Source organism: Mixophyes fleayi, chromosome 1 (assembly GCF_038048845.1).
Source record: "Mixophyes fleayi isolate aMixFle1 chromosome 1, aMixFle1.hap1, whole genome shotgun sequence".
NCBI lineage: Eukaryota > Metazoa > Chordata > Amphibia > Anura > Limnodynastidae > Mixophyes > Mixophyes fleayi.
Genome location: NC_134402.1, coordinates 122905966 through 123482681, shown reverse-complemented (window position 1 = coordinate 123482681; position 576716 = coordinate 122905966).

The following is a 576716-nucleotide window of genomic DNA, read 5'->3' as shown; positions in this document are numbered from 1 at the left end:
CTTGGTTGTTTCAGCACAATCCTCATATAAATTGGACAACCAGTCAAATTGCTCACTGAGGAGAATCCTGTCTGGACTCTTGTATTTCTCTTCAAGTAAGACTGGCCACTACCATGCCTATGCCGATTCCAGCTGCTTATCATGATTTCTCTGATGTTTTTTGTAAAGAATCAGTGGATTCACAGCTGCCCACAGGTCATGAATTGCACCATAGGCCTTGTGCCTAGGGCCAAACTGCCCAAGGGGCGGTAATTTGCTCTTTCTCCTCCAAAATTTAAGGCTGTAGAGCATTATATTTATGAAAACTTGGCTAATAGTTTCATTAGATCTTCTAAGTCTCCTTTAGGGGCAGGCATGTTCTTTATGGCTAAAAAAGACAGAGGCTTGAAACCAGGCATAAACTACAGGGTTTAACTAAAATTACAAATATTCCCTTCTGCTCAATCTAAAACTTTTTGATCAATTAATGGGGAAACAATTTTTACCAAAATTGACCTCAGAGGGGCATGCAACCTAAAACGGATCCATAAAGGAGACAGATGGTAGTTGGCTTTCAGCAGTCGTAAAGGGCATTAGAATCCGCTACATCAGAAGAAAGGAGAGTCATACAAGGGCACTCACACCTCCAAGAACTATCCTGATATTTTTTCAAGTCACGGTATCCAAATGCCAAAGTTCCTCAAGAAACTCTCAAAATCCCAGCACCCAAATCCAGGACCCCCCGCTGTGCAGAGGGATGGCAGTACTGAGTACAAATTTCCTACTCGATAATCCAAATCACAGTCAGGACCTCAACGGAGGCTGCAGCCCCCACAACTAACATGTGAGTGCACCATGAAACACGGCAATTACTTATAATTTGAACTATACCCTATACACTTGACAACTATTAATAATCATTTCTTAAAGCAAAGAAACTTTTATGAAAATGATTGGATTCATTAAGACTTTTTATATGTTCTTATGACTCCTTTATTGTTGTTTATAATGTGAAAAGTAAAATTTATATAAACAAATCAAAGTCCTGGTTTCCTACGTATAGAGTGACATACACATGCACACATACCTTAGATTGGAACCAGATCACACTGGAGAGTAATAGACATTGCATCCAAGGGGTGGTTAAACAGAAACATTCAAAGACAGGGCATTACGAGTACCCAGTTATGCCCTTCGGGCTAGGTAATGACCCACTCATGTTCCAGGACCTTATTACTGACACCCTAAGATAATTTATCAGGAAGTTGTACTCTATTTAGATGATATTCATTCTTCTTCACTACCTCAGCATCAGCAACATGTCTGTTTAGTCATCCAGAAATTAAGAGAAAAAAAAATGTTTCCAAAAACTTGAAAAGTGTGAAGTATCACATATCTCTTTCTAGGGGTACATAATTTCTGCCAGGGGTTTAGCATGGATCCAACCAAAGTTCAGACTGGGTTAAAACCACTAATTTAAAAGCCTTACACAGAATGGTTTCTATAAGTATTACAGAAGGCTTGTCTGATCCTATTCTGTTATTGCGTCTCCTCTCACTGCCATGAAAGGAGAGGCTTTTGAAGAGTGGAAGAATTGGTTGGAAGGAGATAAATACACCATTGCTGTATACACAGATCATAGAAACCTAAAATATATTGAAACAATAAAAAACTAAATCCAAGACAGGATAGGTGGGCTCTTTTTTTCAAGATTCAATTTCCCCACCACGAACACTCCAGGTTCTAAGAATATAGAAGACTGATGCTCTTTCCAGATGCTTTCTACAGCTAAACTCAGAACCAAAGCTGCCTGTTCATACCACCAAATAAAATTGTTGCAGTCATGACATGAGACCGGTCTATGCAAATCAAGGTGCCTTAAGGGCAAGAATCTGCTAATACTCCTTCTAATCTATCCTTTGTTGCCAAGTATCTTAGGCAAGTAGTTCTTAGAGATTCTCATGACTGGAAGGTCATCCAGATGTTAATAAAACAATTCAGATCTTGTCTTGTTTAGTATGATGACCTTCTATCAAAAAAGATACAAGAAATTTCATGATGGCTTGTCAGGTTTGTGCCCAAAACAAGAGTATTTCTGGATCTGCTATTAACCTCTTCCTGTCCTGTCCTTGACCAATTAACCAGATTTTGCATTGAATTGACTACAACCTGTGCAAACGACATAGCCTGACATGACCTTTGGACTGTATCTTGGAATTATCCTGCTAATCTTGCAGTTGTTTGTTTAATCCTTTCGTGTTCTGTCCACCCCAACAGCAATATTTTGCTTTATAAACAGTTACCACTTAAGACCTGGGGGCAACCGAATACTTTGAAACAAATCGCATTCCTTGGAAAATAGGGGCTGTTATTACTCCTCAGTACTTCCACTGTACTTCTGGTGCAGACCCGGCTTGTCCACAACTCTCCACTGTGACTCCAGCTACCTCATCAGTGACTGGCTTCGAGACCGGGACCTGCATGTCTCATGCAGCTAATACCAAACCTCCTTGTGGGGGTTCCTGGTGAAAACTAAGGGTGTGTTATACTCCAAGCCTCGCTGTCTAGTTGTGCCAACTGCTAGCAGGTGAACATCCTTTTCTTCTCGTGTCTTGTGACACTTGTCTTATTCTTTCTTCTGCTCTGTTAGTCCAAATAGCTCAAACAGCATGTGGTTTGAGCATTCTCATCTATCAGATTCACAACTAAAGAAAATTCCTTCCTTGCGTTTTGACATGCGGTTTTAAAGACCACATCTTACCACAAAAACATTGCTCGATTGTAAAAATCGGGATGGTGATTTTAGAATTGGCCCTTTCAAATTATGTGCTTAGATGTGTGGTATTGAATTTAGTAACTCTCACGGTTTACAATCCTGCACATGAAGCTGCCAAAAAACGTGGTTTTGCGAAATCAAACTTAAGAAAAATTTCACCCTTGTACTATGCTACTTAAACATATCAAAGAAATGTATTAAACATAATATTTGGCTGTGGCACAAACCCTAAATTCCTGCAGATATGCGGGCAATCTGCAGCATGTGTACTAATAGACTACCCTCACTATTTACTTGTTTTCCTCTCAAAGATCTATGGTATTCTTTACCTTTGTTAGTTGGTTAAGCTTGAATTCTCTTTTATGTTATTTTAAAGCCTACTTTTGCCTTAAATACTTTTTATCTTATTGATATGGTTTAATATGTTTATGCTTTTGTTATGTCATATGTTAGAAAAATCAATATAGTCTTGTAAAAAAAAAACCTCTCTCTATTTCCGTTTCACTCTTTTCTTTTCTACCATTGCTCACAAGCTAGTGCAGGTAGAACACTTTCTTAGTCACTTATCAAAGTATACAAACAGTAATAACTAAGCAATGACAAGGGATAGAGAAAGGCAGCGCTTGAAGTGAAATGAACAATAAGTATGGACTTAATGTGGAACCAAAAAAGTTAATTTGCTAATCGCAAAATCTACATATGGAGACATGCAACACATTGTCCACCTTGTGCATAACAGTGATCACATCCACAGCACGCCTTCATTATAGTTTCTGTGTACTTTCTGGATCAGCTGGAAATGCACATGGTCAGCAGACTAAAAATGTCACTTTAGATTTCAGCCAACTACCTCTTTAGGACAACTTCCTTAGTTAATATAAACTTAGCTTTTCATGCAAATGAGGGCACATTTGGACTGCCATTATTATTATTATTATTATCCTTATTTATTTATAAGGAGCCACAGATTTCATAGCGCCAGATACAGAAGCAAATAAAAAGTAGATGAGGTAATACGTATAAGTAGCACAGATGAGTGTGAGTAATACTATGGGGACTCACACAGAGTGCAGCAAAAGACATGACAGGATGTAGAAGGAGTCAGACAGTAGACAGATATGGGACAATAGGTCAAGAGGACCCTGCCTGTGAGAGCTTCCATTCTAGAGGGAGGGGTGTTGAGAGACAGTAGGACCAACTGAGAGAAAATGGATTGGCAGGCAAGGAAGAGGAGTTGATGCTTAGAATCGTTAGTATGTGGTAGGATAGACAAGTTTAAAAAGGTGAATCTGAATGTTGGGCGAGGGAAGTCATTAATGACAAAACATAAAAAAAAAGTTTTTCTAATTGTCTTCCCCCATAAAATACATTTATTAGGATGTTCTTATTGTCTACTGTTCATTAAATACATTATTACAGTTTCTGCTGACTGCATACACATGTTCTAGATTGCATGTGCGGCCCTCATCATTATCACTCAGCACTTACACCAGAACTGTAGCTGGTGTAACTGATACGACTGAAAAACACATATACTTTAGAGATGCCCAAAGCTTGAATCGGACACTGCTGCATGCAATCGAGCTTGGCACGCCCTTACTGTACATTGACTATGGGATAAAATAGGGCTTGTATTGGTATTTACTGTATGTGCCTTAATGAATCCTGCCCAAAATCCTCACTATTTCACTTCTAAAAGAAGCTGATATATCAAATCAAGTTAGAGCAAACAGACAGTTGATATAAAAATGAAAGGATATTTGTCCAGGACACTCTCTAATAAAAAAAAAAAATGCTACCAAAAGACATACCTGTCACAAAAACACCCAATATAAAATTAATTCTGATACCCTAACAAATAAAAGAGTTATGGTAATTTAAACGGCACATAAAAAAAATGCACAAATGTGTCTGTCACAAAGCTGTAAATTACCCCATTTATTGAGAGGATTAAAAGACACTCAAAAACTAGACATTGAAATGCGCAAACTAGAAGACTTAAAAAACAGCTTTGTTTTGCCAGTGCCTGTGACTCTGGTAACCAAAACCACACAAGTACCAGCCTCCTTGCTGGTTTAAAAGTGTCAGACGCCTGTCTCTTTCAGATACAATGTATAATACCTTTGTTGTATGCTGTCAACACATGTTTAATATGTGGCCTCATCTTGCAATGTTAAATGTGATTCAGTTGCATCCAATAGATTGTAAGCTTGCGAGCAGGGCCTTCTCACCTCTTTGTCTATTTACCCAGTTTGTTTATTAGTTTACTATGTTTGTCCCCAATTGTAAAGCGCTACGGAATATGTTGGCGCTATATAAATAAATGATGATGATGATGATGATCAAATCTAAAATGGAATGTTGGAAAAACAGGTCAGCAAATTATTGCTTCATTATGTATGCCATCTTCAGCCAACTACAGTGTATGGGGTTACCAGCAGTTTGGCATGGGCCCCAAAACAGCTAGATCTGTGTAGTTTGGCCCTTCCTATCCGTATATAAATAGTAACTGTCAACACCCTTTTATAACCCATAATTCCAATGAAGGATACTTTTAGTTTTGATTTACAATATACTTTATTTTTACCACGGGTACTAAATTGATTATGTTGAATTTTTTTTATCTTTAATTTATTCTATAACTAGCTCCTGGGACAAGCAATGTACCCTTGAGTGTACAACCAAGTACATTGAATTGTGATTTTTCCATTTCCTGGTACTTTTCTCCTTAACGTATATTACCAAATTGTCACAAATGAATATGAGATGGAGGCTATCTGCTGGTTTTAGCACAACTGTACAAGGAGGCGCTGAGTCTGACGAACCCATGGTGTTCACAAGGGACAACTTGCAAGGAAATAGTGGTGAACAGCGAGTAGTCCGACAGTTCGAAGTCAATCCAGCTAGGCAATGAGATACCAAATTCGAGAGACAAAAGAATGGTCAGGGAAGTCAAAATCAATACCAGGAGGGAACATGATAACAAAATCAGGATCCAAAGAGGAGTCAATGAGCAAGGGACTGCATTCTAAATACTGTATATCAAATCAATCCATTTATAATTTTTTTTACTCTAAGTAAAATGCAGATGACTTCAAAGCGGATCCCTACTCTCGAAGGGTCAATGATCTAATTCCATGTGTAAAATGTGAGGCCAGATAAACTGTCCTGTGATAACTTTGTCACCTGAGTCAACTTAAAAGGCCCCCGGGGTGAGTCCTGCCCTGGCACTGGAGTGGCTTTTGGCACCTGAACAGACTTTACAGAACGGTTCCCAGAATGTGGTCACAAAGAGACCTCAAGATGGCTTGCTATATTTTATATAAGCAAATATAATGCAATTTCCAAAATACCACTTACAATCAATATAATTAGTGATCAACCAAGTATTCCTAAATAGTATGGTAAAGGGCAGCCCATATGTCAAATAAAAGCTGTATGTTACACATAAAATGAGAGGAAATTAGCATCAGCTCAACTAATACACTGGATCTATGCATGTTTGGTACCTATAAATTGGTAAATTTCTATTGGATTTATTAATAAAATTTGCTCTGTGTGACACAGGAAAGCTTTGCTACTTTTTAGCATTGGGAATTAAAACAGGGAAGATGTAAAATGTGTTTGTAAAATGTGTCACAGGCCTCCCCTGGAGATCACATCTCTGTCGGAGGCAGAAGGTGAAAAAGTGTTTTTAAAAAGATCAGACCGCTTACAAGAAATTGTCAGTCTTTTGGGAAATCAGTCAACATTGATAAGCTATCCTTCATCCAAGCCAATTTCTCTTGACACAGATTATACAACTCGTAACGTAAATTTATACTCTGAACCTTCTCCTTTTATTTTACCTATTTGCCCTTTAGTTTGTCATCTGTTATTAATTGTTTGTATAACCTATAAGCATCAAACTTTTCGTATATTAAATCCCACTGCTTGTTTAGAAGAGGTTGATTGTTTTACTGTGTTAACCCTTTTATTACTGTATTATTGTAGAAAGTGTTAACTATTCTTGCTATCAAAGCGCAGAGTGTGTGCAAACGGTTAATTAAGTCATAAGCTTTCTATGGGCCTTACACGTAGATGGTGACAGAACGTAAGTGTGTGAAAGGTGTGAAAGTGGTTGCCTGTGTTGGGAAAGGACCAGATAGATATGTAGCCTAAGGGATAGGTGAGAGTGAGATTGACACTGAAATTCTGTGTGTTCCCTTACTGTAAACATCCAAGTCATGAGTGTGCAAAGTGGGGTTTGTGACAGATAAAGTTGATCAGGAGCGGTTTCCTGACAAAATAGAGCTGATATATTGTTTGACTGTTTTATTATTTGATAATATATAAAATCAGAGAGCTGGCAGAGGTGCCCCCCCCGACAAGACAAGGTTCATCCTAAGTGGCCTCTCCTGACGGTCAGTGATGTCACTGACCGCCAACTACTGTTTGGAACAGCATCCCTGCTGCTAAGCAACGGGGAAACAGCTGGCATGAATGTCCGTTTACAGGAGAGCCGGTCAGGAGGAACCTGTCCCGTTGCAAGGCAATGAGATATCTTTGGCTGGAAAAAACAGACAGCCGTCCCAAAGTAGCAAAGAAAATATGGGGACGGCGTCTGACACAAATTGATCACAAAAACCATGTGCCTCCTTCCAAATGAGTCTAGTTACAAAGATGCAGTGAGCCACACAAAAGGAGAAAACAGTACATTTTTTCCGTAAAAAAGGATGTTGCATTTCATCACATTATTAAAGAGCTCAACACAGGAGAAATCTATGTTCTCCTGTCGTAACACATTTAAGGATGCTGAATGCAGATCCCATATATTAATATGGGTACTGTGAAGCTATGCAGTTTACAAAGCTGCAAAAAATTTTGTTTTTTTGCAGATTATCTTAATATCTTAACGCCATTTTAGGTTGGTGTTAGGCCTCCGATCATGCAGAGACCCCTATATTAACTTTATGCAACCAGAGCCTTTTGCATACATTGAACTGTATGCCCGGTTCTTTTGCCAGCACACGTGCAGAAGGTGAATAGGAGGTAAAAAGGAAGAGGAAGCATCGCGTAGGACCATTGTGTTTGCGTATGGAGGAATGTGAAGCCCCATCCTCTATCTATCGTAGTGGAGGGAGGCCTTCACATTGCATCGCAAACAATCTAAGTGTTAGTAAATACATGAGATGCAACATTCACGAAGCGTTATGCTGTGATACATATTCTTGCCTATCGCAATAAACATTGCATAAGAGTAAGCAGACTCCTTAGTGTGTGACAAGGATTAGTCTGTTTGTGAAGGTCCCTATATGCAATCTCACCTCTACATTCACACATTCTGCTATATTTATCATTATCAGCCCCAATCCCTGTGATAAGTAGATTTTATTGCTGTCATTTATTAAAAAAATATTGCTGAGACATCTGAGCGATACACAGCTGCCCTTCTAATACTAGTCCAGAGTGTTAAGAGTTAACTTACCACTTTGACGAGCTGACTCTGCAGATGAGGTCATGTTGAAAAAGTCATTTATTTCAAAATATTTTTAAACCTTAATGTATTAAAACAATTGCTTTATTCCTGAGATGCAGATAACAGAACAGGTATTGTGATGGAAGACGTACTTCTGCAATACATTGCAAAGGCTAAGTCACTTTTATCTCTGGGAATAACAATTTTATCTCTGGCTGTAACCCTATCACCGACTAAAGTTTACAATTTCAACAGCAATAAGGCTTTTCGTCCTTTCATAAATATTACCCATAGAGTAATGAACCACTGTATTACTCGGCACATTGTTTCTGTGCAAACATCTCTGATTTCAGACTGCAACTGGAAAATGATTAACTTGCCTTTCCAGAATGCTCTTTCAGAACAAAAAAACAGTGATTAAAAACATTGGGGCCTATTTAAGAAGTTCCTAATCCCCGAACAACCGCAATATTAAGGATCCCAGCTATAGATCTTTATGTGGACTGCTATTTAGTGTAATTTACCAAGTTCCAAAAATTAAAGATTTTCGGAACTTGTGCCCGATGGCTAGCACCATCTAAACATGGCATTAGCCATTGAAGGCTTTGGGGAGAGCATCTTCAAATCTATCACCGCCTCTATCTGCTCTCCTCCCTGTGGTTGAGCACTTTGCAATAGTGACTATAGAGGAGATAGGAGATAGGTAAACTGTGTGTTCGCCTGGACAGCTGTTTATGATTGTGTAAAAAATGCGGTTATTGTTTAATATACTCCATTGTTTTAAAACCAAGCTTGTTTACCTGCTATAGAACCCAGGAAAATATTGCCCTGTTTGCTCTGTAACCTCTGGAGTTGTAAAAGAGTGTAAACTCCTCCAGTTAGTTGTTACATTTTGTTTTTATTTTGGTTCTAATAGATGATTCAATTCATATGATAATGTTATCTGAATAAGATTTTTAAAGATATGGGATATAATATTAGAGTAATATATAAAAGAAAGATGCATATACTTATTATTAGACATCAAATAGTGTAATAGTGTTTGTTATAGTTTGGTTGTATACTTTTAGATGGAGGACCTGCTTCTTTTGTTATTTATGGAACACTATAATTTTACTCTGTTGAGTAGAGTATGTATTACATACCTGGCTGTAACATGCAATAAATAGCATGTTTCACTTGAAAGAGTCTCTAAAAGGTAACAAAACACCAGGTAAAGACATGGAAAATGAGGCCTGCCTCACTTTGCATGTCTCTAGATGTGACAACAATACTCCTATTGTCATTTCCAACAAAAAGGTGAAAACGCATGTCTGGACGTTGTCATATGTTGTCAGATATCTTGTAAAGTGGATGTACTTAGTTGTGTATATAGTTCAGGAAATTTGGGAGTCTCCCAGGCGTTCCAGGAGTGTAGACAAGTATGACCAACATTCTGTATTGGGAAATCTGGACAAATAAGGCCACAGCTCGATCCACCCAACCACTCCTTGGTCTGATAAAACCACACCCATTTCAGGCAAGTCCATACCTCTTTAGGGTAAAATTGGGACTGTTGACATACATGGCAAAGACATGATTGCCCTTTAAAGCTAATTCAATATAAATTATTTTTGGGTCATGTTAGTAGTATCTACTTTATGGGAGCGATTAGGAGTGTGAAAAGTGATTGTAACATTTTTATTGACTGTTCATGCCAAAGTGGCAACTATCCCTGAGATAAATCTGTATGCGGATGTGCCTAGAGGAGTCTGCTATGGTGATTGAGGACCAGACACAAGAAATAAAAGTATGTATAATTTTCAAAGCATGTAACATGACTGATTATAACTTATTAAATTGTAAGTATGCAGCTCTGCAGTGGAGCCCCCCATCTGTGCACATGGTCTTAAAGTTTGGAATAATTTTTTTTTACCCTATCAAGAGTAGTAAAGGAAGGGCAACCAATGCTTTTGTTGCTTTAACAACTGAGTACATATGGAAGCTTAATTAACACTTTAAGTACAGGAAAAACTCTCCATACAAATAAGGGATTAAAAGATCACCATGGGGTGAAAGGGTAAGGCATGTCTGGAATACTAAAAAAGCACAAAAAGATTTGTAGTAGGAAGTTCAGTGATCATTAAAAAGCCTCTGAGATTCTTTGAGAAAAGTCCCATATGAATCAGTTGATGATTCCAAAGCCAGCTGTCCTTCTCCCCCATCACATTCCTCCTCTATATCCTCCTCCACCTTTAGTGCAGGCATTTGAATTCTTGGATTTAGTACTTCCTCCTCTGGATCACCTGTGTTGCAGCATAAATAAACATTGTTTTTTCAGCTGTCTAACCTTTGGTTCCATCTGCCTACTGCTGACCCTTTGTTTTTATAATGAGAAGCAGTGTACAGCACCCACTTCTGCAAATGGAGAGATCATCTCACAACAGAAACAAGGAAAATAGGACTTAATGTTCAGTCATGTTTGTTTTGTAGGAAAACAGTAAATCTTTCATGCAATACATAAGAGCCAAAATAGTCCATTTTACCCAGGATACAAGAGTCTGCTCCGTTTTCCCTCACTCATTTATCTATTGAATCAACCAGGGTTGAATAATATAAATCTATATAAAAAGCACCAAAAAAATGAATTTAGTCAAGAAAAATTGGGAGCAAAGCAGTGTAATTAAAGAAATGGCTCATGTTACAAGATAATACAGTTTAAATTAAGTGTGTAAGTATATCTCTTGTCTTAAATGTTACTATCTATGGATCTCTAAGGACAATCAGGTGAACCAGGTACAAAATGCTCTCCCAAACGTCTCTCATCTACCCATAGCATCAGCCCTGAATGTGCCAGTGTAAAAACACTGTTGCCATTTAAAATACCTGTGATGATGCTATCTTTGAAAAACACACTCTCTGAACGTTAGAACAGGCATATATCCATTGTTCTTATACACCAACTGCAATACCTTTTTTGTGGATTAATATAACATTTTATATAGCTGTAATTCACTTTTTTCAAGCTGCATTATTTAGGCGCACAAAACTCAAATCACCGGCATTGTGTGGGGATTTGAAAAACCTAAATCGCCACCAGTATAGTTCAAATCACCAAAAATAAAACACCAGAAAAAAAGAGGGTTTTTAGACCTGCTTCTAATAGGCCTGATAGCTGAAGCAACATTCTGTTTGAGCTATAACATAAGAGGAAGTATCATTAACTCATGAACTATATGACAAGCATTATTTATTGATTAAGGGGACAAAATGAATTTATAATAAACTTATGGGGCAAAATTATTTGATAAGGAAATTAAGGGCGTCATATTATTTTCTAGTGAAACTAAGGTATCAATATTATTTTATAATGGATTTAAGAGGGCAATATTATTTGACTGCTAATGGGGGCAATCATTTTGATGGGGAATAACACTTATTATTTAATGATGGGGTCACCGTATGTATTGCACAGTTGCGGTACTACAAGTGCCAGCAATTAATAATGTGGCAGTTTTGAAAATCATGAGTTTTCATTCATCAGCGTTTTTCAGAACTGCAAAAAAGTAGCGGAGAATATAATATCCTGCTTTCTTTTGAGTGAAAAATGCAGTCAAACTATTGTAGGTGTCTTTATCCATCAATTGTGTTCAGTCAGCATCAGGTGAGGGAATTCTATGAAAAAATACATCAAAGAGTCATTTCTGAAGCCTTATAAATATGGGCTCTATATCACACACCCCATATTGTGCCGATATAAGCCTATTTTTGAGTGAACTTGGCCTTTTGTATGAAAAGAAGATTTATTAGCATGCCAAGATGATTCCAGTGATTGCTGGAGCAAGATATTATTATTATTATTATTATCGTTTATTTATAAGGCGCCACAAGGTTTCCGTAGCGCCGTACACAGTACAAACAATGGACCGTACAGGGAATAACATTACGAAACAATAAACAAGTAGTACCAAGACTTCGGAGGTTCCAGGCAAGGCAAATATATTGAAGTAGGAGCAGAAGATGAGGTAGCGAGACAGGAGGGAGGAGGGCCCTGCTCATACAAGCTTACATCCTATAGGGAGAGTAGACAGACGGCAGGCACAAAGGGAGTCGAAGGAGGGGAGCGAGTGCTCCCCACTACTGAGGAGGAGCGAAGTGAAGAGAGTGAGGATGGAGAGAGGGTTAGGTGGAAGGCTGGTAGGCTTTGCGGAAGAGATGAGTTTTGAGTACCCGTTTGAAAGAGCACAGGTTAGGGGACAAACGGATGGAGCGTGGGAGGTCATTCCAGTGCAGGGGGGCAACTCGGGAGAAGTCTTGAATTCTGGAATGGGATGTATTATTCAAGATAACTTGAATAATACATCCCGCACTGGGCCATATTAGAATATACTTTATGTGAGCATCATATTTTTTTTTCCAAGCTCCTGTGAAGTCTACTAACATTTCTGCTGTGCCTAACTTTTTGCTCTATTTTAATGCAAACTGTTAAAAATATGCATAAATCGATGTGCCTACTGTACAGTATTACTGTCAACATTGATGTACAGTATTCCACCTCAGCTGTCCAGGGCAGCTACCAGTGAGAATGGTGTTAACCCTTTCTTTTCCAGAATGCACAGTAAAGAGAATTATATATGTATTATAATTGTTATACCAATTGAATGCATGGGTGCTAAGTTACCTATTGTATCACAATGTGAAAAGGCGATAGGTTTGCAGGTATGTATAACCCGTAAAATGTAAATAACTATATAAACTGCCCCCAGGAAAAAATCATCAATTAGATACACCCAGTTCGAATTTGTATCTAATTGACAGTTATATATATATATATATATATATAATTGCTTTATAGTTGCAAAATAGAGACTAATGGACTATATTTGCAGATTAGACTCCTTATTACATTTAACAAAAACATCTAGAAAGGAGAACTTATTCTTTGAGGTTAATTATACAAATTGAAAAGAACCTGTCTATATATAGACCTATTGAGAGATTGGATATCTGGTAACTTTGCTTCATCTTTTTTTTCGTGTACAGTGAAAATGTTTTTTTTTCAGTTTTGACATTACCAACATAATCTCAAACTACACAGGGCATTGAAACAATATTTAACTCATTTAAACTATAATAATTTACTTATGTCTTTTGCATGTAACATTGGATTTATTTAAACACATTTTATACAGAAAAAGGAGATCTTGTGACTATAAAACAATAAACATATTTCACTGGTTACTGGGAGAACTGGTATAAAACTCTTAAATAATGAAGTTGTAGTTGAAGTATTTTGCTCCGGCAATAACATTCCTCGATGCGGACAATCTGCTGTAATATAACTGAGCAAACAAGAGGCAGACGTGCCAAAAGATCTCTTTTTAATAAACAACACAGGCAGTAGGAAATAATACTAGTCATGGCTTGTTTTCCTGGCCTGGGGCCTCATTCCAACCTGCTGCATCCAACTATAGAGAGTCTATAGGGACACCCCCCGTGCAGGAGGCCCCACAGAGGAAAGAAACCTTTACATTTTGTTTAACTGGGATACCTGCCAGTGGCGAAGTTCAAAGTGCAGTTTCCAGTAATTTGCTATTACTACTCTGTGTGTTTGATAGGCCAGGACAGAAGCATGCAACCTGAAGTAATATTTCCTGATTCCTGTCATATTTTGAGATGTGAATGAAGATTGCTATGGGACCTTGCTGTGAAGAAATACCTCCTAAATCTACTGTCTTTCCTTTCTGCTTTCACATGTTTTATTTTCCTTGCCTATTTAAATCACCACTTGATTATAATAAACTGTTATTTTTATTTTAGAATTCTTCTTGTATCTAATTCATGAATATGTATCATCCCACAATATATAGTTCACCTCTTGAAGATCACTCCTTTACTGCATACTAGAGACGAGCGACAGAAGTTTACGTGAATCACATTTTGTGGTCAAACACGCTATTTTGCAAGGCCCGAAATGCAAGCTTTGTCTTTGGTTTTTGTGGTGCTCTTTCCCAGAATGGCGATTCAGTGTTGTATATGTACATTCACATTTTGTGGGATTTATAGTATATACCTAGAGCTGGGATAATGATAGCCAATTAATTCTGCTATGTAGAGTGGCTGAGCTTGGACTAGGGACAGGACTAGCACAGCAGAGCATTTTAATACTAATACATAAAGCATCCTCAAATTTATACAATTATTCTTGATTTGGTATATCAGAATAATTTTTGCTGGTTAGGTCATTCATTTGCCCACTGCAAATTGATCACTGTGAGAATCGATCTGCTGTCCTGTTGCATTTAGTTATTAAATATCACAATCTGGTCATGTGACTGCAGCAGTCACATGACCAGCTGATGTCAGAATGACCGGTATCTAGCTGCTGGCTAGTGGAAATGGATGCAGCCTGTGCGGTCCCTGCATACTGTCACATCGCAGAGTATGTGACCTGACAACTTAAGCAGGCATTGCATAGGATGCCTGCTTGACACCCCCATGCCCCCCCCCCTTCCTCCCAGGAAACAAGAAAAAAATACTGCAGGGTAAAAAAATTGTAAAAGAAAAAAAAATCTTGCTAGTCTGCAGTGCGGGCCCAGGACCTTTGTCATACCTGACCCCCGGTAATCAGTACCCGCCCCCCATCTCGGTGCCCCTGGTTGCAAGTAAAAAAGGCAAGGTGCAAATGCAATCCCTGCTATAGATAATTTTGAAGAATGGAGTAACACAAACAGTTGCCTAAGTTCAGATTTGGGGATATTCCTGGCCTCAGAGTACAAGTATGTGTTTTCAGGTAGTTATCATCGTCAGCTATTTATATAGCGCCACTAATTGCGCAGCGCTGTGCAGAGAACTCATTCAAATCAGTCCCTGCCCCATTGGAGCTTACAGTCTAAGTTCCCTAACATAGAAAACACATAGACTGAGAGAGACTAAGGTCAATTTAGCAACAGTCAATAAACCTACTAGTATGTTTTTGGAGTGTGGAAGAAAAATCGAGCACCCAGTGGAAATCTACGCAAACACAGGGAGAACATACAAACTCCTCACAGATATAGCCAAAAATGTTGTGGGCAGAGGGCACATGTGTGAGTAAAGCTGCTGGGCACAGGGGGCATATGAGAGTAAAGCTGCTGGCCATTTCTGTAATGACCAGGGCTGCCAAGAAGAATTCAGGGCCCGGGTACAACAAATTCATGGGGCCCCCCCTCATAGTCAAATAAGCCCCAAAAATTTTTTGCGCCGCCTTACGGCGGCGCAAAAAAATTTAGGTGTATGGTCATGCATTCAGGGGCGTAGCTAGCCAAACGGCGGTGCAAAAATTTTGGGAGGTGTGGTCATGCATTTTGGGGCGTGGCAAACGTGCCATTGGGGCGTGGCTAACATAAAAACCACTAGGCTCTCAATTCGCCGCAGCGTCACATATGTTCAAGCACTCCTGACTTTCAGGACATCTACCACCACAGTGTAGTATACAAACAATGCAGTGTGTACACAAACAGTTCAGTCTTGGCCTACACCTTACATTGGGCACAACATTCACCAAAAATTGGTATTGTCCCTACTAGAATCACAACATTTCACATACTGTCCTGCTCTCTCCTACCTGTTCTTCTCACTTTCTCCACCTGTGGCTGCATGTTTCTTTAGTTGCGGCTTGTCTGGATCCTGGAATGCTGGGGGCCCTATTTGTAAAAAAATAGCTACATTTAGATAATTCCAAACAACCCTGGCGTTAAATCAATACCATCCACGATTAATAATTAGGCCTTCCTCCAGCTCCAATATTACAATAATGTGCCCCTTCATCATCGCCATGCCTTATGATCACACTGTGCCCTCCATGCTGTTTTTGCCCCCTTCATCTGGCTCCCCTTCATCAGACTATACTATGCTGCTCCCCCCCTTTTTCAATCCCACTGTGCCATGCCTCCCCCCCCTTTGTAACCCCACTGTGCCATGCTGCCCACCATTTTTTAACCCCACTGTGCCATGCTGACCCCTGTTTATTAACCCCACTGTGCCATACTGCCCCGTTTTTTAACCCATCTGTGCCCCTCTCATTTTTTCACCCCCTCTGTCATGCTGCCCCCCCCCGTTTTTAACCCCTCTGACATGCTGCTTTCCCATTTTTTAACCCCTCTGTGCTCCCCTTCAATTTTTAACCCCTCTGACATGCTGCTTTCCCATTTTTTAACCCCTCTGTGCCCCCACTCATTTTTTAACCCCTCTGACATGCTGCTTCCCCGTTTTTTAACCCCTCTGTGCTCCCCCTCATTTTTTAACCCCTCTGACATGCTGCTTCCCCGTTTTTTAACCCCTCTGTGCTCCCCCTCATTTTTTAACCCCTCTGACATGCTGCTTTCCCGTTTTTTAACCCCTCTGTGCTCCCCCTCATTTTTTAACCCCTCTGACATGCTGCTTCCCCGTTTTTTAACCCCTCTGTGCTCCCCCTCATTTTTTAACCCCTCTGACATGCTGCTTTCCCATTTTTTAACCCCTCTGTGCTCCCCCTCATTTTTTAACCCCTTTGACATGCTGCTTTCCCGTTTTTAACCCCTCTGACATGCTGCTTCCCCGTTTTTAACCCCTTTGACATGCTGCTTTCCCGTTTTTTAACCCCTCTGTGCTCCCCCTAATTTTTTAACCCCTCTGACATGCTGCTTCCCCGTTTTTAACCCCTCTGACATGCTGCTTCCCCGTTTTTAACCCCTTTGACATGCTGCTTTCCCATTTTTAACCCCTTTGACATGCTGCTTTCCCGTTTTTTAACCCCTCTGTGCTCCCCCTTATTTTTTAACCCCTCTGTCATGCTGCCCCCCCGTTTTTTAACCCCTTTGTGCCCCCCTCGTTTTCCTCCCTTCACTTACCTTTTCTCCTCTCTTGGTCTTCTCTGCTGCTCTGTGCTCCATTGCTCCAGACTGACTGAATGCTGGGCATGACATGATGACATCACACCCAGCATTCAGACAGTCTGAATAGAGCACAGAGCAGCAGAGAGGAGGGATGCCGGCTCCGCGATCAGGTGAGTATGTTTTGTTTTTTTTTTAAACTAGCCTGCTCCCCCCACCAACGACCGAGCCCCCCCCCCCCCTGCCAAAAAAAAAAAAAAAAAAAAAAAAGAAAAGGAAAAAAAACGTTTTGAAAAAAAATATTTGAAAATTAAAAAAAATCAGCAGCGCAAGGGCCCGGGCCGGGCCCCCTGACATGCCGGGCCCGGGTAATTAGCACCCGCTCCCCCCCCCTCTCGGCGGCCCTGGTAATGACAGTGCTACAGGACTCTGGGCCTGATTCATTAAGGATCTTAAATGAAGTGGTATCTTATTTCAGTCTCCTGGAGAAAACCATGTTACATTGCAAGAAGTGCAAACTATTTTTCTGTTTTGCACATAAGTTAAATACTGACTGTTTTTTCATGTAGCACACAAATATCAATTTTAAATTTCAGTGTACAAATAAGCTATCAAGTATGTGTGTGCTACATGAAAAAACAGTCAGTATTTAACTTATGTGCAAAACATAAAAATAGTTTGCACCCCTTGCAATGTAACATGGTTTTGTCCAGGAGACTGAAATAAGATAACTCTTCATTTAAGATTCTTAATGAAACAGGCCCTCTGTCCCTAGACTATGGGAGGCCTGTAGCACCAAATGATTGTATCCTCTAATGAGGATATATTAAATTATTTCTTGCTTTGCACTTTTCACCTACTAGGCACGCCCCCAATGACACACAGCCACACTGTCACTCACCGGACTGTGAGTGCTTCTTCCCGGACATTTAGGAACCGTGGCCGTCCGCCATCCTGAGGGTCTGCGCATGCGCAGCCCTTTCTAACCCTTCAGTGTATGTTCCTTTAACTTAATTGGCAGATCAGGCAACACTCCCTATATTAAGCACCTGTGGTCAATACCACGTTGCCTGATCTTGGAGTCTCATTCCCCATGAGCCTCTGAAGGTGTTCCTGTGTTTCCTCGTGTATTCAGCGCTGCTGATTCCTGTGGTTTCCAAACCACTTCTACCTACTGTGGTTTCCAAACCACTTCTACTACTGTGGTTCCCATACCACTTCTACCTTCCTGTGTATCATCGTGACTGTTAGCTGATTCCTATCCGCTGCCTCCGTGCACTACAGTCTTCAATCTACATCTACTCACCTGTGCATCATCGTGACTGTTAGCTGATTCCTATCCGCTGCCTCCGTGCACTACAGTCTTCAACCTGCAACTCGTCTGTGTTCCATCAGGACTGTTAGCTGATTCCTATCCGCTGCCTCCGTGCACTACAGTCTACAACCTGCAACTCGTCTGTGTTTCATCGTGACTGTTGGCTGATTCCTATCCGCTGCCTCTGTGCGCTTCAGTCTTCAGCTCATCTCAACTCTCCCGTGTTTCCTCGAGACTGCCACTACTATTGCTATCCGCTACTCTCCGTGATCATCAGTACCAGCTCAACTCTGCTCTCCCATGTGCCATCGTTACTGCACCTGCTGGTTGCTATTGGCTACCTCCGTGTGTCCGCAGAGTCCTGCTGCCGCTTCTCCTCATCTCTACTCGTCCTTCAACTGCTGATCCACTCTCCATGCTTTCCTGTGTTCCCGCTGGTCTCTACCCGCCTGTCAGCATTGGATTCGTGTCTCACTACTTACCTTCCAGCTAGACCATCGCTATTCTTCAGGGTCCTCCAGGAGTCCAGTTCCACACTCTACTGATTCCTGTGTATTCGTTTCCCTGCTGGTCTACCTACCTGTGCGCTGCATCTACTTGACTACCGCTTCACCCATCCAGGGACTTCGCTTCCTGCCGGCCTCCTGCCGTTCAGGTATCTCTGCACTCCTGTCTGACAGCCTGCTTCTGAACCACGGTATGCATACTTCTCATTGACTGTGCTGGTGTATTGCATATCTTGCTGGACTGTGTTGGTTCTTCTCTGGAGTTGTTATCCACTGAGTCTACTGCCATCATTGACTGTGTTATCTTGTGCCGGATTACCTCAAGAGACTTTCTATTTATTACAGTGCTGTTCAGTCATTTATATATTGTGCATATTATTGTGGATCAAGTTTAAGGTGCCCGTGTATCTCCTGTGTTGTAGTCTCTCCCCGTGCTCCTCCTCACATATATATTCAGTGGTACAACTTGCTAGAGGCAGACCACTGATCCCTTTTCCCTGTGTCACTTGTTCCAGTATCCTTTCACATAGCAGTGGTACAACTTGCTAACGCAGACCACTGACTCCCCGGATACCTCCACTTGGATTCCATTCCTTCACTCAAGACAGCGGTACAACTTCCTATCCGCAGACCGCTGACTCTCATCACCTCCTCGTTTCTGTTGGACATTCCTCCTCACTATAGCAGTGGTACAACTTGCTACCGCAGACCACTGACTACCTTCACGTGTCCTTTGTCCATTCAGTTCCTCGTGTATTATTACCTCCATATTACCAGTGCTGCTAGTCATAGACTTTCCTGAGCATCTCATCATCTGCTATTTTCTGTTCCGTGATCACCCTGCTACCAGAGTACCATAATACCACCTATATTGCTCTGGTAAGCCTATCACCTGGTGATCCCTGGGTAAAGACTCCTAGTGCCCGTGACAGTAAGATCAGGCCATGACAGACCCAGATACGGAATCTACAGCCAAGGAGATGCTGCAGCATCTGGTCAACCGTGTGGAGCAACAGGATGCTCGCCAACAGCTGTTACTTCAATGTTACCAATCGTTAACCTCCCAAGGAACATCTGGACAGACTGTTACAGCTAATATTGAAGCTCCTGTGCTTTCCTCCGTTTCCCCAGTGCCATCCCAGGTGTCTACAGCTTCCACGCTTCACCTGCCTACTCCGTCAAAGTACGATGGAGACCCCAAAACTTGTAGGGGTTTCCTTAACCAATGCTCAGTTCATTTTGAGCTCCAACCTCAAAATTTTTCTACCCATCGTTCCAGAGTGGCCTATCTTATCTCATTGTTTTCTGGTCAAGCTCTGGCTTGGGCCTCCCCTCTGTGGGAGAGAAATGATCCAATACTACAAGATAGTGCCAAATTCATTTCTACGTTCCGAAGTGTGTTCGATGAACCAGGTCGTGTGACCTCCGCTGCTTCCAGCATTCTTCGTTTACGACAAGGTCCTCATACAGTAGGCCAGTACGTCATTCAATTTAGGATCTTAGCCTCTGAACTTCAGTGTAACACTGAAGCATTAATTGCCGCCTTCTGGCAGGGGCTCTCCGATAAAATTAAAGATGCACTGACTACCCAAGAGCTTCCTTCGTCACTAGAAGATTTGATCTCTCTTTGCCATTGTGTAGACATGAGATTTCGTGAAAGAGAATCTGAGAGAACAACTTCTGTTAAAGCACCTCTTCGTTCAACCCCTCAATTTCGTCCAGCTTCACCTTCTGTGATTCCCATGGAGATAGGACGTTCCAAATTATCTTTAGAAGAGAGGAAACGAAGAGTCAAGAATAGACTCTGTATCTATTGTGCTGATTCCACACATATGCTCAGCTCTTGCCCTAAGAAATCGGGAAATGCCAGGCCCTAACTAGTTCTGGAGAGGTGAAGTTAGGGTCCCTGGAGTCCTCTCCATCTTCTAGGAAATTAAAAGTCTGCGCTTTTGATGTTACGATTTCCTTTGCTACCAAATCCTTTGAGTCACAGGCATTGATTGATTCTGGAGCAGCAGGAAATTTCATTTCTAAATCCCTAGTGAATCAATGGTCTCTACCAGTGATTACTTTAAAAACACCGATTACTGTGACTGCTATAGATGGATCACGTCTCATCAATGGTCTCATCACCCAGAGTCCGTCTCCAGTAACACTTCAGATTGGTGTGCTGCACCATGAAGAAATTTCGTTTTTAATTCTTCCAGTTACGACAAGTCCGATTGTCTTAGGCCTTCCATGGCTTCAGTGTCACTCTCCCCAGATTGACTGGCGCACTCCTCAAGTTACGTCTTGGGGAGCTGAATGTCATCATCGTTGCCTTTCTCAAGTTATTCCTCTTAGAGTACAGCAATCTTCCATCTCATCTTCCTCACCGGGACTCCCTCTTCAGTATGCTTCATTTGCCGATGTGTTTGATAAAGCTCAGTCTGAACGTCTTCCTCCTCATCGTTCTTGGGATTGTCCGATCGACCTTCTACCTGGCAAGACTCCTCCCAGGGGTCGGGTCTATCCACTTTCTTTACCTGAAACTCAAGCCACATCTGAGTACATACAGGAGAATCTCCAGCGAGGGTTTATTCGACCTTCCACCTCTCCCGCTGGAGCCGGGTTCTTCTTCGTTAAAAAGAAGGATGGATCACTACGCCCCTGCATAGATTTTCGTGGACTCAACGCCATTACTATCAAGAATCGGTATCCCATTCCGCTGATCACTGAGCTATTCGATCGCATCAGGGGAGCTCGGATCTTTACTAAGTTGGATCTTCGTGGTGCCTACAATTTAATTAGAATCCGTTCCGGTGACGAATGGAAGACAGCGTTCAACACCAGAGATGGGCATTACGAGTATCTAGTAATGCCTTTCGGTTTGTGCAATGCCCCCGCTGTTTTCCAAGGCTTCATCAATGAGATCTTTCGGGACTTATTATATGTATGTGTCGTTGTCTACCTGGACGACATATTGATCTTTTCACAGGACCTGCCTTCTCATCACCAACATGTGGCAGAGGTCCTCTCCAGACTACAGAAAAACTCATTGTTCTGTAAATTAGAAAAATGTTCATTCGAGTTGCCCCAGATTCCATTCTTGGGGTATATAGTTTCCGGAGTTGGCCTGAAGATGGATCCAGATAAGGTGAATGCTGTACTACATTGGCCCCAGCCAACTACTCTTCGTGCTATCCAGCGTTTTTTAGGTTTTGCCAATTACTATAGACGCTTCATTCAAGACTTTTCATCCATTGCCTCTCCTATTGTGGCCCTGACTCGTAAAGGGGCTAATACTAAGCAATGGTCATCTGAGGCTCTCCAAGCCTTTCAAATTCTCAAAGAGTCCTTCTCCTCTGCTCCCTTTCTTCGACAGTCTGATGTGACACTTCCCTTCTTCCTAGAAGTAGATGCCTCTAATGTGGGCTTAGGAGCCATTCCCTCCCAACGCTCGGAGCAACAAAAATTCCATCCTTGTGCCTTTTACTCTCGGGGTCTCCTGCCTGCAGAGAAAAATTATACTATCGGGGACAAGGAGTTGCTGGCTATCAAAGCTGCATTAGAGGAGTGGAGATACTTATTGGAAGGAGCTCGCCATCCGGTGACGATTTTCACGGATCATAAGAACCTGTCATATCTACAGTCTGCTCAATGCTTGAACCCTCGTCAAGCAAGATGGTCTCTTTTCTTTTCCCGTTTTGAATTAATTATAACCTTCAAACCAGCTGCTAAGAACAAAAAAGCTGACGCTCTATCTCGAGCTTTTGTGACGTCCTCTGACGTTGAAGAGGTTCCCAACCATGCTATTCTAGACCCCAAATGTATCTCGCTGGCTGCTTCGTCCACCAAAATGCTACCATTTGGGAAGACCCTCGTGCCTCCTACTCTGAGGAGGAAAATCCTTTCGTGGTTCCATGCCTCTCGTTTTTCTGGACACGCCGGTGAACACAAGACCCTTGAGATTCTCTCTCGAAGTTACTGGTGGCCTTCAATGAGGAGAGACGTCAAAGAGTTTATTGCTTCCTGTGATTTATGTTCTCAGTTCAAATCCTCCCGCAGAACCCCAGCAGGGTTGCTGCGACCACTACCCATTCCGTCCAAGCCTTGGACCCATATTAGTATGGATTTCGTTACTGATTTGCCACCTAGTAAGAATTATAATACTATTTGGGTAGTGGTAGACAGATTTTCGAAGATGGCTCATTTTGTCCCTTTGTCTGGTTTGCCTTCCTCGTCTACTCTGGCTGAACATTTCATTAAAGAAATCTTTCGTATCCATGGATGTCCGTCTGAGATTGTGTCAGATAGAGGAGTACAATTCGTTTCAGATTCTGGCGGGCCCTTTGTAAAACCTTGGGCATACGATTAGCACTCTCATCTTCTTACCATCCGCAATCTAACGGACAAACTGAGCGGGTCAATCAAGATCTCGAGACCTTTATAAGGATGTTCTCTTCAGCCAATCAAGACAACTGGGTAGAATTGCTTCCTTGGGCTGAATTTGCCCATAACAACATGTACCATGAGTCATCATCCAAAACTCCATTCTTTGTGGTCTACGGTCACCATCCGTCTTTTCCGGAATTTCCTGCCCTCCCTCCCACCCAAGTTCCTGCTGTGGAGACTGCTTGTCAGACCTTCAAAAATATCTGGTCTAAGGTCAAAACCTGTTTAAAGAAGACATCTAACAAATATAAGTCTTTCGCAGATAAGAAGAGGCGGGCTATTCCACCACTAAAAATTGGAGATCGTGTCTGGTTATCTACCAAAAATATTCGTTTGAAGGTTCCATCTATGAAATTCGCTCCTCGTTTTATTGGTCCATATAGGATCATTCAAGTAATCAATCCAGTGTGTGTTAAACTTCTTCTTCCTAAGAATCTTCGGATTTCCAATGCCTTCCATGTGTCCTTGCTCAAACCTCTCATCATCAACCGTTTCTCGACTCCTCCTTCAGCACCTCAGCCAGTTCAAGTTCGTCAGGAGGAAGATTTCGAGATTACTGAGGTATTGGATGCAAAAATTTCGCGAGGAGTTCTCCGTTTCCTCGTTCATTGGAAGGGCTTTGGTCCTGAAGAGCGTTCATAGATCAAAGCTGAAGATCTTAATGCTCCAGCTCTTCTGAAGAAGTTTTATTCCAAAAATCCGGACAAGCCCGGTTCCAGGCGTTCTGTGCCCACCTTTAAAAGGGGGGGTACTGTCACTCACCGGACTGTGAGTGCTTCTTCCCGGACATTTAGGAACCGTGGCCATCCGCCATCCTGAGGGTCTGCGCATGCGCAGCCCTTTCTAACCCTTCAGTGTATGTTCCTTTAACTTAATTGGCAGATCAGGCAACACTCCCTATATTAAGCACCTGTGGTCAATACCACGTTGCCTGATCTTGGAGTCTCATTCCCCATGAGCCTCTGAAGGTGTTCCTGTGTTTCCTCGTGTATTCAGCGCTGCTGATTCCTGTGGTTTCCAAACCACTTCTACCTACTGTGGTTTCCAAACCACTTCTACTACTGTGGTTCCCATACCACTTCTACCTTCCTGTGTATCATCGTGACTGTTAGCTGATTCCTATCCGCTGCCTCCGTGCACTACAGTCTTCAATCTACATCTACTCACCTGTGCATCATCGTGACTGTTAGCTGATTCCTATCCGCTGCCTCCGTGCACTACAGTCTTCAACCTGCAACTCGTCTGTGTTCCATCAGGACTGTTAGCTGATTCCTATCCGCTGCCTCCGTGCACTACAGTCTACAACCTGCAACTCGTCTGTGTTTCATCGTGACTGTTGGCTGATTCCTATCCGCTGCCTCTGTGCGCTTCAGTCTTCAGCTCATCTCAACTCTCCCGTGTTTCCTCGAGACTGCCACTACTATTGCTATCCGCTACTCTCCGTGATCATCAGTACCAGCTCAACTCTGCTCTCCCGTGTGCCATCGTTACTGCACCTGCTGGTTGCTATTGGCTACCTCCGTGTGTCCGCAGAGTCCTGCTGCCGCTTCTCCTCATCTCTACTCGTCCTTCAACTGCTGATCCACTCTCCATGCTTTCCTGTGTTCCCGCTGGTCTCTACCCGCCTGTCAGCATTGGATTCGTGTCTCACTACTTACCTTCCAGCTAGACCATCGCTATTCTTCAGGGTCCTCCAGGAGTCCAGTTCCACACTCTACTGATTCCTGTGTATTCGTTTCCCTGCTGGTCTACCTACCTGTGCGCTGCATCTACTTGACTACCGCTTCACCCATCCAGGGACTTCGCTTCCTGCCGGCCTCCTGCCGTTCAGGTATCTCTGCACTCCTGTCTGACAGCCTGCTTCTGAACCACGGTATGCATACTTCTCATTGACTGTGCTGGTGTATTGCATATCTTGCTGGACTGTGTTGGTTCTTCTCTGGAGTTGTTATCCGCTGAGTCTACTGCCATCATTGACTGTGTTATCTTGTGCCGGATTACCTCAAGAGACTTTCTATTTATTACAGTGCTGTTCAGTCATTTATATATTGTGCATATTATTGTGGATCAAGTTTAAGGTGCCCGTGTATCTCCTGTGTTGTAGTCTCTCCCCGTGCTCCTCCTCACATATATATTCAGTGGTACAACTTGCTAGAGGCAGACCACTGATCCCTTTTCCCTGTGTCACTTTTTCCAGTATCCTTTCACATAGCAGTGGTACAACTTGCTAACGCAGACCACTGACTCCCCGGATACCTCCACTTGGATTCCATTCCTTCACTCAAGACAGCGGTACAACTTCCTATCCGCAGACCGCTGACTCTCATCACCTCCTCGTTTCTGTTGGACATTCCTCCTCACTATAGCAGTGGTACAACTTGCTACCGCAGACCACTGACTACCTTCACGTGTCCTTTGTCCATACAGTTCCTCGTGTATTATTACCTCCATATTACCAGTGCTGCTAGTCATAGACTTTCCTGAGCATCTCATCATCTGCTATTTTCTGTTCCGTGATCACCCTGCTACCAGAGTACCATAATACCACCTATATTGCTCTGGTAAGCCTATCACCTGGTGATCCCTGGGTAAAGACTCCTAGTGCCCGTGACACACACCTCCAATGGTATGGCCACGTCCCTTATAGGCCAGTATACATTTTCTTAAACTGCCTACACTAAAGAAAGAATAAAAACTCAGCCTTAATGTCATTATATTATGGAGATTAAATATCTCTGAAATACTTTTTTAAATGGCCATTAAAGATGGTGGCTGCTGAGCACACCAATAAGTCTGGAATCCCGCTGTCAATGACCATTTGTTCAGTTCCTGGCCATAAGATTGTAGTATACATCATTCAAAACTAAAGGCTGTCTATATGGCATTGACTGAGCGGCAGGTGCAGAGTCTCCCTCGTTGACTCTGGAGCTCCCCTCCTGATCTGGGAAGATACCAACCTCCAATGGCATCACTGTGCTCCAGGAATGGGGTGCAAGATATTCTCAAACCCCATTCTCCCTCACTCTCTTTTTAGCCAGATGACTCTCCTGAATCTAGCAATGTTTAAATGTTTCATCCTAAGTTTGTAATACATAATGCAACATGATATGCAGAGAATGACAGAGGGCACAGGAGAGATTAAGAACCAGGTGGAAGGACTGAGAGAATAGATTTGTAATGGGCAGATGGTTGGCACCCAAAAGTAGTGTAAGGAAGGATTCTACAGGCCCAGTGGTATGGAAGGTCCCCCCAGTAGTGTTGGAATAAAACAAGGAACACAGGGCTAAAACTGCATAAACTGATGGGTTTATTCTCTTTGCTTGTAGTATAAGGCTTTACCACGGGAGCAATAAGTAGCGGTAGTGTAGAAAAGTAATAGCACTATACCATCAACATGCAATGTTATTCAACATGTCACAAAATAAATAACATTTTAGGAATCTTTGTTCAACAATATGCAAACATAAATTAAAACAACACATAGGTCACTGAATAAATATATCCCACTTTAAATTTAGGCACTGTGCTTCAGTGAAATGGGTTTCACTGGAAAGATACTTTAGGAGACAACTGGTTGCTACAAGTTAATTAGACCATCACACTAAATGCTGTGGCAGCAGATAAGATAGACCAATCAATCACATTGCAATTAGTGCAATTATACAGATCATACGTATCACACAAAAATCAATAGCGTTGCAACAAGGAGTAATCCAGCTGGTTCAGGTTAGATGCTTTCTAGTTCACTTTATGATATACAGAACCCAAGGGGGTAAGTCATAATCCACAGGTTTAAGCAAAGGTTCAGCTGACACATGAAGCTTATTTACTTATACAAGGTAAAATCATTAGTCAAGTTGATGCATGTGTGACTCCCGAGTTCCGTAAACAACAGCAATTCTAAAAAATAAATGATTTCCAGTGTAAAGGACAGTGTCCACTTAGCAATCCGTCTAATGGAATAAGCAGCTGTCTCCAAGAAACTGTTGTATTAAGCAAGTTGCAATTCTCTCATCAGCAACCATTTTAGACAGTTTCAGAATAGAATCAAACTTCTGATGCACTATAGATAAGATTGCTCTCTGTGTCCCAGTCAGCTTGCAGATAAATTTAAATACAGCAGATTTGGCTGGAGTAAACTCTTCCTATAATACCTTTCAATAGCAATCCCAGTCAGAGGTTTTAATAACACAGTTTGATGTCTCACTTAAACAACTTAAACATATAGCAAAGCAAAATAAACTTATCTGTCTTCATATGAGGCCTGCTAACATCACATGGGCAGTGTCAAGTTAGATCTTTTTCTATACTGCAAATGTGTTTCTTTCTGGACTGGCTGCAAACATCCCTGAGGATAATTCAGCCATAGCATTCAGTGGCTCTTTGGGGGAAGATCTTAAATTTGCTCAGCCAGCAGTCACACATTACTTCTCTTACTAGCCATTCTGTTTTTTACTCCTCCCCTTTTCCCCAAGAATCTCCTGGAACCTTCTAGTTCATTCACTGCAGTATGTCCATCACAAAATAGCAGATGCAATTTGCATTTAACTTTCCAGAGACACTCTGGGGAACCGTAGTTTTCTGAATGAGGGCATACAGTAATATACCTGTGATTTGCAGGGTATTGCAGATTGAGAATCAACAATATTAGGCTAGTATATCTCCCAAAAAATACAGAATGGACTAACTTGGCATTTAAAGAGAATGAGCTACAAACAACACTAGAGAGAGTGAGTGTAACACTTGTGTAACGTGCAGGGAAATATATAATAAATATGGAGTACTTGCCTTACTCTAGATCAGCGCTGGCCGGCCGGTGGTGCGGAGTCTAACGAACCCCCTGGTGTTCACCAAGAACCGCCCGCAAGGCGGGATGGGCTTTAATGCGGAGGAACGCAGGTCGCGGTCCACTGGTCTGCCTCTAGATGTAAGGATGCGGGAGGTAGTTTTCTCGCTGGAACTGGAAGGTAATATAGGAACCCCTCCGTAGTCAGGATAGCCGAGGTCTGGTACACTGGATATAGAGATATGCGCAGAACAACAAGCCTGGGTCTGGTACACAGGAGCGGAGATATAGACGTTTTCAGCAAGCCGGGGTCTGGTACACTGGAGCAATGAGGTAACGTGGTCAAACAAACCTGGGTCTGGTACACTGGAGTAGAATCTGGAAGGTCAGCAAGCCTGGTCTGGTACACTGGAAATCACAGGAAATCGCTAAGTCAGGAACAGGAGAAGTTGCTCTGACGCTGCTCAGGCGTTTTTTATAGAGCAGTTTTGAATTCCCCGCCTGCAAGGTCATGTGACAGCGCTGCCGAGACCCGGAAGTAGCGGAGATCGCAGCGCTAGAACGGGGACAGGTAAGTGTGTAACAGTGAGGCCTTTACAGACTGTTTTCTTATTGAACACACTCATAGAGTGCCAGCTAACCCACCTCCTCCTGGGAGTTGTCCTCAGCCCATGATAATATACTTTTTTATTTACAGAGATGGAAATACAGCATTATGCCTACCAAAGAAAGAAATAGAATTTTGCATGGATAACGTGCCAGTGTTTTTATACTGTGATTTTTCTTCAGATACTCACTGGGAGAGGGTATAGTTTACTACAGTTAACAATTTGGATATGACATGCAATATATCATGCTTTTTCCTGCACACCTGAAAGTGCTGCAGGGAGACACATCCTATCTCTACACTAGCACACAGGATGCAATGTACTAGATTAAAGCCTTGTCTACCTGTCCTGATTCTTCCAGGGACCAGAAGAAGTACTTGACTGGCAGTTTACTCATGTGACAAATCTTATATAAGTTCTGTGATGGACAACTTTACCTGCTTTAGTGAGTATATTGTTGACCAGGCGTCAAGTCAGGACTCCAGAGACAGGTGTGCTGTTCAACTTTATTAGATCACTAAACACAGCAAAGTGAAGGCAAAGAAAGGAAATGATGGGGCTATATAACATAGAAATACTATTTAAACTGACAGAGAGTAGCATAGAGTATGCTAACATAATACACTCTTTCCTCTTAGTAGTCTCCTTCATACTGAGCATGCTTGGTCTTGTGAAGGTCATAAGCCCACCCAGTGTGAGCAATGGATACAATCATACAGTAGTTCTGGAAAAGTTAACTCCTTCCTCACAGATTTCCACCCTGTCGCACTAGACATTCAACCAAAGGCCAAAAGATGGAAGGAAGTGTACGCAATTTATCCCACTAAGAATACTTGGTCTAAATTGTAGGACACTCAGAGAAAAATCAGAGCATCCTCCCATCCCCATTCCACACATTTACAGAAGGGCTGAAAACTTACCTTTCTAGATTACATTAGTTGGTTCTTTGGTAATTGTTATCGGGACCACTAGGGCACTCAAGTTTCTTATTCGTCACAGGAATGAACTCACACTGATCATATGGGGAGGGGAGATTGCCTCCTTCCCTCCCCCTAAAACCCCTGGTGTGGATGGGCTTTCACTGGACTGGTATAAAATGAATAACTCTCTGGTGTCTCCACAGTTGCTCCAAGTTTTTCAGGCCCCATTTCATTATGTTTCATAACTATATATGAGAGAGAAGCTCTGATTGTCATTATAGCTAAGACTGGAAAGGATGTAGATAATTATGACTCCTACTGATCAAAATCTCACCTTTCTGGAGGTGTGAAAATTCTTGCCAACATTTTAGCGAACAGACATTGTGTTAGGAACCCCTCCAGCCGGTACAACAAAACCCGGAGTCTGCTCTGAAGTCTGGTGTTCACTGTTGCCCCTAGTGGTGGGGACAGACTTGGCTGCAGACACACAGAGGGTCGAGAGATGCGTACCGGCTAAGGAGAACCCAGGAATAGAGCGTGATGATAGACACCAGCGTGGGGTCCAGGCCAGAATCGGTGCCGGCAGCAGACAACATAGCCAGAGAACAAACCAAGGTCAGGGGTTGCAGGCACAGGTTCAGAATCCAGGGACAGGCGGAAGATCAGGGTCACTAGCAAAGGTTCAGATTCCAAGTTCAGGCAATAGATCAGGGTCAGAAGCACAGGTTCAGAGTTCAGGAACAGGCAAGGGTCATACACGGGTAATCAGTCTTAAGTTGAAACACCAACACAGGAACAAAGTAACAGGCAGTAGAACTGTAAACAGGACGCTATAAGCGGCAGTGAGGCTCAGTCCTCACTGCCTTAAATACTGCAATGGACCAATCAGACCAAGGCCCAGCAAGGTGCTGCTTAATTAATTACTGGCATGCAGCCAGAAACAGGAAAGGAGACCTCACTGACTGCCCCCTAATCAGCCCTAAACGGCTGAGTGAAAAACTGCCCTGCGCGCATGTGCCCGGCTGTGAGACAGCTGGCCGGGCGCTGCGGCAGGGATCCCGATGCGTCCTGGTTGTCGCCCAGGCAACCGGGACGCAGGAACCGGAAGTGACGCCCCGGTCGTCATTGAGACGGCCAAGACGTCACGAGAAGCCTCTACAGAGTTGCGGCTGCTAACACATAGCCAAGCAATTCTCTTTGTTATAGAGATAGATCAAACAGACTTTATGCCCCAGGAAAGGACACATATATTAATATCATGTACTTTTTCCAAAATGTGTATCAAGCGTTATTAATGGGGGAAGCAACTGGGTAGTTTCCCTTTCATTTTTGACTCAGTAGTGTGGGGATACACATGGGAAGTTCTTAAGAGAGTTGGTTTTGTTCCATCATTTTACAGCAGGTCAGATTACTCCATACTAGAGATGGGCGGGTCCGGTTCTCCGAGAACCGAACCCACCCGAACTTTGGGTATCCGAGTACCGAGCTGAGCAGCTCGGTACTCTCCCGCCCATTCCGAATCCAAATCGAGGCCGAACGTCATTGTGACGTCGTCGGATCTCGGGACTCGGTTCTCGCGATACTTCAACTTTATAAATACACGCCTCCACAGCAATCCATCGCCATTTGACAGAGGGAGAGAGCAGGGTGTAGTCATAGGCTAATTAGAGCAGGGACAGAGAATACCATATTGTTCTTGCAATTGCTCTAACCAAAATCGCTAGTGCAGAGAGGAGGATAGAGGTTTATTATTTTTTCTTCATATTTGGCACTCCCCAGCGCTTTTGGGGTGTCCCCCATAATTGTGCATTAATATTTCTGGCTGTCAAAAGTCATATCTGTCAGCAGTATCTACTCAATAATTTTTAGCACTCCTCAGTGTTTTTGGGGTGTCCTCCCTAATTGTGCATTAATATTTCTGGCTGTCAAAAGTCATATCTGTCAGCAGTATCTACTCAATAATTTTTAGCACTCCTCAGTGTTTTTGGGGTGTCCTCCCTAATTGTGCATTAATATTTCTGGCTGTCAAAAGTCATATCTGTCAGCAGTATCTACTCAATAATTTGTAGCACACCTCAGTGTTTTTGGGGTGTCCCCCATAATTGTGCATTAATATTTCTGGCTGTCAAAAGTCATATCTGTCAGCAGTATCTACTCAATAATTTTTAGCACTCCTCAGTGTTTTTGGGGTGTCCTCCCTAATTGTGCATTAATATTTCTGGCTGTCAAAAGTCATATCTGTCAGCAGTATCTACTCAATAATTTGTAGCACACCTCAGTGTTTTTGGGGTGTCCCCCATAATTGTGCATTAATATTTCTGGCTGTCAAAAGTCATATCTGTCAGCAGTATCTACTCAATAATTTTTAGCACTCCTCAGTGTTTTTGGGGTGTCCTCCCTAATTGTGCATTAATATTTCTGGCTGTCAAAAGTCATATCTGTCAGCAGTATCTACTCAATAATTTTTAGCACTCCTCAGTGTTTTTGGGGTGTCCTCCCTAATTGTGCATTAATATTTCTGGCTGTCAAAAGTCATATCTGTCAGCAGTATCTACTCAATAATTTTTAGCACTCCTCAGTGTTTTTGGGGTGTCCTCCCTAATTGTGCATTAATATTTCTGGCTGTCAAAAGTCATATCTGTCAGCAGTATCTACTCAATAATTTTTAGCACTCCTCAGTGTTTTTGGGGTGTCCTCCCTAATTGTGCATTAATATTTCTGGCTGTCAAAAGTCATATCTGTCAGCAGTATCTACTCAATAATTTTTAGCACTCCTCAGTGTTTTTGGGGTGTCCTCCCTAATTGTGCATTAATATTTCTGGCTGTCAAAAGTCATATCTGTCAGCAGTATCTACTCAATAATTTTTAGCACTCCTCAGTGTTTTTGGGGTGTCCTCCCTAATTGTGCATTAATATTTCTGGCTGTCAAAAGTCATATCTGTCAGCAGTATCTACTCAATAATTTTTAGCACTCCTCAGTGTTTTTGGGGTGTCCTCCCTAATTGTGCATTAATATTTCTGGCTGTCAAAAGTCATATCTGTCAGCAGTATCTACTCAATAATTTTTAGCACTCCTCAGTGTTTTTGGGGTGTCCTCCCTAATTGTGCATTAATATTTCTGGCTGTCAAAAGTCATATCTGTCAGCAGTATCTACTCAATAATTTTTAGCACTCCTCAGTGTTTTTGGGGTGTCCTCCCTAATTGTGCATTAATATTTCTGGCTGTCAAAAGTCATATCTGTCAGCAGTATCTACTCAATAATTTTTAGCACTCCTCAGTGTTTTTGGGGTGTCCTCCCTAATTGTGCATTAATATTTCTGGCTGTCAAAAGTCATATCTGTCAGCAGTATCTACTCAATAATTTTTAGCACTCCTCAGTGTTTTTGGGGTGTCCTCCCTAATTGTGCATTAATATTTCTGGCTGTCAAAAGTCATATCTGTCAGCAGTATCTACTCAATAATTTTTAGCACTCCTCAGTGGTTTGCGCTCAGAATGGATTCAAAGCAGTCCACATATGATCTAAATGAGCAACCAGGTTCTGTCACCAGTCCTGATGTTAGTGTTCCCAGTACGTCATCTGGCCAAGGCGATGTCAAACAACAGAGTGTTTTCAAATTAGTGCAAAAAACAAAAAACAAAAAAAAATTTACTGTATTGAAGCGAAAAAGAAGTGTAACTGAGCAAAAGTTAAGTGACGATAAAAAAAAAATTGCAAGCATGCCATTCTACACACGCAGTGGCAAAGAGAGAATGAGGCCTTCACCTTTGGCTATTAGTGGCAGATCCCAAAAAGTTACCCAGGCTACAATTGGTGCACAACTACTGTTACGCGTCAAAGCTGAGCTGCAAGATACCAGTGAGGCATTACAGGAGAATATTTGCTCTGATTCACAAATGACAACAATCCCTGTGGAGAGTCCATCCAACAGTGGGATGTCTAATCGTGAGCATTCTGCTGATGTGTGCCTTAATAGCCCGAGTGTAGCCGGTGATACCCAAATTGAGGATGCCACTTTGGAATTAGAAGAGGATGAGGGGGAGATTTGTGTAGGCGACGAGGGCGCTAATGAGGATGTTGATGAGGATGAGGTTGTTTGTGTAAGTCCTGCACCAGTGGCAGCAGTTCTGGCACGTGACAAGAAAAAGGCCATTGTCATGCCTGGGCATAAAACAAAAAAATCCACTTCTTATGTGTGGAATTATTTCTACCCAAATCCAGACAACAATTGTATAGCCATTTGTAGTGTATGTGAAGCCACAGTCAGTCGAGGGAGGGACCTTAACCATCTTGGAACCTCGTCTATGTTACGCCATTTAACGAGAGTTCATGGCAAAGTGTTGGGAAAAGCTGAAAGTTCTTCCCAAAAGAATACAAGCACTCCCTCATCAGCTAAGACCCTCCGCTCACCGACATACCGACGGCTACAAAATACACCCACCACACCATCCTCATCAATATCCTCAGTAGCGCTCGGAGTTAGCCCGGCATCCCACTTAAGGCTGGATGACTCCGGCACTATTATTGGTTCCTCTGAAGAAAGCGTTAGTCCTGCTGCTGCTGTTGCTGCTGCTGGGGGTGAATTGTCATCCCAGAGGCAGGTGAATAAAATGAGCAGTCCTACATTTCAGCAATTAACTGTGAAACAATCATTTGCGAGGGGAAGCAAATATGACAGCAGTCACCCAGTCGCCAAGCGAATCACAGACGCCATGGCTGCAATGTTAGTGTTAGATCTGCGTCCAATCTCCACAATAAACGCAGCTGGTTTTTCACAGTTAATTGAGGTTTTGTGTCCGCGTTACAGAATTCCATCGCGACACCATTTCTCCCGTAAAGCTATTCCACAACTATACCAAAAAGTGTGTAAAAATGTAGAGATTGCGCTGAAAAATGCCATTCTGCCCACTGTTCACTTAACCACAGATATGTGGACAAGTGGAAGTGGCCAAACCAAAGACTATATGACTGTGACAGCCCACTGGGTTGGTCATTCACCTTCACCAGCAGGAACAGCAGCAGCATGTACACCACTACGTAACATTTGTCACAGGCAGGCCACTCTTTGTATCACCGGCTTCACTAACAGGCATACGGCTGACAATTTGTTACGCAAACTGAGAGATGTGATTGATGCATGGCTTATACCACTCGGACTCTCCCCAGGGTATGTCATTTCAGATAACGCCAACAATATAGTGCGAGCATTACAGCTGGGTGATTTCCAACATATTCCCTGTTTTGCTCACACCATCAACTTGGTGGTGCAGAGCTTCCTACGAAATAACCGTGAGGTGCAGGAGATGCTTTCGGTGGCCCGTAAAATTTCAGGCCATTTCAGGCATTCAGCCACAGCATGTAGGAGATTACAGCAGCTCCAAGAGCAGTTTAACTTGCCCTGCCACCAACTTAAGCAAGAGGTGGTAACTCGGTGGAATTCCACCCTGTACATGCTTCAGAGGATGGAGGAACAGCGCAAAGCCATCCAAGCATATTGCACAAGTCATGACATTGGGAAAGGAGGGGGGATGTATTTCACTCTTGCACAGTGGGGAATCCTTTCAGTGCTGTGCAAGGTGCTGAAACCATTTGAAGTTGTGACATGTGAGGTCAGTGCAGACTCTGCTAGTTTGAGCCAAGTCATTCCTTTAATTAGACTATTGGAAAAGCAGCTTGAGAAAATGAAGGAGGAGCTGAAAGCAAGCAATTCAGCAAAGTATGTTGGCCTTGTCGATCAAGTACTTAATTCGCTTCACAATGATCCTCGAGTTATTAAGATCTTGAACTCGGATCAGTACGTTTTGGCCACTGTGCTTGATCCAAGGTTTAAAACCTACATTGAGTCTTTACTTGTAAATGAGCGAGATGTGAACTTTTGCAAGGAGCTATTGCTCAGCAAGTTGGCCGCTGAACTGGGCCTCGGCTTGACGACGTGTCCTCCTTCACTTTCTCAAGCTGTTGCTCGTAAAAAATTAAATTTCCAAAAAAGAAGCAGGGAAGACACAGGGGGCAGACGAGAACAATTTAACATCTGGGCTGGTTTGAAGGATTTTTCAAAAAAAAGTGTCACTTTGCCCATAAGTCCATCCAATATGAGTATAAACATGCAAAGGATGGTGGAGGATTACTTTCAAGAGGTAGTTGATATGGAAATGTCAGACAGTCCCTTTCCTTACTGGGAAGAAAAGCAGGCCATTTGGAAACCCATGTACAAACTTGCTTTGCAATACCTAAGCTGCCCACCCTCCAGTGTGTACTCTGAACGAGTGTTCAGCACAGCAGGGAACTTAGTCAGTGATCGCCGTAGAAGGTTACTTCCCAAAAATGTGGAGAAAATGATGTTTATAAAAATGAACTACATCTTCCACGAGGAAGGCCTTCACCATCCAAGACATCCAAGCACTGACTGTTCTCTAATGGCGGATTCAAGCGGCGATGAATTGATAGTCTGTGATGATGACGTACACACTGATGAGGGTGAGGATGAAGCTGAAGATGATGCCGATAACATCTTTTTAAAACTTTCTATGTAAGTGTAGGGTGCAATCTACCCCCAAAGAGGAAAGGGACTTGTGGCATTTCCATATCACATACCATCTTGAAAGGCTGCTGTTAGGGCAATTTATCCTTAAGGGTAGGGTGTCATAGACAGAGTGACCCTAAACTGGCTTTGTCCATTTTTCATAATATTGTACAGTCTATAATGGCTGAATTTTTTAGTATTTTATACAAGTGGAGGGGGGCCTAGAGAGACAGAAACCAAACTGGCTTTCTCCATGTCAATTAATATTGTACAGTCTATAATGGCTGAATTTTTTGGTATTTTATACAAGTGGAGGGGGGCCTAGAGAGACAGAGTGACCCCAAACTGTCTTTCTCCATGTCAATTAATATTGTACAGTCTATAATGGCTGAATTTTTTAGTATTTTATACAAGTGGAGGGGGGCCTAGAGAGACAGAAACCAAACTGGCTTTCTCCATGTCAATTAATATTGTACAGTCTATAATGGCTGAATTTTTTGGTATTTTATACAAGTGGAGGGGGGCCTAGAGAGACAGAGTGACCCCAAACTGTCTTTCTCCATGTCAATTAATATTGTACAGTCTATAATGGCTGAATTTTTTAGTATTTTATACAAGTGGAGGGGGGCCTAGAGAGACAGAAACCAAACTGGCTTTCTCCATGTCAATTAATATTGTACAGTCTATAATGGCTGAATTTTTTGGTATTTTATACAAGTGGAGGGGGGCCTAGAGAGACAGAGTGACCCCAAACTGTCTTTCTCCATGTCAATTAATATTGTACAGTCTATAATGGCTGAATTTTTTAGTATTTTATACAAGTGGAGGGGGGCCTAGAGAGACAGAAACCAAACTGGCTTTCTCCATGTCAATTAATATTGTACAGTCTATAATGGCTGAATTTTTTGCTATTTTATACAAGTGGAGGGGGGCCTTGAGAGACAGAAACCAAACTGGCTTTTTCCATTTCTTTACATATTTAACTATAAGTGTAGGGTGTAATATACATTCAAAGACGATGGCTGCATTGCCAATATGCATAGATGGAGAGGAAGACAATCTGTTTTGTGTGTAGAATAGGCCTACCAACGAAGAATTAAACTGTTTTTTTGGATGATTTATTACCTCAACAATTAGATTACTTGTCTCTAAAACAGTTGGAGCACTAAATTGGGTTAATTTAGGCCCAAAAACATGGATTTTCCCAAAAAATAGCAAAACAAAACCAAACAAAACCAAAACCAAAACCAAAACACGCAATGGCGGTTTTGCAAAACCAAAACCAAAACCAAAACACGACGGTAATCCAGATCCAAAACCGAATCCAAAACCAAAACACGGGGGTCAGTGACCATCTCTACTCCATACTTCCCTGTCAGGTTACATATGGATACCAGTAGGTGAGAACCTGTTGTTTTTGATTGTTGGACAAGACAGGCATGTTCTCTCTTGTCTGTCATTTTGTTCTCCCTCTATTGATCCCTTTGTATGCAGATGATGCCCTGGTTAACCTAGATAGCATAATAAGAAATATTGGATACATTTAGTACCTTTCCGGTTCTTCGGGTTAGTTGGGAAAAGTGGGTTCAATACAGTTAATATGTATAGATTGTTTTAAGTAGTTGGGAATATTGGTACATAGAGATGTAACAAAGTTCACATCATTGAATTGACCCCTATTTTCAGTGTAAAGGAGTCTCAATTAAAGAGTTGGTCCACCCGTCTACTAAATTTGGTTGGGAAAGTTAAATAAAATTATTTACTTCAGTAAAGTATTATATTTTTTATGCCTCTATGGCAATTCTGCCTTGATCTTGTTTAGAAAAAATTGATTCTATACTTACTTCCACCTGGAATCAAGCATTTGCTGGAATTAAAAAGACAACTAAACAAACCTCCATTGTCTCTGGGATTTGCTGTCACAAATGTCTTTATGTATTTGTTCTTGCAAATCTTCATGGCTGGTAATAGTTAAGGAAAATATTGTCAATGTGGGATCATATGAAGGACTTACTAATTTGAAATTTTGATCAGATGGGAAGACCTGTAATAGATATTGTCAGATTGGTGTAGTATTAAATGCATGGCACCAAGAAATATTTAAAAATGTGAGGGTACTTTTAATAATTTTCAGTAATATAGTTTATAAATAAATATTCTCAAAAATTAAGTTTTTAATAATACTGCATCCCATAAAACACCCCAATAATTTTAACATTTCTACAACTGCTCATATCATATCTGGTGGGCTTTGATGGGAGTTAAAGTCTTCAGTGATGTATTTGTGTTATTTGATAAACTGAGGGACTCATTTGATATCTCATTAACTTTTTTTCCCAAAATCTCCAGCTTTGACATGTAGTAGAAAGTCAATTTGCCTCTCTGCCTGTGTCAGTTCAATATTTGTCCTTGGAACACTTGTCAAGGTGAAATGATCTACATAAAGCTGTGATGCACATATATGTCAGGTTGCAGCATCGGTTAAGCTGTTCAATGGTGTGACTTTTTGCTAAAGATTGAGTGATAATCGTGCAGCTAAGAATTGAGAGAGTGTTGAGGACACTTATTCTTCTACAAGTATTAGTAAATGAGACTTTCTCAATAAATGTAACTTTCTACTTTTTTATTTTACTCCTAGACATTGGCACAGAATTGGGTTGTTGCCATCTTCCATATGTCCTAGGTGCTCCCTAGGAGTTGCTCCCTATATACATATATGACATATTCCTGCTCGCTAGATTTTGGTATACATTTAGGAGTGTGATAGATTGGGATTCCGTGTTGTCAACTCTTACATGGAGAACAGAAATAAACATCCTTAAAAAAATAAGCAGGTGGGACCTAAATGATAATTTCTCTTCTTTATCTTTACATCCAGGAGTGATAATCCACTAAGCATATTAGATGAATCCTGAGGTGTTGCCTGATTCTTAATCTAACTAAAATCCAAATCCTGAATGTAGCACAAGAAGGGGTCTACTCCATTTATTGGTGTTCATCTATCCTCCATTAGTATGAGGGACTGAATCTGCCATGTCTCTCACATCCAATAAGATCTTTAACCATACAACTGATGCTCATTTGTTAATGAATTGTGAATGAATAAATTGTTTTGATAAATTTTAGATGTGACAGGTCCACTTTAAGTTAAAAAACAAACAAACCCCCAACAAAAACAATTGTCTCAATTTGTAATACAGGAACCTGTCAAAGTGTTGTGTGTCTCTTTACTTGGAGGCTTGTGACAAATGTCCTTTTAAAATAAATCGCATATTATCATTTTTAACAGAAAAGGAGTCAATATAAAGGGAATATAAACTACATTTTTTTCTGAATTTACAAATCTTAAAATATAATGACACATTGTGCAAACTAAGATAAAGAAGCATAATGTAGATAGATAATTAGAGTCAAGCAGAATCTGCTTCCTAGTACCTATGCTTCAAAGGAAACAAGTTTAATCAAGAAACTTGTCCATGCCCTTAGGAAAAAACACACTCAAATAAAAAAATATGCTCTATATTGCTTGCACAGGCTCTTACAGTTTGATAAGAGGGATGATGGATATTACGATTTTACCTAATAAAAGCTTGCTAGAGGGCAATGTCAATATTCAGATTACTTTCTGCACTTATCATAAAGTACCTTATTTGCGTAACGCTTAAATGCCAAAGCCACGTGTTTGAATTCAAATTTTGTTTTGGAATACCATAATAGTTTAATACTACAGTATGGTGAAATCAGTAAGCCTATTAATTTTATATGTAGGCTTTCTATACTCATGCATTGCTGGAGGTGGAAGTTTTGTAGGTAGCAAATATAATTCCTCATTGATGGCCATTACCATTTTCTGGAATTCTTATGAAAATGAAAGCAAAAAATCTCTTTGAAACATTTTATCTGGGAAGTAGTTGCCATAATCCCTGTACGAGTTTTACTGGAATAAGTGCACTGCATGAATCTTTTCAGTAAAATGTTTGAAAAATATGTATTTTTATATGTAACCTAACAATACCACTGTTACGATTCCTACCTGTCCCGGCTCCAGCTCTGTCTCCTCTCTCTGTGCGGCGCAGAGCGACTTTTCTTCGTATCGGCGGCGGGCAATTCAAATCTGGGCTGTCTATTTAAACCTTGTCAGAGCAACTTGTATGCTACATACCTGAGTCTCTGATCAACATTATGTTGTACCTGTGATCCTGTGACCTCTTCTCTGTGCCGCACTGCAGACTGAATTCCTGTGTACCGATTACCTACCTTGTCTGACATCTCTCATGTCTTCTGTTTGGTTTTGCTGATTCCTGTGTACTGAACCTTGGCTCCATCTGACTACTCACTGCCCGAACGTGTATCTGAATCCGGCTTGTCTTGACCCTGATACTGACTGCTGTATCTGTACTTCGCTGCCAGCACGTGTACCTGAACCTGGCTTGTCTGATATCGCTTCTTCTACCACTTATCCGGACCCTCTGTGTATCAGCTGTTCCAGTGCTGCCGTTCTTTACCGCCCATTCCACAGTGGTATATCTTGCTAAACATACTGCACCACCTTGCTACAAGTGCTACACCACCTTGTGGTGATTCTTGGTAAACAGCGGGGAATTTGTTAGACTCCGCACCTCTAGTTGACCTGTGTCAATCCAGATTAGCACTTGGGGCTAGATTTACTAAACTGCGGGTTTGAAAAAGTGGAGATGTTGCCTATGCCAACCAATCAGATTCTAGCTTGTATTTATTTAGTGCATTCTACAAAATGACAGCTAGAGTCTGATTGGTTGCTATAGGCAACATCTTCACTTTTTCAAACCCGCAGTTTAGTAAATATACCCCTTGGTGTCTAAAATACCTAGTTTCTTTACAACCCCCCACTAAACGTTTTATTATATGCACAGTATTAAAAGTATATTTTTAGCAGTACATTTTGTATTATGTCTATGTGGATAAGTTTTTAGATTGGGGTAGAGCAAATCCGGGCCATAGCTTGTGTTGTACACTCAGGGGTACAACCATCCTGAGGCAAGCTGAGTAGTTTGCCTGAAACGGCACCATGATGTGAGATGATGGTGACAGTATATACAGAAACTCTTACATACCTATTTGGAATGCAAAAGTATCTATATCTGCTGTCTGTCACTACCCTTTATGGTGTCGCTTGTGGTCAACCTCTCATTGTGCTGTGCTCCTAGCTTTGTCTGTAACAGCTAATAGTAAGTCCTATCACTGGCTGTTAGCTGTTTGGATTCCTGTCTTCCACCAAATCTACTGGGTTTCAGAACAGGACAGGATACAGCAATATCAATCTGTAGGCTGATATCACCGTGAGTGGAACCTAAAGGAAGAGACTCAAGGTTTGGTAAGAGCTTTTATTTGGCACCAGATGGAAACACATGCAAATACAGGGAGAAGTAGTGTATTTGGCACAAACATAGCTCAACATAAAGCGGCTTTTAAGTTTTTTAAATAGATTCTAAATCTGGACATATTTGTTGAGCTCATACTATAAATACCCCCAGAGCCTGCCCTGCTGTTTACTGAACCAGAGTTGAACTAGGAAGCTGATGCACAAGTAAATGTAGTCAATTCCAGCAGGATGAATATATAGCAAGGTACCGTTAAGCACTGAGCTGCATTAGTAGCTGTTGATCACTTTATTAATGCAATGTACATTCTCTCCAAATGCAGTTTAAAAAATAGACAAAATAAAAAACAATGGGCATCTGTGCAATGGGAGGTTTGTGCTACGAGGTCTGCATAATATAACTGGAAATGTGAATCTGCACATGCAGCAAATACCAATTCGTTTAATACTGGGTATATCTGCCAGTATATTACAAGTTTAACTAATGGCATATACCTACCACTGCTGGCATATTATATGGCATTCCTGCTGCCATTTGAAATGTCACCATACCCACTTACATTTATACTTGTGTTGTCATACTGCGCTTTTATTCGGATTCTCTATGCACCATTTTTTGCAGTCAGCACAAGCCGAACACAATCAAGGTTAATGGAGTGTCCTCTTTTGACTTCCCAAATGTAAGTAAAAGTACCACCCTATATCAAGTGCGTTCACGTGTCACTGGTTGCTCAATGTAACATTTCAAAATGTCATATCAGCCACACTGCAGAATGACATTTAGAAACTGCCACTGAGATGGGTGTTTATGCTTTTTTTCAGCTCCCACCCTAACTCTATATAACACTACTTTCCTCTCTGTCCCTAAAGTCTGCTGGCTAGGAGTCATCTTCGACTCTTCCTCTCCATGAAACCTCACAGTCAGTCCCAAAATATTGCTGCTTCCTCATTCTGTCATTTCTGTGATCTCCATGCAAGCCTCTGTATTGTGGTTTGTTGTTTTTTCCTCAATGAACTAATTTAAATAGTTTAGCAGACTGGGCCAAATTGTTTACCTGTCCACTATCCCCAGTAGGGCTTAGGGCATTGGAAATTGTTCTTGAGGTTTTGAAATAATATGTGGTGGTCTACTTGAATTTTAGCCACTGTGACCAAGTGGAGATGCACTCGTCATAGTAATCCTCAGTTGCTGCTGCAATAACTTCCATTATAAGTGAAGAATTAATTCTATTGAACAATTCAGTAAATTTCCAGTGGACTGATATGCCTTCCTTGGCAGCCTTGTTTACGAGCATTAACACTGTATTTTTATATTTATATGTAGAAATGTTAGTGTGATTAAGGAGACAGAAAACAGGCTCTTCTGGAACACCAATGCCTTTTATATCAGTCGTGATTTTCCACTAAGACCGTCATCCAGGCTCTTTTTTTTTTTTTTTTTATCATCAATAATTTTTATTGAACAAAACTTTGCAAGTTATTGGGGTACAGAAAAAGAAAAGGGGAAAGGGTACAAACTAGAGGAGAACTTGGGAGGGGTGCCCCTCACACAGGGGGGAAGGGGATTTGCTCAATAAGTCTTACCATATATAAATAACTAACACATGTAACAACAGGATGTAACAGACCGTGAAAAAGTTACTGCAATTAGCATAGCCGAACCAGTTACAGTGAAAATTATCAGCCTTGGATATATTAGGTCTCTTGAGAGGATTCAAGTAGAAGTGATAGTGAGGGGACTGGGGAGGAGGAGGTTGGACCCCCAGTTGCTCTGGCAGCTTCGGTTGTATATTCGTGCCACTTAAACCATTTCATAATGGGAGCTGAGGCTGAAGTGGAATACAGCATATCAATCGTCTCCATCTCAAGGCTGTACTGAACTTGCCTCCTAATCAACTCTGTCTTCATGCTCCACTTACCTTTTCCTCTCGCTTCCTTCCACCTCTATCATCTCTGTTTAATGTTTTAATCCTCTTGAATGTTAACTCTCACAAGTGTGGCCCTCGCTATCTCCTATCTCCTCATAATCTTTGCAATGTTGTAGTTGTGTCTTCTTAGGTAATTGCTTTCTCTATGTGAGTTTTATTGATTCTATTGTTTCTCTTGTCCCTTATATATCTATATTTTGTTGTGTTTATTTTTTGTTGCTTGTGCAGAGCTGTGGATTCTGTGGCACCATATTAAAAAGATGCTGATGATGATGATTTGTTTTTTTTTCTTCAGTATGCAGGTATCTTTGGCCAATCCCACCAAATGAGTATGGAAGTGCTTGCGGCTATTTTATACCTCCAGCACATGTCTGAAGTTTCGGGAAACATTTTGCTTAATTCTGGGCACCTGTAGCACTTTCTGATAACTTTAAACTATTTTCTCCTGTACAGATGCACTCGAAGAGCATGCAAGTGGAAGCTTAAAGATCTTTGCCCAGTGACTCATTCATATTAACTCACTCAGTTCCCTCTCCCAGGCTTTCATGTAGAGGGGCATGGCAATGTGAAGGTTTTCTGAGGACTCATCCCATGCACAGAATTATCCCTGCACTGAAACTGAATAGCATTAAAAGCCACCTGCGTGCTTTCACTGGATTCTTTTGTACTGAATCTGAAATTGAGTAACTTACAGTAAATTACATAATTTAAGGGTGATATATATGTGTATTAAGCTATTATTTTTACACTTTTCTGTTTACAATTTTCCTCAAAGTCACAAACTAACTGTATGTAGCACAGGTTTTCCAAAGGAAAACAAAATGCCTACTGGGACCTTTTTTTGCCCAGTTGGAAAATCACCATGTGATAGCAAAGGACCATATCCACATTTGCCCAGCTACCTAATGTTTATTTCCTTTACATACCGTATGAGATTGAAACGTCTGCCATATTGGTTGTGGAAGAATGCACAACTCCAGTCACAGAACAAACAAAAATCTATTGATTCCTAGTGACCATCCAGAAATTACTTTCTTACAGTCTAGTTTTACATGTGTATAGACATCTTGGGTTTCGGATGCACACATCCAATTACAGTTACATCATCACTGGCAATGTTATCTTTTGCTCACAGATGGATGTATGCCGTGCTTTGTAAATTATCCCGACAAGGGGTAAGATATGCAATATAAACATTTTTGCAAATATGACCAATGAAATGTTTAACTGGCATAACAAAATAATACACATTTATTAGTTATTTGCAGGAACATTTGTAATGCTATGGAATTTATTCCCGTTAAATACAACAGCTGGACAAATCATTTTCCCTTTTGTACATGTGCCTCACATGCTGAAAACATGATCGCATAACATTAAGAAGTTGAGAGATTTCCCTGATGTTCAATAAAGGTTTGAGTAAACATTGGCTGAATCATTAACAGCAGAAAGCATTGAGCTGACATCTGTGGCACTGGACCGGAATTTGAGCAATAAACTGACTGAAAAATCATGGCCTGTTTTTAAAACCTCTAATGAAAATTTGGGACAGATATATGTCAAACTATTATCACTGGAATATTACACCATTGTGTTTGCATATTGCAATAATTTAGCTAATTCTGAACAGCATTTTGAGTGTAATTTACTTGATCTTAAAATGATCTATAATAATATAATAATGATAACATTAAAATATATTTTATAAGGTTTGATATGTCAGTCTACACTACCCAGGATAAATGCCTACTCAACTCAGCAGGTTATGTTATGGTTAGTGGCTTGAGGTTCTCAGATGGGTGATGTGTGGACACTGTTTCTCACAAGGTTGTGGTCAGTACATATATGCTTTGTCTAATGTTGCTCCCAAAATACTCATCCAGTATGGAGCGGACTCAGCGGCTGTTGGTATCAGGTATAATTCTGGAGTTACGGCTAGGTGGATACTGGGTCAGAACTCTGGGGTTTATACATCCCAGAGGGTCTTCAGGTGGTGGAAAACCTTGCGGGCCAAGGAGAGCCTGGGGCTTGAAAGCAGGGACGAAGTTGATCCTCTGATGTTGCTGAGATGAGTCTGCCACCACTCAGAAAAAATGCTAAATCACTCTATATGGTTGCTGTACTAAACAGATACCTGGGATGTGAAGCAAAGAAAAAGAGATCCCCAGGATTAGTTTGGGCTCCAATTTAGGCCTGAAATCTCTGTCAAAATGTAGCCAGCTTAGATGGCCTTACCCCCTCCTAAGGTTTTGATATGTTGTAAAATTTAAATCAAATGTCCTCTCCTCTAAGGAAACAAATATATTATATCTACTGTAATAAAAAGCAGAGGTACAAATGTATGAATGTATAGAATGCATATTCCATGGGTAACTCACCTGAGGCATAATTATTTGTGGCGCTAGATGTGGGAATAGTTAATGAGTTCAGCATCGGTGTGAGTAGTGACTCAAACAGCACAACAAGTGACGCGTCTTCCAAGCATCATAAGAGAGTAGAGTTGCATGTTGAGATGAGAAGAGTTTGGATTTAATATATAAAATATTATTATTATTATTATTATTATTATTATTATTATTATTATTATTGTTATTATATACAATAGATTTTCTACAGAGTATATTAGATCAAGCATTAATTGATCTTAGTTTTATATGTTTATTTTATACTTTTTTGTTGACTTTGGTTTACTACACTGCTAACATGAATAGTTTTGTCATTTGTTCACAAGACAGAGATAAAGAACCAGGAAAATAAAACTGAGCATGGAATCATACAAAAACACAGTGTACTGCTAAACTGATCTGAGTGTAAGATGGAAGCTGAAAGCATGAGGGAGTTTAAAGTGAAGTACTGTATATGACAGATTTAGCTTGGGAGTACACTTAGCACTATTTGTATCCATTTTTTTATTTTATGTCTTTTTGCTGAATATTGTACAGTTCACTGCTAATGCGAGTAGATTTGTCCATTGTGAGCAGTAAATAAGCAGAGGTGAAAGGGGAGAAAATTTTAGTGCAATGCATCATAGTATGATGTGGCCTCCGTAGACCTGCCAATAGCTGTGGCTGGGCATATCTTTCCATTCTTATTCTGGCCCCTTTAAATTAAGCAGAATAGCTTTAGTTGAAGTACATTTTTTTTTTCTTTGTGGGGTGTTAGGCCTCTTACCGACTGGCGGTTTTTAAATGCGTTTTACAAGCGTTTTTAGTGCTAGTAAAACACATGTAAATGGGTCCATTGTTTCTAAGTGCACCAAACACCTGTAGGGCCTGATTCATTAAGGAACTTAGGCAAGAAATTTCTTACTTAAGTCTCCTGGACAAAACCATGTTACAATGCAAGGGGTGAAAATTAGTTTTCTATTTTGCACATAAGTTAAATACTGTCTGTTTTTTTTATGTAGCACACAAAAAACAAATTTCAGTGTACAAATAAGCTATCAAGTATCTGTGTGCTACAAGAAAAAATAGCCAGTATTTAACTTATGTGCAAAATAGAAAACTAATTTTCACCCCTTGCATTTTAACATGGTTTTGTCCAGGAGACTTAAGTAAGAAATTTCTTCTGAAAAAATACATTGATCTCTATTTACCTTCCATATATTGTGGTATGCGGATGGCTGTGCTTTAGATTAGCTCTCTGCCCTACCTTCCACTTAATCACTTTCTCACAAATATAAAACAGTTACAAGTTTGAAGGCAGTGGTACATTACAAGGTGGTACAGAGTAGTGTCACCACACCATTTTTTATAAGAATAGCATATTAGTTCAGCTGCTAGACCCAGTTAGTGCAACTGTCATTGCTATTGCCATCTCTGTTCCTCATTTGGCAATCTCTGCTGCATTCCCGAAAGTCTGTTGGAATAAAATTAAAGTTAAAATTAAAGACATTTCCCATGGATTACAAGAATAATTGTCTTGGTTTACAAATTTTTACTGTGGATTACAAGAATAATTCCCATTGGATTACAAAAACTATACAACCTTGGAGGGATAGGCATTCTGTTTTTTTTATGTTTCCCCCCCCCCCATAGAAGATCCAGCCCAGACCAGTCTGAGCTACTAGCTACAGATTTCCCTGTTAGTAATGAAAACAAGTTGCCTATGGAGGAATAGGGAGAAACCCATGTTCGTTGTCCTCAGTCTTTAGTGGAAACCAATCCAGGTTGCCTGGTGCTGGGGCTAGTTGAGGAGATTGGGGAATTAGCTACCTGTTTTAATTTATTTATTGTTAATGCATGGGGCTTATCATACTACACACGTTGTAAACCCATTGGAATGAATTTGCTATTGAAATGAAGGGGAAACGCTCCATGCCATTTGCATTCTGGACATATCTGCAAATGCATGTCCAAACATGAACATGCCTAGCACATATCAACCCAGAGTATACTGCATGTGAACTGCATATCAAAGGCCTTGCATTCATATGCATGTTCACATGTGGTTTTATCTTTAAACATATAGCCAATTGTACAGTCTACTCTGTATTCCCCACCACCGGAAGGAAATTAATATTTTGGAATTGCAGGACAACAAGCAAGAGATTACCCTGTCCTTTTTATCCCAACTTTGAATTGTTGCTCTTTTTAAAAAGTTGTCTGGTGAAATGTTATTTATTCTACTGTCACAAAAAGCTAAAGCCTGGACAGGTTTACTTTAAAATGCTAAGGGGCCTATTTATTAAACTAAAAACTGTGTTCAGGCCCTGAAAACAGAACTTTTCGAAGATTAAACGCAAAATTGTTATTTACTATGACAGCACAGCGCATGTGTGGAGGGATCACATGATCCCTCCATGTCACATGCCTCAGGTTCTTTCATTCAGGGATCTCTGTGCGCATGCCCGAGGTTACCGGTTGGCGCAAGCGCACAGAGATTGATAGAGGATACCATGTCGCAAGCAGAATCGCACAGGGAGCAGAAGAGAAGACTCAAGTGAAAGGTGAGTGTCACACTTCACAGGAACAGACATTTTTCGGAACGCTGTTCCTGTGTTAATTTTTTAATAAATATAAGAAATCTTTCAATTCGCATCTATGCGATGAGGATTGAAAAGTTTCATTCATATTTTATGGTGTTTTTAAATAGACCCCTAACACTTATATCAGATTAATGATTTAGGTCAGTGATATACAAATTTCAATATATATTGAAGCTGATTACATGTTATTTGCTGCTACTGTAATGTCACTCAAGGCTGCACTATTTTTTCCACAAAAAAATATATAAATATATAAAATACTTTTAATGGATGGAGTATAATTAGTATCAGTCCTTACTGCTGGCTGTGGCACCAGAAGCTATGACTCACCTCATTCGCTCTCCTCTTAAGGTAACAGGCAGGAAAAGGCAAATAAGTTTATAAGTAATCAGATCTAGGTGATGATGGAATGCTTTTAGACAACATAGATAATTGTGCATAGAATGATCTTACTTTTCCATCTTAACTGTCTTATCTGGAGTGTTTACATCCTAGTTAAACTAAGCTTTATGAGAAAATGTGGGTGTCCTGAACAACATCCCCCATAGACTTTGCACGGGAAATGAAGAATTAGTGTAGACAGTGACATACTTTACTGCAGAGTATATTGTTCTGTTAGGACGTAGAGACGAGAGATATTTTCAAAACTGCTCTGTGAAATATTTCTCTCATTATGAATTTGGCCATAATATTCTACACGTTTCACTAGTAGAATTTGGCATTAAGTTCTCATAGTGCTTGCCCAGCCACACCGCAGAGCTGAATGAATTGACCTTCATTGTTACAGCTCTATTCATAGATAAGAAATTCCACAAAATGCAAATTTACAAGTACAGTGTGGAATGTCATTGCATAGTATTATCAGAACTCACTCCTATGCTGGATGGCCTATTACTCTGCAAAATGTGATTTGCGTGATTTTGCTGCAACTTTGCTGCAACTTTTCTTATCTCTAAAGCTAGGTATACACTACAGAATTTTCCGACCAATGTGTTATGTACAATGTTTGTAGCTACAACCGAAGGTCAGATTGATTGGTCGATTCATGTGTGCACACAATACACGATTTTTACATGACCAACAGGTATAGCATCGTCACAAATCATTGTGATTCCGTACACACTGAAATGATACATAGCCTCCCTGCAGCGATATGCAAAATAAATTTAGATAAAATGGCTGAACTTTCACAAACTCTTTGTGTATAGTTTAAGATTGTTCACTCACAAGCGAGCATTAACTTTTTTTTTAGTACAATGGATACTGTTGAACTTCAGCAAGATTGTGGTCTATTGCTACTCGTTATGACAAGAGGACTGCAAGCACAGACCCGGAGGGAACAAAGGAGAAAGAATCAGTTTTGTTGGACCAAAGAGTGGTTCCAGAGGAGAGACTCATTCTCTCATGTCCTTGCTGCAGAAGATACTTGATAACAACCCTGATGACTTCAGGAATTTCCTGTGAATGAATGAACCCACATTCCAGAAACTGCTCCAACTTGTCCCCCCATCATTCAGAATGAGGACACTCATTTAAGGAGACCTATATCTGCAGAGCAGAGTGGTTGCTACCCTGAGATTTTTGGCCACAGGAAGGACACTGGCAGATCTCAAATACAGCACAGCAATTCAGGGCCCTCTTAAGAGCATCTTGGGCCCCCCGGGCACAGCAGTGCACCGGGGCCCCTATATATACAAAAAAAAAAAAAATGATTATATATATGGGCCGTCGGAAGAAGCCAAAAAAAAAAAAAACCTGAAAAAAAAAAAGAAGAAAATACTTACCGTGCTGTCAGCTGGCGATCCGGCTCCCTCCATGGTCTCCTCCTCTGTGGCGCTCCGCAATGGATGTCGGGTGGGCGTGATGACGTGACGCCCAACATGCACTGCTAGCGCGACGGAGTAGGAGACCAGGGAGGGAGTCGGATCGCCAGCTGACAGCACGGTAAGTATTTTCTTCTTTTCTTTTTCCAGGTTTTTTTTTTGGCTTCCTCCGACGGGCAACCCTGGGCTGCAGGGCCCCCGGGCTCCTGCCCTTTGTGCCCTATGGGAAAGACAGCCCTGCAGCAATTTCACCTCAAGCTCTGGGTTTGAGACATGTGATGCTATAGTTCAAGTTCTGAGTGGACAGTATATGAAGGATGGTAAAAAAAAATTCTGTTTTTTTAAAAAAAATAAAAAATTATTTTATTAAAATAGAAAGTATACAGATTATATAAAAACTGTGCAAAACAATAAAAATAATTAACGGATTCCCTGCTGTTCATAGTGCAAAATGTCCCTATTTTCCATTGGGGATGGACTCCCTGTATACTGTCGCATACTTGTGCCTATAGGTGTGGAAGTAATGTAGGGCTGCGAGATAAATGATTGTCCTCCCATGGTGGGGTGTTGCATGTGGAGTGGCTGAAATGTATATGATGGTGCCCACCTGAAATGTCCTTGCTCCTGTGTGTGGTTATATGTTGTTATAACAGTATCTGGTGCCAGATCCTCCCCGGCTGCCCTACAAATGATGTCACCCTTGGTCTGCTAGCACTTCTCATTTTGCTTGCAAGCGTTGATCCTAGCAGATCAGTGTCATCTTGTCAAGGTTTTCATGTACTCTTTTTTTTTTTTTTCCTCCTTTGACCACCTTGTGGTTGTGATGGTACATCTGTGATGTCCTGGCTGTCTAATGTCAGCTGGCTGGAATACAAAGGTGTATCATGTTGCTCTGCCACATCAGAGATTACTGCTTCAGTTAGGACAGCAGGCTGTGTATTGAAAACACAATGTAAAGTAGTGAGTATTACATTACATGCATTTACCAATTTAACATTTAAACAATCTTTGTCTTTTAGTTTCCTGCAATGGTAGAGCAATGACAAGTTATTGGTGAAGATTTTGAAAGTCTTTGGAAATTCCCAAACTGTAGCAGTGCCATTGATGGCAAACATGTAAGAATTATACCACCCTCAAACAGTAAATCCTATTATTACAACAATAAAGAATTCTTCAGCATTATTCTAATGGCCATAGTGGATGCCAACTATGAATTTTTATTTGTGGACATTGGAAAAAATGTAGAGGTGTCGGATGATGGGGTATTGGAGAAGACTCCTTTCCATAAGTTAAAAACAATGAACTGAATTTATCATTACAAAGCAACACAAAATATGGACTACTTTTGTATTTGTGGCAGATGAAGTGTTTGCGTTACACAATAATGTATTTAAACCTTACTCTCAATGCAATCTGTCAACAGACAGGATGATCTTTAATTATAGGTTGTCAAGAGATAGGTGCGTTGTGGAAAAAGCGTTTGGTATTTTGAGCAACAGGTTCAGATATTTTCATTCAGCTATAAATCTACGCCTAGACAAGGTGGACAAAGTGGCGATGGCTTGTTATGTCCTACACAACTTTCTTAGACGTAAAAGCCCCACTGTTTGCAGTATGTATACCAATATGGACAACAATGTAGAAGTAGCAGAAGTTGTTGAGTTGACACCACTAGAGTCAGACCAGACAAGAAATGGCAGTCACATGGCTAAATTAAACAGGGCGGGCTATTTACAATATTTTAATGGTGAAGGTGCTGTGCCATGGCAGAATGACATTGTGCAATGTATGGACAGTATTGTATGCTTGAAAACTGTATTGTGAGATTCATTTAAGATAATACAAATTTTAAGCATTTACAATGTTGTATGTTTCACTTACTGTTCCACTTGGCCGTATGTCATCTGTTTGCAGTACTTCAGATGGAGAACTACTGTCCGTCTCCATGTTGCAGGTAGACTGTCTAACAATTTCCTCATCATGTACATACATACACATCCTTAACCGCTGCCCCAGATTTTTTGGAGGCCTCTATCTTGTTTAATTATTTTTTGAATACAGTCCTAAGGTTCTGTATTTTTCCCCTTTGCCCACTCTACATTTGCTCCAGGGTAATGTGGAAGGCATGCTTTCACAAGTTCTTCCATAGCCACACTCCTCTTCTGCCTGTTTGAGTACTCTTTGATTTAGTTTTCCACAGGCAGGGATGGGATCTGTAGGGCTCAATGAAGTCCCTCATGAGGTCCGCATTTCGGTCAGATGCCAATATATTTTCTACGAATAAAACCCCATATTTTGTCATATTTGCATACACAACAACAATAAAAGAAAAGGTTGCCAACATGAATGTGTATCAATACTAAACACACTTATACCAGCTGATTAACATGCACACGCAAAAAAAACATACAAACGTTCCAGTTAACATTAAAACAGTTATGTACTGTCATATTTAACATACACACAAGTCAAGGTACATTACAGAAATTCTCGAGCTACAAAGTATGTACCTTGCTGTTATAGTGAAGAAAGCAGGTAAAACGTTTGTAGTATCCCTTCGTATTTTACGGAATGTTATGGGAAAATTATTCTGACATATCAGAAAACACGAGGTTATTACACACGAATGAACGTTCACCCACAATGCTACATTCTGTACCTGCCACGATTGGTCCGTACCAACTGCGAACACCCATGTCTGCATCGATAGAATTAGAGAGGAGCCAGTCTGGCGGTGGCGGCGGTACGAGAAAGATGGCGGTTGACGAACAGGTGCGGGAGAAAATTGAGAGAAGTGATGAAGGAGTGGTGGGGAATGGAGATGGAGAGGAGGAAATGCAATTAACGATCATTAAAGAGCAAAACCAATGAGCCCAATGGAAATGGAGATAATGGTAAAAGTGTCAGACCTGTACGACTATGATTGGTAGAACAGAATATATCGAAAAGTTAATCACAGAAAAGAAGTGATTATGCAAAAGCTCCTAAATCAAATAAGTGATAAACTCGGGGGAAAAAGGCCAAAATTCCAAATACAAAAACGTTGGTCAGACTTAAAAAATAAAGAAGAGAGGAGGCTTTCGAGAATCCGAAAAAACATAAAAAAGTGAGTATTACAAGTGCTTATTACAAATATTTAAAGCAGGTTAGTGAACAATGTTAGTAATTTACAGTAAAAAATACAGATAAGTATGATAAATAAATCTTTGACATATATTTACAGATAGAAGAATGCATGATGAAGTGTGCTGCGTAGCTACTGAAAAAATTAAAATGAAAGAATCTGTAGTGTCTGTAAAACAAGAAATAACAGAGGTAGAAATTGGAGAAAAGAAAGTGGAGCATAAAGAAGGTAATTATAAATCCTTGTAAAAAACGTGAAATGTCCTTGATTTGTTACAAGTATATGAGAAAGTAATGTCAGAATGCTGTAGCCAGGTTAAACGTTAAATATTTTACTGGATTAAGAATTTATGCTATTACTGTTATTCTATATCCATTTTTATGGATATTGTTGAAAAATAAGTGTTATTGATACAAACGACATGGTTTATTTTGTGCACTTGCTTGAAATATATGGGCAGCACAGTGGCCTAGTGGTTAGCACTTCTACCTCAGAGCACTGGGGTCATGAGTTCAATTCCCAACCATGGCCCTATCTGTGTGGAGTTTGTATGTTCTCCCCGTGTTTGTGTGGGTTTCCTCTGGGTGCTCCAGTTTCCTCACACTCCAAAAGTATACTGGTAGGTTAATTGGCTGCTATAAAAATTGACCCTAATCTGTCTGTCTGTCTGTGTCTGTGTCTGTGTGTGAGTGTGTGCCTATATTAGGGAATTTAGACTGTAAGCTCCAATGGGGCAGGGACTGATGTGAATGAGTTCTCTGTACAGCGCTGCGGAATTAGTGGCGCTCAGGCCCGGTGCTCCCATTAGGCAAGGTTAGGCACTTGCCTAGGGCGCCGGGCTCTGGAGGGCGCCACAGAATACTAAATGACTTTAAAACTGTGCGGCGACCGCTGACCATACCTGTCACGGCCGCCGCACAGCATTCAGATGCACGGGGAGGGTGGAAGAGGCTATTTTGTCACCACCGCTGCCTCTCTGCTCCGTCTCCTCCCCTCCACTTACTAGTGTCAGTGAGTGGAGGGGAGGAGACGGAGCAGAGAGGCGGCGGTGGTGAGACAAGGTAAGGAGAGAGGAGGGAGATGATTTTTGCGATTTTTCGCTTTTTTAAAAATGCCTAGGGCGCCGTGGACCCTAGCACCGGCCCTGGTGGCGCTATATAAATAAATGATGATGATGAAATACTTGAAATAAGCCAAAATTTATTTAACATGTTTAATACACATGTATGGTCTATGTGTTACATTATACAAGGTGACATTAGCAATACACATCTATACAATACACAGCTATGTGTTTTTGTTCTAGACAGGATTGACACAGGTGCCTAATTATGCAAGCAGTCATACGCAATACACATCTATACAATGCACATCTCTATACTTTATATATATACTTTAATACACAATGCAGGATCGGAAGGCAGTTGGAACAACGATCGGTACTTTGGAACGACTTTCATTGGTCGCTGAAGTAATCACACTAATGCTATATCGGGCAAAATGGTTGTTTATCGGGTGTTTGGCATGATACTTGGCCGAAAAACCTCTAGTGTGTACTTAGCCCCACAGTTCAGTGGAGAAGGAATTTATGATGTGCAGGGTCACATTTTTAAGTTTAGAAGACATCTACACTATCACATTTTAAGTTATCGAGTGCTTATATTTTACTATATTTCTCTTTTCTTGGCATATTGCCTGTTTTTTATGACTTTTAAAGATAAATTGAAAAACCATGCATAAATGTTGCATTTTTATTGTATATACAGTGGGCCTCATTTACAAGGTACAGTGGTTTGCATCGCAAACCACCATTACACCTAGATGGTACACCCAGCACATACCATGAAGCATGCACGGTCTCCACTCTTAGTAGATACCTCCAGAAATGAGATTTGTGGTTAGGTTTGTGGAAAGGCAGAAAAATCATCACAGGTGTATTCTGCAAAACTGGAAATGTCACAGTAAAAGGCCGACCTTCTACCAGTTTACAATCACCACTTTCCACTTACATTGTATTTCCTAAAATCCCCCTTGGCTTAGCCTCATTTATATTTTAAATTAATAATAGTAAATGGACTTTAGGAGTTTTGTGTTTGAAGATGTAAATTTTCATGCTATGTATAGTGCTCCTGGAATTGAACTTCTTAGCTGATGTGCAATTGGAAAGCACAAAATGTGACACATTAAACGGATGGGGCAATAGTTTTATGATATCGGTATAGATTTATAAAGGACTGGTCCTGCCCAAAAAATATACAGTTAATGAGTTTTTATGAGAAGGTAAGTTTCAAACTGAATCTAGGTAGTGCAATTTATTGAAATATTTGGCTTTTGCTAAAGTTCTCGATATTGTTACATTTGACAGTTTGATACATAACAAATAAAAATAACTAGGCTTTTGGGAAAATGTATGTTCATTGGTAGAGAAATGGAACACGTCTCAGTCCCCCGTCATGTCTCTTCAGGTGTAAGGAGTCATAAGTGTCAAAAAGTCAGAGGTTCAGTCTTTAGCTTGTGCAATACGAAAAAAATGCAAAGATCTGCTATGCAAGCGGTATACTTCTCACTCTGAATCAGGCCCTTTGTAACTAACAGACCTGGGGGTATATTTACTAAACTGCAGGTTTGAAAAAGTGGAGATGTTGCCTACAGCAACCAATCAGATTCTAGCTGTCATTTTGTAGAATGTACTAAACAAATTAAAGCACGACTCTGATTGGTTGCTATAGGTAACATCTCCACTTTTTCAAACCCGCAGTTTTGTAAATATACCCCCTGATCTTTGCCAGCTCAGAACTGATGCAAAAATGAAGTCTATTTGGGGAAATGGCTGTGTGCCCTTCCAAACAGCATGAAATTAATCCTATCCACCATCTCATATCAATGGCCTCACTCTATAAAATTAAAATCTCATTGTTTGACTGCTCCATAAAACTATATACTCTGCTGTGCCTACTCTGCATTTAGCAAGATACAATCTCAGTATGCCTAAAACTTCTCAATGGCCAGTTCATTCTTCTGCTGCTCAGCCAAGATCTCCATCTTGCTTCACTGTGGTGGAAATCTATCCGCACTTGCACAAACCGCTAAAGAGGATTTTGCACTGTATCCTGGCTATTTTGAGCTTTTCTGTAATGTCACAGGAGAATTACCCTTGCAATTCCTGGATGCTGCCACGTTCTTACAGGGGCAGGCTGGGCCGGGGGGCAGGGGGGCACCGGTCAGTCTGACGGCTTTTCTAGCCGGCCGCCCACCCCCGGAGATATTATATTTTACAAATATTACCGGCGGCCGCATCACAATATACGTGATATGGCCGCGTCAGCGCACATGACGTGGCCGCATCACGTGTCACGTGGTGCGGCCGTCTGTCTGCCCCCCGGGCTGAACATTGCCAACCCGCGTCTGTATACAGACAAACCTGGTTGTCTTCCCCCTCCATCTTTGATTATTGGCAATGTAGCCATCGTCTTTGGGTGTATATTACACCCTCCACTTGTAGTTGAATAGAAAAAAAGCAGCCTGCGTAGACTGTAGAATTAGAAAGTAAAAATAAATGGACCAAGGTAGTTTGGTGGCTATCTATGCCCCCCCTGCCCTTCACTTGTAGTTGAATAGAAAAAAAGCAGCCTGCATAGACTGTAGAATTAGAATGTAAAAATAAATGGACCAAGGTAGTTTGGTATCTGTCTGCATCAGACCCCCTCTCCAATAGGAGTAAAATAGAAAACTATTCAGCCATTATAGAGTCTAGAATATAAATAGAAATTGAGAAAGGCAATTTGGTATCTGTATGCATCATAATCATCAACATCATCATTAGTGCCCTCGTCGCCTACACAAATCTCCCCCTCATCCTCTTCTATTTCCAAAGTGGCATCCTCAATTTGTGTATCACCGGCTACACTCGGGCTGTTGAGGCACACATCAGCAGAACTGCTGAAAGGGTACCTCTTTATGGGTACACTAACAGAATGCTCACTATTAGACATCCCACTGTTGGATGGACTCTCCACATGGATTGGTGTCATTTGTGATTCAGAGCAAACATTATCCTCTAATGCCTTACTGTTATCTTGCAGCTCGGCTTTGACGCGTAACAGTAGTTAGGCACCACTTGTAGGCTCGGTAACATTTTTGATATACCACTAATAGACAAAGGTGAAGGCCTCATTCTCTCTTTGCCACTGCGTGTGTAGAATGGCATGTTGGGAATTTTTTTTATCGGCACTTAACTTTTCCTCAGTTACACTTCTTTTTCGCTTCAACACGGTAATTTTTTTGGGGGTGTGTGCTTTTTTGACTGATTTCAAAAGACTGTGTAGTTTGACATCGCCTTTCCCAGATGACGTACTGGGAACACTACCATCGGGACTGGTGACAGAACCTGGTTGCTGATTCTGCTCATATGTGGACTACTTTGAATCCATTATGAGCCCAAAGCACTTGTAGTGCTACAAATTGTTTTAGATACTGCTGACAAATATGACTTTTGACAGCCAGAAAAATTAATGCAAAAGAATGGGGGACACCCCAAAAGCACTTGGGAGTGCTAAATATATATTTTTTACACTGCTGCCAAATAGGACTTTAGTTTTGACAGCCAGAAAAATTAAAGCAAAATAATGGGGAACACCCTAAAAGCACTTGGAGTGCCAGAAAGTGCACAAAAAACCCTCCTCTATCCTCCTCTTACTGCTGTAACAACTGGTATTAAGATTACAATGGTATTGCATACAAACAATAATGTGTCCAATTACTGCTCTGTCCCTTCGCTGATATAGCCAGTGTGACCTAACCCTGCTTTCTCCCTCTGTCAAATGGCGATGGATTGCTGTGGAGGCTGGTATTTATGCTTTTCAAATCTCGCGAGAACCGAGCTCAGAAATACGAATACGTCACTATGAAGTTTTGCCTCGATTTAGAATCCGAATGGGCGGGAGAGTACCGAGCGTGCTCGGCTCGGTACTCGGATAGGCTAAATTCGGATGAATTCGGATCTCGGGGAACCGAGCCCGCCCATCTCTAATAATGACTCAACGTCTAATGTTAAAAATGCAAATTCTTCAGCCCAGATAATATTTTGAAGAAGACCCAGGAGATGTGTAGAGTCACCGATATATGATTTCAGCCGAACTACCAAAGGTTGTAAATAAAAATCAACGTAACTTGATAAATTAGTGGTTAATGATCCGATCCCCGAAATAATAGGGCGCCCGGGAGATGAAGTGAGGTGCTTGTGGATTTTGGGCAAATGATAATAAATTGGTGTTATAGGGTGAGTAATAATTAAAAAATTAATTTCATCTTTTGAAATGATTCCCCCAGAAAAAGCTCGATCAAGTAGATCCTTTAGCTTCAATTTATAAAGCTCACTAGGATTGTTTGTTAATTTATCATAAAAAATACAGTTATTGAGTTGTCTATAGGCCTCTTTATGATAGTCTATCAGGTCCTGGACAATCACCCCTCTCCCTTTATCTGCATTCTTTATGATAATAGAGGTATCTTGTTGTAAAGTTTTAAGAGCTTCAGATTCACAGGGTTGTAAATTATTGAACCTTTTTTGATTTTGCTTTTTCATAGATCCCTAAATTGTTCCATAGTCACTTTATAGAAGCAATCCATCTGAGCGCTCTTCATTTGAATTGGAAAAAATTCTGACTTTGACTTAAACTTGACTCAATCTTTTTTTCTTGTTGAGTAATATCAAATAATAAGGAGGGAGTATCTGTATCGTGATTAGATTGAGACCATAAGTCCTCCAAATCCAAGAGTGCCTGTGTATCTAACTCTGTGTCTAAAATAATAGGCTGGGTCAGTGTGTCTAATTCTAATCTCTTCAGTTTTTTATTTGCAAAATATTTTTTGCGACATAGTAGTCTCATATATCTATTCAGCTCAGTAAATAGTTCGAATAAGTTTGGATCAGAAGATGGGGCAAAATGTAACCCTTTTTTCAATAATTTAATTTGTGCATCTGTCAAGACTTTTTTTTAGCTAGATTGAACACCCCTTGATTTTTAGATGGACTTTTGTTTTTGTATTTTAATAAATCTCTATTTTTATGCTTATTTTTATTTTTATTCTTATTCTCACCTCCACATGCCCTCATGTTCACATACATTTTTCCATGTTTATTATATTTGTTTAAGCTTTTTACCTTTGTTTAAGATGTTTACTTCTCTTACTATTAGAAATGTCAGCTATATTGAGATTTGCATTTTCAGAAATCAACTGACCTTGTATATCCATAGTCTTTAGTGTGTTATTGGATTCCTGACCTAAAGATAGTTCTTTGGGACAAATATCGCCAGTTATGGGAATTATTCCCATCTTTTGAGATCGAGATCTGAGTCTGTCTCTCTTTCTTCCGATAGATGTCTTGATCTTTTTGTTATTGGGCCTGTGGACAGTAGATGATAACGATTTTTCTGTAACTGATCATTTTCTTTTTCTTTTTGGGACTGATATGTCCCTAAAACAGTAGCAGATTGTTGATCTTTATTGGACCGCAGACTCTGATCTATATTTTCACTTTCTGTACGTGAATCAAAGTGATTAGACCACCTATTTCTCATTTTAGGTCTTACACTGGAGTGATTTTGTGTTTTAAAGTAACTAGATCTTTCTCTAAAACGATCTGAGGTCTCTTTTCTATAAGGAGATCTTTTATATGCATAATTAGCAGAATCAGTGTTAGAATGGTTTTGTTTATAGTAGACTCCTGTGTCCACAGGTCTCCGCCCACTTCTACTACGCTCATTTGCTCTCCCATTATTAGTTCTATTGAATGTTCTGACTCTATCATGTTGGTAATCTTGCAGATCCCTTTCGTACTTAGATTCTTTAGTATTAATTAATTGACGCTCATATTCCATTACTCTATCATTAATAATCCGATCTTTTTCCACAAGTATAGTTGCGTCATCATGAACCTCTATTTTATTTTTTACCATCTCAATTTCTCTGATCAAATGCTTAACCTTTTCCTCTCTGTATTTAATTAACAGTCTCATAAGTGAGATTGAACATTCATCCAAAGTCTGATTCCATTGGGAAAGCATTTCGGAATCATCTTGGAATGGAAAAGTTTTAAAAAGTCGCAAACCTCTTGGGACCATCTTTTTGTCCACATATTTCTGCAAGTTAATGTTGTCCCACCAGTGCCTCATTTCAGCTTTTAACAAGCTTTCTAATTTATTAAAGTCTCTCGAAAGACTCTGATCTCTAAGTAAGGCACTGGGGGGACCACACTCCCTCAGAAGATAGGATTGTCTCCTTTTATTTCTATCTTCAAACCAAGATAATGGAGCCATATTAGCAACCAAGGAATGCAGAAACATATATCAATATAAACAAACAAACAAAAATACCTTGGTGCTAAAAATATGGCAGTGAACTGTTGATACCAATGTATGAGGTCTGCAGCCTCAAAAAATATATATAAAAGCACAAAAAAGATTACAATGGTATCACAATCACAATGAACTGTACTGGTGAAACACTGCGGAATTTCAACAAATATAATTTATTAGCATATGAATATAAATATAAAACATAACCAGTGGTAGCGCCACCCGCTATAACCATTCATCACTGCGGGACACCATTTGCTGTTAAACAGTAAGCCGCACTACTAAAGAATCTGGTAAGCGACTGTTTCCTTAGCTGTTGAAGCCTGTTTATCATTTCACTGACTTCGCTATAAGCATTTGGCCACTGCACTCTGTGGAATCATCAGCTTTATCCAAGGTTTCACTTGGTCATTTGGCACTTATACACACTTATCAGTCCCACTGCTGCCTATCCAAATGGATTGAGTATTATTACTCTCTGTTTCTGCCATTATATTATTGACTCTTGGCCAATATACATATGTCATTATAGGTGCACCTATATTTTTGATGTTTTATTCATCAGCTATTGTAGTCAATTTGTTTGATATTAAGTGGCGCTACCACTGGTTATGTTTTATATTTATATTCATATGTTAATAAATTATATTTGTTGAAATTCCGCAGTGTTTCACCAGTTCATTGTGATTGTGATACCATTGTAATGTTTTAGTTCAATTATTAGCCCTCTAATGTTACCTAAATTCCCTAAATGTTAAATACATATATTTTCTCTTTCAGGAGAGTGAAATTGAATATTATAAAGAAAAGAGATTCATAAGAGAAGACTGATATATTTATCTTCTCCCTGTTTATATTTTGATGTTAACATGTGTCCTCCTCTTGGACTTATTAGTATGCAATTAATACCAGGTTCACGAAATAAATCCAGAGGGTAATTCCAAGTTAGAAAATATACCTCATTCATGTGTTATGATTCATGCATTACCCAATAAACAAGTCTCTTTGTTATCATTTTCAGTCTGTAAAATATTCATAAATGACGGGATATAGAATATCTGGCATGCATTATCAAAAAGTGATTCAAAATGATAGATCTTAGTTTTACTGGTATGTTTTCCCATCTTAAAAAAATATAGGGTATTATTCTTTGTTAAGCCATACCTTTTATAAAGAATCCATGGCTATACATGATTTATTTTAATCCTTCTGCATCTAATACAGCATTTATTTAATACTTACCATGTTGATATTACCCACTATCCTCTTAGACTCTCTATCAGCCGACATTACATCTTTGAAACCACATGTTCGTATGTAAAATGGGTAACCAGTAGATGTGAATTTGTGAGATCATATTCTGCTTGTAACTAATTTTATTTACTTATTGGGTATATATATATATATATATATATATATATATATATATATATATATATATGTATATATATATATATATATAAAATGTGTGTGTGTGAAACATTTCTTACGTGTTATAAAATTAAAATGTGGATTTAAGATAAATATATTGGAGAAAAAAAAACATCCCCCAGTAATAATCTGTGTATATAATCAGTGTGTTTTAGGACAACCTTTAATGATTAATATAGCATTCTACTATGAATTATGGTAAAAATAAGAAAAACAAAGTAACTGTAGACCACTGTCAGGTGCCGTCTCCGCACTGACACTTGGTGCAGGAGACGGACGCCTGCACCTTCCAAGCAACCACATCCTGTTGCCTAGCAGCGGGACGCTATCTCTGCTCACCTGTCTGCAGCCAGCATGTCTTACCGCCAAAATCTCCCTAACCCTATCAGGAGGCACCTTAGGGTATATAAGGCAGCCTCTGACACATGTCTAGTGCCAGAGTATTTGGTCTTCAGCCTTGCTCCAGCGTTTGTTCCTGTGTTGCTGTTATTTGGATTCTGACCCCGGCTTGTTACTGACTTCTCCTTTGGTTCCTGATTCTGGCTTAGACTGATATTTGGTATTGACCCGGCTTCCTGACCAATCTCCTGCTTCTGATTTGGCTATATCCGTTCCTCTGGTTTTGACCTGGCTTGCTGACTACTCTTCCATCCTGCATCCTGGTGGGCTCTCACCGCTGCCTCAATTGTTACCTCACCAGCTGACTGATACTGAGGGCCGCGACCTGCACGTCCCTTGCAGCGAAGTCCATACCTTCTTGCGGGGGTTCCTGGTGAAAACAAGGGGCGTGTTAGACTCCGCGCCTCAGTACTCAGTAGTGCCAACTGCTGGCAGGTATCATCAATTCCACCTAGTGATTCTGACAACCACCAACTTTGGATGATTTTATAGCCTTCACAAAAAAACCTTCTACATTATAATTGGTGTATCTTAAGACAACTTTAAATGCTTCATATAACATCTTACTAAGGATTATGTAAATAGAAGAATGCCTAAGTGAATTAAAAACATAATTGGTTGAAAATAAGCACTGTCACATGATGTCTCTGAATGGGCTGTTTTGGGGAAGTGCATGCATTTAGGTGTTTTACTGCATACATAAGAGTAAATTATTTGTTTATTATTTTTCAACCTATACACAACGCTTTACAGAGAGTATTTAAGTATTCCGTCACTGTCCCAGTTCCCACCACACAGAGACGCACACACATGGGCTAATTTTGTCAGAAGCCAATCAACCTACTAGTCTGTCTTTGAGTGTTGGAGGGAATTGGCACACTTGGAGGAAACCCACACAAACACATTAGAACATACAAACTTCACTGAAATAGGTCTCTGGTTGGAATGAAATCCATGGCCCCAGCACTGTGAGGCAATATAGCTAACCACTGTGACATTGAGCTGCCAAAATTATACGTTTTATTTTTCTTTGTTAGCAATGAACCGAGTTTTTCATTTGTAAATCATCTTTTTGCTTCTTTATTATATAATACATTGCTCATTGAAATGGCTGCCCTGTCTAAGATCTATCATATTATTTAGATGAATATATAAAAACTCTAGTGTATAGGTACCTGTAAGGCGCCGTCCCCGCTGATCCCCTGTCAGTCGGGGACGGACGCCTGCCTTCCAGGCAGCAGCGCTCTGTTGCTAGGCAACAGACGTGCTGCGGCTTCTGCTTCTGGGGGTCCTGTCAGGCGCATGCGTCCTGCCTCATCCCGTTGCTTAGCAACGGGACGCTACTTGTCTCACTGTATACCCGCCTCCTGGCTCCTCCAATCACCTCCTTTCCTATTCCTATTTAAACCTGGCTCTGGCGCCATTAGGGTGCCAGAGTAACAGGTTCTATTCCTAAGTAGTCCTGGTTCTCCTGCTCCCTTCTCCCTTATTGTGCTACCACTGTTCCTGCTCCCTGTTGTGACCCGGCTTGGCGACCATACATTTATCTGTGTGACCCATATTGTTCTGTGACCTTGGCTTGTTGACTATTCCTTCGGATTCTCCCTGGTACCTTGCATTCCCGATTGGCTTGACCCTGGACCGTCTGACCCTTCTACACTACACCAGCAACTGGCTAGTAGGACCGTGACCTGCGTACCCTGTGCAGTGAAGTCCAAACCTCCTTGCAGGGGTCCCTGGTGAATACCAGGGGTTCGTTAGACTCCGCACCTGCTAGTTCAGTGGTGCTAATACCGGTTAGTGTTCTGCTCCATTGTAGTCCTCAGAAGGCCTACGGTCTGACAGTACCTGGGTTTATATTTTATTCCCCTAAAGACCTCTTTTGTAACCTAAACCCATTTCTGTAAAGCCCCATAGCCCTGACCTATACCACATACATAATGCACTCTACTAATAATTATAGATTATAATGGATTTATTTTTTGTTTTCAGCCGATTAGCGGGCCAATGAAGCAATAAATGACCATCCAGCCCAATATCACATTATAGTGTACGCTGCAACAATGAACAATTTTCATTTCAAAATACATTGTATTGTTTCATTTGATTTTTAGACTGGACTAAAAATGTCACTCAAAGATGGAACGATGTTGCTCCAATCCTGCAGTGTGTACTGTATGCACTCACGACCGGCAGTGTCCATAGATCTCTATGGAGTGTGCAGAGTCACAAACTTTTCAGCAGATGGTTATGACAGATGAAGAGCACAGATCTGATGGTAAATTGTGTAAAATGTGTTTAGTGTGTACACATAATTCGGCATGCTGATCTGGGCTTTTTTTTTTAAAAAAAAAGTTAGTAAAATTGTTAAGGATATCACAACGGGAGAAATTTTGGTGGGTACCCAGCCCTAATTCTCAATTCTTATCTAAATTTAAAACCAAAACTGTTTATAGCACTGCCCAATTACAGTGCTTGATGTCATATAGAAAAATAATAAAAATTATCTAATGATTTTAGTGGTTTAGGAATGAATTTTGTTAGTCTCTAATGAGCTTTGTAGTCAATTTATGTTATTAAAGAGACCACTATTTGTATACTCAGAGTTTTTTTTGCACTCCAAATTCTTGTCTTCTGTGTGGTCCCTAAAACACAACAAACAAGATTTTTTCTAGGGGACACTTGTAAGTCTGTAGAATGATTACTGCATTGTGTTTCCTGTAGAATATAGAACTTATTGCCACCAAAGAGATCAGCCCCCAGGTTTACCAGGGTGTGACATATATGATGTTACCTTAGAAAAGATTATAGATAGAACATGTGTCACTCGATATGATTAATCACTGTGTTCTCTAATGTCTGTGAGCCATGCGTAATCAAGCTTACAATACAAAATCTGTGTATATTTAACATCAAATGTGTTATTTTCTTTCTTTACTCACAAGCTATGAGTTAAGAATGTTCATATAAAAACATTATAGATGCATGTCAAGCTTATGGTCTTGTAGCATATGTTACTTTAAATAGTGTCAGATAATTATCCCTCTTATTCTAATAGCTTCAAATAGTAATTAATAAAATGGAAGAATCTTTGATATCATTATTTATAATGTACTGTATATACTTACTGTATATATATATAATATACACACACATTTTATATAATTAGATATCATTTTCCACAATATGTACAATTTTTGATTGAAGTTACTAAAAGCCACAGTATACTTCATCTGTAGATTTTACTTAATACACAAGTTATACATACACCATCTTTAAAGGGAAAAGACTAATTAGTCCCACCTACTCCTCTCAGAACTTTATATATGTAATAAAGGGCAACATGGCGATTAGCATTGGTGCCTCATTGCAAATGGACATTTGTTTCAATTAAAACAATAGTATAGCAATTTGTCTGGGGTTTATATATTCCCCCTGTGTTTGCCAGGGTTAGATCTTTGTAAATAAATAATAATGTTAAAATATTTATAATGATAAACTATTGATCACAATTTTATTTCAAGCAGGTGTTACCAAATGTCATGATGCTTTTTATTTCTTAGAATATTGTCTATTAATTGTTTGCAGTTAGAAATTAATGAATCGATTCGAGTGATTCAGAATTTTGCGTAAAGTTGAGAAGCTCATTGTTGGCAAATTATTTCAAAAGTAAGTCTCGATTTGCACAAAATTTAGCAAATAATCAATTTTCACTGGAATATTAGGTCAGTCACAATGATTGGAATGTAAATAAGCCAATCACCAAGCATCACCCAATGTGCAAGTAGACTGTCCACTCAGTGTACAAGAAAGGACTCACCTACCCTCTACTCTCTGTAGACGCCTCCACAAACTAGAGGTATGTCTATGTAGGCAGAGAAAAGAGATGCACTTGGCTCAGAGCTGGTTACTTCCCTATACTTATAATAAGATGCACTTTGCATCGTCCATTGACACCTCCCTGGAGAAGTACATTTCTAGGTGCACTCTGTCCAATGTAATAAATAGCTTCAAACACTCAAAATGGCACCTGTAATAAAGACTAAACTGAGCATTATTCAAGGAGAAAAGGTAAACAGTATTCAATGAGAGGGGAGGTTCTATAGTGGAAGGAAATTAGACTTAGATATAATGTTTACACTTTGTGCATCTTCTTGTCACATTACCTGTTTGCAGAGGCGTCTCCAAGAACAGAAAGTAGGAGTGTATCTTAACGTGTGCTATGAAGTCCATATAGGTGAACTACTGGAATTCAGTTATTTGAAGCAAATCATAATTTTTTACTTTAAATTTGAGCAAACTGTCAAAAATACTGTTTATGATCTGTGAGTGTCACTATTCCTAGTGATAGCTCCTGACAAAAATTCTCTTCTGGCAGCAGCATAATCAGCAGAAAGAAGATAACAACCCTACGTACAATTTATAGTATAATATGTATGTCTTATTGCTCATGAAATAAAATATGTTGTTCATATATTATGATTTACAGTGGCTATAGAAAGTATTCATCATTTTTCATATTTTATTTTCTTATATGACGGGATGAAAATGGACTTATTCAATATATCTTACCTCTCATGGACAGGAAATGTTTTGTGAAATAAAAAACAAAAAAATGTAAAGTTTTTGTTAATGAATTATGGATCCAAAAAAACCCACGCAATAATTGTTTGCAAAAGTATTCATTCTTAATATACAACTAAATTGGACCTGGAACAATCTACATCATATAATTAATTGATAAGAGTCCTTCATGTATGAATAAAAGTGCTTAAAATAATTTTAACATAAATACACCTAACTGCGAGAGGTCCCACAGTTGGCTTTTGAATTTCTAAGCAAGAGCTTCATCATGAAGATCAATGAACATTTAAACCAATCTGAACATTTAAACCAATCCGAGATGTGAATGAGTTCTCTGTACAGCGCTGCGGAATCAGTGGCGCTATATAAATAAATGGTGATGATGATGATGATGATGAGTAAAGGTTTTTTGAAAGTACCATATCAGGGGAAAGATATAATATTTAAAAAAAAAATAATATCCCCTGGAGCACTGTCAAGTTCATCATACACAAATGGATAGATTATAGGGAGGCCTATGGCAATGATAACAACGTAACAATGTTCCATGGCAAAGATAAGGGAAACTGTCCATGATACAATAGCCCAGACACTTCACAAACTGGTTTTATGAGAGGTGACTATTATCGATGGAAACTCACATAATATCATAGTAACATTGACTAAAAATGTAGAACAATAACATTACAGTGATACATGATGATATGTGAATGCATCTATGCCTCAGGGACTGGGAAACTTGTTAAATAGATAGAAAATTGGATGGAGCAGGTCCTAGACATATCTTGGAGGAAAACCTGTCTCAGTCTGCAAGACACCTGGGACTTGGGAGAAGATTTATATTCCTGCAGGACAATGGCCCAAAACACTAAAAGCCACTCTGGAGTGGCTTAAATACAAAAAAAATTAATGCCCTGGAGCGCCTCAGTCAAAGCACTGGCCTTAATCCCATTGAAAATCTGTGAAAAGAATTGAAAATTGCTGTTTATCGTCTGCCCCCATCCAACTTGACCAAAAGAAGAATGGGAAAATTGCAGTGTGCAGATGTGCGAAGTTGGTAGATTTACCCAAATAGACTCACAGAGGTAGTTGCAGCTAAGATGCTACTATCAAGTACTGAAACAAGGTTAATACTTATGTAATCAATTATTATATTTTTTCTTCAAAAAATTAAGAAAACCTTTCAGAGTTGTTTTTTTACTTCACATTAAAGAGTATTATGTGTTGTAATAATTCCCGAGTAAATTAATTGTTATTCTATAATCAAAGAAAATAAAATGTAGAAAATTTTTCAAAAGGATGAATATATGAACACTCTATAATTCGCAGTGGACAGACATATAGAGGAAGATTTACAAGAACTGTTTCCTAGGCAGATGTGAATTGTTAAGTTTCTTTGCAAAATCCCCCTCCCTCACTTGATTATTATTTACTGTTTGTTTAAAAGAAGAAAAGGTTAAGAATTATTGTATCCAAAATATGTATTTTGAGATTTTTGGTAGGCCTGGGTCTAAATAATATTTATGATTTTCCTAATTGAACCATTTGTCTATGCAGTCAGGTGACATGCCCTCCACACCAGGAATTCAAGTACCTTCTCGGTCTTCTTAGTATGAGAACGGTCCCATGAAGCCATGTTATGAAGCATTTTTAAAACACTATGAGGGGAATTCAGTTCCCCCCGAAGTACCGCCGCATTATAGATATTACCGTTATTATGGTAATATTAACCCTGCTTTCTGCTCACAGCTCAGGGAGCTGCGAGCAAAGAACCGGCATTAGAACTACCGTAATAATGGTACTTACGCGCACTATTACCGTAATAATGGTAATAGTTTTAGCGCAGCTGTACTTTGGTGGGAATTGAATTCCCCTCTATAACAAATCTACTACTGTAGTCTTTTACTGAATGGCATGTTATAATTTGGAAGTTCATAGAGCAGGCCTGGACAACCTGCAGGTGTTGTGAAACTACAAGCCCCAGCATGCTTTGCCAGCTAATAGTCAGTGATGTCCTAGGACTTACAACACTTGGAGAGCCACATGTTGTCTAGGACTGGCCAAGAGATATTAATTACCATTATTTTTTTTTCTATTTGCTGCTGTTTACATTCCACAAGTTATAACACTTTAACATATGAATTGGCTTACATACATTAATGTATGATGTACTGCAAAATAACACTTTGATAAAATAAAGTAATTTCTCTCTAATTTAAAAGCAGTTTAAGGAAGTGTTTACAGTGCAGTCAAAGGGTTTCTTCTACTCTGATTAGCATGTGTCAAAATGCACAAGGTACATTTACATGACAAAAAATAACCAAGAGACTAAACAATGTATTTAACATAGTATCCATATCCCCTTAGTGCTTCACATTAACTTTTTCTCTGTGTGTTTTACAATTAAAAGTAATTTATTAACTATGTACTACTTTCAAGAGAAATGTAACAGAAAAAGCTGTGTTGAAAGGTCTCAGAAACCTACAAGGAATTCTTGGACATTTTTCCTCATTGGAAGTCACTTTAAAACCAAGACTTATTTTACTAACCAAAAAATGGCTCTTTTGTTGCTGTGGTTCACCCAGTGTCGTCTCTCATGGTTGTCACGGCAACCAGTGTATGCTTTCAGCCCAGGAGGTTATTGGGCCTCCGGAAGGAAGTGCTGTAGTTGCTGGACTGCTATTTTTATAGAACTGTTACATAATACAACCTATGAAAGCTTCCTCTTAGGGTTTTATGGCACAAAAGGGAAATTAAGTTTGATGACTCTAAATGTTTGATGGAGGATGTAAAATAACTTTGGTATTGTGCTTTGCTTGGCTAGCAACAGTGCTTTTGTATTTGAAGAACAAAAATGTTCAGGGAGTTGTAGCAATATTTGGTTACATGCAAATAAGCAGAGAAATTGAAATGACCAAAAGTGTTGTTGGAAATTAGATCTTATTTGTAAAATTAAACAAGATTATTATGCTGTTGTTTCCTTTGTGTTAACACTTTACTGATCAATCCAGTTTCCACATTTATTTTTTGCAAAACCACACTTTTTTTTGATGATTTTATGTGCGGTTTGGAAACAGTGAGCGTCACTAAGGCCAAACAGCACATAAAAAAGCATGCATTTAAACTTCACAGTCTGAAAACGTTACCATCCTGATTTTATACAACCAAGCAAAAACCACACCAGAAAATAGGCAAGTTTTTATAGACGTTTTTCTGGTAGATGAGATAGCACAAACCGCATACTATTCGAGCTATCGTGTCTGTCAGAAAGTGTAAAAGTAAATATATGCTAAACAAAAACCTCCCCTCAGTTACATTCCCGAGTGCAGCCTACTCAGCATAGGGCCCTGTCCATTAGGAGAGTGGGGGGGGGCCAAATACTGAGTAACAAAAGGCCCCTCCTGATACCCTTGGTTGGTGGGTACCAGGGTAATAATCTAAGACCAGATTGCAAGCACTTATGGCACTACAAGTGCCAGCATGCACTCACAGCCCATCATGTTAGTGTTTGTAGAACTATAAGCACAAGCAGGCTCATGGGCAGCAGTGAATACTTGCACTTTTTGTGCCACAAGCTTGGGCTACAAGTTTTGGTCCCCTAATAAACAAAAAACTATTGGCCAGATCCTAGTATGTTAAACAATGCCCCCATAATAAATTCAGTCCTTGATGCCCACGTAATTTGGATATAATTTTGGCCACCGTTAAAAAAAAAAAGAAAAAAATCTGTGGTCATAAATATTAATAATTACATGACATCTTCATCATGTCTTGTCATAAGTAATCCAACTGAAAGAAAGTAATCCATATGGGAGTGAAAAAATACCCCTATTGAAATAATGAGCTGCTCACAAGGAACACCCCATGCAAAATTAGCTAGTCTCCAGTGAGCCCAGCTATTAAATGAATATCTTATAAAAGCTGGGCAGCCAATCAGGAGCAGTCTCTTGCATCACTCAGCCAATCAGTGAGAGCCTATCTGATAAGTGTGAAACCTGATGTTAGTGTGAATGTAATAAGAGCCGTGTTTTCCAATGTTATGTAGGTAGCAGGACAGGCAGTCAGGGGAAGCACTGATGCAGTTTGTGCTCTCTTATATGATGACACGCTGCTGCTTGGACCATTCAGGGATCAAGCACTGGTAGGCAGTCCTTCAACAGCCTTATCTTTTGGCACTAAAGCAGCTGGGATTTAAAAACCAAAGGCCTTTCCTAATGATGGAAGAATCAATTCGGCTGATTAAGTAATTCATCCAGTATTTGAGAGATTTGCCAACAGCAAATTAACTTACAAATCAATCTCGAGTCACCCAAAACTCAGCAAATTATTAATGCCCACTGCAGAATCGCGCCATTCACTCTGTCTAGAACATACAGAAGCCAATGAACGTTTAATAAATGTCACATGACTAAAGCTTTATTAAAGTAGCTTACAGTGACAGTAAGTAATGCAACATTTCCTACCTGATTTATATTGCACCCTAACTGCAACATAATGACGCCACAAAACGCAATTTTTTTCTGTACTTGTCATTAGCACCACTGACTATCTAAGTATCTTGATGTAGAGTTGGATGCAATTTACACTTAAATCATAAGTGTAAATTGCAGCCCGTAATTTACATAGGATTCCGAGTCGCATGTATCTTTAGATCTGTGCGTCTCAGATTTGGTACGATACACCACTTATTTTGCCTTATGGGCCAATGCGCATGATTCACCTAAGTGTATCAGTCACAGCGGCCCCGTCAGGCAGATAATAATGAGTGTTAAAAAAACAAAATAGCGTGCCTCCCAGCCCCGAACAACTTAACCAAACCCTAGTGCTGCCAGCCTAGGCTATTAGTAGCAAAATTGGGGGACAAAATCCGTGGCGTTTCATCAAATGTACTATTACCATACTAGGCTTAACCATCCTAGGCTGTTAGCACTACAGTAGGGAAACCCGCAGCATGGGGTCCCCATGTCATAATGCCAAACCATCCCCAAGCTGGTCTGCATGGGGCTGGATTCCCTAGGGAGATCGGGTCTGCAAAAAAAAAAAAAAATGCAGATCCCCCCACCTTAGGTTTAACCAGTCCAGTGCTGATAGCACTAGGGTTCTACCCACACTCTTAGGGCGGGGGGGGGAGATGGTAATAATAATAATAAATGAAATATTGAAAACTATCATTTCCCTGGTGCACTACAGGTTCCAGCATGCCCAGGCTACCATTAAGTGTTTAGGAATGTTGGCACTTGTAGTACTTCAAGCACCAACATATCCATGGCTGCCAGGGCAAGCTGGCACTTGGGGAACCAGAATTGCCAGTATGGCCTGACACTACGAAACATTCCTAATCACATCCCCCTCTATATTTCTCACTTAGATCCAGGGTCTTCATCTGCAATAAATCCATGGATCTAGGGCAGGCCTGTCCAACCTGCGGCCCTCCAGATGTTGTGAAACTACAAGCCCCAGCATGCTTTGCCAGTAGACAACCTGCTGATAGCTGGAAGGGCATGCTGGGACTTGTAGTTTCACAACATCGGGAGGGCCGCAGGTTGGACAGGCCTGATCTAGGGCTTGGCAAATAAAAAGCACAACCAGCTCCTAAGAACTGTCCACCGTAGAGGAGCTGTGTGCGTCAGTACAGTTATATATATATATATATATATATATATATATATATACATGCAAGGTGATTTAGTCGCTACCCCCTTTTTGACAGCTAAGGCTGCCTGCGCCTGTACACTGTGTGCGGGTCCTTTTGGCAGAGACTGGCAGGGAGAGTATACTGCCCGGCCGCTTTGTGTTTAAAATACAATCAGAGCAGCCGAACAGGACTCTCTGTCTGCCTGTCTCTGCCAAATAGATCTGCACACAGTGTGCAGCCGCAGGCTGCAAGCCCCTGCTAGGGGTGCGAGTGCACCGAGTGCCCCCCCCAGTGGCTTGAGTGCATACTGAGACGGATCCTTGGCTACTGCGCGTGCACTGTAGCCAAAAGTGCTTTTTACACTTATGAGTCGGACTTGCTTCTGACTCTACATGAGGCCCTAAGTGTACAAGTGTACAAATGCCTAGGCAGTACATTGTGATATCAACTGCTGTATTTGTTTAAACACAAAAACACCATTATTTTCTGTACTTCTCAAAAGCACCATTACCTATTTATATATATAAATAGACAGGCAATCCATTTGGATAGCAACCAGTGTTTTTGTTAAAGCGCTACAGGTGGAAAAGTGCCACATCTGAAAGTGAGCCTGTGATTGTGCATTGCCAAGAAACATATACACACACACTCTTCAATCATTCACACAGCAAGAAAAGGAAATATGTCACAGAAAAATGTGTCAGTGTGTTCACGGCAACATCATGTCGGTGGTAATGAATGTAATAATAGCAATCAGCAAACTGTTACTAAATGTCCCCCCAGTGAGGGAAAAAAATCTATTTGCAATTCTGACATTTTTTTTGTGAGGAGTGATACAGAAGTTTTCTTGGAAAAATTATGAAGAACCATTCTTCAATTTATGGGCAGAAAATAGTGGAAACAAACCTGAATTGCCTTATAGTTCTTTCACCTGATTATAATCTGCTGGAATATTGGCAGAAGAAGATGAACCAGTGGCCAGAATTCTAAAAATGTGTTATTGGAATGCATCCCTGGCCATCTAATGACTTGTCTGACCATGTGTTTAATTCTGCCAATGAAATTGTAAATGAAGTAAACAAGTAAAAACTCGATTCCCCAAGCTGTATATACATTTTTTGTCATAATTGTATAATATTTTAGCAGACCTCTTGTTGACTTGAACACTTAAAAGGCAGTCTTTACTGATGTCTTATGCCTATGTTTTCATTCTGGTTACTACTTTTTTTGCAGGACAAGGTGGCAGCATTTTCGTTGGCCAATGAGAAGTTTTGGACAAAGGGAGGACGTTCCTTGCTAAGTACGGACCAGGTGCACAAGTGTACCTAGTTTGGCAGGCCCTTGTAAAAATGAGATTTCCTTTTGAGCAAAATTATTAAAATAAGATAAACGGTGGAGAGTGCACAATTTTTCAGTAGTGCTCTTTCTTTGTGGAAGAGTGCATAGCTATTTCCACTCTTCAAAAACACTTTAAAAACTGTGAAAACTGAATTGCAATTTGCAAAATCCAGTGCAATTCAGGAAGTTTGCATCTGAATTCAAGGGAATCATTGCAGATAGAAAGAACAAAATTTCATACATCTATACCCTTGCCTGTAAATATATTGGCTGGAGCCATGAGTCAGGGGTGAAACAGTGCTTTGCTGGGCCACATGGTAAAAGTTGGCTAATGGCCTGACAATGCCACTGTAGCATCCCGGGTCCCCCATACTATTCTTAAAAGAACAGAGAGGGGGCCATTGCTGTGCATGTGTTGTCTGGCACATGTGCCACTACGAAGAGGACTCCACTTTGCTCTTTTTAGAGCAGAGGGGGGACTCGGGCAGTGCTGTGGGGGCCTCACGGAGGGAAGTGACCCGATATTTCCAGGCCCCCCTCACTTCCAAGCCCAGTAACAGCTGCAGTCCCTGCATTTTGGGCCTCTCATGTTCTGACTCTTCTAAGTCAAAGACGTTGATGCAGATGAGCACTGAAAGCCACCCACAGGTTAGCAGTAACATACTGGATATCAGTAACAATGAAGCAGTTTAAGTCTTGGGTGACTTCACATACTGCTGTGGTTGAATGCCACGGATAAGATTAAAACTTTCTTACTGATAATAGTCCAGACTCACATGTCTGATTCTTTTGGGGTTCCAAGAAGATCTTGCAACCAATGACATGAACCTGTGTTTGCCTATATGCTTTGCTTATACCAATACTTAAGGTGCATTAGTACAATGAGATCTCCTAAGCAGGTGTGACAAAGCGAAATGTAATTCTATTGCAAGGTGAGTCTGTGACAGAATATAAGTCTTCCACCTGTGAGTAAGGGATTCATTGCTCCAGAAACATTGGGTGCCCCTTCTGCTCAGAAGTGATGTTTGCTATCTGGACTTCCCTTCTTCTGCCTTAGCTGGTCTGAGAAGACCCTCTAAGAGGGAGGCATGTGGCAGGGTGAAAATCTGGCACATGTTTGGAATGGGTTAATTGGTACAGAAAATTGTGACTGGATCCTCTTGTGTCCTTCATGATGCCCAGCAAGCCCAGTATGGAAAAGATTACTAAGAGGAGGGAGCGTTGTTTTTTTGGTTCACTCTCTGCTACCCTCTGTCAGTGTAAATTCTGTGTTTATTGTAGATAGCTCTTTCACACCCATCCTTCACCCTACTAAATCTTATACCTGTTTGTGGTGTTCCTACAGATGGATATAATAAAGCTGCTGTAGAGCTGTACACTTGTCTCCAGAGCCTTGACTCCATCCATGCCCTTCACAGTGCTGTACACCAGTGTTGACAGGAGAGCAGAACTCAAATTTCAGTAACAACAGTATTGAGGTGTGTTTTTACTTTCCATATTCTGTGCTCCAGCTTCCTTGCACTATCCTCACATACTAGTCAGTTAATTGGATTTTAACTAAATTGGCACCTGTCTGTGTGTATAATTGTATGCCATGGCAGGGAAATAGGTTTGTAAACTCCATCGGTGAAGGCATTGATAAAAATGAATAAACATTCTCTGAACTGTACTTATGTTATAAAAAAGTGGGTTTCCTCCCACACTCAAAAAACATATTGTATTAATGTAGGTTAATTGTTTGCTGACTAAAATGACACAGTTGTGTGTGTGTGTGTGTGTGTGAGTGTGTGTGTTAGGGAGTTTAGACTGTAAGCTCCAATGTGGCAGGGACATGACAAATATTCTATGTACAGTGTTGCAAAATATAGTGACACAATATAGATAATTGATAATAAATATATTTTAAAAATACAATAATTATAATTCTGAGCAACACTTCACTATAGAATGCAATTTTGACAAAGGTGGATGCCTTCATTTCTATGTTCTGGAGCTTGGTGTTTGCCACTACCATAAGTCCCCAACTATCACCTATTCATTACTACTATCTATGCATATTATGGGCATAATTTAGAGTTGAACATAAGGCTATTTTTAAGCATAAAATACGCAGGTTTGCTCTGTACATGTGCCTAAATATATGTCCATATTAAGCGATCTGCATATTCCTACCTTGATCCACCTTACATTGGGAGTAGAGGTGGAACAGTGGAGTCAAACCCTCACCCCTGGGGCTCCCACATCGTCCATGTGGTTACTGCTCTGGTGGCTGTTCAGGCTCAGAGGATGCCCCTTCTCTGCTCTTCTCAGTTGATGATACCATATTTTACCGCATAATCGTTTCCACCGCATAATCGTTGCACCTTGTTCTTTCAGTCCAAAAATTGGTTTATAATCTTTCATTGCGTAATTGTCACATGCATCACTATTGGTATTGTCACTCAACCCAATGAAGAGCCGTGGCACAAAGGGAGCGGGTGGGCAGGCGAACCTGCCATGAGTAAGTCACGTGATATGGTAAGACTTGCATCTTCCCGTGCTAACTAAACTGTACAGTTTATCTGCCAGTGATACATTAACGTGCGAAGCATTTCTTTCTGATTATGGGTAAATATGAAAACTATTCTGCACGCTTCAAGCTGAAAGTGATTGTGTTCAAACCTTTCTAGACGCATGTTTAGAGGTCCTAAAACAGGCAAGTTTCCATAACTCGATGAAGAAGTGTTTTTTTTTCAACAAAATACGTAACAGTGACTTCAGTGTATCGTATGAGATGTTGCAAATGAAGGCACGGGAGGTAGAGCACAGTTTTGTAATAAATGATTTTTAAGTAATACCAGCACAATTTTTTTTTCACATAATGGTCGCACTCTACTTTTTTGTGCCAAAATCTGCAATGATTATGTGGTGAAATATGGTAATTGTTGCATCTTTTCCGTGGACACATCCATAAACTAGACTTAAATTTCTACATATCTTAAATTGTGTTTTCACCAAATACAGATGTGGAAATTCTAGACTGCAGATACATCTTTTCTCATAGAAAGCCTTTTATTCAACTCGAAATCAGGTCTGATACCTGAATTCAGTTTGGGAGAAAATATTTGAGTCTGAGCAGCTATCATAATTTTAATACCTGTTTCTACATCTGCTTTTCTTCAGCTCAGCTTTTGTGGACTAATATTTTACTATTTTTGTTTAACAATAAAAGCTACAGGACACAAGAAAGACAAGAAACATGCTCTTGTTAAGATGAGTCATGGGAAGTATTACATGCATAGGAAAAGCATCCCTGCTATTTCACAAGTTTATATTTCTAGGAAAGAAAATATGATTTGTGTACCATTCTTCAATGGTTTAGGAGATTATCTGGAAAATGTCATATTTATACCTAGTAATGTTGAACCAATTATTCAGTGATACCTCCCAATTATTCAGTGATATCTCATGCACAGCAAATAAATATATTCAACGTTTTATATTTCTTTTAAAACAATGTGGGCATGTAATTACATTGTTACTCAGAACATAGTCACTTATGTTATCCCTTAGCAGATCCCTGTAGACTGTTTTTACAATATATATGTCATGCTTGTTGGTCTAAAACTACCTAGTTCCAACTTTCTTTTTGAAAAAACGTACAAATTATCTCTGGCAATGTATTGTCAGAGTGCCAGTCAACAAACAATCTTTAAAATAATTGGTGTTCCCTATAACGACAATTAGCTAGCTACTTTCTGGTAGAGGTGATTTATCAATGAACCTTTAACCTTTTGTAATCCCTTTTAATACTGTGGTTCCTTTTAATACCTAAAGAATCGGAGCCTGGTTCATTAAGGGGCGTAAGCGGCGATTTTGTGCATATAGTCCGTATATTTACCCTGCACACGCCACAGAAAGTAGCAACATTCAATTTATTTTTGAGTGCAAAGGACACTTACTACAGCTTACAATTTCAGGGAGGGAAAGGAGCAGGGAGGGGGCATATTCCTGTAGTCATTGTACAGTAAGGGTGTGCCAAGCTCATGTGAATGCAGCAGAGTCCGATTCAAGCTTTGAGGATCTCTTAGGACATTGTTTTTCAGCGGCACCTCTTGCTCCAGCTACAGGTCTAGTCTAAGTGCCGATTAGTAGTGATGTTGAATCAGTATGCATGCTGGGACATGTGTTTACAATCAGAAACAAATGTATTTTATGTACAGTAGACATTCATATAGTATCCTAATAAATGTAGTTCATGAAAAAAAACACCCCACTTCATATTTTTTCATGTTTTATCATTAATTGAATAGTTTTTGTTTTTCTGTGCGTTCTCACGTGAGTTTATATTCCACATATGTATTGGATGTATCCTGCAGAGTCTTGTCTAGAAGAGCAGAGCAGACCTACACCCACATTCATCACCACATGTATCTTCAGATTCGCTCCTTGTTGAATCTGGATGTGTGTATACCGGATTTATGTGCGCTTTTAAAAAAACGCACATTACGTTCAGTATGTGTCCCGTAATTAACCAGGCCCTCACTGAGTAGGCTGAGAAGTAGGTGTTAAATCTCCAAGGTTTCCTGGGCACTCTTCGCAGGGCAGCTGTATGGCCTCTCCGCAGGATGGGAGGCCCAGCTGGACAGATAAATAACCATTGTTAGATTACAAGTGAGCTGTCCCATGGTTAGCTTACAAGAACGAAGTAGGTGTGAGACTGCCTTCCAGCTGGGTGAGCTTGGCTTTCAGTCATGTTGGTGAAAACATTTCTTACAGAAATTTGTTTCCTGAACAGTCCCTCTCATAAATACCACATAATGTATCAATATTGTTAAGGTCCCTGTACTCTAAATAAGTAGATTAAACATAGAAACAGAATTGGATGGCAGAAAAGAACCTACAGGTTTATTTAGATTTTAGTTTGAAGTCTTAAGACTTATGTCTACATCTGTGTTTTTTGTTTCAATATTCCTTTTGTATTTTTACTTTGTATGCATCCCCAATCTTCTGAATATCTATCTTCAGTTTAGCTACCCTGTAAAGGAGAAAGTAATATTATTGTACCTGTTCGGTGTTCATTACCTGCTAATTTATTTGTTTCAAGGAATTATCTACTTTTCATCATATTACTCTTTTTCAATAACACCCCCAGGCATGTACTTATGGATATTTCCAGTTGCCAGGAAACCTGCCCCGGGCTGTGACTGTGGTGGTTGAGGGCTTAGACCTGTATGCTCGTTGGTGGCTGGCCCCTCCCCAGGGACCAGCTACCTTGCATGTCCCGCAGATCATCCTTATCCATTACTCCCTTCCCCTCTCCACTCCTCTCTGCCCTGCCGTCTCATATCATGCGGTACACACCATCCAGTGGATATAGGAAGGAGTAACAATTTGATTTACTACATGCCAGTATGTTTATCATCTAGAGCAACCATCCAAGAAAGGGCTTTAAGTAGGTGGAACTGCAAGGAAACTTTCCGGGCTATGTTTTACTTTGATATCTAAGATCCTCTTAAGCAAAGTATTTTGGAAATCGGTGGGGTTTGGACTAACGATGATACATACATTTTGAAGTACTTAAAAGTCTGTTTTATCTTAGGAGAATTTATGTAATTTTAATTTTTATTACATTTTTAAAGATGTCCTGAATAAATTTTGCTTTGTTATTGGATTGTGTGACCCAATAATGTTCTTATTTATATATGCTTTCATTCAGTCGAAGATCTATTTCTCACTAAAAAATGAAGAGAGTCCATATATGGGAGCAAACTCTTACTAGTCCTATACTTTACAAATGAAATATATTAGTCTCTTTCTGTGCTCTGGAATATATTGATATTAGATTTGCATATGTGTTTTTTTCCTAGGTAGCAGTATAGAGAACTTAAGGAAAAATAAATAATATTGTTCAGCATCTACCTATCTATATTAATACAATTAAAAGTAGGGATGTGCACCGGCGACTTTTGAGGTCTCGTGTTTTGTGTTTTGGATCCGGATTTTCATTATTTTTGGGGTTCGGATTTGTCTCGCAAAACACTTGACGAAAGGTCTCGGTTCGGATTTAAGGTTTTGGATTCGGATTTTTTTTGGAAAAAACAGAAAAAGTTTAAAAATCAAGTTTTTGGGCTTATTTTGACTCCTATGCTATTAGTAACCTCAAAAACATTCAATAACAAGCATTTCCACTAATTAACAGTGTATTCTGAACACCTCACAATATAGTTATTAGTCCAAAACGTTGCAACGAGGTATCTTTCTGGATTGCGTAGAGGAGTGGGTCACCACAATATATATTAAAAACCCTGAACTTGTATGATTCGCACCAATAAATGTACCTGGACTGCGTAGAGGAGTGGGTCACCACAATATATATTAAAAACCCTGAACTTTTATGATTCGCACCAATAAATGCACCTGGACTGCGTAGAGGAGTGGGTCACCACAATATATATTAAAAACCCTGAACTTTTATGATTCGCACCAATAAATGTATCTGGACTGCGTAGAGGAGTGGGTCACCACAATATATATTAAAAACCCTGAACTTTTATGATTCGCACCAATAAATGTACCTGGACTGCGTAGAGGAGTGGGTCACCACAATATATATTAAAAACCCTGAACTTTTATGATTCGCACCAATAAATGTACCTGGACTGCGTAGAGGAGTGGGTCACCACAATATATATTAAAAACCCTGAACTTTTATGATTCGCACCAATAAATGTATCTGGACTGCGTAGAGGAGTGGGTCACCACAATATATATTAAAAACCCTGAACTTTTATGATTCGCACCAATAAATGTATCTGGACTGCGTAGAGGAGTGGGTCACCACAATATATATTAAAAACCCTGAACTTTTATGATTCGCACCAATAAATGTACCTGGACTGCGTAGAGGAGTGGGTCACCACAATATATATTAAAAACCCTAAACTTTTATGATTCGCACCAATAAATGTATCTGGACTGCGTAGAGGAGTGGGTCACCACAATATATATTAAAAACCCTGAACTTTTATGATTCGCACCAATAAATGTACCTGGACTGCGTAGAGGAGTGGGTCACCACAATATATATTAAAAACCCTGAACTTTTATGATTCGCACCAATAAATGTACCTGGACTGCGTAGAGGAGTGGGTCACCACAATATATATTAAAAACCCTGAACTTTTATGATTCGCACCAATAAATGTACCTGGACTGCGTAGAGGAGTGGGTCACCACAATATATATTAAAAACCCTGAACTTTTATGATTCGCACCAATAAATGTACCTGGACTGCGTAGAGGAGTGGGTCACCACAATATATATTAAAAACCCTGAACTTTTATGATTCGCACCAATAAATGTATCTGGACTGCGTAGAGGAGTGGGTCACCACAATATATATTAAAAACCCTGAACTTTTATGATTCGCACCAATAAATGTACCTGGACTGCGTAGAGGAGTGGGTCACCACAATATATATTAAAAACCCTTAACTTTTATGATTCGCACCAATAAATGTATCTGGACTGCGTAGAGGAGTGGGTCACCACAATATATATTAAAAACCCTGAACTTTTATGATTCGCACCAATAAATGTACCTGGACTGCGTAGAGGAGTGGGTCACCACAATATATATTAAAAACCCTGAACTTTTATGATTCGCACCAATAAATGTACCTGGACTGCGTAGAGGAGTGGGTCACCACAATATATATTAAAAACCCTGAACTTTTATGATTCGCACCAATAAATGTACCTGGACTGCGTAGAGGAGTGGGTCACCACAATATATATTAAAAACCCTGAACTTTTATGATTCGCACCAATAAATGTATCTGGACTGCGTAGAGGAGTGGGCACTGGGCACCACAATAAAATATATAAAAAACCTTCAACAGGTCTGCATTACACTACACATACGGCTGCTCCTCCATCCTCTCCATCATATACATGTTGGAGTTTTAGCGTGTGACAACCTCTTGTTTTTGATAATGTCAGTGCATTTTGAATATTTTTCAATTTGCCCCACACCACTGAATGTACTTTATCTATGATACGCATCTATCTATCTTGACTGCGTAGTGTGGTGGCCCCGGTACACAATTTGGTACCGAGGCCACAATATAATTAAAAAACCCTCCACGTGTCAGAATTCCACCAAAAAAGGGTATGGACTGCGTAGTGTGGTGGCCCCGGTACACAATTTGGTACCGAGGCCACAATATAATTAAAAAATTGGGCATCAACTGTCACCGTTGTTTAATATCTGATATACCTAAATATGGACTGCACAGTGGAGTGGCCCCGGTAGTAAATTTGGTGCCGGGGCCACAATACCTCCTCCAACTTCCAAGTGTAGTGTTTATAAAGACAGACAGCGTCGAAGTGTTATTAGTTGACTTTCTTAACCCTAAAATTGTCCCTGTTGCAAATATTCGTGCAATGGACAGTTACTTTTTTATTGAAAGACTCAAGCTTTCAAGTGTAGTGTTTATAAAATATAAACAACAATACAGTAGTTTTAGAGCACGTCAATACCTCTTGTTTTAAATTATGACAGGGCATTTTACTTTTGGTATAATTTCTTGAATTTTTTTAAATTTGGTTTTACTTTTTGAACATGGCAAACGACTGTTGATTGGTCATATAATGCAAAAAAAAAGGTCCAAGATGGAATTGTCCTTGGGCCCTCACACCCACCCTTATGTTGTTGAAATAGGACATGCACACTTTAACAAACCAATCATTTCAGCGACAGGGCCTACCAAACAACTTTGGCTGAAATGATTGGTTTGTTTGGGCCCCCACACCAAAAAAGCTATTCATCTCTCCCTGTACAGACTAAACAGGCTCTACTGAGGCAAGATGTCGTCCTCATCCTCAACCTCTGATTCCTCTCCCCCTACAGTGTGTACTTCCTCCTCATCACACATTATCAATTCGTCCCCGCTGGACTCCACAACCACAGGTCCCTCTGTAGTATCTGGAGGGCAGTGCTGTACTTCATTGAGGAATTGATTATTCATTTTTATAAACATCATTTTTTCAACGTTGTGAGGAAGCAACCTCCTTCGCCGCTCACTGACCAGGTTCCCCGCTGCACTAAAAACTCTTTACAAGTACACACTGGAGGGGGGACAACTCAGGTAAAATAGAGCCAGTTTGTACAGGGGCTTCCAAACTGCCTTTTTTTCCTGCCAGTAACAATATGGACTGTCTGACATGTCTACTTGGATGGTGTCAGCAAAGTAATCATCCACAATTTTTTCTATTGTGACAGCATCCAATGCAGCGAGAGTAGACATGTCTGCAATGGTTGGCAGGTCCTTCAGTCCGGACCAGATGTTATCAGCATCCCCGCCAGTGCCTCTTTTGGGAAAACTGAGCTTTTTCCTCGCAGCCATAGATGTGGAAGAAAATGAGGGTGGAGCTGTTGGCATGTCACAGTCCTCTTCAGAGGACAATCTCCTGACCAGCAGGTCTTTGCACCGCTGTAGACTTGTGTCCGCCGGAAACAGTGACACAACATACGCTTTAAACCGAGGATCGAACACGGTGGCCAGAATGTATTCCTCTGACTTTAAAAGAGTGACCACCCTCGGATCCTGGCAAAGCGTACGAAGGGCTACATCCACAAGAGCTACATGCTTGGTGTAATCGCAATGGCTTACCAGCTCCTTCCTCACTTTCTCCAGCTGCTTCTGCAACAGCCTGATCAGGGGAATGACCTGACTCAAGCTGGCAGTGTCGGAACTGACTTCTCGTGTGGCAAGTTCAAATGGCTGCAGAACCTTGCACAACACGGAAATCAGTCTCCACTGCGCTTGACTGAGGCGCATCCCCACTCCTTTGCCTATGTCGTAGGTGGCTGTATAGGCCTGAATGGCCTTTTGCTGCTCCTCCATCCTCTGCAGCATATAGAGGGTGGAGTTCCAGCGCGTCACAACCTCTTGTTTGAGGTGATGGCAGGGCAGGTTCATGCTTTTTTGATGTGCCTCTAGTCTGCGGTAGGCACTGGCTGAATGCCGAAAGTGTCCAGCAATTTTGCGCGCCACCGCAAGCATCTCCTGCACACCCCTGTCACTCTTGAGGTAATGCTGCACCACCAAATTAATGGTGTGGGCAAAACATGGGACGTGCTGGAAATTGCCCATATTTAATGCCCGCACAATGTTACTGGCATTGTCTGACACCACAAATCCCCATGAGAGTCTAAGTGGGGTAAGCCACTGGGAGATAATTTCCCTCATTTTCTCTAATATGTTGTCAGCGTTGTGCCTCTTATTAAAGCCTGTAATACACAATGTTGCCTGCCTTTGCACGAGCCGCCATTTTGTAGTTGCTGCTACTGATGCAGCTGTTGCTGTTGCTGCGGAAGGGGATGCATCTACCCAGTGGGCTGTCACAGTCATATAGTCCTTCGTTTGCCCAGAACCACTTGTCCACATGTCCGTGGTTAAGTGGACAGTGGGTACAACCGCATTTTTTAGAGCACTGAGGACACTTGATCGTACTTCTCTGTACATTTTTGGTATCGCCTGCCTAGTGAAGTGGAACCTCGATGGGATTTGGTACCGGGGACACAATACCTCCATCAACCCTCTAAATCCCACTCCACTGATGGCGGACACCGGGCGCACGTCTAACACCAACATTGCAGTTACAGCCGCAGTTATACGCTTTGCAATAGGGTGACTACTATCGTATTTTGTGGTCATGGCAAACGACTGTTGGACGGTCAATTGTTTTGTGAAAGACTTAGTGGTCTTACGACTTCCCCTCTGGGAAGATGACCGACTAAGAGCAGCAACAGCAGCAGTGGCAGTAGTAGGCGTACCGCTGCAGGATTCCTCGGATGAATCCCGTATTGAGGAGGACTCAGTCTGGCTGCTGACTTGGGCTGCAGGACTGAATCTGATGGAGATTGTGGAGGAAGTTGACGAGGAGGGTGTTGCTGGTGTGTATCCAACTGGACCACGGGATTTAGGTGTCCCTGTACCGATGAGGGTCCTAGCCCCAGTTCCTGAACTAACCACTGAACTATGAAGGTTATTCAGGTGACGTATAAGGGAGGATGTTCCTAGGTGGGCAAGATCCTTACCCCTGCTTATTTGAGCTTTACATAAGCTACATATGGCCATACATTGGTTGTCTGGATTTGGATAAAAATAACTCCAGACCGAAGAGGTGCATTTTTTGGTCTTCTGACCAGGCATGACGATGGGCTTTTTCATCCCATGGACATCAGCTGTTTCCCCCCCTGGTGCCTCATTTACAATAACCACATCACCATCCTCATCATCAAGTTCCTCCACAGCGCCAGCTACATCATCAATAGCCTCCTCCCGAGCCACCTCTTCCCGTACAGTGATGGAAAGGTCAGGCTTGACAACCACCAACATCCTTGGACTCACCTTGTGGATTTGTGATAATTTCTCTTTAGAAGGCAGAGTTGTTTGCTGTTTTGTTGCTGACAGCATAACTCTCTTCAATTTTTTGTAGGGGGGGGGAGGAGGAGGAGGGCTAAGATCCGTGGGTGAAGCTGAACCACTAGTCATGAACACGGGCCAGGGCCTAAGCCGTTCCTTGCCACTCCGTGTCGTAAATGGCATATTGGCAACTTTACGTTTCTCCTCAGATGATTTTAAGTTTCTCTTTTTGCTACTTTTTCTTAACTTGGGCTTTTTGGATTTTACATGCCCGGTACTACGAGATTGGGCATCGGGCTTGGAAGACGACGTTGATGGCATTTCATCGTCTATGTCATGACTAGTGGCAGCAGCTTCAGCATTAGGAGGAAGTGGGTCTTGATCTTTCCCTACTTTATCCTCCAAATTTTTGGTCTCCATTATATGTAGCACAAGATACTGCAGAATGTGTGAACTTGGTAATATTGCAGTACCAATGGACTTATACTGCTGGATTGGTTTTGCAAATTTGGTTATAATTATTATATATTTTTTTTTTTTTACTTTTTTTTTATTTTTTAAAAACTTGGGAATAATGGGGAAATAACTATGCCCTTAGAAGCACAGAGCACAGGACACAGCACCACTGGACTGAACAGGACACGGCACAGGACCCAGCAGCACTACGGAACTCAGCAGGACAGAGCACAGGACACAGCACCACTGGACTGATACTGCAGAATGTGTGAACTTTGTAATATTGCAGTACCAATGGACTTATACTGCTGGATTGGTTTTGCAAATTTGGTTATAATTATATATATTTTTTTTAATTTTTAATTTTAATTTTTTTTTTTTTTTTTTTTTATTTTTTAAAAACTTGGGAATAATGGGGAAATAACTATGCCCTTAGAAGCACAGAGCACAGGACACAGCACCACTGGACTGAACAGGACACGGCACAGGACCCAGCAGCACTACGGAACTCAGCAGGACAGAGCACAGGACACAGCACCACTGGACTGATACTGCAGAATGTGTGAACTTTGTAATATTGCAGTACCACTGGACTTTTACTGCTGAATGTGTGAACTTGGTAATATTGCAGTACCAATGGGCTTATACTGCAGGATTGGTTGTGCAAATTTTGTGGTAATTAAAAAAAATTAAATTAGTTTTTGGTATTTTTTTAAATAACTTTTTTTTATTTTTTTAAACACAGGGGAATATTGGGGAAATAACTATGCCCTTAGAAGCACAGAGCACAGGACACAGCACCACTGGACTGAACAGGACACAGCACAGGACCCAGCAGCACCACTGACCTCAGAAGGACAGAGCACAGCACACAGCACCACTGGACTGATACTGCAGAACACAGCACAGCACAGCACAGCACAGCACAGAACTAAACAGCACAGCACAGAACTAAACAGCACAGCACGAGATCTACCAGGACAGAGGACCACCTAACACACCCTCCCTCTACCCTGATCAATGCCCGAGTGAAGATGGCGGCGACTAGCGGGGAATTTATAGGATCCGAGTATCGCGAGATCCGACAACGGGATTATGAGTCAGAGCCTCAGTTTCAGATTTGAATTTGGCGCCAATACCCGGATCTGTCTCGGATCCGACTCGGATCGGCAAAGTTCGGGTGGGCTCGGATTTCATAAATCCGAGTGCGCTCGTCTCTAATTAAAAGTGAGCAGTTGGTGATATATTGTTAGGTAGTGAGAACTGCACGAACAGGTAGGAAAGCACAGGACAACTGTCTTGAATCTGGTGGAACAGTCCTGATTTTGAATGGCTGTCCCGCTCAGTCAGGACTGCAAGGACAGTTGGTATGTCAGGCTTCACACTGCTTTGCTTGTGAATGGGGATATGCATGCATGTAACAGTAGTGCACACAGCATTGTCTGTGTATTTGAAGGGGATGCGAAGGAGTTGCAGAGCAGCCTAGCACTGTCTAAAATACACCTTGTAACCCCCCCTTAGAAATCCTGCGTTTGTCCATGCCACTCCCTGCCTCATCAGTTGGTGCCTCAGCAAAGTCAACCGTATATATATATATATATATATATATATATATATATATATATATATATATAAAACATATGTCTTGTCAATAGTTCTTGAATAAGTTTGCTCCTGTGATCGACTTTAAGTTGAGAGGACTGCAATGTCCCACAGAGGTATAATAAAAAAATCAATTGACAGGGGCACACAATTCAAATAAAATAAAGGGCGGTTGTTTAAAGTGAACAAACCCCTTGGATGATAACAATGCAGAACTATACAGTAAAAGAATACCGGAGGGTATATTGTTTGCAGGACCTTGCAATTTTTATAGTAAACCTAAACAACTATTAAACCTAAACAACTTATTAAAGGCTACAAGCCCAAAATGTTTGAATAGCAGTCAGGCTCACTTCTTGCTTTATTCATGCAAGTTGCCTTGCCACAAACTGTTTGAGATGTAGATTTCACTATTCAATAAGTGGTAATAATACCGACATCTAATGCCTGTGGCACAGTAAAAAGTACCATTGGTTATGAATGTGCAAAAGTGTAGTGCAAATGCTGTTTTGTGACTTCACATACCTACTTTTTTGTAAACGCACCTGTTATTTATTGGTAATTGCACAGATTTGCAGGCCATGATGCACAGAAGTTAGCACAGTCAGATGGGAAGAGTTGGGTGGATTGAAAGAGCTTTTTACAGAGAACAGGAAAAGGACATGAGCACTTAATTTGCATTTGAACCAGCGATCTTAGGCAACATGCTGTGTTTTTGAACTTGCCATAACAACCAATACTTGATACTTTTCGACCTTAGACTGTCGATGAAGTTTTATAGTTTTTTAATGCAGTCACTAATGAACAACATATAGAAGAGTTTTAAACAGGAGTGTCCTCATCAGACATTGGCTGCGTTAACAACTGCAGTCACATGACTAGATCCTTATCTGTAAGAAAACAAACACTGAGAGCAGGTGTTGTCACAGTGGTAGCAGTTTGAGAACAATAAATCATTATTGATCTAAGCCCAAAGCATTGTTATTGTGCTAGTCATGTGACGTCAGGGTATGTGGCTGCCATCGTGCTGTGCAGTATTGTCATTTCTCAAGTGGGAAGATCACTGCACCACCCCACCACTGATATACAGTTCTGCTACTTAATATAGATCCTATACATTTGGTTTTCACAATACAGTAAAAGTTACAGTATCATTAACAGTCTATAGCTGATCTTCTGGCTTGCAGTATCCAGGAATATCCAGTTCCAAGCTCCCCACCCAGTGTTGGACTGGGACATGACGGGCCCACGAGGGGAATTTAATGGTAAGGGCTCCCAAAAGAGTGAGTGTCACTGCAAAGCAGCAGTAGTGCGCCGTCACACTTGCAGGCTCTGGGAATGTCCTGAAAGGAGGGAGATGATGTAATTTTGGAGCGGTCTGAGGGGAAATTCTGTGGGCGTAGCTCAAACTGGATCAAGCACTGACTAAGGAACCCTCGACAAGTTTTTTGGATCCCCGACAAATTTTTGTGGAGAAGGCAGTTGTAGAAAAGAAGTGGCTGTCGACATAGCCGGAGTGGGAGGTTCGGGGGATGCTGCCGCAGCTGAAGCGTCAGCACGGTGGCTCAGTGGGTAGCACTTCTGCCTCACAGTGCTGGGGTCATGAGTTCAATTCCCGACCATGGCCTTATCTGTGTGGAGTTTGTATGTTCTCCCCGTGTTTGCGTTGGTTTTCTCCGGGTTCTCCGGCTTCCTCCCACACTCAGAAAACATACTAGTAGGTTAATTGGCTGCTATCAAAATTGACCCTAGTCTGTGTGTGTGTGTATGTTAGCGAATTGAGACTGTAAGCTCCAATGGAGCAGGGACTGATGTGAGTGAGTTCTCTGTACAGCGCTGCGGAATCAGTGGCGCTATATAAATAAATGGTGATGATGATGCTTGGAGAGTATCTAGACAAACTGCCAAAGCTTGCAAACACTGTAGGAGTTGGATCTGGGTAGCCTCTTGATGCGCAACCCTACCCACAAGATCTTCCAACATATCTTTAGCGGTAGGTTCTCTGTCGGGATCCATTTTGGCGTTTTCCATTGAAATGTGTCCAATTATACCTGTCTTGCATGCACATTGGTCTGACTGCTGATTTCAAGCTCATTGGAGATATTCTATAACAGGGGTTCTCATCCATGTTCCCAGCAGTGAGAACCAATCCAAGGTAGATTTCAGAGCAAATATCCAAATTTCAGTAGCTTAACATGACATATATTTTAGTTTTCTATCACATTAGTACTAAGCAACTATGTGAGTTCTGAGCTATTGTGTTGTGTTGGGAGGGAGACAAGGATGGAGCAGAGTTCTCATTGTGTGATTATGTGACATACATCCCAACGTTTGTAAGTAGCGAATTTGAGACAGTTGGGAGGTATGTAGGCTATTAGTACAAGGAGCTATCCTAGGTGCAAACAATGCCTGTAGCTGTGTTGTTCTACAGGTGAACATTTCATAAGTAAGAAGGATAATTTATGAAAATCATTAAATAACTAATTGTGGAAAAATATGTGGTGACACCCATAGCAACTAATCAGATTCTAACTTTTTTATAGAAAACATTTCACAAATATTGCTTTATCTAGTCACATTGTCAGTAAGGGTCACCTTGGTAATACATGACAGGTCAGGCCAAATGTCTGATTCAAACACCAAATTGTTCCTGCACCAGTTTGACATGAACCACTCTACCACTACTCTGTGCTGCTTTAAAAGTTAAAATTATAGGTTTGACGAAATGTTCGCTTATGCCCTCTCAGTAAACATGGATAGAGCTGAAATACTAAGTCCTCCTTTTATAATTCTAATACTTTGATCATTAAAAATATATTTTAACCCCTCACAATTCACCTCCAGGTTGTCCATTTATGTCCCCAGTTTTCAAGAATGCATGCATTTGGTGCTTAGTTATGAGGATACTACCAGCGACAGATTAACAAGGAGAAAATGGAGCTGCAGCTTCAGGCACCTAACAGAAAAGTCCACCAGATTCTGCTCAAACACATGCCTTTATTTTGTATGAACTTTTGAGCTTCTTGGCAAATAATTGATGTGAGTCCCTGACTGAAAGAGGATTGTGGCTGGATCACTTATAAATACCTTACTGTAATAATATATTTAAATTATTAGCACAGTGTGCCAAATTATATATTTGCAAATGTACTGACTCTTGATACTGTGTATTAGAAATGTACTGATTTTATTATATTGTGTTGTATTTCTGTATAGGAAATGCATTTATTTCTGAGGTTGTGATTTGTAACTTCGGAGACAGTATGTCATTATTTGGTTTTGTAACTTTGCTAGAGGAAGTCTGTTTTGCTGATAGCTGGAAATGTTAAGTAAGTGTTTTCATGTGATGTGACAATCACCTGCTTTGGCCTGAAGGCCCAGGCAGGGGGTTGTTACATGTGTGCATTTCTTGTTAGATATACAGGAAACCTAACAATGTAGATAGCAACAGGTTGATGTGGAAGTTAAATTGTGTTAAATGCAAGATTAGATTATATCCTGATGTTAAATTATCTGATCAGACATTCTGGTGCCAACTAGGAAGGGGTTGGTTTAACCCCTGCTCACATGTGTGTCATGAACTGTATAAAACTGTATAAAAAGGCCCCTATTTGACTATGTAATATATTATTGTTCCATCTGTACTGGAGATCACTAGTCCCTTACACTAGTGTATGAACTTTTGTTATTATAACACTTGAGCTAATAACCTGTCACACATCACAACAGCAGACCTCTCATTTTGGCTGCTCTGAATTGAGCATGCGCACATCTGGTCTTTTCAAAACTCCCTACATTCACTTGATTGGCTAAATACCTGTCAGCCTGTCTATTTAACGCACCTGCCTCCTTACTATGGTGGCTAGATCTTCAGGTCTCCTTACATGTTAGGATGTCACCTCCTCTGGCTCCGGTTTATTGCTCTCCTGTGTATACCTGTATCACCTCCGCAGTCAAGTCGTTGTCGCTACTCTGTAGATCATTGCGCATCTCCTCTGATCCTGCTCATCAGGACTTCAGCGCTCATCAGGACTTCCAGCTCATCAGAACCGCAGCGCTTCATTACCCTGCAGTCTATTGCTTTCCTGTGTATGCCTACACAAGGGCAGCACGGTGGCTAAGTGGTTAGCACTTCTGCCTCACAGCGCTGGGGTCATGAGTTCAATTCACGACCATGACCTTATCTGTGTGGAGTTTGTATGTTCTACAAGTGTTTGCGTGGGTTTCCTCTGGGTGCTCCGGTTTCCTCCCACACTCCAAAAACATACTAGTAGGTTAATTGGCTTCTATCAAAAAAAAAATTGACCCTAGTCTCTCTCTGTCTGTCTGTGTGTGTGTATGTTAGGGAATTTAGATTGTAAGCTCCAATGGGGCAGGGACTGATGTGAATGAGTTCTCTGTACAGCCCTGCGGAATCAGTGGCGCTATAAAAATAAATGGTGATGATGATGATGATGCCTACACCAATTATCAATATATAAAATGTTTGCAGCTGTCCAAAGTTATTGTCAGGTGTCTGGGGGGTGTATGATGTGTCTGGGGGAGTGATTTGTCTGGAGCTGGGGTTATGATGTGTCTGGAGGTGGTGGATAAGCTGTGTCTGGGGGGGAAGGTATGATGTGTGGGTGGGGTATGATGTGTCTGAAGGGGCTTATGATGTGTCTGAGTGGAGTTATGATGTGTCTGAGGGGGGTTATGATGTGTCTGAGGGGGGTTATGAAGTGGCTGTGGGGGGTGGCGTGATGTGGCTGGAGGGTGGCGTGTTAAATGTTATGTTTTATTATAATGTATGTATTATGTACTGCATGATCTGTAATTTATACTGTTTTCACTTATTATTTTCCATATTTCATGTACCTATACCCAACATTTCAGGATCCATACAAGAATCCAGTAGCAGGTTGTGAAAGCTACAATAACAGGTAGGTGAGAATAACAGCATTTTAATACATAATGGGGGGAATTCAATTGCCGTCGATGTAGTGCAAGGATATCGTGCTGCGCACATTGCTGTCAATTACGGTAGAAACCTCCACTTTATCTCACACCTCTAAGGGGTGTGAAGAAAAATGAGCAGAGATTTCTGTCAAAATCTCCACCGCAAAGTATCTCACGGATGTTCCAGAGACACTTTGCGGTTAATTGAATTCCCCCATAATGTCATGTGTAAAGAGATGCAACCACAGCCCACGTTGGCTAGCCCCATCACTATGTGGCTATGACCCCTTCTCCTGCTATGGGGGGGGGGGGAAAAGTTGCTGTACCGGGACCCCAAATTTCTCTTGGCAGCCCTGCACGAAGCTGTAATTAATTTAATGGACAATGGTATGAATGAATAGAGTTAATATTTTGGAAAGTAAATAGACAAAGGTGGCCTGCACTGATACTATAAAAATTCAAATATTAGGCACACTATATATTTTGAATGTTTCATGGCATCCATTATAGACAGGGAAGCTACAGTAACAGGCAGAGGTCATGTTGGATGGACAGAGGTATGAATCAATAGAGTTAGACATTTTGGAAAGTAAATAGACGAAGGTGGCCTGCACCCATACTACAAAAATTCAAAGATTTGGCACTCAATTCTTTGCCACAGCATTCACTGTTGGCTAAAAGCAGGGCTTTCCTACCTTGTTTTCCTTATATGCTCTGTGCCGTAATGCTGCCCTTCTGAGTCAAACCAGAGGACTCATAAATATTAACGTGGGAGGGAGGGCAGAAAAATCATTGCCCTGGGGTAAGCTTAGTCCAACCCTGGGGCAATGGGGACTGCCAGAGATTTGCAGCAGAGATGTTCCCCAAGTAGGGGTATATTGACTTTGACGTCAGGGCAACCAGGACACCATACACTACCGCTGCATCCCAGTTGCCCTGCGTGACAGGCAGCCGGTGCACATGGCTGTAATTAAATTATTTCTGCCTCCTAAGTGGACATGGGGGCATGCTCTTGGCTCCACGTCTATCTCCGCGCTACCGGTTCATGCTCATAAGCTTTTACTACAATTAGTTAAGTCCCGAGGTATCCGAGTACCTGTGAAAGGCGGCTGCTATAGGTAAAGACCTCTCTTGCTGGTTCTAAAATCGTATTACAGTTACTAGGAAACTGTGTAATAGCTATCTGACCTTCCAAGGTTTGGTTTTGCAATTAGTTGTTATCTGACTCGCATTACTATTTCGGCCACCATTTTTGTTTAAATAAAAACTGTGACCTTTTGCCAAATTTTGCTTTGGTGTCCGTTTGGTTGTTTATTTATTCAATTACAGTAATAGTAAGACTGAACATCCAAAGTAGGTTTGGGTGCAATGAAAGGGCGATGTCAAAACTATGCAGATTGTTAATTTTTGAATTGAATCAGAGAAAGCAAATGCAATGATGGCAAAGTTACAAAATCCTCTAGTAAGTCAGCTCACTGCAGACTTTGACCAACATTGGTGAAAATTGGGACCGTTGTGAAGGGATAATTAGAAAACAGACTGTAAATTGCTGGAAATTAATGTTAATGCTATAAATAGTAGTACAGAAGCAAAAACAGCTCAAAAAGGACTTTTTTTTTCGGGCTGCACCCACTCTATGGAATTTTCTCCCTCGCACAATAAGACTTTCCTCTGGTCTACAAACTTTCAAGCGTTCTCTGAAAACCCACCTCTTCAGACAAGCTTATAATATTCCTCAACCACCCTCTTAACCACACTACATTACCTTATTACCACCCGTTACACAATTTCACACAAGACAATTACCCCCTGACCAACATTGTTGTGTGACAGGATCATTTAGCTTATGAGTCACTTTTACCTTTGCAGTCTGGCTGGGCCAAAATGCAAAATGTAGACTTATACTCATGTGTCAAACTCCCATTGTCCCATAGATTGCGAACAGGGCCCTCTCACCTCTTTGTCTGTTTTACCCAGTTTGTTTATTAGTTTACTATGTTTGTCCCCAATTGTAAAGCGCTACAGAATATGTTGGCGCTATAAAAATAAATGATGATGATGATGATGCTGATGATTATTTTACCTATTTTTCACAATTTTTAATTCAATCCAGATCCAAAACCAAACCAAAATCAAAGCCTTTTACGTATGTTAAACAAAACCGAAAGCCGAAACACGAAGTCAACTTAGAACCGACACCGGTTTCGAAACTGAAACACGAAGGTCAGCGTACATCTCTACTCTTTATACATAAAATCTGCACATTTTTAAACACGCATGAATTGTCTTTTACATAAAGGAAAAAAATCCACAATATATACCCTACACATTTATCAAAGTAAATATTGACTTTAAGATGGAATTAACTGCACTTATTAACAGATAAGCACAGACAAACATTTGTGTGTACTATGTACATTTGTCACAATTTTGCTAGTGCAATACATGGAAAGTTTTTTGGCACAGTTTTCAGCAAAATAGTTGAGAAATGCAATATCCTGAAAAACAACCTTGCTTTTCTAGGTTTATATCACATCTTGGTTCATTTCCAGGGAGGAATCTTGTAGGAATCATACTCCCTCAGGCTCTCTCTGTGTTTCTGTCGTCTCTGAATCTTGTGATGTGTAGCAGTTCATGACCAGTGATCTATGGAAATTTTTTTTTACCTGAATTAACTAGAGGATAGTATAATGCACACAGAATAACTGAGATTTCTGTAAAGACAAAGAGGGTGAAAACCTGCTTTGAAAAAAAAGTTTTATTCCTCACTTGCTCACAATCTGGTTCCTCATGGTAAAAACCCATTTCAAGTTTTATCTCTATAAAAACTGACACCGGAAAAGCATTTTGCTGGTAAGGTTGCAGCGATCGTTAGTACTGTCTAGACACAGTAGCCATGTTATTTCAATTATTATATCAATGAGTTAGGTTGGATAGGAAAAATAATTATAAGTGTAAATGTACACTTCAATGCACATGTGCTAAAGAGATAAAATGAAAAAAAGATGTTATTTTGCGAGATTTGTCTTTAGTTTGATGTATTTATTGACCTATTATACTGCCGTGGGCTTTTGCACAATGACCATGCATAGCCACATCATCACAATTTTTTCACTTAACACTATTCATTGCTAAAGTTTCAAGATGTAAATACGCTGAGTGTCATCAGTCTTCTTTAATCCCACATCTCAGTTTAGTACCCTGATTTTAGATGTGATATGCAGGTAGGGCCGGTGCTACTATTAGGCAATCTTAGGCAGTTGCCTAGGGCGCCAATGGTTAGGGGGAATGTATAACACTGAATGTGTGTCATAATGTGTCATTCATCCAGTGTTTTTAATGTTCCCACTGTGCCCACACACAGAATGCCGGCTGCTAACATGGAGGAAAAGCATCTGCCAGCTTCTTACCTGTGCAGCTGTCGTCTACTGCTCCTCGATGTTAATGATGCTCTAGGTAGAGTGGCACTGGGCTGTGAAGTCTGTGCCCAGCACCACACTCAAAGGCTGAAGGTGTCACTCACCGGACCGTGAGTGCCTCTACGCTGGTGCGTGGCTCTCTAGCCTTTCTGCCGGCACCTATCTTGAACCGCGGCCGTCCGCCATCCTGATGGACTGCGCATGCGCAGCACCCAAGATCTCTTGTGACTGTTGCTTTTAATCTAATTGGTTGATCAGGCAACTCTCCCTATTTAAGGCACCTGTGCTCATTACCTCATTGCCTGATCTTGAGTCTCATTCCCTGTGAGTCTCTGAAGGTGTCTCCTGTGTTCTACTAGTGTCTTCAGTTTCCTGCTGATTCCTGTTCTACTCATCGCTGGTCTCCATACCCGCTACTGTCTCCTGTGTACTACTAGTGTCTTCAGTTCCTGTGGATTCCCTGTGCTACTCATCGCTGGTTTCCATACCTGCTACAGTCTCCTGTTTCCTGCCTGTATCCTCAGCTGGACTCTGATTACCGGATCTACTCACCTGTGGTTCCTACACTCGTCTCTGCCGTTCAGCGTCTCTGCAGTCCCTGCATCTTGCTGTGGACAGACTGTTCTACTGAATAGCGGTATGCCTATCTGTTATTGACTTTCTACGTTTACTCTGCATATCCGCTACGACAAGTTTCCTCTCTCAGCATTGGTATCCATACCCGCTATAGACTGTTATTGTTATGCTGCATATCTGTTTGGAATCAACCGTACTACTCAGTCGTTATATGCATAATTGTGATTGACTATCCTTTATTGGCCTGCATATCTGTGCTGAGCAAGTCTCTACCAAGCAGCGCCACATACCGTTATAGACTTTGCTGGATACGCTGCATATCTATTGGGATCAAGTTCCTCTGTGCTCTCAGTGTCTGCATCCTATTATCCTTTGTATGCCTCCACTCATCGACACCTGTACACATCCTCACCTATTAAGCAGTGGTACAACTTGCTGTACGCAGACCACTGACTTCCCCGCTACCTACCTGCACCTGGACAAGTCTTCTCACCATAAGCAGTGGTACAACTTGCTGTACGCAGACCACTGACTTCCCCGCTACCTACCTGCACCTGGACAAGTCTTCTCACCATAAGCAGTGGTACAACTTGCTGTACGCAGACCACTGACTTCCCTACTACCTCCCGCATCTGCTCACGTCCATCCTGATCTCCGTGTTCAAATCTGCCTTTCCACTATATCAGCTAGTCGCTGACTCATTGACCAAGATTGCTGCAAGTCACTGACTTTCCTATTCTTTATTGGCATTCTCTCTCCATATGCTGTGATATATGTTCCGCTAGTCAACCCGCTACCAGAGGATCGTTGTGTTAACTTCACCACTCTGGTAAGCCCAGTCATCTGGTGAATTCCTGGGCAAGACTCCTAGTGCCCGTGACAGAAGGAAGAGGAAGATGTTGTTCCAATTCTTCCTGTCTGCTAAAGTAAGAAGCATTGGAGGGTGGGAGCACTGTTCCAGAGGAAGCACCAGCTCTGAGGGGGTTGGCGCTGCCTAGGGTGCCCACATTGCTTCTGTCGGCTCTGTGTGCAAGTTAATGTTGTTATATATGGTTCTTAGTTAAAGAATAGCTTAGCATTTTCATTATTCAGCTCTTTGGATTATTAATATTTTCATTATTATTTATATCAGAATATAATCATAATAATTATCAGAATAATTTTGCAATATTATTAGTATTTTCATTTTTCAGCTCTTTGGTTTTATTCCTAATATTATCTTCTATCTTGTTCATCATATTATTTTCTTCCCCAACAAATCATCATCAAATACTGTTGGCTTATTTTTCTTTGCTCTTGTCTCTTTTCACTTCTGCCACATTTCCATTACCCTTTTACATTTACTTGTGCTGCACCTACACTCTAGAATGCACAAGTTGGCCAATAAACATGAAGGTTTTATGTGTACCCTGAAAATACACTTCTTCATCAAGCTTATCAAATTCACACAGTATGTTCTATTAGTTTAACTAGACCAGTGACCTATAATCTTTTTGTCTGCCTGAAAGCTTTATTAGAAAAACATACTAGTAATATAAAAAATAGTAATACATGTCAACTGAAGTGATTGAAGTGTGAGTTGGTGGCTGTATTGTGGCGAGGGACACGGGGGAGTAATTAAAAAATAAAAGCTAATAAGCTAAAAATAAAAAAGTCATGTGTAAAAATCTTTGTTGGTGGCAGTGTAAATATACACAGGCCACAGAAAGAGTGGAAGGAGTGCATGGACCAGTTCTGGAGTTCCACCAGGGGGTAAATGTATCAAAGTGCGAGTTTGCCAGCATGTTTAAATCGCAGCAAATCGCGGGTTTTGAAAAAAAAAACCTGAAATGTATCAAGCTGCGATTTTGACACTGATGTTCAAAATCGCTGGTCATCTCTGGCGATTTTGTGCGATGTAAACACTCCCGAGTTTGGCTAACTCTCCTGTGTTTGGCAAACTCTCTTGTGTTGTAACAGTGAGTTGTAAACACATCACTGTTACACTGCCCCTGTCATACAGCTGTCGGAGCTCCGGCAGCTGTAAAAATTGTAAAGAATAGATCAAAGTGAAAAAAAAAAGCGTGAGGTTCCCCCGCTATTCATGCTTAACCCTAGTGCTGCCTGACTAGTGCTGGTCCCGTGAAAATCGGGGGGTCCCCCCGATTTTCACTTTACCAGAACTAGGCAAACCAGCCAGGGTTGGCGGCACTATAGCAGTGGGACACACGGCAGGGGTCCCCCTGCCATAATGACTAACCAACCCTAGACTGTTCAGCGCTGGGCTGGAATCCCTAGGGAGTGGGGTCCGCCGAAAAAAATGAGCGGGCCCCCCCCTAGAAAGAACCAGCCCAGTGCTGATAGCACTAGGGCTCTTCCTACTACCCCTGGGCTGTGGGTAGTAGGGTAATACAGCGATATAGAGTAAAAATAATAAACAGACGCCATTTTGTTTTGTGGAACTACAAGTCCCAGCCAGCCAGGTTGCCAAAAACAGTGTGGCCATGCTGCTGCTTGTATAACTACAAGCACCAGCATACCCACGGCAGCCAGGGCATGTTGGCACTTGGAGAACCACAAGTGCCAACATGCCCTGACATCCCTGGCTTGCTGGGACCTGTAGTTCCACAAAAAAAAATGTTAAATAAATAACAACACCCTAGTAAACACCACACATATTTATTAAAAATAAAAACCCCACAATAAACACACTAACCACCCTCATTTTCACCACATCTATTTAATAAAAATAAAAACACCCCTAATACTCACCAAAGATGTCTTCTTTCTTCTCCAAAGTCTGCTTGCTTGCCCCAGTCCCTTAATAATTATACCTTCCAATAGTCCGTGCTTGCCCCAGTCCCAGCAAAGTTATACCTTCCAAAAGTGATGGCTTGTCCAATCTCTTCTTTGCTTCGCCCAGAATGGCGGCTCCACAGTTTTTTCATTTTTCTACAATCAAGATGAAAGTGTCGTGGATATTACAAATATGGGGCCCTCCTGGCCGAAGCAACGAAGACTTCAATCAACAAGGGGCCCATTCTGAGCGAAGCAAAGAAGAGATTGGACAAGCCATCACTTTTGGAAGGTATAATTTTGCTGGCACTGGGGCAAGCACGGACTATTGGAAGATATAATTATTAAGGGACTGGGGCAAGCAAGCAGACTTTGGAGAAGAAAGAAGACATCTTTGGTGAGTATTTGGGGTGTTTTTATTTTTATTAAATAGATGTGGTGAAAATGAGGGTGGTTAGTGTGTTTATTGTGGGTTTTTTATTTTTAATAAATATGTGTGGTGTTTACTAGGATGTTGTTATTTATTTAACTTTTTTTTTTGTGGAACTACAGGTCCCAGCAAGCCAGGGATGTCAGGGCATGTTGGCACTTGTGGTTCTTCAAGTGCCAACATGCCCTGGCTGCCGTGGGTATGCTGGTGCTTGTAGTTATACAAGCACCAACATGCCCTGGCTGCCGTGGGTATGCTGGTGCTTGTAGTTATACAAGCAGCAGCATGGCCACACTGTTTTTGGCAACCTGGCTGGCTGGGACTTGTAGTTCCTCAAAACAAAATGGCGTCTGTTTATTATTTTTACTCTTTATCTCCGTATTACCCTACTACCCACAGCCCAGGGGTAGTAGGAAGAGCCCTAGTGCTATCAGCACTGGGCTGGTTCTTTCTAGGGGGGGAGGCCCGCTCGTTTTTTTCAGCGGACCCCACTCCCTAGGGAATCCAGCCCAGCACTGAACAGTCTAGGGTTGGTTAGTCATTATGGCAGGGGGACCCCTGCCGTGTGTCCCACTGCTATAGTGCCGCCAACCCTGGCTGGTTTGCCTAGTGCTGGTAAAGTGAAAATTGGGGGGACCCCACGCAAAAATTTTTCCTTGATTTTCACGGGACCAGCAGTAGTCAGGCAGCACTAGGGTTAAGCAGGAATAGAGGGGGGACCTCACGCTTTTTTTTTTTCTACTTTTATCTATTCTTTAACATTTTAACACTGCCAGGGCAGTGTAACAGTGATGTGTTTGTACAACACGCTGCTATCAAGCAGCGTGTTGTGTCTGGCATGCTTTGAAGCAAACTCTCCTGAGTTTGCTTACTCACAGCTTCATACATTTGAGAGCTGTATAGCTGCAGTGGAAAACAGTCGGGAGTTTGATCTCTGGCGATTTTGCACATAGCGATTTTGACAGAAGCAAAACTCTGGTGATTTTGCATGAAATCTCAGCTTCATACATCTGCGAGTTTCAACTCTCCCGAGAAAATCGCTGGAGTTGCAAAATCGCACTTTGATACATTTACCCCCAGGTCTCCATAACTAGTCTGTGACAATGACAAGTTGTCAGTAACAAGCTGGGTCATCTTAACAGCATTATAGGCCCCAGGGCAAATCAGTGCACTGGGGCCCTGCCTACACAACCACTCACAGAAATAAAAATGGAAATGATCCATAAAATGAAGCTGTTATTTATTGGTACCTCCAACAAAATCAATGTTACTACTAGCAGGGGAAGGCAACTGATATGGACTGTTAAAAACATTAGAAGAACTTTATTATAGCTTTATGGCTTCCAAAACTTATGTGTGTTGATTTTTTTCTCGCTTATGTACAATTAGTACGTGTACGTTGTTTTCGCCAAGGTCAAAATATGTATTTGCAACAGCAAGATCGCATGTGCAGATAACAGCTGATACTGAATGTTTTCTAAAAGAGGGTTTGAAGGGTCTGAATAAATCTCCCTGAATAATATACTGAAAACTTGGCAAGCCTATGGGGCCCCTATGCTCATGGGGCCCCTGTGCAACTGCCCAGCGTGCCCATGCGTTAAGAGGGCTCTGGTAGCAAGTTGTGAGTAACCAGCTACACAATGCAAGAACTAGAGGTCAGGCCTCAAACTAAACACTACCAGGACTACTCCACCCCTCATCTTCAGGATATATTTGCATCCATTAACATTGCTGGGACTACTACACCTGCCTTCTTCTTCATATTAGTAGTTATTATCAACGTTGGGATTACTCTTGCCATCTTCTTGTTCTTCAAGTGAGGGGCACATTTCTTCATACTCTACTTATATAATTATAAAGGGTCTCAATCTATCTTGTTATCATTGTGTTTGTATTGCAATTATTGTAGTGATATTCAGCCCTACATGCTGCTACCTGATTTTTTATAACTGAGAGGATGGGTAGTTTAAGCCCTCTGATCCCAGTGTTTTTCCATTTCTTGGTGTCTCCTTGTAGCACATTGGCCAGTTTAAGGTCTGTGCCTATCTGTCGAAATGTGAATAAACCCCATATTAATTCCTCGCCCCAAGTTCGGCTGGTTATATGCTAAGAGTGAGACATTTAACATGGTACTGCTACCAGGTCACATGGTGACATGTTAAACCTAGTTATCATTGTTATCGCTGACTTGATACCGTTGATATCCTTTTTATTGCTGATTCTTCTTCTGTATCAGTATTGAATACCATAAAATTGTGTTATGCTAAAAATTGATATAATTGTCTTATCATAGGCAACTTGTATTTAATAGTTACAGTTCTTTAAGCAACTTTATATTTGCTGCAAACAAAATCCTCTTTCTTTACTCATTATCCAGCAATTTACTGGCCTTCTAGTTAACAGGCAATTTAATAGGCATTGCAAATGGCTTTTCACTTTTATCTGTGAATGTGTGAGTCACCACCAGTCATTTATTGTGAGTCAGGAAAGGGTTTCCGAATTAAACCCTTGTGTACCTCTCCAAGATCTGCAACCCCAAATAGAGAACATGATTCTGCTGGAGGCACTGTATTTCAGAAGAGGTGTGAGTAACCTAGCAATAAAATGATACCAACCCCCCTCCTCCAGGTACGCTGAGTTACCCAGCAGTGCAGGGCCTACAAGTAAAAAAAAAAAAAATAAGCCCACATGAAAAAGCCATGTGTGAAAAAGTAAATACACCCTTGCTGCTTCCATATCCATAAAGGAGGGAATTTGAGGCAGGTACTGCTGATCAAATGCACTACATTATTTTACCATCAGAAAGTACTACCACCATTATATTGAAACAGAACCTTTAACAATTTGGAATTGGAAGAACTTGTACATAAACTATGCCCGGTGCCCCGGAATGTGGGTAAGGCCAATGGAGGAGGCTGGCTAGCCACAACATGACAACAAATCCAATAAGGCAAGAAGTATAGACATTTGAAGTATGTAATATATAATTTCTATTATTTTCTCAGATAAAACTATTTTATATTTGTGTATTGTCTGAAAAATCAGAAGCCAGAAACAACGATCGATTCTTTTAATAAGTAAACGCCAACCAAAAATTGTTTTCACGTGTTTAACTACCCAAATAGCTTAACTAAAACTATGGCCTTAGTTCATAATGTTCTGCAGCTGCAATTGTATCCAACAATAGTTATTTACTGCTAAAGTACAACAAAATAGAAATCGGCACATCCTTTTTCCAGCTGTCCTGACAACTAGGAACTATACAAATGTGATTTTCCCTAATAATTCTCTAGTAACATCTGCTACCAAACTTGCTGACAACCAGATGTTGAGGTTTATAATCACAGACAGTGAAACGGGCTACACATCCTGTAGTTTAAGTACTCTACTAACCAAGCATGACTTGTATGTTCATCAATTACTCATCTATTCATAGTTGTTCCTTTTTTTTGTTGTTCAGTTGGCCTTGTTTTCCACATTCCGGAGCTTAGACTGGCTGGGAACTTTTATGTGTACACCTGCTCATTACTTACTGTGGTTTCAATCTGTTTTACACTTATGTCTTATGAACGGGTCATAACGATTTGCTTAAAATTATTATTTAATCTTTTATCTGAATTATAACTTCTTGTTTGGGAAATCTCAGATAACAGATGTCTTAAAGGCTTCCGTGTTAGTGGAGTAATTTAGAATGTCTATTATCTGCGATTTTGAGGTTGATAATCAATTTAACGCCATTACTAAATCATAGGTCTTGAGAACACATCCTCATAATGTATTTGTTTCACGGCCTTGCACATTTATGCAGCCTCTGATTGGCTAATAAATATTATATTGTGGATAGCAATTGTACAGGGTTGGGTACACTTGACCGATGAGGAAAAATCCGACATCGACAAGCCCTACAAATAAAATCGAATTTCTGCAAAACCGATTGGAAAATAAACAGACTTACCTTGAAGTCAACGCTAGAGATCTCCGATTGGATCACCATGCTGACAGCAAGTTATTCCGATTGGAGAAGTGTTCGGCACTGCAGCTTGACGTCATTGCGACGTCTGTCAATAGAAATGTAAAGCGGCAATGTGGGGACCCCTGAGGTTAAGTGTTTAAACACTTAACCCGACATTGCCGCTTTAAATTTCTATTGACAGACGTCGCAATGACATTAAGCTGCAGTGCTGAACACTTGTCCAGTCGGAATAACTTGCTGTCAGCATGGTGATCCAATTGGAGATCTCCAGCATTGGATTCAAGGTAAGTCTGTTTATTTTCCAATTGTTTTTTCAGAAATTCGGATTTTTTTTGTAGGGCTTGTCGATGTCGGATTAGTGGTAATCGTGAAAACGATTACCAACGTTTGCAGTGCCATAACTATACATTTTAGAGCCTTGGGCGAGACAGGGCACCGGCGCCCCCATCTAAGTGGGAGTGACAATCATTGAGTGGGCGTGGTAAACTTACTGTGGGGCGTGGCTAGCGCTTTACAAGTTCTAGACCGCACTGAAACCCCCTCGCTCCCCATTCTTCATGTTCTGGCTTTGTAAGTATCTTTATGTAATGAGCCTCCATAGAATCAAAGTACTTTAAATGCAGCTATCACATGTTAGCTGTATAAAAAATGAATTGGTTATTGAAATAAAACTCACTGAAACAAATTGAATTGCCCAGAGTGTCTGCTTCTGTATGTGTGTGTCCAGTGTATGTACCAGTGCATGTATGCCCAGTACCTGTACCTGTATGTGCGTGCTCAGTGTGTGTAACTGTAGTTTCTAAAATATAACTTACCATAAGATGTGCAGGGACAGCACATCATAGCTTCAGTACATAGGAAGTATCTGGATCCTGGAATGTTGGGGGCCCTATTTTGAAAAAAAAAAAAAATGGTGCATGAAATTTAGAAAACTAATAATTAGCTCCAACATTAAAATAATAGTATTTAGTTTATTTAATAAATAAAACAATTTCCCTCCCTCCAAACAGCCCCAGCAATAAATTAAATAGCATTTATGTTTAATAAATATAACCATTTCCCACAACTATCCCCGTAATTAAATAATTCATATTCACATTTAATAAATAGTCCTCCTCACCAAACTCAGCCCCACAGTTAATTAATAGCCCCAAACCCCCCCAGCATTAAATTAAAGGTTCCATCACCTCACCTTAAATTAATAGACCCCACTATTAAATTAAAAAGCCCCATCAATAAATTAAATTGAACCACTAGCGCCCCACAAATAAAATAGTGCCCAATAAATAATTAGCCCCCACCTTAACATCACCATTAAATTAATAGCCTACAACCACCCATGTACTAACACACCCAACCTCCCTACCCTTATATCACACATTATATTAACACACCCCCCTTCCCTCACACATTATGGCAGCAGCCCTTCCCTCATAAAGCATAGCATCATGCAGCACACATTCCCCCTCCATAATAGCAGCATACACACCCCCTCCATAATTGTAGCATACACCCCTCCCCCCTCCATAATACCAGCATACATTCTCCGCTCCCTCCATAATAGCAGCATACATCCCCTCCCTCCCTCCCTCCATAATAGCAGCATACCATATATAGGCCAAAATCAGATTTGGCCACAGATGTATATTTGTGGTAATAGTTGAAATATCTGATAGCCTTAGTTTGCGATAAAATAGGTATAAAATAGACTATTTGCCAGTCAAATTCACAGCATGTATAAGCTCCTATATTGCATTACCTTGAAATGATATTTATTCTGTAATATATTATTCAATTTCTCAAATTTTTTATATATTTGCGTGCATACGTTATCAGAAAAATGCTTATAAATGTCTTAATATTTAGAATCTTAAAATCCAAATGATAGTGAAAGAATAAACAGTACAAATACACATTTTATAGCCAAAATGTACTCTTTGTGCATAAACTTAAATAATATAGCAAAATTATATATAGTAGAATTATAATTATTAGACCTTTGTAATCCCAATAACTCAGTTCATATCCAGAGTCAATTAGTTTAGTTTTGACAATGAGAGTTTTACATTGGTCAGCACAGACATAAAAATGTAAAAAGATAAAGTTACAAGCCCTTTTATTCAAAGGTTAAAGTGGGAGTTTAGAAAACCACTATCTACTGCCTTCGTTGTAAAACTATCAAATTCCATTCACTTACTTTTTCCATTCCGCCACTTCTAAATTTCCACTTCGACCACTGGTTGGTAACATTACTGTTTACATTATTGTCAGCATTTTTGAGTTATACAGATAAAAAGCTAATCTGAAACCGATTTAGACAACTATCCATCCTTCTAAACCTTGGCTTGACCATAAGTGACCTGAGAGTCTGATTATTTATTCTTGGAACCAGGGGAGGTTATTAGTTAATAATAGAGGGGGTGGTGAAAGTAAGTCACGTTCATTTGAAGGTTGAATTGATGATCGTGTTTTAGCCAGATAAAGATGGAGAGAGGAAATGGTACTTTAGGAAGGAGTAACACTGTGATGAAGTGTGGTGGTATGAATACAGGTGTGTAATTAGTGTGCTTTTTTAGAACACTATGGGATTATTGGAGAGCAATGTTTCTTCAATTACTTAGCAAGCAAAGCTGCACAAAAATATTAAAATAAATGAGAGCATGAAAAGTAAAAAAAAAATGGAAAGAGTAAACAAATGTACAGAAGATAAAAAGCATTATTCTTTCTTCACACTTCTCTTAAGTGGGAACTGTCTGACTCTCATTCTTATTCTTAAAGTCTGCATTATTATATTCACCCTGTATATTTGTTGAGTTGTGGTATGCTGTGATGGTTGTTGTATATTTAATTTAATTTAATTTATCTTTATCTGTGCCCAGAGGTCTGCCATGTATTTAAAATTGGAATGATAGCAAAAATGTATCATATTTAATTTTAATTTTAATTTTAAATAGCAAGTTAAGTAACTTTTAAGCATGCATCTGCCAGTCATCGCTCTTCAATGTCCCTCAACAAATCATTATCCACTTTTCAAAATCTCTCTAGAGGACATAGAAGTATGGCTGCCAGTCACACACACAGACTCATATCTCTCAGCATGACATGTTATGGTAGAGGTGAGAGAAAAACGAGTAAGATTTTACAGTGCAGACAGAACTTAGAGGGGCAATCCAAAGCCTCTCTGCTCTCTACATCATGTGCCATGTGACTGTGGTTACCATGATAGTCACATGACACTGTGCAGAATAATAAAGCATTAATCGCAGCCTGAAGAAATAAACCAAGGGACAATAGCAATTATCAAGCTTCTTATAGCCTACCACAGTGATTTATGTAAAAAAACACACTTAATTTTTTCGTGGGATTGCTACTTTAATATGTTGTATTATCTATGCTTTTGTTTATTCAAGGCTCCCAAAATATTCATATAAAATGTTTCACACCATAAATTATCTAGTAATTACTATGCATTTGGAATTTGCTTTTCATGTACATATAAGGCATTGCTTCTCATCTATTGTATTTTTCTAGGTCTACTACCAATATAATTCAGTACTTGCATTAAACATCTTTACAGTGAACTATTTTGTTACACTGAATAAAAGTAAACTTTTGCTGGCCTCAGTTTCCCCTAACACTTCAAACTCTGCTTTAATGCACAAAAAAACTTGCACGCACACCAAGCCCTTTTCTCCATGTTAATGTGACAAAGTGATGCAAAATCTACAGCTTTGCCTGTCAGAACTTGATAGTTCTGTAAACAGAGAGTGCTTGTTGCCATAACACCAAGAAAAATAATATGAGATTGCTGCTCATAAATGAAACAGAAGCCTGAAGGAAAGCGAACATTTCAGTGCGACTTCAAAATATTTCACTGAATCATTTTTCATGAATAAACGAGAACATTAAATAAGTTCTGTATATTTGTTTGCAATATTATGATTTGTTCAGGAGCAGTTCAGAAAAACTTCCATGTAGTATTATGTACAGATAGGCAAATCAATTTCTCTGATTCTAAAATGTTCAGAGAATTCCAAATTTACCCTCCCTGGAGTATTGAAACAATGACGGTCCATGAAATGTATAAAGGTCAATTAATAAGGATTAACAATTATTGCATATCTACAGACTTTTTGAAATAGGGAAACTAATAGTAAGGAAAACTCCTTATGACCATTAATATACTCAATATTAGTTGTATATTTTTAGCTGTTTTAATACATGTTGAATAATATGTCACCCATGACTACAATACAGATGTTCTAAGAGTCATCTTTTCATGCAACCTTCCTAAACATTTGTCTTGTATCTTGACAACTATAGACAGGGAGAACTTGCCACTACGCTAATGAATCCCAACCAGGAGTCTTTGAGAAATACTCATGTTGCTTCCTTTTTGACCAGGCCAAAAGCACTCACATATGACACTTCTCTTAACAAGTCCATCAAGTAACTGACAAGTATGTGTCAATCGCTATGTAAACACAATTCTATCATCAACTTAACCACAATGTAATCATTCTTTCTCTATCTATTAGATAACTCCAAGATCATATAAACAGCAAATATAAGTCATATATAGCATACTTATAATATAGTATAGTTCAATATGTAAGATAATATAGTACAGTACATATAATTTCCTTCTTTAAAAGTTTTGCCTTTAAAAACATTGCCGTTGTAAATTTCTCTGCAAAGTCGTCGAATATTGGTGACTTGTAAAATCCGCAGGTTAATACATTTACCCCCTGGTGTACCATAACATTAATCCTGGTGTCCCATAATATTAGTCCTTAACCCATATTGCAGTCCTGGTCCCAGTATTTAGGGTGGAAGAAGGAAGGAGAGAAGAGGGGGGAGTGGGAAGTGGGGAAAGGACTAATGAAGGATGAGCTTTCTCATTTCCAGGGGCTGCACCAAGAGAGAGCATGAAGCGCCATTCCCTGGCCTTATAAAGCTTGGTTCAGCACTCTCATCATCCTCTGCATCCATCATCCATCATCATACACACATATACACTAGAGATGCTCAGGCTCGGTTCCCAGAGAACTGAGCACACCCGAATTTAGCCGGCTCGGTACTTTCGCACGCCCTCGGAATTGAAAACGAGGCAAAACGTAATTGTTACATCGACGGATCATGCTAGTTTTGGATCCTATAAGTACCACCCTCCACGGTGATCCAGCTCCATTTCACAGAGGGACACAGAAGGGGTAGCACATTTCTCTAGTGCAGTTAGGCAGTGTCATAGGTAAAAAAGAAAGAGTAGGGGTAGCAGTGTTCTTCAAAGCCTCCAGTGACATTCAGGAGAGCGCCATTGCTAATTGTCATTGCTGAAATAGAAATATTAGGGCTGGCAGTCTTTGTCTAAATCTGCAGATACATTTTACTGTAGCATAGCTCACTTAGAAACAGGAGAGGTGGCAGTGTTTAGTGCTGAAACAGAAATTGTAATAATAGGGCTGTCAGTGTTCTTAAAAGTCTCCAGTGACATTCTACTGTACCATAGCTCATACAGTAACAGCAAGGGTGGCATTGTTCTTGTCACACTCCCGTCTCACTCATGATGATACTAATCCCTCTACCTCATGTGCTAAAGCCTATGTTCAAGTGCATAGTGGTTTTAAGTCAGGGAAAAAAATGTAAATAAAAAGCTTGTACCTTTTTAAAGAAAAAAACACCTCTTTAATAAAAGGGAAAGTTTACTGTAGAAAAATATAAAATTGCCAATATGCCATATTACCAAGCATACCAGCATCAGCTAGCTCCCTTCTCTCAGCTAGATCTCAGCACCTGCAATCTACACTGTCATCATATTCACCCTCATCATTGTGTAGATCATTCTCAAACAATACTACTTCATCCCTACTGGAATCCACCATCACAGAAGTCTGTGTCCTTTGATGTAATTGCCAGTAATGGCCTTCCTCATGGAATTTGTTGTTCATTTTATGAAAGAGCTGTCACGATTTTTGAGCAATTCTTTTATACCAGACCAAATGTTAAAATGTTGTGCTGACTCATCTGCATCACCACTGGGTGTCTTGGGAAAGCTAAGTTTTTTCCTAGCAGCAATTTCCAGAGAAACTGAAGGAGAAGATGTCATTGTGTCATATACCACTTGAGCTGTCAGCTTTCTGACCAGGAGCTCATTGCATCTCTTGAGATCTGGGTCAGTTGGAAAGAAAGAGAAGACAAAGCTCTTAAACATAGGATCAAGCACAGTTGCCAAAATGTAATGAACAGATTTGAAGATGTTGATAACTCTTGGATCCCGGTGAAGCGAATAAAGTACTTAATCTACAAGTCCAACATAGTTAGCGGAATTGCTTTGCTTCGTTTCCTCCTTCAATTACTCTTGCTGCTTTTCAAAAAGTCTAATTAGGGGAAACACTTGACTCAAGCTAACAGTGTCTGCACTCTCTTCACAGGTGACTACTTCGAGTGGTTTCAGCACCTTGCACAACAGGGAAAGTATTCTTCACTACGCTGGACTAAAGTACATTCCCCCTAAATTCTATTCTTCTTGCAGCTGCTGCATTCACGTACATGCTGTTGCAGAATCCCTAAAAGGACCCTAAATATTTCGGGACACAGACAGCATCTCCTGCATGTCATTGTCATTTTTAAACAGTTCTGTACCACCAAGTTGATTGTGTGAGCAAAACAGGGAATGTGATGGAATTCCCCCCGCTGTAATCCTCTAACAATATTGCTGGCGTTATCAGAAATCACATAGAGTCCAAGCAGGATAAGCCATGTTGCAATGACGTCCCTTAGTTTTTCCAACAGGTTGACAGCGGTATTACATCTGACCTGCGCCTTGTCTCGTCTCTGAAAACGACCTCTCACTCTCACCTTATAGACTTCTCCTGTGCTGCTCCCCACTTATTGAATCCCCTACCACCCTCAATCAAACTTTCCCACAGCCTTCAAATCTTTAAATGCTCTTTGAAAACCCATCTCTTTTTTAGAGGTGACATTATCCTCGATAACACTAGTCACACTAATGCACAACTATCCCAATCTCCACTCTGAGCCACACTCGCTCCTCTTGTTTCAGCTGTGCCCTCTTCCCTTCAGAATGTAAGCTCTCTAATGAGCAGGGTCCTCCATACCCTTTATTTTCATGTCTACATTCATTTTGTCTGCCTTGTCTGTCCTCGTTTTACTTATGTTTTGTTTTATGTATGTCCTTGTCTTCCCTACTGTATGGCGCTGTGGAGCACAGTACTTAGCAGACTGACAGCTTTACAAATTATGTCTTTGAAGTTTGTTGAATCTGCACCATTTTTTTAATTTAATGAGTGTACAGAAATGAGATGGCAAGTACCTAGTCACTAGCATTTTTCAAAATTAACTGTACCCACTCTATGCTCTCACATGAAAAAAAACTTAAATTTTACAATTTAAGCACCCTCTTAAGCTTTCACATGCTTTGTTGTGTTGTCTTCTTCTCCCTCAGGGACTGCAGATGGCTGAGAGGCAGTGGGCTACGTGAGTCAGACCTCGGATCCCCCAAATTTGAGTGAATGTAATCAATTCTGATATGTAAGTTGAATTTAACTCCCCACCCAATCACCTATTATGCTTTAGCTTTTCTCATTGTTGCATTGTCTTCCCTCCCTCTTCCTCTCGGTGTATGTTTGTATACAGAGCATGTCCCTTAAGGTCACTACATAATTTATCTGGTCTACCACATTTTTATTTGGAGGTTATTGATAATTAGTGTACAATTATTTTTTTTACCCATATTTTATGAATTGAACTGCTGTTCAGCCCAATACCTATGGGTTACTCATATTATTTTAATAATTTTATCCTATTTACTAACTCGTTTCTTAAAAAGATAATTACTATGTAAAAATTAGGGATGAGCGCACTCGGATTTATGAAATCCGAGCCCACCCGAACGTTGCGGATCCGAGTCGGATCCGAGACAGATCGGGGTATTGGCGCCAAATTCAAAAGTGAAACTGAGGCTCTGACTCATAATCCCGTTGTCGGATCTCGCGATACTCGGATCCTATAAATTCCCCGCTAGTCGCCGCAATCTTCACTCGGGCATTGATCAGGGTAGAGGGAGGGTGTGTTAGGTGGTCCTCTGTGCTGTTTAGTTCTGTGCTGTTTAGTTCTGTGCTGTTTAGTGCTGTGCTGTGCTGTTTAGTGCTGTGCTGTGCTGTGCTGTGCTGTGCTGTGCTGTGTTCTGCAGTATCAGTCCAGTGGTGCTGTGTGCTGTGCTCTGTCCTTCTGAGGTCAGTGGTGCTGCTGGGTCCTGTGCTGTGTCCTGTTCAGTCCAGTGGTGCTGTGTCCTGTGCTCTGTGCTTCTAAGGGCATAGTTATTTCCCCAATATTCCCCTATGTTTAAAAAAATAAAAAAAAGTTTTTTTAAAAAATACCAAAAACTACTTTAATATTTTTTAATTACCACAAAATTTTCACAACCAATCCTGCAGTATAAGCCCATTGGTACTGCAATATTACCAAGTTCACACATTCAGCAGTAAAAGTCCAGTGGTACTGCAATATTACAAAGTTTACACATTCTGCAGTATCAGTCCAGTGGTGCTGTGTCCTGTGCTCTGTCCTGCTGAGTTCCGTAGTGCTGCTGGGTCCTGTGCCGTGTCCTGTTCAGTCCAGTGGTGCTGTGTCCTGTGCTCTGTGCTTCTAAGGGCATAGTTATTTCCCCATTATTCCCAAGTTTTTAAAAAATAAAAAAAAAGTAAAAAAAAATAAAAAATTTAAAAAAAAAAAAAATATATAATAATTATAACCAAATTTGCAAAACCAATCCAGCATTATAAGTCCATTGGTACTGCAATATTACCAAGTTCACACATTCTGCAGTATCAGTCCAGTGGTGCTGTGTCCTGTGCTCTGTCCTGCTGAGTTCCGTAGTGCTGCTGGGTCCTGTGCCGTGTCCTGTTCAGTCCAGTGGTGCTGTGTCCTGTGCTCTGTGCTTCTAAGGGCATAGTTATTTCCCCATTATTCCCAAGTTTTTAAAAAATAAAAAAAAAGTAAAAAAAAATAAAAAATTTAAAAAAAAAAAAATATATATAATAATTATAACCAAATTTGCAAAACCAATCCAGCATTATAAGTCCATTGGTACTGCAATATTACCAAGTTCACACATTCTGCAGTATCAGTCCAGTGGTGCTGTGTCCTGTGCTCTGTCCTGCTGAGTTCCGTAGTGCTGCTGGGTCCTGTGCCGTGTCCTGTTCAGTCCAGTGGTGCTGTGTCCTGTGCTCTGTGCTTCTAAGGGCATAGTTATTTCCCCACTATTCCCAAGTTTTTTAAAAATAAGAAAAAAGTAAAAAAAAATAAAAAATTTAAAAAAAAAATAAAAAATAATAATTATAACCAAATTTGCAAAACCAATCCAGCAGTATAAGTCCATTGGTACTGCAATATTACCAAGTTCACACATTCTGCAGTATCTTGTGCTACATATAATGGAGACCAAAAATTTGGAGGATAAAGTAGGGAAAGATCAAGACCCACTTCCTCCTAATGCTGAAGCTGCTGCCACTAGTCATGACATAGACGATGAAATGCCATCAACGTCGTCTTCCAAGCCCGATGCCCAATCTCGTAGTACCGGGCATGTAAAATCCAAAAAGCCCAAGTTAAGAAAAAGTAGCAAAAAGAGAAACTTAAAATCATCTGAGGAGAAACGTAAAGTTGCCAATATGCCATTTACGACACAGAGTGGCAAGGAACGGCTTAGGCCCTGGCCCGTGTTCATGACTAGTGGTTCAGCTTCACCCACGGATCTTAGCCCTCCTCCTCCTCCCCCCCCCTACAAAAAATTGAAGAGAGTTATGCTGTCAGCAACAAAACAGCAAACAACTCTGTCTTCTAAAGAGAAATTATCACAAATCCCCAAGGCGAGTCCAAGGGTGTTGGTGGTTGTCAAGCCTGACCTTCCCATCACTGTACGGGAAGAGGTGGCTCGGGAGGAGGCTATTGATGATGTAGCTGGCGCTGTGGAGGAACTTGATGATGAGGATGGTGATGTGGTTATTGTAAATGAGGCACCAGGGGGGGAAACAGCTGATGTCCATGGGATGAAAAAGCCCATCGTCATGCCTGGTCAGAAGACCAAAAAATGCACCTCTTCGGTCTGGAGTTATTTTTATCCAAATCCAGACAACCAATGTATGGCAATATGTAGCTTATGTAAAGCTCAAATAAGCAGGGGTAAGGATCTTGCCCACCTAGGAACATCCTCCCTTATACGTCACCTGAATAACCTTCATAGTTCAGTGGTTAGTTCAGGAACTGGGGCTAGGACCCTCATCGGTACAGGGACACCTAAATCCCGTGGTCCAGTTGGATACACACCAGCAACACCCTCCTCGTCAACTTCCTCCACAATCTCCATCAGATTCAGTCCTGCAGCCCAAGTCAGCAGCCAGACTGAGTCCTCCTCAATACGGGATTCATCCGAGGAATCCTGCAGCGGTACGCCTACTACTGCCACTGCTGCTGTTGCTGCTGTTAGTCGGTCATCTTCCCAGAGGGGAAGTCGTAAGACCGCTAAGTCTTTCACCAAACAATTGACCGTCCAACAGTCGTTTGCCATGACCACCAAATACGATAGTAGTCACCCTATTGCAAAGCGTATAACTGCGGCTGTAACTGCAATGTTGGTGTTAGACGTGCGCCCGGTGTCCGCCATCAGTGGAGTGGGATTTAGAGGGTTGATGGAGGTATTGTGTCCCCGGTACCAAATCCCCTCGAGATTCCACTTCACTAGGCAGGCGATACCAAAAATGTACAGAGAAGTACGATCAAGTGTCCTCAGTGCTCTTAAAAATGCGGTTGTACCCACTGTCCACTTAACCACGGACATGTGGACAAGTGGTTCTGGGCAAACGAAGGACTATATGACTGTGACAGCCCACTGGGTAGATGCATCCCCTTCCGCAGCAACAGCAACAGCTGCATCAGTAGCAGCATCTACAAAATGGCTGCTCATGCAAAGGCAGGCAACATTGTGCATTACAGGCTTTAATAAGAGGCACAACGCTGACAACATATTAGAGAAAATGAGGGAAATTATCTCCCAGTGGCTTACCCCACTTAGACTCTCATGGGGATTTGTGGTGTCAGACAATGCCAGTAACATTGTGCGGGCATTAAATATGGGCAATTTCCAGCACGTCCCATGTTTTGCCCACACCATTAATTTGGTGGTGCAGCATTACCTCAAGAGTGACAGGGGTGTGCAGGAGATGCTTGCGGTGGCCCGCAAAATTGCTGGACACTTTCGGCATTCAGCCAGTGCCTACCGCAGACTAGAGGCACATCAAAAAAGCTTGAACCTGCCCTGCCATCACCTCAAACAAGAGGTTATGACGCGCTGGAACTCCACCCTCTATATGCTGCAGAGGATGGAGGAGCAGCAAAAGGCCATTCAGGCCTACACAGCCACCTACGACATAGGCAAAGGAGTGGGGATGCGCCTGAGTCAAGCGCAGTGGAGACTGATTTCCGTGTTGTGCAAGGTTCTGCAGCCATTTGAACTTGCCACACGAGAAGTCAGTTCCGACACTGCCAGCTTGAGTCAGGTCATTCCCCTGATCAGGCTGTTGCAGAAGCAGCTGGAGAAAGTGAGGGAGGAGCTGGTAAGCCATTGCGATTACAGCAAGCATGTAGCTCTTGTGGATGTAGCCCTTCGTACGCTTTGCCAGGATCCGAGGGTGGTCACTCTTTTAAAGTCAGAGGAATACATTCTGGCCACCGTGCTCGATCCTCGGTTTAAAGCGTATGTTGTGTCTCTGTTTCCGGCGGACACAAGTCTACAGCGGTGCAAAGACCTGCTGGTCAGGAGATTGTCCTCTGAAGAGGACCGTGACATGCCAACAGCTCCACCTTCATTTTCTTCCACATCTATGGCTGCGAGGAAAAAGCTCAGTTTTCCCAAAAGAGGCACTGGCGGGGATGCTGATAACATCTGGTCCGGACTGAAGGACCTGCCAACCATTGCAGACATGTCTACTCTCGCTGCATTGGATGCTGTCACAATAGAAAAAATTGTGGATGATTACTTTGCTGACACCATCCAAGTAGACATGTCAGACAGTCCATATTGTTACTGGCAGGAAAAAAAGGCAGTTTGGAAGCCCCTGTACAAACTGGCTCTATTTTACCTGAGTTGTCCCCCCTCCAGTGTGTACTCGGAAAGAGTTTTTAGTGCAGCGGGGAACCTGGTCAGTGAGCGGCGAAGGAGGTTGCTTCCTCACAACGTTGAAAAAATGATGTTTATAAAAATGAATAATCAATTCCTCAATGAAGTACAGCACTGCCCTCCAGATACTACAGAGGGACCTGTGGTTGTGGAGTCCAGCGGGGACGAATTGATAATGTGTGATGAGGAGGAAGTACACACTGTAGGGGGAGAGGAATCAGAGGTTGAGGATGAGGACGACATCTTGCCTCAGTAGAGCCTGTTTAGTCTGTACAGGGAGAGATGAATAGCTTTTTTGGTGTGGGGGCCCAAACAAACCAATCATTTCAGCCAAAGTTGTTTGGTAGGCCCTGTCGCTGAAATGATTGGTTTGTTAAAGTGTGCATGTCCTATTTCAACAACATAAGGGTGGGTGTGAGGGCCCAAGGACAATTCCATCTTGGAACTTTTTTTTTTGCATTATATGACCAAGCAACAGTCGTTTGCCATGTTCAAAAAGTAAAACCAAATGTAAAAAAATTCAAGAAATTAAACCAAAAGTAAAATGCCGTGTCATAATTTAAAACAAGAGGTATTGACGTGCTCTAAAACTACTGTATTGTTGTTTATATTTTATAAACACTACACTTGAAAGCTTGAGTCTTTCAATAGAAAAGTAACTGTCCATTGCACGAATATTTGCAACAGGGACAATTTTAGGGTTAAGAAAGTCAACTAATAATAACACTTCGACGCTGTGTGTCTTTATAAACACTACACTTGGAAGTTGGAGGAGGTATTGTGGCCCCGGCACCAAATTTACTACCGGGGCCACTCCACTGTGCAGTCCATATTTAGGTGTATCAGATATTAAACAACGGTGACAGTTGATGCCCAATTTTTTAATTATATTGTGGCCTCGGTACCAAATTGTGTACCGGGGCCACCCCACTACGCAGTCCAGATACTTGTTTGGTGGAATTCAGACCAGTTGAGGGTTTTATTATTATATTGTGTGGACCACTCTATCTATACCACACTACAACTCTATACCACTCTATTTCCTACTTTAATTCTATTTCATACTTTAATTCTATTTCCTACTTTAATTCTATTACTAATTAATTACCATAAAGAGGAACAAAATAAACCAATTTTACCAAAAGTATAATATGACTTAGACTTACAAACACTACACTTTAAAGATCGTGCCTTTAAATGAAAAAGTCAGTCTTCATTGCACGACTATGTGCAACAGGGACATTTTTTTGGGTTTACAAAGTAAAACAATAACACTTCGACCCTGTCTGTCTGGGGTCTCTCAATGACGAATTGTCTGTAGCATGTTTGGAGGAGGTATTGTGGCCCCGGTACCAAATTGTGTACCGGGGCCACCACACTACGCAGTCAAGATACTTGTTTGGTGGAATTCAGACCAGTTGAGGGTTTTATTATTATATTGTGTGGACCACTCTATCTATACCACACTACAACTCTATACCACTCTATTTCCTACTTTAATTCTATTTAATTCTATTTCCTACTTTAATTCTATTACTAATTAATTACCATAAAGAGGAACAAAATAAACCAATTTTACCAAAAGTATAATATGACTTAGACTTACAAACACTACACTTTAAAGATCGTGCCTTTAAATGAAAAAGTCAGTCTTCATTGCACGACTATGTGCAACAGGGACATTTTTTTGGGTTTACAAAGTCAAACAATAACACTTCGACCCTGTCTGTCTGGGGTCTCTCAATGACGAATTGTCTGTAGCATGTTTGGAGGAGGTATTGTGGCCCCGGTATCAAATTGGGTACCGGGGCCACCCCACTATGCAGTCCAGATACTTGTTTGGTGGAATTCCGACACGTGGAGGGTTTTTTAATTATATTGTGGCCTCGGTACCAAATTGTGTACCGGGGCCACCACACTACGCAGTCAAGATAGATAGATGCGTATTGCGTATCATAGATAAAGTACATTCAGTGGTGTGGGGCAAATTGAAAAATATTCCAAATGCACTGACATTATCAAAAACAAGAGGTTGTCACACGCTAAAACTCCAACATGTATATGATGGAGAGGATGGAGGAGCAGCCGTATGTGTAGTGTAATGCAGATCTGTTGAAGGTTTTTTATATATTTTATTGTGGTGCCCAGTGCCCACTCCTCTACGCAGTCCAGATACATTTATTGGTGCGAATCATAAAAGTTCAGGGTTTTTAATATATCTTGTGGTGACCCACTCCTCTACGCAGTCCAGGTACATTTATTGGTGCGATTCATAAAAGTTCAGGGTTTTTAATAGATATTGTGGTGACCCACTCCTCTACGCAGTCCAGGTACATTTATTGGTGCGAATCATAAAAGTTCAGGGTTTTTAAGATATCTTGTGGTGACCCACTCCTATACGCAGTCCAGGTACAATTATTGGTGCGAATCAGAAAAGTTCAGGGTTTTTAAGATATTGTGGTGACCCACTCCTCTACGCAGTCCAGGTACATTTATTGGTGCGAATCATAAAAGTTCAGGGTTTTTAAGATATTGTGGTGACCCACTCCTCTACGCAGTCCAGGTACATTTATTGGTGCGATTCATAAAAGTTCAGGGTTTTTAAGATATCTTGTGGTGACCCACTCCTATACGCAGTCCAGGTACATTTATTGGTGCGATTCATAAAAGTTCAGGGTTTTTAATAGATATTGTGGTGACCCACTCCTCTACGCAGTCCAGGTACATTTATTGGTGCGAATCATAAAAGTTCAGGGTTTTTAATATATCTTGTGGTGACCCACTCCTCTACGCAGTCCAGGTACAATTATTGGTGCGAATCATAAAAGTTCAGGGTTTTTAAGATATTGTGGTGACCCACTCCTCTACGCAGTCCAGGTACAATTATTGGTGCGAATCATAAAAGTTCAGGGTTTTTAAGATATTGTGGTGACCCACTCCTCTACGCAGTCCAGGTACAATTATTGGTGCGAATCATAAAAGTTCAGGGTTTTTAAGATATTGTGGTGACCCACTCCTCTACGCAGTCCAGGTACAATTATTGGTGCGAATCATACAAGTTCAGGGTTTTTAATATATTGTGGTGACCCACTCCTCTACGCAGTCCAGGTACAATTATTGGTGCGAATCATAAAAGTTCAGGGTTTTTAATATATTGTGGTGACCCACTCCTCTACGCAGTCCAGGTACAATTATTGGTGCGAATCATAAAAGTTCAGGGTTTTTAAGATATTGTGGTGACCCACTCCTCTACGCAGTCCAGGTACAATTATTGGTGCGAATCATAAAAGTTCAGGGTTTTTAAGATATTGTGGTGACCCACTCCTCTACGCAGTCCAGGTACAATTATTGGTGCGAATCATAAAAGTTCAGGGTTTTTAAGATATTGTGGTGACCCACTCCTCTACGCAGTCCAGGTACAATTATTGGTGCGAATCAGAAAAGTTCAGGGTTTTTAAGATATTGTGGTGACCCACTCCTCTACGCAGTCCAGGTACATTTATTGGTGCGAATCATAAAAGTTCAGGGTTTTTAAGATATTGTGGTGACCCACTCCTCTACGCAGTCCAGGTACATTTATTGGTGCGATTCATAAAAGTTCAGGGTTTTTAAGATATCTTGTGGTGACCCACTCCTATACGCAGTCCAGGTACATTTATTGGTGCGATTCATAAAAGTTCAGGGTTTTTAATAGATATTGTGGTGACCCACTCCTCTACGCAGTCCAGGTACATTTATTGGTGCGAATCATAAAAGTTCAGGGTTTTTAATATATCTTGTGGTGACCCACTCCTCTACGCAGTCCAGGTACAATTATTGGTGCGAATCATAAAAGTTCAGGGTTTTTAAGATATTGTGGTGACCCACTCCTCTACGCAGTCCAGGTACAATTATTGGTGCGAATCATAAAAGTTCAGGGTTTTTAAGATATTGTGGTGACCCACTCCTCTACGCAGTCCAGGTACAATTATTGGTGCGAATCATAAAAGTTCAGGGTTTTTAAGATATTGTGGTGACCCACTCCTCTACGCAGTCCAGGTACAATTATTGGTGCGAATCATACAAGTTCAGGGTTTTTAATATATTGTGGTGACCCACTCCTCTACGCAGTCCAGGTACAATTATTGGTGCGAATCATAAAAGTTCAGGGTTTTTAATATATTGTGGTGACCCACTCCTCTACGCAGTCCAGGTACAATTATTGGTGCGAATCATAAAAGTTCAGGGATTTTAAGATATTGTGGTGACCCACTCCTCTACGCAGTCCAGGTACAATTATTGGTGCGAATCATAAAAGTTCAGGGTTTTTAAGATATTGTGGTGACCCACTCCTCTACGCAGTCCAGGTACAATTATTGGTGCGAATCATAAAAGTTCAGGGTTTTTAAGATATTGTGGTGACCCACTCCTCTACGCAGTCCAGGTACAATTATTGGTGCGAATCAGAAAAGTTCAGGGTTTTTAAGATATTGTGGTGACCCACTCCTCTACGCAGTCCAGGTACATTTATTGGTGCGAATCATAAAAGTTCAGGGTTTTTAAGATATTGTGGTGACCCACTCCTCTACGCAGTCCAGGTACATTTATTGGTGCGATTCATAAAAGTTCAGGGTTTTTAAGATATCTTGTGGTGACCCACTCCTATACGCAGTCCAGGTACATTTATTGGTGCGATTCATAAAAGTTCAGGGTTTTTAATAGATATTGTGGTGACCCACTCCTCTACGCAGTCCAGGTACATTTATTGGTGCGAATCATAAAAGTTCAGGGTTTTTAATATATCTTGTGGTGACCCACTCCTCTACGCAGTCCAGGTACAATTATTGGTGCGAATCATAAAAGTTCAGGGTTTTTAAGATATTGTGGTGACCCACTCCTCTACGCAGTCCAGGTACAATTATTGGTGCGAATCATAAAAGTTCAGGGTTTTTAAGATATTGTGGTGACCCACTCCTCTACGCAGTCCAGGTACAATTATTGGTGCGAATCATAAAAGTTCAGGGTTTTTAAGATATTGTGGTGACCCACTCCTCTACGCAGTCCAGGTACAATTATTGGTGCGAATCATACAAGTTCAGGGTTTTTAATATATTGTGGTGACCCACTCCTCTACGCAGTCCAGGTACAATTATTGGTGCGAATCATAAAAGTTCAGGGTTTTTAATATATTGTGGTGACCCACTCCTCTACGCAGTCCAGGTACAATTATTGGTGCGAATCATAAAAGTTCAGGGTTTTTAAGATATTGTGGTGACCCACTCCTCTACGCAGTCCAGGTACAATTATTGGTGCGAATCATAAAAGTTCAGGGTTTTTAAGATATTGTGGTGACCCACTCCTCTACGCAGTCCAGGTACAATTATTGGTGCGAATCATAAAAGTTCAGGGTTTTTAAGATATTGTGGTGACCCACTCCTCTACGCAGTCCAGGTACAATTATTGGTGCGAATCAGAAAAGTTCAGGGTTTTTAAGATATTGTGGTGACCCACTCCTCTACGCAGTCCAGGTACATTTATTGGTGCGAATCATAAAAGTTCAGGGTTTTTAAGATATTGTGGTGACCCACTCCTCTACGCAGTCCAGGTACATTTATTGGTGCGATTCATAAAAGTTCAGGGTTTTTAATATATATTGTGGTGACCCACTCCTCTACGCAGTCCAGAAAGATACCTTGTTGCAACGTTTTGGACTAATAACTATATTGTGAGGTGTTCAGAATACACTGTAAATTAGTGGAAATGCTTGTTATTGAATGTTATTGAGGTTAATAATAGCCTAGGAGTGAAAATAAGCCCAAAAACTTGATTTTTAAACTTTTTATGTTTTTTTCAAAAAAAATCCGAATCCAATACCTTAAATCCGAACCGAGACCTTTCGTCAAGTGTTTTGCGAGACAAATCCGAACCTCAAAAATAACGAAAATCCGGATCCAAAACACAAAACACGAGACCTCAAAAGTCGCCGGTGCACATCCCTAGTAAAAATGAACTGTTCTTTCTCTGTAGCATAAACAATAAAAAAAATAGTATTTTTACTAAATGTAACTGAAAAAATTAAATTGTGTTGTGGCCAGTGTGTATCACTTTATGAATATTTTTTGATTAAATCTTAGGCACAGCTGTTTAAGAACGATGAACTCTTCACCTCAAACCAGTGGAGCTCTGATGGTTTTATACACCTATGGGATTATTTCTTTTTGCCCTTTCAGAGTCCAGCGGAATATAGGTCTAAAGTTACTGTAGGCTGATTATAATTCCTTAGCAACTCCAATGCTTACATGTGTTTTTATATTGTTCCCAAGTTGCCTTTTTTTTTCCTTATTGTACATCTGGAGATGCTGGTTTTTGTTCACAAACATCTTTGTGACCCATTACTGAGACGGTCAAACATGAAGTGTTTGACTTATGAGAAATAACACCTGTATTTATATTTAATGGGACAGTTGCAGTTGGCTAAAATTGAACAGTCAGTCTAAGTTTTTCCAAATCAACACAGCAAAACATAATAAATTGCAGCACAAAAAGAATACCTGTCTCTTAGGAAAATAAGAATAAAGACTAATTTGGATGGTCAATAGTCCCAGTTATGCTTTAAGATTTAGAGCCACCCACACTGCATCTGCACTGAGGGCGGTAGGTGCCTACCAACAACTGTTTTAGTTCTCTTTTTCCTTTACATTATTCAATCATCTTATTTTCCTATATTTTTACCACTGGGAAATGTGACCACAGCCTTTGGACATGACTACATCTAGAAAAAAAGGATCTTCGGTGAAATAACTTAGAAAGTAACTGAATTCAACATGTTCTAAGATTTAAACTTGACAAAAACAGGAACAATATGGTTTATTTAGAATAGTGTGTACATGTATCCAATAATAACCTGATTTCACTAATTAGTTGTATGTAAGGGAATTATAATACTAAACTAACATAACACAAGATTTATTATGGGCAATCAAGTAATGTAAGTAAGGGGTGACTCTTCAGCTTATGTGTGGTTACTTGCAATAACTCCTAAGGCATTGTATAAAAATCTCCTTTTGTTATGTAACTTATTTGTTTTTAGGCAGCTTTGACTCTCATAAATGCCTGGTTGTGAGCTCGGCACTATAGAAAGATGGGCCAAAATAGGAGATAACTTTATGGATGCTTCCAAATAGGAGTGGCAAGTGACGTGAATGTACACATTTGGTTGTTATGTTTATTTATCAGTTGAATCTCTATTTAATCCTGTTCAGTCCCTGGTGGTGCCAGAGCAACAGGTTTTCTAGTTTCTGTTATTAGATCTCCTTGTTATCCTGTCTCATTTCCTGTGTACTGTCCTGGCTTATTTGCTTGCTTGTGTCCCTGGGCTTAGCATATTACACATATATTAATCTGTGCTGCCTGCCATGAACTCAAACTTGCATAATGGCATGAACCACAACTACCAGCTCCAACTTAGTCTATACTAGGTCACCAATCATTTGCCTAGTGAGACTAGCATGAGTGCTGGGATATATAGGCAGCCCTGCACTCTCTCATAGTATATGTGCATATTGTGTAATGTTTAGCCCTGTTCACCATGCAGCTGACTGGTTTTCCCGTATGGCAGCTGTATGGATTTCCTGTGGCCTTCCTGGAACATCAGCGTGGGTAAAATAAATCACCTAAATAGTAATAAATAGTGGGTAAAAAAATGCTGTTTGTTCCTATGGATTATTTAATTTTAATACTCTGCCAGTGAAAGTGTGGGGATAACATCTACTCACCATGGAGGAAGCATCAAAGACACTTTTAGTATTCCATCTGGATCTCAGATAAGCTATCTATTTTTTCATTATATGTGAGTGCAAAATTTGGATGATTATGTGTAATAAAAGTGTTGTTTGAATATACTACACTATATTGTATTCCCATCTTATTGGCTTTTTATGAAGAGAATTGGTGACATTGCATATGGAATTAATTGGATTCATCACAGCAATCACAAGCATTGCATACAGATAAGCATTTCTGATTATTATTTCTGATACACACATATACCCGAAGTTTTCGGTGCTATATGTTCCACTAATGTGCTTAAAAGCACTACACTATCTTTGGTATCTTGTTCTCTGTTTCTTTTTATCACATATGTCTGGAGATCTCATACGCGGTTCTTTCTGAGACCTTAGATCTCATACATTGATGAGCCTTTAAGATTTGTCTATCCGGTACAGATTCAATTAATACCCTTTGCTTTAGGATGTTCATCCTTCGACTACTACACTATCAGGTGCCGTGTGCCGTGTGCCGTGTGCCGTGATATATATATCTATCAAATGCACAGCACACAAAATAATTGTGAATATGCAATAATACCAGGGGGTTCACCACACTGCAAACGGCACACTTCTATATCTCACCAGCAGCTTAGCTCCAGTCACTTTGATGGGCAATCCCAGCTAATGAGTCACGATCTTCACTCCTCTACCCATGTGGCAGGGACTGAGCTCATTGTCCTCCTGCTTTTCAGGTCCACAAAGAAAGCACAGTCCACAGGGCCTCCACGTCCACACAGGAATGATCCTGGACAAGTCTGACAGGAGACAGGAGAAGTGACTCCTAGTCAGCACTTTCCTTAAAAGAAAACCCTCTCTGCCCTCTGATTGTGTCTTTTTAAACCCCTGCCACTTAATCTGGTAATGCTTCCTTTACCTTAGACTATGGTTGGAGCTAACTTCAAGTCCACAGTTACAGATACATTTAAAACTTTGGAAAGACTTTAGAATAGGGCTTTAGTTATTGTTAAGGGTTACAATAAGGGTTAAAAATTATGTGAAAACTGATGTTAGCCTCAACAGTGACGGTTTGTATGACATAGGGGCGAGTGAGGAGATGCATTATTTTCTATTTTTGTCCAAACTTTCCCAACATTACCAGGCATGTGAGCAGGGGCGGATCTAGACTATGTTTAGGGGGGGGGCGATTTTGCATAATCACGCCCCTCCCTTGCTCTAAATGGCTGGCCTGCGTTAACCCCGCCTTCCGCCCACTATTGGCCCCGCCCCCTCCCGTTGTGGTTGCCGGCTGGGACCACTCTGATTGGCTGGCCCACATTTAGCCCCGCCCCCTGCTCGCGCTTAGCCCCGCCCCTCCCATTTTAATCGGCGGCTGGGACCTAGCTTTTTGCTGCTAAGGGGGGCGAATGCCCCGATCGCCCCCCCCTGGATCCGCCACTGCATGTGAGTTGCCATTGTCCATAGTGAGTGGCTTGCGACACAAGGGAACAAATCCAAGGCAAATTCATACTTTAGAACAGTATTTCCTAAAACCTGTCCACAGAACCCCTAACAGTGTATGTTTTCCAGATCTCCTTGCTTTAGCACAAGTGTATTCATTACTGACTGACATGTTGTAACAGGTTTACAGGTGGTATAGTTATTTCACTTGTGACTTGGAAAACCTGCACTGTAAGGGTCCTGAGGACTGGGTTTGAGAAACACTGCTTTAGAACACAGCCAAGGGCAAAAGTGGATGCTTTCAAAGGTTTTCTTTTTTATTATTGACACATATATTACTATTTAATATTTGCAAAATGTGATATTTAGATACAGATCTCGTCAAAACAGCAGTAAGTGCTGAAATTAGAATCGGGAAGAATTTTGAATTCTTGATAGGAATGGTTATTTTTCTTGTGTATCTATAAAAATATACAGACTGCTTTATTCTGTGCAAGTTAATGATGAACCTTCTCCAAATATTTGCAAACTATCCTCCATCCTGGTTACAAGGATCAACAAGTTGGAAAGCAGTCGGTTTCATAGAAGTAAAATATTAACTTGCAGCATTCTCAAAAACATTGACTCTCATTCACAAATCTAAAACATTATACAGCATTGTTCAACCGAGCTGGCTAAATTTTAATCTGTAAAAATCCAAAGCAATGTGTTATTTTGTGAACTGCCAAGATTTTAAGTGCTCAAGTGCGTCAATAACTGGCAACAAAACTACCTGTCCTGTTAAAGGGACATTGTCTTATATATACCTTGTAAATGTATTATTGTGTATTACAATGATGGACTAAGTAATGGTTCATTTTTCCCTCTCGATAGTTATTGCTTTTTTCCCTTTAAAGATATGTTTTTCTTTCTAAGAGCCTTGCACCTTATTATTGTAGATTTATATTGCACCAAATCTGTAACAGAACTATAGGAAAAATAACTTGTATACAGGGATTAGTACAATTACAAAGTATAGAAAGACAATAGGAATGTGAACCCTGCCCTCAAAATCTTACATTATAAAAGGAAAGAGGATTAGAAACAAAAGGTGAGAGAAACCTGTGAATCAGCACACCTGTGGTGAGTGTGAATGGTGAAGTGATTCATAAAAGATTAAGGGGTATATTTACTAAACTGCTGGTTTGAAAAAGTGGAGATGTTGCCTATAGCAACCAATCAGATTCTAGCTGTCATTTTGTAGAATGTACTAAATAATCGACAGCTAGAATCTGATTGGTAGCTATAGGCAACATCTCCACTTTTTCAAACCCACAGTTTAGTAAATCTACCCCTAAAAGTGCAAACAAAACATGGATGCACAGAACATTTCATTTTGCACAAATGCACCTAGTTAGTAAGAAGCACACTCACATTCCAATGTTTGGAACTGCCACCATACAATTAGCCTGTTCCTTATTTTGTAGGATTGTGAGCCACTTAACTTTACCTAAGTAGTAAGGGTTCGCTGTAGTTGTGCACATGCGTGAAGCACATTTTGACTTCAGTTCCACTAATAAAAAAAAGCAGTATAAAAATAGATTAATTTTATTTAAAAAAAAAAATAAAAAAATTGTAAATATTATTGAATTTTAAAAATATACTTTATTCTGAGAATAAAGCATTTTTGTATTATTTTAAAAAAAGATTTTTATCTGTTATCGCCCTCCTGCGATGAATTGCATTATGGCACAGTGGTTAGCATTGCTGTCTCACAGCGCTGAAGTAATAGTTTGATTCGGACCACGATCCTGTTTCCGTGGGTTTCCTCCCACATTCCAATAAAGTAGTAACAGGTTAATTGGCTGCTGACAAAAATGAACACTAGTGTGTGTGTCTCTGTGTTAGGGAATATAGATTGTAACTCTACTGAGGTAGGGACTACCCCAGCAGAGCTTACAATCTACATAATGTATATATTATCTATAAAGTGCAGCAGAATATGTTGGCACTACATAAAAAACCCTGTTAATAAATAATAAATAAATGTTACCTTCACAATACTTGCTAAATACGCTTCCCCATGAAAAATCTAGCTAAAACTAGAAAACCAAAAAGCCCTAGTATAAGTGACTTTTGCTGCCAATTGGGCTTTCTCCCTTTGATAAATAAGTCCATATATATGCTATTACTGTACGTTTGAATGTTTTTATTATATTGGTTGAAATGCATCTATACCAGCAATTTCTTCTATATTTTACCTTGTAGTGCACATTGAAGTGTAAGTTATTAACCATTGAAAGTAAAAGCCAAGGATGGATTTCCACCACTTCCAAGCGAGTGCAAAATAAGCCCTTTTTTGGTGGAAAAATACAAAGCAGGGATAACCCCTTAAATGGGCCTTTGTCATCCCTTGAATTCCATTTAAATATTAACCTGCAAAATCATCACCATTTCATCACCATTTATTTATATAGCGCCACTAATTCCGCAGCACTGTACAGAGAACTCACTCACATCAGTCCCTGCCCCATTGGGGCTTACAGTCTAAATTCCCTAATATAGACACACACTCACACACAGACACAGACAGAGAGACAGACAACGAGGGAGAGACTAGGGTCAATTTTGATAACAGCCAATTAGCCTAACACTATGTTTTTGGTGTGTGGGAGGAAACCGGAGCACCCGGAGGAAACCCACGCAAACACAGAGAGAACATACAAACTCCACACAGATAAGGCCATGGTTGGGAATCAAACTCATGTCCCCAGTGCTGTGAGGCAGAAGTGCTAACCACTAGGCCACTGTGCTGCACTGTGTTTGCATGTGGTTGCATAACTAGGTGTATTTATAAGCCTAACTAGTACTCAATAAGGTATGTCCAAACTGCTCAGAAGATGTAAAATGTTCTATTGTCACCATATTGCACTTCCCTGTAAAATGTGCAAAAATAGGTATGACTTTATTAAACAGCAGTTAAATTGCAGGCCTTGCAGAGTTCCATGTTTGTAAAGGACCCTTGTAGTACAGGTGGAAAGTACTGAAAGGTGAGTGTAGAGCTAGTAATGCTAACTATTACAAGATCGGGTTATATGCTTGCTTAAAGAGTTGGATTTTTGTTCAGTATATAAATGCTTGTAAAATCTACTAAAATCTGCTCTTTTGAGGAAGAGAATGCCAAGGAAAAGGTTCAGCATGAAAGAAGTCCTGGAAGCATGAGAAGAAGGGATCATTGAGGAAAAGAGTAGGTCATGTGAGGAGCGAGCCCTATGTTGTGTGAGGATTTAGAGATCAGATAGGTATGTAAGGAGCTGCAGCATTGCTTAGGGCTTTGTATGGTTACTCTAAATATTTAGGCTCTGATTCATTAATTAAAGTAAGGCAAAAAAAGAGTAACTTTTCTACTGGACAAACCATATTACAATGCAAGGGGTGCAAATTAATTTATTATTTTGCACATAAATTAAATACTGGCTGTTTCTTCAGGTAACACACAAATACTTGATAGCTTAAGTTTTGCACAGAACTTTAAAGTTTATCTAAGACATGCCTTCCCCCAACTATAAATCTTCCCCCACATTTAAATTTACCTCCCCCTCCAATGCAACATAGTTTTGCCGAGGTGCAAAGTTACTCCCTTTTTTTGCTTTACTTTCCTTAATGACTCAGGCCCTTAATTTGCATTCTGTGCATGATAGGCCCTGACTGGCAGACAGGAGTAGTGCTTGAGGAGGGATTGAAGAAGAGTACAATTCTAGCTGCAGTGTTTAAAATGGATTGGAGAGTAGCCAATCTGTCCAGTCAATCCAATCTCCACTAATTATGTTAATCCAGGTGCATCAGGGATCTGATTTCTAGGAAAATAAGCATTCTAAAATAAACATTTCCAGTAGCAAAAATTGATACTGTTCTGGAAAAACACATGGAAGCCTTAGGTCTAATACCTGGAAAAGGAATTTTCTTATATGAGGGCTATAATTTGAAACATAAAATAAATTGTGAAAAAGAGTTTTCAGCAGCATTGTCTTAATAAACTGCCAGGCACATTACTTGCCCAGGGCCTGGTAAAATCCCTTTGACACTGCATATCTATTTTTCCATTTATACTTTCTTTTTTATCTTCTCTTTTAATTTGTTACTTTATATTTTTTAAAGTTGTTGCATTTTCGACCCATATATCCATACCTTTATCACCTATCTAATGCACATTTCTAATGCAAATTGTTGCATAGCCATTTTAAACCTTGCAGCAATTTAGAAAATCACTCATTTATTATGAGTTTTGCCTTCAATGTAATGTTTTACTGTGCTTCTGCCACAAATGTATCTTTTGTGCAAAGATAGCAATTAAATGTGTAGAAACAATAATGCAAAAAATCCTTTTTTGTTGTGCAATTAATGAAAAGAAAGAATTTCTCTAGCCTTATAAACATAATTCACTAATAGTATTGAAAAGCTGGGCAAATGGTAGTTTGTTGCTTCGTGTTTATATAACAGACTGAATTAATCAACAATGAATGGCATTGCTGTATTTGTTAGCCACACAAATCCCTGTGATTCAGTGCCAGCTTTCTTTGAGATCCTCCTGTATTTGCTGGCAGGGATACACTACTGATAAATACTAACTTCCTAGCAGTCCCACAACAGTGAGAGGTACCAACGTTGAAAGCAGCCTATGCAACTGGCATGAATTCCCTGAGAGCCATTTTGAATTTATACAGAGATCCTGTGAATGGGAAGTAATTGATTCACGAACAGTGAAAGCTTTCTTCATTTAGCTGGGCAGATGGCTGGCCTGCATAATCCAGCTTGCTTTTGTTTTTTAATTCCCTTGCTCGCTTTAATATTCCTCCCCACCATACTTGAGTCAGGGAAATAATCATTTTATTGTTTACATATATTAGTAGGAAAATCATTTCCCAAATTCTAATGAAGAAACATCCAACCTGTAATATAGCATGTTAGACATGGTTTATTTTATTACTTTGTGTTGTGTTCTAAGAGCAGAACTTTTAGAGAACAAATGATTAATTGTATGAAATCAGTTTTTGAATGACTGAGATTACATAGTTTAAAAAGAAACTTTTTTTTTTTTTTTTTTTAAAAAAAAACCTGTGCTTAGTTTACACATTTGCAAATCATTTTGAAATTACAGGTATTACACCTGTGCAGACAACTTTTTTTAAATTGGAAATAGGTTGTACCTCATCTGAAGGGGAATAATTAGACATGTGTGGGCTCCATATCAAAATTTTGTAAGGGCCCCCATGTGCGTTAAACAGACAATATCGCATCTGTGGCTTACTGAAGCTCCCTCTGCTGATCAGTATGTGACGGCTGTTATAGTACCCAATAGGAAACAGCCTATACTGTTAACACAGGCCTCCTTTTGGTTACTATAACAACTGCCATGCCCAGATCCGCTGCTCATGGGGATGCACAATAACAGCTGCACATCCAGGGCCTTATTATCCAATAAGCTGACTAGCCTATAGCCTAGGGCGCAAGGCTTTTGGGGGCAGAGGGGTGCAAAAATGAAAATTAAATGAGTAACAAAGATTGACGTGACCCCTTTAAAAATCCAAGTGGACCTGAGCTTCAAAAACATAGAAACATAAACATTGCCGGGTGGAGGGGGGGGTGATTGTGGATGGGGGAAGGGAAACCTGGAACTTAAATTAAGGACAGGTTAGTTTCTACATTCCACATATTCGCCTGGCATAGAAAATAAAGGGGAACTATGAGCATATTAGCCTAGGGCGGCCAGAACCCTTAATTAGGTCCTGTGCACATCATTCTTCTATGGTAGATCTACCCCTGCTCATGATCACATTTCTCTGATAGTTTTTTTTGTGTTGCTTTCTTGTTTTGCATTGCACTTCGATCACACATTAACCTATTGTGAACACCCAAAACAGTGCAGCTCTTTTACTGGGCTTAAGACTGTTTGAAGCTCCCTTTGCCTGAGACATTCTATGATGTCAAGAAGTATTTTCTTATCTTTCCGGAATAGATTTTGTACCATATTGACTGAAAGACATAGGAGAAGTGCAGCAGTGGCGCATACAGGGGGGGTTTCTGAGTCTCCAGAAACCCCCCCCTGCGCTAACTTAGTGCCCACCATAGCGGCACTGACCTATACAGCAGCCGCGGCGCTGTCAAAGAAGCGTCCGCGGCGGTGCTGTATTGTATACAGCACCGCCGCGGACGCTTCTTTGACAGCACCGCGGCTGCTGTATAGGACAGCACTGCCAAAACGGAGCTGCTGCGCATGCGTGCGGAGGGGGGGGGGGTCGGGGGGACGACCCACCCCTGACAATCCTGCGTGCGCCCCTGTGCAGGGAAGAGACTGCACATCCTTAGACTTCAGTTATTCATTTAAATAAATAGATGATGATGATGATTTATTAATCTGTTCCTGTGGTCACTACCTATACTGCTTCTACCAGTATGTAGAATCAATGGAGCTTAGGGTACTTCTCACTTTATTAAAGAACACCTGCTTCACACAAGTCGAATAGGATTTTTCCATGGTGCTTTTAATCAATGTCAAATATATCTCCTGAAAAAAATGTCTTCCATTGTTTCCTTTAGTAATCTGACTGCCACCATTCTAGCAGTTTATGTTTATAGGGCTGCAGGAACTTTAACAGGGCTTCTGATCACTTGGGTTAATCTGCACCCATCCTGATCACTAAAACACTCTAAAATGAGCTATTAACATCAGGAGATGACCCAAACAGTACATAGTCTCTAGTCATAATTTTAGTTCCATAAATTCCACTGCAAGGCCTACAGAAGCAGAGGATAACTTACATACCGGGCTGGTACAACGGCGAACCATGGAACAACCTCTGACAAAAGCCCCATCAGAGACTCATCGACTGGTTACTTTGGTTACCAGGAAGGGAGACTACCACTCTTCAATCCTGAGGGGCCTGCATGCATACAAGTGGCCCATAGTACATTCCACCAATTGTGCATAAAGAGCCACCACTGACCAGGAGCTGGTCCACCTGAGCTACTCTGTTTGGCCATGGTGGTATCCAAGAAGACTGACCAACAAATATCTGCCCCTCATACTACTGTACTTTGAACACTTATGACAAAAGTTACAAGGAGAGGCGAGACACTCTGCGTATTATCCATCTCCTTGTCTATGTCTCACCTATTCACTGCTTCTAATATTACCTACTGTATAATTCTCCCTTCCATAAACTTCTCCTATTCCCAGCACTTGGAGTCAGACTCTGCAATCAATGCTCACTCAATACCTACTAACTATAAAACCATGCTTATATCCCTCCAAGCAAGTTTACACTTAAGTTAACATTACACTCTTTTTCATCTCCTTTTCATTCTTATTTGTTTTTGCCTAATTGTAATCCTACCACCCCCATTGCTTCTTATTCCCTTCTCTAATAGTACAGAACCACTTTTCCTACAATACTTATAAGGGAGTCACCATACAGCTAAAGAAAGGGTATACTGCTTTCTTCTAACAACCACAGTTAGAATGTGTATGTCACAACAGTTTTACATTATCTAGATACTAATCACTTACTATAAGTTTAAGGGTGTATTTAGGCTGTTATCTGCCAAAGAGACCCCCTAGCTCATTGAAACATTTCTAACTGATGGATTCTTATTAAGGGCTAGGTGACCTATAAAATGTGTCATAACACTACCACACTCGCAACTCCCGTATTAGATACTCACTGCTATCTCTTAATTTCCTCAGACTAGTAGTCATGAGTAAATATTATGTAACATCTTAATTAATGTAGGGAAAACCTGTCTCACCATATATCTTCTCACACATTGATAACATATTTTTTTCATAAATCCCGTACTTGTCCATTAGGGTGTGGACAGATTTTTTTTTACAAACAAACAATGACAGATACTACAATGACGGGAACAAAGAAGCAAAGCTCAGGAACCCCCCTACCGAACCATCTCATAAAACTCAATGCCCCAAACAGGAGATAGTCAAGATATTCCTTCTTCAGCTGCTGAAACTGAAAAAGACATTTAATCGATAATAATGCCAATGATAGATAGGAAACTGGAATTACGCCAGAACTCCTTTGAAACAGTTCTCCCCTATATATTAGAAAACTCTGCCAGGATTTTTGCTTTAGAGCAGAGAACTAGCGAAGTAGAAGACACTCTTCTCTTCTGTTAAAATACAGCCAATGCCCAAACTAAACATATAAAGCAACTCACAGAAAAAATGATATAATTTAGAGAAAAGGAACAGCAGGAACGACCTATGGTTTATAGATCAAGGGCCCTGCGCTATTTATCTTTTTCTCCCAAGACTTAATTTCAGCTTTACATCTAGATGGGGACATATATTTCCCACAAATAGAAAGAGCTCACCATATGGGGCAAGTAAGGGAGAGCGACGTACAGTCATAGCAAAATTTCTGGATTTCAGGGATATGGACAAAATTATGACAGCATATAAAACACAATAAAGGGAACAATTTGTAACAGACAAAAACCTAACCCTAACTTTTCAGAATTACTCCCTCACTGTTACACAAAAGAGAAAGAAATTGAAATCAATTTGTAAATATCTAGTAGATAATGACAAACGTTACGCGGTATTGTACTCGGCTAAGCTTAGGGTAACTAAAAATGGCCAGACCTAAATCTTTGAAGACCGTATTGCAGCCATACATCATTTTCAAACTATAACTAGTTTAAAGTACATCAATTAAGCAAAAGAGGGTAATAGCACATCTCAAAATATCCATCGCTGACATTGCATTTCTACAAGAAATGCACTGGAGGAATGGCGACGATTTTACTCTTAAAGCTAAATGGACAGGAGACTGCATATCAGCATCACATCAAACTAAGTCCAGAGGTGTAGTGATAGTGCTAGCTCAACATCTACAATGTACAATACTGGGCTCTCTCTTAGACCCAGATGCACACTACATACTATTAGACTTAGAAACTATTAAACCTATACAGCAATCAGCCACAACATTAAAACCACTAACCAGTGAAATGAATAACGTTGATTATCTCATTGCAATAGCACCCATTAAGGGGTGGGATATATTAGGCAGCAAGTGAACAGTCAGCTCTTGAAGTTGATGTGTTGGAAGCAGGCAAAATGGGCAAGCGTAATGATCTGAGCAGGGCCATCTTACCAACATTATGGGTCCCCGGGCAAATCTGTGCACCGGGGCCCCTACATATATAGATATAGATATATATATATATATATATATATATATAGATATAGATGTATAGAGATACAGATATAGATATAGATATAGAGAGATAGAGATAGATAGATGTACTTGCTCAGTGACCCTTGAAGGTTTTTTTTTGCAGGTTTTTTTCTTTTGCAGGATTATTTATTCTAATTAAGAGCCCTGCATATGGGGCCCCCGGGCACCTGCCCATCGTGCCCAATGGAAAAGATGGCCCTGGATCTGAGTGACTTTGACAAGGACCAAATTGTGAACGCTAGACGACTGGGTCAGAGCATCTCCAAAATGGCAGGTCTTGTGAGGAGTTCTCGGTATGCAGTGGTTGGGACCTGCCAAAAGTGATCCAAGGAAGGACAACTGTAGAACAGGGTCATGAGCGCCCTATGCTCACTGATGCGCATGGGCGGTGAAGGCTAGTCCAGCAGAAGAGCTACTATAGCACAAATTGCTGAAAAAGTTAATGCTGGCTATGATAGAAAGGTGAAAAAAGTTATGTTGCACTAGTACAAAACTTAAATAGACTGTTAGCTATCCAAATGCTTTATATTTCTATTTGCCAAAGCATTACATTAAATCATTAAGTCAGCATTATGTGCAACCACCAGCGTAAATTACAATGTCATTGCAAAGAAAGAGAGAAAAGAGACGCTGAATTAATATTGGTGCACTCAAAAGTCTCAAGATTGTTCCACAAATTGATTAAAGAGATCAAAAAGCAAATATTAAAACATAACTTTTATTATGATCAAATAGGATTAATACTCTAATTAATATTTATTTATTATTTTATAAAAACAGCAAAATGTAAATGATATGTGCAATAAAAATCTGCGTGTGATTGAAATCTCTGATTGGTATAAATTGGTATAGTTCATGAGTGGATATATGGGGGGGTATCAATAATATAGTATATATCCTTATAAATTAGTCCCCAATTATCTATAAAAAGAACTAAACTTTCTTTTACACTGGATATTAAATCCCCTTGCTGTTACTATTGTAACTATAATTGTTACAAATGATGAACATAATTTACTGTGTAACTATTTCTATTCAAGGCTAGCGTGTGCCATAAATATTCCTTCAGTAGACTAGCAGCATATGGTAGTCTGTTTAATGCTGATACAGTTGGATAGAAATTAGCTATATATAAGCATATAAGTTATGTTCCTCATAGATATATGTTGAATCGGATAGCTTTGATTATCTAAATTACCGATAATATTCTGCCCGGCTATCTCTAAATGGTATAGTGTCCACTTAATTCAAGGTGGTTAGTTATAATAAATCTATGATATCTGTCTAGAGTAGTTCTCCATTATGAAATCGGACATCAGGGAGATGGCAGAAAAATATAATCTGCCTAATAGAGTCCAACGAGATAGGGGCAATAGAGGATTGATATTCCAGATATCATAATTGATCTGCTCTGTTAATTTATAATGTCTGGAATATCAGTCCTCTATTGCCTCTATCTCGTTGGACTCTATTAGGCAGATTATACTTTTCTGGTTAAGAAACAAAAGGTAATAGGGGGAAACATGTCTAATAAGGGCACTCAGTGATGATCATGTATTTGTTAAAATATACCTTTTATTAGTTTAAATTTAAAATAATCATATGATGTTCCAAAAAATTAACCTGAGTATCGTTAGCAGCGAAATAAAAAAGAAAAAATGTGATAAGGTGAAAAAATAATAAGAGGTATTAAATAAAATGTATTACTAAAATGGCAAAAAGTTGACAAGCCTCGCTGTGTTGTTTGTATTATTATTCTATATGATCTTTAATATGATTCTATATTGAGAACCTCACACTGCCTATTTCCCATGTTATTTCATTATGAGAATGTCCAAAAATCGTTTCTTCAACACTGCCATATAAGGTATCATTGTTAACACAACTAATTAGCGTTAAGAGAGTATTATGGTGAAGCCTGTGTCTAGTTCACATTTAAAACCTGGACATTAGGATTCTCAATCCACCTCGGCTATTACTGGTAGCATTACCCTGGAATCATTTGTCCAGTGCTAACTTTTGTTGTATAGATAGCTGTATAATTTAGCTTCTTTCCTCTGAAGCCTGAGAGAATAAAAGTCCTCCTTATTATTTTATTCCCTGATTTATAGATAACTTCTATTCTGTATTATCTCCTCAGCGGAATGGGATTCATGTCCCTTAAATCTAATGGTCTCTTGTTTTACTCCAAACATATTATTATAGCAACGTGGGATTGTACTTGTTAACAGCACGGCGAGGAGAACGCCGATGCACGTTTCGCTTACTTGCTTTAACCAGGCAAGCCGAGGAATGGGACTGACATCTCTTTTATTTGATAAACACTCCTCTAAGGTTGACGTCATCATAAGCGGGCCAATCACATTCCGCTAAAGTCGGAAGTATAATGTTGATGGGGACGGAGGAATAACCAGTCCGGAAAGAGGTTCCGCCTATTCAGTTCTGTGATCTGATAGGTGTAGCTTTTCATGTGAATGTGTGTAGTAACTACAAGTATCAGTACAATCTTACGAGGACCCGTTTATTATGTTTCTTAACCTGAATTGTTTCAAATGTTAAAGGTGCACCACTCCAGTCATAAGATAACTATATAAATGATGAAATATTAGACTGGATATGTGAATACCTGGTGCGGTGGTATAGAATTCCTTTTGTAAGATTATACTTTTCTGCCATCTCCCTGATGTGAGATTTAATATTGGAGAACTACTCTAGACAGATATCATAGATTTATTATAACTAGCCGCCTTGAATTAAGTGGACACTATACCATTTAGAGAGAGCCGGGCAGAATATTATCGGTAATTTAGATACTCAAAGCTATCCGATTCAACATATATCTATGAGGAACATAACTTATATGCTTATATATAGTCCTATTTCAACAAGCTAATTTCTATCCAACTGTATCAGCATTAAACAGACTACCATATGCTGCTAGTCTACTGAAGGAATATTTATGGCACGCACTAGCCTTGAATAGAAATAGTTACACAGTAAGTTATGTTCATCATTTGTAACAATTATAGTTACAATGGTAACAGCAAGGGGATTTAATATCCAGTGTAAAAAAAAAGTTTAGTTCTTTTTATAGATAATTGGGGACTAATTTATAAGGATATATACTATATAATTGATACCCCCCCATATATCCACTCATGAACTATACCAATTTATACCAATCAGAGATTTCAATCACACGCAGATTTTTATTACACATATCACTTACATTTTGCTGTTTTTATAAAATAATAAATAATTATTAATAAGAGTATTAATCCTATTTGATCATAATAAAAATTATGTTTTAATATTTGCTTTTTGATCTCTTTAATCAATTTGTGGAACAATCTTGAGACTTTTGAGTGCACCAATATTAATTCAGCGTCTCTTTTCTCCCTTTCTTTGTAATGATATGATAGAAAGATGTTAGAACATACAGTGAATCACTGAGTGCCCATGCTGGCCTCTGTCCACTGCCGAAAGCGCCTACAATGAGCATGTAAGAGCAAGAACTGGACCATGGAGCAATGGAAGAAAGTGGTCTGAATCACATTTTATTTTAATCATGTGGATGGCCGGGTGTGTGTGCGTCATTTACCTGGGGAAGAGATGGCACCAAGATGCACTGTGGGAATAGGGCAAACCGGCAGAGGCATTGTGATGCTCTGGTCAATGTTCTGCTGGGAAAGCTCGGGTCCTGGCATGTATAACCTATCAAAGACATTGATGCAGACCAAATACACCCCTTCATGGCAATGGTATTCCCTGATAGCAGTGGCCTTTTTCAGCAGGATAATGAGCCTTGTCACACTGCAAACATTGCTCAGTAATGGTTTGAACAATTCGACAAGGTTCAAGGTGTTAATTTGGCCTCCAAATTCAACATCAAACACAAAAAAGAAATTCAAACCTCAATAAGGAGAAAAATAAAGCACTCAAGGAAACTAAAAATTGGAAAGACGGGATTATCAAAAACTCTGACAAAGGAGGTAACATTGTAATATGGCCCCTTGATGATTACAAATCAGAAGTAAATAATCAACCGATTGACCAAACCTGCAATAAAAAACTAATTTTCAACCTGACCGCAAATGTTTTGCTATTATATCAAAGGTTGATTCAAAATACTTTTGATAGAGGAATCATCAGTAAAAATGACTACAATTTTTGTGGATTGAAAGACCTAAAAGTGGTTACTTTTTATATACTCCCAAAAATACACAAGGATGAAATAAAACATCCTGGAAGACCGATTGTATCTGGAATTGACAACCTTACAGAAAAGGCAAGTGTTCATGTAGACACCTATCTACACAAATTCATAGTCATGCAGTCCTCTTATATCCGTGATATGATGAATGCATTAGGAAAATAAGAGTCTACATTTGGATACGAATGTCTGGCTTTGGACGATGTTGAATCATATATACACAAGTATAAAGCATGATGTAGCACTTAAAACAGTAAAATACTTTTTGCAGGTGAAGATGATTAGTGAGCACAATTAATTCATTTTGGAATTGCTAGAATTTGTATTAACAAAAACTTATTTTGCATTCAATGAAAGTTTTTATTTGCAAACCAGAGGAACAGCAATGGGGCCGATTTGCGCTCCCACCTCGGCCAATATATACTTGGGGTGGTGGGAGCATGAGATCATTTCACCTCTGCAAAATGCACAATACACAAAATATTTTAATAGGTGGCTCAAATTCATAGATGACATTCTGATTATCTGGAAGGAATGAAGGATGAATTTGATAAATTTATATCTTCATTAAATATTAAAACAACATCAATATAAAATTAACATCTATGATTGATCCTAAACAAATAACCTTCCGAGATCTAACAATTTATATTACTAAAAACAATAAGATAACAACAGATATACACAGGAAACCCATGCTCACTAATAGCATTCTACATGCAAAGAGCACATTACCTGCGACGATAAGAGAAGTGCCAAAGGGTGAATTCTTTTGCACGAAATGCACTTGTAGTGATTTGCCCTCATTTGAGAAATGGGCTGCTGAATTAAAGATGAAATTATCTAGAAAAGGATACAGTCATAATCTGATTGAAAAAACGTATAAAGCAACTAAAATAATAGATAAACTACTCTTTCCTATACAGACAAAAACTTGGAGAAATTAGATTTTTTGGAACTTTTATCAATCATGATAAAAGAAAAAGAAATCCTACACAAACATAAACATATTCTACAACTGGGCATGGACTTAAAGGAAATAATTGGGGACAAAATCCCAATCAGTTGAAGGCATTCGAAAAAATTTAAAAGTTTACCAAGAAATGTAAGGGGAAAGAAATAAGGGGATCCTTCTCATGTGGCACATTAAAAGCATGTAAATACATTGTAAAACTTCAATAATTTTACAACAGATATCAGAGAGAACACACCATTAAAACCTTTATGAATTGTAAAACTCCAGGAGTTATTTACTGTTTGTCATTTACAAGTAATCTTAAATAAGTTGGCATGACCAGCAGACCATTAAAACAGAGAATATTTGAGCATGTTTGTAATGCAAGAACTGATGTATTTGTAACAAGCCGCTGCGGCTTCAGGCACCACCGCGACTCGCTTCCTCTGGTGCCCTCGTGTCCCGGTCGTCATGACGGCTATTTCCCGGGCATTGCCAAGGCAACGGTCGGGACGCTCTTTGGCTGTAGTGCCACATCCCGGCACCTAGGTCAGCCGCGCGCGCGCGCAAAGGAGTCTATTAATTATTGCCCAGCTGGGCTCTGTTCTCCTGTCCTCCCAGGGCTGTTTTCCTATTGGTCCACACTAGTATTTAAGGCAGGAAGGGGCAAGCCCTCCCTTCTGGTTATAGTTCCTGCTACTAGCACACTACCCTGCTCGTTCTCTGTATAACCTCTGATCCTGATTACTGTTGCCGACCTATTGCCTGGAATTGACTACGATTAATTGCCTGTGACCTTTTGACCCTTTGCTTGGATATTGACCACGATTGTTCGCTTGCCTGGATACTGACACTGCCGGCTTGCCTGTGACCTATTCGACCCTTGCCTGGACCTTACTTCGTTTCCCTGGGGTTCCCCCAGTCAGTACGCAACTCACGACCCTCTGTTGTCTGCAGCCAAGTCTGTCCCCACCACTAGGGGCTCCAGCGAACACCAGGCTTCAGAGCAGACTCCGGGTTTTGTGGTGCTGGCTGTTGGGGTTCCTAACAGTATTATAGATGAAACAATTAACCACCATTGCTAAACACTTTCTCAGAAACATGACTGTAATCCTAAATATCTCACAGCCTTTCCGAAAAAGAAGAATCTTTATATTTATTTCCTTTGGATACAATTAGGCCAAAGGGATTAAATGAAAATAACAACTTCACAATATACATTTAGAGAATGTATGGACTTTTTAAACATCATTATCTGAGTGGAGTCGGAGATGTGTGCTGGCGTGGTTGGCTTCTAATGGAGGGGGTGAGGTATGGATACTGCTGGATATTCCTCCCCTGGGTTAAGAGAAACATCTGGTGACATTGTAAACACAATAAATTGAATATAATTGAAATGAAAAAATCCTGAGAACTTAGAATCAAAACTATCTGATTTATAAAGTGAAAACTTGCCTGGAAGATGTTGAGGCCTTGTGTGTGGTTTCTTGTGCATTGCTGTGGTCCGCTGAATTACAGCTACTCTAAAGAAGAATAGATAATAAATTTAATACTGATATGAAATAAGAACCACTTAAGTCATTAATTATTATCTAAGAGCTAAAACTCTTTATTGGCTAAATCAACCTCTTTATATTGAAGGGAATCTGGATTAATAACCTTAAATTTATTGTATGCTATTACATTGATTTGCACAATGTCTGCTTATGTGAATTGCAGTATTGAGGACATGAAATTAAGTGTGAATGCTTTAGATATATACATATATTCTTTTCACCATTTCAATATTTTTTAAATTATAGTTTATTGCATTTCTGATTGATACACTATTATATGAAATTTATGGTTACAAATGATTTTCATCATCAAATACAAATTCTCACTATTTTACACTTGAACATGATTTCAGTGGCACTTTTTGATTATTACTACACACGTGTACGAATAGATACGTTTATATATATAATTTAATATAATAATTAATTACCATATATACTCGAGTATAAGCTGAGTTTTTCAGCACATTTTTTGTTCCCCTCGGCTTATACTCGAGTCCCACTTACCTGATCTCCGGTCTCTCCCGCTTTGTCCCACTTGGTCAGCCACCATTTTATTGTAGCCCTGTGTATGTGTATTCATTGCACAGGGAATAATAAAGTTAAATGAAAAGGAGCCTGTCATCTAGACATTTCCATCTATCCCCGCTGGTCAGAGACACATGTGAGCTGCTCGTTACACACCATAATCTAGCAGACGCCCGGACCTTAAAGCCTGTCTTAGAGGAGAAAGCCGCGGACTTTTATCTGTCATCCAGCTAAGTGATTTTATCCAGTCATTTCATCATTGTACCTTTGTGTCCTAGGACTGTGTTTATCCGAGCCGGTTATTTGAATGAAGCAGTGTCCGTTACTCCATCTGCATTTCCATTGTGGATTTTTCAGGCGCAAATGTTAATTACTTATACCGGGAGTTAACTCCATTGACATACCCATGTGGCGCTGACCTATACTTATATGCTCAAGATCTCATATATATGTATTATTTTCAGCGGATGCTCCGATTTATATCTGTGCACGTTATGTGCTGATGCGATTTTTAATAGAGTATAAGTCAAGCTGCTATTTAGCAGATGCTTCTATATCATCATGTGCACATATGGTTATTATCAATCCGGATTGCTCTAGATGTGGATTATAGATTATAGTAGATATGGGTATATATTATGTACTTTATGTACCCAAGAAGAGTGAGTTTAAGCTGTGTGGCTATATGTTACTAGCTGTATATGTATTTATCTAATGCATAGAAGCCACCCCCCAATATTTTTATTTTTGAAATTTACCAGTAGATGCTGCATTTCCCACCCTAGGCTTATACTCGACTCAATAAGTTTTCCCAGTTTTTTGTGGTAAAATTAGGTGCCTCGGCTTATATTCGGGTCGGCTTATACTCGAGTATATACGGTAATATGATTGCAGAATATACAGTTTTTCACAAATCTTCACTGGTTGTTTTATTAATGTGATTAAAATTTCACTTATTATCAAGCTAAATAGTTATATAATTCCAATCATTCTCTAACAGCTCATAAAATATGATCTAATGTACTACAATTCATAATATATAAATGATGATACACGATCCCTAAAACTATATATGTATTAATAATGAAGAAACTTATAATTTATAGTATTATCGGATTTTATCTTTTTAAATGAATTGATCCTAATATGTTAATTTGAATGTATTGAATAAAATTAAAATTATAATTAAGTAATAAAGTAATTAATATGAATTTGTCTTTTCAATTTATTCTATTTTTAATTGTAAACGAGTTGATTCTACAAAATAACAGCTAGAATCTAATTGGTTGCTATAGGCAGCATCTCCACTTTTTCAAACCCGCAGTTTAGTAAATATACCCCTTAGTCTCTATATTAAATGTAACAAATTCAGATACACTGACAAATATTTTCTGTGGATAACAATCTAATAAAATACATATAGTAATATTCTTCTAATGATGGTATTTGATATAACTAACATTTTTAAATGAGTATAAATTAATATATATATAAATCATAGTCCAATAAGGATTCACACCAACTGTCTTAGAAGGAAATAATGAAATTAAATAGCTCCGATCACTATGGAGTATATATTTATTAATGAACTCTACTATTCATAGTATTAGCGGAACAATTTTATGGGATTGAATACACTCCCCAGTATTTACAAGTAATTGATAATACTAGGTATAGGACCACAGTGGATCAAAAGAGGTTAATGGTAATATTGACATTATCCAGTCCTTGATTTCCACACCCTAATCTTCTAATTGGTCATAGAGAGTTTAAAATCCTGCTTTGACATTGAATGGGTTTGCCTGGAAAAAGTAAATTTCAGCAAAATGCGCATCAGCATGTGCTGAATGTGTCCGTTAGATCAAAACTTTACTACAATAACCTGCCCAAACCCTGAAAATCAATAACTTAATTAGCAGTCAGCAATTCACCCCCTCATTTAATGAATACAGGGAACCACATAAGATAAAGTGGGGATAATCCCCGTTAAGGATTTAGGGACGTAGTGGCAACCTATATCCCTCAAAGAAAGAATCTCCGATTGGGATATCCTAGCGCTTTGAAACATTGGGACTATTGTATGAGTAGGAATCAATGGAAACTACATTAAGAATATTAAGGTTTGATCCTTATAAACTAATCATAGAGCTTAAAATCCAAAGTGAGGCATTATATGGATAGGAAATAGGGGAGAATAAAGACAGCAATTTTAATTCAGTTTGTTTCACAAAGCACTATATATTTAGCTGTTTTTAAGAAATACAAGACTATTTTAGTTGGATTCAATAAAGGTCAAGTTTTATTAACAGATAGGGGTATTTATAACATGATTAATTAAGCAATGCAATAAAACTGTAGTGCACTAAACTTATTCCAGTTCTTTTTTTCTTTCTTCTCTTTTTGGCCTTCAAATTCCCCAGATCTAAATTCGATTGAGCATCTGTAGAATATGCTGGAAAAACAAGTCCGAGCCACTGAGGCTCCACCTCACAACTTACAGACTTAAAGAAACTTCTGCTAATGTCTTGGTGCCATATATCATAGGATACCTTCAGATGTTTTGATGGCACGAGGGAGGTGTTTTAATGTTGTGGCCCTCATTCTAGTTCAAGAGAATTCTTCTTGCAGATTTCACAATTCATAATGCAGAGAGGGCTGCATGCCCAACCTAATTTTGGGAGGGGATTTTAATCAGGTAGATGACATTATTGATAAATTTCCAGTCCCAAATACACTTAAACCTCCAGAAAGGGGACAGATATTTACTCTTAAAGAGACCCGTGGTTTGGTAGACCCCAGAGGCTTTTTCACCCTACTATGTCTTGGTGAATGGCAATCTGATGAATGAGGTCAGTTACTCTAAAGTTGGCACCATTTTGATTTCAGACTATTCCCTAATATCTGTTACAATTCAGATGCCCCTAACAACATTAAGAGCTCGCTTTCGGAGACTCCCTTCTTTGTACCAGTCTGAGAAATGTCAACAATTCATTAACTATGAATGGTCATAATCATGCAGGCAAATTACTTGCTAACTTGCCTAAAACCACTAAATGTAAAATCCACATATATGCTATTAAACACAATGAACAATCCCAGAAACTTTATCTGGGAGAAAAAAAAAATCAAAGCTTCAACAACCCAAATCCAATGGAAGAATGCATTTGCCCAACATAGAATTATATAATCAGACTGCTCAGTTAAGCTATCTTGGGTACTGGATCCAAGGGGCAGATACCTATGTTAATACATCCCTAGAGCAAAATTTCCCATATGGATTGCATCTAATAATGTTCCTCCAGTGACATGACCAAGAAGTACCCACAAGAATTCTCGACGACCCCCTTCTATGTCTACAAGAAAATTATGACACATCTTAAAACATAGACGAACACTAAACCTTTACTTATCTGTAGACCTCTCTCTCCTGATGTGACAATCTATCCCTTTACTCTCTGGAAGGAAACAGGGACGAAAACAGTTTCTGAACATAAATACTAATATATATTTGGCTTTCCATCAATCAGTTATTAAAGTAATTCTATCGTTTTCAAATAAGCATTGTCTAAGCGATTGTGTTGTGTTTCCAAAGCACAAAGTAATTTATTTTAGCAGATGCAAAATTTATCAGTTCAATACATAATTATAATACAGTACAGCCAATACCAAAAATATACATACATACCGAGAATGACTGACTTGGTACCAGTTAGAGCTGTATTATATACACTCAGTGTTACAGTGAAAACAATGCAGATGGTGTGGCTTGCTTCTATTGGTCCAGGTATCAGGAAGGTCCAGTGTGCTGCAGGTCATAGGCCAGTTCAAACCAAAATATCCAGAGGTGGGGGTCATCTCTCCAGGGGTTGTGCTCTGACTTTCCCGCCAAGACTCTAGTTTCAAGTAGTCTATTAGCATTTTACAGTTGGTATCTTTCTGATCATTTATTCCCTAACATCAATAACTAGAGTATGCAATGCGCGATCTCTTCGGCGAATGAACCGGACAACTGCTGATGGATAGGGGATTAAAATGATACTAAACATGACACATTTCCTGCAACCTGAACCTTAAATAACACTAGAGTGTACATATAATCATAATATATAAACTCATAATAAACTAAATACTATCTGCTCATAAATCACTGTAGAACTGAACCAATATGAATATAAAATATTGTGGCAATGGGAGTGGTTTTCCACAGGCCTCTAATAGTGGAATTAGCTATTGTGCTAACTGTCTGCAGGTAAAAGGCTGCAGACTAAGTTATATACAGGTGTAGCACTGGGCTTAAGTTCAGTAATGTACAGGTCAGAGACATGTTGTAAAGTAAATGTAAAAAGTGATTTACTTGCATGCTTTAACGTGTTTATATCCACAGAGCTGATAGGGGTGGCTGTGCTGATTAGGCGTTACAGAACACCTGAGGAGCCATCCTTTAAAGACAAGGTGGGAGTGTCGCCTGTCAGTCATCCAAGCCTGTGGGAGGAGACATGTGTATTTAATCCTGGAGTTGTGCTCTTGTCAGAGGTGACTGACGCTGAACTAGTTGGCGAGTCAGTAGTGAGCTGGGCTATGTCTAGTTAGTGTTTAGGGTCACCAGGAGGTGCAAGTAAAGGTATTGCTTGCTGGTGTCATCCTGACAGAAGTGTTATTTATTGTGATGCCAACAATAAATATGTTTGATTTAAAACAAGAAGTTTCGTGTTGCTGATGTCTACTGGGTATTCTTGCAACAGAAGGTAACAAAAGTGCCATGAGAAAGGGGCGTTTTGTTACAATATATAAATAACTAAATGTTAAAAGTGCGAGTGTGTGCGTGCGTATTTTACCGTGCGATCGCTCTATGCCACGTGTTACGTGGCATACTGATCACAATCGCACAGCAAAACAATATTAACCAATATACTTTCGTTCATCCAATTATACGACTTCGACACAGTAAAAAGGCATGCAGTGATCACTACGTTCAGTCTAGGTTTATTACAAGCTTACCATAATGCAAGTGTAGTGGCGAGAGTATTTTCACACTATTGGGACAACATTCTAGGGCTAACTCAATCCATTGTAATTTTCTGCAAGCACTCAATTAGGAAAAATTTAAAATAGTGTTGGGATATTGAAAGGAACACTTTGCAAATTTGTCTACTGACTTTTTACTCTGCTCTTTAACAAACTCTATTAGAATACTTCCAGCAACAAACTATGTAGCAGACCTTAAATCTGCACTGCCAAACACACATATAGGGCTTAAATCTTTACTGCTTAACATACACACAGGACTCAAATCCACACTGCCAAACACACACAAATAGGGCTCAAATTCACACTGCAGTCCTTCAGGCTCTCTTTAATTACCTACTGGGCTCCTGTTAGAAAGATGAGCATTTTTTGGCTGCTGATTCCCCTGAAATTGCATGTGGCTCTCCTTGGAAGTGGCCTTGGAAGTAGAGGTAGCACCAATCCTAGAATGGCTATTTAATGCGGATACACAACAGGGAAACTTCCTGGCGGAAATGCTGGAGTCTCATATAGTGACGATACCCAAACCAGGGAAAGACCCGACCTTGTGCCAGAACGATAGACCTATAGTGCTCCTCAGTTCTGATATCAAAATATATGCTAAATTGATTGCAAATAGACTCAATCCCCTTATCCCCTTCCTTGTCCACCCAGACCAGGTGGGCTTTGTTTTGGACTGCCAGGCGCCCGACAATACCCGGAAAACAATCAATATTATCAAACATGACAATAAAGTAGGGCATGATCTACTCATTTTATCATTAGACACTGAAAGGGCCTTTGACAGGTTTCACTGGGAATATATGCGGGAGGTCTTGGTCCGGTTTGGGTTCACTTATGAGATTCTTGCATCCATTTTAGCACTCTATCAGGGTCCCTCAGCAAGGGTCTTTAGTAACGGTTTTACCTTTGACAGGATCCCAATCACCAATGATACTATACAGGGATGCCCCCTTTCCCACCTTATTAATGTCATATCCATAGAGCCTTTAGCTGAATTAGAAAACACCCTCAGCTCCCAGGTATTGAATTGGCTAAAACTAAACACAAACTTTGTCTCTTTGCAGATGACATCCTGTTGTTTGTAACCAGCCCTGAGGCCTTGTTACCTATGCTCCACGACACGTTGCATGACTACAGTGCAGCTATTATATTACAAGCTGAACACTTCCTGAACGCAAGCCTTACTTATCAATGTCCCAGACGCTCACCTGCTCTTCTTAAAGGCGGACATTCAGTATGCCTGGAGGGCCTCCTTTTTGCCATATCAATACTGATCACTCCTACTATATAGTATTTGCTGGATGCTAATTATGCAATGCTTTTGCTGCACTTAACTAATCTAATAAAGTCCTGACAGTGTCACAAGGTCTCCTGGCTGGGAAGAATAGCTGCATTTAAGATGTCTATATTGCATAAAATGATTTATCTGTTTCACTCACTACCTTTCCTTCTCCCAAAGCACTATATGGATAAACTACGTTCTAAACTCACCACATATGTGTGGAAGGGCAAACAACCTAGTCTAGCACATTCTGTCATGACCAGACCAAAGAGCGCACCTGCCGATTAGACCCTAAATCTAATCCCTTCTCCAGCTGTCTGAGGTTTGGACCCAAGCTTTTCCAGTACCACCGCTCTGCCTGCTACCCATGCAGCTCTGGTCAGTGTGATAGGCCAGGGAGGGATCCATCCACAGCAAACCTGGTCTGTAGTGAGAGGTCAGGAGTACCAGCCCAGGTACACAAGCAACGAGGTACACTAGCAGCGTCAGTTACCCAGAAGGAACGTGTTTATGAGTGCCATAGAAGGAGCTCAGTGGTGGCAGCATTGTAAGCCCCTCCTACTGCGGCAAGAGGGCGTATTTGGGATAATGAAAGGGAATGGTGGCAAAGTAAGGCCAGACGGTTCCCAGCAACAACAGACAGGGTGGCATAGATGGTCCATCCTGTCACAGTGCTCAATATTTTTATTGTGAAAAAAGGGAGAAGTATGTATTTTTTCTTCTCTGAAGTCTTTTTCCTCCAGGGCTGATGTTAGATGGAGCACACTGTACCTTGCTATGTCTGACCTGAACAATAGAGGCTACAGGCTCAGAGGAAGGTCTTGAGGCCAGATGTGGGGCCAAGTCCTGGAACTGTTTGGACTATCCAATTGAGTACGGACCACCTGTGCTTGTCAATCTCCTCTATTCTTGCTATTAGCCACTCCTGCTGGTCCTTCATCTTCTGGAGGGTTCTGTCGATTGAAGTGAGCACCTGTTTCATGCCTTGACCATCTTCTTATGTTTATGAGGCACACTGATGGAGAATGTGCAGGACAAGCAGGTAGAGATGAGGTTTGTGTTCTTTGTTGACCTCTCCCCTCTCCTCCTGCTTTTCTCCCACTGTGGGTGGTTGCTCCGCATCTAGAAACATAAAAGGAAAAAAAAAATCTTTGAAATCTTTGAAGGAAAAGCAAAGGTAATCAAGCTACTTCTCTGCAGTCAAAATGTAATTATTAAACACTTCAATAATAACACTAAAGTTGTGTACACTAACATAATATTGTTTGCTCTAATTTTTATTAACATGGTCTTAACTTCTGACAAAATTTCTGGCAACTGAATATACCAAACTTGTTTCATGTGTTGCCAGGTCCTTTGCTATTAGGAAGGGACCAGTTTGATCAAGAAACATAATGAATAACCACAATTTCATCTTTTCATTTGAATGAAAAAATAGTATCAGACAGTATGGCAACCATTAAGAATAATGTTAAAACACTACATAACAGTTAAAGAAAAAGGAAATGAGGTGAGAGTGGACATTAGTGCAGGAATATTCACAGCCCTAGGCTTCTTATATTCTATATTATAGATAACAAGAATAATTAACATAGTCAGATTGGCATTGTGCAGGGAGACCAACATTGCTATTCAGTCCGCATGCCCACTTGACTTCTTGGCTGTCTATACAGGCTGACAGGTCCAAGGAAGTGTTATGAACAGGTTTTCACATTTTAAAACAATATGACCCCTTCCCATCTTTTGAGAAGTATGCAGCTCAGCATATGGGAGTACATACTCTATTTTTACATACCACTTTTTTGAGTATATATTAAGTCCAATTTGCATCCAACTCAACATCAAACCCAATATGTGCAATCATAATATTAGTAGACATGTAGGTGAATGTATTCATTTTCAAAATTTAAAGTGGCAATGGCTTTAAATGCAAAACAGTGCCACTTTCATTGCAAACTCGCCAAATAGCAGTAACTTGAAACAATAGGAAGTTAATACATTTACCACATGGTCTCCATATATTTTCAAGTTTAGGCAAAGTGTCATATAGAAATGCTCTCAGGATTTTCATAGTGATAAATTATTACTATTTAATATAGAAATAGGACTTATAGTTTGCTTTTCTTCTGTTTAAGAACATATACCAGCTTTCTCATTAGGTCTTATAACATAGTATAGTGATGAATGATGAACTGTAGTTAAGATGTATAACCCATAACATCACTATGTTGATAGAGTCAAAATACAATATGAATTGTCATGGTTATATCAGGGGTTAAAATATCTGAAGTATTTATTGTGTGTAATTGCTAAACTAACTTTGGCCAGTACCTAAGGGGTTTATTAGATTTAACTGACATCTCTTTCGCACAGCAGACACCTTGTCACAGAAGACACCCTGTTCCGCACCTAAGTAGGCTATATGGTGCCCAAATCACAGGGTCCCAACTAATAAATTTTATTTGTAACAGCAGAGGCTGTGGGCATGGGAGGTGTTGCGATTGGCAATTAACAAAAGCATGTGACTCAGTGAAATCCATATGCTGGATAGACAAATATACCCCAGACAACTTCAAAGAAACAACTATCATCATCATGGATTTATATTGAAACTATAAATATTCTTGTAACATTCCTTGGCTATCTGTGTCTCTTGGGGTAATAAATATACTCCTCTCATCTCTCTCTTCACACAGTGCCTCCACTCGAGCCTTCTTTCACCACTGCCGGGTCATGGAAGCGATTCCCACTTGCAGGGGTCGACTCGGGAGACTCCTTGAACTTGACACCATGCTATTATCATCATCAGCAGCAGCTATTTATGTAGCGCCACTAATTCCGGAGCGCTGTACAGAGAACTTACTCACATCATGTCCCTGCCCCATTGGAGTTTATGGTCTAAGTTCCCTAACATACACACAGACTGAGAGTGAATACGGTCAATTTAATAGCAGCCAATTAACCTACTAGATATTGCATTTATTTGTAAGCCATTTTATTATATGTGTTTTATTATATTAAATGCCCAGTACTTGTTTATATTAAATCTAAAATTTAATAAGTTTGCCCTTGATAATCTAATGAATCCATATGCATATTTTATAAAGAGAAATATTGGTTGTGCATGTTAACCCTTAGAATGCTATTCAATGAATTGTTGACCCTTTCGACTAACAAAATGATTAAAAAGTGATGCTGGTGTGTGAATTTTTTTTTATTTTTTTTTTAACTTTTTATTTATAACAGCAGATGTGCAAAAAGCACACCAGTACATGTCATATCTAGTACCCAAGTACCAGGATTACAAAATGTAAGAGTTTCAGATAAGAAAAAAAAATACAAACCGCGTCAGAACAACAAAGAACATACAAATATATTTTTCACATCCAAGTACATTCCAGGAGGGAATTAAAGAACTCCACAGTAAATATTGAAATAGAAAGTTTTCCCCCATTTCAAAGGTGCATCTTGTACCATTGTACATATCCAGCGAATAGAACAAACTGCCAGAATTTTTTATTTTTGTTGGGGGTACAGGGGGAAGGAGGGAGGAGGGAAGGGGTGAGGGGGGAAGGGACAGTCCAAGTTGGGTGTGTATCTTTATCTGAGAAATCGACACATCAGTATGATAATAGAAAAGAGGGGGAGAGGTGAACAGAGGGAACACAAAGAGAATAGAAGAAATAGAGTCATAGAGATTGAAAAAAGAAGAGGAGGGGAAAGCATCTAAGGCTTATGAGAGGCCTGGCATAGAACTGTTGTTAAAGCTATACCAAGGATCCCACACTTTGTGCCAAGTTCTTTTCATAACACCCTCTCTAGAAGGTTGTGATGCCTTCTTCCATTCACTAGCTATTTGTAACTTAGCTGCATTATAAATGTGTCGGACAAGTTTATCTGATGCCTTAGTAGTGCCCTTGCTAGGTTGGCATAGAAGCACCGAGAGTGGATTCTTAGGCGCATTGATTGAGGTAACCTGTCGAACCAGTGATATTACCTCGTCCCAAAATTTGGCCACCAGAGGGCAATCCCACCAAATATGAAGGAAAGAGCCCACCGCCCCACAATCACGCCAACAAAGATCTGAAGTATGGGGAAAAATAGAATGGAGTCTCTCAGGGACCATATACCATCTGGTGTAGACCTTGTATTAGTTTTCACGGATGGCTGTATTAATAGATGACCTCGAAATTCTTTCACGAATGAGCGACCATCTCTCCTCGTCTAGGGTCACCCCAAGATCCTGTTCCCAAGCCTGCTCAAACGTTTCCTTAGGAGAAGATGAGGAGGACATGAGAGAACTATACAGGATCGATATATAGCCTCGGCGACCTGGACTATAAATACAGTGCCTCTCGAAGGGTGTTTGCAACCGCAACCTAGATGAATAAGTCTGGGCTTGTATAAAGCTTTTAATTTGCACGTAGTGAAAATAGAGGTTGCTTGGAAGTGCATGTCTCTCGCTCAGGTCTGTGAAAGAGCATGGAGCATGCTCACCCATCAGATGAAAGAATCGGTCTAACCCCGCTTTCCTCCAAGGGTAAGCAAAAGCATTGATGCACCCCTGTGGGAAACGAGGGTGTCTCCACAGCTGGGTGAGAGGCGAGGGGTATGGGGCCAGTGTATATTTTTTGTTCAATTTGTCCCATACCTCCAGTGTAAAACGGATGAAGGGCGTAACAAGGGCTGAGGCTGGTCTGACACTCCTAGGGATCCAAGGTAAAAAGTGAACTCCTATATCTGGAGACAACAATTCTTCAATATCCACCCACTTCTTGAGTCCTAATGGCGAGAGCCAAGAAATAGGATGAGTCAGTTGTGTAGCTTGGTAATATTTGTCAAACAAGGGGAGGCCCAGACCACCATTATATTTAGATTTAGCTAAACAAAGTTTACTACGTCTGGGTCTCTTGCCTTGCCACACAAACTCACCGCATATAGATTGAATAGAGCTCAAAAAAGAGTCAGGGACTTTAACCTTCATTTTAATGGCATTGATCCTTCCGAACCACGAGATGTAAAGAGAACCCCAGGTCAATAAGTCTTGTTTCATTGTGGACAGCAAAGGGGGGTAATTAGCCTGAAACAAAGTTTCGTAGAAGTTTGTTATATAGACTCCCAGATATCAGATTGCTCGGGGACGCCATTGAAATTCAATATTAAGCTCTAAGACTTTCTTTATGTGAGGTGAAAGATGTAGCGCAAGCGCTTCTGATTTGGAGTTATTCACTTTATAGCTGGAAAGAAAACCGAAATTTTGCAGTTCCGCGAATAAATTAGGAAGAGAGGTTTGAGATGATGATAATGTGAGAAGAACATCATCTGCGAACAGCGATATCTTGTATTGTCTACTCTTGACCTGGATTCCCCTCACATCTGGGTTCAGTCGAATCCGAGCAGCAAGTGGTTCGATACATAGTGCATAAATAAGAGGGGAGAGAGGGCATCCTTGTCTCGTCCCGTTCTTAATGCCAAACACGGAAGAGCTCAAACCATTTGTCGACACCAAGGAGGATAGGCTATGATATAAGGCTTGAATACCTTGAAGAAAATTGCCAAAGAATCCAAAGGACTGGAGGGTCTGAAACATAAATGGCCAGGAGAGCCTATCGAAGGCTCTCTCTGCGTCTAACGCCAGAACCACAGAAGGAAGTTTGGTTTGGTTTATATAAGAAATCAAGTCTATGGTTCTCCTAGTATTGTCCAGAGCTTGTCTGTTTGGGATAAATCCAACTTGATCTGATTCTATAAGATGTGACAGATGGTTGTTCAAGGTGAGACTCTATCTGCTTTTTAAACACGGGCAGTTTGAGCAAAGATTCGTTTAATTTCCAGGATGAGTTACTTTTAGATTTATCCAACAGATCAAACAAAGCCGTGATTATTGAGTGATCCAACCACGGGTTGGTTACTACAGCCCATGATCATATCAATTCTGGAGTAAGAATTGTGTGGATGTGAGAAAAAAGTATAGTCACGAGAGGAGGGGTTATGGGCTCTCCAAGAGTCGAACAGACCAGCCCCAGCCATGTGTTTGATCAGCGCTTTTGTTTGGGTAGTAGGTGGGGGGACATGACGCGTTCCTGACCTATCCAGTTCCTCCGACAATATAGAATTAAAGTCCCCACCTATCAGGAGAAGACCTCTCTGTATTTTACTTAGCTCAAGGAAAAATTTGTTAAAGAAGCTAGATTGCCCTGTATTAGGTGCATACAAGTACGCCACAGTAATAGTTTGATGTCTACCTGACCCACCAATATGATGAATCGGTCCTCATGGTCTAGACTAGACGCTGTAAGCTGAAAGGGCACGGAGTTCCTAATCATGACGGCAACTCCACATCTCTTGACTGGCAGGGAGGCATATTCCAAAGTGGGAAATCTACGGGAGGACAAGGAGGGATGGTCGCCCTGTTTAAAATGAGTCTACTGTAAAAATGCAAAATCAGCTTTCAAATCTTTTACAGTTCTATGTAGTAATGATCTCTTTTGTGGTGTGTTAAGCCCCTTAACATTAATGGAAGCAAAAGTCAAAGACATGATGCTCTGCGAAAGTACTAAGGGACGTACCAAGTTAATCAAGGGGAACAAGAGAGAGCAAGTAAAGCTTGGGTAGCAAAGAAAGAAGAGAAATAAGAGAAAAGAAAGAAAGGGGAAGGGGAAGTGTGGAAGGGGAGTATTGGTGAAGGGATAAGGGTAGCTAGTGGTCGACCACCTCGCCCAGCAAAGTGTGGGGGAAGAGGTGACCACTGAGGTTGAGCCCACGGAAAGGTGGAAATCCGAACCGTCTCAAGTAGGAAGGGTCGAATAAGCTCAGGAGTTGGGTTTCAAGTTACTAAAGTTAGGGAGACTATATGGACTAACCTGTCCAAACACTCCTATGACCCAATGTATATGGGGTGCGAGGCCGGGCCGAGAAACCTAGCCCACCCCACCCAGAAACATGTATTACAAACAGAAATATCAATCCTTATAAAGAGTTATGATAAAACAATAACGTAAATGTAGGAACATTTTAAGCATTTTTAAAGACTTAAAATTCAAGAACAAAATTCCAAGGGACCTTAAGTCTCCATCCGAACTCCGGCACCAGGAGGCGGCCATGTCCCACGAGCAATCCAAGTGAGTCTATGGGTACCAACTGTAAACCAAACCGTAGTGCCAACCAGGTCCCATCACTCTCAATGTGTGAGATAGCAGGGGAGCCCAAGAGACATGGCCATCCCTCAATTGCAGAAAGTTATCCTAAAGAACACTTTGGGAAACAAAATGTAAACAGAACATGAACACATTTAAACGTGCAATAGTAAGAATAACACGTGAATATATGAGCAGCACATTATATATGTCATATTTATATAACAAACTATCCAATATAAATTTTGTAGTTCAGATTTTACTAATCAGCTACACATAGTTCCTTCCATTTGGAAGTAACAAGGCCAGTGGTACCTGCCCAGGATGACAGATTTCAGTTTATGGAGCCGTCACATTTGCCAGGAAGCCATAAGAGCCCAGGCTCCGTTCCAAAAGGCTGACGGTTAGATTGGTCACCTGTTATCAAAGAAAATGAAGAGCTTCTGTCACTGACTGGAAATCTGATCCGGAACCGGACGGCCCAAGTCGAGTTTACGTAGCAAGTCCTTGCCTTCGATCAAATCCCTTATGGTGATTTGGCGACCACTTGCTTCTACAATTAAGCGAAAGGGAAAACCCCACTTATATTTATATCCGTGCTCTCGGAAAGTTCTTGTGACGTCCTTTAATTCCCTGCGCTTCAAGATTGTGGATGGAGCCAGATCCTTGAAGATTTGAATCTTGGAATCTTCAAATAGAACGTAAGGAGAATTCCTTCTTGCTATAGTTATGCTCTCTTTGGTTTTAAAGGACAGGAACTTAAGAACCACATCCCTGGGAGGTTCTGTGTCTTTAGGCTTAGGGCGCAGGGCCCTATGTGCTCTTTCAATGCATATGGTTTGTGCTGAGAGCTGAGGGACCAATTTTTGGAATAATCGAACTAAATAAGGTTCCAGCTGTTGGTGGTCCACCGATTCTGAAATATTACGAATCCGAAGATTATTCCGGCATTCTCTGTTTTCAAGATCTTCTGATTTCTCTTTATAGAACAACAGCTCCCTATTCAGATAGTCAATATCTTGCGTTGTTTCCTGCAGCACTTTAGAGTTGGATTCCACTTTATGTTCAATAGAGGAAGTACGTTTAGACAACTGTGCAATTTCGCCGCAGAGATCCACCGACAATTTTTGAAATTCAGTTCTGAAGTTCTGGAGTGAAACCATCATAGCTTGAATAGTGGCTAAAGCATCCGCAGGATCAGTCGGGTTTCCCGCTGAGGCTTGAGGAGACGGAGGGGGAGAGTTGGTATGCACAGGAGAATCCTGTCTTGTCATGTGTTGGAGGATTCCCGTCTGCGTCCCCCTTTTCCTGGTGTGTGAATTTTTAACCCCTTTGACTAATAAGGCGCATAGTGTGTACCAGCAGGTACATTGGTATAACTGAGTTCGGGGGTCTCATTGCCCTAATACAATAGGTGTGTAAGTGAGTGCAAGATTAAATGCTGAGATCCTGTGTAAACCCTTATAGTAAACATCCAAATCATGTACACTGGCAGTGCATTTGTGACATACAGTGATTTTACTATGTCCACACAAAAATGTTATAGATAAGGTGGACATTAATATGCAACAATATTTAGTGGTGCATATTGGTATGTGTATAATAATTTATTCTGAAGCTGGTATACTATGGCATAAAATGCTGGAACTAGAAGCTACATATTTAACAATTATGTAAAATAATCACAACTCGTTTGTATTTTAGTGTAATGTAATTGTAAATAGCAATAAGATTATAAAATTAACAGAAATTAATAATATAAGTAACAACAAAAGCACTATAAGCCCAAAGTCCATAAAACAAAAAAAGGCAAACAGTATAGTAGAATATGTCAAGCAAGGTATAGCATTCAGTAGCTCCTATTCACTATAATTGGATTGTGAAATACTGAACTCACTGATGAGTATGAACCAAAGCTGTGTTATTTACCTGTGTTGCACAGCTTTATTAAATGATTCATGACCATTTTACAAGATAGTAAAAGTTACTGAAATTCCCTTCCTGAACTATTTAACAAGAGTACTTGCAACAAGTTGGCAAAGAGGCAGGTCAATGTAACAATGGTCTTATTGTACAACATCGCTGTGATTAAAAAGATATATTTTTACCAATCATATTCTTTACAACTGTATTCAGAGCATTATAAAAGTTACTGTACAATACACCATACTAAAGTAATAGCATAGTTACCTTACCATCTGCTTTATTTTATACAATAACTTTTTAACTTTAATGGTAGAGAAACACCTGCAGTACAATCGCAGTGTAGATGTTTACTCACCCTTTGAAGAATAGGTTGTATTTTGTTTAAACCGGTACTACTTTAATGAACTGCCTTGGAAAATACAGATACATATAACGTTCTGATTATCCTGTGGTGTATCAGTGATGATTAAAGTCTCACAGTGTGGAATTTGCTGATATTAATAATCTTGCACAGTGGCGCACGCAGGGGGGGTTTCTGGGTCTCCAGAAACCCCCCCCCCCCTCCGATAAAAAGTGCCCTACATATCGGCACTGTAGTATACAGCAGCCGCGGTGCTGTCTAAGAAGCGTCCATGGCGGTGCTGTATTGTATACAGTACTGCCGCGGACGCTTCTTTGACAGCGCCGCGGCTGCTGTATACTACAGTGCAGCCGAAACGGAGCTGCAGGTCTTTAAGATTTTTTATTTTTTTTCGGGGGCGGAGGAAACCCCCCTGAAAAATCCTCCGTGCGCCCCTGTTGCACTAACTGCAAAATGCATAGGTGCACAATGCGTTTCTATTTGTGCAAAAATGACACTTTGTGCACGACAGTAAGCATGCCCATATTAATCCCTCATTATAGTTTTTGGAACATGCTTGAGAAAAGTCTCTGTGCAAGCTTCTGCAGGTGTGTGGGTCCACCAAGAAATGTTCATGATGGAAACACTAACAATATTGCCATAAAGGCAATCCTGCTACTTTCTACACCTCCATCATTTTCAACACTTTCCAACAATACTACTGCTTATTTCAGATTTATTTATGTCTTCACTTGATCATGAAAGTGAGAGGATCACCAAACCTCTGGAGGTCTGGGCCTCCCAAACATAATAACGTATTATCGAGCTACGCATATGTCACAATGTATTCTATGGCACTTACCTCCCCATCATAGAGTGTGGACTCAAATTGAAGCAGATATTTTACAATTATACTCCCCATATTCCCTACTCTAGATACCATTCCAGCGTAGGACTAGGTGTCTAGCTTGTTTCTCTGTTTCAATTTGGGATCAAGTGACCAGATTCTACAATTTGCGATCCGATCACCCACTCCTTGTCCCACTTTGGAACAATAAAAATTGAGCATATAATGAGGTGGCCTTGACGCTGGGATGCAGGCTTAAATGTTTTGATCAAAATATGAACTAATACCTCATGTTTTCATTTTGCTACACACACAGATATGCAGTGTTAAGGATAAGCGCTGACAACTGTCTTTTTGTTTTTGATCATAAAATGTTTCATTACTGGACTACACACAACTTGCTTTTTATTTGGGATCTGGTCTCAGCGAGGGTTTTCCCTACATTTTCAGACTTACAGAGAAGCTTAGATTTGGCCCAATTTTTTTTTATCAATATCTATAGCTTAGACACATTTATCGATCCTTAAAAGCACCTCTCCCCTCGAACCAATGGGCTGCTCTGGAAACATTATGTCGCTGGTCCCCTACTACTAGAGGCTTGATATCCACATTGTACCAATTGATTAATAATTTTGGACAGCCTGAAAAGACCCTCATGAGCCTGCCTGGGAGCGGGACACCGGGGAGACTCTGACTTCTAAAGAATGGTCAAAGATTAGAGCTAATATAGCTAAGACATCGATATCAGTTAGAATAAAAGAAAATTCTTGCAAAATTTTCTACAGGTGGCATTTGGTCCCCACTCGTCTCCACACTATCTTCCCTGCGCCTAGCGACCGATGAGGGTGCGGTTTGCAAGGTACCCTGTTGCCCGTTTGGTGGTACTGCCCTAAACTACAACCTTATTAGCAGCAAATTCATAAACTCATTAATTCCATTACTCAGATTAAAATGCCGAGTCCCCCCTATACTCCCTCCTCCCTAGACGGCTCCCGGACGCTACTCGTCCAACGCAAAAACTCATCAATCATATTTTAAATGCATCTAAATGTTTAATTGCCGCTCAGTGGATAGATACCTCTCCCCCCTCGCTCTCAGCCACTATTAATAAAGTTTGGTCAATCTATAGAATGGAAAGCATCACAGCTCTCCTCAAAGACAAACCAGTAAATTTCCAAAACTTACTAGATATACAGATAAGTGGTAATACTCTGATCAATAGGTAGACTGTTATGCTCAATATTTACATTTTGCAACCACAGTGGATAAAATATACAATACATACAATACATACCATTTACAATATAATAAACTCTCATACATCATCTTCTGTTATACATGTAAACTTTACCCAAACCATGCTCATCTACCTTTTCAAGATATACTAAACATAAAATTGTCATGCAAAAATATTAAACAGATTACTGTTTGAGAAATGTTATTTCATGGGTGTGTCTGCAGGAAAAATAAATACATTATACATTCAAATTTTTAGAATAGTCAGCAACAATATTTTGTAGCTTCAGAAGAACAGCTTTAGTTGAGAGAGGAACCCAGAAATGGATTGAACTGGATTGGAGTGGAAGAATAGAGTACATTGTCCTTTAGATATGTGTTATGGTTATCAGCTATAGCTTAACTGGCTTGCATATTGCTTTTCAGGTATGTCAAATTCTATTTTTCATTATTTATGGTACTGTCACAGGGGCTGCTGAGAGTGGTCACATAGCTTAGTAATATTGTCATTAAATGGTATATCATAACATTTTTTGACCTAGGTCTTATGCCCCAAGATCTTATGCACTTATTAATATGGGTTATTTGTTGGGGGTGCTGATGCAGGAAAATAAGATGGGATAGACAATAACGTCAATGAGAGCTGGTCAAGAGGTAGGAGATAAAGCTTAATCTGAGGAAAAATATCAGAAAAAACAATATTGATACACACAGGTGAAAGTTCAGAGTCACAAACATCCAGGCCAGGGTCAGAGCAGATGACAAGTGCCCAGGTAGTGTTCAGGGCAGAGAGCAATCCAAAGAGTGGTCAGGATCGAAACAGAGGTTAGGAGAGACAGCAGTCCAAGAATGGTCATGGTCCAGGCAGACGGCAGGGCAGGCGACAATCCAAAGAGTGGTCAGTATCCGATCTGAGTTTAGGGCAGGTAGCAATCCAATATTGGTAAAGTTCCATGCAGAGGTCAAGGAATCCAGAATACAAGAAAATAAGGCACTCCTATAAAGAACAATGCACCTATCACAGGCAGTGAGTGTTCGGGTTCTTAGTAACAGAACCATGGAGAGTTGTGTTAGTGAAACAAATTGTCTTTATTATAGCAGAGATACATGTGAAATCAATAGGTGCAGTCAATTTGTGAAAAGCAACTTGGTTCATAGAAGCAGCAGGTTCCAATAGCAAAATTAGCAGATATACATGGATGACACACAAAGCAAAAAGAGGAATGGAGGGAATGGTTATTGGCAGCCTTAGTTCATAGAGGCAGTAGGTTCTTGAAAGCAAAAATAGCAGGTATAATCAGTGTCGGACTGGGGCATGAAGGGCCCACCGGGGAAACCAATGACTGGGGCCCACCTCATAACATGTAGCGCTGCAAAAGGGGTGTTGGGAGCCTGGCGCACATAAGATGTTTACTATAATTTTAGACAAATACAGAGGCAATACTGTGTGCACTACTGTTAGATGCACACAGTTCTGCCTTCACAAGCAGTACAGTGTGAAGTGGGACATACCTCCCAACTGTCCTTGTAGTAGAATCAAATCCTGCCTAAGCAGGACAGTCACCCAAATGTGGGACTGCCCCGCCAGATTCAGGACAGTTGGCAGAGTGTCCTGCTCTCTCCTACCTGTCTTGTTACTCTCACCACCTTTGGCTGCTGGTTTCTTTAGATCAGTTGCTGCTTGTCTGGATCCTTGGAGGCCCTATTGGAAAACAAAAATGGGTACATGAAATGTAGAAAACTTCAACCATCCCCGGCAGTAAATCAACAGCACCCACATTTAATAATGAGGCCTCCCTCCGGCACCACATTAAAGTAATAGTACTCACATTTGATAAATAAACCTAATACCCTCCCTCCAAACAGCCACGCCAATAAATTAATATAATTTTACGTTCAATACATATATCTATTTCCCAAAACCATCCCCAGCATTAAATAATTTATATTCACATTTAATAAAAAGCCCTCCCCCCCAAACTCAGTCCCATATTCAATTAATAGCCCCAAACCACCCCAGCATTAAATTAAAGGTCCCGTCACCTCACCTTAAATTAATAGGACCCACTATTAAATTCAATAGCCGCAGCAATAAATTAATGTCAGAACCCACCCCCCTATTAACAGTATATACTGTATAATGTTGTTTACTAGTAGTTTTATCCTCTCCGTGTTACTAAGAGAGCCTGAGCGCAAAAGTGTGCTTACATATTTTGTGTACTTCCTAATCATCTGTTCTGCACCTAATTCTGTCTCTCTGGAAAGTACTGTGGCAAGCTTGTGCTTACTGCTTGATATAATACGAATACTGCAATCAGGATTGACTATTATAAACTGCAAATGTTCCAACTTGAATTACCTTCTGAAGTCACTGTAGTTTGTAAGTTCTTTATCCAATATGCATGTTGCTACACTATAGTAAATAACAGAGAACCTCAAAACTGATCAAAACCTCCATGAACCATCTGGAGCCAGATTTTAGATTAGGTACTAAACAGATGATTAGGAAGTAAATGAGATTGATCAGGTACTTTTGATATTCACAGATCAGGGTCATGTCATACACAGACTGTGAGAAAGTTGCCAGTTTCTCAGCAACAGAAGAGCAGTCCTGCATGATGCAGGTAATACAGTAATTATTTTAGGTGTGATATCAGCAATGTTGACATATTGACATATAGAGTTTGCATTTAGGTATTATCACACTACACACCACCCACTTTTCTTCTCTCCATTTTAGATCACTTGCAAGGTAAAGAAAACCTGTAAAAGTGACACCCCGGTTTGTGCTGGAAGGGACAATTATACTGCAGTATCGCGTGCTTCACATAGTGAGGATTTTACCTCCATATCCGCAACTTTATATATGTTTAATTGTTTAGCAATAAGCAACTTTTAATCACTTCTAATAACTTTTAAAATCACTTTTAATAAGTGGTGTGCGCTGGTGTTTTCTTTTTCTGGAAGTATTGTGTACTAACCTGTGATCCGCAAAGTAACCTTCTTCCATCGGGTCTTCTCGGCGGCGGTGGCGCCTGCTCCAGGGGTCGGGTCTTCCAATCCCACAGCGTCGCAACGTCATCGACGGCAGAGACGCTTACAGGTACAGAGAGCCAAGAGCCAAGACATGACTCTCTGCATTGCGCGGAACGAGCTTTACTTCGCTCCGCCCCTCCACTGAAGAAGGCGGAGCTACATGGCATCCGGGCCTACCGGTCAATCCCCCGCCTTCCCGCCAGGCCAGTCCGACCCTGGGTATAATGGTAAATGCAGATTCCTAGACACAAGGGGTGTACTGCAGCACAGGGTAGCAGGATTACCAAGTTTGATTCAGGCTGGAGATGCAGGGTCCCAGGCACAACAGATGAACTGGTTTAGCCACTGGACCGGGTAAGACTGGTGTCCTCTGAACACAGGAGCAAGGTCAAAAGAAAGCTGGGATCTGGGTCACAAGAGGTGGTGCACAACGTAGAACAGGCAGGATTTAATTACCAGGGACTCCATCAGAGTCAGAACACAGGAGTACACTGAGGAACCAGCAGCAGCAAAGACGAAAAAACTTTCAGAGATTGCTGGGAAAGGCAGTCTCTTAAAGGCCAGACACAAGTGAGCCTGATCCAGCACAAATGATAAGGGCTTAAACCTCTACAAGGAAATGAAAACGGTATATGTACAATAGCAGTACCTCTAGTAGCACAGAGGTACAGCAGCCTAATACAGATTGAAGGACAGAGTCCCAAGAGTGAGGAGTACAGACGTGAACTGCAATGGTGCAGACATTCAATCAGAATGCTCCCTAAGAGCTGATACCGTGCAGCAGACTCGGCTGCATTATGTTCATGTGTCTGCAATTCAAACTATCTGCACAGCCACTCATAAGCAACAATAGTAAATGAGTGACCGGTGGGGAAGAGCTACACATTGAGGTGGCACTTGCCTGAGGTGGGGGGGATTATCGCTGACAATAGTATTGCTATTGCCAGTAGTAATGATTTAATGTATTGAGCGGAACGAAAAATTGCTCTTTCGTAAACAAATGTCAGGCCCCATCCCCGCACTACTCTTGTGTGTCGACGGCTGCCTGTCTCTTCTGCCGGGCAAATCCTGTTCTAAAATGTACCTTTGTGGTGCATACAATCTTGTCCGTGTACATCAAGGGGACAAATAGAAAACTAATTTTAACATCTGGGATGGGCTTTATAAATATCTTGTCATTCCTTTTGACCTGTGCATTGCCCTAGCAGTTTTCCAGGCCTTCGTAAATGAGATATTCCAAGATCTCCTATAGCAGTCAGTGGTTGTGTACCTCGATGACATTCTAATTTTTTCACAAGATCTTTCTTCCCATCATTATCATGTTAAGAAGGTACTTTCTCGTCTTCGTCAACATCACCTGTATTGAAGTGTTTATTTCATTTTTCCGAAGTTCCTTTCTTGGAGTATCTGGTCTCTGGTTCTTTCAGAATCACTAGGTGGAATTGATGATACCTGCCAGCAGTTGGCGCTACTGAGTACTGAGGTGCGGAGTCTAACACGCCCCTGGTTTTCACTAGGAACCCCCACAAGGAGGTATGGACTTTGCTGCAAGGAACGCGCAGGTCGCGGCCCTCAGTATCAGTTAGCTGGCGAGGTAACAATTGAGGCAGCGGTGACAACCCACCAGGATGCAGGATGAAAGAGTAGTCAGCAAGTCGGGTCAAACCAGAGGAACGGATATATCCAAATCAGAAGCAGGAGAATCGTCAGGAAGCCGGGTCAATACCAAATATCACTCTAAGCCAGAGTCAGGAACCAAAAGAGAAGTCAGGAACAAGACAGGGGCAGAATCCAATAAACAGCAACACAGGAACAAACGCTGGAGCAAGGCTGAAGACCAAATACTCTGGCAAGCAAATGGCCTCAGTAAGTTCCTTAAATAGAGGGAAGAGATCCCTAATAGGTGCCTGACATTGGCGGGAAAACCAAAACCAATCGCTGACAAGTCGCAGGGCGACGGAGCATGGTATCTTGCGCATACCTACCGATGGCAAACATAAACAGTGTCATGTTACCAAGTAACGGTTGCCAAGCTCGGCGTATGCATGCAAATAGAACGGCAAGCATCTCTAGGCAGCGGGGCGCCGATTCAGCAAGGAGACAGGCGTTCGTTTAGAAGCAGAAACAGGACGGCGCTTGACAGGTTCTGACTTGCAGATAGACCCTGAGAATGTATCAGCTATCCTCAATTGGCCACGCCTCCAAGGATTCAAGGCAATTCAATAATTCATCGGTTTTGCTAATTACTATCGACAATTTATTCAGGATTTCTCTTACATCATCGCACCCATTACTAACTTAACATGCAAGACCGCTGAGTCCAGACTTTGGTCCGCAAAATTGTGAATGAGCCCATTCCGTCGGCTGAGACGCAACACCACATATGAATGGTCTCAGGATGCTTTACTGTTGACATAACAAAGGATTGATGGTAGCGCTAACCTTTCCTTCTGCAGACAAATGTTTTTTCAGATGCCCCAAACAATCTGAAAGGGGATTCATCAGAGAAAATTACTTTACCCAAGTCCTCAGCAGTCCAATCCCTGTACCTTTTGCAGAATATCAGTCTGTCCCTGATTTTTTTCCTCAAGAGAAGTGGCTTCTTTGCTGGCCGTCTTGACACAAGGCCATCCTCTAAAAGTCTTCATCTCACTGTGCATGCAGATGCACTAACAACTGCTTGCTGTCATTCCTGAGCAAGCTCTGCACTGGTGGTGCCCTAATCCCGCAGATGAATTGCCTTTAGGAGATGGTCCTGGCGCTTGCTGGACGTTTTTGGGAGCCCTGAAGCCTTCTTCCCAGCTATTGAACCTCTCTCCTTGAAGTTCTAGATGATCCAAAAAATGGTTGATTTAGGTGCAATCTTACTAGCAGCAATATCCTTGCCTTGTGAAGCTCTTTTTGTGCAATGCAATGATGACTGCACGTGTTTCCTTCTAGATAACCATAGTTACCAGAAGAAGAACATTGATTTCAAGCATCACCCTCCTTTTAAAGCTTCCAGTTTGTTATTCTAACTCAATCAGAGTGATCTCCAGCCTTGTCCTTGTCAACACTCTCTCACCTGTGTTAACAAGAGAAACACTGACCTGATGTCAGCCAGTCCTTTTGTGGCAGGGCTGAATGCAGTGGAAATGTTGTTTGAACTTCTAGCTATGAAATTCACCCTACATGAATGGTGACATCTACCTGAAGGTGCTGAGTACCCTATAACAATCTACACCAATAATAAAAACCTCATCTATCTATGCAGAGCCCAAATCCTGAACCCTCGTCTGGCCCGTTTGTTCTTATCTCGGTTTATTTTTATTTTATCATCACCTTTCGCCCTGGGGCCAAAAACACTCGGGCTGACGCCCTTTCCCAAGATTGTAGCAGTTACTCAAACCAAGACTCCTCCCATGGGCCGCTCCTTCTTGGAACCTCACCTCACCTGTCTCATTTTGTCCCGCTTAAAGGATTACCCTCTGCCCAGGAGTTAGCCTCACTCTTCATCAAAGAAATCTTTAGTCTTCACGGATTCCCACAAGAGGTTATTTCTGACTGAGGTGTCCAATTGTTGTCTTGTTTCTGGAGGATATGCTGTAAAATCTTAGGTATGAGCTTAAAATATTCCTTGGGATATTATCATCAAACCAATGGACAAACAGAGTGCGTTAATCAGGATCTGGAAACATTCCTGCATTGTTATTCTTCTGAGAACCAGTTTAAATGGAGCCAATTCTTACCTTAGCTGTTCTGATTCTTCTGTTCAAGCTGCTGATTCATTGGTTCAAGATTATTCTCGCATCTGTACTTCAACTAGGACCAAGCTTTTGGAATCCTCTTCCCACTGCAAATTAGTGTAGACCATCGCCAGCCTGTACAGCCACTCAGAAGTGTCCATAACTACTAATATATTGTTAAATTGCATGTGTGATCCTACATTTCAAATAAGTTTAAATCTGAAGACCAGTAAAGCTGGAAAGATTCCCTCTTATGTGTATTGTTGTTGTGTTCTCTTAGAATTATTTATTTATTATAATTATTATTATTCTATATTTACATAGTATCACCACATCCGTGAGATGCCATTTGGTTACCACTATGTTTTGAGAATGGGCGTAACAGGAGGGACATGGCATTCCCAAGCTTAGCAGCAAAATTTGGGGGTGTTCCCTGCAAAGCCAGTCTACACTCCTGAGGCTCCCCTGTAGCAGACGCGCTCACTCCAGTGCTGATGCTTCTGCCATTGGAGGGAGAAAACCCAAATGGACATGGGGAGAACATATAAACTCCACATAGATTGTACCCTGATTGTAGTCTGAGTCAAGCCAAGCCAAGTCCCGATGCTGTGAAGGACCAGTTAATAACTGTGCCACAATGCCTAAGTGTTGCTCTATTATTGAATGAAGTGCTGCATACATATGTTTGCTCTTTTACTAGAATAAATATGACTGTTTTATAGCTTGAACTTGGGGTGTAATCCAGTGATTACATAGAATTTTAGGACTCAAAACACCTGCACATTGTATTCATTTCAGAGCAGTTCTTGATATATGTTATTGAAAGACAGGTGGCAGAGTCAAACTAGACATAGCTGAGCCACTTTACATACATCGCTAGAACCAGTGCATACAGGCTAGAAAACTGTTAATAATTTATTTTTATTGCAGCTTTACACATTACATGTTTATGACAAATAGGCATGATCTAAGATGGATATCAAAGTAAACATACTCGGTAGAAAAAAACATACCAACTCTCAGTATGAAAAGATTAGGCATGTGATAAAAATATTAGTCAAAATATGTTAAATAGTCAACTTTTGAGACAGTATACTTTGGAGCTCGTTTAGAAAAGGACATATGCAAAATGTTTTTGCATAAGGCACATGTTTCTGAACTGCGCACAAAAAATGCATACACATATATCAGTATAATTATTTTTATGTCTCATTGAGTTGCATCCTTTGACGCTTGGAGAAACTGAACAAGAGGTGGGCAGGGGCTGGCATGCAATATAATTAGACATTAACATAAGAAAAATGCCACAAATTCCTACAAACAAGGCAATGGGGGATTACGTCTGTCACCTAATGAAACTGATTTGTCTATGCACTCTGGCTAACAAAGGACTAGAACCCTGAATACTTTCTTTATAGATTTCAAATGTTATAATATTTTGTCTGTCTAGTAAATTTAGTTATCGTATTTTTCTGTGAATATGTCCACAAAGTAGAATTAAAGGGATTCCCTTTATTGGCTAAGAAATGATAAACAGTCTTTGAAATATGTTTTAAGAGGAGCAGAGCTCAAAGCCAGAAAATATAACACTTTATTTTAAATAAATTCATAACAACACTTAAAACCTATTTGTGAATATGTAAAACAGTAAAGCAATCACATTGATACTTGTATTTTGCTTTTAGTAAATACAAGATTTTGATGTTTTCTGCATTTTACAATCTATGGGTTGTGTATAGTCATATTGTTTATCCTCTTTTTAACCTTTTTTTATTCAGTCACATCAGATAAAAGCAAAATCGTCTACAAAACCATAAATGACAAATCAGATACATAGAGTATTATAAATAAAGGGGTATTAAAATATTAACATATTTTTTTTATTATTTAATGTAGTTCAGTAAACTTGAACAGCAGAAAGTTGAAATGTTTGTAAACTGGCCCCTGTTATATCTACAGTTGTGACAAGGCCAGAGAATTTTACAGATGCACAACAATAAGCTCTAGTGGGGTTTGGGATCAAATAACAGGTGGCTGAAGGATTAAGAGCAATTCTATCCCTTTGGCATGGACTGAGGAATTTTCATTAAAATGACCTTGGGCATGGTGAGGATGGAATTTAACTACTTTACACTTAAGAAACAACACCTCACCTGAGGAAGAGACAGCTAACACAATGCAAAAAAGTTTAAAACATGTTTTTGGAGGCACATATACAGCAAGAAATAAAAAATAATAAAAAATGAAATAAAATGAAAAATAAAAGACTGAACTGAAGCTTGTAATAAAATATTATATATATATATATATATATATATATATATATATATACACCTTTTTTATTTTATTTTTAATTAGACATAAATTTGTTTGAGAACTTTGTAACTCAATCTATTAGAAATTCCTTTATAGTATTAATTGTATTTAGTGCTTAAACCTAATTTTATTTCTGTTTAGTATAATGTTTTTGTCTAAAGAAAGTTTGAAAGGACACATAATAAAAAAAATAATAATATAAAATCATATCCTCCAATTGATAACAAAGTAATTTGCACATTATAAAACTTTTCTGCTCCCTTCTGGTGGAAAACAAGCATATAATACATTTGTTGCTATCTACTTGTGAGTCTAAAAGTTTGTCTGACATTTATCAAGTGAGTTTTTAATAGATGGTATATGACTCTCACACCTTTCTCATGATGAACATTCAGTCTGGGCTTAAGTAGCAGCAATGTCGTCTTGCTGATCATTTACTGTGGAAAGACACTTTCTCCAGCTACATTCCTTCTGCTGTTGTAAATGCATGCCTCCTATGAGTGCCATTACAATAGCTGCTGACTGTTGCTCTCTAACAGGCGAACATAGATACAGCACACCAGTGTCGGACTGGGGCATGAAGGGCCCACCAGGGGACAGCAACGCTAGGGGCCCACCAGAGGGGGTGTGGCCAACCATCAAAGAGGCAGAACCAGACACTAGAGGGGGAGTGGTCAGCCCACAAAGGACAGCTAGCACAATAGTGTAGTATATAAAGAATGCAGTGTGTATAAAGAGTACAGTCTTGATCTGCACCTTAGATTGGGCAGAACAGTCACCAAAAATTGGGATTATCCCACTAGACCAGGCTTGACTAACCTGTGGCACTCCAGGTGTTGTGAAACTACAAGCCTCAGCATGCTTTACCAATATATAGCAGCCTATTGCTGGAAGGGTATGCTGGGACTTGTAGTTTCACAAAACCTGGAGTGCCACAGGTTAGCCAAGCCTGCACTAGACTCAGAACATTTGACAGACTGTCCTACCTGTTCTTGTCACCACCTGTGGCTGCTGGTTTCTTTAGCTGCGGCTTGTCTGGATCCTGGAATGTTGAGGGGTCCTATTTGGAAAAAATAATGGGTACATTTAGAAAATTCCAACCAGCCCTGGCATTAAATCAATAGGACCCACATTTAATACTTAGGACTTCCTCCAGCCCCAACATAAAAGTAATAGTATTCCCATTTAATAAACCTATTTCCCTCCCAACAGACAGCCCCTGCAATAAATTAATCACATTTACATATAATAAATATACCTATTTCCTGCAACCGTCACTGCCATTAAATAATTCATATTCACATTTAATAAATATACCTCATGCTCCTCAAACTCAGCCCCACATTCAATAGCGCCCAAACCACCCCATCTTAAATTAATAGTCCCCACTATAAAATTAAATTGCCCCATCTTCACCCTACAAAGAAAATAGCACCCATTATTTAGCCACCACCTACCACACACACATTACATTGCCACAAGCCCGTTGTGCCATCACACACACATTACTGCGCCCCTTCATCACCATGATGTGCCTCCTTATAATCACACTGCACCCTTCATGCTGCTTTTGCTCCCCCCTTCTCCTGGCTCCCCTTCACACACTGCCATACTGTCTGTGCTCCCCCTTCACTCTGCCATGCTCCCCCTTCACTCTGCCATGCTCCCCCTTCACTCTGCCATGCTCCCCCTTCTCTGTTCCATGCTCCCCCTTCTCTGTTCCATGCTCCCCCTTCTCTGTTCTATGCTCCTATTTCTGTTCCATGCTCCCCCTTCTCTGTTCCATGCTCCTATTTCTGTTCCATGCTCCCCCTTCTCTGTTCCATGCTCCCCCTTCTCTGTTCCATGTTCCCCCTTCTCTGTTCCATACTCCTATTTCTGTTCCATGCTCCCCTATCACTTACCTTTTCTATCTGCTTCTTCCTTTTCTTCTCCTCTGTCTTGCCGGCGCTCCTCACTGAACGTCGGGCGTGATGACGTCACGCTCGGCATTCAGTGCGAACGGAGCCAGCGCTGCTGTCACATGAGATTTTTTTTAATTTTTTTTTCTATTAAAGTTTCTAGCTCCCCCCACCAACGAAGAGGGGAGCGATTCAGGGTCGGGGCCTACCGGTGGATAGTCCGGTCCACCGGCGGGCCAGTCCGACCCTGCAGCACACATCATTTCTGACTGTTGGAAAACTGAGCAACAGTCAGCTACGTAGTGTAACTGGTGCCATATGGGAACAATCACTTGCAGGAGGAAATGTGTAGGTAGAGGCATTCCATGTGGTTTGGGACTGGATGTTGACTTTATTGAAACAATGTTGCAGCACTCTACACACCATCTAGACCTACAGAAAGGCTGATGAGTTTAAATATTTTTTTAATCATAAAACACCAGGAAAAATAATAACAATGTTCGAAAAAATCTTACCAATTGAGAACAATGAATTAATTTGTTTTCTGGATTTCCCCATCAGTCCATTTACACCTACAGGCTATATACAATATACTAATCATACAGCATACTATATATGTGTACAATAAATATGTTGTTCTTTGCAATGATCCACAACTAAATTACAGTAAAAAAACAAAAACAAAACTAATAAACTACCGAATTACAGATAACTACCAGAATAATAATGGAAAAAAATTTAGTTAGGGATAACAAATATCATCAATGATGTGTTTAGAATAATAACAATGTGCAGATGTGTTGGGTGGGGCACAGGATAGAGAGGCTAAAACAAATTAAAACAACATTGGAGCCTTAGATAAAACTATTAGAAATTCCAATTGTATTATCTACTGAAAATCTGGTGTATATAAAATGGTAATATACATTTAACCAAGTATTAGACAAATAGCAGCAATGCAACACCATGATGACATTTTTGAAAACTGGCGCACGGCTAAACATGTGCTGTAATGCATAGCAATCAGACTTTTGCTTCCATTTTCTAATCTGTATTAGGCAAATTATAAATTGATACATATAGGTTACAGCAATGGTTTGCAATCAACTAAAGGGCCACATTCTATTTTTTTATTTTGCTTTAGAAAATAAATATGAAAAAAATAATAAATAAATAAAAGAATATATTTTATTTTTACCTGCAGTTACCATCAGAACTGAGAATCTTCACTTAGGACACTTGTAAACCCTTAGACAGAATCATTAGTGCTATGTCTGCAAGAACAAACAGATAGCATGTACAGTAATAATGGCAAAAGTATTTAAACTTTAGTAGTAATGCCTAATAATAAGTCAGTAATAGTTGTGTTAGGTAATATTCCACCTGTAATAAATGTGCCTAGTACTATGCCCTCAATAATACCAGTGCACATAACAATAACAGTGCCCACTAACATGCAAGTAACAGTAGCATTTAGTGATGTCATCTCTGTTTGTAGTCCTCAGCAATATGTCACTTGTGGTAGTACCCTGTAATGCGCCACCGAAGCAGTAATGAAACTCAGAAATGTGCCACAACAGTAATAGTGGCACCACAGTAGTAGTTTTTCCTAGTAATGTTACACCACAGTAGTAGTACTCCAACATGTACTAGCATATTAGTACTAAGGCCTAGTAATGGGACACTACACTGGCAGTAGTGCCCAGTAATGTTCCAGCACAGTCATGTTACATCACATTTGTTAGAAGTGACCAGAAATAAGCCACAAATAGTAGTTCTGCCCAGAAATGTTCTAGTACAGTATCAGTAGGTCACAGTAATGTTACACCACAGTAGTAGTGCCCAGAAATGTTCTAGTACAGTATCAGTAGGGCACAGTAATGGGACACCACAGTGGTAGCAGTGCCCAGTAATGTTCCAGCACAGTAATGTTACACCACAATGTTAGGAGTGACTAGTTATAAGCCACAAGAAGTAGCAGTGCCCAGCAAAAAGTACACCAGTACCAGTAATAAGCTACAAATATGAACATAGATATTTATCCTACCATTTTGCTGTTGTCTGATTCTCCAGATCCAGGTGCGTGTATCATCAGGTTATTACTTTGCCCTGCTGGCCTCACACTTGCAATTGAGGATTGCACTATTGCCTTCTAGTCAACAACATATGTGGCTAATTAACTGCTAACGGTGTATAGACTGAGGTTTAGGCACTGTTATTACAGTTACTCACCTTTCTCTTCTTGAGTCCCACCTAGAAAATGCCACATTTGGAGGGCCGCATGTATAAAACAGGAGGTTATTAACAGAACCTTTTTCTTGTGTACCAATTTTCCAAATTTGGCCTCTTTCCACATTATTTCAGAATTGTTGTATATGGGAATTCATTTATCAAGATATAAGAATTGCAATGGAGGGAGCCCATTTCCACCAATACAAACTGGGGGTTTCATAGTATTTTGGACTTACATTTTTAGTAAATTTACCCCTGTGAGCTGATGCTCCATGTGATATTGCAGTTTGTTAATGAGTTATTTATCTGTAATTCACCAAACTGCAGGAATGCAATTTCCGTAAAAGAAATGTTCTGTGAGAATAAAATATCATGATTTAACGCTCAGTGACAAAAGCTGTCTGACAGTGTTGTGGCTTGGGGGCAATAGACTGTGCGGGCCTAACTATTAAATGGCCCATAGCACGCACACCAGGTGCATGCAGAGAAAATTCATACAGCTGTTTGCTCTATGCGCACAAAAATAGATATCTCTTTATCATATCTTTTGTTTATGCTAATGCTTACTAGTATTTAACCATGTCAAAGCTGCATGGTTTTTGCCCCTTCATAAGCAGGTCACATTTTATAATATTTCAAAGGTCACATGTCATTTAGTCCACACAAGTTAATTATACATAGTTATTTTAAGGACATGTATTTCTTTTAGTAGCATAACAGTTTAATATATTTTTATTTAATAGGCATTATATTGGGAAAATGATAAAATATGCAAAAGACATGCGTTTACTTGACCTGGACTACTCACCGCTAATCAGCTGATGGACAACCAAAAGAGTGGCCATACAGCATGAAAGAGGTAGGCTTTTCCAGGACCTGAATAAAGTTCTCTTAAGATAAATGGTAAAGGACAGTTACAGCTGCCAGCAGCTGACGTTCCTAAGATTTCTACAATAACTAGTTCAAGGAGGTTCAGGTCTCTACCTTGTCTTTCCCCATTCCACTACCAGTAGTTGCACGTGAAGGTCAATCACCAATGGCTGCTTTATTATTGGTAGCTGATAATCCTGCTGTGTTACAGTAGTCACTCACACCTTCCCCACCACCAGCGACAGTTCTTACTTTTCTTCCTTATATGCCAAGTGTTCCCCAAACCTCTTAGAGTGTAAGCTTCATTTGGGCAGGGCCATCTTTAGCTTCTTTTTCATATCATTGTATGTTATTTGTTTGTATCATGATCCTCTCAATGTACAGCGCTGCGTTCTATGTCAGTGCTTTATAAATAAGGATAATAAGAATATTTTGATCCACATAATTACAACCCCCCCAGATATTCAACCTAAAATGCATTTGACTAGTGCTCTTGGGCTTCAAATACAAAATAGGTGTACTTTATAAAAAGGCTTGATACCAGGTATAGTGCCTAAGACCTAAAGTGTACATTTTAGTTCTATATTTTTCTTGGTACACAACCATTGCACAGGGCTGCAACATACCCATACACTCAAATTCTTAGGTGGAGAGAAAACAATAAAAAAATGAGACATTACCAGTGGTCAAAGTGGGAGTTTAGAAGTGGTGGTGTGGAAAATATAAGTCAATGGAATGTGATAGTCATACAATGAAGGCAGTAGTAGAAGTGGCCTTATGAGATGCCACCATATACCCCCTGCCACTCCCATCAATGGGCATTACAGAAAGAATATAGAGAGTTAAATCAATGCATTTAGTCAAAGTTGTAGGAGGATTTATTAAAGCCGACAAATAAAGTCATCTGAAAGTAGAGAAACCCTTCAACTACCCTGTGTGCAAATAACTTATTCAATTATCTCACCCACCAAAATTACATCTCATCTCCCATACTGGCCTTTCTCTTAAATGTTAAATAACAATGTTAGAAGGACTTTATCAGAATATATTATATTGCTTTTCCAGAAACAGATCAGTGCTGTTTGAGTTTATTAATGGGGCAAGTAGGACAAGGATATGCATATGTAGAAGCACAGAGGTGAGACTTATCCATTTTGAAACCCCGTTAATTAAAATGAACATTTTAGGTGTAGGCAAATATGAACAAATTAAGCCCTATTCTTGTGGTGACATTTACATACAAGTAACAACCTGAAGGAAAAAAAGTAACAGTCTCTACTACAATCTTGTGATCTCCTGGGTTCTAACCACAGATTGTTTTATTTTTAGTTATAAAAGGGCCCAGGAACATAACACACAGAGCAACACTTATTGTCCTTCTCCTTAGCTCTACAAGGAGGACTGACCCTAAGCTAAATTCCACTTAAAGACTAGAAAGATTGTTCACTTGACTCTAACGTTCCCAATTGGTCTCTTAAATCCATTGTAGCAACCTGTCCAATCAGGCTCAAGTTTACATACCCAAAACTGTCCTATGAAAAGCCTGGACACATACAGTAGTTGAGCATTTATTATCGGTTCCCATCATAGTACTAAATGTAACCACCAGCATGTCAGGCAGGCAGTAACACAGCTTTAACAATAATACTACATATTCCATCATTAGTTAGTACCAGTGTACATGGCTCAGGTAAATGTTCCTTTGGCAAAACATCTCAAAGAGTGAATATATAATCTTATTCTGAAATGTTCATACTTCTCCCTCCCCTTTAACTTCAAGTCACTTCCACTAATGAACTATTAAAATACAATTAAATGTTATAAGATATACTATATCCTGTAGCATTTAGCTTTGCTGTATGGCTGCAGTGTTGTTCTTTTCTTTAGTCACATAACTACTTGGTAACTTGTAATGTCCTTAAAATCACCAGTACAGGTTACATTTTCCTGTGTACCATGTATATGTCTCACTTGCACATAATAGTTAAATTTCCATTTTATTCTAAGATGAACTGCATGCGTGCTTGTTTCCACTGTTCCATTGACTGTATGTATATTTGCATATTATCCTGTGTGTTTGCTTATACTCTTTGCTTGTACTGACTCTCATTCACTGCTGTCAATACCCAGTGCAATGGGAGGCCAGAGGGGATGAAGCAGCGATGTTTTTACTTCAGTATTCATTAAGAACAATTATGCACTGTAGGGGTAACATACCTATTATTGTGCATTATAGTTATATTACATGTCACTAATAAGATTCCTGCCATATGCCTTGTAATTTTATAACCTCTAAAAATAAAACAGAATGGGTCCCGTTACTGCCTGCAGAAGTTTTTTGTGAATAAATGAGCCAATAATGTTCTCAAATATTAAAGTACAAGTTTCAGGAGATTAGTAGAATTATTATTACTTTAAATATAGTTTTGATTGTTAGGAAACATTATTTCTTATGCACAGAACATTTAGGGCCTGAGTCATTAAGTAGAGTAAGGCAAAAAAATGGAGTACATTTTCTCCTGGACCAACCATGTTGCAATTCAAGGGGTGCAAATTAGTTTATTATTTTGCATGTAAGGAAAATACTGGCTGCTTTTTCATGTAACACACACATACTTGAACTTTATTTTTACACTGAAATGTAAAGTTGATCTAGGACATGCCCTACCCCAACTATATATCTGTCCCCACATTTTAAATTTACCTCTTCCTCTAATGTAAAATAGTTTTGCCAAGGTGTAGTTACTCCTTTATTTTGCTTTGTTCTCCTTAATAACTCAGGCCTTTACTACCTGCAAACCTATGGAAGGTGTGAAGTGGTGAATATATATTAGAGATGGGCGGGCTCGGTTCCCCGAGAACCGAACCCACCCGAACTTTGCCTATCTGAGTACCGAGCCGAGCAGGCTCGGTACTCTCCTGCCTGGTCGGAATCCAAATCGAGACCGAACATCATCGTGACATCGTTGGATCTCGGGGCTCGGTTCTCGCGATAACTGAAATCCATAAATACCTGTCTCCACAGCAATCCATCGCCATTTGACAGAGGGACAGAGCAGGGTGTAGTCACAGGCTGATTAGAGCAGGGACAGAGAATATACCTTATTCTTCATCCAATTCTGATAACAATTCTGATAATAATTGATAGAGAAGAGAGGAGGATAGAGGAGTCTTTTGTTTTCAATATTTGGCACTCCAAGTGCTTTGGGGTGTCCCCCATTCTTTTGCATTAATATTTCTGGCTGTCAAAACTCCTATTTGTCAGCAGTCTCAAAAAATAATATTTAGCACTCCCAAGTGCTTTTGGGGTGTCCCCCATTCTTTTGCATTAATATTTCTGGCTGTCAAAAGTCCTATTTGTCAGCAGTCTCCAAAAATTATATTTAGCACTCCCAAGTGCTTTTGGGGTGTCCCCCATTCTTTTGCATTAATATTTCTGGCTGTCAAAAGTCCTATTTTTCAGCAGTGTCAAAAAATAATATTTAGCATTCCAAGTGCTTTTGATGTGTCCACAATTCTTTTGCATTGATATTTCTGGCTGTCAAAAGTCCTGTTTGTCAGCAGTCTCAAAAAATAATATTTAGCACTCCCAAGTGCTTTTGGGGTGTCCCCCATTCTTTTGCATTAATATTTCTGGCTGTCAAAAGTCCTATTTGTCAGCAGTCTCCACAAATAATATTTAGCACTCCCAAGTGCTTTTGGGGTGTCCCCCATTCTTTTGCATTAATATTTCTGGCTGTCAAAAGTCCTATTTTTCAGCAGTGTAAAAAAATAATATTTAGCATTCCAAGTGCTTTTGGTGTGTCCACCATTCTTTTGCATTGATATTTCTGGCTGTCAAAAGTCCTATTTGTCAGCAGTCTCCCAAAATAATATTTAGCACTCCCAAGTGCTTTTGGTGTGTCCACCATTCTTTTACATTAATATTTCTGGCTGTCAAAAGTCCTATTTTTCAGCAGTGTAAAAAAATAATATTTAGCACTCCCAAGTGCTTTTGGGGTGTCCCCCATTCTTTTGCATTAATATTTCTGGCTGTCAAAAGTCCTATTTTTCAGCAGTGTAAAAAAACAATATTTAGCATTCCAAGTGCTTTTGGTGTGTCCACCATTCTTTTGCATTGATATTTCTGGCTGTCAAAAGTCCTCTTTGTCAGCAGTCTCAAAAAATAATATTTAGCACTCCCAAGTGCTTTTGGGGTGTCCCCCATTCTTTTGCATTAATATTGCTGGCTGTCAAAAGTCCTATTTGTCAGCAGTATCTAAAACAATTTGTAGCACTACAAGTGCTTTGGGCTCATAATGGATTCAAAGCAGTCCACATATGAGCAGAATGAGCAACCAGGTTCTGTCACCAGTCCTGATGGTAATGTTCCCAATACGTCATCTGGGAAAGGTGATGTCAAACTACACAGTCTTTTGAAATCAGTAAAAAAAACACACACAAAAAAAAATTATTGAAGAGAAAAAGAAGTGTAACTGAGAAAAAGTTAACTGCCGATAAAAAAAAAAATTGCCAACATGCCATTCTACACACGCAGTGGCAAAGAAAGAATGAGGCCTTCGCCTTTCTCTATTAGTGGCAGATCAAAAAATGTTACTGAGCCTTCTTCTTGTACGGACACTCATGACAAAGCAAAAACAAGTAATTTGGAGTCTAAAAGTGGTGCACAACTAATGTTACGCGTGAAAGCCGAGCTGCAAGAAAAGAGTAAGGCATTAGAGGATAATGTATGCTCTGAATCAGAAATGACACCAATCCCTGTGGAAAGTCCATCCACCAGTGGTATGTCTAATCGTGAGCATTCTGTTAGTGACAGTGTACCCATAAAGAAGGTTCCTTTCAGCAGTTCTGCTGATGTGTGCTTTAACAGCCCGAGTGTAGTCGGTGATACACCAATTGAGGATGCCACTTTTGAATTAGAAGAGGATGAGGGGGAGATTTGTGTAGGCGACGAGGGCACTAATGATGATGTTGATGATTATGATGCAGACAGATACCAAATTGCCTATCTCAATTTCTATTTATATTCTAGACTCTATAACGGCTGAATAGTTTTCTATTTTACTCCTAGTGGAGAGGGGATCTGATGCAGACAGATACCAAACTACCTTGGTCCATTTATTTTTACTTTCTTATTCCACAGTCTATGCAGGCTGCTTTTTTTCTATTCAACTACAAGTGGAGGGCAGGGGAGGGGGGGGCATAGATAGCCACCAAACTACCTTGGTCCATTTATTTTTACTTTCTAATTCCACAGTCTATGCAGGCTACTTTTTTTCTATTCAGCTACAAGTGAAGGGTGTAATATAGACCCAAAGACGATGGCTACATTGCCAACAATCAAAGATGGAGGAGGTAGACAACCAGGTTTGTCTGTATAATTTGCAGGCAAGTGTTCGCATTAAGGATGGCCTACCAGGGATTAAACTGTTTTTTTTCATAATTTATTAGCTTTAGAATTACCTCACTTATGCAAGAAACTAGTGGAGCACTAAATTAGGTTATTTTAGGCCAAAAAAATTATATATTTTTTTCAAAAATGGCAAAACAAAACCAAACAAAACCAAAACCAAAACCAAAACACGCAATGACGGTTTGGCAAAACCAAAACCAAAACCAAAACACAACGGTAATCCAGATCCAAAACCAAAACCAAAACCAAAACACGGGGGTCAGTGAGCATCTCTAATATATATATTCCCTTACAAAAAACAAATAAACCAAATTAGGCACTAGGTGAGATTCAATCAAGTGACATAGTGATAAAACAATCAAAAAAACAATACTTAGTTTCTCATATATGAATAGGCAGCTCCTTCTTTCTAAAACACTTGTTTGCATTCAAAAACAAAAAGGAGACAGAAGCGCCAAGTATAATGTAGTATAATGGTATACACAATCAGCAAATTCAAAATGCCAGAAATCAAGAAATGAAGGGCCTATCTGATATGATTGGTGGTAAAGAAGGTGCACTCCTCCTTAACACATTTTTATTCTTCAATATCCAAGAATAGATCCAGGGAAAAACTGCAACTCAAAAAAATACCAAAATAGTGTAATATGCTCCCAACGGGGATAATGTATAAAATCTATAAATGAACTCAGACTAGCAATTAAATCCTTTAATCAAAAAATAATAAAAAGTAATAAAAAGAGAAAACAATTGCCCGTACATTAAAAATAATCAATAAAGCTTATCTGTACTCCATCCAATCCTCGCAGATATTCCAACAAAGGACACCACCCTGGCCAATAGCTGGAAATCCCAATACTAATTAAAAGTGGAAGAGGTACAGCTCAAACGCTCCTAAGGCGTTTTGTTTAGCTGTCCATAGTAGTGGAGTACTGCTTGTAGGTGGTTGAAGTAATAGTTTTGAATCAGAGCTGGGGTCTGTAAATGTTGAATAAGGGGATGCAGTTGGAGTCCATAGATGGCGGATGTGTGAGTAGGATGGAGGTAAACAGTTTCAGGTCTGGATTATACACAAGTCTCGCCCCCTTGCGTGTGGCTTCCTCAGTGACACCTTGTTCAATAATTAGTTAAGTACCTGTTGAATTCAGAAACTTCTGGAGGATGGAGGAGTTCACCACCTAACAAATGATGGGGTTAGTACTTCCTGGCTATTACTAACCACACATGTACCATACATACCCTGGAACTCCCCATCCTGGATCCCAATGTGCATAGGCCTCACTGTGTGGTGAAAATACATAGGGCATCACTGCCCAAGGGCATACAAAGTGAGTAGCCTGAGATGTCATTCCTATGAGTAAGTTAGTCAAAGTCATAGGTTTGCCATCATTTCATCAAGGTCAAGAACGAGACAAGGGGCTCCCTGACTTAACAGCTCTCCCCTGAAAAGGCACCTCTTTCTTGAAGTCCTCTTCATTAACAGGCAACTTTGTTTGTTCCCTTTGACTCTTCTCTCATTGGGAACAAGTATGTTGCTTGTTTTGTCACTGAAAAGGGAACTTTGCATGTTGTGTTATCTGCAAATGCATCTTCAAAGGAAAGCGGTGACTAAGTTCTTTATTTTGTAGTCTTTTATTCTTTTATTTGAGGCTTTGAGCTGGACATGGCTCTTTCTGGGTAAGTATCAAATCTCACTCCTAGCTTTAATAGGAATATTTGAGAGCACTAGTAGGTATTTATGGGTATTACCAATTTTTTAACTTTCCTTGATAAGCAGAAATTCTATTCAGCTTTTCCACAGCCTCCTGAGGTTCTTCTTGGCAATGACCAAGGTCATTAATCAATCTACAGTACTTTTAAAGTCTCTTCTATGGCCATAAAGAATTTTGCCTTTGAGACCATTATGTAGTGGGTTAGCCAATAAAGGTAAAACTCCTATAACACTTTTGTCTTTTTTGACACAAAAGTATTTAACATTACATAGGCCGTTATGAACAAAGAATTTAGTGGGGAAAGCATATGCATATTGTGTGTTGTGTTATTTCTTTGTGAGCTGTATTTTTGCCTCTTACTAAATTGGTATGGTCATTGTTCTTTCGTGGAAAATTTGGTGTAATTGAAGTCAAACAGTATAATGTTGATCACATTTGTGAGAACAGTTTAAGAGAGAGAAATAGGTGGTTGTACACAAGTTGCTCAAGTAGTTTGGAGTCCAAGGGTAAGATATAAATAGGGTGATAGTTGGAGAGAGAGAGGCTGGATCAATAGATGGTTGCTTTAGAATTGGTGAAATCATGAGTTGAGCGCATGTTTAAAGGAGGATGGAAATGTGCCAGTGGAGAGAAAAAAGTTGAAGAGGAGAGCTAGAGATTGACATGTAGTTGGGGAGAGGGAGTGGAGAAGTTGAGAGGGAATATGGTGGAAGAATCATGAGCTGTGAAGGAGAAAGGGGGGAGGAAGTGCAGGTGGGCAGAGAACAAGTTGCGGGTGGCAAAGAGGCAATGTGTTTAGAAGACTGGTTTTGAAGTATGTTTGGCAATTGAAAGGGGATGAATTTATAATGGAGGAAATCAAGATTATACCGAGATTTCCTCCAGTGGTGCTCAGCAGTTCAGGAGCAATTTTGCTGGTAGCGGGTCTGTTTGGTGTGCCATGTTTGGGTTTGGATTGTCAGAGACTATATGTGGTGGATGGAAGTGCATTTCTAGGGCTAAAGTGAGTGTTTTGTTGTAGACAGAGGTAGCCTCATCAGAGAAGGACAGTGTAGTCATAGGAGTAAGTTTTTGCAATGAAACATAAGATACATGCAACTCAAAATCTGGATACAAATTGTGTGAATGCTCAGTAGGATACATTTTATGCGAATTGCATTATCATGTTGTGCAAGTAGACTTTTGTCCCACTCTGAATAACGCCCTTGGTGTTTAGAGTTGGAGTAAGGGATAAACTAGGATCTCATAAATAGGAGTGAAATCATTTTAGTGCATGAGTTCCTATGCATGAGCACTTCAGTTTGCCTAGCAGCAGAGTGTGATCTACAGTGCCAAAAGCCTTTGCAAAATCGAGAAATATCGTATCAGGCAATTGTCGATCCTTCATACCAAACTGAAATTCATTGCATATTTTCACTATATGTCAACCTCCTCCCATTGTACATTTTGCACCCCTGCAGTTGTGGCAATCTTGTGGCGCTAATATAGTACTAAAATAGATGTCACTAAAAGTTGTTTTCTCTGTAGACCGGCACTTTTGGAGCATGATAAATTAACCTTAGAAACGTCAAATTATGTCTTCCTGTTAAGGGTGTTATAACAACAGATGTCTTTGGCAAACGTTCTTATTTATGCCCTATTTTGCTTTAGAACGTCATTTCTGAAAACACCAAAGAACATTTGTTTTCTTGAATGTCTGACTTATATTATTTTCCAGTTGAAGATACTATAGCAACTTGCAACCAGTGTGTCCAACATTTTGAGCTTGCGTCAGAGAAAGAAAGACATAGTGTTTTGCTTCATGTAAAATGTTCAAGTGGAAATGACTCACCCCTATACTGAAGAATGGAAGGCTTTTTCTACACATTCAGCAGAAACATATGGGACCTTACTTCCTTGTGGAAACTGTTACTCAGCAGGCAAAGATGTGTTTCCACCATTTTAGACAAGGATCATCTGGGATACAAGTACAGTCTGGACTTTGGTCTATCGGATGTTTTGTTCCTCCATAACACAGCTGCCTGCAGCTGCTGTCAAGGAGCCTGAGAACTGACTGATCATTTTAAGGTGGCTTAAGAAAGCATTAAAAATCAGCACTGTAGACTGTGGGCGTTTTGCCAGTGTATGAGTGGTGTAGTAGATGGTGAACTTAACATGAGTTATTTTATTGATCACTGAGGCCAAATGAGACATATTATTTGCAATAATGTCCAGGCTACATAATAACTTGTGTGCAGAACAGAATAATTAATTCCTTACCCCGGTCAAAATGGTTTGCGGAATGCAATGAAAGGCCATATCCTTCCACTTCCTTCATTCAGAGAACTAACCACAAACCACATCAGCAAGCCCCTTTATCAGTGACAGTACATTACTCAGACCATATTTTCATCAGAAACTCCAGTTTCAGTATAACTGCTATATTCCATTGTTTTTCCATTGTGAAAATATTTTCCCAATGAATTACATGTTTGTACTCAGACAAAAACGAGATTATTGTAAAGAATAGTAGGTGCTTTCCACACAAGGCCATACATTAATTTCCCTGGAATTACAATGTTTTTAAAGTTAATACCAAGAGGATAGGGCAACCTGACATAAATCTCCATTTGTGTCATTATGAATGTTTGGAAATTTACTTCTGTCGTTATGTTTCTTGTCCTCCTAAAATAACAGTATTGTATAGTAAATGATAAAAAATATATGCAAAAAAAAAAGAGGACCCAAACCAATTTTATGCGTTTTTTCAATATGTATTTATAAATTATTTGATAGACAGCTGGACTGCATTGTATTTCTTTATATTATATTTAAGTGCAATTTTGCTTATTAACCTTCCCTACAATTTTACTGCACTGTGTCCAATTAAAAATAAAAATGTTATGTTTGGACTTTAATTATGAAGTTCTCTGGATGCATCGTTGTAAGTGTCTAGACAACTCTGCAAGTTAGAACTGTGTCTAAACTTTTGAGGATGCAGAAAATTCCACTGCACTCGATCTGCGTTTCACGGTGACCATATTTAATCCGGTCATACTAACACAGCCTCAACAGTTTGGTCTTGGGGCCAATGAGCTTAACACACATCAAATTTTTATCATTCTGACAAAAGTTACTGCAACCTTTTAGTCAGGGCTGCCCTGTTTAATACCGCTATAACATTGCATCCCTCTCTTCTTCGAGCTGTTACCAAGCCAGACCATAAGCATCAACCCCCCTTTCTGTCTTTCCCCCAATTTCCCCCCCTACACTCCAATACCCAGCTTTAAACACTCCACCCCCTCCACTACCTCTCATATCTCACCCAGTTATAAACAGTCAAGGGGTAAAAAACATTTTAAGCCGACAATGGCTACACCTCTTCCTCCCTCCCCCTACCACGCTCTCCCCCGCCCCCATTTTAGTGCCCTTTCCGCAGGACTGTAACTAAGATATTTAGATGGTGAGATCTACCAGGTCAATAAACCTATTGACCTAGTAGATCTAGCCAGCTTAATATCTTAGTTGCAGTACCTGGTACATACTTCAAGGATAATTGATACATCCACCGTATCCCTGATGGACCACACCAACATACTCAATACCCCACACCTATTGGGGCACATTTATCTCACTAGCCACAACCATCAAACCTAGGTGGTTTTTACCAAAAAAGGTAAGGCTTCCCACCTTTAACACCCACCCTTTTCTTTTCACTTCTTGATCGTTAAACACAAAGCCTCATCTTTGTATCATGGTCCCCCGAACTACCTTCAAAAGGGCTTGGAACTTCCTTACTACACCATAGGCAGCACCACCTACTCCACCTAAACAACAAGCACAGACTGTCCTAAAACCCCACTCATCAAAGCAAGGTATGCCTCTAAACATTCACATTTTCCACCGCTTTATCTTATTTTTATAGACTCACTCTTCAAAATGAAATCTCGTTTTTCCACTGCTCCACAAAACTTCTGCACCTACTCTATAATTAGCAAGAAAACCCCTTCCTCTTCCCAATTCTCTCCATCAGCTGAAGTAAACTTCCTCTCCTCCACAAATGCTTCCTTATTACTCCAGAAACCCGTGTTCTTTAGTCAGATTTTTGAACAATCTCCACACCTGTCCATTCAGTGTTTATACAATGTAAGCGCTGTTGCCTGACAGGTAGTCATTGTCTATCAACTACTTTTTGCAAGAATGTAAGCTCTCACGGGCAAAGTCCTATCTTCATTGTTCATGCTGTGTGTCCCTGTTGCATTGTACCTTGCATATGGTATTTTGTTTTGTGCCATTTATTGTTAGCTACGTTTATTTTTGTATTTATTTAATGCAAATTTGTGTGTAAATATTATCTGGTTTAGGAATTATTGTATTTATGTATTATTAACGAATGCATTTGGTTTGTATTGATGTACGCTGCGGAATCTGTGGCGCCTTATAAAAAATGTTGATGGTGATGATAATAGAGAGATCTGAATACGGAGTTTCAATATCTGAAAAATATGTTGTGTCCAGAATTGGTCATGTGACAACAGTCCAAAGCTCAGAGGCCAGAAGCTCCCAGCTGTTAACTGACTTATCTTTCTGTAGTATTTAATGCTTAGCAATGTGTAGCACAAATTATTATTTTCTAATACATTTAATATGTCTGTTAGTGTCAGGCTAGTAAAGATGGAACCAACTTATGTCAAATACACAGGCACTTGATTATGCTGCTTGTCAAATAGAGTGCTCCATCTGTAGGCGACAATAACATAGACCACACTGCTCAGCATCAGCGTGAGATGTGGTCATGTATGTTTATGTGTGTCCAGCATGCAAGATGCATAGCTTTCTATTGACACACTGCTAGGCCACCCTAGTTGACAGTGCTGTGTGCACGTGACTGCCCCTTCATAAGCAGAGCTGCGTGATGCATGACAAGACCCCCCACATAACATTAATAGCCGCACATTTAATACAAAATCCCACAATATAACATTAATTGCCCCAATGTGGAGGACTTACCTGGCCGGGGCCGTCGTCATCCCTCGGGCGGCGGTTCCCTCAGTTCAGCCGGGACGGTGAGCCAATCAGGGCTCACCTCCCGGCCATTTCAAAAGGAAAAATGGCGGCGGACCAATCCGGACCCGCCATGTCGTCACGTGGCGTCGCGTCGACGCTACGTGATGACGTTAGCGCGGCGCCGACTATTTAAGTCGGCGCGCGCGCCGCCATGTTGTTCAGTTCGTCGGCGGAGAGAGCAGGAAGAGGACGTGTCGCGGAGAGCTGCGGGATCAAGACAAGAAGAGAAGACAGCAGAGACCAGCAGTGGCGGCAGAGAGCCCTTGTTAGGGCTAAGAGCGTCTCTGCTGCCTGAAGACCGGCGTGATCAAGACAAGAAGCCGGCGGCAGAGCGTGGAAGCAGCGGCAGATGGGGAAGGAGTCCAGGAGAAGCTCCCCGAAGACAGCACCAGGTAAGGCCCTTGCCAGGCAACTCCTCTCCCGGGCCCACGCCCGCAGCACACTAATTAAATTCGGGCACTAGGCCCGTGGGCACAGTCGGGCACAAGGCCCGTGGCACGGTAAATTAGGGGCACAAGGCCCAGGGACCTGGGCACTAGGCCCTGATAAAGTTAGTGGGCCAGTAGGCCGTAGTATTGATAATAAAGGGGACAAGCCCCTATTAGTTAGACAGGGGGCGTGGGAGCCCCAGGTACAAGGGCACAAGGCCCTTAGGTAGTTAGTGGCCTAGAGGCCATAGGAAGGCCAGAGGGCCTGGTTAGGGGCTAGTAGCCCGTAGGCTATTAAGGGCACAAGGCCCTCAGTCAGTTAGGGAGGCCACAGGCCTCAGGCAGGGGCTAGTGCCCCTAGGTAGTAGGGCATAAGGCCCTAGTGAGTGGGCTCAGAGCCCTGAGTTAGAGAGGGGGCTGAGGCCCATAAAACAGAGCAGAAGGCTCTGTGTGTAGCCGGGCAGAGGCCCATGGTGTGAAGGGCAGACGGCCCTGGTGGTGATGAGGTAGAGGCGTGAGAGCCTCGTGAGTGTAGGCGCGGTCCTGTGTGAGGTGAGCACACGTAGTTAGGAGGTACAGTAGAGCGGAGGCTCCTGTGGTGCTGTAGCAACCTGCTGGTTGGCTAACAGCGGTGTGCTCTGGTAAGTAGCGTGCAAAGTACTGTATACTGTATTTATTCTGTCTGTGCGGCGAGTATAGTTTACATTACGGTATTTTGGGGTGTGCTACATAACTGTGTCCAGGGGCAAGACGTCAGGCCCCCATTAAAGGTAGGCTCTTGTTCCCTGTGTTTCCTGTGCTAACCCGTGTTGTGGGGACAAGTGTAGTTACCAGCATACACATAGTCAGGGGAGAACACACGTAGTTTCCCTGTCCCTTAGGTCCCCGGGGTCACACTGGTACCCAGAGGGGGTGGCTGAGTGAGTCGGTGGCAGTGCAGCACACCTTGAGGCAGTTCCAGGGGCGGCCGTGGTTCTGATCAAGGGTCCTCAAGGCCGGTTCCGTGCAGGTGGACCTGTGGTTCCGGACGTAGGGACACGTGTGAGATACCCGAGTACAGGCAGTCGGGCGGTTCAGTTCGATCGGCTGTTCCGTGCGGCAGTCGGCCCGCGGGTTAGTGTGCTGTTCTACTGAGCCTCAGCCGGGCATAAAGAACCGGTCCTTAGGGCCTGTGTGTGACTCCATAGCAAGAAGGCAGCTTCTTGGTACGACCTGGGTGAGGGGGTTAGGAACCGCCCTCCGGTTTAGTCCGTGAACACCGGCTGGTGTTCCCCGTAGTGTGTAAGTGAGCAGTTCCGTTAGTGCACCACACCTAGTTAGTCATAGTGGTTTGACTTAGTTGCGTTGCCGACCATTAGAACGTTGTTAGGGTCGGGTCGCTGTTGTAGTCAGGCCAGTTTTGTGGGTGCCATTTTAGTCTCACTGAGAGCGTAGAGGGAGGCTGTGTGTTCTTGTCATCCGCAGGAGTCGGGAAGGTGCAGGAGAACCGGATCGGAAGTGGGAGTGTCCCGGTGAGTATCACGCTCGATTCCTCCTTTCGGTTAGGCCCTCACCGGCAGGTGTGTGAGGTACTTGAGGCGGGATTAGTCCTCGGACTAGTCTTGGCCTTCAGTGCCTGTAGTAGCCCGCGTCTTGGCCAGAACAAAGTGAGGAGGCGGCAAGTGAGCTTGGACTGACCGTGTCCTTGTTCTTTGCCGTAGTCTCGGACAGCCCGTACTTGGTAGACTCGGTTTAACTGTGTTTTCCCTCTTAGGTGTTACTTGCGGGCGTCCGGAGAAAACCCAATCAGGGACCGAGGTAGGATCCAGTCATCCACGCGGATCGTGGTAAATTCGGAGGTATTAGGAGTTAGTCGCCCTGTGAGGCACATCTCCGATAGGGACCTCACACCCACATTAATAAAAACTCCCCACATTTAATAAACATAATAAATATAATATATACCCTACTGCCACCACCACCAGACCCCCACATATCAATAATAACCCACCATCCCTGGGTCCAATGTTAAGGAACAGCATAGGAAAATGTTTTAGTTGTTCAGTGGTATTTGCACCCAGTATATGTACTTGTTTTCCCTGTATGATTTTTTTGTGTTTCATTTTTTACCATTGTATTAACAATATAACATGATTTAGCTCTCTCACCTAACTGCTTGGACTGACTTTTTATCTGAGTAGCAGTACCCCTTGCAGAGTATGGTCACATTGGGTGGTATGTTTGTAAGAGGCACCTACCCCCTAATTAGTGTCTCCTTTATGACTTCACCTCACCAGTATTCATGTGTGTGTGTGTGTGTGTGTGGGGGGGGGGGTGTTTCAGCAGTATGCATGCTCTACAGTTGTGTTACCTTGTGGAGCAATGTGCCAAGGGCTGTGTACTCTATTAGTGGGGCTGTGCAATGATATTGGTGTGCTATATTAGGGCTGCTTATGTACTGGAGTCTGTGTGCTGTATTGGAGTGACTAGAGAGGAGTCTATTTGCTGTAATTGGTAATTGAGGGGCTGTGTACTGGAGTCTGTGGGCTGCATTAGAAGCGCTATGTTTTATTGCCTGTGTGCCAGATGACCAGACTATGTGTGCTGTATTGGATGGACTATTTACCACAGTGTGTGTGCTGTATTAGAGGGACTGTGCACCAGAGCTGAGTGCTGTATTCTTGATGCCAGAAACAGGTAATCTTCATGTACTAGCTACTAGAAATCTGTTTTGTACACTTGCCACCAAAATAGGCTTTACTTTTTATACTTGCCACCATGTTTGGCTATTCTTTGTATATTTGGCAGCTGCATGAGCATTCACCAGAACAGGGCCGCCATCAGGGGGGTACGGGGGGTACTGTTGTACCGGGCCCGGGCTCACCAGGGGGCCCGGTACAACAGTTTAGCACAGACTTACCTGGGGCCCGCCGCTGGACTCCGCAATTCTGTCTTCAGCCTGGCTGTCACCGTGACAGCCAGGCACCAGGATCCGATCGCAGGGGTGGAGGATTCATTCCCCCTGCGATCATGTGCTCTGCCTGTGACAGATCACATGATCGCAGGGGGAATGATTCCTCCACCCCTGCGATCGGATCCTGGTGCCTGGCTGTCACGGTGACAGCCAGGCTGAAGACAGAATAGCGGAGACCAGCGGCAGGCCCCAGGTAAGTATGTGTTGCTCATGGGGGGGACGCTCATGGGGGGGGCCCGCTCATGGGGAGGGGGCCCGGGCGGCACGGGGGCCCGTACTGGGCCTGATTTTTTCTGAAGGCGGCCCTGCACCAGAATGGCTATGTATTGTGAGATAATCTACTGAATGGCCTCTGTTTTGCATACGGATTTCCAGAATCGGCTTTGTTCTATATCCTGATAACTAAAATCGATCCTGCCTTGCTGCTGGCCCCCAGAATCAACAACATTTATTTATATAGCACCAGCAAATTCCATAGCGCTTTACAATTGGGAACAAACACTAATAAGACAATATTGGGTAATACATACAGACAGAGAGGTAAGAGAACCCTGCTCGCAAGCTTACAATCTATAGATGTGTTTTGTATTCTCATTTATATTCGGCCATCAAAATAGACTCTGTTTTGAGTAGTAGCTATCACAATACCAGCTATGAAAATAGATTCTGTTTTCTATACTGATCACCAAAATGGGCACTGCTTTAAATACATACTGCCAGGAAACAATGTTTTCAATATTAGCCACCTGTATTATGATCAATAGAAGAGTATAATAGCTGTATACAAATAGTGTCACAATAATAATTTCTTTTAAATTTGACCCAAAACACAAAGTAGGTAAATCTTTTGTTTTAGATTTGGTTTTTATATATATATAATTTTTTTCAAATTTTTTTTTTGTTTTATTGCCTATATCCTTGTGGTTTATGCAATCATTAATCATAGGCTTATGCACAAATGCAACAATTATATATAGCTCTATTTTATAGAGCAGGAGGCATCTAGTCAATTCCCTTGGCCAGAATATGCTGAAACCTCTACGAATTACAATACTTTGACACATTTGTTGTACACAGGGCTGGTGCTGGGGTATTTGGCATAGCCCTACAAACGACACATTAGTGCCCTCCTCTTTTGTAAATTAGCATTTGCTCGCAGTCACAAACTGGGCGATACTGCAGAAGACCAGCTCTTCTCATCTTCACCTTAGGGACATCCAGAACCCAGTTCCTCAGGTAAATACAACTGGTAGCCATGTAGCCAGGATCACTTATCAAAGCACCAGGCACCCACAAATCCATTACCCCAATACCTCCCAACATTTGTGAATCACAATTCGGGATAGAGTGTGCGCTGCCAAGAAGGGGGCATGGCCACGATAAAGTGAGCATGTCCACTGTGCATTGGAAGTGTGCCCAGTTCTTTGGGGGCCTGTCAAGTACTTTGAATGATCATTGGCATTTTAATTTATATCAAAAAAAGAAAAGAAATTAAAATACAGCATATCCCCCCCTCAAGTGTCAACTAAGCATCGAACATAGCTTGGACTGGTGACCATTAAAGCTGGAGGATGAACAGTGGGGGTTGGTGTGGTCACACTATATCAGAGAAACCTGCAGCGTAGGATCCCTCTATTATCTTATGACACAACCCCAGCCTGTTCAGCACAGGGGTGAATTGGGTCCACACAAAAAATGCCCCTTCTCCAGCAAAAATCAGCCCCATTCTGATTGCAAACACTACAAATTACCTCTAGCAAGACCTGCAGAAAGCACACATTAGCAATAACTCCAACCCCAGTAGTTGCAGCAGCAATGTTGTTAATTCTGTTGTTAATTCTCCATCAGGTATTTTTGCAGAGAAAAAAAGACTCTGTACTCCCAACCCTAGAATCACATTTAAGTATCTCACATTGCAAAATAAAATATTGCATCTAGCCGCCATGTACGCTTCTTGTAAATATGGTTGTAATCAAAAATAAGTGCATGACAACACAATAATGTAATTTGCTCTGACGGGCTATAATTTCTGCACTTTCGCAAAATGAGCTCCAGATAGTCATAAGCAAAAATTTATTTGACTAATTGCAAATCTAAACTGAAGTAGGTGAATTAACCAAGAGTATTAGGGGTAAAAAAAAAAAAGGCATTTATGCGGAGCTTATATTTATATTTTTTTTGAAGGATGGATGGATTCCCAGTGTAAAAGTTCTAATAGTAGACCATACTATACACACAGGTATGCTACATATGAATCCTGCCCTATTATGTTATTATTGTTTAGAACATTGATGGGCAAGTTCACTTAGGTAAATTTTCCGCATATGTGGTCCTCCACCCTTCAAAAAGCTACATTGTACAATAAATTTATTGTGTGAAATATATTGTGTTTACATGATAGAAAACATGAGGCTATATGTCATACTGCAGTTTTTATTGTTTTGCTTTTAAATCTTTTAGATATATAGAATATTATTTTACATAGGACAACTGTAATCTCCCACTAATCACACCAGTGGAGTTACTTACAAATAGGAAGGCAGCAAGCAAGAACAAACCCAGTCCACTCCACACAATACAACCTGTAGCTAAGTAAGATGAACATAGTAATCTTTAAATTAATCTTGGGAATTAAAATAATTTTAATGTTACTGTTAGCCAGGGAAAGGATATAGTCAAGTTGTTTTTGTGAATTTGAAATATTAAAAATATTGTAGGAAATGAGACCAGATAATCTAGTCCAGTTGTCAGATTATATCTAATATAACGTTCATGATCAATTTTGGCACTTAGTGGCACTTCCCAGGAGAGGACCTGATGATGGGTAGGAATCTAGCTTCTAGCTTCTTAATACTATTGATATTATTTAAAGCCCTCATTCTTTGGGTTACTCATAGCTATTCAATGTTGTAGAATATTTGATAACAAAAATATTCTGTACAATTTAGTAGGCTCACTGGCAGTCTTCATGCTCACATATTAAAAAGTGTCTTAGTTACAATATGTCATGATATGATTTATGTAAGGAGCTAGTCACCTGCCAATACAATAGATATTATATGGATTAAGCCAGTGGTTGCCAGATCTCTCTATGTCTATTCACTGACTATGGTGACACTGCATTGGTTAAGGTGATAAGGATTCACTACAGCTTGAACATCAATAACAGTCTTCTACCAACTCTAGTTATGATGAAATGTGCCAGAAATCCATATCTATCCATTAACACCTGTTCTGACTGGCTACATCCTGGCAAAAATTGAAAATTATACTAGCAAAAGGTCATTATAATTATCTGTGCCATTGATTTAGTACATGATATCCAGGATATTTTTGCTATTTGTTATCAGCAGAGAATGTCTAGTACATGTCAACCTTGTCTCTGCAGCTCTGAATTGTTTAATCAGCCTGCTCACAACATACTGCCCTGGGTTTCCCTGTGCTCTTCTGGAAGAAGATGGCCACAACCAGTGCTGAACCTTCTGTGCGCTCCTTGGCTAATTCTTCCTGCTGTAAGCCCAAAACTGTGGACAAGCCAATGTGTGTTCTGGTTGGCTGGCTAATCATTGGAGCAGCCTGAGCTGTGAACTCCTCAGGTCCTTCTTTCTTCCAATCTCCCCAAAGCACTGACAAGCTGGTGAGTGCAGCTCCCCCGTAGCATGACACCATCCCATCACAATTACCACATTCTGCTGGCCCTGGTTCTACAAATCTCTTACAGAATGCCATTGTAGTGCAAAGATTAGTTGGGTTTTTTTTTTTGGGGGGGGGGGGGGGGGGGCAAAATGGTCAAAACATAAGATTTTAAAGTTCAATTATTGCAAACACCTATACACTCTGCTTAGCCAGGATTGACTCTTCTAAGGCCCACAGTGTTAAGTCTACATAAACAAACATAGTTTTCATTTAGGATACGATGCTACATTTATTTACCTTCACCAAGTTCACCCTCGATAAGTCAACCATCTCAACAGCCATTGGATTCTCTTCTGGCTCCTCTACCCAAGTTAACAATTTGGAGGTTTTTTTTTTTTTTTAAAAAAAGTAAATCAATAAATAATATACTGTTTTACTGCACTCTTCACATTGTGCATATATTTGTTTTGGTTACATAGCTTACATACAACCTTGATCAAACTTTATAAGGGGCTGGAGATAAAAAATTAGTCATAAAAAATAATCATAATATTTTTGTAAATTTTTATTATTTTTATTAATTTTTGCTTCAAGTATCTTGAAAACAATTATAAATATTCTCATGAAAATTATTTGCTAACTTATGTCTTTTAATCTTTCTCTGCAGGCTAAAGAGGAGTTTGAGCTGCCTCTTTCTTACTTCGCAATTGTAAGACAGAATGTCTTGTGGACTAAATGCACAAAAATAAGAAAAAGAGTTAAAATGACATTTCACATAAAACAAGGTAATAAAATATTAGAATTCTCATATATATATATATATATATATATATATATATATATATATATATATATAAAAAACAGACATAGGTCCTCTGCACTCACCATGTACAGACTGGGGTGCAAGAGGGGGTTGCGTACATTGTATAGACAAGAAAACAGTGATACTCTGCACTCTCCAAACACATAATTAATGCTATATCAAGTACGGTTCTATATTAAAAACAGGGAATGTCAGTTCCACATATTGCAAGATATGTTTAAGCTGACCAACTCATGCCAAAGTCTTCCCATTCTGGTCAGTCCTAACATGATCAAATGCTATGCTATTTATCATGTTAGGACTGATCAGAATGGGAAGACTTTGGCGTGAGTTGGTCAGCTTAAACATATATTGCAATATGTGGAACTAACATTCCCTGTTTTTAATATAGAACAGTACTTGATATAGCATTAATTATGTGTTTGGAGAGTGCAGAGTATCCCTGTTTTCATATATATATATATATGTCATCTCCCCATGTACAACAAACTGGGTGCAGAATACTTTGGCGTGAGTTGGTCAGCTTAACGTATATTGCAACATGTGGAACTAACATTCCCTGTTGTTTTTCCAGGAAGTGGGTTACAGTGCTCTTAACCCAACCAGTGGGTTTCTTTGTATCTGTTTTTTTGGTATCCAGGAAGTTTTCGGCATATGTCCCTCTCGCCTTCTCCTAAATATTTTTGTTCTGCGTCTCACTCTCTATGTCTTCATTGGAAGCAGAAGTGTGAGCCCCCAGGCCTGCCTTCTTCTCGTGGAGCTGAAGCTGGATCGGCTCTCATGCCATCACCAGATTTGTCGAGTCCCTCTCCTTTTTTCCATCCCATCTCCTCTAGCATTTTTCTTCCTTTGTTATGGTCATTAATTTCAACGTGTACAGAAGCTGGAGCGTCCTCTACCTGGAATGTGCCTTTACTTCCCACCCCCTGCTGACGTCTGACTGCTCTGTTTTTGTACTTTGAAATATGTTGAATAATATAGAAAAGTAGTTAGAACAGCATTAATTGTGTAATTGGAGAGTGCAGAGTATCCATGTTTTTTGTGTATATATCTCAATCAGACTAACAATTACAGTGCACAAATTATTCCAAGTAAAGGCTTTCTTTACAGCTATGTTGGTATAGTTATTTATATTTCAATGAAAGTTTTGCTTTGTCAGATCTTCTTTTCCTCGATTAGGAATTTAGCTTTTAGTGTTAGCACCAAGAGGATAGTAATCCCTTCAAGTACTTGATCTCCATGATAAAATCTTCAATTTAAAAATCAATGGAATAAGGGAGCGCATTCGTAGGGTCAAATCATTAAAACATTTATTGAAAAGAGAATACAATGCCCCTCCTGAAGAAGTCTGTGACGAAACGCGTTGAGAATTTGGTTCAGAAGGAGTTTTAATAACATTGTGTGTATATTGCTGTCTGCTGGTAATGTGTTTGGTGCAATACGTAGTACTCCAATGAATTTACAGCTTTTCCTGATGCCTGATACATGCCACCATAAATGTTACCTGTGACACATTGTATTCTCTTTTCAATAAATGTTTTAATGATTTCATACTATAACAGTGTCCCCTTAGTCCATTGATATATATATATATATATATATATATATATATATATATACATATATATATATATATATATATATACATATATATTTATATAATAAAAAAAGAATCTCAAGATCTACTAAGATGCTTTTCTATTTGTGTTTCACTAAAAGGATGGAGTTTGGAGCTCGGAAAACATTATTATCAGATTAAATATTTTTATTAAAGGGCTTTTCCATTCCACCTTGCCTATAATAGGACTTTGATGGAGGACAGCAGTCAAATTTCATCCACAGGATATAAAAGCCCAAATAGAGCCAAACATAAGTAGCAGAGGTTCTGGTCAGATGTGAGTGCCAAGAACCTGCTATATATAGGGGGATAGATGCCTATAGGCATAAAAACTAACTTTAAACAGTGTAGTTTTACCCTATTGTTAAATTTTTTTCTACACACAAAGTGTGAAAAATGTGTTATGTGAGTATAAATCATATACTGTATATAAAAACGTTGTTCATGATGTTAAGTATGACTTATACATGTTTGCATAGCGTAAAATCCACAAAAATTGGTTTCTTCACTTGATTTTGATATCTCTAATTGGGTTCATGCAGGACTCTCGTCCCTTACCCATTTGTTTGGCCCAGGGGGCCTCTGCTCTTTTGCACAGTTGCAGGATTACATATGCTCTTTCTTCTAAAGACTTTTATAAATACCTGCGGCTGTGGTATTGGATCAGGGACGTTCACCGTCAAAACGGACCACTTCGCCCACCTCTGCCCCTTCTCTACACTAAACTGACTAAGGGTACCAATACCTATCTTCCATGTCCAACATCCCTAAACACACCTCTCCACTCAAGTGGGAAATAGACCTCAACATTTCCTTTTCCCCAGCTCAGTGGGAATTCCCATATGGCAATCTGTCTACTGTTTCTAAGTGTACTAACCATGTAGAGATGTTATATAAATTGTTGTATCGTGCTTACCTAACTCCGGCCCGACTACAGAAGATTTGCTCTAATCATTTGAAACTGTGTTGGCGCAATTGTGGAGCTGTGGGGGACCTTATCCATGCTTTTTGGTTGTGCCCCATCATTCAGCCCCTTTGGCAAGAGGTCTTTGACCTAACCTGGAGTGTTACCTCCGTATCCTTAAAGCCATCACCTCTTGTAGCCTTTCTTTATTCATACCCTGAACAACTCCCAAAACACCACCGATATGTATGGGGCCATATCATGGTAATCACTAGAGTGGCAATTGCACAACTCTAGAAACAGCCATCTCCCCTTACCCTCCATAAGGTCATTGCAAAGATACACTTTACTTTTTGCATGGAAACATTAGACATTCCATACTCCATGTCCCCATCCTCTCCAATTATCAAGTGGATGTTACGGCACAAATTTACAACTGATGGTGAAGGCTCCAAATTAATCCATCCACTAGAAATGTATACCCCTCTAACTCCTGATCCAGTTGATCTACCTCAAGCTCCTAACGAAATATTCAGTATTGTGACTATTTCTCCCCCTTATGGGGACAATGTTGATTTATATTTACACATATGCTGTGTCGTTTGATATACAATGCTATGTCTGCTCCCCACTTTGTACCCCCCTCTCCCCTCTCTTCTTTTTGTAACCCCCTACCCTATACATTTAAAACCTTAATAAAAACTATTACTGTTAAAAAAGAGCTTCAACATATTAAAGCTATTGTAATATATTTATGTATCTGCTGAAGAAATCAGAAATTATATTAGTCCTTGTTTTTTTCAATCATTCTATGTCTCTTGTTTATGATAAATCTTGTCTGGCCTGCAGAGGTCTGATATTTGATATTAAAAACAAAATGATACCTTTTAGACAGTACTTATGCTGGCCATGCACAGATCAATTTCACAGATCAGATCACTGCTCCATCTCAGTCAGATTTGGCCATACATATACATTCATGTGAGTGACCAAACCGAAGCACCATTATAGAGGTCAGACAATGTCAGCATACCAGCGTATGGGCACTATATATATATATATATATATATATATATATATATATATATATATATATATATAGTACTATGAGGAAGCTAAAACATTTATTATTTTCTTATTCTGCCAGATGTATTTGCTAACTTTTCTCCTCATATGGCTAGACCAAATGTTACCACAATGAACGGTGGATGTTACAGTAGTATTAACTTACATTACTTAGAAATGTATTTATTACATTATTATATAGGGAAATAAGCACTGAAGGGTCTATTTAACAATATTTATTCGACTATAGGGAAGCTTTTTCTGCTGCTTATCTATCGCTTTCTATTGCCCAATAAAAGGTCACATAAGCAGCTGATCGATCCGCGGCGATGCTGGCTGGCAGTAGTAGCAGGACTTTTACCACTTCACCATCCAGAGCAATGTCCCTCTGCACATGAATGACCTGGCATTGGCATAGTGGAACTGGAAGCCTGGAATAAATAGCATTATAAGTATAGCAAGATTGATACAGTTATATGTCATAAAGAGATAGTCAAATAGGCCAGGGCCAGGAGTCAGTCATTTAGCTAAGGGTCAAATTCAAGATGGTTATCAGCCAGGCAGGGGTCAATACCAGGAGTGAAATGAAAACATAAACAGGACACAGACTCAGTAACATCAGACAAGACTGGGGGATGAATAACACAAGGATGGGGAAGGACCTGTCACTCTAACCACTACTGGAGAACCTAGGTCCCTGTCACAGCGACCTCTTGGGGTTATATCAGCTGTATGTGGAACAGGACAAAGTGACAAGGGAAAGTAGCTATAATAACAGAACAAGGAAGTCACATACTAAACAATGGGACAGGGAAAACAGGATACACAAGAAACAATCAGAGACAGAAACAACTAGACAGCAAGTTCAGCTACAGATGATACAAAGCACGGTTTGTGATAATAACAAAATAATTCAACCACTTCTGGTTCGTAGCAGGCCTTATATACTTCTTGAGTTTGTTGGGAACTAAAACAGCAAGGGCCTCTTAAGGTCTGGAAGACAGAATAGAAAGGCAGTAAACATAGTGAGAAGACATAGGAAGACACAGAAGCATAGAAATTATGGTATCAAATCCCTACAGTCATCCAAAAGGATGCTGTCTGTGTCCTAACTGTGACTAGACAGTGCCAACTGCACCTAGTAATGCTCCCTACCTGTTAATTCTCATTGGATGATGTATATTTGAGCATGGAAGTGAAACCTCTGGATTATTACCAAGGAAAAAGATATAATTTTTTTAAAAAAATATCTGTTAACCACTATATTGTATATGTTGCTGTCATAGAGAGACCCACCCAAAATTACACTTGTGGTCAATATTATTGGCACCCCATTTTAAGTACATCATGTACAATGTCTCCTGCAGAAAAGGGACATAGTGAAACAGCGTTGGTCAATAGACACTCATGTTTGGCACAGAACAGCTAAGGATAAAACAATAACAAGTTTAAAAAGTAGGAAAAACTATAAAAATTTAAAGATTGCGATGTCACAATTATTGACATCCCTTGGAACATTTAAATGGATATGAAAAAGCTAGAATAGACTCAAGTGTTAGAAATTAGAAATTAGAGTCACCTTTGATAAATTATCAGTGCCCACAGGACTTGAATTAACCAATAAATGATAGTTTTAATGTTTAAAAAGGTCACTTTTAATTCCCTATTACTTTGTCAGAATGGTGAAGAGAAGTGAGCTGTCTGAACGCATCAGAAGTGCTATTAAAGGCAAACAAAATACCTCTAAAGGGGGCATGTCCATCTCCATGTTCTAAGAAGTTTGCTATTCATGGAACTGTGAAGAACCTCACTGGATGTAGGGGAAAGAGTAAAATTGATGTGAGAAGCCTTCGAAGGTTGATACAAACAGTGGAAAAAACACTATTTAAAGCATCCAAACAGCTGTAGGCTGACCTGGAGCAATCTGGAGTGATGATTTCAACACCTACCTTACGTCGCACACTAAACCAACAACAGCTTTATGAGCAAAGGCAAAGGAGGACCCCACTGCTGAAAAATGCATTAATAGGAACAACTGATCTTTGCCAAAAGTAACTAAGCAAATCACAATCCTTCTGGACAAATGTTCTGTGGACAGACAAAACCAAAATAGAGCTCTTGGCAATGCAGACCAGTGATTTGTTTATAGGCGATAAAGTTAAGCTTTTATGGAGAAGAACACCCTACCTTTAATCATGGTGCAGGAATATTATTATTATTATTACCATTTATTTATATATATAGTGTAACCAACTCCGCAGCGCTGTACAGAGAACTCACTCACATCAGTCCCTGCCTCATTGGGGCTTACAGTCTAAATTCCCTAACACACACAGACAGGCACAGACATACAGACTAGGGTCAATTTGTTAGCAGCCAATTAACCTACCAGTATGTTTTTTTGGAGTGTGAGAGGAAACCCGAGCACACGGATGAAACCCACACAGACATGGGGAGAACATACAAACTCCTGACAGATAAGCCCATGGTCAGGAATTCAACTCATGACACCAGTGCTGTAAGGCAGAAGTGCTAACCACTTAGCCACCATGCTACCGCATACAGGATCCATACTGTTGTGGGGCTGCTTTCCTGCCTCTGGTAATGGAGGACTTCTTTGTATCAAGCATTTTGTTTTCTCAAACATTCATCTATTTTTAAACTTTTGACAGCCGCTGGGCCCTGCGGCTGTATAAGCAGGGCAGTGTAACAGTGATGTGTTTGGCAATCTCGCATCTAGGAAGCAGCGTGTTGTATATGTCAAGTTTCACCTAAACACGGGAGAATTGGCTAAACACAGGCGTGTTTGAATTCCCAGCAAATTGCTAGAGATGAGCAGCAATTTTAAAGATCAGAGTAAAAAAGGCAGCTTAATACATGGACTCAAATTTGCAGGTTATCACCCGCGATTTTAAACCACAGAAAAAAATCGGAGCTTGATGCATTTACCCACTGATCTCAATCCACATTAAAGACTTTGGAGGGAGCTGAAATCTGCCATTGGGATAAAGAATCCTGCAAACATTCAAGAGCTTCAACAATTTGCAATGGAAGAGTGGGATAATCTACCAGCACAAAGCTTATAGATGACTACAAGATACATTTGGAGGCGGTCATTGTTGCCAAAGGGTGTAAAATCAAATATTAAGGAAGGAAGGAAGCCTTTAATACTGTCCAGCTCATATTTTATATTTCATTTTTGACATTACTGCATGGAATTTGTAAAGTAATGTTTTTTGGGTTCATAACTGTGGACATCCTATTAAAATGTTCTGATGATAGGAAGTTGGCACATTTCCATTTATGTCTGAAGATATGGTACAGGTCATAAAACATTCAAGGGTGCCAATAATGTTGTATTTGGAAATTAGTGGTGGAAGAAAATGGGAACTGTTCAGAACTATTTATAGTATGTCAATCATACTTTTCCATGTTCATATACAAATAATATATAAAGAGTTACTTCCACTTTTAGGAAACTCTCTTAGAACTATTTGCATTATGAGATCTATACATCTTTCTTGTGGAAAAACTATCTTCTGGAAATATTTTGTAATGATAGAACTATTAGTGGGAAGACAAATGCCTGACTCTCGGGTCACTTGCAGCGTTTTTAATGAAACATCTCTATGTGCATCCAGATGCACACAGAGATGTTTCACTATGTGCATCTCGATCGATAGTGTACCTGCAGTGGTGATAGTTTTGGCAACTGTTAGGCTTCTGACATGGCACGGAATATTGGATTAAAAACAAAATTGGTGCTTTATCAACTCCCTGGAAGAAAGTCAAAACTATAACTAGGAGCGTGTAAAAAATGACTACACACAATATCATAATATAAGTAACCTGAATATATTTCAGCTGATCTCTATAGTTATTTTTCTATAGCTTAAAATATATTCAGATCCAAGGTGTCATTCTAAGCTTATTTTAAATATTTTCAACATGCATTTCAATTGCTTTGTTTTACAGATTTATTATGTTTATGTTTTCTCTTATGTTTTTATTTTTGGAGTGCAATACGCTGCTGTTTTTGCTCACAATGTGACAGAAAGAACTATGTTTATGAAACCCAGACTACTTATTTTGAAGGGCCTGTTGAGGCATACCCAGCATATAAGCGGAAACACGCTATGTTTTGTTTTAATTGGATCCTTTACAAATTGAAAAGGTTAGGTTCCATGCTGAGCAAAACTTACTTATTTGTTCTTCAGGTTTAAATAACATTTTAATTTATAAAAAGGAATTTCTGTAGAGGTCAAGCATGACTTTTTCTCTTTTTGCAAATACACTAAAAATTGCCAAGAAACTCTTTGCTCCTGTGTCCACATCCATAATATCATAATATGGGCAAACAGTAAAGTCTCCATTCATTGCAAATGCAGAAGTGAGTGTTTGAAAATGTCAGCAATAATGAAGCCACACAATCCAACTTATAAAATACATTGTAGTATTTTGCCAAGTTCCACATATGCTGTTTACAGAGGAGCAATGGATTTCGAAATGTGTGTAACTTTGCATAGCCCAACTAAATTCATGTACAGGAGATATTACCCTCCTTCCCGGTTGCCATAGCAAATTCTAAGTGCATATATATATATATATATATATATATATATATATATATATATATATACAAGTTAACCCGTGCATGATAAATCAAGCTACTTAAGGTCTTAAAAAGGTTCTTGTCATGCATTTCGACCTAGCCCAGGCCTCCTCAGGGGAAGAGCGTTAGTTCCCAACGCAAGCGGTCTTTTTAATGTGTGTTCATGAGGTAAAATTACCTCACGAAAATGAGTTTGACCCCTCAACTCGTAAATTTAGCCTTTACTACCCCTCCCACGGGGGGAAGGGGGGATGATGGAAGTTAACTGACTTGACTATTCTATTTTTTTTGTCAAATAATGTCAGTATACCAAATTTCAGGTCAATTGGATGAGCCCTTTCTGAGAAAATAGTTTTTTCCACACACACACACTAACGCACGCCTCTACACATGTGTGTTCATGAGGTAAAATTACCTCACGAAAATGAGTTTGAGCCCTACCAAATTTCAACCCTTTTTGAATTTTTTTTCCCACACACACTAAGAATTTAGTAGGTCAGTGTATAACTCTGCCCAGCAGGTGGCGCTGCAACTTTTTTTTTTTTCACACACAGACGCCACTAAGCATTTATATATTAGATATCTATATCTATCTATCTATCTATCTATCTATCTATCTATCTATCTATCTATCTATCTATCTATCTACAGGGTGATTCAAAAGTCGCAGTACACCCTTTTATTTCAAAAACTCTACAGGAAATTGGGAAACCTGAATACTCCAGTAAGGTATGGGTGACGTGGTCTATCTTTTACGGTATGTACAAAACATGGGCGCCATCTTGAAATCGGCCAATCGGCCCAATTCCTGTAGAGTTTTTGAAATAAAAGGGTGTACTGCGACTTTTGAATCACCCTGTATATATATTACCACTTCTGACACCTTGTGACATTTACATCCCGCAGATATCAGACACCGGCAGCTTCTTACTTGGAATTAAATGGTGTTTTACTGTTCACATCACAATACACTCTTGTCATTCTGGTCAGGATGACACCAGTAGCCAAGTTGTCTACACCTCCTGGTGACTCTAATGCAAATTATCACAGTACAGCTTTCCATTAACTGGCCGACATATTCAGCTTCAGTCACAAACACATATGTACAATTCTGATTTATAAATAAAGATGTTACTTAATAAAGATGTCACTGACTGCCCCTGACAAAATTACTTTGAGTAAAAATGTGAAAAAAACCCTTTACATTTTAGAAGAAAGAAACATATTGTCTTTTTGGTGGGCTCTGCTACACTGATGCTCACACGCAAACACAACTCATGATTTTTGCACTCTTAATAAAGAGGTCACTGAGACTGCCTCTCACCTAAAGAGAAAAGATTTTAAAGGATTTTTTTTTTTTCTGGATGCTGCTCCTTATTATTATTATCGTTTATTCATAAGGCGCCACAAAAGGTCTGCAGTGCCATACATGACATATACAGAAAGCAGTGATCCATAACATATTACATGAAGAACAAAATACAAAGACCAGACATTATGAATAAATAAAAATATAGAGAAGACGTTAATGTAGCTTACATTATTTATGGGACAGTGAGTGAGAGTGAGTGATAGTGACCAGCGTGAAGAAGCGTGTTTACTTAAGTCTGAGCTTAAGAAAACAGGGCTATGGAAGCAGGCCAAGAGGTAAAGAGGGTGATGGAATAGTAGAAGGTAAACACAAGGAGGTCCCTCCTCGTGAGAGCTTACATCCTAAAGGAAAGGGGGATACATAAATAGTATTGATTGGGGAAGAAGGGAGTTAGTAGGAAGGCTGATAGACTTGAATAAAGAAATGAGTCTTAAAGGTATGCTTGAAGTTGAAGCCTTTGAGTGTAGAGGCTAACCTGATAGGGCGTGGGAGATTGATCCACAGCTGGGGAGCGGAAGTGAGAAGAGGTAATCAATGAAGTAGTGAGGTGCGGTCATTGGCAGAGCAGAGGGGGCAGCCAGGACTGTAGGTAACAATGATGTTGGAGATGTAGGTATGATTGATTGAGAGCTTTGAAGGTGAGGGTGAGGAGTTTGAATTTAATTCTGTAGGCCACATGGAGCCAACAGACAGCAGAGATAGAGAGGCGGGAGTGAAAAATAAGGTGGGTAGCAGCAATGAAGATAGATTTAAGAGGGGCAAGGTGAGAGTCAGGTATGCCAGAGAGAAGGAGATTGCTGTAATCAAGGTGAGAAATCAAGGCAAGAAAGTAAGTGAATAAGAGTTTTGGTGGCTGCCGTGGTGAGAAAGGACAGTATCTTGGATATATTCTGGAAGTGGAAGTAGCAGGATTGGAGATGGACAGAATGTGAGGTTCTAAGGAGAGGGAGAAATCAAGGATGACCCAAGGCATTGGACTTGAGGGACAGAAAGAAGGGCAGTATTATTAACAAAAAGATAGAGGGGAGAGGTGAGGGAGGCCTGGCAGGGGGGGAAAGGTGATTAGTTCAGTCTTGGAAATATTGAGTTTAAGAATGCGCTGGGCCGTCTAATATGAGTTGTCCAAGGACAGCAGGAGCAGGAGACATAAAGGAAGGGGAGAGGTCAGGGGAGGAAAGATAGATCTGGGTATCATTAGCACAGAGGTGGTGCTGGAGGCCAAAGGAGCAGATGAGGTCACCAAAGAAGGCGTTGTAGAGGGAGAAGTGCAGGGGTCCAAGAATGGAACCATGGGGAACTTCACAGGTAAAGGAAGAGGAGGGAATGTGGAGTCATATGTAGGGACTGATAAGGAGCGTATGATGAGGAAAGAGGAAAACTAGGAGAGGACAGTGTTACAGAGCCCTAAAGATTTCAGAGTTTGTTGTGGTCAACAGTATTGAAGGCAGCAGAGAGGTCAAGAAGCATAAGAAGGGAGTAGTGTCCTAGATTTAGCAATGATGAGGTTATTAGTGACCTTAGTGAGGGCAGTTTTGTTGGAGTGGAGGGAGCAAAAACTGAATTGAAGTGGCTAAAGGAGCAAGTGTTAAGATAGAAAAAAGGTGAGGCGGTTGTAGACAACCTATTCGAGAAGTTTGGAGGCAAAAGGAAGATGGGAGATAATTAGAGAGAAAGGCAGGGTATAGGGGAGATGAAAGAATGTTTAAAGGAGGAGGGGAAGGCTCCAGAGGAGAGGTATAGGTTGAGGAGGTGGGCCAGATGGGCAAGGTGGGAGCAGGCCTCAAGATATAGGGAATGGAAGAGGTGGAAGGGGATGGAGTCATATGAACAGGTGGAGGGGGATGAGAAGGAAAGAATGGTGAGGACTTCATCTGCAGATAGTGGAGTGAAGGAAGAGAAGGAGGGTGGGTTAGAAAATTGGGAGGAGAGGATGGAGATAGTGTCCACAGAGGAGGGTGGGCGAGGGCACAAAATAGGTAGGGAGAGGCATGATGTATTGACACAATTTTGGATGTGAAGTGGTAAGCAAAGTCAATACTAGAGAGACCACAGGATAGAGAAAGAGAGGGAAGAGGACAGGTTGTTGTCGTTTCTGGACTGCAAGGTTGTGTATGATTTTGAACGAGGGTTGAGACGGGGAGAGAGGGTTGGAATTGGACAAAAAACACAAATAGGAGGGTACCAGGGCTGGAGCCAGGGGGAAGGGGATCAACAGATGGGAGGGGAGTAGAGATGGGGCTGATTTGGAAGGGTACTGATGGGAGAGCCAGAAGCAGGAGAAGGGAGGAGTGATGTGAGAGAATAGATTTCTGAGGGGGAAGAAAAGGGAGTGGATAGATAAGGAAGAAAAGGAAGGTTCTTAACTGTAATTTATTTTCTGGTCTTGGATAATTTTTGACTGCCTCCACTTTATCTAGTTGGGGTTTAACTTGCCCTCACCCGACAACATACCCCAAATACTTGGCTTCTCTCATGGCTATGGCATGAGGGATTTAGTGAAACAGCTTTGGTCTATAGACTTTCATGTTTGGCATAGAACAGCTACGGGTAAAACAATAACAATTTTTAAAAGCAATAGTAGTAAAAACTATTAAAATTGAAAGATTGTCATGAAACAATTATTGGCATCTCTTTGAACAATTTAAACGAATATGAAAAAAAGCAAGCTGCCTGAGAACATCAGAAGTGATATTAACAGTACAAGTCCATCTCTAAAGACCTTGGCATTCCTATTTCAACTGTGTGCAATGTTTTAAGAAGTTTGGTATTCATGGAACTGTGAAGAACTTTCCTGGATGTAGGGGAGAGAGGAATATCAATGACAGAAGTCTTTGAAGGTTGCTACAAACTGGAAAAAACACCACAATAAACATCCAAACAGCTGAATATTGACCTGGAACAATCTGGAGTGGTGATTTCAACACCTAACTTACGCCACACACTAAACCAAGAATGGCTTTATGAGGAAAGGCAAAGGAGGACCCCACTGCTTAAAAAAGGCATTAAAAGAAACAACTGGTCTTTGCCAAAAGTACCTAGACAAACCACAATTCTTTTGGACAAATGTTCTGTGGACAGACAAAACCAAAATAGAACTCTTGGCAATGCAGACCAGTGATCTGTTTATAGGCGATAAAATTAAGCTTTTAAGGAGAAGAACTCTCCACTTACCTTTAATCATGGTGGAGGATCCATACTGTTGTAGGGCTGCTTTGCTGTCTCTGGTACTTGAGGCCTTGATTGTACTGAAGGAATGATGAAATCAGAGGATTACCAAGGCATTTTGGAGCGAAATGTGCTACCCGGTGTAAAAAAACTAGGTTTGGTCAAAGAACGTGGGTCCTGCAGCATGATGAAGATCCAAAACACATATCCAAAAGCACAAAAAGTTGAAAAGGAAAAAATAAACTGTTATAAACTGGCCAGCAATAATTCCTGGGGGTAAATGTATTAAGAAGTGGATTCTGTAAGTAGACGATATTCTTTGACTTTGTATAGGAAATTTAAAATGGCAATCACTTTCAAGGCAAGTTTTTACCTTGAAAGCGATTGCTGTTTTAAATTTCCACTGTAAAGTCCATGATTATCGGTGACTTGTAGAATCCGTTACATAAAACATTTAGCCACTGATCTCAATCCAAATGAAAATCTCTGGAGGGAGCTGAAAAGGAATTCTGCAAACATTCAAAAGCTTCAACAAATTGCAATGGAAGAGTGGGAGAAACTACCAGCAGACAGGTGCAAGAAGCTTACAAATCGCTACAAGATACATTTGGAGGCAGTCATTGTTGCCAAAGGTTATGCATCAAACTGGGATATACTGTTTAGCCACCTAAAGTCATTGCAGAACCTAATACTCCCATTGGTCTTTGGAACTAGCACAATAGGACTGTTCCACTCACTAGTCGATTCCTCAATTACTTCCAACTGAACTATTTTCTCACTCAGGTCAGTCCATCTGGCTTTGGGAATGCAGTACGGCTTCTGCTTTACAACAACTTCTGGCAGATTGACAATGTTGTGTTCAATTATGGTAGTGCACCCATGATTGTAAGAGAAGACATCCATGTTCTGCTGTATAATTTCCACAGTCTGTTGTTTCTGCATAATAGATAAAACTGGCTTTACGGGACTTCAGACTTTCAATCACAGTACTTACTACCAGAGGAAAAGTGCCCTCATCATAACAAGGTTTAAGGAGATTGACATGGTATATTTGTTCTTCCCTTCTCCTCCCCAACTGATGAATCCTGTAATTGGCAGCACAGACGGCCTCTAGAAGGACTTTGTCAGTGGGCGAAAAGTTTGCTTTCTTGGAATGAGATCAGGGCTAAAACCTTGTCCGCAGGCTTGAAAGATCGAACTACAGCATTTTTAATCATAACTTCTCTTCTGCCGTTCCTGAGCCTCTTTTACATGTTTTTGTACAATGGACCCTATCTTTCTTAGCCTCTCATACTTTTGGGACACAAATAGTACCAAATTTGGCTCCTTGTGGTCTTGCTGCTCCCACTCTTTCTTTAACATATCTAAGATACCCCTGTGCTGTACCCTGAACAATAACTCAAAAGTCTAAACCCTATTGAAGCTTGGAATACCTCACAGATGGCAAACATAAAATGGGGAATAAAAGTTTCCCAATCTTTTTTATCCTGCGCCATGGCTTTCCTGAGTATGTGCTTTACTGTGCAGTTAACACGCTCCACCAAGCCATCCATTTCTGGATGGTACACAGAGGGGCATAGAGACATCACCCCTAACAACTGGCACATGTCCTTCATCAGCTTGAACATGAACGGGATTCCCTGGTCTGACAGAATTTCCTTGGATATTCCCAAGCCTTTGAACATCAATACAAGTTCCTGAGCTATGGTGCTGGACTTTATGTTTCGTAGAGGAACTGCCTCTGGATATCGGGTCACATAGTCAAGCACCACTAGTATATATTGGAGGCCACAAGCGGATTTCTCCAGCGGCCCCACAAGGTCCATGGCTATCCGTTCAAAGGGAACTTGTGCAATTGGTATTGGCATGAGAGGTGCATGAGAGCTGCCCTGTTCATGGGTTTGGGACAGGTTCTCTGACCAATGGGACAGGACCGGCAATATCTTTTCACTGCCAGTAAAACCTGAGCAGAACTTTTTACTGTGCTTTGTCTTCCCCCGGGTGTCCCCCATAGACATGTGTATGTAATGCTTATAAAACTAGGGGTACTTAAACCTGAGGAACCATCAACTGTTCTACCTTTAACCACTATACAATAGTAACTGAATGCAGAAAATTATTTTTAACAAACAAAATATTGTATACCTTCTACAGGCTGGGTGGCTTTCTCTAGACCATTCACCTTAGTCACACTTTTAAAGGCATGTTCTAAGGTTGCATCGTTAAGTTGGTCACAAGCAAAATCCTGCAGAGGAAACAAAATTGGAATTGCGGACAGTCTGTATCCTCACTGATAGGCATGGTGGGATCATCCACGATGTCACCAGCCAATGCTACTTTGGACTGTCTATGCTTCAATGCACGTGGATATTTTTGTGGAACACCTGCTGTGATCCCCAGTAGCAATCCAGTTTGGCTGTTCCCTATGATCAAGGTCCAGATGTTCCAGGTTTTATGGCAGGTCCATTAAGACTGTGCTTCCGAATGTTGAAGCAGTTGTCGGCATGTCCAAGGACCTCTTAAACAGTAGGAATCCTTGCCACAAAATAAGTGGATGCAGTAGTTTTGGCACTATGGCAGACACCACCATAACTGTCTGGTTTTTAAGTGTGACTGACAGAAGTGTTCGCTCATACTCCTCCATTCTCCCATGTATGCACAGGACCTTCACCTTGGGCAACCGAGTAGTTTTAGTTTAGGGCAAGACCAAGCTGGAAACCAACATAAGTTCCCTTTCTAAGTGAACCAAAGCTAAAACAAGATTTTGGTTGATAGGCACATTCACTCGGAACAAACAAGGACTTCCTGATGTGGGACTCATGATATAACAGCTTAGATAAGCAGGCCCAACATGTGCAAAAGAACAGTCCATGGATTCCAGCAGTTTAGCCCTGAAGTGGCCTAGCTCACCATTTTCAAAACACTTTGGGTTAAACCCCTCTGTAACCAGCCCTCTGTCAGTAGCAGTTTTACAATTGGGCAAGGTGTAGCAAAAATAGACAAACTGGCTTCTGACGATATCCTTTGGTAGAAATGCCAGTGCTTTGGTAATTTGCTGTAAAGCGTAAAACCTCTCTACCACTATGGAAAATTCTTCATAATTCTATGGGTCTGATTGCAGCACCCATCTTTGCAGACCATGGTCCAGCCACCGGATGCAATGATCTACCGCCAAAACTTCAACAATCTGAGTTAGAAAGGGAAACTATTTGAACATCCCTCTTTCCCAGTTGTATGAAGCCTTACTAAATAGTGAAGCTATTAACATGGGACTCCATGTTTCTGCAAAATGGATGGATGAGGATGCTGGGCCAAAAAATATATATGTATTGGATACATCAAAACAGAAAAATGTGTTGCTTTTTTTTTTTACCAATAGCCTAATAGTAAAAAAATATCGCTCATCTAAAATCAACCACATAAATTTCAAACTTACTCCTCTTATGTATTTTATCATTTTTCCTTGTTACTCTATGTGCATTCATTAGTGTTCCATAAATAAACATATATCTCAAGGACAACTAAAGCGTGTTGACCGTGACAAACTTGAAAGACAGAATTTACTTGCTATTAACATAGGTAAAGCGTTGATTGATAGAGGGCAATATATCTGTCAGTCATGGATATTTTACCATTTGTATGAATAAAATTCATCCTGAGGGATGTTGTAAAAATGAATTCCCAAAGCACATGTTGTCCATACAATTACATTGTGTTCGAACACGTTCTTCTCGGAAGATCCCATAGTTACAGTACATTGTTTATCCTAACAAATATGTATTTGACTTTGATTGACATGGTAAATACCCTCTTTTTTTGGTGTCAGGCTATTACCCTATTTTTGTATGCCTACATATATTTCAGATTTCCTATAAATAGTTGATGGATTTAAAGTTCACTATTTTTTTTTACTTAAAATTTCATCCAATCTGCAACTCTTTGACTAATTTATGTATCTCCTACACAATAATCGCTGAGAAACTCCTATTAAATCATTACTGTGATGTTCGTAGTTCATATAAAACAAAGTTATGTCATAGTTGCTAATGGTTTAAAAAAAAAAAAAAAGTAAGAGTTCTTTAGTCTTCTGCCTTTTCTTTTAGTTGCGTGAGAAAGAACACAAGTCCCTATAATAGGAGGGATTAGATGGGAACAAAAACTTTATTTTATTCCTGTGAGACAAGATGAGCAGTTTCAGCAGCTCTTGGTGTGATGTAGCAATAATAAGTTTCATTGGGGCTGGTCGATTAAGCACACAAAACAAATGTAAATGCGCTTTTTTAAAAAGGCATGTAGTTTGGGCATATGCACATCTATATTCCATTACAAGTGTAACTGAAGAAACATCTCTTGTTGAATACGTATGTAGGTACTCAGGGCCGCCAAGAGGAATTTAGAGCTCCGGAAGAGCACCTTTTTGAGCCCATCCCTTCACAGGCGATGCCAAATGGGTGTGGTCACATAATGTTGGGGGCGTGGTCAACATGAGGCGTGTCTGTGCTTCTTTAGACAAGACATAGTGAAGGAGATTCAATTGGCGGCGATGTGGCACGCAGACATCGCGCAGCGCACATTGCCAGCAATTACAGCAGAAATCTCTACTCATTCATTCCGTCGCACCCCTTAGACTTTATATTGCGTCTGTTAGCTGTACATAGAATTAAAAAATTACATGGAAAATAGGCAGACTGGATAGGAAAATATCCTTTCGTGTGTCATCAACTTCCCATGATTTTATTTTTAATACAGAAAGGTGACAATAACATAAAAATGCATATTTATATGTAATTGAAAAATCCTTCAAATATATTGCTAAGTCCATATACCAAGTTACCATGTTTCTATTAACTGTGTCGGCTACTAGCCGGTCAAACTATTATTCTAGATAAGTGCTGCGTAATATGTAGGAGCTATATAAATAACTGTTAATAATAAATAAGGTCAGGGGCTGGCTGGCAAATATTAACCTGGGGGGTGAGACTCATCCACCCTAGTCTCATTAGGAACATTTTAAAGAAACAAAATGCAGATAGCCCAGAGACCCAACCCTAAATACCTCACTACGTGTCACCCTGAGGGGCATAAGTTCCCCTGCCCAGCCAGTCCCAGAATAAGGTACACTATTCCTTTTTATCTTGCTTCATGACAGTAAACTGACAGACAATTATATGTAATTGGGCTTAAACAATAAGTACATCAACATGATATTTAAAACTAGCTTACACAACTGTACAATTTTTTTTTTCTAAATGATATGTTACATTCTAATGGATTATTTGCACTTTACTCCAATGCCCTACTTATTGATTAGTAACTGGAGCTAGACGCTGCTTGCAATCAGTCTTATTATCGGAATAATCTCCTGCACTGTTATTTTCTCACACTAAATTCTTTCCTCCCAGCTGCCCTTTCCTGACCTTTCTAACTGCTATAAATTGTTCTGAAATTAACCCCTTACCCATCATCATCATCAATTATTTATATAGCGCCACTAATTCCGCAGCGCTGTACAGAGAACTCATTCACATCAGTCCCTGCCCCATTGGAGCTTACAGTCTAAATTCCCTAATGTAGACACACACTCACAGACAGACAGAGAGGGAGACAAACAGACAGAGACAGGGAGAGACAAGGGTCAATTTTTGATAGCAGCCAATTAACCTACCAGTATGTTTTTGGAGTGTGGGAGGAAACCGGAGCACCCGGAGAAAACCCACACGAACACAGGGAGTACATACAAACTCCACACAGATAAGGCCATGGTCGGGAATCGAACTCATGACCCCAGTGCTGTGAGGCAGAAGTGCTAACCACTAGGCCACCGTGTAGTATCAAATAAAGTATACCTGATGCAGATGTTCAATATATTTTCAAGCTTTAATAATGTACTGTAGTTGCAGAAGATTATGATAAATAATAATAATAATAAAAATAATAATATAGTAACCATATCATCATAAGTATATATTTACTAATAAAATAAATACATAAATAAATAAATATATAAATAGCACATACACCTGGGAGATGTTAAATTAGTTATGTAATAAATGAATAGGGTCTGATGTAGTGTTGGCGACAATTGCGCCCCAAATTTCAAGCGCAAATTGTGCTAATTAAAAAATCTTCAATTGCTGGTATATCATACTTACCAACTTGACAAAGTTGGTTTCCGGGAGGGGTGGACGTGATGGGGTCAGGGCTCCAGAATGCACGTCATTTTGGACCCATCCCCTCGTGACGTAATGACACAAACGCGTCATTTGACAGCGGGGGGCGGGGCCAAACGCCGCGATTTACCGGGAATTGCAGCATTTGGGAGCTAATTCTGCCCAAGTGGGCACTTCCTAGTGAAGTGGGCAGATCCGGGATATTGCCACACTCTCCCGGGAGTCCGGGAGACTCTCGCAAAATGCGGGAGTCTCCCGGACATTCCGGGAGAGTTGGCAAGTATGTGGTGTATGCAAGTTGAAACTATCTGCATGCAGACACATGCAGGTCTGCACCAATATTATATCCATCCAGTTTACACCAGACTTATATCCATACATAATTGCAACCAGAGAAATATAGGTTCACCGCACCAAGCCTTAAACCCCTATGTATCTATTAATTTCTTAACAATTGGTATATTACGTTTGGGGAGGTGCTCCTATACTAATATTGTAGCTATCGTTTGAGAAAGAGAAAATAAATTAGTATCTAGAGGGCACTCTTTTGTACAAATGATTTATTATATAGTGAAAATATAAAATCTTTAAACTTTATTGAGATCAAGTTTAAAATACTATAAAGCAAAATATTAAAAATGGATAGAAATGTTGTTTGACCTAATTTGGAAACAGTTAAAGGGTTGAACACTACCCTGCTGGCTTGCTGTTCTTAATAGGTATAAGTCATAATACGCTGATAATATGAATATCTTATAATGAAAGTCTTAGTATACTAATGTATAAGTATGAACCCTGCATTCCCTCCCTATTCCTGGCTTATCTTTATGGGGTTAATGCAGAGTCCCTTAGTTTAACTTGTTATATAACTCCAAGATAGTTAGGATAGGTTGATTGGCAAATAGGTAAAATTGCACATTATACTTCTCAGTCAGACAGTGTACAGACCAGTAGCAGCATTAGTAGCTGCGTGCCAGAGTATACAAAGTGCCCAAAGAGCATAATAGAAGATGACCAGAGGCTCCCTGTTAGTATTAGAGGAGTCTGTGCCCACAACACTGTAATACTACACGGACGTGTAGTATATTAAAGAACCTGCCTGCATCTATACTGTATGAGATAGTCTATACCCCCATATGTATAAGTGTATGTGCATACAAGACTGCATAAACTGTTATTGCCTGAATTGCCTGCTGTACTACAAACAACTGTGAGTAACTGCATTCAACTGTAGCTGTCATCTTTAATAAACAGAAACCTGTTCAAGAAACAAAAGCGTTGTAGCTTAACATCATACTTGCCAACTCCCGGAAACTTGTTTCCGGGAGAGGGGGCGTGACTGGAGGGCGGGAGGGGGCAGGACGAGACCAATCGTGTCATTTTGGCCCCGACTTTCCGGGAGAGTTGGCATGTATGCTTAACATCCAGAGTAACACCGTTGAATACCTTTATAAACATCAAAAGGTATGACCAACAATAATGTATTGTTTAAGATTTTAGAAGATGGCCTGTTCTATTGTGTAGTAATAGAGCATTATTCATATACTTTTTATGTGTAAAACTATATTAGAAATGCTTAAAAAAATATTGACTAATGCTTTATAAGCAATTCGATAGTGCCAAAAGGACAGGTCTGTTTTTATGCAACGACTTAGCATTTATCAGCAGTTCATCCCCTGTCTGATCTGAATTGTAAAGGTGAGTGATGTCATAATGGTGCAAATCATCACAATAGCTGCCTATAAAATCCCCTCCCAGCACTTAGCTCCTCAGTCTTAGATGTTATTTCGGATGATACTGAACAAGACGCTAAGCACCTCTACTAAATTCAGCAAAGCAAAGGTAACTATAACAATCTTTTGTCTGATAAAACTGATATATTGAATCTTTTCCTCTAAGCTTTCTGGCTATGATGATGGGAGGAAGGGTCTGGCCATAGACAGTTTATACAATGGAGAAGGTGGGGAAGTGGTGTATAAACCATAAATGGTAAATAATATTAGAAGTACAGTCCACAATAAGTGGGTATACCACTGGGATGAGCGGGTTACTACGTGACCGGATGACATGCCTGTTATAATTAATTTCCCATGACAAACCAATGTCAAAATATTGTACAAAATAAATATAGCTCATATTCCATCCCCGCTACATATCTTCTTTTATTTAAAAGTGAAATTCTTAGATCCCATCATACATGATATGATATGCAAATTATTGTTATTTACATTTCTACTGCCCTCTGGTGAAAAGATAAGCATATATTAACATTTTAGCCAGGATATTTATGTGCTAGAAATATTAGACATCAGGCATCAAGTGACTTCGAAAAGATAGTAATCTGGGCTCTCACAGCTAATGTAGACTTTTTTAAAGGACATTAAGGATATTAAGTTACCAAGAATTACCGTGACCATATACAGTCAGTATGCCAAAGTGATACTATAACGGTGACAGAAATATGAGGTGACTTCTAATATCTCTAATTTATGGTAGGGGGGCTTATTGCTTATAACACCTGAGTAACAACTGAAATGATTTTTGCCATCTACTGACCTGCAATAGCTATTTGTGTTCTGGAGATTTTAGACGACTTAAAGCCCAGTCATATACAGTTCATAGGATATAGATCCTGATGTTCATTGTTAGATTACATAACACTTCTATTTAAATTTTGAAATCTTTAAATATTTTTTATTTTATTATTTCTCCTTAGAAATGACCTCTATGAGCCAGCCAGGGTCTCTCTGCCACCCTCCCAGCTGTGTTTTCTGTGGCACCACCCAGCATTGCTCACTGCGCCATCCCACTAGCCGGAAACTCTGTGGCCCACCCAAAGCCATATACCACCAGCTGGACCCTCTGAGACGTACCCCAAGTCGGGCTGTTTGTTCTACACCACCACCTCAGCGCTCTGTGCCAGACCTTCAGCTGGGATCTTTGGGCCACCCTTCAACTGGGCTCTCAGTACATCGCCCCCAGCTCGGCCCGCTGTGCTATACCACTATACGAGCTCTCTCTGCTGCACGACAGGCCAAGATATCTGCGCCACAGCTCCAGTCAGGCCCTTGGAGCCGCACCGCATGCCGGGCTATCTGTGACACACCGCCAGCTGAGGTCTCTGGTTTAGACACCAAGCCAGGTTCAGGGTCTGTTTACCACCAACAAAGCAGAGCTCTCTATAACACAGCCAAAACTGAGCTCTGTTTGCCACCCCTGAAGTCGCATCCTCTAAAGCAGGTGCCGAGCAACACTTCTCCTTTTAGGCCGTGTGCACCAAGCAGAGCTCTCTATTACACAGCCAAAGCTGAGCTCTGTTTGCCACCCCTGAAGCCTCATCCTCCAAGGCAGGTGCCGAGCAACACTTTTCCTTTTAGGCCGTGTGCACCAAACAGAGCTCTCTATAACACAGTCAAAGCTCTGTCCACCAGCCCCCAAATATGGTTATATGCACCACCCACCAAGCCTGCTTCTGTATTCAAACCACCAAGTAGTTTTCGTTTAACATTTTTGTGAAAAATAAACAAAAATATTATAGATCACTCTTTTGTGTAACAAACCTCATCATTTTATATCCTAACACATGATAAATAACTTTACCAATATCAGTCTAAAGTTATGTTGGTGCAAGAGAAGGGGAGCTAATAGAAATATAGTTCTTGTAAGAGATAATGTGCAAAATAGGTAGCAAAGGAACAACGTAAACTAAGTTTTGGGGATATTTCTGGTTTCTATAAAAGCTTGTTTACAGAAAATTTTTTGTTAAGGTGTAGTTGGAAAATGGCAATATACTACAGATCTCTAGAGAAGTTTATAATTTAACAATCCATAAATTAACATTCCAAAAAGCAAAATAGATAAACTATGCACAAAAGATTCGTATAAAGATTCCCAATACCCACATAGAGAATGTAAATGAAACAAAAGTGGTTTATTTTAAACACAGGTCACACAGGTAAAAATGAGATGCAGTAAATAATAAGGCAACTAACACAAGTCTATATAAACAGTAAAACAGGATCCCAGGATACCGAGGTAGCTGAAGGACTGAAGTACTGGATACCTTGCACAACTGCAGGTACAGGTTAGTTGCAGATTTGGTTGGGAAGCTGAAGACCAGTCAAAACGGGATGACTGTGGGAGACCCAGGTTTTCCAAGTATGGCAAATGACAGCAGCTGCAGGGTGTCTGGTTTGGAAGGGTAAGCTGGGAAGCTGGTGACACTGGTTTTCCAAGTTAGACAGATGACTGCAGGTATATGATATCTGGGTTGTCAGATAATGGTGAGAAGCTGGAAATTTTGGTTTTCCAAGTTAGACAATGGACTGCAAATACTGGATATCTGGAAGCACTGGATGATCCACGGGAGAGTTAGGCAAAAGGAGTTTCAGGCAAGCCAGGGGTCAGAAGTTGGGGGATTCACAATAATACCAGGGAGTAAGCAGGAGCATGTTCAAACAAAGCCGGGATCTGGGTCACACAAGGAGGTGCAAAATGTAGGAACAAGCAGTTAGTCCAATACCAGGGAAGAAGTCAGGATCAGCTCACAGGTGTTTTCAAAGGGAGACCAGCAGCAGTGACAATTAATGAACTCGCTCAGATTGCTGGGAAAGGCAGTCTCTTAAAGGACAGACACAGGTGATTAGGCTCAAGAGTAATTATGAAGACTTAACCCCTTGCAGGCAGGAACAGACGAAGACAGTGCAATCTCTAGGGAGGAGAGGCTGAACTACAGCCAGTAGCAAACCGTGACAATTCACCATCTAAATGAACATGTATCAAATGTTCTCAATATAACTTATTAAAAATACAAGATATTACCATCAACACCGAGAAATGTTGCAACATGAGCAACAGCTTATAGAAGAACTCCATCCAGGTACATATTTCCCTTCATCCCAGCTAACTTATCTCTTCAGACTGGTGTATATATATATATATATACATGTGTATATATATTAGAGATGGTCACTGACCCCCGTGTTTTGGTTTTGGATTCGGTTTTGGATCTGGATTACCGTCGTGTTTTGGTTTTGGTTTTTGTTTTGCAAAACCGCCATTGCGTGTTTTGGTTTTGGTTTTGGTTTTGTTTGGTTTTGTTTTGCTATTTTTTTGGAAAATCCATGTTTTTGGGCCTAAATTAACCCAATTTAGTGCTCCAACTGTTTTAGAGACAAGTAATCTAATTGTTGAGGTAATAAATCATCCAAAAAAACAGTTTAATTCTTCGTTGGTAGGCCTATTCTACACACAAAACAGATTGTCTTCCTCTCCATCTATGCATATTGGCAATGCAGCCATCGTCTTTGAATGTATATTACACCCTACACTTATAGTTAAATATGTAAAGAAATGGAAAAAGCCAGTTTGGTTTCTGTCTCTCAAGGCCCCCCTCCACTTGTATAAAATACCAAAAAATTCAGCCATTATAGACTGTACAATATTAATTGACATGGAGAAAGACAGTTTGGTTTCTGTCTCTCTAGGCCCCCCTCCACTTGTATAAAATACTAAAAAATTCAGCCATTATAGACTGTACAATATTAATTGACATGGAGAAAGACAGTTTGGGGTCACTCTGTCTCTCTAGGCCCCCCTCCACTTGTATAAAATACCAAAAAATTCAGCCATTATAGACTGTACAATATTAATTGACATGGAAAAAACCAGTTTGGTTTCTGTCTCTCTAGGCCCCCCTCCACTTGTATAAAATACCCAAAAATTCAGCCATTATAGACTGTACAATATTATGAAAAATGGACAAAGCCAGTTTAGGGTCACTCTGTCTATGACACCCTACCCTTAAGGATAAATTGCCCTAACAGCAGCCTTTTAAGATGGTATGTGATATGGAAATGCCACAAGTCCCTTTCCTCTTTGGGGGTAGATTGCACCCTACACTTACATAGAAAGTTTTAAAAAGATGTTATCGGCATCATCTTCAGCTTAATCCTCACCCTCATCAGTGTGTACGTCATCATCACAGACTATCAATTCATCGCCGCTTGAATCCGCCATTAGAGAACAGTCAGTGCTTGGATGTCTTGGATGGTGAAGGCCTTCCTCGTGGAAGATGTAGTTCATTTTTATAAACATCATTTTCTCCACATTTTTGGGAAGTAACCTTCTACGGCGATCACTGACTAAGTTCCCTGCTGTGCTGAACACTCGTTCAGAGTACACACTGGAGGGTGGCAGCTTAGCTATTGCAAAGCAAGTTTGTACATGGGTTTCCAAATGGCCTGCTTTTCTTCCCAGTAAGGAAAGGGACTGTCTGACATTTCCATATCAACTACCTCTTGAAAGTAATCCTCCACCATCCTTTGCATGTTTATACTCATATTGGATGGAGTTATGGGCAAAGTGACACATTTTTTTGAAAAATCCTTCAAACCAGCCAAGATGTTAAATTGTTCTGGTCTGCTCCCTGTGTCTTCCCTGCTTCTTTTTTGGAAATTTAATTTTTTACGAGCAACAGCTTGAGAAAGTGAAGGAGGACACGTCGTCAAGCCGAGGCCCAGTTCAGCGGCCAACTTGCTGAGCAATAGCTCCTTGCAAAAGTTCACATCTCGCTCATTTACAAGTAAAGACTCAATGTAGGTTTTAAACCTTGGATCAAGCACAGTGGCCAAAACGTACTGATCCGAGTTCAAGATCTTAATAACTCGAGGATCATTGTGAAGCGAATTAAGTACTTGATCGACAAGGCCAACATACTTTGCTGAATTGCTTGCTTTCAGCTCCTCCTTCATTTTCTCAAGCTGCTTTTCCAATAGTCTAATTAAAGGAATGACTTGGCTCAAACTAGCAGAGTCTGCACTGACCTCACATGTCACAACTTCAAATGGTTTCAGCACCTTGCACAGCACTGAAAGGATTCCCCACTGTGCAAGAGTGAAATACATCCCCCCTCCTTTCCCAATGTCATGACTTGTGCAATATGCTTGGGTGGCTTTGCGCTGTTCCTCCATCCTCTGAAGCATGGACAGGGTGGAATTCCACCGAGTTACCACCTCTTGCTTAAGTTGGTGGCAGGGCAAGTTAAACTGCTCTTGGAGCTGCTGTAATCTCCTACATGCTGTGGCTGAATGCCTGAAATGGCCTGAAATTTTACGGGCCACCGAAAGCATCTCCTGCACCTCACGGTTATTTCGTAGGAAGCTCTGCACCACCAAGTTGATGGTGTGAGCAAAACAGGGAATATGTTGGAAATCACCCAGCTGTAATGCTCGCACTATATTGTTTCGTAGGAAGCTCTGCACCACCAAGTTGATGGTGTGAGCAAAACAGGGAATATGTTGGAAATCACCCAGCTGTAATGCTCGCACTATATTGTTGGCGTTATCTGAAATGCATCAATCACATCTCTCAGTTTGCGTAACAAATTGTCAGCCGTATGCCTGTTAGTGAAGCCGGTGATACAAAGAGTGGCCTGCCTGTGACAAATGTTACGTAGTGGTGTACATGCTGCTGCTGTTCCTGCTGGTGAAGGTGAATGACCAACCCAGTGGGCTGTCACAGTCATATAGTCTTTGGTTTGGCCACTTCCACTTGTCCACATATCTGTGGTTAAGTGAACAGTGGGCAGAATGGCATTTTTCAGCGCAATCTCTACATTTTTACACACTTTTTGGTATAGTTGTGGAATAGCTTTACGGGAGAAATGGTGTCGCGATGGAATTCTGTAACGCGGACACAAAACCTCAATTAACTATGAAAAACCAGCTGCGTTTATTGTGGAGATTGAACGCAGATCTAACACTAACATTGCAGCCATGGCGTCTGTGATTCGCTTGGCGACTGGGTGACTGCTGTCATATTTGCTTCCCCTCGCAAATGATTGTTTCACAGTTAATTGCTGAAATGTAGGACTGCTCATTTTATTAACCTGCCTCTGGGATGACGATTCACCCCCAGCAGCAGCAACAGCAGCAGCAGGACTAACGCTTTCTTCAGAGAAATCAATAATAGTGCCGGAGTCATCCAGCCTTAAGTGGGATGCCGGGCTAACTCCGAGCGCTACTGAGGATATTGATGAGGATGGTGTGGTGGGTGTATTTTGTAGCCGTCGGTATGTCGGTGAGCGGAGAGTCTTAGCTGATGAGGGAGTGCTTGTATTCTTTTGGGAAGAACTTTCAGCTTTTCCCAACACTTTGCCATGAACTCTCGTTAAATGGCGTAACATAGACGAGGTTCCAAGATGGTTAAGGTCCCTCCCTCGACTGACTGTGGCTTCACATACACTACAAATGGCTATACAATTGTTGTCTGGATTTGGGTAGAAATAATTCCACACATAAGAAGTGGATTTTTTTGTTTTATGCCCAGGCATGACAATGGCCTTTTTCTTGTCACGTGCCAGAACTGCTGCCACTGGTGCAGGACTTACACAAACAACCTCATCCTCATCAACATCCTCATTAGCGCCCTCGTCGCCTACACAAATCTCCCCCTCATCCTCTTCTAATTCCAAAGTGGCATCCTCAATTTGGGAATCAGAGCAAATATTCTCCTGTAATGCCTCACTGTTATCTTGCAGCTCGGCTTTGACGCGTAACAGTAGTTGTGCACCAATTGTAGGCTGGGTAACTTTTTGGGATCTGCCACTAATAGCCAAAGGTGAAGGCCTCATTCTCTCTTTGCCACTGCGTGTGTAGAATGGCATGCTTGCAATTTTTTTTTTATCGTCACTTAACTTTTGCTCAGTTATTAAACGCACACTTCTTTTTCGCTTCAATACAGTAAATTTTTTTGGGGTTTTTGTTTTTTGCACTAATTTGAAAACACTCTGTTGTTTCACATCGCCTTGGCCAGATGACGTACTGGGAACACTAACATCAGGACTGGTGACAGAACCTGGTTGCTCATTCAGATCATATGTGGACTGCTTTGAATCCATTCTGAGCGCAAACCACTGGGGAGTGCTAAAAATTATTTAGTAGATACTGCTGACAGTTATGACTTTTGACAGCCAGAAATATTAATGCACAATTAGGGAGGACACCCCAAAAGCACTGAGGAGTGCTAAAAATTATTTAGTAGATACTGCTGACAGATATGACTTTTGACAGCCAGAAATATTAATGCACAATTAGGGAGGACACCCCAAAAGCACTGAGGAGTGCTAAAAATTATTTAGTAGATACTGCTGACAGATATGACTTTTGACAGCCAGAAATATTAATGCACAATTAGGGAGGACACCCCAAAAGCACTGAGGAGTGCTAAAAATTATTTAGTAGATACTGCTGACAGATATGACTTTTGACAGCCAGAAATATTAATGCACAATTAGGGAGGACACCCCAAAAGCACTGAGGAGTGCTAAAAATTATTTAGTAGATACTGCTGACAGATATGACTTTTGACAGCCAGAAATATTAATGCACAATTAGGGAGGACACCCCAAAAGCACTGAGGAGTGCTAAAAATTATTTAGTAGATACTGCTGACAGATATGACTTTTGACAGCCAGAAATATTAATGCACAATTAGGGAGGACACCCCAAAAGCACTGAGGAGTGCTAAAAATTATTTAGTAGATACTGCTGACAGATATGACTTTTGACAGGCAGAAATATTAATGCACAATTAGGGAGGACACCCCAAAAGCACTGAGGTGTGCTAAAAATTATTTAGTAGATACTGCTGACAGAAATGACTTTTGACAGCCAGAAATATTAATGCACAATTAGGGAGGACACCCCAAAAGCACTGAGGAGTGCTAAAAATTATTTGGTAGATACTGCTGACAGATATGACTTTTGACAGCCAGAAATATTAATGCACAATTAGGGAGGACACCCCAAAAGCACTGAGGAGTGCTAAAAATTATTTAGTAGATACTGCTGACAGATATGACTTTTGACAGCCAGAAATATTAATGCACAATTAGGGAGGACACCCCAAAAGCACTGAGGAGTGCTAAAAATTATTTAGTAGATACTGCTGACAGATATGACTTTTGACAGCCAGAAATATTTAAGCACAATTATGGGGGACACCCCAAAAGCGCTGGGGAGTGCCAAATATGAAGAAAAAATAATAAACCTCTATCCTCCTCTCTGCACTAGCGATTTTAGTTAGAGCAATTGCAAGAACAATAGTGTATTCTCTGTCCCTGCTCTAATTAGCCTATGACTACACCCTGCTCTCTCCCTCTGTCAAATGGCGATGGATTGCTGTGGAGGCGTGTATTTATAAAGTTGAAGTATCGCGAGAACCGAGCCCCGAGATCCGACGACGTCACAATGACGTTCGGCCTCGATTTGGATTCGGAATGGGCGGGAGAGTACCGAGCTGCTCAGCTCGGTACTCGGATACCCAAAGTTCGGGTGGGTTTGGTTCTCGGAGAACCGGACCCGCCCATCTCTAATATATATATATATATATATATATATATATATATATATATACATATATATATATATACATATTATATATATAGTACCTGCCGTTGTCCGAGTTTGAGACATAGACCTGATGGGCGAGATAGGCAAGATTGCTCAAATTGTATGATGTCAGAATAGGGAAAAATAAATAATTGTCAAAAAAGTTTCTCTACCTTCCATTGTGTGAGAGGCCAGGCTATTTAGTGCTGGCCTTAGCCTCTATGGGGAGTCACAAACAAATGATCGGGCCTCTGTACCTATAGGGTCCCGGCCCAATGCTAAGTACCCATTTTAGTTGGTGACCAAGGTCAAAATGTTAATATATAGTACATACTCTTGTTGCTGATAAAATGTTGAGATACATTTATTGGCAAGCTGTTTGACCTATCTCGCCTTTCAAAACCACCTCTTTTTTTCCAGAGTCATTTCCAGCAGGGTTTCCTGTGGTTTGGTAAACAGCAGTGTCATAAATTTCACGCTCTGTATTCTTAATAGTTTAAAAAATATCTGGACAATGTGCACTATATTTTATCAGAATGGTCGCAGTGCTAATTAGCATTGAGCCCAGGCTTTCTAGGTCAGGTCCGATGCTGAGTAGCACTTGGCTGGAAGCAACTGTATTTGGTAAAACTACATGTTTTCAATGCAGTTTTACCATAAGGTTTGGCCTAAATAACCTGCAGTTTAGCCTAACCGATAGGTGAATGAGGGGTTTTCAAACCGCCACACATCACCCACTCGAGTTTTTACCCTCCAAACCACATCCTGTGCATTGAAGCTGAAAACTACTGGCAATGTATGGGGATTTGCAAAGCGCCCCAAAAAAATGTAGATTAGTACATTTACCCCTGGGTGTTTCAGGATGTCAGATGTATTGTAATCTAAAGCACTGATATGGTTCCTTGAGGAAGACTGTGTCTTGAATGAGGGATGTTTTGGAATGCACTTAAAAAAGGTCAGTGCTCCCTGTTCTAGACAAGAATGGTGTGAAAGAATAGTTCTCAAATCTGACAGAAAGATAACAAAGATCCTGGGATTTGCTCTCAATCTGCATCCACTTCTGATATGCATATAAGGTATGGGCTGTAACCTAATGGCAAGCAAAATAATTTGGTGTTAGCATAGTGCATTAAAGTATGATTATTGGATTCTATTTAACCTTCTTTATATTACCACCTTCTCTGTACTACCAATTTTGTCCTGTGTTCTAGTCTATTGGCATAAAGTGGGGCATTGTACTTGGGATAATATTCATTACATATACATTTAAATAGGGTCATTTTAAATTTTGCCCTTTGGATAATAAGTGGTGGGGTTAACAATATTGGTGGAACTTGAACCAGCCAGGAGGTGGGCTTTGAAGACACAGAGTGAGCTTGTAGCCAAAATAGGCTACACCAGGAAAAGGCTTCAACTCACAGCAAGGCTAACGCTGGGTGAGGTGGGAATTTTTAGAGAAGTGAGTTTTGTTTGTTGAATGTGTCAGGGGCTTATTTACTTGTTTTTTTTACCAAAAATTTTATTCATTTTTAGTAAGTGTAGCAACAAGGGAAAAAGAGGACTAATAAAAAAGAAGAATAATGAGGCCATGGGGAAGGGAAGGAGGGCGTATACTAAAATATTAGCAATATGCCTTAATTTGTAAATCCTGACAAATTCAGTGTTTCAAGGGAGCTTATGTTTCTAAAAGGGTCCTGTGGGGGTGGGGGTTCTAATTAAACCAGGGATCCCATATCTGACAGAACCTAATCAAATTCTGGTAAAACAGATTTTGTTGCTTAGTTTATGAATTGATGGTACAGTAGTCTGTTTCCACTAGGAGGTGATGTTTTTTTTTAATTGGTAAAAAGGCAACACAATAGACAGAAAGCAAACACATAGGAAACATTATTTCATACTGTATGAAAGTGCTACTGTTTTGTTCTAGCAATGGGAGAAACTATATTTTCATCCATCAAGTAATTGGATCAATAGTTGTAATTTTATCAATTCATTGATTTGAACTCAACCATGTATTAGGTTTCAGTCTTGAACTTCAAATTTTATACTTCACTTCCTTTTTCAATCTATCTATTGTTACGGTTCTGATGCCTTAGTCAGTATTTGCACAGGCTTACCTAGGGCGCGGAGTCTAATGGCCTTCCAGTCTTCACCAAGAACCACTGCAAGGTAGGGTGGACTTTGCTGCCAAAGAACCGCAGGTCGCGGCCCCCAGGTTAGCCTACTGACGTAAGGGAGAAGGCTCTAAGTGATGGGTAGTCAAACAGGCAATATGACAAAGTGATGCTAATACAGGCACTAACCGTGAATTCCAGGGTTTGGAGGTTTGGCGCAGTCACCGGTAGATGAACAGAGTCGGTTGAGTGCGTAGCAGGAGATGGGTCCAGAAGAGTCGAGACACAGCCGGGTCGGTACACAGGAGGTATCAGGTATACGGTGCCAGAGGAAAATCCAAAGAGTAGTTGATAACACAGCCGGGTCGATACACAGGATGGTCAGTCCAATTCGCTGTGCCAGGGATTAAGCCAAAGAGTAGTCAGGTCACAGCCAAGTTGGTACACAGGAGTAGAAGGGAAATGGAAGTACACAGAGAGCAGGGTCACAGGAGTCAGGTACACAGAAACAGGTAGCCAGGAACAGGAAACACATTGCTCTGACACAGGCAGCGTGTCAGAGCAGACAAGATATAGAGATTTGAATTCCCCACCCAGGAGTCACATGACTAGATGCAGGGAGAACCCGGAAGTGCGGGGGCGCTATCGGGAGTAGCGCTGAACAGCAGAGGATACAGCTGCCAGACAACGCTGACAGCAGAGCGGAGACAAGGTAAGTTCATAACAGTACCCCCCCCCTCAGGGGCGGCCTCCGGACAACCTAGAAGGCTTTTGAGGGAACTTGGTATGGAAACTCTTCAACAAACTTGGAGCATGAAGATCTCGTGCAGGAATCCAAGAACGCTCTTCAGGACCGTAGCCTTTCCAATCAACCAGGAACTGCAAGGAACCTCTGGAAATCCGAGAATCTAGAATCTCCTTAACCTCAAATTCCTGATCTAGCGCAGAAATAGCAGCAGGAGGTTTTTTAGAAGAGTAAAATTTGTTAATAACAAGTGGCTTGAGAAGGGAAATGTGGAACACATTGGGAATTCACAAAGTAGGAGGTAACTTTAATCTAAAGGCCACTGGATTAACGACCTCTATGATCTTGAAGGGGCCAATAAATCGGGGAGCGAATTTCCTAGAGGGAACCAGCAAGCAAAGATTCTTCGTAGACAACCATACTTTGTCACCAGGAGCAAGTAATGGGGATGGTCTTCTTCTTTTGGCAAATGCTTTTTTACTGATGGCAGAGGTGTGAAGCAAATTGCGTTTAATAAGATCCCACCTATCCGAGAAGTCCGATAGAAGGGAATCAACTGCAGGAACTCCAGAAGCGGGTAGATCCTTGAAGGGTGGAACTTTAGGATGAAATCCCTAAAGAGCAAAAAAGGGAGAAGTGGAGGTGGAATCATGCGAATTATTATTGTGAGAGAATTCTGCCCAAGGTAATAAATCGACCCAATCATCATGTTTAGCTGAAATGAAACATCTGAGAAATTTCTCCAATTCTTGATTCGTCCTTTCAGTGAGACCATTACTTTGAGGATGATATGCAGAAGAGAAATTCAACTTAATTCCACAGAGACGAGAAAATGCCCTCCAAAATCTTGCCACGAACTGAGTTCCCCGATCAGAAACGATAACATCTGGACAGCCATGTAGGCGGAAAATCTCTTTGATGAAGAGTTGAGCCAAAACAGGAGCAGAAGGGAGACCTTTTAATGGCACAAAATGAGCAGCCCGGGAAAGGCGATCAGTGACCACCCATACTACTGAGAAACCTCTGGAGGAGGGTAAATCTGTGATAAAATCCATGGAAAGATGACTCCTAGGTCGATCTGAAATTGGTAGAGGTTGCAGCAGACCGTATGGAGCTTGACGAGGGACTTTGTTCTGAGCACAAGTGGAACATGCCGTCACAAACTGTCGAACGTCTGAGTGGATAGACGGCCACCAATAACCACGGGAGATAAATTCCAAAGTTTTCTTTATACCGGCATGACCAGAAAAACGGGAGGCATGAGCCCATTTAAGGAGTTTTGATTGGAGATGTGGAGTAACCAAAGTCTTCCCGTGAGGAATAATAAGGAGAGTGGGAGTAGTAGCCAGAATACATTCTGGATCTAGGATGGGTCTAGAACCCTCTTCTTCCGTATCCCTGGAGTCGAAGGAACGAGAGAGAGCGTCAGCCTTCTTGTTCTTGGACCCTGGTCTGAAGGTAATGATCATATCGAAGCGGGAGAAAAATAGGGACCATCTGGCCTGACAAGGATTGAGGCAAGATGCAGTTTGTAAATACAGCAAGTTTTTATGATCTGTAAAAATAGTAACAGGAAATCTGGCTCCTTCCAAATGGTGTCTCCAAGCTTCCAAGGCCAATTTGATAGCGAAGAGTTCTCTATCTCCAATGCCATAGTTTTTCTCGGTAGCCGAGAATTTGCGAGAAAAGAAGCCACAGGGAGAAAATTTTCCAGTAGAATTCTTCTGAGACAAGATAGCTCCCACTCCAGTAGAGGATGAATCTACCTCAAGGAAAAAAGGAAAGGAAGGATCTGGTTGCTGAAGAATAGGAGCCGAGATAAAGGCTTCTTTAAGGTACTTGAAGGCTTCCACAGCCTCCGATGGCCAAGTCTTAGTGTTGGCGGACTTCTTGGTCAAGGAGGTGATGGGTGCAATCACGGAAGAAAACCCTTTGATAAAGTGGCGGTAATAATTAGAAAATCCAACGAAACGCTGGATGGCCTTGATGCCTACTGGTTGGGGCCAATCAGAAATTGCCTTTAACTTTTCGGGGTCCATATGTAATCCGGAGCCAGAAACCACATGACCAAGAAAAGGAAGATGCGTTTTTTCAAAGGCACACTTGTCCAAATTACAGTATAGATGATGTGAGCGAAGGAGTTGGAGAACTAAGGAGACATGATGGCGATGAGTAACCAAATCAGGAGAAAAAATCAGGATATCATCTAGATAAATCACAACAAATCGATACAGGAAGTCCTGAAAAATCTCATTAATGAAATTTTGGAAAACAGCAGGGGCGTTACAAAGTCCAAATGGCATAACTAGGTATTCGAAATGCCCATTGTGCGTATTGAACGCTGTTTTCCATTTATCCCCTTGTTTGATACGGATTAGGTTGTAGGCCCCTTTCAAATCAAGTTTAGAAAATATAGAAGCTCCTTTGACCCTATCAAAGAGTTCAGAAATCAATGGCAAGGGGTACCTGTTCTTCTTAGTCATGGCATTGAGACCACAATAGTCTATACAAGGGCGCAGTCCGCCGTCCTTTTTTTTTAAGAAAAAGAAACCGGCTCCTGCTGGTGAGGAGGATTTCCGGATAAAACCTCTGTTCAAATTCTCCTTGATATATAGGGACATAGCATCTGATTCGGGTAAAGATAATGGAAATACACGTCCTCTGGGTGGTATCTTGTCTGGCAACAATTCAATGGCGCAATCCCAAGGTCTGTGTGTGGGTAACTTGGAAGCCTCCTTTTTACAAAAGACGTCAGAAAATGAATAATGCTGAGGAGGAATACCGGAGGATGTGGGAGGACCGGCCATAGCGGGCCTATGAATCCTGGGAAGACATCTGGAATGACATCCTGGACCCCATGCAAGAACGTCAGGCTTCTGCCAATCTAGAGTGGGGGAGTAAAGTCTGAGCCAAGGTAGGCCTAAAATCACAGGGTTGATTGCCTCTGGGATGACTAAAAAGGAGATTTCCTCAGATGCGTAGAGAAAGGTTGACAGTTCTGTTCTTAATGGATCCTCCAATAATACGGCTGCCGTCAATAGCTGTGATAGCGATAGGTGGATCCAATGGTTGCATGGGTAACGACAAGCTCTCTACGATGTCAGCTCGTAGAAAATTCAATGCTGCTCCGGAGTCAATAAGTGCTGGAAAAGACAGTTGTTTATCAATATATTGCAGAAGGACTTGGATAGAAAAACTAGAATCCACAGGAGAGGGAATAGACCTACCTAACTTAGCCTCTCCAACGTCAGTTAGGTCCGGTCGTTTCCCGGACGCCTCTCACACTGGCTCAAAACATGACCGGGTTCCCCGCAATAGAGGCATAAACGATTCTTGAATCGCCTCTCTCTTTCCTCTTGGGATAAACGTGCCCTTCCCAACTGCATAGGCTCTTCCTCAGGAGTAATTGGACTCTGAAATCGAGGTGCCAAGCGGAATGTGGATCGACGGGAACTTTCTCTCTCTTGAGTGCGTTCACAGAACCGGATATCAATCTGGTTACAGAGAGAAATCAATTCGTCCAGAGTAGTGGGTAACTCTCGGGCCGCTAACTCGTCCTTAATACGATCTGACAAGCCTTGCCAGAACGTGGCCACCAAAGCTTCATTGTTCCAACGTAGCTCAGCCGCCATAGTGCGAAATTGGAGAGCGTACTGGCCCAGAGTAAGGTACCTTGGCGTAGACGGAGGAGTCCTGAAGCAGCACTGGAGACCCGTCCGGGTTCATCAAAGATACATCTGAAGGTTTCCAGAAAAGTGGCACAATTATGAAGGATCGGGTCATCATGTTCCCAAAGAGGAGAAGCCCAGGCAAGCGCTTGACCAGATAATAATGAGATTATATAAGCGACTTTAGTTTTCTCTGTAGGAAAGTTTTCGGGCTGTAATTCAAATTGAATAGCACACTGGTTCAAGAACCCTCGGCATTCCTTAGGATCCCCATTGAACTTAGGTGGGTTAGGTATGCGGAGTTGAGAGATGGCTGGAGCAATAACGGCAGGGCTGCTCTGAGAGGGAGCAGGTTGTGGAGCCGGAACAGGCGGAGGAATAGAAGCTGCCACCTGAGCTGCTTGAGCGGAGACCGTACCTTGGAGCGTGTCCAACCTGTTAGACAGAGTCTGCAGAATCTGTAATAACTGTTCTTGATTCTTTCCCTGGTCTTCAACCCGAACCGCTAAGTGATCCAGTAATTCCCTAGCGGAGGGATTTCCTGTGCTTCCATCAGTTAGATAAGTAAGGGGTCAGAGCAAACTGTTACGGTTCTGATGCCATAGTCAGTATTTGCACAGGCTTACCTAGGGAGCGGAGTCTAACGGCCTTCCGGTCTTCACCAAGAACCACCGCAAGGTAGGGTGGACCTTGCTGCCAAAGAACCGCAGGTCGCGGCCCCCAGGTTAGCCTACTGACATAAGGGAGAAGGCTCAAAGTGATGGGTAGTCAAACAGGCAATATGACAAAGTGATGCTAATACAGGCACTAACCGTGAATTCCAGGGTTTGGAGGTCTGGCGCAGTCACCGGTAGATGAACAGAGTCGGTTGAGTGCGTAGCAGGAGATGGGTCCAGAAGAGTCAAGACACAGCCGGGTCGGTACACAGGAGGTATCAGGTATACGGTGCCAGAGGGAAATCCAAAGAGTAGTTGATAACACAGCCGGGTCGATACACAGGATGGTCAGTCCAATTCGCGGTGCCAGGGATTAAGCCAAAGAGTAGTCAGGTCACAGCCAAGTTGGTACACAGGAGTAGAAGGGAAATGGAAGTACACAGGGAGCAGGGTCACAGGAGTCAGGTACACAGGAACAGGTAGCCAGGAACAGGAAACACATTGCTCTGACACAGGCAGCGTGTCAGAGCAGAGAAGATATAGAGATTTGAATTCCCCGCCCAGGAGTCACATGACTAAATGCAGGGAGAACCCGGAAGTGTGGGGGCGCCATCGGGAGAAGCGCTGAACAGCAGAGGATACAGCTGCCAGACAACGCTGACAGCGCAGCGGAGCGGAGACAAGGTAAGTTCATAACATCTATACAGTAGCTCTCAAGGCACCTTACACACACACACACACACACACACCTCATGGTTGAGCAAAGAGCTGCAAGATTCAGGGCTTGCAGGCTTGTATTCTGAATTTGCAGGCAAATTCAAAAGTGTTATATTGAATAAACAGACACATAGGGGGAGGAGAAGAGGGAGACAGAAAATGAATCATCTTTCTCTTCCTCAGGACTATCAATGATGTTATAGTCACTTAGTAGGCTGTGGATCAGCCTTCGACAGTCCTGGATGGTCATCTTCTCCCTTTTCAAGATGAGGCGATTCCTGGCAAGCCAAATAGCGTCCTTAAAGCAGTTCATTAGGCTCCAGGCCTTCTGGATTGCCCCAATGATATGGGTCCCAGGAAATAATACATAAAATGCCAAATGGTATGAAAGGCAAGTTCTGGGCACACTGTCCTTATATTCATGTTCCAAGGCATGCAACAGTGTCTGTGCAGTGGGCAGTCCCAAAAAATACGCTGTGCTGTTTCTCTTCTGGTAATGCAGAAGGGGCAGTGGACATATCGGCACAGGTTCCTAGAGTGCATGAACGTCCTGAGAGGCAGACCCCCTGGATAGCCATCCAGGGGGGCCTCTTAGAGGCCTCATTCTCCCACATGTGTTTTGTTGTTGCAGCAGGGAGCCCTGGAACAGACTACATAATATCTTTAGCTCTGATGAGCTTGTTGACAGTTTTTGGCTTCCACAAGTCTGGTTTAAGTCCCTCCAGATGGTGCTCCCTCACCAAGGTGTAGTCCAGTTGTAAGGGAAGGAGCTATCCCACTTGTCCCAACCAAGGGTCCTTCAAAGAGGCAGGAGGAAAAAGCGAGACATGGACTTCTCAGCAGAGCAAATGTTCTTTTCAATAAGAGTTCTGCAGATGCAGTTGCAGACAAAGAAGGCGCGCAGCATGGTGGGGATATCTGGGATCCCTTTCCCACCTTTAAGTGTCTCCTTGTACATGACCACCCGCTTCACTTTGTCCATGTATTAGCTGTAGAATTACCCCAGTTATCCAAGGAACGGGTGGAGCAATCAAATGAACCATAACTGATTTCATGATCCAAGGACAATTTCATCTTGCACCACTTTTCTTTTCTGCCCCTGCTGTGTGCCAATGTGTCCAAGATGTGCTAGGAACTGCCATGTGTTTGAGTCATTGCTCTGTCGCTTACCATCCAGCCAGGTCGCTGCAGTATTGGTCCAAAAGTGTATGAAAATAATAATGTGACCTGTGAGGTGGTCAAAACTGACTGTAAATTACTTGAAATTAGTGTTAGTGAGGTTAATAATAATGTAGGATTTAAAAAAGAGCAAAATTATGTGATTTTAGCATATTTTAGCATTTTTTCTATAAAAAAAATCCAGATCCAAAACCAAAACCAAAACCAAAACACACAAGGGTGGGTTTTTCCAAAACCAAAACCAAAACATGAAGCTAATCCAGATCCAAAACCAAAACACGGGGAGCAGTGAGCATCTCTATCCAAAACCAAAACCAAAACACACAATGGTGGTTTTGCCAAAACCAAAACCAAAACACGAAGCTAATCAAGATCCAAAACCAAAACCAAAACACAGGGGTCAGTGAGCATTTCTAATGAAAACAAAGAGTATGGAGCACCCTGCTCATTAGAAAGCTTACATAGTGTTATTAGGAATAAGGTAAGCTCTAAAAAAAAAGGTTTTTGGAGAGCATCTAAAGAAGGGTATCGGAAAGCATGATTGGGTCCAATGCAAGCCTATGCTCCTCCACACACATTGTTTTCTTGCTTCACAAAACCATGCATTTTGGTGTGAATCTAGGCACACGAGTACAAATAAAGGTGCGTGATATCACCAAAGAGGACTTTACTTTGTTTCTCAGTCATTTTGTGCTTTGCAGATTATGTCTATTTTTGCAAAGAAAGTCTGCAAGCCTTTTATTCACACTTTGCTGGCTTAGATTTAGAAGCACCGCCCTCCTAACATGACAGTCTCTGTAGTAAGATGAAAGAGAGCACAATAGACAAACCTAGTAAAGTATAAACGCTTCACTTATTGCAGGTATATTATTCAGCTCAGTAGTCTTATATACATTAATGCCAAATTGTGGATTCAATTGGTCTGTAACAGTTTAACTGAAGGACTGTTTTTATTGTTAAATTGCTCATTATATTTAGACCGTCAGTTGTCTTTGGGTTACTAAATTATTATTTGCTTTAACTAAGCACACTACAATTTAGCTCGAGTACATAAATAATGTTTTACTTACATAAAATTTAGTGTGGTAAATAAATAAGATTAAAACATTATCTCACAGCTCGGCATCAACTAATACATTAGTTGATGAAAAATAGTAATTTCTGAATTGCTTTAAAATAATATAAGGACCAGTCATTTTAATTGAAAAAATAATGTGATAATAACATGATCAAATTTCTGTAAAGAAGGTTTCACTGCATGAAATATATAGTCCAGTTCTGATACTCTATTATAACGTTGCTCAAAAAACTATATCACTTTTCATATTAATTCAAGTTTTTTGGAAGCATTTTAGGAACATTGTTTTTGATAATTAATGAATGTAGTATAAACAACACGTCACATTTATTATTCAGAAATATAATTTGCAGTAATATATAACAGATGACGTGCCATCAGAGTCTCCACAAGTAGGACTTGTGTTTTGAATGTGCATTACCCATAATGTTTTTAATTCACTTCTCTGGTAATGTGGATGTCTGTTGATCCCTATGGCTACCACTTAAAAATCACATAGTCCTCTCATAAAATGACATAGTCTTGGAACCTGCTACAAGGAACTCATAGCTGGAGTGGACCACAGGATACTCAGAACTGGCACCTGGTGGAGCAACCAATGGGAGACTGAACCCACAGTGAAGTGTGTGAGATGGATGCAGGAGGAGGATAGGAGGATGCCATGGACAAGATCAGAGGCTATTTGTACTGCTGACTGGAGATACTGCAGTCAGGAACAGAGCACTTGGTAATGCTGGTAGGAGATACTGCAGTCAGGAACAGAGCACTTGGTAATGCTGGTAGGATATACAGCAGTCAGGAACAAAGCATTTGATGATGCTGGTAGGATATACAGCAGTCAGGAACAGAGCATTTGATAATGCTGACTGGAGATACTGCAGTCAGGAACAGAGCACTTGGTAATGCTGGTAGAATATACTGCAGTGAGGAACAGAGCACTTGGCAATGCTGGTAGGAGATACTGCAGTCAGGAACAGAGCACTTGGTAATGCTGGTAGGAGATACTGCAGTCAGGAACAGAGCACTTAATAATGCTGGTAGGAGATACTGCAGTCAGGAACAGGATCAGAGCCAAGAGACCTTCACCTATGGGATGTGAATTGTTCTGGCAATGTTTGTATGAATGGAAAGTTCCCATGGCAGGGTCTTCTTGCTGTATAAAGGAGACCAGTTCTGGACTGTTGGAACATCAAGTTGTTGGTGAACATTGCCTTTAAATCTACTTTTACAGAAATGTATAAAAGGGACATTACATTGCAATAATACGAGATTACCACACAATACTGACAACATTGTCTATACTTTATGTAAGTTATTTATCTCATTCTACTGTCCTGACAATAAGGAAAATTGTACATTATACTTTTCAGTCAGACAGTGTACAGACCAGTCGCAGCATTAGTAGCTGCGTGCCAGAGTATACAAAGTGCCCAAAGAGCATAATAGAAGGTGACTAGAGGCTCCCTGTTAGTATTAGAGGAGTCTGTGCCCACAACACAGTAATACTACACGGACGTGTAGTATATTAAAGAACCTGCCTGCATCTATACCGTATGAGATAGTGTATACCCCCATATGTATAAGTGTATGTGCATACAAGACTGCATAAACTGTTATTGCCTGAATTGCCTGCTGTACTACAAGCAACTGTGAGTAACTGCATTCAACTGTAGCTGTCATCTTTAATAAACAGAAACCTGTTCAAGAAACAAAAACATTGTAGCTTAACATCCACAGTAACACCGTTGAATACCTTTATAAACATCAAAAGGTAAGACCAACAATAATGTATTGTTTAAGATTTTAGAAGATGGCCTGTTCTATTGTGTAGTAATAGAGCATTATTCATATACTTTTTATGTGTAAAACTATATTAAAAAGGATTGACTAATGCTTTATAAGCAATTCGATAGTGCCAAAAGGACAGGTCTGATTTTATGCAAAGACTTAGCATTTATCAACAGTTCATCCCCTGTCTGATCTGAATTGTAAAGGTGAGTGATGTCATAATGGTGCAAATCATCACAATAGCTGCCTATAAAATCGCCTCCCAGCACCTAGCTCCTCAGTCTTAGATGTTATGTCAGATGATACTGAACAAGACGCTAAGCACCTCTACTAAATTCAGCAAAGTAAAGGTAACTATAACAATCTTTTGCCTGATAACGCTGATATATTGAATCTTTTCCTCTAAGCTTTCTGGTTATGATGATGGGAGGAAGGGTCTGGCCATAGACAGTTTATACAATGGAGAAGGTGGGGAAGTGGTGTATAAACCATAAATGGTAAATAATATTAGAAGTACAGTCCACAATAAGTGGGTATACCACTGGGATGAGCGGGTTACTACGTGACCGGCTGACATGCCTGTTATAATTAATTTCCCATGACAAACCAATGTCAAAATATTGTACAAAATAAATATAGCTCATATTCCATCCCCGCTACATATCATCTTTTATTTAAAAGTGAAATTCTTAGATCCCATCATTCATGATATGATATGCAAATTATTGTTATTTACATTTCTACTGCCCTCTGGTGAAAAGATAAGCATATATTAACATTTTAGCCAGGATATTTATGTGCTAGAAATATTAGACATCAGGCATCAAGTGACTTCGAAAAGATAGTAATCTGGGCTCTCACAGCTAATGTAGACTTTTTTAAAGGATATTAAGGATATTAAGTTACCAAGAATTACCGTGACCATATACAGTCAGTATGCCAAAGTTATACTATAACGGTGACAGAAATATGAGGTGACTTCTAATATCTCTAATTTATGGTAGGGGGGCTTATTGCTTATAACACCTGAGTAACAACTGAAATGATTTTTGCCATCTACTGACCTGCACTAGCTAGTTGTGTTCTGGAGATTTTAGACGACTTAAAGCCCAGTCATATATAGTTAATAGGATATAGATCCTGATGTTCATTGTTAGATTACATAACACTTCTATTTCAATTTTGAAATCTTTAAATATTTTTTATTTTATTATTTCTCCTTAGAAATGACCTCTATGAGCCAGCCAGGGTCTCTCTGCCACCCTCCCAGCTGTGTTTTCTGCGGCACCACCCAGCAGGGCTCACTGCGCCATCCCACCAGCCGGGAACTCTGTGGCCCACCCACAGCCATACACAACCAGCTGGGCCCTCTGAGACGTACCCCAAGTCGGGCTGTTTGTGCTACACCAACACCTGAGCGCTCTGTGCCAGACCTTCAGCTGGGATCTTTGGGCCACCCCTCAACTGGGCTCTCAGTACATCACCCCCAGCTCGGCCCGCTGTGCTATACCACCATACGAGCTCTCTCTGCTGCACGACAGGCCAAGATATCTGCACCACAGCTCCAGTCAGGCCCTTGGAGCCGCACCGCATGCCGGGCTATCTGTGACACACCGCCAGCTGAGGTCTCTGGTTTAGACACCAAGCCAGGTTCAGGGTCTGTTTACCACCAACCAAGCAGAGCTCTCTATAACACAGCCAAAGCTGAGCTCTGTTTGCCACCCCTGAAGCCTCATCCTCCAAGGCAGGTGCCGAGCAACACTTTTCCTTTTAGGCCGTGTGCACCAAGCAGAGCTCTCTATAACACAGCCAAAGCTGAGCTCTGTTTGCCACCCCTGAAGCCTCATCCTTCAAGGCAGATGCCGAGCAACACTTCTCCTTTTAGGCCGTGTGCACCAAGCAGAGCTCTCTATAACACAGCCAAAGCTCTGTCCACCAGCCCCCAAATATGGTTATATGCACCACCCACCAAGCCTGCTTCTGTATTCAAACCACCAAGACAGGAACGGTTTACAACCTGCCAAGCTGGGCTTCGTGTACCTACCTCCACACACCAAAGTTGGCTTAATTTTTGACTCTTTCTTTTGTAGTTTTCGTTTAAAATTTTTGTGAAAAATAAACAAAAATATTATAGATCACTCTTTTGTGTAACAAACCTCATCATTTTATTTCCTAACACATGATAAATAACTTTACCAATATCAGTCTAAAGTTATGTTGGTGCAAGAGAAGGGGAGCTAATAGAAATATAGTTCTTGTAAGAGATAATGTGCAAAATAGGTAGCAAAGGAACAACGTAAACTAAGTTTTGGGGATATTTCTGGTTTCTATAAATGCTTGTTTACAGAAAAAAATTAACTATTTGTTAAGGTGTAGTTGGAAAGTGGCAATATACTACAGATCTCTAGAGAAGTTTATAATCTAACAATCCATAAATTAACATTCCAAAAAGCAAATAGATAAACTATGCACAAAAGATTTGTATAAAGATTCCCAATACCCACATAGAGAATGTAAATGAAACAAAAGTGGTTTATTTTAAACACAGGTCACACAGGTAAAAATGAGATGCAGTAAATAATAAGGCATCTAATACAAGTCTATAAAAACAGTAAAACAGGATCCCAGGATACCGAGGTAGCTGAAGGACTGGAGTACTGGATACCTGGCACAACTGTAGGTAAGGGTTAGTTGGAGTAAGCAGATTTGGTTGGGAAGCTGAAGACCAGTCAAAACGGGATGACTGTGGGAGACCCAGGTTTTCCAAGTATGGCAAATGACAGCAGCTGCAGGGTGTCTGGTTTGGCAGGTTAAGCTGGGAAGCTGTTGACACTGGTTTTCCAAGTTAGACAGATGACTGCAGGTATATGATATCTGGGTTGTCAGATAATGGTGAGAAGCTGGAAATTCTGGTTTTCCAAATTAGACAATGGACTGCAAATATTGGATATCTGGAAGCATTGGATGATCCACGGGAGAGTTAGGCAAAAGGAGTTTCAGGCAAGCCAGTGGTCAGAAGTTGGGAGATTTACAATAATACCAGGGAGTAAGCAGGAGCATGGTCAAACAAAGCCGGGATCTGGGTCACACAAGGAGGTGCAAAATGTAGGAACAAGCAGTTAGTCCAATACCAAGGAAGAAGTCAGGATCAGCTCACAGGTGTTTTCACAGGGAGACCAGCAGCAGTGACAATTGATGAACTCGCTCAGATTGCTGGGAAAGGCAGTCTCTTAAAGGACAGACACAGGTGATTAGGCTCAAGAGTAATTATGAAGACTTAACCCCTTGCAGGCAGGAACAGATGAAGACAGTGCAATCTCTAGGGAGGAGAGGCTAAACTACAGCCAGTAGCAAACCGTGACAATTCACCATCTAAATGACCATGTATCAAATGTTCTCAATATAACTTATTAAAAATACAAGCTATTACCATCAACACCGAGAAATGTTGCAACATGAGCAACAGCATATAGGGGAACTCTATCCAGGTACATATTTCCCTTCATCCCAGCTAACTTATCTCTTCAGACTGGTGTATATATCTAATATATAAAAGAGAAAATTTGTCCTTCTGTCCTTCTGTCCTTCTGTCTGTCTTTCTATACAAATCCACATTTTTCAAGCGAAGATCATGAAATTTTGCATACGAGTGTATTAAAACATGACGGAGGCAACTAAAAAAATTTAAAATTGAAATTCATTACGGGGTGGGGGTGGCAAGGGGGGGTAACACCTAAAAATCATCGAAAACGACCATAACTCTGGAATGTCTGGAACAATTTACACCAAACCTGGTACACATATGACTTACAGTCTGACAACAAATATTGTGGGGGCAAGACACCCCTAGCACTCCTAATGGTGGGGGTGGCGAGGGGGGTAACACCTAAAAATCATTGAAAACGACCATAACTCTGGAATGTCTGGAACAATTTACACCAAACCTGGTACACATATGACTTACAGTCTGACAACAAATATTGTGGGGGCAAGACACCCCTAGCACTCCTAAGGGTGGGGGTGGATAGGGGGGTAACACCTAAAAATCATCGAAAACGACCATAACTCTGGAATGTCTGGAACAATTTACACCAAACTTGGTACACATATGACTTTTAATCTGACAACAAATATTGTGGGGGCATATTACTTAAATCTCTACAGGTTCATTCTTAAAATCCCAGTCAAGGGTGGCCCCAAAAACAAGGTAAGGCCTATATACTGCTGTCCTTTTACCTTTCTATACAAATCCACAGTTTTCAACACTGCGGAGGATCTCGGGTAATTCAGGCCACGGTGGAAAAATAAGAGGAAGTGGCTGTGACAGCGTCACCATGAGAACAGCAGCCCCAACAAAAGCTGAGGCCCCTGCTGCTCATCACTGCACATTACACATATAACTATCTAACCTCATGGCATACAGGAAGTTGATGCCACGTCACCATGGCAACAGTGGCTCTAGCTGAGGCCTGGAGACTGCTGTCCTTCTGTCTTCCTATGTATTTTTCTTTTCTTTTACAAATGTGTAAGCAGTTGTGCACATATTATCTTCCTTAATATTTTATTGTTCTTTCCTGGTACGCATGAACTTGAAATAATAAAATGCCACGAAAGAAAAGAGCTAGATATGGTGGAAATAAAAACAATTCCACAAGGAATTAAATGTTAGTGGCAAATAAACAATCTTCTCAGACAGCGGAATCTCAAGAACAAAGATTTAGAAGACTTGAACGTGATCGCACAGCTCATGCTGTTGCCAGAGCTAAGGAATCTCCGGAAGAACGATTTGCTAGGCTGAAAGCGGATCGCACAGCTCATGCTGTTGCCAGTGCTGCAGAATCTAAGCAAGCGAGAAATACAAGGCGGGAACGTAATCGCACATCTCATGCTGTTGCCAGAGCTGAGGAATCTCCAGAAGAAAGATCTGCTAGGCTGGAAGCTGATCGCACAGCTCATGCTGTTGCCAGTGCTGCAGAATCTGAGCATGAGAGAAATGCAAGGCGAGAACGTAATCGTACATCTCATGCTGTTGCCAGAGATAAGGAATTTCCAGAAGAAAGATCTGCTAGGCTGGAAGCTGATCGCACAGCTCATGCTGTTGCCAGTGCTGCAGAATCTGAGCATGAGAGAAATGCAAGGCGAGAACGTAATCGTACAGCTCATGCTGTTGCCAGAGATGAAGAATCTGAGCAAGAAAGAAATGCAAGGCTAGAAGCTGAAAGAACAAGACAAGCTGCTATGAGACCTACCAGTTTAGAATTATAAGGTGCAGCTTTTGTTTACAATCCAGTAAGTGCAGCGGCTATTTCAGAAAGCTTTGTCATTGGAAGGATGGAACATGCCTGCCCTCATTGTGGTGCTCTGAAGTGGAGTGGCGAAAGTAAAGGAATGTTTTGCTGTAATGGAAAAGCAAGGTTGCCTGTACTTCAAACACCTCCAGAACCACTAAAGTCACTTATGGCCAATGAAACGGATGCATCAAAACATTTTCTTCAGAACATCAGACAGTACAACTCTGGTTTTCAAATTACTTCATTTGGCTCAACGAGCATTGTTGCTGAACGGGGATTTATGCCGACATTTAAAGTTCAAGGGCAAGTTTATCATAGAATTGGAGCCATGTTACCCCTTGAAAATGAAGAGCACCAGTTCCTTCAAATATATTTTATGGGAGATGAACGGGAACAGGCACAGCATCGTTGCACCACTATTCCGGGAACACGTGCAGATATTATCTTACAGTTACAGTCATTTATTGATACATATAACAATTATGTACAAAGCTTCAAAATTGCACTGGATCATATGCCGACAGGAGATTACAGGTTAGTTATTCGAGCTGACAGGACACCCGCTGGAGAGCACGAGCGACGTTTCAATGCCCCAGTTATAAATGAGGTGGCAGTTGTTATTGCAGGGAATGAATTTAACCAGAGGGACATTCTTTTGCAGAAAAAAGACAATCGCCTTCAACGTGTATGTGAAACACATAGATCATATGATGCCTTGCAATATCCGCTTTTTTTTTGGCAGGGAGAAGATGGATACCATTTTGAAATCAAGCAAGTTGATCCAACAACAGGAGCACCTTCAGCTAAAAAAGTATCTGCTATGAATTTTTATTCTTATAGGTTGATGGTGCGAGAAAATGATTTCAACCTTATTGTACGATGCCGCCGACTTTTCCTTCAATTTGTTGTAGACATGTTCGCCAAAATAGAAAGTGAACGACTTTTGTATGTCAAACTCAACCAGAAGAAGCTCCGTGCAGATAAGTACATCCATCTCCGAGATGCTATGAACAACGATGCTTACTCTACAGAAGTAGGTCAATTGGTTATTTTGCCCTCAACTTTCACTGGAAGTCCACGTCACATGCACGAATATACACAAGATGCTATGACGTATGTTAGGAATTATGGGAGACCTGACCTCTTTATAACTTTTACTTGCAATCCCAGTTGGCATGAAATTCAAGCAGAATTGATGGAAGGCCAGAAACAATTTGATCGGCATGATTTGACCGCAAGAGTGTTTCGCCAGAAGCTCATACAGTTCCTGAACTTCATTACAAAATTAAACATCTTCGGTCAAGTCCGATGTTGGATGTACACTATTGAGTGGCAGAAGAGAGGTTTGCCTCATGCACATGTTTTGGTGTGGCTCAAAAACAAGATTGTATCGAGTGACATTGATACGATTATATCAGCTGAAATTCCAGATCCTCAAGAAGATCCCGTCCTATTTGAAGTCATCGTGAAAAATATGATACATGGACCTTGCGGAACTATAAATCCTACTTCCCCATGCATGAAAGAAGGCAAGTGTACAAAGAATTACCCAAGGAATCTTATTAAGGAAACTCTGACTGGAATGGATGGCTATCCCCTATACAGAAGGAGAAGTCCTGAAGATGGTGGAAGAGTTACGAAGATCAAGGTAAAAATTGGAAATTCCTACAGAGAAGTTGAAATCGATAACAAGTGGGTTGTCCCTTACTGTCCTTTACTGTCAAAGTTATTTCAGGCCCACATTAATGTTGAATACTGCAGCTCCGTGAAGTCCATCAAATACATCTGCAAATATGTCAATAAGGGCAGCGATCAAGCAGTTTTTTCTTTTCAACAAGACGGATCTGTTATCAACGAGATAGAAAACTACCAAATGGGCAGGTACATTAGTAGCAATGAAGCAGTTTGGAGAATTTTTAGTTTTCCAATTCATGATAGGTTCCCTTCAGTTCTTCACCTCAATGTACACCTGGAAAATGGCCAGCGTGTTTATTTCACTGAAGAAAATGTACAACAGAGGATTCTGCATCCACCAAAAACAACATTGACTTCTTTCTTCGAACTGTGTCAAAATGATGACTTTGCAAGAACCCTGCTGTACTGTGAGCTGCCCAAATATTACACGTGGAATGCATCTCAAAAGGTTTTTATACGCAGAAAACAGGGGGTCAATGTAGATGGTCATCCTGGTATCAGAGCAACAGAAGCCCTTCGCCGTGTTTACACGGTACATCCCACAAATTTTGAATGCTTCTATCTCCGAAATTTGCTTTTCACCGTTTCAGGTCCTACTTCCTTTGAAGACCTTAGGACTGTTGATGGGGAAGTTTGGCACACTTTTCGTGAGGCCTGCCTAAGGAGAGGTTTGTTGCTAGATGATGCACATTGGGATATAACTATGTTGGAGGCTGCTGAGACTAAATCACCAAAAAACCTGAGGATTCTATTTGCAATCATCATCGTTAATTGTGGAGTTGCAGATCCCATGAAACTATGGAATACACACAAAGAGAGTCTTTCTGAAGACATACGTCTCCAAGCTTAAATGATGAATTCTGGTGTCAATGTTGAATTTACCCCTGCAATATTCAATCAAACTCTCATCCTTATTGAAGACAAGGTTTTAGAAATGATAGGCAAAACAATCCAGGACATCGGCCTTTCTCCTCCCAACAGAATATCTAATACAATCACTACAGAGATGAATAGAGAGACATCATACAACACTGAAGAACTGAGAAGTTACATATCCAGAATGAACCGCTTCTGACGGATGATCAAGGAGCTGTTTACACTACCATCTTGGAAGAAGTTCCAAAAAAAAGGGGAAATATATTTTTTCTGGATGCACCCGGAGGAACAGGTAAGACGTTTCTCATCAAGTTGTTACTTGCTAAAATTCGAGTACATTCCAAGATAGCTATTGCTGTGGCCTCTTCTGGAATTGCTGCAACTTTCCTCCCTGGTGAAGAACAGCACATTCAGCTTTCAAGTTACCGCTTAATCTGGCCCGAAGTGAAACTCCCGTCAGCAATATCACTAAACGAACAGAAAAAGCTCAGATTCTGCAGGAATGTCAGGTCATTGTATGGGATGAATGCACCATGTCACACAAAAATGCTTTACAGGACCTCAATCAAACACTTCAATTTTTAAGAGGCAATTATTTACTAATGGGTGGAGTCACTGTTGTATTGGCTGGAGATTTTCGACAAACATTGCCGGTCATTCCAAAAGGAACAATGGTGGATGAAATTAATGCATGCCTTAAATCATCACATCTTTGGAGGCATGTTCGCACTTTGCGACTAACCACAAATATGAGAGTTTCTCTGCATGGCAACACAATGGACGGTCAGTTTGCTGATCATTTGTTAAATATTGGGAATGGTTTAATGCCGCTTCATCCAGTAACTGGTCTCTTCAAACTCAGAGAAACACTTTGTAACACAGTTGTGTCTGTTGAAGAACTCAAGGCAAAAGTATTTCCAAATATTCAACAACATTTTACAGAGCATAAGTGGCTTTGCGAACGTGCGATTCTTGCACCAAAAAATAATTGTGTGAACAACATCAACTTAAAAATTCAAGAAGAGTTGCCTGGAGAAGCCATATTATACAAATCAATAGATACCGTTGTTGAAGAAAATGAGGCTGTGCACTATCCTACTGAATTTTTAAACTCTTTAGAACCTCCCGGAATGCCACCGCATAACCTGGTACTGAAGATTGGATCACCCATTATGCTTCTCAGAAATTTAAATCCTCCAAGACTTTGTAACGGTACAAGATTAGTAGTCAAAAAGCTCCATTCTCATGTCATTGAAGCAACTATTTTGACAGGCTGTGCAAAAGGTGACAATGCTTTCATTCCACGCATACCTCTCATTCCATCTGATATGCCATTTCAATTTAAGCGTCTACAATTTCCAGTTCGTTTAGCTTTTGCCATGTCTATCAATAAGGCCCAAGGACAATCTTTACATGTAGCTGGAGTCAACTTGGAATCACCTTGCTTTTCTCATGGACAGTTTTACGTTGTGTGCTCAAGAGTTGGATCACCAAGAAATTTGTATGTATTTGCCCCAAATGAAGAAACGAGAAATATAGTTATCAAGCTGTTTTGAAGTAATTGTTTATCGGTTCGTTCCATCATATACAGTTCAAATACAGTTTGACATTTTCACTTTTCACCTTCTACTGGTCCAATTTTAACATGATATTTACATGTATGTTTAATATTTAGATTGATTTTTGTAAATAAACATTCTTTAAATCCCGGGCAACGCCGGGTATTCTGCTAGTATATATATATATATATATATATATATATATGTATATGTGTGTATATATCTAATATATAAATGCTTAGTGGCGTCTGTCTGTCTGTGTGTGTGTGAAAAAAAAAACAAAGTTGCAGCGCCACCTGCTGGGCGGAGTTATACACTGACCTACTAAATTCTTAGTGTGTGTGGGAAAAAAAATTCAAAAAGGGCTGAAATTTGGTAGGGCTCAAACTCATTTTCGTGAGGTAATTTTACCTCATGAACACACATGTATATAGGCGTGCGTTAGTGTGTGTGTGTGTGTGTGTGTGTGTGTGTGTGTGTGGAAAAAACTATTTTCTCAGAAAGGGCTCATCCAATTGACCTGAAATTTGGTATACTGACATTATTTGACAAAAAAATTAGAATAGTCAAGTCAGTTAACTTCCATCATCCCCCCTCCCCCCGTGGGAGGGGTAGTAAAGGCTAAATTTACGAGTTGAGGGGTCAAACTCATTTTCGTGAGGTAATTTTACCTCATGAACACACATTAAAAAAAAAGGCCGCTTGCGTCGGGAAGTAACGCTCTTCCCCTGAGGAGGCCTGGGCTAGGCCCAAATGCATGACAAGAACCTTTTTAAGACCTTAAGTAGCTTGATTTGACTAGAATGCATGAGTATCATGCACGTGTTAACTTGTATATATATATATATATATATATATATATATATATAGTATCTAATATATAAAAGAGAAAATTTGTCCTTCTGTCCTTCTGTCCTTCTGTCTGTCTTTTTATACAAATCCACATTTTTCAAGCGAAGATCATGAAATTTTGCATACGAGTGTATTAAAACATGACGGAGGCAACCAAAAATGTTTTAAATTGAAATTCATTACGGGGTGGGGGGGGGGCAAGGGGGGTAACACCTAAAAATCATCGAAAACGACCATAACTCTGGAATGTCTTGAACAATTTACACCAAACCTGGTACACATATGACTTACAGTCTGACAACAAATATTGTGGGGGCAAGACACCCCTAGCACTCCTAAGGGTGGGGGTGGCGAGGGGGGTAACACCTAAAAATCATCGAAAACGACCATAACTCTGGAATGTCTGGAACAATTTACACCAAACCTGGTACACATAGGACTTACAGTCTGACAACAAATATTGTGGGGGCAACACACCCCTAGCACTCCTAAGGGTGGGGGTGGCGAGGGGGGTAACACCTAAAAATCATCGAAAACGACCATAACTCTGGAATGTCTTGAACAATTTACACCAAACCTGGTACACATATGACTTACAGTCTGACAACAAATATTGTGGGGGCAAGACACCCCTAGCACTCCTAAGGGTGGGGGTGGCGAGGGGGGTAACACCTAAAAATCATCGAAAACGACCATAACTCTGGAATGTCTGGAACAATTTACACCAAACCTGGTACACATATGACTTACAGTCTGACAACAAATATTGTGGGGGCAACACACCCCTAGCACTCCTAATGGTGGGGGTGGCGAGGGGGGTAACACCTAAAAATCATCGAAAACGACCATAACTCTGGAATGTCTGGAACAATTTACACCAAACCTGGTACACATATGACTTACAGTCTGACAACAAATATTGTGGGGGCAAGACACCCCTAGCACTCCTAAGGGTGGGGGTGGCGAGGGGGGTAACACCTAAAAATCATCGAAAACGACCATAACTCTGGAATGTCTGGAACAATTTACACCAAACTTGGTACACATATGACTTTTAATCTGACAACAAATATTGTGGGGGCATATTACTTAAATCTCTACAGGTTCATTCTTAAAATCCCAGGCAACGGTGGCCCCAAAAACAAGGTAAGGCCTATATACTGCTGTCCTTCTATCTTTCTATACAAATTTACAGTTTTCAACACTGCGGAGGATCTCGGGTAAATCGGGCCACGGCGGAAAAATAAGAGGAAGCGGCTGTGACAGCGTCACCATGGGAACAGCAGCCCCAACAAAAGCTGAGGCCCCTGCTGCTCATCACTGCACATTACACATATAACTATCTAACCTCATGGCATACAGGAAGTTGATGCCACGTCACCATGGCAACAGTGGCTCTAGCTGAGGCCTGGAAACTGCTGTCCTTCTGTCTTCCTATGTATTTTTCTTTTCTTTTACAAATGTGTTAGCAGTTGTGCACATATTATCTTCCTTAATATTTTATTGTTCTTTCCTGGTACGCATGAACTTGAAATAATAAAATGCCACGAAAGAAAAGAAAATGAAGAAACGAGAAACGAGAAACGAGAAATATAGTTTATCAAGCTGTTTTGAAGTAATTGTTTATCGGTTCGTTCCATCATATACAGTTCAAATACAGTTTTACATTTTCACTTTTCACCTTCTACTGGTCCAATTTTAACATGATATTTACATGTATGTTTAATATTTAGATTGATTTTTGTAAATAAACATTCTTTAAATCCCGGGCAACGCCGGGTATTCTGCTAGTATATATATATATATATAAATATTATACATATAGTACCTGCCGTTGTCCGAGTTTGAGACATAGACCTGATGGGCGAGATAAGCGAGATTGCTCAAATTGTATGATGTCAGAATAGGGAAAAATAAATAATTGTCAAAAAAGTTTCTCTACCTTCCATTGTGTGAGAGGCCAGGCTATTTAGTGCTGGCCTTAGCCTCTATGGGGAGTCACAAACAAATGATCGGGCCTCTGTACCTATAGGGTCCGGCCCAATGCTAAGTACCCATTTCAGTTGGTGACCAAGGTCAAAATGTTAATATATAGTACATACTCTTGTTGCTGATAAAATGTTGAGATACATTTATTGGCAAGCTGTTTGACCTATCTCGCCTCTCAAAACCACCTCTTTTTTTCCAGAGTCATTTCCAGCAGGGTTTCCTGTGGTTTGGTAAACAGCAGTGTCATAAATTTCACGCTCTGTATTCTTAATAGTTTAAAAAAATATCTGGACAATGTGCACTATATTTTATCAGAATGGTCGCAGTGCTAATTAGCATTGAGCCCAGACTTTCTAGGTCAGGTCCGATGCTGAGTAGCACTGGGCTGGAAGCAACTGTATTTTGTAAAACTACATGTTTTCAATGCAGTTTTACCATAAGGTTTGGCCTAAATAACCTGCAGTTTAGCCTAACCGATAGGTGAATGAGGGGTTTTCAAACCGCCACACATCACCCACTCGAGTTTTCACCCTCCAAACCACATCCTGTGCATTGAAGCTGAAAACTACTGGCAATGTATGGGGATTTGCAAAGCACCCCAAAAAAAATGTAGATTAGTACATTTACCCCTGGGTGTTTCAGGATGTCAGAAAAACAGTAAAAACACAAAATTTAATTCATATCCAAGTAGATGTGCTTGATCCATAACTAGGTGCAGTCGTAAGTGTATTGTAATCTAAAGCTCTGATATGGTTCCTTGAGGAAGACTGTGTCTTGGATGAGGGATGTTTTGGAATGCACTTAAAAAAGGTCAGTGCTCCCTGTTCTAGACAAGAATGGTGTGAAAGAATAGTTCTCAAATCTGACAGAAAGATAACCAAGATCCTGTGATTTGCTCTCAATCTGCATCCACTTCTGATATGCATATAAGGTATGAGCTGTAACCTAATGGCAAGCAAAATAATTTGGTGTTAGCATAGTGCATTAAAGTATGATTATTGGATTCCATTTAACCCTCTTTACATTACCACCTTCTCTGTAATACCAATTTTGTCCTGTGTTCTAGTCTATTGGCATAAAGTCGGGCATTGTACTTGGAATAATATTCATTACATATACATTTAAATAGGATCATTTTAAATTTTGCCCTTTGGATAATAAGTGGTGGGGTTAACAATATTGGTGGAACTTGAACCAGCCAGGAGGTGGGCTTTGAAGACACAGAGTGAGCTTGTAGCTAAAACAGGAAAAGGCTTCAACTCACAGCAAGGCTAACGCTGGGTGAGGTGGGAATTTTTAGAGAAGTGAGTTTTGTTTGTTGAATGTGTCAGGGGCTTATTTACTTGTTTTTTTACCAAAATTTTTATTCATTTTTAGTAAGTGTAGCAACAAGGGAAAAAGAGGACGAATAAAAAAGAAGAATAATGAGGCCATGGGGAAGGGAAGGAGGGCATATACTAAAATATTAGCAATATGCCTTAATTTGGTAAATTCTGACAAATACAGTGTTTCAAGGGAGCTTATGTTTCTAAAAGGGTCCTGTGGGGGTGGGGTTATAATTAAACCAGGGATCCCATATCTGACAGAACCTAATCAAATTCTGGTAAAACAGATTTTGTTGCTTAGTTTATGAATTGATGGTACAGTAGTCTGTTTCCACTAGGAGGTGATGTTTTTTTTTAATTGGTAAAAAGGCAACACAATGGACAGAAAGCAAACACATAGGAAACATTATTTTCACACTGTCTGAAAGTGCTACTGTTTTGTTCTAGCAATGGGAGAAACTATATTTTCATCCATCAATTAATTGGATCAATAGTTGTAATTTTAGCAATTCATTGATTTGAACTCAACCATGTATTAGGTTTCAGTCTTGAACTTCAAATTTTATACTTCACTTCCTTTTTCACGCTATCTATACAGTAGCTCTCAAGGCACCTTACACACCCACACCTCATGGTTTAGCAAAGAGCTGCAAGATTCATAATTATAAGGATTGTTGAAAGCTGTTGATGTCAGCCAGATGATGAGGCGGACTCGGTACGCCTACCCACCAAGATGGGAGCAGTAATGTGTACACTATACTAGAGAGAATATACAGCAAATACTCATAGATAGGTTAAAGTTTTTATTTGCAACATAGACCAAAAGGGTCTATTTTGTACATTTAACTTCTAAAATAATCTCCATATTCCATAATATCATAATAGGTTCATATTCATACATACACACACTGCAAAGACACCGAAGCACGTCCACTGCTTATGTAATGCTCGGTCATGTTCTAAAATATATAATTCATTATTCACAGGGTAATAAGGAATTAATACTAAACACAAACCTGAAGCTTAAAACCACTGGGTATATTTACTAAACTGTGGGTTTGAATAACTGGAGATGTTGCCTATAGCAACAAATCAGATTCTAGTTATCCTTTATTTAGTACATTCTACAAAATGACAGCTTGTATCTAATTGGTTGTTATAGGTAGAGATGGGCGGGCTCGATCTCCCGAAAACCGAGCCCACCCGAACTAAGGGGATCCGAGTACCGAGTCGAGTCGGCTCGGTACTTTCGCGCCAATTCGGAATCCAAATTGAGGCAGACGTCATTGTGACATCGTCGGAACTCGCGAGTTTTTGAATGTATAAATATCGTCCTCAACGGCAATCTAGCGCCATTTGATAGAGGGATACAGAAGGGAAAGGATAGATTGAGAAAGAGAGTAGGTGTAGTGTACAAAAAGTGTATGGTGTTATATAAACCCAAAGACATGAAATACTAATATACAAGTCCTTGCAGGCTTTTTTTTCTGAATTTGCACTACTAAGTGTAGGGTCTAATATACACCCAAATAGAAGAGCTGCCTTGGTAATTTGGTCAATGCTGAAATACTAATATACAGGTTCTTTGGAGTCTTTTTTTCTGAATTTGCACTACTAAGTGTAGGGTCTAATATACACCCAAAGACGAGTGCTCAAGTGCTAAGAGTCATTGATGAATAGGAAGACAAGCAGGCTTGTCTTCTGAATTTGCAGGCAAATTCTACTGCGTTATATAGGTTACACACAAAGAGAAGAGCTCCTTTGCTCCAATGCTAATTGTAATTGCTGAAATACAAATATATTAGTCCTTGCAGCTTTTCTTCTGAATTTGCACCAAAAATGGTAGGGTGTTATATACACCCAAAGACAAGAGCTCCATTGCTAACTGTCATTGCTGAAATACAAATAGGAGGGCTAGCAGGCTTGTCTTCTGAATTTGCAGGCAAATTCAAAAGTGTTATATTGAATAAACAGACACATAGGGGGAGGAGAAGCCAAATAGCGTCCTTAAAGCAGTTCATTAGGCTCCAGGCCTCCTGGATTGCCCCAATGATATGGTTCCCAGGAAATAATACATAAAATACCAAATGGTATGAAAGGCAAGTTCTGGGCACACTGTCCTTATGTTCATGTTCCAAGGCATGCAACAGTGTCTGTGCAGTGGGCAGTCCCAAAAAATACACTGTGCTGTTTCTCTTCTGGTAATGCAGAAGGGGCAGTGGACATATCGGCACAGGTTCCTAGAGTGCATGAACGTCCTGAGAGGCAGACCCCCTGGATAGCCATCCAGGGGGGCCTCTTAGAGGCCACATTCTCCCACATGTGTTTTGTTGTTGCAGCAGGGAGCCCTGGAACAGACTACATAATGTCTTTAGCTCTGATGAGCTTGTGGACAGTTTTTGGCTTCCACAAATCTGGTTTAAGTCCATCCAGATGGTGCTCCCTCACAAATTGTCCAACATCCAGGTAAAACCAAGGTGTAGTCCAGTTGTAAGGGATGGAGCTATCCCACTTGTCCCAACCAAGGGTCCTTCAAAGAGACAGGAGGAAAAAGCGAGACATGGACTTCTCAGCAGAGTAATTGTTCTTTTCAATAAGAGTTCTGCAGATGAAGTTGCAGACAAAGAAGGTGCGCAGCATGGTGGGAATATCTGGGATCCCTTTCCCACCTTTGAGTGCCTCCTTGTACATGACCGCCGGCTTCACTCTGTCCATGTATTAGCTGTAGAATTATCCCAGTTATCCAAGGAACGGGTGGAGCAATCAATTGAACCATAGCTGATTTCATGATCCAAGGACAATTCCATCTTGCACCACTTTTCTTTTCTGCCCCTGCTGTGTGCCAATGTGTCCAAGATGTGCTAGGAACTGCCATGTGTTTGAGTCATTGCTCTGTCGCTTACCATCCAGCCAGGTCGCTGCAGTATTGGTCCAAAAGTGTATGAAAATAATAATGTGACCTGTAAGGTGGTCAAAACTGACTGCAAATTACTTGAAATTAGTGTTAGTGAGGTTAATAATAATGTAGGATTTTAAAAAAGAGCAAAATTCTGTGATTTTAGCATATTTTAGCAATTTTTCTATAAAAAATCCAGATCCAAAACCAAAACCAAAACAAAAACACACAAGGGTGGTTTTTCCAAACCCAAAACCAAAACACGAAGCTAATCCAGATCCAAAACCAAAACACGGGGGTCAGTGAGCATCTCTATCCAAAACCAAAACAAAAACACACAATGGTGGTTTTGCCAAAACCAAAACCAAAACCAAAACACAAAGCTAATCCAGATCCAAAACCAAAACCAAAACACAGGGGTCAGTGAGCATCTCTAATAAAAACAAAGGGTATGGAGCACCCTGCTCATTGGAAAGCTTACATAGTGTTATTAGGAATAAGGTAAGCTCTAAAAAAGAGGTTTTCAGAGAGCATCTAAAGAAGGGTATCGGAAAGCATGATTGGGTCCAATGCAAGCCTCTGCTCCTCCACACACATTGTTTTCTTGCTTCACAAAACCATGCATTTTGGTGTGAATCTAGGCACACAAGTGCAAATAAAGGTGCGTGATATAACCACAGAGGACTTAACTTTGTTTCTCAGTCAATTTGTGCTTTGCAGATTATGGGGTAAATGTATCAATCTGCGGGTGCTTCAACACCCGCGTGTTCAGCCTCTTCCGCGATTAAATTTCAAGCGGCGCTGCATTGTAAAGGGAAGTTAACCCTTTACAATGCAGCGCCGCTTGAAATTTAATCGCGGAAGAGGCTGAACACGCGGATGTTGAAGAACCCGCAGATTGATACATTTACCCCTATGTCTATTTTTTCAAAGAAAGTCTGCAAGCCTTTTATTCACACTTTGCTGGCTTAGATTTAGGAGCACCGCCCTCCTAACATGACAGTCTCTGTAGTAAGATGAAAGAGAGCACAATAGACAAACCTAGTAAAGTATAAACACTTCACTTATTTCAGGTATATTATTCAGCTCAGTAGTCTTATATACATTAATGCCAAATTGTGGATTTAATTGGTCTGTAACAGTTTAACTGAAGGACTGTTTTTATTGTTAAATTGCTCACTAAATTTAGACCGTCAGTTGTCTTTGGGTTACTAAATTATTATTTGCTTTAACTAAGCACACTACAATTTAGCTTGAGTACATAAAAAATGTTTTACTTACATAAAATTTAGTGTGGTAAATAAATAAGATTAAAACATTATCTCACAGCTCTGCATCAACTAATACATTAGTTGATGAAAAATAGTAATTTCTGACTTGCTATAAAATAATATAAGGACCAGTTATTTTAATTCCAAAAATAATGTGATAATAACATGATCAAATTTCTGTAAATAATGAAGGTTTCACTGCATGAAATATATAGTCCAGTTCTAATACTCTATTATAACGTTGCTCAAAAAACTTTATCACTTTTCATATTAATTCAAGTTTTTTGGAAGCATTTTAGGAACATTGTTTTTGATAATTAATGAATGTAGTATCAACAACACATCACATTTATTATTCAGAAATATAGTTTGCAGTTATATATAACAGATGACGTGCCATCATAGTCTCCACACGTAGGACTTGTGTTTTGAATGTGCATTACCCATAATGTTTTTAATTCACTACTCTGGTAATGTGGATGTCTGCTGATCCCTATGGCTACCACTTAAAAATCACATAGTCCTCTCATAAAATCACATAGTCCTGGAACCTGCTACAAGGAACTCATAGCTGGAGTGGACCACAGGATACTCAGAACTTGCACCTGGTGGAGCAACCAATGGGAGACTGAACCCACAGTGAAGTGTGTGAGATGGATGCAGGAGGAGGATAGAAGGATGCCGTGGACAAGATCAGAGGCTCTTTGTACTGCTGACTGGAGATACTGCAGTCAGGAACAGAGCACTTGGTAATGCTGGTAGGAGATACTGCAGTCAGGAACAGAGCATTTGATAATGCTGGTAGGATATACAGCAGTCAGGAACAGAGCACTTGGTAATACTGGTAGGATATACAGCAGTCAGGAACAGAGCACTTGGTAATACTGGTAGGATATACAGCAGTCAGGAACAAAGCATTTGATAATGCTGGTAGGAGATACTGCAGTCAGGAACAGAGCACTTGATAATGCTGGTAGGATATACTGCAGTCAGGAACAGAGAACTTGGTAATGCTGGTAGGATATACTGCAGTCAGGAACAGAGCACGTGGTAATGCTGGTAGGAGATACTGCAGTAAGGAACAGGATCAGAGCCAAGAGACCTTCACCTATGGGATGAGAATTGTTCTGGCAATGTTCGTATGAATGGAAAGTTCACATGGCAGGGTCTTCTAGCTGTATAAAGGAGACCAGTTCTGGACTGTTGGAACATCAAGTTGTGGGTGAACATTCCCATTAAATCTAGTTTTACAGAAATGTGTGAAAGGGACATCACATTACAATAACACGAGATTACCACACAATACTGACAACATTGTCTATACTTTATGTGAGTTATTTATCTCATTCTCCTGTCCTGTCAATAAGAAAAATTGCACATTATACTTTTCAGTCAGACAGTGTACGGACCAGTCGCAGCATTAGTAGCTGCGTGCCAGAGTATACAAAGTGCCCAAAGAGCATAATGGAAGGTGACCAGAGGCTCCCTGTTAGTATTAGAGGAGTCTGTGCCCACAACATAGTAATACTACACGGACGTGTAGTATATTAAAGAACCTGCCTGCATCTATACTGTATGAGATAGTCTATACCCCCATATGTATAAGTGTATGTGCATACAAGACTGCATAAACTGTTATTGTCTGAATTGCCTGCTGTACTACAAGCAACTGTGAGTAACTGCATTCAACTGTTGCTGTCATCTTTAATAAACAGAAACCTGTTCAAGAAACAAAAGCGTTGTAGCTTAACATGCGGGGTAACACCGTTGAATACCTTTATAAACATCAAAAGGTATGACCAACAATAATGTATTGTTTAAGATTTTAGAAGATGGCCTGTTCTATTGTGTAGTAATAGAGCATTATTCATATACTTTTTATGTGTAAAACTATATTAAAAATGGTTAAAAAAATATTGACTAATGCTTTATACGCAATTCGATAGTGCCAAAAGGACAGGTCTGTTTTTATGCAAAGACTTAGCATTTATCAACAGTTCATCCCCTGTCTGATCTGAATTGTAAAGGTGAGTGATGTCATAATGGTGCAAATCATCACAATAGCTGCCTATAAAATCCTCTCCCAGCACTTAGCTCCTCAGTCTTAGATGTTATTTCGGATAATACTGAACATCAGTCTTAGATGTTATTTCGGATGATACTGAACAAGACGCTGAAGCACCTCTACTAAATTCAGCAAAGTAAAGGTAACTATAACAATCTTTTGTCTGATAAAACTGATATATTGAATCTTTTCCTCTAAGCTTTCTTGCTATGATGATGGGAGGAAGGGTCTGGCCATAGACAGTTTATACAATGGAGAAGGTGGGGAAGTGGTGTATAAACCATAAATGGTAAATAATATTAGAAGTACAGTCCACAATAAGTGGGTATACCACTGGGATGAGCGGGTTACTACGTGACCGGCTGACATGCCTGTTATAATTAATTTCCCATGACAAACCAATGTCAAAATATTGTACAAAATAAATATAGCTCATATTCCATCCCCGCTACATATCTTCTTTTATTTAAAAGTGAAATTCTTAGATCCCATCATACATGATATGATATGCAAATTATTGTTATTTACATTTCTACTGCCCTCTGGTGAAAAGATAAGCGTATATTAACATTTTAGCCAGGATATTTATGTGCTAGAAATATTAGACATCAGGCATCAAGTGACTTCGAAAAGATAGTAATCTGGGCTCTCACAGCTAATGTAGACTTTTTTAAAGGATATTAAGGATATTAAGTTACCAAGAATTACCATGACCATATACAGTCAGTATGCCAAAGTGATACTATAACGGTGACAGAAATATGAGGTGACTTCTAATATCTCTAATTTATGGTAGGGGGCTTATTGCTTATAACACCTGAGTAACAACTGAAATGATTTTTGCCATCTACTGACCTGCACTAGCTAGTTGTGTTCTGGAGATTTTAGACGACTTAAAGCCCAGTCATATACAGTTCATAGGATATAGATTCTGATGTTCATTGTTAGATTACATAACACTTCTATTTCAATTTTAAAATCTTTAAATATTTATTATTTTATTATTTCTCCTTAGAAATGACCTCTATGAGCCAGCCAGGGTCTCTCTGCCACCCGCCCAGCTGTGTTTTCTGTGGCACCACCCAGCAGGGCTCACTGCGCCATCCCACCAGCCGGGAACTCTGTGGCCCACCCACAGCCATACACCACCAGCTGGGCCCTCTGAGACGTACCCCAAGTCGGGCTGTTTGTGCTACACCAACACCTGAGCGCTCTGTGCCAGACCTTCAGCTGGGATCTTTGGGCCACCCCTCAACTGGGCTCTCAGTACATCGCCCCCAGCTCGGCCCGCTGTGCTATACCACCATACGAGCTCTCTCTGCTGCACGACAGGCCAAGATATCTGCGCCACAGCTCCAGTCAGGCCCTTGGAGCCGCACCGCATGCCGGGCTATCTGTGACACACCGCCAGCTGAGGTCTCTGGTTTAGACACCAAGCCAGGTTCAGGGTCTGTTTACCACCAACCAAGCAGAGCTCTCTATAACACAGCCAAAGCTGAGCTCTGTTTGCCACCCCTGAAGCCTCATCCTCCAAGGCAGGTGCCGAGCAACACTTTTCCTTTTAGGCCGTGTGCACCAAGCAGAGCTCTCTATAACACAGCCAAAGCTGAGCTCTGTTTGCCACCCCTGAAGCCTCATCCTCCAAGGCAGATGCCGAGCAACACTTCTCCTTTTAGGCCGTGTGCACCAAGCAGAGCTCTCTATAACACAGCCAAAGCTCTGTCCACCAGCCCCCAAATATGGTTATATGCACCACCCACCAAGCCTGCTTCTGTATTCAAACCACCAAGACAGGAACGGTTTACAACCTGCCAAGCTGGGCTTCGTGTACCTACCTCCACACACCAAAGTTGGCTTAATTTTTGACTCTTTCTTTTGTAGTTTTCGTTTAAAATTTTTGTGAAAAATAAACAAAAATATTATAGATCACTCTTTTGTGTAACAAACCTCATCATTTTATATCCTAACACATGATAAATAACTTTACCAATATCAGTCTAAAGTTATGTTGGTGCAAGAGAAGGGGAGCTAATAGAAATATAGTTCTTGTAAGAGATAATGTGCAAAATAGGTAGCAAAAGAACAACGTAAACTTAGTTTTGGGGATATTTCTGGTTTCTATAAATGCTTGTTTACAGAAAAAAATTAACTGTTTGTTAAGGTGTAGTTGGAAAGTGCCAATATACTACAGATCTCTAGAGAAATTTATAATCTAACAATCCATAAATTAACATTCCAAAAAGCAAATAGATAAACAATGCACAAAAGATTCGTATCAAGATTCTCAATACCCACATAGAGAATGTAAATGAAACAAAAGTGGTTTATTTTAAACACAGGTCACACAGGTAAAAATAAGATGCAGTAAATAATAAGGCATCTAATACAAGTCTATAAAAACAGTAAAACAGGATCCCAGGATACTGAGGTAGCTGAAGGACTGGAGTACTGGATACCTGGCACAACTGTAGGTACAGGTTAGTTGGAGTAAGCAGATTTGGTTGGGAAGCTGGAGACCAGTCAAAACGGGATGACTGTGGGAGACCCAGGTTTTCCAAGTATGGCAAATGACAGCAGCTGCAGGGTGTCTGGTTTGGCAGGTTAAGCTGGGAAGCTGGTGACACTGGTTTTCCAAGTTAGAGAGATGACTGCAGGTATATGATATCTAGGTTGTCAGATAATGGTGAGAAGCTGGAAATTCTGGTTTTCCAAGTTAGACAATGGACTGCAAATATTGGATATCTGGAAGCACTGGATGATCCACAGGAGAGTTAGGCAAAAGGAGTTTCAGGCAAGCCAGTGGTCAGAAGTTGGGAGATTCACAATAATACCAGGGAGTAAGCAGGAGCATGGTGAAACAAAGCCGGGATCTGGGTCACATAAGGAGGTGCAAAATGTAGGAATAAGCAGTTAGTCCAATACCAGGGAAGAAGTCAGGATCAGCTCACATGTGTTTTCACAGGGAGACCAGCAGCAGTGACAATTGATGAACTCGCTCAGATTGCTGGGAAAGGCAGTCTCTTAAAGGACAGACACAGGTGATTAGGCTCAAGAGTAATTATGAAGACTTAACCCCTTGCAGGCAGGAACAGACGAAGACAGTGCAATCTCTAGGGAGGAGAGGCTGAACTACAGCCAGTAGCAAACCGTGACAATTCACCATCTAAATGACCATGTATCAAATGTTCTCAATATAACTTATTAAAAATACAAGCTATTACCATCAACACCGAGAAATGTTGCAACATGAGCAACAGCTTATAGGGGAACTCCATCCAGGTACATATTTCCCTTCATCCCAGCTAACTTATCTCTTCAGACTGGTGTATATATCTAATATATAAAAGAGAAAATTTGTCCTTCTGTCCTTCTGTCTGTCTTTCTATACAAATCCACATTTTTCAAGCGAAGATCATGAAATTTTGCATACGAGTGTATTAAAACATGACGGAGGCAACTAAAAAAATTTAAAATGTAATGTAATAATATGTATATGTGTGTATATATATATATATATATATATATAAATATATATATATATATATATGTGTATATATCTAATATATAAATGCTTAGTGGCGTCTGTCTGTCTGTGTGTGTGTGAAAAAAAAAACAAGTTGCAGCGCCACCTGCTGGGCGGAGTTATACACTGACCTACTAAATTCTTAGTGTGTGTGGGAAAAAAACCTCAAGAAAGGGCTGAAATTTGGTAGGGCTCAAACTCATTTTCGTGAGGTAATTTTACCTCATGAACACACATGTGTAGAGGCGTGCGTTAGTGTGTGTGTGTGTGGAAAAAACTATTTTCTCAGAAAGGGCTCATCCAATTGACCTGAAATTTGGTATACTGAAATTATTTGACAAAAAAATTAGAATAGTCAAGTCAGTTAACTTCCATCATTCCCCCTTCCTCCCGTGGGAGGGGTTGTAAAGGCTAAATTTACGAGTTGAGGGGTCAAACTCATTTTCGTGAGGTAATTTTACCTCATGAACACACATTAAAAAGGCCGCTTGCGTCGGGAAGTAACGCTCTTCCCCTGAGGAGGCCTGGGCTAGGCCCAAATGCATGACAAGAACCTTTTTAAGACTTTAAGTAGCTTGATTTGACTAGAATGCATGAGTATCATGCATGGGTTAACTTGTATATATATATATATATATATATATATATATATATATATATACATATTATACATATAGTACCTGCCGTTGTCCGAGTTTGAGACATAGACCTGATGGGCGATATAAGCGAGATTGCTCAAATTGTATGATGTCAGAATAGGGAAAAATAAATAATTGTCAAAAAAGTTTCTCTACCTTCCATTGTGTGAGAGGCCAGGCTATTTAGTGCTGGCCTTAGCCTCTATGGGGAGTCACAAACAAATGATCTGGCCTCTGTACCTATAGGGTCCTGGCCCAATGCTAAGTACCCATTTCAGTTGGTGACCAAGGTCAAAATGTTAATATATAGTACATACTCTTGTTGCTGATAAAATGTTGAGATACATTTATTGGCAAGCTGTTTGACCTATCTCGCCTCTCAAAACCACCTCTTTTTTTCCAGAGTCATTTCCAGCAGGGTTTCCTGTGGTTTGGTAAACAGCAGTGTCATAAATTTCACGCTCTGTATTCTTAATAGTTTAAAAAAATATCTGGACAATGTGCACTATATTTTATCAGAATGGTCGCAGTGCTAATTAGCATTGAGCCCAGGCTTTCTAGGTCAGGTCCGATGCTGAGTAGCACTGGGCTGGAAGCAACTGTATTTGGTAAAACTACATGTTTTTCAATGCAGTTTTACCATAAGGTTTGGCCTAAATAACCTGCAGTTTAGCCTAAACAATAGGTGAATGAGGGGTTTTCAAACCGCCACACATCACCCACTCGAGTTTTCACCCTCCAAACCACATCCTGTGCATTGAAGCTGAAAACTACTGGCAATGTATGGGGATTTGCAAAGCGCCCCAAAAAAATGTAGATTAGTACATTTACCCCTGGGTGTTTCAGGATGTCAGAAAACCAGTAAAAACACAAAATTTAATTCATATCCAAGTAGATGTGCTTGATCAATAACTAGGTACAATTGTAAGTGTATTGTAATCTAAAGCACTGATATGGTTCCTTGAGGAAGACTGTGTCTTGGATGAGGGATGTTTTGGAATGCACAGTGCTCCCTGTTCTAGACAAGAATGGTGTGAAAGAATAGTTCTCAAATCAGAAAGATAACCAAGATCCTGTGATTTGCTCTCAATCAGCATCACTTCTGATATGCATATAAGGTATGAGCTGTAAACTAATGGCAAGCAAAATAATTTGGTGTTAGCAGGGCTGCCAAGAAGAATTCAGGGCCCGGGTACAACAAATTCATGGGGCCCCCCTCATAGTGAAGTAAGCCCCAAAATTTTTTTGCGCCGCCTTACGGCGGCGCAAAAAAGATTAGGCATATGGTCATATATTCAGGGGCGTGGCTAGCCAAACGGCAGTGCAAAAATTTTGGGAGGTGCGGTCATGCATTTGGGGGCATGGCAAACGTGCCATTGGGGCGTGGCTAACATAAAAACCACTAGGCTCTCAATTCGCCGGAGCGTCACATATGTTTAAGCACTCCTGACTTTCAGGACATCTACCACCACAGGGTAGTATACAAACAATGCAGTGTGTACACAAACAGTTCAGTCTTGGCCTACACCTTACATTGGACACAACATTCACCAAAAATTGGTATTGTCCCTACTAGAATCACAACATTTCACACACTGTGCTGCTCTCTCCTACCTGTTCTTCTCACTTTCTCCACCTGTGGCTGCTGCTTTCTTTAGTTGTGGCTTGTCCGGATCCAGAAATGTTGAAGGACCTATTTTGAAAAAAAAATGGCTACATTTAGAAAATTACAGCCAGCCCCAGCGTTAAATCAATAGCACCCACGATTAATAATTAGGCCTTCCTCCAGCTCCAATATTACAATAATGTGCCCCTTCATCATCGCCATGCCTTATGATCACACTGTGCCCTCCATGCTGTTTTTGCCCCCTTCATCTGGCTCCCCTTCATCAGACTATACTATGCTGCTCCCCCCCTTTTTCAATCCCACTGTGCCATGCCTCCCCCCCCCCTTTGTAACCCCACTGTGTCATGCTGCCCACCATTTTTTAACCCCACTGTGCCATGCTGACCCCTGTTTATTAACCCCACTGTGCCATACTGCCCCGTTTTTTAACCCATCTGTGCCCCTCTCATTTTTTCACCCCCTCTGTCATGCTGCTTTCCCATTTTTTAACCCCTCTGTGCTCCCCCCTCAATTTTTAACCCCTCTGACATGCTGCTTTCCCATTTTTTTAACCCATCTGTGCCCCTCTCATTTTTTAACCCCTCTGACATGCTGCTTTCCCGTTTTTTAACCCCTCTGTGCTCCCCCCTCAATTTTTAACCCCTCTGACATGCTGCTTTCCCATTTTTTAACCCCTCTGTGCCCCCACTCATTTTTTAACCCCTCTGACATGCTGCTTTCCCATTTTTTAACCCCTCTGTGCTCCCCCTCATTTTTTAACCCCTCTGACATGCTGCTTCCCCGTTTTTAACCCCTTTGACATGCTGCTTCCCCGTTTTTTAACCCCTCTGTGCCCCCCCTTATTTTTTAACCCCTCTGTCATGCTGCCCCCCCGTTTTTTAACCCCTTTGTGCCCCCTCATTTTTTAACCCCTCTGTCATGCTGCCCCCCCGTTTTTTAACCCCTTTGTGCTCCCCCTCATTTTTTAACCCCTCTGTCATGCTGCCCCCCCCCCCCCCCCGTTTTTTAACCCCTCTGTGCCCCCCTCGTTTTCCTCCCTTCACTTACCTTTTCTCCTCTCTTGGTCTTCTCTGCTGCTCTGTGCTCCAGACTGACTGAATGCTGGGCATGACATGATGACATCACACCCAGCATTCAGACAGTCTGAATAGAGCACAGAGCAGCAGAGAGGAGGGATGCCGGCTCCGCGATCAGGTGAGTATGTTTTTTTTTTTTTTTTTAAACTAGCCTGCTCCCCCCACCAACGACCGAGCCCCCCCCCCCACCCCCCCCCCCCCCCCCGCCAAAAAAAAAAAAAAAAAGGAAAGGAAAAAAAAACGTTTTCAAAAAAAAAATTTAAAAATTTAAAAAAATCAGCAGCGCAAGGGCCCGGGCCGGGCCCCCTGACATGCCGGGCCCGGGTAATTAGTACCCGCTCCCCCCCCCTCTCGGCGGCCCTGGGTGTTAGCATAGTGCATTAAGGTATGATTATTGGATTCTATTTAACCTTCTTTACATTACCACCTTCTCTGTACTACCAATTTTGTCCTGTGTTCTAGTCTATTGGCATAAAGTGGGGCATTGTACTTGGAATAATATTCATTACATATACATTTAAATAGGATCATTTTAAATTTTGCCCTTTGGATAATAAGTGGTGGGGTTAACAATATTGGTGGAACTTGAACCAGCCAGGAGGTGGGCTTTGAAGAAACAGAGTGAGCTTGTAGCCAAAATAGGCTACACCAGGAAAAGGCTTCAACTCACAGCAAGGCTAACGCTGGGTGAGGTGGGAATTTTTAGAGAAGTGAGTTTTGTTTGTTGAATGTGTCAGGGGCTTATTTACTTGTTATTTTACCAAAATTTTTATTCATTTTTAGTAAGTGTAGCAACAAGGGAAAAAGAGGACGAATAAAAAAGAAGAATAATAAGGCCATGGGGAAGGGAAGGAGGGCGTATACTAAAATATTAGCAATATGCCTTAATATGGTAAATTCTGACAAATACAGTGTTTCAAGGGAGCTTATGTTTCTAAAAGGGTCCTGTGGGGGTGGGGTTATAATTAAACCAGGGATCCCATATCTGACAGAACCTAATCAAATTCTGGTAAAACAGATTTTGTTGCTTAGTTTATGAATTGATGGTAAAGTAGCCTGTTTCCACTGGGAGGTGATGTTTTTTTTTAATTGGTAAAAAGGCAACACAATGGACAGAAAGCAAACACATAGGAAACATTATTTTCATACTGTCTGAAACTGCTACTATTTTGTTCTAGCAATGGGAGAAACTATATTTTCATCCATCAATTAATTGGATCAATAGTTGTAATTTTAGCAATTCATTGATTTGAACTCAACCATGTATTAGGTTTCAGTCTTGAACTTCAAATTTTATACTTCACTTCCTTTTTCACGCTATCTATACAGTAGCTCTCAAGGCACCTTACACACCCACACCTCATGGTTTAGCAAAGAGCTGCAAGATTCATAATTATAAGGATTGTTGAAATCTGCTGATGTCAGCCAGATGATGAGGCGGACTCGGTACGCCTACCCACCAAGATGGGAGCAGTAATGTGTACACTATACTAGAGAGAATATACAGCAAATACTCATAGATAGGTTAAAGCTTTTATTTGCAACATAGACCAAAAGGGTCTATTTTGTACATTTAAAATCTAAAATAATCTCCATATTCCATAATATCATAATAGGTTCATATTCATACATACACACACTGCAAAGACACCGAAGCACGTCCACTAATTATGTAATGCTCGGTCATGTTCTAAAATATATAACTCATTATTCACAGGGTAATAAGGAATTAATACCAAACACAAACTTGAAGCTTAAAACCACTGGGTATATTTACTAAACTGTGGGTTTGAATAACTGGAGATATTGCCTATAGCAACAAATCAGATTCTAGTATTCCTTTATTTAGTACATCCTACAAAATGACAGCTAGTATCTAATTGGTTGTTATAGGTAGAGATGGGCGGGCTCCGTCTCCCGAAAACCGAGCCCACCCGAACTAAGGGGATCCGAATACCGAGTCGAGTCGGCTCGGTACTTTCGCGCCAATTCGGAATCCAAATTGAGGCAGACGTCATTGTGACATCGTCGGAACTCGCGAGTTTTTGAATGTATAAATATCGTCCTCAACGGCAATCTAGCGCCATTTGATAGAGGGATACAGAAGGGATAGGATAGATTGAGAAAGAGAGTAGGTGTAGTGTACAAAAAGTGTATGGTGTTATATAAACCTAAAGACATGAAATACTAATATACAAGTCCTTGCAGGCTTTTTTTTCTGAATTTGCACTACTAAGTGTAGGGTCTAATATACACACAAATAGAAGAGCTGCCTTGGTAATTTGGTCAATGCTGAAATACTAATATACAAGTCCTTGCAGGCTTTTTTTCTGAATTTTCACTACGAAGTGTAGCTTCTAATATACACCCAAAGACGAGTGCTCCAGTGCTAAGAGTCATTGATGAATAGGAAGACAAGCAGGCTTGTCTTCTGAATTTGCAGGAAAATTCTACTGCGTTATATAGGTTACACACAAAGAGAAGAGCTCCTTTGCTCCATTGCTAATTGTAATTGCTGAAATACAAATATATTAGTCCTTGCAGGCTTTTCTTCTGAATTTGCACCAAAAATGGTAGGGTGTTATATACACCCAAAGACAAGAGCTCCATTGCTAACTGTCATTGCTGAAATACAAATAGGAGGGCTAGCAGGCTTGTCTTCTGAATTTGCACGCAAATTCAAAAGTGTTATATTGAATAAACAGACACATAGGGGGAGGAGAAGAGGGAAACAGAAAATGAATCATCTTTCTCTTCCTCAGGACTGTCAATGATGTTATAGGCACTAAGTAGGCTGTGGATCAGCCTTTGACAGTCCTGGATGGTCATCTTCTCCCTTTTCAAGATGAGGTGATTCCTGGCAAGCCAAATAGCGTCCTTAAAGCAGTTCATTAGGCTCCAGGCCTCCTGGATTGCCCCAATGATATAGGTCCCAGGAAATAATACATAAAATACCAAATGGTATGAAAGGCAAGTTCTGGGCACACTGTCCTTATGTTCATGTTCCAAGGCATGCAACAGTGTCTGTGCAGTGGGCAGTCCCAAAAAATACGCTGTGCTGTTTCTCTTCTGGTAATGCAGAAGGGGCAGTGGACATATTGGCACAGGTTCCTAGAGTGCATGAATGTCCTGAGAGGCAGACCCCTCTGGATAGCCACATTCTCCCACATGTGTTTTGTTGTTGCAGCAGGGAGCCCTGAATTAAAAACCCTGAACTTGTATGAATCGCACCAATAAATGTATCTGGACTGCGTAGAGGAGTGGTCACCACAATATAATAAGAAAACCATCAACTGGTCTGAATCGCACCAAAAAATGTACCTGGACTGCGTAGAGGAGTGGGTCACCACAATATAATTTGAAAACCCTGAAGTTGTATGATTCGCACCAATAAATGTATCTGGACTGCGTAGAGGAGTGGTCACCACAATATAATTTAAAAACCCTGAACTTGTATGATTCGCACCAATAAATGTATATGGACTGCGTAGAGGAGTGGTCACCACAATATAATTTAAAAACCCTGAACTTGTATGATTCGCACCAATAAATGTATCTGGACTGCGTAGAGGAGTGGTCACCACAATATAATTTAAAAACCCTGAACTTGTATAATTCGCACCAATAAATGTATCTGGACTGCGTAGAGGAGTGGTCACCACAATATAATTTAAAAACCCTGAACTTGTATGATTTGCACCAATAAATGTATCTGGACTGCGTAGAGGAGTGGTCACCACAATATAATTTAAAAACCCTGAACTTGTATGAATCGCACCAATAAATGTATCTGGACTGCGTAGAGGAGTGGTCACCACAATATAATAAGAAAACCATCAACTGGTATGAATCGCACCAAAAAATGTACCTGGACTGTGTAGAGGAGTGGGTCACCACAATATAATTTAAAAACCCTGAACTTGTATAATTCGCACCAATAAATGTATCTGGACTGCGTAGAGGAGTGGTCACCACAATATAATTTAAAAACCCTGAACTTGTATGATTTGCACCAATAAATGTATCTGGACTGCGTAGAGGAGTGGTCACCACAATATAATTTAAAAACCCTGAACTTGTATGAATCGCACCAATAAATGTATCTGGACTGCGTAGAGGAGTGGTCACCACAATATAATAAGAAAACCATCAACTGGTATGAATCGCACCATAAAATGTATCTGGACTGCGTAGAGGAGTGGTCACCACAATAGAAGTAATAAAAAACACTCCACGGCTCTGAATTCCCAAATTGGGGTGGCCCCGGTACTAAATTTGATACCGGGGCCACAATATAATAAATAGTTACACCCTCAACTGGTCAGAATTCCAACAAACAAGTATCTGGACTGCGTAGTGGGGTGGCCCCGGTACTAAATTTGATACCGGGGCAACAATACCTCCTCCAAGTTCCAAGTGTAGTGTTTATAACATATTAACACTACACTAATTCTAGCACGTCAATACCTCCTGTTTTAAATAATGATTAAATTTTTTGATTAAATTTGTTGACATTTTCTTTTACTTTTTGAACATGGCAAACGACTGTTGAATGGTCACATAATGCCAAAAAAATAGTTCCAAGATGGAATTGTCCTTGGGCCCTCCCACCCACCCTTATGTTGTTGAAATAGGACATGCACACTTTAACAAACCAATCATTTCAGCGACAGGGCCTACCAAACAACTGTGGCTGAAATGATTGGTTTGTTTGGGCCCCCACACCAAAAAAACAATTCATCTCTCCCTGTACAAACTAAACAGGCTCTACTGAGGAAAGATGTCGTCCTCATCCTCAACCTCTGATTTCTCTCCCCCTACAGTGTGTACTTCCTCCTCCTCACACATTATCAATTCGTCCCCGCTGGACTCCACAACCACAGGTCCCTCTGTACTATCTGGAGGGCAGTGCTGTATTTCATTGAGGAATTGATTATTCATTTTTATAAACATCATTTTTTCAACGTTGTGAGCAAGCAACCTCCTTCTCCGCTCACTGACCAGGTTCCCCGCTGCACTAATAACTCTTTGCGAGTACACACTGGAGGGGGGACAACTCAGGTAAAATAGAGCCAGTTTGTACAGGGGCTTCCAAACTGCCTTTTTTTCCTGCCAGTAACAATATGGACTGTCTGACATGTCTATTTGGATGGTGTCAGCAAAATAATCCTCCACCATTTTTTCAATTGTGACAGCATCCAATGCAGCGACAGTAGACATGTCTGCAATGTTTGGCAGGTCCTTCAGTCCGGACCAGATGTTATCAGCATCCCCGCCAGCGGCTCTTTTAGGAAAACTGAGCTTTTTCCTCGCAGCCATAGATGTGGAAGAAAATGAGGGTGGAGATGTTGGCATGTCACGGTCCTCTTCAGAGGGCAATCTCCTGACCAGAAGGTCTTTGCACCGCTGTAGACTTGTGTCCGCCGGAAACAGAGACACAACATACGCTTTAAACCGAGGATCGAGCACGGTGGCCAGAATGTATTCCTCTGACTTTAAAAGAGTGACCACCCTCGGATCCTGGCAAAGCGTACGAAGGGCTACATCCACAAGAGCTAAATGCTTGGTGTAATCGCAATGGTTTACCAGCTCCTCCCTCACTTTCTCCAGCTGCTTCTGCAACAGCCTGATCAGGGGAATGACCTGACTCAAGCTGGCAGTGTCGGAACTGACTTCTCGTGTGGCAAGTTCAAACGGCTGGAGAACCTTGCACAACACAGAAATCAGTCTCCACTGCGCTTGACTCAGGCGCATCCCCACTCCTTTGCCTATGTCGTAGGTGGCTGTGTAGGCCTGAATGGCCTTTTGCTGCTCCTCCATCCTCTGCAGCATATAGAGGGTGGAGTTCCAGCGCATCACAACCTCTTGTTTGAGGTGATGGCAGGGCAGGTTCATGCTTTTTTGATGTGCCTCTAGTCTGCGGTAGGCACTGGCTGAATGCCGAAAGTGTCCAGCAATTTTGCGCGCCACCGCAAGCATCTCCTGCACACCCCTGTCACTCTTGAGGTAATGCTGCACCACCAAATTAATGGTGTGGGCAAAACATGGGACGTGCTGGAAATTGCCCATATTTAATGCCCGCACAATGTTACTGGCATTGTCTGACACCACAAATCCCCATGAGAGTCTAAGTGGGGTAAGCCACTGGGAGATAATTTCCCTCAGTTTCTCTAATATGTTGTCAGCTTTGTGCCTCTTATTAAAGCCTGTAATACACAATGTTGCCTGCCTTTGCACGAGCAGCCATTTTGTAGATGCTGCTACTGATGCAGCTGTTGCTGTTGCTGCGGAAGGCGATGCATCTACCCAGTGGGCTGTCACAGTCATATAGTCCTTCGTTTGCCCAGAACCACTTGTCCACATGTCCGTGGTTAAGTGGACAGTGGGTACAACCGCATTTTTCAGAGCACTGAGGACACTTGATCGTACTTCTCTGTACATTTTTGGTATCGCCTGCCTAGTGAAGTGGAATCTCGACGGGATTTGGTACCAGGGACACAATACCTCCATGAACCCTCTAAATCCCACTCCACTGATGGCGGACACCGGGCGCACGTCTAACACCAACATTGCAGTTACAGCCACAGTTATACGCTTTGCAATAGGGTGACTACTATCGTATTTTGTGGTCATGGCAAACGACTGTTGGATGGTCAATTGTTTTGTGAAAGACTTAGCGGTCTTACGACTTCCCCTCTGGGAAGATGACCGACTAACAGCAGCAACAGCAGCAGTGGCAGTAGTAGGTGTACCGCTCCAGGAATCCTCAGATGAATCCCGTATTGGAGAGGACTCAGTCTGGCTGCTGACTTGGGCTGCAGGACTGAATCTGATGGAGATCGTGGAGGAAGTTGACGAGGAGGGTGTTGCTGGTGTGTATCCAACTGGACCACGGGATTTAGGTGTCCCTGTACCCAGGGCTGCCAAGAGGAATTCAGGGCCCCGGTACAACAACTTCATGGGGCCCCCCTTAAAGCTGAGAATGAAAAAAATTTTGCAAACATTTGCGGCACAAACATATTTTGGTGCGGCTAAAAAAAAACCAAAAAAAAAAAACACATGTGGGTGTGGTCATACAATTGGGGGCATGGCTATGAATCACTTGGTGTGCCCAGGAAACCCTCTTACAGAAAAAAAACTTGCATTGCTGTGTCACCAAAAATTGGGATTGTCCCACTAGAATCACAACATTTCTCACACTCTCCTGCTCTCTCCTACCTGTTCTTCTCACTTTCACCAACTGTGGCTGCAGGTTTCCTTAGCTGTGGCTTGGCAGGAACCTGGAATGTTGGGGGTCCTATTTGGAAAAAAAATGGGTACTTTTAGAAAATTACAGCCAGCACCAGCGTTAAATCAATAGCACCCACGATTAACAATTAGGCCTTCCTCCAGCCCCAATATTAAAATAATAGGTTTATTTATTAAATGTGAATACTATTTCCCTCCCTAAAAACAGCCCCAGCAATAAATTAATAGTATTTACATTTCAGAAATATACCTATTTCCCGCAACCATCACTGCCATTAAATAATTCATAGGCACATTAAATAAAGAGACCTCATTGTCCCCCACATTCAGTAGCCCCCAAACCACCCCATCTTAAACTCTTTCATCACTGTGCCATGCTGCCCCTGTTCTCAATCACTGTGCCCTCCTACCCCCCCACTTCATCAATGTTCCATCCTGCCTCCCCACTCCATCACTGTGCCATGATGCCTCCCCACTCCATCACTGTGCCATCCTGCCCCCCCCCACTCCATCACTGTGCCCTCCTACCCCCCCACTCCATCAATGTTCCATCCTGCCTCCCCACTCCATCACTGTGCCATGATGCCTCCCCACTCCATCACTGTGCCATCCTGCCCCCCCCCACTCCATCACTGTGCCATGCTGCCCCCGCTCTCCATCACTGTGCCATCTTGTTCCCCCTCTCCATCACTCTGTGCCTTTCTGCTGCCCCCCTTTTTTCCCTCATACTGTGCCTCTCTCTCCCCCTTTTTCCTCATGCTGTGCATCTCTGTACCCCTCTTTTTCTTAATACTGCGCCTCTCTCTACCCCCTTTTTCTTAATACTGCGCCTCTCTCTACCCCCTTTCAGGGCTGTCTCTTCCATTAGGCATGATGGGCAGGTGCCCGGGGGCCCTCCAGGCAAGGGGGGCCCATCCAAATTCTAAAAAAAAAAAAAAATATATATTTTTTTTTTAAATAATACTTACCTTGCGGTCACATCAGCGGTGATCCGGCTCCCTCCCTGGTCCCCTCTTCCATGCTGTGCTTGCAGTGAATGCAACCACAGCACGGAAGAGGGCAGAAGAGACTCAGCGGCGCGGAAAAAAGAAGAGGATCGGACTTAAGGTAAGTTAAGGGGGCCCCTCTATATATATATATATATATATATATATTTTAGGGGCCCGGTACACTGCATTGCCCAGGGGCCCATAATGTTGCTAAGGTGGCCCTGCCCCCTTTTTCTTAATACTGCGCCTCTCTCTACCCCCTTTTTCTTAATACTGCGCCTCTCTCTACCCCCTTTTTCTTAATAATGCGCCTCTCTCTACCCCCTTTTTCTTAATACTGCGCCTCTCTCTACCCCCTTTTTCTTAATACTGTTGCTCTCTCTCCCTTTTTTCTTAACACTGCGCCTCTCTCTCCCCTTTTTCTTAATACTGTGCCTCTCTGTACCCCTCTTTTTCTTAATACTGTGCCTTTCTGTACCCCTCTTTTTCTCAATACGTGTGCCTCTCTGTACCCCTCTTTTTCTTAATACTGTGCCTCTCTGTACCCCTCTTTTTCTTAATACTGTGCCTCTCTGTACCCCGCTTTTTCTTATTACTGTGCCTCTCCATACCCCTCTTTTTCTCAATACTGTGCCTCTCTGTATCCCTCTTTTTCTCAATACTGTGCCTCTCTGTACCCCTCTTTTTCTTATTACTGTGCCTCTCTCTCCCCCCACCGTTGTTCCTCACACTGTGCCTTTTTTTTTTTACTTACATTAGTATTAGCTGTTTTCTTCTCTCCTCTTCTCTTCTGTCTTCTGTCTTCGTTCTTCTGTCTTGGTCCTGTCTGCCCTGCTCCTCACTGACTGCCGGGCGTGACTTGATGACGCCATGCCCGGCAGTCAGTGTAAACAAAGCAGAGAGGAAGGAGGAGGGGCCGCTGGCGCCGTTATTTTGTATCTTTTTTTTTTTTTTTTACTTTTTTTTTTACAACGCTGCTCCTCCCCACCAATGAAGGGGCGGAGCCCCGAACCGCCGCAATCCCCCCCCCCCTGCGCAAAAAAACAAAAGCAAAAAAAGTACGTTTAAAAAAAAAACAAAAAAAAACAAACCTGAACAGTGAGGGCCCGGGCCGGGGTAATTAGTACCCCCCCCTCTCGGCAGCCCTGCCTGTACCGATGACGGTCCTAGCCCCAGTTCCTGAACTAACCACTGAACTATGAAGGTTATTCAGGTGACGTATAAGGGAGGATGTCCCTAGGTGGGCAAGATCCTTACCCCTGCTTATTTGAGCTTTACATAAGCTACATATGACCATACATTGGTTGTCCGGATTTGGATAAAAATAACTCCAGATCGAAGAGGTGCATTTTTTTGGTCTTCTGACCAGGCATGACGATGGGCTTTTTCATCCCATGGACATCAGCTGTTTCCCCCCCTGGTGCCTCATTTACAATAACCACATCACCATCCTCATCATCAAGTTCCTCCACAGCGCCAGCTACATCATCAATAGCCTCCTCCCGAGCCACCTCTTCCCGTACAGTGATGGGAAGGTCAGGCTTGACAACCACCAACACCCTTGGACTCGCCTTGGGGATTTGTGATAATTTCTCTTTAGAAGGCAGAGTTGTTTGCTGTTTTGTTGCTGACAGCATAACTCTCTTCAATTTTTTGTAGGGGGGAGGAGGAGGAGGGCTAAGATCCTTGGGTGAAGATGGACCACTAGTCATGAACACGGGCCAGGGCCTAAGCCGTTCCTTGCCACTACGTGTCGTAAATGGCATATTGCCAACTTTACGTTTCTCCTCAGATGATTTTAAGTTTCTCTTTTTGCTTTTTTTTGAGAACTTGGGCTTTTTGGATTTTACATGCCCTGTACTAGGAGATTGGGCATCGGGCTTGGAAGACGACGTTGATGGCATTTCATCATCTATGTCATGACTAGTGGCAGCAGCTTCAGCATTAGGAGGAAGTGGGTCTTGATCTTTCCCTACTTTATCCTCCAAATTTTTGCTCTCCATTATATGTAGCACAAGATACTGCAGAATGTGTGAACTTGGTAATATTGCAGTACCAATGGGCTTATACTGCAGGATTGGTTTTGCAAATTTTGTTGTAATTAAATTTTTTTAAAATTAATTTTTTGTAATTTTTTTTATAACTTTTTTTAAATTTTTTAAACACTTGGGAATATTCGGGAAATAACTATGCCCTTAGAAGCACAGAACACAGGACACAGGACCACTGGACTGAACAGGACACAGCACACAGGACCCAGCAGCACCACTGAACTCAAAATTGACAGAGCAGAGCACACAGCACCACTGGACTGATACTGCAGAATGTGTGAACTTTGTAATATTGCAGCAGTACCACTGGACTTTTACTGCTGAATGTGTGAACTTGGTAATATTGCAGTACCAATGGGCTTATACTGCAGGATTGTTTTGGCAAATTTTGTTGTAATTAAATTTTTTTTTAATTAGTTTTTTGTATATTTTTTTTATTAACTTTTTTTAAATTTTTTAAACACTTGGGAATATTGGGGAAATAACTATGCCCTTAGAAGCACAGAGCACGGGACACAGGACCACTGGACTGCACAGGACACAGCACACAGGACCCAGCAGCACCACTGAACTCAAAATTGACAGAGCACAGCACACAGCACCACTGGACTGATACAGCAGAACACAGCACAGCACAGCACAGCACAGCACATAACTAAACAGCACAGCACAGCACGAGATCTACCAGAACAGAGGACCACTTAACACACCCTCCCTCTACCCAGATCAATGCCCAAGTGAAGATGGCAGCGACTAGCGGGGAATTTATAGGTTCCGAGTATCGCGAGATCCGACAGCGGGATTATGACTCCGAGCCTCGTTTCAAATTTTCATTAGGCGCCAATACCCGGATCTGTCTCGGATCCGACTCGGATTGGCAACGTACGGGTGGGCTCGGATTCAGGAAATCCGAGTGCGCTCATCTCTAATCTATACTGTATGAGATAGTCTATATGTATAAGTGTATTTGCATACAAGACTGCATAAACTGTTATTGCCTGAATTGCCTGCTGTACTACAAGCAACTGTGAGTAACTGCATTCAACTGTTGCTGTCATCTTTAATAAACAGAAACCTACTCAAGAAACAAAAGCGTTGTAGCTTAACATCCAGAGTAACACCGTTGAATACCTTTATAAACATCAAAAAGTATGACCAACAATAATGTATTGTTTAAGATTTTAGAAGATGGCCTGTTCTATTGTGTAGTAATAGAGCATTATTCATATACTTTTTATGTGTAAAACTATATTAAAAATGGTTACAAAAATATTGACTAATGCTTTATAAGCAATTCGATAGTGCCAAAAGGACAGGTCTGATTTTATGCAAAGACTTAGCATTTATCAACAGTTCATCCCCTGTCTGATCTGAATTGTAAAGGTGAGTGATGTCATAATGGTGCAAATCATCACAATAGCTGCCTATAAAATCCCCTCCCAGGACTTAGCTCCTCAGTCTTAGATGTTATGTCAGATGATACTAGACAATACTTTATGATACAGAACAAGAAGCTGAAGCACCTCTACTAAATTCAGCAAAGTAAAGGTAACTATAACAATCTTTTGTCTGATAACGCTGATATATTGAATCTTTTCCTCTAAGCTTTCTGGTTATGATGATGGGAGGAAGGGTCTGGCCATAGACAGTTTATACAATGGAGAAGGTGGGGAAGTGGTGTATAAACCATAAATGGTAAATAATATTAGAAGTACAGTCTACCATAAGTGGGTATACCACTGGGATGAGCGGGTTACTACGTGACCGGCTGACATGCCTGTTATAATTAATTTCCCATGACAAACCAATGATTTTTGCCATCTACTGACCTGCACTAGCTAGTTGTGTTCTGGAGATTTTAGACGACTTAAAGCCCAGTCATACACAGTTAATAGGATATAGATTCTGATGTTCATTGTTAGATTACATAACACTTCTATTTCAATTTTGAAATCTTTAAGTATTTTTTATTTTATTATTTCTCCTTAGAAATGACCTCTATGAGCCAGCCAATGTCTCTCTGCCACCCGCCCAGCTGTGTTTACTGTGGCACCACCCAGCAGGGCTCACTGCGCCATCCCACCAGCCGGGAACTCTGTGGCCCACCCACAGCCATACACCACCAGCTGGGCCCTCTGAGACGTACCCCAAATCGGGCTGTTTGTGCTACACCAACACCTGAGCGCTCTATGCCAGACCTTCAGCTGGGATCTTTGGGCCACCCCTCAACTGGGCTCTCAGTACATCGCCCCCAGCTCGGCCCGCTGTGCTATACCACCATACGAGCTCTCTCTGCTGCACGACAGGCCAAGATATCTGCGCCACAGCTCCAGTCAGGCCCTTGGAGCCGCACCGCATGCCGGGCTATCTGTGACACACCGCCAGCTGAGGTCTCTGGTTTAGACACCAAGCCAGGTTCAGGGTCTGTTTACCACCAACCAAGCAGAGCTCTCTATAACACAGCCAAAGCTGAGCTCTGTTTGCCACCCCTGAAGCCTCATCCTCCAAGGCAGGTGCCGAGCAACACTTTTCCTTTTAGGCCGTGTGCACCAAGCAGAGCTCTCTATAACACAGCCAAAGCTGAGCTCTGTTTGCCACCCCTGAAGCCTCATCCTCCAAGGCAGATGCCGAGCAACACTTCTCCTTTTAGGCCGTGTGCACCAAGCAGAGCTCTCTATAACACAGCCAAAGCTCTGTCCACCAGCCCCCAAATATGGTTATATGCACCACCCACCAAGCCTGCCTCTGTATTTAAACCACCAAGACAGAAACGATTTACAACCTGCCAAGCTGGGCTTCGTGTACCTACCTCCACACACCAAAGTTGGCTTAATTGTTGACTCTTTCTTTTGTAATTTTCGTTTAACATTTTTGTGAAAAATAAACAAAAATATTATAGATCACTCTTTTGTGTAACAAACCTCATCATTTTATATCCTAACACATGATAAATAACTTTACCAATATCAGTCTAAAGTTATGTTGGTGCAAGAGAAGGGGAGCTAATAGAAATATAGTTCTTGTAAGAGATAATGTGCAAAATAGGTAGCAAAGGAACAACGTAAACTAAGTTTTGGGGATATTTTAATTAACTTAACTATTTGTTAAGGTGTAGTTGGAAAGTGGCAATATACTACAGATCTCTAGAGAAGTTTATAATCTAACAATCCATAAATTAACATTCCAAAAAGCAAAATAGATAAACTATGCACAAAAGATTTGTATCAGGATTCCCAATACCCACATAGAGAATGTAAATGAAACAAAAGGGGTTTATTTTAAACACAGGTCACACAGGTAAAAATGAGATGCAGTAAATAATAAGACAACTAACACAAGTCTATAAAAACTAAAGATGGGCGGGCTCGGTTCCCCGAGATCCGAATCCTACCGAATTTAGCGTATCCGAGTTATGCACCGAACACGCTCGGTACTCTCCCGCCCATTCGGTTTCGAAATCGAGGCAAAACGTTATCGTGACGTATTCGTTTTTCTGAGCTCGGATCTCGAGAGATTTGAAAAGCATAAATACCAGCCTTCACAGCAATCCATCGCCATTTGACAAAGGGAGAAAGCAGGGTTAGGTCACACTGGCTATATCAGCGCAGGGACAGTGATTGATTGTATTCAATACCATTGAAAGCTTAATACCAGTTGTTACAGCAGTAAGAGGAGAAGGGAGGAGGGTTTTTGTTAAGTTTCTGGCACTCCAAGTGCTGTTGGGGTGTCCCCCATTCTGTTGCAGAAATTTAACTGGCTGTGAAAAAAGTACTATTTTGCAGCACTGTAAAAAAATATATATTTAGCACTTCCATTTGCTTTTGGGGTGTCCCCCATTCTTTTTGCTGAAATTTATCTGGCTGTGCAAAACGTCTATATTTTGCAGCAGTGTCAAAAACAATTTATAGCACTACAAGTGCTTTGGGCTTAGAATGGATTCAAAGCAGTCCACATATGAGCAAAATGAGCAACCAGGTTCTGTTCCCAGTCCTGATGGTAGTGTTCCCAGTACGTCATCTGGGAAAGGCGATGTCAAACTACACCGTCTTTTGAAATCAGCCAAAAAAACACACAAAAAAAAAAAATGTACCATGTTGAAGCGTAAACGAAGTGTAACTGAGGAAAAGTTAACTGCCGATAAAAAGAAAATTGCCAACATGCCATTCTACACACGCAGTGGCAAATAGAGAATGAGGCCTTCGCCTTTCTCTATTAGATCGAAAAATGTTACCGAGCCTACAAGTGGTGCACAACTACTGTTACGCGTCAAAGCCGAGCTGCAAGATAACAGTAAGGCATTAGAGTATAATGTTTGCTCTGAATCAGAAATGACACCAATCCCTGTGGAGAGTCCATCCGACAGTGGGATGTCTAATCGTGAGCATTCTGTTAGTGTACCCATAAAGCGAGGCCCTTTCAGCAGTTCTGCTGATGTGTGCCTGAACAGCCCGAGTGTAGCTGGTGATACACCAATTGAGGATGAGGTTGTTTGTGTAAGTCCTGCACCAGTGGCAGCAGTTCTGGCACGTGACAAGAAAAAGGCCATTGTCATACCTGGCCAAAAAAAATCCCCTTCTTATGTGTGGAATTATTTCTACCCAAATCCAGACAACAATTGTCTAGCCATTTATAGTGTATGTCAAGCCACAGTCAGTCGAGGGAGGGACCTTAACCATCTTGGAACCTCGTCTATGTTACGCCATTTAACTAGAGTTCATGGCAAAGTGTTGGGAAAAGCTGAAAGTTCTTCCAAAAAAAATACCAGCACTCCATCATCAGCTAAGACCCTCCGGTCACCGACATCCCGACGGCTACAAAATACACCCACCACACCATCCTCATCAATATCCTCAGTAGTGCTTGGAGTTAGCCCTGCATCCCACTTATTAAGGCTGGATGACTCCTGCACTCTAATTGATTCCTCTGAAGAAAGCGTTAGTCCCACTGCTGCTGCTGTTGCTGCTGCTGGGGGTGAATCGTCAGCACAAAGGCAGGTCAAGAAAATGAGCAGTCCTACATTTCAGCAATTAACTGTGAAACAATCATTTGCTAGGGGAAGCAAATATGACAGCAGTCACCCAGTCGCCAAGCGAATCACAGACGCCATGGCTGCCATGTTAGTGTTAGATCTACGTAACATTTGTCACAGGCAGGCCACTCTTTGTATCACCGGCTTCACTAACAGGCATAAAGCTGACAATTTGTTACGCAAACTAAGAGATGTGATTGATACATGGCTTATACCACTTGGACTCTCCCCAGGATATGTCATTTCTGATAATGCCAACAATATAGTGCGAGCATTACAGCTGGGTGATTTCCAGCACATTCCTGTTTTGCTCACACCATCAACTTGGTGGTGCAGAGCTTCCTACGAAATAACCGTGAGGTGCAGGAGATGCTTTCGGTGGCCCATAAAATTTCAGGCCATGTCAGGCATTCAGCCACAACATGTAGGAGATTACAGCAGCTCCAAGAGCGGTTTAACTTGCCCTGCCACCAACTTAAGCAAGAGGTGGTAACTAGGTGGATTTTCACCCTGTACATGCTTCAGAGGATGGACAGCGCAAAGTCATCCAAGCATATTGCACAAGCCATGACATTGTGAAAGGAGGGGGGATGTATTTCAGTCTTGCACAATGGGGAATCCTTTCAGTGCTGTGCAAGGTACTGAAACCATTTGAAGTTGTGACGTGTGAAGTGAGTGCAGACTCTGCTAGTTTGAGCCAAGTCATTCCTTCAATTAGACTATTGGAAAAGCAGCTTGAGAAACTGAAGGAGCAGCAAAGTATGTTGACCTTGTCGATCAAGTACTTAATTTGCTTCACACTGATCCTCGAGTTATTAAGATCTTGAACTCGAATCAGTACGTTTTGGCCACTGTGCTTGATCCAAGGTTTAAGACCTACATTGAGTCTTTACTTGTAAATGAGCGAGATGTGAACTTTTGCAAGGAGCTATTGCTCAGCAAGTTGGCCGCTGGACTGGGCCTTGGCTTGACGACGTGTCCTCCTTCACTTTCTCAAGCTGCTGCTGCTCGTAAAAAATTAAATTTCCCAAAAAGAAGCAGGGAAGACGCAGGGGGCAGACCAGAACAATTTAACATCTGGGATGGTTTGAAGGATTTTTCTAAAAAATGTGTCACTTTGCCCATAACTCCATCCAATACGAGTATAAACATGCAATGGTGGAGGATTATTTTCAAGAGGTAATTGATATGGAAATGTCAGACAGTCCTTTTCCTTACTGGGACGAAAATCAAGCCATTTGGAAACCCATGTACAAACTTGCTTTGCAATACCTAAGCTGCCCACCCTCCAGTGTGTACTCTGAACGAGTATTCAGTACAGCTGGGAACTTAGTCAGTGATTAACGTAGAAGGTTACTTCCAAAAAATGTGGAGAGAATGATGTTTTTAAAAATGAACTACATCTTCCACGAGGAAGGCCTTCACCATCAAAGACATCCAAGCACTGACTGTTCTCTAATGGCGGATTCAAGCAGCGATAAATTGATAGTCTGTGATGATGACATACACACTAATGAGGGTGAGGATGAAGCTCCAGATGATGATGATAACATCTTTTTAAAACTTTCTATTTAAGTCTAGGGTGCAATCTACCGCCAAAGAGGAAAGGGACTTGGGACATTTCCATATCACGTACCGTCTTGAAAGGTTGCTGTTTTGGCAATTTCTCATTATGGGTAGGGTGTCATACACTGACTGACCCCAAACTGCCTTTGTCCATTTTAAATAATATTGTACAGTCTATAACGGCTGATTTTTTTTCTATTTTGTCCATTTCTTTACATATTTAACTATAAGTGTAGGGTGTAATATACACCCAAAGACGATGGCTGCATTGTCAATATGCATAGATGGAGAGGAAGACAATCTGGTTTGTGTGTAGAATTAATGAAGGCCTACCTACCAGGAATTAAACTGTTTTTTTGATAATTTATTAGCTTTACAATTACATTACTTATCCAAGAAACAGGTGGAGCGCTAAATTTGGTTCTTTTAGGCCCAAAAACATTGATTTTCCAACAAAATAGCGAAACAAAACCAAACAAAACCAAAAACAAAACACGCAATGGCAGTTTTGCAAAACCAAAACAAGAAGGTAATGCAGATCCAAAACCAAAACCAATACCAAAACAAGGGGGTCAGTGACCATCTCTAATAAAAACAGTGAAACAGGATCCCAGGATACCGAGGTAACTGAAGGACTGAAGTACTGGATACCTGTCACAACTGCAGGTACAGGTTAGCTGGAGTAAGCAGATTTGGGGGTAAATGTATCAAGGTCCGATTTTGACAGCGTGTTAAAATCACGGCAAATTTTAGTAAAAAAAACCTGAAATGTATCAAGCTGCAATTTTGACCCTGATCTTCAAAATCGCTGGTCATCTCTGGTGATTTGCTGCGATGTAAACACTCCCGTGTTTATCTAACTCTCCTGTGTTGTAGCAGCGAGTTGTAAACACAGTAAAAACCCACAATAAACACAGTAAGCAACCTCATTTACACCATAGCAAAGAAGAGATTACAAGCCAGGACTTTGGATGGTATAAATACTTGGGGACTGGGGCAAGCCTGGACATTTGGATCAACAATTTGTTTTTGGACTTTTTCAAGCATGGACATTTTGGAAGGTATAAATACTTGGGGACTGGGGCAAGCCAGACTTTTGTAACTACAAATTTATTTGGGACATTTGTGACAGAAAGAAGACTTCATTGGTGAGTATTAGGGGATTTATTATTTTTAATAAAAATATATGGTGTAAATGAGGGTGCTTACTGTGTTTATTGTGTTTTTTTTTACTTTATTAAATGTTAGTGGTGTTTACAAGGGTGTTGTGGTTTTTTAAACATTTTCTTTTGTGGAACTACAGGTCCCAGCCAGCCATGGATGTCAGGGCTTGTTGGCACTTGGGGTTCTCCAAGTGCCAACATGCCCTGGCTGCCGTGGGTATGCTGGTGCTAGTAGTTATACAAGCAGCAGCATGCCCACACTATTTTGGGCAACTTGGCTGGCTGGGACTTGTAGTTCCACAAAACAAAATGGCGTCCGTTTATTTTTTTAACTATTTTTCGCCGGTATTTTCCTACTACCCATAGCCCAGGGGTAGTAGGAAGAGCCCTAGTGCTATCAGCACTGGGCTGGGTGTCTCAAGGGGGGGGGCCCTGCTCATTTTTCTCGGTGGACCCCACTCCCTAGGGAATCCAGCCCAGCGCTGAACAGCCTGGGGTTGGTTAGTCATTATGGCAGGGGGACCCCTGCTGCATGTCCCACTGCTATAGTGCCGCCAACCCCGGCTGGTTTGCCTAGTGCTGGTTAAGTGAAAATCACAAAATTCTTCCCTGATTTTCACAGAACCAACAGTAGTCAGGCAGCACTAGGGTTAAGCAGGAATAGAGGGGGGACCCCACATTTTTTTTTATTTAACTTTCATCTATTCTTTACCATTTTTACACTGACAGGCAGTGTAACAGTGATGTGTTTATACAACACGCTGCTAGCAATCAATCACGCCAGAGATCAAACTCTCCTGAGTTTGCTTAAATCCCAGCTTCATACATTTGAGACTTGTATAGCTGCAGTGGCAAACAGTCGGGAGTTTGATCTCTGGCGATTTTGCAAATAGCGCTTTTGACAGAAGCACAACTCGAAATCTCAGCTTCATACATCTGCGAGTTTCAACTCTCACGATAAAATTGCTGGATTTGCAAAATCGGACCTTGATACATTTACCCCCTGGTTGAAAAGCTGGAGACCAGGCAAAACAGGATGACTGTGGGAGACCCAGGTTTTCAAGTATGGCAAATGACAGCAGTTGCAGGGTGTCTGGTTTGGAAAGGTAAGCTGGGAAGCTGGTGACACTGGTTTTCCAAGTTAGTGTCACGAGCCGCGGCGGTACTCACAGCCGCCGCGGCTCGCTTCTGGCTCTCCCTGGCATCCCGGCCGTCACCTTGATGACCGGGACGTCATTTCCTCTTCCTGCCCGGCCGTCACCAAGGCAACGGCCGGACGCCTCTGCTATAGCGCTGCGTCCCGGCGGTAGTCGGACGCATGCGCATGACAGGCAGCCTGTGGGTTGATTTAATTAGTGGGCTGATATTACAGGCATTAGCCTGCATCTGTGTATTTCAGGGACAAGCCCTGATTGGCCCTGCTCTGTATCAGATGCCGTACCTGCACCTCCTCTTCACACAGGGACGAGCGTCTACTTCCGGCCGGGCGCCCCGTTGCAAAGCAACGGGGACACTTCTCCCGGCGATGTGGTGCGTATGCGCGCCCATCGCCGTAGCAACGGGACGCGCTCTGGAGCTTCCTGTCGGCGGTCAGCGCCACTGACCGCCGAATCACTGCCCACCAATGAGGAGCAGCCACTTCCTATTTATATGTTGCTCTGACACCATTAGGGTGCCAGAGCAACTAGTTATCTAGCCTCCAGCGTTCCTGTATTGTGTATATACCTCCATATATATACCTCCATTACTCTTGACTCCTGTTACCGACCCGGCTTCCTCTGTCCTCGCTCTTGGATATTCCTTCTGTCCTGCACCGTACACTCCGGATTGACCTCAGCCTGCTGACTCCTCTTTTGCCTTCTGATTTGGTACCTTATCTGCCCACCTGGATCCTGACTCTGCCTGTACGACCACGAATAGCCTACCATCTCGCAAGTAGCTACCTGGGAGGGCCGCGACCTGCACGTCGTTCGCCGCGAAGTCCAAACTTCCTTGCGGGGGTCCCTGGTGAATACCGGCGGCGTGTTAGACTCCGCGCCTCCTTGAGTAGTTGTGCCAATACTTGCAGGTGTCGCTACCTCCTCCATGACAGTTTGCTCTGGCCATGTCAACCGAGACGTCTAACGAACCTTCTGCTCGGGATCTCCTACTCCACTTGGCTCACAGAGTTGAGAAACAGGAGTCAGAACAGGCGCAGCTGCTCCAATGTATTCAAGGAGTCGCTGCACGCCTCGAGTCCCTCCAGGCCTCTGTGACATCTGCTCAAATTATTCCCATGGCGACTTCGGCAACTGCAGCAACCTCATCCACTCCTGCTGTGGCGTCCACCGCTGCGTTGAAACTTTCTCCGCCGGATAAGTTTGACGGAGAGCCCAAAAGATGTAGAGGATTTCTGAATCAGTGTCTTATCCACTTTGAGTGTAATCCAGCATCCTTTCCCTCGGAACGCATAAAAGTGGCCATCATTATATCCTTGTTGTCCGGACAAGCCCTAGCCTGGGCCTCTCCTCTGTGGGAACGGAATGACCCAATGCTATCCAACGCCTCTACCTTTATCGAGGCCTTCCGGAAGGTCTTTGATGAGCCCGGTCGTATATCTTCTGCTGCCTCCAGTCTCTTAGCTCTCCGCCAGGGATCTCTGACAGTCGGTCAGTGCACTATTCAGTTCCGCACCTTGTCCTCCGAGCTTGCCTGGAACAATGAAGCCTTGGTGGCGAAATTTTGGCAAGGGTTGACAGACCGAGTCAAAGACGAGTTAACCTCACAGGAACTTACTACAGATTTGGATTCTCTGATCTCCCTATGCAATCGCATAGATCTACGCTTCCGAGAGCGTACCCAGGAACGTTCAGCCACCAGACGGACTTCCACTCGCCTTGCTCCCCTGTTCCAGAACCCGGTACCTCTGGAGGAGCCGATGCAGATTGGTCGGTCCAGGCTTACCCCAGAGGAACGTCAGCGATGCTTCAAGCAAAATCTCTGCCTATATTGTGGGGACCCTGGGTATACCCTATCGTCTGGCACCAAAAGACCGGGAAACGCCCCCTCCTAGTCAGTAGCAGGGAGGCCGACTTAGGAGTTGGAGTTACTACTCCCTACACAGTTTCTGGCACTGATTGCCTCATGCCCATCTCCTTGGACACACCTGTCGGCCCCTTAGAGACCTTAGTCTTTGTGGACTCCGGCTCTGCCGGGAATTTCATCTCTGCCACTCTGGCATCGCAACTCCAATTAAATGTACGAAAATTGCCTCAGCCGTTAGTTCTCACCGCGGTGGATGGGAATTGGATCTCCAACGGGTCAGTTTCCCATATCTCCTCTCTTATCCGGTTGATGGTAGGGGTACTACATTCTGAAGTCATCGAGTTCCTGGTTCTCCCTCGCTCTGTTAATACAGTTATTCTTGGATTACCTTGGCTCAAGCTTCACTAACCCCAATTTGATTGGAATCGTGCGATGGTTACCTCTTGGGGCCCACAATGTTTCAAGTCCTGCCTCGCTGGCCTGAGACCTGGCCACTCCTCTCTCCCATGTCGACTGACATCTCCTCAGATTGAATTACCATCTGCATACCTCTCCTACCAAGATGTTTTCTGCAAGGCCGCTGCTGAGGCTTTACCTCCTCACCGTTCATGGGATTGCTCAATTGAATTATTACCAGACAAACCTCTCCCTAAGGGCAGAATCTACCCCTTATCTCTTCCCGAGAACTCTGCTATGTCTGCTTATATATCTGAGAATCTACAGCATGGATTTATTAGGAAATCCTCTTCCCCGAGGGCGCGGGATTTTTCTTTGTTAAGAAGAAAGATGGCTCCTTACGGCCTTGTATTGATTACCGGCGACTGAATGCCATCATCGTTAAAAACAGATACCCGTTTGATAGAATCGCAGGATCAAAAATCTTCACTAAACTGGATCTGCGGGGCGCGTATAACCTCATTCGTATACGCTCTGGAGACGAGTGGAAGACCGCCTTCTGCACCAAAGAGGGTCACTTTGAGTATCTTGTGATGCCTTTCGGATTGTGCAACGCTCCTGCTGTTTTTCAGTCCTTCATTAACAAAATTTTTCAAGGCCTCCTCTATGTTTCTGTTGTAGCTTACCTAGACGACATCTTAATATTCTCTTCTGACTTGACCAGTCATCGTGGTCATGTAAGGGAGGTTCTCTCTCGTTTACGAGCAAATAAGCTCTATTGCAAACTCGAGAAGTGTGTTTTTGAGATGCCACAGATTCCCTTCCTGGGCTACATAGTATCGGGGGCTGGTCTACAGATGGATCCTGTGAAGTTATCCGCAATCCTCAAGTGGCCTAGACCTATGGGACTGAAAGCTATTCAGAGATTTATTGGCTTTGCCAACTACTACCGGCAGTTCATACTGCAATTCTCCTCCATCATCGCGCCTATCACCGCTTTAACCAGAAAATCAGCTAACCCCCAGATGTGGTCTCCGGAGGCTGTCATCGCTTTTGGAATCCTTAAGAAAGCCTTCTCTTCTACTTCTGTGCTTGCTCAACCGGATCAAAACAGACCATTCATAGTCGAGGTTGACGCTTCTTCTGTCGGTGTTGGGGCAGTTCTGTCGCAAGAGGCTACTTCGGGGAGTCTATTACTCTGTGCGTTCTTCTCTAGAAGGTTCTCTTCCTCTGAGTCTAACTACGGCATTGGAGATAAGGAGTTACTTGCAGTAAAGTCTGCACTTGAGGAATGGCGTCATCTTCTGGAGGGTGCTCTCTACCCGGTTACGGTTCTTACCGATCACAAGAATCTCATCTACCTTCGGGATGCCCGGTGTCTAAACCCTCGTCAAGCCAGATGGTCCTCATTTTTTGCCCGGTTTAATCTAAAACTCACCTACCATGCTGGGTCTCTGAATTCCAAGGCCAATGCTCTTTCTCGTTCTTTTGACACCTCTGATACTCCACCCTCAGTAGAACCTCCTCCAGTCTTCGAACCTTCCTGTATTGTGGCTATCACTCGTACACCTCCAGCCGGTTGTTCCTTTCTGGAGCCACACCTATGCTTGAGGGCACTTCGTTGGGCACATGCCTCAAAATTCGCTGGTCATGCCGGTACAGAGAAGACTCTCTCACTGCTTTCTCGACATTATTGGTGGCCCACTGTCCATACAGATGTCCGGGAGTTCGTAGCCTCATGCACTACTTGTGCTCAGAATAAAGTACCTAGACAACTTCCAGCTGGACTGTTACAACCTCTTCCAATTCCTGATCTTCCATGGTCTAGCATATCGATGGATTTCATCACTGATTTGCCACCCAGCAATGGCTACACCACCATTTGGGTCACTGTGGACAGATTCTCTAAGATGGCCCATTTCGTTCCACTAAAGGGTCTTCCAACCGCATCTAAGCTAGCACAAATCTTTATTAAAGAGATCTTTCGCCTCCACAGTTGTCCGCAGGAAATAATCTCTGACCGTGGAGTCCAGTTTGTTTCTCGCTTCTGGAGAGCCTTTTGCAAGGATCTAGGTATTGGTCTTAAATTTTCCTCTGGCTATCACCCACAGACCAACGGCCAGACGGAGCGAGTAAACCAAGACTTAGAATTATTTCTACGTTGCTTTTCCTCTCACAACCAGTCCAAGTAGAGTCTTCTGCTGCCTTGGGCCGAATTTGCACACAACAACCATAATCATGCTTCTTCTGGATATTCTCCCTTCTTCACTGTGTATTGGGACCCACCGTATTCTTCCCATGTTTTCTTCCCCTCCCTCTGCTGTTCCTGCCGCCCATGCCATGACTTAAGATATGGCTAAACTATGGACTTCCACGAAACAAAATCTTCTAAGATCAGGACGTCAGTACAAGTCTTCTGCTGACCACCATAGAAGACTGGTGCCGGTTCTCCAGGTTGGGGATAAAGTGTGGTTGTCCACTCGGAACCTGAAACTACGGGTTCACTCCATGAAACTTGCACCTCGCTTTATTGGACCTGTTTCGGTGATGCAAGTGATTAATCCAGTTACTGTCAGACCCCAACTTCCTCCAGCACTGACGATTCACAACACCTTCCATATCTCCCTCCTCAAACCGTTGATGCTCAACAAATTTCATCATACCACTTCTGCTCCTCAAGCCATTCCCATGACTATGGGCGATGAATATGAGGTTAGTCAAGTCCTTGCTGAACGTAAGGTCCGAGGATGCTATCAGTATCTGGTACACTGGAAGGGCTTCGGCCCGGAGGAGAGATCTTGGGTTTTTAAGGAAGATCTGCATGCCCCAAAACTATTGGCCGCCTTCCTTAAGCGACATCCTGGACCCGATGTTCTTCCCAATTGTGAGGAGGGGGCAGTGCCGTAACTAGACATTTTAGTGCCCTGGGCGAGACAGGGCACCGGCGCCCCCCATCTAAGTGGGAGTGGCATTTGACAAGTGGGTGTGGGCAACCTAGTGTGGGGGTGTGGCTAGCACTATACTGAAAGAATTGTTATATGTATGCAAAAACTATATAGCAATAGGTATTGTAATATTTTATGCACTTAATACTCAAATAAGAACAGCAAAATTTAGACTGTAAGCCCCAATGTTGTAAAGTTGTTCCTGTCCAACTACACAGGTACAGTTCAGATTTTTTTATGGCCACTCCAATTCAAAGGCAAATTTAAGACTAAACATTTTTATTTTTTGAGGCAGAAAATTGAACCCTGAAGAACGGTTTTAGCCTAGGCAGAAGAATGACCTGACATGGTTAAGGCAAAGGGTAGTTTCTGCTATGAATAGGTTAGAGATCTGGGAGATTGGCAGGTTGTAATTTGTAATTTTTTTAATATTGACCAACTGCACAATTAAATAATTATATTTCTGTCCCTTAGATGCAAATGAAATTGAATTAAAAGTTGTTATTAATTGAAGATGAGGTAGATGTCTGAGATTATGCTCCTATATATTAGTAGCAAAATGTGGAATCTCATAATGTGGTGTTTTGGCGTAAATGCCATTTTCTCATGTATTTGTTCTAACTTCTTTTGCTTTCTGTGTGTGGAATATTAGAACCACAGGATACTTCAGTCACTCTCAGATCATTTTGATGCCCGGAGTTATAACCCGCTTATCCTCATCTCTCTTCATCTACAATGGGAGAGAGGTGATTGAGAACTAGATATCCACACTCACATAGCTCCTGATTAGTCTCACAGCAGCCTGCCCTTTGGCTAATCTCTTCCCCAGTATTATATCTGCCAGTGCTTGCTGCTCACCATCTAAAATAAAGAATAACATTTCTTTGTGCAGTGCTTGTAAATCAAACTTTCCTTACCTTTCCTTCGCCTTTATCTCTTCTGTTCTTCTCTCTTCTGTGTTGCGCTGCCGCTGCTCCTATCTGCCCCAGCAATGCTCCTCACTGAAAATGACGTCGGGCGTGATGACGTCACGCCCGACATTCAGTGGGCGCGAGGAGACTGCTGGGAGCCGCCGGGAGGTCAGGTGACCTTTTTTTTTTTTTTTTAACACTGCCGCAAACGTTTTTTTTTACTATGCCGGTGGGGAGGGGTTGGTAGCGGGCGGCTGCTGCGCCCCCTTGGGCTTGCACCCGGGGTGACGGCACCGCCTGCACCACCCTAGTTACGGCTCTGGGAGGGGGGTACTATCAGACGCCGTCTCTGCGCCTCCTCTTCACGCAGGGATGAGCGTCTACTTCCGGCCGGGCGCCCCGTTGCTAAGCAACGGGGACACTTCTCCCGGCGACGTGGTGCGCAGGCGCGCCCGTCACCGTAGCAACGGGACGCGCACTGGAGCTTCCTGTCGGCGGTCAGCGCCACTGACCGCCGAATCACTGCCCACCAATGAGGAGCAGCCACTTCCTATTTATATGTGGCTCTGACACCATTAGGGTGCCAGAGCAACTAGTTATCTAGCCTCCAGCGTTCCTGTATTGTGTATATACCTCCATATATATACCTCCATTACTCTTGACTCCTGTTACCGACCCGGCTTCCTCTGACCTCGCTCTTGGATATCCCTTCTGTCCTGCACCGTACACTCCGGATTGACCTCAGCCTGCTGACTCCTCTTTTGCCTTCTGATTTGGTACCTTATCTGCCCACCTGGATCCTGACTCTGCCTGTACGACTACGAATAGCCTACCATCTCGCAAGTAGCTACCTGGGAGGGCCGCGACCTGCACGTCGTTCGCCGCGAAGTCCAAACTTCCTTGCGGGGGTCCCTGCTGAATACCGGTGGCGTGTTAGACTCCGCGCCTCCTTGAGTAGTTGTGCCAATACTTGCAGGTGTCGCTACCTCCTCCATGACACTCTGTATGAGTAATTAGCCTGCAGCAGTGTATCCAACTACTGATTGGTCTGTATTGGTATTTAAGGCAATGAGGTCTGCTGCCTCATTGCTGGTTATAGTTTCTGTATCCAGTCTGCTGAACCTGCTCTCTGCCTTGTTCCTGTCTATTGGAATTGCTGTTGTTTACCCGTGTATGACCCTTGGCTTGGATTTGGACTTTGCTAGTGAATCTCGTGACCCTGACCTCTGGCTTGAATACCTATCTCCCTGTCTGCTCGTGACCCCTGACCTCAGCTTGTATACTGGTACTGTTGTCTGCTGCCGGCCCCTGACCTTTGCTTGGATTCCACTCCGCTTGCCTGGGTTCTCCCCAGGCGGTACACACTTCACAACCATCTGTCAGTCTGCAGCCCAGTCTGTCCCCACCATCAGGGGCTCCAGTGAACACCTGACTGGCAGAGTAGACTCCAGGTTGTGTTGTGCCGGCTGGAGGGGTTCCTAACAGTTAGACAGATGACTGCAGGTATATGATATCTGGATTGTCAGGTAATGGTGAGAAGCTGGAGACTCTGGTTTAGACAATGGACTGCAAATATTGGATATCTGGAGTCACTGGATGATCCACGGGAGAATTAGGCAAAAGGAGTTTCAGGCAAGCCAGGGGTCAGAAGTTGTGAGATTCACAATAATAGAAATATTGGTACACTGCACCAAGCATTGAACCCCTATATATCTAATAATTTCTTAACAATTGGTATATTATGTGTGCGGGAGGTGCTCCTATACTAATATTGTAGCTATCGTTTGAGAAAGAGAAAATAAATTAGTATCTAGAGGGCACTCTTTTATAGAAATGATTTATTATATAGTGAAAATATAAAATCTTTAAACTTTATTGAGATCAATTTTAAAATACTATAAAGCGAAATATTAAAAATGGATAGAAATGTTGTTTGACCTAATTTGGAAACAGTTAAAAGGTAGAACACTACCCTGCTGGCTTGCTGTTCTTAATAGGTATAAGTGATAATATGAATATCTTATAATGAAAGTCTTAGTATACTAATGTATAAGTATGAACCCTGCATTCCATCTCTATTCCTGGCTTATCATTATGGGGTTAATGCAGAGTCCCTTAGTTTAACTTGTTATATAACTCCGATATAGTTAGGATAAGTTGATTTGCAATATATTCCAGTGTAGTTTTGGATACAGATAAAAGCGTTACCACTATATGGACAGACAGTATAATAAAATTCTATTCTGCCCAACAACAAAAAGAGGATCCAAAACAACGATACCAGAATGATAGGCACCTATTGTACTGAATTGAAGAACATAGCAGTTATCTTCCAAAAACACTGGCATATTCTTATGTTAGATGAGGACTGCCGTAAAACTCTCAAAGATAAGGTATCAGTTACATAGAAAAGTTCTAGAAACCTTAGGGACCAATTGGTCCATAGTTCATTTCAGTCACAACGAAAACAATTATCAATAAGACCAAAGGGCTTCTTCAATTTTTTGAAGGTGTGGAGGATAGAACAATTTCTTAATTGCAATACACAAAATGTAATATACTGTTTGACTTGTCCTTGCCAACTCTGTTATATAGGGATGACCAGTAGACCATTTAAAAAGAGAATCCTTGAACACGTGGGCAATTTTCGCAATGCCATCAGGGACAAAGCTAAGTTGAGACCACTCTCCACAGTAGCAAAACATTTTTTACAATATCATAATGGTGATCCAAAACATCTAAAGGCATATGCCATGGAACAAATAAATCTAGGTCTCAGAGGGGGAGATATACAAACTGAGCTCCTCAGGCATGAGACCAAAAAAATCTTCCTGATGGGGAGTCTGATCTCTAATAGTTTGAATGATAACAGCAACTACATGGTCTTTACTTAATAAACAGTTAACAACATGTCTCTATTGCAAGATCCAGATATATCAAGACTGACTATAAATTATAATTACTGTATATATAAACAAAACCTCTAATAGGATCCAATATATTGATAACCATATAACATATAATAGGATCACCTCTGTACTTACCATTAGCTCATTTTCAGAATTTAATGTTTATATTAGTTTCACAATATTTTTATCACTTTTGTACTTGTTCATTTCTATCACATTTGTACCCGTAAGACACATTTATTACTAATAAAGTCACACACCTAGAATTTTCATATGTTTCTTGGAAACTCTTAACTAATTACCTTCACTTATTTCGGAATGTATTATTCCTAAATATAAATTATCCTATGACACTAAGAAAATTTGTTCATAGTTAGCACATTTTTTATATTATAATTAACTTCAGGAGCATTTTCACTTTATCAACATATTATCATTACTATCAGCATTACAAATAAAAAGGATGATAATATGAGGTTCACTGAATCACTTATAGGAACACTGCAAATTGTTTTAATGATATTACTGTAGTTATTAATATTACTACGGTAACATGACAATAATTTTCCAATATATTAATACAATATGTAAACAGATACATCATGATGATATAACAAGTGTTCTAATTATAAATATTAATAGCAGTTGGATTGCATATATACTCAAAAGGCAAAAGGTTATGCTTAAATTTAATCACAATACCATAATAAAAAGGTATAGATGTTTAGTTAACTATATAACCATAGGATTCCTGTGGTAGGCAAAATAATTAAACAGGTTAGGACAAAATCGGGATCTAAGAGAGTTAAATATTCTCTCTATGCACAATTTATATAAACAAAATTATTACATTAAAGAATACTCCACATATCGGCACCAACAGTAGTCCACAAATCACGTGATACATGGACCAATCAGATAGCTCTGATACAAACAAACCTCCGAATCCCATGACCAGCTGAGACATTCGCGTCATACTAGGGGCGTGTCAACCCCTTCATATAGCCAATCTTAACTGACCATCGGGTTGCTTTGTAAAAGCTCATATGCGAAACACGCGTCGGCGTTAGCTGAGCTTGCTGATTATGTCTTAAACTCTATTATTATCAAGCTGACAGTCCGATGATTATAGTTAGGAAGAGTAGACAATTGGGATAGCGAGTTGTCAAAACGATGCATTTAGCAGTATAGCGGCAATCTCCATAGCGGGTATTATAAGAAACCTCCAGGGAAATGTGACAAAACCACATCAGCTATCTACTCATTAGGAACGATTGGCAGGGGGTAGCTGTTCACAACTACCACGATAAGATTAAGCAACATCAATTGACAGAAACTTACCTATCAGGAATTATACATAAGGGGCAGAATAGAATTTTAGTTTACTGTCTGTCCATATAGTGGTAACGCTTTTATCTGTATCCAAAACTACACTGGAATATATTGCCAATCAACCTATCCTAACTATCTCGGAGTTATATAACAAGTTAAACTAAGGGACTCTGCATTAACCCCATAAAGATAAGCCAGGAATAGGGAGGGAATGCAGGGTTCATACTTATACATTATTATACTAAGACTTTCATTATAAGATTCATATTATCAGCGTATTATGACTTATACCTATTAAGAACAGCAAGCCAGCAGGGTAGTGGTGTACCTTTTAACTGTTCCCAAATTAGGTCAAACAACATTTCTATCCATTTTTAATATTTCGCTTTATAGTATTTTAATATTGATCTCAATAAAGTTTAAAGATTTTATATTTTCACTATATAATAAATCATTTGTATAAAAGAGTGCCCTCTAGATACTAATTTCTTTTCTCTTTCTCAAACGGTATATCCATACTTGCCAACTCTCCCTGAATGTCAGGGAGACTCTCTGAAATAGGGGTGATCTCCCTCACTCCCTGAACAGTCTGGCATTCTCCCTGATGCTGAGCCAGTACAAGACATGGTTGGCCTCCACATCTGTGGCATGATGACCCAGTTCAGAAATTGTGTCCTATGTCAATATATTGATGCCTATGGAGGTGGCCATTTTCATGGAGACTAAGATTTATTCAAAGACTGTCAGGTAAGACAACATGACTTCAGTAATGGAGACAGAAATGTAAAATACACTTCAGTCTCGAGATTCATTAGCTGCTCTTCTTTAACACATAGCTGCCTACTCTCCCGGAATGTCCGGGAGACTCCCGCATTTCTGGGAATCCTCCTGGTTCTCGCCCCGCAATAGATAAGAGGCGGGGGGCTTAATGACGCAAATATCATGTCATCTTAGCCCCGGCTGTAATTGGCCAAAATTGTGACAATCGCTTAGGGGGTGAGGCCAAAATGTTGCAATTGGTCAAGCCCCGCCCCCACACGCCCACCTCCCCTGGTTTCTCCCTAAAGCCAATGAAGAAAAGTTGGCAAGTATGCGTACTTCACAAATATTTATGTCCATGTTTATAGCCTTTTGTTTGCAAAATACAGCTTGAACAGGTGTATATGCATATGTATATCTGTGTCCCGCTTTGTGTCTGTTTTCAAGTGAGCGGACACGCCCTTCCTGTACTCAGCCTATGTTATGATGCCCTTCACCATCCTACATCTCGAGGCGCAAGCATGCGTAAGTGCCAGAATAAAGCAAATCTGCCTAGGCATATACACTATGTGGACTAAAGTATACATATGCTTGACCAAGAGGGATTGTAATGACTTTGTATTCAAATACACATACTTTACTATAGCGTTGCTCCCCCTTTTGCAGCGATAACAGCTTCCACTCTTCTCCACAAGATGTTGGAGTGTTTCTGCGGGAATTTGTTCATTCTGTAGAGCATTATGGAGGTCAGGCTCTGGTGTTGAACAAGAAGACCTGGCTAACAATTTCCTTTCCAGTTCATCCAAAGGTGTTCCACGGGATTGAGGTCAGGGCTCTGTGCGGGCCAGTAAAGTTCTTCCACAACAAACTCATCAAACCATGTCTTTGTAGTCCTTGCTTTGTGCACTGGGGCACAGTCATGTTGGAATAGAAAAGGGCCTTCCCCAAACTGTTGCCACAAAGTTAGCCATTCTACCCTATGTGGAGAGCATTGCTGTAGAGGGAACTTCGTATCCCCCACAGCAGCCTTCTTGCTCTCCCCTCTGGTTACTTTTGCAAAGTGGTCGCGCATGTGTAAAGCCACTATGCGATAGTAACCGGAGGGGAGAGACAGACTACTGCAGTTTTAAGGTAAGTAAAGTCATTGCTGGGACAAACTCCTATCAAATGCACTGTCCCATGATGAGTTTTTAATGAAATCATCTAAAAAATAATCTGTCATCATTGCGATGACAGATGATAATTAAAGGGGCAAATTAATAAATAGGCCCCTTAATTTAATGTCAGGGCTGGTGGTGATGGTAGTGGTGGTCTGCTTATTTTGTTGGGGGATGGTTACCTAGTTATTAAACATGAGTGCTTGTGAGGACACTGGGGTTATAACCAAAGCTCACTAGATACCCAGTCTCTAGGTTCACAGGTCACACAGGTAAGGAGACAGGAAATAAATAATAATCCCTTTAATTAAACAAAGTGCTCACACTTAGTAAAATACAACAGTGCTCCCCAAGGAGAAACTTGTTCCCCCACCATATATATCAAGTGACAGAAAATCACCAGTGCAAGTTAAAACTCCCCAACAAAGTCCCCAGCAGGTTACCTCCAAGCACAGAGTCCTAGCAGGCCCAAACTCCTGGTAATAAAATCCATAGTTGACAATCCAAGTGGGCCAGGGTTTCTGATCCTTAAGGTGGGTCTGTGTATCTTGCTGATCCCAGCCACTCGGCCAACTCTCCACCAGCTTGGTGGGACCCTGGGTATTAGTCTCCCTACCAATGTAGGCTCACCAATTCCCCAGAATCTTCGAGTGTCTCCCGATGGAGTGGTAACAGAATCAGTCCTAGAGGTACACTGTCAGATCTTTTGTCAAGAAGTTCCTGCTTCAAGTATTCCTTTAAGACCCTGAGAGAATATGGTTACTCTCAAACAGTCCAAGTCCTTGCTGTCTCAACATTCTCCAACAAAAAACCCCTGACCCAGACAGCTCCTTTTTGTCCCTTCTCACAAGACATCTGATGCTGGCCACCTCCCTGGGTCAACCCCCCCTGCTCATTGTCTTGTTGCGATTGGTGGTGTGAAGAGTTTGGGTGGTAACAGGGGTGGAAATAGAGCATGACATCAGTGGTGTCCCCCCTGCGGTGATGGTGCCATTTGGACTGTGTTGCAGAGTTGTCAGAACAAACAGGGAGAGACCCCCTCCTGAATTTAGATAAGGTCCTGATCCTCCTCTTTTTAACCCCTTCCACTCCTTTTTGATGTCACAGGGTCCACAACTGATTCACACTTTCTGTGAGCTGCCTCCCCCCTCCCTCTCTGGACACCACAGCAATAACAGATCTGGCCACCGGGTGGCATTTAATAACAGAGTGGGCCATGGTTGTTCAATTGGCCCACTGACAGACTGGGTTGGCACGATATTCTCAATATAAGGCCCGGGTCTGTCACAGTGCTATTAGTTTATTAATAGGCATATTTATTAAATATGAATATCAATTTAATTTTTAGGCTCCTTTGTGGGGGGAGGCCTATTCATTAAACAAAAAACACTACTATTTAATGTTGGGCTATTTGGGGCAGGAAGGCCTGCATTGTTCACTCATTGCTCAGCTTTCCAGGAGGAGAATAGTTGCTATCTCTTTCCAAGCAGGGTCCCAACAATTCAGGATCCACAAGCAGCAACTGAGCTTAAGACACCAGCAGCAACACCAGGTAGTCAAAGCTGCAGGAACAGGTAGGAAAGAAAGAGCACAGGATTAAAGGGCGGTCTAGCATTTGTAACATATGATGCTGGCCACACTCCCTCTGGCGGCACAATGCTGTTCACAATAGGGTCTTAAAAATTTTCATCTCCAGGCCCATGTGACCCTTAATTTGGCCCTGGAAGAACTATTAGTGTGGGATTCATCATACGGAAAATGACTACGTTTTCGGACTCTGCAACCATACTTAAATAATTTTATTGATTGACTTGATTTTATGTACAGTATGTGCATTTTTACTGTCTATTAAAAATTCATGTTTGTTCTACACTATATTACAGCTATTTCCATTCACTGTGTTGTGTACATTGTTTGCACCTATTTACTGACCAATAAGAGTAGATCTTCATTGGAAATCTAGAGACCCAGATTTCTTCCAGATAAGCTCTGATACCTATTATTTTTCATACACAGCTATTAGTTACACTTTATACGCTATATATGACCTGACTAATTTTACACTATTCGAACACTCTCTTTGCATTATTCATTTACACACACACTTGTTTTTATTGCATCGTGAGGACCCATGTTTGGAACATGACACCCTTTTACTAATGCCCTGTCGGCAGAACAATAAAATGGGTATGTGTAGGAGCTGTTTGTCACCGGAATGAGATTTTCAGTTTGACTTTTATCAAAGTATTGACATGGACTGCACGGTGGGGAAAGTTTTGTGCACTTTGGCCGTCTGAGGAAATCCATACACCCACATACACTGACACCTAGCCATTCAGGTTACAGTCATGGTCAACCATTGTGTATAGTTTCAACTACTTTTATTTCTCTTTACAGCTGTTATATGGATCTTTATGTATAATTTCACAGTTAACCAGTTTCGATCTTTTATTGCCGATGTTCAGCCATCATGCATGCGACCCAGTCATGCTTTCCGGGCACTTGGAATGTCTGGATAAACGTGATTATGTGGTTCTCCACAGCTTGGATATCATCTCTGTCCCAGATTTTCTCTGCACTTCTTTGCAACCTCAAAGGAAGCAGAGTGGTCCATTACGAGTCTGTGAAAAACAGAGAAGGCGACATGCTTTTACATAGCAAAACTGTGTGCTACACTGACCTGTGGAAGCCTTGACTGGGCATTGGTCCTGTGTTGCCGGGTCCATACACTATCTCCCTTCTGACAGTGAATTGTCCACGGATTGCATGACCACTTGTCTCACTGTTACAGGGGATTGACCATCATCCAACCTGTCACTCTGTAGCTGGACTGGTTCTAAAAAGAAACAAATATGTAAATGACAGAGGCAAAAGTCAAAACCATACATCAGATATAAGATTTCCAACTTACCGTCTGGATCTTTGTCCAGCTCTTCCAAATTCTTGCCTTTGAATTCAACCAGTCTACCCCTCTTGAGAGCCATTAAAAATTTGCTGATCTTGGCAAGTTGGAAGGCACCTTCTATGGGGCGGTAGTATTGCTGGTGCACCCTGATGTCGTGCCCAAGGAAGTCTGCTAATTGATCCAATTATGTGTCATTTAGGTTGAGGACCTTTGAATGAGTGGCAACAGGCTTTCGTAGCTTTGTGGAAGACAGTGTTTGGGGAGTTTTAGTGCCACACCCTGTGCAAACAGATGTATGCAATCGGAGCCTCTGAAATATGACAAAGCATCTGGTCTGGCAAACATATAGACATTTTGGAGAGCCAGTCCACATTCTTCACACTTCCCTGTAAGTTCCATTGCTGGTGTCAGCATTTTCAACCACAGCAGTGCAGCTCTCCATCATTGCTCGGTTCTCCACAATCCTCAATATCTTTTGCAAGCCATGCCCACTCTTCAATGTCTGGACCTCGCAGGCTAAATGTTGAAACACTTAGCCTGCGGGGTCCAGACATTGCCGCTTTAACTTAACATTTATGTAAGTCGCACACACGTCACACTGATGTGCCGGAGAGCTGTCCAGTCGGAATCACTGCCTGTCAGCCTGCGGTGCCATCGGACATCTGCCTCTTCGCCTTTCAGGTAAGTCTGCTTCTATTAAATTGGTCCTCTTCTGCCATCGGGATTTTTTTGTAGCTATGACACTTGTCGGAATTGTAGTAATCGCTAAGCCGTACCCAACCCGTGTAAAGCACACTGACATTGGACTGTGGAGCAGTGGAAATATGTTCTGTGGAGTGAGGAATCACGCTTCTCTGTTTGGCAGTCAGATGGTGTTCGAAGTAGACTGGTATACAGTGATATGCTACAGCACCACTTCTCCTATTGCCTTCATTGTAAAATTATGAAATTACATTCACTTAAATTTTCCATACTGCCACGTCTAAATTTCCACTTTGACAACTATAGGGGTGCACTCTCTAGGCTTGCACATATCCACAATCTTTTAAGGCAGAAAAAAAGACAGTCAATATTTCACTTCACATACTGTGACCTTTGTCAAGACCTTGGTCATACCTTGTGTCTGAAGGTCAGCTTGAATCTGTTTGGCAGTTGGTTGAGGTGCTTGCTCTATCATTCAAGCAATCCTGCACTGTAATAAGGGGAAGGCTGGACTGGGGGTCAATGGGGCATCTGCCCCCCGAGCTGGTCCCATAATGGACTACCTTGGACTGGGTCACTGAAGCCACCTGCTTTTTGTTCCTTTAAAATGTTCCTAAGAGGCTGCTAAATCCAGTCTTGGTCCCTGGGCTAAAATTAACCAGCCCTCCCCTGGCTGTAATTTTCCATCAAGTTTTCTCTTGTGGCTAGGAAGGTTGGCAACAGTGCCCTGAGCTTTACACTTCCTAAGATTGCTTATAGTGGAAATGGAAACATCAAGGTCTCTGGAGATTTATAGCCTTGAAATTGTCCATGATTGGCTACATTCTTTCTTTTCTCCATGCACATTCCATGACACTCAAAACAGGAGAATGAGTCCTTTTCTGTTTTTAAGCTTGTTTATTGAGAGATTTTTATATTGAAGACACCTGCTACTCACCACCACCAGGAGTAAAGGAGAATCACATACTTGAAATTTACCTGTGTGGAATAAGCTACAGCTTAGTAAATTTTTTTGTGTTTTATTCAACTACAAACAAAAGGAACACACATGTGGATACCATTTTTTTACACTGCAACAATTTTTGAAAAGAAACAGTGCATTATTAGAAAGTAAATGCAAGGAAGCCAATTTATGTGACCAGTACTGTATACCATATGGTGTCTCTAGCATATCCAAACAGAGCAATAGAGCAGAAGTAACAGAGAGGTCATTCAAGAGCTAACAATGCCTACTAAACATTTGTCCTCCCTGCTGTAATCAATTCTATGTAACAATTATCACTTTAGATGCTGTGGAAACTATACTTTGGTTGTAATTCTAATATTATGTGTAATGGCACAAAATATCAACTAATCTTAATGATCTACTTAGAAACATAGCCCAATTTTTTTCCAACACGTTTTCGTTTTAAAATGTACATACCTTTATTATTGCATCATACTTGAATGCTGAATTGTCAGTATTCAATGCTGTAAGTAATGCACAAAGACAGTTAATGTTTCCAAGTTCCTGATCTCATTCATTTTCATTATTCCAAGCAGAATGTAGCAATTAAAATAGTGTGCAATAATTCAGTAAAACCCATATTTCATACTAGACACTAACGAAAGAATCATGCAGTGAAACAGCCTTTATGTGCCATACTACACATGCTCTTCATTTGCTATCCAAAATATTTTAGTCATAGGAAGACTGTAATCCCAAAAAACTAAATTAATGCATAATATGGTGTCAAAAGCTTCATATAAACAAGAAATGTTTTAAAAACAGTGCAATTCTTCTTTCCATAAGGAATATGAATACCTTGTTTTAATTATATATATATATATATATATATATATATATATATATATATATATATATATACATATATATATATATATATATATATATATATATATACACACACACATATATATATATATATATATATATATATATATATATATATATATATACACATAAATATATATATATATATATATATATATATATATATATATATATATATATACACATAAACATATATATATATATATATCCATCTGGTCTTCTGTGTGTTCCAGTGAGCAGTGAGTCTCTGTCAGGGGGAATCTGGAACTTGTGTTTACCACATTCCCTGCCTTAATACATATAATATTATACAAATATTGATAGGACTGAAACACTGGGATCCCATAATTGCTTCACTAAATTTGATATCAAGAAGAAAACAAGGACTGTCTTTTATAGGCTGAGCATACTTACCCTCACATGGCTATCCCGTTGGTTAAAAATTAGGGGAGACTTAATATTATGCATTTGATTATAAAATTTACTCCTCATATAAACACATTAGATTTGATTCATTTGCGGAACCTATTGCATAGCGTGATGGAATGCTACAATTGGACAGCGACTGCTTTTTAATAACGTTTGGACTGGCACAAAGTCAGAAACAAACAAGCAAACAAAATAACTATATATTTCATGAATTGTCATTCGTCAGTAGATGGGACAAGGAATTTAGTTCCATGAACTAGATATAGAACATTAATAGGTCATGCATTATAAAACTGCAGCAAAGGAAATTTCTACTTCTATTATTCTTTTTATATTGGAGCTTTCTGATACTTGCATGTTGTATATACCAGCCAGGGCCTGATTATCCAATAGGTCGACTAGGCTGCAGCCTAGGGATCAAAGCTTTTAGGGAATGGGTGCACATTTTTGGGGGGTGCCAAATTGTGACAGAGAGGTATAAAGTGAAAGAAATTTTAAAATGTATATGAATAGTAAAAAGAAGACATGAAAGAAAAATGTGGTAAGGTTTTAATCTTGACATATTCCCATGCTAAAGGCTGAAGACAATGAGTCATGCTTGGGAGGGTGCTTGAGAATAAGCAAGTAGAACATAAAAGGATGTTGACAGATGCAGCCCCCTCTACCTTCACATCTTCACCCTAAGTAGTGCGCATTCATGCCTCTGTTTCCGCTATACTGAAACAGAGACTTACTGAAAATTAAATGAGTGACTTAAATTGCCAATGACCCTTTTAAAAAACCAAATGTATCTGAGTTTTGAAAACACGGGAACATAAACATTGGTTTTATGAAGGTAGATAGATGTTAAATTGAGGATGAGTATTTATATACTCTGCATTAGCCTAGAGAGACCTGAACCCTTAATCAGACTCGAAGCTGGAAGTCTTTGGGTATTGTCTATACTTCTATACTTCGAAAATGCTTCCATGTTGCTCTTTGGTTCGAGAAATGTAAAAGCAATATCAAATGTAATAAAGGTAAATCCCATATCTCCTCACTATCTTAAGCCATAAATGAGGCAAAGCTGAGCAGGTTGCAGAGCACATATCTAAGTTAGAGAGGCACACATCTAGGTTGGAGAGGCACACATCTAGGGTTGGAGAGATACACATCTAGTTTGCAGAGGCACACATCTAGGTTGGAGAAGCACGCATCTGGGTTTGAGATGCATACTTCTAGGTTGCAGAGCACACACCTAGGTTGGAGAGGCACATATCTATGAACGATGCAAAGTGGGGAAGAGCAGGGGCAAAGCACTGTAGACAATCTAAACAATGAAAACACTGTGTGGTGGGGAACAATAAAATAGAGATGGGATGAATAAGTGTGATTCTATAAAAATAAATAAATAAAGTAAATAAATTCAAAAAAATTGGTGGTAAGTTGAGATGAGCCACAAGAAGCAGTGATGGGGCTACAGAGAGCCCTTACCAAGAGGGATGGAAGGAGAACTCTGGAACGGGGGAGTCCAGGAGGATTTAGGTAGTCACAGAAGCCGGAGTAGACCAAGGGGTCTGGCGATCCAGAGGTAGGCGCAGTAGCTGGAATGGTCCGAGGAGTCAAGCGATCCAGAGGGATCAGAGTTCCAGAGGGTCAAGCCAAACAGTTCAGTTCAGAGTTTAGAGGGCTGTGGCACATTATTGAGGATGTTAAATATACAGGAGCCCTGTAGCTTTCTTAGCCCATAGATCTGTGCTGTTATGATACTAACATATTCCAAGGCAGGGGGCACATGAGGAAGACCAGTATGGAGGTCAGACACTGGGGACCCTGAGGCAGCCTAAGATGGAGGCAGTGCGGTGGGGCCACTGAGACCACAAGGGAGCTGGCAACAGCGGCACCACGTGGAGGGGCAGCAGGCAAGAAGGGACAGAAGGAGTTAAGTAGAATAGCCGCAGTAAGCAGGCCCAAATTGCGGCCTGTGGTGAGGTGGCAGGAAGCAGGGGATGCCTAGGAAGGGACAGCAGGCTAGAGCGGCGGGAGACCACGGGAGACGGCGGGAGACACTCAGTTGGAGTGGTGGGAGACCACAGGAGACGGCAGGAGACCACAGGAGAGGGCAGGACACCACAGCAGATGGAGACCCCAGCAGCGGGAGACCACAGCAGACGGAGCAGCAGGAGTCACGGAGGAGATCAGCTGGAGGAGAAAAGCAGCAACAGCAGTCGGTCTTGAGGAGCAGGAGCGAAGCAGCCACAAGAACTGGAGGAACAGCAGCCGGAAGACTGGAGACGACACAGCAGCCTAGATCCACTGGACAGCGGGAGCAGCGGTCATGGAGGTACAGATGGCAGGTCCAGACGGCAGGTGATGAACCAGACGAGCAGAGCAGGAAGAGGAGCAGCGGGAGTCAGCAGGGTGGGCACCAGCAGGCAGCAGGACGTCCAGCATCAAGTAGGAGCACGAGGAGGCCGGAGAGTGAGGCCGAAGCTGCGGCCTGGCGTGGAGTCAACAGCAGAGGTTCAGCGAGAAATACCACAAGGGACGGAGGCCGAGTTCACCGGCCAGAAGTGGTTGAGCACGGTGGTAGAGGAGGCAGGCATCAGCATAGAAGAGGCAGGCGTCTCTGTGGTGAAATGCGGGGCCCAGAGGGGGTTCCAAGCTGGGCTCCAACGGAGAGCTGGCAGGACATGTCTGTCCTGTTCAGAGGTCAAGCTCTATTGGAGAGGCACACATCTAGGGTTGGAGAGGCACACATCTAGGTTGGAGAAGCACACATCTAGGGTGGAAAAAGCACACATCTAGGTTGCTGAGGCACACATCTAGGTTGCAGAGGCACACATCTAGGTTGGAGAGGCACACATCTAGGCTGCAGAGCACACATCTAGGTTGGAGAGGCACACATCTAGGTTGGAGAAGCACACATCTAGGTTGCAGAGGCACACATTTAGGTTGGAGAGGCACACATCTAGGTTACAGAACACACATCTAGGTTACAGAGCACACATCTAGGTTACAGAGCCACACATCTAGGTTACAGAGCACACATCTAGGTTGCAGAGGCACACATCTAGATTGTAGATGCACACATCTAGGTTGCAGAGCATACATCTAGGTTGCAGAGCACACATCTAGGTTGGAGATGAACACCTCTAGGTTGCAGAGCACACATCTAGGTTGCAGAGCACACATCTAGGTTGCAGAGCACACATCTAGGTTGGAGATGAACATCTCTAGGTTGGAGAGGCACACATCTAGGTAGCATATGCAACTGCTAATAATGGAAGATATATGTGCATTTTGATTCCAAATCAAGAGGTTTTGCAGTGTGCATCAAGAGCGCTTTGCATATGATATCCACTGTGTCTGTGTTTACAAATGAGAATAGGTCATTATACTTACATTTAATGCTTGGCATGAAACATTACAAAGCAAAATATGGTATGTGGACTTGATGGAGACTTTTCTATAGCACCATCTTACCCCAGAACCTCCACAGTTTCCATGATGTGGCATCAACATCTAGCCTGCCAACATGTATTTGCAATGAATATTTTATGACCCATTCCATGGTAAACTTTGACAGAGCTTGTTTGCGTACTACATATTATACCAATGGAATAATTGCAAATGCTGTTTTCTTTTAATCCTGACTTGCATTGTGTTTAACCATAGGCAATTAAGAGCTTTGTCATAGCCAGGCATTTAATAGATTAAGTGAATCAATTTATTACCTCAAGTTTTTTGCTGTCAAATATAACTTGCTTCCCCTTAATTGTTTGGATTAAAAAAAATTGTTGGATATATTTGCAGGTGTTTTCATAACGGCTAAATCAACATATTAATTGCGGTAGAAAAAAAAGGAGAAATAAACAACATCATTCTAAGCACACTTACTCATCTCCTGGGTGGGGCCACTCAAAGTGTATTTTCTTAAAACAGTCACAACATAAATGATCGCTTCAAAACGCCTGGTTTATGTTAATAGTAACTGAGCTATGTAGTGTCTTGCTGGCAAATTCACAATCCATAATATCATCAATGTATGATAATTATGACTCAGCACAACTTGAAATTATTATTATTATTATTATTATTAATTTTTATTTATAGGGCGCCACTAGGTATCCGTAGCGCCGTACACGGACAGACAGAAACACGATACAGGGTGAGACAGCACAGTACAGTTAACAGAAATCACAGTAACTCAGAAGCTCAATGAACAGCTAGGTTAGAGGTGAGCGCCCCCAGCGGGGTAGAGACAGGGGCCGGAGGACCTCACGGAGGAGACAAGGAGCTGGAGAGCAGAGTTAAGGTTGTGGAGAACAGAAGGAGAGGAGGCCCTGCTCGGAGGAGTGTACAATCTAAGGGGAGGGTAGGACGGACAGAGACACAATGGTAGGAGGAGGGAATGGGGAGAACGGAGGCAGAGACGGAGAGGGGGGGGAGAGGAGAATGAAAAGGAGGGAAGTAGGAGGGGGACAGGAGAGGGAGGGGGGTAGGGGGAGACTGGGAGGAGGTCAATGGGTGGGGGACGGAAGGGCTTTAAGGAAGAGGTGGGTTTTTAAGGCCCGTTTGAAGCTGGACAAGTTAGGGGAAGTTCTGATGGAGCTATGAAAATAGTTGCTCCAGTGTAGGAACAGTCACATGCATCTGTAGGGAGGTTCAATCCTATATACAGTATGTTGCGTAAATTTACTGTTCATTTGAAACATCCATAATTTTTTAAACTATAGATTGACTTTTTTCACAGCTGCTACATGTGGCTTTTGTTGCTTGATGTATCCTTTTACTGGGAGACATTTATGGTAACTGGTACAAAGGAAAAATATGGTGTTGCCCATATTAGCCAATCAGAGTCTATAATATTTAGAGCAGTTTCAAGAATGAAACATTTGATTGGTTGTTATAAGCGACACCATGTTTTTCCATGGTGCCAGTATTCTTTGCACCAGTTTTCATAAATTCCCCACTGTGCAGTATATTGTGTTCATATTTACATACTACCTGTGTCAGTTATAAGAGGATATACTGTTTTAATGAATTGAGCATGTCTAACGTTAGTACTTTTAAATGGTGCGTTAAAAGTACCACCTGTCATAAAAACATCACCGCATCTACAAATCTCTATTAGCGATATAACCATTTTAATTTTTATGCATTTGGCAGGATGAGTTCAGTGATGCTTAGTGATAAAACAAGAATGGCGGTCATGATGATAACACTTTGATTTAGCTATGCTGTGTGAAACAAGAGGTTGTGAAACTAGATGTACAATCAGTCATCCCTGTTTTTTCCTGCCAGCTCTCATACATTCATAAAACAACCCAGCCAAAGCTCACAGCTGTCATACATTTTCAACAGATTCCACTGGGCCTAGATGAGGTTTGAAGAGATTCCTTTGCTCTTACTCATTAGTTAAAAGGAATTACCATAACATCTGATATTGTAGAAGAGGGGAATTTGCCATCATGACCTTACCCAAAACATTCCCGGAACAGGGGGTCTAAGGATTTATTAGCTCAGATGGTCTAAAAAGGTCAATGGGGCACTTTAGCAATGTTCCAAATAAAAAATAAATAAAATAAAAATCATACAAGCCAATACTGTATTCATTTCTGTAAAAATGTTACATTTTTGTGGGGATAAATGTTACTGTTCTTTCCTAGATGTGTGTCATAGGAAAGGCATGTTCCACCAAAGTAATTCCCAGCTGTCAGCAATGTGCTGATACACCACAGCCAATCATGGGAGAAACATTTAAATAAACAGGATGTTCTCAATGTGCGCTATTGCATGTGTGACAAACCCCCTGCACATTCATTAGTCCCCTAATGGGAATTAGTGCATTATATGAGCTGCATCTGTCTAGTTAGACTGCAAGTAAATATAAACACAAAAAGCCAATGTTTGGACAGGCCATTTTATTTGTAACACAATTAGTTCATAGTTTGCTTGTGCGGTGACAATCCCTTTGTATGAATGTAGATGGTCGTTTCGATTTGAACACTTATGACTCAATCATTTTGATTGATTTGTCTCAACTGTTACATTCCCTTGTTACTAGCCTTCAGTTCCAGAAACATTATCTGCCATATGTAACAAAACTTACTCAGAACAGGCAAAGGGTGAGAAGCAGAAAGACAAGAAGACAAAGGTCATTTGCAATAATTTACTAAAAAAAAAAAAAGAAAAAAAAAAAGCATTTAAAAAAGAACGTTTATGAATGCTAAAGTATCAACTTTTAGTTCTTTGACCAGTAGCATTATACATGGGACAGCTGTATTTATTCTTTACAAATTGCATGTTATATGGTTTTAATATCCCTCACTATGAATAACACTCAATGGCATTAACTCTATATATGCATCACTGTGTGTATAAAGTACAAATGGTGTATCTTGCCTTTGGCCAATGCAGACTTGAGGAGGTATTTCCTACGTTCCTCAGCCACAGGTTTCCCAAGCAGAAAGAATGGGAGAGGCGGACTGTAGTCTGATTTATGTGGTATATCTCTGTATATTTTTGTAGATTAGATATAGATCACTATGTAGAACATATGTATAAGTACTAAGCAGGGCCGGACTGGGACTAAAAATCAGCCCTGGCATTTATAGTCCACAGGCCCACCTCAGTTCCAACAGGAAAGAAACCGAGGTGGGCCTGCGCGGCGGCACCGAAAAAGGTGTGACCACATTGTGTTGTGGGTGTGGCCAACATGGGGCAATGATACATTCATTAAAATAAAACATTACATTTATCACGCCAGTCCTGTGGCACATTATGACACCCCAGCCCACTGTACTTATCTATGCTTCTGATGCTGCTGACATCCATCAGGGTGGGAACTTCCTGTAGAGTGAGCAGGGAAGCTCTTAGTCTCACAAGATTACCAAATCATGTGAGACTTAAAGCTCCTCGGCTTGCTCTGCAGGCTGTGTCCTATCCAAAGACTTGGAGCGGCTATCCGCTCCCTCCTGCTAACCAGAGCTTAATTAACGCTTGGGGGCCTGGGGTATTTAAGACAGGGAGCCCCTATTATGTAACATAGCTATCATTTTAGACAAATGTTAGACAAATACACAGGCAATACTGTGTGCAATACTGTTAGTTGCACGCAGCTCTGCCTTCACAAGCAGTACAGTGTGAAGCGGGACATACCTCCCAACTGTCCTTGTAGTCGGCCCAAATCTCACTAAACGAGACAGTCACCAAAATTCGGGACTTCCCCACCAGATTCAGGACAGTTAGCAGACTGTCCTGCTCTCTCCTACCTGTCTTGTTAGTTTCACCACCTCTGGCTCCTGGTGTCTTTAGTTCAGTTGCTGCTTGTCTGGATACTGGAATGCTGGAGGCCCTATTTGGAAAAAAAATGGGTACATGCAATTTAGAAAACTCCAACTAGCCATGGTGTTTAATCAATATAACCCATGTTTTATAATTAGGCCTCACTCCAGCCCCAACATTTAAATACTAGTATTCACATTTAATATAAATAGCTGCTGCTAATAAATAAACCTAAATTTCCCTCCCTCCAAACAACCCCAGCAATAAATGAAATAGCATTTACGTTTAATAAATATACCTATTTCCCGCAACCATCACTGCCATTAAATAATTCATATTCACATTTTTTTCCCACAAACAGCCCCACTTTCAATAAATAGCCCCCAAACCACCCCATCATTAAATTAAAGGTCCAATCACCCTATCTTAAATTGCTAGGCCCTAATATAAAATTAACCCACATCACCCCACAAATAAAATAGCTCTAATTAAATAATTAGCCCCCACCTAAACTTCACCATTAAATTAATAGCCTACCTCCCACATTATATTAACATTCTCCTCCTTCCCTCATGCCTGAGTACATGTCCCCAATTGATATTATACCACACAGTAGTGCCCCAAAATCATATTTTACCACACAGTAGTGCCCCAAAATCATATTATGCCACAATAGTGCCCCCAGTTGAAATTATGGCACACAATAGTGGCCCAAATCATATTATCCCATTTTTTGTGTGTCACCTCTCCCCCCCCCGTTATTGTCTGGCAGCTTTTATGTTCTTCCCCCCCCCCTCTTATTGTCTGGCAGCTTGTATGTTCTCCCCCCCCCCCAGTTTTATTTACTCACCTTCTTCTCAGCTTCTTCTCATCTCTCTCCTGTCCGCTCTTCAGCTGCCTTCCAGGACCTGTACTGATCACATGTGCCGGCACATGTGACCAGGAAGTGTCAGCGCACTGACCGTCCAGTGCACGGTCAGTGCACTGACTGACTGCTCAAACCGGCCCTACTGGCCATCGGCCCTTCTGGCATTTGCCAGAAGTGCCAGATGGCCAGTCCGGCCCTGGTACTAAGTATAATTTACATACCCAGTCAATAAATAAAGTATTTTAATAAAGTAAATAGTAAATAAAGTATTTTAATAAAACTTAACTTGCATATTCATTATCTGGATTAGAGAGAGGATGTACTTCCTCTGATGGCCAACACTGCCATATGTAGAATCTGTTGAATTTGTTACAATTCTGGGAAGTCAGTATAAAGGAGAGCTGGATCTCTTTAATGTGGCTGCTGATATGTATTAAAAGCTATCTATTTTTATTATTCCATATATTAAAAAAACTCATACATTGAAAGCAAAGAGTTAATCTTATCTGGAAAGCCAAATCATTGTTGGTATAGTATTGCTGTTGTCTTCACTGGTCCAGAAGTGAGGTGCTAGGCATCAGATGAGGCACGTCCACCCAAAGGTTAAAGTAGTCTTAGTCAGACACAGTATAGGAGGCCACCCTATCCATATGACTTCATAAGTGGTGCACCTTAGCTGCCCTAATAATCTGATAGAGAGGGGCCAAGAAGTGAGTTACTGCCCCAATGGAAGCTAGTTGTTTGTGGTTTTCTTTTAAACAGTCCATTTTTAATCGGTGTTGTTAACATGGACTAAAGCTCATTTATGTTCAAAACCCAAACTTACCTTGTGGTGACCAACATTTTGCATCTAAACACTGTTTGACTGACCATAGGCTGCTTCCCTTAAAGATAATCCTGTAGATAGATAGAAAATTGCTTTTGACTACGATTCTGTCTCTGCAAGTGATAAAAAAAACTCAATAAACCAATGGATAGTGTGGGATGAACGTGAAGCAGCTGCTGCTCATATTTAGTCCTTAACCAGTAAGGGACTTGTCTGAAAATTGGGATATAGAGAACAAGTGCTGATAGCATAGCATGTTATATGTTTGTATGTTATATCTGTTTGGTTTTTTTTAATATTTGTTTCAAATGGCCCTATTTGCTTGCTTTAAATAATTAATAATGATAGTAACACTTATTTATTTATATCATGCCTCTCTCCCAATCGGTCTTAAAGCACTTTACATTGTTGCAGAGAGTGAGACAGCCCTTTTGTGCATGCTCAGCTGTTATTCTCTGCAATAAATCACATCAATATGTATCTCATACTTGCCAACTCTCCCGGAAGTCCGGGAGAATCCCGAAATTCGGGTCAGTCTCCCGGACTCCTGCGAGAGCTGGCATTTCTCCCACATCTCAAAAATTCTGTAGTTAAAATTACGCGATTCGCTGAGAATCGTGTCATTTTGGCCCCGCCCCCCGCAGGGCGAAAATGCCACAATTTGATGTGCCCCGCCCCCTTCTGCCCATTAGTCACGCCCCTCTTCCGGACATTGACTACTGAAAGTAGGCAAGGATGATGTATCCCACAAGAGATTACAGTCTAAATCCCTTCCACACTCACATGCTCACTAGGGTTCATTTTTGTCAGAGGCCAGTTAACTGTCAGAGGTGAAAGCATGTCTTTGGACTGTATGGGGAGGAAACCAGAGCACCTGGAGTGAACCAATGCAAACCAAGGGAAAACATGCACATATATAGGGCCATGGTAGGAATTAAACACAAACACTATGCCATTGTGCTTCCCAATAACCCTTAAATAAGGTTGCTTTATACAAAATAGTTACAAATAGTGAATAGTGACAACTTTAGATTTTTCAGAAGTTATTTTATCTGAAATTGAATTGTGATAATGGGGTGAGAGAGTTTTCCTTTGCACAGCGCATTTCCTGTCAGTGATTTTATTGCAGCTAGATTCTTTTTGACTTAAATGGCTGATGATGAGGACAATAACTTTAACTCTGCTATGCAGCATATGTAAATGCAGTTTCAATTATCTCAGGATATGTCAAGGCTAACTAAATAAATCTGTGGCTTCCTGCTTACATCCATTCCACTTCTCACATTGCTCCTGTCACAGTAATAATACCTGTCCTCACTAACATAATCACTTGAGTGGACAGGTCACTATATACCACAATATCAGCACACTCATGTTCTTTAAATGCTCTGAGTACTATGTGTGACTGTTTCCATAGTAATTGTAAATGAGATTCAGGTGTTTTCCTCAACATAAAATGTGTTTATTGTATAATGAAATGTGAATATTGTAAATCAAGAGCTGAGTGATCTAACAAGTCTCCTGGGGGTAAATGTATCATACTCCGGTTTGTACAAGTCGCCGGAAATCGGCGAGTTGACAGCTAAAACTTAAAGCGGCGCTGCTTGTAAAGGGAAACTTGCCTTTACAAGGCAGCGCCGCTTTAAATTTTAGCTGTCAACTCGCCGATTTCCGGCGACTTGTACAAACCGGAGTATGATATATTTACCCCCTGATGTCATATATTGGTGCATATTTCTCTAGCATATACTATTTATTCTCAGTATATTAGGTTTTGTTTAATAGCTATATGAAACAGATTAGGGTTCCACACAAGTTATTCTATTGCCTTAGTTTATAATAGCAAGTTTACTTTATATATATATATATATATATATATATATATATATATATACACACACACAATTTGTCTCGGAAGGTAGCAGATGCTGTCTCCTGGGGTAGGCTGTGGCACTATACTCAACAGCAGTGGAAGATCAACACCATAAATACTAGCCTGTCTGTCTTTAACAAAATTGTCCTTCTTAAAATGTGGGGGTCCTAGTGTCCGATACACAGTCACAGCTGTTATAAGCAGGTTTGTCTGACTTGCAAGGAACACAGATGTCTCTCTCTGTATTGGCTTCCTGCCTCTTTCCCCAGGTAGTGGTAGAGACACACTGCAGACTAACACATTTGCAGCTGTAGCTGCTAACCAGTCTGCTGCCTGGCCCCTCTCTGCATTCACTCTAGAGAACTCTAAAACCAGCTCTTACTAGAGCTGTCTTTCCATCACACTACCCAATTTCCCTATAGTTCAAAAAAGCAAAAGATAGAAACTTGGGACACATACAGACCATCTGTAATCTGTGCAAGATATCTACCACATATCCACTCCTCTTAGGGGAACAGAACACTTGGTGCCTCTAGACAATAAACTCAGAACAGTGCATCTGCATTCACTAGGTGGCTCCCAGGCCTATGCTCTATTGTGAATTTAAAATTTTTGTAAAGCCAGGAACCATCTGGTAACACATCCATTTGTCTCTTTATTGTCACACATCTATCTCAAAGGGCATGGTTTATATTAAGCTTACACGGTCTCCCTAAGAGATATTACCTGAGCATTTCTAATGTCCACTTAATTGCCAACCCTTCTTTTTTGACAATGGCATATTTATTTCATGGTCATTAAGCTTTCTACTCAAAAGATTCAGAATGCACTTCCCCACTTTTATTCTGGGACATAACTGCACCTATTCCTTCATGTGAGGCATCGGTGTACATGATAATCTCCTCTTTAAAATCTTGTGTTGCCAACACTGAGTACACATCGTTACTTTTAACACCAGAAAAACCTTTTCTTTTTCAGTATTTCAGTTTATCATGAGTGATAAAATGAAATCTTTTCAGGACTTTTTTGATTTCCTTGGAGATTACGTCTTGTCTTGCCAGGGGTATTCTATAGGGCTTTATGTTAACTTTAACCCCTGACTCAATGACAATGCCCTGCTTAATCACTGTCACTTGGCCAGGTATTTCTGAAAATGTCTCTCTATATCTTATGAGAAACTCTTTGACTTATTTCTTATTCTTGAACAGCAAACAGGGTTTCCAATATTTTACTATGGGAACTAGGGGCACTGATGCTGCTGAAGGGAAAAGTACAGTCAAATGGGCTAACCTATCCATCCAGGGTATTAGCAGATTTACATGATATATTTGTTTGGATTTCCTTTTCCCTGGCTAGTATACTTTATAATCGACCTCACTTACTTTATCTAAAATATCTAGATATATTTGCCAACACTTGCTTATCCCAACAACTTAATCTGTAGTAGTGATAACTTAACAGGTGTAGTTTGGCACAGTAGAATGCAAGCAAAGATAAAGACTGATCTGAGAGTACCTCTCCGGGTATCACAACGTTTGGAATAGATAAGGAACAGATAGGATACTGATGTATTATGTATGGATAATGGAACATGAAGGATGCAGTACTGAAATTCAACCATTATTACTCTTAGCAGTGTAGAGTACTGAGTAATATAGTGAGCCACAAAGTACTCTTGTAATTCCAGTATTTGGCCATTACTGTTGTGGCAATGTGGAGCAACACAAGTACTAATAGAACCTGACCTGACAAAGCAGGAGCCGTAGAAAAAGCAGTAGTGTAAGTAAGTCCAGGTACAGCAGAAGTGAGCTTTTCAGCTAGACAACAGGTCAATAGGCTAGCAACCACAGAGATAGGTAAACAGTAGTCTATAACCATGGTGTGCTGAGTAATGAGGTGCAGAGCTGAGAACAAACAAACGGCAGACTAGTGATAAACATGCAATAGGCGGTTCCTAAAGTGTGTCACAGGGGTGCTGTGGCAGGAGGAGAAAAAAAAACAACTTACCAATCCGGCGGTGCCCGGGACCCACCTCCCTCCTCGCTTCTCACTGAATGTCGGGTGTGACGTCATCACGCCCGACATTCAGTGACAAGCGGCAGGAGAGAGGATGCTGGGTCCCAGGCACTGCCAAATTGGTAAGACAGAAGAAAAGACGGAAGAAATAGAAGAAGGAAGGTCAAGTATGGTAAGTAAAGAAACGGAGGGGAATGGTGATAGGAAACAGCAATGGAGGGGCAAAAGAATGAAGGAGGGGGCAGAGTGAGGATGCAGAGGGGGGCACAGAGTGTGTGGATGCAGAGGGGCGACTGAGTGTGTGGATGTAGAGAGCCGAGAACTGCAAAAGTTTGGGAACCACTGCAATAGGAAAATTCCACTTTAAACAGCAAACAGCACAATTGGGTCACATGCAAAATTTGAATTCAGGCAGCAAACAGGATAGTGGGGGTCACAAGTCAGAGTCAGATACCAGAAAGCAGACAGGATTCAGAACAGCCAAGAACAGGAGCATGGAAAGCGTGTGAATGTTATAACTGGCAAGGTCTGGATGAAACTGGTTGCTATTTAAAGCAGCTGGCACCAATGAGCATTAGGTAAGATCTGCTTCGAGATGACATGAAAAGCTTGTGACTTTAGTGACTGCAATCACTAAAATAAAACACAGCAGACATGTCTGTACAACAGCATCAGTAAAAAAACAAAAAACAAGACACATTGTTTAGATTAGCAGTCACCTGCAGTTCCTAACAGAAAACTAAAATACGTACACAGTCCTCAGAAGTAAAGATAAACACTTGGACACTTGTACGATTGCACACCCTCTGTTGAGCCTGTTGGGTCTGCTTCATGTGCGCTCTCACTCTCCCCATTGCTGTAGCTGTCCTATCTTGTTTCTGAGAGACATACTTAAAAACACTTTTGTAAGCACTGGGTTGCCTCTGCTATGCTTCTTTTGCTATGACCGGCAATCCTCTAGGATGTCTCCCTTTCAACAAGTCAAACAGCAAGAACCCGATAGATGATTATTGAAGTTCCCTAATGGAAAGCAATAAATATGGGAGTAGATAATCCCAGTATTCCCATCTTTATTTACAACCTTTTTTAGCATACTTTTTAGGATTTTGTCAAATCTTTCCAAAAAACCCTCGATCTGAGGCTGGTAAAATGAAGTCCTTAGGTGAGTGACCTTGAACAACTTGCATAATGCCTTCATGATATTCAACATAAAGGGAGTACCATGGTAAGTTAGAATTTATTTTGGCATTCCCACCACTACTAAAGACATGGACAAGTTCTCTAGTTATTGTCTCTGTTGAAGTATTGTGTAATGGTATCTCTTATGGCACCAGGTAGTGTGGTCCATTATAGCTAGAATATACAGGTAGACTTTAGTAAAGGCCCAATTAAATCCATTGCTGTTTGGTCAAAGAGGATCTCTATAATAGGTAACGGGAACAAAAGAGACTTAAACTGTGGCCTGGGAGCACTGTACTGGCTCTCAGAGCTGGCCAGAAAAAGTTTTATAAATGTTTATCAGGTGTTTTCTCTACCCCAAAATATCCTGTCATTATGTGATCATCAGGCATGTTTAATACTGTTCTCATATATGCTTAAGAACTACCAGTTGTTCATCAATGTCTTCCCTCTTTTTTTGTCAACTAATAAAACAAGTCATTATGTATGAGAATGTTATGGTAATTCAATTGTTCTGTGTCAAAAAGATCTTTCCTCACTTTAGGCACATTCTCAACCCTTTCAACAGCATCACCTTCCTCGGGAGGAGGTGCATCACTGTTGACCTCATTGTTCTGTCTCCCCATCTTGAAAAAGGTACTGCTCTAGAGATTTCAGAGGAAACACCACTGCCACTGCATCAACAGTCTTGTCAAAGGGATATCTGCCATTATCCCCTGTAACTATTTTGGTAACACACAACTTCTAGAAGTGCAGAAAATCTCACCCTAACATATTATTATGCTTTAAGAAAGGAAATAATCCCACAGAACAGTGTAATCACAGGCGGTCCATATATTCAGTCTGGCTGTAACATAATGCTAAGTGTACTCATGTACTCATTATCCCATATTATTCCCCTAATGTTTTGTGGAGTTCACCTGGAGTTCACAAGGGTAACCAGGCTGTCTGAAGGTAACAGAGCCTCTACATGTATGCCCTCCATAGTAACAATACACATTTTTTTTGTCTCTGCCTGATGTACTGCAGTACATGCTTGCCAGACAAAGAAATACACTCTGTGATTTACATAAGCAGCATTATATTATATGGGTTCACCTGCAACTGGACAATTTGCAACAATATGACCTAGCACACCTAGCACATCTAAAACAGCTTGTCATATTCTTGCTGAATCCTGTATGAGGCAGAGAACTTCCTGGTGTGGCTGGCCAGTCTCTAGCTCCTGAGCCTCTGTTTTTAAATCCAATCCACTGCTTAGTACCCTTTTCACATAAAGCAGTCTTGCCAGAAGTCACTGGAGGATGGTATTGCTAGTCTAGCGGTTGCTTTGGTAAGCTCAAGAGTTGAGCTTACTCTCTCGGCTGCTGCATACCTCTCCACCATCTCCATAAGCTGGCGTGTTGTTTTAGGGCCATGTGTTTGACCCATTTGTGGAGAACAGTAGGCAGGAAACTCAGATACCTGTCAATGACGACCCTATCCATGATCTGTGGCCCTTATCTGAATCTCTGATCGTAGCCATTATTTTGTTGTGGTGGATTAGACCATGAATCTGGGAGTGAGGAGGCTTGCCCACTAGATACACTCAGTGAAGCACACATTGTGCCCAGATAGATAGGGTTATTTCCAAAAGATTTGCTATAATCCGAAGCTTCCTCAAGGCTTAAGTGAAAATAAACCTTTGGAAGCTCTCCGAAAAGAAAGGAGCCTGCCCATTGTTTGTGAGGGCAGCCCTCTTACCAAGGTTCTTTCAAAGGTGATGAGATAAGTCTCAACATCATATTTTGGAGTCATCTTTTGTCGGACGTATCTAACCATGTTGCCAGTGAATATATTCTCAGCTACCGCTGTCAGCTGCTGTATCTCCTTTTTCAAGGTTTCTTGGTCTTGGTGCTGTTCCCTCTGCTCCCGCTCAATGGTCAGTTGCTGCACACTGGTGGCCTATTGCTGTGTAGCTGTAGCCTGAAGCAAAACCTTAACCATGTCTTCCATCTCTGGAAATACCAACTAAGCCTTTTCCAAAATCCAAAATGGGTATCTAGCATTTTAGGTATTCACAAATTTTATTAGCAGGCAGAAAACAGCTCCAAAAGTCCAAAAAATGGTGTAACTAGTCTCATTTAGTTTTATCTGAAAAGAAAAGACTGATACATGAACAAAACAAACCCTAGCCTGTCCTTCTTTAACTATTAATATTGCCATCTCTAAGTGTGGAGGACCTAGTGTCCAACACAGAGGTGCACCAGTTGTAGGCAAGTTTACAACATAGACGTCTCTCTTTTTATTAAATGAGAGAGACAATGTGATTGAGACACAATGCAGACACATACTTTTATTTACACCTTGCAGCTGTAGATGCCCATCAGTCTGCTGTCTGGCTAGGATGCCAGAAGACCTGAACTGGGGATCAGTAATGGAGCCCACCCTTTCTCTCCATTCACTCTATGGAAACTTTAAACCAGCTCTTACTAGAGCCAAACCTTTTGGAAAGCTGTATTTCCATTAAAAGACACAATCCCCCTGAAGTTTAAAAAGCATAAAATAGGGACAAACATACCGACCCCTACATGTATATAAATATATATACATTCACTTTATTGGAGTTCATATACATAGCTGTTAATATAAATTTAGGCCATAGAACAAATTTGGTGGACCCTTAATTCAATATATATATATATATATATATATATATATATATATATATATATATATATATATAGACACAAACATTATATTAAAAAAAATATTTTTAGCAGAACAACACTGGAGAATGTAATATGTACAGTATATTCTAATAACTGTATGTGTATAAGTTGGATACAATTCTATGTTGTAAACATATTTTAACATTCTTTGCTATACAAACTATAAACTATCACACTGTAATACCATAGTGATCACTAAGCTTTAGTTGGTTAAATATTCACAGGAGTAATGTAAACCTCTCATCTACATCATTAACATCCATGTTTACAATCAAGAATAATCTAGGAGTCTTTTCATCATCCTTGCCAATTAGCATCTAGTTTCAGTTCATTCCAATAACAATCTACTTAATCACATGTTTTTCATTCTTTTTGATTTATTAGTGTGATTGATAATATACAGACTGCATTCTTTAATCAAAAGTAACATTGATTTAGTAAAAATCTTTTTCAGAAGAAAGATGCACAATTAATCAAGAAAATACAATATAAATAATAATTTTAAGGTTATTTATACATAAAAATTGTTTTATCACTAGGATTTAAAATTTGTTTGGGGACAGGGGTGTTTTTTTTTAACTTTAACTGTAAAATATTTGAAGTTCCCATTCCATTTGTTCTAGATTCTCTAGATTTGTGTGTTTACATTGGTAAACTGGAAGGTGTGTGACTAATTGTAAGTGGAAACTGTATTGGGGGGTTATGTTAGGTGGAGGCTGGTGGAGGGTGTTAATGGTAGCTGGGAAAAAAGGCAGGAAGTTAATACAGAGAGAAACGTCTGTGTTCCAAACTTGCCTACAATGGTTGTGCCAGTGTGTTGTACACTAGGTCCCCTACACTTATTAATATGGACTATTGTCCATATTACTTGTTAAAGATGGTTAGGCTAGGATTTATTGTGTTAGGGATTAATATTATGTGGGGACTGATGTGTATAGGGTTAATGTTGCATGTGGACTGGTGTGAGACTATTAATGTAATGTAGGTTTGGTGGTCTAATATATTTTAGGTGCTATTAATGCAATATTGGGTATTTCTATTAAATGTGCATGCTATTAATTTAGTGTCAGGGTAGGTTCGGGGGAAATATGCATATTTCTTAAATGTAAATGATCTTCATTTGATGTCAGGTCTGGTTGGGTGTAAATAAGCTATTACTATAATGTTTAGACTGTAAACAGGTCTGTTTATTAAATATGAATGCTATTTTATGTCGATTGCGCTTCAATCATCCTACAATCATCTATCCATTGGTTGGGAGGAGGCCTATTTATTAAACTTAAATGCTACTAATTTAATGTTAGGCTGGCTGCCAAAAGGGCCCCAACCTTTCAGGATCTGGCCAAGCAGCAATTGAGCAGCAGCAGCAGTGGCAGGTAGCGAAAGTTGCAAGAACAAGTAAGAGAACAGCACAGTCTGACAACTATTCTGATTCTGGCGGGACAGTACCAAATTTAGAAGACTATCCCAATCTGTCAGGACTTTGTTCCGATTGCAAGAACAGTCAGGAGGAATGTCCTACTTTATGCTGCGTAAACTTAGTAGTGGTTTTTCAACTGATAAAGCTGTCTGTTTAGCTTGAATAAGATATATGAAATTATTTCCTCCTCCATTCATCACACAACTAGTTTAATTAATGTGTTTATAGACCTGCCTGCTAGTCCCACTAAGCTCTACTCTCTAAAATAGCAGACGGGCATGTCTGGTATTTTAGAACAGGCGGACCTACCAGGCTATAATCAACAGACCATTTGCCAAACTGGCGGGAGCCCTCTTGTCAATTGGGCAGTTGATGAGGAAGCTTATGCACAGCTGGGGAAAGCCCCATCTTCAGAGGAAAGCCCCATCTGTATTTAATGTTATGATTTCTTTAAAGTTGAAGAAGTCAGGTAGGCAAACAGCTGCAGTCAATCAGCTGGAATAGCATTAATTGTTTACTTCTCTCAGCAGTCATTGTATTATTTGGCGAAACAGTAATGGAATCAGACAATTATGTCCTTTGGTGGTTGGTCACTTGGCACTTTGGTCCTGAGGATGCAATGTACAAGAAGCAGTTTCTCTATTGCAGAGTCTGAAAAGAGCTTGTGGAGTCTACCAGAAGGCCTGTCACTTCAACCAAATCAGGGATCTGTTAATCCAGATGTTATAGTGGTGCTCCCTGTTATCCAGTCCTAGAGCTTTGCCTTCACTCAATCTCCCTGTTAAATCTTAAAGTAGATATTTCTTTATCAGCAACATTATTAAATTGGCAGACCTCATCCAGTATGGCCTCTAAGGCGTTGGTTTGATTACAAAGAGATGCCAATGGAGATTTCAAGTTGGAAATGGCTGTCTTCGATTCTGATTGAAATGTGGATTAACCTCTTTGACCAGGGTATTCATCATAAGATTCCTGTTTGAGATAGGCTCATCTCCAGAGGCTGGTCCTGGATTGGTGGGCTGCTTTGGCCTTGTCTGACTAACAGAAGTAAAGACTCCTGTTGATCCTTCTTCCTAAAACATTGAGCTGGATCAGCTTGTGCTACTTTCTGTGAGCCATTGCTGACTTGACATGGTTGATGATTGTGGCTAATTGAAAAGCTGCACACTAGGTCTGGTAGACAGTCTGTGGGATCCGTGAAGCACCAGTATCAGATTAAATATAAAAGAACTTCAATAACCATACTAGTAGGTGGCCCTGATGTTGGGTGAGCATCTAGAAGTGTTCAAGTATGACCAGTGGGTAAGTATGATAGGCTAAGAGGCTAGTGAGAGTTTGCACAGATTGGCTATGGTAATAGAGATCTATAAGTGCCCAGAAGAAGAGTTAGTGTTTGTAAATATATAGGCCCAATAAATTATTGAAGTTGGTGTAACAATTATGTTCCAAATACTAGACCCTTGCGATGACAACCATGGAGCCAGGAGTATGAAGCTATTTATTGCAATAAGAACACAATCCAGGTAATGCAAGGTAAACACAGACCAGGTAAGGATTGGTAAATAAACAAACATCTGGGTGTGGCAGGATAACATGCAAATGGTAATGAAACAGCATGTACAGGTAACTTTGCTGAACAAAGATTAGCAGTGTGGGCCAGGAATTCACAGGTACTGTAAATTGCAGTATGTCCAAGCATAACACAGATTTCCGGTTAACATGCTGGTGACTGGGTGCAGGTGAGTTGTAAGTGGTTACTGAACAGCAGGTACAGGCAAGAGCAAGGATATCACAGGAACAGAATGTAGCAATACAGGTGGTCCAAGGGGGGGGGGGGGGGGGGGGGGGGGGAATGGTGCATGGGGAGGAACAGGCATAAATAATCAGTGATACAGGTGGGGTAATTAACAAGGAGCATAAGATTAACTCCTGGCAGTGAGAGGAAAATATCCATGGTAGAACAGCAGCACCTCTGGTGGCTTAGAGGTACTGCAGCCAGGTACAAAACTATGGCAAAAGCTTAACACAGATTCCTAACAGTTGGTTAACACGAGAGATAGCCCCTCCAATCCTCAGGGTCCATTAACAGTGCTTGTTTTCCAGGTGACAAGTGGAATAATTAGTACACCCTGTCAATCAGTGATGAATAAGTCTGTGTTCCAGCAAGGATATATGAAAAACCTGCACTGTTAATGGGTCCTGAGGATTAGGCTTGGGAAACCCTGCCTTAGTATGTGTTAAACTGTAACATAGTTTGGGGATAAAGACAATAAGGGATATAAAGCAGATACACTATATAAGTAAATGGATATAGCCTTTTAGGGGAAGTGTTTGTAATTGCCTATAATTGTTTATGAATAGTACAATTAATGATATTAGAAATGAGTAAAGATTTGATTTACATGTTTTCTGAGGTGATTAAGGATTTTAATAAAGGCTAAATATATGCATGGATTACAGTATGAACACCACAAAGCATATATAATCAGTTCATTAAGTTACCACTCTATGTCAAAGGAAATATTGTGTGTAGCTGTAGCTATCACAATGCTGTGGGGAGACAAGCACAAAGATCTGCTTCTGTGGGACAGATGAGGACCATTGTGCATCAGGTAAGGGTTTGTGTGGAGGTATTCAGATGGCTCTGGAGATTCTAGCCTATGTTGAACCTTGTGGGGCAGTTTAGGTATTTCAATGAGCGGATGCTGTGGAAGGCACTGCTATCTTTTCTGCAGGAGGTTAGTATTGTGTAGACTTGGGTAGAATAGACGAGCTAGTCATTCAATAAATTGAATTGACATGTGGATATTCTGATTGTAGAAGTAAGTGTGCTTGGAAAGGCCAAGCACTGTTGCACATATGTCTGAGCCATGAAGTGAAGGCCAGAATCACTCAATAGTAGGAGATAACTGGACTCAGTCCATGACGATAAGTTGGCTGTGCCTATTGGGGCTAAAAAGATCAAATTTCCTTCACCTGACTGAGAGAGGCAGCCACAATTATTTGATTTAGAGACCTTGTACTGCGACCAGGATCACTCCCACCACTGGAGGCTGTTCAGGTCACAAGCACCACAATCGGTGCTGGTGTAGACAGTGCTCCAGGGCATGTTTGGTAGAGATGGGTCCTAAAATATTCCTCTTTCAGAAATTGGAGGGCCAAGCAATGGGATGGACATCTGGTGCTATACAAGTGGTAGTGGAGGCCGCCAAATTTAATCAATCTGGGCTATTTGTGGACTCTGTATCTGCAGCAAATGGATAGCTGCAATTATTAGCCACTTGTAGCAAAAATAAGCCTAACATGTGTGGATATTATACTGAAAGCAGAGCCGTAGCCAGCGGCATCTGTTTCGGCTGCTAATACATGCCTTTGTCCGTTGCTTCTTGATTTGTGGAAGTGTGCTTACTTGTAGAAAGTGAATAACTGCTTCCTTGTCTTTAGAAATTACCCAATATATATATGTGCCTAGCAAATATGTGGAGATGATGTGGGTATGTATTAATGCCATATGTGGGCTGATGTATTACTCTTGAGAGTTGGCTCTTTATTAAATGTGGGGCCTGATGGGAATTACAATGTTATATTGTGACTCTTTATTAATTGTAGGGTTGGTGATCGTTATTAATGTTATGTGCTTGTGCTTTCTTAATTGTGGGGGCTATTAATACAAAATAAGATCTCTATAATAATAGGTGCTACGTGACATGGAGTAGGATGAGCTCTACAGGTTTGAGCTATCCAAATGCTGGAGTCTGGTGTTGGTCCCAGGAGTGGCTGCTGCTTCTGGGCTTGCTTATTTCTCCCCATCTTCCAGCCACACGCTGCACACCTCATTCACAATTTTCATAAATAGCTGGTGGGCAGCGTGAAACAGCGATTTAAGTTAAGTGAGAGATTTAAAACAGCTTTGTGGAAGTGGAAGTAGTGCTGTTGAGTTTTTACAGTGGTGCCTGTAAAACTATCAAGAAATTCTAGTAAATGTATAACACCATTCATGTTCATTTACATTAATAAAGTTGTTAATCAATTTTAAGGAACAAAAAGTAAAACCCTTTGAGATACAAAGATTAATGATAAAATTGAATCAAATTTGAGAATTGATTGATTCAAATTAAAGATAATAAATTCTTACGTGTTCGTGTTGATTATGAGAGTGGGAGGATTCGGTATTATAATCACTGTCCCAAATATGGGGGTTATGGCATAAAAAAACTACTGTAGCTCTGGGTCTATAAATATGCAATGTAGATACAGAATGAGTGATCCATATAAACTTATTAATACACCCAAAATTAACAAAGTTTCCAAACCTCTGAGATACAAATTTTCCCCATATAAAGACAGTGGTAAGTTTTCTGATAAAGAAACTACTAATAGATATACAGGGGATTCTGTGGCACTGATGACCAGACCCAAAAGCTCAATGATTAGTTGAAAGACAGAATCTATCAGAGGACTTGATTTTTTTGGGGAATGCTTTTGAATTCCTAGAAATGTGACAGAGAGGAAACAGTTCAGGTCATTACAACTAAACCCAAAAAGTAACAGAGAGATTAAAGACGAGGATCCAGAGGAGAAGGTAGGATTCTTTGCAAAAAGTCTAAAATTTAGATAAATCACAAAGGTGTATTTAATTTCTCATCTAAAAAATTAACTACGCACAAATTGATTCTACTGGATGAAGGATTACATTTTGCACTATACACAAAACCCAATTTATTTGATTTATTTGTAGATCTTAACAGATTTACACGAACACTCAGCCATAAGAGTTATTTAGCTTTTAAAGATTTAAAAAGGGAGGGTATTAATGGGACTCCAATCATCTTAGAAAGATAGTGGATTCACTCCTTAACGAGAACAAGGAATCTGTTTTAGACAAGGAATTTGAGCTACATAACACCCCTGATCCCTTGATATTACCTCAGTTTAGCAGGAAATCGGAATTTTATCCGCTTCAACACAAAAGTATGTTTATAGAAAGTTTTCATCAAACTACATTAGATAACTTTAGGAACATGCATTAAATCAGATAAGGGATATTTGAGAGATATCTTGTCATGTGAAGAAAGGAAAGCTATAAAAAATCTTACAGGAAATACCTCTATTATTATCAAGTTCACCGACAAAGGTGGCGGGCTTGTTGTTCAAAATATGGGAGATTATTTAAGGCTATTAGACAGTTATTTGACTCTATTAGACAGTTAAGGTGACAACACATTTCATCACAAACTTAAAAGTAACCCTAAGAATAAGTTTGACTTTGAACTTAAGTTGTTGCTTGATAACACTTTGATAGAGGGGGCTATATCTAGAGATAGTTGGCTTTTTATTTGATCCACATCCAATAGTACCCACATACTATCACTTTCTGAAGATTGATAGAGTACTTGATAAACCAACGTGACAATCTTTTGTTTCTGGTGTTGACTTTGAATCTGTCTCACTTTGTAGATTTTGCATTGCAAAAGCACATCATATAGTATTGTAGCACATTCCCTTGAGTTTCAAACTCCCATTGTCCCATAGATTGTAAGTTTGCGAGCAGGGTTCTCTTACCTCTCTGTCTATATGTATTATCCAGTATTGTTTTAGTAATGTTTGTTCCCAATTGTAAAGCGCTACAGAATTTGCTGGCGCTGTATAAAGAAATGATGACGATGATCATCATATCTCTCTGTTCCTATATCAAAAATACCACTCAATTCCTCAATATGATAATTTTTGACCTGCGATGTGGAATCTTTTTACAGTTACATTCCTGATTTAATAGGTATACAAAAATTTTACTCATAGATGAAGAACTTTTATTTTGGAGTGTATCTCTTTCATATGGCCTTATCTGTGTAGAGTTTGTATGTTCTCCCTGTGTTTGCGTGGGTTTCCTCCGGGTGCTCGGGTTTCCTCCCACACTCCAAAAACATACTGGTAGGTTAATTGGCTGCAATAAAAAAATAATAAAAAAAAAAAAATTGACCCTAGTCTCTCCCTCTCTGTCTGTCTGTGTGTGTGAGTGTGTGTCTATAGTAGGGAATTTAGACTGTGAGCTCCAATGGGGCAGGGACTGATGTGAATGAGTTCTCTGTACAGCGCTGCGGAATTAGTGGCGCTATATAAATAAATGATGATGATGATGATGATATTGCAATATAACTATTTTTTATTTGATGCACAGTTTAGCTTCAAACCCTTGGGACAGCGATGGGGACTAGATACACTCCGAGGTTTGCCAAAATGTTCATGGGAACATTTGAATCGAAATACATCTGGTGTCACTGATTCGGACGAACCTGGTCCTCTATTACAGAAATATTGATGATTTATGTTTTATTTTGAATGGAGAATCTGATTGCAGGATGACAATTTTTTTAGATTTTCGTAGAAGCCATCTAATTACCTGGAAATGAAATTTTCCTTAGGGGCAACTTCTGCACATAAGGATAAATTGCTCTAATGAGAATTCCTTTCACAAACAAGTGATCCCTCTTTTTAGGTCATTAGTTGAAAAGGGTTACCCTCTAGAACTGTTAAGATCTACTTTTGAGGAGGTTAGAGTCTCCCTTCTAATTTCAAAAGTTCTTCTGAAAAATCCTCTAAAAGATTTTTATCTTTTATATCAAAATACAATTCTTGCTCACATTAGGTCAGAAAAATAATTAATAACACATTTGGCTTAATGAAACATGATAAGTTATTGTGATCTCTTTTATCTGATAAACCTACTGTAATATTTAGATCTAATAATTTGAAAGACAGATTGGCCCCTGGCTTCTTTAGGAACAATTAAAAATGTAATGATGAAATGATTGACACACTAATGCATCAGGGACTTATAGCATCCTTTTGGCTTTCTTGGCAGATGCATAAGTGTAATAAGTAAAGTTGTATCGCATGTAAGTTTATTAAAATAAATGTGAGGACTTTTATTTAACAACTATTAGGGAAGTTTTTAAGATAGAAAGTTTTATCAATTCTCCTATATAATCTATCTTTTGGAGTGTACATACATGCGGCCTGCAATATGTAGGCCAGACAACGAGGTACCTTAATAATTGCTTTCTGGAACATAGACGTAACATTATGAAACAAAGTGTTCTTAGACATTGGGCTCGTTGTCAAAATGGTGACATTTCTAACCTTAAAATCAGAGGCATAGAAACTATTAAACCAACAATGAAAGGAGGAGATCTCTTTAGGTTTTTCTAGCAGGGAAGCCTATTGGATCTTCAGGTTGGGTACACTTTTTCCAACTGGTCTAAATAACATTGAACTTAATGGCTTTAGAGAAAAATTTTATGAAAAACTTTGGATCATTGAATATGTACTCTTGTTAATCCTTGAAGATCTGCTAGGCTCTTTATCTTCTTTTTTTGTATTCTGATGTTTCATTTTTTGCTTTTTATTATGATTCCAAATTATTCATTTTTCATTTATTCATGGGGAGATTTACTGACTAGTCTTTTAAGTATTCTGTAACTCACTGGATTTCCAATGATTGAGTATTCATTGAGTATGTAAATGATGAAAAATATATTTGTTGATATACATTACCCTAAATACAATTTTTGTTTTTTTTAATCTGTATTACTTTATCTTTGTTCAATGTGCATCATAAGCTATTTCTTTTATTTTAAACATTTTTATGTTAAGTAATTAATGTTAACATTATGATTCCTAATTCACTGCTTTCGAAATGGTTAACCAGTCTAACACGTTCCCAGATGATTTATTTACAGGTGCATGCTGAATATTATATTCTGATTAGATGAAAGTTGTTTAAATACCTATTGATTCTATGGACACCTTCACATATCCTCTGATAAAATTAGCCTAATTGTTAGAGAAATGCGTTAGTCCATCTAAGTTGTGACTGCTTCTGCTATCAGTTTACACATCAAGATTGATCTTCGGCTGGACACAAAAGGAACTTGTTTTGACTGATTGTAAAACGAATCAGCCACTCAGCAACCTGCGTGGAAAAACAGCACCTCGCAAGGAACATTGGTAGTTTTATGATTCGTCTTTCACAGACACCGTATTTTAATATATTGTATATATCTATAATATAAATGGCTAGTGGCGTGTGTTAGTCTGTCTGTGTGTGTGTGAAAAAAAAAAAACCAAGCTGCAGCGCCACCTGCTGGGCAGTTATACACTGACCTATATATTTCTTGAAGGAGAAGTGACAGTTGGGAGTGGTTGGTGGTTGCCGGGGGTGACAGTGGGAAGTTTTTAACACCTTAAGTAGCTTGATTTGACTAGAATGCATGAGTATCATGCACGGGTTAACAACCTGCTAAATTCTTAGTGTGTGTGGAAAAAAAACCTCAAAAAGGGCTGAAATTTGGTATACTGACATTATTGACGAGTTGAGGGGTCAAACTCATTTTCGTGAGGTAATTTTACCTCATGAACACACATGTGTACAGTGGCGGATCCAAGGGGGTGCGATTGGGGCAATCGCCCCACCCTAGCAGGGGTTTGCTGCCGACGGCTGCACAGTATGTGCAGGTCCGTTTGGCAGTGACAGTGTGCTGCCCGGCTGCTCTGATTGTGTTTTAAACACAATCAGAGCAGCCGGGCAGCACACTGTCCCTGCCTGTCACTGCCGAGCAGACCTGCACATACTGTGCAGCCCCCGGCAGCCTCAGAAGTCGGAAAGGGGCGGGGCCTAAATCGCCCCTCCCTAACATCCCCCTGGGGAACAAACATTTTCTAGATCCGCCCCTGCATGTGTAGCGGCGTTTGTTAGTGTGTGTGTGTCTGTGGAAAAAACTATTTTCTCAGAAAGGGCTCATCCGAATGTCCTGAAATTTGGTATACTGACATTATTTGACAAAAAAATGCACGAGTATCAGGCACGGGTTAACTTCTATATATATATGCAACAGAAACACAAGCAGGGCGCCTTTCAGTGGTATATTAGATATGCAACGTGGGATAGAGCAATAACATGCGTACCGTGGGGTAAATAGCGTTCAGTCTTTTCAAGAAATAGTGGAGTAGTCTTTTCTGTACTTGTAGTCCTCCAGAACTCCACCGGTCAGTACAAAGATGCGGAAAGAGCAAACATAGTATAACTCTGTAGTATTTTTTGGTAAGGGCAGTATCACCAGTAGCCCCACAATCCTATGGGGTGTGTGGGATTGGTATCCCAATATTACCAATTTATATGACACCCATATAAGTGCAACACAGAAAAACATATAAGTCTGCGTACCATATATTCTGAAGTATCCCACTTCTGGAGAAAATTAAAACATGTGCAACACCAATGACTTCACATTCACAACCTCATCCAGATGGCGAAATTGCATAAGATTGAAAAAAAGGAAGATATTTTGGTATGCATATAAAAAATTTAATAAAATATAATAAAATCACTCACATGAGGTACTGGACAATACACTGGATACAGCTCAACGCGTTTCGTCTTGCACAACTCAAGACTTCATCAGGAGCATTAGATATACATGTACCTCAAATTGAAGCTATTTATAGTATAGCCACGCTAATTAGCACATGCGCGGTGACCGCCACTCATCGCGCATGCGCGAACAGTAGAAATAGCTTTATTGTTACAAATATAAATGACAAACAAGCAAACTCGGAAGTGAGCCATTAAATGAGTGAATGATCAAATAGATAGGTAAATATAATGTAAAAGGTCCCCTATAGTTGTATATGGACCTTTTTTACAATGTTATGTGGACTTACGTTATCTAACGTTACTTGTAGCGGATCCATGCTGAATTGACACATACATTGCATGGGTCCGTCAGCGCGCATGCGCCAAAACAAAATAACTTTATCAATAAGGTCAATATATGCGCAGCGTGAACCCGTCAACGCGCATGCGCCGAAACATAAAGCAACACTTACTAATACCTATAACAGCTGAAATGGAACAAAAAACCCATATGTAACCCTAAAGAATGAAGTGAAATACTAAGTTATCACTAGAACACAGATACTTGGATCCTACCTATCATGATGTATGTCCATTAGATCTATGTAAATCACATCTAAAGTTAATAAACTATGCCATGCATCTATGCACCTTGTGGTAAACAGTTGTATATTTGAATGATTAAATAATACTATTGCCTTGTTATATAGTATAATCATACTCGCAACATTTGTACATATAATCCACACTGTATTAGACTGTACTACCAAGGTGTCACTAAAACCATGATAAACCACAATAATTAAGTAGAATCTGACCAAAAAATATAAACACATAGCAAAGATAAATTAAAAGGTTGTAGCTTCCATAGTAACTGAAACTATAATAAACCACAATAATTAAGTGGATATACATTTATCTAAAACAATTTAAAAAGATATCATTACCATGGTATTTAAATTAAGAAAAGAGTAAACCAATAAGAAAATCTATAGTAAAATAAAATATAATATAGGAGGTAATACAAGCCAGTTTCTGAGTGACTACAAAAAGGGGGCTATTTCGTAGTTCTCATTAAGACCTGCTGGAGTTATCGTGCCCAATTCGAAAATCCAGAACATTTCGCGGCATGAGAGTTTTTGTTGAAGATCACCTCCCCTGACAGGCAATGAAACCTTCTCAAGTGCCAAAAATCTAAGGCAACTCGGGTCTCCATTGTGTGCCTGGGAAAAGTGCCTAGAAACGGAATGACCCTCCATTCTGTGTTTGATATTGCGAACATGTTCCTGAATATGGATTTTTAATGGGCGTTTCGTTTTTCCTATATATCTCAGCTGACATGAGCATTCCAGCATGTAAATAACAGAGGAAGTTAAACAATCTATACGTTGTTTGATGATATATTTTCTATTGTTATTAGAATTCATAAAATGAGTTTTCACTGGATTGAGATATTTACAAATGTTGCAATGGTTGCATCTAAAAGATCCTACATTGTCTGGAAGAAAAGTGGCCTGTTTTTTCTGCATCCCCAATGTATTAGATAGTAAACTCGGGGCCAATATTTTCTTTAAATTCCTGTTCTTTCTAAAGACTATCATTGGTTTCTCAGGAAGAATTCTAGATAGAATTGGGTCTCTCTTTAGAATACCCCAATGCTTATTGAGTGCTGTTCTAATAATATTCTCATTTTTATTAAACTTTGTTATAAAAGGAACCATTTCATTTTCTGTATTTCTTATCGTGTATTTGAGTGTTTCAGACCTATCACGTTCTTTAATTTTAACAGCGGCTCCCTCAATGAGTTCACTGGGATATCCTCTCTCCCTAAATCTATTGGAATATATTGTGAGTTGTTCTTCAAAGTCTTTGTTATTACTACAATTACGCTTTAGTCTGTTAAATTGTGAAAAAGGTATATTATTTTTCCACTTTTTTTGGTGGCAACTTTTATAGTGCAGATAGCTGTTTGTATCCACTTTTTTAATAAAATTCTTTGATACAATTTTAGTGTTTTCTGATGTAAGAATTAAGTCTAGATATTCAACTTGTGTATTACTAATATTATAAGTAAACTTTAGATTATACTCATTATTCTCAAGATCTTTCATGAATTCTCCGAATTCTTCCAGATTGCCACTCCAAATAATTAAAATATCATCAATGTAGCGCTTATATAGCTTGATCTTATCTAGATAGGCGTTATCCTGGTATATATACTTGTTTTCCCAACTCCCCATATGGAGATTGGCAAAACTCGGCGCAAATGTTGTGCCCATGGCCGTGCCGCATGTTTGTAAGTAGAAGGACTCAAGAAAACTAAAATAATTATGGGACAAAATGAAGTGCATAAGATCACAGATAAAATCTTTATGTTTGGTTGAGATAGATGAATCTTTGTCTAAAAATTCCCTACATGAACTGATGCCCTTCTCATGCTGAATTGATGTATATAGAGACTGGACATCGATTGTAGCCCACAAATAGTTACTTTTCCATTCAAAATCTTGTATCCGGAGGACATTATTCGTATCCCTTAAATATGATTGTAAAGTAATTACATATTTATTCAAAAATACGTCCACATACTTCGATGCATTTGAAGTCAGAGAATTGATGCCAGATATTATGGGGCGACCTGGTGGTTTTATTGGGTCCTTGTGGACTTTCGGAAGGTAGTAAAAAATAGGAATCACGGGAGTAGATGTAAACAAAAATTGGAATTCATCCTTTTTAATGATGTTATCATAGAGTCCTCTACATAATATTGCCCGTAATGAATCTATATATTCTTGTGTTGGATCATTCATTAATAATATATAGGATAAAGAATCACCTAATAATCTTTGTGCTTCTACTACATAGTCAGATCGATTTAAAATTACTGTCCCTCCCCCCTTGTCTGCTGATTTTATAACTATATTTTCATTAGTTTGTAGATCTTTAAGGGCTTGTTTCTCCAATTTTGTAAGATTATCATAGCTCTTATTGACATTTTCAGAGTAACAAAGATCCTGAGTTACTAGATCTTGAAAAATATGTAAGTGACTACTTTTCGATTCTAACGGGTAGAATTTAGATGGTAATTTTAAGCCTGATTTAGAGGGTGATTCATAATTCTTTATACAGGCCGTATCATGTTTAAAAAAATATCTCTTCAACGTTAGTTTACGAACATATTTTTGTACATCAATAAACATTTGAAATTTATTAAGATATTTTGTAGGGGCAAATGATAGCCCCTTATTGAGTACACTCATCTCTGATCTACTTAGTTCATGATTTGAGAGATTAAAGATCCCATTATTTGAGTTTACAGAAATCTCCTTCTGTGACTTCTGGGTACCTCCTCTTCTCCCTCTTCGTCTACATAGCGCCTTTTTAATGGGGAAGCTACTTTTATATTTTCCTTCAGATGATGTTTCCGCTAGGGTAATCTCTCCTGATTTGAAGGGCCCGGTGATAAAAAAATCCTCAGTGTCACTATCTGAGACTGATAATGTAGAAAACCTATTTCTAAGGATAGGTTCAAAACGATCCTGCCTGGTTTTTTTGGGGCTAGAATATATCTCATTGGCCTTTTTTATAGGTATTTTCCTCCATTTTTCAGGGGCATTAGATCCTCTTTGTGCCTGATCATCATGCATAGATCTAAAATTATTTTTGGGTTTCGGCCATTTCTTAACGTTTGATTGTAAATAGTCCCTTTTATCCCTGTGGAACTTACGTTCTTTAATTTTAATCACTTCCGTCTCGATTTTGTCAAGTTTTTTATTTAACACTAATTCATTCTCTTTAAAGTTGGCATCTTCCTTAAAAGGTTGTAATTGAATTTCTTTTATGTCTAGTTCTTTTTCTACTTCTTTGAAGATATTAGTTTTTTCCATTATAATAAGTTTAATTAATTTTAAGGAACACTCATGAAGTGTGGTGTCCCATTGGTCCATAAAAGCCTGATTGTCTTGGCCAAACGTGGGTACCTTATTGAGTCTAAGACCCCTCGGGATTCTGTTGACCTCCAAATATGTTTGTAAACATTTAATATCCCACCATGCCTTCGTCTCCCTTACTAGTAAATTTTCTATGTCCCAAAATAATTGGTCTAATTCTTCATTTTTATCAACATTTTCAAGGTTATTATCAAAGATCTTTTGACTTAAATTATTTCTTGAGTTAATCCTATTAGCTGATTTCCACATGATGTACTGTACAAAGAAGCACACGAGGGTGTTAACAGTTAATATCCACAAAACCAGAAAATCTTAGAAAACAATGGAGGATATATCTGGCGCTGATCACCACAGCGTGATCACTTAAAAGTGGTATAATAAAATATGTATATATGCACACATACATATACACAATTTATAACAGTAAAGTCCCGTATCCACAATATATGAAGATCACTTGACTCTTATAAGAGTGGCAGCCACGATAGCCTGACGCCAGATGGTTAATCCGGACGAATTGGATTACTGCAACAGAAACACAAGCAGGGCGCCTTTCAGTGGTATATTAGATATGCAACGTGGGATAGAGCAATAACATGCGTACCGTGGGATAAATAGCGTTGAGTCTTTTCAAGAAATAGTGGAGTAGTCTTTTCTGTACTTGTAGTCCTCCAGAACTCCACCGGTCAGTACAAAGATGCGGAAAGAGCAAACATAGTATAACTCTGTAGTATTTTTTGATAAGGGCAGTATCACCAGTAGCCCCACAATCCTATGGGGTGTGTGGGATTGGTATCCCAATATTACCAATTTATATGACACCCATATAAGTGCAACACAGAAAAACATATAAGTCTGCGTACCATATATCCTGAAGTATCCCACTTCTGGAGAAAATTAAAACATGTGCAACACCAATGACTTCACAGTCACAACCTCATCCAGATGGCGAAATTGCATAAGATTGAAAAAAAGGAAGATATTTTGGTATGCATATAAAAAATTTAATAAAATATAATAAAAGCACTCACATGAGGTACTGGACAATACACTGGATACAGCTCAACGCGTTTCGTCTTGCACAACTCAAGACTTCATCAGGAGCTAATTAGCGTGGCTATACTATAAATAGCTTCAATTTGAGGTACATGTATATCTAATGCTCCTGATGAAGTCTTGAGTTGTGCAAGACGAAACGCGTTGAGCTGTATCCAGTGTATTGTCCAGTACCTCATGTGAGTGCTTTTATTATATTTTATTACATTTTTTATATGCATACCAAAATATCTTCCTTTTTTTCAATCTTATGCAATTTCGGCATCTGGATGAGGTTGTGACTGTGAAGTCATTGGTGTTGCACATGTTTTAATTTTCTCCAGAAGTGGGATACTTCAGGATATATGGTACGCAGACTTATATGTTTTTCTGTGTTGCACTTATATGGGTGTCATATAAATTGGTAATATTGGGATACCAATCCCACACACCCCATAGGATTGTGGGGCTACTGGTGATACTGCCCTTACCAAAAAATACTACAGAGTTATACTATGTTTGCTCTTTCCGCATCTTTGTACTGACCGGTGGAGTTCTGGAGGACTACAAGTACAGAAAAGACTACTCCACTATTTCTTGAAAAGACTCAACGCTATTTACCCCACGGTACGCATGTTATTGCTCTATCCCACGTTGCATATCTAATATACCACTGAAAGGCGCCCTGCTTGTGTTTCTGTTGCAGTAATCCAATTCGTCCGGATTAACCATCTGGCGTCAGGCTATCGTGACTGCCACTCTTATAAGAGTCAAGTGATCTTCATATATTGTGGATACGGGACTTTACTGTTATAAATTGTGTATATGTATGTGTGCATATATACATATTTTATTATACCACTTTTAAGTGATCACGCTGTGGTGATCAGCGCCAGATATATCCTCCATTGTTTTCTAAGACTTCTATATATATATATATATATATATATATATATTATACATACACACACACACACATATATCTCGCCTAGAGCTTCATGGGGTCTTAATCTGGCTCTGCTCCCTGCATTTGCATGGGTTTTCCTCTGTCTGCTCTGATTTCTTCTGACATTCCAAAAACATATTGTTAGGTTAATTGGCTGCAGACTAGGTTGGATCCTACTGTGTGTGTGTGTGTGTTAAGGGATTTAGACTGTAAGCTTCAATAGGGCAGGGGGTGTTGTGATTGATTAAATATTCTCTGTACAGCCATGCTTAATAATTTGCCACTATATAAATGCATTTCAAATTATTTTACATTTCTTTATTAAAACAATGCCTGGAAATGTTAACTCTTTCACATCTACAATGAACCAACGTAGCAATTCATTGAGCAAACTAGAGGGCTTTCTTGGGTTGGATTACTCAACTTTTAAGTAGTAGAATTAAGTAAATAATGTACACACCATTGCTTCCGTTCCAAACTGCTTAATTTGCTGAAAACTTAGTTAAAATGCTCAGCTAGGAAATGACCCAGTCCATTATCCAACTGTAGATTTAACAAGGAAAATGTGGTTTGCCCAATCTGTGAGTTCCTAGAGAAGCTAGTAAATAGATTTATTTAATGATGAATACAAAAGTATTTCAAAATATAAATGTCTGACTGCAAAAAAATACTATGCGTTAATGAATGGCACAAAATGTTTTCCCCGTAGAGAGGTATTTTCCCACGACTCGCAGACCACAGTACTTCTTAGACAAAAATATGACCTGTTTGCTGTATATGTTCTACAATAGTAACACAGTGTTTTTTCATTACATTTCTAGAGTTTTATTTTTATCTCACTTAAGGTGAATGTTGAGGTTTAATTTTTCTATCCTTTTTTTATTATGTTTTTGTTTCAGATTTGTGCACTTCCCTTAACTATCTGTCAATGTTACCTTTCCTATGTACACAGTAAGAGCAGTTTATGAACTGTAAAAAAAAGTGGGGTCAAATGTGGAGCCACAGTTTCTTTTTCTGCGGAAATACGCCGAAAATTTGTCTGCCTTTGGAGATGCGTACCCACTTCCTGTCCCTATAAAAGGGGGATGTACCTAATTTTGCACATTTGAGGGTTCACCTTAAAATAAGTAATGTGAAAAAGTTAAAATGTCACTTCAAATTCCAACCTAGTCTGAACGTTGGCCATACCGACTTCTATACTTTTATATTTCCATTCTAAAATACTGCTTGGTTTATCCTGACTTATGACTTAAATTAATCATGAGTGAGGGAGCATTGATATTATAAGTTTACATGTGTCCGTCACAGTTTTATGTTTTACTGCTTATAACTGTTAATTTTTCTACCCAAGTTGAGTGACCTCACAAAGTATTTTTGGATATAGTGGCATGAACAGCCTTGTCATAGCTTGTTTTATCGCAAGTTACTTGCTTTTGTAATAAATGGAGATATATTACATTTATCATTGGATTAGTTAGCGTAAAATCACAACCAGTAAGTTCAGCATTTTTTGCTTTGAATACATTTTAAGGGGCATATTCAATTGTCGGCGGAAATGCAGAAAATCCCGTGGTCCGCACACGATTACCGGTATTACGGTAATCGTGCACGGAAAACCAGTTAATACGGTAATTTACTCACAGGATTTCAGCTCACAGCTCCCTGAGCCGCAAGCTGAAATCCAGCTAGATTTTACCGTATTAACTGTACTAGTTTTAATGCAGCGGAACTTTTTAACAATTGAATATGCCCCTAACGGTTTCTGGATGATCTTCACAAAAAAAGAAAAAATCAGATAAGGAAATGAGAAAATTTGCCAGAGGTGCATTTTGCTGGGGATTTGTCTATGTAACCAGATATTCCGCAATATTCTATGCCGTATGGCAGAGTAATAGATATGGTAGCCTGTGCCCATCTTAATAAGGGGGTTGAATTAGCAATTTCTCTGGGTCACTAATAATAAAGGGGCTATCATATGACTTCCTAATTATTAATCCTGGACACCTAAGTGAATTGTTGGATCAGTGTTACGGTGTTTCAGAAAGATAAGAGAACCTTTATTTCAAATACTCGAGACTCATCATTCAAGTGAGTTATTGCTTCATTAGGTTGATTCTAAGATCTCTTTGCTCATAAAATATAATTATATTAGCATTAACTATATAATCATAATATAAACTCTTACATTTCTCTAACATTAATTCAAGGGCTAAATATAAATTTAGCCTAAGATTTAACCTTAATATGAGTCCAATATTTACTTCAAATAAGCCATTCTATTTAATGATTATTAATGTTTGGATATGTAAGTGAGGAAACATAATTTTGAATGAGGGTATTCAAAATGATATGATCATGATATCATCAAGTGCTGAGTTAAGATTCAACCTATCACCAATGTAAACGTCATATGCAGAATCGGCACTCCTGAAATGGAATGGCATGATTTCTATAATTGTTTCCTTAAGTGTTTCCATAGGTGAGCTGCTTATAGAACATTCCAAGTATTGAACTGCTGTCCTACACTGATAAGCTCAAGATTGAGTGAAACCATTTTATTGTCGGTGAACTCCTGCCTCAGAAGTGTCATGATCTGATTATCCATTGCTGCTCATCTATATGCCATGGTAATAGTGTACCCAGGGTTGAGTGCTCCAGCTATGGAGTGGTGTATGCCCATACATGTCCCTAGGGAGTTTTCTTTAACCTCTCCAATATATTTAGTATGCGTGTGTATATGTATGTATGTATAGGTATATGTGTATATATATATATATATATATATATATATATATATATATCTTATAAGTGGCGCTAAATTCATATCCAGTCCCAATATAGTTCATAAGTTTCACCCAAACACTTATGTACAAGCGGCAGCTGTGTTGCAATCATCAGATGGATGGTCAAAGAATCTATTTGGTACGTATATACAATGTCACCTTTTTTGGCTAAAAGTTCCAGAAACATTACACTGTCAGGCTCTTTGCTTTCTTTTTATCCTTTAGAATATATTTTATATATATATATATATATATATATATATATATATATATATATATATAATTAGAGATGGTCACTGTGCCGCGTGTTTTGGTTTTGGTTTTAGATCTGGATTAACTTTGTGTTTTGGTTTTGGCAAAACCGCCCTTGCGTGTTTTGGTTTTGATTTTGGATCCCGATTTTTCCCCCCAAAATCCCTATTTTTTTAATTTAAGAATTTGGCTCTTTCTTTATTCCTACATTATTTATTATTAACCTCAATAACATTAATTTTCAATCATTTCCAGTCAATTTTTGTCAAGTGACAAGAACACTATTACCCCTCCTGTTTTCGTATAAGCAATGGCACTGAGCAAAGGAACTGGAGATTGGAGAGTGACAAGAACAGTGTTACCCATGTTCCTGTGTGAGCAATGGCACTGGATCTCCTGGGGAGGGAGGTACTAATGGAATCCAAACCCGCAAAATCCGGCAATGCAACGATGATGTTTTGCCTCAATTAAGATCTGAGGACGCACAAAAGTAACAAGCCGGCTCGCAAGCCTACTCGGATCCCCTAAGTTCGGGTGGGCTTGGTTTTCAGAAAACCGAGCCCGAGTATCTCTAATATATATATATATATATATATATATATATATATATATATATATATGTTCAACTACACTACTTTTTTCCCCGTTTCGTTATATTCATATACATTGTAAGAGAAGCTTTATCTGACTATTTTAATTATTTAGAGACCACATTAAAAAAACAACTCAATGGAAGCAAGAAAAAAAGCATTTCAATGGTATCTGTTTAGTCTCTAACCAAGTGAAAAATTTAGCAGAATTCAGTGCTGCCAAATAGCTAACAAGACCTTAAATCCTATGTGACTGCTTTATATGATTGTATAATTGTTCCCAGAAATAAGGATCATAAAACCCTATGTCATGTTCAACCATAATTAGGAGGAAGGAGACTAGTTGTAAAAATGACAAACATAATCCAAAATTATCCACTGTGACATTTATTTCGCAAGCACAATTGAAACAATAAAGTGCAAAGTGATAAAACATATTTCTTACTTCCTTTTGTTTTGTTTTTCCTGTCCTATAATTTGACCACAAAGTTTATTTGCCTTTTTGGCAGCAAAGGTGCATATTTGTGCTGCAATGTCAAAACATATCCCAGGATTTTATTTTATATTTTTATTACAAATCCTTTCATCCAATTTATGGCTAGCTGAATTTTGCAATATCAATGTCACAAAGACATTTAATAAATTGATTTACTACTTTCTTTTTGCTCTTTATGCTGTGATCAGTCACTTTTAACAAGATAATTGCACATTTTCTTACTTAAAGAACATATCCACTTGGGTGGACTTTTTAGGCTTTAAATATGCAAAATAGGCCCAATGGAGTTATATTGCAAAAAACAAACTCATATCCTACCTCATACTTACCAACTTTCTTCAGCTCTCTTCCAGGAGTCTGCCAGTGGAGGTGGGCGTGAGGGGGGGCGGGGCGCCAAAAATCGCTGCATTTTAGCCCCGCCCCATGTGACGTCATGATGCAAACACATCATTTGACAGCGCCGCAATTCACTGGGAATCGCGGCGTTTGGGACCTAATTCTGCCCACTTCACTAGGAAGTGGGGCACTTCCTAGTGAAGTGGGCAGAATTCGGGAGATTGCCACACTCACACGGGAGTCTGGGAGACTCTCGCAAAATGCGGGAGTCTACCGGACATTCCGGGAGAGTTGGCAAGTATGTCCTACCTACAACTGTTTGCCAAATGTACTTTACAGAGTCACAGACAGTACATGACAGACTTAGGGCTAGATTTACTAAACTGCGGGTTTGAAAAAGTGGAGATGTTGCAGCCAAACAGATTCTAGCTGTCATTTATTTAGTACACTCTACAAAATGACTGCTAGAATCTGACTGGTTGCTATAGGCAACATCTCCACTTTTTCAAACCTGCAGTTTAGTAAATATACCCCTTAATGTCAATGAGTTTGAACGAAGAATTGAAAAAAGTATTTTGCAGTACTCCGTTCAAACTGCTGACGTTGGGTATATGAGCCGTAGCAAACCAAAAACTGCATATACGTGGCCCTCTGAGCATGGTGACACTGCACTAAAGGTAAGTACTAAATATACTCTATTAGAGAGTGTATATAGCAAACATATATACATATAGGATGACCCTTTGGGTCTATTTTGCACATGTATGGCTTGATTTGGATTTTTGGATGTAAGTCCACTTGCACCAAGTAAAATTGCAATTTATGTAAAATGTTTTGCATTGCACATGCGCACAACTTGCACCCATATTTTGAATTGAGTGTATCTTACTCTTCCAGACCCGTTGTGCTTGGAGAGGCAGTTTGGGGATATTCATGGGTATGTTCAGTACAGTAAGGGCATGAAGACTTAAGTCGCCCATCCGTTTTTGACTTGCATGTATAATTAAGATGGGTCTTTTATAGTGCATATCTTTGCCCTTCCAATAGACCTGGTGTTAATGATTATGACGATGATGGCATGTTTTTCCATGTATGTATACCATAGATTTTTATATATCTTATGGACACATTTTTGAGTTTCTGAAAAAGTTGCAATTTTATGTTTAACTCTGGCCTTTAACCCATAAAAAGAAGTCCACCAAAGTGGATTTTTCCTTTAAAAAAGTGTCCCAGATTTAAATTTTATTTGCACATCATCATTAATTGTGAATAGTTAAGCAATATCTTCATGATGCACTCAACATTGTAATGTCTGTGTAAGGGTAACTACACTTTTTTTAAAATGGTAAAAAAAAAAAAAAATTAACTTAAAACCAGCGTAGATATTTTATTTCTCTTCTTATGTGATGACAACTCAGTATTTTTGAAGATTTCTAAGATTTATGTACTGATTTCTAATGCAAGAATGCAGTGTTTCCATAAGAATCAGTTTTCAAATTTTCCATTTCAATACAGATTAAGCCACCCTAGTTGGGCAGAATTATGGCTGTTGATAAGAAAAGAAAATTTTGCCTTATCATATTCATAATATAATTTTGCATTTAAATATTACTCACGCTACTAAAGTTAATTAAATTATTCCAAATATACCTCAATGGAACACGGTCCCTAGTTGGCAATTTAATATGAATCCTTGTAAATGTTTACCAAGTTAAAGCTTTTTGCTGTTCAAGTCCTTTGCTGATAATACATCATCAATTGATTTGCATGCCTATCTTTTTGCTTTATTGTGCATGAGCATGTGTGGGGATATCACAAATCTGGTATATGTGGTTCTGTATACTGATAGCCTTTGCTGTTGCTCAGTTTCCTTTTAGTTCTAACATTTTCATAGATAAAAATAAAAAAGTAAAAATGTGAACAAAAAGCTGGGTACGCAATACAGAAAATTTCTCACAATGAGATATCTGTATTGATTTTAACAACGATTCAAAGTCCCGATGAGCATGCCGATTCATGTGTACACACCTGCACAATTTACCTTCAGATCTGTGCTCTTCATCTCTCATAACCATCTGCTGAAAAGATTGTGACTCTATGGAGATCTACCTACACTGCTAGTCATGAGTGCGCTCACACTTCAGAATTTGCCCAACATCGTTCCATTGTTGATAGAGATTTTTAGTCTGGTTATGAAACCAAATTAAATGATACAATGTGCTTTGGTACGATAAAACATGATCATGGGAGTGTACACACTAATGCAATAGCATACCTAATAGTCACGTATCGTGTAATTGACACGACAATTGGTTGAAAAACTTGCAGTGCGTACCTAGCTTTAGTTCAGATGTGCTTATCAGTAAATTGATAACAACCCAAGAAAGTCAACTACGCAGTATTCCATCTCAGTGACACAAAGGGCCTGATTCATTAAAGAAAGTAAAGCAAAAAAATAGTAAGTTTGCACTTTGGCAAAACCATGTTGCATTGGCGGGGGAGGCAAATTTAACATGTGATGACAGATTTATAGTTGGGGTAAGGCATATTCTAAATCAACTTTACATTTCAGTGTACAAATAAGCTATCAAGTATTTGTGATGAAAAAACAGCTAGTATGTATCTTATGTGCAAAATAATAAACTAATATGCACCCCTTGCATTGTAACATGGTTTTGTCCAGGAGAAAACTTACTCATTTTTACTTACTTTCCTTAATGAATCAGGCCCTATGTGTCTAGCAATGTCTACCAAAAGGCTCATTTATCATTTTTATACATAACCTTAAGATGCCTGAATGTCACTTGTTTTAATAGTACCCTCAACCCGTAGAACTTTGATGGAGTCCCTCACCCTGTGGACTACTGTCTTTACATTTTTACAATCATCATTTCCAGGAGGAAGAGCAAAACGACTAAGATACATAATTAATGCCATACCTGAATAGGCAAAACCTGTGGCTAGCGCACTCCCGTGATGCATTAGTTATGTGCTTACCATATGTGGAAGCAGAGCCGGATTAAGGGGGTGAGGGTGCACCCATGTTCCCAGCACCACCTCTGTCAGGGGGCCCTTCAGGGCTTAAGTTCTGCTGCCGGAGACGGTTATTAGTCTCTCGCATTTTGAAATGCATAAGGCTAATCGTTCTGTACAGACTCCTCAGAGCGCTCAGACAGCGGGGGGGATGGGAGAGACACAGAGGGGGCTGCAATGAGAGAGGCATGGAAGAGGAATGAGAGACATGTGATTGTAACAAAAACAAAACTTTTCTCTCTTGTGAATGATAACACTAAGCCCATAAGTTTAGAAAATAGGGGTCTGCTGGAAGTTCCACGTGGTCTGGATATTTTTGATATGTCCATTAACAAGTAGCCTAAAGGTACAATATGTCTGTTTCTCTTATAATTATCATAGCTACTTGATGTTTTGAAATATATGCTATTGTACATTTAATATCACGTGTAATGTCACATATGCTTTGTAACTACATGTATAATGTTGTTTATTGTCATGTGAAAGTTTAATAAAAATATATTCTAAAAAAAAGAAAATAGGGGTCCCCCTGTCGGAAGTGCCCTAGCCCCCTCTAAACCTTAATTCAGCTCTCTGTGAAAAGCACACAATGCTAGGAATGACTATGATGTTCCAAAGCCTGGAGCTGAAGAAATTACAGTTAAGGGTTATTTACAATACAGAAGTCTCTTAAGGCGAGATCAGGGAGGACAGAAACCTCCCGTGGAGCAGAAGGGCATGTACTGAGTCTCAGGTCTCAGTACATGTCACAAAGCTCAATTCCCATTTATTCTGATAACTGAAAAAAAATTAATTCCCCATGAAAATTGCTTGTGCACAATTGACAAAGAAAATGTACAGGTTGAACAAGTTTATTTTAGATCAGTGACATGATCAGTCACCCATCCCTGACTGTCAGTGGCGGATCCAAGGAGGGGGCGGCTGCACACTTTGTGCAGGTCCGCTCGGCAGAGACAGGCTGGGACAGTGTGCTGCCCGGCTGCTCTGATTGTGTTTTAAACACAATCAGAGCAGCCGGGCAGCACACTCTCCCTGCCTATTACCGCCGAATGGACCTGGACATATTGTGCAGCCGTAGGCAGCCATATGTGTCAAAAAGGGGGCGGCGCCTAAATCGCCCCCCCCCCCCTTAAATCCGCCACTGCTGACTGTTCCAACTCCTCAATATACGCAACATATGCAAAAATTTGTGAATTTGTGAATGTCTAAGACAAATGCAATATCCTTTGGAACATTTACATCAATTAGTCCAATAATGGAATGATCCATTTGTCTGAACCAAATATGCTCGATCAGTGGTATGTAAGAGCATTTGTAACCTAAATAATAATATATAATTCCATTGACTACATCACTAAATGTGTCCTACCTATTCAACCCTATTATTTTTGTTTATTTTACTGTGTAAGAATCTATTGTACAGAATCTAGAAAAGCATATGTTAGCAAGGGTAATTGTTCTGTTAAGACTCCCTTCAATGCCTCTGTGTAAAATGTGAATTAACATGCTGAAACACAGCATGGTAACACATTGCCAATTCAGAATAGGATATTTTACTATTTAGACCAATCCTGATTGCTGATGTTAGGAGTGTGGTTAATCTGCCTAGAATCTTCATCTGTCTAAAAGTGAAGTGAAGTTTGAATTAGTGTTCATCATCATCATCATCATCATTTACTTATATAGCGCCACTGGTTCCGCAGCGCTGTACAGAGAACTCATTCACATCAGTCCCTGCTCCATTGGAGCTTACAGTCTAAATTCCCTAATGTACACACACATACAGACAGAGAGAGACAGACTAGGGTCAATTTTGATAGCAGCCAATTAACCTTTTAGTATGTTTTTGGAGTGTGGGAGGAAACCGGAGCACCTGGAGGAAACCCACGCAGACACAGGGAGAACATACAAACTCCACGCAGATAAGGTCATGGATAGGAATTGAACTCATGACCCCAGCACTGTGAGGCAGGAGTGCTAACCACTACGCCACCGTGTTCATATTGAGGAAGTTGTGTGGCTCTCTGTTACCACATTTAATATCAACCAACATAACATTTAATATCAACCAACATAACAATGCGACCCAGGACACTGAGTAAGAAGTCAACAGCAGACCTCCCAACTTTTTGGTGCACAGCGACTGGACATGGGGCTGGCCAAGTTACTATGAGGTCATAGCCACACCACAGGAGTGTGCCTAGCACTTTTGAAGCTCAAGGTTGACCCTTTCTCTCCTCCCATTCAAACACCTTCATTGTCAGGCAGAGCAGCAGTGGACAGAATACTTCCCAAGTTCCACACCCGCAGAACAAAATTGGGATAGCGGGACAGAGCCCTCAAATCAGGACAGTTGGGAGATATGGTTAATAGTAAGTCCCATAAACCACTCTGTTTTCCTCACAGGTTACAGTAAATAATTTGGAAAACACTAAAATGCCTGTCGCCAACTTCTTGCAAAACATTAGTATATGATAATAATTATGCTAAGGTCGTTCCTCATTATGGGTCCCAGACAGTGCTTGACATCTGAGGCAACAACTTAATTTGATAATTTAACAAAGTCTAGCTAAGCAAAAAAGGCGTGTGTGTTTGTGTGTGTGTCTGTCTGTCTGTCTGTCTATCTATCTGTCTATCTATCTATCTATCTATACAATTCTTATTACATATTTGAGGTACCACAGCCTTTAACAAACAAGATTTCTATTTATAATTTATAAGTGCAACAGTTCCAATATCATGCACAGTATAATCTTATCCAACCCCCTCTTTAAAAATAAATAAATGAATACAATGACGTTTAACGTCAGTCACAGCTACTAAGCCACTTTTTTATTTACTATTAATTTTTGTGCTATGTGTGTTAATAAGTAATCTTTATTAACATGTTGCAAGTGTAACAAAATAACGTTAACCATTAGCATTCTGGTAAGATTCACTGCTGAATTTTGTTTATGATTTGTTATCTTTATTAAAGTTGGCAATGTAAAGTTTATACATGAACTGTTTTAGACCTCTAACTTTTATGTCAGAATTTTGATTGCTATTTAAGCATCTTTACTGAAATAAAAACATCCAAAGGGGCTGTTGACTTAATGTATTCATAGCCATGAGTTATATAGCAAATAATTGTTAAAATAACTGTTAAAAATACTAGATAAAGAATACAGAAAAAGCATTGTGGACACACACAAGCACACTGTACTTCTATTTATATAGAGCTTTTGTTAATAGGCATGTGACTGAATAAATGACACTGCAGGGAACTTTCAAGCTGAAGAAAAGGAAAAATTGTTTGGAACAATTTGCATGAGTTCAAGGGCAACCTTGAGCACTTTACAGATGGTTTATGGCCATTCTTGTTCTGGTTAAGCTGTCTTTCATGTCAAAAGTCTTTTCCTGCTTTCTGATCAACAGGAAGAATTGCGGCTGCCACGCTGTTCACCTAAGCTCCTGCAGGGGCTCTTTTCCTTTGATCATTTGATATCGTTTGCAATCGAGTTAAAATAGGGGGCTGCTGTGATAAGCTGAGCTCCTGACAGTGAACAAGAATTTCTCCTTTCCATTTAAACAACTTCTTTTCTTTTCAGATCTTGGGAACAGTTAATCTCAACACAGAGGAACCAGTGTTAAAGATTAAAGTAGGGATGAGGGTGTCTGATATTTTTTTTAAAGTAAGATATTAACAATCAGAAACCTAGGTTGTGTGTAAGGAATTTAGAAAGGCTGGAAATAAAACTAAGGAATATTGTATAGTGTATGACGTTTATGGCAATTAGCCAGTACTGATTCATGACTCACTTGTACATTTTTTAAAAAAAAATATTTATTGTTTCATTTAATTTTAAATAGTAGAAAGAATAGTTTTTGCATCATCATCATCATCTATATATATTAGAACGTATTGTAGATGTATGAGAGGTATGCTATATAGTCCATCAATAAACATTCAAATTACTTTAATGATTTTTATATAACAAAGGTTTTTTCTAGCTAAATATAGAACACATTAAGTCTTTGATGTATTTTTAAAAGCCACCATCAGCCCTCACTACATCACTAATTTAATCTTCTTCCAATATGCTGCTCATTTGACCCTAAGTCAAGTTTCATGAATGTTTGTTTCCTGACATTATGAGGACATCGGGCTGACTGTATTTTCAGTAACAAATCATTGTGCATTTCTTTGATGTCTGTTGTCTCACTACACAGCTATAGCATATCATATACAGTCCCATTGTGATGTCCTGTGTGCCCCTATACTGCAATAATATACACTGCCCTGATTTTTAAAAGTCCATTTATGCATTTGCAAAGATTTCTTTCTTGAGTCATATTGACTATTAACAACCTTGCTTTGGATGAATGAATAAGGTGCATTTTAGGTGCATTTTTGGGGATAAGCTACACTGAGTGTCAAGTGTGGAACCTGGTATGAAATATGGCAACTGTCTCCAATGGAACTGAAATTCGTACTGTAACCATTAAAATGCGTTCAAGAGAAGAACATGAGCTGTATATATTTGATATAGCATTGCAATTGTTTAAGAATGTGCTGGAGTGAAGAAGGAGCGTAAATAAATTGTCTGTTTTGTGATAAAGAGATTGGCCTACAACTTTGTGAAAACTGTTACACTGCACCACCACCTTACTACTCTATGTCCACCCTCTAGAGACATTGTCCTAACACTGCATATGCTGTGAGCCTTCTAATCAGTTATGCCCACACCAAAGGGGTGATATAACACCCTGATATCTTACAATCAGTGATGTATGCTCCATGGGTGTAGGCTTTGTAGCACACATGGGCCCATGTGTCAGGTGGACCTCATGTCATCCCTTTGACTTATGGGCTCATCCTGCTCCCAGAGTTCTGCTGGCATGGATGAGTGAGGCCTGGGGCACTGGTCTGGCTGGCTAGGATGTGCTCCTGTTGTCAGTGGGTATCAGTCTCCTGCCATGATTGGATCAGCTCTCTGTCTGTTAGCCGAAGGAAGGATGCTTAGAATGCACAGCTAGTCAGGACAGGAGACTGATCCACTTTTCCTCCTGTGATGATCTGCGTGGCTCTCCTACTGTTTTTTCCCTCTCCTTCTGCTCTCTTACCTGTTCACAGCAATCTGCAGATCAGGAAAGTGTAGTTGATGGTATTAATGTAATGTGTGTGATTGTATTAACATACTATGTGTGTTTTATGGCGGTAATATAATGTCTGTGTGATAGTATTAATATAATGTGTGTGTTGGTGTTTTTAGAATGTATGTGTGTAGTAGGGGGTATTAAGGTTATATAGTGAGACCATAAATGTAATGTGGAGTTGATGGGGGGCACCACCTCCTTTATATGGAAGTTCTTCTAATTACCACATCGAGGGGTTTGTATGACTCAGAGATTGTAATTTGGCATATTTGCAATGCCTGAGTGCAATGGAGCAAATCAGCATACCCAACACATTTGTGCAGAATGACAGAGTGTCTTGCCTTGACACCTCTGTTATGCTGCTTCATTAGCGTTTGCTTTGGGTCCAACTGTAGCAGAGTCAGCACCTCCAGTACTGCACCTCAGAAGAGGTTAAGGGCTAGATTTACTAAGCTGCGGGTTTGAAAAAGTGGGGATGTTGCCTATAGCAACCAAACAGATTCTAGCTTTCATTTATTTAGTACCTTCTACAAAATGACAGCTAGATTCTGATTGGTTGCTATAGGCAACATCCCCACTTTTTCAAACCCGCAGCTTAGTAAATCTAGCCCTAAGTTTTTTATTGTCTGATCATCACACTAGGTATAGGCAATAGTTGAGTACTCTCCTGAAATGACCGGGAATGTCTCCCGAATTTCTAGGAGTTCTCCTGGACACCATGGAGAGCAGTGCACCTTCCCGCATTTTGCCCACTTTCCAATTAAAGTCGATGGAGCAGGGTTTAATAGTTCCCCCTCAAATCTCGCCATTGAGCAGTAGGGGGTGCAGATGCAATTTCCACAGCCATGCTCCCACACATGGCACTAGGATCTCTCCTCCGAGATCTCCCGGAGGGGAGATCCAAAATGTTGTCAAGTATGATATGGTCTAAGCTTTGGTCTCCAAAGCATGCAAGGTGGTAAACCTAATCCTTCATCTAGAGACATTACTGTTTCTCCTCACTCTTACCATCATCATCAGCCTGAAGAACACAAGGTCAGGAAGGGATATAAATGGGATTGAGAGGGATGCTTGCACTGCATGAACCAATGTGTGATGCAGTATATACAGAGACGTTTATGGGTTGTACATCTGTGGTAAAGTGTTATAAAACGGTAAGCAGGATCAGTTACTAAGTCATGTACTGCAAATTAAGTGTGGTCCCAGAGGCAGAACTAGCGAGTTGTGGGCCCTTGTGCATGGAAGTAGGAGGAAGGGACTTGAGGCCCACAGCTCGCTAGTTCCTCGGGCAGCGGGCCCCATTATCTCCATGGGCCCTGGTGCACCACACCTGCTTCACCAATGGTAGTTCCGCCACTGTGTGGACCACCCTGTTGCACTTCTCCAGTTACAATTACAAGTGGTCAGCTGAAGGTCTCTACAAGCACCTGAGTTGCCTTTGTCTGTGCCTTTTGATCTGAATCTTCAGATTCATCATCCTGTTGAGATTTACATTGATTGATATTAAACTTTACCTCTACAGAATTTATTTATCATACTTTTAACTTTTGCCCTCACTTTAAACATCTGTAGTTTTCCCTTTATCTAAATGGAAGTAAATTTTATCTGAACATTCTTGCTCTGTCTCGCTCAGTAAAATCATTATTATCTTCAGAATCAGAACAGTGTATACTTTTGGCTGCCAATATTGTGGTAGGTTAATCTTTGACAAGAGTAGTTTGTCTACACAAGCGACACCACTAATCTTGCTTGTTGTTGGTATTTCTTAATTTTTTGTTATTGAATGTGGGCATAATATCCTTCTGATTTTAAGGCACTGCTGCACAGTGGAGGGGGTTGCTCTTTCAATCCAACCAATATGTAAGTCAGTCACTTGTTCCACAGGATCTTGTGTTGTTTATTTCATCATTGTTATTTGCCTCCACATTTAACTTAGCAAGATGGATTTCTTCTACGACTGCTCAAAGTACAAGTATAGTAACTGCATCCCTTTGATTCTTTATATTTTAGTAAATGATTTATCTTGTCATCTTTTGCATTTCTGTTTTTAGCACATTCTTTTTCTGTTTAATTAACATTATTTTTAATGTAACAAACAAAAAGATATTATAGAAGAGGGTGTTGAAACAGAGAACAATAGCTGACTAACATTGTACAATGAAACAGGCACTTAGAACTCACCTGTTCCTCAAAGCCTACCAACCATCCACTTAACCCTTACCTTGTTGCTCCTTCGCTAACCTCATTCTCTCATTCTCCCCTCTCTCCACAAGCCCCGCCTTTCTCTCCCTTACTTTAATGGCTCCCTCTTGTGCCTGTTTGTCCACCCTCCCTTAGGATGTGAGCTCGTATGAGCAGGGCCCCTCTCCCCTCCTGTCTCCATACCTGTTCTTCTGCTCCATCTTCGCCCATATGTCTGCCTGGAGTTCTGAAGTATTGGTACTTTATGTTTATTGCTCTGTACTATGTCACCCTGTATGGTCTCCTGTTTGTAATATGTACGGCGCTGCGGAAACCTTGCGGCGCCTAACAAATAAAAGATAATAATAATAATAATAAAAATAATAATTACAAAAGAGTGATATTTATGAAACAAGAACGCATTCTTATATTTGATGAATATTGTCTATCTAGCTATAACTCCTTTCAGCAAAGGATTAGCCTATGTGTGATCAGTTTTACTTATTGTATATGCATCTGTTAGTTGGATGGAGGAGGAGTATGTTCACTCAGACATGTCTGCCAACATAAAAAAGCAATCCATGATCAGTTATATACTTATACTTATTTCTTCTACACATGTATGATATGGTTGAAGATGATTTATTCTTCCTCATCATATTCTTTTTATTTTTAATGCATCAGCCATAAATGATAGCAATATTGAATCAGTGTGTAAGATCACAGATAATGACATTCGATTTAATTTACAAACTGCTGCAAATGGAACTGTAGGAGTGGACCCCTAGTGCAAACTTAGGCCTTTCAGTGTGAATAAATATAGACAGCATGGTTTATATACTGTAGTCATGCATCATAAATTTGGTTGTGTGAACTTAATATATACTATTTGTAATACTAGTTATACTTATTGTATAATAGTTCTTTCTCTCCATTAAAAGTTTTACAGGATATAATAATAATAATAATAATAATAATAATAATAATATAGAGTATGTTTTGAAGTAATAATAGGTTTGGGATTTTTCCTGAGTAGATCTCTGTTTTTGTTGTAGTTTATCATGAGGTAACAAGACTGCAGACATTTCCAGCTGCCATTAATCAAGGTTGGAGCCTGACTGGAGCCAAGCAGGAGGCCAGTGCATGGATTCTACCTGAAGCATGGGAAATACAATGGGACAGAGATAAATGTTTTTCACCCTAAAAGCACTAAAATCTATCCCTTCATACTGCTTAACATTTACTCCCAGATTGATTTAGCCTGTCTCCCCCTTGGCCAAAACCATTTATTTCCCAGAACAGTGACAGTTTTATGCTTAGCTAACTTGTTATTATGCTTAGATTACTGGCTGTTTTGTTTCATGTCAGCTTTCCTTCCTGGGCAAACATGCTGTCCCAATCTGTGTCCTATTAGATGTCATGTGATTCTTGTTTAACATGGGAGAAAACATTTTGATCACACTATCAATACTTTTTATTGTTAACACACATTCCTCAAAAAGCCTTAAATAAACTTACTAATTTAAAAACCCCATCTGTCAGGTGATGCAAGTGTCTGGCTTACTATGCTTCCTGTTTGGTTTACAAACATGCAATTCCTTCATACTTCTGGAATGTTGACTTGAAAGATAAGCGTGCAACTAGTGTCTACAATTGTAGCTTGTGCTTTTCTGCTGATTGCACCGCAGCGTAACACCACAGCAAACCTTCTATAAATTTATTGACAGATCCTCCAACATCTGAACTATCTGCTCTACACCAGAGCTTCCCTCTTAATTCAACAATTGCAGTTTTCTATGCTGAATTAATCCTTTCATTATCAATGACATAAAAGCAAGAAGTAGAAGTCATGGTCTGGCTCATACTGTAGTGGCTGATGAACTAGATTGTAAGACACTTGGCACACTGCTCATACTAAGTTCTTAACAGCAGCTCATAGGTGACAAAAGGTGTGTGTCACTCATTGATGGTGTGTGTCAGACCCAGATTGCCTTTTCAACAGTGCCCCTAGTGGTAAAAGTATGTGTTTACATGCTCTACTGTAGCCCCAGATTTCTGTCACAACCAAGTCAATAGTATTGCATGTTAATGCTGCAAATGGTATTGCATGCTATGCTGCAGACAAAGTTAGGGAAAAAAATGTAAAAGAAAAAAAGAGAAAAAAGAACACTGTACAAGAACGAAAAAAATACTCATTTAGCCAAGGTGTCTGAGACAGTGATTCAACTTTCCAGGGGTGTAGAATGAGATTCGGCCTCAATCCAGCAGCACACAGATTGAGAATCCATAAACAGGTCAAAGATACTCATTAATTATAGGTAGGAATACATTTTGCTATAACAATATTCGTAAAAATTGCATTTTCTAAATGGCATGCTAAAAATGTAACAATAAGGTTGCACGGCATAATCATAACTACTTTGTTCAAAGGATGTACTTATTATAGTGATTTATGATGATAACTTGTTCATAAATATGTGATCACAGGATAATATGAATTTATTTTGAGGGAATGGCATGTTGACAGGGATGGTGTGATTGTAACGAGGAAGATATGGTATCATAGGATGGCATGATTATATTAAGGTTGGGTGGCATTGTCATTATAATAATGTGTATGTGTTCACCATAGTTATATAGGATGGCATGATTATATAATATACCGTGGTGCTAAACATTTCCTCTGTGAGCTGACCATGTCCCTCCAGTGACTGCGCCTCTCAAGTTTCTGACCATTCCTCTCTAGTAACTGGCCACACTTCCTCTGGTAGCTTGCAATGCCCCTTTAGTGACTCACAGTATTTCAGGGGCCCATGCCGTTGCACTCTCCCAGTGGGCCTTTCATGCTCCAGTCCCTTACTTATTAATTGCGTTTTGGAGAGTTGGATCATGGCTGTTAACGTGTCAATGCAATAAAGTAAGTTCATGCAGATGCAAGTTAAGCGCACCCTTCTGAGAAGGGTCTTATTTGGAGTTAAACAGAACTTTAAATATGTGAGCTATAAGGTGTAAATTTTGCACCTACATAAACTGGGTACAAGTTTGTTAGTTAATGCTGATGATTGACTCATCTTTTTAGACGCATTTAGGGCCCAATTCAAGTTCAGATTCAGACATAAGACCATTTGTGTGTACTATCTAGTCTGAAATAGCTCATCTCATGCACAGAAACGGACCCTACGCCAATGAACGCAATTGTCCAAACACAAATGACACCTGCAACTGTCTACGACTTGAAGGGCTGTACAGGGGTGGACGGAGGTGGGCTATGTACAATAAGGGCATGCTGACGAAGATGTGGCTGATTAAAGTCTTGGGTTTCTCTTAAGTACGCCTGGTTTCAGCCGTATCATATGCACCAGCTACAGAGCATGTTTAAGTGCCAACTGGTAGTAATGAATAGCATGACAAGGTCTTAATTTAGAAAAGTTATTTATATTTATTTATTTTTATTTTTTAATGTAAAAACAAAATTATAACAATTTTTTTTTTTAAACCAACCATATTTTTATTAATGATTATAGTGTTTAGAGTTATTCATTTCTTTTATAACATAATTTTTTTTAATTTGTTCTGATGTGTCCTTATATTGCACATATTTTTGTGCATATTCTGCACTCTGTTCTGTCTGTTACCATACGGCAAGTAATGCTTAGACACCGAAGTTCAAATCGAAATGCATCTTGAGGTCCGCTTAGATTGGAATATGGTCAGAAATGTGCTCAAGTTATGTGCTCTTTTTTAAACTGCAACTTGTGTGCAAGTTTTGTTCCGATCCTATGCATATGATGTGGAATTTACGATTCCCTTGAAATTCATATAGACAGGAATATTAGATTTTTGATCTGTACAACTTATGTTGCACCTTAGTTAATATATATGCCCCTAACCAGGACCAACACAAATTCCTAAATAAAATAGGCTCCATGCTGTCCCACATCAGAAAAAGAAAATTAATAATAGCAGGAGACTTTCACTTAGACCCAAACCCACCCTTGACATGTTGTCTCCCATGACATGCTCAACAGAAGGGACAACTCTATAGTTCTCCAAACTTCATCAAATAATGTCACCTATAAGATAATTGGAGGGTTTGATAACCCCTCACAAGTGAATGTTCTTTCCATTCAGCAGTTCATGATACTGGAGGATTGACATAATCCTGCTCAGCCACAATTTAGCTCTAAAGTTATCTATTGTCCCAGTGTTTGCCATCACCTACTTGCCGCCCAGCTCTTGGAGGCCAACAGAGTCTTATTATAATATAATAAACCATTGTTTATCCTATTATAACAGGCACTATGGTAGCACTACAGCCAGCAGTGTGTGTTGGGCCACTGACCACCAGTCTCACCAGTCCTGACAGGTGTGGGCAATAACCTTCAACATTTTTCAATATTATTGCAAAGTATTACACTGCCCCCACCTGGCTACTTCTTAATGCCACCCGACTGGCAAAATTTTGTGGGGAGAACACTGTTGTCCACATATTCCCAATTATCTGGTAGACCACACTCAATTCTCAGCTGACCTTGCATAGCACTATGATCTCCTAAAGCCACTTTCAAATAAGTTAGATATGTGTCATTTTGAACTATTTATTTCTATTTTCCCTAGTATTGTTCATTAACCAGTCTAAAGAGCAAGTCAAAACTATTAGTGTAAAAGAAAAGAAATCTTAAAACTGAACAGAATATTACTTTGGACACAATAGCCCAGAGTCTACAATTAAATGTCTATGCATAGAGAAAGTAATCTGCAACAGTCCTAAGGTTTTACCAGCCACAACCATTGGACGTTGAAGGTTCCTGATGCTGCTGATGTTCTATGCTCATTTTAAGGATGTCCCATATATAGAGTCTGCAGTGGGAGCTACTACTTGGAAGTTACAGACAGCAGTACTCAGTGATTACGTTGAAGTGTGCTACATGCAGCACTCTGTTAATACAGTCAAATGAAATGCCATTTAATAACGTTCTGACTTTGTGGTCTTAAGAGATTCATGTACAATTTAGCTTGTTTAATATAATTCTACATAACTGAATTACCGGGGATTGTTTGGTTTACGATAACTCTGGTTAAGTTTTGATGGCACTGGGATATAACATCCTCATAGAATTAGCTTTGGAATCAACTTTTAGTGGTGGCAGTATTGTGTGTGAGATGGGGATTTTAATAATTGTTATACAGACCAAGTGGTTTTGCTGTGATTATCTCTTTGTCACACACATCACGCAGGCTCAGGTGTGTGCTGTATGTGAGATGCACATTGTCACACAACCATAGCAATTAATCAGCCATTTTAAGTTAAAATTGGCAGCTAAATTACTGATGCAATCACTTATATTTTGTGGTAGTGATGCCACATGAGCATATGTGTCATTGCAGATATATTCAAATATAGAACAGCAGGGATAAAGAAAGAACTGACAAACACATTATTAAGATTAGTTTCAAACTAAAGCAAATGTATTATAAGGAATAATAAACCCCCTGCAGCATAAAATGGGACAGAAGAAGTCAGTGGGTGTTTATAAACAGATCATGGGGCTCCCTTTTAGATTCTAATCTCTTTTTCTTTTGCTGTGAAGGTATATTATTATATATGTATTGCATAATTCTAATAATATTATAAGGAATAAATAACAAGCACTTTGTTGTCCAGCAGCCTCTCTTTTGCAGATATACTAGTCATCATATTGGGGATGGTTTCCATCAGGCATTGTTTTACACTTTCCAGATGCTCATCAAAAATTGACAATAGTCATCTGGGTAAAATCCTGAAATTTATTGGTGTACTTTTTTAAGAAAATAAGAGAGATATGCACCTTGCTTAAGCACTGAGAGACCAATGGGAGAATCCATTGTTTTGGCCATATTGCCCAAATTCTTATACATCTCCTTCTATCCATCAATAACTTCAGTGCAATCATTTATAGCATAAGCCTTTTAATATTGTAAAAATGTATTTGGCAAATAACAGAAACACCAATAAAATACTGTACCACCACAGCAATTTTCTCCACACAAACATCACTTCCTGATACCCACAATTCCACATCCTGTATTTTAAGAGTAGTATGTCTTTAACAGGATGTATGTGCTTTAGCTTTCTAAGTTCCTTGTACTCTATGCTTAATGATTGCTGCAGGGTAGCTTTAAGATGCGTTAATGAATGTGCTTTGAAAGCAGGGGGGTTTCTGGGTCTCCAGAAACCCCTCCCCTCCACTAATGAAGTGCCCCACATAGCGGCACTGTACTATACAGAAGCAGCGGCGCTTTCAAAGAAGCAGACGCTGCGGACGCTTCTTTGACAGCGCCGCGGCTGCTGTATAGTACAGTGCTGCAGCTCTCCCGCTTTTTTCTTTTTTTTTTTCTTTTGGGTGGGGGGGGAAACCACCCCTAAAAATCCTGCGTGCACCCCTGGAATGCGTTGTAAATGAGCAGTGAATGCTCTGTGAAAGCAAAGACAAATTGCATAGTTCTGTCTATGCTTTAACTAGTGCGAATTCACCATGCCCTAAATGTTTTAATGTATCAAATAAAGTTTTCATAACGTGTAAAAATCCATGTAAAATCCATGTGAAATTAGTAATTTAGTGATACAAATGTTTGTGAGAAAAATCCCCCATTAAGTTAAAATAATTTCCACTGTTAAGTAATCTATAGTATAGCAAAATGAGTAAATTGTATCTTCCAAACTTTTATCAGATGATTAATATTATCCAGAGTGCCTTTATCAAACCAAACTAGAGTATTTCCACTCCAAAGGTTCTTTAGCCAGCATGGAAACATCAGTCAGTAAATGGAAATCCTTAAACCGCTTCTGACAGAATTTTAAGGTAGTAGATTCTGCCTTCACATGTGGATGAACAGTCGCATAAGGGCTTGACGCTCCGCCCACTTGTAAAGACACTCGATCAGTTTTAGGAGGACTCCTCCTTTTTTTCATAGGAGATCTGATGCTGTGGGACAACCTTTTATAAAGGTTCTTGTTGTATTACTATTAGATCTAGAAACTGTCAATCATAATCTTTTGTATACGATGTAGGTCTTATCTATATTAAGCTGGATAGGATCATCAATATTTTAAATACATATTTAAATATGTCACATAATAAGGTACATATAATATTAAATTACAAGTAGAGTGTTAAATAACAGCGGGTGGAGAGACTCACCGTCTGTCATAAAAAGCAGACCATAAAGCATCGCTGGGAGACCAGTACTTTTTAATTCTGTCAAAAATCAAATAATTCAATGTTCACATTTATTAATTTTAGTAATAGTATATCAAGTAATTAATTCAGTTTTGTTTATTTTGTCTTCATATATTGTACATAATTCCCCCTTATCAATTATGGTGGACTAGCTCTATTGCCAAAAACAAAACCTCATTTGTTTAGGGTCTGCTCCTTGGGAAGTTTATTAAAACTGAATATTCTTGAAAAAAAAATTTATACAAGATTTATACGTATTTCATACGTTACTATATTATATTACACATTTTTTGTAGGGATGTGCACCGGCCACTTTTGGTGTCTCGTGTTTTGTGGTTTGGATTCGGATTTGCTTGAGGTTTTGGGTTCGGATTTGTTTCGCAAAACACCTGACGAAAGGTTTTGGTTCGGATTTAAGGTTTTGGATTCGGATTTATTTTGAAAAAAACATAAAAAGTGCTAAAAAAACAGTTTTGTGTTTTTTTTTTCACTCCTACGCTATTATTAACCTCAATAACATTCAATAACAATCATTTCCACTAATTTCCAGTCTATTCTGAATACCTCACAATATTGTTTTTAGGCCAAAAGGTTGCACCGAGGTAGCTTGAGCACATAATGCCAAAAAAGAGGTACAAGATGGAATTGTTCTGGGCCCTCCCTCCCACCCCTCGCGAGATTCGACGCGAGACTTGGACGACAGAGCCTCGTTTTCAATTTTTTGCCCGCCGGAAATATCCGAACAGTGCTCGGATCCCGTTCGGATCCGCACTGTTCGGTTGGGCTCGGATTAGCGGAACCCGAGCCCGCTCATCTCTAATTCTTTGTTACGTCTGCAAATGTAAATTATATTGCAGGTACAGTTGATGCCATAAATCGGTGTTGTAAGTAATTAGTTGTTTAATGGGTTATCTGTGGATGAGTTTTGCTACCTAATTATTTTTTTATTAGTGAATCCACCAGATTTGCATCCCATTCAACTCCCACTGTTGTGTATAGTTAGGTTTCTGTCACGGGCACTAGGAGTCTTTACCCAGTATCACCCGCTGATGGTCTTATCAGAGCAGTAGAGTTGGTATATGATACTCTGATGGCAGGGTGATAATGGAACTGGAAACAGCAGATAGTTAGAGAATGCTCAGAAAGTCTATGACTAGCAGCACTGGTAAACAATAGGTAACTGAACACGAGGATCTGGATGGACAAGGACACGTGAGGGTAGTCAGTGGTCTGCGCACGGCAAGTTGTACCACTGCTATAGTGAGAAGAATGTCCAGGAGTAATCAGGAGGTGGAAGTCAGCGGTCTGCGTATAGCAAGTTGTACCGCTGTCTGTAGTGAAGGAATGGAATCCAGGTGAAGGTAACGGGGAAGTCAGTGGTTTGCCTGTAGCAAATTGTACCACTGCTTATGTGAGAGGATAGATGCAACTGGTGACACAGGGAAACAGGAATCAGTGGTTTGCCTCTAGCAAGTTGTACCACTGAATATATATGTGAGGAAGGACACAAGGAGATAAATGCAATGCAGAGTCTACACGGGTACACTGAACTTGATCCCACGTTGAACTGCACACAATAACAATAATGAATGAACAGCACTGCACAGATAAGCAAAGTCACTAGAATAGTCCAGCAAAAGGAAACACAGTCAATAATAGCAATAGTCTCAGAGGATGGAAACTCCGGAGGAGAACAACTCAGTCCAGATGGATATGCAATACACCAGCACAGTCAATGAGAATTATGCATACCGTGGTTCAGATGAGCAGGCTGTTAGAGATAGCTGCAGGGATACCTGAGCGGCAGGGAACAGACGAGATGAGAAGTCCTTGCAGAATGGAAGCGGCAGGTAGGTGCAGCGCATTGTAGGTAGGCCAGCAAGGACGACAAAATACTCAGGAAGCAGTAGTATATCGAATTGAACAGCAGGAGACCACGGGAGAGTTGAAGCGATGTAGCAGAGCTGGAAGCCGAGGAGCATAGACTCGATGCTAACAGGCAAGTTGACACAAATGGACACACTGTAGAAGCAGTAGGCAGCGGGTCAGCTGACGGCAGGTAGAATGCAGACTGGAGCGCTGAGACGAGCAGGACTCTGTAGACACGCTGAAGTAGCTAACAGGAATCAGCTGGAACAGTAGCGATGTAACACAGGAGAGTTTGAAGTAATCTGTAACTGTAGATATACGGAGACAGCGGATAGGAATCAGCTGCTGGAGTCATGATGAAACACAGGAGAGTTTGCAGTAATCTGTAACTGTAGATACACGGAGACAGCGGATAGGAATCAGCTGCTGAAGTCACGATGAAACACAGGAGAGTTTGCAGTAATCTGTAACTGTAGCTACACGGAGACAGCGGATAGGAATCAGCTGCTGAAGTCACGATGAAACACAGGAGAGTTTGCAATAATCTGTAACTGTAGATACACGGAGGCAGCGGATAGGAATCAGCTGCTGGAGTCACGATGAAACATAGGAGAGTTTGCAATAATCTGTAACTGTAGATACACGGAGGCAGCGGATAGGAATCAGCTGCTGGAGTCACGATGAAACACAGGAGAGTTTGTAGTAATCTGTAACTGTAGATATACGGAGGCAGCGGATAGGAATCAGCTGCTGGAGTCACTAGGAACACGAGGAATAGAAGTGGTCTGGAAACCACAAACGGCAAACAGGAATCAGCATCAGCTGAACACACGAGCAGGCACTGGAACACCTTCAGAGACTCATGAGGAATGAGACTCCAAGATCAGGCAACGTGGTATTGACCACAGGTGCTTAATATAGGGAGTGTTGCCTGATCAGCCAATTAAGTTAAAGGAACAGAACTGAAGGTTAAAAGGGACTGCACATGCGCAGTACCTCATTATAATGGACGGACACGGTTCCTAGCTACCTTAGAAGTAGCACTCACAGTCCGGTGAGTGACAGTTTCACTGTTTTATGCCCCCATTTTTGACTCTTTTATAAAAAAAATATTGGCCTGGAAGATAAGAATTCTCTGGGTGTTATATCCTCTCTACCATAGGTCTTGTGTCTATCTACCTTGTTCGCCCCTGTGATGTCCTACTCTGAATACTCTGAGGCAGATTCAACTCCCCGCGCACTATTACCATTACTGCGGTAATAGCTGCACAATATTACTGTTATTACGGTAATTTCTCCTCTGATTTCTGCTCACAGCTCTATGAGCCACAAGCAAAAATCTGTGCTGAAATTACCATACTAATGGTAATAATGTGCAGCCCACGTTGTTCTAAAGAACAATGCAGGGAATTGCATCTGCTTGTATGAGTACCGTTTGAGCACTATGCTGATTGTTTATTCATACACATGAAATTCATACTTGTTTTGTGCTACCTGTAATTGCTTTAGAATAACCAATACTTGGGTTTTGTATCACATGTCTGCTATAATGCTTAATATTTCTTATTATGATCCTGTACTTGTTATATATTATCATGTTGTCATGTATTTATATGCTGACTGTGCGGTGTTGTTTGGGCCTTTAGAAATAAATTAAGATGATGATTATTCTCAGGAATGTGCCAATGTTTTCTAATTAGGTTTTCTATTTTTATTTTCAAAATTAATTGACTTATTAAAAACTAAATTGTGTTCAGCATTTTGTTGTATACCTGATTTATCTTAAAATAATTATTCCCTAGTCATCATTATTACTTATTTTAAAGTTCATTCAATTACTGTGGGCCATATTATCTCCTTAAAAATATTGTGGTCAACTCATTAACTTCTTTAAGAAGGTTTCTTCTTTCCTATCATACCTTGTTAGTCTCCTATATTGACTTTTCAGGACATTGTGCAACTATTTATCTAGTTCACATCTTGATTATACAATATAACAGTTGCTATCTACCTTTTTATGATGTGTTGATAATTTATTTTAGCTTCATATGCAGGAATGTTTATATATAAAAATTCTTAGAATCATTCTCATCTCTGGTATATATCAGGCCATATAAATATATATGTTCAAATTTCTTACAAATGCCTTTACAGAATCTTGGTTCATCTTTCCCAGAATGCTAGGTTCCCCCAGAAGCTTAGAGTGAAATATGTTGTTTTTAATCTAATCCCCTATAAAGTTTTAACAGCTGGAATGAATTTGTTATCTAAGGCTGCCCCAACCATCAATTAAAAATTAAAATTGCAGTGTGTCACGGAGCCGGAGTTTGGAGTAGATCTCAAAGCCCCGCTCTAAATAGACTTACGCCCAGAGAGGTGTGGAGTCTAATGGTAGAGAGGTATTCCCGCAAGGGAATATGGCTGCTCTCTAGCCGCAGGTCGCGGTCCTCTAAGGGGGATTAGGGCAGGGTGACATGGTACCGTGGAGTGGAGCAGGACTGCTGGACAATAAATGCAGAGGTTCAGGTGAATGGCAGTGAACCGAAGCCCTGAGGTCTTTAGAAAGTGAATAGCTGAGAACAGGATTGATTATGCGGCACATGGTTCCCTCAACAATACGGCAGATCTTGATCGTGGATCAGGTAACACAGGATACCAGCCGAGATGTGGTGAGCTGCAGAGAGCTGATGCACTGAGATCCCTGGAAAGCGAATAGTTTGAGAACAAGACCGATCATGAGGCACAAAGTTCTTACAGTAATACCACAGGTCTTGTTCATGGAACAGGTAACACACACAGGATACCAACTGAGAGGTGGTGAACTGCAGAGAACTGATGCACTGAGATCCCTGGAAAGCGAATAGCTTGAGAACGGGACCAACGATGAGGCACGAGGTTCTTGCAATAATACCACAGGTCTTGAACGTGGAACAGGTAATACAGGCTATCGATGTACAGACGGGAACCAGAGAGAACAGCGTCCTAACAGATAAGGAGACCTGAAGATCCTGCACCTTAGTAGAGAAGCAGGTGCTTAAATAGACAGAGCTGACAGGCAATTAGCCAATCAAGAGAATGCAGGAAGTTTTGAAAAGACCAGGGGGTAAATGTATGAAAGTCCGATTTGTTCAATTCGCCGGAAATCGGCGACTTTGCAGCTAAAATTTAAAGCGGCGATGGCTTGTAAAGGCAAGTTTGCCTTTACAAGCCACCGCCGCTTTAAATTTTAGCTGTAAAGTCGCCGATTTCCGGCGAGTTGAACATATCGGACTTTCATACATTTACCCCCAGATGTGCGCATGCTCACTTGAGACCAGCAAGTGAATGCAGGAAGTGAGAATCTAGGGAAACAGATAAGAACATTGACCATAATGAAAGGTAGCTGGTGCAATGTGTAACACAGTGGTGAGAAAGTTGAAGGCTGCAAGAGAACCTTGTGTATGATCCATGATATTTCATAAAGAAGCTACATATATCTGATGCAGGTGGTGCTGTGCAACTGCACACATGGCAGGATAGAAGAAAAACGACATCTCCCAGCAAGCTCCACTGTTGCTGGGGAGTTACCAAAGGAGGAGTGAAGCGAGCCCAATGTATATGCCTGCTCAAAAAGAGAGAAAAAGGTGCCAAAACAGGGGGGATGGAGTCAGAGTCTGTGAGGAGAGATCTGAGAGCGAGTGTGTGAAGACAGAAGACACCAAGCGGTATATTTAAGAAATAACGGTAGTGCACTATCGTGCACTTACCGTGTAAATTAGTCCACGATGTCTCCTACTCAAATTTATTAAAGGTGCATTGCAGCAGATATCATGGATATCTGCTGCTTTGCACTCCTTATCGTTTAGCTGAAGCTGGCGTACATTATCAGAATTGAAGAAATCCAATGCTGTCAGCTCTGCTCCGAAGAGCAGAGCTGGACAGCACATGTGTGGAGGGATCACATGATCCCTCCCTGTCACTCACAGCTCTCTCTCTGCTCCGATAGTTGCAGAGACAGAGAGGGGATCTCTGTGCTTGTTCTTGGAACTGGACATGCGCAATTGAAGAATGAAAAGAACGAGGAGAAGACCCGAGACAGCACTTCCGAAGAGGGGGGTAAGTATGTTTTTTTACATCACAGAAACAGCAGTTTTTCGGAACTGCTGTTTCTGTGCAGGGTTGTACATAAATGTGAGAAATAGTTCAATCCTTATCATTGCGATAAGGATTGAAAACTACTTTTCACTTTATGTGAATATTGATAAATGTGCCCCTATGTTTGTGAGGAGAGAGAAAATAGAGGTGAAGCAGAGAGAGACAGCAGCAAAGCAGTGAGAGATATACTGTGAAGTTATGAGCAATCTAGTGAATAGAGTGGATTCCCTTTTGCCAATCTGGATTAGTGCTGGCAGTAACAAAAGCACAGAGTCTATTGAACCCCTGGTTTTTGTCAGAGACTCCCTCAAGGAGGTTTGGGCTTCGCTGAAGGTAGATTCGCAGGTCATGGCCCTATGTGCTGCCTCCAGGCGCGACAAGCTAGTTTCAAATTGTAACAAGAAAGTGGTAAACGTAGCCAGAACTGGTACACAAACGGACTGCAAGGTGCCAAATCAGCAAACAGAAGGAGTGTCAGAACAAACCAGATCAGCAACAAACAAGAGCATAAACAGTACCAAACGACAGGCAGAAGAGAGGTCAGGAATGATCCGGGTCACAGGGATTAACCATAAGAAGTACTGGAACAATGGAGTAAAGGTTTGGAGCCTAATACTCTGGCACATGCCTGTGCACTGAGCAGGTTTAAACTAGCTGAGCTGATAAATAGGGCGGGTCTCAGGTCAAAGCACATGATCATAGGCTCAGCGTTCTTAAAGGGCCATGCACCTTTTGTTGGACAAAGAATTATTATAGCACAAGATTCTGGGAGTGGAGCTGAGGGAAGAGTAGAGGGAGCATGCTGGACGGGTTGGGTACGATTTATCTATGGTGATCATTCCGACAGGGGCAATTCCTACCAAAAAAAAGCAAAATATTTAAATGTAAAATAAAGAGACTTTGAGACCTTGAACCCGACGCTGGAGATCACCGATGGAGGCACAATTCTGAAAGCAAGCCATTCCGAATGAAGAACTGTTCGGCAATGCGGGGTGACATCATTGCGACGGGTGTCAATACAAATTTAAAGCGGCAATGTGGGCTTAAGTGTTTAAGCACTTAACCTTGGGGCTCCCCACATTTCCGCTTTAAATTTGTATAGACAGCCCTCGCGATGATATCACCCCCCAGGGGTTGAAGTGGAAATTTAGAAGTAGTGGTATGGAAAATGATCAGGAAATAGAGTTTGATATTTCTACAATAAAAGCAGCAGGAGAAGTGGGGGCATGGCATACCGTCATATACCAGTGCACTAAGACCACTGACATTGGAGCAAATCTTTGTGAACTCCAATGTAGCCATCAAATTTGATTAAATCAGTTAAATAGGTGATCTTAAAGCACGGTGCCTTACAAATAAATAATGATGTGAAGATGACTGCCAGGATGCGACAACTGTGCTGACTATCTATGGCCCCTATGTATTCGGTAAGACCAGCCAGATACACATATAATCACACAAAATAAAAACACACCAGACTTCCCTCATTTTTAAACATCTTTATTTGTTTATTCCATCTTTTTTCTTGCAGTCTATCTTTTCCCAAGAAGTGAAAAAGTCTCTGGTTCAGATGGAGCCCCAAGCAGAGGAAAATGATATAGGATATGCCTGTATTTTAATGAAAACCACACAATGTATATAATCCACACTCATTTAATGGTATCTAGGTTGGAAGCTTTTAGATCAGAAAGTACTCTTCTCAGTTCCACAAATGATAACTTCTGTGAAGGATTCTGGGACCTGCAACTTCTCCTGGAAGTGAACTGCAGTCCGTGGCATACATAAGGCTGCTTAAAAACTTTATTTTGTCAGGTGACACTGATCTTATTCTAGATATTTTCTTGTTCCCACCCTCTTCTGCATGCTCTTGGCAAACTCCCCCATGAACACTGTGGACCTGATTTGGAGTCGGAACTTGTAACTGTAAATTGCATCACATAATTTACACAGTATTCCAAGTCACACGCAGGGGCGGATCCAGACTTTTGCTATACCCCGGGTGATTTTAGGGGGGGCGAGTTAGGCCCCGCCCCCTTTCTAATTTCTACGGCTGCCGGCGGCTGCACACTGTGCAGGTCCGCTCGGCAGTGACACTGTGCTGCCCGGCTGCTCTGATTGTGTTTAAAACACAATCAGAGCAGCCGGGCAGCACACTGTCACTGCTGAACTGACCTGCACAGTGTGCAGCCGCCGGCAGCCGTAGAAATTAGAAAGGGGGCGGTCCAGGGGATCGCCCCGATCGCCCTCCCCCCTGGATCCGCCACTGGTCACACGGTATTCTAAGGCACCCATAGAAGATCCGGCTCTTAAAGACCTGTACGCGGCTGCTTTCAACTCAGCATAGCAAGTATAGTGCGTGGACGTGCGTTTACATTGCTAGGTTCGCCCGCTACCTTGCTTCTTCCATCTTTCTAAGCGTAGAGAGGTACAAGGGAGAGATGTGTCTCAGTCAGAATGCAAACTGAGACGGAGCCTTGGCTAAAAGTGCTATTTGCATTGATTAGTTGGACTTGCATCCGATTTTAAATCAAGCCTAATGTCTACAATCTATATTGACTTTTTTCTATGGGCATTTATTTTCCCCATATCTTACTGCCTCCAGGAGGGACAGCTAGAGAACGTAGCATTAGAATGGGAGTTATTATTCTTCCACATGTTCCATGGCTATGGGGGTATTTAAAGGTATGCTAAACCTAAGATACAAATTGGCTTTAAAAACAGTGCTACTAATTAAAAAGTACAGATACATACATCATCATCACCATTTATTTATATAGCGCCACTGATTCCGCAGCGCTGTACAGAGAACTCATTCACATCAGTCCCTGCCCCATTGGGGCTTACAGTCTAAATTCCCTAACATACACATACAGAGATAGAGAGAGACTAGGGTCAATTTTGATAGCAGCCAATTAACCTACCAGTATGTTTTTGGAGTGTGGGAGGAAACCGGAGCCCCCGGAGGAAACCCACGCAAACACAGGGAGAACATACAAACTCCACACAGATAAGGCCATGGTCGGGAATTGAACTCATGACCCCAGTGCTGTAAGCCAGAAGTGCTAACCACTACGCCACCGTACATTTCAGGAGCTTATCAGAACATAAGATATTTAATATAGTTGTGATTATGGGGCAATATACAATATAGTATAATATAATATAAAATACAAAATACATGCAGTTCTGGAAGGTTATTTTTTTTTAGATAGATGCCTTTATTAAAAATAAGCAGGGTCACCCAGCGTTGCGCGGGTCCGATTTGTAATGTGTAGCAGTTTTTATATATTAGCAAATTATTTGGTAAATAGACCAAAAATACTATTTAAAAATATACAAAATTACACAAAAATGTTATTTCAGTAAAATTAAATTAATTTGATCATTAACTAAATTTATTAGTGTATACATTTCTTATTACAATAATTATTTAACAGCAAAGTAACAGCGTTGTCATTATGTCGCGTTTCCTTCTAGCAGTCAAACAATAGTTTACAACCAATATTTGTCACTCTGTCACGTAGTTGCTATGTGGTCTGATAGGTTAATTTTTCAATACTAAATAACTATGTAACATTTGGTAGCTTTACCTTCAGAGTTGTGGAAGATATTCGCCAACAAACATACAAACTTCTGAGATAGAGAGAGGAGAGAGAAAGAGAGAGAGAGTGAGAGAGAGAGAGAGAGAGAGAGAGATGAAATAGAGAATATACTTTTAGGACGAAAATATAAACTTTGAGCAGAAGAGAATAAGTTGCTAAATTGTTTTCAAATCTATTATTGTACCATAATGCCAGAGCGTACTTATACCCATATTCAACAACTAGAAATGTTTCTTCAGATCCTCTTGTGATAGTGTAGAGTTATACTTGCATGCCATTTCTATTCAATTAAACAAAAATGCAAAACTGCTGTCACTTTGCATTTCTTGGTGTATCAGGCCCAAAGTATTTCTTTGTCTTTCAGAAGAATGTCTTGAAAATTATGATGGTGTAAAACCTTTGCCCTTATGTAGTTTACAATGTCAATATCTTTATGAAGCAAATCATTTCAAACTGTTTATTTGTAAAGTACAATGTAATGCATCAGGATTAGAGATTTCCGTCTGTAATAAAGCAACAGACCCTTCCCATCTTTCCATCAAAGAAGGTGCACTGTCCTTGAACACGCAAACTTTTTTTTAGCTTGACATTTAAGTGTTAGAACTAGGAACTTCTCATAATGACAGAAATCACCTGTTGTAGCAGAAATAAATATTAAAACTTTCCCAGAATCTGTAAAGTGTGTTGACTTATCTAACGCAATGAAGTATGGTTATCACTATGGCAAATATCCTGTCGATTTCAGTTAAATTTACATCCAATTCATGTTGCCCATCTGTTATGATTCACTGCTATTGAGGTAGTTGTTGGTATGTGTTGACTTTTATCTGGGTCCCTAAATGAAACAGTGTCCACAATTCACTCAATTGCTACATCTCTATAAGGCTTCCTTTTCCTTTCTAGTATCCTTAATGGCTCGATTTGTTCTTTTCCAAAACTTTTCTAAATATACATTGCAGCTGCATCCTATTCAATTTTATGCTGGATAGGGTAGTTTTCCATTTTTTCCTTCTAAGGTTGCATATTTTTGATGCCTATGAGCCTGTTCTGATTTGCACTGTATCCACACAGACATGACATAAAATCCCAGCTCCTATTCCTTATTGCACACCCTCCTTTCTTCTTTAATAGTCCTCACGCTTCTTCTCTTTTGGCACTGCTGGAGTTGCACTCTGCATTTCTAATCACAAAAGTACAAGAATAAAAGCCCATTAAAAGAAATAAAATGACGTTAGTAACTTAAAATTACTGTCTGTATTTCTTTTGTCTTGACCGACTAGTGTAGAGTATAGTCATTTTTGATTTGCTATAGTTGGTTCAGATCTTCATGGCTTCTTTAATTGTACTTTGTTTAAAACTTAGGCTTTTACCTTCTACCTGCTAATATTATCATTTTGTAAACATGATATTCACTTGTTATTTACACATTTTAAAACAAACTTTGGCTTTATAATTGTGGGCCAGCCTGTCTCACCTTGGGCCAGACGGTCCTCTTAAACTGCTTCTGTCCTCTTCTGCTTCTTATGCCGGGTTTCTTGTGTTATGCACGTCTAGTTGCTATCCAATAATGATTGTCGAATCCCGATGTGTGGTTCCAAAGCACAAAGTAATTTAATAGCCAAAAGTAGCAGAATAACAATGCAAAATAAAACAAGTACAGTCATTACTTATCGCAGGCGCTCTGGATCCAGTGAACAGTCATTCAGGTCTGAAGGCTGTGGTCAAAGAAGACTGGTCACTAGGTCCAGAGCCCCTGCTTATATGCAGTCAGTGAATACAGTAAAACAATGCAGATGATGTGGCTTGCTTCTATTGGTCCAGTCTTCAGGAAGGTCCAGTGTACTGCAGGTCATAGGCCAGTTCAAACCAAAATATCCAAAGGTGGGGGTCAACTCTCCAGTGGATGCACTCCGATTTTCCCACCAATAATCCAGTTTCAACTAGTCTATTTGCATTATACAGTCAGTATCAACTTAAACAATTATTCCCCAACATCGCTAACTAGAGTATGCAATGTGCGTTCTCTTCGCCGAATGAACCAGATAACTGCTGATGAATAGGGGATTAAAATGATACTAAACATGACATAGTTCCTGCAACCTGAACCTTTGATTTCACTAATATGCATATAACTTATAATACTAACCATAAATACTGCTATATTTCGACATAAATAACTATGTGTTGCAACTACAATTAATGTGTACTAATTACAAATGTGTATGTTCGTGTGAATGTGTGTAAAAGTGTAAAACCTGTTATTGCCACATGTTGCGGCTGGCCCTTCCACGCCGTAGCTCTACGCAAAATTTCAAACAAAGACAACCAAGTTTGCTCGATATTAATTGAAATGACTTTATCCAATTCGCTGACTTCGACACTTGAGATGCTCAGAGGGGAAGTTCATTCTTCCTGAGCAGCAGAGCTCTATAATTAGAGGTCCAGAATGCAAAGTATTCTGGGGCATCAATTTCTTAAATGGCCAGCAGCAGAGAGCTGTTTTTCGTAGCTCCCTCCTGCCAATTCCTGACATAGCGCTGCACACAAATTAACCTCCTGTACACTGTACAGAATATAAAGAATGCATCAATGTAATAATATTAGCAAAAAAAAAATATCTAGAAATGACATTGTTTTATTTATGTAAATCACATTATTACTTCCCCTGTTACATACAGTAGTATTAACCGAATACACCATAGTTGTCAGTCACTTTATATTAGACAAAACTTCATAACCACATAACAGCTTTGCTTCCTATTTGCCACCAATTATCAAGAACAAAAGCACTTTATTTCCTTTATTATATATTTCCAAAATGTTGTTTCTTTGTGAGTATACTATATGAACAAAAGGGTCATTGCAACTATAATATTGTTACAAGCAAACCACAAAAACAAAGCTGAAATGTTTTAAAAAAAGAACATAACACATAGTAGAGTTGTCTTTGTTCTGTATTGTTGGAAGGAGCCCATCAAAGTCTTTCAGTTAAAGTAACAACATGCTCATAACCCTCTGGCATGGGATTGCCTTCTACAGATTATAGCTTTGGCTCTTCTTAAAGCTCATATTACTACATTTCTTTGAGCTGCTTCACATGTATATAATATACCTAAAGGGATTCTCTTCACTTCTCATTCTTTAAAACACTGAGTGAGTTATGAATACTTTTAGACTAAAAGTATAGAGAATACAACAGCATATTTTATCATCTAGGTAAATTGTGTGTTCCAATAATGGGAGGGGATGAAAACTGAAACTTAATTTTTCTATTTTTTATTTTTCAGACTCCTTATTAGTCTCCTCCTATGTCCCACAGCCCACATGATGCACATGTGGTACAGAGAGGGGGGCAGGGGGAACAGAAAGATGGCGAGAGTGGAGCAGCAGTTAGCACTGATGCCTCACAGAACTTGGTCCGTGGGTTGTTTTTCGACCTATCGATGTGGCGTTTGTATGTTCTATTCCTAGTTGCGAGGGTTGACACTGGATACGTTGGTTTATTACCACACAAAAACATAGGGTAGGTTAATGTTAGTGTGTTTGTGTTTGGGTGGTAGAGAGTTTAGAATGTACGCTTCACTGGGACAGATGTGAATGATTAAACATTCTTTGTAAAACACTGTATAATAGGTTTGTGCCATATACATTGTCTCATCCATTTTTTATAACTCAACAAATTTTTATTTGCTATAAAGAATGTATCAATGTAACTTTTTACTGGTGCAGATGGGTGCTGCATTAGCACTTTCTCTGTCAAAGGGTGAAATTGCACCTCAAGAGGCCACACCAAGTTTTTTGATTTTGCTGTGAAATTTTTTTTTATTTTTTTTTTACACTAGCTTAACACATTTTTTATTATTGATTTTTTTTGTTAAGACAGATAAGAGTTTTTTTAACTATATTTCTCATTTATAGATATTATGCAGGGAAAAAAGTAGCCACATTGTGAGTTACTTTTGTGGAATTCAACCCAGCCTATGTACTTTTTCTTTTGTTCTGTGACTTCTAACCTTTTCAGGGATAACAAATACGTGAACTTTTTGATATTCGGCATATATCAGTGGTTCCCAAACTTTTGCAGTTTGCGGCACCCTTAGAGTCTCCATAATTTTTTAAGGCACCCCTCCAAAATAATTACCGAGCAGTCCTGTTTTAGAAGTAGTTGGGTCAAAAAGTTATAATAAGTATATAGGTCAGGACAGAAATGATTATTTAGTTGTATGCAAAAATGCCCCCTCTGCATCCAGACACTCTGCCCTCTCTCACGCTGCCCCCTCTGCCCTCTGTCCCCCCTCCTCTGCCACGCTGTCCCCCCTCCTCTGCCCTCTGTCACGCTGTCCCCCCTCCTCTGCCCTCTGTCACTCTGTCTCCCTCCTGTCACGATGTCCCCCTCCACTGCCCCTCTCATGCTGTCCTCCTCCTCTGCCCACTGTCCCCCTCCTCTGCCCTCTGTCACGCTGTCTCCCTCCTGTCACGCTGTCCCCCTCCACTGCCCCTCTCACGCTGTCCCAGCTCCTCTGCCCTCTGTCCCAGCTCCTCTGCCCTCTGTCACAGCTCCTCTGTCACGCTGTCACTCTCCTCTGTCCCCCTCCTGTCACGCTGTCCCCCTCCTCTGCCCCCTTCCTGTCACTCTGTCCCCCTCCTCTGCCCTCTGTCACAGCACCTCTGCCACGCTGTCCCTCTCCTCTGTCCCCCTCCTGTCACGCTGTCCCTCTGCTCTGTCCCCTCCTGTTACACTGTCACTCTGCTCTGTCCCCTCCTGTCACGCTCCTCTGTCCCCTCCTGTCACGCTGTCCCAGCTCCTCTGCCCTCTGTCCCCCTCCTCTGCCCTCTGTACCAGCTCCTCTGCCCTCTGTCACAGCTCCTCTGCCACGCTGTCCCTCTCCTCTGTCCACCTCCTGTCACTCTGCTCTGTCCCCTCCTGTCACACTGTCACTCTGCTCTGTCCCACTGTCACTCTGCTCTGTCCCCTCCTGTCACGCTCCTCTGTCCCCTCCTGTCATGCTGTCACTCCCCTCTGTCCCCTCCTGTCATGCTGTCACTTTCCTCTGTCCCCTCCTGTCACGCTGTCACTCTGCTCTGTCCCCTCCTGTCATGCTGTCACTCTCCTCTGTCCCCTCCTGTTACTCTGCTCTGTCCCCTCCTGTCACGCTGTCACTCTGCTCTGTCCCCTTCTGTCACGCTCCTCTGCTCTGTCCCCTCCTGTCACGCTGTCACTCTGCTCTGTCCCCTCCTGTCACGCTGTCACTCTGCTCTGCCCCCTCCTGTCACGCTCCTCTGCTCTGTCCCCTCCTGTCACGCTGTCACTCTGCTCTGTCCCCTCCTGTCACGCTGTCACTCTCCTCTGTCCCCTCCTGTCACTCTGCTCTGTCCCCTCCTGTCACGCTGTCACTCTGCTCTGTCCCCTCCTGTCACGCTCCTCTGCTCTGTCCCCTCCTGTCACGCTGTCACTCTGCTCTGTCCCCTCCTGTCACGCTTTCACTCTGCTCTGTCCCCTCCTGTCACGCTCCTCTGCTCTGTCCCCTCCTGTCACACTGTCACTCTGCTCTGTCCTCTCCTGTCACGCTGTCACTCTGCTCTTTCCCCTCCTGTCACGCTCCTCTGCTCTGTCGCCTCCTGTCACGCTGTCACTCTGCTCTGTCCCCTCCTGTCACACTGTCACTCTGCTCTGTCCCCTCCTGTCACGCTGTCACTCTCCTCTGTCCCCTCCTGTCACTCTGCTCTGTCCCCTCCTGTCACGCTGTCACTCTGCTCTGTCCCCTCCTGTCACGCTCCTCTGCTCTGTCCCCTCCTGTCACGCTGTCACTTTGCTCTGTCCCCTCCTGTCACGCTTTCACTCTGCTCTGTCCCCTCCTGTCACGCTCCTCTGCTCTGTCCCCTCCTGTCACACTGTCACTCTGCTCTGTCCCCTCCTGTCACGCTGTCACTCTGTTCTTTCCCCTCCTGTCACGCTCCTCTGCTCTGTCGCCTCCTGTCACGCTGTCACTCTGCTCTGTCCCCTCCTGTCACGCTGTCACTCTGCTCTGTCCCCTCCTGTCACGCTCCTCTGCTCTGTCCCCTCCTGTCACGCTGTCACTTTGCTCTGTCCCCCTCCTGACATGCTGTCACTCTGCTCTGTCCCCTCCTGTCACACTGTCACTCTGCTCTGTCCCCTCCTGTCACGCTGTCACTCTCCTCTGTCCCCTCCTGTCACTCTGCTCTGTCCCCTCCTGTCACGCTGTCACTCTGCTCTGTCCCCTCCTGTCACGCTCCTCTGCTCTGTCCCCTCCTGTCACGCTGTCACTTTGCTCTGTCCCCTCCTGTCACGCTTTCACTCTGCTCTGTCCCCTCCTGTCACGCTCCTCTGCTCTGTCCCCTCCTGTCACACTGTCACTCTGCTCTGTCCCCTCCTGTCACGCTGTCACTCTGCTCTTTCCCCTCCTGTCACGCTCCTCTGCTCTGTCGCCTCCTGTCACGCTGTCACTCTGCTCTGTCCCCTCCTGTCACGCTCCTCTGCTCAGTCCCCTCCTGTCACGCTGTCACTCTGCTCTGTCCCCTCCTGTCACGCTGTCACTCTGCTCTGTCCCCTCCTGTCACGCTCCTCTGCTCTGTCCCCTCCTGTCACGCTGTCACTCTGCTCTGTCCCCCTCCTGACACGCTGTCACTCTGCTCTGTCCCCTCCTGTCACGCTGTCACTCTGCTCTGTCCCCTCCTGTCACTCTCCTCTGTCCTCTCTCACTTGGCCCCCCTGCGCACCAGCCATAAAAAAATCAAACAGAAACACTTACCAATCCGCACGGCGCCGGGACCCAGCATCCTCCTCTTTCACGCAGCAGCTGTCACTGATATGACAGCTGCGTGAGAGAGGAGGATTCTGGGTCCTGGCGCCGCGCGGATTGGTAAGTGTTTCTGTTTGATTTTTTTATGGCTGGCCCGCGGCACCCCTGGGAGCCGCGGCGCACAGTTTGGGACCCGCTGGCATATATATTAGTCCATATATATTAGTTATTTTTGTGGTTTTGTTTGTGTTCTTACCTTCAGCTGCAGCTTACAAATTAAGTGAGCCTCCCTGCTCACTGAAGATCCAAGCTATGGCTGTTGGTCACAGCTTAGTCTGGAAATGAGTGAGTGCCATGTGACATAGAATTCACGTTGATGGCCTCCGAAGTGGCTTCCTACGTCTGATGTAAAATCTGTTTTGATGACAGTGAAACGGTTAGCATACAATTACTAAATTGCTAAATGCAAAATGATTTTAGTAAAGCTGGATTTGTCAGTGTTGGGGAAGCAGCCTAGTTTGTTTGTACAATACAAAAACACAGAACAGGCGCTAAATGAACTTCCCACAACTGATACAAATTAAAATTCAATCAACTGTTATCTGCAGCTCTCTTTTGACAATCTGCTGATAATGTCACATATGATACCAAGTAAACAATAATATTAAGGAAGCGCTGATAAAATTGACAAAAATGTTTAATCTTAATTGTAAACACATCAAAATCAGATAAACATAAAATACTGTATAAAATAAATCCATATAACACCATATATTGAATGTTGATGTTTCGTAATATATCAGTATATCACATATATTTATATAGTCTGGATTGAATGTATATATGCTATATTAACATCAGTAGCTAAGACGATGATAAATATTAATAGGTGTTATGATCAAGTAGATCCATATTAATATCCTTCAATGTTCACGTTTTATCTATACAGATATTGCTTGACTTCACCATAATATAATAGCAAATATTCCTGTGAAAACTGTCTGGTGTGCCGGTAATGATATTCAGCCCTAGTTTGTTTGTTTGTAGCATTATTAAAATAAACATAGGGAGCTTGGGAAAATCTTAAATGAAAAAGTATATGTCATTGTCACAATAATACACAGTTGAGACTGTGTGACGTGTGGGTGTGAAAAGGTTAATCAAAACAAAACCTCCTGTTATCTCTTAAAATGATCCATTTTCCGAAAATGATATCTCACACACTCTGTCATCTACCCATTTTTTGTCACCAGTAAGATCTGGTTCCAAAGCGGACACTTTAAGGAAGTCTTCAGTTACTCCTCTGACGCATCTCAAAATACACTTCCAACTTAATTAATCAGAGTTACTGTAAGGCTGGGTGCACACTGTAGGTTATTCATCCGATAATCGGGCCAAGCAGCCGGCATACGACCGTTCAATCAGATGTTGCGTTGCTGTGTATACTGACACAATGGACGAAAAGTGCAATTGTCGGCTCATTAGGTTGGTTGTACTGTTTAATAATCTCGTTCCAATCACCTTCTGGTCATGTAGTGTGTAAGCACTCACAACCATGATCTCCATATAGTTTACAGAGTCGTGCTCTTTTCAGCCAATGCCAGCAATGAACATGTCCCGGTGAAGAAATGTAGAGAGTGCTGTAGATGGAATATTTTAGTTTTTTCGTTTTTTCATTTGTTTTGAGACTGAATATTTCGTTTCAGAGTCACAGAAGCTAACAAAATTCGTTATGACATGTGGGGAACTATAACAAAGCAGCTTTAATCAGTGTGACAGGAATGAATGAGTGAATGAATATTGTGCTGTCATTCTGTAAACGACTAGAGGACCAGATAAAGAGCACAGATCTGAAGGTAAATCTGTCTAGTGTGTACGTATGAATCGCCCTAGCACAGCGTTTATAAACAACCAAGTACATGAAATCTTTAAGAACACAAATACATAATGTTTTAAATATAGTTCAATATGATGAGGAAAGTCACAATGCTTACAGTACATAAAAATAGTAACAAAAGGACGGCAGCACGGTGGCGAAGTGGTTAGCACTTCTGCCTCACAGCACTGGGGTCATGAGTTCAAATCCTGACCATGGCCTTATCTGTGTGGAGTTTGTATGTTCTCCCCGTGTTTGCGTGGGTTTCCTCCGGGTGCTCCCACACTCCAAAAACATACTGGTAGGTTAATTGGCTGCTATCAAAAATTGACCCTAGTCTCTCCCTCTCTCTCTGTCTCTCTGTGTGTGTATGTTAGGCAATTTAGACTGTAAGCTCCACTGGGGCAGGGACTGATGTGAATAAGTTCTCTGTACAGCGCTGCAGAATCAGTGGCGCTATATAAATAAATGGTGATGATGATGATGATGATGATGAAAAGGACACAGTTTCACAAAATAAACAGAAACCTAAACCTTTTGTACTTTTGTGTAACAGTGCCGGGTCCAAGGTTGAAACGGATAGATCTTGAATTTGTAGCCTTAACCTGTGAGGGGTTAAGACTCCTCTCTCTACATGCTTTCCCACACCTGCCTCCCTGGCTTTATATTGATGCCCCTTGCTATGCTCATGGCTAGTCATTGTTTATCTGTACAGACTGTTGCTCTGAATTCCAGCTTGATCCCGCATTTGTTCCAGTGTCCGTTGTATTCAGTGTAGGTGATTTCCCAAGGATGTTATACTATTGCACCTTCCAGCTCCCCATCTTCATGCAAACCCGCCACACTATACAGTATGCCTGCCTTTTCATATTATTACTTCATGCTTTGAGTTTACCTGCACTTCTGTGACTTTGGCTCCTATGTTGTGGCCCTGTTATTATTTTGTTCTGGATTGTTAGATGTGCACTGCTGTTTGTTATTCTCCAGCCTTAAAGGGCTCCTCTACCCTGCCATCACGTGTGTTAAACATAATAAACTTTATTATTATTTCACCTACTTTTGACTCCTCCGCCAATTGTAGAGTAAAACACACAGTGATTCATAGCACACTATAAATAGTATATTTTGTCTCTAGCACATTGAATAAATAGAAGAATACATCCAATCAACAGAGCATTATCTGCTGCACAGACACATATGATACATCATTAGGAGCTACAAATTCCTTAAGAAGATAAGTTATTTCTCTATGTTCTCCCTCAGGCTGGTAGTTATGGTTGACATATTTTGTATTATTTAGAATATAGATTTAGCCTATTAGGTAACAAGATGTCAGGGTGAGGAAAGTCATTTACAACTGAAGTAAAATTATTTCTTACAGTTAAATTGTGTGACCTCAATTATTATTTATTTATTTATTTATAAGGTGCCACAGATTCCGTAGCACCAGATACAGAAGCAAGTAACAAATATATGAGGTAATACATATCAGTAGCTCAGATGAGTATGAGTAATGCTATGGGGACTCACACAGAGTGCAGCAAAAGACATGACAGGACATACAAGTGATAGGAGACAGATGTGGAACAATAGGTAGAGAGGACCCTGCCCGCGAGGGCTTACATTCTAAAGGTAGGGGTTGTGAGAGAGAGTAGGACCAACTGGGAGAAAAATTTAGATGGCAAATGAGGAAGAAGAGGTGATGGATAGAATGGCTAGGAGGTGGTAGGATAGGCGAGCTTGACTTTACATTCACCCACTATCATGAGCCGCGGCGGTATGCCGCATCCTGGCTTGATCTAACAGCCAGGCTCATGCATTAGTTTCAATGCACTGTTATTCTTCCTTGGGCTTATCTTTGTGGCTTAGAGTAGGGACATCCTCCAACACCAGGGGGAGCTCTCCTATGATTTAAATTGGTTCAATTATATATGTATACATGTTCCTGGTTTATGTTATTATCTATGCCAGTTCTAGCCAGTAATTAATTAGCAGCCTCCTGAGGCTGATTGTCAGTCCTGTCCTCCTCTTTTCTGATTGGCCCATCAAAGTATTCAAGGCAGGGAAGGCTTAGCCTCACTGCCGGTTATAGTGCTTACTGACCCAGTTTGCTCACCTGCTCCTTTCTGTTTGTTGGATTCAATCCTGTGGATACTCTGCCTGTTGGATTTGCTGTTGTGACCTTCTGCCTGGACTTTGGACTCTGCCTGTTTGCCTGTGACCCTGACCCTTTGGCCTGTACTTTAGACTCCGCTACTTTGCCTGTGACCCTGACCCTTGGCGTGCTTACTGACTACCCTGCTTGCCTGTGACCCTTGAACTCGGCTACTGTCTGACTATCTGCTGCCTTCTATTCAGCCTTCTGGTCTGTCGCTACCAACTCACACTACGTCTGGAGTTAAGTCCTGGGGGCATCTGAGTACTGGTGAGCATATAAAGCTCTAAGGGTAAGGCGGCTGCTATAGATGAAGACCTCCGCCATCTTGTTCTGTGAGTTGGTGATCAGACCGTCAGCCTAACACCCAGAGAATGTTCACACACCAATTATAGTTCAGATATTAGTATGAAAGTGCTGATTTCAAGATCCCCAAACCAATGTGTACTCAGGTTAATGTGAGTGTGGCTGGGTCGATCTGGGGTGAGTTTAGGCAGATGAAGGGACAAATTGTATGACAATTTGATATGTATTTGGTAAATCTAGTCTGTACTGGTAAAAGAACTGACCTCTGATAGCTATACTAAGTATATTACCTATGCTCCTGCAGTTTTAGCAAAGCTGGGAGATGTGTTTTTAATTCCAATTAAACTTTTTTGTGGACAGTTTTGTCTTAAAGGAGACTCTTCTGTCTAATGAAGCAACATAGTATATGGGATTTGTATATTTTATTGTTCAACTAAGAGCTGCAATCTCTGTGCCAATTAGTTGTTGATAGATGTGAAGCAATAAAGTATAATTACATAATCCTAATAATAGCCGGCTTAGATTTTCTGTCCCACAATAACATTTTTATTCAATGAAAAGTAAGCATGATTATTTGCATATTTCTTTGCTACTTCCTATAAGTAGCAATCGATTCCCCTCATATGAACATATGAGACTAAAAGTTTCATATTTAGAGATTCATAAAATTCACTGGATGGACTCTGGGGGGTAAATGTATCAAGTTGAGAGTTTTCCGGCGGGTTTGAAAAAGTGGAGATGTTGCCTATAGCAACCAATCAGATTCTAGCTATCATTTTGTAGAATGTACTAAATTAATGATAGCTAGATTCTGTTTTTCAAACCCGCCGGGAAACTCTCAGGTTGATACATTTACCCCTGGATCTTAACTGGACATCCTATGGATAATTATTAAGAACCATTTTTTGCTTTGGAAATATTTTACTCAACTGCTCTTATGTTACTTCATGTTTTCACCTGTGCACGTGTTTTTATTTGATGTATTTGTATACTCTTTTATATTTGGGATTTTATGCTGTATTATCAGTGTTTTTTTGGTATTGTAATTTTTCTTTTGCTTAGAATAAAATATAATACTTTTACTGATTTTAGATCACTTTGATAATTTATTATTATTATTATTGTGTCTGATATAAGACCACATTTAACTGTGCAATTAATGTGTAATTAAATATATATTCCCTAGGATTTATACATTGTAGCACCATCTGTTGTTTCTTATTACTAATGTTGGGTACACACGGGCGTAATTGTGTAGATCACACAATCAAAGACCATTTGGTCAGATATTGCAAGAGTGTGTACGTTTCCACGGTCATGTTTTATCTTACCAAAACACATCACGTCTGTTGATTTGGATTTATAAACTTCCTAAGATTTACTTGCTTTGATATGTGAAGAGTTATAATGTACATATAGTACATTTACACTTTGAAATTTTAAAACCTCACAGCTGGAAGTTTAACTATACAGGGCATCTTATCTCAGTTCAGCCCAAATAAATAAAAGTAATATAATAATGCCAATTTCACTTTAACACATTTGCAATAATATTTAGTTTTGAATTACCTAATTTATTTGTGTAAGTTGTGTAAGATCCATTGTATCCATACTCTTACAGGAAATGCATTTATATAGACAGTGTTGGTTGTACATGTAAACCCTAAACAAAATTTGAATGTTTTAATATTTGTATTCTCCAAATTCCTTTGACTGATCACCCTTACTGGATGTATCCTGTTTATGTTGTTGTTTTTATTTGTTTTTTGTTTTCAATTAAAACTTTACTAACCCTTGTTTTTCATTTCTTAGTATGATGAAAATTGTGTGAATTAGCAGAGAAGTATATCTCCAAATGAAGAAACTAGGAAGGGAAAGTTCTTGCAGATTTGTTTGCATTACGGTCTGAAGATCATGAAAAAGATGTCTGCATCCTAAAATATTAACTGTATTATTGATCAGTTATATTACGTATTGTATTTTGCAAGTTTGCCTTTACAAGCCAGCACCGCTTTAAATTTTAGCTGTAAACTCGCAGATTTCCGGCGGGTTGAACAAGTCGGAGCATAATACATTTACCCCCTAGACAGTTTTTGATGTATGCCTGTGATGATTGAGCCTAAATAATTTTGAACTTGTCCCAATATAAAAGTGTGACAATGCAATATGTGATAAAGCAATATTTTGTCAGTGAAACCAGCCCAATATTACAAAATTGTTTTTACTTTCAATATAACTGAAGTTTATAATTGCATTTTGAACTTGATTTAACTACTAGGATCCAGGTCCTAATCAACATGCTGATAATGGTTGTATCATATTCATGTTTATATATTGCTGATTATTTCATATATTTAATCTATATTTCTGAATAGTTACAGGTTTAGTGAACATATCAGGAATTTTTAAGCATTGGAATGTATTCTATTTTTCTGCTGTGATGAAAATGTAGGTATTTAACAATTTAGTGCCTTCTAGGACTCTGTTAAAGAATGTAATAAGTGTTTACCTGGTAAATTTACATTTGTAATAAAAAATAATTCAAAATTCAAAACAGAGGATACTTTTATTGATAGTGCAACAATGTTTACATAATATCAATCAAATATATTCATGATGAGGTCATTGAAATTTTATTTTAAATTTGAGAGTCCTTTCAAACATGCATTAAAATGTGTATTTTATAAATATGCGTTTTGTAAAATTTGCGCAATTGTTATATCAGGTAGACATTCACATGTTAGGTTTTATGCAAATCTGTCAATGAAATGTAATGGAAAATGTACTTTTTTTTCAGATACATCCTATTAAAAATATGATTTAGGCACTTATAATCCCAGATTTAAATAAAAGTGCCTATAGCTTTAAATGTATGCGTCAACCACGTATTCTGACATATCTCACGAATATTTGTAAAACACACGTTTTTCATTCAAGTGTGAATGGGCTCAAAATGAGTTGTCCGTACATTGGCAGATCTGGTCACTATGATCTGTGGGCCTGAATCTAGCCCAAAAACGAGCACGGAACTTGAGGATAGTTCTGACCATTTTCAGATCAAAGTGGCTCTCAAGTTGCATATCGATTTGTATCTGGGTGTAAGTGCTTTCTGATTAAATGTTACAGACAGAACTATGTAGTCAGACAGAACACCCTGCAGTATATGCACAAGCTTATGTGCAGTATAAGGTCACATCAGAACACATTAAAAAATATTATGCTCAGGTTAAATAGCTGAATCCCGTGGGACAAAACTAGTGTAGTTGGATTGTGAAACAAGGAAATATTGGTCACTATCCAACCACATTTTCTGCCAATCTATATTGACATCTGAGCATTCCTGGCCAATTACTGGTTAGGATCAACAGTAATTTTGTGCCCACAGCTGCTGCCATTAGGTCTAAAATTGCTTAATGGACTGTCAAAACTGCAACATGTATGAGCACTTTTACACTTACAACCTGTTCAGTTTGACATGTTTTATCAATAAACTACTCTTAGGTAGTAAATATTACTTTACATTAATTTAAAATATTATCACAGTATACATTGCAAGAGCTAAATATGATCTGGTAGCAGAAATAATATATTATATATACAGTCATGGCCAAAAGTTTTGAGAATGACACAAATATTATTTTTCACAAAATCTGCTGCCTCAGTTTTTATGATGACTATTTGCATATACTCCAGAATGTCATAATGAGTGAATAGATGAATTGCAATTAATTTCAAAGTGCCTCTTTGCCATGACAATGAACTTTATCCCCAAAACAACATTTCCACTGCATTTCAGCCCTGCCACAAAAGGACCAGCTGACATCAGGTCAGTGTTTCTCTCATTAACACAGGTGAGATTGTTGATGAGGACAAGGCTGGAGGTCACTCTGTCATGCTGATTGAGTAGAATAACAGACTGGAAGCTTTAAAAGGAGGGCGGTGCTTGAATTCATTGTTCTTCATCTGTTAACCATGGTTATATGCAAGGAAACTCGTGCAGTCATCATCATCATCATCACCATTTATTATTATTATTATTATTATTTATTTATATTGCACCACTAATTCCGCAGCGCATCATTGCTTTGCACAAAAAAGGGCTTCACATGAAAGGATATTGCTGCTAGTAAGATTAATAGTTGTGAAGAAGGCTTCAGAGTGTCCAAGAACGTCCAGCAAGTGACAGGAAGGACCGTCTCCTAAAGTTGATTCAGCTGCAGGATCAGGGCACCACCAGTGCAGAGTTTGCTTAGGAATGGCAGCAGGCAGGTGTGAGTGCATCTGCACTCACAGTGAGGTGAAGACTATTGGAGGATGACCTGGTATCAAGAAGGCCAGCAAAGAAGCCACTTCTCTTCAGGAAAAACTTCAGAGACAGACTAATATTCTGCAAAAGGTACAGGGATTGGACTGCTGTGGACTGGGGTAAAGTCATTTTTTCTGATGAATAGATTTCATAGTGTTTGGGGCATCTGGAAAAACGTTTGTCCGGAGAAGGAAAGGTGAGCTCTACCATCAGTCTTATGTCATGCCAACAGTAAAGCATACTGAGACCATTCATGTGCGGGTTTGCTTCTCAGCTAAGGGAGTGGGCTCAAATCACAATTTTGCCTAAGAACACAGCCATGAATAAAGAATGGTACCAAAACATTCTCCAAGAGCAACTTCTCTCAATCATCCAAGAACAGTTTGGTGATGAACAATGCATTTTCTAGCATGATGGAGCACCTTGCCATAAGGCAGAACTGATAACTAAGTGGCTCGGGGATCAAAACATTGAAATTTTGGGTCCATGGGCAAGAAACTCCCCAGACCTTAATCCCATTGAGAACTTTGGGTCAATCCTCAAGAGGCGGGTGGACAAACAAAAGCCCACAAATTCTGACACACTCCAAGCATTGATTAGGCAATAATGGATGGCTATCATTCAGTATGTGGCCCAGAAGTTCACTGACAGCATGCCAGGGCGAATTGCAGAGGTCTTCAAAAAGAAGGGTCAACACTGCAAATATTGACTCTTTGCCTAGATTTAATGTAATTGTCAATAAAAGCCTTTGACACTTATGAAATGCTTGTAATTTTACTTCAGTATACCATAGCAACATCTGACAAAAAGGTCTAAAAACACTGAAGCAGCAAACTTTGTGAAAACTAATATTTGTGTCAATCTCTAAACTTTTGGCCATGACTGTATATAAATGCACAGCAATACTGTTTCTACACCTTATATCTGATTATTTACTGCACAAACAAAACTCCTAGGGGTATATATACTAAACTGTAGGTTCGAAAAAGTGGAGATGTTGCCTATAGCAACCAATCAGATTCTACTTATGATTTATTTAGTATATTATACAAAAATGACAGCTAGAATTGATTGGTTGATTGGTTGCTATAGGCAACATCTCCATTTTTCAAACCTGCTGTTTAGTAAATATACTCCCAAGAGTCTCCCTTTTGTTACATGTTTGGTTGATTGAATTTACTATAATCAAATAAACAGACAGGTAAGTTGGGTGCTATTATTAAAAATAGGAAAAACCATTACACAATGTTTAGGTTTTTTCTATATTACATCTCATCTAATTATATTTTTGTTTTAGATTTAAATAAAAAGAATATTTTTAAATAACATATTGCAAATGTCCCTTGCAGCTGTTAATATTAGCATAAAAAATAGTGTTAAATGAATGAATGAATGAAATAAAGAGCTTACAAATATGGAAGTGAAAACTATGACAGGGCAATGTCTGCATATTACTTTCATACTGACCTCTTGACCTGATGATATTTTATGCACTAGATAAAAAGATTATATATATATATTTACAGTGAGTCTAAGTATTATGTGAAGGAGTTAAATACATTTTTGCTAAGTTTAGTGTATCTATCTACACATTTAAAAAGAATGTTCACTATTGCTTTCATCCTGAAGTGTCACAAAGCTGGATGTATCTGTTTATACATTCCTAAGTAAGTGGGAGAGAAAAGCTATTCTACAGAGGATACCTCCTGTCTCCGGATACAGAGGGGGAGACCGGATTTGAGATAACAGTTTCCAGCAATTATTCCATTTGTACTAGGCATTAATTGCATGAGGGATTGCCTGAAGAAAAATTCACATGTGATTATTAATAGGCGTAGATAATATATTAATGAAGTAACATAATGACACAATGTGTTTCACAGGTCAAATTTACCTGAGAAAAGTAAACAGAAAATTTTATTATTACAAAATGTTATTGTATATTTCTTATCATCAATTATGCATATAAAAAAATATTGCAGAATTTTTAATTTAGATATAAATGTTATTATGTTAATACCTGGTACATATGCAGAGGCGTGATTGGGCTTTAACCTCAGACCCTCACAAAGGAGAAATAAACTTTTACTAGCGCTCTCCTCTAACCTCAATTGTGTTTTCTGCTACAGAGAAAGAAAGAGGTTTGCTAGATGTAACAGGGGCAGCAAGGTGGCTAAGTGGATAACACTACTGCCTCACAGCACTGTGGTCATGAGTTCAATTCCTGACCATGGCCTTATCTGTGTGGAGTTTGTATGTTCTCGCCGTGTTTGCGTGGGTTTCCTCCAGGTGCTCCGGTTTCCTCCCACACTCCAAAAACACGCTAGTAGTTTAATTGGCTGCAATCAAAATTGACCCTAGTCTCTCTCTCTCTTTGTCTGTGTGTGTGTATGTTAAGGAATTTAGACTGTAAGCTCAAATGGGGCAGGGACTTATGTGAATGAGTTCTCTGTACAGCGCTGCGGAATCAGTGGCGATATATAAATAAATGGTGATGATGATGATGTAACGGAGAAAAGAATAATATATATTGTATGGTCTAATCAAATGAGCCTATTCTGAAATGAGCCATAGCTATCCACATTAATTTGTATTTAGATGCTATTTTAGATGTTAGGTCAATTGGTAGGATAATTGGCTAATTGGTAAGTTAAATATAATTTTAGGCATTAGGAAAAAAAATCATACCATTAATTCTGGCCTTATAACTACCTCACAGACTTTTTACGAAGTGTGTGTGTGTGGGTGTGTGTGTGTGTTGTAACCATGAGAAAAATACAGGGAGAGTATATCTTTTTAGATTTTATAACAGTAATTTTAATGCAGATTTTTGCTTGCGGCTCACAGAGCTGCGAGCAAAACTCAGTGTTGCAATCACCGTAGTAACAGTAATAATGTGGCAACTATTATCGTAGTAACGCTATAAGTGCGCGGCTCGCTTTGTTCTAAAGAGCAACACGGGTAATTGAATCTGCCCCAATATGTTGTGTTTGTCTCACTCAATGTCTTGCTATAAAAGCTGAGGTAGTCAAATTTGAAATGTGTATTAACCAAAACACTTCAAAAGTAAAATAAAAAAAGCTCCCTCCCTAACATTCCAAGAAGTCTCTTAGAATGTGCAGTAATACAGGGTTTGGAATGCTCTTACACTGGATAACAGTAATCTTTATTATAAGAGACTAGAACTTCATATCATAATCATTTTCTTCCGGACAGCCAGCTGCGAATACTTAAGGCAGATTAACCAAACAGCAACCAATTTAAATACCATTCAACAATTTTTGCTAAATACATAATTGTACAGGATGAAGTTAAAGGTAATGTCATTCATACTCTTAAAAGTAGTAACAAGCAATTTGAAAAGTCACAAACTCTTTTGTTAATTAATGCTAAATTTTTTATGAGTTTAGCAAATAAATTGCTAGCATCATGATGTCAGTGTAGGACTGAAACGTTGAACTTGAGAGTGATCCCAGTATGGGTTTAAAATATGTTTTTACTTTTATGGACCAATAAAAGTGAAGTTTAAAATGAGAATGCATACATTCCTTTCCCTATGTTGTTATTGTGTATTTCTACCCAGCATTTGATGTATTGTGAATTTCAAAATAAAATCTAGTCAATTAATTGTAGCTACAATCATACAATGCATGCATTTTACTGGGCTAGTTCCTAACAAGGAAATATACAGGTAAACTAGAGAAAAAAAAATGTTAATTAGTACAATTTTGTCCACTGTGATTAATAATCTTTACCAGCAAAACATTGAAGTAAATAAAGAGATGCCAATGTGCAGGAGAAGTAGTGCTAGCCACCATTTCTTTGGTTAAAAATTAGGAGTGCGGTGACTAAGAGATTTTTAAACCATATGTCTTACTGAGAGTAAGTCCAAAGCTTAATTAGCGTGACAAACTACTTTTTAGAATGAATTTCGATAGGCTCTTGACTCCAAGTGACCCTCTTGATGATGAACTACTCTGTCCTGGGATTCATCACATTATTAAATTCTTCAGGACACAGGTCATCAAATTTGCATTCCATCTGGGAGTATGATTGTGTAACGGTGACAGATACTCTTTTTATACATAGGGGGGTTATTTATTAACATTTCTAAAAGGTGCAAATGTGCACTAAACCATTGCAAGCAATAAGAGCTTTGGTTTCAACATCTAAGTTGCACTATAAAATAAAACCCTACTACTGATTCAATGTTATTGGTTACCGCATGTTTGTTCCTTTCAACAATGTTCATAAATAACTCTGTACTTTATGTTATGGTCAGGGCCAACGGAAAACGGTAAACCCAGTAAGCATGGCAGGAGGGTGCCACACAACTGGGACACCACGCAAACATTTTTTTCTGTTGGTGTGGCTAGTTCCACCTTCTGCGTTCCATACTCTGCACTCTGCAGAACAAGGGCAATGAAGCAAGCACAGAAATAAGCTGGAGCGGAATGATGGGCAGTGACACCTGACTACGCAGCAAAGTGCTGAACAGTACTTCACAGCGCATGTGCTGAACTCTGATGGGGGGAAGATCCGTGCTACAGAAACCAGTAATAGCCCTGGTTATGGCAAATGTATTTGTTAAAGTAATGTGTTTGACTTGAGTATGTAAAGTATGGAATGATATTGCTCTGTTTATGTTTCCTTTTACTGCAATTTTGAAAATAATAAAAGTGTTGTATAAAAGAATTGTGGTAACAAGTCTGTTTTCTTTCTTTTTACATCCCTACTTCATCATTTCTGACGTGCCTTCAGATATTAGTTGAATTTGGCAGCTATCTTGAATTCCTGACATTAAGCTCACTTCGCTAGCATGGCACTTTGCAATTTCCTTTATTTTTTCATGAAAAGCTTGAATATAATAATAACATAATAATATATATTAGAATCAGTACATTTGTTAAAATTCTCTTTCGAAAAGTGTATGGAAAATGAAGACCTATATTCAGAGTGGCACTGGTTTTAGTTTATTTATTTTAAATTAGAGGTTTCTTGGTGACAATTAATTTCTTCCATCCATCCTCTCTGCTCCAGGAAAAAGCTTGGATGCAGTCTGCCTATCTAACACCACTTTACCTCTTACATAGCACTGCTTCTGTTGTAAACCGGTAACAAGTGATGAAAGAGGTTATATGCAGGAGGAAAGGTTGCACTGGAGCAACAAAGCTCCACCCAGCAGCTGCACTCACATGCAAATTAGTTTTGCTGGGCAGAGCTGGGTCTCTCCAGAGCTGTCTCTCTCCTGTACATCATCATCACCATTTATTTATATAGTCATCGCCACTGATTCCGCAGCACTGTACAGGGAACTCATTCCCATCAGTCCCTGCCCCATTGGAGCTTACAGTCTAAATTCCCTAATACACACACAAAGACAGACACACAGACTAGGGTCAATTTGTTAGCAGCCAATTAACCTACTAGTATGTTTTTGGAGTGTGGGAGGAAACCGGAGCACCCGGAGGAAACCCACGCAAACACGGCGAGAACATACATACTCCTCACAGATAAGGCCATGGTCGGGAATTGAACTCATGACCCCAGTGCTGTACTTACATTTAGCCACCGTGTTGCCCTCACCACTGTTGGTACATTCTACTGATATATCTGTTGGTACGTACTACTGATATATAGGTAAGGTATATGCAGAGAGAGACAATTTTTATTTTTACAATGGGGGTTACCATAATGCCTACTCCTCTTTAAATCTGTCTGCATACATTTTTTAGCCATTTAAGATTTGTGAACATTTTACATTTTACATTTTTAATCTCTAAACAATAAAGAGTAAAAAGAGTTATGACACATATTGTCCAGGGCTAGTTTCCCCACACATGCTATCTTCTCGCTGATTCTGCCCTGAGAGCTTTAGCACAGTGATACGGAGACACTACTCCACCAATCAAATATGTATATTTTATGAGCCCTGAAAATATGCCAGTGCCAACAAACATAGACCCATGCAACTGCTCACCATTGCTTACCCCTGCTTGCCCTGACCACTGAATCTTGCTGAGATTTGCTGCCTGTCCTGACTTTTCTCTGCTTAGTGTCCTTGCCTATTTCACTGTTTATTTGTGAGCAACCTAACTTGTCTTACTCCTATGATAATTTCTGTTCTCTTAGTCTCTATTTTTTAGCGACTGGGTACTTCAGTGTACCCAGAAGCCTTACTGAAGGGTGTAAGAGTCAGAAAACCTGCTAAAGAAGCTTTAGTTATGAGTACTTCCTATCTAGCAATCATTATATCTATCCATACTTTTCAGATACTTCTGCTAACATATATCATTTTCCTATCATTACTCAGTGCAGTAGCATATCATGTTGTTTCTATATAAATAATATTTAGTATTAAAAAATAAGTACTGTAATTATTTTAACAATGACTAAAATAAAAATAGTAATTATTACTGCATGGTTAGGGATAGTGTTCCATAATAAACCCATATTATCAATGGTAGTAAAATTTCTAATCACCCTAAAATTTGTGATTTAGGGGGAAATGTATCAAGTTGCAGTTTGTGAAAATAGGCAATTTTCTGCAATTATTTTGGCAGTCTTGAAAATTTATGAAAGGATGAATTTATAGAACATTGATAGAAAAGCAAAGTTTTCAAAAGTGCCACATTACAAGTCTCTGTCCCAACCTTTAGCCATGATAAGAATAGAAAGCATGGGATAGATCCAGCAGCAAACCGCTGAATAACCGCCAGAAGAACCACCTGAAGAATCGAGGTGGTTCTGTTCGGCAAGGTTCAACAAACAGCATGCTGTTTGACCTATCTGGTCATCCATGACATAAGAGGAGGCACCATTAGTTTATGGATTATGAGGCAAGCATTTTTTACCCTCCAAACCACTGGATAACACATCCAGCGTTTTGTAGGTGAAAATCGCTGCCAGTGTGTGGCAGTTTAAAAACCACAGAAAAACCAGCAGATTTAAACATTTACCATTTAGGGTCAGATGTGACAGGGTGATTTTTCTGGGACAGCTTTAGAAACATTGTTCCAGCTATTTAAAATATATAACAAATAAAAAATCCTTCTTTAAATTTCTTTTCAATTTCACAGAGCAATGTTTCAATAGTGGTATAGAAATATCTACTGTATGGATTGACATGAAACCTCCTTTTTTTGCAATGGGCCAAGTGCTTAAATAAATACTCTTTCACTGATGGGAAAATGTCTAATGCCCAGAGAGAAACACAGTTGTCACGTAACATTCTAACTGTAACTGACAGGCGGATGGCCCGAGGGAATGATTAGTTTACTTTGTCACTATCACTCTTCTGGAACTCTTGTGTATTTCCGAGGATGTCTGCAGTTACAGTTTGTGTTTATTTACTGTTAAGATTGTTCAAGACATATTATTAGAACAATTTATAAATTAAACCCCCAATGCCTCATTTATTAAGGAGCACAAAACGAATGTACATTGCGTTTTTGTTTTTTTAAAAATATTTCGGGCAAACGCACATCTGTTTTCAACTACATGCGGATCTGAAGAAATGTCCTCGTTTAATATGGTTATAGGTGCACTATGGATATACAGCACTTGTCATATTAAGACAGACAACATAGTGCAGAATACGAACAATATATGTGCAATATAAAGTCCCTAAAGTACGCACAGAAAAAAAAGTATTAAATGATTGTCACCTGTTAACAATATATTCATTAAGGAAAAGACATGGGGAACAATAACTTTTTTTTTCACCCTCAAATACAAATTATCAGGATGTTCTCAATGAATGCTAAATATAAAATGTATTTTATTACACTTGCTCCTAACTAGAAATAGATGTTGTGGTATGGATACACAGCCATAATCACTATTAATCAGCACTTACACCTGCCCTGTAGCTGGTGCAAATAATATGTCTGAAAAACACATACCTTGGAGATGCCTAGAGCTTGAATCGGATGCTGCTGCTGGCACTCTGCTGGCGGTGTGACGGACACTGACGCACAACCAATTTGTGTCTGAGGACTGATGCTGTAACAGACTGTGATGGAATTGCTGTGAGGACAGACAGTATATCCAACTGACATGTGATTGCTATGATGGTGATAATGTGGTACGGACTGCTGTGAGGACCGGCAGCTTTTTGTAACAGAATGTAGCGCCCCTTACTGTACATTGCTTATGTTAGTCCTCCTCTTCCCTTCACTGTTCCGCCCTTAGGAAGATGTAAGTGTGAAAATGAATTGCGTACTTTAACGCAAGTCTCGGTTTCACTCATGTACTGAGCAAAAATATGCTAAATACGCCATGTAAATGGACTTAAGTTCCTTAATGAATCAGGCCCACAGTGTGGATTGTTAATGATAAGTATGTCAATTAATATTAGTTAATGTAATTTGAGGTGAACATTCTAAACCGATCCTTAGAGCATTTTCAGTTTTAAGTTTTCACAAACTGTGATATATTTTAAGCCTTGCAAGCAGGATGGTATGTGTAGAGAGTATACATAGTTCTTAGTTAGCTATTACTATGTATGATTTGTTACAAATATAGGATTCTATAGCATTTCTCAGCGATACATTGGTTTGTGTTGTGCATGCGCTGCTTCACCTCGGAGATCAATGATCCCCAATGCACATGCGTCTCCCCTGCTCCCCCTTCCACCAAAAACCTACCTAAATAGAATAATTTTTATAATTTACCCATTTTAATAAAATTCAAGTGTTTGTGTGTGACTGTAGTTTTAACTAATATACAACTCATGGTAATAAATTACAGTATTTATTATTACTTTGCGAAAAACAAATAAAAACACGTTTCACTAACCACACCATTAATGTTCTATTAAAAGCACAGTATTTTTTTATTACACAACTTAATTTGCCTACCAAGGATTATCTGAATCATGACAAATGATGTAGCATCAATAATGTAATAGATCATCTTTGGAACACTCTATGTGATGTAATCAGTGATATCATTGATTGTCATTTGTCATGTGATTATCATGTGAAATGACGCCGGGTAGTTCTAGGGGGTGAGTTATGTTTTGTGCTCAACCTTAACAAGAACCTTTCCTGAGTTTGATTGTTTTAATAAAACTTTAATGGTGATGTGTAGCCATGTTTATCCATTTAAACCATTTTGCCGAGTTCTCTGTAGCCAGCCCTCTTATTGGGCAGTATATTGAAACAAGTCACCAAGACAAATGCATTGCTATAAGTGACCTCACCAATTCTTCTACATAGTAATAAACTTTGTTGTTCACTCTGATGTTACCACTAACTCAGTTCATATATTGGAGGTAATAATTGCAATGTGTGCTAATCATAATATCAAAGACCACAAAGTTCTTTCATTATGTATATATAGTGTGTCTATTTGTCTCTATATGTAATGTCTAATCATAATTTTGATTTCCTCGTTCTAATGAAATCAGACTGCTCATGTCACATTATCCACTGGATGGATTCTGTGGCCTATTACCAAAAAGAATGTTAGCATCTCCCATTAAAATGACATGACTCCGAGGGCTATAAATACCACTGCAAATTCTCCACACCATTTACTGGCTTTTGTTAGATTCCTGTGCAGATTAATATGATTTGCTTGTAATTACAACGAATCTCTGTCATGTCTGAACAGCATGGAGTGATGTGTGTTTTGCTGTAAGTCTTCTGGTTAAAAGATAACCATATGTGTGTGTGTGTGTCTGTGTGTGTGTTTCAGTGGTATGGTAACTATTATTTTCTATTAATTCATCACTATCATACCTTTTTTTAGTTTTGCTGGGAACATAATTATTCCCTGAAAAGTAGAGAAAACATTTAAGGGGGCTTAAGTTCTTAGTGAAAAATCCCCAAGAAGAATATAGGATATAATGGATAAAAATGAAAATGCATTGTGGCCACAGAGTGAATAATGTGTTCTGCATATTATATAAACAGCTGTCTAAATAATATCGCTAATTAAAGAATGGAAAATTATTGTATGAGTGTCATACAGATGTTCAGTGAAGCAAAAGGTTTCTAGGATTGCTGAAGGTGTCATGTTCCCCTCATATTCTTTTGAAATATATTTTCAAATATATATATATATATATATATATATATTAATATATATATATATATATATATATATATATATATAAATATATATAGATAGATATCATACTTGTCAACCCTCCCGGAATGTCCGTGAGACTCCCGCATTGAGGGTGAGTCTCACGGAGTGTATGGCAATTTTCCACATCTGCCCACTTCCTAGTGAAGTGGGCAGAATTAGGGCCAAAGTCCTGGGATTCTCCAGGAATTGCAGCATTTGGCCTCGCCCCCGATGTAAAATGATGCGTTTGCATCATTACATCACGGGGGACGAGTCCAAAATTAAACGATTTTGGAGCCCCGTCCCCCGCACGCCCACCTCCCCCAAGGAGGCTCCCAGATGCCAACTCCAAAAAGTTGGCAAGTATATATATATATAGATAGATAGATCTAATCGCGGCGTTTGGGATCTAATTCTGCCCACTTCACTAGGAAGTGGGGCACTTCCTAGTGAAGTGGACAGAATTTGGAAGATTGCCACACTCGCTCGGGAGTCCGGGAGACTCTCGCAAAATGCGGGAGTCTCCCGGACATTCCGGGAGAGTTGGCAAGTATGATATATACAATAGGAGATTTGATATTGATAACTATTTTATAATTATATACAATAGTATAAGCAAAGTGTCTGTTCCATAGACTTTCATTACTGGTGACATATCAGTATTTGGTCCTATATTAACAAGAACATGGATGCAAAGTGGACTGTGAAAACCTCACGACTAGGACTTGCTATTAACCTGAATATCCCAAGTGATTATTGTGTAAACTAACAATACATCTTTAATAAAGATATCATTCCTTTGTGTATTTTGTAACTGTTCACTACAATAAACTATACACTTTGTACTTGTTGCTGCCTAAATGAGGCTCACTAGGGGCTGGTGCCAAAATTTTGTTATGTATTTATGTTGAATTCTGGGGGTAAATGTAATAATATGCGATTCTAACAATTCAAAGATATTCGCGACTTTGCTGGGGAAATTTAAAATGGCAAGTTGTACTTTTAAACTTAATGGCGGTTTAAATTTGCCCAGTAAAGTGGCAAATATCAGCTATTTGTTAGAATCGCACACTATTGCAGGGGAAATGAAGAGGGAGGCTGTTGAACGCAGGCCGTATATACAGTAGTAAGGGTGTGTTTGCATAATTGCAAACAAATGCAGACCCGCACATAGACTCATATATACACCTGTCAATAGCAGTATCAATTGCAGAAGCCTGAGGTCGCCAGCACTGGCTAGCCACTTCTGATAGGCTGATTGCGGATTCCCCTCTGAAGCTGATAGGTGCTATTGTCATTGATTGTGCATATGTTATATAATTGAAATTTTGTGAATGTATTTTAGAAAAACAAATATTTGGACATGGGCAGAGCTATACTTGCTGTATTCTAGAGGTTTTCTTTTTAATTCTATCACAACCCAATAGCGAATGCGTATTTTGCTATCCAAACATCTAGTTGAAAAATTGGTTGTAAGGGAATCTGATGTATGCATGATGTAAACTTGGTGCAAATGTCACAGGTGCACAGCAGATTGCATCTTGAAATTCATCCAACTGTGCGCATTCACAGATTTTTTGATGGAAATGCATTCAAACTCCACATTAGACACCTTTATATGGGTAGGGAATTCCTTGGTGACTTTTAATATTCTTATAATATAAAGCAGGGATTATATTACCCCATATTTAATGGAAACTGAGAATTTAAAAAACTGTCACCTAGTTTGGTGGCCTTTGGTCATCAAGTGTTAATAGAAACCATTGATAATTATGATTGTGGCCTATAATGACATCACAGTATCATATCAGCATAATCACAATGAAATTTACTATATGATGGACTTGTCAATGAGATAGAAGTCAGAATCATATCATGAAAAGTGAAAAATACAATTGATCAGGAGAGTTGCAGGTGGGCATCATAACTGCTGCATTTGCTCTAAAACCAGTCCACTGACCTATATTAATTAATTAGTAATAAGGTATAATTAATTATACAGTGAATTACAGTTTTTGTAACACATATGGGAACGTACTCTGAAATATAACTTTTGTAATGTAAATATGGAAAATGTAAACAGTCCCTATAACAGAAGCTGTTAAAGCTGCATTCCCCTCTAAAAATTAAGTTTTGCTTTTTTACATAAATCACACTACTTAATTTCTAGGGTTTTGAACCAAACTGCTTTAATGATTAACAGTTTTTTCATAGCAATCACAGTCACATGACATATAATGCAATGAGCAGAAAGGCTTTCGAATGTTCGTAGCATAAAATCATACTCCCCTCCAGGCGCGGGCTGGGAGAGCCATGGCCAGGGGGGCACACAGGCGGCCGCATCTCATGAAAAGGGATGCGGCCGCGTCATAGCGGCCTGACTGAGCGGCCCGGGGGGGGGGCCCCTGCTCCCCTCCTTCCTCTGCCACCATGTGACTACCAAGGATCTTCTTGACTGACTTGCTTATGGAATTGACACTTTTTTTGCAGTGGCAGTATTATAATTGTCCTTCGCAGTTTGATTTTTCAACAGTAACATGGGTTATAGGAAAACCTCCTGGAAAAATCCCTATCTGTCTCAGCTTCATAGTAAAGAGGTATACTTACTGTTTAAAAAGGAACATAGCATTGAATATTTAAGGATTATACCATTGCAATACTCCCCCTCATCTTCTTTCTTTTTTTCTCAAACTGCAATCCATCCACTTCCGGTTTGCGGTCCACATGCGATCCACCATTGGAGTTTACAGCCACATTGGAACCTACAGCCTGTCTTCACAAGTGGACCATTCTGACATCTAGGGATAGCGTTAGGGTAAGTTTTTATCTGCCCCAAGTTGTTTTTTGCCTACCTGCACTTTTTCCTGAAAGAGCTTTAAACATTACTTTGGCATACTAGTCCAGTGTTTTGTTTTTTTTTGTTTGTTTTTTTTATAACATCTACACTATTTGTCCTGCGCTTCCTCTCCTATTGTCTATTGAATGTTTAATAACTGACCATTATTAAATAATAAGAGAGAAAAATAAAATACATTTGCAATATGCAAGTCTAATAAGTTTTCTAAAAAAATTGTTTATTTTGGAATAGTTGTAGGACACCATGGAAACAAAGGAATGAGTAGCATATAATCGTAAAAATTATTGCTATAGGGTATAGCCATCATCATTTTAAATGCTAATAGCAATTTTACTTAAGATTAATGAAGTGCTGATGAAATAAGCTGTTACCAGCAATAGGCAGATGTGATGAGATCTCCAAATTTCCCTTTCCTGGAGCTTAAGGCTGTAGGACTTGAATGAATATGCAGTATGTTGTGCTTTAATAGTGCAGCAGTTAGAGGAAAGAGTCCAAAAAGGCAATTGTCACGAACACACTCCCAGCTTCCATGACTTTGGGTATTTACTGTATGATGTTACACACGATTCCAGCACTCAATCGCGCTCTTACCTATCACACAGCTTATAGATCTGCTGAATTGCCCCCAAAACAACGATCTCACCCCCCCACAGACTTTGGTTCTGCCACCACCTTTTGAATAAGGGCAATAGGGCCCCCAATATACTGTCCCACACTGACACACGATGCTCCTTGATACACATGGGTTAGCAAGGCCCACACAGGTTTAACTCTTTAACACTTCAAGACAAATGTACACACAAGCACACACTAGGCTTGTTAGTCAAATGTATTAACAATTCACACTGATATTCAAAGGGTTAACATAGTCAAGCTATATTCTTCCTAACAGACTAATGGATTTGTTAGAGTGTCAAGGAGAAGCCTTCTTACATTTAGAGGGGGGTATTCAATTATTAGCGTTAACGAAAAAAAACGAGCGCTCAAAAAATCTTAGCGTTAATACGGTAATTACTCGCGGAATTTCAGCTCGCCGCTCCCTGAGCGGCGAGCTGAAATTCCGCGAGTAAACTACCGTATTAACGCTTTTCACGCGCAATATTACCGTATAAACGGTAATATTTTTTGAGCGCTCATTTTTTTCGTTAATGCTAACAATTGAATACCCCTCTTAGATTTTATATATAGAAAGGTACAGGGCATTGAGATATAAAAACAAATAAATAACAATTGCCATATAAATATAAATTGCATAACTGTTATAAAAACACACAAATATCAACTTTAAATTTCAGTGTACAAATAAGCCATCACGTGTTTGTGTGCTACATGAAAAACAGTCAGTATTTTACTTATGTGCAAAACAGAAAACTAATTTGCACCCCTTGCATTGTAACATGGTTTTGTCCAGGAGACTTAAATAAGAAGTTTCTTAAGTTAAGATCCTTAATGAATCAGGGCCCTAGTCTATAGCTCCCCCTAATTTACACCTTATACCTTTGTTGTTATCCTGTCTTATTAGAAAGTGTACTATAAATAGGAAATACAGAATCAAATACAATGCATAGCTGTGGTCTGCATATCTTAATTAGCTTACTGGCAGAATGTTAACTGAATCTAATGACCTCCCACTGGGCTAATTGACCAAATGTTTTAAAAAGAAAGCAAAAACTTTTATCTGAGGGAAAATCAGGCTCATTTCTATTTATCAATTTGATGCTTTATTTGGAGCCCTGACATTTAATATTCTATTTAGGCCCTCAACTTGACACAAATGATACCAGATAACATGTACACTGCCAGGATTGTCCAGATTTATTAATATATAGTAGTTTGATTCCATGTATTCATATTATTTCACAGATGTCACCTAAAAAGCTTTTAATACACAATATTGTAGAAAATTAACATATTTTATACTGAAAGTTAGAATAGTTTTTGATATAGGGCCTGATTCAAGGAAAGGAAAGCGAAAAAGGAGTAAGTTTTCACCTGGACAAAACCATGTTACAATGGAACATGGTTTTGGCAAGGTAAAAAGTTACTTCTTTTTTTTTTTGCTTTACTTTCCTTGATGAATGAGGCCCATAGTGTTACAAAATAAGGACATTAATGGTCTAGAGCATATTATTACCAGTCAATGGAGATAACGTAGCATGGCAGATGTTCTCTCATTCCATTTCAATCCAACCTCTCCCTGTACCTCAAATTAATGAGGGTCAAAACATATTTTAGTCTATACAAGGATGTCTCCAAACAGAGACATCTGTGGATAGACTGAGCAGAGAATCATTGCTCTCTATCACTTGGATTGTAAAGGTAAGCAACAAATTCCAGAAATAACATAAAAAGCATAGTGTTGATTACCCTTCTCATGTAACTCCCTCTTACTGGTAATAATGTCCAACACTTACAAACCATAAAATAAAGACACGGACACCGACTTAAGTTTGGAATGAAAAGGTCCTTTTATTTTTGTTATTATTATTATTTTTTAAATTATTTTATTTATTTTAATTTTATTTTATTTCTATCAAAAACTATCAAAAGTTTCTATCAACAATTTGGACCTTTTTCTTTAATTAGGTGGCGAAGAGCAGGGCAGCCAGCTAAAACAACATAAACCAATAAGGTGGAAGATCATCTCCTTTCCACCAACCCAGGTTAAAACCTTATCTATTGGCCGGTACTATCGACTATAAATTAACTCAATACCCTCTGGACTCAAACTGGTTAAGCCCTTTCAAGGCAAAACCTGATACTCCTTACTAGAGCATCAACGAGTCTGATAATGACGAGGGAACCAAGGCTACATCGCCAACACTTCAGTACCGTATGTTTAACAACCATCTGACTGCCATGCTCTCCCACCACACACAAACCTCATTCCTCGTACAAAGGAAGAATTGTAACTGGATATACTTAAAACAGGGCGGGTGGGTGGGTATCCGGATCCAGGAAACAGGAAGCTCTCTCCTCCTCCACTGCTGGATATATTCTTTCCACGACCACTCCTACCTCATTCCAATTGGCTGATTCCATCACAGACTTAACCCCTAATGGTAAGTAACATTATCAGCTCACAACACATGTTTTTAAACTCCTTCGGCTTAATGGCCTCTCTCGTACTAATGTTTAGTAGGATCTGAGAAATCAGTGGAGGTTATCTATGATATGCGAAATGTCTAATGTACAAAGCAAAATCAGCATTGGTCCTCCTGTGTAACTTTATTTTCTCCTAAAAGTGGTTTGTGGACCACAATGGTCGCATCTGTGAAGAAGCAGAAGTTTGTGGGGACTGGAAGTGACCCCATGTCCATTACATAGAGATCTTTCATGCAATATACTTGTGACTTCCAGGGTCCTACTTCTTTCTTGACCCATCACCAACACGAGAGAGGCTATGAGGAACTTTGAGCATGGTAGTTAATTGCGATTAGTAGAGGATCCACTGTGTTTTTCTTTTAAAAGCAAATTAGGTGTTAATAATGGTTCATACAAAAGTAAACACCATTTACCTTATATGATTTTTAAATATAACATGTAGTGTTATTATATTTAGCTGTATGGTTTGTGTTCATTTAGTTTGAAAGTTTATGGTGTTAAGGCTCCTCATTTCTTTGTCTTATACGTAAAGCAGAAGGATTGCAGCAAGCTTGCAGCCTGGCCTGTATATCATCTGAACGATGTACAGATTTTGATGATTAAGTACATATTCTAAAAATTCTTTAAATTTGACTTCTTAAATAACATGGATGTAAAGACTTGTAATTAAAGAGAGTATATTGTGTGTTGAGTTGTCTGTAGAATGTAGCAAATAACTATCATTTTGTTTAAACACCATCATTTCAAAAAGGCTCCTGTTTTTCATGTACATGTAAAGTAAAATGTGAAGTTTCACTAATTCCTCATGAATTGAAATTGCCGCTCTGTAAAACAAAACATAATCCACTACCTGTTACCTGTAATGAACTGCCATCCTTTTAAAAAGAAGAGAAATAAAAACTTCCTTTGTCTCTCTATTTCTCTGCCATCTGCAACAGTAGCTTTCTATTACAACGTGTAAAGGTGCCAAGTGCATTTATATTCAGAATCAAAGATGATTCAGAAAATTAAGAATTGGTTAAACTAAGATTATTAGGTTAAGGTCTAGATTTGTAGTTTCAGCTGAATGCTTCAGCTTTTTTTGTGGATTGCTAAAATTGGTCAGTGAACCAAAAAACATGTGTTTCACTCACCTCTAGTAATAAAATACTTTCTCGAATGATTCTAGACAGGGCCTGATTATGCAATAGGCTGACTAGGCTGCATGGCTTTCGGGAAGCAAATTTCTGGGAGTGGAAAATTGTGACAAGGAGAAATATGGACTGAGATTCTTTTTAAAATATACGAGAATAGTTGTTCTCCAAAGTAAAAAGAAAACATAAAAGAAAAGATATTGAGAGTATAATATTGACGTAATCCCATGGTAAATGCTGAAGACAATGAGTCATCCTTGGGCATGTGCACTTGAGGGTAAGCTAATAGGAGGATGGCGACAGACACAGCTGTGACACCCCTGACCATTCATCCTCAGTAGTGCTTGTTCATGCCTCAGTTCTTGTACACAGTTTTTAGGAAAACCAAATGAGTGACAAAGACTGCAACAACGCTTCTAAAAAGCCAAAAAGCTGAGAAATGTATTATAAATATATATTAATTGAACAAATCAAGTTTGACTTTTCCTCTAAATTTACTGTCTAATTTATTTGTTCTTGTAAAGTCCCTTTGCCGCATAAAACCATGCTTGTTCCCAGTCACACAAACTGACTGTATGACATATCAGGAACATCACTCACGTGAATTACTATGACTAGGCAGTCAGCTTTAAATTAAATAGTTATCTAGGAGTAATAAAACAGTATGTTAGCAATTAGAATGGAGTCATCCAGTAATTTAAATAGGAGAAACTGACATAAAACATTTATTCCCTGAGCTAATAGGCCTCTGTAAAATGGAGAGGTAGAGATTCACGTCTGGAAATACTTTACTGATGGGAAGTATTTTCGAGAGTTAGAATTTTTGTGGAATTCCCAATATCTTAATAACATAAACCAACTTCAGCGAGCACCGCATAAAAACTATGCTTTAGCATACGACAACATGTAGTTCTCAGTTATCCTTATCCTAATTTCTACAAACATGCATACAAATATACAAATATTATATATATATATATATATATATATATATATATATAGTGTAAAAGAGGAAATTAAGTTAGCAGGAAATAGAGTGGTTAATTTACAATGCTCAGGGGGTTCCTGAATAAAATTATTATTTTGTGATTAAAAGAACAAGGTAGATAAACGAATGTCTGTTTTATATTGGTGTGTTTTTCATGCTGCAATCTTCACACAAAAGTTTTACATCAATACAGCACAGTGGCGTAGTGGTTAGAACTTCTGCCTTACAGCACTGGGTTCATTAGTTCAATTCCTGACCATGGCTTATCTGTGAGGAGTTTGTATGTTCCCCCTGTGTTTGCGTGGGTTTCCCCAGGGTGCTCCGGTTTCCTCTCACACTCCAAAAACATACTAGTAGGTTAATTGGCTGCTAACAAATTGACCCTAGTCTGTGTGTGTGTGTGTGTGTGTGTGTGTGTGTGTGTGTGTGTGTTAGGGAATTTAGACTGTAAGCCCCAATGGGGCAGGGACTGATGGGAGTGAGTTCTATGTACAGCGCTGAGGACTTAGTGGCGCTATATAAATAAATGGTGATGATGATGATGAATACTCTCTGCTATGGATTCTGCTCTAACTCACAGTCTGTGGCTTCCTGCTTGCATTCATTCTCCTCACATCAATACATGGCATATATACAGAACCCTGCCTCTCACAAGGTCAGTACATCTATCTCCTGAAATAAGCTGTTCTGCTGTAAGCATTCTGATAATCTGACTAATAAACTGGAAACATTGGACAGAACATTAGAGGCACAGATTAAATTAGCTACGAGGGGATGCTGTGTGTCTCCAGTACAGTCCATGGAGATACATGACATCGGGGTTTTTACTACAATCTAGTCGATGTCCAGTGGCAAATCGAAGCTAGCTGAATCTGCCCTAAAGATTGAGTGCAATAACTTAGTTTAACCTTAGTCTGACACATTTAAAGGGCAAAAACAATTAACCTTGGTGTTAAATTACAGAGATACATTTCACACAACAATCTTTGTGCATCAGTTTGATAGAAGTCTCACCACACTAATCTGTGCTGTTTAGGATCCCTGCTACTCTTACTATCAAACTTTCATTGAACGACTTTCTTCTTCTCTCTGAAATTATGTGATGATACTCTCGTCGTTGTCAAATGCAGCCCTGCCATCATTTACACAATCACACATATGGCTGGGTCACTGCCTCCCACAAGAACAGAACACTTGTATCCTTGAGAACTTTGTGCTTCAGTGAACATTCCAAGGATATGATTGGCTACAGATTGTTTAATCCAGCACACCTTAAAATGTAGCCTAAGAAAGGTGCCCAAGAAAAAGTAAATGGTTTTACTTTTTAACATGCTTTGCTGAGGTCATTGGCACATACATTGCAGAATAGATGTATTTATTAACTGAATCATTTATTAGTTGTCATTTTTCAGAGAAAGTCTGCTTTTTACCTCCAGTCACTGACTTGAGTGTTGATAAAAATAAGTTAAAAATGTATATTATTTAGAGATGCTCAGGCTCGGTTCCCCCACTCGAACTTAGCAGATCTGACTACCGAGCCAAGGCGGCTCAGTACTTTCGTGCGTCCTCGGAATTGAAAACTAGGCCAAACGTCATTGTTACGTCGTCGGATCTCGTGAGTTTTTAATTTTATAAGTACTGCCCTCTACGGCGATCCAGCGCCATTTCACAGAGGGACACAGAAAGGGCAGCATGATTTTTGGCAGTCTCTAGTGTAGTTGGGCAGCATCATAGGTAGAAAAGAAAGAGGAGGGGTAGCAGTGTTCCTCAAAGTATCCTGTGACATTCAGGAGAGCGCCATCGCTCCATTGCTAATTGTCATTGCTGACATACAAATAATAGGGCCGGCAGTGTTGTTCTTAATCTGCAGTTACATTGTACTGTGTTATCAAAATGGATTCACAGCAGGACACCGAAGACCAGAAGCACCAAGCAACTGCTGGCACCAGTCATCATGATAGTAATCCCTCTATGTCATCTGCTAAACCCTATGTTAAATTGCATAGTGTTTTTAAGTCAGGGAAACAAAAATGTAAAAAAACACCTTTTACCTTGGTCAAGAAAAAGTTATCTTCCGAAAAAAATAAAATTGAATAAAAGAATGAGGCCTACGCCTTTCTCTATGAGTGCTAGTTCTGCAACTGTCAATGAGGCATCTTTTTGTAAGGTCAGTCATGGCCAAGCATGACCTTGTCATTCGGTCTCCAAAAGAGGTATCCAAATACTTGTACGTGTAAAAGCCGAGCTTAAAGAGAACAGTAAGGCATTAGAGGGAAATGTATGTTCAGATTCAGAAATGACACAAATCTCTGAGGAGAGTCCAACCACGAGTGCTATGTGTAATCCTGATTATTCTGATAGTGTACCCATAAAGAAGGCCCCTTTCAGCATTTCTGCAAATGTGTGCATGAACAGTCCAAGTGTAGCCGGTGATACACAAATTGAGGATGCCACTTTGGAATTGCAACAGGATGAGGGGGATATTTGTGTAGCTGATGAGGGCACTAATGAGGATGTTGATGAGGATGATGTGGTTTGTGTAAGTCCAGCACCAGTGGAAGCAGTTCTTGCACGTGATAAGAAAAACGCCATTATCATGCATGGGCATAAGACCAAAAAATTCACCTCTTATGTGTGGGATTATTTTTTTCCCAAACCCTGACCACAGTGGTCTAGCCACAGTCAGTAGAGGTAGGGACCATAACCATCTAGGAACCTCATCCATGTTACGCTGTGTGAAGCAAGTTCATGGCAAGCTGTTGGGAAAAGCATTCCATCATCAGCTAGGTCACGTCTCTCAGCTAGATCCCGACACTTGCAATCTACACTCACAACACAGTCCTCATCAATACCCTCAGTAGCGATCAGAGTTAGTCCTGCATCCAAGTTGGTAAGGCTAGATGACTCCTGCACTATCCTGAATTCCTCAGAAGAATTCTTGAGCGTTAGTCCCACTGCTGCTGCTGGGGGTGGATCTTCATCCCAGAAGCAGACCAAGAAGAAGACTACTAGTAGTTTACAACAATTGACTGTTAAACAATCCTTTGCAAGAGGAAATAAGTATGAAAACTGCCACCCAGTCACAAAGCAGATCACAGACGCCATGGCGACTATGCTCGTATTAGATCTGCATCCAATATCCACTATTAATGCAGCTGGTATGAGACAGTTACTTCAGGTCTTGTGTCCCCGTTACCAAATTCCATCACAACACCATTTTACTAGAAAAGCTATTCCTCACCTCTACCAGAAGGTTTGTATAAATGTAATTATTGGGCTACAAAATGCCATTCTACCTACTGTACACTTACCCACAGATATGGGGACAAGCAGAACTGGGCAAATTAAGATTATATGACTGTGACAGCCCACTGGGTTGGTGATTTGTCAAATTATTCAGAGTCAGGCTACTTTGTGTTTCACAGGCTTCACTAAGAGGCATACAGCTGACAATCTGTTACAAAAACTAAGGGATGTAATTGCAACATGGCTTATCCCGCTTGGACTCTCCTCAGGATATGTAATTTCTGAAAACACAACCAATATTGTGAGAGCATTAAAGCTGGGTAAATTCCATCACATTCCCTGTTTTGCTCACACAATAAACTTGGTGGTACAGAGCTTTTTAAAAAATGACAGGGACGTGGAGGAGATGCTGTCTGTGGCCCGTAAAATATCTGGACATTTCCGGCATTCGGCAACAGCATGTAGGAGATTGCAGCAGTTACAAGAGCAATTTACTTTGCCGCCCTGCCACCAACTGAACCAAGAGGTGGTTACAAGATGGAATTCCACCCTGTATATGCTTCTGCAGATGGAGAAACAGTGAAAAGCCATCCACGCTTACTCCACAAGCCAAGACGTTGGGAAATGAGGGGGAATGTATTTTAGTCAAGTGCAGTGGAGAATATTTTCCGTGTTGTGCAAGGTGCTGAAACCATTCCAAATAGTCACCTGTGAAGTGAGTTCAGACACTGCGCTTGAGTCAAGTGATTCCCTTAATTAGACTTTTGGAAAAGCAGCTTGAGAAACTGAAGGAGGAGATTATACAAAGCATTTACGCTAAGTATGTCGGACTAGTAGATCAAGTACTTTATTCGCTTCGCCAGGATCCAAGAGTTATCAAAATCTTGAATCACTACTTGACGACTGTGATTAATCCTAGGTTTAAGAGCTATGTCTTCTCTTTCCTTCCAACTGACCCAGATCTGAAGAGATGCATGGAGCTCCTGGTGAGCAAGATGACAGCTCAAGTGTTATGTGACAGGATGGCATCTCCTCCTTCCGTTTCTCAGTCAATTGCTGCTAGGAAAAATCTTAGCTGTCCCAAGAGACCCAGGGATGATGCAAATGACTCAGCACAACATTTTGAATCTGGTTTGGTCTAGAAGAATTGACCAAAAAACATGACACCTCTGCTGTAACTCCACCTGATTGTACTATCATCATCCAAAGGATGGTGGAGGATTATTTTATTGATAGCATAGCAATAGACACATCAGACCGTCCCTTTACATACTGGGAGGAAAAAAATGAGAAAAAAATAATTTGAGACCCATGTACCAACTCGCTTTGCACTGCCTAAGCTGCCCACCCTCCAGTGTGTACTCAGAAAGAGTTTTCAGCACAGACAGGAACCTTGTCAGCGAACAGCGTAGGAGGCAACTTCCTCAAAATGTGGAAAAGATGATGTTCATAAAAATGAACTTCAATTTCCACAAGGAAGGCCTTTCCCACCAATTACATAAAAATACTGAGACTTCTATAATGGTTGATTCCAGCAGTGATAAATTAATAATGTGTGAGGATGATGTACACACTGATGAGGGTGAGGATGAGGCTGAGGATGATGACAACAACATCTTTCCACAGTAGAGTTGATTAACAGCACTGTTACCTTAGGTGCCATAAGGCCATTGTTAGCTTGTTTTGTGGGGGCCCAAACAAACCAAGCACATCAGCCTCAAAAGTGGCACTCTTTGTTGCTGAAGTGCTTGGTTTGTTAAAGTGTGCATGTCCTTTTTAAGATTCAACATAAGGGTGGGTGGGAGGTCCCAAGGACAATTCCATCTTGCACCACTTTTCCCTTCAGCTACCGCTGTGTGCCAATGTTACCTACATGTACGCTAAACTGTCATGTGCTTTGCAAACATCTTAGACACCCGTTGATGATGCAGATGACTCAGCACAACATTTTGACATCTGGTCTTGTCTACTGTAAAAGAATTGACGAGGATTAATGACACCTCTACTGTAACTCCACCTGATCCTACTATCAACTATCAACATCCAAAGGATGATAGAGGATTATTTTTATTTTTTTTGAACGGTATAAAAACAACTGTTTTATTAACAAAGAACAGTGTTGCTTGCAGAAGTAATGTAAGTAACATGGATGTCTAAATAGACGTGTATATTGTATTACCTTCCACTTTGCTGCTGTTTCATCAGTAGTGCACAAAGTGTTTGTAATCTGCATTTTACGCCAAAGGTTCCTAACTATAATTATAATAATTATAATTGTTTGGGAATTGGGGCTGATTCAACGCTCAGTGATGATCTTGCTTTTTGCTGTGAATTACAATGGCTTTTTTTAGTGCATTGTCTGGCACCCTGGATTGGTTTGGGTCTGATAAAAGCACGCACCCCAGGGGGAGTCAGCGCTCGTTGCCATGTATTAGCTGTAGAATTACCACAGTTACCAATTGTTGTGTATGAAAATAATATTGTGACCTGTGAGATGGTCAAAATTGACTGCCAAAACACAAAGTTAATCCAGATCGAAAACGAAAACGAAAACGAAAACCAGAACACGGGGGTTAGTGAACATCTCTAATATTATTGTGTTGATATAAAAAAGTTAAAACATGTATATTATCAGCATGTAGTGTGTTCAGCATAATACTACTTACTTTTACATGTGACTGCTTTTAAAAATTAGCAGATCCAGGGCAAAGATCATAAGAACACACACTTCATAAAAACATGAGGGCAAGAACATATAATGTACTGCAAACTTATAGTGTATTTTCTCAAGAGTAGTACAAGAAATCAAATCTTTATATTTCTATTGATACTTATTATCAGGGCCATCTTAACAACATTATGGGCCCCCAGGCAAAGCAGTGCACCGGGGCCCCTATTTATAGATATAGACATAGATATATAGATGTATACAGATAAAGATATAGATATATAGAGATAGAGATAGATAGATGTACTTGCTCAGTGACCCTTGAAGGTTTTTTTTGCAGGTTTTTTTCTTTTGCAGGATTATTTATTCTCATTAAGAGCTATGCCTATTTGGCCCCCTTGCCCGTGGGGTACCCGGGGCAGCTGCCCATCGTGCCCAATGGAAAAGATGGCCCTGCTTATTATGTGTAAGGGTTTGCAGCAATTATTTTAGGTATCTATAATTTAATATGGTCATTTGCAGAATGCAGATAGATTGCTGTATATTTGATAATGATGTATGCTATTACTGCTTTTGTAAGATCTTTTGAAATACTGTATAATTGTTATAGAAATATAGAATATGTGACATCTGTAACATGTGAATTAAAGTAGATACATTTGTTACTTTTGTAATTTATCTCTTGTTCTAGTCTATAAGGGGAAAATTCAATTCACCTCGTTCTTTAGAACAATGCAGGATGCGCATCTTTACCGTTAGTATGGTCATTTTAACACAGATTTCTTCTGGCGGCTCAGGGAGCTGTGAGTAAAATTCAGTGTTGAAATTACTGTACTAACGGTAATAATGCGCATCAATTACCATAGAAATGACAATAATGTGCAAGAACAACACAGGGAATTTAATTTCCTCCTAAGTGCTCACCTTTATCTTGCCGGGCAACTTTCTCATTGTCATATTTGCTTCATGTACTCTTCATGTACTTTGTATTCTCCTAATGAAATTATTATTATTATTAATTTTTGAATCAACACTCTAATCTCCTCCAGTGTTAAAATGTCTTGACACTTCTTTAGTGTTAAAAGCAGGATGCAAAGCAGCTCCAGCAAAGGAAAAAAAAAGTGCATTGGAGTATGCCTCCAAGCAAGATCATTTATCTTTATGGGTGTTGGTTTGGTGATGACTCCTTGCTATGTCTGATACGTAAGTGTTGACCGAATTAATTGTCCCTTGTCATACATTCTAAATACATTGTTTTGGTATTGTTTAGCATATTATTTTCATAGCAGTCATGTTATCAGTAATGATATGTTGTTGTTTGTCTAGGCGGTGACATTAAAGTCCCTGATTGATATAAAAAAACAATTTGGTAACCATGTCTGGAACTATATAAGGATTTACCCCATAGATCTTTGTGACCCATCGATTGTGTATATAATCCTAACTGTAAGTACCTTATATGGTGATTTCTGTGTTGATCTCTGTGCACGTCTTCCTCTAATCTTAGCTGCTGTCCACTTATGTGTACTATGATAGCAGAACTTAACTAGAGGTGGAAGTATATTTGTATCCTTCATATTACCAAACAGCCAATGCCTTCTCTGCTATCTCCATGGTTAATTTGAGAATTTTGTGGTATGCCTAATAAAAAAAAGAGTGCTGTAAGTTGTTAGTATGTTACATGTTTCCATCTCTGAATTGAATGAATCTTAATTACCATTTGCAACTTTACGGCTGTGTGACTAATGACAAAAGATCATGTTCATCTACATCTGCACCAAAGTCCCATTTATAGAAATAAACTCTGATCCCATGAATGAAAGTCTTAGTGTACTTACAGTACTACCGCAACCCTGGTTAGATAAAGTGTGAATACAAAAGACACATGTAAAGTCTTTCTGCAACGATACGACATTGAGGATTTTTCTTCATACTTCATACAGGTGCGTAGGAAAATACAAAATGTTTGGGTACCGTACTACCTTTAAATGAGCACAGCCTAACATCACGGTGATGTTTGGTGTCTCATCGCTGAGAATTAAATTGGCCCCATAAAGTCTTTTTTTTTATTTACTTCCAGGGAGGCAACAATACTAAGAAACCACAGATTTATTATATTTAATGCTTAACATTATCTGAGATCCTACTGGTATTATTCGTAATGTTTAAACCAATGGTTTTATAATACATAATTGTTTATGCCTATAGATTATTATGCAAAAAATACTGAGTGCAACCCTCTGTCGCTGAGGGTGGTTCTGGGGTGCATGGGTGGTTAATGCTCTGCCTCACTTGCACATTCCTCTGCCCTAGCTAGCTCTTGGGTGCAGGGCCATCATTATGGGCCCTCAGGCAAAGCAGTGCATCGGGGCCCCTATATATATTATATATATATAATATATATATTCAGGGGCCCCGATGCACCGCTTTTTTTAAATGTACTCGCTCAGTGGCCCTTAAAGTTTTTCTTTTGCAGGATTTTTTTTTGCAGGATTATTTATTCTTATTAAGAGACTTGCCTATGGGGCCCCCGGGCACCTGCCCAACGTGCCCAATGGAAAAGATGGCCTTGTTTGGGTGTGGGCATAAGTGACAAAAGATCCCCCACTTGCAGGTTCTACAGGTTTTACATTAACGTCTGTTAAGTGAGGACACAGGTGTTGTTGTATGGTGGTGCAATACAATAAAAGTCACAATAATTTTGGCGCCAGACCATTTCTATCACAAAATAGAACATCTTTATTTACAATCCTCTACACACCGCATGATACTTAACTTGCAAAAAACAGTAAAATAAATATGTACATGTCTTTTCTTACTCCAGCAGAGTTAATCATCCCTCCTCCTCTGCTGAGGCCTTTTCTCTTATGCTAAAACACATGCTAGCTGTGCTCTCTCTGCCCCTACTTGGATTCTAACACTCACTTGCACAGGCTCTGACACCCTATCTGGCTGGTGCACTCTCAGCTTTGCTTGATAGATATGACACTCTCACTAGTGTCCTCTTGCAGGCTTTTCAGTCTCCACTTGGGCCATAACACCCCTCCCTGGTGTCTTCTCTGACCTTCTGAATCACATTAGATGCTGCTACACTGCTTTACTGCAGCACTGCTTCTCTTTCTGAAATTTGGACTCCTTCCCATCTTTATATGTAACCACACAATAGTTGCCTACTGGGAGACTCTCGAATTTCTGGGACAACCTCCCGGTCAGGGTTCCCAAATCTGAAATGAAAAACAAGCAACCGCTAAGTGAAAAACAAGCCCAAACAATCCTAAAAAGAGCCCAAAAAAGCAAAAAATGAATTATTTTTTTATTTATGATACAAATATCAAGATAATATTAATAGTAATGGGATCTGCAGCAGTTTCTGCAGTTACAGTAACTAAAGATGAAGACTCAGGAGTTATAGCTGCACTTTAGGGGGTTTGTTTTCTCTGTACACTACAATATATCCCTAGCTTTATACTATAATTATACACATCATGTTCTGTCTGGTCACATATATACTCTCCATATATACTGCATACAACACAGACAGGCTCCCCCAAGAGGAGCCAACGCTGAAGTTTACCTACCAACACTTGAGGTCACGCCCACATAAGAGACCAGCAGCGTCCTTACACGGACTAAAGCGTTATTATACACAAGGCAATAAAGTTTTTGAAAAAAATAAATAAAAAAATGTTGTGAAGCCCAAAAACCCGCAACCCACGACCACCAGAAAAACCCTGCAACTCTGAAAAAAACAAGCCCAATTCCGCTTGTTATAAGCAGAATTGGCAGCTATGCTCCCGGTTACTGTCTACTTCTTTAGTTAAGTGGAGGGGGCGGAGCTTAGGACAAAATTTGAGTGTCATTGTGGCCCCGCCTCCTGCTGTAATAGGCTTAGAAATGTGATGTCAGTCTAGGGGGTAGGGCCACGATGGTGCAAATTGCCTCCTCCTGCCCCCACACGCTCAGCTCCCACCAATCTCCTGCATTGCCGAAGTTGGCAAGTATGAGCTACACTCTGAGGTAATTTCTCAGTCATATCTGTCCCATTTCATTCATATTCCCTCAGTTATGATGTACTGTACTTTGGCCCTATGTCCTGGGTCCCTCTCACCACACAGGATCACCTCAGCTCATGCCAGCCTTATGTTGCTAAGCAACTGTTGTTGGTGTGTCTACTCTGGGTCCTAGTGCTGGGACCACACCTTCAGTTACTGGGAGGTGTGAAGAACAATGATATAGGGGGCGTTACATAAATATATTATTTATATTACATTATACATGTTGGCTCATTTTTGTGATATTATTAATACTATATTTTTTATTTATACATTTTGGGGGAATCTACAGAGCGTATGAGAATTCATAACAGCTACTTTTTTCCTCTTTTTGTTAAGTTTAACCTGCTTCTCTGCTATGGACTTTTGATCAGTTTCAATGACATTATTCTTTGTATGTTTCTTTGTGACATCCAGTGATTGTGAACCACCCACTTGTCATCTTTGCTTTCTAATTTAGGAATAAAAACTTTCCTCATGAGAAGCCTGATAAGTCTCTCGTCACATCTCCTGAGGGTTCCTACTGGTAAGCAGGCCTGGTCCTTACTAGGGATAACTTTATCAGCTCTACTATGAAAGTCAACATCTGTCATACTTGCCAACTTTCCCGGAATGTCCGGGAGACTCCCGCATTTTGCGAGAGTCTCCCGGACTCCCGAGCGAGTGTGGCAATCTCCCGAATTCTGCCCACTTCACCTTCCTAGTGAAGTGGGCAGAATTAGGTCCCAAATGCCGGGATTCCCGGTGAATTGCGGCGTTTGGCCTCGCCCCCGCTGTCAAATGACGAGTTTGTGTCATTACGTCACAGGGGGCGAGTCCAAAAATGATGCTATTTTTGCGCCCCGCCCCCTCACGCACACCTCCAACGGCAGACTCCCGGAAGAGAGCTGAAGAAAGTTGGCAGGTATGACATCTGTGCTAAGATGTTTTCAGATGTTGTTCCAGTCACTGCTGGATCCAATTTGCATATTTGTCAATTTTTATATATGTCTTCATTTATGATGGGGATAGCTTTAGCTTCATTTATTTTCATAAAGAACAAGTGACATCACTATATGACCAATATTGATAAGGCACTCTGATAAACTGCATTCTCATGTCTATTCGTTCAGCCAGCAAAATGTTTGCCTTAAGTGTGCATAGGCAAATGGTGTTCTTTAAGATATGCTGTGTCTATTTTTGTCACTTAACTCACAGAAACCTTTTCATTTAGTAGCTAGCTTCTGTAGTAACCTTGTGGATATTTTCTCTGAGCAAATGCTGCTATTAAGGTGATTAAACATTGCAAAGCAAAAACTATGAAAATTGTAGACCATCGTGCAGTAACATAGCCATGAGGTTACTAGAGATTCATGATGGAATGTAAAGTATTAATTACCACAGACTTGTTGCAGGATTATCACACAACACAAGGAACTTGTTAATGTCCAGTCTTAAATTAATCATTAACTCAAATGTTGAGGGCTCACATTAATCTTAATTAATGTAGGTTATGATCCAGTTTAAATATAAAAATATAGCATTTTACTAATCTAGTAATATTAGAATATAACATTTACAATATTGCCTGTATCTAAAATTAGTGAATTGAAAGGTGGAGAATAATTAAAATAATATTAGTTCCACCGGAGTTCTTGATTTTTTTTTTAGTGGAAAGATAAACATGCTTGAGTTAACAAGTTGACATTCAGGCTACATTAGGTACCAGTGACTGCTTGCATAACAAACCTGTCAATAATTAACCAGATAGACTAGAAGAAATGTCTCAGTGAATCAATTAGTTACTTATTATGCCACGGGTACAGTTTCATTCACTCTCTCTTTGCTGGCACAGAAACAGTCATACGCTGATACTATTGTATAACCAATATATGTACTAATATAAACTAATATGAATAGTTTAAAAGGGACAATGGCAGGGTGATGACTTGACACACGAGAGTAATGGGTTAAACAAGGCAAATATTTGGGTTTAACCCCACCCATTACTCTTCAAAATGTTCCATTCTCCTTCAAAAGGCTCAGTTGGTCACTTATTTAGAGGCTAACACTGTAGATATATCACAGCTTGCAGGCCTCCTCTCCCTCTCCACACTGCCTTCTCATGTTGTGCCTGTTTGCTGCACGTTGGCCTGATCAACAAGCCTAAATAAAATCATAATAGTCATCACTGGAATTCCCACCCAGCTACAAGAAGAAGTTAGTAGTGTTACACATTACTTTGATTTCTCCATCCACTTCTGTTCTTCTTATGTAGAAAGCCCTGATTCATGAGCTTTAGGTCCCATATTTACTGGGCCTGTGCTTGGGGGAGAGCTATGCTCTGATAATGAGGAAAGGTTGTCTTTGATTACTTCTGTTATATAATAATATATTGTGAACATTGCTGCGGTCATTGACTGAACAAATGAGGTTTTCATAACCAAATTGGTCAGCAGCTATGCACTTAGATATCCGATTTAGACATACTGATATCAAGATCTTGATCCAATGCTTCCCACATACCAGTGATGGCTTTACTTATCAAAACCTAACCTGTGATAATCCTTACCTTTGAAATTTATAATTAAATTGTGAAAATAATTACCTTGAAAATGGTAGCTGCAGTGCTAGATTAAATAAAAACATTTCTGGACCAGGGGAGGCCCGGGTAGACTATGTGGCGGCGATGTAAGCAACTGCAAAAATCATCTCTTTTTGACAGACTGTGCCTCCATCTTGATGCCTACACAAAATGTAGCATGTTTACTTTAGAACAGAGGAGTCTAAGAGGAGATATGATTACTATGTACAAATACATTAAGCGTCACTACAAAGAACTTTCATGGGAACTTTTTACCCCAAGGACTGTACCCAGGAGATGTGGTTAGAGGAGAGGAAGTTTCACAACCTGCAAAGGAAGGAGTTCTTTACAGTAAGATCAGTCAAGATATGTAATTCACTGCCAGGGAAGGTTGTGATGGCAGATTCAATTTAAATGTTTAAGAAAAGGGTTAGATACATTTTTATCAGAAAAGGGAATCCAGGGTTACAACCGTTAATTAAAATGAAGGATAGTAGTGGATCCAGGGAGAAATAGGACTGAAATATTCAGTCAGGAGCGATTTTACCTGATTAAAACAGATTGGCAGTGGCTTCATCTGGATCAATTTCCAATAGAAGAGAGGGATCGCAGGAGATCCAAAATAGGTTGAACTTGATGGACTGACGTCTTTTTTTTCAACTTCATCAACTATGTTACTATGTTACTATGTTTTAGGGCTGAGGGGTATTCAACTGCTATTCAGCATGAGTCCTCATGCACCACCCGGTGGATTAAGGTATCATGGGGCTTTAAATTATTGCTAGGACTTGTGACCAAATAGCTGAGGCAATTATGGAGCAGTTCTTCACTATTCTGCTAAAGGAGCTTGTGCGCTGGATAAACTTGCACTGCTCGGATATCTTGTTGACTGCTATGGATGCAGCTGCTACTTTCATGGTGCCAGGCACACCAGGATTTTCGTGCTCGGATCTTTTGTAGTCTTGTCACTGAAACCCTACAGGAGACATGATGGCATTAGAGTTCAAGTTTTAAGACTCCAGATTCCAGCATCATGTCTAAGCTGCATTTTTTTTAGCGAAGACACTTGGAATATTTTTTTTACTGTGGTACCCAAAGTGTCTGCATGCTCTACCAGCTGGTGCTTGCAGTAGACCAGACTGTTCTTGGCACGCTGGCTTGCCCCCCAACATTCCTCCAGCCTGCACTGGGGGGGGACTATGCAAGCTTTTATTTTATTTTTATCACTGTTTAGTGCAGGCGGCCGCAGGACAATTAAAAAAACATTGTCAGTTTAATGTCGGCATTGTGACTGTCAACAGTTTCACTGTTGTCAATCACAATGTTGGTATTTTACCTGTATCTGTGAAATTTACATACTAGCATATATCCTGTTGACTTTTGCATTTTCAAGTGTCTATTTCTACTTATGGAAATATGACTACCACCGTGTAGGGCACTACATATAAAATGCATGTAGCTCTCTACCCTTTGCTTTGCCCCATTGTTGCAACACAGTCTCCTCATAATCTATCTGTTAGTTGTATCTTCCCCTGTTTGAACAGAGTACAATAAAGCAGACTGAAGATTTTTACATTGCAATTCCTACTCTGCTACTGGACATTAACAATATTTTCTTATTTGCAGTGGTTTGCAATGCATACACCTTTGTTTGTCCCAATCAGCACTGCTTTACATCCTTGTTTCCCTGACAGTCCAATTTGTCATTGAAATCTGAAATTGGTAATTCTTACTTTCCTAGATCTACTGATGCACAGAGAGCAAAATTACAAATGGGAAAATACAGGTCCGTAACTAGGGCTGTGCGACAGGGGCGACCGCCCAGGGCACAACGCTGAAGGGGGGCGCAATTTAGGAATTTTTTAGGTACATTTAGTTAAAATTGAGGGCTAGGGGGCGGCATTTGCCTTTCTCGCCCCAGACGCTAGAATTCTAAGTTACGGCTTTGAGAAAATATCCCTGGTCACCTGACATAAAATAAGGGATTGATGGAACTTCATGTAACGTGAGTTTCTTTTCAGTCATAGTCAAGATCCAACAGGAACATTAATTCGGCAAGGGTTGGTGATACATCATTGGATACATTGTGTTATGTCAAAGTTTGGCATGCATACGCTTACGCAATTGGCACCAACACAACTTCTGTCAGAACACTCTGGTTTCCAAAGCCAAAGGTGAACAATTTATACACTTTACAGTAGAGATGTTCACTGACCCCCCCGTGTTTTGGTTTTGGTTTTGGATCTGGATTAACTTTGTGTTTTAGTTTTGGTTTTGGCAAAAACCGCCCTTGTGTGTTTTGGTTTTGGTTCCCGTTTTTTTTTCTAAAATCCCTATTTTTTTTTTGCTGAAATCACACATTTTTGCTTTTTCCACCACATTATTATTAACCTCAATAACACTAATTTCAAGTCATTTGTAGTCAATTTAGACCACCTCACAGGTCAAAATAATATTTTCATAAACTTTCAAACAAAGACTGCAGCGACCTGGCTGGATGCTAAGCGACAGAGCAATGACTCAAACACATGGCAGTTCCTAGCACATCTAATAAACATTGCCACACAGCTGTGTGAGTAAAGAAAAGTGGTGCAATTAGCAATGGAGCAATGGAGCTCTCCTCTTTGTGTTTTACCTATATAACACAGTACAATGTGACTGCAGATTTAGAAGACCAAGCCTGCAAGACCTATTATTTGTATTTCAGCAATGACAATTAGCAATGGAGCAATGGAGCTTTCCTGAATGTCACTGGAGACTTTGAAGAACACTGCTACCCCTACTCTTTCTTTTCTACCTATGATGCTGCCCAACTGCACTAGAGACTGGCAAGAACTGTGCTACCCCTTCTGTGCCCTCTGTGAAATGGCGCTGGATCGCCATGGAGGGCGGTACTCATAGAATCCAAAACTCGCTAGGTTAGACGACGTATCGATGATGTTTTCGCCCATTTTTAATTCCCAGCTAACACGAAAGTACAGTGCCGAGCCGGCTCGGTACTTTTGTGCGCCCTCGGAATTGGAACTCGGACTTGCTATGTTCGGGTGTATTCGGTTCTCGGGGAACCGTCCCTGAGCATTTCTCTTTACAGTTGTAAAAAGCAATGACATCACAAAGATATAGTTACAGTTTTAAGGTCCACATTCATAGGTCGATGGGTCATCAACAACTTGACATGCCATTGGTGGATTCCTCTGGTCATTGTTCCTTGAAGTGGCCAAGTGTCCTTCCTCAATCTCCCGACCTCTACACCTATATAAACCAGTTCTTTTATGATGTCTCTGAACTTGCGATTTGGTGTAGAAAAGTGATATTATTTATAACTAGTGTTCGCAATATGCAAACGCTACATAAATAATACAAGAAACGTTCTCATGCAATTACAAACAGGATGATCCCAAACTCCATATCATTTAAATGTTGGAAACATTAATTGGCCTCTTTACCACTTTATATTTTATATTAAAAGATAGAAAGTACATTAAACATATTTAAATGTTGCCACGATAATAATTACATTGTCTATTAATTGCATCGCAACTGATTGTAGTGTACACAAATTATTGATGACCACCTTCATCCAATTATTGAATGTCAGTAATTGGATATTAACAAATGAACATTTTATGTACTGGTCCAACATTTACATAACCCTACAACAATCCTACAACAAATCCATTAACATAGGACAGTCCCATTTTTTACAGCAGGGACACAAGAGTGTGCAAAGCGGACCCAGAGCATGGTTGGGGAAATTAGAAGAGTAGTAGAACTTAATGGGATGAGTAGCCCAGTGTGATATTTTTTATTTCTTTTTGAGGAGTGTTGGCCGGTGCGTCCAGTGGATATAAAATGTCTATACACCCTTCTTGAAGTGTATTGTAGTTTGTTTGTTTGTAACATTCCTGATCCACTTAACAAGAGGAAACATATTAATACCTGGAAAATTCTTAAGAGGGTGAAATATAATTTGTTTCTTGGGAGAAATTATTCAAATGAGAGCCAGTGATGAAATAACTCTGCATATTTCAAAATTGAAATATTGACTGAGTAATATATAATATAAAAACTATTAATATGAACCTTTCCCTTTACATATGCTTCCATATTATTAACCAAATTACATTGTCTAGGAAATTATTGTGTTTAGCTTTGCAAAGTACAAATGCAATAGAATATGAAACATTCACACATCTCACATTTTCATAACCATGTGACAGGACTGGTTCTGTCTCTTAGCAGGGTTTACAAATGGGAACATGCATACAAAGTCCAGGAGATAGATATGTGCCTTATCAGGAACACGCAGAGCTTTTACAATCAGTTTCCTCCAGATAAGACTTTACCATGGCAATCTTCGGAAGTGAGCCCACAGTGCTGCCCGATAAGTGTACATAAGAAAGGAAATAATCAATTTAGGGCTGTTACTGAATAAGCTCTTATCACGCTCATTTCCTCACTATTGCTTCAAAAGCTAAATATTGCACGTTCAAAGTTAACTACAAAGGACCAGCAAAAGATTCTTTGGTATTGTAAAACTGATTCTGAATAAGAAGAAAGATTGATATGTTCATTTACATTATGTTATTTGAAATAACATGTAATACAATAGATATGCCATGTATTGATGCTATGATAGTCTATACCTTATATTCAGATTTAGTTTTGTCAGTGTGCCATCCATCCTTCTGTATTACAATTTCATGGAAGCACCCTTGGTACAATTACAAATATGAGACAGTTGTTTAATAAGTCCTTATTAACTTTGATCACCAAGATTTTGGCACTAAAATAGAATCTTTATTATCTGTGTTCTGATCAATCATGCACATAATCACACACTACGTTTGTGCAAAAATAGCCTTTTCCAAAAAATTAAAAAAGAAGGTAATTTTAATGTGTTCTGCAGGATAATGAACTGTACTTTTTATGCTTCCTTGACTTAATTTTTTTAAGATAGCAGAGGGCAGGAATTGCCAAGGGAATAAAAGCACCCAGGTTATAGGATGCGGAAAGGTTTAATATCATAAGGTTTTTTTAGTTATGATTTAACAGCCAATCAGTAAGGAGGTCTGGGGCTGGCCTGAGCTTGGGAAGGCTTGTAAGGATGAGATAAATTTAGTTTCATTCTCTTGCCACTGGAAAATTCTAGTAGGTGCATGTATATCAAAATTTGCTATATCTGTTTTTCATTTTAAAGAAATTACCCTTTCCCAAATACACCCTCTCACTCAGCGTAACCCCACCTTGCTACCTTGCTAACATTATCCAACTCCATCGCTCAAGGAACTTTGGATGAAATAATCAAGGAACTATGGATGGAATAATCAGGTTTCAGTAAAGTGCCAGAAATGTAAATGTGATATATCTTAGCAGATCTGAGTACCGAGCGGAGCCATCTTGGTACTTGCATGCGCCCTCGGAATTGAAAATGAGGCAAAACATGATCATTATGTTGTCAGATCTCACGAGTTTTGTATTCTATAAGTGCCTCCCTTCACGGCGATCTAGCGCCATTTCATAGTGGGACACAGAGGGGGTAGCACAGTTCTTGCCAGTCTGTAGAGCAGTTGGACAGCGTCATAGGTAGAATAGAAAGAGGAGGGGGGGGGGGGGGGTAGCAGTGTTCTTCAAAGTCTACAGTGAAATTCAGGAGAGTTCCATTGATCCATTGCTAATTGTCATTGCTGAAATAGAAAAAAGCAATAGGTCTGGCAGGCCTGGTCTTCTAAATCTGCAGTCCCATAATGTACAGTGTTAAATAGGTAACACACAAAGAGGAGAGCTCCATTGTTCCAGTGATAATTGTCATTGCTGAAATACAAACACTAGGGCTGGCAGGCTTGGTCTTCTAAATCTGCAGTCACATAATGTACAGTGTTATATAGGTAACACACAAAAAGAAGAGCTCCATTGCTCCATTGCTAATTGTCATTGCTGAAGTACAAATACTAGGGCTGGCAGCCTTGGTCTTCTGAATTTGCAGTCAAATTGTACAGTGTTATATAGGTTACACACAAAAGAGGAGAGGTCCATTGCTCCATTGCTAATTGTCATTGCTGAAATCCAAATACTAGGGCTGGCAGGCTTGGTCTTCTGAATTTGCAGTCAAATTGTACGGTGTTATCAAAATAGATTCACAGCAGTACACAGAAGAGCAGGAGCACCAAGCAGCATCTGGCACCAGTCATGATGATAGTAATCCCTCTGCATCATCTGGTAAAGCCTTTGTTAAGGTTCATAGTGTTTGTAAGTCAGGAAAACCAAAATGTAAAGAAACACCTATCACCTTGGTCAATAAAAAAACACCTATAATCCAGGCAAAGTTATCCGCAGAAAAAAAAAATGCCAACATGCCATTCTACATACATAGTGGCAAGGAAAGGATGAGTGCTAGTTTTGCATTTGTCACTGAGGCAGCTTCTTGTAAGGTCAGTCGTGACCAAGCATGACCTTGTCATTCACCCCCAGCAGCTGCTGCTGATGGGGGTGAATCTTCATACCAGAATCAGACCAAGAAGAAGACTACTAGTAGTTTACAACAATTGACTGTTAAACAATCCTTTGCAAGAGGAAGCAAGTATGAAAGCTGTCACCTAGTTGCAAAGCGGATCACAGACGCCATGGCAACTATGCTAATATTAGATCGGCATCCAATATCCACTATTAATACAGTTAGTTGAGGTCTTGTGTCCCCAAACTCCATCACAGCACCATTTACTAGAAAAGCTATTCCTCACCTCTACCAGAAGGTGGGTAAAAATGTATTGGGCTACAAAATGCCATTCTACCCACTGTACAGTTAACCACAGATATGTGGACAAACGGAACTGGGCAAACTAAAAATTTTATGACTGTGACAGCCCACTGGGTTGGTGATTCGCCTTCACCAGCAGGAACAGCAGCAGCATCTACCCAAGTATGTCACATTTGTCAGATGCAGGCTACTCTGTGTATCACCGGCTTCACTAAGAGGCATACAGCTGACAATCTGTTACAAAAACTAAGGGATATCATGACAACATGGCTTATCCCGCTTGGACTCTCCTTAGGATATGTCATTTCTGATAACGCAACCAATATTGTGAGAGCATTACAGCTTGGTGAATTCCCTTACATTCCCTGTTTTGCTCACAGAATAAACTTGGTGGTGCAGAGATTTTTTAAAAAAATGACAGGGATGTGCAGAATATACTGTCTGTGGCCCGTAAAATATCTGGACATTTCCGACATTCGGCAACAGCGTGTAGGAGATTGCAGCAGCTACAAGAGCAATTTAATTTGCCCTGTCACCAGCTGAAGCAAGAGGTGGTGACAAGGTGGTATACCACCCTGTACATGCTTCTGCGGATGGAGGAACAGCAAAAAGCCATCCACGCTTATTCCACAAGACATTGTTTGAACTGATCAATGACCTGCATTTCACTGGTCCTGAAGCCTGAACCAATGGAAACATGCCAAATAATCTCTATTGTTTTGAATGTAACATCAATTATATATAAGCAGGAGCTCTGGGACCAACAGACAGTCTTCTTGACCACAGACTTCAGGATTGAATGACTGTATGCTGAATCCAGTGTGCCTGCGTATGTAATTGGCTGTACTTATTTTATTGAATTGTTACTCTGTTACTTTTTTGCTATTAAATCGCATTGTGAGTTGGAACCACACTATTCGAAGTGTACAATTTTCATTGAATAGCGACTAGACAAATATAACACCTCTTTCTCCCCTCAAGAAACTTTAAATGAAATAATCAGGTGGCATTAAAGGGCCAGAAATGTAAATGTGATATAAAGTATACCCCCCTCACCCCATCAAAAACAAGCCCAAAATAATGTGTGCTGCTTTTTGGGGGGTTCAAAGCAACAGCACATTTGTCACCATAAAAACAATGTACATTGGTATCCAATATAATGCAAATTTTATCCTAAACTTTCCCCACCCCCACAGCACTGTGATCTTCCTCTTCTGTACCTCCTCACCATCTCATACACTCACAATGCCATAGTTGTAAAGTCTTTTTCCTCATCTTAAACATATAGCAATGGCAACAACAATACCTATCTCCCCATCCTCCACACTGGCTGCTATAAACCCGAACTGTAATTAAGTCATCAACACCTTAATTTCTTTATATGGCACCACAGATTCTGCAGCGCCATACGTTCAACGAAATATAAAACAAAAAATACAGATAACGACAGATGACAAGAAAAAACAAAAGAATCGGTAAAAAGCAATACAAGAGACTATAGAGAAAGCAAATATATAAGAGGAAACCACTTGAACAAAGGAAACATTACAAAGAGGAAGAGAAGATAGGAGGTAGAGAGTGCCAAACTTGATGATGCCTTGCCTATTTGGCTGTCTTTGGGTAGCAGCACTCTATTGTATAGAAGCTGCAGTCTGCCATTTGGTCTGTTGGTGGAGACAGACTACTTCAGGCTAAGTATCCTTATATACTAGGTGGTTCTATATAAGCATAGGCTTTTTTTGGATTGTCTGTATATTATTTAATAGTGTTAATTTGGCAGTTCTTATTAGAGTTATTAGCTTCTGTTTTATTCAATAATGGATTTGGTTGCCTTAGTAACCACATTTCTATTATTCAATTATCTGATTTATGCATTATATTTTTTTTTAAGCGATTCTTTAAATGAGCTATTCAAAATGTTATGTATATGATATAAGCCTAAATATGCTTAGTGAGGCATTCATTACTTGCCTGTTTATTTACGATGGCTGCATGTTTTTATGTTGTTCGGATATACTATATCAAGTATGTTTTTATGTTGTTCAGATATACTGTTATCAAGCTTCCACATAGTTGTTTATATTTACATCATTACCATAGTAATGGACTGCCAAACTTTATTTATAACACAAGTGCAATCAGAATCGTGTGTGATTGGCCAGCTGGGACCATGTGATCGCTGTTTGGCTTTTAAATTGCATCTGAATACAGAGACAGTCAATTGATCTATATTCTTCTGATGAAAATGTATTTTAGGACAAAGAAACGCGTCAGTTATAGACATTATTATTTTCATATTGGTAGCAGGATCGCACTACTCTTCAGAACCCCAGCGTTTGTTGAATGGATTGAAGTCTTCATAATTACAAAGAACCTGGATGAGAGACGTGATCATGCCCTATTTTCTCTTTGAATACTAATGCTGGAGTCAGGAAGGATAAGTAACCTGAATTTCTATTATACTCATGTATTATAGCTGTAGTCTGCATCTGTTTGCTTAAGACTATTCATTAAGATTACACACCTTCAGGAATCATCATAAGAGAGACCTTATTGCAACGCTCTTGGCAACTTGCTGGATACAGGAGGTATAAGTACCTTGTGTATATTTAAATTTAACACTTTCATGGTTTTTGCTACTGATCCATTTCATTTGATAATGTGTTTCACAGGTTTATACCATTCCCTGTGAACCAGCTAAAGGGATTCAATTAAGACTCTGATGGTCAGCTGATTTATGTCTCCAATCTACCTCTTTCTAGAGGGCTACTATATTTTGATAAGAACTAATCCAGGAGCTTGTATGATTATTATTTTATTGCTTCTATCAGTCAAGATTTCTGTATTATTATGTATCATTTCATATATTGAACAGGTATTTAAATGTGCTGCTACTCTCTATTGATTTTACTGCCCATTGGAAAAGAGTTGACACATGGATTTGACCCCTGTGGCATGCCACCGGGGAAATTGTCGGTATTTATACAACTCAGGAAAGGTGGAATTAACCCAGATCGAAGTATCAGGGTCCATCCCAACTGTATTCATCACTCCCTGAAGCGCATTCCATACCAATAAAGCCCGCCTAAGTAGCTGTGGAACAATTCTCAATACTCAGGTACTCAACAAGGCCAAGTGGCCGCTCAAAACCTGCCCACTTGGCCAGATAACTGACAAGGGCGGTCGGTGGGGAAGCCCCCTAACCATCCCTTCAGATGCGCCAATTGTGTGGCTAGATAGTAGGCCCTAAAGTCCGGAAGAGCAAGTCCCCCAGAGGCTCGGGAACAGCACAAAGTAGCTAATCTGATTCACACCCACTCCCTTCCCCCAGATCAGAGAGGACAGGAATTTGTTAATATTGGAGAAGAGCCACCTCAGGAGATATAGCGGAGAGTGGTGCAATGGGTAGAGGAATTTTGGCTGGAGTACCATTTTTATTAGATTAACTCTATCCGCACAGGGCAATTTTGTCCAAGTAAAAGTCTTCGTCGGAAGATAATTAATCACAGGGTCAATATTCAGTGGTATGTAGTCAGCACCTGAATTTGTGACCCATATCCGTAGATATTTAAATTTAAGTATCCACTGGAGAGAATGGGAGGTAGCAGGACATGCTGGAAGCCCCCCAGAGATAGGGAATATGTTAGATTTGGAACAATTTATCCTCAGGCCTGAGAATCACCAAACTCCTCCACCAGACACAACAGTGTAGTCAGGGACGCCCGAATCTCTAAGGAACAGGAGCATGTCTTCTGCATACAATGCAATTTTGTCAACTCTATCCCTGACCCTGAGGCCACAGATAGCAGCATGAGTTAGTATTAAGCAAGCCAGCGGCTCAATAGCTATGGTAAACAATGCTGGGAAGAGGAGACAACCCTGGCGTGTGACTCTACCCAAGTTAAAGGAGGAGGTAACATGGCCGTAAACACTAATTCTGGCCGTCGGTGCCGAGTAAAGCAACCAAACCCAGGATATAAAATTAGGGCCAATCCCCAATCTATACATAACCGCCCACAAATATTCCCATTACACAGAATCGAATGCTTTAGGACACCACCAGGGACACCACCACTGCACCATCTCCATTCCCCCCGGTATCTGCAAATGTGTAAACAAACGTCTCAAATTGATGGCCGTAGACTTTCCAGGCATAAATTCCGTCTGGTCTGGGTGGATCAACTGGGATATTACTGTGTTCAGGCGCATAGCAAGGACTTTGGCAAGGATTTTTACATCAGTCGTAAGAAGGGAGATTGGTCGATAAGAATCTGGTAACATCGGATCCTTACCCGTCTTTGGGATAAGAACTATCAATGCCTCTAACATGGATGGGGGCAAAACAGTCCCCTCCAAGAATTCATTATATTGAGCAAGTAATGTAGGAATAAAGAAAGTACCACATTTTTTATACAGCTCCATAGGCAGGCCGTCTACACCGGGTGCTATATTGCAAGGAAAGGATGCTAATGCCGCCTCAAGCTTCTCCTCCATAATAGGAGTCACCAGACACTCCACTTTATTACAAGATATTTGGAAAGATGAAGACTTTAATTTGCAGTATTGTCATCTTTGCAGGAAAACACAAAATACAGTCAAATGAAGCATTGGGCTTCCCCATGGTGGCAGATATAGAGAAGGGGGGAGCAGAGTGTGAAGAGTGAGGCCACTGATGCAGAGCATAGGGCAACAACTCGCAGGGGAAGGAAAATGAATCAGAGATATCCGTATCCCAGTTTCCGCAGTAACACCACTATATAGCAGCAGAGCTCCTCACCCCGAGCCCATAGGAGCTTACAGATGTATGATAAGGGAAAAGTTTTGATTCAGTTCCAGTATATATCTCTTTAATGTATCAGGGCTTTGGTCAGCAATACTGCACATGTTGCCAATAGAGATCAATCAGTTCAGTAATGAGAGATAGTAAAACAGATATTACAGCTTGTCAGCCACTGCAGCGATGTCACTAGATGGTAGGACAGCTCCTCACCCCAGGCCCATGGAAGCTTACAAATGTATGCAAGAGCAAAGCTTCTGGTTTATTTCCAAAGTGTAATACGTTGATGTAGCCAGGCTTATGTCCAGTAGAATGCCACCTCAGAACAGGCAGTCCAGTGGTGAGAGGACATATAGCAAATAATTCAGCACATCAGCAGCAGCACCACTAGGTGGCAGCACAGCTCCTCACCCCAAACCCACAGGAGTTTACGGATATAGAAATCAGAAGAAAAAACCCCAAAAGGTTCAAATTCCAGAATTTGTCCCTTTAGTATTACAGGATTTATTACCAGCAGTACTGCCTTGAGCATCAACATAGGCATGCATCCCAGTGCACAGATGATGGTGGTGGGGGGAAGGGGGAGAAGGGAGCGCTGCCAGTTCCTTTCTCTCTTCAGTCACAGATGCCGGCAGAGGGGGGGGAAAGAGTCCAGACAATCCAGTCACAGAGGAATTGCACCAGAGGAAGCACGATCGTTGTTTAGGCATCTGGATCAGCAAATTCACCTACCTGGCTCCAGACACAGTGAGCCATCCTCCCCTTCCCACGGGTAAAATGGCCACCTCCCGCCACTTCCAGCATCATATCCAGCAGTTGAATGGGGATCCTTAACAGTAGGATTCACCAGGACCCAAGTCCTCAGCAGATGTGAATGCAGTGGTAACCCCGATAGGCAGCTGTTTGGGTCTCAGCAGCCAGAAGCAGCAACTCTGACAGGGGACCCAGGTGCAGGGCAACTTAGGTATAACGAGAGCAACTTTTGGAACAGTACAGCCCGTGGTGCTGGATATTACAGGAGGATTAATGTGGGAGAGCGATTGTCATGCGACTCACTCCATGCCCTGTCAAGGAACGTCCCCCCAACCTCTCACTTGATACAGGTGAGGATTTCAACTGTCTATCCATTCGGCTGCTATCTGATGCTAGGCTGCTTGTTACTATACAAAATTTTCCACACTTTGAACCACTTTAAATATTAAAAGAAATTAACAAATTGTTTTTTGGGGGTGTGCTGCTGCATTGCTGCTCACATGCAATCACAACCCCCTGTTTTTTGACTGCTTAATAATAAAGATGTCACTGACTGAACTCAAAAATATTGCTTTCACTTGAAAACACGTTAGATTTTACAAGAAAGAAATATAATAGTTTTTTTGGGGAGTGCTGGTCACACTCAAACACCTTGTTTTTTGACTGCTAGTAAATATGTCACTGCCACTGCCCCTCACAAGATTATTTTCTCTAGGAACACTTTAGATTTTCAAAGAAATAAGTATAATTTTTTGGGTTCTGCTGCTAAGAGTCATACAGCAATAGGACACCGTTTTTTTCCATAAATACTAGCTCAGAACGATGTCTATAGTAATATATATATATATATATATATATATATATATATATATATATATATATATATATATATATATGCTCTCTGACAGACAAAGTCTCAGAGCTCTCTCGCAAGACTGTGTGAGGTGGAAAGTTCAAAGAGTGATTTGCGACCCTGGCCATGTGGGGCTTTGAATGTCAATAATCTAATTTTAAAACATTGTCACTATCTTACAGGCAGTCCACGTAGAGAACAGAGAAGAAGTAGTATGTGGTATTAATGTGTCAGGCTTGTTAACAGTTTGGCTGCAGCATTCTGTGCAAGCAGCAGATGGCACAATTATGTTTTTGGGAGTCCAAACTAGAATGTATTACAGTAGTCGGTGTTCAGTTGTTCTGACCGCCATCAGGAAGTGTAGCTGACGTCTCCGTTGCCAAGCAAGAGACGTGATGTTTGGGCGCATGCACCAGAACTTCTGGCCGAGAACTGGAACAGGCGTCCCGTTGTGGCGCCCGAGCCGCAGCGACTACGACCGTCCCTGGCACCCAGTGTGTGTACGGGGACGGCGCCTGACAGTACCCTGCCCTCTCCACTGCATTCTTCAAAGATTGTTTCTTGATGAAATCGGCTAGAAGACGAGGAGCATGAACATCTTTCTTATACAGCCATGACCGTTGCTTGAATCCGTAGCCCTTCCAGTGGACCATGTACTGGGAACGCCCAAGCAGATTATGGGCGTCCAGAATGTGACTGATCTAATATTTGTTGCCCGATGCAGATAACCGAGGTTGTGGAGTACAAGATTTGCGGGACAATCTGTTGTGGATAAGTGGTTTCAGCAAAGACACATAAAAAGTATTGTGGATCTTCAGAGAGGATGTAAGGTGCAGCCTGTACATTACAAGGTTGATAATCTGTATCACAGGATAGGGTCCAATAAAACATGGAGCCAATTTCATTGATGGCACCCGGAGTCTAAGATTTTGTGTGGAGAGCCACACTTTGTCACCCAGATGAAGAGTAGGAATCAATCTTCCATGACGGTCTGCAGCCTGTTTGTATCATTGAGAAGCTTTTAATAGATTTTCTTTAGTTGAGGCTCGAACCAAAGAATGAGCAGCTGGAACTGTAGGTGCCAAAGGAGGAGAGAAATCAGGTAGGATGGGGTGGGAGCTGGAGGCCGTAAAGAAAGAGGAGAATCCAGTGGAATTATGTACATTATTATTATGGGCGAATTCAGCCCAAGGAAGCAAGTTACACCAATCATCTTGATTACCGGAGGAAAAACAACGGAGAAATAGTTCAAGATCCTGGTTTACATGTTCCGTCTGGCCATTAGTTTAAGGATGATACCCCGAAGAAAACTTTAGGTCAATTCCTAGATCTTTACAGAAGACTCTTCAAAATCGTCATATAAATTGTACCCCACAGTCCAATATAATCTCCTCTGGACAATAATGGAGACTTGAGGGACTTAGAAGCAGATGGAAGACCCTTTAATGGAATGAAGTGAGCCATCTTTGAAAATCTGTCTACAATTACCCAGATAATATTGAAACCCTCGCTAGAAGGTAAGTCGATAATGAAGTCCATGGAAAGACTCACCCAAGGACATTCAGGAACTGGTAGAGGTAGAAGCAACCCTGACTGAGGGTGCCTAGGAACCTTGTTTTGGGCACATATTCCACAAGAGTCTATGAAGTCCTTAAGATCAGTCCGGAGGGTGGGCCACCAATAGCATTGGGACAAAAGAGAGAAGGATTTTTTGAACCCAGCATGGCCAGCAGATTTAGTGGCATGGGCCCAACGGAGCGCTTTGAGACGAAGATGAGGTTCCAGATTAGAGCATCCAACTGGAGGTGTCCTAGAAGCTCTAGTTAGAGCAATAATATTGGAAGGCTCGAAAATGTGAGAAGGTTCAGATGCGGGACCAACATCAGATTCGTCAAATGACCGGGAAAGGACATCCGCTCGAAAATTACCAGAGCAAAGACCAGCTCGCTTGAAGGGGATTCAGGCAGCGAGCGTCCCAAAGATAGATTACATTTTTGTGGTCCATGAAGACCGTAACCGTGTGTAAAGCTCTTTCGAGGAAGTGGCGCCATTCTTCTAGAGCTGACTTGATGGCCAGTAATTCCTTATTACTGATTTCATAGTTGCGTTCCGAGGTGGAATTTTTTTTAGAAAAGAATCCACAAGGACAAAGAATACTAGAGGATGATTCTTGTGGAAGGATAGCTCCAACTCCGACTAAAGAGGCGTCTACCTCTAGTAAAAAAGGTTTCCCTTGATCCGGTTGAGTCAGGATGTGTACAGACAAGAAGGCTTCTTTCAAGGAAGAAAATGCTGAGATGGCCTCAGGGGACCAGAGCTTAGTGTTTGCAGATCTCCGGGTGAGGGCTGTGATGGGAGCAATAAGTTTGAAGAACTGATTGATGAATTGCCTATAATAATTGGTGAAACCAATAAAGCGTTGAACAGCTTTCAGACTCAGCGGTTGGGGCCACTTGGTGATAGCAGAAACCTTTTTTCCGGATCCATCTGCAATCCAGAACCAGAGGCTATGTATCCCAGAATAGAAATTTGAGTTTCCTCAAAAATACATTTCTCAAGTTTACAAAAAGGTTTGTTTAAACGTAGACGAAACAGAACCTCTTTAACTTGAGCATGCTGGGTAACTACATCAGGTGAAAAGATTAATATATCATCTAGATATACCACCACTGATTTGTATAGAAGGTCTCAAAAAATCTCATTAACAAAAAATTGGAATACGGCAGGAGCATTGCAAAGCCCAAAGGGCATGAAAAGGTACTCCTATTGCCCATCTCGAGTACTGAAAGCAGTCTTCCACTCGTCCCCCTCACGTATCTGGATTAAATTATAAGCGCCTTGTAGATCTAATTTTGAGAAGATCTTCGAGCCACTGATCTGATCAAACAGTTTCGTGATAAGGGGAAGAGGATAAATGTTTTTGACAGTAATGGCATTTAGCCACTGATAGTCGATGCAGGGGAGTAAGGTTCCATCTTTCTTCTTAACGAATAAGAATCCTGCTCCAGCAGGGGAAGGGGATTTCCTGATGAAGCCATGCTGTAAATTCTTGGTGATGTATTGGAAAATAGCCTGATCCTCTGGAAGGGAAAGAGGATAAATTCTACATTGGGAATGGGCCTATCAGACAACAAATCTATAGGGCAGTGCCAGGGACGATGCGGAGGAAGAATCTCAGAGGCTGCTTTGGAGAATACGTCCCAGAAGGAGGTGTAGGGAGCAGGGACCTCCGGCAGAGGAGAAAGTTGACTGACAAATTATAGGAGAAATACCCTGCTTCTTGGGTTTTACTGTGAGGAGAAATCTCTTGAAACTTTGCGAACCCCAGGAAGTGATTTGTGTTGAACTCCAATCGAATTGAGGTGCATGTAATCTGAGCAATGGAAGACCCAGAATGACAGAATTGATGAACTGAGGCAAAACCAAGCATTCGATCCATTCTGAATGCAAGACCCCTACCATCAGCCGAACAGGTGTAGTAACCTTGGAAATGGAGCCACTGACCACGCGATTTCCATCTATGGCAGTAACAACGGCTGAGGCAAATCTCGAGTTGATATTTGGAGTTGCGATGCCAAGGTGGCAGAGATGACATTTACAGATGCGCCGGAGTCCACGAAGGCTGAGGTCACTAGGGGGCCACTAGGGGTGTCCAGAGAGACAGACATCAGGAAATCTGGTTTCGAGGTAGAATAGGGAGTAGAACATCTGACTCATAGAACAGCCTCCTTGTCATCGACTAGGAGGGAGCTTTTCCCGGCCGTTTAGAACAGGAGATAAGCAGTTGACCAACCCCACCACAGTATAAACAAAGATTTTGTTTTAGTCTTCATTCCCTTTCCACAGGAGACAACCGACCGTTCTATCTGCATGGGTTCGTCCACAGGGACAAGGTTCGGATTCTGGAATTGAGGAGCAAGGCGAGGAACAAAACATCTGGCAGAAGATCTTTCTTGAGTACGTTCCCAGAAGCGAAGATCTACCCTATTACATAGGGAAAAAAGGAATTCAAGATCCGCAGGGAGTTCACGAGATACCAACTCGTCCTTAATGCAATCAGAAAGTTCCTGTCAGAATGTTGCCACAAGTGCCTCATCATTCCATTTGAGCTCAGAAGCCAGGATACGGAACTGAACCGCATATTGTCCAACTGTTTGGGAACCTTGGCGTAGAGAAAGGAGGTGGGAGGATGGGGAAGAAACCCTGCCCTGTTCGACAAATATCTTCCGGAACGTTGTTATGAAAGTAGAGACGTTTTGTAGAAGGGGTGCATCACGTTCCCATAGCGGTGATGCCCATGCCAGGGCTTGATTGGAGAGTAGAGAGAATATGAAAGCCACCTTGAACATTCAGAAGAGAAGGCTCCAGAAATTCATTCAAAATGAATTGTAAATGGGCCTGCTCAACATCGTGTTGTTCAACCTAATGAGCCAGTTGGAGCAGCAATTCACGAGTTGATGGTTCACCTTGACCTTCAGAGGTCATGGCCAGAGTATACTGTCATGAACAAACTTGCTCTGATGGTCTTACCTGCCGGTATTGGCACTGTTCAGATGGGAGGTACGGAGTCTAAACATGCCTCAGATCTTCACCCTGGTCCCCCGCAAGGGGATTTGGGGTTTGTTGCAGAGGTGTGGTGCAGGTCGCGGCCCACCCAGTTAGCTACCAGCGAGGTATAGGTGAACCAGAAGTGGCGTACCATTGCCTAGCAAATGGGGCGATCGGGCCGCAGCGAAGGCGACTGTCCCGGCACCCAGTGTGTGTGCAGGGACGGCGCCTGACAACCCGGCTTCACCTACATATGCATTTTTTAGGACCCAAGAGTGCTCCTGCAGCTTTATTCTGGAAAAAAAATGTGCTGAAGAGCCACAAGTGGTAACGACAGATTCAGATAGGCATTATAGGTCGCCAAAATGTTCTGATCAGGAAACCAAATTCTAAAGCAATGTATACAAGAGTACATGAGTATCATGAAAGCAAATGCGGAATGCTATTCCCCTGTGACATTAAAGTGAGTGTTGACAGTAAAATCACTATGGTGTGACAACGTATCATTCACTTTATCATACCTTTAGAATTTAGGATGGCACATATGGGCAAAGGGATGGCACACATTTAAGGGGCTTTCTGAGGAAAGTCTCTAAGCTATGATTGGTTGAAACCTTCAACACATAACATGGTAAAATGAAGGGAAGAGTGATGGGAAAATGTGTGATATTTGGGTTATATCTAAATGGGGCAAAACATCTGCAGTTTTGCATCAGCTGTAGAGCCACAGGGGCATTTGTTTACCCATCTCCATAGCATTGGAAATGAGGAGTACCCTTGAGTTGACAGTAAAAATCCTAACCCCCACCCAGTTACCAGATGGGGGGGGGTCGGTGCTCTTCCAGTACAAGACAGGTGGGGTGAATAGGTCTGCCAACAGACTGGGCGTCAACATTTTACTTTCTTATTTTAACGTAAGGGAAGATATTTACAGATACACACAGTATATACTTGTGATTATTATTTTGATATAAAGCATTTTTGTTATTATTTATAAGGTCATGTGTGTAGTTTTCTAGGTCCTTTTATCTCTGCCTTGAAAATGGTGCCTAGATGCCAAAACTGGTTAGCAGGATTACTATATGCTGAGACCTATGGACTTCTAACTGAGGAGAGGAGGAGGTTCAGTATGTTTGCTTACATTCTTTTTCATCTTTGTATTTTTGTTGCAGCAACTATGTACAATATACAGAGACCTCCTCCTTTTTTTTATAAGACCAGCACATTTTTGTTATTTTTCTTTCTCACATTTTTCTATTTCCCTTTATGCCAGGGTTTCCCAAACCCAGTCCTCAGGGCTCCCCAACAGTGCAGGTTTCCCATATCTCCTTGCTGGATCACAGGTGTATTCATTACTGACTGACACATTGTAACAGATCCACAGGTGGTCCTAATTATGTCACATGTGATCTGGAAAACCTGCACTGTTGGGGAGCCCTGAGGACTGGATATGGGAAACCCTGCTTTATGCCCTTTTTCAATAATATATGAATCATGCAGAGACATCATGATAATCAGTATTCAGTTCAGCTTAGTGAAAGGATTATAAAAATTGTGCACTGATGAACTGCTTAAAACTTCTCTGATGTTTCTGATAGAGCAGTAGCTTGGAGGAACATTATATGTTTATGGTTGACCTTGGCATCTGAGGATATTCAACTTTAGCCAAGTTATAATTGGCCGCATGAGATCTGGCATTATCAATAATTTTAAGATGATTATGGAATTTTATAGCTGAATCATGTTTCCTAGTTATGGATATATGATTTAGTCTCCCTGCAAATTTTACTTGTGAATCAATTTGATGAATGATATGGTTTTATGTGGCATATTTACCATTAAGTATTCAAAAACGGCAATCTCAAGGATAGAAATTTTTGTTGAATATATTGCATTGATGTTTAATCCCTATGTACAGTAAGGTCTGTGACAAACCTTATTACCACCTGGGTCCATAGTTTAAACTGAGGAGTAGAGAAATGTGGGGGGAAATTTGGATTGTCCCAAATAGGAATGATAGGTGAGGCCTTAGAGGACATTTTGTCCACAATTTTAAATAAAATGTTAGGATGGGATGTAGATAAGTTGAGGAGGTGTCATAAATGCCAGGTTTTGGATATCCAGATCAGGAACCTTGGGTTTAGCTAGCTTAGTAGACAAGAAGTTGCATCTGGGAGTCTTGAGGAAGCTTCTGGTCATCTGAACCTTACCCAGAAGAGTAGCAAGGCTTCTATGGCTGCTAGTGGCCTGAGACATGAAACTGGAGTCTGAACCCGAGAACTCAGGACTGGAATCTTCAGCAGCAAACACACAAATGGAATCGGTCATGGGACACTAAGGGCTGAGATCTGAACACAGGTGCTCAGACCTGGAACCTGCTACAAGAAACTCAGAGTTGGAATGAAATGCAGGATACTCTGGCACGCGGTGGAGAAACCAATGGGAGACCGAAAAAACTGTGAAGTGTGTGAGATGGATGCAGGAATAGGATAGGAGGATGCTGTGGACAGGACCAGAGGCTCTTGCTACTGCAAACAGATTATATTGCAATTTGGTTGGACACACTGCAGTCAGGAGCGGAGCACTTGGTAATGCTGGTAGGAGATACTGCAGTCAGGAACAGATCACTTGATAATGCTGGTAGGAGATGCTGCAGTCAGGAACAGAGCACTTGATAATGCTTGTAGGAGATACTGCAGTCAGGAAAAGCATCAGAGCCAGGAGACTTTCCCCTAAAGAATGAGAGTTGCTCTGGCAATGTGCAACCAGCAGTTCCTAGTTTAAGTAAGATGCCGTTTGCACTGATAGGCTGATCGAATTTTGTGACTGGAATTGCTGGAGACTGGTTTGTCCAAATGGATCATGTAATGCAATCCATGATCCCTGCACCCATTAAACAGAACAGCAGGGAGTGTCGCCCATGCCCCTTTTGGTCACCTATGGCACTTCTGAGTGACACAGGACTCAGGAGTGCCATAGGTAATCAGAAGGGGCATGGACGACGTGAGGTGGCACGAGCGAACCAGTTAAGGGGGGCTAAGATCCTGATTTGTGACAGGAGGTTTATTTGCTTAAGAGATACAAGAAAAGAGGAAATTTAAGTTAAGGAGTTTAGTTTCAATATCTAGCCAAACAATAGTATTATGGGATGCATAACTAGCAGCAATTTGGGTTAGATGCAAAATGAGATATATAATATCACCACAGGAAATCCTCTACCACCTGTGGGTTTTTGAGAATAGCTAATATTCTTGAAAGTTTATCATTTCATATAAATAAAAGGAAAACCTTTTAAACATCCTTAAACACTTTTATATGACACTATTATATTATTCACTTTTAAGTGAAGAGTTTGAAATATGTATAAAAGTTTTGGAATTATATTTATTTTGATTGCTATGATCTTGCCCAGCCACAATTTTATACACCTTTTCCAGGAAGAGAGATTTGCTTTAGTTTTAGAGATTATTTGTGTAAAAAGACTAATATACTTGCAAGTCTTCATTACTTCCTCAAATCATCTCTCAATAATTTTGATTGTTTTCCATTTTAGTTTAAAGCTAATGTAATAATGTCCCATGTGCTAGACACCATCTGAATGTCCGCCCCATTTAGGCCCTGCACAATATAGGCCCCCGGTCAATTTTTGCCCTAGCACAATTTTTGCCCCTGCACCTTCTTGGCCACTGCACCATCTAGGCATCTGTGGCACCTTTGCCTTTGCACTATATAGACCTTGCCTTCATTCAGCTTTCTGGACTATATCAACCTTACACCACCTGGACTTCTTCACATTCTAGGCCCGTACACCATCTTGACCTCTGTACTTTCTAGACCCTGGCAATGGAAGAATATATATAACATGGAAAGCACACACGGCAATGGAATACAAACAGAATGCAAATCACAATATATACTTCAGTTTGTTAGTAACTCTGGGCAACTATAATGGGATGAAATAACAAATAGTCCAAACATGAAGATGGCAAATAAAGAATACGTGACTCCGGAAATATGACCACGGCAGATGAAAGTGGATTAATGATGTTAATAACAGTCCAGAATAAATGATGGTATATTCCACATAGCAGGTGGTCACAGGTATCACGATAATTCTTGGCCAATATATATATTAATCCCAATATGATCAAATAAAGCAGAGAGCCCTAAACAGTCCGTTACTTAGAAGTAGTTAGAAAAGCAAAGAATCCCAGCCGCGTGCCGCCCCGTAAGGCTAATATCTTCCAGCAACAATCCAACACAGAGGTATTTTAAAATATAGCAAAAGTTCACAAGAAGAAGTTCAATAGTAGTAAACTTAATAGCAAGCTCGCTATGGAACACAGTCACAGTAGAACAGCGAGCAGAATCACAGGAGAGTCTTTAACAGGAGCCAGCTTGAACATACAACACAGGGGCATAGAATCAACTTGAATATGCAGCGATCAACTCACGGAAGATGTTTCCAATCTGTAACTTGACAGCGGTGAAGTTGAACAGACAACAGAGGACTACAGGTACCAGGTGCATCGATGTAAAAGCAAAAGTCAAATCAGCAGACATCCATGATAGTAGATTCGGCATAGTAGAACTACAGGTACCAGATGCAAAGATGTCATAAGCGGAAGTCCAGCTAGCAGATAACAGCAGCAGCAAGTGCAACGATGACTTAGGATGACAATAGACTCAGGAGGCCCAAACAGAGGAACAGGTAATGGTAACCAGGAGTCAGGCAATCTGAGTAACACGAAGAACAGGCAATGACCCAAAGGTCATAGGTAGTTTAAATAGTACTCAGGACCAATGAGAATTAGGGATGAGGTCCTGATCACATAACCAGCAGCACCTGTATGAACGTAGTATCTCTGAGTGGGAACAAGTCCAAAACATAGTTCACAGGAAAAAAAGTCACAATGCTGGCACCTATCTACGGGACCGGCGCGTAACAGTGAGACACTGGGGACTCTGGTTTTCCAAGTTAGACAGTGGACGGCAAATATTGGATGTCTGGAGGTACCGGATGATCCACGGGAGAATCAGGCAAAAGAAAAGTCATGCAAACCAGGGGTCAGAAGCCAAGAGATCTACAATAATATAAGTAGTAGGCAGCAGCAATGTCAAACAAAGCTGGGCTTTGGGTCACAAGAAGAGGTGCAAATTGCAGGCACAAGCAGGAGTCCAATACCAGGGAGAAAGTCAAGATCAGCTCACAGGAGTTTTCACAGGGAGACCAGCAGCAATGACAATTGATGAACTGGCTCAAATTGCTGGGAGAGGCAGTATCCTAAAGGCCAGACAAAGGTGATTAGGCTCAAGGAGTAATGACATTTTTACCCCTTGCAGGCAGAATCAGACAGCACTTGTACTCTCCACTGTCTTTAATTCTGCACAGAAATGGTCTACAAGCAGGTTCAGCGTGAGTAAAGCATAAAAGTACAGAGGGAGACACAGCTGCTTCAGCATGCAGGTAAATTATCATAGATCTGGGGGTAAATTTATCAAGCTGCAGATTTAAAGAAATGGAGATGTTGCCTATAGCTGTCAGATTCTAACTGTCATTTATTTAGTACATTCTACAAAATGACAGCTAGAATCTGATTGCTATAGGCAACATCTCCACTTTTTCAAGCCTGCAGTTTAGTAAATATACCCCCTGGTGTTTTGGGGTAGGTGATAGAGCAGTGCGGCAATTTGCAATATGCTAGCTCCTTGCCTGAATCTCTCTGTTTGTTAGGAACCCCTCCAGCTAGTACAACAAAACCCGGAGTCTGCTCCAAAAGCCTGGTGTTCACTGGAGCCCCTAGTGGTGGGGACAGACTTGGCCACAGACTAACAGAGGGTCGAGAGTTGTGTACTGGCTATGGAGAAACCAGGAATAGAGTGTTATGGCGGACAGCAGCGTTGGGTCCAGGCAGAGTCAGTGCCGGCAGCAGACAGCGTATCCACAAAACAAACCAAGGTCAGAGGTCACAGGTACAGGTTCGGAATCCAGGGACAGGCGTAAGATCAGGGTCACTAGCAGAGAATCAGAATCCGGGTTCAGGCAGTAGATCAGGGTCAGAGGCACAGGTTCAGAATCCAGGAACAGGCAAGGGTCATACACGGAGAATCAATCTTAGGTTAAACACCAAACACAGGGACAAACGAGCAGGCAGCAGTACTGAAACAGGACGCTATAACCGGCAGTGAGGCTCTGATCTCACTGCCTTAAATAATACTAAGAGCCAATCAGGACAGAGGAGGATAGGGCTGACAATCAGCCTCAGGAGGCAGCTAATTAATTACTAGCTAGAACTAGCATAGGTAATAACATAACCAGGAAGCATGTAGAAAAATATAAGTGAACCAGTTTAAATCATATGAGAGCTTCCCCTGGTGTTGGAGGCCATCCCTACACCCTCCTACATCTATGCCACAAGGATAATAACAGAGCACAGAAACTAAAACACACGCCCGGCTGCTAGTTCATGCCAGGATGCGGCGTACCGCCGCGGCTCGTGACACTGTTAAAAGTAATTGGTCCTAACAGTGAGAGGTCCTCAATACTGGCTGTCTCTCTTTGGTGGCTAGCTCCTCCCCCGTGAACTGCCACTGGGACCTAACTGCTTGTCACGTATTACCCCTAAGTACGCCCTTGCAACTGGCTAATATCCTGTGTTTAGATTTTCAGCAAATGTAGAATTTACACTTTTAAAAAAGGATTACAGTTGAGGTGGTCCAAATACCTAAGGACAGTGAACGATTGAGGGATACTGAAGGTGTTACCAGGTAGGGGATGTGTGAATCGCTTCTTTTCAGTGGAAATACAATTTCAGAGTTTTTTCTGTGAAAGCCAAATTGATATGCACATAGCACAGCAGTGTAATTGAAAGCCTAACTGTGACAGATATAACACATGAATGACACACATGCTCTGCAAGCAGTTAGTTTGCTTGTAAAGAAAGTGAGCATAAGAGTGAAGACACAACTGCCTCAGAGATTTGGTCTTTTTGGGGGGAGCGCCATGCCACTGGAAGCACAGTGAGACATCAAAGCACAAGTTGATGTGCTCATCAGTTGGGGTGGGTGAAGATCCAAGGAGCAGCAATGTTTAGCCTAACAAGTGTCACACCGCATCTTCTCATGTGTAGATCTGTGTTTTACCGTGTTAAGTGGATTCAAACATACAGGTAATGATTAAGTGTGTAGAGCACAGTCTCTGTTTGATATGATGAATGTTGCAGTGCAGAATGTGCCTGATGGTACAATCATGGGAGAGGAAACAGATAAAGGAAAGGAGAAGGGTGACTTGGAAGACATAAGGAAGAGATAAGAGGTGGACAAACACAAGGAAACATTAAAGACATTCAGGAAAATGGGAGAAATTAATAAAACGTGACATAAGGGAGGGGTACCTTGTTACAAGAGAGGAGGGAGAGACTGTGTGAATAGCCATGCATCATTTAACATGTGTTATATTATACTATATATTGTTAAAAAGCATCTACAATTAATTTTACACTATCAAAATCCACCCAGATCACCGACCGGTCTATCACAATTTCCATTCCAGCACTTCTAAATTCCCACTTCGACCACTCTATATCTATATATATATATAGATATATATAGTATTAATGAGGCCTATTTGCCACAGCTCTCCTGCATAGGGACAGGTGAGGTCCCGGGAAGTCTGCAAGGGAAGGCTGCATACAGAGTTAATTCCCACACAGTCTTTCCCATCACCCACAGGTGTACCATATGTGTGTTATTGATTTGTTGTCTGTGATTGGTTTGCAGTGTTTGGGTGGTGGTTAAAACACTTTGTTGTTCATTTTGGTTGGTGAGTGATGCTGGAAGAGCTGGCCAGTCAATAGAAAGCTGGACTGTGTTTAGCTTAGCATTAGGGTCACCAGGAGGTGTAAACAATGTGGCATTGTTTACTGGTGGCATCCTGACTAAGTATTGCTCTTTATTGTGATGCAAACTGTGAGGACACCAGGATTGGAACCAAAGCTCACTAGATACCCGGTCCTCTAGGTTCACAGGTCACACAGGTAAGGAGACAGGAAAGAAATAATAATCCCTTTTATTAAACAAAGTGCACACACTTATTAAAATACAACATTGCTCCCCAAGGAGAAACTTGTTCCCCCACCAAATATATCAAGTGTCAGAAAATCACCAGTGCAAGTAAAAACTCCCCAACAAAGTCCCCAGCAGGTTACCTCCAAGCATAGAGTCCTAGCAGGCCCAAACTCGGCCAACTCTCCACCAACTTGGTGGGACCCTGGGTATTAGTTTCCTTACCGATGTAGGCTGACCAATTTCCCAGAATCTGTGAGTGTCTCCCAATGGAGTGGTAACAGAATCAGTCCTAGAGGTACACTGTCCAATCTGTGTCAAGAAGCTCCTGCTTCAGGCATTCCTTTCTGGCCCTAAAGGAATATGGTTACTCTCAATCAGTCCAAGTCCTTGCTCTCTCAAGATTCTCCAACAACAATCCCCCTCCCCCACACAGATCCTTTTTGTCCCTTCTCACAAGACACCCGATCCTGGCCACCTCCCTGGGTAAACCCCCCGCTCATTGTCCTCTTGTGATTGGTGGTGTGAATAGTTTGAGTGGTAACAGGGGTGGAAGTAGAGCATGACATCAGTGGTCTCCCACCTGCAGTGATGGTGCCATTCAGACTGTGTAGACGGGTTGCTAGAACAATAGTTAGTAAACAGGGAGAGTCCCCCTCCTGATTTTAGATAAGGTCCTGACCCTCCTCTTTTTAACACCTTTCATTCTTTTTTGATGTCTTAGGGTCCACAGCTGTTTCACCCTTCCTGTGAGCTGCCTCCCCCCTCCCTCTCCGGACACCGCAGCAATAACAGATCTGGCCACGTTTGTTCAATTGGCCCACTGAGTACAATAAATATTTGAATTTTTGTAGTATGGGAGCAGGACAACTACATCTATTTACTTTCCAAAATGTCTACCTCTATTCATTACACTGTCCATCCAATAAATAACTCTGCCTGTTAATATAATTACAGCTGTGCACCCCAACTGCCTGTCACTAGCCGGGATGCAATGGCAGTATAAGGAATCAAGGTTGCGGCATGGCAGATGATATTTTTTTGCAGCCGCTGCATTGCTCTATACGCGGTCACTGAATGTTGAAAATTCCCAGAAAAAAACTTTCTAACAAAAACTCCCTTCTTTAAATATAAATTTCACTGAATGACCCTTTTAAAATATAAATTTATTGAAAAATAGAATAAATTAGAATTTATAGCGTTTTTTGGGGGGTCCAGCTACGTGCTAACCCTGGCAAACAGCCTTCTTTAAAAATAGATTTCACTGAATGACCCTTCCAAAATATAAATGTATTGAAAAACAAAAAACATTAGAATGAATATATAGTCTTTATTTGGGGCGGTCTAGCTGCATGCTGACCCTCACTAACAGCCTTCTTTAAATTTAGATTTCACTAAATACCCTTCCAAAATATAAATGTATTGAAAAATGGATACGATTAGATTATATATTGTTCTTTGGTGGGGTCCAGCTGTGTGCTGACCCTGACAAACAGTCTTTTTTAAATATAGATTTCACTGAATGACCCTTCCAAAATATGAAAGTATGAAAGTAGTTTTTTGGGGGGTGAACAACTGCTGCAGAATCTCACACAGTGTTTTTTTAAAATTATTTCACTTGTCACTGCCCCACACAATATTACTTTCACTAGAAAAACTTTCACTTTTAAAAGAAAGACATCTGTTTGTTTTTTTGGATTCTGCTGCGAATAGTCTGACAGCATAAGCACTGTTTTTCTCAAAGGATATACTAGTTGGTTCAGAATATCTTTCTAAATCAGTCTCTATACACTGTCTATTACTATTAGATATATGCACATGCAATAGATTAACAACAACCAGTAACTGCTAGTCTGTGTAAAATGTATTAAGATTGAAATTAAAAGCAATTGATCAGCAAACTATTGTAGATGACTATTCTCTACAGAACTGCTTTACAATAATGATAGTATTCTATTGCTTTCCTACTTCCCTGATTCACCATCAAGTACCACAAAGCACTTTTGAATAAATTAACTGATGTCACTGAGGGGCGGGAGGTTTACAATGGATTCACTAACAGCTGTCTCAGGGAGAGATTAAACTCTCAGTTGAGAGCAGTGCCTGGGCTAATAGTACTACAGGGTGCCCCTCCCATATTCCCAAAACACTAACCAGCCCCTCTGTGGCTTAAAAATGTGGGTCATTTCTTCAGTTCAGAGATGAAAATCCCTTAGCCAGAGACTCATCCATGTTTGTGCTCTCAAGTGAAGCCAGTCTGAGTACACCCAGCATAAACCTCTAACTGACATGTGCAATCTTATGAAATCCCCTATCTTTTAAAATGGGGCATATTTTACCAAATTGTAAAAAAAAAAACTATAACTTTCTCAAAATTTTAAACCCTCAAAGGCACTCCTCAGCCCTAATAGCTTTCTTATAAAAACAAACCCCAAATCTTTAGACCTCCTGTATACTGAGTTACGCTCTCCCCCAAAAAAACCAGAAAAACAGTGACTTTGCAAAACAGGAAGTCGAAAAAAAGGCGAGATTTTGAACTTTAGATTATTCCTAATTTGTCATTTTTTTGTTCTTTTTTTCTGAAAATTGACATGCGGGTTCTTCATTCGCATGCCAAATTTCAGTTTAATAGCTTTAATATTTCTTAAAATGTAGCCCCTCAAACACCATGACCCCTCTCACGGATTTCTAATGGCAGAATGTTGTTTATTAGATGCAGACCTTAATATAAGAGCATGACTGTGCCCTTATAATATATATATATATATATATATATATATATATATATATATATATATATATATATATATATATATATGGAACACAGCCAAAGTAGTCGCTAACGCGCATGTGCCAGATTACCCATATGGAGATAAAACCAAAAACTTTGTGGTGCCACCAGCATGTCATGGGTCAGCCTTGCTGTTGGCATTAAAACTAATTCTAGAGCACTGCAGATGACCTAATATATTTTTTAAAGCAACCTGTCTTCCATGTACCCAAAACCATGTATTCTTCACAGAACAACACTCTGAGGTTGCTATGGTAGCGGCACCAATTCTAAAACAGTGAGTCCCATAATCTGAAATATTAAAACCGAACCGAGCTACGCATTTCTTAAAAAACTAAAAATGTAAACTTCATTAAAGGAGAGCCATCACAGTATCTAAGCCAATTATCGCCAGTGGCAAGCTCCATATCCTGACAACAAAGCTATGGAGTCCTCACTGCGTTGTAAAGTGATCTGATGCTCTCTACAGAACAGGTCAGTCTTAGACCTGTGGATCTTACAAATCATCCTTAAAAAAAAAACATTTTAATGAAGCACACCTGAACATGCCACTAACTTTGAAGATGCAACCAATTCACTGATTCTAAAAGCCCCAAAGAAAGCCATTGAGAAAGCTAAAAGGAAAAAAGAAGCTTCTAAACTATTAATGGCAAGCAAGCCAACATTTCTTTATGATTAGGTCTCCTCTTATCCTCAATTGGAGCGAGCCTAGCCCAACCTATAAAAGCTTTGCAGACGAAAAAAGATTTCATAACATCACGAAAACCCTTCAAATCACGACAAGGAATTGGCAATAACATTAGCTGACCCCGACACATGTCACACCTTGAAAACAATACTTAAAATTAAACACTTATATATCAAATTCCTAAGCAGCCTTAAACCAGAGGGGAAGTTGCCAACTGGTTATTAATAGCATGTACCACCCCTAAATTAATGCACCAAAAACGTATACTCTTATCCCACAGGCGATCACCCCACAATACAACCTCAACAATAATTGGAAACAATTCCAATAGTAAAAGATTCTTTGTGAGCCCCTCCTGGTGCCATAAAAAGGCCCTAGGGGCGGGACACCATTCACCATTTAAGAAAGCCCCAAATCCAGCAGATCCAGCCACAGCAGTAAACAACTTAAGCTGTGCGTTATTGGCAGGAGAAGGTGTCCACAAGCAAACTGCGTTGAAATGTTGCAGAAAAATACACCACATAACTAAATCCTCTCTAACTTCAGCGGAGAGCCTAATATAATGACCTACCTGCTGTAGTTCTCTTCAGCTTACGGCAAAAAAATCTTACCCATTGAAATGACCCTACAAGCAAAGTTAAGAAGACCAAGCAGTTCTGACCTTACAGACTCCAATAAACAAATCTAACATGCCCCTCACTTTGGCCAGCTTGGCCTGGGTAAACTACAACAACCATCTTGGGTATCAATTTCATACCTAAGTACGACAATTTAAGTCAATTCTTCCTTCTTACCTTGCGTACCCCCATAACCCTAAAGAGAAACTGGGCATAAAACAATGGTTCTTGGCACACTGCACCCCACTCGGACCAATGAATAGAAAATAATATAAATAATAGGCCACCCCTTGATGCCCAGAACCTGTAACAATACACCATTGAAGAAAAGAGCTAAAACACTCAAAAAGACACAAGACACTGAGCATCCCATAGGCAGACATCTGTCGACATAATACTCACGTGGTAAACGTAAACCCATATATTTAAATGAAGAAGGGTGCAATGGCAGCAGTATAAAGGACAATTCTATATTAAGCTTCTCCAGCAACTCGCCAGACCCACACTGTTGCACAAGCATTAACGCGTACACCACTGTACATTCAGCATCCGCAATTGCATCATTCACAGACGTACCATGAGGATGGGTCAAATGCTGTATAAGTCTAAACTTTCCTTGTTCATTTTTCGGAACAACTTCAACAGATGAAACAACCAAACCCTGTAAAGGATGGGGAAGTTTGGTTAGCACATTCTGCCATCACTTCCAGTTCCAGTGTCCCGGCCGTTGTCAGGGAAACGGCAATACTGGCAGCAGGCCCGTGTGCTCTAGCCTGTGGGGCTAATTAGTTAATTTATTAGTCCACTCCTGGGGGTCATTTATTCTCTCTCTCCTCCCCCTTGTGATTGGTCCCTTTCCGTATTTAAGGCAGGGAGGGCTTAGCCTGTCGGTTATAGTGTTTAATTCCTTGTGGATAGCTGAGCTGCTGTGTGCTGAGTTGCTGACTCCTGATAGATTTCCTGTCTTGACCTTGGTTTTGTTTTGGACCTGCTTGAACTTTATTAGCCCTGACCTCTGCCTCTGCTTGTTATTTGGATATCCCTGCTTGCTGCCAGCCCTGACCTATTAGCCTGTCTTTGACTTCTCTGCTTGCGTCGGACCCCTGACATAGGCTTACGCCTGAACATCCGTAATAATAGTGCCGGGATGGCACTCAGCAAATCAAACTTGCAGAGTTTAAAAAGCGGATCCTAGGAGGCTAGATGAGTTGTATCACAGCAAGTTTATAGGTTCCAATATGTAAGACAATCCAAAGTGGATCAAAAGGGACTTACTTGTTTCTGTGGGAGCCGGTATGTAGGCTTTTCCTTACCTTTCCTAGAAAGATCGGGGGTAGCATATGTCCTGGTCGTGGAAGCTGTAGTAGCGTGGCCTCCAGTGTAAGTGCAGAACGTGTAAGTATGCCCCAGCTGTTCCTTTGATAATGAGTGCTGACATGGCAGGCCTGAGGCACACTGGGCGGGTAGTTCAATATAGCCATCTTAGCCACAGTATGATACCCGATGTGCAAATGGGGTCAACGACTGCTAAGGCGCATGGTGCGTAAAAGTTGGCAATGCTCTGCTGATTCCATAGCTGAAGAGTTCCGAATTTCCACTGGCATTAATGTAAGCACAAAAACTGTTTGGAGAGAGCTTAATAGAATGGGTTTCCATGGCCAAGTAGCTGCATGCAAGCTTGACATCACCAAGACCAATGACAAGCATCGGATGCAGTGGTGTAAAGCACACTATTAAAGTAATTTTATAATTTACCAATAGAACATTGTCCAATGCGATTGTTGTGGTTCCAACGCACAAAAATATTTAATTGCAAAATATCGCAGGATTTTACAACAATGCATTGTTACACATTAAAGATGTTAAAATAAAGCAGGAAAGTATAAAAGCACCGAATACATTACATCTTCCTTATAGTGTTCATCCAGGTTCTGTGAATACAGTCATGCTCTCACGTTGCCAGGATCAAAGAGAGACAGAACAAAATCCAGAATGCTTGTACATAGTGTACAGATAACACTTAGTGAGGTCTTTATTGGTCCAGGGTTAATGATATTCCAGTTCCTTGCAAGTTATAGGTCCGTTCATTTGATCCTTACAAAGGGTGAGGGGCAATTTCCCTCCAACCCATTGTTCACATATTTTGTCTCTGTCTGACCAGTTCAAACTGACCCACACAAAAGTACTTTTAAGTATTAATCTCATATTGCTTGTATCTTGCAATCGCTACTCTGTCCATACCGAGTTAATGCTGGTGAAATAAGCTTTAATATAAGACCAAACTCTTTACTTTTTAAAACACCTGAACCATAAATACCTTTACCACAGTATTATATATGCATAAATAAACAATCTAATAAATTTTACTAATAAATAAATGTGGATTGGAACCTTAATAAATATGAACTATATATAAGTGAATGTGTAAGCGTAAGTGTATGCGTGTGTTATTTATCGTGCGATTGCATCTTGACACGTGGCGTACTGAAGGCAATCGCACGGTAAAACAATATTAATCAATATACTTTCATCCAATTATTCGACTTTGACAACACTAACACTGGACTGAGGAGCAGAGGAAATGTGTTCTGTAGAATGATGAATCACGCTTCTCTGTTTGACAGTCAGAAGGGCGATTCTGGGTTTGGTGGATGCCAGGAGAATGTTACCTGTCTGACTGCATTATGCTAAATGTGAAGATTGGTGGAGGAGGGATAAGGGTATGGGGCTGTTTTTCAGGGTTTGGGCTAGGCTCCTTAACTCCAATGAAAGGCAATCTTAATGCTTCAGCATACCAAGTCATTTTGGACAATGCTAGGCTTCCAACTTTGTGGCAACAATTTGGGGAAGACCATTTTCTATTCTATCATGACTGTGCCCAGTGCACAAAGCAAGGACTACAAAGACATGGATTGATGAGTTTGGTGTGAAAGTACTTGGCTGCCCCGCAGAGCCCTGACCTCAACCCCATCAAACACCTTTGGGATAAACTGGAACTGAGATTGCTAGCCAGGCCTTCTCATACAACATCAGTGCCTGACCTCATAAATGCTCTACAAAATGAATGGGCACAAATTCCCACAGAATCAATCCAACATCTTGGATTCCTTTCCAAGAAGAGTGGAAGCTGTTATCGTTGCAAAAGGTGGACCAACTCCATATTAAAGTATATGATTTGGAATACAATGTCATTACAGTTCCTGTTAGTGTAATGGTCAAGCGTCTGAATACCATTGTTTGTATTTTTGTTTTCAATGGCCAATAAAATAACACACCTTTACCTCTCATCTGTCCCAATTCCATTAGGATAGTACTGATTTTAGGGGACTATCCTAATTAGCCAGGAGTTTGTCCCAGGATGAGGGACAGCCGGGATGTATTTTCACTCTTCACTTTACATACATGCTGTGTGAACCGGTTAGTGGTGCACTCTTTTTACAAGGGAAGATGGAAGGAAGATTTAGGTGGTTGGAGGGAAGGGCAAGCTATGCCCTCAAGGTGCTGGCCATGCTCACACACAGCTGTCCAAACCTCTAGTGGAGCAGCACTTCTCACAATAGGCCCTTTATAATTTTTAGCCCCTGATCCATGTGGTCCTCAATCTGGCCCTGCTAAACTTAATACACAGTGGGAGGCGTGAGTTAATGAACAAACACTATTGCATTGTATTGGAGAGACAGCTGATAAAACAAGTTTGGTCGATAGCAGTCATTGTTCCTTTAAGTAAAACATGCAGCATGAATTATTTTCTTAGAAACTAAAAAGAACTCTGGGATGTTTGTGCATGGATTTAAAGCCAAGCACTTCTTCTCAATTAATTTCTGATCATACATAAGTGTCATTGATCATTTCTATAGTTCCAAAGGAAATATCCTCTAATTTAACCAGTACATCAAAAAGTAAGCAAGCCCAAATGACTTTTCAATGAGATAATCTTTCAGCCCCTTGTGTGTTACACTTTCTTTTGATTAAAAACTGGTGTCTTTCAAAATGCTGTACCAAATCTGCATAATTTTGCCACACAGTATGTACTGATCTAGTGCTAGAAAATACCCAATAGGTTCCTAGTATATGTACAACAGCATTTAATAATGCACTTGTACTTTCTTTAAGTTTAGCTTGTGATATTTGGAAAGCAGAGTACAAACTATAGAGTTTATCAAACAGTTATTTCATCTCAAATGTTTCACTTACTTCTTCCATAACAACTGCAAATGCAAGTTCTAGTCATTGGTTACAGCAGAGCCATATTATGATATCTGGAAACATGCCCAGATTTTCGTACTAGCATTTTGGAGGCTCCATCTGTTGCAAAAGAAACAAAATTCCATAAAAGACACTTGTATTTCAATCCAATATCAAATAGAGCCTGTAAAAATGTATCTAGTACTGGCAAAAGTATCAGCCAGTTGTACTAAGTCAAAAAACTTGCTGGTAATGTCATTGCACTTTGGGAAGGGACTTTAAGGCAGATATCTTGAGCATCGTTTGCTGTTTATAGTAGATTCATCAATCATTACTCCAATTTTAAGATCCCTGGTCAACACAGATTCAATTAACTTTTGTCTCATACAGTATTCAGTGTGGTCTGTAATATCAACATAAAGATTACTAGATTGTAAGATTTGTCCAACATCTAAACCATACTGTATTTGGAAACGTAGTACAACAGTGCAATCAGAGGTCTGTTCTATTTTATGGACTGTGCTCGTTTTGTGGTCTTTTTGTGGATTTTTGACTCTGACTCTCTCTGTCATCATTTTACTTAACATACTGGCAGAATTAAATGTTCGAGAACCAACTAAATTTATTTTATTACTAACCACTCATGTACATTTTTTTCTCTTTTCCATTATGTGGGTAAATATTCACTGAAAATGACAGAGCCATTGACATCTCTAGAAATTCCCACTATTTAGTATCATCACAATCAGGATTCATAACCTATGTATGGTTCACAATTAGCAAAAAAAAAACTGTTCTTCGTGCTTTTTCTAATTGATCACATGATCCCTTATAAATCCACAATTAGTGAAATTAAAAGGAAATTCTAATTTTCCAACTTAATCCTGGAAAGGATGACCTGGAAACCTGGTGATTGACTGATATTTCTGTTGCTTTGCACTATTAACCTCTTTACTACTGATAATAATTTGTTCTGTGTTACTCATAGAGGTCAGGTGTTTGTTAGAGAACGACTCTCTGATTTTCATAATTTTCTCTGTTAAGATAGAAGCGGAAGGGTGTCCGATGCATCAGGACGCAAATAAAAAACTATTTTCATCACAATGTCAAGTTTTTTTTATAAAATGTGGTTTTATACACCTAATTTATTAATTAGAAGTTTAGGCTAGTCTGACTATATTGATGTTCACTAATGATGTTGTATATATTTCTTTATGTTTGGTTTCTTGCAGAATTACATCACAATGTGTGATATCCTCAATACCTAAACCAACAGTTAGTTAGACCTCAAATTTATTTTTCTTCTTGCTTTCGGCTCTATGGCAATGATGCATATTTTACACAATGTAGCATTAATGTTCCAAATTTCTATTAAATATTAGCAAGAGTTCAACTTGCCACCAATTTGAGTCTGTAGGCTGTCCAAAAACCCCTTTGTTCATAGCCTATAGAGCAAGCAATATAGCATACTTAAGTTATACATTCCCTTGTATTAAGCAACATTGAACCATCATGTTTCCTTTAGGAAATTAACCTATAAAACATGTCTTTTATGATTGCCACTCTACAGTTATTTATCTATCTACTTTTTAGCAATAGTATCTAGTATTAATCTAGATTTTAAGTTCTCACACTCCTTTCCTATTCTCCCCACCTGCATACCCATGTCTAGTACCCTATGCATGTTTTTTTAGTCTCTGCCTACAGTGTCTCTAGTCCCGATTGCTGCATCCATGTTCCTGGGCACAGAGGCTGTCTATACATTATATTTTTCTGTCTCACAATAAATTTCTTCAACTAGCACCTCCTTTCCCTTTTTTATATTAAGGGTGAACTTCTCTCCTGGGCACAGGCTTGCTTCACACTGCTTTACTCCCTGCTTTATCCCCATCATCCCTTTGATCTCTCCACTGTAATACACAACTTGTTACTGTTTGTTCATCGTGTAACTTGTAGTTATTTCTCTCTACCTCCATTGTACAGCGCCGTAGATGCTTTGTAGTGCCTTTAAATAAATTATGATGGTGATGATGATAATAATAATAATAAAATAATAATAATAATAAAAAATAAAATACTATTTTTTCATTCCTTACTCCTTGCCATGATGAAGAAGAGTCAAATGCCACTCTCCTTTTTGTACACTAACTTCAGCATCCTTAGAAACTGGAACTTTGTTGTAATCTCTGATTAATTTTGGACATTTAATAGCAAAGCAAAACATCTTTTTTGGTATCTGAATATAGGGATATATTGGAGGGAAACAAAGTTGAGAAAATATAATAAATGTTTAAATATTTCCATATAGATCAATTCACATTATATCACATTATATCCCCACACTCACATTACATATTTTGATTTAGACAACAGCAAAAAAATCTGCACCTAAAACCACTTAAACCTAAAAACACAACTGCCCCAGCCACCAAAATTCATCTCACTCTCCCAAACCCCAGAAAATAAATCTCACCCTTTTCCTTACCCTTCATAAACCATTCTCCTCTCAGCCTCTCAAAACACATTTCATCATATACATACATACCTCTGTTAGATGATGCAAGAGCAAGAGTCAGTAGAAGAAGGTCATCCAATATGTTTGCAGGGTAAGGGTGAAGTTGGTAGAAAAGATCACGCCAGTAAAAGAGTGACAGCTATAGGAAACACAGCCAAAAGGTAAAACTGACTGTGCAGCATAAAATAATGTTGCTGATGCTATGGCAACATTTTCTGTGAAACTTATAGAAAATGTGGTCACATGTTCTGCAAGCAAATTGCTTGCCTATAGAGCATGTGACCATCTTCAGTGAAAGTAGGCAGAAGTGCCAGCATATATATAAACAAAAATTTGATTTATCCCAATATTTTAGGTCCATTAAGACCCTTTATCCAGAGTAGGAGATCCAAGAGAGGACATTCAATATGAAACAACAGAAAGGCATTCAAAAACGTGAGCCAACACAGATGGCGAGAGATCCACAGAGGATAGATACATTTGGGTATTGTCTGAACAGAGTTGATATAGAAGGGGCTTTTACATTTTCCAAGGAAAGAGATATAAATTGACAAGAGGGGACAACTGAGAAGTTGATCAAATTATTGACCACCATAATCAGTGCAGTCTCTCTGGAGTATTGGGGATGAAAGCCTGACAGAAGAGGGTCCAAGGAAGGAAGCATGTGAAGCGAGTAACGGCCTCTCAGAAGTATGAAGGGTTATGAGAGTCGTAAGATGAGATTATAATGTGAGAGAAAATTTCTGTCAGAATGTATTTATTTTTTTATAATAGGACTAATAACCCCATACTTTAATAATGATATAAAGACACCAGTGGGGAGAGAGAGAGATTAACATATGTTAGCTGAGGCTGTGATGAGTACAGAAGACAACAATTAATTTGCTTTTGTGAATTATACGTTCAACTAGATAAGTGGTAGACAAGATGAAGAAAGTAGTTATTTCCACTTCATTCATGTGATCAAATGAGGAAAAGGTGGCAGAGGGTGTGGAAAGGAATTGAGCAGGCAGTTGCTCAGGGAAGATGATTGCATTTTATTCATCATGATCGTCAACTATTTATATAGCGTTACTAATTCCGCAGTCCTGTACAGAGAACTCACTCACTTCAGTCTCTGCTCCATTGGAGCTTACAGTCTAAATTCCCTAACACACACACACAGAGAGTAAGGGCAATTTAATAACAGCCAATTAACCTACCAGTATGTTTTTGGAGTGTGGGAGGAAACCAGAGCACCCTGAGGAAACCCACGCAAACACGGGGAGAACATACAAACTCCTCACAGATAAGACCATGGTCGGGAATTGAACTCAGCCAATTCCCGACCACTATACTGTCGATTTAATTTACGATCTTGTCAAAATTGTACTTGATGATGGAAACTAGATGGTGGTCAGAGGTTTGGGTGGGAGTTGAATGTATTAAAGAGTCATTTGGCGTTAGAAGCCTGCGTGGAGATGAGAGATTGGAAGTATGCTTATTTGGCAGCATCCAGAGTTTTCGATAGTGGTGGAGTTGTAGATAGCAATATATTTGAGGAAGTCATGAGAAGTAAAAGATTTTCGCCAATGTTGTTCAACTTTGTGAGAGACTTTTGGAAGGCAGCACATTTATTTAGTATGCCATGGCTGAGATACATTTAATTGACTCTCGAAGTCACCATTTTCATAGTGCCGTGCTCATTGCTTTTAGTCATCAGCTGGTATACAAATACTCTTTAGCACTGGATCTCACCACAGTGTTAAACTATTTTGAACATTTCATGTAGATGTGACAAGTATAGAGGCATAATCAAATATCCAATGCTATTTTTTTCTTCAACATGATTACGTTAGCTGGGATTTGGTTCTGTTGAGCTGACAGTTTTGGTTCACTATCAAAGTAATACATGTTATAATTTAATATAATCTGATATGGGATGTTTATATTTTCATGAAAGATTTGATGTTGAGATCTATGGGTTTTCTGTGATTTAAGATGCACAAAAAAAAAGTGTATATGTTGAGTTAGACGCTTCTCAATATGTGTCCAGGTCAAAAGCCATTAGTATTTGTGCTAGTAGTTCATCAACTGCAACAAGTGTATGTACTCAAGCTCCATGTTAGCCCAGATATGTTGTGACAGTGTTAATAGTAAACGTTAAAGTCACATAAATATAATACAATGTAACAAAGTGCCAAAAGAATAGTGTCTTAGCAGTTATTAGTAAATGTGAATGTCACATTTCCATATAAAAAGTAATTAAATACAAACATCTCTACATCTGTAGTTTACCTCCTAATAATCAAACAGGAAAATCTTTCTTCCCTGCAGTAGTCTAAATAGAAGTGTCAATTAAGTAATGTCAATATATGACCACGGCTTGATATAATATATCAACAATGTTAATGATTTAAGTACTATCAAATCGGAAGTGGCTAGATCAGGGATTGGCAACAGACGGCACTAGGGTCACATGCGGCCTTCTGAGCCTTCACCTGTGGCCCCCAGCTACTTTCTGCTTAATTGACAGATTTGTCTCTTTTTTTTTATTAAATGTGTTGTTTAACTTATTAGTGAGACTAATATTAATGTATAGCTATTTTCTAACTATTTTCAAGGATAGAGGGTCACCCATGTGGCCATTCAATTGCATAAAGATCCCTTCCACTGAGCTAGATAGTGGTGCTGATAGTCATCAATATCATTGAATATTGTGGCATCAGCCCTCCAATACCCGGAAAGGATATGTCTTCTAAAAGGTCTCCTAAGAGGTGTATCTGTACAAGCATCAATGTCTGTCACAATTACTTAAACACACACTGTACTCAACCTACCCTCGTATGCTATTGTTCCACCTTTATAGACGTATGGGTGCACAAATCAGCGACATGCAGACATTTCAATACGAATGTATGCATACACATTTTTGGTGTGCATTATGCAAAAAAATGTCTTTTGTAATTTCTTTACTTTTAGTTACATTATTATATTGTTTTGCACACATTTGTATTGAGGGAATGAGCTTCCTGTGTAGCACATGCTGTGCAGATATTTGTCTCTGCTATTGAGTTTATTCATTCTAATTATTTTTGTTTCTATGCACATCTGTTTGATTATCATTATTTTTTATTATATCACATTTTTGGTAATGATGGTTTTATGCAGGATTACTTTGTGTTTCTATGGTAATAGTTTGACCACTCCTAGTAACCTATGATCAGTGTTTGGTGGTAATATATGACTAAGGAGGCACTAAATGTTGGAATCCTTAAATGTGTTATGGGACCCAAAACCTCAAATATTTATATTGTGACAAAGAGGGTTATTTACCACACCTCTCCTGCATAGGGACAGGTGAGGTCACAAGAAGTCTGCAAGTACAGGCTGCACACAGGGGTAGGTTTTTACAGACTAAGACTACTAGGATGAACTTGCACAGGTGCACCACATGGGTATAATGAGGTAATTAGACTAAAGGGAGGGGTATATTATATTTAAACTGGTATTGTTCATTTGTGCGCTGCAACTGATGCCAGCTAGTTGGCCGATGACTAGACAGAAGGACTGTGTATAGCAAGAATTAGGGTCACCTAGGGCTAGATTTACTAAACTGCGGGTTTGAAAAATTGGAGATGTTGCATATAGTAACCAATCAGATTCTAGCTATCAATTATTTAGTACATTTTACAAAATGAGAGCTAGAATCTGATTGGTTGCTATTGGCAACATCTTAATCTGTTCAAACCCCCAGTTAAGTAAATATACCCCCTAGTGTCATCCTGACAAAAGTGTGCTGTCTTATTGGTGACATGAACAATAAAACCACCGTTTATTCAAGCAAGAAGTTGTTGTGTCACCTGCCAGGTGTCAGCATCACAGTGAATATATATATATATATATATATATATATATATATATATATATATATATATATTGGGCAGCACAGTGGCTAAGTGGTTAGCACTTCTGTCTTACAGCCAGCACTGGGGTCATGAGTTCAATTCCCGACCATAGCCTTATCTGTGAGGAAATTATATGTTCTCCCCGTGTTTGTGTGGGTTTCCTCCAGGTGCTCTGGTTTCCTCCCACACTCCAAAAACATATGGTAAGGTTAATTGGCTGCTAACAAATTGATCCTAGTCTGTGTGTGTGTGTGTGTGTGTGTGTATGTTAGGGAAGTTAGACTGTAAGCTCCAACCTTTCTCGATAGTTTTCAGATGCCTAATGTTGCTAGGGAAACGTCTCTGTTTTGACATGCTTGGAATTACTGCAAACACTCTGCTACTTTGGCTTATGATCAGATACTATCATGTTAGAACAGGTGAGAAAGAGGCTACAGGAAGAGGAACAAATGGAGGAAACCCTTCAAAATATAGTGACAAGTGCTATGTCATGTATGATTGATATGTGTTAGAAGACAAAAGAAAAGCAATGAGCAATGAGCTTAATTATGAACATCCTATATCTTTGTGTGCAAAGTTCCACGTGAAATGTATGAAACCCATAGAAATTGTCATTTGGACTTTGGCAGACTATAAGCTTGATGTCTATTTTGTTTTCAAACAGAGATATCAATGTATGTTTATTGCAATATATTAGGCAAACTATATAGACATTTACCAAAACCGTGGATACTTTTGTTTCTTAACCCCTTCATGACCAGGGGTACAGTACATCTATATGCCCAGACTCATTTTCATGATTTGATGCTGCATCAGTATTGCTGGGAATTATCCAACGAAATAATGCAAATATTTTTATAGGGTAGATATAGGGTTTCTTTCATTATTATATTGAAAAAGATTGTATGCCCTTTAGCTAGGGAACAGCAGCCAGAAATCATACATTTAAATTATTTACAGATAGTCTAATAAACTCTGCTAGTGGAAATGTCGGCAGGCTAAGTGCCGACACTTCCATTGTGGGGACATCATGAAAATGTCAACAATGTAATTGTTGACATTCACATTGTCGACAATCACAATGACTACATTAAAAGACCAATGCCGGCGGCATTACTCCATTAACATACATGCGCACACATGGTTTAATTTCGTTACAAGCCAAGTAACCTACCAGTATGTCTTTGGAGTGAGAGAAAACTGGAGCACCCGAAGGAAACTCACACAAACACGGGGAGAACATACAACCTCCACACAGATAGGGTCCTGGTCGGAATTAAACCACTGTGCTGGCCAGATATTGTTGTTAATTTTCTTTTACCAAGCCAACTAGTACCCCCCCCTTAACTCTCATCTCCAGGATGCTGGCAAACACATGCTATGCACTCATATGTGTTTTTTTGGTACGTATACAAATATGGGGGGAAATTTTTTTTTGGGTTAGTGCTAATTATGTAAACCCATGGTAAAAGTCAACATAAAATGTATTAAGCCAAGAAAAGAAGTCTGGATGTAAAGGGAAGAAAATCCTCCGATCATTAAGGGGTCAGTGATAAGAATTAATGTCATGGGAAAACTGAAAAAGTTTCAGCCATACAAATATCTATCTTGATAATTACTAGTAAACTATCCCTACTCAGAAATGTATTTGTTTCTCAATGTGTAACAGTATACTGTGCTGCCACCTCATGTTGCATTGTGATGGTAAAGAGTGGCTATGATAGAAATAAATATAAATTAATGCATACATTGCTTTTTTTACATTAACATGTAACCATGCTTTTATTTAACTCCTTGCTTTATCCAATAATGACATTTCAAGATTTCTTAGGGGTCATGACCTGTAATGCTTTCATGTTACCACAGAGAGGGAGTTCATTTACAATGTTATTGTTCACTGGTGACCAGGAAAATCTATGTGACAACGTTAATGTTAACAAGCATTTCATGGTGCTTATGGGAGAAAGCGGTGAACACATTCGCTCAACTGGAGTTTACAGGCAGCTCTAAGAGATTCTTTTATGTTTTACCAAACTTTTGACTTACAGATTTTGTTCAACATTTCACAAATTAGATAATCCCTTCCTTTTTTCACACTGCTGAAAACCAACAATTACTTCTGTAAAAAGCAGCCTATCTTAGAGATCCAAATCCTGTCATGTCTGTGAATATCCCTTTCACTCATTCTCTTCTATGTCTAGCATTTCTTAGGTAAATATCGCTTGCATGATAGGCACATTCAGTTTTTTCTATAGCCAGCATGCAGTGCTACTCCTGCTGTCTTTAGCTGTATAGACTTCCAGTGGCTAAATAGCTTAATGTCAAATCACCCACTGAGACTTTCACACACTGCTAGACTGACAGATCTTATCTCTCACACACATATTTGCATCTGGAAGGGTCATGATGCTCTGTTATGCCAGAAACCAGTCAGGCATCCACTGTAAACAATATTGTTATTGCCACATCTGCAAAGTAGTATCAAACACTATCACATATTATTATATCAACTTTATTTAAATGAAGACTCAAAACAAGATAATCTGCACTTAGGGCCTGATTCATTAAGGATCTTAAGTTGAGAAACTTCTTATTTCAGTCTCCTGGACAAAAACTATGTTACAATACAAGGGGTGCAAATTAGTATTCTGTTTTGCACATAAGTTAAATACTGGCTGTTTTTTCATGTAGCACACAAATATCAAATTTTCATTTCAGTATACAAATAAGCTATCAAGTATTTGTGTGCTACATGAAAAAACAGTCAGTATTTAACTTATGTGCAAAACAGAATACTAATTTGCACCCCTTGCATTGTAACATGGTTTTGTCCAGGAAACTGAAATAAGAAGTTTCTCAAGTTAAGATCCTTAATGAATCAGGCCCTTAATCCTTATAGAGCCAAGTGTAAGACAGAAATGTACTGACCTCTCATATACCATTAAGAACTCTAGAGAACTCCAGTGTCAATACTGGCATTTTACTATGTTATTTCGGAGTATCATAGATCTCTATAGAATAAAATATGGTGGCTTGTGGGGAGATTGCCTGTTAATCTCAACCTTCTTATACCACAGATCTGTGATCATCTTCATTGTAATTGTCTTCTTCTTTATTTATATATTTAAATGATGTCTAAATGGTTTTACTGTTTTAGAATTTATAACATATCCATCAATTCATTTTGTTATGTTACTATTGCATCTTTTAGTATCTGAATTCATTACAATGGTATGCACTTCGCAGACTAATTTGACGGGATTCTTGTTGCTTTGTACTAAATAATAAGTTGCATATTGATATTATTTGTTTTTGAATATCTATAAGAAATTATGTGTATTAGAAATGCAAACAAAAAATATCTATTTATATTAAAATGAATCTTCCTCCTCCACTTCCTCACATTTAGTCAAATGTCTGCTCAGAAAGTACCTCCAGTATAGGATGGGAGAGGGGCACATAAAGGTGTTTGTGTATTTGGTAGAGATTTTAAAACACATAGAGGAGAAAGTGTTTCCTTAAAAGACAAGAAGAACAATGGTGCTGCTTCAAATGGACAATGTAACTACAGTTTATATCAGACATTGTCACAGACTTCAGAAAGCATTTCTATACAAAAAAAATGTATATAAATATATTTAAGTCCTTTAGATAAACCATATAAGAACATTAAACAAATGTGTTCCTTTAATCTGGTGTCTCTGTTTTTCACTTGAAATGTCGAACGGTATAATAAAAGTCTTGAAAGTTTTTTGAATGTATTACTACGTGTGACTTTGTTTCACTGATCTGGAGTTCTATAAAACAATGTAATTTGAGCTATTCAAAGCTATTTGCATGCATGTCTATGTCAAATAAAGATAGAATGTTGACAGCAGATAAAATACTAATTGGTCAATTTAGTCTTTCTACCTTCCCTCTTATTTAATTCTAAATTAATTGAGTCATCTTTAATACTTAATGGTAATTTCTTGCATTGAAAGCATAATGGGTTGCTTTATAATTAAGAAAACAATGAAACAATAACAAGCAAGAAAAACTACAAGTAGATATACATATACATCGATCAGCCACAACATTAAAACCACCTGTCTGATATTGTGTGGGTCCCTCTCATGCAACTAAAACAGCTCTGACCTGTCAAGGCATGGACTCCACAAGACCTCACAAGCTGTCCTGTGGTATCTGGCACCAAGACATTAGCAGCAGGTCAGTTGAGTCTGGTAAATTGCGAGGTGGGGCCTCCATGGCTCAGACTTATTTTTCCAGAGCATACCACAGAGGCTCAATCAGATTGAGATCTGGGGAATTAGAGTCCAAGTCAACAACTTGAGCTCTGTGTCATCTTCCTCAAACCATTCCTAAACAATTTTTACAGTGTGGCAGGAAGCATTATCCTGCTCACAAAGACTCCTGCCATCAGGGATTACTATTGTCATGCCCATTGAGGGTGCTTTCGGCGGTGGATAGGGTCAGCATGGGCAGTCTCACCTTTATGCGGCTACACAGCCCCATACATAGCAAACTGTGGTACACTATGTGTTTTGACACCTTTGTATCATAGACAGCATTAACTTTTTCTTTAGCAATTTGTGCTACAGTAGATCTTCTGTGGGATTGGACCAGATGGGCTACTCTTTACTCCCCACGCACATGTCTCCGGCTCACAAGTTGTCCTTCCTTGGACCACGTCCTTTGGACATGCATGTCCAAAGGACGTGGAAAGTTTTGCAGCTGTCTGTGGTGTAGTACCACAGTAATATTTTTGTTTTTAAAGGAGCTGCTTGGAATGTTAAGCTAATACTGAACAATGTATTTTACCTTAATGGTTTATATTCACAATGTTCAATTTTGGGCATGAGTGGTCCTTTAATTTACAAGCCATCCATATTTCCTATAATGTGTGCATGCTCAGTAAACAACATAGTTGCCCACAACATACTTCAGTCAATCTAAAATGTTCTCTTTATAGAGAGAAAGCATGTCTTTATCTTTTTTTCACCTTCTATTGACAAGTGCAGCCATAAGCTAAATGTCCCTAAACGCAGATGATAGGGTTAACGAATGGTGCTTAGCCTTTCGGGGGTTAACTCCTCTCCAGTTTCCAGCCAATGGGATTTGATGGGAGGTTACTTCCTGTAGAGCATATATCCCTAAGCAAGGCATGTTGAATCTTCTTTCACTGCTGGAAATCCCACCTCACCTTCCCGTGATATATCGTTGATTTGTGATTAATCTTTTTGCTTTGCAGAATACCCTCTTCAAAGCCCCTTGGCACTTGGTTACTTTAAACTAGAGATGGCGGATCCAGTTCCCCAAGAACTGAACCCACCCGAACTTTGCCTATCCGAGTATCGAGCTGTGTAACTCGGTACTCTCCCGCCCGCTCCGAATCCAAATCGAGGCCGAACGTCATCGTGATGTCGTCGGATCTCGGGGCTCGGTTCTCGCGATACTTCAAGATTATAAATACCTGCCTCCACAGCAATCCATCTCCATTTGACAGAGGGAGAGAGCAGGGTGTAGTAACAGGCTGATTAGAGCAGGGACAGAGAATCCAATATTCTTCTTGCAATTGCTCTAACAAAAATCACTAGAGAAGAGAGGAGGATAGAGGTTTATTATTTTTTTTCAATATTTGGCACTCCCCAGTGCTTTTGGGGTGTCCCCCATAATTGTGCAGAAATATTTCCGGCTGTCAAAGTCATATCTGTCAGCAGTATCTACCAAATCATTTTTAGCACTCCTCAGTGCTTTTGGGGTGTCCCCCATAATTGTGCATAAATATTTCTGGCTGTCAAAAGTCATATCTGTCAGCAGTGTCTACCAAATAATTTTTAGCACTCCTCAGTGCGTTTGGGGTGTCCCCCATAATTGTGCATAAATATTTCTGCCTGTCAAAAGTCATATCTGTCAGCAGTGTCTACCAAATAATTTTTAGCACTCCTCAGTGCGTTTGGGGTGTCCCCCATAATTGTGCATAAATATTTCTGGCTGTCAAAAGTCATATTTGTCAGCAGTATCTTACCAAATAATTTTTACCACTACAAGTGCTTTGCGCTCAGAATGGATTCAAAGCAGTCCACATATGATTAGAATGAGCAACCAGGTTCTGTCACCAGTCCTGATGTTAGTGTTCCCAGTACGTCATCTGGGCAAGGTGATGTCAAACTACAGAGTGTTTCGAAATCAGTCCAAAAAAACAAAATATTTTTTTTTAAGTGTTACTGAGCAAAAGTTAAGTGTCGATAAAAAAAAAATTGCTAACATGCCATTCTACACACGCAGTGGCAAAGAGAGAATGAGCCCTTCACCTTTGGCTATTAGTGGCAGATCCAAAAATGTTACCGAGCCTACAAGTGGTGCACAACTACTGTTACGCGTCAAAGCCGAGCTGCAAGATAACAGTAAGGCATTGGAGGATAATGTTTGCTCTGAATCAGAAATGACACAGATCCCTGTGGAGAGTCCATCCAACAGTGGTATGTCTAATCGTGAGCATTCTGTTAGTGTACCCATAAAGAAGGGCCCTTTCAGCAGTTCTGCTGATGTGTACCTGAACAGCCCGAGTGTAGCCGGTGATACACAAATTGAGGATGCCACTTTGGAAATAGAAGAGGATGAGGGGGAGATTTATGGAGGTGACGAGGGTGCTAATGAGTATGTTGAGGATTATGATGCAGACAGATACAAAATTGCCTTTCTCAATTTCTATTTATATTCTAGATTATATAACGGCTGAATAGTTTTCTATTTTATTCCTAGTGGAGAGGGGATCTGATGCAGACAGATACCAAACTGCCTTTGTCCATTTCTTTGTATATTCGAACTTCTAGTTCTACAGTCTATGCAGGCTGCTTTTTTTTATATTTTACTACATGTGGATGGGGAAGGGGGGTCTGATGCAGACAGATACCAAACTGCCTTTGTCCATTTCTTTGTATATTCAAATTTCTAGTTCTACAGTCTATGCAGGCTGCTTTTTTTTTATATTTTACTACACGTGGATGGGGGGGGGGGGGGGTCTGATGCAGACAGATACCAAACTGCCTTTGTCCATTTCTTTGTATATTCGAATTTCTAGTTCTACAGTCTATGCAGGCTGCTTTTTTTATATTCAACTACAAGTGGAGGGCGGGGGGGGGCTTAGATAGCCACCAAAGTACCGTGGTCCATTTAACTTTTACTTTCTAGCTCCACAGTCTGTGCAGGCTGCTTTTTTAATATTCAACTACAAGTGTAGGGTGTAATATACACCCAAAGACGATGGCTACATTGCCAATAATCAAAGATGGAGGAGGTAGACAACCAGGTTTGACTGTATAATTTGCAGACAAGTGTTCGCATTAAGGACAGCCTACCAGGAATTAAACTGTTTTTTCATAATTTATTAGCTTTAGAATTACATCAGTTATCTAATAAACTGGTGGAGCACTAAATTAGGTTATTTTAGACCAAAAAAAATGGTATTTTTTTCAAAAATAGCAAAACAAAACCAAACAAAACCAAAACCAAAACCAAAACACGCAAGGGCGGTTTTGCAAAGCCAAAACACGAAGGTAATCCAGATCCAAAACCGAATACGAAACCAAAACACGGGGGTCAGTGACCATCTCTACTTTAAACAGGACTCGTTGGCCTGCCTTGTAAGGGCTGGGCATTGTGAGCCCGGAGGGGGGCAGTCACGCTGACACAAGATTTAGCGCTGGCCAAATGTAAAGGATTTGTTCAGTGGTTAGTGCCAGATGGCCATAGGCTGTTTGGTATTTTGACGTCAGTTGGGCTGCCTCACAATTTTACCTTCTCTACCATCTATTTAAATTCAAATTTAAATTTTAATAAATTGTGACCTACATTTTGCCAAAGTTAATAGTTGTCTGGTGTCGAAAGGTTCTAGTAACAGCAGTAGGACCTCTGCAGTCTGCAGTTTACTATCAAATACAGTATTTATAATGGTTGTCTCCAACAGTCCATTTTCATATTAAAAAAGTCAAAATATTTTTGTATTGTTGAAAATAAGATATACAAGTACATTCCATGCATGTAATTTGTCTTGGCAGAAAACAAGGGGGGGGGGGGCTATTAGTTCACGTAAGGCAAACTGCATTCCTGAAATAGGAAACATGCCATATAGAAAAGAATGGGCTGTTTTATAAACACAACATAGTTTCTTAAATGTGCATTATCAGCCACACTTCATTTACTTGCGGAATTCTACTTCCTATGGTTTCTCCAAGTGTTAAATGTTTAGTTTTAAGTATAGGTCTCATTCCGGGTCAATGAATCTTTCACTATTAAATATCCTTTCCTTAAACCACACTGGAAAGTCAAAGGACAAGGAAACACTGTATGACTTATGGCCAGTATTCTTAGTAATCTCATGAACTATCTTCCAGATTTCCAGTTGACATTGGAACAGCTGTTTAATGCATTAGGTGATTTTTACTGTGCTGTTGTGGCTGTGGATTTTGTATGGAGAAGGCAGTTATGTAGGCATCTGCGTCAAACATTGCAATTTAATAAACCATGTACAAAAATCCCCCTTCCATTTGAGCACCTGCTCTTACTTATAAATTGATTGAGCCACTTTAATTTTGTGTATCAATTTAATAAACCAATAAGTATTGTCATTTTGTGGATTATGAAGGCTTTCCTAAATAGAGTTATGGTTTTTTTCATAATCTGAAGCTGCCACCTCTGAAGTAATTGTTTTTTGTTATAGAATGGGACTTTCCCCTTGAACTCAGAGCATGAGACATTTTCTAGGGAGCCCATGCTTTCTGCCCTCCCCCTGATGTTGCTGGTAACAGCCTAGGCTGGCAAGCACTAGAGCTGGTTTGGCTTTTGGGGGTGGCTTGCTTGTTTTTATTTACTTATTTAAGCATTTAACTTATCATTAGTACACTTTAAGGGCTAGATTTACTAAGCTGCAGGTTTGAAAAAGTGGGGATGTTGCATATAGCAACCAATCAGATTCTAGCTTTCCTTTATTTAGTACCTTCTACAAAATGATAGCTAGAATCTGATTGGTTGCTATAGGCAACATCCCCACTTTTTCAAACCCGCAGCTTAGTAAATCTAGCCCTAAGTGTACTTTACTCAAATGTATGCAACTTGTGTACTAAGCAGACTTCCAGGTATCTTAAGATATCTGTAACTCTGACTATGAAAAGAGAGTCCCATATGAATGAAAGCACTTAAACGCATACATGGGGAAGTAACAGGGCCGTCTATCCCATTGGGCACGATGGGCAGGTGCCCGGGGGCCCAGGGGGAAAGGGGGCCCCGGCAGGTCTGCTGTAAAAAAAAATCCTGCAAAGAAAAAAAAAAAGAAACTTACCTTTTGCGGTCACCTGACCGTTCAGGTCAGGTGACGATCCGGCTCACTCCCTGGTCCTCTCTTCCGTGATGCGCTCGCAGTGAATGTCGGGCGTGATGACGTCATCACGCCAGACATTTACTGCGAGCACAGCATGGAGGAGCACAGAAGAGGATTCAACGCATCGCGATTGAAAGGTAAGTATATTATCCTTTTTTTTTTTTTTTACTTATATATTTATATATAGGGGCCCCGGTGCACTGCTGTGCCCGGGGGCCCATACTATTGTTAAGGTGGCCCTGGGAAGTAAGTGAAGTTAACCTTACCTGCTGGAATTAAAATGTCACAACCCAGGCCGACCAATGAGGAACAAAGGGGGAGTGCCTGGGAGATATGTTTATATAAGTCCTAGCATGACACATGCCATTTCTCATTCACTGCTCGAGATCCCAGGAGAAGAGCTGCTGTGAAAGAATTTGTATTCAAATACAGTTTGCCTTACCCTGTTTTTGTGCTTTGTATTTTCTGTTACTATTCATTTTCCCCCAGTCCTTTGTCATTGTTTATCCTTTCTTCTTTCCCTGCTGTTTTTTTCCACTTTTTTTCTAATCCATCAATCTTTTCATCCCTCCCCATTCTCATCCTTATCGTTTCCCCTTTTTTTTCTCTTTCGCTGTGCATATTTTGCATTTTCCCCCCGTTAATACCATGCCCCGGCCAAAGCATGCAGTCACTCGCCCCAGTAGACTTTGTGACTCCATCTTGCGCAGTTAACAGAGAACTGGACGGGGGTGGGAGCGCTAGTGCCCACCTTCCACATCATGGTCACCCAACCCGTGGCACCAACTTACCTTATCCTGCTCGGAGACTCCTTAGCGAACGGTTCGGCAGCTGTAAGTAAACCTCCGGCGCCAGTGTGCATGCGCAGAGCGTGTGCACCAGAGAGGGCGATGCAGGAGTCCAGCTCTAGTGCACCTGGCACGCACAATGTAACGAGCACTGAAGGTACGAGGAGAAGTGTGTCTCCTCCAACGACAAGCACGGTTAATAGGCCCTACAATATTCCTTACACCCCCCCCCAGGTATCATCCATGATAACAGGCAATTGCAGGTCCCTCCAGCAGGGGGAGCAGAGCAGCACCACCTCACACGGCACGAATCAGTTTTGCATTTAACCCCTTCTGTGCCAGTGAGAAACGTACATCAGACAGCTTTTTGCCCTGCTCCTCACCAAAATTTTTTCCTCTCCAATCCTTTCTTACCTCACAACCCTAGAGAGTCAGACTGAGGAGCTCAGTTTTACATACAACCCTCTGCGGCCCAGCGTTCCCTTTATCAGCAGGGTTTACTGGACAGAGATATTACCACAGGGGATATTGATACCAATGGGCTACGTAAAAAAATATATAAGGGAATCTCTCCCCCGTTGTCCCCCGCCAGCTAGGCCAGTCCCTTTAGTGAGCCTGCCATTCGACATTTACAGGTCACAACATTTAAGCTCCTAATATGCCCAAGCTTTTGACAGTTTGGGCAGTTGTAGGAACGTCAATGTTCAAGATTTCTCTCCGCTACTATTCCCAAACTCGCCAATTAGACGAGATATAACACAATTCCATTCCTGTTCACTCCTACCCCCCTTTTCTCTGTCCCTCCCCTATAACACCACAAGGTTCGAACCAACAGCAGGCCACCCCAATAGCAGGGTCATAGACTATCATCATACTAGCACTGCTAGCATGTCAAATTTACCATTTCCACCGGCCATATTCAAGAATAGCGCACAAGGAGTAGAGAGTGAAGCGCCATTAGGCAGTTCCAGCTCTAATTATCTACCAAACCAGAGATGTCAAGTTATGGACCGCAGAGGCTCATACCTTCGTTCCCCATGTGGTTAAGAGCGAGGCCAACTCAGCCCCCCTTCATAGAATATTGGTCTGACATTTAACCATGATACATATAGGCAGTAGGACGGGCCACATAGGCCATGAACCCCTGAACACCATATTCCCCAGCGGAATGAGTACAGTATGCCAGACCCAGTGATCCCAGCCACCGCCCTTTCTACTCAACCTTCGGCCACCCCCATAGGGTAAATGAAATTAGCATGATGGATACTAAAATTCTTTCGGTTGCAGATTCCCAGAGCCAGAATTCCATTGTGGCAGACAGGAGCGCCTCCAGATCAACCGTGGAAAGCAACCAGGTATTTAGCAATACAATCATTCCTGCACCAGTAGTTCTGCCAACAGGGGCTACAAACGAGACAGAAGTCGCCGCCACCTCCGGTGAGTATCTTTTGGTTACTATACTGGAGATCTGTACTCTAACATACCCTACAAGGATGACATAGCCGCATGCCAACACTACCTTCAAATAAACAGTCTAGCCACAGAGTCGACCCTGCAGCTGATCAGGTTCTTACTTAATCATAATTATTTTTCTTTTGCAAAAGACATATACCTGCAGTGTATGGAAAGTGCTATGGGTAGTAAGATGTTATCTCAGTATGCTAATCTTTCATGGCTAAACTATAGGAGTAATTCTTATCACAATGAAACCTCTAACATATTTCCGTTATATTGATGATTTGCTAATAATCTGGACTGGCTCTGAAGACGAGCTGCTGACTTTCCATAAAAACTTTAGCAAGTTTCACCCAACCATCAGGCTCATACATACACTTCCTGGACATGACCCTATACAATAAAAACAATACTATACAAACAACAGTCTATCATAAACCTACAGGCTGCCTAGCATATCTGAGATGGAACAGCTTTCACCCAGGACACATAAAAAAGTCCATCATTTACAACCAAGCTCTGAGATACATTCGGATTTATTCAGACAGTGAAGACAGAAAAAAATACCTGCTATCACTGAGGAATACACTCCTACAACAAGGATACCATCCAATAGTGTTAGATGAACAGATACACAGAGCCACAAAAATACCAAGGAGTAGCCTCCTGGATTACAAACAGAAGGTGGACAACAGCAGGGTGCCCCTAGTGGTCACTTACAATCCCCACATGAACTTGGGGAAAATTTGCTGCTGATCTTCAGCCCATATTTCAGAAAGACAATAAATATTCCCAGATTTACCTCTCATTTCCAACAAACAATCTCCGAACTTAAGAAATCTCCTTTTTAGAAGTGCCCTCTCATCACCATCAGAGACTGGCACCTTCCATTGCAAAAACAAAAAATGCAAAACCTCCACCCATGTCCTACCAACAAATGCAGTCCACATACCCAACGCACAACGGGACTATAAAATCACTAACACATTGTCATGTACATCTTCCAATGTGGTGTACATGATACAGTGTACAAGGTCCCCCGACGGAATCTATATTGGGGAGACCAAGCGGAAACTACAATCCAGGATGAATCTACACAGACACACAATAAAGAAGACTCTGGACAGGGCCGGTTTTATGTCCTCAAGTAGGTGGGCGCGCAAACAAGTCTGAACAGTGTGATAATAGGTCCCTTACATTTGGAGTCAGGCCTAGTGTCAGGATTAAAAAAGGGTTATTCGTCAATATGTGATTACAGATATATGCAAAAAGAGTCTGGCCAAAACTAAGGATAAGAATGGTATAGGAGAAAATGTGTACAAGTCCTTTTGAAAACTGGTTAAGTGGTTACTCTGTTTTTGCAGCCATATACATTGAATATAGTTCAGATGAAAAAACGGATGTCTGGCGGTATTTACACATGATTAATGATATGTTTCAGATGGATGACCCCTTAGTTTGGTGCTCCTATGATAACATCTTTAGAAGGAAAATGAGTGGATGGGCTAGCATTCCTTTAGGTAGCAAGGACATTGACACCTGGCTGGACTTTATGCGTCCTAACAAACAGGCGTCAAGCATCTTGGCCATAAGCGATTTCATTCAGCGTGGAGGGAGACAGCAACCCTCCCTCCCAAAAATAAATGCATTTCATTCAACGCTGGATCATGTTTCCGCAGCACCGCATGCAAATATCGCCATGTGTGCTCAAATTGCAGAGGATCACATCCCGCCACGGAATGTACTAGGCCCATATCCACCGCAGGCCGGGGAAGAGAAGCTCAGACGGCAGCTACGCATTAAAACCCTCTCGCCAATTAACCTGTTAGCCCTAGAAAGATGGCTTAGCCTGTACCCCAATAAAAAGAATACCTCCTTTTTATGGCAAGGTTTTAGTTTTGGTTTTAGATTCCCAATCCAAGGTACCCTATGTCCAACCATTCCCTGAAATTTAAAATCAGCACAAAGTTTTCCCGTAGTACTGTCCAAAAAAATAGCAAAAGACGTTAGCTTGAGCTGTATGCTGGGCTCATTTACAAACCCTCCCATACCCGATCTGATAGTGTCTCAGTTGGGGTAGTACCAAAGAAAACCCCCAGAAAATTTAGGCTCATACAACACATGTCTTACCCTGTTGGCAACTTAGTAAACTATGCCATAGACCCAGTCCACAGTACAATTAATTATCAATCTTTCGAATCAGCTTTAACGTTAGTGCAGGAATTTGGCCATGGTTCATTACTAGCCAAACTAGATATAGAATCAGCATTTAGATTATTACCCCTACATCCTGAATCATTTAGATTCATGGGTTTTAGAAACTTAGATGGATTTTATATTGATCGCTGTCTACCCATGGGGTGCTCCATTTCATGATCTTTTCTGCACTGGGGTTTGCAAGCGGGAACAGGTCGCTATGGAACAGCGCATTATCTGGACGATTTCCTCATAATCGGTTCCTCGGGTTCCCCTCAGTGTGGCAACATATTGCATGCAGCCCAAGCCTTGTTCATGGTGTTGGAAGTACCCATAGCTCACAACAAAACAGAGGGCCCAGTCTCCCGCCTGTCCTTCTTAAGAATAGAAATTGATACAGCAGCAGGTTGCTGTCATCTCCCATAGGACAAAATTCAGAGAATGATCAAAGCCATTGGAGATATTAAAAGCTTACAATCCAGTCAGCTAAAACAAGTTCAATTCCTTTTATCCCTTTTTAATTTTGCATGCAGGACCATTCCCATGGGCAGGGTTTTCTGTAGGAAGTTCCAAAGAGCTATAGCGGGGAAGACCCGACCTCATTCCCTGATCTGCTTGTCAGCAGAGGTTAAAGAGGATCTGAAAGTATGGGTTAGCTTTCTTTTGAATTTTAACGGCACCCGGATCTGCCCCCCCCCTGGTTTCCAACAAGCATCTTGACCTGAATACGGACGCATCGGGTTATCTGGGTTTTGGCGTTTACCTGTGTGGAGATTGGTGTGCAGCTCGCTGGTCGGAAGCTTGGCATCAGTGTGGTATCACCTCCAACCTTTTAGTTTTGGAACTTTTCCCGATTATTGTAGCAGTAAAACTCTGGGCTCCTATCCTATGTGATAAACACATAGTCTTTTAGTGTGATAATCTGGAATTAGTACAGGCGATAAACAACGCTTCCTCTCCACATGCCATTAGTCTCCTCCGGCATCTCATTCCCTGTTGTCTGGAATACGACTTCTCATTTACATCACAACATGTTCCATGGGTAAAAAAACAGTATTGCTGACCCACTATGGCAGCGTTTTAGGGCATTAGAACCGCTCGTTAATCTTATGGCAAAAACCTGTCCCCCTTATGTTTGGCAGATTATTAAGCCGGCATAACAGGACTAGCAGAGCAAGCCCTGGCCCCTTCCTCGAGACGTGCATACCAGGCGGCGTGGAGTCAGTGGTCCAATTTCCTGAACTCGAGGGAGACCCAGGAGTCTGGTCAGACGGATTCCATTATGGCCTTTATATGGGAACGATGTAGTGCAGGCGTGTCCATGGCAGCCATGGCGTCTACCTTATCGGGTATATCATTTATGTCCCGCCTTTATAACGTCCCGGACGTGACAAAAAGTTTTATAGTGATAAAAGTTGAGCGCGAGAGAGACCAGTTCCGGAAGACCTGTGGCGACCAGTCGATCTCCAGCTGTTGCGACAACTAATGCTGTCCCTTCAATCGGTAACAGAGAACCCTTATGAATGCTTGTTATTCCAGACAGCCTTTGCGCTGTAGTTTTTTTGCGCATTTAGAATTTCAGAGCTAGTAGCGCAGTCCAAGCTTCACCCCCTGCAGGCTTATTGACCCAACACTTAGTCATTCAAGACGCTAAAGTGTTATGTAAGATAATAAGGTCCAAACCCCACCAGGCTGAAAAAGGTTCATGGTTACACATATAGTCACACGCTTACACAGAGATTTGTCCAGTGAAGTTGACTAAACAATTTTCTAATAATAAACCTGCCTATTTCCCTTTTTTTCCTAGTGCATTTAGATAAGACCCCACTTACAAGGTTTCATTTCCAGGCAATCTTTTAAAGAGCCCTAAGTTTTAGGGGTTTGGACCCAGCACTGTATTGCACCCATTCCTTTCGGATTCAGGCGGAAACGTCAGCAGCCTTAAGTGGTGCATCGGTAGCGGCCATTAAAACATTGGGGAGATGGAAATAAATGTCCTATAAGAAATACATTAGGCCAAATGTCTAACCACATGTGCTTTGTGTTTTCCCTGATTACTTAACCTGCTCACCTTCACTTTTCTCTCTCTTCAATTCTGGTAGCCCTTGGTTTTGCTGCTTGTCGCTTTTATGCAAGGGTGTGAAGGGATTTTTCCCATTATTTTCCCGGGCCAAGGCCTGATTAGTGGTGTGCCTCCGGGGTTTTTTCAGGGTTTTTACCTTCACAGGGGCTGCCAACTGCTCTCACCCCCCTTCTAACATGCCTTCTCTTAACTTCCCCCTCACTCCACCTTTTTTCTTTCTTTATTTTCCAACTAGTTTCCAATTTTCCGCTGATCGGGGCACAAGATGCACAGGAGAATTTTGATTGGGAATGGATGCCTCCATTTCACTGCTACATTGCTTATGTTGAAGGTTATGGTGACCATATCAATTTTATTTTTACAGGGTTTCCCGACTCAGACTAAACGTATCTCAATTGTGGGCCACTCATACATGTTCTGGGCGTCCAGGCACAAAGAAGCTGGCAAATTCAGTCAATTTATAATCCCGATTGCCATTAGTTGGTTGGGCAGACAAGGTGTCTGCTGGCCCGACCTGATTCCCTGGCTGACACAACACATAAAACAGCGTGGCCCGCCTGATATCCTAGGACTGCATTTAGGAGGCAACGACTTCGGTAAAGGGAAGTCAATAGACCTGATTCTCAGATTCCGCAAGAACCTGACATACATCAAAACCAAATGGCCGACCATCAGTTTGATATGGTCAGCAATAGTGCAGGGGAGGTCCGATATCCCCTTGAAGGTAATGAAAAAGGTAGTCAAGGGGGAGTAAGGGTACACGTTAAACAATTGGATGGATCCGTAATCGAATACCCCTTGTTAGCTATAGGACAAACACAGCAGTTTTGCAGGGATGGAGTTTACCTCACAGACGAGGGTTTAGTTATATTGATTCAGCGGATTTATAGTCACTTAGGAGTTTTTTTGTGTTGGTTAGGTAGTGGCGGGCTGTTAGTCCCCTAAGGACATCCAGTGTGGTAAGAAGTCACTGTGGGCAGAGGCTGATCGTTACAGCGTTATCACTGATTGACCGCAGATGCTACCCCCTTCGAGGAACATGACTCTTGGTCCTTTTTGGTGAGAATTCCTTGGCCCACTTCTGATGGTGGCCATTGCGTAGTCGGGATGGGGCGTCGTCACACTGACGTCAGATATAGCGCTGGCCAGGCAGTTAAGGATTTGTCCCGTTAAGTGGAGTAAGACGTTAGCCATCCACGCTTGGTTCCAAATATCAGTTTGATTTAGCTGCCTCACAGTGCACTTTCACTGCCACTTATTCATTTAATTAATTAATAAACTCTGACTTTCTTTAGGCTCTTTCATAAGTCTCAGTGTTGTCATTATTTAGATAAATTAAGTAAGTGTTTTAGAAAGTTATGGTTAAGAGAGTGAAACACATCCAGGTTATGCAGTTTATGCATATCGTGTACATTCACGGATGTTATTTACATCTATGTTTTGATGTAAATTGCGACCAACTATGTTCTCCCCGTGTTTGCATGGGTTTCCTCTGGGTGCTTCAGTTTCCTCCCATCTTCCAAAAACATACTAGTAGGTCAATTGGCTGCTATTAAATTAACCCTAGTCTCTGTCAGTCTGTGTGTATGTTTGTTAGAGAATTTAGACTGTAAGCCCCAATGGGGCAGGGACTGATGTGAGTGAGTTCTCTGTACAGCGCCGCGGAATAAGTGGTGCTATATAAATAGCTAATGACGATGATGCTCTGTATATCTTTATTGACAACCTCAATGAATGGAACTGACCTGCCCAAAATAAGAAGATTTGATATAATTTAATGTAATATTGTATTACTCACAGGGCTTTCTTTCACTAAGCATCCTTCAATGAATAGATTTCTTTTAGCCAAGCTGCTCAGTTTATGCATCAAATGTCTCCATCTACAAATGTTAAATTGTTTTCAATCAACACTTTTACTTACATGTAATTCTATATGTCTTAGACAATGTAGTTACCATAGTACTTTGTCAACAAAAGTGGGGAAAAAAAAAGTAAAGTGTTTAAAACTTGTACACCATTGCTCCATATTATAACACACAACAAATTTAATTAGATTTTACTGATTGTGGATAAATTTACTAACAGTTGTCGAAATTGGATTAAGAGTATATCTAGTAAGTGACCCATTTTTATTTTAGGTATTAAAACTTTTCTTTTAAAACTTACACAAGTAGATAACATATAACTGTAACTCTTTGTTTAATCCAAAGAGGTGGGGTGCTGATGTTTTGGCATTAAAAGGAGTATCTATTGATATACAGTAGGTTGCAAATATATTTTTGGCAATAGGTGTGTAAAGATATCACACACAGTATGAAGCAACTCTTCTTTTGAAGCTTGTAACTAGCTTCCAAGTGTAAAAGAAAAGAAAGAATAGTAGGAAACAATATATTGTAAATTAATGACATTTTGCCCTGTGGGGATAGGAAAGATTGAATTTAAGCCAAAACATTCATTTTGCAGAATATTTAGCCTGGTAGTGTTGATCAGAGGAGTTTCACTGAGATGTTTTTACATGCCTAAAAGTATATATAGCTAGATCTAAAGAAGGCAAAAATGTGGGATGCTCTTTCTTAATTTTAACCTTCTGCTACTAGCTTGAATACCCTGAGGTTTTAGAAAAATGTATAAAATTGACAACAAATGATATAAAGAAAGATTCTAAGTTGTTTTATATATCAGCAACACAGGTGCACAATTAGTGGTGTGTTCAGTTATCTAGAACTCCCTTCCCGCTCAAATCCTGTGTGCTGGATTAGACTTCAAAGACATATTCCCTCATGGCTTGGAAGGGGGAGGAGTCTGGGCTGTACTGAGGCAATTGGCTTTTACCCCCTGCCTGGTGGAAATATGCTCAGTGCAGCCTAGACTCTGCACATAGACCCAGGGGCTGACTGGGATGAGGGGGGTAGGGGGGTCTGGCCGATCACATAGTGGGCTACCTTGGGCTGGGTCACTGGACTACTTGCATTTTTTCCCTTTAAATTGTTCCTAATAGGCTGCTGGGCCTATTCTTGCACAGTTAGTCCCTTCCAGGCTGCCGGAGTGCTATTCTTTTCAGTTCTGATCCAGCACACAGTGGGGTGAGGGGATACAGGACTCAGTGGGGTCAATGCATTGAATAATGTGCAGGAAAGGGATCTGTATTTAATAATAGACATAAGAGGTATTCTATGGCTAATATAATATACAACCAAAGGGGTTGTGTATATCTCATGGATAACAGAGCTATATTATGTAATATACATCAGAAGCGTATAATTGTATTACTATTGTATAATGATCAGATATAAGGGCAGAAGCTAAGTGCTAACTTTTGGCAGCTGCTAGAGCTGCTGGTAGGTTATGTTGTAGCAGGAGGAGTGCATTTGTATTTCTTTATTTCTCACTATATGAAGAACTCACATTTACACAATGATTTGTTTGTTTTTGAACGTTTACTAGGTGGCCTAAAGAACATGAAGCAAATCTCACTGTTAGAGGACATCTAGTCATGCCCTTGACAGTAATAAATCAATCATTTGTATACATTTGTTTTAATTTATATAAATTGATATAATTTCTACAATGTTTAGGGTAAAGTAACTAAAGTGCAGTTTAGTGAAACTACTCTTGGTTTTTTTCTGCATTTTTTGCAGGGGTGGTTTTGAAACCACTGAAAAGCAGCTGGAAATTCACCTTTTTGCAATACGCCACTTTAGACATCGTGAACCGATTTTTTTACATACTAAAAATACAAAGAATGAGATTTATGAAGCTGCAGTATGACAGACTGCCGCATATGACATAGGGAAAGAGATGGTTGTAAGAGACTAGATAGCGCAATCTTGTCTGTCATTACATTAAAAAACAAAGAAATGTTAAAAAAAACAAAACAAAACTCACTCCTCTTCTGTAGCTGGTCTCTGGGGAAAGCTTTAGCAAACTAGGAGAGAGAGAGGCTGCTTCCGATTGACTGCTCAATTATTAAGTAGGCTGGCGTGCTCTTCGAGAGCCGTCTGCTTCATCCCTAAGGGGTTCCTCCCCCTCTGAAAGCCACTATGGATTACATTGGATCAAGAAATAAAGAACATTGTTGTGACAGGATGGACTGCCTATGCCACCCTGTCTGTTGTTGCTGGGAACCGACTGGGCTTACTTTGCCACCGTTCCCTTTCGTTATACAAAAAGCGCCCTCTTTCCGCAGTAGGAGGGGTTTACACGAGCTGCCACCACTGGACTCCTTACCGGCATCCAGGGCCGGGTTTCTTCTGGGTAAATGAAGCTGCTAGCGTATCTCGTTGCTGGTGTACCTGGGCTGGTACTCCTGACCTCTTACTGTGGATCAGGGTTACTATGAATGGATCCCCCCCTGGCCCATCACACTGACCAGGGCTGCTGGGTAGCAGGCAGAGCGATGGTACTGGAAAGCTTGGGTCCAAACCTCAGAACGGCCAGAGAATGGATTAGTTTTAGGGTCTAATCTGCAGGTCGCAGGAATACAACAATATTGAAGATGTTTCCAAGCAGGTCTTTGAAGCAAGATGTTTATTTGCTCACACTGGTTAGTGGTGCCAGTGATCAGGTCAATTGTTGAAATCAGAAGAACACTTTTCACATACAAGCTAGTGCTTTTTATACAGTTCAGAAATAGTCTATTTTTAGAATCCGGATGTACAGTGCTTCCCAAAACATAGATTTACATGCATTTCAAGTCTAACAAAATTTAGACTTATCTATGAAATTCACTCTGGGCAAAAGGCCACACAGTAACGACCCCCTGCTGGGCCTTTGGCTAGAGCAGGCATGACACTTCATCACAAAACTTCGTTAGCACTTCCTGCTATCAGACCCCCTTGCACATATGTCTAATTGGAGGTTTCCACTAGCAACCTTACAAATCCTAAACAATGACACTTCCATACTAAATACATTCCAATACACACAAGACCTCCGTCCACAAAGGCCCATTGTATCAGATATATGCATCAGAAATAAGGCATATCCTTTAGTAAGGTGAAAACAGGAAAAAACAGTTTCTACCCTGGTCTCAGAAATAACGATTTCCGATCCCAGAATATATACAATACAAAAAATAAGTGCCTATGCAATTATATAAATATGCGCCCTGCGCTATTTCCCTTCAATAAATTGATGCCATAAGTTATTTATGAGTGATCCAGTCACAATTGTAATTAAGTGTGTATATATATATATATATATATATATATATATATATACTTAAGTATGTATATACACTGCAACCAAAAATATTATGGGGCAAATAATATTAAAAATAATATTGTGGACACATTAATTAATAATTAACTAATCTAAGAAGGCATAGTTATGTATTATAAGCACTCACAGTTCTGGAATATTTAGTGTAAGGGAGCAAAGTTATGGTATATTTATTAAAAGGGGCACAGTGATGGTATATTTAATAATAGGGGGCATAATGATTACACTGAGAGGGCCAACACATGTAGTGGCTACTCTTGTGGATCTACAAATGCAAGTATACACTAGAGCACAAGTACATGCTGGCACTTGTAGTGTCACAATAAAGTTTGTTTAATCATTTATTTATTTTTAATATATACTTAATGGTGCTTTGCCATTGGTTTAAATCACATGCAATTTAGGGGTTTTGAAAGTGACATACATTGCCACACGTCACCAGTGGTTTGAGTTTTCACTGCCACACCGCAGCATAGTAAAAGCATCGGCAATGTGCAGCAGTTTCGGAGGAAAAGGAAACATTAGTAAATTTCCCCTTTAGGGTTCTTTACAGTAGGTAGAGCAAATCAAAATATACCTTGGAGTTCTCCCAATCCTTTCCCCTCTCCCCTCCTATCCCCCGTTGTCAGCAATTGAAAAGCACTGTTGCATACGCTGGTTCCACATAAATACATTTTCATAATAATATATCACACTGAGATACCCATAGATACTCTAGTGCCAGCCATATATTGTACCCAGGTAGTGTCTATTATCTGCGCACCTAGTACAAATAATTATTCTTCACTTTTTCCATCTGCAATACATTTGAGTGTGGTTACTAATCTTAAAATATAATATAATTAACTAGGTGACTGCCGTTGAAAAACATGTGTGAAAAGCAGAAGTATATTATTAGCTCACTGTGAAAAGGAATCCGGTTGGCAGCTTTGTAATCTGTTAGCATAAATTACTGCTAACAAGTAGGTGAATTAACTCATTTGAGTTAGTGCCTGCTTATCTATGATAGACTTTCATAGACTGTGCAACAGAGCTGTTCTGACAACCTAGTAAACTAACTCAGCACAGTTCTCATTCTGTTTCGCCACTTTAAAATATTTTTTAAGGTTTAATTTATCTTTACATTTATTCTGTATCCCAAATTAATGAACACAAAACATCCACACAGCTGGGTGAGAATGATTCTCAGCGCTCATGAGTTTATACAAGTCATTATTTTCATATTTATTTTTTTTAGATGCAGTTTTAGGAGCAGGTGCTAGCCCTTTGCTTCTTTATGCTTCTTCTGTGGGGAACATGTTAGAAAGAGCCAACTAATTGAAAATTCTACAGGGAAATTAATTCTGCACACAGCTGTGGAATCACTCTTTTTAATGTGCTTACTCTGTCAGCAGTGTAATGCCTCCAGATGTTTTATATTATGTGATGAGACCTTTACTTAAAAAAAGCCATTCTCAAGGGACAAAACTGAAATGCATTTTAAAGGAGAAATAGATAGGTCAAAAACCATTTAGAAATATGGCTTTAAGTTTTAAAGGGAAAGTACAAGATTATTTTTTAAAAGAATTATTATTATGATTATCAGTAGTAGTAGTAGTAGCATTTATTATTCATCCATAATCATCAATAATTGGCTATTATGTAAAACTCCTTTGTAGTGTTAGGTGTGTATGTAGAAGTATCAATTTGAGCATGTGGTCAGTAAATACATTTTGTACCTTGCATTCCAGGTCGCGCATGTCTCCACCTTGATCTGTTTATAGAAAGGTTTTCATTAGGTAGTGGTCTGGTTGTTGTCCAAGGAACCCTCTGCCCCCCTTTCTCTGGACCATAGGCCCAAACAAATGGATACTAACACACTGAACTGATCTTTAAAAACCACATTGGTGCATTTACTACTGAGGTGTAAGGTTTTTTTTTAAAGAGATTTATTGTTTATATAAGATATGTAAGAAATAGACAATGCAATCTAAATAAACAATTGTACAATATAGAGAAACAATACTTTCTAATATCTCTCCTACAAATATACACACACCTCTCTGTATGCAATGACTATGAGGTACCTCTTTACCCTTTAAGAGTATTTAGATATATATATATATATATATATATATATATATATATATATATATATATATCTAATATATAAATGCTTAGTGGCGTCTGTCTGTGTAAAAAAAAAAACCAAGTTGCAGCGCCACCTGCTGGGCAGAGTTATACACTGACCTACTAAATTCTTAGTGTGTGTGGGGGAAAAAATTCAAAAAGGGCTGAAATTTGGTAGGGCTCAAACTCATTTTCGTGAGGTAATTTTACCTCATGAACACACATGTGTAGAGGCGTGCGTTAGTGTGTTAGTGTGTGTGTGTGTGGAAAAGACTATTTTCTCAGAAAGGGCTCATCCAATTGACCTGAAATTTGGTATACTGACATTATTTGACAAAAAAATTAGAATAGTCAAGTCAGTTAACTTCCATCATTCCCCCTTCCCCCCGTGGGAGGGGTAGTAAAGGCTAAATTTACGAGTTGAGGGGTCAAACTCATTTTCGTGAGGTAATTTTACCTCATGAACACACATTAGAAAGGCCACTTGCGTCGGGAACTAACGCTCTTATATATATTTAAATCATGCAAAAGCAAAGCGCCTCATAGTGTAATATATTAGGTATAATAGAACCTAAAAAATGGAATATATGCATACCGGATAACACTTGTCAAATGGCCTTATTGGATGGTGGATCCTCGGTTATATCAGAATATTCCTCTGGGTCTTGCCACACATATGAGAATAATGCAGAGACAGGTAATAATAGTGTATTACTTTTATATAGACACTGGTGCACCTCGTGAAGATCTTTCCACACAAAACCAAAATACAGTGAGCCCAAAAATAACGAGATGTGATAAAGTAGCACTTAAAAACGGGAAACAAGAGAGCCTCTTATCCACTTTCCCAGGTAATCCAATATAAAATATGCGTACCAGATATAAAATGATCATCAGCACATCAATGGTATATGATGAAAATTATCTATGAATCAAAGATTTCTCCCCTTAGATAGTCAATTTTTTGGAACTAATAACAGGAATGGAAACGGTGGAGAAGATGACACACTTTGACACGCTTTCAAGCTTGTCAGCTTCTCAACTTCACTTGGAACTGAAATTCTGTGCCGCAAATCTGGCAGGAGTCCTGTCGCTCTCCCCTTGGACTGCTGGGAAATGTTGTTTTTCATTAGCAGTCTCTGACGCTAGTGCGCATGTGCAGGCCATTTGGTTTGTCGGTGCTACGTTTATGTTTTCCAACACTATCATGGGAGATACCTGGGCATTAGCTTTTGATCTATTTGTGGAGATTGGCCTACAGAAATGGTCACATCTGTCCAATGAACTTTCATTTTGACATCAATGAAGTAATAAACCCTAAAAAGCTGAACAATTGTCACAAAAATAAGGGGAAAATAAGTAATTTACATATTTAAGGGTTTTTATTGGATGGAAATGTCACCTGCATCTAGACAGTAAATAACTGAGACAATGCCCTGAAGTGCCCTGTGAGTAAATGAAAGTCTACTGCTCCAGGACACTGTTCTAGTAGAATAAAATTCCCTGACCAGATTTCTGTATGGAAATTGTTAATATGACTAACTATACACTGAATGTTTAATATCCTAAATCCTATTGTGCTTTTATTAAATCCTATTTTTCTTCACTCAGTGATAAAATATGGCATGGTTTACATGACACACATGTTCCTATTTAAAAAGTCTGAATCTGACTGCCCATTCTGTTTCTTAGATTATGAAATATTGTATCTATCATCAACCATAAATACAAGTTTCCATTAAAGAATAATTTGCTTTATATATTTACTGTGGTTTCAACACCTTAATAGGAGTAAACATTATTCAGTGGTTTCCACTTAAGCAAAATAAATATATATATATATATATATATATATATATATATATATATACCGTATATATATATAAATATACAAGTCAACCCGTGCATGATACTCATGCATTCTAGTCAAATCAAGCTACTTAAGGTCTTAAAAAGGTTCTTGTCATGAATTTGGGCCTAGCCCAGGCCTCCTCAGGGGAAGAGCGTTACTTCCCAACGCAAGCGGCCTTTTTAATGTGTGTTCATGAGGTAAAATTACCTCACAAAAATGAGTTTGACCCCTCAACTCGTAAATTTAGCCTTTACTACCCCTCCCACGGGGGGAAGGGGGGATGATGGAAGTTAACTGACTTCACTATTCTAATTTTTTTGTCAAATAATGTCAGTATACCAAATTTCAGGTCAATTGGATGAGCCCTTTCTGAGAAAATAGTTTTTTCCACACACACACACACACTAACACACACCGCTAGGCTTTTACTTTTATAATATTAGATAATGCTAAGAATTTAGTAGGTCAGTGTATAACTCCGCCCAGCAGGTGGCACTGCAGCTTTTTTTTTTTTCCACACACAGACTAACACACGCCACTAGGCTTATATATATTATATATATATATATATATATATATATATATATATATATATATATATATATATATTATTAGAGATGTTCACTGACCCCTGGGTTTTGGTTTTGGTTTTGGATCCCGATTCTTTCCCCACATATTTTTGCTTTTTTCCCCCTACATTATTATTAACCTCAATAACACTAATTTTATGTCATTTGCAGTTAATTTTGACCACCTCACAGGTCACAATGGAGCTCTCCTGAATTTCACTGGAGACTTTGAAGAACACTGCTACCCCTCCTCTTTCTTTTCTACCTGTGACACTGCCCAACTGTACTAGAGACTAGAGGCGCACAAAAGTACCGATTCAATATTGGCTGGCACCAGTACACTTACCGCTCTGCTGGTCAGTCTTGGATTCGTCTGTGCATGCTTTCCAGTTCACTCATGCACAGTGGAACTTAGAGTCCTGGCTTAGGCTTCTTGTTCCACATGTAGAAATATTAAATCTTAAAAAATAAAAAAAACTGTGTTAGAAATATATAAAACAATATTTATTTTGTAGCCACTCAGAATAGAAAAAATGGTTCATTTCAATAAATTAAGATTTTGCTATTAATATACCCTCACACAGCGATAGGAGGATTGTGGCAGTACATGAACCATGGGGATCCTTGTTAAATAGGCTTCTCCATGCTTTGCATGGAGAAGTCTTCACTGGAAGCAGACGGTGAATCTCTTCCTATAATAAATAGACGCCTTAGAAAGTTTTAGCTTCTGCATGCCATATATTTTCAGTTCTGCCTTTTCACTTGCTAGGTGTCCATTTGTTGATTTGTATATATATTTTTCTAGTACAAAACATATGACAATAAAGTTACTAATTAATCTTCATCCTGCTTTCACCATGACTACTTTCTCTCCAGACACGCATAGGTAAACTTTCAGGCTATAAAATCAGCAAAAGACTCCAAGGTCACAGACACGACATCATGCTGTCTCTGGCTCTAAGTGTAGTCAGCTACACATCCCGTGTAGCTCACTACACTGTTGCAGTCAGCTACACAAGATAAGTGGATGGGTAGTATTACGGGGTACACTGGAGGGCAGAGGGGAAAGTAAGTACAAAGCTATAAGTCAGGGGTGGCATGTAAGAGAAAATCTGGAAGGCAGAAGTCATGTGTGAAAAAAGCTGGTGGGCAAGGGTTTTATATTGGTGTGACCTGTGTATTGTGATCAGTGTGTACCAGGTGTGTGATACCAGCATAACCTGTGTATAGTGATCAGTATGTATAGGGTAAGTAAATAGAGTACCTGTTGTCTGCTTATTGCAGCAAGTTATTTTTCCTTTGATCCAAATTCTAACATTTGGAGCCCCCCTCTAGAAACTTGTCACTGGGCAGCCGTGGAGCCTGGGTAGCATTCTGTATCATGCATTAGTGTATTTGGATTACAGTTGTGCTACTTTCTGTGAGTGATTTCACATTAGAAAGTACTGAAAGTAGAACAAAAAAAAGAAAAAAAGGAAACAACCACTAGGTGGAGGACAAGGGTTTGTGCGTATGATGAGCCTCAGGTGATGAGAATTACTTTTGTTGCCCTTAGATGTTTGATGCACTGAACACTGTATTGAACTCAATGATGTTTGGGCAGAGGCAGGTTCCATCATATTGACTCAATTCTCCCTGTCGGGTTTGAAAAAGTGGAGATGTTGCCTATAGCAACCAATCAGATTCTAGTTAAGATTTATTTAGTGTATTCTACAAAATGACAGCTAGAATCTGATTGGTTGCTACAGGCAACATCTCCACTTTTTCAAACCCACAGTTCAGTAAATATACCCTTTAGTTTCAGAGCCTTCCACAAAACTTCAGGAAGAAATTAGATCAAAATTATTTCTGCAAAAGGTGTATTATTTATTTTTCTGCAAGACACATAAACTGATTGCCACTAAAATGAGAAACTGGCATGGATTATTTTTCTAAATATATGTTAGCTTTGGGAACCCCAGATGTTATAATATAGAGGAGAGAGTACTATCCTGCTTACATTAATAGTAGGTTATACCTGAGGAAGTTGTATTTCCGTGTCTCTACCCTGGAATATAGGTTGGTTACATATTTATCATAATTATTGCTACTGATGCTTAAAATAATTCAAAGTGGTTCTCAAATCAGTTTGTTGAACTGGTTCTAAAGTTTGAAAATTTGCAATACATTCTTAAAGTTTACATAGACTAAAAAAGTTCAGGTAAATTGGAGTCAGGTGAATATGTTTGATCATGCTCAATCTTATTTTGCATGCTTAAGTGGCTACATTGTATAGTCTTTTTAACATTTTCCATGTAAACAGCAATTTGAACTTCAAGCTGAACATAGTAATACCATACTTACCACCTTTTAAATTTTGAGCTCCTGGAGATCCTGGAGTAGGGGGGAGGGGAAGGGGGTATAGAGGGGGTGAGACGTAGTAAATTGTGTCATTTGGCCCCCCCATGACAAAATCACCATTTTATCATGGGGATGGGGCCAAAATGGCACGATTCACCACAAATTACGTCATTACGGCTACCATTCTGGCCCCTTCACTTGGAGTGGATAGGATGTTTGCTCTCCCAGAAGCCAGGGAAACCTACTCAGATATTACAGGAGAGTGGGCAAGTATGAGTAATACTATATAATATAGACTGCAATCCCACATAGTGGGTGTTAATCTTTTCTTTAAATAGTAAGTTAAGTGCCTTTGAAGTATGAATCTGATCACTATCTAATTTTCAAAATCTCAGTGGGGGGCACAAAGCATGGTTGCCAGTCACACACACAGGCTCACAGCTCTCAGCTTGTCTTGTGACGCAGATGGGGGGGGTGAGGAATTTGCAGTACACAGAGCAGATAGAGCACAGAAGGATGTTTCAAAGCCTCTCTGCTCACAACATCATTTGCAATTTGACTGTAAATGACTTGGTAATTGCATGACACTTTGCAGAAATATAAATCAATAATATCAGCCTGAAGCAACAAACCAAGGACAAATGATAAATACCAAGATACTTCTTATAGTCTGCCACGGTAATTTATGTAACGGGAATGCTGCTTTAAGCTCCAGAATGCAGAGAAGGCTATTTTTTATATTTTATTTTAATGCAAACTCTGATTGGTGGCAGCTGCCGTGTAGAACAGTAATACTGTGTCAGATGTCATACATGTGTTTTTGTTTCAAAGACAATTCAAGTCTAGAGCATAATGTACTACTATATGGAGTTAAGGAATCCATATGTCTGAATCAGATACTATTTGAATGAAAAAGACACAGTTTAATGACATAATTATTACAAAAAAGCTAATTAACTACAGTTCTACTGTCCATATTCAGTATATTATGTTTTTTTATGGTTTCAAGCATTATTGGATTACAAGCTTACAAGATTTATTTTGTAGCATAAGTTTCTGATTTTCACAAAAGCTTTCTATGAACTCGTTTCAAATGGCGTAACATGGATGAGGTTCCTAGTTGGTTAAGGTCCCTACCTCTACTGACTGTGGCTTTACAACACTACAAATGTCTAGACAACTGTTGTTAGGATTTGTGTAAAAATAATTTCACACATAAGTGGTGGATTTTTTTGTCTTATGCCCAGGCATGACAATGGCCTTCTTATCACTGGCAAGAACTGCATTAACTGGTGCATGACTTGCCACAGTAGAGTTCATTAACAGCACTGTTTCCTTAGGTGCCTTAAGCCCATTGTTAGCTTGTTTTGTGGGGACCCTATAACAAACCAAGCACTTAATCCATAAAACTCGCACTCCTTGTCGCTGGAGCACTTGCTTTGTTAAACTGTACATCTCTTTTTCAATATCTTACATAGGGGTGGGTGGAAGGGCCCAAGGGCCGAAAGTGTATGAAAATAATATTGTGACCTTTGAGGTGTTCAAAATTGACTGGAAATGAATGGAAATTAGTGTTATTGAGGTTAATAATAATGTAGGAACAAAAAAAGAGCAACATTATGTGATTTTAGCATATTTTAGCTATTTTTTCTAAAAAATACAGATCCAAAACCAAAATCAAAATACAAAGTTAATCCAGATCCAAAACCAAAACCAAAACACGGCATCAGTAAACATCTCTAGTTACAAAGAGGTGTTTAAATTATTTATAAATTAGTTAGGGTTTTATTCATCTTTAATAATGGCTCAGCGGGCCCTGGGTGTCAAGGCATACTGGCACTTGTAGCTCTCCAAGTGCCATCATATCCTGGCTGCCATGGGTATGCTGGTGCTTGTAGTTCTAGCATGCCCAGACTGTTAATGGCAGCCCGGGCTAGCTGAGACTTGTAGTTAAACAAAGTAAAATAATGTTTTATAAATTTTTCTCCTGTTTCACACACTTTATTACCCCAGACCCACCGCCCCAGGTTGTGGGAAGAGCCCTAGTGCTTTCAGCTTGGGGCTGGAGATCCCTAGAGGAGGGGCATTAGGGAACTCAGCCTTGCTCTGAACAGACTGGGGCTGAGTGTCAATATGGCAGCTGGATCCCCTGCTAAGGGGTCCCCTGCTATAGTGCCACCAGCCCCAGCTTGATTGCCTATTGCTGGCATTTGTGGGGGACCACACAATTTTTTTCCCCTGAATTTGCAATAACTGGCACTAGGCTGGCAGCACAAGTGTTAATAACATTAGCACAGTAGGCCACACATTTTTCTTTTTTTTTTACACAGTATAGACCCGCAGGCTCAGCTTAGACTAGCCCCAGAGCTGTTGTTTGGCACGCCCCTACTGTACATTAACTATGGCAACAGGCCTCTTCCCCGCCCAGGACACTCCCCAATGTAGTGGGCTGCAGGAACTGTCCCTTGCTCTCACCAGCACACGGAACAGGGCTGCAGTCACGAGCGCATCTGCCGGTTCTGAGCATGCGCAGAGTGATTTTGTGCTTGATACGCTCAAATTCAGCAGATAAATGAATCAGGCCCAGTATGTTGCATGTTTACATATATATCCTGAATATTCAGAAATTGTAATTGATTTAAAATGACAAACATTAATGATGATATCAGCATCAGACCCTGTGGGGAAGAGTCCCCAGTAAAGTGACCCAGGGGCAAAAGTCCCAAATCAAGAAGCCCATAAAAAGAAAGAGAGAACCCCTTGGAGAGGGAAGTGCTGCTTGGAGCAGAGAGTTTTGGTCAGTAATTAAAATAAGAAATTGGAGCCATCAGTGAGTCCTGTTGTGTGGGCATGGGGCATAAAGTCAAGCTCTGGTCCTATACAGAGAGGGAGATAGAAAGATATAGCCTGACAGATGAGAGGAGGCACAAAGAGTCTTTCATTTAAAGCAAGTCCCAGACTCATATTTTAGACACCCCTGCAGAGTAGGGGTTAATTGCAGCTGAGAGTGCTCCAGAGATAGTGCCAGAGCCAAATGAGTTCCCCCCTGTAGCAGTGCCAAGGAAGAGACACCAAGAAGAAGACAGCACTGGAGCCATCCAGGAGTCAAGAAGAAGAAGAAGAGGATTTTAGTCACGTGACCTCTGATCCAGCAAAGGTAAGTTCGATTACCTGACAGATTTGCTGACTGCCAATCAAAGCCAGGACAGTGAGCCAATCAGGTCTCACCATCAGTCATGTGAATTTGGTGCTGCGGCGATCTCTTAGCCCTGACCCCTGCTCTGGTCTGGTCAGATAAGCACAGGAAGAAAGACGACAACACAGGAGAACGAAGAAAGAAGAGAGACACTCAGGACTGAAGAAGTCAGACCCACTTCAAGCAAGTACCATGCCAAACAGAAGAAGTGGTGACACCAGCTGGAAGAATTGGAGATGAAGGAAATCTGTTTCCTGCGCGGAGCTGATGAGTGTGTTTTACATACTTTTTGTTGTCTTAGTCATTGACACCAATGCTGGCACCAGGCCAGTGAGCACAATTTCAGACACTAGACCCCTGCAGCAAATAGTGGGGCACAAGGCCCTGGGACCCCATTAGTTTATTGTAGGTCCTTTAATATTCATTTCTGAACACAGTTTATTCAGGCTTCAAAGACTAGGGCCACTATTAATTTAGGCTTAGAAGCCTGAGCAGCAGTTACTGGGCTCAGAGCTTAGTAGGAGGCACTTATTCAAGTCAGACATAACTTGTGGCCACATTATAACTTAAACAGTAGGCATGTGGGGATCAGCCCTGATTAGTCTAGTAACGCTATCTGGTTCTCCATGTTCCTGCTCAAATTCCCGGTGGCTATTTTGAATATGTAATTCTCCCTGTCTCCTGCATTTCTGCACCCTGTGGTCAGGTCCCCATTAAAGGTAGGCCTGGAGTGGTCCCTATTGTAATTGTGTGTATCCATTGTGGTATTGTACTGTGTGAAGTATGTTGTATTGTGTTGTTATTGTTTGGTGTGTACTGCTGCTCTCCCCTCTTCACTCCATTGTGTATTTCAGTAAGTAGGGTGACATGTGAGGAGCAGTTTGTTATGTTTGCCCCAACAGCGGCTGAGAGAGAGTACACATAAATGAAGAATACCCGACGTTTCAGGTGAGTGGTCCCTGTCTTTGTGTTTGTCTGTCCTTGTGTGTCTTATGCTTTAATCCAGCAGGGCATTGCTGGTCTGCAGTTGCGGCCAGAGACCTTAATTACGGCAAGACGTTGAGGAATCCCTGCAAGGACAATTGGTATAAGACTTCAAGGATAATTGATACACCCCCACCTGGAGCCCTTTTGTGGATGTCCCAGTTGGTAAGATCTGTGTGTGTGTGTGTTATTGTTTATTGAGGAGTTACTGAACTGCAGCTGGGAGCCCAAATAATCATACAGAAAAAAGCACTCTGTTTTCTCCACTAAATATATTGCTTAGTTCAAAATGATATCTAACTCAATCTATATACTAGTATTATAGATATAAAACAACCAGTAGCCACTACTCTGTCTAAACTCTCTGACAGATTGAAATTAAAATCAATTGATCACCACACTGTTCTAGCTGACTGATCCCTACAGAACTGCTTTACAATAATCACAACTATTCTATTGTTTTCTTTTTCTCTCTTGTACTCTTTCTAGCGTTGTACTCTGTAGAAGAAGTAGAAACAAATAACCTACAATACCTCCGTTGCATTAGTGTGCACGCCTTCTCATAATGGGGTTGTAGCTCTGTTTAGAGTTAACCAATCACTTTCAAAATAATGTTCAAAGTTAATTAGTATACACCTGCCAGAAATGAAATTTATTGTGATTAACCCCAAATAAATATCTGCTGTGCCTGTAGAAATTCTTTGCAGTTTTCTTGGCTGTATCATATTGGGATACCCATTGTCTGCAAGGAACCTTCAAAACATCTATAACATCTCATTATTGAAAGGCAATCAGGCAAGGCATTACATGTACCATGGAACATTGTGAGCACTATGAAAAATATCATCAGTAAGTGGAGAAAAAGTGACACAACAGAGAATTGACAAGATTAGGACATCCATCCAAAATTGACGACAGGACAAGAAGTCAGGTAGATTATCAAGAGACCTATGGCAACATTACCGGAGCTGCAGACATTTCTGTAGGAAGTGGTCACTCCCTGGATGTGACAACAATTTTTATGTAATTATGTAAATTTTTTCTTCTTGTAGAAAAATGTCATGCATTAGTCTCTCTATTAACTTAGTGCTAATGGTCGCTGGTAGAGGGTGGAGTCAGTCTCTTTTATAGTTTTGTCTGAGTCCCTAGAAAAGTTGGAAAATTAGGTTGTTGATCTTGATGCTCTTACACTAGAGCTTATCAAAGTCTCTGTATATAATAGTACATGCATGGACCACCATTGCTCAAAATCTGGATATCTGTCAGGATGCTTCTAGTGCTTGATTCTGGCTGCTCTTGACATTCACTGGGATGCAGAGTCTGCCTCTTGCTACCCAGGTTCTCTTGACACTTGAACCAGACTTCCTCTTCATTCACTGGGATCCAGAGTCTTCTTTCTGGAACCTAGACTCATGCCACAGGTTCTGCATAATGCAATATAAAATAGAATAGTCAGCTATACCTTGCCCAGGCAAAAGTTTCTCACGCTCTGCCTACATCTGCACATAGCTCTGCACTGGCTCTCTCACTCCCTGAATATACTTCAACTTCATGCTGCTGGGAGATGTAGTTTCCCTTCTACATTCTTATATTAACTTTATGTGGCCCCTGAAGTGTATCAGGTTGTCTATTACTGATTTAACGTTGCTACATCTTTACTATAGAGCACAGTGCAATTATATATCCATGCCACCATACACCTTGGGCATAAAGTGCTGTATGATATTCAGGCCCTATATAAATAAAGCATAAAATAATAGTAATATTAATAAAACCCTGGAGCTTTACAAATAGGAGAAATTGTGGTTACATACTGTAGATTGCAGAAATAAGTCCATCCACCACTTTATATGGAAACTTTGACTTCTGGAATACTTGACTTCTTGCCAGATGAACATCCCACCCTAGGAGTTAGGGAAGATAGTTATCTTTGCCAGCACCAGTAAAATTAATTATTTTACCAGCAATTTACAGGGAATATTTTCTTTGTTGAAACTTACAAGAATATTCTTATTCTGTAGTTAAATTCAGCTACCCCATCAAGTTCTGAGTCTCTCAACTTCTTAATTTACTGTCAAATGCAAATAGTGCACAGGAAGAGGAAAAATAACCTTGTGTTTAATGAACTGGCTTATGAAGTGTGAATCCCGTGTAGAAAATATAATGTATCTAACACCTCTGCTAGTGGAATATAACATGTACTAAAGTGTAGTTGTCATATTTTATACACATTAAGTAATTACAAATCTTGACATTTATAATACTGTACATCATCTACTTTCTTTTCACCTTTTAGTTCTTGGCACCATTTAAATGCATTAGCTTGAAGTTCCCTTATGCTTTTAATAGTGAATGCTTCGTTGTAGATAACCATAGACTAGTTTAGTTTTACTTCCTATTAAAATAATCAAACCTTTGAAAGCAAGCAAAAGTGTTGCTGCCAAAACTGATGTGTTTTATAAAGAGGGTTCTGCTTCTTGATTTTCCAAAGAAACATCCGCCTAGATGAACCGTTGTCAGTGAATATGTCTTTATATTCATGTTACCACTTATAGCCCATTTCATGACCTATGATCAGCGCTATTAGTATTTATCTGTAAAACGTCTATGCCTTCATGCATGAATAAGCTACAGTATATGATATTAAAACCAAGGTTTTTTTTTAGGCAATTTACAGAACTGGTTTGAGTTAAATCATAAGTTCTATTTTTAGCTTCTGTGGATTTTAGAATCTTTGTTGGAACATGTAAAATTCAGTGAATGCTCGATAGTGTCCATCTTCTTTACAGGACAGATGTTGTTTTCTGAGGCACTAAAGAGCTCCCATTACCAGTCCTGCCCCAGTAGAGCTTAGAAACTCTATTTCCAATTACATGGACACACCCTTACTAGGATCCATTTTGTCACAGTTTGGCTGTTAAAAACTATATTTTTTCCTTTCTTGAAGTGATATGGGTGGGATTTTAAATGTGCCCATACTAGCTTTGTCCATGTGGCCCCTTCGTGATGGACAGCACTATTAAAGTGAAGTCAAGAAGTCTCACTGATTGACATAAAATCACAGTGGTTTTGTGGACTGAAACCACCTGTGTTTTCATTGGATGAAAGCTCAGCTGTTTCATTGGATGATATAGTGGTTCTTTATTTTCTTTGGTCTTTAAGTAATAATTTGGAGAACATGCTAAGAAACAATGAAAGAGATAGATATGGTAAGAAGATTGGGGAAATGTGACAAGGAGTGACGACGGTGAAGCAAAGCACTGTATAGTGACAATGGAGGGCCTGATTCTTTAAGGAATGTAAAGCAAAACAATGAGTAACTTTGCACCTTGGCAAAACCATGTTGCATTGGGGGGGGGGAGGGATATTTAAAATGTGATGGGAGATTTATAGTTGGGGTAAGGCATGCTCTAAATCAGGGGTGTCCAACCTTTTAGCTTCCCTGGGCCACATTGGAAGACGATGAGTTGGTTTGGGCCGCATATAAGATACACTAACAATAACGATAGCTGATCATCCAAAAAAAACATAGAAAACATAGTTAACATATATATGAGAAAAAAAGTGATATATATATATATATATATATATATATATATATATATATATCACTTTTTTTTCAAATCCCCCTATACTTACCTTTCAATCGCCCTGTTCCAAAAATCCTCTCTAGTTATTATACTATAATCACTTTTTGCATTGTTTTGATGCAATATCAATAAAGTGCATTTAAGCCAGGCATTGTATATCAGGGTGCCCTGACCAGGCCTGCGGTACCTGACATATACATCACTGTGACCCCAAATTGTGACCTATTTTGCTAATTACACCACTATGTTAGTTAAGGGATAACAACTTATAATGGGCCAAAGAGAATAATATATAATGCCCCATTAGTATTACAAGTAGAAGTATGTAGCAGGGAGATAAGGTCCATGATGCTCCAGGACCAGGTGACTTTTATTCACTGGTCAGCGTTCCTTGAAATAATAAAAAAAATCCCCCTTAACTTACCTTTAAATCGGCTTGTTCTCCTGTCCTCTTCTCTTCTTTTCTCCAATTCTCTGCTGCTGATTGTTCTTCTCGCGCGGGTGACTCCTCTGTGCTGCGCTCCACAATGGATGTTGGGCGTGATGACATCACGCCCGACATTCACTGCGAGCACCGCACGGAGGAGGAGATAAGGGAGGGAGCCGGAGTACCAGCTGATGTAACCGCGTGACCGCAAGGTAAGTATTTTCTTTTCTTTTTTTTGCAGGATTTTTTTTTTCCATTAACAGTGCTGCCCCCTTGCCACATCCAAAACTCCTTCTGGGCCACATTTACAGGCGTGCTGGGCCGCATGCGGCCCGCGAGCCGCGGGTTGGACAACACTGCTCTAAATCAACTTAAAATGTCAGTGTACAATTAAAGCTATCAAGTATTTGTGTGCTACTAGAAAAAACAGTCAGTATCTTATGTGCAAAATAATAATAATTATTTGCACCCCTTGCATTGTAACATGGTTTTGTCCAGGAGAACTTACTCACCTTTTTTGCTTTCCTTTCCTTAATGAAACAGGCCCAGAGTGTGTAAAATAGGCACTGTCTGTGGTGTGTATAAGGTCTGTATGCTGGGCATGAGACTGTTTTGCTGGATCTAGACTGTAGCAGTGGGTATTGGCATATTTAGGCATTTGACAGTCTATTGTGGCCATGGGACAATTGGCATATTTTGCTTCTAGCGGCGGTGAATGGTTTGCCTGAAACTGAGGTGGGTATTGTCGAAGTCGTATAATTGGATGAACGAAAGTATATTGGTTAATATTGTTTTGCCGTACGATTGCGATTCATACGTCACGTAACACAGATCCGTACACCACCTAACACAGCGTGTGGTTCGATCGCACTGTAAAATACACACGTACATACTCGCATTACAACATTTAGTTATTTATATAATTCATATTCATGCTAGTCCGTTACACTGTAATTTATGAGCAGATAGTATTTGGTTTATTATTAGTTTATATAATATGATTATATGTACACTTCAGTGATATTTAAGGTTCAGCTTATAGGAAAGGTGTCATGTCTAATATCATAATAATCCCCTTTACATCAGCAGCTGTTCGGTGCATTCGGCGAAGAGATCGCACATTGCATACTCTAGTTATTGATGTTTGGGAATAAACCTTTAATATGATATTAACTGTCAAATGCTAATGGACTGATTGTAATTGGAGTTTGGCGGGAAGAACAGAGTAGTTTGGCGGGAAGAACAGAGCTTATCCCCTGGAGAGACCCCCACCTTTGGATTCCTTAGATTGAATCAGCCTATGATGTGTAACCCCCTGGACCCTCCTGATGCCTGGACCAATAGAAGCAAGCTATACCACCTGCATTGTTTCACTGTATCTCTGTTTGCATATAAGCAGTAGCTCTCATGTAGTGTTCAGTCTACTCTGACCACAGTTATCTAAACAAATATACTGTTCACTGGGACCCGTGGAAGCGCAGCGATTGCAGCGGTATGTATTTATCTTTTGATATTGGCTGTACTGTACTGTATTATATTACAATCATGTATTGAATTGTTAACTTGTTACATCTGCTAAAATAAATCACTTTGTGCGTAAGAAACACAATACAATCGCTTGGGCAATGCTTATTTGAAAACTATACAATTACTTTAATAGTATGAGACAGGTTTTATGGGCACTAGCTGGATAGATGGCTATTTGAGCATGAGGCATGTTATGCTGATCACTGGTTGGGTGATAATAAGGTATGTTATGCTTGGCACTGGCTGTATATGTGTAGAGCCCGATTTGATGCAAGGGACTACATTTCCCAGCATGCATGGGGGTTGGGGAATGCAAATGCACATACAGGGTGCCCAAGCTCTGGAAGGAGTGTGTCATCAAAGGAACAGTGCTTGTGACTGCTGGAGGGAGAGCCAGTGTAGCGAGCTGCAAAGTTGCTTTAGAGCATGAGGAGAGCCTGAGAGGAAGTGTCGTGGAGACAACTGTGGCAGACTCTCTGCCTGCACTAACAAATCCCTTTGTGAGAGAGTATTGCAGACCAGATCAGGGAGATATTAGCTTGCAAACAATTAAACTACTGGACCTTACAAGTGAGTCCCTGGTCTGAGAGGGAGTCTTAAGTAAGACTCCAAGTAAGAAGAGAGCCCCATGAAATTGTTGTACTGGGGCCCTGAATTCCTCTTGGCAGCCCTGCTGAAAGCAACCGCCGCATCTGACAGCGGCTGGATCACTATTGACGCATGCGCAATGCGCCCACTCTGTGTCAGCAACCGCTGTTTGGGCCATAACCCCCCCAAGGATGCTAGCTGTACCGTCTGCATAAACTGAATATCAGCGGCGCACAGGCGGCTGCATCACATGACACTCGATGCGTCCCCTGGGCTGAAATTTGCCAGCCCTCCCCTGGTATCAATGGTATATTAGTGTGCGATATCATTGCTAGTTTTAATGTGTGGTGTCAATACCCATTTTAATGTGGTGTTTTGATGATTGTTTTAATGTACAGTATTTTAGTTTGTGGAAGCAATTATTTTTCTTATGCAGACAACCTAGGTGAGCACTCTGGGGGAGCTGTAAGTGTCATACTGTGGGCTGTAGGTGATGTAATGCAGGATGTGTCACTATGCCCTTAATTTTAGATCTTAGGGACCCCCCTGTCTTAAGTGCCCCGGGCCCCCAAAGCCTTAATCCAGATCTAAGCTACGCCTGGAGATTGTGAGGATCTCAGAGGTCAGTGTCTGAGGGGAAAGCACCTACACAAACCCACAGATGGACAGAGGGATAAAAGTGTAAATGTCACAATAAATGTATAAATTGGAGAAGACTAGAAAAAAAGAAAAAGTAATTATATTAATTTAGAGAAAATGGAGGGAGAGGGGCTGAAGTAAATGTAGGGGGGGCAGAGGGGGCTACAGAAAACGTTGAGAGGGGACTATAGAAAATTGGAGGGAGAGGGGGCTGGAGAAAACAGGATGAGCGGTGGCTGGAGAAAATAGTAGGACAGTGGCTAGAAAAAATTGGGGGAAGTGGTGGTATAAAGCTGGGTATTTATTAAAATCTTGTGGGCAAGAGGGCATGTGTGGAAAAACTGTTTAGCAGGGGGGCATGTTTGAGAAAAACCGGTGGGCAGGGAGGGACATTTGAGATAAAAGCGTTGGGCAGGGTGACATGTATGAAAAAAGCTTGCAGGGGTGCATATAAGAGAAAAGCTAGTTGGTAGGGGGGCATGTGCGAAAAAAGCTAAAGGGCAGGGAAACATGTGTGAATAAACCTGGCTAAAGCACCTAGGGCAGGGGTGCATATGAAAGAAAAGCTAGTGGACAGGGGGGCATGTGAGAAAAGCTGGTTGAATGGATGTGGCATGTGTGACAAACGCTGATGGGTATGGGTGTCATAAGTAAGAATAGCTGGTGGGCAGTTGGCATGTGCAAGTAATGCTGGTGGGCAGCAGGGGACATATCAGTATGTGATGGGTGAGTGATGTCTTTGCTTTGTCCTGAAATCTAACATTTGGAGCCTCAACTCTAGAAATCCTGTGCCTGCTCCTGGGCAGCAGTGAACCCTGGACAAGATTCTGCATCAGACATCAGTGCATCTGGAGTGTAGCCTTAACAACCGGCCAAGAGGAGGTAAGAGTTACTATTTTTATTTTATAAATATTAAGTGTGTGAAGCTTTGCCTAGGGCACTGCAAAACCTTGCACCGGCCCTACATATAGTACACAACCTATAGAAAGTCGTGGCTCGTGCCTTCTGCATACTACTGCTATTATGCTACAAGAAAATGTATTTGTTAATGTTAGTGCCTCTCTCTTGATGGAACTAAAGACTCCTCTTGGTATTCCTGCTTTTTGGCAATTGCAATGAACTGACAAGCAGAGGTGGTAAGAGTGCTATCCCAGAGTGCTTGTATTTTGGACATCAAGTTAAGAAAACCCTTGTCCAACATCAATAAGTGAATGGAAAAAAATCCTGCAGGTTTTAACTTAGATAAAGCACTTTTCCATGTAAAATGATTTGAAATCTTATCACTACTTTTTGTTAGACCTTTTTGTTGCACTATGTCAGTATGTGGAAATGGGCCAGGTGATTATTGTGACTTTATTTATAAAATTTGTTTTCCTTTAGTTATATTTGTGCTTATCGTGTGTGTGCTTTTAGGCCATCACTGCAAAATGACAACACAAGCACACGGCAAAGTCCTTTTACTCAGGGCAAAATGATCTGTTAGGCTGTGTAGGTGGCCAATTAGTGTAGGTTGTTAGGGGACCCGCCTGCCAGCCACCAGAGTCAGGGACTCCTGAATTCTGATTGCTTCGCCGGGCCGGTGCCTATTGGGTTAATCTCTGTGAAGCTATATTTCTGTACTGAAAGAGCACAATTATAATGGCTCTTTCAGCAAATGTCCATTTACCAGACTCCCTATTAGTTCTAGAATTATTTACATTTAATTGCAAGATAGAGTTTAAGGTAAAAACATCATATTTTCATTTTTACCAATTCCTCAGTTTATTTCTGTAACATTCCATTAACTCTTAACAAGAACATAAAACAAGACAAATAAAATAAGAAAATATTTAACAAATAGTCCCATATAAATAAGTTTCGGACGAATTTTGGGTTCTTTTATTCTTTTTCAAAAGATTCTTTGCATTGTCTGACAAAATGTGCATATGAAATCACACTCTTCCTATATGTTCAAACACTCACTTATCCTAGGTTTTGATAATATAATTTTAGATAAAATACATTTTATTTTAGATCTAGTGGTCCTTTATCATCTTATTATTACTGCACTAATTTACTTGATTTATAGCTAGCAGTAAATGTTCTAACATAAGAAATATTTACTAAGCAACAAATGTCCTTTATCACCGGACACAAAACAAAACACTTGTGAAGCAACAGTCCCAGACACATTATATAATGTCTCAAAAGAGTTGAAAACTGTCGGAATGCAAAGCAAAATATTCTCAGCACATTGCAAGTGCAACCAGACACAGCCCTTGTATAGAAATATAAATTGGCGTCTAAATGCTGGCAGGTACACAATACATCTGAACACCATTTTGGGAGAGGACTTGGTTTTAAAACTGGATTTTTTCAGAAATTCTTAATAAATTGTATTTATAGATTTTGCTTCTATGGTGAAAACAAAAGATGTTTTTAAAGCGATATTAAATGGAGGATACAGGTTTCAAGCATTTTTCCTGTTTTTACTTAACTAGAGGTTATGTTTACTAAGAAAGCTAACGCTTTTACAGATTATACACTTTGTAACACCCTGATGCCAAGAAATACATGGCTTAAATGACTACTTTCCATCATGTCCCTAATTTTTTGACCTATTGCTATTTTTATAGGAACTGGATCTTTTCGGCAATAGTATGCACACAGAAAAAGGAGACCGCGGCACAAATTTGCAAACAGTGGTTTGATGAAGGGAAAATTCAGAAATATAAATTGAAAACTGTGAACCTTTCAAAATATCTCTGGAATTATTTGAATTGGACGGTTTCCAGTGTGAAGGAAGGTAACAAGCTCTTCTCAGTGTTGCTTTTATTGGAGAATACAGAGCATTTCTGTATTGTAGCAGATCTAACATAACAGGCTGGTCTTTTGTTACTATTATCATGCAACTGACTTGACAAATATTATGTTGTCACCGTATTGTTTTTTGTATTCAAAAACACTTAGCATCTTGGTTGTAGTTTGTTAATCATTATTCATATGTGTATGATGGTACTTTTGTAAATGTTTATTTGGGCAACCTGAAATTGAATATAATTGTATCTGGAACAGGATTATTATTTATTATTTTATAATTCTTGTTGACTGTAAGTTGCCAAGCAGTTCTGCAGCATCGGACACTGGAGAAAACAGCATGTAAAAAACAAGTACACAAAATAAATCCAGGGGGTAAATGTATCAAGCTGAGAGATTTCCAGCGGGTTTGATAAAGTGGAGATGTTGCCTATAGCAACCAATCAGATTCTAGCTGTCATTTTCCCCAGGTGTGAAAACCAATGCAAAGCAATTTAGTGGGAAAAGGTTGCCAAGATAAGAGGATCAAGCGTGGCTCCGAGTGGAGATTGTTACAGTAACAGGGGTGAACCAGAGTGAGTGATACAGGTGGGAATGGGGTAAGCTCAAATTTAGGTTAAAGATTTAAGGACTGGAGAATAGTCAGTAGCAGTAGGGAATAGAGATGCTCAAAATTTGAATTTCACAGGAAAGATGAACACAAATTGTTTACAGTGCAATCGCCAATTGCTGCTCACGTTTTCCATTGGCATTTGCTGATCAGGTTCAATGTTTACTGTTTGCACTGAAAGTTCACAGTTCACAGTAAAATTTGTGTTTTTACGTATTTTCCAGGCAGTTTTGATGACCAGAAAGTGTACGTGCACCCTTAAATGCTTTTATCAGACAAAGACGCGCACATGTGTCCAATCACTTTGGTCTTAATACGAGGTCTGACTTCCTTCATGAAAAACATTTATAACAGGAAAAATACTTTATACAAATATCATCTAGTGAATATAACGGTGATAATTCTGTCTAGTTAGATGAACAAATATAGAGCATTTGGCAATTTTAACAGTAAATAACAATTTGTATTACCAGTAGCTATTCTGAGCATAATGTTATACTGCTTTCATACTGCCGCCCCGGCAATATCCCAGGTTTTTCAAGCCGGGTTTTTGCCGGGGCTCGGAGCGTCCCAGCTCAGAAACACCATTCATACTGCACCTCGGACCCGGGAATTTCCCGGGTTGACCCCATTCATACTGCACAAGTCTGTGCCCTGGCAATTTGTGGGAGTCATCACCAGAGCAGTTTTCATTGGCTGAAAAATGGTGATGTCATTGAAAGGTGACTGGTTTTTTGACGCATAAAGATGATGCAAAAGTGGGTGGTGATTGTTTACTGTTAATACACACTTTTTCAGTGAAATAAAAGCAATTTTCTCCAACAAACTCCGATTCTGCTTCAGCTTGATCTGCACTCCACCATCCACCATTTCTCCTAAACTCCTTCTCGAATCTTCCACGGGCTCCCACCGATGACATCATCCTCCAGAGACAGGCAGACAGCCAATCAGCTTGTTGCACCATTCATAGTGCAGGCAACCCGGGTCCGACCCAGGAATTACCCCTCGATAAATCCCGGGTTGAAGACCCGGGTTTTTAGAGCTGGGATTTTTGACTTGTACCATTCATACTGCACCAAGACCCGGGTCGTTTGAGCTCGCCCCAGCAAAAACCCGGGATTTTGGTGCAGTATGAATGGGGTATAAGCATATGTCAGCGTTTCTTGCCAAACAGTCAGTATAAAAAAATCACAATTTGCCTATATGTGTCTAGTCTGGGGCTCCCAATTTTAACAAATGTTTAACTATGTCAGAGCAACTTTTTCTTACCCACCTTCATATCCCGCTCATCTAAATGTCTTCATTTTTGAAGTTCAAAGATGGTACAAGCTGTAGGTAATCAGCTCACCTGAATGGTCACAGCAGTACAGAATATCTCCAGAGTTGAGTGTGCTGATCATATAGAATACATGGACCTGTCTACTCATGTGATTATGTTACTGAGGACAAGGCAACATGTGGCAGGAAAATGTATACGAACCTCATGCCTTAATTGAGCTATTTGTATTACCAATCCTGAGACTCCTACAAAGGGGATAGACATGCCATACTTTATAATCTTATGAGCACCTCAACTTGGTGGGAGATTGTCTAAAAAATATCTGAGAAATGTTTATATTAATTTTGTTTGTTTTTCTAAGAAGCTGGTTTTGTCCTTGTTTGGACTCATCAGTGCAATATAATTTATTTGGTTCTTCACTTTGCATGTATATGGCATTAACCAATAGTTTATTTTCCTTTTAAAGCGACTTATTGGAATATTGTCCCAATGAAATTCTTGCTATTTTCATTGTTTTAATGAAACTGTAGCTTAAAAATGTTGGCACCATCCCTGTGCTTTCCCGGTAAAGATATCTACAGGTATACATTTCCACATTTTGCAATAGACATGATTATACAGTTTTGTACAAGTGCAGAATAAACTTGCTGCCAGGAACTAGGCTTGTTTGCTAAAGTTTATGATGCATGCAATTTTTTTTTCAACGTGAGAAAAATAAGGCTTACAGTCGCAGTCACACATTTTCAATTGCTCTTGAATATCCAGGAAACCCAGAATGAACAGTTTAGTATGCTGAGACATTCCCACACACCACAGAGGCCTGTTCAACTTTAGAAAGATGCAAAGTGAAAATGCCAGGAAAGAACAGTGTCTGCAGGAGACTGAATTCATGTACTGAATTTTAAAATGATGCACACTAAAGAAATATTTAGCGTGGACAAATATTTTATCTCCTGTCTTCCAACAGGAATGGTTAGTACAAGGTGTTCTTGGAATCTTCTCTAGTCTGGAAAAACAAAACATACTCAATGATTGATAATTTTCTCTATGGTGTGAATTGGATGCAAACATAAATCTCACCACCAGACTATCCAACTCTCAACTATTAAAAGTCAACACTTTACTTAAACCATCTGCCAACAGAAAAACATCCCCATCTCTTTCATTTTTGTCTTTGCAAGGCCAAACATGCTATCTTTGGACTTGTTTCAATCTTGCTTTAATTCATTAAATCAGTGAAACAAAATCACCATTTATAGTACATCCTTGACAGCTGGCAGGTTTTATATGTTTGTACTGCTCCTGCCAATAAAAAGTTTTCATTCAGCTCTGTCACGGATCCTTGGTGTACTTGAAGTGTCAGACATGTTCGGATGTACTCGTAACAATCACATATATAACGTCTTGAGGCATGCATGGATTGTGCTAATGCACTCCTGTAATGGAAATCACATGATTGTTGTTTAACAATGCACAGCACAGACATTTAAAAGCTGAATAAAAACAAAAATAGACCAGTTCTGCAAACAGACACCATGTTATTGTCCTTTGTGCAACTGGATTTTATTTTTAGCATGTTCCAAAGTGGAAACTTCAGATATTTTGTACATACAAATATTTAAAACACATTTTCTTATACATAATAAGCGTTAAAGGCCATATATTATAAGCATTAGTTGAACCATGATGCAATGTTAAATTTGTTTTTAATATTATACTTGGATTCCAAGTTTATATATTGCATACATATATTTAGTTTTTAGTAGCTCTATACATTTTTGATGTTAATTGAATTTTCATCATGTTCAAAACAGAACATTGTGTAAAGGGAGACTTGTTTAAGTTTTTTAAACATGTTATATGATTTGTTTATGATAAACATGAAATATGAAACTGACAACACTCGCTATCTTTTTCACTCTTATTGTTCTATCCATCTTAACACCCTATTCACACTGTGGAAGAAATGTACTAATGTGCAGTTTGTTCAGACAGATACACATGTAGTCATCCTAATATCTGTGGATTCTGCCTCTCACAACACATCCCATTCTCTAGGGATCTAATTCTGTGCACATGTGGCTACTGGCAGTGCTCCCCCTCTGTAGGGACACTTCACTCCTGTAATTAGACTCTTTAATGTGGGCACCTCTTTTCTCTAGAAGCTTCTAATGTAGCCAAGCTGCTGCAGCAAGCCATGCCCCCAACCTACACTATATGATGGTGCTTTGCAAGGGGGATTTATATACAGAGAAACGTGATGCTGGCACACTGTTTTACAGGGACACAGCTCTTTCCAGTTATGGGTATGGGGACTCTCCCCCCTATGCCAATATGATTTACCCCCATGACAGCCACCATAAACCCACTTCCCCTAATACCAGGGGAGCCTGAGACCTCCTACCCTCCTGACCTAGGTTCCCGGCAAGACGGCACCTCTCTCTGTTGTGCTCCAAATACGTTAAACCAGGACTTTGGACACCATTTGATTGGCCAAGAGCAGTCATTGATGCTTTCATGTTATTGCATACCACTACACCCCCTAACAGTAATGTGGCTGTCCATGTCATTGCCACTTTTACTCTTGCAAGACCCATGCCTCGGCACCTTTAATGTTCTCCAGGTGACTCCTGTCTGCAGTCACCAGCACATGTGTGTCGCAACTTAATGCCAGCATGCATGGCATGTTCACTTTTGTTCTGCCCATAGCAGAGCAGCAGAGAATGGGACATACCACCCTACTTTCCAGACCATTTAGAATGATGGGATAGAGCCCTGAAAGTGGCACTGTCCTGCCTAATTCAGGACATTTGTGAGGTCTGCAAATGGTGATGTCCTTGCCAACTTTACAAGTCTTTGCTGCCATACCTTGAAGACAAATTTTGCACAGGAATCCTGAATTCAGCAGTTAAAACAGTGCTGTAAGGTCAATGGCAATATGTGGGAGAAAAACAAAAAAAATAGCCCCTTTCACACACAATTCAGTCAATTGAATACATTTCTGAGTATACTGAAATTGACATATATATCACATCCAAGAATTACTTGAATATTAAGACTCTGTCCTCTCTCATTTTCCTATGCTATGTATTTTATGTACAGTTGATTGGCATTGTACCCAAGAGCATGATTGCCAATTTGTCTGGAAAAAAAAGAGGAGCAGGCTTTTTACATATATCTAGTTCAATGAAAAAATTTTCTGACAAAATTGTCAGCTAAATATTTCACTTGGTAACTGAGAGCTAGAATTGGATACTGACGGTTTTTGGAAGAGTGTCTTATGTTAAACAAAATTAGGGATTGTCGTTGTCAGTTTTAATCGAAAAAATGCCCTACATCTGGTCCTTCTGCAGCATTTGAGAACCTTAAACATTTTCCTCCAGCAATTTAGCAAGTCCCCTCATACCATGAGCTGGATTAAGGCTTTGGGGGGCCCGGGGCACTTAACACAGGGGGTCCATAATTACTTACTAACCAAATTTTGCGTCACATGGTTCTGAATAGAGTACACTATAAGGCCTTTGTAGAGAGGGGAGCAGGGGCACATGCCACCTGTGTCCCCCCGTTTATCCAGCAGTGCTCTTACCAAAGCTGCTCCAATAACAAATAGATCTATTTATTAAACATAAAAGCACTATCTGTCAAATCATCATGGCCGGAAATAGCACTGCCACCCGTTTGCTGTTATCGCCAGGGCCATTTTTTCCATTGGGCACGATGGGCAGGTGCCCGGGGGCACTACGGGCAAGGGGGCCCCATAGGCAGGGCTCTTAATAAGAACAAATAATCCTGCAAAAGAAAAAACCTGCAAAAAAAACCTTCAAGGGTCACTGAGCAAGTACATCTATCTCTATCTCTATATATCTATATCTGTATCTCTATACATCTATATATATATATATATATATATATATATATATATATATATATATATATATATGTAGGGGCCCCGGTGCACTGCTTTGCCTGGGGGCCCATAATGTTGTTAAGATGGCCCTGGTTATCGCCATCTCAGGATTGCGATAGCAGAAGATATGCAATGAAAAAATACCTTCTTTTTTTCAACAGAACATTTTTTCACATGGCAATAATAGGCCCATGTATCTTTTTTTTTTGCTATTTTTTAACTATTTTATTTTTATTTTTTTTCCAACAAATGGAACTGAAAGCTCAAGTCCGGGTCACACATGCGCATACCCCTGGTAAGCCTTTCCACTCGCGACGAGCATTGCCGGACAGCTGAGCATCACTCAGTTGCCCTTAACAATATAGATTAATGATGTCGATAGGAGGTTTTCTATCACATCACATTGGATAAGCGACAATAGACTACCTCCATTGTAGAGCCATTAGAGGATCAGTGTATCAGGTCCCTGTTTCATTATCACCACTAATCACCACTAATGTTTTTGGTAGCAGAGATACCTCCAACAGTCCTGTTTTTCATGGGACAGTCTCAATTAACCAAGGTCAATAGCAGCATGGACTACCAAGGAGGGTTTTGGTCATACCTGATTATGGGACTGATTGAGGGTGTGACCTAATCTGTCTTAGTATTGAATGAAAATTTAAATTGGGAATGTTGGAGGTTATGTTCCAGGGAGCACCATCTTACACTGGATATATATGTGTTCTTTTTTTTTATTAATTTAATGTGTTTCAACGTTTCCATAATACAGTTGATTATTCTCCATGTGGACTACAACTCTGTCTTTAGCATCCAAATCTCCTGACTATACTTGGGCAAAACAATGCAGCAAGTATCTTTTGTCAGGTTTTGGTGAAGTCATATTTGAAACTAAAAATTGTGGAGGGTAATGTAGGATACATTTGTCTTTAAAGCTAGCTATACCAAAAAAAAAGAAGTTTTGACCTAACAGTTCCGCTACTTCTAACTAAGCAATATTAGTTTCCTGTAAGGGGTTGCCTGACATGGACCAAGAACAGCTTAAACTCAAACACACTGTGTTATTTTCTAACATGGATGCTGAATGGAGTGACAGCTGTGTACAGAGTTACAACCTGACACAGCAGTATGTAGAACTCTTACCTTCTGTTGGTTGTCAACATTGAACCATTGAATCACTGGGGGAATTCTCCTGACCTGCCCAGTAGCCCAGTCTGTTGGGAATTTAATTCATTTTTAAATAACGTTAGTACAAACTGCCTGCAGTTTATTGCTCTCTGACTGAGGGGCATTTCACATAGTCTCCCTCTTCCATGTGCATAGCCCGACTCCAAAAGGAGCACAAACCACACGGAGCCGACTGTGCTTGTCTTGATCATGTCATTATTGGCCTTACCTAGGGTGGATCTGGCTCTTTTACACACTTAGTACCAGTATAAGCAGGTGTGAGGATACTGGGCTTATGTTTAGCTCTTTAGCTCTTTTCAGCGCTAGTGTCACTCACCGGACCGTGAGTGCCTCTTCCCGGACATTTAGGAACCGTGGCCGTCCGCCATCCTGAGGGTCTGCGCATGCGCAGCCCTTTTCTATACTTCAGTGTATACTCCTTTAACTTAATTGGCAGATCAGGCAACCTCCCTATATTAAGCACCTGTGGTCACCACCACGTTGCCTGATCTTGGAGTCTCATTCCTCATGAGTCTCTGAAGGTGTTCCTGTATTACTCGTTTATTCAGCGCTGCTGATTCCTGTGGTTTCCTAACCACTTCTTCTACTGTGGTTCCATACCACTCCTACCATCAACTGTATCATCATGACTGTTTGCTGATTCCTATCCGCTGCCTCCGTGCACTACAGTCTTCTACACCACTTCAACGTTATTTTATATCAATGTGACTGTTTGCTCATTGCTATCCGCTGCCTCCGTGCACTCCAGCTTTTACCTCACTCACCTGCTTCTCATCAAGTCTGTTTGCTGATTTCTATCCGCTGCCTCCGTGCACTACAGTCTCCTGCTTGCAACTCGCCTGTGTTCAACATCGTGACTACCAGCTGACTACTATCCGCTGCCTCTGTGCACTACAGTCTCCTGCTTGCAACTCGCCTGTGTTCAACATCGTGACTGCCAGCTGACTACTAGCCGCTGTCTCTGTGCACTACAGTCTCCTGCTTGCAACTCGCCTGTGTTCAACATCGTGACTGCCAGCTGATTACTATCCGCTGCCTCCGTGCACTACACTCTCATCTCATCTTTGCTGTGACTTCCTCGAGACTGCCGCCTTTCATTACCATCTGCTACACTTCGTGATCTACAGCTCCTGCCCTGCGCTGCACTCCTGTTTCCCATCGCTGTTGGTTCCTGTGGTTGCTACTGGTTACCTCCGTGAGCCGCTGAGTCCTGCCGCTGTGGTCAGCGCTATCGTCCATCTCCTGCTGATCCACTCTCCACGCCTTCACGTGTTCCACTGGTCTCTACCCTCCTGTCAGCATTGGATTTGTATCTCTTCTACTACCCTCTGCTGGATCATCTCCATTCTCCTGGGTTTCCTATGAGTCCAGTTCCACGTGTTGCTGACTCCTGTGGATTCGTGTCCCTGTCGGTCTACTCACCTGTGCGCTGCACCTGCTAGACCGCTGCTTCTCCTATCCAGGGACTTCCTATCCAGTCGGCCTCCAGCCGCTCAGGTACCGCTGCAATCCCATCTGACTGCTACTGCTGAACCACGGTATGCATACTTCTCATTGACTGTGCTGTGTATTGCATATCTTGCTGGACTGTGTTTGGTTCTCTCTGGAGTCTGCTATCCGCTGAGTCTATTGCCATCATTGACTGTGTTATCATTGTGCTGGACTACTTCAAGAGACTTTCTAGATTGCAGACCTGATCAGTCATTTACATATATATATATCTATATTGTGCATATTACTGTGGATCGTGTATAAGGTGCCTGTGTATATCCTGTGTTGCAGTCTTCCCCCGTGCACCTCCTCACATATATATTCAGTGGTACAACTTGCTGATGTCAGACCACTGATCCCTGTTTCCGGTATCACCTGTTCCATTATCCTTTCACATAGCAGTGGTACAACTTGCTACCGCAGACCACTGACTACCTGGATACCTCCACTTGGATTCCATTCCTTCACTCAGACAGCGGTACAACTTGCTACCCGCAGACCGCTGACTCTCATCACCTCCTTGTTTCTGTTGGACATTCCTCCTCACTATAGCAGTGGTACAACTTGCTATCGCAGACCACTGACTACCTTCACGTGTCCTTGTCCATACAGTTCCTTGTGTATCATTACCTCATTATTACCAGTGTTGCTAGTCATAGACTTTCCTGAGCATCTCATCGGCCATCATTTCATGTTCCGTGATCACCCAGCTACCAGAGTACCCTATTACCATCTACATTGCTCTGGTAAGCCTACCATCTGGTGATCCCTGGGTAAAGACTCCTAGTGCCCGTGACAGTAAGATCAGGCCATGACAGACCCAGATGTGGAACCTACCGCCAAAGAGATGCTGCAACATCTGGTTAGCCGTGTGGAGCAACAGGATGCCCGCCAACAGCTGTTACTTCAGTGTTATCAGTCATTAACCTCCCAAGGAACATCTGGACAGACTGTGACAGCTACTACTGAAGCTCCTGTGCTTTCCTCCGTTTCCCCATTGCCATCCCAGGTGTCTATAGCTTCCACGCTTCACCTGCCTACTCCGTCAAAGTACGATGGAGACCCCAAAACTTGTAGGGGTTTCCTTAACCAATGTTCAGTCCATTTTGAGCTCCAACCTCAAAATTTTTCTACCCATCGTTCCAGAGTGGCCTATCTTATCTCTTTGTTTTCAGGACAAGCCCTGGCTTGGGCCTCCCCTCTGTGGGAGAGGAACGATCCAATATTACAAGATAGTGCCAAATTCATTTCTACATTCCGAAGTGTGTTCGATGAACCAGGTCGTGTGACCTCCGCTGCTTCCAGCATCCTCCGTCTGCGACAAGGATCTCATACTGTAGGCCAGTACGTCATTCAATTTAGGATCTTAGCCTCTGAACTTCAGTGGAACACTGAAGCCCTAGTTGCCGCCTTCTGGCAGGGGCTTTCCGATAAAATTAAAGATGCACTGACTACCCAAGAGCTTCCTTCGTCACTTGAAGATTTGATCTCTCTATGCCATCGTGTTGATATGAGATTTCGTGAAAGAGAGGCTGAGAAAACGACTTCTGCTAAAGCACCTTTTCGCTCTAACCCTCAATTTCGTCCAGTGTCACCCGCTGTGATTCCCATGGAGATTGGACGTTCCAAGTTATCTTCTGAGGAGAGGAAACGAAGAGTCAAGAATAGACTCTGTATCTATTGTGCTGATTCCACTCATGTCCTCAGCTCCTGCCCTAAGAGATCGGGAAATGCCAGGCCCTAACTAGTTCTGGAGAGGTGAAGTTAGGGTCCCTGGAGTCCTCTCCATCGTCTATGAAATCTAAAGTCTGCGCTTTTGATGTGACTATTTCCTTTGCTACCAAGACCTTTGAGTCACAGGCATTGATTGATTCCGGAGCAGCAGGAAATTTTATTTCCAAATCGTTAGTTAATCAATGGTCTCTACCAATGATTACCTTAAAAACTCCCATTACTGTGACGGCTATCGATGGATCACGTCTCATCAACGGTCTCATCACCCAGAGTACGTCTCCAGTAACCCTTCAGATTGGTGCTCTGCATCATGAAGAGATATCGTTTTTAATTCTTCCTGTTACGACAAGTCCGATTGTCCTAGGCCTTCCATGGCTTCAGTGTCACTCTCCCCAGATTGACTGGCGCACCCCTCAAGTCACGTCTTGGGGGCCTGAATGTCACCATCATTGCCTTTCCCAAGTCATCCCTCTCAAGGTACAGCAAGCTTCCATCTCAGCTATTTCACCGGGACTCCCTCCTCAATATGCTTCATTTACCGATGTTTTTGATAAAGCTCAGTCTGAACGTCTTCCTCCTCATCGTTCTTGGGATTGTCCGATTGATCTTCTTCCTGGCAAGACTCCTCCCAGGGGCCGGGTCTATCCACTCTCGTTACCTGAAACTCAAGCTACATCTGAATATATACGGGAGAACCTCCAGCGTGGGTTCATTCGACCTTCCACCTCGCCCGCTGGAGCTGGGTTCTTCTTTGTCAAAAAGAAGGATGGATCATTACGCCCTTGTATAGATTTTCGTGGACTCAATGCCATTACTATCAAGAATCGGTATCCCATTCCGTTGATCACTGAGCTATTTGACCGCATCAAGGGAGCCCGTATTTTTACTAAGTTGGATCTTCGTGGTGCCTACAATTTAATCAGAATCCGTTCCGGTGACGAATGGAAGACGGCGTTTAACACCAGAGACGGGCATTACGAATATCTGGTAATGCCTTTCGGGCTATGTAATGCCCCCGCTGTTTTTCAGGGCTTCATCAATGAGATTTTTCGGGACTTATTATATGTATGTGTCGTCGTCTACCTGGACGACATATTGATTTTTTCACAGGACCTGCCTTCTCACCACCAACATGTGGCAGAAGTCCTCTCCAGGCTACGGAAAAATTCATTGTTCTGTAAATTAGAAAAATGTTCATTCGAATTACCCCAGATTCCATTCTTGGGGTATATTGTTTCCGGAGTTGGTCTGAAGATGGATCCTGACAAAGTAAATGCTGTACTACATTGGCCCCAGCCAACTACTCTTCGTGCCATCCAGCGTTTTTTAGGTTTTGCCAATTACTATAGACGCTTCATTCAAGACTTTTCTTCCATTGCATCTCCTATTGTGGCCCTGACTCGAAAAGGGGCTAATCCTAAGCAATGGTCTACTGAGGCTATTCAAGCCTTTCAAACATTAAAAGAGTCCTTCTCTTCGGCTCCAATCCTTCGTCAGCCTGATGTGACACTCCCCTTTTTTCTAGAAGTAGATGCCTCTAATGTGGGCTTAGGAGCTATTCTCTCCCAACGCTCGGAACAGCAAAAATTCCACCCTTGTGCCTTCTATTCTCGGGGTCTCCTACCCGCAGAGAAGAATTATACCATCGGAGACAAGGAATTACTGGCTATCAAAGCCGCATTAGAGGAATGGAGATACTTGTTGGAGGGAGCTCGCCATCCGGTGACGATCTTCACGGATCATAAGAACTTGTCATATCTCCAGTCTGCCCAATGCTTGAACCCTCGTCAAGCAAGATGGTCTCTTTTCTTTTCCCGTTTTGAATTAATAATTACCTTCAAACCAGCTGCCAAGAACAAAAAAGCTGATGCCTTATCTAGAGCCTTTGTTACGTCCTCTGATATAGAAGAGGTTTCCAACCATACCATTCTAGACCCCAAATGTATCTCACTGGCTGCTTCATCCACCAAAACGCTACCATTTGGGAAGACCCTCGTGCCTCCTACTCTAAGGAGGAAAATCCTTTCGTGGTTCCATGCCTCTCGTTTTTCTGGACACGCCGGTGAACACAAGACTTTTGAGATCCTCTCTCGAAGTTACTGGTGGCCTTCAATGAGGAGAGACGTCAAAGAGTTCATTGCTTCCTGTGAATTATGTTCGCAATTCAAATCCTCCCGCAGAACCCCAGCAGGGTTGCTGCGACCACTACCCATTCCGTCCAAACCATGGACCCATATTAGTATGGATTTCGTTACTGACTTACCACCTAGTAAGAACCATAACACTATTTGGGTGGTAGTGGACAGATTTTCGAAGATGGCTCATTTCATCCCTCTGTCTGGTTTGCCTTCCTCGTCTATCCTGGCTGAACATTTCATTAAAGAGATCTTCCGTATCCATGGATGTCCATCTGAGATTGTGTCTGATAGAGGAGTACAATTCGTGTCCAGATTCTGGCGAGCCCTTTGTAAAACCTTGGGCATACGATTAGCACTCTCATCTTCTTACCATCCACAATCCAATGGACAAACCGAACGTGTCAATCAAGATCTTGAGACTTTTATAAGGATATTTTCATCAGCCAATCAAGACAACTGGGTAGAGTTACTCCCTTGGGCTGAGTTCGCCCATAACAACATGTACCATGAGTCATCATCCAAAACTCCATTCTTTGTGGTCTACGGTCACCATCCGTCTTTTCCGGAATTTCCTGACCTCCCGCCCACCCAAGTTCCTGCGGTGGAAACGGTTTGTCAGACCTTTAAAAATATCTGGTCTCAGGTCAGAACCTGTTTAAAGAAGACATCTGTCAAATATAAATCTTTCGCTGATAAGAAGAGGCGGGCTATTCCACCACTAAAAATTGGAGATCGTGTCTGGTTATCCACAAAAAATATTCGTTTGAAGGTTCCATCCATGAAATTCGCCCCTCGTTTTATTGGTCCATATAGGATCATTCAAGTTATCAATCCAGTATGTGTGAAACTCCTTCTTCCTAAGAGTCTTCGGATTTCTAATGCCTTCCATGTATCTTTGCTCAAACCTCTTATTATCAACCGTTTTTCAACTCCTCCCTCAGCTCCGCAGCCAGTTCAAGTTCATCAGGAGGAGGATTTTGAGATTACCGAGGTATTAGATGCAAAAATTTCGCGAGGAGTCCTCCACTTCCTCGTTCATTGGAAGGGCTTTGGTCCTGAGGAGCGCTCTTGGATCAAAGCTGAAGATCTTAATGCTCCTGCCCTTTTGAAGAAGTTTTACTCCAAAAATCCGGACAAGCCCGGTTCCAGGCGTTCTGTGCCCACCTTTAAAAGGGGGGGTACTGTCACTCACCGGACCGTGAGTGCCTCTTCCCGGACATTTAGGAACCGTGGCCGTCCGCCATCCTGAGGGTCTGCGCATGCGCAGCCCTTTTCTATACTTCAGTGTATACTCCTTTAACTTAATTGGCAGATCAGGCAACCTCCCTATATTAAGCACCTGTGGTCACCACCACGTTGCCTGATCTTGGAGTCTCATTCCTCATGAGTCTCTGAAGGTGTTCCTGTATTACTCGTTTATTCAGCGCTGCTGATTCCTGTGGTTTCCTAACCACTTCTTCTACTGTGGTTCCATACCACTCCTACCATCAACTGTATCATCATGACTGTTTGCTGATTCCTATCCGCTGCCTCCGTGCACTACAGTCTTCTACACCACTTCAACGTTATTTTATATCAATGTGACTGTTTGCTCATTGCTATCCGCTGCCTCCGTGCACTCCAGCTTTTACCTCACTCACCTGCTTCTCATCAAGTCTGTTTGCTGATTTCTATCCGCTGCCTCCGTGCACTACAGTCTCCTGCTTGCAACTCGCCTGTGTTCAACATCGTGACTACCAGCTGACTACTATCCGCTGCCTCTGTGCACTACAGTCTCCTGCTTGCAACTCGCCTGTGTTCAACATCGTGACTGCCAGCTGACTACTAGCCGCTGTCTCTGTGCACTACAGTCTCCTGCTTGCAACTCGCCTGTGTTCAACATCGTGACTGCCAGCTGATTACTATCCGCTGCCTCCGTGCACTACACTCTCATCTCATCTTTGCTGTGACTTCCTCGAGACTGCCGCCTTTCATTACCATCTGCTACACTTCGTGATCTACAGCTCCTGCCCTGCGCTGCACTCCTGTTTCCCATCGCTGTTGGTTCCTGTGGTTGCTACTGGTTACCTCCGTGAGCCGCTGAGTCCTGCCGCTGTGGTCAGCGCTATCGTCCATCTCCTGCTGATCCACTCTCCACGCCTTCACGTGTTCCACTGGTCTCTACCCTCCTGTCAGCATTGGATTTGTATCTCTTCTACTACCCTCTGCTGGATCATCTCCATTCTCCTGGGTTTCCTATGAGTCCAGTTCCACGTGTTGCTGACTCCTGTGGATTCGTGTCCCTGTCGGTCTACTCACCTGTGCGCTGCACCTGCTAGACCGCTGCTTCTCCTATCCAGGGACTTCCTATCCAGTCGGCCTCCAGCCGCTCAGGTACCGCTGCAATCCCATCTGACTGCTACTGCTGAACCACGGTATGCATACTTCTCATTGACTGTGCTGTGTATTGCATATCTTGCTGGACTGTGTTTGGTTCTCTCTGGAGTCTGCTATCCGCTGAGTCTATTGCCATCATTGACTGTGTTATCATTGTGCTGGACTACTTCAAGAGACTTTCTAGATTGCAGACCTGATCAGTCATTTACATATATATATATCTATATTGTGCATATTACTGTGGATCGTGTATAAGGTGCCTGTGTATATCCTGTGTTGCAGTCTTCCCCCGTGCACCTCCTCACATATATATTCAGTGGTACAACTTGCTGATGTCAGACCACTGATCCCTGTTTCCGGTATCACCTGTTCCATTATCCTTTCACATAGCAGTGGTACAACTTGCTACCGCAGACCACTGACTACCTGGATACCTCCACTTGGATTCCATTCCTTCACTCAGACAGCGGTACAACTTGCTACCCGCAGACCGCTGACTCTCATCACCTCCTTGTTTCTGTTGGACATTCCTCCTCACTATAGCAGTGGTACAACTTGCTATCGCAGACCACTGACTACCTTCACGTGTCCTTGTCCATACAGTTCCTTGTGTATCATTACCTCATTATTACCAGTGTTGCTAGTCATAGACTTTCCTGAGCATCTCATCGGCCATCATTTCATGTTCCGTGATCACCCAGCTACCAGAGTACCCTATTACCATCTACATTGCTCTGGTAAGCCTACCATCTGGTGATCCCTGGGTAAAGACTCCTAGTGCCCGTGACAGCTAGCTTGTCAGTATATAGGCAGCCTCATGTGCTGGCTGAGGGTACCTGGTATCTCTACAGCTGGAAAAATACAAGTGTACTTTATATATAAATGGGTGAACACACAGGATACAAATAATGCAAGTAACAAAAGCCAGAGGGTTCACTGCACAAACAGCCTACTAAACAACCCTAAAGTGACTATAGTCACCTTTTTCTTTGGAAAATGATAATAGCTTTTTTTTTTAATTCTCACTTTTTCTTTATAAAATTTGTTTTTCATTTGAGATTTGTTGGTTGGAGGGTCACATTAAATTTGGTAAAAGGTCAGACATGATGTGTAGACTTTTTTATAGTACCTGTATTTACTTGACTAACATGATAAATTGCCCCTCTTTATAAAAACAATATAACAAAATCTAAAAATATAAAATGTAATATAATATAAATAAAATAATAAATATAGAATCAGAAAATAATATTGACATAATCCAAACGCATGATTATTTGCTCTTTTACAACAAGACTAAAAATGATTATATGTGATATATATCCCACAAGCCAAGTGACTGTGAAATCATACGATCATAATAGAAATCCCTTCACATGGAAGGAAATAAAAAGGCCTGTGCAGGGGTGTCACAAGCTGAATGGAAAATATAATCTCTGCATTGTGCTGGTTACCACAGGTTGTGCTGACAGGACTGTGTGAGAGAATAGGACCATGACCTGATCAAACAGTTGTGCTGTTGAATGCACAGTGAGAGAAGGACAATGGAGAGTAACAGTGCAAGCAGCTGGAAAAGAGGCAGAGATTTAGGGGGTGAGAAAGGATGTAAAGGCAGCACTCACTGCAGCTGGGAAACAATAGGAATAAATGTTGCAAGTTCAAAAAGATACCCGAACCCTGACCCAGGAAACAATAGCTTGGTGTGGGAAATAAATTGTATATTCACTATTTTATGTTCCACATCATATATAAGGATCACTTTACTTTTACTCATTTTCTATCTATCTATCTATCTATCTATCTATCTATCTATCTATCTATCTATCTATCTATCTATTTATCTATCTATCTATCTATCTGTCTATATACTACATAGGTTACACTACTGAGAACATTTTTCTATTTGTTGCTGTGAGTTATACTGTTTGTGAGATGCATCTGTCAATCTCTCTTCTACTATCTGGAGCTTCCATAAAGTGTTCTGTATGGTATTACACCAGTTCATTAGGCATGATTGGATGGAATAATGATTGCAAGGTGGGGACTTTCATAATACACAGTATTCTATGTACATTACATAATCCAACTATTACTGCCTGTATCACTGCTCAGTATAGGCAGATCTCCTTCATTACAATCAGTAAACTTGTATATACATGCATCCCACAATGTTTATGTTCTACAGATTCACAGTAAACTTCTACAGATATTGGTGTCACAGTGAGGGGGTCCATACAGGCACATGTCTCTTTCATAATTTCAGGGTCACCTTATGAAGCTGGTTCCTATAGCAGTTGCGTGGTCTCCTATGTATATAGTTACTCTACTTAGACTCGGATCAGGGCTACGTCTGGTCATTCAGTTGCATGAGGTGGTCACTGAAAGTTTTCCCATCCCTCATGTACACTCACTTAGACATTTGTAAGGAATGATAAATATTGCGAATCGTTATTAGTTTTACCAGCAATGTAGAAACCACAAATGTACAATTTTATAGCAAGAACATTTGCAATTATTGCCATTAATTTTGCTTCCACTAAATTCTGTTGGCTGTGACATTTGCCCAATTTTGCCTCTTCACACACCCCTGGGTTTTATGTTCTAACCAATGTCATTGATTGATACTCAGGCATTATATCTGTGTTTTATGCTGATGATTTTGAGAAATGTATTACTTTGTTGTTTATTGTAATGCTTTGTATGTACTATAGTGTCGAGCCTGTAGGTGAATGTGATGATGGGATCCAGTCTGTGGTGCAGACTGTCTGTGGTGCAGTGGCTTATGGTTACACTTTATCACCCTGAAAGTTGACAGGTGTCTTAATATATTTGTTAATGTGTACAGTGGAAAATAATGTAGCAAACTGATAGAAGACGATAGAGTTAGCCTTAGGCTCCAGTCTTCCTTCATTTCATTAATCCTATCTGGACAATCATTGTTCATTGTGATTACTTTCATTTTCATTAATATTATTATTATTATTGTTCTTCTTCTTCTTCTTCTGCTTCTTCTTCTTATTATTATTATTATTATTATTATTCCATACTTGTTTTTCATGCATTTCCCTCACTAAAACCATGCATGTACTTAATTTTAGTTAATAAATGATGCAGTAGAGCAATACTTGCAGCCATGTGGGCAGATTTACCAAAGGGAGAAAAGCCATATTGGCAGTGAAAACATGAGTGTTCACTGATGATGCACCTTCTCTCTAGGCAGAGCCATAACAAGATAAAGTATGGGGGAATTCAATTATAAAGAACAATACGAGCTGTGCACTATTACCATTACTACGGTAATAGTGCACATTATTACCATTACTACGGTAATCTCAACACTGATTTTTCCTTGGAGCTCTGTGAGCCCCAAGCAAAAATCTGCGTTAAAATTTTCAATAGTATCGGTAATTGAACGTGGCTACAGTTACAGCCCAAAGTGTATAATAAATAAAAACAAAAGAGGAAAAAAAAGTTTTCTAACAGCAAAGAATGGTAGCTATCACAAAGCAAGTCTGAAAAACCAAAGCTAAATAGTGACCTATCATACAGATTACTGTATTACAATGAGAATGACCTTAAACCATCTCCCATTCCCAATGCTGCTCCTATCTCTCTCTGTATCACCAGGATATTGTATATCCACTTCAAACTGGGTGCACCCATTTAAGGTATGGAGGGGATTTTTTTATGAGCTCAGTGATTGTATCTGATCTTCTTACCTTCAACCATTGTCATTCTTATCGAAAGGGAATCTCCTTTAATGACACATTTAGGATAAATTTATGGCACCCCTCTAATCTTATGCTTCTGCCAAACCAGGGGTGCTATAGGGAGCATGTTCCCTTTCTCTGTGCTAGTATAGTCTGCTTAGCGGGAAGTTATACTGCTTTGCCGAGATGGGTGTGATGGGAAAATATTGAATGTTGCAGGCTCTGACTAGCAAGTTGTAACCTGAAAAGTGAGCTCACAGAAGTGACCCATAATGCATGACCAACAGCCCATCTCTGTGATGACACTTTCACTTTAAATTGTATCATATGGCTAGCTGTATACAGGGTATGGTGTGCCTTCCAAAACATTGAAGAGCCAGAGGCACTGATAAAAGTAATGTGTCAATAACTGAAGGCCCAACTAACTTGCAGCTTGCATTACACTCTGACTGCTTCTCCTCTGTAGCTTCTCCAGAGCAGTGTAGGGGAGTGGAGCTCATCCATGGGGGAAGCTTGCATTGCTAAACAAAGTAAACATGCTATGTAATTGCAAGTGTGATATTTGAAAGTATCTCACTATATTAAAATAGACCCTTGTCACAAGAACTACATTTAGAAAAATGTTTATTGAATATTTCAGTTTTTATTGCAAAATAAGTTTGATACTTCTAGTTTATCAAAATGGCCAGGGGAGCCTGCTGAATTTTATTTCTGTAAAAAGCAATTGAGGTACAGTTCAAAGATATAGAAGCCGATTTATCACGAATACCTCTACATGGTGACATTGGCAATTATCATGGCAATAAAAAAAAGTCCTTATCAACAAAATATATCAAATAAATATCACCAGGGCAGCTCAGCAATACTGCCACAGCGATACTGACCAGGAGGGGTAAGGCTTAACTTACCATTTCACCAGACCAGTCTTTGCACATATGCACATGCGTCAGCCAGCTTGGCAGACTGGGATAAGAGAATAGCTTGCCGAAGAATCAAGTGAGCTGTGACAAAATACACATAACACATATATAGGTTTTAGCAGGTTCGTAGTTCCTACATGAAAAACCAGTCAGTATTTTCCTTATGGGCAAAATAATAAACTCATTTGCACCCCTTGCATTGCAACATGGTTTTGCCAAGGTTCAAAGTTACTCATTTTTTTTGCTTTACTTTCCTTAATAAATCAAGTCCCCAAAGTACAGTAAAGATGCATCTTTTTTGTTTGTTTTTGTTTTTTAAGGTGAGGATATAAAATTTGAAAGCTGTTTGCCTAAATGAATTTCGTTATTACCCCTTAGGCTCTGGAGATTCTTAAGACTGATTTTGTGTAGATGACCTATGTCATATACCTTTGCTGTCTATCTATCTATCTATCTATCTATCTATCTATCTATCTATCTATCTATCTATCTATTATCATGTAAAGGAAGCTTGGTAAAAACGAATATCTTTTAGGAACACAATCAAAAGAAAAAAAGATTTACTAGGGTAGAAAGGTTAGAGCCTATTTGCAGTTTAAGCTTGAGTGATGTTAGCCGGAAAATGTTTTTCCAGAAATAAGTTTAAATGCCATGTTCAATTGGCACCTAATAGCCTTAGTAAGGTTCTTTGAGCCCCCACACATGCTTCTGTGTTCAGCATCACTATAACACCTACTCAACAGTGTGCACAATAATCATTTGGTATTATATGTTGGCACTGGCGTCAGGAGGTTTCAGTCAAACATCCTCACTTTACTGCCAAGGCAATCAAATTAATTCCATTAACAGCTTGCCAACACATCTCCCCAGTACACTGGCCCATCGAAGACATGAAACCTAGACATTCATATTAAAATATTGCTCCTTACTCAGTGTGATTTCTGATGTTTATCCAAGCGGAGACTAACTACTGTCATCATCGTATTCTACAGAATGTCTCCAATGAGATTTCCTATTGGTAGATGTCAGCATCTGCAATGCCAATTTAAATTATTTTACAGATGTCTGAAATCAGAGTACTTTTACTCCTGAAATGCAATGTAACTCATCTGTCTTCCTTTAAGGCTGGTCTGTTCTGTGGCAATCAAGAGAAGTGGGTCAAATGTCTGAAGCTACTCTTAAAGCCTCCACCACAAACTGTAATTGAAGTTTTTTTAAATACATTTCATCCCTAAACATTCACAGGAAACAATTTGCCACAAATATTTCCTGTCAGGAAGTTGAGAAAAAATAGGTTTGATTAAATTACACAGTACACTCTCAGTCATTTTAGTAGGAACAAAAATTAAAACTACTTGTGAAGGAGCCAGTAAAAGTTGTCATAAGAGGAAATAAAATGTTTTCCACTTATGTCAGAGTAATTTAGTAGTTTTTAGAATGACTGTTTCTCCAAACCTAACCATGTTAAACATGATGAAAATTTTAAATAAATGTATAAATGTGAAAATATTCCACAAGGTCTACATTTATATACATAGACACTAATTACATCATGAAGTTATTTTTATTTATATTTTTATATATATATTATATTATAATTATATTTTTATTTATATTTTTTATTTTATTTATATTTGTGCATATATCTGTACATATACATACAGTATATGTAATGTATTTTTTTTAAAATAAAAATGTAATAGGCCTCTTCCACCCAAATTTGACTATGGGGCCCAGCAATACACCATTGAGCCCCTGAATATAGCATTTTCTTTAATAAGTCTGTCCTACATCTAGACTGATCAATAATAACTACACCAGAATTTTGGTTACATTCCAAATTTTTAACAAAACAAACATTTTTTTCTGTCAAATTCTTAATGATTCAAAAAGTTGAAAGTCTGATTTTTGTCTCCTTGCCTCCCACTATGTAGGTTTGCTTTCCAGCACTGTAGAGACGGCTTTTGACTCCTAGCTGGGTTGCTTAGTGCCAAAAGTACTTCTGATTGCAGTGGACTTGCCATAGTCACACCATATATAAACCAGAGGCGAAATAGAGCAGCCACAATGAACACTGTTGCCAAGAGCAAATAAGCAAATATTCCTACTTGTTCACACAACAAGCTCTATAAATAAACATATATATATATATATATATATATATATATATATATATATATAATTAATATTAATTATGCTTTTATTATTGAAAATAACTCTCACTCTGAAGAAGAAAGCAATTACAATGAGAGATGTAGTCCCAAATAAAATACTTGGATGAAGGGTATTGACTCTTGAACATAAATGCAGCAGTACGTGGAGACAGCATTGTGTATGGTAATTGCTGTGTACACTGAAAAGTTCTAGAAACCTATAGGGCTCTTTAAACATAGATCAAAGGCTTAGGTCAATGATTTCCAAACTTTTTCAGTTCGCTGTACCCTTAGAGTCTCCTTAATTTTTTCAAGGCACCCCTCCAAAATAATTACTGAGCAGTCCTGTTTTATAAGTAGTTGGGTCAAAAAATTTGTAATACGTATTTAGGTCAGGACAGAAATACTTAGTGAGTTGTTTGCAAAAATAATACACATGAGTCCAAGGAAAAAGAATATTTTTATATATTTTTTTCAATTATATTTCTATCAAAGAATAATTTACAACTATCATTAAGAGGAATAAGATCAAACAAAATAAAACAATATGTACAAAAATCATCACACTGTGCCCCTTCATGATCACACTGTGCCCACTTCATCATTACACTGTGCCCCTTCATGCTCACACTGTGTCCCATCATGCTCACACTGCCCCTTCACCATTACACTGTGCCACATCATGCTCATACTGCCCCATCACCATTACACTGTGCCCCATAATGCTCACACTGTACCCCTTCATGCTCACACTGCCCCTTCACTATTACACTGTGCCCCATCATGCTCACACTGACCCTTCACCATTACACTGTGCCCCATGATGCTCACACTGTGTCCCATCATGCTCACACTGTGCCCCTTCATGCTCACATTGCCCCTTCACTGTTACACTGTGCCCCATCATGCTAACACTGTGCCCCTTCATGCTCACACTACCCCTTCACCATTACACTGTGACCCATCATGCTCACACTGTGCCCCTTCATGCTCACACTGCCCCTTCACCATTACACTGTGTCCCATCATGCTCACACTGTGCCACTTCATCCTCAATCTGTGTGCCCTTTCATGCTCACTCTATGCCACTTCATCCTCATTCTGTGTGCCCCTTCATGTTCTCACCTTGTGCCTCTTCATACTCACACTGCCCCTCCTTCATTCTTTTGCCCCTCCATTGCTGTTTCCTATTACCATTTCCCCTCCGTTCCTTTACTTACCATACTTGGCCTTCTTTCTTCTTTCTGTTCTGTCTTTTTGTTCTGTCTTCTTTCTTTCAACTCCTTTCTCCTACAGCTCCTCACTGAATATGTCGGACGTGATGACGTCATGTCCGACATTCAGTGAGAAGTGAGGAGGGAGGAGAATCTCCACCTTTCAAACCCGTCGAAAAACTCACAGCTTGATACATTTAACCCGCTGCACTCTGTCTGTAGCTCTGGACTGTGCCTGGCCTCCCCTCTACCTCTGGCAGATTGTACTGGATTCCTGGCAGCTGTTTGGCAATGACTCCCCTGTGAAATCTATAGTTCCTCTTTGAGTCCGGCAGCTTTGTTAACAGATTTTTTTATTCTGATCGATTGGCAGCTCTTTTGACATGGCTGCCAGCTTTCTTTTTAAGCTTGGTTGCTCTTTCTATCAATCATGCAGCTTACTCTGTGAGACTCTCTAAGAGATTGGTACATCTTCTCATTGCCTATAATCTACTTCTAGCAGTGGCAAGGTTACAGTAAGAGGTGATGACCCTTTGGAAATTTGGGAACCAATGTGTTTAGTTCTCAGCTTGGCAAATCAAACTTTTCATTTGAAGTTTCTTCTTAAGATACTTACCTGAGTCTCTATAATAACTAGTGGGTACAGCTTGCAGTTTTCTTGTTTTTATTTTAAGGTATACAGCAATCTTTTAGAAATGTTTCTTCAGGAGTTATGCAATGCTGGATTCGCAATCAGCAATTACAGTAACTGAAGATTTGTAAAACGAAGTTTAAAGGTCATAATGTTGTCCATAGATACAGAAGAAAGGTGAGTGTTTGGTGTCTGAGGTTATTGAGAGGTTATTGAGAGCAAATTCTGCAAATGGAAGCAGATGCACAGTTGAACTGGTTGTTAGTGGAAAGGCAATAGAAGACCTGTTCTAGTGTTTGGTGAGGTGGCTGGTAGGATAAAGATGACTGACGGAAAATATCCGTTCTTAGATAAAATGCCTTCCAAAATTTTGAGAAGAAATTGGGGTCTTTGACACTGTAACAGAACAAATTCAGTGATTTTAAAAATCTCTAATAAAGATTTCAGGCAGCTCCTCTGCTTTGTTTGAGTGAAATGAGATTATATTGCTTGGAGAAGCGAACCACTATGACCAGGGTGGTAATTACACATTTTAAGGTAGGGAGATGCACAATAAAATATATTAAAATATGCAACCATGCTTTAGGAGGGACATATAAGGGCTGTAAAAGACTACAGGCAAGATGTTTTGCTCCTGTCACAAATTATGCAAGTAGCTACATTCATTTACATTGCTATTTTACATTGTTCTACAAGAAAATGAAGGTACACTTAGACCATGGGTGACTTGCCAATTTGGAATCATGAGTCCACTGGAGTATTTTGAAGCAACGTTCTGGTGAAACAATGACTTTTCTCTTCACGAGCAGGTGGAGAAAGAGGCTTAGCTTCCAATATTTGTCTCCATAAGTCCAGATGAATTGAGACTGTGATGAGGGTTAAGAAAATGATAAGTCTTTTGTTCATGGAAGAAGATTCAGATGGAGGCAACTATATGGAGAAAGCATATACTTTAATATTTATTTAATCTGGATGTAAGAAAATAGTAAAGTTAAATCAGGTGACAAGAAGGTCAAGAGATGTTGCCTATAGCAACCAAACAGATTCTAGTTATTATTTATTTAGTACATACTATAAAATGACAGCTAGAATCTGATTGGTTGCTATAGGCAACATTTTCACGTTTTCAAACCCGCAGTTTAGTAAATATACCCCTAAGTCTCTTGGTTCAGGATTGAAAAATGTCCTGGAAAAGAAGGAACAAGGTTGCAGTTTTCCTTAAAAATATTGTAACTGTTAGAAGACAGCCCCAGTACCAGTTTCTAAGACATCAGCCTCAATGAAAATAGGATATTAGGATTTGGATGAATCAGGATAGGTGCGGAAAAAATGTTTTAAATTTGTGGAAAGCCTTTTGAGCATCTACAATCCGAACTGGAGAGTTAGAGGAAGAATTGGTGATAGAATTAATTTTAGAGAAATTTTGAATTAATCTCCTGTGATTTTGTATCCCAGGAAGGGAATTTCAATTCTTTCAATTGTTATCTTTTAGTTTTTACAAATAATTGATTCCCCCATAATCGCTGTAGAGATCCTCTCATCTTTTCCCAATGTTTATGTAGAATACACCTTGAAATAAATGAGGATACATTCAAAGTAGACAATAAGGAAGGATCCAACATATTGTAAAACATTTTGTTAATATGGCCTTCAAAAGCTATCGGGGTATTGGTTAAAATGATGGTGTATTAATAATGTTCAGTTCCGGTGTTGAAATCCGTATTACATCTGTCACACTCACTAATACAGAGGTGTTTACAGGCTCCACACAAATCCAGGGCTCTAGCAATTTGTTATAACAATAATCCTTGCTCTCAGGGGCATGCCTCATGGAGACCTAGGAATGTCCTTGGCTAGAGACCACAAATCCTGTCTGTATAAGATGCCTGCTGGCCTAGGCAATATTTATTGCTGCTCATATAGACAGGAGTAGTATCCACCAGGCACAGGTAGGGAATAAAATAACCTACCTGGATACTTTGTCCTGTCTGATGATCCAGAGAGTACATCCAGACTGAAGAATAGCTGAACAGACTGGACTGGAGAATATATGATAATTGTGGTCACATAGAGGTCAGAATTGACTAGAACAGAATTGTTGTAGTCATTAGGTGAGGTCAAGAGTTACTTAGTGGCTCAGACAAGGAGTGCTGAAAACAATTGGCTTATATAGGAGGAATGCAGGTGTAGGCATGGTGTCATACCGGAAATGTAGGAACAAGTTCAAAATTCAGTTGACTTGGACCATTTCGATACCCTCAAATTTGTTTACATTTTGCCTGTAATTTAGGTGCTGTTTGTTTATGTTTAAAATTACCTACATTCTAAACTGAAGGTAGAAGTGGTAAAAAACTGGAGATAATAAAGGTGATAAACTAAAGTTAAAATTGCTAATATACTGGAGATAATGGTGATGATAAACTGGAGGTAAAAGTGGTAGTACTTTGAGAAGGTAAAGTAGAGGTAGTCATTTACTTCTGGTTTATCAATGTTGTTTCTTTTGACTTATCACCATTTGGTATGGGCTGTCTCGTGAGCCATATGCTGCATGCTGGGTCAGAAGCCAGGAACACAGGCTGAAACCCACTGGCAACCAAATGTCATATGGATGCATGGTCATGAGGCATCCATCAGTGTATAGCCTGAATGCACATGAGTGTAGGAACGGAGTCACCACCTCCATCCCCAGACACCCATTGACAGAGACCTCACTACACCAAGTAACAAAAGTACTAGCATCAGGCTCAAGTCCAGAAATCATAGCATGACATACTATAAGCACCTGTACAGTCTCAACATCAATTTCACAGTCTGTCACTGAAAGAGGTAACAAAATATCTGCCAGTGAAAGTTTCATTATCAACACTGAAAGAGGATCATTACCATCTTCTATCAGAGCTGCATGAGTCTTTGCCAAGTATTCACTCCACAATGCTGCCCATAAGATGACTTTGTCCATGACTAAAGTTGAATAAGTTAATGTACCCCAGGTCAAGTTCTACACATATTTCTCTTAATAAATCTGAAGGCAACTAGGAAAAACAACTGACATCTTGAGGGGCCAGGGATCTTGTGCCATAAATATGGAAAAGATTTGTGGCGGCAGCCAAGCATTTTTGGAGACAATGAACTTGAAGTGTCCTCTAATCAAAGTGAACAGAACCAAGAACCTGATCAAAGATAGTCTCATTGCTTTTAATGGACAGAGCAGTAAAAAATAGAGTGTAGACACTTCCAAAAAATGAAACAATCTCTCAGGACTGAAAATTTGCAGCTCCTGGTACTAAAGGTGGCTAGGTATATAAAAGTGACTTCCCCAACTAATCAATAAGACCCCTTGTTCTAGACAACTTGTAGTGCCACAATAGTTGGATAGCAACAAGTTGTCTGTGCCTAGTGATACCCTAACAGACTTTAAAATGCTTACGAACTCAACAAGTTTCGAGTACATATTTTTATTATGCTTTTTGTAGTGCTGTACATTCAGGGGATCATGATACAAATAAATTACATACAATGACATGATATGGAATGTGCTGGTGGGAAAAGTGTGTGGGACTAACGTAAGCCAGAAGCATTATGGGCCATCAATAATAAAGTTGTGCAGCTATGGGTTGAGTGGTATGGTTGGAATAAAGAGAAACAGTGAAAGGTGGAGACATGAATAGTGAACTACTACTGTTGACAATCACGGGAGTGCTTCCTATTGATAGTAAATGACCCTCCTCCCTGTTCTGGTTATGGAGAAGGATTTTGCTTTTGTGTTTCACGGGTAACATAATGTAGGTGACAGTCCCTCTTCAAGTTGGTGACATATGACAAGTGATTGTGCTGCATGGTAATCAGAGTGTCCCTGAGCACCTTGGGCTTGTTGAAGTAGTCTTTTACCCTCATCTTGTAGTTATCTATCATATAGTAGGTGCATGCTGGAACAGCATAAATAAATGTTAACTTATATAGTGTGCTGGTGGTAACCAACACACACATGATTAGATAAAAACTATTACATATTATATTTTGAAATATAGATATATATATATATATATATATATATATATATATATATATATTGTTTAAAATTTTAGTTTGGAACAACATTGTTTTTATTTCATAGTGAATCATGCTCAAACAATGTTTGTGTCAGAAAAACAACCATAACAATGAAAATAAAGGAGTGGTGTGGTCAGATCTGAATGAACAGGATTAACGTATCCCAAGTACAGTTAATCCACTCTCTAGACTTGCCATTAGTTATGTATATTTGCATAGAAAATAAACTCAACTTCAGCCATCCAATCTTTCTCTCAATTATTATTTCCCTCTAATACAGGTCAGTTTTAGGGGTATATTTTCTAAACTGGGGGGTTGAAAAAGTGGAGATGTTGCCTATAGTAACCAATCAGATTCTAGTTATCATTTATTTAGTACATTCTACAAAATAACAGCTAGAATATGATTGTTTGCTATATGCAACATCTCGAGTTTCTCAAACCCACAGTTTAGTAAATATACCCCTTAGTCTTATTTATCGAAGATCAAAAAACCCTATTGCCGGTAAAAAAGACTGCTTTCACCAGCGATAGGGATTTTTTTTCACTTTGCCAAATATATCAAAGGATTACCTGATGCTGATGATAATAGAGCAGGTGTATTCACCAGTAATGTTAACCTTCTCATCCATTTGATGAGATGAACTCTAAATACTGCAGATAACCCACTGTGACTATTGCCAATTTTGCCTCAAGTTTTCATTCTGACCCCTAATAACTCCCTGGGCGTAATCACACTCCCAATTATAGCTACCGATACCATTTCTTGTAAGAAAGGCATCAGATACATTTTTAATCCTGTTAGTGAATTTGCCATTACAACCTCATGTGGAAAGGAATTCCACAGCTTAACCACATTTACCGTAATTCCCTCCTATGTTGATGCGAAAACCTTCCTTCTTCTATTCAAAATGTATGACCTCTTGTTCTCTGTATGGTTCTTGATATGAAGAGTTTGTTATACAAATCTGTGTTGAACTTAAATCTATTAATAATGCACCTGCAAGGCACAATTTTTCCAAATTAAGGAAACCCAGTTTTTTTCAACCTCTTCTTATAATGTAACCTTTTCATTCTCTTTAATAATGAGGTTGCCCACCACTGAATAATCCAAAGTTTTCCTATTTCCTTCTTACAGCAATAGGGCTCTTCCACCTTGGGCGAACACAGTGCAGGACAATGTTTATAAGAAGTGGCTATGTATAATCTGTTGGGGTATCATACTACCCTCTCTGTCACATTAGTGAGACCCAAGTTCATATATTTCGCTGTCATAGGTTGCGCTCAGGTATTTTTTTCAGCAAATACTCTGAGGGAGACTCTTGACATAGCAGAGTCTCACAATCTCCCTGATCGTGGCCCATAACAGAAGTTGGTGGCATTACACTCTGTGGTGCAATGACACAAGGTATGTCATCACTCCGTGATCTACTACTTAAACAGTGTATCTGCAGAGACATGGACCACCCATGTGACCCTGAGAGATTCCTGATGACCCTCCTTTCTCAGGCAAAGAGTACAGATGATTGGCTGACAGGACAACCTGAACTGAAATTGAGACAACAGAAGAGCGGATGTGGAGGAGCGGGCAAATACGACTCAGAAAATGTAGAGAGAGACATAACTGGAGGGAAGAGACATACGAGGGGAATAACGGGGAGTAGAAGTATTGAATGGGGAAAAAAGGGGGGAAGTAAAAACAAACAATAGGGGGCAAAGGAGAGCATAGAAAGCGCAACTGGAGACAGGCATAAGCAGGGGAACAGAAACTGAGGAAATAACAAGCGGGATCAGAAGTATAGGAGAAGGAATTAAATGAGTAATAAATGGAACAATAGAGGCTTAGAGAGTTATACCCCATTCATACTGCACCCAGGTTTTTGCCGGGGCGAGCTCAAACAACCCGGGTCTTGGTGCAGTATGAATGGTACAAGTCAAAAATCCCGGGTCTAAAAACCCGGGTCTTCAACCCGGGATTTATCGAGGGGTAATTCCCGGGTCGGACCCGGGTTGCCTGCACTATGAATGGTGCAACCTGGGATTTTCAACTCGGGTTGCACAGAAAACAAGCTGATTGGCTGTCTGCCTGTCTCTGGAGGATTTTTTTTTCTACATGCAAGTAAGCACTTTTGTATTGTGTCATTTTATATTTTTGTGAAGAGACATATGAGGAAATATGTACAAAACAAAATACAATATGTGAAATAAACATTTTTTTTTTACTTTTACATTTGTGTGGTACATTCAAACAAGTGAGGTCAAATTGGCAGTGAGGGTGGTCCTAATAAGTTCAGCAGAGGTATTGGTGCGCTCTCCTTCAAAAGTACTGGAGTCCACTGGGAATGTGTGTCCTGTCTATGGCTCCAGCACACTGTGGAAACCCACGCTTCAGGAATCCTGCAATTGTATCATCCAGGCGCTGACCTTGCGGTAAGGAGATGAAGCGATGATACAGGGCTTCCAGCAATGCCGTGGTGACTTCATGCACTAGAGTGCACACCGTGGATATCCCCACTCCAAACAAGCAGGAGATTGTCCGGTATTCTCTAAGGGTAGCATACCACCACAACACAATAGAAAGGCGCCTACATGGTGGAATAGGTTTCCCAAAGTTAGTGGCCTTCCTGGAAAGTGCTGGGGTAATAAGGTTCAGCACATAGTTAAATGTCACACGTGACATTCTGAAGTGTTGCATCCACTGCTGTTCCTCAAACGCTTCCACAGTAGACCAGGAAGCTTCTCCGTGGCTACGCTCTCTGGCACGCATGGTTCGGTTACTGGCAGCACTGAATCTCAAAATTGAGGCAATGCTGGCCCTGAGAAAAGCTCTCCTCCTGCGCATATACAGACACCGAGTTTTCTTCTGTTGTGCCATAAACTTCGCCTTCCTCCTCCTGAACTGGGACTGTGCAAGAGTGCACAGTGTCAGCAGCTGCAGCAAACTCTCATTTGCTGCATAAAACAGCAAAAACACACTAGTAAACATGAACTATGGGCTACACAAAAGTGAGTCATCGGCCATGATGAAAAGTAATGTGGTAAACAATCAACTCCCACTTTTGCATCATCTTTATGCGTCAAAAAACCAGTCACCTTTCAATGACATCACCATTTTTCAGCCAATGAAAACTGCTCTGGTGATGACTCCCACAAATTGCCAGGGCACAGATTTGTGCAGTATGAATGGGGTCAACCCGTGAAATTCCCGGGTCCGAGGTGCAGTATGAATGGTGTTTCTGAGCTGGGACGCTCCGAGCCCCGGCAAAAAACCGGCTTGAAAAACCCGGGATATTGCCGGGGCGGCAGTATGAAAGTGGTATTACAGAGAACAACTGTGGTGGGGAAATAAAGCAAAGATAAAGTGAGTGGATAGAGCAGATTTTATACGGCAGTTTATGTGAGAGTGGTAGATAGTGAACTGTGGTAAGGAAACCAAATACGATAAAACAAATTTGATCAAATTAACAATGCAATAGAGATAGTTTTGATGGTTGATTTTAGGGCCAATGTATCAGGCCCTAGCAATGTGATAAATGTTTATTCCAGCAATAGGGCTGTTTTTTGCTTTATTCTATCTATTCCTTCCCCCCTCCTACATTATCACAAATGGCTGGGCCCCCATGTTTCATGGCTGATCTTATTAGCTATCGTACAGTGCAGCAGTAATTTCACTGCTGCACTGCTTGATTATTGATGGCATTAGCTTAACTTTTACAATGACATATAAATAATTACTATACAGCCTCTGGCAGTGTGCCATCCATACACTAATCCCCCCTGCGGCATGTTGTGCACAGTACTATAGGTTCCATCTGATTGTGCTGCATACCCCCCTGGGCACCACTAGATACCCCCATGGGTGGATTTAGACCAAACAGGACAAGATTCCTTTTATGGCGCTTGGCACCTAGGATTTATTTCCAAAATCTCTTTGAAATGGTTTCTCAATAGTTGTATTATTATGTTTTAATTCCAAGAGGCTTTTACCAGCCAATCTGTCTCCAACCAGTAACACTGTTTTTAGGGGAACTTGTAGTGCTCAGTTCATAAAGCAGTGTTTCTTTACTGCAGTCCTCACACCTCCCCACTAGCTCATGTTTTGAGGGTTTCTACCTGTGGAAGCAGGTGGGATAATTACTGACCCAGCCAAATAGATTAATTCACCTGTGCACGTTTAAAGAAATCCTGAAAATATGAGCTGTTGGGGAGGTGTGAGGACTGGAGTTAAGAAACGCTGCCAAAAGGTGTAACTGTCTCAGTATAACAGTAGCTCTCCTGTCTCTTCCTCTCTTCCTGTGAGATTAATGGAGCTGCTTTATTAAAGTGCTCTGAATTGAGAAAGGTGTTTTTCCCTTAATGAGTACCTGGGCTGCAATTTAGTTCAGCGATACCAACCCATGCATTAACTTGCAACAGTAGATATATTTAAATTCTGATCCTGACAAAAGCACAGGATAAACCCATATAGCTAACAGTAAATTATTTGTATAATAGCTTATACTACTAATTTCTTGCCTTAATATACAATATAATTCTTTAGTTATTATCTGGAATTGTATAACATAGAATAGCACAAACGAAATTCATTTATAAAAAAAAAAAAAAAAAGGGGGGGGGGGTGGGGTGACCTTATCTGTACACCCTCATATGGATATAGGTAAGAAAAGTGGGCAGTAAGGAGGAAGATAGGAAACCCCTAATCATATTAACAACTAAACTGTCTAGGCGCATAGTAGGGAAGAGTGGAGGGATATGTGTGGGAAAGAAGTATATGAATGTAGGCATACCACAAGTTATAATCACAATCAAATTTTAATGGCTAACTACACAAAAGTAAACATGTAAACTGTTTCTGGCAGAAAATAAATATATAAATATAAAAGAAGAAGTTTATTTGTCTCTTTGTTTGTTGGCGAATATCTGCACCAATTTGGATGAAACCAACGCAAGGTGATCAAGTTGGATCCTGGACAGGTTTTAGAGAGGTTAGGGTCTGGTCGGACCTCCTGTTAGTGTACGCGGGGAAGAACTTTGACCCGGAGAGCCTGTTCTGAGCCTTCCACTGGATGGATTTGGATGCAAACTTCACAGACTGGTAACATTGGATCTCAGAAGACATACTAGGGGATTGAGGAAGAACTTTGACCTGGGGAGCTTGTTCTGGGCCTTCCACTGGATGGATTCAGTTTGTTTGTCTGTCTGGCGTCGCACTCAGACACTTTTGCACCGATTGGGATAACACTAAAACTAGGTGGTTCAGTTGGATCCTGGCCAGCTTTTAGGGGGGTTAGGGTTGCGGTCGGACCTCCCGTTGGTGTATGCATGTCAGAAGTTTGAACCGGGGAGCCTGTTGGGGACCTTCCACTTTATGGATGTTTTGTCCAGTTATGCATTCGGACACTCCTGCACCGATTGGGATGAAACCAATGTGAGGTGGTTCAGTTGGATCCTGGCCAGGTTTTAGGGACGTTAGGGTCCCAAAAGGACCTCCTGTTGGTGTACACTGGCCAGAAGATTAACCCAGGGTGCCTTTTTTGAGCCTTCCACTTGATTAATTTGGATGAAAACTTTACAGCCTGGTAACATTGGATTCTAGAAGACATGCTAGGGGGTGGAGGTCCCAGATGGACCTCCCGTTGGTGTACATTGAACAGAACTTTGACCTAGGGAGCCTGTTCTGTGCCTTCCACTAGATGGATTTGGACAAAAACTTCACAGACTGGTAACACTGGATCCCAGAAGACATACTAGGGATTAGTCCTGGTAGGACCTCTCATTGGTGTATGCTGGCCAGAACATTGACCTAGTGAGCCTGTTTTGGGCCTTTCACTGGATGGATTTGGATGACATTTAATATAAAAATAAAAATGATACTGGGCAGCCACCTCATGAGTGTGTTGGAAGAGCTGCTAAGCTGTTAAATAATTTTAAAATGTTAACAGTTACATCCAACTCATTGATACCTCTCATTGGTGTATGCTGGCCAGAACATTGACCTAGTGAGCCTGTTTTGGGCCTTTCACTGGATGGATTTGGATGACATTTAATATAAAAATAAAAATGATACTGGGCAGCCACCTCATGAGTGTGTTGGAAGAGCTGCTAAGCTGTTAAATAATTTTAAAATGTTAACAGTTACATCCAACTCATTGATAGCTAAATAGCTTGAAGATTTAATCCTGGGCAATGCCGGGGACTTCAGCTAGTAGTACAAAAAAATGTAGGCTGAGTTAAATTCAGTCGGTATAAATCAATGCAGAGAGAAAAATAAGTCACTTAGTTCATGACCCAGATAAAAGGGGAATTTACCCAAAACCATTGTTCAATAATGATAATTAAATAACAAAAATTACTTAGTACTGATATTCATATAGTTTGATTGTTCAGTCAATTTCAGAGAGAAAACGGTGCATGAAATGATGGGATTTTGATAACAGAGTAGGTAACAATTAAGAGTGCAGTTGTATCCAAAAATCGAAAGTTTTTCAAGGCATATTTAAAGAATTAAATACCTTAGTTGGAAAAGACTGTTCTGTGGATTTCCTAAACTCAAAACAAGATGTCATCCTGGGCATACCAGCAGTTAAAGGTACAGTATATTATGTGAGTTGTGAAATTCTTTAGTATGCAGGACTAGGTGAAAAATTCCTTTGCTCGCCTAGTTTTTGCCTTCCTGTCCACTTCTCTCTCCAGGCTCATCCAGCAAAGATTTCAAAACTGGTTTGCCAAATATTCTCTACATTCTTGCAAAATGTTGTACATTTCACATGCAGACTTTGGCCTTAATTGTTCCCAGGGTACCTAAGCACACTAAACAGCAGGATGAATTGACTCTCATTGCCCAAACTTTAGTCATTAACTGCAAAAGCAAAAGGGAAGCAAAATCTGTACTTAAAGATTGTATTACTGATACTTTCTGCCTGTTCTGATACGAAACTTGATTTGTGTGAAAGTGTGCTGTAACTGTATCTAGTTTTTTGCATATTGATGACTTGCGACTTCTTACACATGGAGAACAGAACAAGATGGACAAGTGCGGGCAATCTTAGGCCGGGTCCGACACAATAAGACATGGATGTATCCACAGAAATGCATTTTAATAGGCGTATCTCTTGTGGGTGCTGGAAAGCTGGGGCAATGATACATAATGATGATGATGACTTTCAGCAGTACTATCTAACTGCTTCTGATTAGCTGATTGAGTATTGATCCATCCACTTGGTGCTATATTCTATGAAGTTGCAGCCTTCTGTTTGCATGATTTAACTGACGTGTCCATTTGGACTACTGCAAAAATGAATATTCCTATTTGATTTTAAAACAAAAGATGAATTTCTTTTGTATTTGTATTTAATTACATTTTATATTGAAAATACAATTTTTCACTTTTATTTGTTTTATGCCCTTATGGATATTTTCTTACATACATCATTCATCATACATTAGCCCCCCTACTATAAGAAAATGACACAGTGACTGCATTACAGAGCCATTCTGTCATTCATTACAGCTTGCGACTACCAACAATTGGTGTGCGCTAAGAAGAGATGCATTAAACCAATGACACTGTTACTCATTTACAGTGGAACCGAGAGGAACATATGGAGAAGCGACCAGGAGCAAAAACTCTGGATTTCAAAACGTTACTACCATCCTTGGCTGCTTTTGCTTTGGCTGCTCTTCCATTTCTGTAGAGTTACAACCTCTACTAGATCCTATCTGTGTCAAAGGACTAAATAGATTTTATGAGTGTTTAAAAATATACTGGCAGGTATGTGATTTCTTCACGAAGTGGGATTTTCTCACAAAGTGGACGAAAATGCACAGTTAGACAACACAGTTGGACAAACATTGGACTTGATTTTACTTCCAGCAATAAGCTACATCTGCCACAGCCTATTTCTGCATTACTTGTCTATCTATATGGAACACTACAAAGAGGTAATTCTTTAAAATCCCCTTACTTTTTGATTTGACTCCTTTTATCACAATGTTTAATAAATTGCTTTTCTTAGTCTCATTTCATGGCATGATCTTTAGGACTGTGTCATCTTTCACCCCTCCACCAACACACAAACTTGTTCATATTGCACCTGCATTACTCCACTCACCTCTAGCTAACACCCATGAACTGTTGTCCTTATTATTATTTCTAACAAGTACAACCTCCACCTGTCGCCAGAAAATAAAAAGTCACACATCTTACAATCCCCTTGCCTATCTTTCTCTCACTCTGCTTCTATTAGCTGGTGATATATCACCTAATCCAGGTCCCCCACACTCCTCACACACACATACATCAGAGCACTTCCACTCTATAGCAAACCTCAAATGCATCACCTGTCTCCCCTTTCTTCCAAAGTCCTTTAAATGTGCCCTTTGGAATGCACGCTCTGTTTGTAACAAACTTACCTCCATTCATGATCTCTTCCTCTCAAAAAACCTCAACTTTCTGGCAATAACAGAAACATGGCTCATGCAATCAGACACTGCCTCACATGCAGCACTTTCACATGGTGGCCTCCATCTCACCCACACCTCCAGACCAGAAGGCAGACAAGGAGGTGGGGTTGGACTACTTCTTTCCCCACAGTGCACATTCACAGTTCTACCAAATGTCCCATCACTCACGTTCACATCTTTTGAAGTACATGCTATTCGCATTTTTAATCCATTCTCTCTACATGTTGCGGTGATCTATCGTCCCCCTGGAGCACACCAACAATTTATTGAGGATTTCTCTGCATGGCTCCCTCACTTCTTATCTTCAGACATCCCCACCATCATCATGGGTGACTTCAACATCCCCATTGATAACCCACCTTCCAAAGCTGCTTCCAAACTACTCTCTCTAACCTCCTCACTTGACCTCTCCCAGTGGATTGAATCATCTACTCATAAGGATGGCCATTGCCTTGATCTTGTTTTCTCTAGACTATGCTCAGTTTCTAATTTTAATAACACACCCTTCCCCCTCTCAGATCATCACCTTATCAGCTACACTCTCACCCCCACTGCTCTAACCTCTCTACTGTCTAACTCTACCAAGCCTCCTCATACTCACAGAAATCTTAATTCTATTAATCTTCAACAATTTTCCACATCTCTCCAACACCTTCTCTTCCCTATCTCTACATTCTCATCCCCTGAGATGGCAGTACTTCATTTTCACCTAACCTTAGCAACGGCCCTTGATCAAGTGGCTCCAGCGACACTACATACTACACGTCGACTTCGATGTCAACCGTGGCACACCAAAGCAACATGAAATCTTCAAAAACTGTCCCGTAAAGCAGAACGTCACTGGCGTAAATCTCAAAGCTCTATTGACTTCTTCACATATACTTCTGTCTACCGCTCCTATCGAAATGCTCTGGACACTGCAAAACAAACATACTTCCAATCTCTTATCTATGCTCAGGCTTCTAACCCCAAACGCCTTTTCAATACATTTAAACATCTTCTCAATCCTCCCACCCCGAACCCTTAATCTACTATCAGTGCTCAGGATCCTGCTTCCTACTTCAAGGACAAGATTGATAAGATCAGACTAAAAATGGTATCCTCTTCCTCGACAAGCAATCAGCTCAATTCCTTCCCACTACCCTCTGACACCCTCTCTTCATTTGACCCCACAAATGAAGAGGAGATTTCTACTCTCTTCTTATCTTCCTACTCTACCTCCTGTCCTCTTGATCCTATTCCCTCGCAAATTGGTAGATCCCTGTCTCCTGTACATATTTCACCTCTAAATCAAATCTGTAATCTCTCACTCTCTACTGGGATCTTTCCATCACTATACAAGCATGCAGTGATAACTCCTATTCTAAAAAAAACAAAACTCCGATCCAAACTCTCTCTCAAATTACTGTCCCATCTCTCAGCTTCCTTGCCCCTCCAAGCTTCTAGAGAGACTTGCCTACACTCGCCTCACACGCTTTCTTTCCGCAAACAACCTGTTGGATCCTCTTCAGTCTGGCTTTCGTTCTCAACACTCCACAGAGACTGCGCTGACCAAGGTTGTCAATAATTTGATCACTGCTAAAACTGAATGCTATTACTCTCTCCTAATTCTTCTGGATCTCTCGGTTGCATTTGACACCGTTGACCACTCTCTTCTCATACAAACGCTGCAATCCCTAGGTCTTCAAGACACTGTTCTATCCTGGTTCTCATCCTACCTCTCTAATCGCTCTTTCACTGTTAATTTCTCTGGAGCCACCTCTGCTCTGCTTCCCCTATCAGTTGGAGTACCACAAGGCTCAGTGCTAGGTCCTCTGCTGTTCTCTATCTATACCGCTTCTCTTGGAAATCTAATAAGTTCCTTTGGCTTTCAGTATCATCTCTATGCGGATGATACCCAAATCTATCTATCCTCTCCTGATCTCTCGACATCTGTGTTGTCCCGTGTAACTGACTGTCTTTCTGCCATATCATCTTGGATGTCCTCTCGCCAACTCAAACTTAATCTTTATAAAACAGAGTTAATAATATTCCCACCCACCAACAAGCGCATACCCGACATTTCTATCTCTGTTGATAACATGACCATAAATCCCACCCCACAAGCTCGCTGCCTAGGTGTAAACCTTGATTCACACCTATCCTTTGTTCCCCACATTGACTCTATATCTAAATCATGTTGCATACATCTAAAGAACATTTCCAGAATCTGCACATATCTCACGCAAGACACTGCTAAAACCTTGATTCATGCACTTATCATCTCCTGCATTGACTATTGCAATTCCCTCCTTACTGGTCTTCCCAAAAACAGACTCAAACCCCTACAATCTATTTTGCATGCTGCGGTAAGACTGATTATCCTTGCAAATCGCTATTCCTCTGTTGAATCACTCTGTATGTCTCTACACTGGCTGCCTGTCTTCTACCGAATCCAATATAAAATACTTTTACTAACCTACAAGGCCATCAACAAAGCTACACCAACATACATCTCCTCTCTTGTCTCAAAATATCTCCCAACTCGGCAACTCCGTTCTGCAAAAGATCTGCGTCTCTCATCCACCCTCATTACATCCTCCCATTCCCAGGACTTTTTTCGGGCTGCACCCACTCTATGGAACTCTCTCCCTCGCACAATAAGACTCTCCTCTGGTCAGACAAGCTTATAATATTCCTCAACCACCCTCTTAACCTCACTACCTTTAGCCTGTTACCGCCTGTTACACAATTTCACACAAGACAACTACCCCCTGACCAACATTGTTGTGTGACAGGATCATTTAGCTTATGAGTCACTTTTACCTTTGCAGTCTGGCTGGGCCAAGATGCAAAATGTATACTTAACCTCATGTGTCAATCTCCCATTATCCCATAGATTGTAAGCTTGCGAGCAGGGCCTTCTCACCTCTTTGTCTGTTTTACCCAGTTTGTTTATTAGTTTATTATGTTTGTCCCCAATTGTAAAGCGCTATGGAATATGTTGGCGCTATATAAATAAATGATGATGATGATGATGATGCTAATACTTCTAAAATAAAAGAACATTTAATAAAGACACTGAATCAGAAAAATGTAAGGAGCAGCCTACCATATCTGCAATTCTGCTGCCCTAGGCCAAGGCTTATGCAAACATAAATCATAAACCCCATAAACTCCTAACCTTTTTCCTCTACAACTTATGTAAGCAAAGGTGTTCTGACCCCTGTCCATAGTATGCTCCTCTAGCTTAGGTTCACTGCATGTGAATGCAGCATGAACTCTGCGTTTTCCATTATTTGCTCATCATCTGTTAAAAATAATAATCACAGTGTGCACAGACAATGCATTGCTCAGCCAGATCAAAATCCAGATTTTGACATCATATCAAGCATAGCTTAGCATTGACTTCTGTGCAAAACCGTATAAAGCCCATCACAACTGTGTGTTAGACCAGACAAAGAAACACTGCTGATGGTAGTGAAGTACATGCTGTGCTGAAACTGGTCCAAATAGGTTTTGGGTGCTTTTTTGAATGTTTTGCTGGGTTCACATAGTTATGCTTCCCTTACTAAGTGATTCACTTACAAAGTGATGGGAATTCACACAGTTGAACAAGACATATACGTTATATACTGATAATCTCACTCCTTGTATTTGAATCTAACTACTATCTACTATAATACAGTTCAAGAAATGTGTTCCCTTTTTTTCCTGTTTTCACCTAGCTGAAACATCTATCTAATTACCATGTATGTCTCTGGTATGTGATTCCATTATTCACTCTGTTAACGCTTGATGTTAATTTGATGACTGTAATATAGCTTGTTTGTTATCAATGCTGTTTCTATTATTATTATCTTTTATATATGATGTGTCACATAGGTTCTGCAGCACCATACATAGAGGATAGGACAAAACAGAACACAGCATATAGGGCAGTACAAAAACAAAGTGCAATAAATAACTCATCTAAGAACAGGTGAACAGGGCAAAGAGGTAAAAGTGAATTCCAGAAGAAAGAGAAAATAGAAAAGGGATGGAGAGAGGTGGGGAATAAACTTAGGAGGCAGACACTATGCCCAGCAGTGTGGATGCCACTAATAGGATCAGGGCAGTGATGGAGTAGCGCAGGCAAGGGAAAAGAAGAGAGACAGAGGCAGGAGTGAAGTGTCGAAATACAGAAAAGAGGCTGGGAAGCCGAAGGCAAATGTAAACAGGAGGAAGAGGACACAAGGATATAAGGACCCTGTTCAAGGGAGCTTGCAATCTAGAGGAGATGGGGAGACTGACTGGAGATACAGAGTAGGGAGTTAGGGTGAGTGGATTATAACTCTGAGGGGAGAGATGAGCAAGAATAAGTAGCAGCGGAGGAAGAATGAGGGTGAGGTACAATATGGTTAGTGAGGAAGGATCGTGAAGAGGGAAAGAGGAGGGCAAGGGATAGATTAGACAGATGAAGGGTAGGGTTCCCTGAACAAATTTACTTTAAGTGAGCATTTGAAGATTTGCAGGCTAGGGGATAACCTGAGAAAATAAGAAGGGGGGCAACACAGGAGAAAACTTGACCAGATGGGAGATGAGCCGACAGTCGGCTGCTTGTAGAGGGAGAGACGGAGTATGAATGGAAATTAATGGAGTTCGAGAGGGCTTTATAGGTGAGGGTGAGAAGTGTGAAAATGATTCTGTTTAGAGCTTGACAGAGAGTGGAGGCAGAGGAAGACCAGTGAGAGAGGAAGATAGTTGGGCTGCAGCATTGAGCGTGGACTGAAGAGGAGAAAAACGGATGTGGGGGAGGCCAGTAAAGGAGAGATAGCAAAAATCAAGATGGGAGATGATCAGAGAGTGGATGAGAATTTTGGTGGCATTAATGGAGAGGAAGGGTGCCATCCAGGCTATATTGTGGAGATGGAAGCGGAATAATTGGGCAAGGTATTGTATGTGGGTGGTTAAGGAGAGGGAGGAGTTGAGGGTGATACCCAGGCAACTGACTTGGAGAGAAGAGGAGATGTTGGTAGTACCAATAGTGATGGAGACGATGGGAGGAGAGGAGTCTCTTCAGAGAGGGAAGACTATAAGTTCAGATTTGGCCAGGTTGAGTTTCAGAAAATGTTGGGACATCTAGGAGGAAATGGCAGAGAGGCAGCAGGACACCTTAGTGAGGAAGGAAGGGAAGGACAGAAGCTATTGTTTTTTATGTAAAATTCCCTATTTTACCCTGTCTGCCACTCTAGTCACTCTCTACACTCTATTTTAGGAGCAAAGCCTGCAAGCCACCTTCCTCCCTACACGCTGTCTGTTGTAAAATGGCAGATGAGTACAGGGGGAATATATATACCAAAAACTTGTGATAATTTTTTTCCACAGAAAACACATTTTGCCTCATTTTTAGATCTGATGTGGTGCAAAGAATCGAGTCGTGTTTTCTTTCTCCTCTGATCCACAAATCTCAGATCTGTCGGATTTCTTTGAATCCAAACCACTCATGTCTAATTTGAATACAAACACCAATCACTTATAGTAATAACTATTCACTAAATATAAGTACACTACCATGGTTGAAGGTCGCTAGCTAGCTGCACACACCTAAAGCACTGCTCCCACACATCAGGTTGATTGTACCACCAGCTTCCATCTGTGGCTTTCAGCTGTTGGATACATTTTGAGCATGTAACCAGAATTCAGGTCCATGAAGACTATGAACATAATTCAGACATTATATTTTACAGCATGTGTAGTAAGACAAATGAACATTCCACACCAATAAGATATTTTTCTTTCAACTTAAGAATGTAGTACTTTATTTATAAATCATTTTCTTATCATACTTTCTGCTGCCAAATGTGTGCTTTATTAGTGCATTGAATCATAGATAAAAACATTATGTTCTTGTCAAGAATCCAAATTTGATTTCTGTCTCCTTTCAAAACATATAATAAAGGGCTTAGTTATTTTTATTAAGATATCTATTGTTTGTAGACTTGATGCATTGCATTAACTGATTATCTGGTAATTAAGAGATAACTATATAGCAAGCTCTAATCATTTCTGCTGCTGACCCCCCTCCGTCAAAAATGTATAGACACTCATTTGTATATGTGTGTGTGTGTGTATATTATCTAATATATAAATGCTTAGTGGCGTCTGTCTGTGTGTGTGTGGAAAAAAAAAAACAAGTTGCAGCGCCACCTGCTGGGCAGAGTTATACACTGACCTACTAAATTCCTAGTGTGTGTGGGAAATTTTTTTAAAAAAGGGCTGAAATTTGGTAGGGCTCAAACTCATTTTCGTGAGGTAATTTTACCTCATGAACACACATGTGTAGAGGCGTGCGTTAGTGTGTGTGTGTGTGTGTGTGTGTGTGTGTGTGTGTGTGGAAAAAACTATTTTCTCAGAAAGGGCTCATCCAATTGACCTGAAATTTGGTATACTGACATTATTTGTCAAAAAAATTAGAATAGTCAAGTCAGTTAACTTCCATCATCCCCCCTTCCCCCCGTGGGAGGGGTAGTAAAGGCTAAATTTACGAGTTGAGGGGTCAAACTCATTTTCGTGAGGTAATTTTACCTCATGAACACACATTAAAAAGGGCGCTTGCGTCGGGAAGTAACGATCTTCCCCTGAGGAGGCCTGGGCTAGGCCCAAATGCATGACAAGAACCTTTTTAAGACCTTAAGTATCTTGATTTGACTAGAATGCATGAGTATCATGCACGGGTTAACTTGTATATATATATATATACGGAGAGAGAGAGAGACTGTACCGAGTTTCCTCTTTTTAGGGGGGCACCTGATCAAACAAGACAGCTTTTATTGGAGAACATACGTGCTGCATTATTTTGTGATTGATCATGTATCACCACTTAAAACAAGTGGTGATCATGCGCTATGAAATGTTGCTGGATCCAATTCAATTGAATAATTAATGAGGATGCAGAGGGTGCAGCAGCGATGGGGCTCAATAGATCCTTTGCTGCACTGTCTAAAGTCCCCGCTCTGATCTGAAAAGAAGAGGCCCCCTCTCTGCTCTTTGCAGAGCTGAGCAGTGGGCCCGGGAGGCTACAGCTGCATTGTTGGACTCCTACCCAAGTTTTGCTATGGACAATACACTGTTTCGCATGTCCAAGAGGTCCAAGTGAGAAATTATCATTTTCTGCATACCTTAAGCATTATTAAGTGACACAACTAATCTCCGGGATAAACGGCAAGGAGAAATGTGGAGAAAAAGGTGGAAGTTCCTGTGATTCACTATTCAAGGTATGGTTTCATTTCTCTACTCCATGGAATGCCATTCCACACAATATTTCCAAATTCACATTTTGTGATTAGCACTTCTGCCTCACAACACTGGGGTCATGAGTTCAATTCCCGACATGGCCTTATCTGTGTGGAGTTTGTACGTTCTCCCTGTGTTTGCGTTGGTCAGTATTTCAAATACAAGTTGCAATTGCCAATATACTTTGTATGTTTTCTGCTGCTACCAATGTTTTTATTTGTTTATGCAAACCCTCTGAAATAAGAGCAATGTGAGTATTAAAATGCGTTGAAACAATGTAATAATTTATATAAATAATGTTGGTGCCAATAGCACTGATCAGTGTATGTTCGCATATTACGTTATTTTATTTTTTTTTATCTTATCTATTAACCTTTCTATTAGAGATGTTCATTGAACCCCCATGTTTTGGTTTTGGTTTTGGATCTGTAATAACTTTGTGTTTTGGTTTTGACAAAACCGCCCTTGTGTGTTTTGGTTTTGGTTTTGAATCTGTATTTTTTAGAAAAATTGCTAAAATATGCTAAAATCACACAATTTTGCTCTTTTTTTTGTTCCTACATTATGAATATCTTGAATAACACTAATTTCCAGTCATTTCTAGTCAATTTTGACCACCTCAAAGGTCACAATATTATTTTCATCCACTTTCGGCCAAAGACTGCAGCAAGCTGGCTGGATGCTAAGCGACAAAGCAATGACACAAATTCACGGCAGGTCATAGCACATCTAGGAAACATTGCCACACAGCAGTGGCAGAAAAGGAAAATGGTGCAAGATGGATTTGTCCTTGGGACCTCTCACCCACCTATATGTTAAAAAGGTTTAACAAACTCACAGAAACAGGAGGAGTAGCAGGTACAGTTTAATAAACCAAGCACTTCAGTGACAAGGAGTGCAACTTTTGTGGCTGAAGTGCTTGGCTTGTTTGGGCCCCCACAAAACAAGCTAACAATGGGCTTAAGTCAGCTAAGCTAACAGTGCTGTCAATGAACTGTAAGACTGCAGCAAGAGGATTGTTAGAGCAATGGCACAAACACACAGCAGTTCATATCACATCTAGGAAACATTGCCAGTGTCACACAGCAGTGTCAGGAAAGAAAAGTGGTGGAAGAAGGAATTGTCCTTGGGCCCTTCCACCCACATGACTGGTGCCAGCAGATGCTTGGTGCTCATGGTTTTCTGTGGACTGATGTGAATCCATATCAATGGCACAGAGTAATGTGACTGGACACTGGAGAGTGACAAGAACACTGCTACCCCTGTTTCTGTGTGAGAAACAGCACTGAGACTGGATAATGACAAGAATAATGTGTCTGGAGAGTGACAAGAACACTGCTACCCATGTTTCTGTGTGAGCAACGACACTGAGACTGGAGAGTGACAAGAACAATGTGACTGGAGACTGGATAGTGACAAGAACACTGCCACCCCTCCTGTTTCTGTATGATCAATGGCACAGGGCAATGTCACTGGAGACTTATAAGAACACTACTACCCCTCCTGTTTCCATATTAGCTATGGCACAGAGCAATGTGATTGGAGAGTGACAAAGACACTGCCACCCCTACTGTTTCTATTTCAGCAATAGCACTGACACTGTAGACTGGCAAGAACACTGCCACCTCTCCCATTTTTGTGTGATCTATGGCACAGAACAATGTGACTGGAGACTTTACAAATCACTGCCACCCCTATTATTTCTGTTTCAGCACTGAACGCTGCCCCCTCTCTTGTTTCTGTGTGAGCTATGACACTGCCACCCCTACTGTTTCTATTTCAGCAATAGCACTGACACTGTAGACTGGCAAGAACACTGCCACCTCTCCCATTTTTGTGTGATCTATGGCACAGTGCAATGTCACTGGAGTCTTTTAAGAACACTGCCACCTCTCCTCTTTCTCTTTCATTAATGACTCTGTCCAACTGCACTGGAGAATGCCAAGAACCCTACTACCCCTTCTGTGTCTATCTATGAAATGGCGCCAGATCTCTGTAGAGGGTGGCATTTATAGAATGCAAAACTTGCAAAATCCGACAACAAAACAATTACTTTTTGCCTAGTTTTCAGTTCCGAGGGTGCGTAAAAGTACCGAGCCGCTCAGCTCGATACTCGGATCTCCAATGTCAGATGGGCTCGGTTTTTGGGAATACCGAGCCAGAGCATCTCTACTTTCTATTGCTATAGATCAATCAAAGCAGCATATGCAATGTCAAGCTAAACCCCATTATTTAACTGTCTAGCTGTTTCTCTTCTTCTTTGTGGCCTTTTCTCTCCTGCTCTTCTGTAATGAAAAACAAAAACTCACAAAGTAGCCAACAAATCATTGTTTGGTTATAAATATTATTCAATCCCTTGCCCAAGCCTGTCGCTTCCAACTCCGTAACATTGCCCGCATCCGTCCCTTCCTCTCTCAAGATGCCACCAAAACTATCATCCATGCCCTCATCATCTCCCGTCTCGACTACTGCAACCTCCTCCTTACTGGCCTCCCCCACTCCCGTCTCTCCCCCCTCCGCTCTATACTCAATGCGGCTGCAAGACTCATCTTCCTCTCACGCCGCTCCTCCTCTGCCTCCCCTCTCTGTCTTTCCTTACACTGGCTCCCCTTCCCCTACAGAATCCTTTTCAAACTCCTCACCACCACTTACAAGGCTCTCTCTCAGTCTACCGCCCCTTACATCTCTAGCCTCCTCTCCATTCACACTCCCGCCCGCTCCCTGCGCTCGGCCAATGATCGCCGCCTCTCCTCCACTCTGATCACCTCTTCCCACTCTAGAATCCAAGACTTCTCCCGTGCTGCACCCCTTCACTGGAACGACCTCCCTCGCTCCATTCGTCTCTCACCCAATCTGTGCTCCTTCAAGCGGGCACTTAAAACTCACCTGTTCCTTAAGGCCTACCAACCATCCACTTAACCACTCACCCTTCTGTTTCTCCCCTGGCTCCTTTCCTCTCTCCCCGTTGCTTCACTGGCTCCCTTTTGTGCCTGACTTTGTTTACCCTCCCTTAGGATGTAAGCTCGAATGAGCAGGGCCCTCTTCCCTCCTGTCTCCATACCTGTTCTTCTGCTCCGTCTCTACTGTATCTGCCTGCTTGGAGTTTCTGAAGTACTGGTACTTTGTGTTTATTGTCCTGTACTGTTTTACCCTGTATAGTCTACTGTTTGTACCATGTTCGGCGCTGCGGAAACCTTGTGGCGCCTAACAAATAAACGATAATAATAATAATAATAATAATTATTACCTTGTTAAAGATGGTTATTGTAAAGAACAAAAATATGAAATAAACATGAATGTACAAATGCAAAAAAAACTGACAGTGCTTGAATTAAAACAACCATTTTTTAGGAAATAACTATAATTTTTGATTGTTTATTGTATAGTCTAGTTTATTGCAAATAACATTGCAAGCAGCTACAAAATGTATTATACAAACAAGATTTATTGCATGCTCATTAAGGGCAAACGTAACTTAATGTTTAAATATGTAATTGAGCCAGTAGACTAATGTTGGGAATATTTACGCTCTCCAATCTGGGAAGATGCACCCACAAAACCATTGAAAGGTCATTGGCAGCTATTTTTGTATTATTTTATTTTTTAGTATGGCTGTTCAGCTCCAGTGACTGGACAGTAGTAACATTGCAAATTTGTAAAAGATTCAGCTTCATTTCAATAGCAACTTTCTGCCTCTCCCCGTTTTTCCTGCTCATCGCTAAATGCTGCTGTGCTTAAATTTGCAGGACATCGCTGCTCCTCACTGCTTATTGTAGAGCTGTCAATTGTCTAGTAAACTGAAGAGGATAGATTAGCATTACTGGTAATTGGGGATTCTTAGTAAAAGGACACTATAGTTTTTTCCTCTGTGCAAGCTATGAACAAACTCAGCGGGCTGCTACCTGCTACTTACCTGCTCTCACAGATATTTTTAGTCAATTCTGGACCTGGGCACACCCAATGATATAATATCCAAAAATGTCACTAGACCATGCTCCAATCTCTTGCCGCTAGACCATGTTCCAAATCAATTGTATTGTAAGAGGATTGTCACACTTCAATAAGATTGACATGGGAACTCTGGGAGTAAAGGAATTATAGGGAAGATAAGCAATGGCATATGTACTGAACGGTGTGCTCTGAAAGCACACTTACTAGCACCCTCATAGTTACTAGGAACGTATTATTTCAATATTTTTATGCATTGAAATCATTCCCTCATATTTACATTAGATGAATACAAAGGGGAAATAAAAAAAGGTCCCTTTAAAATGTTTAATAGTTTTAAAAAACCTTGTTCTTTTTCTGCAACTATTCAACCTATGTTATCAGATATTTTCAGCTTAGGAAGGCTAATTGTGATGCTGTTTAATAAACTTAGTCACATGAAGTCTGCATGCTTATGAGAAATGGCTACTCATAACCAAATCTTAAAGTATATTTAGTCCTGATAAGCACACAAAATATGTGCAATATATATATATATATATATATATACACAAGTTAACCCGTGCATGATACTAATGCATTCTAGTCAAATCAAGCTACTTAAGGTGTTAAAAAGGTTCTTGTCATGCATTTGGGACTAGCCCAGGCCTCCTCAGGGGAAGAGCGTTACTTCCCGATGTAAGCGCCCTTTTTTAACGTGGTTTTGTCCACATGTCGCCACCTCATCATTCTTCTCTATCACCTCATCCTTCATTTTCATCGCCACATCTATCCAGACACAGGGATCTCTCTCAGCGGTCCTGAGTATCACACTCCTCTCGCTCTGTCACCCCCGGCAACCACCAACCACTCCCCACTGTCACCCCCGGAAACCACCAACCACTCCCAACTGTCACTTATCCTTCAAGAAATATATATATATATTTTTTTTTAATCTTTATAAACTTTTAACAATTAACAAATTAAACTAACAAATTAAAAACATCTTAGTATACCAAATTTCAGCCCTTTCTGAATTTTTTTTCCCACACACACTAAGAATTTAGTAGGACAGTGTATAACTCCGCCCAGAAGGTGGCGCTGCAGCTTGGTTTTATTTTTTCCACACACACAGACAGACTAACACACGCCACTAAGCATTTATATTATAGATATATTATCTATATAATTACATATGTTATTAGTATCTCTTATATAACACTGCACACATATGCAGCATTTTTGTTTACCAAAGACCAATTGCATTTCTGTATCATATCATAATTTAGGCACACATATTACAATGATTATGTTGCAAATAAAATGCTTTAGAAAACAATAGAAAAACAAGTTATTGCTTGACACCCAATGCAATTTTGGTGGAAGTGCTCTCTGTTTCTCTACAATTCCTTTTACAAGCTAAATTAATGACGTATCTGTAACTGTTTTGATCCCATGTCCCCCCCAATAGGGTGCCCATGCACATTATTTGTACTCTTTACCTCATGCACAACTGCACAATATCCTCATGGTAGAACCCATCTCTACACTCACGACTGTACAAACCTTAGTACTTTTTCCAGCCATGTAAGCCATGGAGAGGCAGATTAGGACACCCATATATTTGCAGTTGCTATGTTTACAATGTAAACCTTGTTGACTCTTAGTTAATGTTCGCTATGATAACACTGTTATTATTCTAATATATGTTGATAACCCTACATGCCCCCACTCATTCCCCTCCATTAATCTTGCTATCTCTTACTCCACCTCATGACCCACCAGGGGAGCCTCCACCTAGTCTTCCTATGACCCCCCCTGCTAACCTAGCATATATTATCACTCCCTACTGTCAGGAATGCAAGCCTTGGCTTTCACTGCCAAATGGCCAAACCTCCACACCTGTCCACCTTTTTCTTTCTTATCCCCCGCAAATTCAATACAGAGCAAATGTCTACATAGCCCCCAGAACTCAAGCACATTTCAAGCCACTGCACATGGGTTTAGATTACTCTTATTCAATTTAAAAGGTCACTTTCAAACTACATAAGGGAGATCAGATCTTCCTTTAGGAGACTCACATGCAAAATCTACGTCCTGGACTTTGTTCAAAAGCATAACCTGACTAAAACTATGCTGGCAAACGAAAACAAAAAAAAGAGAGGGATGTCAATTTTGTTTGCCTGTCATTTAACATTCAAGCTGATATAGAATTTTGTTACATAATCCTAAAATACAAATTAAACAACAGGATTTATACCATAGTTTAAGTTTATGCCCCAATCAGAATCATCATTCTATTTTTAACAAATTAGATGTGTTCATATCTCATATTAGAAAAGGGGACCTTATTGTTGCTGGTGCCTACAATGCACTATTGAGCAAGACCTTGGACAGGTCTATCCCTGGGGCCGCTCCTCCTAACGAAATCTAAATTGCACTTAAGACTCATGAATTCCCAATGACTCCTGGAGACTAAAAGAGTCCCTAACTAGTGAATATACCTTGTATTCCATAGTCCAGAATTTATGCTCCCACATAGCTTTCATTCTGCTCAACCAAGACCTAGCCCTAAACTTGAAGTCAGCCCTTGTTCACTCACAAATCTTGTCTGATTATGCCCATATATTTACTTACCTTGTAAATTTGCTTTGTCGCCCCAGATGCCGGACATACCGCCTTAGCAAAACACTCCTACACAACAATGAAATAGTAGCCCAACTTTAAGATCTCATCACAGAATACTTTGACCCTTAACAACTTCCTTGACATATCCTCCTCCGTCATTTAGGTGACTTATATGTCAGTCCTGACGGGACGCCTGATTGATATGGCTTCCAAAAAGAAGAAGAAGAAGAAGAACTTAGCTAAAATCAGTGATCCATCCATTAAACTCTCGAATATAAACATAAGTTCGCTACAGACTCATATATTCTCATGGATGAAATCTAACTTGACCTCCTTCACTCCAAACAAACTTCCAAAAGCCGATAAGACACTGTAATCAGTACATTTATTGCTGAAGCTCAGCCACCTAAATTTTCTCAACACCCAATAGCATAGTTTTTGAACATGAAGATTACTGTAGAGGCCACCATAAAAGTAGGCAAATCTCCAAGAAATTCTCAGACCTGTTGTCTCCTCACCCACACACTCTATTCAACAATGTTTTTAAAGGGGACTGTATCACTAGCAAAATGTTAAAAGCCAGGATAATAGGGATCCATAAGTAGGGAAACACCAGCAAAATACCTATATTTCTCCTTAATAATGATGTTAAATCACACTAAAATCTTGGCCAACAGATTGAATCAAGTCCTCCCCTCCGACTTTTATTATGACCAAGTGGGCTTCTTCCTAGGGCATATGGAGAAGGGTATACAACAGGTTCTGTATACAAAATATTTAATTTAAAGCATGAATCTAGTACACACATTCTTTTCTTTATAGTATGTGATAATTGTTAAACTGATAGAAATGTAACAAGACTAGATAATTAAGAATATTACTACCTTGCCACATTTTTGAGTGCTTTAGAACAGTGGAGGTCCGCTACGTCCTTTGTTATAACTGGGGACTTCCTAACCCTTTATATCCCTCCCTCAGCTAAAGTCCTAATTCATGGTATCCCATCTGATAAGGTCTCTACCCATAATGGAACCAGACAAGGCTGCCTATTGCCCCCTCTGTTCTGTGCCCTGGTGATCAAACCACTAGTATCACATATTACGTCTGACCCTAATATTCAGAGAGTACATGTGTGGAGCAACAACTCTAAGATCTTGTTATTTGCAGTTGACATCCTATTGCCCTTGACCCAGACAGGAATCTTCCTACCCAACCTCTACAAAGTCTTACAAAGGTACAGTAAAATATCAGGTTACAAAATCAACTATTCAAAATCATAAACTATGCTTTTGTATGACTCCCCTCGGCATGTTGAAATTCATATATCAAATTTCTGAACTTACAAGCTGAATTGACCTCTTAGAGTCACCTTATTTATCTCATAATTAGGCAGCATCATAACTTCCAAAATAATCATAATCCCTAAATGGCTGTACCTCTTCCAAACTCTCTAAGTAGCTGTCCCCTTTCCCTACTAAACAATGTCTAAAAAGTCCTCACTCGCTTAATTTGGAATAAAAGGCCCCAAGACTGTCCGCCAGTGTTTGGAAGAAACCTATACCTAGATGCGGAAAGGATTTCCCCAACATAAAATTATATTATCTGGCAGTACATTTCTCTCAAAAAGCTGCGTCATACTGTCCGCCAGGTGTAAGCTCCTGGATAGACATTCAATCTAGCTTCTTAAAATGGACATCTAATCTAGCTTACAGTATGACCAAACTCCCTATGGGGAATGTACAAAAAGCATAGACCACCTGCTTCAAAATTACACACCTCACTAAAATTCAATACCAAAGTCTATGACTCATACTTTCATGTTAGCGGGCAGCGTTCGGTATGGTGGCGCAGTGGGGGCATTAAACTCACTGTAAGAGTGACCTTATGTCACTCATTCAGAGTTTTCGGCTCCCCCTAACCATTGGTGTCCTAGACAACCATCTAGGTTCACCTAATGACAGTGCTAGCCCTGGATCTTGACCATCTACATATGATATTGGATTTTTTGCCCCACATACATATGGGGGGGAAAAATAACTGACAATCACATTCACAGGGTTTGTGGCCACCTTAAAGCAACTTACATTTCCTTCCAGAAATCTATTATTAGTGTTATAGTGACAAAGTTAGTTTTTTTTATCTCTAGCTTGCAAAAGGTTGTGCTTTTGTAATGCCTTATAAATCAATAATAATAATAATAATAATAATAATAATAATACTTGGTATATTTAGTATGAAGCAAAGAAAAGAAAAAAAGTAAAGAAAATGTTTGATTGCTATTTCCTTTTTCTAAAAAAGTGAACACCTTTTATTTGCTTCAGCATATCTAGTTACGATAGTACCAGTGAGTGTTATATTTTACTTGATGATTTTCTTAAATAGGTGTGGATGTAAGAATTTATTTCTTCTGTCAATTTTTGAGTCAGGAAGGATGTTTTAACCATAAAGTATAATTTGCCAAACCTTACACATGATTATTTTCCTTCCTCTGGATCGCTGTTAATTCCTAATGAGTACGAGCAGATTAGACATTCTAAAGTAACTGGGTAAAATAAATGTACTAAAAAGAATTGATTGTTCACTTGGAAAATAGACATTATAATTATTTGGCTCTATCTGCCAGTGAAGATTTAGATACCTTAGTATGTTACTTGATATTCAAATATGTTCATGTGGAAATACCAAAGTGAGGAAATGTACTGCAGAATGAAATAGCATAGTATATATTACAGGAACTTGGATGGAAACCTGCTGCAGATTGTGTTCAAAAGTGGCTTCAGATTTATCACAGAGAATTTGCTTTCTTTTCTTTAATATACGATTTTTTCCAAAAGGTTTTCAGAGTATTAAATTCATATGCAGAGTTTAAAAATACCAAATATTTCCAAGATAACAGAGGGATTAATTTAGTATGATTATTTTAAATAATTTTTATCTTGCTACTTACACTTACAGGGGATGACTCATTTTAAAAGTATTTATGTAATGGAAGCATATTGATAAAATTTAAATAGCTTGTATTTAGTTTAAGCTGTCTCTAATCAGTTTTTAAAAATCACTACTTTAAATACTGAGCATTTGTTTTCTGAGCTGATGAGGTTTGACATCTAAAGGGCTACAAATCACTGCAGAGCACTGATAGCAACAGAGCTTCCTTTTATCTTGTTTGATAAGTTGCTGTCAGTAGTGATTGACAGAGGAAGTCACCAGCGTGCTTTCATTCAGGCCACGCTAGGTTAAATCGCACGTAGGGGCCCCTCGCATTCCACACAAGGCTAATATGTGGCAGGCAAAAAGGAACGCATTCTTTATTTAAAATCCTATTTCCTTCACCCTCCATCAATATTTACGTTCTTATTTAACAACAAATCAAGGAAAATCTTCTTTGACTTAAATCTGACTCTATGGGTCTGATTCATGCTCAGATGTACATGCAATTGCAAAGCATATCGTTTGTGAAATAGATCTGTGCATGCTTAGAAACTGACATTACGCCAATAAACACAGTTCATATCTGAACACAAATGACACCTACAACTCCCGATGACTTGAGACTTATAACAGGGAAGGGAAGGAGCGGACCAACGTAAGCAATGTACAGTAAGGGCGTTCTGACACAGATGCCTCCGATTCAAGTCCTGTGTTTGTTGTAAGTGTGCTTCTCTTCACCCTTATCTTTTCATACTTGCCAACTCTCCCGGAGACTCCCAAAATTCGGGTACGTCTCCCAAGAGAGCAGGCAAATATCCCACATATGGCAACATGCTCCTCAAAATGACGCGATTCTCGGTGAATCGCATAATTTAGGTCCCGACCCCCGCGTCAAAAACGGCATTTTGTTGCGAGGAGCGGAGCCAAAATGACGCAAATTACCGCACCCCGCCCCTCCTGCCCTCCAACCACGCCCCTCTGCCTGGGATCTCCCAGAATTAGCTTGCCAAAGGTTGGCAAGTATGTCTTTTGCACCTGTCACAGGGCAGATGTAAATGGCGACTGATAGCGATGACTAACACGGCATAATCTTTGAATAAAAAGTACACCAGCTACCACAGCAACTATCAATACAACTCTATGCAACTATGATATACTATAAAAACACATTATATGAATAGTATGCTATGAAAGCATCTTTATTTATGTAAATAATGTAAAAAAAATAAAATATTTATATAAACGATTATACTGTTAACAGTTGTTATTTTATCACATAAGAATGTTATTTGTTATGCTTATACTGCAGTCTGTTATGTGTGTCTACATAAGGCAAGTACTGTTTAAGAAGAATGTACTTACAACCTATTTCAATCTGAAAGATACCTAGAGATGCACTTGGATTTTAATATGGCCGGAACTACGCACAAGTTTCGTGATCTTTTTACAGATGCAACTTACGTAAAAGTTGCATACGGACATAAATGTCTAAATTGACTACGGATTAAATTATAAATGGTTGATACAAACTGTTTTTTTATTCAAATGCCGAATTTTCTTTACTGCATCAAGTAATATATAAAAATAAATGAATAGTAGGAAATCATAAAGTAAGTGTAGTCGTCATACTCAGCCAATCACAAGTGGCTAACTATAATTGCACCAGTCATCCAGAACCCGCAAGAGATACACCTCCTTACAGGTGTTTATGTGCCTGTGTCCAGGACTACCTGAGTCACAATTACATGAATACATGAACACATTCTTACTGTACTGAGTCCCTGTTGCCTGTCCCTTCCCTCCCCCGCTCCGTCTTGCAAAAAATAAAGAGAGATAAATAGGAATAAGAAAGCAAAAGGATAAAGATAATCAAACCGTGTGGTGTTGGAGTCCGCCGTCATGTGTGAATTTCCATGTAAGATACATTAATTCATATATCCTATTTAACAACCTTAAAGAAGTAACGATCAACACTCAGAATTAAAATATGAAACAATTTCTAATATAACTGATATGTTTTTGGCAAACAAATTCTATATATAAATCAAAATGAAAACTAAGAAATTGAACAAATACATGACAAACAACTTGCATTTCTCAACAAAAGATCATCTTTAGTTACTTTCTGTTTGAACCAAGAAAAAAAAATATTCTGATTTCTACTTTTGCAATGTGCTTAATATTATAAACACATTTTGCCATATAAGTGTTCAAGGTTAGTATTGTATCATATCTGTGTCTGAAAAAATAATTTACTGTTATGTACTGTAAAAAACACTTAATATTATAATTTTAAAACCATTTAAAAATTAAAGTAGCATACTGTGCTCAAGGTGAATGTAAAGTAAGCCTATATTGATATGACATCATGACATCAGACTAAAGTATTCTTAAACTCCCACTGAGCCTAATAATACCATTCAAAACTAAGGTAACACCTTGTACCAGAAAGAAATGAAGTGACATGCAAAACTGGCAGGTACCAGGAAACACATTTCATTCTGTCAACTTTTCTTTCAGTACTTAAATTACAGGGTGTACACAAAGGATTTCACTGGATTTTTTTCAAGGCCAGAGGGAACATTCTGATGCTGGAGCTATGTGTTGTTCTATTTTATGAAAGAGTGTAGTGTACCTAACATACCTGTATATTATGTGTTCATCACATTTCTCAATGCATGGCATATAAAATGAATGACATCCCAAGGATAGACCACTAAACTTTTGTGGGGAATAAGAACAATGGCAATTGAGATAACAAAAATGACAACAAAAATCTGCACAGCATAACAATCCATTTCATAAAAGTATGAAGTTCTGGCAATACAATCTTACAGTTTTCTTTTTGATTCGCCATTCCAGAGAATGCCATTCTGTGATATGGTGCTTCCCGGATGTGAAGCCCATGAAGATAGTGAAGAAACGAAGAAGAGACTGTCCAGGGATCCAGCAATGGTAAGTTTGTCCTTCTGTCAGGGTTCCCCGACATTGGTAATTGCGAATCAGAAGTTATTCGCTGCCAACCAATCAGTGGCCAGAACGGTGCATCATCAGGGCTATTAGAATTGTTGGCGCCACACTAGCTAATCAGTGCCTGCCGTGTCACCAGTCCACACCCATGCAATGTCTCTTATATAGCCGTTCAAGAAAAGGTTCCTCGGTCAACAAAGAAGATGCTGGGATCAACAAAGAAGATGCCGGATAGAAGAAATTATATATATATATATATATATATATATATATATATATATATATATATATATATATGAATAATAAAAAATAGTATAATTAGGAGGCACTCACAGGACTTTTCAGAATATTAAAGTATTTATTCCATTAAAAATTGGTCAACGTTTCGGGTTCCACACAGCCCTTTATCAAGGCTGTGTGGAGCCCGAAACGTTGACCAATTTTTATTGGAATCAATACTTTAATATTCTGAAAAGTCCTGTGAGTGCCTCCTAATTATACTATTTTTTACATTCATGATATTGGAGTTCCTGCACACAGGCTGGAGAAATATCTACAAACGTGAGTGCCTTTCCTGTTATGTGTTATATATATATATATATATATATATATATGTTTGGCTATTATTTATATTATGCACACATTGGGCCTGATTCAGTAAGGAAAGTAAAGCAAAAAAACGAGTGACTTTGCACCTTGGCAAAACCATGTTGCATTGGAGGGGGAGGAATTTGCACTCCTTGCATTAAAACAAGGTTTTGTCCAGGAGAAAACTTACTAATTTTACTGAATCAGGCCCATTATATATACATATAAACATAAATGCATGATGTATAGCCAGAATTGATGTTGTGAGGTGCTAAACAAATATCTATACACTCTTCAAACAGAGGACAGTTTATAAATCTACAAAATTAAAATATGGTCACATTTACAATATCGAGAATTTAACAATTGAGCTGGATAGAGCCTTTCAGTAGTATTTCCTCATAAAAGTTATATGAAACAAAATATTTTTTCTAGTTTAATTTTTTCCCATCAGTATTTTTCCCCTCGATGCATTGAGATATTCTTGCAGCTTTTTCTCCTTTTCGACTACATTGGTTGCAAAGGAACCAATGTAGTCTGTGAGCCTGTGAACTTTTGATGTCTGAATCCTCATTTTCTCCTTCTAAAATTTTATCTGAAATTACAATGACATTGGAACCAAAATGTGGTTAGTTAAATTTTACGACTAACGGGACACAACATTTATTTTTACCACTCAATAGACTACTAGCACTTGGACACTGTATGTCCCTCTTATTTCCACATTGTCTATGGCTTCCGCACTGGTTTTTTTCCTGTTGATGTAGATAATTGGACAAGACACTGGATTGATCTATAACTATAACTATTATTGTTTCGGTACTTTTTTTTATAATTATATGGTTTAAACAATATCACATCATATTGTATTTTTAAATTCTTTTTTCACATATTATAGCACTACAAATATCACACGGAAGAGAAGATCTCAAGACAGAGATATAAGGATCCATCCTTCAACCAAATATAAGTATGTTTTCACAATATATTTCTTTGTACATGCACTACTGATTTTTTCATGAATAATAGAGGAATAACATGTGTATAATCTGATATTCACTAGAACATGTTTATATAATTTTGCTTTTCTGTATTGGGTTATGTGAACACAGGCAGTGGTGCTGGACACATTTGATTTTCTGTTGAGGTTTTCATGTATATGAGAACTTTTGTGTGGTTCTTTTTAAGAGTTGATAGCAGCAACTGTTATAAGCGCTGTCCATCACTTTCAATATCTCCTGTATATTGATGTAGATAATTGATCACACATTGTTCTTTCTATAAAGAGATGATAGTGTTGTATAAAATCATTATTGTCATAATTAATTACGCCATTAGCAAGTTTTTCACAAATCAAATATTCACTTTTTTTTAATGTCTGTTATTATTTTCTGTAATTTCCCTTGTTCCTTGTTTTTGTATCTGGAACTTGTTTCTTCTTTTTCCCAGTTTGTCTCAACATATTTATCACTCATTTCCTTTCTGTAATTTTTTTGTTTTAAGTAATCATAATCATGTTGGTTCAGAATTTTGACCATCATCTCCATCTCCATTTGACTCATTGGTTTCAATCTTTTCTCATTATCCGATGGCATCAATGCTTCTCCTTCCACTTGCTTCATCAATATTTTTATCTCCTTCCATTTTATGAAGTACTGCTGGAGACAGTCTGGCTCCTCTGTGTTTAACTAAAATTTTCATGGTCAAACGTGGGTGTATACAATTGGTATGGACCAATCACAGCAGTTCTAGCAATATAGAGAGCGAACATTGATTTATCATTAGCGTTCGTCTGCGGTGGTTGGTTTTGCAGAGCATTGCGACTCATGATTCCAGTTTTGGAATTTTCAGCACAGATGTTTTAGGTTATATCCTTTATTTCATCTTATACAAAGGTAAGTGCTTTATTACATATGACTTTGATATAGTAGTTGTGTGGATGGAAATATTACAATGTATATTTTATCTATTTTCAGACACTTTTTCACTGCAGCAGATAAAAATGTTGAGCACATGAAGGATTTCATTGATGAATATAGATCCCATTCCTGCTAGTAACCAAGCAAGTCTAAAAACTATTCCAACAGGCAGAAGAGGATCAAGGCTTATGAGGAAATGGTGAGAGGTAGCTTTCCTCACTATCCGGAGGCAGACCTGATTGGATCAGAGGGAAGATCCAAGGTATGCACACTGTCTTCCTGAAATAATTAAATAAAATGGAGCCGCCAAAAAGATCTGGGGCAGCAGCTGATTAAGTCTATGTGCCAAAGTTATAGTAATAACATTGATGTGCTGAGGTTCACGGTGGATCAGGAGATTGCCAGACTGTCTACTGGAAACTTGTCCCAAGAGGAGTCACCTTCGTCATGTGTACTGCCTGAAGCTGAAGACATACCCTCAAGTGGCAAAGTAAGTAAACACACAAAAATGAATACTTAAATTATTTCTTAACATACTGGTCAAAATGGTTCTTTAATATAACATAGAATGTCAATGTACATACATTATAACATGTTGTCCTGCCATGACACGGCATCTTCACCATTAAAATATTGAAAATACTCATCCCTGATTAATTTGGTCTTTTCAGTGGCATTTCTCATTTGAGAAGGCTCCAGTGGCATCAAACCTACCACTTTCTCAACATAATCTGTATTATGCTCCAACGTAGTACCTGTGCTGCGCACAATGGGGCTTTACACCGGAAATAGTTGTGTAAAACACAACATGCCATCACCACCTTATCTATTTTGTCAAGGCGAAGATTAATGGCGGTATGAAAAAATCTGAATTTACCTTGTTATTGATAATTTGTAGTTGAATATCCTTCTTTCTGTTTTGTGCTTTGCTCTTGTAAGGTCTTAAAATATTAACTTGGTGTCCAAATGCTTCATCAGCCACAAGTACAAAATTAAGTCCTAAATTAGTTTGGGTACCTGTGGGTAAATTAAGACCATTATTTTTAAGTTTGTCATGGAAGGACAATTTTTTCCAATGTTCACAAAGATGAATTCATATTCAGCATTCACTGTGACCATCATAATAAAACAGCAGAATCTCTTATAATTGTAAATATAGAAATCTGTTTTAAAGGGTGGCATCATTTTTACATGTTTCCCATCTATGGTCCAACCACAATTTAGGAAATTCCACATTTCTTCAAATTCTAATGTGATAATTTGCCATTCCTCAACCTTTGATGGGAACTAAAAATAAAAGATTGTTGTAATGTTAAATTAATACATGCATCTATTGCTATAACACTAACTAATTTAGTTGACCTTTTTCTTAAACAGCCATCTGCGTTCATTGAGGAAGGGGTTTCCATTCTGGTGGAGGATACTCTGGAGACACCAGTTCCAACCCAGCTGAGTTCACAATCCACTCAGCAATTAGTTCAACAACTTGGCAGGAGGTGAAAGAAAGAAGGGCATGGGAGCCGGATAACACAGAGGTCATGACTCGTCGTATACTGGACTCAGCCAACAAACTGATGGAAAAAGAAGATGATGAGTGTGTCCTTTTGACCCAGAGCTTGAGGTGAAATAGCTGTGCTTTACTTGAGACCAGCCAGTGTTCTTCCAGCAGCCAAAAATATCAGAGGGGTGACCAGTTGCAGCAGCTCCTGCAGTAGGCTTATCCACCAACAGGCAATTCCTGAAGTCATCAGGAATATTCTCCCCAATCTCCTGTAGCACTGAAATTATGAAAATAACTCTCTCCTCAGCAACCAGTCCTTGGTCCAACAACTGCGATTCTTCCGTATCGTTTTTCTCATGTTTACTGTTTGCAGCGTTGTCACCATGGCAACATGGAAACAAGCACTCAGTTTTCTTACACAGGGCAGGCTCATTATAAACAAAAAAACATAGTGAACCAAATGTAAACTATACACAAAGCAATGAATGGCTATGATGCTATTTCCTCTTCCTGGATGTTTGTGTGTGGTGAGGTTCAGCCCATTATTTAAATTAGGTTTACATATTGTTGCAGGGTAGGCAGAGATCTGTAAAGTATGCATGGAATCATGATCTTTTCAGCAGATGGTTATGAGAGATGCAGAACTGCATGCTCATCTGTAATTTCAGTCATTGGTGAAATCGCTACAGAATTTGCATCTGTAGTAAGATTGCATAGGTGTGTACCCAGCTTAATGCAAATATATTTGTAAGCAGCTGTATAAGAAATTACTTTGACTTCTACAATATATGAAAATCACTTTTAACAAATGTATGTATTATACACACACACACACACACACACACACACACATACTTGTTTTTATTGCATCGTGAGGATCCCTGTCTGGAACATACCACATAAGGACACCCATTTCTTAATGTCCTGTCAAGAGGACAATCTTATGTGTTTGTTTAGGAGATGTTTGTCACCACAGTTACCACTTTTCAATTTTACTTTGCTCAAAGAATTGACATGCAGTACCTTGTGGGGAAGATTTCATGTATTCTGGCTGTCTGGGGTCATCCATACACCCTCATACACCCATACCCCGATAGTCAAACAGGTTACAGTCATGTTCAACCATTGTGTATCATTTCAATTATTTTTTTATTTCTCTTTACAGCTGTTATACGGTACTTTCTGTAGAATTTTACAACTAACCAGTTTCGATCTTTCTGTGCTAATAGTTCAGCCATGTTACATGTGTTGCATTCATGTCTTCCAGGTAACCTGCATGTCTGAATAAATATAATCATATGTTTCTCCACAGCTTGGAACTCACCTATGTCCCAGGTTTTCGTCCATACTTCTTTACGACCTGAAAGAAAGTAGAGCTGTCCATTACGAATCTGTGAAAAACAGAGAAGGTAACATTCTTTTGCATAACAAAATTGTGTGTTAAACCAACCATTGGTAGAGTGTGGTAGGGATTTCCTGCTCAGACGGTTTAATACAGATTTCCCATGGTTTAGGTAATGTGGGTCCCTATGGACTGGAAGCCTCCAGGCCACAATCTGCCTGCTCTAACTAGGGACGCCTCGATGGTGTGGGGTCATCTATATAATGTTACCGATGAGTTCCCCCACCCCACCTCCAATGTGTCAAAACAAGCAATTGCCATGCAGATACCCGACCTAAGCCTCACCCTATGGGTGTCTAGAGGGATTCTAACCCTGGACCATCTGTTCGACTCAGAAACATTCACCTTCTTTATCAGCCTTAGAGACCACTACCATCTATCTAGAGAGGAGTTCTAAAATTCCTCCAGTTGAGACACTTGACTCAAACACCGTCACTAAAGGGACTGCCTATATGTCCCCCTCCACTGAATTGCTTCACTAAACTGACCAAAAGTTCCAATAAAACTAGTATCACATTCTGGCACAACTTACTGAACACTCAACATGACCCGCTGAAATCCAGAGTTCAGCTCCGATGGGAGACAGACCTCCACTTAGACTTCTCTACCAAGGAGTGGGAAGGTATTTTTGGGAACTCTTTCAAAATGTCTAAATGTCTAAATCACACAAAAATGTTAGTTAAGCTCATCAATTGGATATATATTACTTCTGAGAAACTACATAAGATGTGGCCTTCAACATCCCCATTCTGCTGGCGTAACTGTTCAGAACGAGGAGATATGTTCCACATGTTCTGGTCTTGCCTGGTTGTACAACTCTTATGGATCGAAGTATTTGACTTATTGAAGGACATCTTTGGACACCCTATTCCCTCGTCCCCGGAACTAGTCCTCTTACACCACTACTCAACGTCCATCCCGCAATGAGATAGATATGTGCTAGGACACGTTCTTATAGCCACCAGCCATCGCACAAGCATGGAAACAACCATTACCTCCCCCACTAGCAAAGATTATTTAAAAAGTACAATATAGCTTTGAAATGGAGACCCTGGGAGAACCCTATTCCACGGCGACTACCTCTCCGCTTGTGAAATGGCGTAGTTGGCACGTGTATATATAACAGAGGGGGCGGGGGCTCCACGTCGGCCATTTGAATAGGTTTCTACTGCTAACTTGTAATCATTATTGTAGTGTTTCCAGAAAGTACTAAACATATATTACCAACTAAGACGGTAGTGAAGTAAGCAAGGGTAACTATTTATCTATAGCAGGACTGCAATGTTTTCAGGAATGTATGCAATTTTTATTATCTACTGCTGTGTTCCTTCCCCACTATGTACCGCCTCCTTCCTTTCCCCATACCTTAACACCCTTCCCTAACCCTTTTTTTTTGTACCCCTCTTTAAAAATTTACAAACCTAACAAATACTTCCTGTTTTAAAAAAAATAATAAATTGGGGCTCAGTTTGGAAATAAGTAGAGCTTATTATTAAATGTCAGGGCTATTTGGGGGTAATATGTCTATTTATTAAATGGTATTAATTTAATGTATGGTTGTATGAATGCAGGGATGGAGGCCTATTTTCTAACCATGGGTGCTATTCATTTACAATCAGGGCCAGTTTGGCAGAGGTCAATCATTGCTAGACTTTCCATATTTCATGTATAAGCAGTAACTGAGATTACCAGAGACACCAGCAGCAGCAGATAATGCAAGCTGGAAGAACAGATAGGAGACAGTTTGCCAACTGCCCTGATTCTGGTGGGACAGTCCTGATTTTGAATGACTGTCCCGCTCAGATAGAACTTTATCCCCACTGCAGAAACAGTTGGCATGTCATGCTACTCTCCTAATGAATGGCGAGCTGCACGCACCTTACAGTAAGGCATGCAGCATTGCCCGTATATTTCAAATGGGTGGGAAGAGGTTGGAGAGCAGCATCCCTTTGGATAAAATGATAGCCACACTCCACACACATTGTGCTATAAGGAAAGAAGAATTACTCTGGTCAGGTAGCTGGGGCAATTATTCTTCTTTTCTTCCACACCCTCTAGTGGTTTCAGCAGTGCACTGCCGCTTTGCAGCAGCACACATTTCATGGGGACCTACCACTGCTTTCTCCCAGTGGGCTTTTCATGCCCCAGTCCGACACTGCACACTTGTCTCACTGTTTCCGACGATTGCACATCTTTTAACTCATCAATCTGTAGCTGGACCAGTTCTAAAAAGGAACAGACATATAAATGACCCAGGTAAAAGACAAAACCATACATCAGATACAACATTTCCAACTTACTGTCTGGATCAATGCCCATTTCTTCCAAATTCTTGCCTTTGAATTCAGCCAGTCTTCCCCTTATGAGAGCTATTAAATGTTTTCTGATCTTGGCAAGTTGGGGGATATCTTTAGGGAGGCAGTAATACTGCTGGTGCACCCTGATGTTGCGTCAGGGAAGTCTGCCAATTGATCCAATTTTGTGTTGTTTAGGTTGAGAACCTTTGAAAGAGTGGCAACATGCCTGTAAAGTTTTGTGGAAGACAGTGTGCGGTGCATGTAATCGAAGCCCCTGAAATGTTGCAACGCAGGTGGTCTGCCAAACATAAAGACATTTTAGGTAGCTACTCCACATTCTTCACACTTCTCTGCAAGAAGTTTCATTGCGCTTTGCTGGTATCAGCAGGATAGTAACTTTACTCATTTTCCCTGTATTTAAATCCATGTGAATTGCTGGCAGAACTTCTTCTCAAGCTCGGAAAGTGCTAGGGCAACATCGTATCTTTTGAAGAAATGGTAGTTAACAGCATCTTGGAATCCTCCTTTTCCCTTCTTCGAATGAAAAATTACATGCACCTTTCTTTCGAGGACTTGGGAAATTTCATGGCCTAGGCAACTTCAGTCTCATTACGGTGAACATGCTCGATATGCCAGTCAATTTTTGAGGCTTCTCACAGTACAGGCAGTATAGCTTTTTGTTATACACCATGGAGCTATCCATTTCTTTGGAAAGTGCTTGGACAGAAACTGCATCATCTTCGTCCTACTGTGTTCAAAGGACCGCTGCGATCAGGTTGAGAATCATTGTGCATAGAACATGTCTCTGTGTTCCTTCGCTTTGTTCCACTACTCCGTAATGGCACATCACTGCTGATGTCTGAATTACTCTCTTCTGAAGGGTCAGAAGAGCTACATTGCTCTCCGGGCTATAGTTGGAGCCATCACTAGTTTGTATCATGCTCCACTGTCCCCACTTTACTTTCAGCAGGAGAAGGATGTGGACGTGTCTTATCCACATGATGTGTAAAAAGGTAGGAAAGCTGCAATCTTTGTCACTTCCAGCTCGCAATCAAACACACATATGAGCCTGCTTGTGCACTGACATCTGGTGGTGACGTGCACACACCTTCCCCTTCATGTCAGAAACTCACACATGCAGCTTTGGTTGGATAAAGTGACTCGTGCGGACATGCCAGATTTTGAATACTATATTTGAATTGGCAAGGTCCCCTGCATTGACTAGCATTGGTAAGTTTTGTGGTGGATCTCATTTTTTGTCCCCACTACGACTGAGGTCCCCACAGTGTTGGTCTGTAAACAGAGTATAAACACACAACAACATACAAATATAATGATTGACACTCTCCTGCATGAAACTAAAAAACAGAGCATTTGTTTTCCAGCATTTATGTGTTCATATATATATTCTGGGTCTCCAAAACCCCCCCCACCGCTAAAAAAGTGCCCTACATATCGGCACTGTAGTATACAGCAGCCGCGGCGCTGTCTAAGAAGCGTCCGCGGCGGTGCTGTATACACCGCCGCAGATGCTTATTTGACAGCGCCGCGGCTGCTGTATACTATAGTACAGCCAAAACGGAGCTGCCGCACATACGCTCGCTCTAGGTTTTTTTTTTTCCGGGGGTGGAGGAAACCCCCCCTGAAAAATCCTCCGTGCGCCCCTGATATATATATATCTACTATATAAATGCCTAGTGGCGTGTGTGGGAAAAAAAAAAACCAAACTGCAGCGCCACCTGCTGGGCAGAGTTATACACTGACCTATATATTTCTTGAAGGAGAAGTGACAGTTGGGAGTGGTTGGTGGTTGCCGGGGGTGACAGTGGGGAGTTTTTAACACCTTAAGTAGCTTGATAAAGGATGTGGCGATGAAGATGAAGGATGAGGTGATGGAGAAAAATGATGAGGTGGTGACATGTGGACAAAACCATGTTAAAAAAGGGCGCTTGCGTCGGTAAGTAATGCTCTTCCCCTGAGGAGGCCTGGGCTAGGCCCAAATGCATGACAAGAACCTTTTTAACACCTTAAGTAGCTTGATTTGACTAGAATGCATGAGTATCATGCACGGGTTAACTTGTATATACATATATTTTTATATATATATATATATATATATATATATATATCAATTACTTGTGTGGACTACAGGACTTCAGTACGTGTGGGTTTTTTTTGTATTCCACAAAAATGATTCACAATAGAGCTGGAAAACTCCAACACACAAAAAGCAAATTTTTGAGAATCTGTTTCTTAAATCTTTGGTTTTTTTTTTTACTTCCCGTGTCACTTACTGGAGTTTTTATTCCATGTGTGGTTTAGGATGTTAGTGATTTGCATTTTGGAAAGATCCTGTCAGATATTTATGTTCTGACTGCTTTTACAGTTATGCATAAAACAGCTGGACTCCATACCAATGTCAATATAACTCAGAGATATTCTCAAACATATAGCATGTCTATAAAACTATTACGTGAGCCTATAAATTGTAAAGCAAAAAGTTACACAAAGTAAAGGCTTATACCACCAACACAGTTAAATACATTAAACCATTACACTATGAAAAAATATTTGTTGTACAGCAGCAATTCAAAATACTCCTAATAATATTTGAACTGCAAGTCTAGGGTGGTCTTGTTTACAAGCTACTTCAATTTATATATTCAAAATATTGGAGTAAAACTCCAGAAAAAACACCTATACTATAGATACACATTTGTAACAATTTGTGTGAATGTGCACCTGATTTTCCATGATTTCCATTTCAGTGTGAAACTATTCAGCCACTGAATTATTCAAGAGAGACCTCAGGAGATCAGGTTATGCCATATGGAGTTAGCCAGGGGATGAACTGTGCATCACTGGGCCCCATAACAAAATATAATTATGGGCCTGGCGATGCTACCCTGCTCTGGTCTCAATAGAGCAGAGCAGAGGCCTCTTGTGAGCATGTGTAGTCCAGCACAAGTGCCTAATGGGCATGACCACCTCACAAGAGGACTCCTCTCTACTCTTTTGAGAGCAGAGTGGGGGCCTTGGACGAACAGGAGCCTCAGAGCATTTGGAAACTTAGTATTCCCATCCCATCCCCCCCTCAACTCTAGGCCTCCTAGCTGCACCCTGCACCACTTACTGTTACACCCCTGGAGTTAAGCCTTACAGCTAGTATCAAACAGAGTTAGGCCTACTAGCAATTTAGGGTGCTTTTGTGTGGGTCAAATAAATGTTCAGGCATCAACTGTTTAAGAAGCTTTCAAATGCTTTAATTAACTTAGTGTAGGATGGTTGAAAAAAGGTAAATCTTCATATTTCCTATAATAATACTTCTAAGGCACAGGAGTTACAGAATGAGCTTATGTTCTGACACTCAGATATTGCCACCTTGGATACATAACCAAACCTTAAGCAATAAAATATGTACTGGTTTCTGACAGCAGCACAGTTATTTTACAAAATGCCACTAAGCAGAACAGCTTCTCTCATCAAAGACTCATATGGAAGGACCCCAATCCCTTGAAATAAGTGATTACAAACACTGATTACAATTTTCAGTTATTAGCCAGTGAGGAAACTTCTTCCCTCTTAACTGACTATGGTTCTACACCAATGGCAGCCATGTTGATGCACTTTTTACCTATCAAAGCTTAATCAAGCCCTCAATACAGGCATATTTATGTTATTTCACAAAAGAACATAAAGGTAGCTAAGGTTTTAAAAGGCATATTAAAATACAGAATAAAATAAAGGCCTGCCTTGGAGTAAACAACACGTGTAAAGTTAGATTCTGTCTAAATTTCTGTTCCAATTCAAATGGCATATCAGTACTATGACCTATGACTTCAGATCAAAATATGTATGAATATAGGCATGATATAATGCTTAATCGTAGTTTTATATATTAATGTTATTAACATGATGGTACTCAGTCAAGTAAATTTTGAGGCTTAAGAAAAAGAATTATTGAATTGATTGGAAGGGTGCCCAAATACCTGCACAAGCCACATTTACTGTTTTATTTAATTTAAATGTATTAAATTCTTCAAATAAATAGTAATGCTGCATTAAATGTGCAGAAAAGTGGCATATTTCAGTCTGTATACTACAGAGGTTGCATTCACTTAGAGGCTCATTGAAACACGGTATTTGACCAGGGATACCTAACATTTTGCATACAAATTATTTAATTAAATATGAAAATAAAAATTTTCTAACTGCTTGTATCTGTATGTATTACAGGGGCCATTTACTAAGTAAAACATAGTTTAGATTTGGTCCCACCATGTGCCTCAATTTGCTTAAGTGCACCTCGGTTCCCCCCAAGCAGTTTAGATTTATGGAAGTAGATAGGAGTTTTAGTAAAAGAATATATGTTTACACAGGCTAATGGGAAGAGTTTGGTAGAGTGAGGGCATTCAGGTATGCAGTAGGTGCACCAGTTTGTACACTTTTGCAGAGCAGTGCAAAAACAAGGTTTAATTTTGCAGAGTGAGACTATTGATATGAGATGGTGGGTGGAGGTTGCATATTTATAGTTTACAGCAGTGGTTCCCAAACTGTTGCAGTTTGCGGCACCCTTAGAGTCTCCATAATTTTTTCAAGGCACCCCTCCAAAATAAACACTAAGCAGTGCAGTTTTAGAAGTAGTTGGGTCAAAAAAATTTAATAAGTATTTAGTTCAGGACAGAAATACTTATTTAGTTGTATGCAAAAATGCCCCCTCTGCATCCAGACACTCTGCCCCCTCTGCATCCAGACACACTGCCCCCTCTGCATCCAGTCACTCTGCCCTCTCTCACGCTGCCCCCTCTGCCCTCTGTCCCCTCTCCTCTGGCCTCTGTCACGCTGTCCCCTCTCCTCTGCTCTCTTGTCACGCTGCCCCCTCCACTGGCCTCTGTACCCCTCCTCTGGCCTCTGTCACGCTGTCCCCTCTCCTCTGCTCTCTTGTCACGCTGCCCCCTCCACTGGCCTCTGTACCCCTCCTCTGGCCTCTGTCACGCTGTTCCCTCTCCTCTGCCCTCTGTCATGCTCCCTCTCACTCTGTCCCCTCAGCCGCGGCCAGCCAGAAAAAAAAACCAAACAAACATAAACTTACCAATCCGCGCGGCGCCGGGACCCAGCATTCTCCCTCTCTCTCACGCAGCTTGTCACTAAAGCTGCGTGAGAGAGGAGGAGAGGATCCTGGGTCCCGGTGCCGCGCGGATTGATAAGTTTATGTTTTGTTTGTTTTTTTTCTGCCTTTCCCGCGGCACCCCTGTGACAGCGCCGCGCCACCCCTGGGAGCCGCGGCACACACTTTGGGAACCACCGGTTTACAGCAATCATTATATTTGTATGTTGTTGTTCCCTTTTTTACCTATAGGCAGCAGCAATTGCAATGTTTTCAGAAAGTTACAAACTGAATGTTTGACCCTCTTACATCAGCTATTGTTTTTCTGATTTATGGAGACAGAGAAATAAGTTAATTTCTTATGTTACTATGTTAGTAAATCATGAAGAACTGTGGGGCAATGGTGAGGGGTATGCTTTATAGTACAGATCCGTGTGCAGTATATCTCACAGTGTTTCTATTGTGCGGTGTAGGCAAGGCGGGGGGGGGGGGAGCGTCAAGCGCTCCCCTCTGTCTGCCATCTCCTGGTTGTCTGTTAGACAGCCAAAAAAAACAAACAAAAACCCATCTATGGCATTATTTTAGCAAACAACTTTCTGTCCTGACCTAAATACTTATTATACTATTTTGACCCGAGTACTTACAAAATGGACTGCTCAGTAAATAGTTTGGATTAGGGGTGACTTGAAGAAATTATGGGGACCATAAGGGTGCCTCGACCAGAGAGAGTTTGGGAAACACTGCCTCTCTCAGCCTCTCTGTGTGTATTAGGGAATTTAGACTGTAAGCTCCAATGGGGCAGGGGCTGATGTGAGTGAGTTCTCTGTACAGCGCTGCGGAATTAGAGGCATTATATAAATAGCTGCTGATGATATTGCCCTTGTATGTCTCCATGTTATGGTGAAAAAAGCTATTTGAGCATTGGTAGAATATAATAATTACTATGCAACACTGCACATTTTTATGATTAAACAAATTATATTGGGGCCTCAGATGTCACCATTGATCATACAATGGGGCTGCATATTATATTTGTAAATAAGCATCATATCCTGTTAGGAAATCGGAGCACCAGCATACCGTGATCACACAGCTAAAACAGTAGGTCAACTTATAGCTGTCTATTGAAGCTGGTGAGAGGACATTCAGATTTATTTGTTGTAGCTTGTAACACTTGTTTAAAATGTTTGCTGAGATGTTATTACAGAGAGGTGACTTTTTCTTTGATTAAATGTATTGTTTTAACTTATGACTGAGATTAACGATAATGAAGATTAGAGGGTTGCTCCATGCAGCCCCAGAAGTGTATCAGTTAAATATATAACGGATTGATTGATATTACAAAGAATTAGGCATTTGCAGTTCATATGATATTACCGCACACTGGGAATTCTGTTTTGTCTCATAGGAATCCCTTAATAGCCCATGATCAACTTTTGCAGCAGGGAACAAGTGCTTCAAGTTACAACGCTGCCAACTACTCACAGAAACAGAATGTGTGATATATATTATAGATGAGCGGTTCAGATTCTGAGAAATCTGACAGATCCAAGATTTGGGGTTCCGAGTAGACCCAAAACATGAATTGATTCTTTGCGCCAAAATCGGACCTGAAAACAAGCAAAACGTCAAAATGTCAATCCAAAACTCTCGTGAGTTTTGTGTCAACATCTTCCATATATATGTAGCTATCCCCAATGCTTTCATCTGCCATTTTAGAACAGACAGTACGTAGAGAGGAAAGTGGCTCGCAGGCTGCACTCCTAAAATAGCATATAGAGAGTCACTAGAGCATTATAAAGGGTGAAATAGGGAATTTTACACAGTAAACAATAGCTGTGATTATTTTTAATGCAGTTTATTTCCGTAGCGATCAGTCAGCTAGAATAGTTTGCTGACCGTTTGGATGTCACTCTGTCAGAGCGTTTAGAGTACCAGTTATTGTGTATTTGTATTGTAATGTATTGTATTGGTATTTGTATTGTATTTGTATTGTAATGTCATAGCAAAATGGCTCACCCCTCTAAGAGTCTCCTCAGGATTTCTCATTAGCAATAATGAAGCAAATATTGTGTGTGCATTACGACTTGGTGAATTTCAGTACGTACCATGCTTTGCACATACAATAAACTTGGTGGCGCACAATTTCTTAAAAACTGAGAGGTCAGTGCAGGAGACGCTGTTCAAGGCCCATACAATTTCTGGCCATTTTTGACATTCAGGAACCGCATGTAGAACATTGCAGCAGCTAAAAAAAAATAGTCATCTGCCATGCCATCAACTGAAGCAAGAGTTAGTAACAAGGTGGAATTCCAGACTCTACATGCTTCAGCTACTAGAGGAGTCTTCAAGACCTACACATCAAGCCATGAGATACGGAGAGGGAGGACATGTTACTTTACACCAGCACATTGGAGAATCCTTACTGTTTTATGCAAGCTACTGTAACAAGTAAAGTGAGTTCAGACACTGCAAGTCAAGTCATACCCCTAATCAAACTACCAGGAAAAGCAGATGGAGAAGCTGAAGGAGGAGATGAAACTTAGCAGGGTTTGCCGCATCTTGAAATTGGATCACTACATTTTGGCAACCGTGGTTGATCCAAGGTTTAAGAAGTCATATGTAATGTCTTTCCTTCTAACTGCCACAAATCTTCGCACATGCAAACAGCTCCTTCTGTGCAAGCTGTCGGGTCAAGTCACACATGACACGTCCACGACTTCATCTTCTCCTAAAAATGACAGTGCAAATTTTTTTTTTACCTTTTCTAAGAGTCACAATTAAGATGAGTCAACAACACAGCAATGTGAAATTTAATATCTAAACAGGCTTAAAAGAAATGTCCAAATATTGACACCTCTACCATGTCTCAATTGGTCACACCTTGTCTAGTAGAATGGTGGAGGATTACTTTAATGATAAAACAGAACATAGCATCTCAGGCAGCTTCTTTGAATTTTGGGATGCAAAAAATGCAATTTGGAGCCCCTTGTACAAGCTAGCTATGGTGTACTTAAGCTGCCCACCCTCCAGTGTGAAAGAATGTTTAGCGCCACCGGGAACATTGTGTTACGGATTACTGGATACACTACTAATCTTGAATAACGCTGGCTTACCTGAGGTGCGGAGTCTAATGATCTCCCCGGTATTCACCAAGAACCAGGTCGGGGTCCTCAGGTTTGCCCCAAGATGTAGTACAGCAGAATAGGAGCAAGATGAGAATGGTCGGACAGGCCGGGTAGGTACACAGGCAGGCAATGCAGACAGAATCGGAAGGCAATCTCAGAGTCAATCAAACCGGGTCGGTACACGGGTCACCAGAACAGATGCGTGGTCAGCTAGCCGGGTCGGTACACAGGAATGGCAGATAAACGTAAAGAGAGAGAAGCGTGAGATAATCCGTGTCAGGAGCACAGGCAATCAGCAAGGTCAGCAAGCCAGGTCGGTACACGGGAGAAACAGAATCCAGAAGAGTCAGCAAGCCGGGTCGGTACACAGGAAACAAGAACAAGGAGGACACAGGAATCAGGAGCCAGGAACTGGTAAGTTGCTCTGACACTCACCAAGTGTCAGAGCTATGCTTTTATACTGTGTTCACTTTTGAATTCCCCGCCCTAGGTAACGATCATGTGACCGCCCTAGGTAGCGATCACGTGACCGCCGAACCCAGAAGTGCGGCTTCTGGGTCCGACGAGTGGCAGGGGAACGCGGAGGGGTAAGTATTCGTGACACATTGTGAGTGATCGTCAGAGAAGACTACATCCCAAAAATGTAGAAAAATTGGTATCGGCAAAATGAACTACAAATTGAATGAGGAATATCGTTTTTGCCACCAATTACAAACAGATTCTGTAGATTCCAGTGGGGATGAATTAATATTGTGTGATGATGATCATGACATAGATGATGAGGATGATTAGGAGGGTGATGACATTGTCAACAACATAGAGGAAGATGACCACTCTTAGAAAAGTGCCAGTTAGTAATTTGTTAAAATCCCTATCTTTTCTGTTGAGTTCATCAACAATAACCAAAATGTTCTTGTTTGTTGGGGCCCAAACAAAACAAGCACTTCTGCCACAAAAGTGACAGTCCCTGTCGCTGAAGTGCTTGGTTTGTTAAACTACGTTAATGTCATTTTTAACATATGGGTGGGTGCACTTTTTTACATTATGGCCTTTGACTATTATCATCTATTGAAAGTCTACTGATGCCACTGTCCATCTAATGAACTCTTCTTCTTACTTCCGGTGTCAATCCCGTTGGTAAACCTCAGGAATGAAATTTGTAGCATTCAGCGACCACATGCAGAAACATTAAGCACACTGTTGTACCACTAAGGATTGTATCTTTTACTAAACTGCCATGTATTTTTGCCGCTACTCTGTCACAATTGTTATCCAGCCAGCTTGCTGCAGACTTTGGCCAAATTGATAAAAGTTTGGATAGTTGTGAAGAGATCATTAGAAATCATCATCACTATCATTATTACCATTTATTTATATAGCGCCACTAATTCCGTAGCGCTGTAAAGAGAACTCACTAAAATCAGTCCCTGTCCCATTGGAGCATACAGTCTAAATTCTCTAACACACACAGACAGACACACAGACTAGGGTCAATTTGTTAGCAGCCAATTAACCCACCAGTATGGTTTTCTTTAGAATGTGGGAGGAAACTGGAGCACCCGGAGGAAACCCACGCAAAACTCATGACCCCAATGCTGTAAGACAGAAGTGCTAACCACTTAGCTACTGTGACTGGAAGTGAACGTTAAAGCTATAAATAGTAATATAGGAGCAAAAAAAGCTCAACAACTCATCATTTTACCTATTTTTCACAATTTAATGAAATCCAGTTTCAAAACCAAAACCAACACCGTTCAGGATTTTTGGGCAAAACCAGTAACAAAACCAAACCCAATGAAGTTTTAGAACCAAAACCACATCCAAAACCAAAACACATTACACATGGCTTTCAGTGAACAGCAAGCAGCCTTTAAGCAAGAAAATATACTCTACATATACTGATTCACTGTCAATAGTAATATTAAAACAGAGAATAGAATTATTATAAAAAGGAGAAATATCCCCAGGAAGACAAACTAATGGAAATAGAAAAAGTATGTGGTAATATATAACAGTTGTCCCAACAGATGATAATAAACTTAATAAATTTGGAGAAACAACTGATTCCATATGTTTGGCACTTATGAACAAAAAAACATTGTTCTTGCTATTTTTTTTTACAAGACATATACTATCTTACTGACAGGAAATTCAATACAGTATTACTATCATGCATTCTATGACACATACTGTAAAATGCATAAAGGCTAGAACTGCATGCCTCAAACAAATTCTTTAATGTAATGGAATATTTAAAATACTAAATCTATTACTTTCACAAACCTACAAAACATATTTAAAAAAATCAAACTAGCCTATTTTGTAGAGCACACTGCTAAAAATGTGGTTTTGCCGAACAACTACTTTCTACTTTTGACATAATGTTTTCCTTTAGTCTAAAAGCAATGTAGGGCGGATATATGGTTAGTAGAAAGATCATTTGGAATGGGTCATCTTTACATGTTTTCGTTGAAAAAATAAGACTAAATTTGTCCCCTCCTATGTGAAATAAGTAGGACATACAGTAATATTACTCTGTTAGCTGTATTATTTTGGGGTCTACTGGGGTAGCAAGTGCTGTGGTGCATATTAACATGTCAACTATTCTCGGTTCTCCTTCTGAGTGGAGGGACACAGAAGACTTTAATAACGAAGCACAATATGGGCTAGGCTCAGCTCAAGATTGGTTCTACTGAACCTACATCTTTGCACAAAAAACTTTGGTGAAATAAGTGAGATTTCATTTTATAGAGCAAGATTATTAAAATGAGATAAAGGGGATGAGATAGTGATTTTTCAGAAGGGTGCTTTCCCATGTTCACTCTGCACAAACAGCTCTGATTTGGCAATGATTGGATGTATTTTCACCTTGTAGTTGCACAGTCCTAGGTACACTTCTTCAAATGTTAAAACAAGCTTCAAATAGACAAAAACATGAAAATGTAATAAAGTCAGTCCAACTGTCCTCTCACTCTCATGAGTGTCTAAAGTGGTAAGAGGTTGTACCTTAATGTGACACTCTTGCACAGTGTGTCTATTATTCCACCACACAGCAAACCTAGTCACACTTCTGGTTTGCAAGGGTGTCTCTAAAGGCCAGAACTTCATTTAGTAACTTGAAGTATGCCAGTCAGATTACACATGGGTGCACTGGTTCAGAACCAAAACAAATTCCGGTGGGTATCTTGTGTATTTTCTTGGTTAGGTCCAAAATGAATTGGTCAAGAAGGGACCAGTCTGGATGAAAGATGTGTTAGGTAGACATGGCTGGTAGTACCTGGGTCTTTAGCTGTGGCATTCTTCCCCTTTTAAGGAATCTATGCTCTCTGTGCCATCCTTTCAACCACTTAGTTCTTGTCTCTGCGGTTCATTACTACTGCTTTGAGCGTTGGTCTGTTTTTGAGCAACCTGTTTCTCTAAAGTGATCATTTGTTTCCATGCAAGCAGCATTTAATAAGCTGAAGGTGCCCTCCACCTTTCCCCATGCTAACTCCCCATTTAATAGTTGGGGTCCTGAGAATCTGTGCAGTGCATCATTTGTCACTGGAGACCTCCAATCGTTTCTGCATGATAGCCCTCAGTATACACTTCCAGACACCAACATAAAGCTTTTTAGTTGTCATTGAACAGTAATTATCTTTCTGGCATGGGGGGATTCATAGTGTATGTAATATCAATGAAATATATGACACTTTTTTTTATATAAGTTTCTCACAGATAATTTAGTGAAACACTGGGCTAATAGGTAATCATACAAGGTATTATCCAACAGCTGGATTTATGTAGTCTGCTATTTTTTCAAAATACTGGGGAGCCACAGCTCATCATAAGATGGAAGTTACAATCTTGTGATTGGCATTCACAAAACTGTTTATGGCGGCGGTTCCCAAACTGTGCGCCGCGGCACTGTCACTGGGGTGCCGCGGGCCAGACCTATAAAGAAGAAAGAAAACAGGAACTTACCAATCTGCCGGGCGCCGGGACCCAGCAGCCTCCTCTCTCCCGCAGCTGTCACTGAATATTGACGTCAGTGACAGCTGCAGGAGAGAGGAGGCTGCTGTGTACCGGCGCCCGGCGGATTGGTAAGTTCCTGTTTTCTTTCTTTTTTCTGTGGCTGGCGCCTGGCCCGGGGAAGAGTGTGAGAGGGATCGTAGCAGAGGAGAAGGACAGAATGATGGCAGAGGAGGAGGGGGACAGAATGATGGCAAAGGAGGAGGGGGACAGAATGATGGCAAAGGAGGGGGACAGAATGATGGCAGAGGAGGAGGGCGACAGAATGATGGCAGAGGAGGAGGGGGACAGATGGCAGAGGAGGGGGACAGAATGATGGCAGAAGAGGAGGGGGACAGAATGATGGCAGAGGAGGGGGACAGATGGCAGAGGAGGGGGACAGATGGCAGAGGAGGGGGACAGAATGATGGCAGAGGAGGAGGGGGACAGAATGATGGCAAAGGAGGGGGACAGAATGATGGCAGAGGAGGGGGAACAGAATGATGGCAGAGGAGGGGGACAGAATGATGGCAGAGGAGGGGGACAGAATGATGGCAGAGGAGGGGGACAGAATGATGGCAGAGGAGGGGGACAGAGGGCAGAGGAGGGGGACAGAATGATGGCAGAGGAGGGGGACAGAATGATGGCAGAGGAGGGGGACAGAATGACGGCAGAGGAGGGGGACAGAATGATGGCAGAGGAGGGGGACAAAGGGCAGAGGAGGGGAACAGAGGGCAGAGGAGGAGGACAGAGGGCAGAGGAGGGGGACAGAGGGCAGAGGAGGGGGACAGCGTAAGAGAGGGCATAGGAGGGGGACAGTGTGAGAGAGGGCAGAGGGGGCAACGTGAGAGAGGGCAGTGTGCCTGGATGCAGAGGGGGCAGTGTGCCTGGATGCAGAGGGGGAGTGTGCCTGGATGCAGAGGGGCATTTTTGCATACAACTAAATAAGTATTTCTGTCGTGACCTAAATACTTATTACAATTTTTTGACCCAACTACTTCTAAAACAGGACTGCTCAGTAATTATTTTGGAGGGGTGCCTTGAAAAAATTTGGAGACTCTAAGGGTGCCGCGAACTGAAAAAGTTTGGGAACCACTGGTTTATGGCTTAAGTCAAATCAAGTCTTATCCATTCAGGTGAAGAAGTAGCTGTTGCAATCTTTGTTTTTCAAGATTATTTTGAAATGGAACCAGCTAACCACAACATTGCATGTACATTGTTGATATTTAATTTGCATATCTTGAAAATCTGAACTTGATTAAATAAGTACCATCTGTATTGTCTGCTAACTAGGCTTTGGCAATCCTGTTTTCAGAGCATTATGTAGAGACTGTCAGAAGAGACTGACCTAAGAATATCTTTCAGACTGTTGTTACAATCAGAAATGCTGGTGTCTGAGTAAGCAACAAGTAGTTTAAAAGAAAATATAGCAGCCTTTAGCTGGCTCTAGAAACATTTATTTTACCATACAACAGTTGTCCAAGCATTGATCAAGTAAGTTGTTACAAAGGGGGTGTTAATATAAAGCTGACCACATGAGCTTATTGCTTAATCAATTACATGGGTCAGTAAATAAGCCGATTTACTATATTTTCTTTTTAGTGTTGAATGGTATCTGGCCCCAGGTACCAGACTTCTCTTGGGTATATAAGCTTTGCTTTATTTTCGGATGTGTTTATTACAAAACGTCCAAAATGACAAAAATCCAAATATACAGGTTAGTGTCAGCTGATACTTTGCTATGTCTCTGAGGAAACCTAAAATTTTATCCTTTATTGAAATCATTAAAAATTTGTAGCAATGCGAAATAGATAATTCAATCAAAATTGAGGGGCAGATAAAAGGTGGTTTTGTATGCAGTTTGCAATCCACCACATATCACAGAACCAAACCGCCAGATTTACTATACGGTGATTTAGAGTCTAAGGGGCAGATGCAAATAGCCAATATGTTAGAAGGAACATCGCGGCTGTGCATTTTTACCATTTATACAATAAAAAGTAACACTCACTTTTACTCATGTTTCTATGGGTAGCGAGCAAAAGGGAGCTGATATTTCACTAAAAATATTTGCTGCATAGTGTGAAAATACTGGGTTTATCTGGCCTAATGCTACCCACTTCACGCTGGCTGGCCACCAACGGGTGCCCTCCTATGCCAGGGAAGTCTACCCAGTACCTTCTAGGATTCGTATAGTCACTCAGGCAAATGCAGTTAGAAAAATACAACAGTATATCTATTGTCATACAAACAACACTAGAATATTATGTACACACAGTAAATAAATGCCAGATAGGTTTACCACATCATCTGTCCCTCACCCCACTAGCTTAAGGAGTTATAGTCACCTGGCTGTCCAGACTTCATGACCCATGGATCTCTCTCAGCTGCATATATAGACTCTAGTAAGAACGACAACTCAAAACCAAATCTTGCCCTCTTCATGAATGAAATCCCAGAATGAACACCCTCTCCCCTTTAGAGTGGCTCCTTATATCTTGGGTCTAATTTCCACAGTCTTTCCCCTCTCTGGGCAAACCCCTGGGTCTATTTTTCTTAACCATTGGTCAGTGCTGGAGTAGGGGGGTTTGGAGAGGGGAGTGAAGATAAGATGGCCTTCCACAGAACCTCCCCTATTAGATGGCATGTCTGGACTAACCTGGTGAGAACAATGGACACTAATTAGTTTTCCCACTCCAGCACCTGGCAACCTGATCCCTACCCATAATCCCCCTGGCTTCACTTTAAAGACAATGAATAACATTACTGCAAGTCATCAATATACAATACACAATATACATATTTACAATGTCCCCTTAGCCACATGTAATTAGACAATGCAGTTGTAGTCTGGTGAGCTAGGGAACAAAAGCAAGGGGCTATAAAAAGTACTTGCTATAATCCACATTATGTGAGAAACCTGAATGGTCACAGGGCTATTACACTCGTTTCGTCACATGTAGTGTCTCTCGGCCGATTTTTCTTATTGAAGTATCCGCTTACTTTTGGCGATTATTTTTTTTACAATTGAATCTGCCCCTAAAAGTGTTTATTAACAAAAAAACGCATGTTTACAGCAAACCACCGATTTCCCTCCCAAAACTCATTTTTATTAGAAACATGTCTTTTTATTGTGTATGTACTTTATATGTTTTGTTTTCTAAAACTATAAATAGAGCATGATAAATGTATACAAATCATTGCAAACACGCTGCTAACATGGGTACAGGAATTCGCCATGTGTTTGACATGTTTTTACTTACACATTGATAACAATCATCATAAAATAATAATGATAGTGTCTCATGATTCAATCAACAGTTGACGGTGGTTGTAAACAACTCCTGGCAACTACACCAAATCCAACCACAGATGACGAGGCAGTTTAAACTAATTACTCCATACTCCATCAGGGGTATAGGAAAAGCCCTAGACTTTTTCAGCTTGGGGCTGGTTATACATGAAGGGGAGCACATTTTGTGGTTGGTCCGATTATCCTAGGGAATTTAGTCCTGTGCTGACCAGCCTAGCGTGTCATGAATCAGGGTCTTAGTCTTGTTTATGCCACTCGGCACTATCACATCATCGTGCATCTCCCTCCTGTCAGAATGCAGCATTCCAAATCCTGGAATAAACGGTGACTTCTGCCTGCTGCACTGGGAGCTGCCATCTTGGTTCATTTTGCTACATCCTGTCTATTCTGAGCACCTGGCTTCATCCACCGATTAGCCCCCGCTTCTGACTATAAAGTCACCTACTCTAAACTAATTGCCAGTGCAACACTTTCCTAGTTCCAGCTAACCATTGTTGTTTGTTTGCTGTTCCTTCTGCTACTCCAGTGTTACCATCTGCTGCTGTACAGACTTCAGTCATTAACTCTTTGTGTGGATTCAGTGTCCTTCTGCTATTCCAGTGTTACTATCTACTGTTGTACAAAGTCCAGCTATTAACTCTTCATGTCGATTCAGCGTTCTTCTGCTATTCCAGTGTTAATCCTGGAGTACTCTGCGTCTCTGGCTACAGGTTTCCAGTTCCAGACTTGACCAGCTTCTGGGTTCCGGGGTGATCTAATCCCTTTGGGGTTCCTCCTCCCTGAGTTCCTACCTTTGTCACAGGTCCTGATTTACCCAGGGCCAGTTCCAGGCTACTCAGTCCAGGCGGTAGCAAACTGTTGTATTCCCTGCCTTAGTTCTGAGCCTCTCCAGTCCAGTCTTGGCACAATAATCTTCTGAGTTTCTGGACTTTTGGAGATACTGAGTTCTTGGCCGTGGGTTCCGTCTCTCTGGTCCGGCGTCCAGGATCTAGTCCACCAGGTCAGATTCCAGTTGGTTATCTCACTATGGAGTCCAGTCCAACATTCCTCCTCCTGTTATATCTAGTCACGAATAGAGCACATCCTCCCTCTATGAGCAAGATCATCATCCGATCTCTTAGTTTCCACTTCACCCCTGCTACAGCTAGTACCAGAGGACACGAGATAGATCCCAGAAACCCTATTGCCGTGACATTGGGTTTGTTCAGCACTTTGGCAGGGGACCCCCACTACAGTTTTTTTTTAGAGGAGAATAAAAAAGCATAAAGATTTATCAAGGCACCTGAACCTGCTCCAAAGGCACAATCTGTCACAGACCTAACGCTAATATGTGTCTCATTAAATTTATGCTGGGCAGGAATGTGTGGATTCAACAGAGGTGTAATTAGCCAGGGGTGACACTCATATCCAGAATCATCTAATGTCAAATACAATACATATTACACTTAATAAGTATATATTACAATTAGCACATGTGAACCATATAAAAAAAATACAAGTACAAAGTAATGATTGCTTTACACACCCAATAGTCATATTCCGGGCATTTCCTTTTGCTCACATAAGGATGACTGACGCAGGATATAGGAGTCATGACGTGAATCAGGATAGCCCACAGCTATAATCATGATGCACATGTTGCACCTGTACAGTGAATGAGTGATAATGGTGGCTATATATATATATATATATATATATATATATATATATATATATATATATATATATCTGCTCTGTGCTGAGGTGGTCTCAGACCAATGTGTGTGCAATCTGTAGCTCCCAAGACCTTAGGGAGCTCTGGGATATTATAAACAACTAACTTTAGTTCATGTCATTGTGTCTCCTGGCTAGGGAAGCAGATATATGTAAGCGGCAGACTTTTTAATGCACTTAACACTTAAGAAAAGCGCCTTAAAATTGTCACCTGTGTAATGCCTAACACTTGGGAGCACACAGATTGAAATGATTCTTTGACCATGAAGTGTAAAGCACATAATAAATTGTGCAGAGCAGAAATTGCATTGGAGCGTGCAGCTAAAGGCTCCAAATCATCCATCATCTGTTCATAAAGTTTCAGGACCAACCAATAACACATAAGCTGACTACGTGTTTCAAAAATATCTCTTCTACAGTTAAATATAGTATGCAATGTGTACTGTCCTGCATTCTCCTATACTTACATATTGTCTGATTTTCGCTTGTGTGCCAGCAGGTGTAGAGGCTTTTGAAAGCCTAAATGGAGGTGAACCAGAACTTTACCTTGGATTCATTTTAAGGATGAGCGGGCTCGGATTCCGCTAATCCGAGCCCAGCCGAACAGTGCGGATCCGACGGGATCCGAGCACTGTTCGGGTATTTCCGGCGCCCAAAAAAATGAAAGTGAGGCTCTGACGTCGAAGTCTCGCGTCGGATCTCGCGAGACTCGGATTGCATAAATTCCCCGCTTGCGGCCGCCATCTTCATTTGGGCTGTGATCAGGGAAGAGGGAGGTTGTAGGGTAGTGGTGCTCCTGCTCCTGTGTGATCAGTCCAGTGGTGCTTTATTCTTTTGTCCTGTGCTCTGTCCTGCTGAGTCCAGTGGTGCTTTGGCCAGTGCTCTGTCCTGCTGAGTCCAGTGGTGCTTTTGTCCTGTGCTCTGTCCTGCTGAGTCCAGTGGTGCTTTTGTCCTGTGCTCTGTCCTGCTGAGTCCAGTGGTGCTTTGGCCAGTGTCTGTCCTGCTGAGTCCAGTGGTGCTTTTGTCCTGTGCTTTGTTCTGATAAGTCCATAGTAATTTTATAATTATTAACAAATCATAAAAAAATTATAAATTAAAGTATAAAAAAAATTCTAGAGCAATATATTCTTGCAGCCCAGAAATATTAGTACTGCAATACCTATGTTCACTGTTCTTGCATCCAGAAATATTAGTACTGCTAAATTAAAATACATTCACTGTTCTTGCAGTCCAGAAATATTAGTACTGCTATATTTACCTACGTTCACTGTTCTTGCAGTCCAGAAATATTAGTACTGCTATATTTACCTACATTCACTGTTCTTGCAGTCCAGAAATATTAGTACTGCTAAATTAAAATACGTTCACTGTTCTTGCAGTCCAGAAATATTAGTACTGCTATATTTACCTATGTTCACTTTTTCTGCAGTCCCAAAAAGATAGGTACTGCAATCTATATTACTACGTTTACTGTTTCCGCAGTCCCAAAGTGTGTGTGGTTTAGGGGTACGCTCTCTTGTGCTGCATATAATGGAGTACAAAAATTTGGAGGATAAATTAAGGAAGGATCAAGACCCACTTCCTCCTAATGCTGAAACTGCTGCCACTAGTCATGACATAGACGATAAAATGCCATCAACGTCGTCTGCCAAGGGCGATGCCCAATCTCCTAGTAGAGGGCATGTAAATCCAAAAAGCCAAAGTTCACAACAATTAGTAAAAAAAGAAAATTGAAATCATCTGAGGAGAAACGTAAACTTGCCAATATGCCATTTACGACACGGAGTGGCAAGGAACGGCTTAGGCCCTGGCCTAGCTTCACACAACGATCTAAGCCCTCCTCCTCCTCCCCCTCCCCCTCTAGAAAATTTAAGAGACTTAAGCTGTCATCAACAACACAGCAAACAACTCTGCCTTCTAAAGAGATGGCATCACAAATCCCCAAGGCGAGACCAAGGGTGTTGTTGGTTGCGAAGCCTGACCTTCCCATCACTGTACGGGAAAAGGTGGCTCCTTTCACCATTTGCAGCACGCCCTCTGCATATGCTGGAAGGATCACCCACAGTCCAGTTACAGATTTGGCTAATTAAGTTGTCAATGTTGTACACCGGGAGGAGGATATTGATGTAGCTGGCGCTGAGGAGGAACTTGACGAGGAGGATGCTGATGTGGTAATCTTAAATGAGACACCAGGGGGGGAAACAGTTGTTGTCCATGGGATGAAAAAGCCCATCGTCATGCCTGGTCAGAAGACCAAAAAATCCACCTCTTCGGTCTGGAGTTATTTTTATCCCAATCCGGACAACAAATGTATGGCCATATGTAGCTTATGTAAAGTTAAAATAAGCAGGGGTAAGGATCTTGGCCACCTAGGGACATCCTCCCTTATACGTCACCTGAAGAACCTTCATAATTCAGTGTTTAGTTCAGGAACTGTGGCTAGGACCGTCAGCAGTCCAGGGACACCTAAATCCCTTGGTCCTGTTGGATACACACCACCAACACCCTCCTCGTCAACTTCCTCCACGATCTCCATCAGATATAGTCCTGCAGGCCATGTCAACAGCCAGACTGAGTCCTCTTCAATCCGGAATTCATCCGAGGAATCCTGCAGCGGTACGCCTACTACTGCCGCTGCTGCTGGTAGTCGGTCATCTTCTCAGAGGGGAAATCGCAAGAATGTCTTTCACCAAACAGTTGACCGTCCAACAGTCGTTTGTCATGAGCACAAAGTATGACAGTAGTCTCCCTATTGCAAAGCGGATAACTGCGGCTGTAACAGCTATGTTGGTGTTAGACGTGTGTCCGGTGTCCACCATCAGTGGCCATTAGACGGTTGATGGAGGTATTGTGTCCCCGGTACCAAATCCCGTCTAGATTCCACTTCACTAGGCAGGCGATACCCGGGATGTACAGAAAAGTACGAAAAAGTGTCCTCAGTGCTCTGAAAAATGCGGTTGTACCCACTGTCCACTTAACCATGGACATGTGGACAAGTGGTTCAGGGCAAACAAAGGACTATATGACTGTGACAGCCCACTGGGTAGATGCATCGCCTTCCGCAGCAACAGCAGCAGCTGCATCAGTAGCAGCATCTCCACAACGGCTGCTCGTTTCAAGGCAGGCAACGTTGTGTATCACCGGTTTTAATAAGAGGCACAACGCTGACAACCTCTTAGAGAAACTGAGGGAAATAATCTCGCAGTGGCTTACCCCACTTAGACTCTCCTGGAGATTTGTGGTGTCAGACAACACCAGTAACTTTGTGCGGGCATTACATATGGGCAATTTACAGCACGTCCCATGTTTTGCCCACACCGTTAATTTGGTGGTGCAGCATTACCTGAAGAGTGACAGGAGTGTGCAGGAGATGCTTGAGGTGGCCCGCAAAATTGCTGGACACTTTCGGCATTCTGCCAGTGCCTACCGCAGACTCGAGCAACATCAAAAAAGGCTGAACCTGCCCTGCCATCACCTCAAACAAGAGGTTGTGACGCGCTGGAACTCCACCCTCTATATGCTGCAGAGGATGGAGGAGCAGCAAAAGGCCATTCAAGCACACAGCCACCTACGACATAGGAAAAGGAGTGGGGATGCGCCTTAGTCAGGCGCATTGGAGACTGATTTCCGTGTTGTGCAAGGTTCTCCAGCCGCTTGAACCTTCCACACGAGAAGTCAGTTCCGACACTGCCAGCTTGAGTCAGGTGATTCCCCTGATCAGGTTGTTGCAAAAGCAGCTGGAGAAAGTGAGGGAGGAGCTGTTAAAGCATTGCGATTCCACCAAGCATGTAGCTCTTGTGGATGAAGCCCTTCGTACACTTTGCCAGGATCCGAGGGTGGTCACTCTTTTAAAGTCTCAGGAATACATTCTGGCCACCGTGCTGGATCCTCGGTTTAAAGCGTATGTTGTGTCTCTGTTTCCGGCGGACACAAGTCTACAGCGGTGCAAAGACCTGCTGGTCAGGAGATTGTCCTCTGAAGAGGACCGTGACATGCCAAAAGCTCCTCCTTCATTTTCTTCAACACCTGTGGCTGCGAGGAAA